Source organism: Tursiops truncatus, chromosome 7 (assembly GCF_011762595.2).
Source record: "Tursiops truncatus isolate mTurTru1 chromosome 7, mTurTru1.mat.Y, whole genome shotgun sequence".
Lineage (NCBI taxonomy): Eukaryota > Metazoa > Chordata > Mammalia > Artiodactyla > Delphinidae > Tursiops > Tursiops truncatus.
Genome location: NC_047040.1, coordinates 60,800,976 through 61,303,814, shown reverse-complemented (window position 1 = coordinate 61,303,814; position 502,839 = coordinate 60,800,976). Strand labels below are relative to the sequence as shown.

General features: G+C 38.5%; 4 protein-coding genes, 2 long non-coding RNA genes, 1 other non-coding gene and 1 pseudogene across 18 annotated transcripts; 4 read left to right on the top strand and 4 right to left on the bottom strand.

Annotated features, from left to right (window-relative positions):
- Nucleotides 1-35,075: 35,075 nt before the first annotated feature.
- On the top strand, nucleotides 35,076-64,928 carry GORASP2 (golgi reassembly stacking protein 2). 2 transcript variants are annotated; one of them, XM_004326540.4, is made up of 10 exons: nucleotides 35,076-35,358; nucleotides 47,845-47,925; nucleotides 49,709-49,912; nucleotides 50,817-50,903; nucleotides 51,684-51,814; nucleotides 54,771-54,903; nucleotides 56,592-56,715; nucleotides 60,781-60,867; nucleotides 61,878-61,988; nucleotides 63,583-64,928. In XM_004326540.4, the coding sequence occupies exons 1-10, from the start codon at nucleotides 35,296-35,298 to the stop codon at nucleotides 63,921-63,923; spliced, it is 1,362 nt and encodes a 453-aa protein (XP_004326588.1). In that variant the 5' UTR covers nucleotides 35,076-35,295; the 3' UTR covers nucleotides 63,924-64,928. The 2 variants fall into 2 exon arrangements, with proteins under 2 accessions (XP_004326588.1, XP_019778510.1); XM_019922951.3 differs by lacking the exon at nucleotides 35,076-35,358 and adding an exon at nucleotides 35,511-35,886.
- Nucleotides 64,929-89,518: 24,590 nt separating this feature from the next.
- Nucleotides 89,519-94,679, bottom strand: LOC117312971 (elongin-C pseudogene; annotated as a pseudogene).
- Nucleotides 94,680-94,812: 133 nt separating this feature from the next.
- TLK1 (tousled like kinase 1) lies at nucleotides 94,813-305,729 on the bottom strand. 3 transcript variants are annotated; one of them, XM_073807580.1, is made up of 21 exons: nucleotides 305,612-305,729; nucleotides 201,580-201,698; nucleotides 178,663-178,734; nucleotides 156,318-156,393; nucleotides 153,267-153,313; nucleotides 151,670-151,765; nucleotides 149,849-149,938; nucleotides 148,735-148,827; nucleotides 144,353-144,463; nucleotides 144,102-144,238; nucleotides 140,684-140,872; nucleotides 125,772-125,838; nucleotides 114,162-114,259; nucleotides 111,845-111,926; nucleotides 107,729-107,820; nucleotides 107,554-107,643; nucleotides 107,225-107,394; nucleotides 106,775-106,931; nucleotides 103,587-103,698; nucleotides 102,064-102,171; nucleotides 94,813-97,008 (listed from the first exon to the last, which is right to left on the bottom strand). In XM_073807580.1, the coding sequence occupies exons 2-21, from the start codon at nucleotides 201,691-201,693 to the stop codon at nucleotides 96,832-96,834; spliced, it is 2,178 nt and encodes a 725-aa protein (XP_073663681.1). In that variant the 5' UTR covers nucleotides 201,694-201,698; nucleotides 305,612-305,729; the 3' UTR covers nucleotides 94,813-96,831. The 3 variants fall into 3 exon arrangements, with proteins under 3 accessions (XP_073663681.1, XP_073663680.1, XP_019778342.1); XM_073807579.1 differs by lacking the exon at nucleotides 305,612-305,729 and adding an exon at nucleotides 246,968-247,318; XM_019922783.3 differs by lacking the exon at nucleotides 305,612-305,729 and adding an exon at nucleotides 246,968-247,318 and having other exon boundaries at nucleotides 106,775-106,910.
- On the top strand, nucleotides 97,941-103,593 carry LOC141279180 (uncharacterized). The gene is made up of 3 exons (XR_012333101.1): nucleotides 97,941-98,063; nucleotides 101,134-101,317; nucleotides 103,478-103,593. It is a non-coding gene; the product is annotated as an uncharacterized lncRNA (long non-coding RNA).
- On the top strand, nucleotides 112,827-112,898 carry TRNAE-UUC (transfer RNA glutamic acid (anticodon UUC)). The gene has a single exon. It is a non-coding gene; the product is annotated as a tRNA-Glu (tRNA).
- On the bottom strand, nucleotides 305,685-428,974 carry METTL8 (methyltransferase 8, tRNA N3-cytidine). Of its 6 annotated transcripts, XM_073807583.1 has the most exons (16): nucleotides 428,915-428,974; nucleotides 426,679-426,836; nucleotides 422,785-422,939; nucleotides 405,016-405,107; nucleotides 394,729-395,099; nucleotides 393,303-393,352; nucleotides 388,253-388,316; nucleotides 386,917-387,056; nucleotides 382,131-382,237; nucleotides 381,922-381,987; nucleotides 381,017-381,180; nucleotides 365,466-365,585; nucleotides 361,448-361,547; nucleotides 351,059-351,155; nucleotides 326,515-333,268; nucleotides 305,732-305,817 (listed from the first exon to the last, which is right to left on the bottom strand). In XM_073807583.1, coding segments are annotated over exons 1-14 (1,647 nt in total). In that variant the 5' UTR covers nucleotides 428,916-428,974; the 3' UTR covers nucleotides 305,732-305,817; nucleotides 326,515-333,268; nucleotides 351,059-351,096. The 6 variants fall into 6 exon arrangements, with proteins under 6 accessions (XP_073663683.1, XP_073663684.1, XP_073663685.1 ...); XM_073807581.1 differs by lacking the exons at nucleotides 305,732-305,817; nucleotides 351,059-351,155; nucleotides 361,448-361,547; ... (1 more) ...; nucleotides 426,679-426,836; nucleotides 428,915-428,974 and adding an exon at nucleotides 425,750-426,080 and having other exon boundaries at nucleotides 326,601-326,730; nucleotides 333,107-333,268; XM_073807582.1 differs by lacking the exons at nucleotides 326,515-333,268; nucleotides 351,059-351,155; nucleotides 361,448-361,547; ... (1 more) ...; nucleotides 426,679-426,836; nucleotides 428,915-428,974 and adding an exon at nucleotides 425,750-426,080 and having other exon boundaries at nucleotides 305,685-305,817.
- A 29,294-nt stretch (nucleotides 428,975-458,268) lies between these two features.
- Nucleotides 458,269-495,669, top strand: DCAF17 (DDB1 and CUL4 associated factor 17). 4 transcript variants are annotated; one of them, XM_019922508.3, is made up of 14 exons: nucleotides 458,269-458,680; nucleotides 459,115-459,218; nucleotides 464,652-464,742; nucleotides 468,353-468,489; nucleotides 469,255-469,333; nucleotides 470,341-470,430; nucleotides 473,253-473,357; nucleotides 473,823-473,928; nucleotides 479,451-479,593; nucleotides 483,557-483,666; nucleotides 486,725-486,815; nucleotides 487,532-487,615; nucleotides 489,805-489,960; nucleotides 490,746-495,669. In XM_019922508.3, the coding sequence occupies exons 1-14, from the start codon at nucleotides 458,555-458,557 to the stop codon at nucleotides 490,911-490,913; spliced, it is 1,590 nt and encodes a 529-aa protein (XP_019778067.1). In that variant the 5' UTR covers nucleotides 458,269-458,554; the 3' UTR covers nucleotides 490,914-495,669. The 4 variants fall into 4 exon arrangements, with proteins under 4 accessions (XP_019778067.1, XP_033715914.1, XP_019778068.1 ...); XM_019922509.3 differs by lacking the exon at nucleotides 458,269-458,680 and adding an exon at nucleotides 459,447-459,519 and having other exon boundaries at nucleotides 459,117-459,218; XM_073807578.1 differs by lacking the exons at nucleotides 458,269-458,680; nucleotides 459,115-459,218 and adding an exon at nucleotides 460,639-460,659.
- On the bottom strand, nucleotides 474,283-494,892 carry LOC141279179 (uncharacterized). Its single transcript, XR_012333100.1, has 3 exons — nucleotides 494,827-494,892; nucleotides 479,838-479,975; nucleotides 474,283-476,039 (listed from the first exon to the last, which is right to left on the bottom strand). It is a non-coding gene; the product is annotated as an uncharacterized lncRNA (long non-coding RNA).
- Nucleotides 495,670-502,839: the final 7,170 nt, after the last annotated feature.

Genomic DNA, 502,839 nt, shown 5'->3' with positions numbered 1-502,839 from the left:
TCCACTGGGCAAAGCATAGTTATATGGCCAAATCTAGGTGCAAAGAGAAGTCTTTATTCTGGTAGGCCAGAAGTTGACTGGTAGGAAGAGAACTACTCTTTTGTTTTACAAAAACAGCCTGATGGATGGAATTGGTTATGAACAAGTAGGCTCCTTGCAGATTAACCTAGATGGGAAAGAGTTAGTTAAAGAGAATTCAGTTGCTTTTCACAGTAAAATCAGAGAAAATTAGAATCTTCCTCTGTTGTGCAAAAGAGCAAGATTGCAGGAATATAAGAGAGAAAGAGAGCAGTCTTGGTAGAGGGTGGATCTGGGTACCATGGTGTATTGGTTTCCTAGGGCTGCCTTAACAAAGTACCATAAACTGAGTGGCTTAAACAACAATTTATTGTCTCACAGCTCTAGAGGCTTGAAGTCCAAAATCAAGGCACTGGCAGTGTTGGTCCCTCCTGAGGGCTCTGAGGGAAGGATCCATTCCAGGCTTATCTCCTTAGCTTGTAGATGGTCATCTTCTGCCTGTGTCTCTTCTTATCATCTTCTCTCTATGTGCATCTGTCTCTGTGTCCAAATGTCCCCTTCTTATAAGCACCCAGACATATTGGATTAGGACCCACCCCAATGACCTCAACTTGATTTACTCTGTAAAGACATTATCTCCAAGTAAGGTTACATTCTGAGGTACTGGGGATTAGGACACCAACATGTCTTTTTTTTGGGGGGGACACAATTCAACATATAACAAATGGTAAGGAAAAGGATGGCTGGTGAGAAATTCTCTGGGGACAGATGACAAGGACCTTTAAGAATAGCAGTATTTAATATTCACTGTAATGTTCTGTGTATTTAGAATAAATATGTTCATTTAGATATAAATCCCCTCTGTTACCCCAAAACGTTAGTAAAAAATCTGCTGCATATGAACAACATTCAGTTTAGGGGTGCTTTGGAGAATGGGATCCTCTGTCTGAGGAAGCAATCTCGCCAGCTTGTCCTCTTCTACACAAGGCAAGCCTGGAGAGTTAATGCCCTGGAAGCATCCCTTAGACACGTCCAGATAAGGTGTTAGTGAATAAATACCCCAACTTCCTTGCCCCCTGTTTGGGACAACTTTGAGGTTCCTTCCTTGTCATCTCCAGATGCCTCAGCGGCACCAACCCCCAATTGCCCACTTCCTTGCCCTCCTGACCTCATGCCCCTCACTGGTGTTTCCTGGAGTTGCCTCACAAGAAAACTACTTGTGATCAAACCTCAGTCTCGAGTTTGCTCAGATGATTCTAAAGCTAAACAATGACCGAAAATCTGAAAACTTAAACTGGAATTCAAGAGCTTTCTTACTTAGTAAGCTTAGGAAAAAGTCCTGATATTCTTTTTTTTCTAATTTTTTTAATTGAAGTATAGTTGATTTATAATACTGTGTTAATTTCTGCTGTACAGCATAGTGATTCAGTTATACATATATATATTCTTTTTTATATTATTGATATTTTCCATTATGGTTTATCATTGGATACTGAATATACTTCTCTGTGCTATACAGTAGGACCTTGTTGTTTATCCATTCCATGTATAATCATTTGCATCTGCTAACCCCAACTTCTCACTCCACACCTTCCCTGACCCCCTCCCCGAGCCCCTCCCCCTTGGCAACCACCAGTGTGTTCTCTATGTCTGTAAGGCTGTTTCTGTTTCAGAGATAAGTTCATTTGTATCACATTTTAGATTCCACATATAAGTGATATCATATGGTATTCGTCTTTCTCCTTCTGACTTCACTTAGTATGATAATCTCTAGTTGCATCCACGTTGCTGCAAATGGCATTATTTTGTTCTTTTTTATGGTTGAGTAGTATTCCATTGCATATAGGTACCACATCTTCTTTATGCATTCATCTGTCGATGGGCATTTAGGTTGTTTCCATGTCTTGGCTATTGTGAATAGTGCTGCTGTGAACATAGGGGTGCATGTATCTTTTTGAATTATGTTTTGTCTGGGTATATGCCCAGGAGTAGAATTGCTGGATCATATGGTAATTCTATTTTTAGTTTTCTGAGGAACCTCCACGCTGTTTTCCATAGTGGCTACACCAGCTTACATTCCCACCAACAGTGTAGGAGGGTTGCCTTTTCTCCACACCCTCTCCAGCATTTGTTCTTTGTTGACTTTTTAATGATGGCCATTCTGACCAGTGTGAGGTGGTCAGAAGTTTAAAAGTGATTTTTTTTTTTTTTTTTTTTTTTGCGGTACGCGGGTCTCTCACCGTTGTGGCCTCTCCCGTTGCGGAGCACAGGCTCCGGACGCGCAGGCTCAGCGGCCATGGCTCAGGAGCCCAGCCACTCCGCGGCATGTGGGATCCTCCCGCACCAGGGCACGAACCTGCGTCCCCTGCATCGGCAGGCGGACTCTCAACCACTGCGCCACCAGGGAAGCCCTAAAAGTGATTTTTATTAAAATTAACATTCAGTTTAAGCTTTGCTTTATTCATACCACAAATAACTATGTGAGTTCCCTGTAAATAGGTTGTATATATCACATAATTCATAATCATTTGTGCTCTACCAGTTACATTGAAATTATGACTGAAGTTACCACAGAACCTCAATAGTCATTACTATGTAATTTGCAGTTTTCCAGATTTGGGAGCTTTTTGGAAGCTGCAAGTAGCTAGCCAATTGTTTTTAGAGAGTACAGTAGTGAGTGTTATTACTGAGGAGTTGAATGAAGCTCCTTTTTATGCTCTGAAGATTACTTGATAATTATACTTGATGCTATCATTTTTTAAAAAAGTAACCAACACATAAATAGACAGCAAACTAACTATAATAATAGTCCAATAATGTGGGCCAATATTGTTGGCTGTGAAAATTAACACACTCTTCCATTTTTTATTTCTCTAATGGGAACACCTGCCTATACAAGTACATTTACCTTTAGATGGATTGCCTTGACGCGTGAATGGCATTAGATGAACAATCAGTGGAATTAAAGGGAAGAGTTCTGAGATTGTGTTTATCGTGTGAAAGCACAAGAGGCCACAAAGATGACTCAAACTAAGTCAGCTCCCCTTACCTTACCCAAAACAAACCTGGCCCTGTCCTCCCTTCAAAGTTCCTTGACTATGGTGCCCACACCTACCACCACCATTTCGTTTCAGCTATCTGACCCCAGACTAGAATGTATTACTACGGCCCACATCTCAGAAAATATTTTCTATAGATGAGGCCCATTAAAAGAGTTCTAACTTTTAAGTACTCAAAAACAATATTTCTTCTCTACTTTTTTCCCTTTTAAACTAGGCCGTAGTAGACTCTCCCCAGATATTTTTTATTTGCATATGTTTTTATTATGTATATATTTTTCCATTTTTTATTGAAGTATAGTTGATTTACAATGTTTCAGGTATACAGCAAAGTGATTCAGTTATACATATACACATATATATTCTTTTTCAGATTCTTTTCCATTATAGGTTATTACAAGATATTGAATATAGTTCCCTGTGCTATACAGTAGGTTCCTGTTGTTTACCTGTTTTATCCCCAGACATTTTTTTATGCAAGGAAACACACTTCTCGTTCAAAACTGACCCCAGGCCAAAGTGTTAGGAATTTAAAGTTTGCTTTCAGTTCCATTAAACTCCTTTTCTGCCTTCTCCTCCTCCCAACTTCATACGTTCAATGCACATCTGAGCAAGGCCTGCTTTTATGATAGTCTCTGGTGCCAGGCCCCGTGCTGCCTTTATTCGTGGTAATTGCTCTGTACATTTGCCTCTAGGGAGTGAATAAAAGATTCTTTCCCCATCTAAAAGCACTTCAACCAGGGGGAGGTCACATGAAATTCTGAAATCTGATGTCAAGTTACCTTCCTGCAACTATTAATATGTGTGTAGCCCGTGAAACTGCCCACCATCCTAACTTCCCTGCTGAAAGAATAGAAGTCCCTGCCTGAAAACAGCCCAGTGACGACGTTGAGATTGAGTCTTTGGTGCCCTCATTTGCTGCAGCAGCTATTCCAAAATAAAAGCTCTTGCCTTTCACTGGTAGGTTGCCCTGGGAACCACTTTAATATGTCTATTAAGATCTTTGTTCATGTGCTGTCTGGCTGCTGGTATTGGCTCCCATTTCTAATTTTAATAAGACTTACACTAGCTAACTCACTGAAACAGTCCTCTTATATTTTTATTCAACTGATTAACTCCAACTGTTTTATGACTAAACCATTTTATTTAACAGTCTCCAAAAGTACCCCATAAAATGCTCATGAGTCCTTTCTAGGGGCCTTTTAAACGAGCAGGACCTCAAAATTCTTGTGATCAAACTCATCTACTTCTAGAAGGCTCCAACTGATGGAACTACCGCCTGTAGAAAATATGCTGGCTGTGTGGGATGAAATGACAGACTGACAAGATGGATAGAAAGGCTGCGGTTAGACACTGCTGAGATGCCGCCCAGCTCTTCCTCTCTCAGGAATCCCCTTCCACAGAGCTGGGCACTGGCAGCCATGTTTATACTACAAGTCCCCACTGCCTGGTCACAGCTGCTTGGACCTGAGGGAAACTTTTAACCAAAGTCGGGCTAATCCAGTTCTCTGGCCCAGGAATTTGGAATTGAGACTGAGAACTTAGTTGGTCTGCGTATGTTTTGCAATCTCAGGAGCAGGGGCTGGGGGTGGGAGGTGCATGTTACCTGCCACCCTGTGGACAGGGGAAGCAAGAAAGCCAATCTGAAGAGAAAGGAGAATGAAGTGAACAGGAGAGAACTAGAGATAAAGGTGCAGTGTTTTGAGAGCGTTCCAGCCCCTGGGCTCAGCCCCGGCTGACGCTCAGCTTCATTTCTGCCTTCCCTAGGGTTCCATGAGCTCCCCCTGCAGCCTTATAGCAAAGCCCTAAGTTCTGCTTCAACTGGTCTCTTATCATGGCCTAGGTGATGCTTTTAAAATACATCCACAAATTCTTTGACATTCCTCCGTTCCCATGGTGAAGGATAAACTCCCTCCCCTGAAATGTGGGCTGCATTTAGTGACTCACTTCCAACAAAGAGAATGGGGTAGAATGGACAGTGTGTGACCTTCAAAACCAGGTTGTAAAGGGCATTGCCACCCACCTTGCTCTCTTGCGTCTTGCCCACTCTGGAAGACTCCAGTAGCTGTGTCTTGAGGGCACTCAAGCAGCCTATGGAGAGACTCAAGTTGAAAGGCACTGAGGCCCCCCAACCATCAACCAGCTCTTCTTGCCCGCCATGTAAGTGAGCCGCTTTGGAAGCAGATCTTCCAGCCCCAGTCAAGCCTTGGCCAACACTTTGACAAAAAACTCATTAAATTCCTAGCCAGAACCATCCAGCTAAGCTTCTCCTAAATCCTTCACCCATAGAAACCATAAGGGTAACAAGTGTTTATTGTTTTAAGCCACTAAGTTTGGGTAACTTGTATGCGGCAGACTTCAAGGTCCCACACTGTCTGGGCTCCCTTTCAAACCTCATTTCTGACCCCTGCTCTCCTTGCTTTTTATGCTGTAACTACATATTTTCCTCCTTGCAGCCTTCACCCTAGTATTTCCATTACCTGAAGTCCTCTTCCCACAAATAGCACTTTCTCATCTTTTAGGTCTTAGCTTAAAAGACAGTGCTTCCCAGAGACCTTACCAAGACTTTACCCAAACTATCCTTCTACCCCATTCTCTCACAGTATTCTGGTTTTTTGTCTCCATAGATTTTACTGTAACTTATATATTTATTTGATTTGGGGTTTTCTTATTGATATTTGTCTTTCCACTGTAAGTCCAGGGCCAAGCACACAGTAGACTGTCAGTAGTATTTGCGGAATAAATATTGTAAATGAAGTGGGTCCCATTAGCTATGACTAAGGAGTCCTCACTAATAGCCCAACAGATGAACACTGGGCCAGGGGACCCAGATTCTATTTCCTTGTTTTCAATAAACCAAATGCCCTTTTCAGGGTGTTTTTAGCTCTTCCAAGGTATCTGTAGGACAGGTCGATACTCACCTAATGAAGAGGGCCCCCAAGCCCAGAGGGTTAGCGGTAAGATGCCAAACCGTTAAAAAGCCTTGGATGAGCTGGCTGGCCACTGACTCAGAATCAGCGCCAGCTCTGACAGCCCTCTGTCCTCCCACTGCTTCAGCGTACCTGGCTTTCCAGCCATTTTCAGAGCAACAGGTCTGACCCTAATCCCAGAGTGCTGGAAAGATTTCATTGTCACTGCACCTGGTGTGGGGTTCCTGATGTCCTTTCTCTCTCCTCCCCCCCACCCTCTCAGCGCTAGAAGCTTTTCCCTCTCCTGCTGTCCTCCCTGGGTCCACAGGAGTGCGCTCTTCCCTCGTCCCTCTCATTCCAGCCTCCCCCTGCCGGGTCACACAGTGCCTCCCCAAAGGGCCTCACTCTCCACCGTGTTCTCAGACTCAGTGGTGCCAGTAGAACTGCCCCAGTAACTCCCATCTCAAGTCTCTAATTTACCTCTTAGAATATTTATAGCTTCAGTGACCCCCATCCCGGGGATCACCCACAGGTAAGGTGATTTTTCCTCACAACGAGCCAGGGTACAAAGCAGGGCCTAAACCTGAGGAGGACACAGGTGACCTTCTGAAGAGTAGCCATTTCTTGGGCAAAACCCATGGCTCATGTGGCTGAATAGGTAGCCACAGCTATCCCTCATCTTCTCTCTCTCTGTACCCCTGCTCCCCTTGCCCAAGACCACCGGTCTCATCCTCCCTCTCTCACTCTTTCTCTCTGTGCATCTACTCTTCCTTTTTTTTTTAGTCTCAACCAACTTCCTCTGTTAATTTATACAAAGCCCACCCTGTACTTCATTCCTACTTCATCCCACAGGTCACTGTAGATGAAGTGTACATCTGTATCCTCTGTATCCCTCTGTATCCTTCAGCTCTAATTTTCAATTTTCAATTTTCAGCTCTAATTTTCAATTTTCAATTTTCAACAAATAACTCAATTTTGTTTCTTTTTCAAGACAGCTTGTGAGAATTCATATCATCTTTTCAGGCCAAGCTATGCCTATCCGAGGGCAGTGGCTAACCTCTGCACGGAGGCGTCAGAGGCCATCAGGGGCTGGCAGAAGGGTCCTCGGCAGACTGTGGGCAGGTACCCTCCCAGAAGGGTGCAGTGTGGGCAGGCCTCCTTAAATGCCACTGCTCCACCAAGACCTGCCTCTTAGGAGGGAAAGTGTGATTTGAGGGTCACCCAACAGCCTAAATACCTACTCTGTCAACCTTTGGAATTCAAGGAATTTTCTCCAGAAAAAATACTGATACTGGAGGATGTTACACAAGCACAGCTTACGGTCTTACAAAATGGGACTTTAGAGACCAGGAATAGCAAGCTTACCTCGTGCCAACTCAGCAGCATTGTATTACAAAGAATTTTGCCCTCATCATTCTGTGATGTTTAGGTGTGAGGATTTGCTGATATCTGCCTGAATGTATTGAGTCACTCAGCATCATTTCTTCGAGGAAACCACCCGTTTCCCAGTGTGCTGGACTGGAATGTCCCTTATGGTGTCCTGTCCCTTCCATCCTCAGTGGTGAGCACATGATCCAGGCTGAATCTGTTCTAACCTGGCCTCAGTGATTGGTACAGAGGTGGATATGGGACCCCCATAGGACCATTTAGTCTTTTCTCTGATAGATGTGTTTTGTTAAACTAACAAGCCCTGAGGCTGCCAGGTGCCCTCTTCCCCATGACGTGAGAAAGCCTGCAGGCAGGCTGAAGACAAGGAAAGTCCTGTAGAACACAGAGATGGAGAGAGAGAGAGGGAGGGAGAACCTTAATAATACAATTTGACCTACTGGATCCAACTGTGCCCAAAGAAGCCAATTCATTCCTTTTTTTCCCCCTTAAATTACAGTAGTCCCCCCTTATCTGCGGTTTTGCTTTCTGTGGTTTCAGTTACCTGTGGTCAGCCTCGGTCTGAAAATATTAAATGGAAAATTCAGGAAATAATTCATAAGTTTTCAGTTGTGTGCCTTTCTGAGTAGCATGATGAAATCTTACACTGCCCTGCTCCATCCTGCCTGGGGTGTGAATCCTCCCTTTGTCTAGTATATCCTGCCCTTTACTCACTTAGCCATCTCCCTTACCACTATGCTTGTATTCAAGTCACCCTTATTTTACTTACTAATGGCCCCAAGCACAGGAGTAGTGATGCTAGCATTTCGGATCTGCCAAAGAGATGCTACAAAGTGCTTCCTTTAAGTGAAAAGGTGCAAGTTCTCCACTTAATAAGAAAAATTACATGCTAAGGTTACTAAGATCTTAGGTAAAAATGAACCTTTATGAAATCATGAAGGAGAAAAAAAATTTGTGAAGTTTTGCTGTCACACCTCAGATTGCAAAAGTTATGGCCACAGTGTGTGATAAGTGTTAAGATGAAAAAGGCATTAAATTTATACAATAAGATATTTTGAGAGAGACCACATTCGCATAACCTTTATTACAGTATGTTATAGTTGTTCTATTTTTATATAGTTATTCATTTCTGTGCCTAATTTATAAATTAAACTTTATCATAGGTATGTGTATATAGGGAAAACTATAGTATATATAGGATTCAGTACTATCTGTGGTTTCAGGCATCCATTGGGGTTCTTCGAATGTGTCCCTCACAGATAAGCGGGGCGGGGGACTACTGTAGTTTGAGCTGGATTTTCTGTCACATGCAACTAACAGAATTCGAACTAATAATCCCATTCATTTTACAGAGGAGACAGGGAGTCCAAGAGAGTAACTGATTTGCCTAAGACCACTCATCTAGTTAGTTATATGGCCAATCAGAAAGCAGGTTCTAAAAGACTGTGACATGAGCCATCTATCCTTCTGGGTCAGAGAAAAAAACCCTGTTGAAAGCTACCTGGATGCTGATTCTGTCACTAGCTCTCTCCTCCATTCCATGTCATTGGAAAATTTGATAAGCATCCTATAAATGTCTAAGCTACTATTAATATTCTTAAACAACACCAGATCCTAACCACAGAAACCTCCCCCCATTATGACAGTGACCCACTAACCAATCTTTTTTTTTTTTTCCTTTTTCGGTGTTAGAGCTCTTTCTTGATTCTTCTAGCAAACCTGACACCTACATAGTAATCCAGACACAAGATTTTCCACTGTATTTCTAACCTTTGGGTCTACAAACACTGAATTAAGTTTGTTTTGTTCTTTTCTGCTCCCTTAAAAAATGACATTTTTCCCATTTTTTAATGAAATTCTTTTATCCTATTTTTTTAACATCTTTATTGGAGTATAATTGCTTTACAATGGTGTGTTAGTTTCTGCTGTACAACAAAGTGAATTAGCTATACATATACATATATCCCCATATCTCCTCCCTCTTGCATCTCCCTCCCACCCTCCCTATCCCACCCCTCTAGGTGGTCACAAATCACCGAGCTGATCTCCCTGTGCTATGCGGCTGCTTCCCACTAGCTATCTATTTTACGTTTGGTAGTGTATATATGTCCGTGCCACTCTCTCACTTCATCCCAGCTTACCCTTCCCCCTCCGCATGTCCTCAACTCCATTCTGTACGTCTGCATCTTTATTCCTGTCCTGCCCCTAGGTTCTTCATAACCATTTTTTTTTTAGATTCCATATATATATGTGTTAGCATACAGTATTTGTTTTTCTCTTTCCGACTTACTTCACTCTGTATGACACACTCTAGGTCCATCCACCTCACTACAAATAACTCAATTTTGTTTCTTTTTATGGCTGAGTAATATTCCATTGTGTATATGTGCCACATCTTCTTTATCCATTCATCTGTCGATGGACACTTAGATTGTTTCCATGTCCTGGCTATTGTAAATAGAGCTGCAATGAACATTGTGGTACATGACTCTTTTTGAATTATGGTTTTCTCAGGGTATATGCCCAGGAATGGGATTGCTGGGTCATATGGTGGTTCTATTTTTAGTTTTTTAAGGAACCTCCATACTGTTCTCCATAGTGGCTGTATCAATTTACATTCCCACCAACAGTGCAAGAGGGTTCCCTTTTCTCCACACCCTCTCCAACCAATCTTTTGATACAGCTGTTTAATTGCTTACTAACCTACGAATTGTACTATTGTGCAGTCTACACCCTTGCTATTCAAAGTGTGGAGTCTGGACTTGGGCAACATCCTGGAGCCTGTGAAAATGCAGACTCTCAGGCCCTACTCCAGACCTTCAGTATCTGCATTTTAACAAGATCCTCAGGGGATTCACTGCACAATAAAGCTTGAGAAACATGGATCTTCCTTACCTGAGGATCCTTACCTTAACACAAACACACATACACACTTTTGCCGTATGTCTTCTGAAATTTGATGAACTTATACACACACACCCTTTATCTAAAAATCAGGCAACCCTGTTGCAATAAGGAATATAGTTAGTTTGGTGCATCTTTTTCTTACTGAACCTGTGCAAGTACATCTGGGTCCCTGCTGTTAAACCATAATTTTAATAAAAAGAAATATTGCTGAGGCTTAATGCCAAAATGCCAGAACTACAGATGAGAGCACCTTCTTTTTTTTGACTTTTTGAAAATTGGGATCATATTTGCCCATCTCAAGGCTTTCCAAAACCACTCCTACTATTCTTCCAACACATTCTTCACAGTTCCTTAAAGATGATCAATGGAGTTCAGTGATTTCATTACCAAGTGTTTTCAATATTCTGGAACTCCTCTGAGTCAGGTCATTCAAGCTAATTTAGAGCATCGAGGTCAGAGGATTTCAACCCTGGCTGCACATAAGTGTCACCTGAGATAGCTTTAAAACTACCGGCACTTGGACCTCTCAACAGGCCAATTGAATCAGCATCGCAGGGTGGAGCCCCAGCAGGGCATTGCTTTTTTAAGCACCCCCAGGTAATTCTAATGTGTCACCAGGGTTAAAAACAATGGAACAGAGTGGTTTCTTTTAATCTAGCGCCCAGGGCCCATGGAATCAGAATCTGTGGCTGAGGCACGAGCATCCGTAGTTTTAAGCCCCCCAGGTAACACTCAGATACAACCAGGACGGAGAACCACTGATGAGAAACTGTTGTCAATTTAAGGCAGGTATGCGTATTCTTCTGTAAATGCAGCCTAACCTAACCCAAACTAATGCAAGTAGGGCTCACCATTTGGATAAGTTCCCCAGACATCCTTGAGCCCTCCTAGCCCAAGGTCCCCTGGAAAGCAAGGAGAAACGATCAATTCAAGGAAAAAGTACAAAAGACCCGTTCAGGAAAAATATATAGCTGCCAGATCAACTCAGTAACTGAAGGTTTTATCGTTATTGAGCTGAAAATATTCCTCTAACCAGCGCAAAGATGTTAAGATGGCTCTTTGCCTGACCAGAGGAAGATGATTTTAAATCTTACTGGATTTTTGGTCCAAGTCCCTGGAGGAAGCCTAAGGGGGCTGGGAGTAACAGGAAGGGGGAGGCTGGGTGGAGGGATGAGGGGAGGGTGCCCTGCCTAAGAGCTCCACCACATGTAGGCTAATTGCCCCCTATATAGATGTAAAGATGCAGGGATCAATTCAAAGTGTCACCCAGATCCCAGAGCTGAATCAGTGAGGCCTCTCGATGTCACCTCAAGAACTAACCTCATGGCAGGGGCGGCACACATCAGTAAGAATCTCTAATTACTTTTTTCTTTTATTGATCTTAGCTGATCTGTTCATGTGATCCAACCTGCGCTGAATGGAGGCTGGTCCATTTAGTCTCCTCCTGGCTGAGGGGCTGGCTTAATTATTCTTGCCATCCACTTTATCACCTTTGAGCCTTCCTTATGAAAGATGTCATTGACACCTCAGAGAAAGGAGTTCTTTATAATATAGCATTTTTCGGGAGAGGATTTCATCTGCCAAGTGGGAAAATACAGCTTGTCAGGCAGACTGGCGGAGCATTTTTCATGCTCTGAGAGTTTTCTTTCAGCTGTTCAGCAGCCTGTGGTCTGGGTCATTTTCAAGATCTACTGAGAGCCAGTGAGTGGCTGTGCCTACAGACACACAAGCCACACAAGCCCTCCTGGCAACACACGTGTGCTCAGGCCCCCTTCAGAGATACCACGTCGCTTTAGAAAGAGCAATGAGCTGCCACTGGGTTCAGATTCTGACTCTGCCCCTGTGCGGTTGTGATGTGTAGTAGAAGTATGTATATTGGTCTCTGCCCCGCCTCCCCCACCCCCACCCCCACCCCGCAATCAGGCAGCTCTGGGTAGGCTCCTGGATGAGGGCTGGTTACCAGAAAGACCAAGCCCATGATTAGAAGCTTGGCATTATCAGCCCCACCCCCATTCTCTTGAGAAGAGAAAAGGGCTGAAAATGGAGTTAATGATTGATCATGCCTATGGGATGAGGCCACCATAAAATCCCAAAAGTATGGAGTTCGAAGGGCTTCCAAGTTGGCGAACACAACCACACAAGGAGGGTGACGTACTCCAACACCTTGGGGACAGAAGCTCCTGTGTTCAGGTCGGCTCCCCCCCCCCGACTTTACCCTTATGTATCTCTTCATCTGGCTGTTCTACTGTATCCTTTATCATCTCCTTTAATAAGCTGGTAAATGTGTTTCCCTGAGTTCTATGAGCACCTCTAGCAAATTAATCGAACCTGAGGAGAGAGTTGTGAGAACCTCTGTTTTGTAGCCAAATTGGACAGAAGTTGTGAATGATCTGGGGACCTACTACTTGCAATTGACATCTGAAGTGGGGTGGGAGCAGGCTTGGGGGACTGTGCCCTTAACCTGTGGGATCTGATGCTAGTGTCAGAATTTAGTTAAGTTGTAGGATACCCAGCTGGTGTCACAGAGAATTGCCTGGTGTGGAGAAAAACTTCCACATATTTGGTGACCAGAAGTAAGGTATTCTGGGTGAGAGTAAAGAAGGACACAAGAGTAGAGGAGAGACATATTTTTTTGAGGCAGGAACCCTCTTTGTCTCCCTTTGCCTGGCAAAGTAATAAAGCTATCCTTTTCTACTTAAAAAAAAAAAAAAGAGTAGGGGAGAACTGGATTTTTCCCAGTTCCTAAGAGGGGAAAATTGGGTGGGTTTTTCCTTTTCAGCCCCTCACTCTGACTTGGCCTCTAGGTGACACTTTTGGGCAAGTCAGTTAATTTCCCAGGGCCTCGGTCCACTTATTTGTAAAATAAGAAAAAGTATTCTTTAAGAAAGCTTTCAGCTTTAAAATACTATAATTTTGTGGGTTTTCTTATTAGAAATAGAAAAATGAAAACATCTATATTTTTCACTACGCATGAGCAGTTATTTTTTATTACTCAAATAGCACACATATTTTGCCAGAAAGTAGAAATACATATTAGCAGAAAGATTAAACTGTAAATCTTCCATACTCTCACCACCCTTAATATTTTGTATATATCCTTCCAGACTTTTACCTAACCAAAACATGCTAGAAATCTTTCTGCAAAAATATGATCCCATCCAACCAACTGTTCTGTGGTCTGCTTTTTCACTGAGTACAATATATAAAACATCTTTCCATGTCAAAAAAAAATATATGTATTTATATGCTAAGGATTACATAGTATTCTAAGAATGTAGCAAAATTTATTTAACCAAATTCCCATTTTTGCTATTATAAATATTGTTGTATTGAACATCCATGGATATAAACTTCATCTCATTTCTTTTTCCTTAGGAAAATTCCTAGAAGTGAAATTCCTGAATTTAACAGTAAACTTCTTTTAGGGATATTATACATAAAATTGTCCTTCAGTAAGTTGTATAAATTTACATTCCTCAAACATGATTTTGCATTTTCCCCATCCTCTCCCTCAATCATTTTACTTTTTGTCTTTTGTAGGTATATCCTATTACTTTTAATTTTGCATTCTTTGATAACCAGTGGAATCTGTTCCCTCTGTTTATTTTTCTTGGAGATTTGTGTATTTTCCCCTAGAAAACTGTCTGTGTCCTATGTCCATTTTTCCATTGGGACTGTCTCTGGACGCTCTTGTATAGGCATAGCTGCTGCCACCTTAAAAGTGACAGATGGATGAGACGTGACAGGTGAAGGGGTGAAGAGGGAGGGAGTCACCATGGAAGGTTTCTAGGGTACCTGGGGCTAACGGATAGGCCCATGTGCCCCCCACAGCCCCACCCTGTACCCCTAGCACCTGGGTGACCCACAGCAGAACACAGAGGAGGAGATGCAGAGCTTAGGCTCCTGACGATGTGGGGGGAACTGAAGCAGCTCTCCAGGTGACTAATGGAACCTTGGCTGTCGTAGCAGGATCAGGGCACAGAAGGATCCAGAGCAGTCCAGGAGGCATCATTGAGAAAAAGTCACCAGAAGACAATGAGTGATGCCTTGGGCTTGCGGCATCTCCAAAATATCTAGCTGCATCGCTGATATCCACCACACATTTCTGCTTTGGTTATTTGATAAATATTTATTGAGCATTTACTATGAGCCAGGGACTGCACTTGCCAAAATAAATAAATACACAACAGAAATATTGTTACGTATATAACTATTTGGTTTTTGTTTCTTCAAAGAGATTTGATTTTCAGCATTCAGGAGACTAGGGCTATTTCATTTGAAATAGTTAGAAAACATAATCAGAACACTAAAGGGAATAGGATCTGAATGGATGGAAATGGACTCCACTGATTGATACATTGTTTTTATAGAACCATGTGATTAGACAGGACCTGGAGATGGCATGCCTTAAATGGTTTCCCTGGAGCAGGAAGAAGTGATATTACCTTATTCCCAGCCAACTCACCAGAGGCGAATATGCTTTCACAAAAGGCAAACTTATCAAGAGTTTGTGCTGGGTAGTGATGGAAATAGTACTAACAGTGGTAATGGAACATCTATCCGTTTTTACAGTGATGTGTGTTACAACTTTTTAATGTGAAAATCTCCAGACTGCTGACATGAGAGAAATGGAAACTTCCGGATGTTCCCTGTGGCAGCTGTCTAGTAATTCACTACGACTGACTCAGATTTCAAAATCAGTAGAGTTCAGCCCCTCTTCCTTGCCTGCCCCCAAATATCCGGCACAATCCAAAATCAATAATTCAGTTATGTGGATTATCTCAAAGGTATGAAGTAGTATAATAAGTAAGTCCCTCATTTTGTGTGTCTCTGTATTTGTAAGGCAAGTTTCACATTTCACCCCGGGCATATCACTTGCCTGACCAGATTTTCCTTTCTGTGTGTTTTGTTCCATAGGACCAGCGGCTAAATACCACAGCTTGCAGGAGGTGGGAGGAGGTGGGTGGAGGTGGGAAGCAGATTTTGCAGTATCTGTAGCAATCTTCCAAATAAATAATAGCTATTCAGGAACATAGACCTTTGTTTCATCCGTTCAGGAGAATTCATTCTCAGTAGAGAAAACTCATTTGCTGGGGGCAGTGATTCACGCTGCTAACTTCACAGAGAATATTGCAGGAGCCAAATTCTTTCTCAGTTATGGAGGTCAGAGGTGAGGCAACCGTGCTTACAGGGCAAAGCTCTTTTATGGATTCCCTTAAAAGAAGCTTTCTGCTTTCTTCTTTACAGCTGATTAACACCCAATGGCCATTGCTTTAAAAAAGAAAAATTCAATTCCTCAGTTTAATTAACTTTCCTAATGCAGTATTCACCACAGCCTGCCAGAATTCAGATGATAACTTGAGAGACTTCATAATACTTGATTTCAGTTCAAGGTATATGGTTGCTGTAGTTCGCTAAATTCCAAATGCTGTTTCAAGGCTGTGTGGTCAAGATCAGGCCTGGACTTGACTTGTGGCTGGCCCATGTGAGGACTCCTGAGTAGTGCATCCATTGTAGGTGATTTTTGGAGAGCCTGAAACTTTTTGTCTTGGTTTGACATTTTACCTTGACTTCACGGTCAAAGCTTTTTTTTAAAAAAAATATTTATTTATTTGTTTGTTTGTCTGGTGGGTCTTAGTTGCAGCACGTGGGATCTTCATTGCCATGTGCGGGATCTTTAGTTGCAGCATGTGGGGTCTTAGTTGCGGCATGTGGGATCTAGTTCCCTGACCAGAGATTGAACCCAGGCCCCCTGCATTGGGAGCTTGGAGCCTTAACCACTGGAAACCAGGGAAGTCCCCAAAGCTTTAAGATCAGTCTTCCAACCCTCTCCAACGCATTCACTGCCAGCGTGGGTTTTGTTATTGTTCATTTTAAAACACTGTGGGGTACTTTTTTCTACGGCGTTCTTTGAACTATCAATAAACAAATGTTTATTGAGAATCCAGGGAGCATGGCTTACTTTGTACATTTACTGAGTCGCTGTGTATTTAGACAATCATATGCATTTTTATTCTTTTAGTATAGCTCTTCAGTATTATATGGTAGAGGCAATAAGGTATAATGGTTAGGCTGCATGAATGCGAAGTCGAATTGCCTGCGTTCAAATGTAGCTCTGACATTTCAAAGGTGTGTGATCCTGGGCAAGTTAATTGACAGCTCTGTGCCTCAGTTTCCTCATATGTAAAATAGGGATAATAACAGGATCTACCTTGGGGTTGTGAAGTAGTAAATTAGTTGATAAATGTAAAGCAGTTAGAACAGTGCTCTGGCTATAGTATGTCTTCGTAATGCTCACTTGTAGTGAGCATTTATTAAAGAATAGCACTACTGAAAGATCATTATTTCATTGAGAAGGGAAATTGTAAATTGTCTACAACTAATTGTCCTGTCAACTATCATTCGTCTATTACCTGTTTTGTGCAAGGCATGAAGCCGGAGGTGAATCCTACATAAATTCTACCCTCAAGTTGGCTGGGAATCTTGCATGTACATCACAATTGTGTAATGAGTTTCTGTGTGAAGAAGTCGCTCCCTCGCACCAGCTGGGCTATGACTGAGTCAGGATCCTGTACATCACACGATAATATGAAGTGTCACGGGGCTCTGATATCTAACTCATTATTTCCTTTAAGGCTTTCTAAATTACCTTACCTTTGTTGGTGATCTCTGCTCTTGGGGAAAAAAAGCCTGGGGCACAAGAAAAGAAACAATTCCTAGTGACCTTTAAAAAGGTGTTATTGTATGTCACTAATTCTAAGGCACACATTTTTTTCACCTTTTTCTCCTCTGAAATTGGATGCAGCTAGAAAGCTTTGCCTTTGCCTTCTCATGAGCAACCGTGATCAAAGGAGCTCGGCTGTCACTTCAGTTCAGTTAGTTACGTTGTCAGTACCATAAGACTTGAAATTGATCATTGTTAAAATGTCTTCAAAAAGATTACACTATGATTTAGATCAAAAGTTACTCTACAGGGACTTCCCTGGTGGTCTAGTGGTTAAGAATCTGCCTTCCAATGCAGCAGATGCGGGTTCGATCCCTGATCAGGGAACTAAGATGCCACGGGGCTACTAAGCCCACGCTCGGCAACTACTGAGCCTGCGCTCTAGAACCCACACGCCATAACTAGAGAGCCCGCGTGCCGCAACAAAGATGTGACGGAGCCAAGTAAATAAATATATATATTTTTAAAGTTACTATACAAACAGGAAGGCACAGAAACAGAGTACTGCAGTATATGATAAAAAAAAAATTGTACCTAGTGAGAATAAAAGAGAGCTTTCACTGAATACAAAACAAAATTCTAAGTGCTAAGAAAGAATGGGCCATAGTTTAGTTAGCAGCATTCTCTGTTTCTTCATGATATATTATATAACGGTTCATTGTACAATTAAAAGCTTCTTACATTTGATGAAATGTAGTACATTTCAAAGCCCTGGAAATAATTAGAAGCTCCTAAAATAGTTACCTTGAAATTTTCCCCAACATTCCAAATTTTCAATTTGGGACAGAACCGAAATTCCACCTATATTACTATTTAATTAATTTTTAAACTCATCTCATTTTTTAAACCTGAATACATTAGTTTGAAAAAAAATATTATTCTTATAAATATGAAATGAAGGTTTTGATGTGCTAGTCAAATGGTTTAAATATGAATTACAATAAATCCATAAACATTAAAATGAAAAAGACACATTTGACTTTTTACCACCTAAAATCATCTTAAAATAGAATGCAGGATCCCTTGGGGGAAACCCCACATTTAGATGAGATTCCACCTGCTCAGATTCGTCACTTCCTCCCAGCCACTGAGCCATTGCCAGACTTCATTTGCATTTGTTTCCAAGAACTCCACACTGAAAAATCATGCCCAGTCTGAACTCACAGAGAGCGGCTGCCAATTTACTGTTTGACTCCTCAGTACCCATAATTCCCATGTTTATTTTTGTTACCAAGGGACGGAAAGTCGATGCCCTACTTTGGGCCGTCAACTGTAATGACCGACTCTCTAAGGTTGCCTGAGACTTTGCCATGAATTGTTACCAACGTTTTGACACATTAATTTTGCTACTTTGGGGGGAGGAGTCTGATTTTAGCCTAGGGATATCATTTTCAAGGTTGGTACTTGTTCTTCAATTTACTTCCAATTTGTAAACCCAGTCATACATCTTCTTTGACTCAATAGAGCATCTCTTTCACATATGGGCAGAATTCTTGTATCTACAAGATGAGGAAATTCTATTTATCAGCAAGTGACACTTTCCCCACTTTGCACTTCCTACTAATTATGGCTGTTAAGTTTTCAGCATCCTATCACAAAGAGCAGCTCATTAACTTTAATTATTTTTGAAATCCGTTGGCTCCAGTACAGTGAAGCTAGCAGGTGCCAGAGGGTTAGAGTTGCACAAATTAATTAACAAAGAATGAAAGATCTTATTAGCTGATGTTTTTTGCTATCTTCCTTTTTCTCATTTAACCAGTTTAGAGTGGATCTAAGACCCTTCAATCTGGAGGTAGATAAAAGTTAAGAACGGAATGTTCAAGACCCAAGAAACCCAAGTCTCAGGCCTCGGCCAGGAACAGAGTAGAGTACTTGGCTTGTCTTCTCACCATTTTCCAACTAGTGTATCACTATCTAGTCTGGATTTAGAAAATACACAGATCAGTTGGGTTCAAATCACCTCTAGCTGGTGTCAATGTTTAGTTGATTCCAGATAGAAGTTAACCCTTGAAAGCATGACTGGAATCCCTCTGCATGGCAGCCTGTTAAAACTAGATTTCAATGGCCCATGGAAGTCCTCTTCTCTGTGAAAATGTGGTACTTTGCTGTTACTCTTTAAACAGCAAACTAGTTAGAATCGATTGTGGTAGATTCCACTATTAAGTTCATGTCTGTTCTAATTTCTCTTTTTAAAAGTAATTTCCTGATGTGGCAAAGTAGTACTCTCCAACACTGCTAAAGGCAGTGTAAATTGGTACAATCTTTCTTTTTGTACAATCTTTCTTGAAAGCAAGATAGCCAAAGGCATAAGATGCCATCAAATGCACATGCAACTTGACTAAGATTCCGACAAGTACTTTGTCCAAGGAAATAATAAGAAATGTAAGCAAAGACTTATCAACAAGGAAGTTCATCGCAGCGTTAACTATAGAGTGAAATATTAGAAAAACCTAAACATCCCAGCCACCTGAATACTATACAGCCTGCAGAAGTGATGTCATAGAATATATGGCATAGGAAAATGTTTACCTTACGTTGTGAAGTGAAAGAACTATGTCACAGAACTATATAGTGTTATTCTAATTTTTAAGATTTGTATACATTTGTAGCACTTATGAGGGGTAGAATTACCATATATTTAAATTTTCATCTCCATATGTTTCTGTATTTTTCAAACTTTCTACATTGAACAACTACCACTCTTGTAATCAGAAAAGAAACATTAAAGGCTTTAAAAAAGAAAGCAAACACCTCCTCGGGGCAGAGCACAATTGTTGTAATTCAAAGTTTATCAAAGTCAAGTCCTTATTCTTCCTGAAAGTTCAGGAGGGAGGAAACTATGATTGGCCATGTTCTTGGCACTGTGCTAGGACATTTTGCATATTATCCCACTTAATCATCACAATAGTCTTAAAAGGTAGACACTGTTATCTTTATCCTTATGGGTGAGGATGCAAAGTCTGAGAGAACTTAAGTAGCTTAACTTACCTCAGTTGGCTCTCAGTTGGTTGAGAGCCAATAGCACAAGGGCACCATACTGTTTACATTTTAAAAACTTTGTGTAGATAGTGTCATCCTATACATTTCCTTGCTTTTTTGTTTAACTTTATACTTTTGAGATCTAACTGACAGTCAGAATTCAGAGTCAGGTCTCATTCATATTCATTCATTGATGTATTCATATATGTGTGTGTGTGTGTGTATATATATATATATATATATATATATACACACACACACACATATATATAAATACACGTATATAATTATGAGGATGGCTAAAATAGTTCTGGCATATGAAAAAATAGATAATCGTATAAGAAACATAGAGAATAATTTAAAATATCCATATATTCACTTCCCAGCTTAAGAAGTTAAATATTTTAGATACAGAAGATGATGCCTATGTACTTATCCCTAATTCCATTCTGTTCTTTTCTATCCAGAGGGAACCGTTATCCTGAACATGGACTTTATCATTCCCATGCAAGTTATTGTTCCTTTGCTACATATGTGTATATCCATAAACTATACTGAATCAGTCACTGTCCAGTCAGGAAAACAGAAACTATGTAGTAGACACAAGGGAGGTTTAATACTGAGATTTGGTTATAGAAGTATAGAAAGGGCTGGAGATGTAAACGGAATGAGGAGGCTATGATCAGTTTCATCCACTTGCCCCTCCAGGTCAATTCTGCACCTTTCTTTGAACTCAGAAAGCTGAGCTGTACAGACTGCCCCACTGGACTCTTTACCGGATTTCCAGTCAGTTTTGGACAGTGGAAAGTGCTGGCCAGAAGTAGAGGTAAAGAGGAAAATGAGATCAGAGTATCTACTTACCTGCCTTCTTCCCTGTTGGGGTGCTACAGGTTGGCACTGCCACTGCTAAAATAGCCACCGATACTACTGAAATGCTCATTTTCAGTCACCCCCTGCTATTGCTGCTGCCACGTGTGCTGGAAGCACTGGCAGGAATGGAAAGGAAAATGGCATCTCCCTTTCTTTGGTTTTGCCTGGCACTGGCAAAACCTAACTAGAAGCCAGGTGACAAGGGAACCTGCAACATGGAGTTCACAGGTTTCCAGCCCTTTGCAATACAGAAGGGTGCACAGAAAGGGCTGGAGTGGGGTTGAGAGCCAACAGCGCAAGTGCACAATATTGTTTACATTTTAAAAACTTTATGTAGAGAGTGTTATGCTATTCATATACTTGCTTTTTTTTTTTTTTTTGGTACGCAGGCCTCTCACTGTTGTGGCCTCTCCCGTTGCGGAGCACAGGCTCCGGACGCGGAGGCTCAGCGGCCATGGCTCACGGGCCCAGCCGCTCCGCGGTATGTGGGATCTTCCCAGACCGGGACACGAACCCGTGACCCCTGCATCGGCAGGCGGACTCTCAACCACTGCGCCAGCAGGGAAGCCCCTATATACTTGCTTTTTTGTTTAACCTTATACTTTTGAGATCTATCCATGTTGATATATGTGGCTCTAGTTTATTCATTTCAACTGCAATATTGCATTCAATAATCGTATTTCTGCAAGGGAACAAGTGAAGATAGAAACACGGCATTGTCCAAAACTCCTAATTTATCTCCCCCACTGCAATTTATTTCCCCTTTGGTAACCATAAATTTCTTTTCTATGTCTGTGGGTCTATTTCTGTTTTGTAAATAAGTTCATTTGTATCATTTTTTAGATTCCACATAGAAGTGATAACATATGATGTTTGTTTGATTTACTTCACGTAGTATGATAATCTCTAGGTCCATCCATGTTGCTGCAAATGGCATTATTTTATTCTTTTTTTATGGCTGAGTAGTATTCCATTGCATGTATATATACCACATCTTTCTTTTTAAGTTCTTTTTTTTTTTTACATATTTATTGGAGTATAATTGCTTTACAATGGTGTGCTAGTTTCTGCTTCATAACAAAGTGAATCAGTCACACACACACACATATGTTCCCATATCCCTTCCCCCTCGCGTCTCCCTCCCTCCCACCCTCCCTATCCCACCCCTCTAGGTGGTCACAAAGCACCAAGCCGATCTCCCTATGCTATGTGGCTGCTTCCCACTAGCTATCTATTTTACGTTTGGTAGTGTATATATGTCCATGCTACTCTCTCACTGTGTCACAGCTTACCCTTCCCCCTCTCCATAGCCTCAAGTCCATTCTCTAGTAGGTCTGTGTCTTCATTCCCGTCTTACCCCTAGGTTCTTCATGACTTTTTTTTTTCTTAGATTCCATATATATGTGTTAGCATACGGTATTTGTCTTTCTCTTTCTGACTTACTTCACTCTGTATGACAGAGTCTAGGTCCATCCACCTCACTACAAATAACTCAATTTCGTTTCTTTTTATGGCTGAGTAATATTCCATTGTATATATGTGCCACATCTTCTTTATCCATTCGTCTGTTGATGGCCATTTAGGTTGCTTCCATGTTTTGGCTGTTGTAAATAGTGCTGCTATGAACATTGGGGTGCATAGATCTTTTCAAATTAGAGTTTTCTCCAGATATATGCCCAGGAGTGTGATTGCTGGATCATATGGCAACTCTATTTTTAGTTTTTTAAGGAACACCCATACTGTTCTCCATAGTGGCTGCACCAACTTACATTCCCACAAACAGTGTAGGAAGGTCCACTTTTCTCCATACCCTCTCTAGCATTTATTATTTGTAGACTTTTTAATGATGGCCATTCTGACCGGTGTGAGGTGATACCTCATTGTAGTTTTGATTTGCATTTCTCTAATAATTAGCGATATTGAGCATCTTTTCATGAGCCTATTGGCCATCTGTATGTCTTCTTTGGAGAAATGTCTACTTAGGTCTTCTGCCTATTTTTTTGACTGGGTTGTTTGTTTTTTTGTTATTGAGTTGTATGAGCTGTTTGTATATTTTGGAAATTAAGCCCTTGTTGGTCACATCGTTTGCAAATATTTTCTCCCAGTCCATAGGTTGTCTTTTCATTTTGTTTATGGTTTCCTTTGCTGTGCAAAAGCTTTTAAGTTTAATTAGGTTTCATATGTTTATTTTTGTTTTTATTTCCATTATTCTAGGAGACAGATCCAAAAAACATGTTGCTGTGATTTATGTCAAAGAGTGTTCTGCCTATGTTTTCCTCTAGGAGTTTTATAGAAAATAAAAATTAGACATTGTCACAAACATCTAATTGGGAACTATGATATTGCTATTAAAATAGAAGTATGTTCATCACATATTAAATGAAAGGAAGAGGGAAAGCAAACTGCAAAATCTGGTGTATAATGTAACCCTTTTGTGTGTGAGAGAGAAGAAAAGAACAATGCATGTGTATGTACATAGGTTTGTATCAGTTTGTATTTGTCTAGAGAAAGAAATGGTACTATACATACCCAAATCTTAACACTGGTTATCTCAGAGGGGTAGAGTTAGAGTATGAGAGTTAGTGAACTTTTTATTACTTTAATTATACACCTTTGTAGTATTTTTAAATGAGCATGTATCACTTTTATCATCTGGTAAAGTAAACAAAATGTTTCATCAGATGGGAGGTAGTCAAGGGAGGCTTCCTATAGCGAGGCTTGAGCTCAGTTTAAAAGATGAGCAGTAGTTCACTGAAGATAGAAATAGTAAGAAGGGCTTTCTCAGCAGGAAACAGCAAAAGCAAAGGCAAGGAATATATTAGCATGAGAACTCATTGATTTTCTCTACCTGGACTGAACTTTCTCATTGAAAGAAATTTTCCTCCAGGATAGGGCTGGAGAAGCACTTTCTGGCTGACCAGCAGAGACATATCCACAAAGAGAGAGTCTAGGCCAATGGTGGGGGTGGCCTAAGGAACATGGCATCCTTGGCTCATGCTGGAGGGGGTTGACTGAGGACATAAGCTCTCTGGGGGCATGGACCCTCCTGTCCCTGCTTGGACAACTCCATCCCTCAGAGTCTGCTTAATGGCTGTATAAGGTGGCACTCAAAGTCAGAGGGAGACCCTTTGGGGTGCTCTGCCCTGAGGGTCCTTAACTTTTCCCCCTCCACCCATGCAAATGTCCACCATGCTAGTGTCGCTCTCTTCTCTCCTCCTGGTCCCCACCCCTCCCCAGTATTCTAATCCTTTGCCTATATTACACAGAGCAGTTCACCTTTCCCAAGCCCTTCCCCCAATCTGCACATCCAAACCCATCCTGATTTGGGAAATCATTGAGACTTTTTCTTTTTTTTTTTTTTTTTTGCGGTATGTGGGCCTCTCACTGCGGTGGCCTCTCCCGTTGTGGAGCACAGGCTCCGGACGCGCAGGCTCAGCGGCCACGGCTCACGAGCCTAGCCTCTCTGCGGCATGTGGGATCTTCCCGGACTGGGGCACGAACCCGTGTCCCCTGCGTTGGCAGGTGGACCCTCAACCACTGCGCCACCAGGGAAGCCCTGAGACTTTTTCTTTAGCATAAGCCAACCTCTTACAAAGACTCATTTGAAATTATATGTAGCAAAACATTTAATTTGTTTTGAATCACAACTCTGGTTATTTTCTCTATGAAGAGTTTTCTGATTTTTTTCTATCCACATTCCTTCTTTTCACTCACTGTTGGCCTCTCAATATTTTTTAAAAATCATATATTTCATGGAAGAATTCTAATTTTCTAATAAAACAATGTCTCACTCAAGAAGTCCAACTGATATCTTATAAAATACCCTCCTATGCAGTTAGATACATATGAGATGGAGAAAACTATGCCTTTAGCCAAGCCGACACTTTAAGCAGGAATTGTAATCAATTTTCTTCCCTTATCCCCACTCCCTGGCAAGGACAAATCTGTTTTCTGACCCTGTAAAATCATCTTATCCAGAATGACATATAAATAGAATCTACAGCCTTTTACATCTGGCTTCTTTCACTTAATGCTTTTGAGATTCAACCAGATTGTATCAGTAGTTTGTTCCTTTTTATTTCTGAGTAATATTCCACTGTTCGGATGCACCACAGTTTGTTTATCCATTCACCAGTTGATGAACATTGGGTTGTTTCCAGTCTTGATGATTATAAACAAAGCTTTTGTAAACATTTATATATAGGTTATTGTATACCCATTTTGTCTAGACATTTATTTTCTGTAATTATCTAGGACTGAGATCACTGTATCATAAGGTGTTTGTTTAACTTCAAACGAAACTGTCAAACTGTTGTCCAATGTGGCTGTACCACTTTACATTTCCACCAGCAATGTTTGAGCATTGCAGTTACTCCACATCCTTGCTAGTGCTTGGTATGGTTAGCTCTTTTTATTGTAGCTACTCTGATAAGTATGTAGTGGTATCTCATTGTGGTTTTAGTTTTCATTTCCATAAAGCTAATGATGTTAAGCATCTTCTCATATTCTCATTTGTCATCTGTACATTTGTGTGTGTGTGTGTGTGTGTAATATCTGTTCAAGCCTTTTGGTCTTTTAAAAAATTGGGTTGTTTTCTTATTACTGAGTTACTACAGTCCTTTATATATTGTGTGTATGTTTATTAGGTATGTGTTTTGCAATATTTTCTTCCATTATGTGGCTTATCTTTTCTTTTTCTTATTAAGTGTCTTTGAAGAGCCAAAATTTTAAACTTCGATGAAGTGTTATGTACCATTTTTTTAACGGTTTACATTTTTTTGTGTCCTATGTAAAAAATCTTTACTTCTGTTTTCTTCTAGAAGTTTGAATTTTTAAAGTTTTGCACTTAGGTATATTATCTATTTTGAGTTAAGTTTGGCACATAATGTAAAGTATGGGTTGAGATTCTTTTTTCTTTCTTTCTTTTTTGGATGTCCAATGTGGAAGTGCAATTGTTCCAGTACCATTTTGTGAAAAGACTATCCTTCCTCCATTGAATTTCCTGAGTACCTTTATCAAAAGTCAATTAACCTTATATGTAGGTCTCTCTATTCTATACCACTGATATGTGTGTCTGTACTGAAGCCAACATCACTGTGACTTGATTACCAAAGCTTTATAGTAAGTGCTTCATGGGCCCTTCCCTAGTCCCAAGGGTAAGTACCAATTTGTCTAAATCAAGTCTGGTATTTCTATTCTCTTTGTCAGAGTCTGGTTCAGGCGTGATACAACCTTGGCTGATAAAACATGTGTTCTGGATGGCTTCTAAGAAAGTGTTCCTTGGTCTTAAAAAAGATACAAAGCCAAAATATGTTCTCTTCTCATATGCTGTCACATGACAATGTAAGGTGTGGAGCTGCCACCACCATCTTGTTTTCACGTGTGAAAAACTAAGAGAAGCAGAGAGAAGCTCACCTTCCCTGTGCCCTGACATCACTGAGACCATGTGTTAACCAACTCTGGAATTTCTCTGTCTCCAAACTTCTTATTATATGAAATAAAATTTCCTCAACTTATAAGCCACTTTTAGTTGGCTTATGTTACTTGCAACTGAAAGCATTCCAACAGAGCCCACACTGAGGGCAACACAAAGGAGAAATACTTTACTGGAAACATTGTAAGAAACATGGGGACAGGATTAAGAAAAGCAAGAAAAATGAAACAGAGATGAACAATGATAAAGAGGATTCAAGAGAAAATTATAGATATAGAAAATAGCCAAGGAATATCTAAACACATAGACATTTAATGTTCTAATAATGAGAACTAAAATATTAAATCTGAATGTATATTTGAATAGATAGGAAAAAATTAAATATTACTGAAGGATACCAAATGAGCATTAACCAAATAGTCATTTCCATTCTATGATAGAAAGACTCAACATCATAAAGGTATAGATTAATTCTCTCTAATTGATCTATATATTTAACAAGATCCCAGTAAAAATACTAAGATTTTTTTTAACTAGGCAAATGAGTTTGTCTACTTCAGGGGCCAGCAAACTATAGCCTATGGGCCAAGTCTAATGCATCCTGGTTTTGTAAATAAAGTTTTGTTGGAACACAGGCACATCCACTGACTTACTTATTGCTGATTGCTACTTTCACTATACAATGGCAGAGATGACTAATTGCTATAGAGATGTAGTGGCTGCAAAGCCTAAAATATTTGCTCTCTGGCCTTCTATGGAAAAAGTTTGCCACTCCTTGATCTGGTTCATATGGAAAAATAAACAAGCAAGGATAGAAGGAAAATTCTGAAAAGAAAGAATAATAAAGTGACCACTCTACCAGCTATTGAAATATATTGGAAAACTATAGTAATTTATGCAATGTGACACTGATTCATGAAAAGACAATGGGACAAAATAGAAAGATTATATACAAAATAGAATGAAATATATATTGGGAATTTAGTATTTGGTAAAGGTTGTATTTCAAGTTATATTTCTTCTGAGAAAATGTGAATAATGCACTAAATAGTTTTAAAACAACTGAGTAACTATTTGGGGAAAAATTAGGTTGGATCTGTTACTACTTTCATCAAAGTAAATTACATCGAGTGATTCCAACAGGATATGCATTGGTTGCCTCCAGGGAAAGGAACTTCCTGGGTGACTTGGCCACAGATGTCAAAGGGAGACTTAGTTTTCACTGTTCATTCTTTTTATCTGTTGAATCTTGTTACAAATGAGCATATTACCTATTCAAAAATTAATAAGTAAAAGTTATTTTTTTAAAGTAATAAGATCTAAAAATATCACAAATGACACAGGGAAGTTGGAAAGCCCAAAGCCCTCACAATTTTGTATGTATTTCTAAAAGAATAATTATTAACCTACCTAAAAAATTTACAATAATTCTTTTTTTTTTTTTTTTTTTTTACGCGGGCCTCTCACTGTTGTGGCCTCTCCCGTTGCGGATCACAGGCTTCGGATGCACAGGCTCAGCAGTCATGGCTCACGGGTCCAGCCACTCCGCGGCATGTGGGATCTTCCCGGACCGGGGCATGAACCCATGTCCCCTGCATCGGCAGGCGGACCCCCAACCACTACGCCACCAGGGAAGCCCAACAATAATTCTTTAATATTATCAAATGTCAGTGTTCAAATTTCCCAGGTTGTCTTATAAATGTCTTTCCAGTTAGTTTGTTCAAATCAGGAGCCAAACAAGAGCCACGCATTGTGTTTTGTTTATATATCTCTTAAGTCTTTTTTTTTTAATCTATAGGTTTTCCCTCCCCTTTTTTTTTTTCCTTGCATTTTATTCGCTGAAGAAACTAGGTTGTTGTCCTGTAGTTGCCCACAGTCTGGAGTTTGCTTGCTTAACATGTTCCTCAGTGTGCTGTATTTACTGAAAATGTGTGGTTAGTTTCCAGATGCTTGATCAGAGTGGAGGGTTTTTTTCTCACAATATCTTAGAAATATCAATGTAGCAATATTGCAACATGTTCTGACCAAAACCTAAATGTAGTCTCTGAACTTTTCTAAAATGTATTCTATGGGAATTCCCTGGCTGTCCAGTGGTTAGGACTCCATGCTTTCACTGACGAGGGCCCGGGTTCAATCCCTGGTCAGAGAACTAAGATCCCCACTAGCCATGTGGCCAAAAAAATAAAATAAAATGTATTCTTCAATAACAGGGCTTCTCCAGCTAGCTCTGAGGTTTTGAAAATGTTAATAGTGAGGTCCCTAGTTTAACTTCCCTATCCTGCTGCACACAGGACTATGAAACAGGACAAACCCTGCAGCTACCTTCAGTGTTCTCCTATGTAGCCCTGGGCTGAATTCTCCCTCCTCCAGCTTGGAAAGAGAGGTAAGCATGTAAACTCAGCTACAACCCTTTAGTTCAACTTCCATTCCTGGAAGAGGCAGCATGGTGTAGCTAAAGGGCATGAACTTTGAAATCGATAAGTCTGGATTTGAACTCTGATTTACCATTTACTAGCTGTGGAATCTTGGGCAAATCACTTAACTTCTCTGCAACCCAGTTTCTAAAAAAATGAAGTTACCACCTTTCATTAACAAAGTTATTTTGATGATTAAAGATAATGCTTATAAACTGTTAAGGGTGTAAAATATATACGGCTGTCATTCAATAAATAAGGGCTACTGTTAGTGCTCTAATTGTTAGTGCTCTAATTATTAGTGCAATGGAAGGATTTCTGAACATATGGTCAAAGACTTTGGTACCACATCTGGTTCTGACACACCAGCTGCTTCAATTTAGGCAAGTTACTTAGCCTCTCTCTTCCTCCACCTGTATCCAGCCCAACTCATTCCCTCCATAAACAAATGAGTTTGTGGCCCCTGGTTACATCAGTAATATGTTACTGTTCCTAAAGTATCAATATTTGCAAATGACATTTTATATGTACTAAAGTAAGATCAAAGTTTTCCTGGAATAATATTACTCCCAGCCACTTAGATTTCAATACACTTTTTAAAAAAAGGACTTGAGAGGTGTGGCCAAGATGGAAGAGTAGGAAGATCCTGGGCTCACCTCCTCCCACAGGCACACCAAGATTACAACTGTTTACAGAGCGGCGATCTATGAGAATCACTTGAAGACCAGCAGGAAAGATTTTCTACCACTAAAGATATAAAGGAGAAACCATAATGAGACAGATAGGAGGGGCAGAGACACAGTATAGGTGAGACCCACACCCCCAGGTAGGCAACCCACAAACGGGAGGATAATCACAATTGCTGAGTTTCTCCCCAAAGAGTGAGGGGTCCAAGCCCCACATCAGACTACCCAGCCTGCATTGGGAAGAGAAGCCCCCAGAATGTCTTGCTTTGGAGACCCGTGGGGCTTGAGTATGGGAGAGCCAGAGGCCTGTAGGAAACAGAGACTCCACTCTAAAAGGGCACATGAAAAACCTCACACACTCCAACTCCCAGCACAGAGGTGTTAATTTGAAAGGTGCCTGGGTCAGAACCATCTACTGATCTTGGAGGACCTCCAGAGAGGTAGGGGGCAACTGAGGCTCCCCTAGGAACAGAGATACTGGTGGCAGCCATTTGGGGAACTCATTCTACCATGAGGACACTGGTGCTGCAAGGCTGTCATTCAGATTTGAGGAGAGATAAAGAGCTTTACAGACAAGCAAAAGCTGAAAGAGTTCAGCACTACTAAACCAGATTTACAAGAAATGTTAAAGGGACCTCTATAAGTGGAAAAGAAAAGGGTACTACTAGAAATATCAACATTACAAAAGCAAAAGTCTCATTGGTAAAGGCAAACACAGTAAAGGCAGTAGATCAACCAACTATAAAGCAAGTAGGAAGGTTAAAGGCAAAAGAAGTAAATCATCTATATCCACAATAAGTAGTCAAAGAATACACAAAACAAAAAGATGTAAAATGTGATCTCAAAAACATTAAACATGGGGGGGAGGTGTAAAAACGTACAGCTATTAGAATATATACAGATAACATTTTATCCAAAAGCAGCAGAATACACATTCCTTTCAAGTCAACATGCAACATTCTGCTCGGTAGATCATGTGCTAGGCCACAAAACAAGGCTCAATAAATTTAAGGAGAATAAAGTTATATGAAGCATTTTTTCCAGCCACAATGTTAGGGGACTAGAAATCAACTACAAGAGAAAAACAGCAAAAGACACAAACACCTGGAGGCTAGACAATATGCTACTAAACAACCAATGGGTCACTGAAGAAATCAAAGAGACAAATGAAAATGGAAATACAACAATCCAAAATCTATGGGACTCAGCAAAAACAGTTCTAAGAGGGAAGCTTATAGGGATAAAAGACTGTCTCAAGAAACAAGAAAAATCTCAAAACAACAATCCAACCTTACACCTAAGGGAACTAGAGAAAGAAGAACAAACTCAAAGTTAGTAAAAGGAAAGAAATAATAAAGATCAGAGCAGAAATAAATGAAATAGAGACTAAAAATCAATAGGAAAGATCAGTGAAACTAAGAGTTGGTTCTCTGAAAAGATAAATAAAATTGATAAACCAGACTCATAAAAAAAAGACCCAAATAAATAAAATAAAAAATGAAAGAGGAGAAGTTACAACCAACCCCACAGAAATAAAAAGACTCATAAAATATTACTGTGAATAATTATATGCCAATAAAATAGACTACCTAAAAGAAATGAATAAATTCTTAGAAACATATAATCTCCCAAGACTGAATCAGGAAGAAATAGAAAATATGAACAGGCCGATTACCACTTATGAAATTGAATTGGTAATTTTAAAAACTCCCAAAAAACAAAAGTCAAGGATCAGATGGCTTCACGGGTGAATTCTACAAAACATTTAAAGAAGAGTTAACATCTATCCTTCTCAAACTATTACAAAAAATTAAAAAGGAAGAAATGCTTTCAAACTCATTCTGTGAGGCCAGCACCAGCCTGATACCAAAACGAGACAAAGACACCACAAAAAAAGAAAATCAAAGGCCAGTATCACTGATAAACATAGATGAAAAAATTCTCAACAAAATATTAGCAAGCCGAATTTAACAGTAAATTAAAAGGCTCCTATACCATAATCAAGTGGGATTTATCCCAGGGATGCAAGAATGGTTCAATATCCACAAATTAATGAACATGATAACAGCACACTAACAAATTCAAGAATAAATATCATATGATCATCTCAATAGATGCAGAAAAAGCTTTTGATAAAATTCAACATCCGTTTATGATAAAAACTCTCCAGAAAGTGGGTTTGGAGGGAACATACTTCAACATAATAAAGGCCATATATGACAGACCTACAGCCAATATACCCAGCAGTGAAAAGCTGAAAGCATTTCCTCTAAGGTCAGGAACAAGACCAGGATGCCCATTCTTGCCACTTTTATTCACATAGTATTGGAAGCCCTAGCCACAGCAATCAGACAAAAAAATAAAAGGAATCTGAATTGGAAAGGAAGTAAAACTGTCACTGTTTGCAGACGACATGACACTATATATAGAAAATCCTAAAGACACCACCAAAAAAGTATTAGAACTAATAAGTGAAATCAGTAAAATTGCATGATACAAAATTAAACACAGAAATCTGTTGCATTTCTACACACCAACAATAAACTATCAGAAAGAGAAATTAAGAAACCAACCCCATTTACAATTGAATCAAAAAAAACCCTAGGATCTAACCAAGGTGAAAGACCTGTACTTGGAAAACTGTAAGACATTGATGAAAGAAACTGAAGATGACACAAACAAATGGAAAAATATACTGTGCTCATGGATTGGAAAAATTAATATTGTTAAAACAAGCATACTACCCTAAGCAATCTGCAGATTTAATGCAATCCCTATCAAAATACCAAAGGCATTTTTCACAGGATTGGAACAAATAATTCAAAAATTTGTATAGAAACACAAAAGGCCCTGCATAGCCAAAAGAATCTGGAGGATTAATGAAACCCAGAAGAGACACACAAAATTGCGTATCAGATGCTTCTTCTTCCAGAAAAATAGATTTCATCTCATTTGACTTTTTTAAGTCTGTAGATATTTGCTTTTGCTGGGCTTCATTTTTCTGCTGCCTGTGATATTTCAAAATACCAACTTGCCTGCAGCAGATTCCAACTTCAACTGAGACTGACTTGGACAATAATTTCCCATGTGTTCCCCTCCATCATGTTATATTAATTTATATTAGCTTTGGCAACATCGTTTGTTGTTCTTTTATTTATTCTATTCGCTTCCCTCTGAGCATATTTCCCAAGTAAAAGAGGAAAATGAGTGGCACCAGGAAAAACAGGAGCAATGGTTATCACATAGTCTTAATCCCAAATCAGGTGAGCCTTGCGCCTCACCCCCTACCAATTGCTGATAAAGAAGTAACACAGGTTTTGATGAGGCACAAATAGGAACAGCAGAGGTAACTTATTAACTGATCCTGAAAAAGAAAAGGTTTGGAAACTCTTCAATCACACACATTCAATTCAAATCAACAAACAATACTACCATGTTCCCAACTCTCAACGAGGAACTGGTAATATAAAGGTGAAAAATATGGTCCCCACCCTGAACGAATGGACTATAAATGGTGGAAGACAGGCCTGTGATGATGATGATGCTACCAGAAATGAAAGAATTAACTATTCCAGGAACTCAGAGTAAGGAGAGAGTCGTTCTGAATTTAAGGATAAATAAGTAACATTTGAGATAGGCCTTAAGGGATTAGTTAGAATTTTCTGAAGTAGAAAATGTAGGAAAGAGCATCCCAAGATGTATGGATGAGCTTGAATAATATCAAGAAGGTAAGAAAGTAAATGGCTGAGACACATTATAGCTCTAAGGAAGGGCTGGAGTTGCTCATGGGCTACTTCAGGTCCACAGCCAGGGTTCTGCAAGCCATGGCTCGTGTTAGACGTCTGGGAAACAAAAATTTTGACCACGCAACATAGCAACAGCTTATGACCCCACCATGAAGAGGATTATAATTGCCAAGCAGAACAAGAATATTATCATCAAACCTAGCTCTTACACGTATTCCTTTGTGTCAAATTCATTAATTTGCATCAAATTCATTAAATTAGCTGGCAGGCACTCTGCTGAGTATTAGAAACACAGAGCTGACTCCACTGCATTCTCTGTCCTTGACGAGCCTAATAACTGGAGAATTCATTTATGTATGTACTAGGTCTCCTAAAAACCTTGTATTGGTTTATTGACAGCAAAGAAAGAAAAATGATTTTTTATTTTTAAATACTCTTTTATTGTTACAAAAGCAGTCCATGAGCATTTTAGAATGTAGAACCAGCAGAAACAAAACATCTCTGTCACCACCCAGGGATCACCACTGTAACCCTAACCACATCTTCATATCCATACTATGTATTAACACATTTTATTTACAAAAATGTTTTCATATTGTTTACAGACATATCCTGTCTTATAACCTTTTTTTTTTTAGCCAATACTTTCCACTTTTCCATGACAGTAAATGCTTTTCTTCAAACACTCAGTATTCATATTTTCCCAATTGAGCCCAGAATGTCCTTTACAGCTAATATCTCCAAATCAGCCCCCAACTCAAGACCTTTCATTTCATCTCCTGGTTATGTCCTTCATATCTCTTTTAACCCAGTACAGACCCCTTTTTTTTTTTTTTTTTTTTTTGCGGTACGCGGGCCTCTCACTGTTGTGGCCTCTCCCGTTGCGGAGCACAGGCTCCGGACGCGCATGCTCAGCGGCCATGGCTCACTGGCCCAGCCGCTCCGCGGCATGTGGGATCTTCCCGGACCGGGGCACGAACCCGTGTCCCCTGCATCAGCAGGCGGACTCTCAACCACTGCACCACCAGGGAAGCCCAGACCCTTTCTTATTATTCTGACTTGATGAAAAGAACTGGCCAGCTGTTCTAAAGAACAGCCCGTTTCTTTTATTTTTGTCTGGTTGTTTCCTTATGAAGTCATTTTACTTGTTCTTCTCTCCTTTGTATTCCTGTAAACTGGAAGATCTAAATAAAGGTATGAGAAGAGCAAGTTAAACATTTTGGTCTGGCATACTTCATGGGTGATAATAGTTACTTCACGTTGCTTCACATCAGAATACACATGTTCTGATATCTGGTTGATCCACCGTTAGTGATGGCCAAATTGACCCCTGGGCAATAACTGGGAATTTTGGAGGGAAGGGACCAAAGGAGCAACCGAGTAGGAAAAGTGTGAATACAACTTGGCTACCTAAAGGAAGTGGAATGGGGAACCCAGCAGCAGGCGGTGCAACGCCAAGGTCATCCAACTGTGTTTCCCACTAGGGCATCGCTCAGGTTGTGATAGACTGATCTTGTTCTCACAATTAGGGAAACAAAAAGAACTTTGGTGGGTCCTCCATAACTCTTTAGGATATTTTCCTTTATAAAACTGAGCTAAGCGGAGCGGACACGGTACTCCGCCCACGGAGAGCCACTACCACAATCTTCTGCGCAACCTGGGGACAAGACCTAGAGGTTCAGAAACCCAGAGATTAGGGAGCTCGCTGTGTTTGCATCCGCCCCTATTCTTTTCAGCAGGAGCCCCTTCCCGGCCTCTGGCCACCAGGGGGAGCTACAGTCAAGCGACCGTTCTTTCGGGAGAGCGGGAACGCGTCTAGATGAATCTTGTCAAGCCCAGGGACCCGTAGTAAGGTGTAGCGACTGGATGAACCGTATTTCTGCTTTCTCGCGAGCACGAATAGGCCTCTCCCCGCACTCCACTCCAGCCCTGCCTCCCGGCCTCAGACCCCTCCCGGTGGCTCGCGCCAGGTGACGCTGTCTGCGGCGTCGCAGCGGCCCTGGCTGCCGCGGCGACGATCTCCCAGCGGGCAGTGCGGCCCGGCTCTCCTGAGGCTGCGAGTGCCACGTCCCAAGTGCTACGCGGAGGAGCGGAGAGGGCGGTGCGCGGGGGGGGCGGGGAGCAGCGCGGAGCCCGGCCTGGCCGCCTTGATCGCCCGCCGCCATGGGCTCCTCGCAGAGCGTCGAGATCCCAGGCGGGGGCACGGAAGGCTACCACGTCCTGCGGGTAAGGGCTTCGACGGCGGCCCGGGGGCGGCGGGCTGGAGGCGGGGCCCGGCCGCAGGGAGGCGGAGGCTCCGACGGGCTTCTTCCCGGGGCAGCCAGGCCTCTCCCGAAGGAGAGGCGACCGCGGGCGCTGCTTTGGCCGAGGCCGGCTCAGGAGGCCGCTCACAACCCGCCTCCCCGGAGCGCCCCGGGCCCGGGTCCGCCGCTCCGGGAGGACGGGCTGGGACCAGAGGAGGCAGCCGGCGACTTGGCCAGGAGCGGCCCAGGCGAGAGGGCAACCTTGACTCCTTTCCTCTTCACGGCCTTCTCTGCCCCCACCCCTTCATTCTTAGCTCCCAAAGTTAGGGAAGGCTCAGGCGCAGTCTGCAAAAGAGGTGATGGTGAAGGTAGCATTTGAGTTTTCCGAGAAAAGGAAGCCTGGAACCCGCAAACTAGAGGCGGTGGATGCGACGGCAGGTGTTGATTCTCCTCCGCGCTGTCCGGGTGTCCGAAAAGGCCAATTAAGCAAACAAAACGAAATGGCCTAGAAGTAGGTTTGACGGACTTAAATCTACTTGATTTTGACTGTGGTTTTTTCTCTCCTGTGTCGCTCCTGACCTTCCCAACCCTCCTCTTCCACATTTCCTGGCGGTGGGAACTTCCGTTCTCTTTTTTCTAAGGCTGCTCAGGGTGTGGTGGAGATTAAGGTTTAGATCCACAGTGTAAAAGAGGTAATGGAGAGGAACGTTTTTTTAAAAAAAAAAAAAACCCAGGTAAATAAAGGAAAGCAACTTCGGTCACCGGGATGCAGAGAAACATAGTATCTCGAAAGGCGTTAGCTAAGCCCCAGTTATGAACAGCCTGGGTTGTACGGAGCCTGTGGTCCTTTCCTCAAGGAACTGGGAGCCTTTAAAAGAGGCAGTGTTGGTTGTGTGTTGTGACACCTGCGTTGAGTGATAACGTGATGGACTGTCAACAAAGTGACCCCAATCTGTAGCACCATTTCAGGACATAATATAGTGTAAATAGATAGCTCCTCACAGGCAAGAGCATTTTCACTGAAAGTGGGAAAGTGCACTTCCTGGTGCTAGTCGTCTTCTTCCTTAGGTCCCATGTTTTAGGTGAGACAGCATTCTTAGGGCCGTTATCAATCACCTTTCTGATCTTCAGGATTATCACGTCTAATTGTCTCTCCACTCTGCTAAAAATCCCTCTTGAAGCCATACGCTTGGTGGGAAAGGATGGTTTTCCCAGAAAATAAAGGGAATCTATAAATAAACCATAATACCTTCCTGTTCTGTTTAGCTAAACCAACCCCCAAGTGCCACACTGATAGGGGAAATGGAAGGAGAATTGTCAGATCCCAGATGTGAAGTTAAAGTTAGTGGCGGTACTTTCTCTATTCTCTGGTTTGATTCTGAGTTCTCTGCTTTGCAGTATGTTATCCAGTATTACTAGCTGATTCTCACAGTTGCTGATTGTGGCCATGAATCCTTGGGGATTCGTGATATTTTTATAATTACGCGCTAGGTAAAGCACAGTATTAATGAGTGTTAAAAGTCTGTAAGAAAGGTGTACGTATCAAAAGGATTCCAGTTCAGTGACTTCTGTTGACTTTTGTTAATGACTACGTTCGTCGTTAAACAAGTTGAAGTGTATTTCTTTACATAGGTGCACCTCCGAAAATCAGCACTCATACATATTCAGTAGTGCAGATACTGTTATTCTATAAATATGATTTTTAGAAGCACTAGGGGCAACCTTAGTTTCCAGTCTGCATCTGGAGCATAAATGTTGCAAAAGATGAAATAATTCTTTTTTCATTTGAATTTTATTAGAGGGAACTTTAAAATAGTAATGATCATCTAGTTTAGGAGAATTTTTAAAAATGTTTCTGAGTTCCTAACCCACTCTGCCCTGATTCTGTAATTGGTTTCTTTATCTTTGTTTTTAGAGGGGAAAAGTACTCTGTTAAATCTCAACATATAAAAATTTTCTTTTCATTTGTTATTGCCTAAATTATGGTTGTATATTTCATCTCTGGATTACTGAGCTTGTAAACCAGAGTAAATATGGCAGGATAATCATGTAATAAAATCACCCATGTTTAACAAGTTCTAGAATGATTTAATTAGAAGTTAGTTTTCTTTAACAATTCCCTGGCCATTTCCTTGCTAGTGATAAAAACTTGTATGATTGTGTTTTGAAATACCAATTTATAGTGACACCCATATACACTGCTGTTTTATTACTGTTATTTTTAAATTGTATTCCTACAATTCAGAGATTGACCTTTATGTTTCCTCTGTTATTTTTTCATATCCATTATTAGATTCTGCTTTAAAAAATATTTAGGGGACAACCTTGAAATGTTTCCAGATTTTCTGCTATGAACAGTGTACTTACCTTTTTATCTATTATGTATTAATGCACATTTTCATTTTGTGATCATATTATATACCCAACTCCCCATACTCACCCTAGAAGTAACCAACATAGTTTATGTATCATAGTTTATGTATCCTTTCAAAAATGTTTTATGAGTGTAAAAGAATCCACCCCCCCCCCAACCTTTCACTGTTTCTTTTTGTTTCCTTTTGTAACTGTTAGAATAACATGCTACATATGGTTAAACACCCTGGTGTCTTTTTTGGCAAAGTGTCTTGTCTATCTTTCCATAGCAGCGCACAGAGATTTGCCTCTTGCCTTCACCTAGCTCCATAGTAAGTCTTTTATACCATAGTTTGGTTAAGTACCACCTCCTGGTGTTAGACATTTAGTTTTTCTAGTCTTTTGCTGTTACAAATACATATCTACAACCTTAAATCCTACCTTTCGTTTTCACTTAAAATGTATTTTCCCATATTATTGAATTGTAATGTCTTTATATAAACATTGGTCTTCATTTTAGTAAATTACTACATTTGTTTTCTGATTATCGGCACGTGTTCATTAGAGAGCATTTGGATAAGTTCAGAAAGTATAACAAAAAACCTAAATTACCTGTAATCCTGCCATCTAAAGGTAAATACTGTTGAAGTATTTTTCCTCGTCTTTTTTTTCCCTGTGCCTACCATTGCCCTTTAGCCATGTTTCACAAAGATTTTGAGTAATATGATATAATCAAGTACAGTATGGCCAAAAGTTATCATAGGATGTTGGCTTTACAACCTAAATATCCAACAAATGAGGAATTGTTAAATAAATCAAGGCCTAACTACAGATTGGAATTCTGTGCATTCAGTGAAAATTATGTTTCAAAACACTCTGTGGTCACAGGTATGCCTCTGTGTGTGTGCATGTACATTTGAGTGCCTAGGGAAATAAAATGGAAAGGTAATAAGCCAGGATATTAAAATGATTATTGGTGGATGGTGACATTTTTATTCCTTTTAAATTTTAATATATTACCCCAAATTTTCACAGTGACTATGAAATATTTGTATATTTACAAAAAATATAGTTATAAAAATTATTTTTTGAAAGTGGATTCCTAGTGAAAGATTTTAAAATTTGTTCAGAAGCTTTCTTTTGAAAATATCATTATAGGGAATTCCCTGGCTGTCCAGTGGTTGGGATTCCTTGCTTCCTCTGCAGAGGGCACAGGTTGGATCCATGATTGGGGAACTAGGATTCCACAAGCCGCAGGGCATGGCCAAAAAAAAAAAAAAAGAAAAGAAAAAGAACGTTGTATTTCTGATTCCCTTATGCATTGGGTCCGGTTCCGCATTCACCATGCATACCACTTTTTTTCCCATTCTCTAATCCTAACATAAGGCAGGAGAAATGTTAGCCAGGACTTCTCAGTTTTGTTAGAAGTTACTACAGTTGCAGTATGTTGAATACAGAATTCTTGTCTAGATTTTCTATTAATTATCAAGTAAACCCAACAAGACCATTTTCAAAATTACGTTTTTGGAGTTGCCTCATGGATGCCCATTATAAGATGTTTCTAAATTAAAATATTCAAATTAATTCCACTCCACACTTAATATTCTTTGAAATGGAGGATATCTGAGGACATTCTGGAACCAGTGTTCACACCAGTATGGGGATATGAAAAATGTCATGTTCACTGTTCCTTATAATTTCCTCTGAGAGAGATTTTGAGATGATGGATGTTTTGAAGGAAAGGCCATTGAGATGAATTGTGTCTCCAGTGTAATAACAGGTTTTTATCTTCTGAGCCATTTGCTGCAGACTGGGCAGCATTAGGTACTCTCCTTAGAGGAGAAAGTGAGAGTAAGTGGAATTATTTCTATAGAAAACAGAATACCTAGACCGTATCTACTGTTATATAGATGTGCTCTTTTTCTTTTTTTTTAAGAGTTGCCTATACTTTTTTAAAAAATTAATTGATTAATTAGTTAATTTTATTTTTGGCTGTTTTTGGGTCTTTGCTGCTGCGCACAGGCTTTCTCTAGTTGCGGTGAGTGGGGACTACTCTTCGTTGCGGTGTGCGGGCTTCTCATTGCGGTGCTTCTCTTGTTGTGGAGCACAGGCTCTAAGCGTGCGGGCTTCAGTAGTTGTGGCACGTGGGCTCAGTAGTTGTGGCTCACGGGCTCTAGAGCACAGGCTCAGTAGTTGTGGCGCACGGGCTTAGTTGCTCTGCGGCATGTGGGATCTTCCCAGACTAGGGCTCGAACCCATGTCCCGTGCCTTGGCAGGTGGATTCTTAACCACTGTGCCACCAGGGAAGTCCCTAGATGTGCTCTTTTTTTAATGGAACCTAAGTAGTCTACATGAAATCCTGCAAGATTTCAACTGGGCACTTGTTCTGAGAAAGTGAAATCCCATTATTTGATAGTCATAATTTTTTTTTATTCTAACCCAGTGTTTCTCTAACTTTTTAAACTCATGCCCCCATTTGAAAAACATAAAAATCTCACTATTATCCCTTATCTTCTCACTTATTCTGAAACAGTGGGTATAAAAAGAAAACAGTTGGGTTATTTGATGTTTTCCGAATATAAAGTTATAATTGAAAAAGCTTTATAAACACGATTTGAAGATTCTAACCTGCTCCCAAAATTGATCTCTTCTAATAAAAGGCTGTGAAATTGTTTAATACACATTCTTTGATATTGCTTTCAAATGTAGGAATCAGAATACTTCATTTTATTATGAAAGAATGTTTTGTTAATGCCATGAAATACAATGTTTGTGAACCTTAGGACACTTTTAGGAATTGTCAGTATAATTAGACATAAACTTTAACTGATATTAATAAGCCTTGAACAAATTAGTAGTGTCATGTTGTTTGTATACCCTTATATATTTTTGTGATGAAGTGTGCTTTAATGTATGGATCTTCAGGATCCTCATTTGGGGAGACCTGCTCTTGGTGGGTAATTATGGTTTCTGTCTCTGGTCAGTAAGTAGTAGAGTGCACAGAACTGGCTTCAGTGCCTTTCTGGGTCAGATACTGACAGGGCTTTTTAATAATTCCCCTGAAATTTTCAGAAGAATTGAACTTAGAATAACCACTAATATCAGTACATTCATTTAATATTCTACCAAAAGGATTATATTGATTGATTTACTAATAAAAAAGCAGTTAACAATCTAAACTAGAAAATATCCATAAAGATTTGATATGTGCTTTAGAATCTGACTGTAGATTGCCTTGGGAGTTGTGATTATCAAGTAAGATGACTTCTTTCCAAACAACATATGCAAAAACAAAGTAGTTACTTTGAGAGACTGTATAGGTCCTCTTGGCATCGCGTATCAATTTACTACAGCATGAAGAGAATAGTGCTGGGGTTTTTTGGGTTTTGCTTGTGTGTTTGTTTTTTTAAGCATCAGTGAGGGATCATGTAAGCACATTATCCGCAGTAAGGAACCTTGTCATCTTGTGGACATGGATACATTGAGAGACTATCATAGTAGACCACTGGAGACCACCCTTGTGAATCACTAGATTCTAGTGTCACTCCATCACTTCATTGTCTTCCCTTGGGCAAACCTTTGAACTTCTTTGAGCTTCATTCTTTTTATCTGAAAAGTGGGGATAAGAGTAGTGCCTCCTCCACCTTTTGTTTTTGATTTTGTTTTTTTACTAAAAACCACATTAGATAGTATACATGAAAATATTTTGGAAAAAATTTGAGCACATTAAATTTCTTTATTAAAAAATGCTGTCTACTTCATTGGTTATTCTGAGGATTAAATGGCATATTCCATGTAAAGCACTTAACATAGCATCTGGAATATGATAAAAACTCAATAAATGTTAGCTGTTACCTTTATTGTTAGCATTTACGTTATTGTGTCACCTGTTGAGAACAACTATTATAGTGCCAATACTGCTTAAAATATACTTGTTGTAAACATTTTAATTAATATTTCCATTTAATTAGTCATTCAGCAGCTACTTTTTGTCCATGTACCTAACCCTGTACGTCACTGCTGTTTAAGTTTTGGATCAAATCTGACCCATTAATTTTATAAATGTCCCTGTTAATTTTTAAAGATCCTCATTTTTGAGGAAATTTTACATCTGTATTTTAAAAGATAGGTGAGTGCCAGTGTCCTTTTCATTGCTTTGCCACAGTGTTACTAAACACCTGAACTAAAATGACCTACAGTCTGTATAATTAAAAATGATCTTGTTGGGTTTGATCTACACTGTAAAATCTATAGATAGCTTAACAACAGACTTCTTTCATGGTGAGTCATTCAATCTTAGAGACTTATCTAGTCAGCCTCCTCACTTTACAGCTAAGGAAAAGGAGCACAGAAAGATTATTGCCTGAGATCACACAGCAAGTTTTCTTTCCATAAGAAACAAATACCCGAGTTGGTATTTGAAGAGTATAAAATAAGATGGCATGTTGCCAGAGTTTTAGTTTCTTTTGAGGCAGACCAGTTTCTTTCAGCATCATTTTTCTAACATGCAGATCTTTTCTAGGAAGCTATGATGTAGTGATGGGTTTTTATTTCATTTAATTAGCATTAGAATTTTATTTCAAATTTCTTCATATGTCACAAGTTACAGCATTGGGTCAGAATCAGGAGAACATGCTCTTTGATTTATTTTGATAAAACATGTGAAGAGAATGTTTTAACAGGTGAGCCTTGAACTCCTCCAGTCTAGCTTGGGGCTGTTACAGATAGTGCTGCTGTGAATGTTACATTGTGTATGCCTTTGGAGAACATATGTATTCCCATTCCTACTGGGTATACTAAATAGTGGAATATTTGCAAAGATGTGTGTATTTTAGTATGGATATTGCCAAATAGCTTACTAACGTACATTCCCACTAGCAGCAATTAAGGTTTCTGATTGTTCCATATCCTCATAACACTTGGTATTTTCCCTTTTTCATCTTGGCCATTCTGATAGGTGTGTAGTGGTATCCCATTGTGGTTTTAATTTGCATTTCCTGATGACTGTTGAAGTCGACCACATTTTCATATTTATTGACCACTTCAGCATCCTCTTTTGTTTAGTGTCTGCTACAATCTTTTCTCTATTTCGTTAAGTTGTCTGTCTTCTTTTTTAAACAGCTTTATTGAAATGTAATTTACATACCATTAAATTCAGTCTTTTAAAGTTTACAGTTCATTGGTTGTTTAGTATATTCACCGAGTTGTGCAGCCATCATCAGTATCTAATTCCAGGACCTTTTTGTCACCCTAGAAATAAACTCCCTACCCATTAGCAGTTGCTCCCTTTTCCTCCTTCTCCCAGCCCCTGGTCACCACTAATCTACTTTCTATGGATTTGCCTATTCTGGACATTCCATATAAATGGAATCATACAATATATGGTCTTTGTGACTGGCTTCTTTCACTTAGTGTAATGTTTTCAAGGTTCACTCATGTTGTAGCATATATCAATACTTAATTCCTTTTTATTGCCAAATAATATTCCATTCTGTAAGTGTACCACATTTTGTTGATCCATTCATCAGTTGAAGGACATTTCCACTTTCCAGCAGCTATGAAATTTGTGTATAAGTTTTTACATGGACATGTTTTCATTTCTTCTGGTTATATACCTAGGAGTGGAATTGCTAGGTCATACAGTAACTCTCTGTTTGACATTGTGAGGATCTGCAAAACTGTTTTCCACAGAGGCTGCACCATCTTAGTATGAGGGTTCCAGTTTCTCCACATCCTTGCCAATCCTTGTTGTTGTCTTTTTTACTTTAGCAGGTTTTGTGAATGTGAAGTGGTATCTCATTGTGGTTTCACTCTCCTTAATGATTTGCAGTAATTCTGAATTTGTTCTGAATACAGTTCCTTTGTTGGATATTATGTTGTATCATTTCACTCTCTTAATTGTGTCTTGATGAGCAGAAGTTCATAGTTTTAGTAAAGTTTATCAGTTTTTTAAAAATTTATGGTTAGCTTTTTGTGTTCAGTTTAAGAAGTCTTGGGACTTCCTGGCGGTCCAGTGGTTAAGGCTCTTCCAGTGCAGGAGGCACGGATTTGATCCCTGGTCAGGGAACTAAGATCCCATCCCGCATGCCATGCAGCATGGCCAAAAAAAAGGAAAAGTGTTCATACTTGGTGATCTCAAAGATAGTCTATGTTTTTCTCTAAAAGCTTTATTGTTTTACATTTGACCTTTAGATCTGACGTCCATATAGAATTGATTTTTGAGAGACAACATTTTTTAAAATGATTTATCTCCTCTTCCTAGCTGACTGACGTTCTATGTCTTTTTCTCTTTTTTTGTTTAAGAGGTGAGAGATAATTAATACATGGTTAGAAAAATAATGTAGTGTCCAGGAATTAATTGGTTATAAAGATTTGCCCTCAGGTGGTGATTGTGGAGTTAGGAAGAGGAGTTTAAGATTTGTAGGACTCCTATCATATGTCAGAGACTTCACTAGGCATTTTGTGAACTTAAATTCATTCAATCTATACAATATTCTCGTAAAGTAGCTGGCATTTTCTCTTCCTTGCAGATGAGAAGATTGAGGCCCAGGAAGATAAACTTTCCCAAGCTCAAAAAACTAATAAGTAGGCAAACCATGACTCAAAATCAAGTCAGTTTGGCTCTAAAATTCTATTATCTTTTCACTGTACATTTTTTTTTTTTTTTGCGATACACGGGCCTCTCACTGTTGTGGCCTCTCCCGTTGCAGAGAACAGGCTCTGGACGCGCAGGCTCAACGGCCATGGCTCACGGGCCCAGCCGCTCCGCGGCATGTGGGATCTTCCCAGACCGGGGCACGAACCCGTGTCCCCTGCATCGGCAGGCAGACTCTCAACCACTGCGCCACCAGGGAAGCCCCATGTAAAATCTTAATTATTAAACTTTCAAAGTTAATCTATTCATCTTAAATTGCTGTGATATTTGGCCCAATAATAAATAGCCCATGGAGCCGGGTATATATGTTTTTTCTTTTCTTTTTTTCTTTTTTTAAATTAAGACGGTTTGAAGGAAACACGAATCAACAATCATGAGACCTCATAGGGGACAAAGTATTGAAGTGGTAATCTGATGCTTGAGAGATTAGGTGCCTAAGAGATTCTTGTCAGTGGGTAGTACTGCCAGAGGAACTTACCTTTGTGGATGTTTAATTTGTGGTGTAGTAGAATTTATTTTCCATGCTATGAAATATAGGAAATTTTCTTTAAATGAATTAGGGTCAAAGAGAGCATTTTCTAGGGCTCCCTCTGCTGGCTTCCTAGTAGTAATTAAGATACCTAGATGCCAGAATTGTGCTGGTACTAATGATGTAAATAAATTTAGGAAAGAAATTAATTTCAGGGTCCATTAGAAACAGAGATATCGATGTTTCTAGCCAATGAAAATAGAGAAAGGATTATTTACATTTATTTATTTATTTTAGAATCCAAATTTAGCTATTAAATCTTTTTAGAGTTATGGGGAAGAACAATTCTAATGGTATTGGAAACTTTCCATTTCAAACAAATAGTGGTAAAACTTGATACTTGGAGGGTGGCATGATAAGAATCAGTGTGTGGGATCTCCTTTCTTGGTTGGTGGTGATATTACAAAAGTATTGCCTTTAGCCCTTTTTAACTAAAAGGTAAAGTGTTGGCAGCCTCAGTGGAGAAGTCTGAAATTGATCAATGGACTAGTTGGTTTCTAGATAAAATGATCGTTTGGAAACATTTCCAGTCAGAGAATTAGATGATTAGATGTGGACCCCATTAAATGAGAAGTTCCCTTCTGAGGGGGCTCCTAGGGTCTGTGCTAATTATTCTCTTTTCACACCTCAGGCACTTCGAACCTAATTGATAGGAACCTAATAGGCAGGCATCTTACACCTAGAGTATTATGACTTTTTTTGCCAGCTAGCTGTGACTTGATGTCTCTTTTCTTCTCATAATAGCTCCAGGCAGCCACCATTTTCCTTTCAGAGTTGCCATTTGAGGAGAAATCTATCTGCCATTTTGGAATATAAAATAGCCCCCATTTAAGAAAACTGAGTATAAAGAAAATAAACAGTATATACTGATTATTTTTATTAGAGAGCCAACACCTTTAAATAATAAGTCCCTTTGATATTTAACTCATTTAATTTACAAAAATGATTTAATCCCACATTTGCAGGAAATTTTACATAAAACAAGGTCAAACAGTTTTAGCAAGTTAAACATTGAGCCATCTTTATAATGGACAACTAACTATTCCTTACTGTGACAAATGAAGAAAACCTAGTTTTACTTCTTCAGAGGCAATGATAGTATAATTTGGCTTTAAATGAATAAAAGGTAACATTAATACAAATAGTAATGAATGTATCATTAATCCAAGATCAAGTCTCATTAATCCAAGAAGTCCAGTATAAGAGGGACATATTCTGGGAACAATTTGGGTTCCATTTTGAAAGCATTAAAATGATTTGTTACTATGTGAATAACTACAGATTGATGTATGGATGGATGTGGATCTGTTACTTGCATTAGCCTCAGAATTGACTATTAGAACTGTTTAGACTGTTATATAAGTTCAGCCTACAAATATCAATGCAAACTCTTTTCATGGGATAGTTTTGACAGTATTTAGTAACATCAAGCAGAATAAAAATTCCTTAAAACGTTATGAAAATATTTTAGAGGAAATGCAAAATGTTCTGTATTAACTTTTTGCTCTTTTGTCATATTACTACCATAACTAGCTACCAATATTTATATTACTGCAAATTTAGGAAATTTAATAGTTTATTTTAATCCATTTCAAATTGGGGATGCTAAACATTTGAGTTGTTGAGAAACTAGGTAATCTTAATCTTCCATGTAAAATCCTCTGTAAGTCTAGCTCCATTCTTTCCTTCCAGCCTTCTTACTGGACTAATAGTTATATACTTTTGAGTTTCACCTCTACCACTACCCAGCTGTAAGACCATAGGCAAGTCATAAGATGGTTTCTTCACCTGTAAAATAAAAGAATTGCACAAAATCCATGGTTTTAACACTTTATTTGGATTGAGGAGAAACCCTTTGAGAATCTGAGGAAAGCCATGGATCGTTACACCCTGAAAACTGCTGATTCATACAAAATGTTGCATATAATTTATTTCTATCCCATACCACCCTGTTGGCTCTAGGTATACCATATTATGATCCTCATTTTTCAGGCTCCCCCTGGGTTTTTACTCATATTATGTCTTTAACTTTCAAATGTTTTTTCTCATCCCCTTATCCATCTGCACCTTTGAAAGTTCTACCCCCCCCCTTTTTTTTTTTTTTTTTTTTTTTTTTTGTTTTTGCGGTACGCGGGCCTCTCACTGCTGTGGCCTCTCCCATTGCGGAGCACAGGCTCCGGACACGCAGGCTCAGTGGCCATGGCTCTCGGGCCCAGCCACTCCGCGGCATGTGGGATCTTCCCGGACCGTGGCACGAACCTGTGTGCCCTGCAACGGCAGGCGGACTCTCAACCACTGTGCCACCAGGGAAGCCCTCTACCCCCTTTTAAAGCACAATTCAAATGTCATTTTTTTTCTGTGAGACTTCTTCAGTCAGATTTAATCTTCCCCTTAGAACTTTGTACCTCCATTATAACCATTAACATCTTTGGGCTTGTATTACAGCTATTAGAGGTCTGTGTCCTCCATCTCTCCTTCTTCTTGCCTGTTCCTCAACAGATTATAAATGTCTTGATAACAGTGGCTATGTTCCTACATTAGTTTTGTAATTGAATAGTGCCTTGCTAGTAGTAGTCATGTAATAAGTAGAATAAATTAATTTGAATTTGCCACTCAGTTGTAATGATTAACTGTCTGCTATGCCATGCGCTAAATGCTGGGAGGATTGTCCCCCACCCCCCAAAAAGCAGAAAGTGGTGTGAAATAGAACCATAGAGAAAAAACCTCATGTACGAGATGAATTTAAAGAATGAGTAGAATTTAGGGAGCTGCAGGGACATTATCTGGGAGATAAAGAGAAATAAGAGAACTAGTGGGTACCTGTATCAATGAAATTAATCTATTTTTACTGAAAAGTGATGGGTATTAAAATTTAGCTTTTGATTCATAATTAAGCTTTGCATTTTTCATTTTTGGCATTTTTGTTTTTACAGGTACAAGAAAATTCCCCAGGACATAGAGCTGGACTGGAGCCCTTCTTTGACTTTATTGTTTCTATTAATGGTTCGAGATTAGTAAGTTCAGCTTTTTATAGTTACGCCTATGGTATTTTGTAATCTTTTGAAAATGGAATTTTTCAGATTATCTGGGATGGATATTTATTCATTGGTTACAAACATTATTTAGAGTATGATACCAATAAAATAACCCTGTGTTAGTAAACATGAGAATGTCAAATATAGAATACTATACCTCACACTCCAGTAATAATCTTAGGAGAAGAAAATCACTGGAGACTTTTACTTTATATGTTAAATATTTAATTTTTCTAAGCAGAAAGATGTGGTTTTGTTGCTCTTTTGCTTTTTCAAAGATGTCAGACTTTTGTAGGTTATTGGCAAATGGATTAGTAAAGACTCATTCTCAAGTAACTTGTCAGTTTTCTTGTTGCTCAATTCCCTGATATATCAATAGAAATAATGTTACAAAACTATACAGAGATGTGTTCCAGAAGTGCACAATTAAAACCACTTTCTATGGGCTTCCCTGGTGGCGCAGTGGTTGAGAGTCCGCCTGCCGATGCAGGGGACATGGGTTCGTGCCCTGGTCCGGGAAGATCCCACATGCCGCGGAGTGGCTAGGCCCGTGAGCCATGGCCGCTGAGCCTGCGCGTCTGGAGCCTGTGCTCCACAGCGGGAGAGGCCACAACAGTGAGAGGCCCGCGTACCGCAAAAACAACAACAACAACAAAAACCCACTTTTTATAAGTTGCTTTCAGTTTACATGTAGTAAAGTCCAATAGGAAGGAAACTATAATTTCAGTAAAGGAAATTCTTATGACAATGGCTGCTTCGTTGGTTTATTTTTTCACAACAGTCTTAAGTTTTTGTTCATTACTACCAACATCACCTACGTAATGGCCTTTATTCATTTATTTAATGAAATATTTAACATACTGTTTCCGTTTTCTTTTCCTGCCAGTTTGTAGTAAATAAAGTGTATATGTAGGCGTAGAGTCTAAAGTTAAACTTCAACTCTAGCAGATGTTTTAGATTTTTAAAATCAAAGTCATACCAACTCTGTTAGTAATATGTCTTCTTGTGGAGTATTTTGGTTTTTTATCATTGAAGCCCTGGATCATTTCAAATAATGTTGGCTTGCAAATTCTGTAATTCCATAGTCAGCTATGGAGTTGTTCCTAATGTTATTTGAACACAAGTTCATGTGCCTGACGCACAGTGGGGCCAGACAGTACCGAAATGTCAGAGTCTGGAGCAGAGAAAGGTTTATTGCAGGCCCAAGCAAGGAGAATGGGTGGCTCATGTTCAGAAAAACCTGAACTCCCCGAAGGGTTTCAACAAAGCATTTTTAAAGGCAAGGGGAGGGGAGGGGTGTCCCACGGTATGTGATCAGCTCATGCACAATTCTCTGGTTAATGGTGATCAATCCTTAGCCACCAGTAGGTCTGGAGGCTACCTGTTATGATCTTCAGGTAGTTAATTTCTTCCTTTTGGTGGTGGTTTTTAGTATTTGAAAAACTCAGGAAATATTCATGAGATACTATTATGTGGGTACTTCAGAGAGGTACTACAGCAGAGGATAGGGGGAAAGGCCTGTCCCAGGAAGGCTCCATAGGGTCCTGCTCTGTTACACTAACATAAGTTCTTAATTTCTTGACATTCTTTTACTTTGAGGAGTATTTGAATGTTAATGAAACCTCCACCTATTGAATGTTTTATTTATGTTAATAATATTATTCCAATAGGGCCATGGGATGCTTAAGGTAAGATAATTAACATTAGATTTTTACTGTTAAGTAAATGTTTTTTATTAAGAAAAATTTCTATGTGTTTACAGAATAAAGACAATGATACTCTTAAGGATCTACTGAAAGCAAATGTTGAAAAGCCTGTAAAAATGCTTATCTACAGTAGTAAAACACTGGAGCTGCGAGAGACCTCAGTCACACCAAGTAACATGTGGGGTGGCCAGGGCTTGTTGGGAGTGAGCATTCGTTTCTGCAGCTTTGATGGGGCAAATGAAAACGTTTGGCATGTGTTGGTAGGTATCAACTGTGAATTGTTACTTGCAGTTTAAGAAACAGTATAGAAAGGTGTTTTAATAGTGGTTTTCTCCAATTTGGTGAGATTGTAGGGGTATTATTAGGCTATATTTAGTTTCTGAAAATCAGAATTGATTGCTTTTAAAATATGGATTAGTGAAAAAGAAAAACAACTTGAGGAAGAGAAGCAAATATGATGCCTAAGAACTATTTTTCTTTTTTCTTTTTTTTTTTTTGCGGTATGCGGGCCTCTCACTGTTGTAGCCTCTCCCGTTGTGGAACAGAGGCTCCAGATGCGCAGGCTCAGCGGCCATGGCTCACGGGCCCAGCCACTCCGCGGCATGTGGGATCTTCCCAGACCGGGGCATGAACCCATGTCCCCTGCATCCGCAGGCAGACTCTCAACCACTGCACCACCAGGGAAGCCCAAGAACTATTTTTTAATGATTTATCCATTAGAAGAAGGTATTTTAAAGCAAATAGCTACAGGAACTTCCCTGGTGGTCCAGTGGTTAAGACTCCACATTCCCAATGCAGGGGGCCCGGGTTCGATCCCTGGTCAGGGAGCTAGATCCCACGTGCCGCAACTAAAGATCCCGCATGCCGCAACGAAAATCCCAACTGCTGCAACTAAGACCTGGCGCAGCCAAATAAATAAATAAATATTAAAAAATAAAATAAAGCAAATAGCTACAGAAATGTTTTAAATATTTGTTAAATATTGTGGGTTGTTTAATGCTTGGGAGATTAAATATATATATAGCCTATAGTTTCTGATCTGACATCTCTAACAAGAGAAATATGGGGGGGTTAAATTACTGTAATTAAGGACTGAACTATACAATTTGGAAGATTATTTTATATGCAGTAATTTGATGGGGGGTTGTTTTTGTGTCATCCTAGGAAGTGGAATCAAATTCTCCTGCAGCACTGGCAGGTCTTAGACCTCATAGTGATTATATCATTGGAGCAGATATGGTCATGAATGAGGTAATTTGTTTGTTTATTAATACTAACAATTATTTAACATTTTCTCATTAATGTTTAAATTCAGAAGTATATTTGCACACTTCACATTTAAAGTTGAAATTTAGGTCTTTGCTGATCAAGATAGCTTACGCTCCAGGGTGTTAAACAGAAATCTGGGAGGTGTCTTACTAGGTACAGCTGTGAGGAAAAACATACACTCTGGCAATTGCACAGATTTTGTGTATGGTATATATTAGAAATCTCTTGTACCTCAAGATTAAATCGAATCCTCGTCTTGATTATTGATTTCCTTTTCTCTTCTCCTTTCTAAGGTAACAAAATTGGCTTAGCTGTATTAGTTGGATCCTTTTCCTTGTCTGTTAGCTAGTGGAAGTATATATTGCTAAATCACAAATGAGAGAAAAAATAAGGTACCCAGAGAACCAGGTCTTAATAATGGATAGTAAGCAGAATATGTAGAATTTGGGTATAGAAGACTTTTACTAAAATTGCTGACTAGGTCTTACAGAACTGGACATGAGGCCTTGCATTGTGTAGATAGGTAATATATTGAATTAAACCTCGTTTGGAGTATAGGTTTTAAGAAATGATTTTTATGTCCAGCAGCAGGGCCCAGAATCTGGTTTTTGTGTATGTCGTTTTTTTTCATTCTTGTTGTTTTAGGTGTGTTTTTTGTTTGTTTGTTTTAGGTTTTTGTTGTTTTAGATATTAGTCAGGTTCGAGACCTACTATTCTAAAGTTCAGTAACAAAAACATTTTTCTCCTGTAATGCTTTTGCAGTCTGAAGATCTGTTCAGCCTTATTGAAACACATGAAGCAAAACCATTGAAACTTTATGTGTATAATACAGACACTGATAACTGTCGAGAAGTGATTATTACACCAAATTCTGCATGGGGTGGAGAAGGCAGGTAAGGTCATTTTTTAGACTAAGTTATGACTACTTAAATTTACCAGTCAGATGTGTTGTAAACATTGTTTTTATTTTGAAACAAGTTATTGGTTTATTGTAAGACTTCTCTTGAGAAAAGGAAAGAGCTGACCTAGAATATTGAATCCAATAATTCATATTTTTAAAGCACATATTTATTGAGCATGGTACACATACCCAGTCCTTTTCTTTCTGATCTAACAAACTTTTTTGTTTTGTTATTTTATTAAAATAGTTTTCAGTTTTATTTTATTTTCCCAAAATTCCCTCCTCAGCAGTGGGACAATACAGTATAACTTTCTCTAGCTGCTGGGGAAATTTCTTAGCACTTTGTGGAAACTGTTACCTTTTAGAAATGGACAGGCTGATTTTAACCAAAAGTTAGACAAAATTGCAACAACAATAAAAAGCAATTTAGAAAGAGGATCAAGCCAAGCAGAAAAGCAAACTTTATAAAATCAGTTTTCTGGGACTGTTCATCAAGTCAGTTCCCTAATTTCAAAAGGCCAGACCAAAGCAAAGCATGCTGACTTAACATGGTATCTTTAGGTCTTCTGTCTACTGTTTAAATTGAAATTTTTCATTGTTTTGAAAGTTCTAAGAACCTTTTTTAATTTGAGGAAATTGTTGAGTGTAAACCAGAATTATAGGAAAGCCTAGAGTTTGGAAACTTCTACCAGTGTTTTATAAAAGTTCCAGCACTTGCTGGGAAAAGGATGACTTAGCTGATGCAGACGGAGAAAGCCTGTTTGCTCACAGTACCTTTACCCACACTACCTGAGGTTCTACAGCTAAATGTATATTGCCACCAGAATGCTAACTTGTTGCAATTTGAGAAAATGAGATAGAAAATGTGGCCTGTCTGGGGGCCATACTTGACCAAGTTATCGTTGTCCTTTGTCCAGGTTTGTAAACACACAGAAAGATGATCTTCTTAAGGTATTCAAAGTTGATTTCATTTCAGAGGGACTGACTCATATAAACTAAATTTGCAAAGAAGCTTCTGTCATCATTAGAGAGGCAAATTTTCAGTTTACAATAGAAAAATACCCCCTCTCCAGTTAGAATAATACTTAGATCCTATTACTACCACAAGATTGCTTGGTGAGCATGAAATCAAAGTCTTAAGGAAGAGATTCTAGATGGTGAAGTTCAGCAGCAAAGAACATTACTAGTTCATTAATTTTTAATTACGCTGACTAAATACTGCTACATTCTTGTTCTTGGAGCCCTTCTTCTCTAGACGTTAGCAGTTATTCCTTTTCTATGGAAGACATTTTTCCTATTGACGTGGTTTAGTACCACTGATCAGCCGTTGCTTTAGTCAGGCCCATACAGACCACTTTCCTGAGTCCGCCCCCATTTGGCATATGTGTGCCTCTGGTTTTCATTCCTTCCTCAGAGGCTGACCACATTACTTTCATTACAGCACATTTTTCTTAGCTTCATTCTTGGGCTGTCTTTAAATTTATGGAGATCTCCCTCTTGCCTCAAGTGCCTCCTCTACCACCACTTAGTTCTTTTGATTAATAAGCACCTTGTTTTTAAATGTAGCTACCTCTGAAAGGCTTGTATTTGATCAGTATAAATTATTTAATCTTTCTTTCTTCCTCTAAATCTATCTGAGATCCAGTTCAGTAAAATTTGCAGCTTGATGGTATAGGGAGGAAAAGTGAGAGAAGAGGGAACAAGTAATTTTTTAATATGAAGCATTGTTATGAAATCACATTTGGATAAGGAAGAGCCGAAGTTGGCCACTGCCTGCTCTCCCCGCTTTTGGTGGTAGTAGTACCCATGGAAATAACAGATGCCCTGGCAGGAGAGAGTCACAGTGATACCTGTGCACGTCCTACTCAGAAAGTGCAAGTAGTTTGGAAAATAAAGGCAATTGTGATGGAAACATAAGTTGGAACCTGATTGTGAAAAGCCTTAAATACCGTGGTCAGGAATTTGGATATACTTCGGGCAGTGTTAGTTCTATAATATTGTAACAGTGAGGGTTCTTTGGTTCCAAGTAGTAGAAACCAGCTGCAGCAGACATGAATTTATAGCTACGGAGTCACTCATATAATCAAAGACTCACAATGGGAAAGGACAGGACTCAGACACCCTTAGGGATTTAGAAAGGAAGAACTAATTGGCAATTTCATCACTTTCTACTGAAGGGATAAAGCCATTTTGGTTTTTTCTGTCGCTTCCAAGATTTGCAGCCCTGGGCAAGAGAGGTAAATTGGCCTGGCTCTGGTCATGAGCCACTCCTTGTTTTGGGCAGGACAGGCCCCCTGATTGACAGTCCCACCCGTGCTGCACAGAACGGCAGAGGAGTAGTTCTCCAAAGGGAAGAAGGAAAAGGGAATGTTGGGAAGACAACAGACTCTGGAAAGAAGACAACAGACTACGGGAAGATCACTCTAGAAAGTGATTGTATCTTATTAAAAAAATACCTCTGGTGTCATTGGGAGGATGAATTAGAAGGAATCTGGATTAATTTGGATTGATACGTGTCAGGTTCTGAAATAGACCTATAGGTTGTGTAAATGACATCAACATGCAAAAGTGCTTGGAGCTCTTCAGTGGAAAGGCTATATGTCATTCATTGAGCAAATAATTATTTAGTGTCTGCCATGTGCCAGGAACTGTTAAGGCAGTAAACATAACAAGGTCTCTGCCTTCAAGGACCTTACCATTTTATTGGGGGAGACAAAATAAACAAATAAATAGGCAATGTGTTGGATGGTGATAAATACTTGAAGAAAAATAAAGGAGAGTACGGTTAGTGTCTGTGGTGGGAAGAAGGGTGCTGTTTAATAAAGGGTTGTCAGAAGAGACTTCTGATAAGATGACAGTATTTAAAAGAATGGAGATTTGTTTTTCTGTTTCAAAACCTCAAAAATGCAAGCTGTGATGATAACTTTAAGAAAAAAATATCTTCATAGCCTAGGATGTGGCATTGGATATGGTTATTTGCATCGAATACCTACACGCCCATTTGAAGAAGGAAAGAAAATTTCTCTTCCAGGACAGATGACTGGTACACCTATTACTCCTCTTAAAGATGGATTTATGGAGGTAAGATAACTTTACTGCCTGATTATACCATAACTTTCCACCCAGATGAATAGATGTGTGGGGTGGTAGCACTTATTTGAGACTGGGCAGATGATGAGTTAAATATTGACATGTTGGATTTGAAGTTCCTGTAGGATATCCAAATGAATATTTTCTGGTTCTAGATTTCAGGAAAGAGGGCGAGGCTAGAGATACAGATTTGGGAATCAGCAGAGAGAGGGTAATTTAATCCAATGATCAAAATGAATAAAAATCATCAAGGGACTGGGCCTGGGTGGGTCAGAGGACCGAGGCCAGAATCTTGAACATCCCTAGTGTTTAAATGGATGGGCAGAGAAAGGGCATTCAGCAAAGGAAGCTCAGGAGAAGGCCAAAGGGAGAGAACAGAGCTTCAGGAAAGGGGGCATAGGCAACTATGTGAGGTACTGCAGAGAAGTCAGGTGAGAGAAGGAGTGAAAAAACATGTCCTGGGCTAGAGCAACTTAAGGCTTGATGGGATGCAGATACCAACTTACAGGAGATAGAGGGTGAGTGGTGAGTGATAAGGTGATGATAACTGCTGCTTCCTATTTCAAGAAACTTGACTGGGAAAGCAAAGAGAACTAGGGGTGTGGGAAGTATTACAGGATCAAAGTGAGGCTTTTTAAGGAATAAGAGGTATTTCTGCAGGCTTATAGGCTTTTAAAATGTTTCCTGTGCAGGCCTTACAGGACAGTTAACTCTTATGCATGACTAAATAAAAACCAAACATTCAAAAAGGAAATGCTACAGTTGTAAAGAAAGGGCTGCTGCCACAGTCATTTTATGGTGCATGGTTGGGCCATCCCCAGTTCTAGAGGAAGTGAAGGGGAGCTATGGGGAAGTGTAACCTCTCCTCACCCCCATCCACCATTGGCTCATAACTAGAACCAGTGTTGTTGTATGTTCAGACTCCTGCTATCATATCTGCTGTCCCAATCAGTGCTCTCTGCCCCAGATGAGGCGCTATGGGCAGTCTGAGAAGACCAGAGGGTGAAATGGCAGCTAGGGAGAAGGGCCAGAATACAAGTTATGTTGGAATGTGCCAGAGGGCACTGGAGCTGGCATAAGTTGGAGGATTCAGAGGTGAAATCACCCATCCACCCATCTGTAAAGTCCATATAGATTCATTCCCACCCCCACCCCATGCTCCCAGAAGGTAGAGATCTGGCTGCCACATTCATTCATTGATGAGGACTCATGAGGTTAGACATCTTAAGAAATTTTTAAGGAATCTATCATGGTATTAAGACTTCAGCTGACTTCTCCCATGAGCAGTGAAAATTAAAAACACAAAACTGGCTGAGAATTCAAAGAAGAAGAAAGCAGTGGTGCTTTAAGGGTTGAGTATAATCTTTTTTGGCTGGCTAGGAAGGAGGAGAGAGAATCTCCTCCTGGTGTCGAAGTGGCTATAACAGTGTGTATGATGGGCTAGATGCCATGTGTTAAAAGACTGGAAGTGACAGGAGGGGGAGATGTTTACAGTGCGTGGTCCTTGGCACGTATGAAAATTAGGAAGGAGTGTCTGAAAGCCAAAGTGCCAGGTGAAAACTTTTGACAGTTAATACATGATCGAAAAAGGTATCTGTAGGACCGGTGAGAGCCAATATTTATATTTTCTTTTAAGTAAATTTGAGTAATTTTCCTTTTTTCTTTCTTTTTTTTGGAAGGTCCAGCTGTCCTCAGTTAATCCCCCGTCTTTGTCATCACCAGGAACTACAGAAATTGAACAGAGTCTGTCTGGACTTTCTATTAGCTCAACTCCACCAGCTGTCAGTAATGTTCTCAGTACAGGTGTGCAGAAAAATAGATTCTGTTTGCAGTCTACTTTGTTTTACAGGATACTGTTTTCTGTCCCAAGCTGTAGAATTTTAAAAGTTGATGCCAGTGTACTTTGAAAACTGTAAACGTGCTCTGCATTGACAGGCCCTGTCTGAAAGCTGGTACTGAATCATCACAGGCATTTGAACCTCTTTTCAGACAATTTTAGATCTTGGGCTTATCTTGTTGTAGAGTCAGGATTCTACCTTTAATTTCTATTTAATAGCCCTATTTACTCAACAAATGTTTGCATATCCCCTAAGTAGTAGACACTGGGGATACAAAAGTGAGCAGTTTACCATTCCTTTCCTAGGGACTCAGTCTTGCTCAGGGGACATACGCCTATCTTCTCTTTTTCTGTACTCCTTGTTCTACCTAATATACTCCTTTTTTGTTTGTTTTGGTTTTTTTCAACAGCTTTCTGGAGATGTGATTCACATAGCATTGAATTTACCCATTTAAAATATACAATTTAGTGGGTTTTGCAACCATCACCTCAATCAATTTAGAACATTTCATTACCCGCCAAAAACACCTTGTACCCCGTCACTCCCTGTTTTCCCCCAATCCCACAGGCCTAGGCAATTACTAATCTACTTTCTCTTTCTAATCTAGACATTTCATATAATATGTGTGGTCTTCTGTGACCTTCCTCTCTGGCTTCTTTCCCTTAGAATAGTGTTATCCAGGTTCATTCATGTCATAGCATATATTAATATTTCATCTTTTTTATGGCTAAATAATGTTCCATTGCATGGATATGCCACATTTTGTTTATCCATTCATTGGTTGAGGGACATTTGGATTGTTTCTACTTTTTGGCTATTATGAATAATGCTGCTATGAACATTTGTGTACAAGTTTTTGCATGGACATATGTTTTCATTTTTCTTGGTTATATACCCAGAAATTAGAATTGCTTGGTCACATGATACAGTTCTTAACTTGGTATGTTGATAGAGTTTATTTTTCCCTTTCCTTTATTTATTTATTTGTTTATTTTTAACATCTTTATTGGAGTATAATTGCTTTACAAGTGGTGTGTTAGTTTCTGTTTTATAACAAAGTGAATCAGCTATACATATACATACATCCCCGTATCTCCCCCGTCTTGCGTCTCCCTCCCACCCTCCCTATCCCACTCCTCTAGGTGGTCACAAAGCACCGAGCTGATCTCCCTGTGCTATGCGGCTGCTTCCCACTAGCTATCTGTTTTACATTTGGTAGTGTATATATGTCCATGCCACTCTCTCACTTTGCCCCGTGTCCTCAAGTCCATTCTCTACATCTGCATCTTTATTCCTGTCCTGCCCCCAGATTCTTCAGAACCGTTTTTTTTATTCCGTCTATATGTGTTAGCATACAGTATTTGTTTTTCTCTTTCTGACTTATTTCACTCTGTATGACAGATTCTAAGTCCATCCACCTCACTACAAATAACTCAATTTCATTTCTTTTTATGGCTGAGTAATATTCCATTGTATATACGTGCCACATCTTCTTTATCCATTCATCTGTCAGTGGACACTTAGGTTGCTTCCATGTCCTGGCTATTGTAAATAGTGCTGCAATGCACATTGTGGTACATGACTCTTTCTGAATTATCCTTTCCTTTTTTTAAATCTCCTGTTTCCTGGTTTTCTTTCTTTATACCAAGAGTATATTATATACTCAACTAATATTGAGTAAGTGGATGAAATACTGTGACATGGTTTAGTTTTATTTCATTAATAGCCTTTTATTCTTGAGCTCTTTTTTTAATATTTATATCCCAAATTTGATCATATTCTACTTTGTTCTCGAATGGATTTAAAACAGCCCATCAAGATGCAGTCAACAGTATGATCCCTGGAGCTTGTCCCCTAGGTTCAAATCTCAGATCTTTTCAGAGTCTTTGTTTTATTTCCCAAAGATACGTATGAAATTTAAATTTTTTATTTTTTACAATTAAAAACTTGAAACATATTCAAAATTAGATGACTATTAATAAAGATTCATTTGCGTAACAAGTAGAACAACCAGCCCCCACCGCCCAGCGTCGCCAGTTATCAGTATGATAACGTACCTCCCTACCCCCTGCTCTTTGCTGGGTTTTTTTCCCAGCTTTATTGAGGTATAATTTGCATACCATAAAATTAACTCACTGCAAGTATAGAATTCATGATTTTTAGTAAATTTATGGAGTTGTGCAATCATCACCACAGTCCAGTTTTAGAGTATTTCTTGGATGACATTAAATATTAATGTCATCAGTATCAAGTCATGGATACATTTGGAAGAGATTCTAAAGTTTATTTCATTCAAGCAGTGTTTGAGTTCTTTTTATGATATTAAGATTTTTTTCTTATATCCCATCAGATGTAAGAAATGGTTTTTTAGTTTATTCCTGGATAGACTTCCCAAGACAGCAATCCAATCTGTGTCTGATAACTCTCACCTGGCTTTACAGTGAGTGTTCCAGTGCAAAGTGTTCTGGCTTTAGGAGATAGCTGACATCTCTCTTCAAGTTCCAGTTTCTTTTGAGAGGCATTTTAAATCTTCCCTAATTACATTACAGTTATACTTATATTGTCATATATGCACATGCACTGAGATCCCTGGTCTTATTACACTGTAGAGAAATGGTTTCTTGAGTATTAAAAGACAGAGACATAAATAAAGCAGAAATTGCTCAAAGGAGACGGAAAGAAATCAGCATTTTCACTTTGAGTAAATAAATTTAAAAACACTCAGATGTTCTAGCATTATAACATGTGAGAACCCACTTTTTGTTAGGCATTTATTTTTCTGTCTTTGCTTTAATTATATTGCTGCAAAGTAGCCCAAACAGTAACTGTAGAAACATTAAAGTATGTGCTTTAAAAAAACACCTCTGTGGATTTGAAAATTTTGGATTAAGAAATTTTCAGAAAATGAATATATCATTTTGAAATGACATTAATCGATGTGATCCTCTCACACTTCCTGTCTCCCTTTCTTTTTCTGCCCCTTATCAGAATGTAAATTTCCAGAAGGTAGTGATTTCTATTTTCTTTATGCTGTAAAGTTCCTCAGTGCCTAGAACAATGTCTGACATATAGTAGGTGCCCCCCCACCCAAACTTTAAAGACTGAACACACCAACCAACCGTCCAGCCCTTTTGAGAATCTGATAAAACAAAGAACCCTCTCCTATTTTTTCATGGCTCCAATTTCTGCAAAAAAGTAAACACATGACTAACTAAATTTTAAAAGCTGTCTGAAAATGGTTGCTTCATCCTTTCAGGCACAATTCATTCTTGTTACCATATTTAAGCAGATCTCTGTAAGACAAAATCTAGAATCCATGTGCAGTATTACTATTGTTTGGACATCAGCGAAACCTCCCACATGAGTAGGTGGTAAACATTAATAGGTAATCTTCATTAGGTGGTATCGTAAGAGTTACTTGAATGTAAAGAACATGACCACTTCAAGCTAACAGCAGTAAAAGTGGGAATGTACTAGACTTCAGAGGAGTGTCACAGAACCTAAGGTCAAAAGGAAATGAAGATTCAGGAAACCAGGTCATTCTCCCCATCTCTGGAGGTCCACATGCTCTTCTGTCTCTTTCAGGCCATCTACATCATTCTCTTTCACAGACCAGAATTCACTGTTTCATGGGGCATATAGCCCCCCAGCAGCCCCAGGTGTACGTGGCCTTTGAGGTCAGGAGCCCAATAGAAACTGATTAGGATCCTTGTATCCCATTTCCAAAACAGTTTTCTAATCCAGCCCCGCTTAGGTCAGGAGTAAAACTCTTACCCGGTTTTACTTAGCTGCGGAGGGCTTGCAGAGCCCCCCGCCCTCTTGGCTCACGGTCTGCTAACAGCCATTGCAAAGGGCCAAGGGCAGAGCAGGTGGATGAGCTGTGGCAGTGATGCAGCTAGAGACCAACTGACTAAAGTCACACTGAGTGAAGACCTGACCATGGCAGGAGGGAAGGGACGGAAGACTGTCCGAGATAGTCTGCTCACTCCTTATCAACTGAAATTTTTAAAAGGTTGTGCATTTATTTTAGGTGTACCAACAGTACCATTATTGCCACCACAAGTAAACCAGTCCCTCACTTCTGTGCCGCCAATGAACCCAGCTACTACATTACCAGGTAAGTAGCAGGAGACATATATGTAATAACAATAGCTTTACTGATATTTTGCATCTTAGAAAACAATGAAAAAAATTTCTACCTATGCGGTGACTATTTATGTCTTTTACTCTCATTCTGTCTCTGCTGTAACTTTGTGTTAAGTGAGACCAAGTGGCAATGAACTGCTGTCACCAGCTAGTCAGCTGCTGAGCCTTGGGCTCCTTAACCCCAGCCAACCATCCCCCCTGCCCCCAGTGCAGCCTGAGGCAGGAATAAGGAGTATATAGACTGTCCGTCCTTCAGCACAGGGCTTTCTGGTTGTTGTTTAGTGAATAAGACATTGTGTCCTGGAGGAGAGCACTCCTTACTTGAGTCTTCAGTAGCTCTAATGTTAGGTTAGATTTTTGTTTATTTCACTTACTGTTCCCAGTGAAGACCAAGTCCCTTTATCCAGCAGATAACGATCAGATATTATTTCAGTGATCAAATATATACTTGCATTGTGAGAGCCTTTAATTGTATGGCTAAAGATGTCATTACACAGACATATTAAGCCATTAACCAAATGTGTGCACACAGCAAGTGTGGTAAAATGTTAACATTTGAGAAGTTAGAGTGAAAGATATACATGGGGATTCTTCATATAAATTAGCAACTGTAAGTCTGAAATTAAAAAGGAAAAAGAAAAAAAAAAGCCTGAGAGACTGTAAACCTCAACCATCAAAGAAAATCAGTTCCATGTTTGCTGAGATAAATCAGCCCCTTCTCCAAGACATAGGCCAGCATCATTCTTGCTTTTGGGTTCAGAAGTGTGTGTTTGTTTTAACCCTTACCCACTTAGCCTTCTAATCACTTAGGTATAGAAGGATGCTTCACTTGGGAGAGATTTTGTTATTGTTACTGTTGTTATGATATAAAACTGCCCCGCGGTAAGTGGACTTCTGGTATTCTCACTTTGAAGTGGGTAGTATTTTTTTCAATATGCAAGGATTGGATGGTTTATCTTTTGTTCTCTGCCTTCTTTTCAGGTCTGATGCCTTTACCAGCAGGACTACCAAACCTCCCTGCCCTCCCCAATCTCAACCTCCCTGCCCCGCACGTCGTGCCAGGTGTCAGCTTACCGGAACTCATGAACCCGGGTATGTTGCCCATCTTGCCTTCCTAGGACTCTGTCTAATAAAAAGCTTTATCCAGGAAAGGCAGTCCTCTATTTCAGTCTTTTCCTGGCAAGGGCAGATCAGTTTAACAAATTTCAGCTGCTTCAAATAAAAATCAATCTTTTTTATTTAAAAAGCTTGAAAAAGAAGAGGAGGAGGAATGTCTTTGTGCTGCTCCCCTGCCTGGCTGCCTCTCCTCCCCCTTTCTCCTCTCCTGCACCTGACAGCTCAAGCACCACAAAGGCCAGCTGTAGAAATAAAGAGCAGTGGCGTGGCCTTGCTGGGCTGAGTTGGATGGGAGGTGTGCGCAGTTCACTCAGTGGGGGCAGATGAACTCCCTGTGATTCTCCTCATGTTTTGGGCAGCTGCCACCCGCGGAGTAGTGACACCTGTTTTGTGTGGCTGAGGCTAGCTGGGCTTGCTACTTGATAAATATTCTTCGTTATTAACAAATTTTTTATAACAAAAACTGTGAGAGATTTTAGCTACAAATAGTTAAGTTCACAGATATTCAGAGTGTTTACACTCGTATTCTGTGCACTGATGAAAGTGAAGCAGCAGAATGTCCCCACAAGTCTGCTCTTCTGGTTAATGATTGCCCAGATTATCTTTAGCTTTGAGATGGCCACAAGTCAGGTCTGACTTTTAATTGCTAATCTCAGGAATTTGGCCCATCAGTGATGTCAACGAGTGATCTTATTATACAGTGGCATTGTCACATTTCTAACGGCCCCTGTTGTAACACTCATCATCTACATGTATTCGTTACCCATCCTCATTAACCCATTTGCTTTTCAGTGCAATGGGTTAAAAAACAAATGAAGTCAATAAGTTCAAACTAATGTTTACTGTCTCAGTGCTCCCTTTGTCTTTTCTTTTGTGCCCTGTATTCTTGGCTTCTGGCTCTGCCCTTTCCCCAGATTGACAGACTCTAAGAGTATTAAGGGTTTCACCAGTCCCCAGGTTGCCCCAAACCTGTTTTACAGCCTGCTTTTCCTTTGTTTCTTAAAGAAGTAATACCCTTTCCCTTCATCTGCATTTTAAAATCATTACAGTAAACCCGCCAAGTGTACTATAAATAGTTATACTATAAATATAGTTATAAAGGCTGAGTACTTCTGGTGAGGCTAATGCCAGGGGCTACACAGCAGGCCCTTCCCTTGCGAAACCTTCACAGGAGGCCTGGCCCCTGTGTCTCCTCTTCCTCTTGTCTGTCCAGAGGGCAGCTTAAATCCACCTGCAGCTTGCCCCCGAGAGTGGAGTCCTCCTGCTGGGGACTCGGTGTAGCTGCATCGCAGGCTGGGTGGGCTCCTGTCCATCCTGGCTGGGAGAATCATTTCCTCCCTGAGCTCTGGGCTGAGTCACATGAGGGAACCTTTCCTCCTGGCCAGCTGGTCCTGCAGTGAATATTTAACTCTGTCCTGGCCTCCAACTGAGGATAATCAGAAGTTGTGATTTGTATTGTCTCTCCTCAGCTTCTGTTTCCTTAACGAAATGCAAATTAATAGTCGTGTGATGCTGACTGCTGCTCTTCTAGTGCTGGGAGGATGTGTGATCTATGCCGTTTTTGTCCTAGGTTTGCCACCTCTTCCTTCCCTGCCTCCCCAAAACTTACCTGGCATTGCACCTCTCCCCATGCCATCCGAGTTCCTCCCGTCATTTCCTTTGGTTCCAGAGGTCTCTTCCACGGCAGCCTCCACAGAGCTGCTGTCCTCTCTCCCACCCACCGGCAGCCCACCCTCCGACCCTGTCCCGACCACTGCAAGGGCAGATGCTGCGTCCACGCTCACCGTGGGTGTGACGCCCCCCACTCCCAAGGCCCCGGCCGCTGTTGAGGACAGAGTCGGCGAATCCATCCCAGCCAGCAAGAAGCCTGTCTCTGCGGTTACGGATGCAGATGCCTCTGAGTCACCTTAGCTTTGGACCGGCCTTCGGAATTGGCGTGGTGCGCTTATTTCACCACAGGAGTGTGTCTGGAAACGCAAACTACCGTTAATTTCATACTAGTTTGTACCGTATCTGTAAGCATCTTGTAAATAATTCTGAGGGGAAAACTAAGCAAGAGGACGTGGGTTTGTATCCTGCCAAGTGGGGGTGGGGCTCATGGGCCGGGGAGGGAAATGTCAGGAAGTGCTTGTATTTTAAAACAACCAAAAAGAATTGTAAGGGTGGCTTGCTGCCAGGTTTCCACTGCCATTCTTGAGGGCGTGCGTCCTTGGGAAAGGTGGCGACAGGGTGTCCACTAGGCTCCCTGTCCTCCTGCTGCCCCTTCTGTAAGAAAATGAAATACTTCACGCCTAATACCCACATGCGGCATTTCTTGTATTTTGTAAATCATTTGCGAGAATGCAGACCACCTCAGTAAACCGTGAAAGGAAAAGATACTTTACTTTTTGGTCTCTGTGAGTCACATCTCTATTAAGGTTTACACGAAAATTCCAATGAAAGATGTTGTTAAAGTTACACTATGTGCACTATTAATTGAACATCTTTTTATTCAGCCTATACACAGGTCTTTGTTTTGAGCTCTCAAAAGTACTCAGACAACATTTTGTAACTGCTGCCGTTGTTATACGTCCACCAAAAAATGGCATTTAAAAAGAAATAAAGATGATGTTCCACAGTTTTAAACCAGAAGGTGGCACTTTGTAGCTACTTATAATATTATAGCTATACTGGGAAGCATAGATACAGCAATAAATTACAGTAGTTTTGCTTTTCTTCTTGTGGTACATTTAAATTACAACTCCTGATTGCCATGGTGCATTCGTTCCTCTCCAGTGCATCACACTGCGTTCATGTAATTTTTCATGTCTGATGTTTGCTGTCTCCTGAATTTTCTAAGAGATGGTAAGTTATGTGGAATTGATTTATTGAATGAAATTAAATGCATATTATATCTCTTTTTTAAATAAGATGAAAGATTGATCGGTTATTGACTTGGCACTAGCATGAACGTTGCCAGGGGAGCAGCGCGTGGAACTGGTCTGTGATCACTAGCTGGGAACTACAGTTATCAGCGCCCACCCAGTGCCAGCCAGTTTTTAGGATAGGTCCATTTCTGGAGCCAGGTTCATACTTAAAGCTAAATGATAAAAGAAGGCTCCACCTCTAATCATAGCTCCTTCTGTTTGCGTTATAAATATTTCTAGAATATTTCTCGCAGTTAACAATCCTGTTTTTTGAAATGGCGCTTATAACAGGTAAGGAAAATATTCACAAGCATACTTAAATGTTACAACTTTTTACTTTCCAGGATAGGAAAAGTTGAGCAAGTTGTTATTACTTTCTAAAAGATGTTCATATTTTTTAAAAATGTTAAGGAGATACTTCATGGAAAGCAAGTAAGTAATTTTTAAGCTTTAAAGACAGTTTCTTTAACAGTAGTTTTTCCAGTGCAGTGATTCTTAACTCTTGTGAGGTCACAGTTCGCATCTGAGGATGACAGCAGCCCTGATATCTTCCCAGTAAAATGTCTATAAGCATATAAAAAATACTAAGCTCTGGGGAGAGAGAGGGATTCTTAGTACTCACTTGGAAGATGGGCACACACTTGGCCTAGATTGGCTCATTGGATCTTGCTGAGGTGGAAAACACTTTAGATATTCTCTGCTTCCTTCAGAAAAACCAGTTTCGGTGTTTATAGACAGTAGCATATCCTTTACCAGTGGCCAGAAACACGGATGTAGAAGATAGTGTCCCTACCAGTGGACCACTCACTGTGGCCTTGTAGAGGGGACAGCTCGGGTGGTCAGTGCTCAGGGCACTCGAGGATAGCGCTCTAACCATGGAGATGTGCCCCGCAGTGAGGATGGCAGTCAGAATTAGCTTCGAACCCCTGGGTCACTCAGTGTGCCTACGTTCACGTGAGAGGCACGAGGCAGTGACAGGGAGGGCGCTGGTCTGAATAGGCCCAGTTATCAGAACAATTCTCAAAATAACAGTGGTTTAAACAAGCAAGTTTATTTTCTCTCCCGTGTTCAGAGTTGGAGGTGGTCTGGCTGAGGCAGGACCAGCCCTTGGCAATGTCAGAGACCACAGCTCCTGCCTTGTAGTTCTGCCTGGTGTGGTTTCCATTGCCAAAGTCGTCACATGGGCCCAGATGGCAGCCAGAGGCCCCGCCATGCCCTCCTAGTTCCAGCCAGAAGAGAAGGGCCAGCCCCCCTCTTTGGGGGACATTTCAGAGAAGTTTCACGCAGCACCTTGGCTTACATTCTTCTGGCCAGTGTGAAGTTATATGGCCACTTCTAGCTGAACGGGAGGCTGAGGAATGAAGCCTACGCTGTCATGTACTGAGGAGGAAGAAGAGTGACTAGTGAGGCACCGTGAGCAGTCCCCGCCGAGCCCTCACGTGGCCCCCGCACAGCACCTCCGTTTGCCCAAGATTCGGTGGAGCCAGAGGAGGCAGCTTGGCCAGGGTGCTGGGGTGGGAGCAGGGAGATTTCTGAGAGATGACATTTGACATGAAGAATTCTTTAGGCAAAGGAGGGGCAGAGACCATTTGAGGGCAGAGGAATGGTGAGGAGTAGAGCGCACAGGGCCAGATCTTGAGTGCCGGGCTGGGGAGTTGGGACTTTGTCTTAAAAACAGGAGTCACTGGAGGATTTCCGTGCGGACAAGCTCATCTGCATTTGAGGAAGTCTGTCTAGCAGTGGAAGCTGGAGGGGCAGTCAGCCCTGAAAAGAGCGGAAAGGAGGGAGGAGTTTCAGAGCAGACGGAGGAGACTCGGGAGGCTGCTGTCACCTGAAGGCCACTTTGCTAGCTGATACTCTGTGAGGATGCTTTTGTCTTTACACTTTGTGTTCCTGTTTTATGCTTAGTCCCATACTAAACGTGCTTACCTTAGAACAGCTGGCTTTAGCTCAATTCCTGAAAATTGAAAAAGAAAGTGAGTTGAAAAAGACCTTCCCCGTTTGTGAGGCAGCAACTAATGTTCAGGAATGGCTCGGCCGGGGCCTGTGGGTGACGGCCTCCCCTTTAATTATCTGACCACCCAGCAAGGGGGGTCAAATTAGAACCACTTCTATGAGAATATGGATTCCTGGGTTCCTGAGTTCTGGAAAGCTTTTCAGAGAATGAGAGACACTAAACACATTTGTCTCCTTCATTATACCTGCCCCTCCCCAGGTCCAGTTAGCAGAGGCCCTGCACCACCTCCTGGGTGATAATTGAGACAGGCTGGTCTATAACTTGAAGTAATAAGGCAACAGAAAGTCCATTGTCTGCTGACACTTTCACCACTTAGCAAAGTGCACACGTTAGAGAAGGGATCCTTTTATCAATGATACTGTTTGTAGTAGATCTAGGAAGAACAGTTTCCAGTCTTGCTAACCAACACGTTCCTTTGTCAGCTTCTTACATGTGAGCCAATTTGATTAACTACAAGAATGGGGAAATAACACCAGAACCACAGGCCAGCGGAAGGGCAGGTGAAACCACTCCCAGGCTGGCATCACTTTGGGAGCTGGAGAGGGACAGAGACAGAGAGAATGCACTGTTCACAGGGATGCGGCCAGTGGCAGAGGCACCCAGAAGCTCCAGGGCTGGGGACAGAGTTCACTGTTAAAGAGCAGCTGAGGACTGACCAGTGCAGGGAGAGCAGCCTCTCCAGGGGGTTACACGAGCACCGTGCCCTCTGGTCACTCTTCGCCAGTTCAAACAAAATGGGGAAACACACTCCATCTGCTGGTGGACGTGGGCTCAGGGACTTTGTGTTATTAGAGTTAAGGTTGCACCATATTTCCTGGCACTAGATAGAAACAGGCCTCAACTCGTGGGGTAGATACTGAAGGGAGGAGCTGAGCCAGCCCTGTGCAAAGCGCTTTGTAGGACAGTCTACCCAGTGAACAAGAGGTAGCTTCCTCCAGACTCGTTCCTTTGAGCCACGCTGTATATTTTTAAATGTGAATTAATTGCCAACATTTTAAAATCAGAAAATTTCACATAAATCCAGATTTCTGGTTTCTCTTACCCCACATCTGGCAACACTAGTTCCTCAGCCCCACAAGGAAATAAACGCCCCCTTGAGCCTACACCCGCCAGTTTGCCACCTGGCCCACTGGTTTCTTCCACCTGCCCAGTCCACAGGCGTCTGAAGTTTTATCCTGGTAGGGATGAGTGGGAAGCCTGGGCTTCAAAAAGTTGGAGGGTCCAGAGCCTAGGGGATCCAGGATCAGAAAACAAGATCTTTCATGGACATGATTTTGGATCCATGAATCATGGTGAAATTGGTGCTAAGGTTGACAAAATTTGAAGCAGTCCCTTAAACTATAAACCTGGGGGAGAAATGGGTGTCTGGACAATGACAGGAATTTGGGTCTCCCCAGCCTCTTCTGGAAGCCAAGTCTGGGACCAAAAACCCATTAGTTATTTACCTTAACAACCAAATCTCTTGAAATATATCATCAGTTCTCTTTTTTTTTTTTTTTTTTTTTTCCGGTACGCGGGCCTCTCACTTTTGTGGCCTCTCCCGTTGCGGAGCACAGGCTCCGGACACGCAGGCTCAGCGGCCATGGCTCACAGGCACAGCCGCTCCGCGGCATGTGGGATCTTCCCGGACTGGGGCACGAACCCGTGTACCCTGCATCGGCAGGCGGACTCTCAACCACTGCGCCACTAGGGAAGCCCCATCAGTTCTCTTTTTTAGGGACCAAGGAGTAGGTAATGAGAGGTCCTGCCTCAATTCCTTGGCTTCCTTGCCCTGTGCTCTATGGCCTCGAATCCTGGTGAGAGGCAAGCCGCTTACAATTGCCCAGCTCTGGCCAGGCTGGCCCAGTTTGAGACTGGAACTAGTAAGTCTGCCTGAGGTTGGGGGAGGTGAGGAAAACATCGCCAAGGAACACTCTCATTAGGGTGCCTGGGGTGGGGTTATGGGAACTTCTCATACACTTGTACATCAACAGAATTTTTAAAGACATATTTGAATTACTTTTCAGTCAACAAAAACAATAGGGTTATTTTCACGTAGGAGAGAAATGGGGGACTTACAGAGCCAGGACTGCCTAGCCTGGAGGGGAGGTGCTGGCCTTCGGCAGCAGCATGTAAAAGCTCGCCACTAAGAAATCCCTAGCACTGGCCCTAGATTAGAATTATCAGACATCTGCCTTAATAGACCTGCACTGTAATGATCTGTGATATTGTGTTTGTAAATCAGTTTGGCCAGAAATGTCCCTGTGTGGTTCAGATAGCTCTGCTGAGCACAGAGACATGATGGCAAGAGTTCACATTGTCTCTAGGAATTGTTCTGGCATTTAGATCTCCGGAAATGATGCCAGCTGTCAGGTATATGAAGTATTCGCAGTTCTAACACTGTTTCATTTGAGAGCAGCAGCTGAAAAACCTGTGTGCTTTGGGGCGATGGGGAACATAAATGTGAGAGCAAACGCCATCTGTCTTGTTAGGGAACTGAATAAAAGCAAGAAGAAGCAGGTTCCTATTGCCTGAGTCGGGGGGCTCAGAGCTCATTGTGATTTTAATAAAGCATTTACCCTCCTTCGTCTCTCCCAAGTTTTTGTTTTTCCTTTTCTGGTATGACCAGAAATAAAAAGGGTATGAAACGTCAGAGACAGTGAAGTCTATTTTTCCAAATTCAGATCTCTACTAGGCAAATGCTATCACATGAGGTGAGAACCCCATCCACTGGGGACTTGCAGGAGGGGACAGGTGAGGGGTGACTATGGCCATGGAAGGAGGCAGAAGACAGAGAGAAAGAAGAGGGTCCCCTGGGCAGGCACAGGTTCTAGACTTGATCCCATGGACTGGTGTTGCCCGTTGTCCATGGAGGAAATTTTTGTTTTCTAATTTTATTACCTATATATTTATTTTAACATATTGAAAAAATAGAGCTGCTTCATAAGATGAGGCTAAAGTAGCTTCCTTTATAAATAAACTTTAGTGAGAAAGGAATCAATTTAAAGAGAAGCACTGAGTTGACAACAGGTTCCAAGCGGCGAGTTGGGCACGTTTTTCTACTAATTCTCCCGGGCATCCCAGCAGGTGGTACTGCTCTCCATTTACCAGAGAAGAAACCTCCAGTTCACACAGCGGGAAACTTTGGGGTAGGAGCTGACTCCTGGTAGGTCTGTCTGCTCCCAAGCCTCAGTTCTGTCCCCACACACCGGGTTGGTCGCAGGGCCCAACACTGACTTCTGCCCAGGGACTTCTGCTGTCTCCAAGGCCACGTGGAACGGGAGCCCGGCCCGCAGTGCGCGCCTCGGCCACCAGGTGGCGCCGCAAGTCCGGAAAAGCCGCGCCCCGTCCGAGGCCGCGGGGTCTCCGGGCCGGCCTCGCAGGGCCCCTGGGCGGGGCTGGGGCGTCGCGGGAGCGGCCCCAAGGGTGTAGGCGCTTTTTTGTTCTTTGGAAAAGGGCTCGGGGACTTAGTCCCGTACTTCCCTTCCACCGCAGACGAGTTCAGCTGCGTGGGGTTGCAGAAAAGCACGGGTGCATTCACCAAAAGGAGTCCTCTTTCAACATAATTTTAGAGTAAATAGATCAACCTGAGGATCGTTAAGATAAAAATGAAAAGCCCTACGGGTGTCTGTGAACCCCTCAGATACTTCAAGAAAAACGTCAGAAGTCTGAGGACCCGGTGGGGGAGGCGCAGGGTCTTGCTCCCCACCATTCCCAGCCCCCATCCTCCCTCACCCTCGGCCCCCAGCCCCAGGCTCCCCACTGAGGTTACGGCCTGTGATGGGTGCACCTCCCACCGCCCACCAACCCTCTGAAGGCAGAAGGGCTCGAGGCCCCGCTCATCCTCCGCGCGGCTCCGCGGGGCACACACTCCCGACTCACAGGCCCGGGCGCACCTACTGGGGCAGCTGGGTTTGGGCCCAGGTGATCTGAATCCACAGGCTTCCCCCCCCCCCCCCACGCTGCTGATAATGAGCAATTTAGTATCCACTGTGTTAAGTGTAAGGCACGAGGAGCCCGGGAGCGGGATGATTTCCACGGGAGGAGGGCTGAGGACGCTTCCGGCGGAGGTGACGTCAGGGCTTTGCAGGACGGAGAGAGGCTTTCAGGCAAGTAGAACCGCATGGTCCGCAGAGGCAACAGCGTCCGCAGTGACACGAAGGTACGTGGCACACAGTGTGTTCTGGAACCGCACATTGCTCTGGGTGGCTGGAAAGCGAAGGGCGACCTCTGGAGTAGCAGCAGTTGCAGCTGGGGGTTGGAGGGGAGCCTTGGGTGCCAGGGAGCTCAGACTGTACCTTAATGGGGAGTTGATAGAAGATTTTTTGTTTTGTTTTTGCAAGGGAGTAAAGAGTTTGCCCTTTACAAAGATCAGAGGTTTGAAAATCTTCCCTTTTAGCAAGCCTTTTTTTTTTTTTTTTCGTACGCGGGCCTCTCACTGTTGTGGCCTCTCCCGTTGCGGAGCACAGGCTCCGGATGCGCAGGCTCAGCGGCCATGGCTCACGGGCCTAGCCGCTCCGCAGCATGTGGGATCTTTCCAGACTGGGACACGAACCCGTATCCCCTGCATCGGCAGGCGGATGCTCAACCACTGCGCCACTAGGGAAGCCCTTAGCAAGCCTTTTTTAAATGAAGTAGGTGGAACATAGACTTAAAAACCAAAAATTAAGGTGGAACTGCTGGCAGCTTCCCTCTAAGTAGGAGGGGAAAGCGTGGGAGGCATCCCTGAGGAACTGGCCTCAGTCACACCAGAGCTGCCCTGCGGGGGGAAGAACTCATTCCCATCCCCAGCGCCCTGCTCTCCGTGTGGCTGGGGAGCCCCTTCACTTTCTCCTGGTCTGTAGAGGTCTGGGAAGAGCCAGAAACCCAGTGGGGTGAGGCCTCTTCCTCTTCTGCAGCCCCTCTCCAGGCAAGGCAACCCTTTACACCTGGGTGCAGAAAAGCAACCGATGGACCCGTGCTTTTTCAGCCCTGCGTGATTAAAAAAAATTACCGATGTACATGGCTCAGGGAGAGAGCTTGGGAGGCCTTGGAGATCTTCTCCCTCAATTTCTCATGTTACAGATGAAGAGAGTGAAATCCAGAGAGGTAAAATGACTCTCCTTCGGGCTCACAACTATAGGGCTGGTCGAGCTGGGGCTGGTACCCAGGTGGAAATAGGAACCATTCATTTGTTTTTTCAGCCTGGCTGCAACCTGTGCGGTGGGGGGATGGGATGGGTGGGTAGCTCCCAGCCTCGTGGGGAACACGCAGATACGGAGGCAGCTGGAGAGCTAGGGTAGAGAGGTAAGCTCGAGGTCCTGTGCCCGCGCCTAGGGGATGGTCTTAGCGCACGCCAGAGCTAACAGTACCCTCATTTTTATCAGAATTTAAAATGCCAGTGATTTTGTCAACAGTGAGACAGTGCAGTCATCAGGATTCTTAGCTGAGATAAGAACCCCATTTGAAGCAGCCTAGTCAGTCGTGGCCATTTAACCGCGGGCTCCTGGAGGAGCTTCAGCAGCTGAAGGGGAGCCACGCGTCTGGGCTGCAGCTCTCTCTGGGCAGGCATCTTTCTGCCCCTGCAGACTGGTGGACAAGTGCATGCGGAGGGGATGACTCAGGTTGGAAAGTGCTGCAATGTGACATTTGAGGAGGGGAGGCCGCCCCTAGGGTTGCACCTTCTGTTGCCACGCGTTGGTGGCAGGGACAGTGTCCGGTTTAACCGTCTCTGCAACACCTAGCACATCGCTGGCTCACAGCAGGCACCTGACTTCTGCTGAATGAGCGGCCATCAGGATGTGTCCTCATCTAGCTTGGAGTCTAGCCATGGGACCCAGATGAGAGCAAGTCCGTGCGGTGAAGGTTAGAGTAGGACCGGCAGAGAGGGCACCCACCCCACCTGAACTTCCCCAGGCCCGGGACCCTCAACAGGGATGTGAGGGTGGAGCGGCACGCCTTCCTGGAGGAAGTACAGAATGCGGCGGGGGGAGACCACAATCGTCCCTCCGCCAAGGGGAGACAGTTGTCAGTGGGGAGGAGAGGGGGGTCTGGTGGTGTGCTGTGCACGTGACCTAGGGTGACAATAGGGTGAGGGCTGCGCACAACTGTCTAACACCCAGGTCACAGGCTCTGTATTCTCATTCCCCATCTAATTGGGGTGGGGGAGGGGCATGGGTTTGTTTGTTTTTGTTTTAGGATTGGGGGCTTAGCTCTTTGCTTAAGAGGAAACAGTAAGTTGTGGGAAGGAATTGAATCTAGAGAGAGTCTGATGGGATTCTCGCTCTCAAAAGATGATATTCAGAGATTTATTCTTTTACTTATAATAGGTTGGGAGAATTCATAGAACTTTATTTATTTGTTTGTTTATTTATTTATTTATTTATGGCTGCATTGGGTCTTCGTTGCTGCGCGCCGGCTTCCTCTAGTTGCCGCGAGCGGGGGCTACTCTTGGTTGCAGTGTGCGGGCTTCTCATTGCGGTGGCTTCTCGTTGCAGAGCATGGGCTCTAGGCACGCGGGCTTCAATAGTTGTGGCACACGGGCTCAGTCATTGCGGCTCACGGGCTCTAGAGCGCAGGCTCAGTAGTTGTGGCCCAGGGCTTAGTTCGTCCACGCCATGTGGGATCTTCCCGGACCGGGGCTTGAACCCATGTCCCCTGCATTGGCAGGCGGGTTCTTAACCACTGCGCCACCAGGGAAGTCCCCATAAAACTTCTTAACTGAGAAAAAATTAAAACCTCGAAATATCTGAAACACGTGAGATACTAGCAGCTCTTTGTTATCTTAAGAGAATGGAGTGGTGTCTGGAGAGAACTGCATTATATAAAATATTGGCAAAAGTATCAATAACATAATCTTGGGGGGATTTAAGTTCATACATGTAATAAAAATGACTCAAATTATTAGAGTACCTTTTTGGAGAATTACCAAGGAAAGCTTTTTAGCTTAAGTGATTTCCAGTTTTTCACAGCTAACATTTGTCCAAAAGTTTCTCTTCTGAAGAGTCAAGGGGAATGGATAGCGTTAAAGTGTATCTATGAGCTGCTTCAGATTAGAATTCCCTAAATACCCGGAGTATTGCCAGCTGTTATTGCCAGTATTCTCAGTTTTCAGCCCAGGGTATGCTTTGGCACTTTTGATAGTTTGGGGGGTGTGACTATGTCATGTTATTTCATTTCTGAAGTGAGGAGTTGTTACAGTGAAATGATCTTAGTTATTTTATGCTAGAGTACCACAGACGTTCGACTTTTCTATGTACCTCTTTTTATTTTTTTCAGTAGCACTTATCACATTATTGTCTTACCGCAATATAATTTCACTTTTTTGTGTGTGATTCTCTAACTGTTGTCTGTTTCCTCTATTGGATTCTATGCTCCAGAAGGACACTTTTCTGCTTTCTTCTGTATCATCAGACTCCAGAGTGTCTGACATAGAATACATGCTCTGTAAATTCTTGTTGGATGAATTGGAAGGATCTTTGAGGAATGTCAGATTAGGCTAGATGAGAACCCATTTTACAGCATCCCTGAGTGCATTATTTTCTAAATGCTCAAAGAGCATTTGTAAAGGATGGGATTCTCATTTAGCAGTTTATATCATTTAAAAGATATAAGCTGCTAAATCACTCCCATTTTGAAAATCCTTCCTTGATTTACTTGAATTTATTCATAACTGAAACCACTTAGATATGTTGACTTGTCTGATTTTCCAAGCAACTTTTTTTCCTTGAAGAAAATAATATATGACACTTTACCTTTATTTGAAGATGAAGAGATTGGGGTGAAGTAATATTTCTTGAGATATAATTGACATATAACAATATATTAGTTACAAATGTACAATATAATGATTCCATATTTGTACATATTGCAAAGTGATCACCACTATGTCTCGTTAACATCTGACAGCATACAGCATTAGAAATTTTTTTCTTGTGATGAGAACTTTTAAGATGTACTCTCAGCAACTTTCAAATATACAATAGTATTAAGTATAGTCATCATGCTGTATGTCACATTCCCTTGACTTATTTATTTTATAACTGGAATATGTACCTTTTGACCCCCTTCACACATTTCATTCACCCCTTACCCATCAACCACCAATCCTCTATCTATGAACATGTTTTTTTTGTTCATTTGTTTAGATTCCACACATAAACGAGGTCATATGGTATTTGTCTTTCCCTGTCCGACTTATTTCACTTCCCATAATTCCCTCAAGGTCCATCCATTTTGTTGCAAATGGCAAGATTTTATTCTTTTTAATGGCTGCATAATATTCCATTATATGTATATTTATCCCATTTTCTTTATCGTTTCATTCTATCAGTGGACACTTAGGTTGCTTCCATGTCTTGGGTATTATAAATAATGCCGCAATAAACATGGAGGTGCAAATATCTTCAAGTTAGTGCTTTCATTTTCTTCAGATAAATATCCAGAAGCAGAATTGCTGGATCATAATGGTAGAATAATTTTTAAAATGTTTATCTATTTCTTTATTTATTTGGCTGCGTCAGGTCTTCATTGCAGCACGCAGGATGTTTAGTTGCAGCATTTGAACTCTTAGTTGTGGCATGAATGTGGGATCTAGTTACAAAACCAGGAATGGAACCTGGGGCCCCTGCATTGGGAACATGGAGTCTTAGCCACTGGACCACCAGGGAAGTCCTAGAAAAATTTTTAACTTTTGGAGGAACCTCCATACTGTTTTCCATAATGGCTGCACCAATTTACAATCCCACCAACAGTGCATGAGGGTTCCCTTTTCTCTGCATCTCAGCAACACATTTATTGTCTTTTTGATAATAGCCACTCTACAGGTATGAGGTGATATTACAGTTTTGATTTGCATTTCCCTGATGATTAGTGATGTTGAGCACCTTTTCATGTACCTGTTGGCCATCTGAATGTCTTCCTTGGAGAAAAGTCTACTCAGATCTTTTGTCCATTTTTTTAAACTGGATTGTTTAGTTTTTTGCTATTGAGTTTTATGAGTTCTTTATATATTTTGGATATTAACCCCTTATCATATATATGACATTTGCAAATATTTTTCCCACTTGGTAGGTTTTTTCATTTTGTTCATGGTTTCCTTTGCTGTGCAGAAGCTTTTTTTTTTTTTTTTGCGGTATGCGGGCCTCTCACTGTTGTGGCCTCTTCCTTTGCGGAGCACAGGCTCAGCGGCCACAGCTCATGGGCCTACCCACTCCGCGGCATGTGGGATCTTCCCGGACCAGGGCACGAACCCATGTCCCCTGCATCGGCAGGCAAACTCTCAACCACTGCACCACCAGGGAAGCCCCAGAAGCTTTTTTATTTGATGTAGTCCCACTTGTTTACTTTCGCTTTTGTTGCCTTTGCTTTTGTTGTCAAATACAAAAAGGTCCTCACCAAGACCTATGTCAAGGAGCTTACCACCTGTTCTTCTAGGAGTTTTATGATTTTAAGCCTTAAGTTCAAGACTGTCATCCATTTTGAGTTACTTTTTGTGTATGAGATAAGATAGTGGTCCAGTTTCATTCTCGTGTATGTGGCTGTCTAGTTTTTGCAACACCACTTATTGAAGAGACCGCCCTTTCCGCATTGTATATTCTTGGCTCCTTGTCATAAATTAATTGACCATATATGCATGGGTTTATTTCTGGGCTCTCTATTCTGTTCCATTGATCTATATTTGTGTTTGTTTTGATTACTATAGCTTTGAAATATAGTTTGAAGTCACAGAGTATGAGGACTTAAACTTTGTTCTTCTTTCTCAAGATGGCTTTTGCTATTTGCGTCTTTTGTGTTTCCGTATGAATTTTAGGATTTTTTGCTCTATTTTTGTGAAAAAAATGCCATCTGAATTTTGATAGGGATTGCATTGAATCTGTAGCTTGTTTTGACTAGTATGGACATTTTAGCACTATTCTTCCAATCCATGAACATGGAATATCTTTCCATTTATTTGTGCCTTCTTCAGTTTCTTTCATCAGTGTCTTATAGTTTTCAGTGTACATGTCTTTCATCTCTCTGCTTAAAGTTATTCCTAGGTATTTTATTCTTTCTGATGCAATTGTAAATTGGATTGTTTTCTTAATTTCTCTTTGTGATAGTTATTACTGAATAGAAACACAGTAGATTTTTGTGTATTGTTTCAGAATCCTGAAAGTTTATTTAATTTGTGATTAGTTTTAACAGTTTTGTGTGTGTGTGGAGACTTTGGGGTTTCTATATATCATGTCATCTGCAAATAGTGGCATTTTTACTTCTTCCTTGTGAATTTAGATGCCTTTTATTTATTTTTCTTGCCTAAATGCTCTGGCTAGGCTTTCCAATATTATATTGAATAAAAGTTGTGAGAGTGGGCATCCTTCTCTTGTTCCTGATTTTGGAGGAAGAGCTTTCAGGTTTTCACTGTTGAGTATGATGTTAGCTGTGAGCTTGTCATATATGGCCTTTATTATGTTGAAATATGTTCCTTCAAGGCCACTTTGTTGAGATTTTTTGAATCATAAATGGAAATTAAATTTTTGTCAAATGTTTTTTCTCTATTGAGATAAGATTTTTAAATTTAATTTTTATTTTATATTATAGTTGATTTGAAATAGTGTGTTAGTTTCAGGTGTATGGCAAAGTAATTCAGTTATATATATCCATATATCCATTCTTTTTCAGATTCTTTTCCCATATAGATTATTACAGAATATTGAGTAGAGTTCCTTATGCTATACAGTAGGTTCTTATTGATTATCTATTTTATATAGAGTTGTGTGTATATATTAATCCCAAACTCCTGATTTACCCCTCGCCTTCCTTTCCCCTTTGGTAACCATAAGTTTGTTTTTGAAGTCTGTGAGTCTGTTTCTGTTTTGTAACTAAGTTCGTTTGTATCTTTTTTTAGATTACACATATAAGTGATATCATATGATATTTGTCTTTCTCTGTCTGACTTACTTCACTTAGTATGATAATCTCAAGGTCCATCCACGTTGCTGCAAATGATGTTATTTCATCATTTTTAATGGATGAGTAATATTCCATCCATTAATGCACCACATCTTTCTTATCCATTCTGCTGTCAAGGGACATTTAGGTTGCTTCCACGTCTTGGCTATTGTAAATAGTGCTGCAATGAACATTGGGGTGTATGTATCTTTTTGAATTATGGTTTTCTCCAAACATATGCTCAGGAGTGGGATTGCTGGATCATATGGTAGTTCTGTTTTTAGTTTTGTTTGTTTGTTTGTTTGTTTTGTGGTACGCGGGCTTCTCACTGTTGTGGCCTCTCCCGTTGCGGAGCACAGACTCCGGATGCACAGGCTCAGTGGCCATGGCGCACAGGCTCAGCGGCCATGTCTCACGGGCCCAGCTGCTCCACGGCATGTGGGATCTTCCCGGACCGGGACACGAACCCATGTCCCCTGCATCGGCAGGCAGACTCTCAACCACTGCGCCACCAGGGAAGCCCCTGTATTTAGTTTTTAAAGGAACCTCCAAACTGTACTCCGTAATGGTTGTACCAATTTGCATACCCACCAAAAGTGTAGGAGGATCCCCTTTTCTCCACACCTTCTCCAGCATTTATTGTTTGTAGATTTTTTAACGATGGCCATTCTGACCAGTGTGAGGTGATAACTTCATTGTAGTTTTGATTTGCATTTCTCTAGTAATTAGCGATGTTGAGCATCTTTTCATTTGCTTGTTAGCCATCCATACGTATTCTTTGGAGAAATGTCTATATAGATCTTCTGCCCATTTTTTTTATTGGTTTTTTTTTTTAAATTTATTTATTTTTTGGCTGTGTTAGGACTTCATTGTTGCGTGTGGGCTTTGTCTAGTTGCAGCGAGTGGGAGCTACTCTTCGTTGCAGTGTGCGGGCTTCTCATTGTGGTGGCTCCTCTTGTTGCAGAGCACAGGCTGTAGGCGCACGGGCTTCAGTAGTTGTGGCATGGGGGCTCACTAGTTGTGGCTCTCAGACTCTAGAGTGCAGGCTCAGTAGTTGTGGCGCATGTGGTTAGTTGCTGCGTGGCATGTGGGATCTTCCCAGACCAGGGCTTGAACCCGTGTCTCCCTGCATTGGCAGGCAGATTCTTAACCACTGCACCATCAGGGAAGCCCAGGTTGTTTGCTTTCTTGATAGTGAGCTGCATCAACTGTTTATATATTTTGGAGATTAATCCCTTGTCAGTCACTTCATTTGCCAATATTTTCTCCTATTCTGTGGGTTGTCTTTTTGTTTATGGTTTCCTGTGTTGTGCAAAAGCTTTTTTTTTTTTTTTTTTTTTTTGCGGTACATGGGCCTCTCACTGTTGTGGCCTCACAGGCTCAGGGCCATGGCTCACGGGCCCAGCCGCTCCGCGGCATGTGGGATCCTCCCGGACCGGGGCACGAACCTGTGTCCCCTGCATCGGCAGGCGGACTCTCAACCACTGCGCCACCAGGGAAGCCCTGCAAAAGCTTTTAAGTTTAATTATGTCCCGTTCGTGTGTTTTTGTTTTTATTTTCATTACTCTAGGAGGTGGACCCAAAAAGATATTGCTGCGATTTATGTCAAAGAGTGTTCTGCCTGTGTTTTCCTCTAAGAGTTTTATAGTACCCAGTCTTATATTTAGGTCTTTAATGCATTTTGAGTTTATTTTGGGATATGGTGTTAGAGAATGTTCTAGTTTCATTCTTGTACATGTAGCTGTCCAGTATTCCGAGCATCACTTATTGAAGAGACTATCTTTTCTCCGCTGTATATTCTTGCCTCCTTTGTTGTAGATTAACTGACCATAGGTGTGTGGGTTTATTTCTGGTCTTTCTATCCTGTTCCATTGATCTATATTTCTGTTTTTGTGCCAGTACCATACTGTTTTGACTACTGTAGAGTTGTAGCATAGTCTGAAGTCAGGGAGCCTGATTCCTCCAGCTCTGTTTTTCTTTCTCAAGATTGCTTTGGCTATTTGGGGTCTTTTGTGTTTCCATACAAATTTTAAAATTTGTTGTTCTACTTCTGTGAAAAATGCCATTGGTAGTTTAATAGAGATTGCATTGAATATGCAGATTGCCTTGGGTAATATAGTCATTTTGACAATATTGATTCTTTCAATCTAAGAACATGGTATATCTTTCCATCTGTTTGTGTCATCTTCAAATTCTTTCATCAGCGTCTTATAGTTTTCATAGTACAAGTCTTTTGCCTCCTTAGATAGGTTTATTCCTAGGTATTTTATTCTTTTTGATTCAATGGTAAATGGATTGTTTGCCTAATTTCTCTTTCTGATCTTTCATTGTTAGTGTATAGAAATGCAACCGATTTCGATGTATTAATTTTATATCCTGCAACCTCATCAAATTCATGATGAGCTCTAGTAGTTTTCTGGTAGCATCTTTAGGATTTTCTATATATAGTATCATGTTATCTGCAAACAGTGACAGTTTTACTTCTTTTCCAGTTTGGATTCCTTTTATTTCTTTTTCTTTGACTGCTGTGGCTAGGACTTCCAAGACTATGTTGAATAAAAGTGATGAGAGTGGACATCCTTGTCTTGTTCCTGATCTTGGAGGAAATGCTTTCAGCTTTTCATCATTGAGTGTGATGTTAGCTATGGCTTTGTCATATATGGCCTTTATTATGTTGAGGTAGGTTCTCTCTATTCCCACTTTCTGGAGAGTTTTTATCATAAATGGTGTTAAATCTCGTCAAAAGCTTTTTCTACATCTACTGAGATGATCATATAGTTTTTATTCTTCAATTTGTTTTGTTTTTGTTTTTGGCCATGCCACCACACAGCTTGCAGGATTTTAGTTCCCTATCCAGGGATTGAACCCAGCTCATGGTAGTGAAAGCCCAGAATCCTGACCACTAGGCCACCAGGGAACTCCCCTCTTCAATTTGTTAATGTGGGCTATCACACTGATTGACTTGCAGATATTGAAACATCCTTGCATCCCTGGGATAAACCCCACTTGATCATGGTGTATGATCCTTTTAATGTGCTGTTGGATTCAGTTTGCTAGTATTTTGTTGAGGATTTTTGCGTCTTTGTTCATCAGTGATATTGGTCTGTAATTTTCTTTTTTTGTGATATATTTGCCTGGTTTTGGTATCAGGGTGATGGTGGCCTCGTAGAACGAGTTTGGGAGTGTTCCATCCTCTGCAATTTTTTTTGGAAGAGTTTGAGAAGGATAGGTGTTATTTCTTCTCTAAATGTTTGCTAGAATTCAGCTGTGAAGCTATCTGGTCCTGGACTTTTGTTTGTTGGAAGATTTTTAATCAGTTTCAATGTCATTGCTTGTGATTGGTCTGTTCATATTTTCTGTTTCTTCCTGGTTCAGTCTTGGAAGGTTGTACTTTTCTAAGAATTTGTCCATTTCTTCCAGGTTGTCCATTTTAGTGGCATAGAGTTGCTTGTAGTAGTCACTCATGATCCTCTGTATTTCTGTGATGTCAGTTGTTACTTCTCTTTTTTCATTTCTAATTTTATTGATTTGAGTCCTCTTCCTCTTTTTCTTGATGAGTCTGGCTAAAGGTTTATCAATTTTGTTTATCTTCTCAAAGAACCAGCTTTTAGTTTTATTGATCTTTGCTACTGTTTTCTTTGTTTCTATTTCATTTATTTCTGCTCTGATCTTTATGATTTCTTTCCTTCTACTAACTTGGGGGTTCTTTTTTTTGTTCTTTCTCTAGTATGGTTAGATTGTTTATTTGAGATTTTTCTTATTTCTTGAGGTAGGATTGTATTGCTATAAACTTCCCTTTTAGAATTGCTTTTGCTGCATCCTATAGGTTTGGGGTCATCTTGTTTTCATTGTATTTGTTTCTAGGTATTTTTTGATTTCCTCTTTGATTTCTTCAGTGATCTCTTGGTTATTTAGTAGCCTATTGTTTAGCTTCCATGTGTTTGTATTTTTTACAGTTTTTTTTTTTCTGTAATTGATTTCTAATCTCATAGCATTGTGGTCGGAAAAGATGCTTGATATGATTTTAATTTTCTTAAATTTACCAAGGCTTTATTTGTGACCCAAGATGTGATCTATCCTGGAGAATGTTTTGTGATCATTTGAGAAGAAACTGTATTCTGCCGCTTTCATGAGGAGTGTCCTATAAATATTAATTAAATCTATTTGGTCTGTTGTGCCATTTAAAGCTTGTGTTTCCTTATTTATTTTTTGTCTGGATAATCTGTCCATTGGTGTAAGTGGGGTGTTAAAGTCCCCCACTATTTTTTTTTTTTAATATTAAGACATAGCTTCATCTCTCCATTTCATTATTCATTTATTTTTGGCTGCGTTGGGTCTTCATTGCTGCACGTGGGCTTTCTCTAGTTGCGGCTAGCGGGAGCCACTCCTCATTGCAGTGTGTGGGCTTCTCACTGTGGTGGCTTCTCGTGTAGTGGAACACAGGCTCTAGGCGCACGGGCTTCAGCAGTTGTGGCACGTGGGCTCAGTAGTTGTGGTTTGTGGGCTCTAGAGTGCAGGCTCAGCAGCTGTAGTGCATGGGCTTAGTTGCTCCGTGGCATGTAGGATCCTCCCAGACCAGGGCTTGAACCTGTGTCCCCTGCATTGGCAGGCGGACCCCCAACCACTGTGCCACCAGGGAATTCCCCCCACTATTATTGTGCTACTGTCTGTTTCCCCTTTTATGTTAGCATTTGCCTTACGTATTAAGGTTCTCCTGTGTTGGATTCATAAGTATTTACGATTGTTATATCTTCTTCTTGCATTGATCCCTTGATCATTATGTAATGTCCTTCCTTGTCTCTTATAATAGTCTTTATCTTAAAGTCTATCTTGTCTGATATGACTGTTACTACTCCAGCTTTCTTCTGATTTCCATTTGCACGGAATTTCTTTTTCCATCCCCTCACTTTCAGTCTTTCTGTGTCCCTAGATCTGAAGTGGGTCTCTTGTAGACAATATATATATGGGTCTTGTTTTTCTATCCATTCAGCCAGTCTATGTCTTTTGGTTGAAGCCTTTAATCCATTTACATTTAAGGTAATTATATATGTTCTTATTGCCTTCTTGTTAGTTGTTTTGGATTTGTTTTTGTAGGTCTGTTTTCTTCCCTTCCTCTTTTGTTCTCTTGTGATTTGATGACTACATTTAGTGTTGTGTTTGGATTGCTTTTTCTTTTTTGCATGTCTATCTATTGTAGATTTTTGGTTTGTGGTTACTATGAGGTTTTGTTATAGCAGTCTGTATATATACAAGTTTGTTTTAAGTTGCTGGTCTCTTAATTTCAAATGCATTTCCAGTATCCTGCATTTGTACTCTCCTCTTCTCACGATTGCTGGCTTTAATATCATATTTGTTTGTGGAAGAGTCCTACCTTTACTGTATGTTTGCCTTTACTGGTGAGCTTTCCCATTCATAATTTTCTTGTTTCTAGTTGTGTCTGTTTCTTTTCCATCTAGAGAAGTTCCTATAGCATTTGTTGTGAAACTGGTTTGGTGGTGCTGAATTCTTTTAGCTTTTGCTTGTCTGTAAAGCTTTTTATTTCTCCATTGAATCTGAATGAGAGCCTTGGTGGTAGAGTGTTCTTGGTTGTAGGTTTTTGCCTTTCATCACTTTACATATATCATGCCACTCCCTTCTAGCCTGCAGTGTTTCTGCTGAAAAATCAGCAGATAACCTTATGCCCTTGTATGTTATTTGTTGCTTTTCCCTTGTTGCTTTTAATATTTTCTCTTTGTCTTTAATTTTTGTCAGCTTGATTATTATGTGTCTCAGTGTGTTCCTCCTTGGGTTTATCCTGCATGGACTTTCTGCACTTCCTGGACTCAAGTGAATGTTTCCTTTCTCATGTTAGGGATGTTTTGGGCTATTATCTCTTCAAATAATTTCTCAGGCCTTTTCTCTTCTCCTTCTGGGACTCCTATAATATGAATGTTGGTGCATTTAATGTAGTCCCAGCGGTCTCTTAGACTGTCCTCATTTCTTTTCATCCTTTTTTCTTTATTCTGTTCCCTGGCAGTGATTTCCACCAGTCTTTCTTCCAGCTTACTTATTCGTTCTGTCCCATTTATTCTGCTATTGATTCATTCTAGTGTATTTTTCATTTCAGTTATTGTATTGTTTATTTCTGTTTGTTCCTTAAAACTTCTAGTTCTTTATTAAACATTTCTTGGATTCTCTAGGTCTGTGCCTCCATTCTTTTTTGACGATCTTGGATCATCTTTACTGTCATTACTCTGAATTCTTTTTCAGGTAGATTGCCTGTCTCCACTTCACTTAGTTGTTCTTCTGGGGTTTTATCTTGTTCCTTCATCTGGAACATATATCATTCTGTTTAACTTTCTGTGTTTGTGGTCTCCATTCCTCAGCCTGCAGGATTGTAATTCTTCTTGGTTCTGGTGTCTGCCCCCAGGTGTGTGAGGTTGGTCTAGGGGCTTGTGTAGGCCTCCTGGTAGAAGGGACTGGTGCCTGCCCACTGGTGGCTAAAGCTGGGTCTTATCCCTCTGGTGGGCAGGGCCATGTCAAGGAGTGTGTTTATAGGTGGATTTTGGCTCAGGGTGACTTTAGGCAGCCTGTCTGCTGATGGGCATTGGCTGTGTTCCCACCCTGGGACGCTGAGGCATCCCAGCACTGGAGCCTGCAGGCTGTTGGGTAGGGTCGGGTGTTGGTGCCAAAATGGCAACCTCCGGGAGAGCTTATGCTGATGGGTATTCCCTGGGGTGTCTGCTAGTGTCCTTGTCCCTACAGTGAGCCACAGCCAGCCCCTGCCTCCCCGGGAGACCCTCCACACCTCTCAGGGAGGTGTGGCCCCAGCGGCTATGGAGTGACTGCTTTGCCCTGGGTCCCAGTGCACATAAAAACTTGTGTGCACTCTCCAAGAGTGGAGTATCTGTTTCCCCCAGTCTTGTGGAGCTCTGGAACTCAAGCCTCACTGGCCTTCAAAACCAGCTCTGGGGGCTCCTCCTCCCAATGCCAGACCCGCCAGGCTGGGGAGCCTGATATGGGGCTTAGAACTCATTCCTATGGGAGATCCTCTGCAATATAATTACTTTCCAGTTTGTGGGTTGCCCACCTGGCAGGTGTGGAATTGGATTAGATCATGACAGCACCCCTCCTATCACCTTGTTGTGGCTTCCTCTTTGTCTTTGGGTGTAGAATGTCTTTTTTTTTTTTTGGTAGATTCAAGTCTTTTTTTGTTGATGGTTCTTTAGCAGTTAGTTGTGATTCTGGTGTTTTTGTGAGAGGAGGTGAGCTCAAGTACTTCTACTCTGCCATCTTGTCTCCAGCTCCTGAATCACTGCAGAAATATTCTGGAAATGAAGCATGCTAATCTCCTAAGCCCATTTAGAAATACCTTTGATCATAAGATTTTTATCCATTTTGTTAATGCAGCATATGATATTGAATTGCAGATGATTTACTCCTTCCATTCCTGGAGTAAATCCCACTTATTCAGTCATGGTGCATGATTTTTTTTAATGCATTGTTGAATTAGGTTGGCTAATATTTTGTTGAGGATTTTCACATTTATGTACATTAGGGATATTTCCTTGTAATTATCTTTTCTGGTGTCATCCTTGTCTGGTTTTGGTGTCAGGGTAATGTTAGCCGTGTAAAATGAGTTTGGAAGTGTTCTCTCCTTTTCTGTCTTCTTTTTTTTGGATGAGTTTAAGAAGAATTGGTGTGTATTGTTTAATGTTTGGTAGAATTCAGCAGTAAAGCCATCTGTTCCTGGACTTTCGTTTGTTGGGAGGTTTTTTTGTTTGTTTTTTTGTTTTGTTTTTTTTGGCGGTACGCGGGTCTCTCACTGCTGTGGCCTCTCCCGCTGCAGAGCACAGGCTCCAGATGCGCAGGCTCAGCGGCCATGGCTCACGGCCCAGCCGCTCCGTGGCATGTGGGATCCTCCCGGACCGGGGCACGAACACGTGTCCCCTGAATCGGCAGGCGGACTCTCAACCACTGCGCCACCAGGGAAGCCCACGTTGGGAGGTTTTTGATTACCGATTCAATCTCCTTATTAGTAATTGGTGTGTTCAGATTTTCTGTTTCTTCATAATTCAGTCTTGGTAGGTTGTATGTTACTAGGAATTTATCCTTTTCTCTAGGTTGTCAAATTTGTTGATGTATAATTATTCATAGCAGTCTCTATGATCCTTTGTATTTCTTTGGTATCAGTTGTAACATCTTTTTCATTTCTGATTTTGAGTCCTCTTTTTTGTTGGTTAGTCTAGCTGAAGTTTTGTCAATTTTTGTTTATCTTTTCAAAGAACCAGCTTAGTTTTATGTTTTCTATTGTTTTTTTAAGCCCCTGTTTTATTTCTGCTGATTTCATAATTTCCTTTCTTCTAACTTTGGGTTTTGTTTGTTCTTCTTTTGCTTGAAGTGTAAAGTAAGATTGTGATTTGAAATTTTTCTTGTTTCTTAAGATAGGCATTTATCACTATGAACCTCTCTTAGAACAGCTTTTGATGCATCTCTTAAGTTTTGCTATGTTGCATTTCCATTTTCGTTTGTCTCAAGGTATTCTAAAATTTATTTTGAGTTATTCTTTGACTTGCTGGTTGTTCAGTAGTATGTTGTTTAATCTCCACATACTTGTGAATTTTCCAGTTTTCTTCTTGTAATTGATTTCTAGTTTCAAGCCATTGTGGATGGAAAAGATTCTTGATATGATTTCAATCTTACATTTATTAAGACTTGTTTTGTGGCCTAACATATGATCTATCCTGGAGAATGTTGCATGTGCAACTTGAGAAGAATGTGTATTTAGCTGCTTTTGGATAGAATGTTCTATATACAGTTGACTCTTGTCAACATGGGTTTGAGTTGTGTGGGGGCACTTATACATAGATTTTTTTTTTCAATAAATATACGAAAATATATGTGTAGAACATTGTGCACAAGACTTGTATTGAAGTGGATAGTCTATCCTTACATAGACATAAGGTGAGTGATATTTAATATGAAACTAATAATGTGTTAGTTTTCTTACTGTTTTATAATTTTGCTTTCAAAGAATTATATTACCATACAGTATGCCTCTCTCTCGTAATTAGAGAAAACTGAGTATCAACCTATCTTCACAGATAAATTTTTTTTTAAATGTGTAACAGTGTTTCCAATACTATATTATGAGTACGACTGATACTTTGTGCCATAAAATTTTCAGTGATTCATTCATTAGTGTGTAGGCTAGGATACTGTGATGTATTCCTATGGATTACACAAGACTACCATAAAACGATCATATTACTGCTTCTTCATTATCAATGCATGAATTGTTATACCTGTAAATAAATATGAATTTTTTCATTTTTCATGTCTAGTGTTAATAATACATATATCTGCAGTGTTTTGTATAAGACAATATTTTACTGACAGATGATTCATCTTGTAAACAATGTAAACTTACGGTATCAACAAGTACAGTACTGTAAATGTATTTTCTCTTCCTTATCATTTTCTTTTCTTTTCTCTAGCTTTATTTTAGGAATACAGTATATAATACATATAACATACAAAATGTGTTGATCGATTTGTGTTATCAGCAAGGTTTCTGGCCAATACTAGGCTATTAGTTTTGGAGGAGTCAAAAGTTATACATGAATTTGACTGCACGGGGGGTTGCTGCCCCAACCCATGTTGTTCAAGTCTGTTAAGTCCATCTGGCCTACTGTGTCATTTATGGCTGATGTTTCCTTATTTTCTGTCTGGATGATGTATCCATTCACGAAGGTGAATATTAAAGTCCCCCACTGTTATTGTATTACTATTTCTCCCTTTACATCTGTTAATATTTGCTTTATATACTTATAAGCTTCTGTTAGGTGTAGAAATATTTGCAAATATTATATCCTGTTTATGGATCCCTTTATCATTATATAATGCCCTTCTTTATCTCTTATTACTTTCTTTGTCTCAAAGTCTGTTTTGTCTGATACAAGTATAGCTACTCCAGCTTTTGGTTTCCATTTGCATGAATATCTATTTTCATCCCTTCACTTTCAGTCTGTGTGTGTCCTTACATCTACATGGGTCTTGCCTTTTTATCTATTCAGCCACTCTTATCTTTTGATTGGAGAATATAGTCCATATACATTTTAAGTAATTATTGATAGGTATTTACTTATTGCCATTTTGTTAATTGTTTCCTGTTTTGTAGTTCCTTTGTTCCTTTCTTCTTGTTCTCTTCATTTATGCTTTTTCTGTAGTGGTGTGCTTAAATTCTTTCATCTTTTGTGTACCTACTGTAGATTTTTGCTTTGTGGTTACTATCAGGGAAAAAGTTTTTTACTAATAACTATGTGTGGATATATTCCATACCTCTGGGAAGGAAGCTCACAGGAATAAAATTCTAAAACATTCCTACTGATGAAGTCTAAATTGTCAAAAAGAAACATTAATTTTTTCATCAGTCCAGCAACCACCATGATGATATTTAATATTCATGGTGGCTTGAACAGAAACAATCTTGAGATCCAAATAGCATTTCTAAAGTGAAGAAAAAATAGTTCTGGAAACAGAGACCAGTTAGGTCTCCAACCCAAAATAGTCATGTGCCTTGGATGTGCAAGTCATTAGCTGTGTAAACTTCCAAAATAGCTGCATGTGCTGGAGTGAAGGGAGTCATTTATGGAGTCTACCTTACGTCACTGATGACAGGCAGGGCTCATACTAAGCAACTATGCACAGATATGAGTTAAAATACAGAAACATCTCCACATTGATTGATAAATGGCTGCTGCTTGGAGTCTCCCGAGTTCCTACCCCAACTGGTCCCATCCCTTCCTCAGAGTGTCCCACAATTACTCTTGACCCTCTCTTCTGCACTATGGCCAGCATTTGTTCTGACTGGTCAGAGCTCATGCCATATTAGTTGGAGGACCTTCTGAACCCACTTTTAGTGCTAGGTGCCTGAAAGGCAGGTACTATTTTTCTTTTCAGTCAATAGTCTTTATTAACATGCAAGTATCATGTGCCACAAGATATACAGCTTTTCCTAATCTTTCAGTTCTATTTCAATATTTCGAACTTCAGGTAACTTCTGGACCTAACATATAAAGTAACCTACTAAAATGGATCAAAGTTAAACTGTATTCTAGCTATCACCTTGACCTTTAAGATCACCACTTAGGTTTATAATCAGCATTATTTGTCACCAAGTAGCAGAATTTTTTTTTTTTTTTTTTTTTTGCGGTACGCGGGCCTCTCACTGTTGTGGCCTCTCCCGTTGCGGAGCTCAAGCTCCAGACGCACAGGCTCACCGGCCATGGCTCACAGGCCTAGCCTTTCCGTGGCATGTGGGATCCTCCCGGACCGGGACACGAACCTGTGTCCCCTGCATCGGCAGGCAGACTCTTAACCACTGCGCCACCAGGGAAGCCCTGAATTTTTTTTTAATTTAATTAATTTATTTATTATTTATGGCTGTGTTGGGTCTTCGTTTCTGTGCGAGGGCTTTCTCTAGTTGCGGCAAGCGGGGGCCACTCTTCCATCACAGTGCGGGGACCTCTCACTATCGCGGCCTCTCTTTTTGCGGAGCACAGGTTCCAGATGCGCAGGCTCAGTAATTGTGGCTCACAGGCCCAGTTGCTCTGCGGCATGTGGGATCTTCCCAGACCAGGGCTCGAACCCATGTCCCCTGCATTGGCAGGCAGATTCTCAACCACTGCGCCACCAGAGAAGCCCCCAGAATATAATTCTTGTACTTGATAATTCTATACTAAAATATGTAACAGTATGTCTTAAGATGTTACTAAAATATATGCAATTAACATTTATATTTAATTGCTTTCAATAACAATGTTAGGTCTTCTAAGAGGAAAAATTACTTTTATCGATCTTGGTTGTTTATGGATTTTGCAGGTTCCAGAAAAACTGGTCCATACTGAACCAGTCTTAAAGAAGTAAGCTGAAGACTTAAATTTATAGACCCTATAATAACAGCTTTGTCTTACTACTAAGATAGAGACAATAATAACCCCAACTCTAGTGCTTCTTTTTCCACGACTAAGCAGAGACGCTCTATTATAGTTCTTCAAAATTTTTTTTGTCTTAGCGTAAAAGCTGAATGACCTGTTTTATAAGTTTGAGTTCAGAAGACCCAAATTATGGATGTCATGTCTAGTGGGACATACCTTAATAGAAGATAATTAATATACTATATCAAAGTGCATTATTAGATTTGTACTGCATCTCTCCACGTTTTTCATATTTTATAACATTTCAGTTGATTGGAGGAAGACTAGAATTGTCAGAAGTCTTGCTCTTAGGATCTAGATGAAGTTCACAGTGAGTCTTTTAAAACATTTAAATAATGAGAAGTGTAATCACAAGGGACTGTGTAAGAATGAATATTGCAAAGGAGACATTATAGTCAATGGATTGGCCAAAATGCAAAATGCACATGAAACTAAAGTCATGTAGTTTACTTGTTGACCATGTGGCTACAGTTCAAGAAGTCTCTGCTCCAAAAGCTGTACCTAGTAATCTTCCAAAACTGATTTTAAATAAAGTTCTTAAATTGTAGCAATAAACAAAAAGACAAGATACACTTAAACAATACTGCAGTTTATCAAAAGACACATAAGAAATTTCAACTCTCTTGTCTTTGACAGTTATAAAAATCAATATTTTGGCTAAGTTATAAATTTGTTTATAATGCAATTATATGCAGTTGCATAAGTCTAGTAATGCTAATGACAGCTATTAAGATCAGAATAGGTTTTTAAAACAACACTAAAAACATAAAAACATGTAGCCCCATTATTTACCTGTAGAACGTGTTGAATTTATGCCTAAATTTCAGCATTTACTATATCACCACTGTTCTAATTTAAAAAATCACATCCAAAGGATAAGGCAAAAACACCTATGAACTGGCATATTTATTTCTCAATTTGTAAAAATGTCCTTAATTTGTTGATGTAGCAAACAAATTTCAACTCTGATTGCTATGCAAAAGAACAGAAGGTAATCTGCTTTGCAACGAACTTTAAAGTTCAACTGCACACAGGCAACATGCTATATACGAAAAAATTACTAACTACAGGTATTAAATACTGAAAAAAGTTAACAGTTTATTATAATTTATTTTATTTAACAAATCTAGGAAGTTTGCAGCCATCAGCCATTCCAGTGCAATTTCAGGTGCAATTGGAAATTCAGGAATCTCCATAGAGCTGTTAGTGTAGCGAACCTTGTAGGTAAAATACATGCATACTTTTGATAGCACATGTGAAGGGATCTCGCTAAAATTGACTTCATTAGTTTCGTTCTCAGCAAACTGACCTGGGCCACTCAACATGCCTTTTTTGTCCTGATGTTAGCGCATGTTCTCTTTCTATAATAAATTCATGACCATCCGAAGATACCAATTTGACATACATGGCATCAGAGCAGAGCCCTCACAGCCACCATAGGTTTTCACTTCTCCATCCATTATGTTCTTGTGAAATTCTACTTTGCGTCCACAGGAACTTTAGTAGCTTCTCTTCAGCCCTGCAGCCACTGTACGGCGTCCCCGCGCACTGCCACAGTCCCTACACCGGCACCACCCCCCACACCCACCCAGCTGCCTGCCCGCAAGTACTATTAATATATACACTTTACAGATGTGGAAGGCAAGCCGAGAGAGGTTAGTCAGTGACTTCTCTAAGGTCATCCAATTATTAAATAGCAAAGCCAGGTGCAAAGTCAAGTCAGACTTTAAAACCCAGACTTTCCCCACTTTTCACTCTTCTGAATACCTCCTTAAAAGGAAGTTATGAATTTGGTCATTAGCAGACATAAAGAGGTGAAATAGGATCGATATGAATGACATAAATCAACCATACTCATTCTTTAGATCAGGTAATTTTAGTATGTAACTTTGTCCTATCCTAGAAAAAAATCCTCATCTGACCATATCAATGGTATTTAAACCAAATATACCATATACTCCACCAAGAACAGTGGGGTGCTGGTCATGCACGTATACTGTTTAGCTTACGTATTTGGTTACGGGAACAGCCTAAGTTCTTCAGATGAAAATGGATCACGTATTTATAGAAAAATTTAATTACAAACAGACTTTTAAAAATCAAAGTGAGAGTCACTTGATAAAGTCAGGATTACTCATTTGTGATCTTGGCACTGGAGCACCACACATGGGTAATTTCATTAGATTTATAAGACTTTCTCAAGTTTTTTGACTTAATAGAGTCAGTTTTCCAGATTTATTAGAGACCAACCAGTACCACTGCAGGGAGAGGAAGAATATACCTTCTATGCTCATGAAAGTGGGCTGAGGAGGAGAAAGGTGAACTAACTGATCCCTGCAAGTTAAGCAGAACCTAATCTGATCGTTGACTTAAATTAAAAATGCAATGAAAAACAAGTGTGAGAAGAGGAAAAGGTCTGTGACCCACTCTCTGCCTTGCCTAGAATGAATCTGGACAGAAGCCCCTCTCTGACATGACTAACAGCCAGCCATCAAGGCACAGCTCAGATGGCACTCCTGATCTAACAGTTGAAGAATTCTTTATATTTGCTCTTTTATGGTGACAGTTATGTTTCTATCTGTTCATTTTTGTCATTTTGAAGAATCATTAACACAGTAAACAAGTTTTATAATAAAGAGGCAAGCGAAATGTTAGCATGGTTAAGAACTTGGCTCTAGGACTCCAAAAGCCGGGCTTTAGTTCTGATGTCATTTATTAGTTATGTGGTCTTACCAAGTTATTTCTTTTCTCCAACTGTTTCCCCCTCTGTGAAAAAACTGGGATAATACCACCTATCCTACCTCAAATGGTTGCTACTATCAAGGAAAACCCTAGGATGTACGGTAGAATTTCCTCTGATGAAATAGCCTACATGGTTAGGGTATGATCCTTTGGGTAATTACAGTTGAGACAGAGTTACTTTTTCTTGTTGCTGCACCCCACCACCTTCCCTTTTCAGGTAATCTAATCATCATTTGAAATGAATAAAGTATTGTAAAACTGTTTCTTAAAGGAAAATTTATCACAGGAAGCAAAGTAGACTGCATCTTGTATGTAGGATAAAAGCAATAGAACAATTTTTGAGTCTTAAAAAAGAATAGGGCTTCCCTGGTGGCGCAGTGGTTGGGAGTCCGCCTGCCGATGCAGGGGACACGGGTTCATGCCCCGGTCCGGGAGGATCCCACGTGCCGCGGAGCGGCTGGGCCCGTGAGCCATGGCCGGTGAGCCTGCGCGTCCGGAGCCTATGCTCCGCAATGGGAGAGGCCATAGCAGTGAGAGGCCCGTGTACCGCAAAAAAAAAAAAAAAAATAATAGCAGCTTTATATACGTGGTATTACAATGTGCTGGGTTTTATATATGTGAGCTCATTTACTCCTTGCAACCACTCTGTATAGTCACACTGTTATCTTCATTTTCAGATGAGGAACCTGAAACACAGGTAGGAAATGGCAGTCAACATTTAAGCCCAAAGAATCTGGTTCTAAGATATGAATTCTTAACCAGTATTATTGTTACTGCCTTTTTAAAAAGTCATAGGTATGTAGGTAACCTACATCTCTAGTATTTTAAATGGGTGAGGATTTCCAGGTGAAAACTATGCGTTTTGATCCTAATGAAAGATGACTCTTCTAAGTTCTCCTCTGGCTCTATGCAATCGTTTTGAAGTCAGTTTATATACATTTACTCAAATCTTTCCCATTCAAACATCCAAGAATTCCCAGGGAGAAAAATCCTCAAAAGAAGAAAAAAAAGGAGGGAGATGAAAGCAGGGGAAGGTAAATGGAGATGTGTATGTTGTAATTCAGATCACCAGATATGTTATAGAAATTCTAAAACGGTTACAGAATTCCTGAAATCCAAGAACTAGAATTCTAACAATTTTATTTAAAAACTAGGTGCTAAAACACTTTTTGAAACAGATTAAGCTTGGGAGGAAAATGATCAGATAACATGTCAAAATTTAAAGTGGGATTAGAGTAAGACGTGCCAATGTGATTTTAAAGGACTAAGAGTAAGGCTGTCTTTTTCACACAAATCAAACGGTAATGTAAATTCTAAGAGTAAACTCACAATCTAATAGGACTGGACCGTCTGCACTACCACTGCAAAACACAGCTAATAACGTCTGATGGTAATCAGCATTATTGCATTTAATAAGCAACGATCAACAGCAAAACAGAATACACTCTTTAAATTTGTTTCACTGAAATTCTACCATTTTGGTTTCATGTAATGAGGTATTTGTAAAAGTATCTGTTCACATTTTATGTACTATTTAAATTGAAAATTATTTTTAAGGAGCAGGGGATGGCAGCAAGTAAAAAATAGACTTGAAACTTTATTTCTGAAAAACAACCAAATATCTACCCAACTCCAGACTTAATAAATTAGGGTGGTTTCTACACTTACTTCCTCTCAACATGCATGCACTAAAGCTAATTCATACCAAACAAAGATTTCAAATTCTATGCAAAAAACTGTACATTTACCTTGCAGTGCTTAAAGGGAGAAGACCTTGGCTACTGTCTTAGGCATATAGGAAATACTTTAATTCTGAGGACAGAATTCAGGAGACCAAAAAACAATGTAAGCTTCAAGATGTTAGAGCCAAAGATTGCCAGAGTGACTGAAACTACTTAGTGACAAATCCCAGTTTCCCAGGTGAAGGTAACAGTACTCACTCTGGCTCAATTAGAGCTATCTTGTACCTGCTGAGATATGGGCATACTACCCCAAATCTGTATCATTTCTTTGGAAAAACTTTAGGAGGAATAGATGGTCTCTCAACTCATTTACTGCCTACACATCTTGGACTCTAAACAGATGATTACCTAAACCCAGGGAAGCACTTTCATTTTATGGCTTGTTTTCCTCCTTTTCTGCATTTTGACAGTAGCAGTCACTTTCATTCATTTGAAAATAGTGTGGTCAAGACCAGTGATCTAGGTCTGTACCACTTCTTCAATCTCATGTTAGATGTACACATCCACTTAAATATCTCACCAAAATTTTAAACAAACTGATTATTTTCTTTTAATTCAGGACTTCAAATAACTGTTACTATATGAACATAGTATTTTAGGATTCAGAAAGATGAAAACTCACTCAAACAAAATTGAAAAATTGGCCGACAGCACCTAAAGCACTCAATTGATGCTACATTCCATTACCACATCAATATTTTTTTTAATAGGATTTCTATCTTCATCTGCAGAGGAACAGGTATAGCCCTTAAACCATTCCCGATATGGCTAAGTGTTACTTACCCAGGATTAGCTTTGATAATGGTTATTAGGTATACTTTAACAGCTTGAAACGCTTCATACTTATCCTGAAGTATACTTCAAGAATTTATTCAGTTAATTCTTAAGGAGCCAAGTCAGTCAATGTCCTAAATCTTGAAAGCTCCCTTCAAATGTAACTTCATAGTCTTTAAATTTTAACTGTCATTGTTTATTACTGTTTTGGCTACATTCTCTACAATTTCAGCAGCATCTTAAAGAGACAGTGTGTCTATGTACAATGAAAGAACAAAGAGCCATGGTTTAACTGTACAATATTAAGGGGAATCTGTGGTAAGCATAGCCTCCTTTTTCGGCAACATGGACAATTTACATGTAAGTATCAGCATTATGAATGTGATGATAAGGAAGTTTCTTAGAGGAGTGACATACAGCATCCTGAAAAATAATGGTTTCTACCATACAAGGCAGTTAGAAAATGTTCACATTTTAACAAATCTGTACAAACCACAAGAAACTCGTTTAAGGGACCATCATCCCACCTTGCTGATAAGAACTTTCTAGAAATGTAGGATTACCACGAACAATTTATAAATCTAGTATATATGTGCTCCACAGCCCTAGAAACCAAGAAACTGATTTCGAGAGCTCTTTATGTCCAACACGGATCATTTTTACATGCCTTGATTGTTAATAAATGCCTGCTTTTAATAATCTCTCTATAATGTACAGTCAACTTGCACCTTTAAGGAGGTCATTTGATTTTTTTTAGCAAAGAAGCAACATCATTTAGCAGCAATTAAAGCGCCTTCAAGAAGACTTAAAAAAAATACAATATCCAATTAGAAAAGGCATATTTTTAAACATTTGTACAAGAATAAGCTGCTGAAACTCGGTAATTGAAATATGACATCTGTACACAATTTACAATAGAGCTAGAAGGGAATTTATCATTATCCTGCATAGAACTGGTCTGCATTTGGTTACGTATTGTCACTTGTTTGAATGAACAAGGCCTGGTAACAAAAGAAAAATACCTGTTAACAATTCTAACATGTTGAGAACACTGGAGATATTATAATTTAGTGACTTCAGCTGATTTCAAAACAAGCAGCTCACTTTGTCAAAGGTGTAATGTATCTAGGAATAGCTCTCCCTTTAACATGACCAGTGAAAAAAGTGGACATGTGATTTCGAGGTACAACTTGGTAAAAGCCAGAATAGGCAAATGACAAAAGTCTAATAACTTTGTCCAAAGAGTCTAACTCTCACATTCTATTACTATAAAACACAACGGTCACTGTCATTCAGTTCTTACTTTGGTTGCAGCAGATAAACTGCTGAATGCTGAAGAATGTATCCAGGCACTAGATAGTTCCTGTGTTAGAAATATGTCTCATATTTTTTCCATGTGTTTTTAAATAATGAAAAACCACCCTTCATATTAGAACTCTCTAGTAACAACCAAATGTATTTAAGTATTATAAACGTTATTTACAGTGTTCCCCCCAAAAAACCATTGTTCTGTTATCTTAACATGGTATTCCTGTTTCTGTGCAACAGGCAGTCACCCTTCACTGCTCAAGATTACAGTCAGAAGTGTACATTTATTCACTGCCCATGATCCACTCTCATACAAACGATGCTATGAAGAACTTCAGTTCACAAACAGTTCTCAACCATATCCTGTGTAAAAAAGAAAACAACAAAAACACTCAAAAGCTCTCAAACTCAAGTATGCATCTGGAAGCAATTCAAAGACATCATGCCAATTTTGGAGGAAAGTCAGTAAGTAATTATGCTTGAAGAAGGGGGTGTAGGGGATGCTGTCAGCCCAACCATGTGTAAGTTTCCTGAAGAATTGGATCTTCTCATGTGTGGGAGAAGATAGGGGTCATTTGCCAGTTGGTGCACATCAAACCTATCTTCTTTTCGGTATGCCAAACAGCGTCTTATAAAGGCCTTAAAAAAAAAAAAAGTCAGCAATTAAAATCTTTTCCTCTTCTAAATATCAATCAACTAAATACTACAGATGATGGACACATTTAAGACAATAAATAGATTTTACTTCACTGGGGATTCAAATTTTTTAAGAAATTGTAGCAATAGGGCTTCCCTGGTGGTGCAGTGGTTAAGAATCTGCCTGCCAATGCAGGGGACACGGGTTCGAGCCCTGGTCCGGGAAGATCCCACATTCCGCGGAGCAACTAAGCCCATGCGCCACAACTACTGAGCCTGTGCTCTAGAGCCTGAGAGCCACAACTACTGAGCCTGCGCTCTAGAGCCTGTGCTCCACAATGAAGAGTAGCCCCCATTTGCCACAACTAGAGAAAGCCCACGTGCAGCAACAAAGACCCAACGCAGCCAAAAATAAATAAGTAAAATAAATTAAAAAAAAATTGTAGCAGTAAAATTATCACTCGAAATTCAACTATCAACTCACAGCCCCCTAGTAGTTCACTTTACAATCTAAATACTATTACTACCATTTAAACTTATTGCTGGAAAGCTGCATATTTTTCCTTTCTATTGAGATTAAAATATACATAACATAAAAATTAGCATTTTAACCCTTGAGTGTACAATTCAGTGACATTAAGTACATTCACATTGCTATACAATATCACCACTATACATCTGCAGAACTTTTTCATCATCTAAAACTGAAATTCTGCACCCATTGAACAGTATCTCCCCATTGCTCCTTCCTCCAGCCCTTGGTAACCACTTGTGTTCCTTTATGATCTGGCTATTCTAGGTACCTTATATGAGTGGAATCATACAATATTTATTTGTCCTTCTGTGTCTTTCACTTAGCATGATGTTTGAGTCATCCATGTTGTAGCATGCATCAGAATTTCATTCCTTTTTTTTTTTTTTTTTTTTTTTTGCAGTATGTGGGCCTCTCACAGTTGTGGCCTCTCCCGTTGCGGAGCACAGGCTCCGGATGGGCAGGCTCAGCGGCCATGGCTCACGGGCCTCATTCCTTTTTAAGGCTGAATAATATTCCACTGCATGTACGTACTACATTTTGTTTACCCATTTATCTCTTGGTTGACATTTGGATTGTTTCTACCTTTTAACTATTGTGAATAATGCTGCTATGAATGTTGGTATATAAATATCTGAGTCCTTGCTTCCACTTTTTTTGGTATCTACCTAGAAGTAGAAATGCTGGATCATATGGTAATTAAAAAAACATTGACATATTAGTTTCAGATATACAACATAATGATTCGACATTTGTATTGTGAAAAGATCACCACAATTGTCTAGTTAACATCTGTCACCATACGTAGTTATAAAATTGTTTTTCTTGTGATGAGAACTTTTAAGATCTACTCTTAGCAACTTTCAAATATGCAATATAGTATTATTAACTATAATCCCCAGGCTGTACACTACATCCCCATGACTTATATAACTGGAAGTTTGTACCTTTTGGTCCCCTTCACCCATTTCGCCCACCCCTCACCCACCCACCTCTCTTCTCTGTATCTGTGAGCTTGGTTTTTTTCTGTTTGTTGTTTTTTAAGATTCTACATAAAATGGCATATGTAGAATCTTATATATGACATATAACGACAAGACATGACATATAATGGCAAGATTTCCTTTTGTTTAATGTCTGAACAGTATATTCCATTTTATATATGTATATATACACACACACCACATTTTCTTTATCCATTCATCCCACGATGGACACCTAAGGTTGCTTCCATGTCTCGGGTACTGTAAATAATGCTGCAATGATCATGGGGATGCACATATCATTTTGAGTTAATGTTTTTGTTTTCTTCAAATACTCAGAAGTAGAACTGCTGGATCATATGGTAGTTCTATTTTTAATTTTCCAACGAACCTCCACACTGTTTTCCATATTGGCTGCACCAATTCACAATCGCACCACAGTGCACACAGGTTCCCTTGTCTCCACATCCTTGCCAACACTCATTTCTTGTCTGTTTGATAATAGCTATTCTACAGGTATGAGGTGATCTCTCACTGTGGTTTTGATTTGGATTTCCCTGATTGAGTGATGTTGAGCATCTTTTCATGCAACTGTTGGCCATATGTAGGTCCTCCTTGGGAAGAAACCTATACAGATCCTCTGTTTTTAATCAAACTGTTTGATTTCTTTATATATTTTGGATATTAATCCCTTATCAGGTATGATTTCCAAATATTCTTCCCATTTGGTAAGTTGTCTTTTCATTTTGTTCATGGTTTCCTTTGCTGTGCAGATTTTTCATTTGATGCAGCCCCACTTGTTTACTTTTACTTTGTTGCCTTTGCTTTTGTTGTCAAATACAAAAATTCCTCACCAAGACCTATGTCAAGGAGCTTACCGCCTATGTTTTCTTTCAGGAGTTTTATGATTTCTAGTCTTAAGTTCAAGACTGTCATCCATTTTGAGTTACTTTTTGTGTATGGCATAAGATAGTGGTCCAGTTTCATCCTTGTTTATGTGGCTGTCTAGTTTTCCCAACAACATTTATTGAAGAGACCACCCTTTCCCCATTGTATATTCTTGGCTTCTTTGTCATAAATTGACCATACATGTGTGGGTTTATTCCGAGCTCTCAATTATGTTCCATTGATCTGTGTATTTTTATGCCAATACCATATGTTTTTTTTTTTTAAAGAATCAATTTTATTTATTTGATTTTGGTTGTGTTGGGTCTTTGTTGCTGCATGCGGGCTTCCTCTAGTTGTGGCGAGCAGGGGCTACTCTTCGTTGTGGTGTGCGGTCTTCTCATTGTGGTGGCTTCTCTTGTTGTGGAGCACAGGCTCTAGGCATGCAGGCTTCAGTAGTTATGGCTCGTGGGCTCTAGAGCACAGGCTCAGTAGTTGTGGCACACAGGCTTAGTTGTTCCACGGCATACCGTACTGTTTGTTTTGAATACTATAGCTTTGAAATGTAGTTTGAAATTATGGAGCATGAGGCCTTCAGCTTTGTTCTCAAGATGGCTTTGACTATTTGGGTCTTTCGTGTTTCCATATGAATTTTAGGACTGTTTGCTCTATTTCTGTGAAAAATACTGTTGGAATTTTGATAGGGATTGCACTGAATCTGTAGATTGCTTTTAGTAGTATGGACATTTTAACATTAATTCTTCCAATCCATGAACATGGAATATCTTTCCATTTACTTGTGCCTTCTTCAGTTTCTTTCATCAATGTCTTATAGTTTTTCTTTCTGATGCAACTGTAAATGGGATTGTTTTGTTTTCTCTTTGGCTGCACCCCAACCAGGGATCGAACCTGGGCCCCAGCAGTGAAAGCGCCAAGTCCTAACCACTGGACTGCCAGGGAAGTCCCTGGGATTGTGTTCTTAATTTCTCTTTCTGCTCTTTTATTATTAGTATATAGAAATACATAAAAATTTGTTGCATTGATTTCATATCCCACAACTTTACTGAATTTGTTGATTAGTTCTAACTTTTTTGGTGGTGTCTTAAGGGTTTTTATATATAAAATGATGTTATCTGCAAATAGTGACAGTTTTACTTCTTCCTTTCTGATTTGTATGCCTTTTACTTCTTTTTCTTGCCTAACTGTTCTGGCTAGGACTTCCAACACAGGCTCACATTGTTCTACTGTACTTTGCAAATACTGCGGTTTTTTTTTTTTTTTTTTTTTTACAAATTGAACGTTTGTGGCAACCCCACATTGAGCAAATCTATCAGCACCATTTTTCCAACAGCTCACTTTGTGTCTCTGTGTCACATCTGGTAATTCTAGCAATCTTTCAAACTTTCCATTATATTTGTTATGTCACTATTATATTTGTTATGGTGATCAGTGATTTCTGCTACTATTGTAACTGTTTGGGGGAGGTCATGAACTGCACCCATGTAAGACTGCAAACTTAATTGCTGAAATGACAACAAAGGATTTAGAATGTTACATAAAGTTAGTTCATAAAGCAGTGGCAGGGTTTAAGAGGACTGACTCCAATTTTGAAAGCTTTTTACCCACAGTAGAACTAACTTCTTTCATAAAGCAGTGGCAGGGTTTAAGAGGACTGACTCCAATTTTGAAAGCTTTTTACCCACAGTAGAACTAACTTCTTTCAAACAGCACTGCATACTACAGAGAAATGGTTCATGAAAGGAAGAGACCAAGAAATTGCCTCAGCAGCCACCACCCTGCTCAGTCAGCAGCCGTCAACAGCAAGGCAAGACCCTCCACAAGCAAAAAGACTACTGGCTGAAGGCTCAGAGGATGGTTAACACTTTTTAGCAAGCAAGTATTTTTAATTAAGGTATGTACATTATTTTTTTAAGACATAATGCTATTGCACACTTAACAGACTACATTATAATGTAAACATAACTTTTATGTGCACCGGGAAACCAAAAACTATGTGTGACTTCTTTATTGCAATATTCGCCTTATTTGCAGTGGTAGAGAACCGAACCCACAATATCTCTGAGGTATGCCTGTAACTGTGTTGAATATGGAATACTGCATTTCTCCCTCCAAATTTTGGAGTCTTCTTTTTCTGGAATTTCTCTTCTGTAAAACGCTCTTTTCACCCTCATTCCACTTTACTGTCAATTTAGTTTGGCCAAAGGGTATGATGCCATTTTTGCCCTAGTGTTTTCTTCCTATTGAGCATAGAGTGTACAGCACAAAGTGAATATATCTATGTAACTGGCAAACAAACAGATCAAGAAAAAGAACTTTATCAGAACTCCTAAGACTCTTCATGCCCACTTTCAGGCACTGGCTCTGCCCCCAATCTATTGGGGTAACAGCTATCCTGACTTTTAAACACCATAATTGAGTTCTGCTTGTTTTAAACTTTATGTAAATGTAATCGTAGATTATGTTCTCCTTTGCCTGGCTTCTTAAAAGAATCACAGACCATATTTGGGTCCTTAAAAACTATCACAACCAAAGGCCTAAAGCAACTCTTCTCCAGAGCAAATCACCAGCCCCTACTGGACAGCTTTTCCTGTGGCTGCAATCTTTACTTCACAAAGCTTATTTTCATAAACTTAGTACCTTTGCTTCACTGCTTACAACCGGTTTTACAGGGAACTGGACATCTGTGGCTTTTAATATTGTATTTTCTTGAAGAATGTCTTGTTGAGATTGATTGTGACCAAATGGCTTTAAAAAAAAAAAATACAATGTTGAGAAATTTATCTCACAAAATATTTAAACAGATATTATCAGAGAATCCCCAAGATACACATGATTTGTGTTCTAAAAAAATCTTACTCTCAGTTACTTGCAAGCTGGGATGCATTCTCATAGAAACAAGGTTATAACTGACAGCAGGCATCTGATCAATCCTTAGCATAGCCAAAACATTGTGAATAAGCAACAGAAAATAATACCATTGCTATATAAGTAAGTAATTAAGATAAAAATAAAAACAAAAAAATTTTAAATTTTATTCTGAATGTTTAAAATTTAAGTTTAATTAGAGAAGAGATGGAGAAGTAGTGGAAACATCCGTGAAAAGTCCAAAGAGTGAAATACCTTGAGTATGACACACTAACTTAAATGAATCAGCTCTGGGTTTGGTCCTAACATGCAGTGAGTTCCCAGACAAGTCCCTGAATCTCTCTTTTCACACTGATGGAGGGACTGAATGGGATAAGGATATCTATGGTAGCTTACAGTTCTGACTTCAATGTAAAGAGAGGTTTGGGAAAAATTAGTACTAAGTTTGATGGAATTTCCCTGAGGAAGCACAGGAGGAAACATGCTCAGGCCAAACTGTGTGTGTGGGGTGGGAACGGGGTAGAGGAGGTGAGGAAGTGGAGAGAATGGAGGATCATGAACAGTTTTGACTCCTTTATTCCTAGCAATAGAAAAACGTTAGCACTGTTAACAGATTAGTTACTTCTTCTTCTTAAAAGAAAAAAAGGCAAAGAGCAGGCCAAAGAAGCTGTTGTGACATTAAAATAGTTCTGATCCACAGAAATTTTAGGAAGTGATAATATATTTAAGATCATTTAAAAAATCAAATGGAGTAACTATGGTTCAGGCATCCAAAATGGAGCTGGGTGGCCATTGTGGATGTGGTTTCAGACACATTCCTGCATCAGAGAAAACCTGAACTTCATGAACTGTATCAAACTAAAGGAAACCACTAGATGTTTTCAAAACCGTATCTATCTGCTAGCAATTGCCAGCTGCAACCTTGTACTTTCAAAGTTCCCCCACAACTATGTCATCATTTCAAACCCCAATCTTTGCTTAACAAGCACCCTTACTTCTTGCCAGCTCCAATCCTAATTCTTGACAGTTTGTGTAAGCTTGCAGTTTTTTGCCTATAAGCACCCTCCTCCGCTTTTGTAGTCCAGCGGAACACAATTCAAGTGCTTTCATGTATTTCTGCTTCCCAGTCTGCTCCTAACCCCAAATAAACAGTTATTTTGGGTTTTTTTGTTGTTGCCTCAACCAGGTCTGAATTCTTGGAATTCTTGACTAAATTGACTTCAAGTTAATGAAACTTTAAAAGGGGAAAATTCAACTTATCTCCATATAGCTGAATCTGTTATACTTCAACTTACTTTTCTACCATAAAGACACTGAAAGAAGATGACTCCGACTGACCACACATCAACCTTGTTGGAAATCTTCGGTGGTTCCTTTCCAACTACAAAACACTCAGGAGGTAAATACCTAGGTTTTGGGGGGAGGAAAAAAGGAAAGGATATTAACAATTTATAATTTAAAACCTTCTAAATGTAAAATCTTACACTCATTTTATCCATACAAAAACCCTTAGGTGATTTTCACTGATTAAAGTCCTAACTTTTAAGGCATTTGTATCCCTGTATCATTTGACTTTAGAGCCAAAACAAACAACTTTGTGGTTAAAGTGTGTAATATACAGTTGACCCTTTTCCAACACGGGTTCAAACTGCACGGGTCCACTTATACGAGGATTTTTTTCAATAGTAAATACTGCAGCACTACACAATCCCTGACTGGTTGAATTTCGGGCATGTGGAGGAACCACGTATATGAAGGGCAACTGCAAGCTATACTCAGATTTTTGACTGTGCAGAGGACCGGTGCCCCTGCACTGTTCAAGGGTCAACTTATATACATTTCTGTAGTGTATGATCTACAGAAATGATAAATTATCATTAGAAATTACAATGTTCTAAGTATCTACTAACAGAAGAAATCCTCGCCTATCCCCCCTTCACCAATCTTCAAACTGTAGGAAGTTCTCTTCCTAAAACACACATCTGATCAGCCAGTTCTTTTGTTTAAAGAACCTCAGCCTCACTCACTGCCCAGGCAAGACCTCCTATCTCTTGCTTGTAACACGAGACCTGTCCTAATCTAGCAGCAACTTAAATTTCCAAAATCTCTTCTCCTGACCCCCAGCCCCTCAAACTGGTTAGGCAAAGCCGATTCACTTGGTTCCCTACACTGTGCTTCCCCGCAATGCTTCTGAATATGACAACCTCTTATGCCTTCCTTAACTACTCCAGTTCACACAGTGACCACCCTTTCTTCTTCAAGACCCACCCAACTTTCACAAGCCTTCTCTGCGTCCCTCCAGGCAGATGTTACCTCCATTACAGCGCTAATTCATTGTACAGTTTCAAACAGTAGCAGCATCAGAAATATATGGAGCATTCAAAAATACTATTTTTATTTATAAATTTATAATTTTAGATAAAGAAAAGGTAAAAATAGATTGTAAAATTTATTTAAAAAGTAAAAATACATATAAGTAAAAATAAATTTTTACTTTTAACCTTAGGTTATAAGTATTGATAAAAAGCTCCATCAGGATGCAAGCATCTCACACTTCAAAAATTTAGATAAACTACAAAGTCCTGAAAAGGAATAATACAGCTAAATGGGAAGCTTCTCTTTTTAGTTTTATACTCACTATGCTAAAATCGTTTAAATTCAGCAGAACATTCACAGATGACCAATAACCTATTTGTGATGTAAATCCTTTCCTACCCTCCAAATCAAATAAAAAGCCAGATTTGTTTTATGAATAAAAGCGTATATTTTCTGTAGGTTTATGTGTGTGTAACTGAAACAAGAATGACTCTTAAACACTGTGCTATACCGTCTCTCAAGGTAAAAGGGTATATAAGCAAGGAGAGGAAGTGTAGGAATAGATACCAAAGCTACTCGGGGAAAACGACAGCAGGATTTAGTGGATGCTTGCATTTGAGACCCAAGAGGAAGGGAGAAACAAAACTCGTTTTCTTCTAAGTGATACTGACAAATAATTTAAGCTTCTGGGGATGATGTGTAAAAGCACTACATACCTATATTCTAAAAGTTTGTATATGAATAAAAAACTAACCATTTTGGGGAAAGCTGTTTCTACAAGAAGTATATAATTCCAGGTTCCTAACATGGAAATGCCATGACTGTATCTTCTTCCTGCACAGCACCCTAAAACATAAGCTTCCCTGTCTCATGCCCATCTGTCAGGGGGAAATTTCCTTGCCCTGCCCTGCACTAGGGAAGCCAGAGTGAGAGGGAAACAGTATGGTGGGAGTCTCTGCAGAGGAAGGATGATCTATTACTTAGAACATGGTTTTCAAGCTGTCTGCCACAGAATACAGGGTTCTACCAAGAAGCCTTATTTTTGTTGGTTTTATTAGGATTCTAAGATTTTGTGGTGAAAAAAGGAGCCTTGTTGCTAAAAGAAAGAAGTCTAAAGACTACTGACTGAGGGTACTGACTTTTAAGGAGTTACTAGTTTGAATGATAGACTTTTAAAGAATATATATTGAAAGAAAATTATGATACATTATCTTATATTCCTAAAAAATGCCACAAGCATAATTTGAAACTCTAAACTGGCTTTAAATGAAAACATGGAACATGACTAATCCTTACTCTGAAAAGTAAAGTCCATACCAACCTGTGGCATTTTATAGAATTGGTTATTATTGCCCAGGCTATGTGAAGATTGTTCTGAAGACTCCAAAGTCACATTTATGTTTGTAGTCACCATCCTGCTCAGTGAAGCTGAGTAGTTATCTCCCTTCCATTTAAGATTTCACTCTTTTTGCTAAACTAATTTATTCTGAAAACTAAATTAGTTTTGAAATTTTATAGTCTATGTTCTCCACTTTGGCAAATTTGATACTAAGTTTGAAAATTCACACTGAAGTAATTTTTGTCAACACGTAGGTAACTCTGAAGGGAATGACATTCATTTAGACTCGTATCAGTGAATCTATGGTTCTATCTAGATTTATATCTGTATGTATGAAGTTATTAAAAAGATTTTTGAGCGTTAAGGCCAAAGACCAAGATTGTACCAAATTTCTCTTTCATTCATTATTGACAAAACATCCATCTTAAAAACTGTAACCACAAAACCTCTACAGAGAGGGCTTAATGCTTATTAGTTATTGCTTTTAATAGCTAAGATATTATATTAAGTATCATTACTCATGATAAACATCACTCCAACATTATAGAACAAGATTCACAAATTCTCCATGTTAGGAGTTTCTGGCTGGTAGGGAACTAGCTGGTAGTCACTTGCTGATGCCAAGTTTTTCTTCCTCTGGTTTGCTGATAGTTACAGTTAAGACCAGGTGAGAAAACAGGACTGATGATAGTAGTCTCTCAACTCAGAGACTTCATATCAGTACTCTCATCACACCACAGTAATCTCAAAGGTAGGCGAAAATAAACTCTCATTAAAAAGACTGGGCACTAATCTAGGTAATTTTGGTGTTTTTAATAATACACTTACCAGTAAGTGCCTGCCCCTTGGGAAGTTAGATCCATTCCATCTACACCATAGCTGTCATCATCCATAATCTTGGACAGACCAAAATCAGTAATTTTAATTTCTCCGCATGCTGTTCCATCTACCAGAAGGATGTTCCCTAAGAACAAAGTATAAAGTTCTTTTAATGAAACATAAATGAAAAACATTATCTTTACTACTAAAGCTGGACTTTTGGGAAATAATACACTTAACATACATATGTAAAATTTTTAATCAATTAAGATATACATTTAAAATATAGTTTTTAAATGCAGTGATATAAATTTTAAAAACACTTCAGCTACTACCACTAGTATTCCACTGACTTTTAAAAACTAAACCAAAAAGCATATTTTTGGATAACTTAGCAAGTAAGACTTTTAAAAATTACACTCTTTAAAGCTTAATTTAGACAAAAATTTTATTAATTACCTGGTTTAAGATCATAATGTATAATAGGGGGTTTGATTTCATTGAGATATCTTAGTGCATTTACAATCTGCATTACAATAGACCTAGCTTCTTTCTCTGACATTAATTTATGTTGCTTCAGATAGAAATCCAAGTCATTGCCTTCACAGTATTCTAACACTGTACAAAACCTACAATGGAGAAGAGAAAAAAATCAGACATAAAATATTATCCAATAATTCAAAATCACAATGGACAAATGAAGAGTATTTATATTATCACTATGGAATAGGGGAAGCAAAAGCCAACATGTCTTTTCTTAAAAAATAAATCCTTTTATATTCACTTACGTATCTGTATCCAAGGAGAAATAATCATAGAGTTTAACTATTCTGGGGTGATCCAGTTCTTTGTGTATTCTATACTCTCTGCAGGCATGTCTACGAGAAAGAGAATATATTAATTCTCCATGACAATTAAATATATTTTCAAAATTGATAAAAACCATAAAGAATTAATATTTACTTGTGGTAGTTTTCCTTCTTCTCATCCCTCCAACTTTTATTAAGCTGATGGATCTTCACAGCAGCATATCTTTGTTCATAAAGGTCAAAAGCCTAGGATTCAAGGAATAGAAGAGTTTGGACCAAAGACCAACTGAATAGTGAAGAGATTTTTTTTTTTTTGAGTGATAATTTTTGCAATAATATGGAATGAGAATACACATTACAATTTTTGGTAGTCATCCCTGCTAAGGTTATATATAGTTCAGTGGCACATTTATTATCAGAAACAAGATACAAATTCCATGGTGCAGGGCTTCCCTGGTGGCGCAGTTGTTGAGAGTCCGCCTGCCGATGCAGGGGACGTGGGTTCGTGCCCTGGTCCGGGAAGATCCCACATGCCGTGGAGCGGCTGGGCCCGCGAGCCGTGGCCGCTGAGCCTGCGCGTCCGGAGCCTGTGCTCCGCAACGGGAGAGACCACAACAGTGAGAGGCCCGCGTACCGTAAAAAAAAAAAAAAAAAATTCCATGGTGCTAAATCAGAGAAAATCTTAATGTGAATTTTCACGTTCAAGTTTTATAAGTGCCAATATATTGAATCAAGATAAAACAATAAAGCTCTCTGGGTTTTGTTTTTTTTTTTTGGCTGCGTTGGGTCTTTGTTGCTGTGCACGGCCTTTCTCTAGTTGTGGCAAGTGGGGTCTACTCTTTGTTGCAGTGTGCGGGCTTCTCTTGTTGCAGAGCACGGGCTCTAGATGCGAGGACTTCAGTAGTTGTAGCACACGGGCTCAGAAGTTGTGGCACACAGGCTTCAGTAGTTGTGGTGCATGGGCTTAGTAGTTGTGGTGCATGGGCTTAGTTGCTCCGCGGCACGTGGTATCTTCCCAGACCAGGGATCAAACACGTGTCCCTTGCACTGGCAGGTGTATTCTTAACCACTGCACCACCAGGGAAGTCCCAAGCTATCTGTTTTTAATATAGACATTCTTCTCTATACTGGTAGTAGCAGTAAGTGGCCAGGAAAACAGGCGGCTGTAATACTTTTTTGGTGGGTTCCTGTATCCTTTCCTAGCAACTCCACCTTCCCCCCCCCATTTGAAAATTAACAAGTTCCTAACAATTTCCCAACTGTTTTAAAAAAATTCTAAACTTTTATTATGAAACTGTTTAAACATAACCATAACCATTAACCATATGTAATTATCATACCTAACTCTATCAGTAATATTTCCTTAATCTGGGCTCAAAAAAGGTTTTATACTTGTTTGTTCAAATGACCAGACTATTTCTTAAATAAAGAATGATCAATATTTTAAGGCTTCAGGTGACTTATAAATGTTTTTTAAAAACAATGAATATCATTAAAGAGGAATTAATAATTTAGGTTCAACTGTGACTTTTACACAAAAGCGCTCCCTTAAAACACTAAAAGCTTACATATTTATTAGGAAGAAGGTTCCTAGTTCCCACTGCCTCTATCAATTTAACCTTAAAATAAGCAGTAGGGGTAAACTGCTTGTCACGAAATTATAAAAGCATGGGATCAGAAATAATATAGGATGCAGTAATTAAGAATATTCACTTTGGAGTCAGATGAATTTATTAGCTGCATGACTTTGTGCTTAATACCCTCTCTAATAGCCTCAGTCTCATGAAGTTTGGGTTGTTGACTAAATGGGGTGAAACGTATAAAGTGTTCAGAATAATATATGATTCATAATAAATATCCAATAAACGTTAGCTCATTATAATATTAAAAGTTAAGTTTTAAGAAATATAATAGAAGAGAATAAAAGAAGTTCATGTGAGAGAAAGCAAAAAAGCTTTTATAAAACTCAAAGGCAATCATAGTAAAAAAAAATAGGAGAAAATAAAATTCTAAGTACTAATAAAGTTATCATCCATGTATAATGATAATAACTGTATATGACATATCTTTCTCCCAAGATTAGAAGAGTAAAGTATACCTTCCCATAAAGCTAAGATGGTAATCACCGAGCAACTGATTCAATGCTTTCCACCTTGGTATAGAGAAGAGTCAATTTTTTGACTTACAGTCAGCTACTTTGTTTACCAAGCGACCTGGCAACAATGAAAGGACTTGAAGGGGTCGGAGGGGCTGTCATTAGTATTTAAATCAGTAATGAGGGTTCAAGTCATTAGGGACCCACAATCTGCATTTTCTAATTTCTACAGAAGCCTTTTCTTCCAAAAGAAAAGTCCCTTTTAGACCCTATCTATGGGGCTAAAAACAATGGAAATACTATTGGGCAGTGGCAGAAGACTGTCATGAAAGCTATCAGTAGGCTCAGAAGCCGGGCAACTTCTCGGCGGAGCTAGTGCTAGCTAACTATACTTTTGGTGATTTTTAGGTCCACAGTGAGCAACATTATGACCTTCTTTTCTACCTTGTGGCCTAAGACTACTCAACCATTAAGTGCCTGAGGATGAACTACCATTAGAATCAGAGAAATAGGAATTGGAAGAGAGCTCACAGATCACTCTTGATGGGTGACACTTAATGCTCATCCAAGTTAACAAAACAAAACATAGTTCATGGTTGAACCAAGATCAGAAATGAAGTTCTCTGAATCCAAATCCCATAATTTGCCCCAGAGTCAGAACTGGATACAGGGTGTCTCGTTGAACAGAGAGGATTTCTAATAATCTAATGAGCTTACATTTCTCAGCAACGAAGTTCTTTGTGATTTTCCTGTGATAGTTCATTTAATCACTATAATGATCCTATGATGTAGGTACTATTAGCTTTCCCAGGTGAAGACAGGCAGAGGATGGTAAGCAATAAGCCCAAGTTTATACAGCAGTCAGAATTAGCCAGGATTCAAACCCAGCCTGTCTGGCTTCAGAACCCAAGGTCTTAATCGCTGACTATACCAATACATAATGAAGCACCAAGTGTTCCAAGGAGCTAATCAAAGGCAGACTAACAGGGAAGCCTTCTATAGGAATTGAAGTTTAAGGTGAAGCTATGACCTTCATGTGACTTTATGCTAAGAGCAAATGGGAAGCCACTGGGGCTTATAAGCAGGGGAGTGAGATGATCAGACTGCATTTTACAACAAGGCCACTCTAGCTGCAGCACACACAAATGAACTGGAGAAACTCAATGCCCAGAAAAAAGGTGATCAGCTAGGCAATGCAACAAGAGACAATGAGGCCCTGCACTAAGAGAGAGGGAGAAGGGTCATTGCTGGATTTAGGAGAGCTTAATGACATTAATAATGACAGATACCAGGGACTGGTTATGTTGGGGGAAGGGAGTTAAGGGCAAGGTGAATTGAAGGATGGCTTTTATGTTTTTCACTTGAGGGACTGGGCAGGTAAATGGCAGTGCTGTGTATTAAAGTAGGGAGCAGTGTTAAAAAGCGGGGGGGGGGCGCGTTGGGAGAAGAGATAACTTCTATTTCAGATGTGAGTTTGCAGTGCTTATGAAGCATCCACATGAGGTGAACAGATTAAGTCATATAAACCAGCAGGTACGGGGCTCAGAAGGAGAGTGTGGGGTAGATAGCTATGTATCTATACATCTGTATCTGAAATCAAATAGGTGATAACTTAGTGAATGGGAGGGGGATATATCTGAAAGGAGCACAAGAATGATGAGACCATAGGAACTTCAATATTTAAAGGTTGGGCAGAAAGATAACATAAAGTGGAAAAAAAGTAAGGTATAAAGCATTAAACATATGAGTAAATATTTCTACATTTATAAATACACATTTGAGAAACACTGGCCTTAAAATAGGTAGAAATTAGGGTAAATTCAGGACATGTAAGACTTGTGACACATGTTTAAATTAAGGGATACAACCTTTCCATAAATGTACTATATTAAATGGCTACCTGCCTATCTTGATTCTAATGGTGGTTATTACTTGTATCAGACTGGCTAGTGATAACCAGGTACCAAATATCAGAGGGACTGCAAAGGCACAAGGATAGTTTTTAAGACTCTTGAGATAAGACAGTGTAAGCCACCACAGACTCTTTTTTGTAATGAGAGGACATAAAAACAGTCAAAAAATGATAAAATCAATAAAAAGACATGTACTTCTTAACCACATATTCCTATATCTTTGTCATATTAGTATGAAGAACAGGAAAAAAATGTACATTACCTTATACACTTCACTAAAGCCACCTCTACCAAGCAGATGGAGTAATAAATATCTTTCATTTAACGTTGGGTGATCTTTGAACCTTAAGGGTGGGGAAAAAAACACTCAGGCACATGAAAACACCCACAAAAAGGTTTCGTCCACAACAAAGTTAGCTCTTATTCTACTCCCAGCTACTTCTTTTTCAGCTACTCTTCTGCTAATTTTGAATTCCATTCCATACTTCTTTTCCTTCTCTAACTGCATGACTATCACCCATCTTAACGCTCTGGTGTTCACAAAGCTTAACATTTATAGCCGAATATTCAGGTTCAATGACCAATTATAGCACTGTGATAAAGACCTACCGACTACTGTATTACTAAGAGCTTTATGAAATCCCGTATCTATTCAGCAGGAATTACTTCCCTTGGAAAAATATACTTTTATTTTGGGAGTTACAGTTAATCAAGTTTTATAATATTGATATATGATTAAAAATAATTATATTTATAAACTGGCTTTCATCCATGGTGAAATTTTACAGCCTTTGCCTTTTATAAATAAAAATTTATTTCCCAATCAAAAAAGAAATCCTTTAAAAAAAACCACCACAGACAATACTATTACTATTTAAAGCTTATTGCACCTGCTATACATTAAGCACTCACCTGTATTATCTCATTTGGTTCTTAACCAACCCTTTGAAGTAGGCCCTGCTACTACCTCTATTTTACAGATGAGGGCACTACTGCACAGAAAGGTTAAGTAACTTGTCCAAGGTCAACAGCTAATACATGGCAGGGGTTAGCAGAAAAATGTGGTTCCAAAATGTACACTCTTGATATTTAAGGAAAAAAAATATCAATGATAGCTTTATAATTCCAGATGCAAACACATGATATTTTATTCAATATCAACACAGCTTTGATAATTTAAGCTTTTCCTGAGAACTTATAAATAAAAGAGATTTCTGTTAGTTTTAAAGCAAAATGTAGGGAATTCCCTGGTGGTCCAGTGGTTAGGACTTGGCGCTTTCACTGCCATGACCCAGGTTCAATCCCTGGCTGGGGAACTAAAATCCTGCAAGCCACACAGCCAAAAGAAGAAAAAAAGAAAGAAAAGAAAAATGTAAAGCTGTAACACTTTATTTAATTTTCAACAAGTGGATTAAGTAATAGCCACAAGTTTGGACATAATTTTCAGAAGAGCCAGTTTTAAATTAGTTTTGTCTTATCTGCGTTATCAGAATTTTCATCTGGTACAATTAAGGATATTACATAACTATATTATTTCACTGACATTATACATTGGAATGATTGCGTTCATACAGAGATGATCATAAATAGCCCTTCTTTTAAGCAAGATATTTGTATTTCACGGCAGAAATAGGCCACTTCCAATTCTGACACTTGTATTAGGTCATGAAGATTTAAATTACATAAGTCTTAAAGTGTAAAAAGACATCCTTCCTGTCCTCTACGTTGACTAAATCCAATTAATGCCTTGCTTAATTTCTATCTTCTTCATAAAATTCCCACCAGCCCACATATATTTTCTATCCTTTGAATTCCTTTAGCGTTTAATGTCATTTTGATGATTAGGGATTAAGGACAGAGACTATAACTTAAACTACTTTTCTATTTCTTCTCCAGTTTTTACATAATGCTGGATACATGGCTTACTGAAATCCCTTTGGTTGAAATAATTTTTTCCTCACTACTATAATATTAACTTTGGTATTTAGTTAACAAATATTTATTCTGTGCCTACCATATGCCAGGCACTGATCTAGGTTCTGGGGATATAGCAAGAACAAAACTAAGTCCCTGCTCTCATGTAGCTTACATTCAAGTGAAAGGAAACAGATAAAATAACTGAAAAAAAAAAATTTGTAATTCCAAATAGTGATAAATGCTAAGAACAAATAAAGTAAGGCAAGGATACTGAGATAGGGGATGGAGTGAGGCAAGGACTGCTATTTTAGACAGGGTGGCTTCTCTAATGACCATGGGGAGTGAAATAAGGAGTAAGCCACTCAGATATTTAGAGGAGGAACATTTCAGGAAGAGGAAATGGCGAGCACAAAAGCCTTGAGGGAACAAGTGAGACATGTTTGAGGGGGCCAGTGTGTCTACGACATATAAGTGAGGGGAGGATGAGAGAGATGGGGTGGTGAGGTGGCCAGAGACCAGATCAAACGAGGCCTTCTGAGCCATGGGAAGGACTTGAGGTCTATGGTGAGAAGCCCCCCAACAAGGAAATACTCTGTTTATGATCTCCAAGGGGAGAAAAAACTTTTATTATGTAAAACTGTGAAATACAAATAATGACTTACTGTGAATTATCTTCATTATTTATTCTTTTGAGCTCTCGAATGTGAAGATTTCTGACTCTTTCCAAACGTTCAAGTTCTGCCTGAATTTCTGCCTCTTCCTGAAAATGAAGAGAGGGGACTATAACAAGCTCAATTTATTTGTGATATAAAAAAGATATTTTTACTCATGCACCAATTTTTTACAGTGATGGGAAGAATAGTGTATTATAAAGTTCCACTGAGTTAAAAGACCAAAGTGCTCTTTTCAATGCCTGAAAGATAGAAAGAGATAAGGCAAAAGCCTATTTCAAGAAACCATCCTCCACATGAAAATCTTTATACCTAACGAGATGCTGACTTTTATTCTATACCACAAGAAATCTATTTTTATAATGTCTAAACTGAAAATGACTGCAAGGTAGTCTGAAACTGACTTATAACACAAAATGAGCTCAAAGTTTTATTTCTGGTACATCCAAATTTTAATTTACGAGGGAATAATTTACTAGTACAAAACAAATGAAATGAAGATATTTCACAACAGTTAAAAGAGGAAGAAAGGTAGGAGACAGAACTACTGATTATTCTGAGACCTTACAACATTTGGAACACACACACACACACACACACACACACACACACACACACACACACACACACACACACACACACACACACACACACACACACACACACACACACACAGTCTGACCACTCACTTTGGATAAATCCCACTACAATTTTAAAGAGACTCTTAAAACAAAAATTTTACGAATAGCTGTGGCAGATCCTTAGTTATCAGAGCAGACCTAGGCAAATCCTAAAGAAATTTACTTTAACATTCATTTAATCTAAACATTTTGATAAATATTTTTCATGTCTCAAAATATATAATTTTTAGAACATTTAAAAAAATTAGACACCAAAACAAATAAAATCACCCATTACACACATACCTCTTGATTTGTCAGTATAAATTTAAGTACTACTTAACAAACAAGAACTAACAAATTTCAGTGAAAAGTTCTATGAATGCCCAATTTTATAATATTTTTGAATAACTATTTATTAAGTAAACTAATCCAGATTGCCTTGGCCTAAATGTGTACCACTACCGTTATAAATCTATACCACATGGAATAGAGGTTATTTAAATATTTGTTTTTCATTAGCACTGTCTCTTAATGATTTATCTTCTGATTTTTTTTTAAATCCTTTATCTCAAAAAATTAATAGTTCTGAAATTTACTTTGAAAATATAAATATTACTTCATCGTAAAGCAGATAATAGAGATATAAAGTCTATTACACCTGTATCTAAGGCTTAAAGTGAAAGGAATATTCTAAGTATCATAAAGAAAAACAAAAAACAAACATTCAGATTAAAAAACTAAATCTAAGTATGTTGTTCATATTCCACCTGACCTTAAGATTATTTCAGTTATTTTAAAATGAAACAACCACTACTTGTTGCAGAGATATTTAATGTAAATTAGGCATTAGATGATACATAGAAACCTTCAAAATAAAATTTAAGTAAAAAAAGAAAGAAAAATAAATTTAAGTGAAGATGAACTTTTCTAAAATTTTGGGGAGAGTTTTCTAAAATAGATACACTAAATTCTCTGAAATTTCCTCATTTAATGTAGCTTCAGTTACAAATATTTCTAATTTTAATGAAAAAAGAAAAAAGGTAAGATAATGTCCCAGGGGATTAAATAACTGAAGATTCATTATAAGGAGAGGAAATAGATTAAAAAGCTTTGAAACAATAAAATCAAACCACAGTTCAGTTGTCTCCATTTAGTTATATAAAGCAGAATAAGAAATTGGCCATATAGCTGTGCCCATGGGTATGAAAAAATTCAAATTCATTTATGCCACAGAACACAGAAAGTGGTAACTTTCTTTCTTCAGATTACTAATGTCTGCTGCCTTAAAACCTGCCATTAATTTCTTATACATGTAGGAAGCTAGTAAACACTTAGTAAGTTGGTATAATTTTAAATAATCTGATAAAACGGTGAAATGCCTATTAGAATACCAGCAAAAATATTTGTTTCAGCTTTCATTTGAAAAATGTGGTATGGGGATACTATTTTAAAAATGAATTTATAGATATTAAATTTTATTAACTCATAAATATATAATTATGAGATTCAACTAGATTGTTGACACATAATTACATTTGTTTTATAATTTTTGGTAATCTTCAGATGTTTATACAATGGCAGTAATCAATATCATAATATACTTACTAAAGAAAATAAAATGTACGTCTGTGCCAGCTAAGCAAGCTTTTTACCCTCTATAAAACATGACAAGTATGCCCCATAAGATCTTACAATACAAAAGCACAGGCAAGCTTCATTCAGTTTGAATTGTAAAGTTTACAGGAAGAAACAAAATGTCAGGAGCACTAGTTTAAAAGAAAAGCTGGATCCTAGGTATTTAAGAGGCATGTCAAGGGAAGGAACTATAACAAAGTCATATGCAAATAGACATAAATCCTCCATAGTCCTCAGTGAAATATATTTACATCTTCCATATTGTAATTTAATATTTATTCCACAATATCCTGGGCCTTAAAGTGACACAATTCTAGAGGAAAGATAATTCAATAACTCTAAGTAACTTCTCTCAAATCCCACTGAGAAAAAGTATACATGCTATTATGGATTGAAGGTTTGTATTCCTCCCAAATTTTGTATGTCTAAGCCCTAAACCCCAATGTGATAGTATCTGGAGAAAGGGACTCTGTGAGGTAATTAGAGCTAGCTTAGGTCCCGAGAGTGGAGCCCTCAGGATGGGATTAGTGGCTCCCACCATCTCTTTGTGGGAGCACAGAGAAAAAAATCATGTGAAGGCCTGAGAAGATGGCCATCTACAGACCAGGAAGAGAGCCCCATCAGAAACTAAACCCTGCTGGACCTTGATCTTAGACTTGCAGCCTCTAGAACTGTGAGAAATACGTTTCTCTTGTTTAAGCTATCCAGTCTATGGTATTTTGTTATGGCAGCCTGAACAGATTAATACACATACTTTTAGGCAAACACTAGGCAATACTGCTTAGTATCCTCTCCTTACAGAAAGGGGCAAGGCCCAGTTTTGGTTTAGCCCCAAGGTACAACAGTCTAGAATATGGTAGTCTTAGCAACTAAACTTATCTTTACTGCAGATCATTTCCAAAGATCTATATACTGTAGGCCACGCTCTCCTTGCTTGAGACTGACATTAGCCTCTGGGCCATCCTCAGAATTAATTGTTTTCAGAGGGTTCAGGAGAAGCAAGGCAGACCTGGGCTCAAAACTGATCTGAATCATTATAGAATGGAATCCTGTAACGCATGGCAAAGGTAGTCCAAATTATTAAAATAAAAAAGAGAGGCAATTCAGACAGCTAGATCATGTTTAGTAAGAACACCAAGTTTCAATCCTCAAGTCATCCACCAGCTAAGCAATTAAAGCAGAGAAGGTCTAAGAAGAAACAAACAGCATCTCTGGAAGGGAACTGGTCTCTGTAGACAATTATGGTGTGGAAGGGACATGAGTAAGAAAAGATCCCATTAAAGAGAGAGGTAGGTTTGGTAATCACATACAATAACAGGACATGGCTCTTTTCCATTTAAACAAAAAGATATAGCAATGGACCTTAACAGTACACACTACAGCTATTTTAACAGTATTTTAAAATAAGATCTAATATTCTGAATTACTTAAATATATTAAAATACCCAGGTTAGACAAGTATACAACAGATCTCAATATTGCCTCATCATTTAAGTAACCTGCAAAACATACCACCTTCTAAAATTTTAACTTTTAAAAATTTATATGGACAGTAAAACCAGTTTGTCCCTCACCAGATATTTAGCATAGAAATGCTTTCTATTTGTAATCAAAGTCCTTCCTGGCAACTTAGTATCCTCTTGGCTTAACATTCTAAGCTAAAATTACGTTACAGCAACAGCAGAATCTCTGTAAAATGTCAGATTAAAACTGCCAGGCAGATTTGGGGTATTTTTGAGCATTTCCTTTAATGGCAATTTTGTTTTTTAAGTGGGGGTGTGTAGGCATTAAACTATAAAGCTTAAAGAGTTATAAAATGCATTTTCACATGTAAAACTAATGGATTTCCTAAAAAAATTAAACATCCTAGTTTAAACTTCTTTAGCAAATCTTTAATGTATGTTACATGTCAGCCCCACAAAAAAAAAACCCTCAATTTCGAAGAGCAGCCTTTCTATAAAGCCAAGATAGGACAGAAAGTATTTTCTGATATATCGTTCTCAGCTTGCCTATAATCCATGAGGGTTGGCAGAAGAATTCTGTGTGGTATATTATGAAGATGGTGAAAGCAGAGAAAAGCTTATCACTTACAATAATATATTCAACAGCACCATAACAGCATTAGTCCATCTGGGAAAACTAGTTCAGAATGAGGTTTCAACAAGTTTAACACCAAATTCATTTAGTAGTATGAGCAATACGAATCCCTCAAAAGTTAGTATCTCCAGGTCCTCAAATTAAGTTTTAATTTCATTAAATATTTATAATGTCATTCTAAAAGTTTATCACCAGGAGAGCGAAATGTGAAATTAACAAAAGGCACTATTAAAGGCTAACAGAAAGGGCAGTGCAGAAAAAAAGAATTAAGAAAATTTTTACCGATTTACTTCAAATTTATCCTTATTAAATGTCTTTAAATTTTTCTCCATTATATTCTTTAATATATCTTAAATATGGATATGAGAGACATGAGCCATTGGAAATATGAACCAACCAACAAAAAAACCACATTCAATGTATAGAGATGGGTTTTGAAACTACTGCCCATAATCCTATTTTTGCTTGAGTATGGTTGTATAGATTGAGGACTAGGGTAGGAGGAGGAGAAGGGACAAATATTATGAAATTCCTAGGGAGGTTTTCTTTCCTAACTATATATATGCTCCCTCCATGCCCATCCTCAATCACTGAGCTGGATATTACTGAGGGGAGCATACTGCATCAAACATACCTCAGGTGTGTTTAACTGACTTAATTACTTTAGAACCTTAATGTTTTCCTCTCTCTGCACTTCATTTCCTTCTTTGGGGGGTGGGGGGTTATTAATCTCTCTTCAAATGCATAAATATATACATCAAAACCCTTAAATGGGAGTAAGTGTTGAAATGGACGGGTTTTAATTCTGTCAGTTCCCCCATTCTGTTTAAACAAATCCAACCCTATCTTCTCAGCAGCAAATATATGTAACAGTTCAACTCTCTGGCAAACTTTAAATATTTAGTACACTTACTGAAAAAGAAATCACAGGTACTGTATTCGGGGGATGAAATTCCTTGATGTTAAAAACACTAGCCAAGGTACTGACACCAAGCCTTAGCACATACAGGTACAATGCCTCACTACTATACTTTCCTCCAGCTTTCTGCCTCCTTTTAACCTTTTTTCAGGACTTTGGTGGATTCCGTATTTTTTTTAAGTATGAAAAGATTTAACTTTCTACACAATAATGAGAAGAACCTAATCTTCTAGACTCTCTCTGTACATATGCATATAAACGGCATGGAGTTACAGTTCTTGGCCAGTGGCCAAGCAATTGTTCTCTCTTTTTTGTGAAACAGTGATCTCTACACTGAACTTACAAACCTGAATAAATTAAACCCTGCTCTAACCAATGGTTAACTTGACTTCTAAGATTCTTTCCAAAATTAAAAAAATTCCATTGCCTATATAACAACTGGATTAATATCAAACACTACAGAAGTAAAACACATTGTACTGCTAAATTTTCACTTTGGTAAGTGAACAATCATCTACTACCAAGTAAAGATGTATAATTATAAATGGTGGGGAAAAAGCCAGGAATATGTAGGTTTACAATGAGAGTAGGAAGTAGAGTATACACTGGGAGCCTTCCTATCTACAGCTAGTTCCACGTTCTCTCAGCACAGGCAGCTTTCATAGATGGTACTCATTTTTAAATGGAAGCAGTACTAAGCACAAAATGTCAAGTTTAGAATTCCAACACTCTTCTTGGCACTTTTCTTGCCCACACATGCCAAGAAGTCAGGAACCTCATAATATTCTTCATGGGCTTAATGGTGACTTTTTCTAGTGTAATGCATTTTCACTAGATTTCCACTGAAAACTACTTCCTACACAAGTAGCATCTTGTGTTATGTTCTAGAGAAACATAATGTACAATGTGGTTGGCTCTGAGAAAAAAATTTCTTGAATATAAAGGTGCACACACAGTTTTAGAGATTAAGCCCTCTAGCATTCATTATTTTCATACTTTTATTCGAAACTAAAGTGACGAGATGCCACATATGCAAACTTATTCTTTGTGGTCATACTAAGGATTTGAAAAATCAGATGACAGTGGTATTCTAGAAAGAAAGACCAAAGGAGATATCAAACTTCAAGAATATTTGGGGGTTAATTCACCTAAAACCAATGCCCTGTATCCTCCACTGTTCAAAAGGCTTGCAGACAATCCATTGTCTTCCATTTCAACTAGTTGCATGGTCCACTGTGAAGGAGTGAGAAAAGAGCTGTGTGCTTGTTCTTGACCTGTAAAGATTTCATCATGGAAGATTAATACTGATGCTGCGGCTGCCTGTTACTGGTTGTTTCTCTTTGCAGGTGCCAAAATCGGTCAGAGAACAGGATTTCAGTGGCAGAGTTGTTGCTATACTGTTATCTCTTCAGAACGGAGGCACAAGGAGAGATGAATGCCACATCGCAAGGAGCAAAGGAGAGAGAGAGAAAGAAATGGTGTCAGGTGGCATGTTGGATGCGATTTTTGTTTTAGTAGAGATTGAGATGACTGTAATTGTTTAGCTGATTCCTTCGGTCTGCAAAGATACACTTGTGTTGGTGCTGATGGTTCTTGACTAATCCTGTTTCAATTACAAGTTGGTTATGTTTTTCCAATAAAAATTTCTGACACTTATATTCAGGGCTTCTCTCTCTCTCTCTCTCTCTCTCTCTCTCTCTCTCTCTCACACACACACACACACACACACACACACACACACACACACACACACCCCAAAACACATACATTAAAGCCAATCCCTACAATACTATCTAATATTCCACATTGAGATGTCAAATCTTCTATATGCATTCTCTCCAACTAATCAAATATTTAAAATCCAGAAGACAAAAAAATTCGAAGACTAGAAAATAAGGAGCAACACCTCCACGTGTTGTTCACATCACAAACTTGAATAATAGCGGTGGCATGACATAGTTATTGGTCCCAATAACTTTCAAAATTCTTACTTCCTCTTTATTTTGGCATATTATGATTGGTAACTTGTATCTTTTAAATGATAATATGACTATGGAGATAATCTATTACAAGGAAAACGGTTTTTCAGGGATTTTTTAAAAAGTTGTTTGTGTTAGTTTAGTAACAATTCTTGGAAAGCACATCCACGTAGTTTTCTTCAGTTCCAGAATAAAGATCTGAACTATACAAACAACAACCTAGCAGAACTCCTCAAATCACAAAGATAAATGACTTTCCCATGACTAGAATGTATCAAAGACTGGTATCAAAACAGGATCAACCATAAAAGCTAACTGGTATGTGGTTTATTAGTTTCCTTAAATCCAGAGACTCCACATGTGGCACAGGTGCAATGGGATTTTAAATGGGATTTAGTTGCTCTGCCTCAAAGGAACAACTTTTTGAAGACAGGAAATTATTCCCATTGCAACTACAAGCTTTTAATGAGTGATAATTAAGGAAGTTTGTGCATAATTACTAGTAGCAAAAAAGTTATTTTTTAATAAGTTTTAGGAATAATTTGTACAGTCTCCATATACTTTACTATATAGTTCTTTTCTGTTCTATTCAATTAAATCTTTAGCTCTATAAAAGGTAAAATTATACTAGAGTGTATTCACACATTTTAGCCAAAAAAAGTGCTTTTCCCTGTTGACCTTTAAAAATAAACTTAGAATGAAAAACAATGAAGCAGCTAATAATAAAGAAATATTCTAGTTGATAGAACAGTCACTAACAGGATACCCAAGGAAAGTAATATATAAGGGAAAGAAAGAAGTATGTGTGTGTGGAAAACTTAACTGCTCTCCTTTATCTGCAATGAAAATGAAACAGCATGTTTCTGGGGGGAAAAAAAAGAGCAAACATTCACACTACTCTAAGAAACATGCAGAGAAAGCTACAAGTGAATTAATTCTTCTGAATACAAAAGGATCAACTTGCTATTTATCTACAACTAGAGAACTGTAGGAATAAAGCGTAAGGGTACTGCCACTGAAATAGGAGAAAAAAAAAAAGAAATAGCAGTGAGAAAAGGTTCAAGTTTCGCTTTGCCAGTTACTAGCTGTATTAATTTAGACAAAGCAAACAGAGAAGATCTTGGCATTCAAATTTAACATTAATGTTCACTTTAGAATGGTTAAAACTTCAAAGTGAATAAAATGGAATATTATGTAATTCTCCTGAAATGGGAATTTGAATCATGCCTGATTTAGGCAGTGTGGAAATAAAGTGAATTTTGGTGAATGAGTGAGCAATAATTTCACAAACTGATTAATAACTAAAACAATAAATATTAAATAATCCTTGCTATATTAAAAAAAGATGATGCTGCATAATAACTTTCCTAATTTCAAAACAAAATAAGCTCTTAAGTAAGTTTACATTTACTATTTGGTGGTTGCCAGAAGTATGTATTTATTTTAGCCATGGACTTACTGCTCAACTCTCATTTGTTACTCTATCACACTAACAGATTCATTGGATTTGGATTTATTATGTTTCTAACCCTACAGAATAGTATAGAATATGAACTGAATTTTATGATTTATTCAATGGTAAATATACTTTCTCATATTTCAGCTTCTCTATTCAATTATTATGATTATCTTTATGAAACACAATGCACATCCTAAATTATTTATCTCAAGAAAAGTAAATAGGCCTTCTAGTCTCCTATGTCCAAATGGTATGGGTTTTGTCAATGATGGACATTTTTTCCTTTGGTGTCAACAAATTTAATCTAATAATTCCATTTAACTTCAAGAGTTTTTATTAAAGGGAGACTAAGAGTCACCCTTGCTAATGCAAGAGTATGCTGGGCTTCATATCTAAACCCTAAGCTGATGTAGGTCACATGATTAATTCCTATGCAGGTTACATGGACACCAAATACAGATCAGATCCAGCCTATGGCAGAAGCTATATAGTTACATGTCAGGGCATAGTTCATGTTGGCTTAAGATAGAGGTGATAACATCTTTTCTTTTAACTCAAGCTTGCTCTCTATGTGTTAAAAGTGTCCAATCTACCTGTGTTTTAGAAAACAAAATGACCTATTTTTAATGCCCTACTTTCCAACTGTGCTTTAGAATGCCAAATAACCTATTTTTAACACATGTAACTGAATGATTATTATTTTTAAATTGTATGACTCAAAAATTAATATCCAGTGGTAAGCAGACAACTGCTATTTATTTGTGCTCTAAGGTGACACTACTTACTCGATTTTGTTCTCTGTATGTACTACTAGCCACTTTCTTCATAATGCATTCATTCTCCTCACCCAAAATAGTCTTTCAGAAGAAAATGTGAGAATTCAAGACATGATAGTATATTTCAGCATTATTTCATCCACTCTCCCAAAATATTCCATGACGGAGATCAAAGAAAAGTAATGTTGTAAATTGGTTAAGAAGAAGATAAAGTTAGAAATCTAAAACTGTTCAGTAAATTTGATAAAAGCTGAAAAAAAATTAAATAGGAAAAAGATCATGAAGGGGACAATTATTAGAAAGAATGAGTAAATACAAAAAATGGAGAAGTCAAACACTGGGAAAGAAGATAATATGGAGGTTAGAAGAAAAGGTGTAGTAATCTACAACAGCTTACAACTGTTTACGTAATATCTAGACATTTAAGTATATGTACCTCACTTACAAAATAGAAGTGTTTCAGAGAAATGAAATATTTTCAATGTACCAGTAAAGCTTTAAAATCAACCAACCACCCACCAACCAAAAATAAAAACAAACCCTCCTCTGAATCCTTTTAAGTGTTTTTGTAATACAAATAGCTGATTCCTAATTTAACTGCTTTACAATTTCAGATTTTATAATAAGTTTTCATAAAATAAAACATGTAAAATCTCATCATTAGAAAGAGTAACTTGAAATTTACTATTATATGTGAAAATAATAACCCTCCAGTTAATTATATTCTTTAGTATCCCATTATCATGAGAGGCTGGTTAGAAAATAATTGATAAATCTTTATATGGGATATCAAACACAGGTCTCTATGAATTTATTATCAGAATAGCTTAAGTGGGCAGACAAATACTTGTACTAATTATGAACTACAAAATCCCCTCTTCCCTTCCGTAGTCCCATTACAACTCCATCGGATACAAAACAGACTGAAGTTGCCTACTTACACCAAAGAGCAAGAGAAATGTCAATAATTACAATAGAATACAAAAACAAAACAGAGCAGAATAAATCATTTTAGAATTTACTGTTCAAGTAGTTTAGGTTGAAACTTTTCTGAGCAGGGGAATAGACAGATATGACATAGTAAAGAACACTAACACAAATTACACACATATATATATGTGTATATACATATACACACATACATATGTACACAAAATATAATTTTCTTCTTTTCCCTGTAGTTAAATGGCAGGGATCTGAAGCATGGTGATAACATTCCAAAAACAAAAACATCTATAGTGAGATGGTAGCTGCTGCAAGAATGGGCTTCTCTGACCTACCTTACCCTACCCCAGGGAGATGACTTCATAGACACTATCTTCAATTAGTTCACTAACTCAGGTTTAGCTATTATTCAGCCTATTAAAGAAACGTAAGTAATGTGACAAGCAGAAAGCAGAATTAAAAAATTGGATCAAAGGCAAAGAATTTTATATCTGTCGGTAACTTCATTTTGAGGGGGAAAATCTACTCTATTATTTCTTTAAGTGGTTTGAACTAAAAAACAATGAACTGATTACAATTTCACAGTTTACAAATAAGTACAAAGCTACACATTATAAAAATTTACTAATAACATATAACAATGTTTTTCTAAATTATATCACTTCATATTATTACTGATGATCAGGTTCTTCTAAATTTGCCAATGTACATATTTTAATTGAAACATTTAATTGAGCATTCAATGTCTTCAAAGTTAAGTCAAAGAAACATGTTTGTTATTAATTTATACTTATTTCAATTTATTATGAAATGGACACAAACAATATGGAATCTTACATTTCATCTTAAATATGAAGCACTTTTTAACAAAAAGATAGCATCTAACAGAGTAATTGTAAGAACCTGGAGGTCTGGCCAGGAATCATTCCTCCATTACAGGGACATGGTATCATCAGCATCTCAAATGTCTATAAGTTGCCACAAGGTAAAGGAATGTTATTTTAATATATTCAACATAAAAATGCAACTTTAATGCCCCTCTTTTTTGGTCCAAAGTTTTTAATTTAAGTGCTTTCTCTCTTAAGTTTTGACTTCTTCAATAAGAAACTTATAACACAACTTTCCACAACCTCTGGTAAACTAAAAATCCAGCATATGCTTCACATACCTTTTTGAGATGTCCTAGTCTAAGTTTGAAAATTTCTTCCTGTTCATGATATTCTGCCAAAGTCAACCTGTCAAAATGGAATTGTAATTCTAGATATTAAGATTAACACTTATTATTTCTTATTAACAACCAACAAAAAATAAGATAAAATTAATCAAATGGAAATACTAAAATGTTGACAACTTTCAGCCCAAAATACATAAGCCAAAATCATTCCTCAGAATACATCTTATTGAAGGTATTCTTCAGAATACATCTAATACTTACAGATGGAACAATTGACTGATTCATAAATTCAACAACTATTTAATGAGTACCACGAATCAAGTGATATTCTAGAATTTAGATCTTAAGGATACAATGAAAAGGACAGTTTCTCCTTACACTCTGGTTTGAACTTACACTCCATAGTGGGGGTAAGAAAGCAGAAGAGAAACAATTTAGTCCAGAAATAAAATAATCCCAAATAACAGTAAGAGTTATGAAGAAAATTAGAAAGGGTGGTGTGATAATGACTGTATTACACTAACTTGCACTGAGTTTTAGGGAGGTAATCTTGATCTAAATATCAAAAAGGACCTAGGGGAGTATGTTCTAGACATAGCTTAAAGCAAGTACAAAGACACTAAGATAGAAACAGGTTGATATATGAGGAGAGGAAAAAATGCAAGTATCAGAACATAGTCAAAGATGCTGTCAGCAAAAGACGTAAAGCAGGGGGGCAGCTTCTGTATGGACTTTTAGGCCAAGCAAAGAATTTCATTTCACTTTAAGAGTACTGGGAAATCACTACAAAGGGAATCAGTCCAATTTGGGTGCTGGTTTAAAAAAAGAAAGAAAGAAACTAAGACATTTTTCCCTTCTCTGCTTCCATGTGCTAGTGAATAACTGAGATATAGGGATGCTAAAACTATAGTCAAACCATCAAATTATTAATAAATATAAACAGGCATAAGACTTGAAAGTACTTTATGGTTGTTTTATTATTTATTTCAAATATTCCTATATAAATTTGAAAAATAATTGCAGCTAACCCTTGAACAACAAGGGTTTGAACCATGCAGGTCCACTTATACTAAGATTTTTAAAAATAAATACATATTACAGTACTACATGATCTGTAGCTGGCTGAATCTGTGGATGCGGAACTGCAGACACAGAGGCCAGCTGTAAAGTTATGCGCTCAATTTTCAACTGTGGGAGGGGTGGAGCCCCAACCCTCATGTTGTTCAGGGTTCAACTGTAGTTTAATGTATGTAGAACCATAACAAGACATATACATATTATAACATTTCCTAAGAAAAAATGATTCTGTATCATTAAAGTGAAAGGAAGAGGAAAAAAACCACTCAACAACAAAACAACTTCCATTTCATACACCAATATTGAAAAAATTGCTTTTATCTATCACATTCAAGCCCTTGTTTGTTTACTTATGTGTTCTGGGTGTATTTGGTTAAGCTCCTAACCTAAGTATGACTTATTTACGCTTGGTGCAGGTCCCTCAGCAACATTCAGTATAAACGCTATTTCCCTTTAGCTAGATGCTAATTAAATTCACTAATTCTCAAGAAAGGGTATTCAAATGAAACAATAAAAAACCTCCAAGAAATTCAGTTAGCATTCCATTAGAAATATCTTAAGAGTGAAGAAGTAAACATTTAAAATTAAATCTCTCTACCCAGTCTTAGGTTAATACAATCACTGGATTTTATTATACTGAATATAGCTGTATAGTTGCAGCGGCTGCTTAAATTCAGAGAACTAAATGTTGCATTGTGAATGTGAAACATTCATGCAGATGGAATGAAAGAAGAAGGGGGTAAGGTGATATTTTTTAAAAATGAGGTTTGGAAACTAAAATTGATAATATCTCAACTAGCCCAGTAAAGTAAAGCCATAGGAATTTTGGCAAATAGCTTCTGGATTGGTATATATGCCACCAATGGAAATCACCTGTATAAGAATATCATAACTTCCTATTCTTAAAATATGGTTTTAGGCCCACTGGTTGAACATAGGATGGGCTCAGAACTAATTTTTTAAAAATATGTAAATATTCTGTTTATTTCTATACAGGAATAAAATACAATTCTATACTTTGGTTTTTACTGAGTTAAAGTATAGCTAAATTTAGTATTCATAAATTAAAATTCATATGACTAATTTAGTTTCCTAAAATTTTTGATACGGTATTCTACTAAGAAGTTTGGCTATCATGCAAAACTGTACAGCTAATACACACACAGATGGCTGGGAATTTCTGCAATTTGGAGGGAAGATATTTTGTTGTCTTGAGTTGGTAGTAGTTTTCAATAGCTACTTTTCTTCTGAGTTAATAATAAATCAATGTCAATTAACTCCATGATAACTTAGTTTGTTGAATACTGTTTGGTTAATCTTGTAGTATATAATGTAATGCATATTTGCTATTTACTAGTTCCAGTTGTTAATATGTTTGTACTGTGGTTCAAATATAAATAGTCCACATCCCTATAGCTAAAGCAAATGCACACAAATACTTCATTGAGTTCAAAAGCTTTGACCTCAGAGCATTATTTTATAGGTCTAATCCTAATATGAAACATACAATTCTCACTAAAGGTTAACGGTAACTTTCAGCAGCAGCAGCAGAAGAACTTTGCTATTTCCTTACTGCATTTTGATTATTACTACTATAAAACTTCAAATAAACAGCAAAAAAAAAAATGTATATATATATTAATTTCTCTCTGCTTGGTTTTAAAGCATCAATAAGCAGATTTCATAGACAGTATTAAATATTGTCTATTTAAATACTGTCTAAATACTATTAAATTAAATATTAAATATTAAATACTATTGACTTTCTTGGGCAGTGACTCTTACCATTTTGCGATCATGGATATCTAAAAATAACCTAGGGACTTCCCTGGTGTTGCAGTGGTTAAGAATCCACCTGCCAATGCAGGGGACACAGGTTTGATCTCTGGTCTGGGAAGATCCCACATGCCGCAGAGCAACTAAGCCTGTTCGCCACAACTACTGAGCCTGTGCTCTAGAGCCCCCAAGCCACAACTACTGAGCCCGTGTGCCACAACTACTGAAGCCCGCATGCCTAGAGCCCATACTCCGCAACAAAAGAAGCCACCACAATGAGAAGCCTGTGCACTGAAACAGAGAGTACCCTCTGCTCACCGCAACTAGAGAAAGCCCGCGCGCAGCAATGAAGACCCAACTCAGCCCAATAAATAAATAAATAAAATTATAAAAAAAAATCAGATGTGTTTGTATACACCAGCAATTGAACAATCTAAAAAAGATATTAAGAATACAATTCAATTTATGATAGAATCCAAAAGAATAAAATACGTAGGAATAAATTTAACTCAGGAAGTGACCTGCACACTAAAAACTACAAAATATTGCTAAAGAAATGAAAGCATACTAATTAAATGAAAGGACTTCTGTGTTCATGAATTAGAAGACCTACTATTGTTAAGAGGGCAATCCTCCCCAAAGTGATCCACAGTAATCCTGATCAAAATACACATCACCCATTTTACTAAAATGGGAAAGCTGATTCTTAAATTCATATGGAAATGCAAGGGTCCTCAAACAGACAAAACAATATTGAAAAAGAAAAAGTTAGAGGACTTACACTTCCTATCTCAAAAATTAAAACAAAGTTATATTCATCATGGCTTCCCTGGTGGCACAATGGTTGAGAGTCCGCCTGCCGATGCAGGGGACAGGGGTTCGTGCCCTGGTCTGGGAAGATTACACATGCCGTGGAATGGCTAGGCCCGTGAGCCATGGCCGCTGAGCCTGCGCGTCCGGAGCAGCCCGCATGCCGAAAAAAAAAAAAAAAAAGTTATATTCATCAAAAGAGTGTGGTACTGCCATAAGGATAGACACATACTGTATGATTCTTTTTAATGAAGTATCCAGAAGAGGCAAACAGACATAGAGAAAACAAACATAGAGAAAGCAGATTATTTGTTACCAGGAGGATGTAGGGAGGGAGGCATGGGGAGTGACTGATTAATGCGCATTAGGTGTTCTGGGTGAATAAAGTGTTTTGAAACTAAAGGGAGGTTGTGGTTGCATAACATTGTGAACGCACTAAATGCCACTGAACTGTATGTGCTTTTTTTTTTTTAAAATAAATAAATTTATTTATTTATTTATGGCAGTGTTGGGTCTTCGTTGCTGTGTGCGGGCTTTCTCTAGTTTCGGCAAGCAGGGTTACTCTTCATTGCAGTGCGCGGGCTTCTCAATGCGGCGGCTTCTCTTGTTGCAGAGCACAGGCTCTAGGGCACGTGGACTTCAGTAGTTGTGGCACGTGGGCTCAGTAGTTGTGGCATGCAGGCTCTAGAGTGCAGGCTCAATATTTGTGGCGCACGGGCTTAGCTGCTCTGTGGCATGCGGGATCTTCCCAGACTAGGGCTTGGACCCGGGTCCCCTGTACTGGCAGGCGGATTCTTATCCACTGCGCCACCAGGGAAGTCCCTGTATATGCTTTTAAGTGGCTACTTGTATGTTATGCAAATTTCACCTCAAATTTTTTTTTTTTTTTAAAGTATCACTGGGGAAAAGAAACGGGGGTGTGTGGGAAGGATGAAACTAGTCTGCTTCTGAAGAGCCCAATGTTCACAATAGAATTAAAACTGAATTGAGAACTAACGACTTACACCAAGTGCCAGTGTGGTGTGTAAAGTAATGGCCCCATAAAGATGTCCACATCCTAATCCTTGGACATGTGAGTACGCTAAGTTACACAACAAAGGAGAATTAAAGTAGCAGATGGAATTAAAGTTGCTAATTAGCTGACTTTAAAATAGGGATTTAGGGACTTCCCTGGTGGTCCAGTGGTTAAGACTTCACCTTCCAATGCAGGGGGTGCGGGTTCAATCCCTGGTCGGGGAGCTAAGATCCCACATGCCTCGTGGCCAAAAAGCCAAAACATAAAAAACAGAAGCAACATTGTAACAAATTCAATAAAGACTTTAAAAATGATCCACATCAAAAAAATCTTTACATAAATAAATGAAATAGGGATTTATTCCGGATTACCCTTTGGGGATGTAATTACAAGAGGCCTTAAGTGCAGAGAGAAGGGCAGACATCTCAGAATCACAGTGACATAACATGAGAAAGACTTGACTTGCTACTGCTGGCTTGCAGATGGAAGGGGATCACGAACCAAGCAATATGGGCAGGGCCTCTAGAAGCTGGAAACAAACAGCAAGAAGATGCATTCTCTTCTAGAGTAACACAGCCCTGACAACACCCTGACTTTAGCCCAGGGAGACCCATTTTGGATTTGTGATCTCCAAAACTGTAAGATAATAAATTAGTGTTGTTTGAACTCACTGAATTTGTGGTAATTTGTTACAGCAGCAGTAGGAAACTACTACAGATCTTGGTACCTGGAAATGGGATGTTCCGATAATAAACACCTAAAAATATGGAAGTGGCTTTGGAATTGGGCAGTGGGCAAGAGGCTAGGAGAATTTTGAGGGGCATGATTTAAAAATAACCTTAGACTGCCTTGAACGGACCACTAGCAGAAATACGAATGTTAACAACTCTGCCAAGTGAGTATGCAAGGAATTCCACGAGGAGCATAGTACGGAAAACACAAACAGCCTTAGAGAACACCTAAATTGTCATGAATGGACCATCAGTAGATAGTAGAGGTGCCACTGGTGAGAACTCAGAAGGAAATGAGAAACATGTTCTGAAAACTGGAGGAATCCTTGTTATTATGAAAGAAAGCTTAGCAAAACTGTATCCTATAGTTATGCAGAAAGCCAAACATGTAAGAAATGAACTTAGGAAATTTCCAAATAGAGTGTTGAAGGTGTGGACTGGTTTCTTCTCACTGTTTATATTAAAATGTAAGAAGAGAGAGGTAAATCAAAGGGAAGAAATGTTCAACCAAAAAACCCCCCAGGATTTAATGTTTTAAGAAATTCTCATCTTATTCAGAGTACAAAATACACCAAAATTGAGATTCATGGTCAAAGCTGCTCTTAAAAAGAAGGATGTCTGGACAACCTTTTGCTAATACTCCACAGAAGTCAGAGTATTCATCACATAAACAGTCTTTAAAAAGATGAAGTGGGTGACTCATAGATCCTCTTAGCCTTCTCTGCAGAAGCCAAAAATAGCGATGAAATTATCTAGAAAAGAATCATAGAGGATCCTCTTGTCTAATGGAGTGAATCCTTGTGTCATACATGAAAGATCCACAAGATTCTTGGGAACTTTATACCAGCAGAAACACTACCAGCTTGGATTTTACGGGACAGAGAGTACAAAATGAAAGGCTGCCAAACACTCAAAACTCTACAAACAAGAAACTGGTTGAAAAAGCTACTCAGCAAACAAATACATGTTAACCTTCATGAAAAAGAAATCTTCATGAAAAACACTCAGAGGACAGAAACTTGCAGAGCCACATGCTACAGAAAAATTATTACCAGAACTTGAAACCAGAGTTTGCCGGGATGGATTTCGAAACTGCTTGGGATCAGTGACACCTTTAATATTTTTCTGTTTGAACGGAAAATGTCTCTAACTCTTAACCTATGCCTGTCTCCATCACTGTATTTTGGGAAGAGTTAACTTGTTTCTTGAGGTTCACAGATTAAGAGGAATTGCTCTCAGCGTGGATTATACACAGTCTCACTCATAACTGATTTAGATAATGAGATTTAGAATGTTTAAATTAATGAGATTTAGATAAGATTTTTAGATGTGGAATGAAGGCTGTAATGAGGTTGAGACTTTGCAGATAGGACAAATGGATTTTGCATGTGGGAAAGATGTGCATCTTGGGTCAGAGGGCAGATTGTATAGGTAGAATAATGACTTTCCAAAAATGCCACATCCTAATCCTCGGGACTTGTGAATATGTTTAAAGGCCAAGGATTAAATGGGATTAATATTGCTAATTAGCTGACCTTAAAATAAGGTGACTATCGTGGATAATACAGCTATGAGTACACAGTGTAAAGAAAAAAAATTTTTATCTGAAGGAAGCTGGGAGAAGGCACAGAAGAGGTAACATCTGAGCCTGGTTAAACAGGAGCAGCAGAAAGAAGCCAGGAGGAAGAAAGAGGGCACACAGGGGCATGGTGACCCAGAAGCACAGCATGTAGACGTGCAAGCAAAAAGAAAAGCCAATGTATACTGTAGATTAAAGAACTTATCTTCTAGTGTTTGCTAAGAGTTTAAAGACAGATCAATGCTGAATTTTATATATTTTGGCATCTATTAAGATGATCATATAATCTTTTTCTTTATGTAGAAAATTACATTGATTTTCCTTATATTAAACCAACCTAGCATACCTGAAACAAATCAAACTTGGTCTTGATAAATTATCATTTTTATATATTATCTGTTGGGTTGCTAATATTTTATTTAATATTTTTGCATTTACTTTTTAAAAAAATTTATTTATTTAAAAATTTATTTATTTTTGGCTGCATTGGGTCTTCGCTGCTGTGCGCGGGCTTTCTCCAGTTGCAACGAGCAGGGGCTACTCTCCGTTGTGGTGCACGGGCTCCTCACTGCAGTGGCTTCTCTTGTTGCAGAGCACAGGCTCTAGGCACATGGGCTTCAGCAGTTGTGGCTCGCGGGCTCAGTAGTTGTGGCTCGTGGCCTCTAGAGCAGAGGCTCAGTAGTTGTGGTGCACGAGCTTAGTTGCTCCACGGCATGTGGGATCTTCCCGGACCAGGGATCGAATCCGTGTCCCCTGCACTGGCAGGTGGATTCTTAACCACTGCGCCACCAGGGAAGTCCTGCATTTACTTTTATAAGCGATATTAGACTGTAACTTTCCTTCCTTGTACAGTCTTTCTTGAATTTTGAGAAGACTGTGCTGGCCTACATAAAATAAGTTGGAAGTGTTTCTGCCTTAGCTGCTCTTCAAAAGTTTTTAAAAGATTAGCACTATGTCTTCCTTAAATGGTTGGTAGAATTCATAGATGAAGTCCTCTGTACCTGGAGTTTTCTATGATCAAAGATTTTAATTACAGGTTAGATTTCTTTAACAGTTACAGAACTATTTGTTTCTTCTAGTGTCAATTTTGTTAAGTTGTATCTTTCTAGAAATTTATCCATTTCACAAAAATTTTAAATTTAAGTCATTTACAATATTTTGTTTTCCTTTAAAATACCTGTAGGCTCTGTAGCAACATTCCTTTTTTCATTCCTGATAATGGTTGTCTTTTCTCTCTTCCTTGTTTCCAATTTTATTAGTCCCCCTTACCCACAAAAAAACCCCACAAACCTTTTTTGGATTGGTTGATTCTCTATATTGTATGTTTGTTTCCTGTATCAAAATTTCTGCTCTTTTCTTTCTTCTCCTCCTTCTTTAATTCTGCTCATCTTCTGACTTACTGAAATAGATGTTCAGTTTATAAAGTCTTAGTCTTTCTTCTTTTCCTATATACGTATATAAGGCTATAAATTTCCCTCTAGATATTGTTTCAGATTTATCTCACAAATTTTTGCTGTGTAGCACTTTCACTATCATTCATCTAAAAATATCTTCTCATTTCCACTGAGACTTTTGCACTATCTTTTTTGTTTTTGATTTCTAGTTTAATTCCACCGTGGTCAGAGAACATATTCCATATGATTCCAATCCTTTAAGTTTCACCCATGAGTTCTACCGAACATTTAAGGAAGAAATAATGTCAGTCTTACATAAACTCTTTCAATCCTTTGAAATTTGCTGAGGCCTGCTTTATGACCCAACATGGTCAATTTTTATAAAAGTCCACATTTAAAAAGAAGATACAGTTTGCAAATGTTAGGAGATTACATATTCATTAGGTCAAGTCTGTCAATCCCACTGAATTTTTCTATACCCACACTATATGTTCTGTTTTATATTGTTTTATTTTTATCTACTTGTTCTCTATGTGTGTGTTGAAATCTCCCATTATAATCTGTGGATCTGTCTATATCTCCTAAAAGTACTGTCAATTTTTTATCTGTCTTGAGGGTATGTTACTATGCACACAAATTTAGAATTATTGTATGTTCCTAGTGATTTTAAACTTTTATAGTTATGAAACAATCACCTTATTTCCTGTAATTTTTTTTGCTTTAAATTTTACTTACTGTGTCTGATATAATACAGCTTTCTTTCAGTTGATATTTGCCTAGAATGTTTTCTTTCTTAACTTTTATTTCTAATATATTTTTTCCCCCTTTGGCTGCTTTTGAGAATTTCTCTTTGCCTTGATTTTCTGAAATTTCATTAACATGTGTCTGGGTATTTCTTTATATTCATCCTACTTGGAATTCTCTGGCCTTCATGAATCTATAGACTGATCTTGCTCACCTGTTTTAAAATATGCTCAGTTATCTAATCTCTAAACACTGCTTTTGCTCCATTCAAGACTGTCTTTCTACAGAGTCAGCTGACTTGTCAATAGTAATAATTTAAGTCAGAAGACAGTAAAATAATATCTTCAAATAACTACCAACCTAAAATTCTAAAACCAGTAAAGGTACTTCCCTGGTGGTCCAGTTAGTAAGATGCTGCACTCCCAATGTAGGGGCCCCGGGTTCAATCCCTGGTCAGGGAACTAGATCCTGCATGCATGCCGCAACTACAGAGTTTGCATGCCACAGTTGAGAGTCTGCATGCCACGATTAAGAGTCTGCATGTCGCAACTAAGAGTCCCCATGCTGCAACTAAAGATCCCGCATGCCCCAACTAAGACCCGGTGCAGCCAAAATAAATGAATTTTTAAAAATAAATAAAACCAGTAAAAATATTTCAAGAATGAAGGCAAAATAGTTATTTTCAGACCAACAAAAACTGAAAGACATCACTACCAAGAGACCCACACTAAAAGGAAATTTCTAAAGGGTATTCTTAGGCAAAAAGATCTTACTTGAGGTAAAATCAGAGATGTAGGATAAATGAAGAACAAAACAGTGATAAATACATAGGTAAAGTTTAGATGAACACTGACTATACAAGACAATGTCTTTAGGTAGGGGTGTGTGTGTATATATATGTATGTATATAAACACAACATACTTCTAATACAGAAAAAGAATCAAATAAACAAAAACTAAGCAATCCAAGAAAAGGTAAGAAAAAAGGAAAAAAGGACAGAGATAGGCAGGATAAATAGAAAGCATGAGAAGAAAGATGAGATTTAAGCCCTAATAAATAAGTAAATACATGAAATTAAAATGGATTAAATTCACCAATGAAAGACTTTTTGAGACAGGATTTTTTTTTTTTTTTTTTGCGGTATGCTGGCCTCTCACTGTTGTGGCCTCTCCCGTTGCAGAGCACAGGCTCCGGATGCACAGGCTCAGCGGCCATGGCTCACGGGCCCAGCCGCTCCACGGCACGTGGGATCTTCCCGGACCGGGGCACGAACCCGTGTCCCCTGCATCAGCAGGCGGACTCTCAACCACTGCGCCACCAGGGAAGCCCCAGACAGGATTTTTAAAACATCAATTACACATTTGTAAAAACTCAGAGAATATACAACACTAAAAGTGAATCCCAATGTACACTACAGTTTGGGTGTCAATGCTGTGTCAATGTAGGGTCATCAATGGTAACACATGTACCACTCTGGTGCAGGATATGTTGATCGCGGGAGAGGTTGTGCACGTGTGGGGACAGCAGGTATATGGAAACCATACTTTCTGCTCAATTTCGTTGTAAACTAAAACTGCTCTAAAAATACATCTTATTACTTTAAAAAAGTCAGTTATGTTAATTACCAGAAACAAGCAATCAATCAAATAAAAACTTCATGCTATATAAAATATAATCTTGAGTTAAAATTTAAGCTTTAAATGAGAAAAGAGTGACCTCTAAAACTTCACTCATATAAAATATAAGGTAAAATATTGTTTACTTTGCAATCATCCTCCGTGAAACACAGAATATACAGATAAAATCAAAACAAAACATATTTAACATGAAGTCAAAATCTTGATTAACATGTATTCATAATATACAATTCAAGCAAGGATCATTTAGACATTATCCACAGCTAATACTAGCTGTGCAAACTATTTACTCTGAATAGTAAGTCTTTGTGACTAAAATGAGAAATTACTACCTGAAAAACTTGACTGAATCTTGCTGGTAGTTAAAAATTAGTTAATAGCCAGGAACCATGCAAGTACTTTATAAGCATCACCTCATATCATCCTTTCAACATTATGATGTAGGTACTTTCACAAGGAAATGGAGGCTCTAAGAAGTAAAACAGCTTACCAAAAAAACAACCTGGAAGAGTCAGGGCTGGATTCCATATCTGTCTGACTACAGAGCTTAAAATGCTAACCACTACACAGTAGTGACTTTATTTTCTATATTAATTTCTTGATAGAAAAATAATGAAAAATTCATGATCTCTATTCTAATAACTATGCTAGATGTTCTGCACAAACAGGGATTCAAAAGAATTTTTCAGAAGACAGTTGCAAAGTATGGCTGCTAAAATCAAATTAATATATATGAATCAAAGTGCTTCTGTGGCTTTTTTCCCTATTTAAATCTATATTTGTATAAGGATGCAATCTAACTGCCATGTAGTTATTACTTCATTTGCCACTCCAGGAACAGACAGCAGTGTAAGTTCGAAGTCAACATATGCAATAAAATGGGATGGCAATGAGACAAGTCTACGACTAACAAACTATAGTTAGGGCTGTTAGCACCCTAGAAGACAAGTCGGAAGCAAAATACCTGTGGCAAACTAGACAAAATGGCCTTCTGATGAGGAGAAAATGAAATTCAATCAAATGCTTATGTACTCTAATTTAGTATTTACTGACCACTTTCCATATGCCAGGAACTGGATTAGATATTGGGAGTATAGAAATAAAATAGTGAGATAAATGTTACAATATTGACAGGCATGTACAAGAGGCACCTACCTTGAGGGGAAATGGGAAAGAAACTGGGAAGAAAAAAGGTCACAGAGGATTTCCTATGGGAATTGGCACTGGAGGCAAGACTTTAATGATATTTAGGAAAGTGAGACAGGTAAAGAAAGGCAAGGAACAAGATGTACAAAAGCACAGAAACAAGAAAGCATAGTCCATTTAGATAGAGACCTGAGTTTAATACAGGATGCACAGGGCAGACATTGGAGAATGAGAGAAAAAAGAAGGCCTATAAAGGGTTTTCATGAGAGTGAATTTTATCTTGAAGGCCAGTGAAGGAGGTTAAACATGAAAATGACATGATGAGATATGTAACAAACAGTAATTTAAGTTTAAAAAAAAAAAAGAGAGATGCGGTCCTATAGTAAGATAGTGGTAATGAAGACTGACAGATACAAAAATGTTATGGAAATAGACACAGAGAACAAGGGAAAGGCAAACATCTAAGATGTTTCTAGTGTCATTAACTGAGTGAATGATGATGCTGTGACTGAATACACAGAGGGTACTATGGCAATACCTCAAAGTGCTAATTAACTCCTATCCTTCAAGGATCAAGGAAAAGCTCTCAAGAGGAGGAAATATCTAGTATGGGATTTTAAAGATGAGCAGAAATTAAGACAATGGGTTCGAGTTTAAAACTTGGTGGTGTACATATACACTAATATGTCTAAAATAGATAGCTAATAAAAACCTGTTGTAAAAAACCCCAAAACAAACAAACTAAGTGGTGAGTGGGAGGCACTGGTCAATGCCAAAAGATGAGGCTAGAGAGGTCAGAAGCTGCCAAGTCAGAAGTGCTTTCTGGATGATATCGCTCAAGCAATGGAGAGCTATGTTAGGTTTACAAGGAAGAAAAAGAAAGGACCATATTTTTATTTTGGAAAAAGAGATTCTGACTACAAGTTGAAAATGGATTCAAGGCCTAGACCAAAGCTGAAAGGTGATGGGGTGGGTAGGGGTGGGGAGAGAGAACCCAAGTAAGAGGCCGCAGGGGACGCATTTGAGCTCTAGAAGATTGGGTGTCTACAGGAGTGGAGTTAAGCTAACACACACTTTCTCCTGTATAATTGCTCATCTACCCATCTACACTTTTTAAAGCAACAAATTTACCAATTTATGAAAAGTAAATCGTTTGTTGTCATTTTTTAATATCAAGAGCCAAAGGATTTAATTCCAACTTACAACAACCCCTCCAAAAATTAGGAAAGGCTTAAGGAAGTACATTTTAGACTTCAAAATATAAGATTATCATCACCTGTTTATTAATGGAAAATAAAATGAAAATGGATTAAGAAAAATAAATGGAATCTTGATCAAAAAGCTATGAGTGACAACCAGAATTCTGGCACGTGGAACTGCGAGGATGGTGGTACCATGTACTAATTGAAAAAACACGGGAGGTGGCAAGGGGTGTGCGTGTGTGCGTGCGTGTGTGTGTGTGTGGTGTCTGTGTGGAGAGAGAGAGAAAAAGGGGGTGTCGGGGGGACTGAAATGGGAACGATAAAGATAAACACAGTTTTTATTTTGTGTGTTTAGTAAATACAGTTTTGAACAGGCTGCATTAAAGGCTCTCGTGAGGCATTTAAGTACCAATATCAACTAAGCAAGGATATGACATTCAAGATTGAGATACAAACATTTGATGATACTCAAGAGAGAAAAGTGGGCTGGAGACAGAAGTTTGGATGTCAGCAGGATATACATGCTAACTGAAACCCTAGGAGTAGCTAATACTCAAGGAGAATACATAGAGTAAGAAGTAAGATGGCCTAGGACAGATTCTTAAAATCCTACATTTTACAAATTGGTAAGGTAAATGATGTCCGAAGAAGAGACTGAGAAGATGTAGCCAGATGAGTAAAAATGAAAGTTAGGAGAACAGGTTATTTCAAAAACTAAGGCAAGAAAGAGCCTTTTGGGAAAAAGTCAACAGTATCCAATGCTGCCAAGTTAAAGACTCAAATGTCTATGGTATTTAGCATCAAGGAAATAATCTTTAAAAGAACAATTTCAGTTAAGAAAGGAGCAATTCGGAAAGTGAGGCAGAAGAGACTGCAAGCACAGGCAAGTCTTTCAAGGAAACCTAGTTATAAAGATGACAGAATATGGAGACTGGAGGGATTTAAACTGCGGGAGAATTTTTTTGTTTTGTTTTGTTTTCTGAAAGGAAGGAACCAGTAGAGAGCAAAAGGCTGAAGATGTAAAATAAAGGAGGTATCAATAGAAGAGGTCCCTGATGTAGCAGGGGATGGGCTTCAAAGCATAGATGAAACATTATTTCTCAACAAAGGAGAAACATATTAAATATAAAACGGAGGGTGTGTGTATGTGTCTTCTACTCACATAAACTTATATGAGGTCTTATAGAACAGAAAAATTATATAAATTAGGTTGAATCTATACACTGAAATTCTAACAATGCTGTTTTCTGTGGGACGGGATCAAGGTCTGTACTGTTTCATTATGTTCTTTCATATTTTCTGAATTTCCTATGATAAACACATAATTTTTTTAAATGTCTTTGACTTTTGAATTATAAAAAGTAATTCATCATTAGAGCAGAAAACCTAGAAAACAAAGAGAAGGGAAAAACAATACCTATAACCTCTGAATGAGCTGCTTTCATAGGTTGAGATTACTTAACATTCTCTCAGAAAAAGGAACACTAATAGGAATGTTGAATTGGAATAATCAATACTGATAACTGACTCTATCATTCAGACATGGAAGAAAAAGTGGATTCCAGCCTCTTCTTAGCTAACTAAGTCTTCAGTTTAAAAGAGGATTAGTAAATCTCCACTTAGGTAGAATTCAGATTGGGGGCTTATTATTATTTTAGAAGTAAATTTTTTCAATACTGCCTGCCTTCCTGGCCATAATGATATTTACTACTTACTTAAAAATAACATCCATTACTAACATTCATGCTCACTGGCAACAATTTAAAAAAAGGAAAATAAAAAATGCAGGCTTACAGTTGCGGTAAATTTGGTCTAACAAAGGGATCATTTTCTGCTCCATTGACTGCTTTGTTTTTCCTTTGTTTTGGTTCAGAATTGGTAGAGGGTGCCTGAGAATTATTAGCTGTGGGAGGTTTGCGTTTGGCTAGAAGTTTCCTTTGCCTTTCAATATCTTCCCTTTGCTGATTCACCCATTCTTGTTGCCTGCATAAAAATAAACGTAAAAGAAAATTAACCTTCCATTACTTTTCACAGTTAAAACATGAAAATACGTTAGTTAAACATGAAAAATCATATAATATAAATTTGTAACCTTATGGTCCCACCCTTGTGAACCAATACTTTCGCACTGTCCACATCCCATCTGAAACATTCATTTCTGAATAAAGTCTTCCCTAAACCCCCTGAACTAGAAAAAGATGTGTTGCCACATATAGTTTCATAGTACCTTGTAGCTCCCCACCTCCTCCTTTCTAACAAATATTCCTACAGACACTTGATCAGAATTTGTCTAGTTAGACTAAATCACTCCATGAGAATAGAGACCACAACTACTTTATACCCTAGTGCCCAGCACAGTGACTGGCACATACTAGGCATTCAATAAATATTTGTTGAATAAAATAAATGAGCTATTAAAAAAAAAAAGAACAGAGTTAAAGAGTAGGTTTTATACATGTATCTCATTACTTACTGTTTAAAGAAAAACTTACAAAAGACAAATGTGAATTTAATAGTGTTATTTTCTAAATGTATCTCTGTCAAATTTTGGGAATGGGTAGGTGATATTTTGAAATGAAACAAAAATTGACCTCAGAAATTTAGGAAGAAAGAAAGAATTTTGACACTTTAAAGAGAAAATAGCAAGAAAAATTTACATGGCTTTGAAAAATGGGCAATTAATATAAGTAAAAATATTACTGCTTCCAACTGAAGCTTTTAAAAACCATCTATCATACAACACCTTAAGCTTGTTCTAATATAATTATGTTCTCTCTTAGGTCACTTCACCACACTAGGAAAAAATTTAAGACTCTACATGGTGGTGATACTCAGATTTAGAACAAGTCAAATATTTCAATTCCTTGCTCCCCCGCCCCTATTCAAACCAGAACTAGAGAACTTCTACGCTGCTGATGAAGAATTGGTTTTACATTCATTTCCTTGTCCTATGGTTCTAGCCAGGTAGTAGCAGAACATGGTAGGAGGGAAAGAATCAAGAATCACCTAGGTAAAAGAGTAAAACGGTGGAGAAAAATCTCAAGAATAGCAAAGTTAAAATAAGACTTTAATCCAGTTTTCTCCTTGAAGTGGTTATAAATAATTTCAATTTATTTAAAAATTAATTTTAAAGCTAGTTTCAGGTACAATCAAGATGTTATTAATGAAAATAAACAGCAATAACCTACTGAAATAATGAAAGGAAAGAATTACTGGAATGGATATGTATCTAATCCCTGATTATTCAGTAATGACCTAATTTTAGAGATTATCAATATAATACTACTGGGCTTCCCTGGTGGCGCAGTGGTTTAGAGTCCGCCTGCCAATGCAGGGGACATGGGTTTGTGCCCCGGTCTGGGAAGATCCCACATGCCACGGAGCGGCTGGGCCCGTGAGCCATGGCCGCTGAGCCTGCGCGTCCAGAGCCTGTTCTCCGCAACGGGAGAGGCCACAATAGTGAGAGGCCCGCGTAACGCAAAAAAAAAAAAAAAATATATATATATATATATATATATATATATAAAAATTACTAATTTTTATTTATTTCTCTTCTCATCCTCCAACTACTTTGGGTTATATCACAGATATATAGCTTGATATATACTGATAAATATCAACTGCTTGATATAAAATATGTATATGTAACAACATACAGTATGCCCTCAGTAAATGATTATTAGTAATAAGAAATGCAAGTAATTTTTTAAAAACTAGATTACTGCTTTATTATAAAAGGATACAACTCAGAAATAGCCAGATGGAAGAGATGCATAGGGCAAGGTATGGGGAAAAGACATGGAGTTTCCATGCTCTCTCTGAGCCTGATACCCTCCCCAAATCTCTACATATTCACCAACCCAGAAGCTCCAATTTTACTCTTTTTTTGACAGCTCAATGGAGAAATTTTAACAACCGGCAGAGTTTATATTTTAAATTCATATTATTAGTTTATATTTAAGGTTATATTATATAAACTTCTCTTTTATTCATTACCAGGATAACTGTAGATCTGGGTTTAGTAGCTCAGAAAAACACTCGAAAATTTTAAGTTCTATCTCAACTGTATTTCCTACTCTCCATTTCTACTGTTAATATTTTAGCTCAAGCCTTATCACCTTTCATTTGGATGCTTCTCCATCTGAACTGTCAACAATCTATGTTCTTTCCAATATTATTCCCACATCACCACCAGCTCCCTTTCTAAAACTAAAATCTGACCCCACACACCACACATAACACTGTAAGAGCTCCCTATTATCCACAGAATTAAAACCCAAACTTCCTACCATCATAAAGACACTGTCCTTCATTATAGTATACCTCACACCCAGCACAGTTGTGTTGAACAGAAGCTGGATAAATCAACTGAGACAGAGAGACCATTCTGGAGATAGAGAGAAGACCATTCTGTGCTTAAGTTCTGGGAACCAGTGTTTGAAACAGCAGTGTTTAGGTGATACTATGTGAAATAAAGCTTTGCCTCCATTTTCCATTTAACTGGACTGACTCTGGGAAAGCTGATTTAGATGGTGGCACCACTCTTGCTTTAAAGGTTATTAAAAGTTTTCCAGCTAAAAAAACCCCCAAAAAACAAAAGGAGGAGCATAGATCCCGGCTCAACACATAAACAGTCAACCTACCCTTAGCTACAACCATCTGAACTCAAGAAAACATGGCAACAACGATTTCTCCATTTTAAAGTTGACCTCAGAAGTGCTAAAGCCACATGCTCAGTTCAACTGACTTATGAGTTACTATGTCTGAGGCTGCAGAGAAAATGTTCGTGTCTTTTCCATAGGAATAGAGAGCAGGCAAGTGCTGAAGTAAGGACTGGGGAATGGGGGTCGGGGGTGGGGGGGAGAACTAAGCAGAAAAATCCCAAGATATACAGATATAAATCTTCCAATGGAAGTTCAAACTTTTAACAATTTCCCTCCCAACTAACCTATAAAAAGCTAGGTCAGTTTATGTTCTGGAAAAGTCATATTTAGAATAATACATCATACTGTACAGAAGAATGCTAACTAATCAAGAAGTACGCTAAAGCTAAAATTGTAATGCCTGTTCTATGTTCCTTTCAAATGTATTAAATTCTGATTTCAAAGAGTAGTAAGGAGTAGATGTAGAACATAATTCCAAATCTATAATCTCTGAAAGTAATGAAAACCCAAAGGTATACTAAATTTTTTAAAATGTAAGAGTGACTAACTTTACAAGATTCTGAAATGCAAAACCATCTGTCCATTGTTCAGTAAATGAAGCACCATGTCTAACGGTCGTGAAATGCCCAAGGCGTAATCTGTCTTGCATACTCTTCTCTCTGCTTGACAGTTTTTCTTGTGTACTCTGAAAAGAGGAGGAAAAATCATCATTCAATTTTATTAATTTAAATTTTAAAAGCATACAAGGTAAAAGGGGCTAGTGAAAGGAGAGGGAAAATGTATTGAACTTTTAACTTACCTTTTCGATAAGTAGTTTCTTGCTCATTGATATGCACTTATTTAATCGTTCTTTGTATTTTTCAAGTAATTTTTGTTGTTCATCTATCTGCCGTCTGAGATCACAATTAGCCTACAACATAAGTAGATGATGAAAAAGGTCTACAATTTGTGTATATGAGACATTTAAGAATATTTATACATTTTGAACAAATTTCATAAAGGGATTAATAAGATTATTTGAATATGATTCTAAAAATTTTGTTAAAACATCTACTTACCATGGGAATAATACTGGTATATGCTGCTTAACTGTGTAGTGGAAAAGTACATGGAATTTGTATCCATACTCCATGGGTTCAAATCCACACTCTAGGATATATAATCTGGGCTAAGTCAAACAAGTTATCTGAACCTTAGCTCAGTTTTCTTATTTCTAAAACAGAGCAACACCATTCTATCTCATTTAATTAAAAATAACTGAAATATAGTAATACAAAGCATCTAACACTTAAAAATGAATGTGAGTTCTCTTCCATCTTTTGTTAACTAATAAAACTTTTTTCTCCATTAAACTAGTGGAAGACACTGCAGATGCCCATCCAACAGCTAACTATTCTCACCATCTTTCTTGGCCATATGAATACAAATTGTTAACTTTGTAGGCAGCCATACGCTCAGGCAAGGGTCTTCTCTCTAAACTCAGAAGATGAGTCTGATTAGTCTAGTACAGTCAGTCACCAGGGAACAACCTGGAGAGCTTGTTGGAACACAGATTACTGGAACCCATTCCCAGTTTCTGAATTAGTAGCTCTAGAGTAGGCTCTAAAAGTTTATTTCTAATAAGTTCCCTAGTAATGTTGATGCGTCTGGTCTGGGGATCATTCTTTGAAAACCATAGGTCTAGGCCAATCATGGTGGAAGCCAAAAGACAGCGACATAATACATCAAAAATGCTGGGAGAAAATACTGCTGCCAATCTAAAAGTATGTATCTAATAAAATTGTTTTCCAAGGAAAAGGGTAAAATAAAGATACTTTCAGAGGAACATAAATGGAATTTAGCATCAGACCCTTATCATTAGGTGCAATTCAAACAGAACCCCAACAAATTGTTTACGTGTGTGAAAACTGAAAAACTGACTCTAACACTTCTCTAAGACAGCAAAGGGCCAAAAATAACCAAAAAGGAGATGATACTTGTTCAACCACACATCAAGGTTTAATATAAACCTAGAGTCATTATAATCACCCAAATCTCTCCTTCTTCCGTAGTAATGGAAAACCAACATTTTATTATGGATTGATATATGTCTAGCTAAAAGACTGTATTTCCCAGCTTCCCTTGCAGAAGTTGTTCAGTGGAATACCCAAGAAGGCTGCACACAGAATTGTTGCATTTTTTATTTCTTCCTGTTTTCTGCTTAAGAACACAGATATCATAACTGTGCCTCTAATAAATATTTTGTACCTTGATATGATCTTCAAGATGAAGGCCATGTACTAACAGTGAAAGAGCAGAAAAACTGAAGGAGCCAAGATCCTATATGACACTGTGAAGCCATCACACCTGGGCTGCCCCCTTCTGCTCTTCTCTCAAAAAATAATATTGTGTCTCATTTAAAGTACTGCTGTTTATAGAAACCTGTCCGGACACCTACGGCCTGAGCAGCTCAGTTGTTTCTGCTTGATAGCAAGGCTCTGCCTGGCCGGAAATAAAGCACGGCCAGTTAAATGGCATTTCCACAAAACCTACTACCTTCCATTCAAAGGCCCGTGGCCCCTTATGCTTTGTCCAGGGGGATAACAGCCCAACCACACATCGCTGCCTGGACAGATGAACAGGCTCCAGGCCCTCCTCAGTCACATCTGGGATGAATGGTCAGTGTGGCAGTAGCAGCTGCAATTGCAGTGCCCCACCCAGCCTCCCTCACTAGCCCAGGGGCCAGGGAAAGACTGCGCCTCCACCCTTCTCCTCACAGAGGTGAGCAGCATGCAGAGGAAAGGAAAGCCTATCTCGGGTGTGTTAGTGAGGGGCACTGTGTTCCATGGGTTATCCCAGCGCCATTTCCTCCTGCGCCTGCTATGGAAGGGCCCACCTCCATCCCCAACTGGATTCGGTTTTGGGCAGGTGACTCAGTGGGCAGGAGACTCTGTACCCTCATGCTCTGACTTGGAGCCCCCTTTTCTGTTCTACTCTCAAAAAATAATATTGTATATCATTTAAAGTACTGTTGTTTATGTTCTCTGTTACTAACAGCCAAAGACAACTGCTAAATGATAAAAAGATGCTGTTGTACCAGTATAGGAATACACAAATAGAATATGGAACTTAACACAGAACACAGAAGTAGATCCACTTGTATATGAAAACGAGATTGCATGATGGGGCTGGCAGTAAAAAGTGGACTTTTAATTCTGTGGTCTGGACAACTGGTTCTCTACATAGAAAGAAATTAAAATGAAACCTTACTTCACGCTATACCCAAAAATAAATCCCAGTGAGAACTTGTACTGAAAAAGCAGACTACAAAACTTCTAAAAGAAAATATAGAAGAACATCTTTATGATATTAGGGATAAAAACAACAAATTATTTTGGTATACTTTTGATAATTGGTACAAACTATAAATAAAAAGATATGTTTAATCATATAAATTTTAAATGATCTAATCATCAAAAGACAGTACAAAGAAATAAAAAGATAATTCACACACTGGGAGAAAAATCAACATATATGGCCAACAAAAAACTGATATCAATTTAAAAAACAACAGGAACCCATTAAGAAAAATGAGCAAAAAAAATGATCATTTACTTCACGGAAGAAATACAAATAGTTAATAAATATTTTTAAAGATGCTCAAAAAATAAAGTGAATGCATAATAACAAATACCTTGTTACACCCATTAAATTGAACCCCCAAATTAAATATGATTATAATGAACCTTGGCAAGGATAATAAGCAATAAGATTATTTCTTGCTCATTGTTGGTGGAATGGAAACTGATCCAACAACCTTGGGAAAAATTTGCTATTATAAAGTTGAGTTTAAGATATGCATGCCCTGTACTCTGGCCATGTCTCTCCTAAGCATATACCATAGAGAAATTCTTCCACATGTGCCACAGAGATATGTACAAGAACATTCTTAGCAGAACTGTTCATACTAGCAAAAAGTAGAAATAAAATGTCCATCAAATTATAATATATTCATATAATGCCTTACTATATAGCAGTGAAATGAACAAACTATTACATGACAAACCCACATATAATGTTTAGTGAAAACAAGCAGGGCAAAATGGTACAAACAGTGTAATTTTGTAATTTATATAAAGTTCAAAAATAAAGTGAAATAATATGTTAAGAATGTATAAGATATATGTAATATAACTATAAAGAAACATAAGGCATAATAAATAAATACAAAATTTAGAATAGTGGTTAATGGTAAAGGGATGTAAGAGAGTGAATGGGATGGGACCAGGAAAGGCACACTGGATGTTTCAAAGGTATCAGTAATTATATGATCACGGATGACGGTTTCATTGAGTTTCTATACCAACAGTTCTCAGTGTTGGCTAAATTAGCCGTTAAAACTACCAATGCCCAAGCCCTACGTCATATCAATTTAATCAGAAACCCTCAGGGTGGAGTTTAAGCATCAGTACTTTTTATAAAGTGTCTTCCACACTTTCCATCCAGAGATTCTAATGAGCAGCTAGGGGTGAGAACCACTGCTTTACCCCTTACTCACCTATTAGGCATACTTTTTGATGTGTCTTTTTATAAAGTTTCCATTAAAAATCTCACAGAATTGCAATAGTTACTTCCTCTAGTATAGTGTCAAATGGCAGTCAGGTTTATAAGAAAATCAATTAACTTTAAAACTACCACGGGGGCTTCCCTGGTGGCGCAGTGGTTGAGAGTTCGCCTGCCGATGCAGGGGACACGGGTTCGTGCCCCGGTCCAGGAAAATCCCACATGCCGTGGAGCGGCTGGGCCCGTTAGCCATGGCCGCTAAGCCTGCGCGTCTGGAGCCTCTGCTCCGCAATGGGAGAGGCCACAACAGTGAGAGGCCCGTGTACCGCAAAAACAACAACAACAACAACAAAAAACTACCATGAAATGGGTATCTGTCTTAGGATAGTTGATCAAGTAAAAATAAATTTTATAAACTTCTATTTCTCCAACTGTTTCTCAATTCACATTTAAAGAGCTAATAAAATAGTTTTTATCGTTTAATGGTTGATACTTTCAATTACGTACTTACACTAAAAGCAAAGGCTTATTTTTTTTTCCAGTAATAGAGTTTTTTTTACAATATAAGTATTTTCTCACCAGTTTTTCTACTGCCAAATAATTTACTCAAATTTTTCCCCTCCATGACTTCTTACTTACCCTGAGCAAGTCATCTATACGACCTTCCTTTTTTTCCAGGTCCTGGTTTTTATTACTTTCTAATGCTGCTAACTTCAGCATTGTAAGGTCGGTCTAAACGAAAGAAAGCTATTTTATTACTCCATTATATATATATCACTGCATGCAAACATAAAATTAGATTTTACTCTGATTCTGAAGAGCAAAGAAAGTATTGGAGTTTGTGTGTGTATGTAAAGAGTATCACAAAAAGTCTCACTGCAGTTTTAAGTTTTAATATCTTCAGAAGCATAAGTGCTATAAACTTAAAAAGAAAACTTTTTAAGGTTAATTCAATTTTTAGAATATTGATATGTTCTTCATTAAAATTCAATATAACCACTGCTTTGTGCTATCAACTCTAGCTGACTTTTGAACATGGCAAAAACTTTCACAAGCTGTTTGCTGACTGAAAGCAATGTACTTATAAATCCTGGCCTAAAGATCATCCAAAGAAAGAAGTTTTGATGCACGCACAACAGTTTGGACATAACCAGAAAGAAGAAGTATAATGGCAATAAACTGCACAACTAAGGTGGCAAGCAAGAAGATCTACTTTTTCAATCCTTAATCTCAGTCATCCAAAAACTGTCACATGTATGAAATTAAAATGAAAACCTTAGTACTCAAAATTCATAAAACTAAATAACTGTAAAAGATATCTGATTAATTTTCAAATGATTTTTAAATGTGTGGCATATATGAATATACAAAAATACAGACACATGGAACAAACTGCTTTAATGTCCACTTATAACAAATATAACACTTTCATGAAGGTATCGATTATATGTACTTGGATGTTAAGTTCAAAAAGAATCAGTAAACAGAAGTGACATGTTATGGTTGTTCTGTTTATTTAATTTGCTTAAAATATATATTTAACCAGTATGTAACAAAGGACAAGCTGATAGTAAATTGGGTGTTTCAACTTCTCACCCCCTACAAACTGTTTTTTTGGTTTGTTTAGCAATTAGCTTTCTTGATACAGAATTTTACTTTATGACCATGTCTAAAACAAAGAGAAGACATCTTAATTGTGTGTACAAAGTTGGTCACCAGCTTCTCATACAAAGAAATTTTAATTACCATTTACCTGAGTAATTTTAAAGGATAACTGCTTTGGTTGTACAATAGGGTGGTCCCCAAAAACTAATGCAGTAGGAGAAGGGCTATTCGGTCGAACCTTAAAAAAATATATTAAAAATTTTATATTAGCAAGAAAAAAAATAGGCTTTTGCTTAGCAACAACTAAACATTTCTTAAGTTTTTATCAGGATAATAATTCAAAACATAATTGGGGACTTCCCTGGTGGCACAGTGGTTAAGAATCCGCCTGCCAATGCAGGGGACACGGGTTCAAGCCCTGGTCCGGGAAGATCCCACATGCCACAGAGCAACTAAGCCTGTGCGCCACAACTACTGAGCCTGCGAGCCACAGCTACTGAGCCCACGTGCCACAGCTACTGAAGCCCGCGCGCCTAGAGCTCGTGCTCCGCAACAAGAGAAGCCACCGCAACGAGAAGCCTGCGCACTACAACAAAGAGTAGCCCCTGTTCACCGCAACTAGAGAAAGCCCACGCACAGCAACGAAGACCTAACGCAGCCAAAAATAAATAAATTTATTTTAAAAAAATCAAGAATTAAAAAAAACATAATTGAACTTTAAAAATTTTTAATCACCATTTATTCAATAAGCATTCATTAAGTACCTCCCTCTTATAAAGCCCAATAAAAGAGACAACCAGCCATATATGCCGTGCCCTCAAGGAACTTAACAATCTGGTGCCATAAAAGCAAATTTAATGCTTTCAATCTGTTAACTAAAACAAGGCCAAATATATTATTTTAAAACAAAAATATTAAACAGATTATAATGGTTCAAAAAGTAAAACTGTAAAGACCTTAATACAGAACTCTTTTAGTAGTGGGTACAATAATGCATGCCCATATGTAGTATAATATCAATTAACTGATAAGTTTCATGGTTTATCTAGTCACTGGTTTTAAAATACATTCACTGAAAGCAAAAGATTACATCATGTACCAATGCTATCACTACAACTCAAAGTTATTGTTGAGTCTTATGCTTTACTTAGTATATGGCAATATGATGTGCCCCAAGGTACAAAATGAATAAGACATTAAGAAGTATATGTCTACAGACAGAACTAGAAAGGGACACTGGAAGTAAAAACAGAGTACTTGAGTAAATAAGAGATACTCTGATTTTTTAAAATTTTAAATTCATCTTTAAATTACTGAAAGCCAACATTGTTTTTCTGGTTAGACAATGAACTGTCACATAATGAAAGTAAAAAAAATAGAATAAAATCTAATATGTAGAAAAATGCATATAAAAGAACTAGGTCTTAAAAATGTTAGAAACAAACCAAAAAGTTGTAAGACAATTTTCAGGTCCAAGATCCTTCTCCTATGCCAAACTACATTATCTGAGGCTGATGGCTGCCTACTCTTTATTTCAGGATTCCCAGGAAGGAATTAATTATGCTACCATTTTAGTGGTTAAGAAATTTAATGGTTAAGATCCCTGACCAGGGATCAAACCCGGGCCCCGGCAGTGAAAGTGCCAATTCCTAACCACTGGACAGCCAGGGAATTCCTGGTCCCATCATTCTTTTATAGAAACATTACTTCTTTGGGGAACAAATTCCCCCAAAGTGAAGAACACGTCTTATAATTAATTCAGGAAATCTTTAACTTTAGAATCTTACTTTCAGAAATAAAGTTCTAATAGCATCAAATCATTAAAAAGAATTCAACTCATCTCACAGAATGATTTTTTTAAAGATAAACGCTAATATATGTAAAAGGTCTCAATAAAGACAAATTATAAAAGTTATCATTCAGTACACAAAAACTCTGAGACACAAAGACTACATACGTAAAAACTTACAGATGAGGAAGGAGTGGAATGTGAATGTGAATTCTGAGGAGAACGGATTGCAGGAGGTATGCCTCTTACTGGACTTGAGCCATTTCCACCTTGGTACTGAGGGAAAAAGGAAACATCACTATTTATTAACACAGGTTTAGACAAATATGATTTTAGATATGGCATTATGAATTAATTTAAATATATCTTATTATTATTTTTGTGGCAGACTCAAAGACAAATTCCCCCAAAGCAAAGAACAAGTCTTATTTTTCCTTCAAATTTTAGCACAGTTCCCTTATGTTTGTTAAACCAGTATGATCCCTAATCCCAAGAAACTTTAACATGTTCACATGTAGATGTTAGTGAACATAATCAACTATCTTAAAACAGAGCTGTCAGTCCCAAGATCTATTAAGTATCTAAATGTTCACAGCACTATAAAGAACTATACAAACTAAGTCCCTTCTTTTTAACAGCACAAAGTCTAATAAAAATCAATCCTTTCTTACATGCATAACACGCATTATAGTGCATGACTTAACTGCATATGAAGAGAAGCCAACCTAATCTGTTCCATAGCTTTCTCAAGTCTCATGCTTCTGAACCAAGAATGGAAGGAGAAAACAATTTGCTGCTAATGGCTTCATCTCAGGGTATATGTATGAACAGCAGAGATGGGGACTTCCTAGTGTGTTCATTAAACAGCTTCCTGCAACCTAGGAGTTTCGTCTAAATTTCTTTATCTATAGTGCCTAGCGTAACACTTAGCACACAGTAGGCATCCAAGACACCTGAGATTTGTTTATTTGATCCTACTTTGGCAAAGATTTTTAATGATATTAACACTAAGGGACTGACATCAACTAAAGAGCATTAGGTGTATCTTATAGTCTGCAACAGTTTTAGCTTAGACACTGTAAATTCAAGAAAGAAAAACAATGGAGGATAAAAAATATATATATATTTTAAACACAGCCCTTCTCCTAATCACCAAATTCTGCTCTCTCTCAAGGAAATATAAATATTTTTCAACTGAGTAGATCATGTTTGTTTTAATAATCACATTAATATTTCATAATGAAAACTGGTAGGCAGAAGTGTCTCTGTGTAGAAGAAAGGAAACATTCCAGACTAAGAATTTAAATTTACCACTGTTTATTATTTTCAGGGACTCTTAGATTCACATCTCTATCATTATTTAATCTCCATCCACGGGGCTCAACTGTTGCTGTGGTACTGACATCAGAAAGAATTCTAGAGGCTGGGAGACTTAAAGCTACTCTTTGCTCTTCCATTTAGAATTTGCCTTTACGTAGGCTACTTTATATCTCTGGTTCTCAGTTTCCTCATCTGTAAAATAGGAATACTAATAACACCTGCTTTGACTATCTCCTGGATATAAGCAAATACAGGAGAAACTACTTTGAAAATTATGATGTGCCATACCAAAGTAAAAGTAAAGTTTAATATTCCTAAGAAGTCAGGACATCACATAGTACTGAAGTTCTGCTCTAATTAAGCAGATAATCAAAAGTTGACTTTGTGCTTCAAACAAATTATTTCAGCCCACAGCAAAATTATATTAAGAACTGAAGATATTTCTCAATGAACTTACTTCAAAATAGTCGCTAATTTTGTGGCCACGTCCCCCAATACTTTTTCCTAAAATACAGAAGTAAAAAATTTTATAGATTTAAAGTCAGTCATGACTATCTACCACATACTATATCAGAAAGAGAATGTGCCAAACTTAATTTCCCTAATACACACAAAAATAATCTATTTAATAAAAAGAATATATTTTAGTTGGGTAGTGATGGGCATCAAAAGAATATTAAGAGCCCTCAGAGGGTTAGATGCCGACTTCAGAATTCCAAAAGTCAAATGATATTTCAATAGATACATGTCAATTTTTAAAAGTCCTGATTATGGGAGAATCAAATAAATAAATCATATTAAAAGATCTCTGCTTTTAAAACTACGCTATTCAGATTGCTTAATGGCTAATAATTTCATAAAAACATGTCAATTAATTAAAAAAAAGACAAGTGGCAGCTGTATAATTGATAAACCAATTTATACCTGTAAATAATGATAAAAAAGCTTGGTCAACACAAACCATAACAAACTGACAATAACATGCTTTAATATGAATGCTATTTTGTAAAATGTTTTGATTTTCTAAAAAGTATTTCCAAATTAATAGGATTTTTAAAAAACTAAACTAGATTTTAAATATTGTCCTTATATGACCATATTGATAGTGATACAAATTATTACAGATCACAGTTCTTTAATTAAAAGTTTTGCTCTAAAATGGACTTTTCCAAAAAAAAAGACAAATAACAAAGAAACAAAATGGACTTTTCATTAGTTTTATAAATCTTGAAGTAAGAAGTTGCTAAGAAATATGGCGTTTTGGATGGGAGGCATCCATCCTTCACTGGAATTACACTGAATAATTTCTTCAAGCTACAAAAGAAAAACTTATGATAGCATGGAGTCAAAAGCTTTGGATAATATATAAACATATACATTTATCAATTCAATACTGACTTATATACATTCATTCACTTACTTTATTCAACAAATATTTCTTGAGTGGTTACTATGTGCCAGGCATTACTGAGATAAACAAACAATACATTTAGAAGTTCAACAACCTCAAATTCCTTCTTGGAACAAGGTAGGGGGAAATTTTTTTTAAACTAATAAGTAATCAGGACTATAAATACTACCTAGAAATTTTGAACACTGGTTTTGTACAGATTTATTCAGAGGTCAGGGAGCACTATAAAAGTTTTATACCAAAGAACTTCCCTTCTGCCTGTAACAACTTTCCTGCAGATTCTGAAGAGGTGCTATTTTTTAATGAAGACAGAGACATTTTTTGGTTGCCTACCCAGAAACTATTTCCCGAATTTTTTTCCCCTAATTGAATTCAAGTTTTATTCTGTTAACATTTCCTCCCCTACATAGCACATGTAACTTCAGGAGAGGCTGACTCCTATCTGGCCTCTGTTCCTAGTTCCCCTTCCTTCCTTCGGATTAGAAATGCAATTTTGTTCAGGTATCATGCCTTTTTCACAAAACCTGTACTTCTAAATGGAACTTTACCCCATTTTCATTTTCAGAGATGGGCCTGATTTTTTAAAAAATATTTATTTATTTGGTTGCATCGGGCCTTACTTGCAGCAGGCGGACTACTTAGTTGTGGCATGCAAACTCTTGTTGCGGCATGCATGTGCGACTTAGTTCCTTGACCAGGGATCGAACCCGGGCCCCCTGCATTGCGAGCATGGAGTCTTAACCACTGCGCCCCCAGAGAAGTCCCGAGATGGGCCTGATTTTAAGGGCAATAATACCTCTCTTGGACATAACTGGTTTTGGAATGGACACATGACCCTATTCTGGCCAAGAAGATGACAGGAGAGGTTTGCTATGGACTTAAAGAAGTCTACATCAAAGAAACAAGGAAAAAAGAAAATCACAGAAAACCAGCCTCTCTCTAAAGCAAATACAAGTGTGGAAGATGAAATGAGGAAATGCAATTAAAACTGGCCACAGTCCTAAAACCATAAGAGAAAAGCAGACAATTCTGTGGATGGCAGACCACAAAGAAAAAGATGTGGCTTCTTAAAGACACAGGTTGGATCAACCAACACAGAAGTCCCAGGCTATTTTGGGACCTGCTTTTAAAAGTGAGTTTTAAAATCTAAAGTTAAATCTATCATAACTAATATAACTAAATAAATCCAAGCCCACTAACCACAACTTGGGGAAACTACACTAAGATCAAAAAAGACCTCAGGGCAGACTGAACTACAAAGTACCACAAACTTAGAAAAAGGTGCTAGAGTGACTCAACTCCCTCCTTCCACAAAGACAGCTGCTGCAAATATATTTCTTGATGCCAGTGCCACATGTAAACACTAGTAAGCCATGGGTTCATGGCTCTAGATTTTGTGGCTCCAAAACATGTAATATATGTATAAAATCATCATTACATATGATTTAAGAGCCCAATTTATTGTATTTAATTTTGAGAAGCCAAATTAAGTGACAATACTATTTTGTCCATTATAAGAAGTTGTGTAGTCTAATGAAAGTAATTTTCTTATAGTTCATAATACAAAATGTAAGTATGAAAGAAAGGATGAAGAACAGGTATGGAAAGAAAAAGATGGTGCTTTAATGAAGTACTTCAATCATTTTTATATAGTCTTTTTTTTTTTTAATAAAAGGGATGAGTAAGTTTGGGTACTTGTCTAAAAGTAAGATATAAAGTTCTTATTCAAAAACGAGAAGCCATTTCAATACCATAATTCATATAAAGAGAGAAGACAGAAAGGTGATAAAGGCAATGCTTGTCAGGTTTGGACATGACACTTTTCTTTCTAATTCTCAAATTAAAAAAATAAGGGAAATGTCAAAAGCCTGAAAACAGTAACCATAAACTACCTGTGGTACAAAAAGATTCCAATTTCATATAATTATTATTTCTTATGCAAAGTACATTCCTAAACTATTAATGCAGAAATTACATGGTATCTATAGAAATCACAAAAACACACTACTTTTTAAAAAAATTATTAATTGATTAAAAACCAGAATAATTAATCGTAAATGCCTCTTCGGCTCTTAAGGAAGATTTTGCTTCACTTACCCTGACTACTTTCATTCTGATTTTCTGCTTTTCTCTTTCTTCCTCTGGATGATTCCGATTGTTTCTTCTCTGGTGTCTACAGAAAGCAAGTTAACAGAACTTTAAATTATAGTTTTAACAGGCAAAATTTTACAATCACTATAAATGTCATTTTTATTTTCGAGGTAAAAAAAAAATTTTGCTCAACAGCGTTCATGCAATGTAAACATGTAATTATTACATACAATTTATTTAAAAGATAAAATTTCCTATTGTGTAAATTTTTTTTTTTTTTTTTGTGGTACGTGGGCCTCTCACTGTTGTGGCGTCTCCCGTTGCAGAGTACAGGCTCCGGACGTGCAGGCTCAGCGGCCATGGTTCATGGGCCCAGCTGCTCCGCGGCATGTGGGATCTTCCCGGACCGGGGCACGAACCCATGTCCCCTGCATCGGCAGGCGGACTCTCAACCACTGCGCCACCAGGGAAGCCCCCTATTGTGTAAATTTTTAAAATTTGAAGTGTAGGAGACCTGGTACACAGTACCTGAAATTTACATTTACAGAATATGACTTCAGGTGGATGAGAAATTTGAGAGTAATCAGCCTTTAAAAGATGCCCTTCAGGGGCTTCCCTGGTGGCACAGTGGTTGAGAGTCCGCCTGCCGATGCAGGGGACACGGGTTCGTGCCCTGGTCTGGGAAGATCCCACATGCCGCGGAGCGGCTAGGCTCGTGAGCCATGGCCGCTGAGCCTGCGCGTCCGGAGCCTGTGCTCTGCAACGGGAGAGGCCACAGCAGTGAGAGGCCCGCGTACCGCAAAAAAAAAAAAAAAAAAAAAGATGCCCTTCAAATTCTTAACTGGATAGGGCAAAAAAAAAAAAAAAACCCCACAAAATAACAACAAAACACCATATGTTTTCCCATTAGTTTTCTACTATTCATATATATTCTATAGAAGTAAAATAAACTTGGGCTAGAAAAAAAGAGCAGAACACAAACCTTAATATATACAATCCCTACTAAAAAGAACCATTCACCTAAATGCCTAAAAATTATTATCCAACAACAATCAAAGCAAATTCATAGATTATATCCTAAATCAGGTGTCTGCAAACTATAGCCAGATGGCCAAATCTGGTTGGCCACCTGTTTTTGCAGGGCCCATAATCTAAGCATGAATTTTACATTTTTAAATGTTTGAAAAATATAAAAACCAAACAAGAATATTTCATGATATGAAAACTTAAGAAATTCAAATTTCAGTGTCCATAAATTTGGTTCTATTGGAACACAGTCACACTCATTCATTTATGTACTCTCTGTAGTTCCTTTCACACTACAGCAGCAGAGTTGAGTAGCTGTAACAGAAACTGCATGGCCCATAAAGCCTAAATACCTGGTCCTTTACAAAAAAAAAGTTTGCAGAGCCCTGTCCTACGTGATGGCTTGTTCTTAAATTACAGGTTTGCTCTTTTAACTGATAGGAAGTATTTCCATCAGGCTAAAACAACAAGTAATTTTTGTGCAGTCTGACAGAATGTTGTGCTTAGTGAAAAATTAAAACCAAATGTGCACAAGGCAATGGCACAGGGCCCTCAAATTCTAGAAGCTTGGCAAGTTTGTCTGGTGCCAGAACAAAGGATATCTGAATGAATGAAACATCAAGGCAACTTAAAATAAATCTCTAAAGGCAACGTAGTCCTCCAACAAGGAAGGGACTTAATCCATATTTTGATGTCTCTTGTAAGTAGTTCTGTGATTAAATAGTATGAATGACAATAAACAACCTAACTCATACTGAGCATCTATGGTTCCCCAAAGTATTATCTGGGGAATTTTAAGTTCTCTCACTGACATTCTGCCAACAAGAGAACAGATTCAGAGAAGTTTAAGTGAATGTTACTAATCTCTGAATTCTTTAAAGACAGAAGTTATATTTTCTCCCCACCTCCTCCTCCCACCTCCATACCTAGCATGATAAATAACAATTAAATAACTTACGCAAGGTAACTAGGATTCAAATCAAATTCAATTCTGTGTATTTCCAAGGCCTAAATGCTTTTTTCCCTTCTATGTGTTATGATTATATATCCTACATCAAGAAGTAACTGAATGAATCAACCATACAAAAATACTTCAAATTTTCATTAAGTTCATAAATAAAATTCATTATGTCCAATAAACTGCCTATATGTTTTCACATCGTAAACCAGAGATCTTAAAGAAATCCACTCTAACTAGCAATCTACTCAGGAGACAGAATGACATACCGCAATTTAAGGTAAATAGTTCATTAGTTTAGTTTCATACTCAAAATTACCAAACTCAGACTTCAGTGGTAACCAATCTGTTATTCTTCTTGGAATAAAAGTATCACCAAATTAAAAATTCTAAGTTAACAGTTTTATAAAGAACCCTATAATCTATCTTAAAACAAAGGAGGGGACTTTCCTGGTGGTGCACTGGTTAAGAATCCGCCTGCCAATGCAGGGGACACGGGTTCGGTCCCTGGTCCGGGAAGATCCCACATGCCACGGAGCAACTAAGCCCGTGCACAACTACTGAGCCTGCGCTCTAGAGCTCGCAAGCCACAACTACTGAAGCCCGCATGCCCTAGAGCCCGCATGCCGCCAACTACCGAGCCCGCGCACCTAGAGCCTGTGTTCCACAACAAGAGACGACCACCGAAATGAGAAGCCCGGGCACCGCAATGAGGAGTAGCCCCCACTCGCTGCAACTAGAGAAAGCCCATGAGCAGCAACAAAGACCCAACGCAACCAAAAATAAATAACATTTTTTTAATTAAAAAAAAATAAAACAAAGGAGAACTCCCAAATAATAATTTATTCATATCCTTCCCAAATTAATCTATGTAAAAAATATAATTTAAGGTCAAGGAAATATGGTTTTTCAGAACAGTTTTAATGGTATAATAATTTTTAAGCATGGCACAATCCTTTTGGATTTCCATCTTAAATCCTGACTAGCTTCTTTGAACATGCAAAACAAAAAACTAAACAGAATAATAAAATTCTGAAAGCTATATTGGAAACAACATTTTCTATCTAGAAAACTAAAGAATATATAATGTTGTAAATGGTTCCATACCATTTTCTAAAGTATATTCCAAGGAACACTGGATCAGGGATAGATTGAGAGGCTACATTTTAAAATGGAAGGTATAGTAGGGTGGTTCAACTGGGGGTGAATAAAGTTAGATTTATTTATTTACAAAGCTTCTAAGAACCATTAAAATACTAGCACTCACTGGCTATCTCCAAAAGGGGGATGGGATGCAAGGATACAGTACATGTGGCAATTCTCAAACTTATTTGGGATAATGTTTATTAAATACTTTACTGGATATAGACTTCAAGATATTTAAGGTCTTTTTTATTTTCATTGTTTTAAGACATATACGGTAACTTAGTAAAAACTTTTTCTCCAAGGCAAAATTTCCCTAAATTTAAAATTTTCTGGAATGGGGACGTGAGACAGTCTTTTGGGGGAAATGTCATTTTGTTTAGAACAAACTAACAAACCCCCCAAATGCTTAATGATTACAGTGAAGAAAAAACGGCAACAGGCTTCCCTCTTTTAAACCAGAGAAGAATTTGAGGAAGGAAGATGAAGAGAAAAAGGAAGATGAAGGAAAAAAAGGATGACAGGACTAAAATTAATTTTAAGACTGTAATCTGGGCTTCCCTGGTGGCGCAGTGGTTGAGAGTCCGCCTGCCGATGCAGGGGACACGGGTTCGTGCCGCGGTCTGGGAAGATCCCACGTGCCGCGGAGCGGCTACGTCCGTGAGCCACAGCCACTGGACCTGCGCGTCCGGAGCCTGTGCTCCGCAACGGGAGAGGCCACAACAGTGAGAGGCCCGAGTAGCCCCCGCCCCCCCCAAAAAAAGACTGTAATCTGGGCTTCCCTGGTATCGCAGTGGTTGAGAGTCCGCCTGCCGATGCAGGGGACATGGGTTCGTGCCCCGGTTGGAGAAGACCCCACATGCCCCGGAGTGGCTGCGCCTGTGAGCCATGGCCGCTGAGCCTGCGCATCCGGAGCCTGTTGCTCCGCAACGGGAGAGGCCACAACAGTGAGAGGCCCGCGTGCCGCAAACACAAACAAACAAACAAAAAAAACGACTGTAATCTAACACTAATACGAGTAAGAAGTTGGAAATAGCTAATAAAAAACTGAAAAGCTGAACAAAGCAAAAGATGAGAAAGGGAAACCTAGATATACCTGATTTGCCTATAAAGTAAATGTAGGCATTATAAACACACCATTTTGCCTTCCCATGAATTTTAATCTTTTTTCACCCACATCCTACCTAGTATGACTACCTCGTGCTGACCTTTGACTTCATTCTCATCTCATAGATTATTTTAGGGCTGTTCTGTCAGCCTCAACGGACCATAATTTCCTCAGAAGAAAGTACCATGAGTCTCTGAAAAAACACATACTAAGAATCCAACTCTGGGTCCACTATTTACTATAATTTTCAGTATGTTACTTAACCCAAGACTCAATTTTCTCATCAATTTTAAAGGTGATAATATGGCCTAAAAGGATTGTGGGGATTAAATGAGAAACATACCAGAAACATAAGTAGTATAGCATCTAGAACAGTGTATAGTCTATATCAGTAAGCTATTCTTATCTGAATGGCTATCCTTCTATTACTCCAAATAATCAGCGCACTTTCATGTTTCAAAACTTCAATCACGTGTCACTTGTTAAATAATTAGCAGCTTCTGCCCTAACAGTTTACAAATAACTTGTAGGGTTTGCAAAATAAGCAATATTTCAACTCTGATCTCAACCATAAGCCGCAGAACTTATAGTCTAGGCCCTAAGTATTACATCACTAACCCTAAGACAAATGTACTTTAAACAGTTTTTTTGGTTTTGAATTTAAATAATCTGAGCAACACCTATATTAAACAAAACAAAAACTCTCAATGAAGCCTAATGCTGCCAATTCTCCTAAGACATCCTTTGTGTATGGACTTACTTGGCGATTTAAAAGCTTGAGGATTTAGGGTAGGCAGAAACTCATCAAATATTTAACCTCTAAAATGGCTCATCACTGAGAAGAAAAAGTTCAGAATACTATCTGTGACTTTCAAATTGTACTCCAGAGACACCTTAGGGGAGAGAAGGTTGTGTCTCCAAAGTTACTAAAGGGAAGGAAGGAGCAGGTGGCTGAGCTAAGGCTCTAGCCACCAGAGACACATCCTATCCCACCTCTACCCTATCCCTGGGAACACAGCATGTCTTATTTTAATATTGAGGTTCTATATCAGATTTCTTCAAAGAAAGAGCTTGATGGCTTCAAAAATGTTTGAAAAACCACTGATCCTGACCAATCGATTTCCTAGAAAATCTAAGGGACATCAACCAGGCCACTACTGTATTTCTGTAAAGTGTAAAACTTGGACATATTGAGCATTTTATATACAACATTTTCAAGCTTGTTACTGCTCTCACTAATGCTGTCACTCTTTCCTCTATACTTTCTCAATTATTGTACTATAACTGACCACAATAGGAAAGGATTATTATGGAAGGCAAAATAATATGACTTGGCTTTGAAGTAAAGATGGAAAGACTACAGTATTATAAAAAGTTAAAGAATTCCGACATACAGGGGAACAGTGATTAGGAGAAAATGATGGAAGAAGAAATTGGTATTCTTTAAATCAATTCAGCTTTATAAATGCTAGTTTGTAATCATACCAAAACCTGAATGATTACTCTGATATTTAAATGTTCCAAGATATTAGGGTGAATTTATATAGCATTTTACAGAGTTGGAAGGAAGTTCAAAAAACAAAGACAAATCTAAAGGACTCAAGAGGTGATAGTGATATACCTAATGTTCCAATTTCATTTGGAATTTAAGTCAGTGATTATTAAACAAGGTTTTCATATCTAATCATGTGGCCTGTTGGTTTATCTTGCAATAAAAATAAATCTGCCTTTCATCAATGCAAATAAGACCAAATATAAGGAAATAAGAACCTTAATGCTGTCACAGAATGAGGGAGAAAGCAATATGGATTGTTCCATGAAAACAGATAACCACCTCTACAAGCCTCCAACTAGAGGTATTTTAAATTACTGGCATAAATGCATTATAGAAAATTATAACAGTATGTGAAAAGATATTATGACATCAACAAAAGAGGAGTGGATATTAAAATTTATTCTTCACCTCTACCTTAGGTAGAGTCCATCAGCCCCAACTGAACAGAACAAGAAGAAAAGTGAGATAGCATCACCTGTAACAAAATTACTACTTAAAGTTAAGAGACACCGATACATTTAATTTCTTTCTGTTAAAGGAGAAAATACTTTAAAGTAGAAAGAAAAGTTACTCTAATATTAAATAATACCTGTTACAAAATATTCAATATTCAAACTTGTCAGAATGAATTTTTTTCTGATTGACTCATTTAGCTAAAGACTGGTTTGAAAAACACTACTCATTGGCTATTTCAATGATTCATATAGTTAGTCAGGTCTCAAATTCAAGGTCACTATACTTTGAACAAATGGCACATAAACCTTTTTGCCCACAGCTGGTAATAACCATGTTTTATTCACATTTCTAGGCAAAACTTAAATTGTGGGAGAAATCTTTGTTATTTACTGAACTAAAAAGGGAAATCTGGAGCCTTATAAAAATAATCAACATAAAATAGATGTTCTAGTCAAGAATATCAAAGACACAAGATACTATTTCTTCCAACATTTTGCCATAAACATTAGGTTAGAATAATGCACTATAAGAAAACTGAAATTCTGTAGTGAAAACTTCCTGCTGCTTTGTATCCAATTTACATTTAGATAAAACGTATCATAAAATATGTATATCCTAATTCCAGGATGATTTTGAGCTGGCATGACCTGAAATTCAGTCTTTCTCTGCCCAAGAGTCAAACTTTAATACCAACTATTATCTGTAAATGTTTGCTTGAATCTTTGACACCTAAAAGATCCGTTATTTTGCTGATTTCAATATAAAAAGCATAAAAAGTTCATGTACGCAACATTTTGGGATCCTATCACCAAATAAGAGCATTTCCTTGCTGCTCAAAGTAAACCCAATCAACATATCCGCAATTTTGAGTGTAGCCTATTTTCTCCTGTATTGACTTATCATTTAATAATACGTAATATCAAAGATGGTAGAGAGCCAAAGAGACGAAATCAGATAACCCTCCACTAAAATGCATGCTGCCTTACCGGTAACTAAAAGTGTGCCAGCTCACAGCATTTTTAAAAGCCTGAAGGATTTTTACTCCCTCCACAAACATACAGCATCCATAACCACATCAGTAACTAAAAGAAATATAATACTTAATCTTACTTTCAATTTTTAAAAACTACCTTACTTGCCATCCTCACAGCTGTACTTCTTAGGTTCCTATTACCTGGACCCATTTTAATTTACACTCACATATGCTTAAAAGGAACATACTAAATCTTTGATATTGATAAAGCGCAGTTTTGTTTGCCATTTTCCTATCATTTACATAGTATAACTATTTCTTTGCATTTTCCCTTCTCTGGCTTTCGCTTTGACTTAAGGCTTTATCTGTTAAATAGTATAAACCATAAAATTAGAATAAAGCTGGACTTCCTCCTCTGTTCATATGATCTGACAAGCAGTTTTCAAATCATACAATCAGAATAAAACAGCCATAAAGAGCAAATGCTGTGGAGGGTGGGGGGAAGCAAATTTTCAAGACAACTGAGTCTGGAAATGTTGGCATTTTGAAGAGTACCTGTAATAGTAAAATTGAGAACGTGATTTCACAGCTTTTCTCCCATTGTGACACTCATGATGAAGTAACATATCCTGTATAGTATCCCTATAGACACTGGCTGAACATGAATCCCTAGGTCCTTATACAATTATGTCTTTGGAATAAGCACTTTTTTTTTTTTTTTTTTGGTGGTACACGGGGCTCTCACTGATGTGGCCTCTCCCGTTGTGGAGCACAGGCTCCGGACACGCAGGCTCAGTGGCCATGGCTCACGGGCCCAGCCGCTCCGCGGCACATGGGATCCTCCCGGACCGGGGCCCGAACCCGCGTACCCTGCATCAGCAGACGGACTCCCAACCACTGCGCCACCAGGGAAGCCCGGAATAGACACTTTTAAGTGTAAATGCTGTGCCAGAGAATATGCACATTTAAAAATTTAAAGATATTTCCAAATTGTACTATCAAAGGTGATATTAAATCTTTACTCACACTAAAACTGTACGAGGGGCTTCCTTGGTGGCGCAGTGGTTAAGAATTCGCCTGCCACTACAGGGGACCCGGGTTGGAGCCCTGGTCCGGGAAGATCCCACATGCCACGGAGCAACTAAGCCCGTGCACCACAACTACTGAGCTTGCGCTCTAGAGTCCGTGTGCTGCAACTACTGAAGTCCATGCGCCTAGAGCCCATGTTCTGCAACAAGAGAAGCCACCGCAGTGAGAAGCCCACACAGCACAAGGAAGAGTAGCCCCTGCTCACCACAACTAGAGAAAAGCCCGCGCACAGCAACAAAGACCCAACGCAGCCAAAAATAAAATAAGTTAAATAAATAAAATTTTTAAAAAACCATTCATTTTATAGTAGTATACCATATATACTGAATAAATTTGTTAATCAATAAATATTATTTTTAAAAAAAACTGTATGAGAATGCCCCAAAATCCTTTAAGATGTTTACCTGATGTGTTTTGTTTTTTAAAAAGTGGGATTTCATTGTTACAGTTTTCTCTATAGCAATACTGCATTATAACCAGAAAAAAAGGGTTGATTTTATTTTTTAAAGGAAACTGGTCTATCATTTATCTATTAGCACTGATTCTCAATGTTGACTATACTTCATAATCACAAAGCTGTTATTTAAAGCTCATGCTGGCATCCCCATTCCAAATGGAAACATCTCTGGAGGGAGACCAAAGGAATCCGTATTTTTTAAAAGCTCCAAAAGTAATGCTGATATATCATCAGGATTAGCAATGTAGCCAATCTAATATATAATAATATAGCATGTATTTCCTGCACATTCCACTTTAGAGAATCCCTAAAATTAGTAAGTTATTCTATATATAACCTTCCATTAAGAACTGCAGACCAAAATTGTGACATATAACAGAAAATTCATTAGGATAGGAGAAGTCCAGTGCATTGTCATGATTACTCAGTTATTTTAGAAAATGAGAATTAATCTTAAAGAAAATTAGTAAAATACTCACTATGTTCTGCTGATATAAAAATACACCTAATATTTTTAAAACTCTACTATAGTACAAGCATACCTCATTTTATTGAGCTTTGCTTTACTGCGCTTCATAGATACTGCATTCTTTTACAAATTGAAGGTCTGTGGCAACCTTGATCTAGCAAGTCTTCTGGCACCATTTTTCCAGTAGCATTTGCTTACTTCCTCTCTCTGTATCACATTTTAGTGATTCTTGCAATATTTCAAACTTCTTCGTTATTATATTTATCATGGTGATCTGTGATCCATGATCTTTGATGTTACTATTTTAATTGTGTTGCAGTGCCACAAACTGTGACCATATGACAGTGATCTTAATCAATAAACGTTGTGTGTGTTCTGAATGCTCCACTGACCAGCCATTCTCGCCCTCTCCTCGGGCCTCCCTATTCCCTGAGATACCACAATATTGAAATTAGGCCAACTAAAACTCTACAATGGCCTCTAAGTGTTCAAGTGAAAGGAAGAGTTGCACATCTCTCACTTTTAATCAAAAGCTAGAAATGGGGCTTCCCTGGTGGTGCGGTGGTTGGGAGTCCGCCTGCCGATGCAGGGGACGTGGGTTCGTGCCCCGGTCTGGGAGGATGCCACATGCTGCGGAGCGGCTGGGCCCGTGAGCCATGGCTGCTGGGCCTGCGCGTCCGGAGCCTGTGCTCTGCGGCGGGAGAGGCCACGGCGATGGGAGGCCCGCGTACCGCAAAAAAAAAAAAAAAAAAAAAAGCTAGAAATGATTAAGCCTAGTGAGGAAGGGATGCTGAAAGCTGAGACAGGCCGAAAGCTAGGCCTCCTGAGCCAAAGCTGTGAATACAAAGGAAAAGTTCTTGAGGGAAATTAAAAGTACTACTATAGTGAACACACAAATTATAAAAAAGCGTAACACCATTATTGGGGATGTGGAGAAAGTTTGAGTGGTCTGGATAGAAGATAAAACCAGCCACAACATCCCCTTAAACCAAAGACTAATCCAGAGCAATTCTATGAAGGCTGAGAGAGGTGAGGAAGCACAGAAGAAAAGTGTGAAGAAGCAGAGGTTGGTTCATGAGGTTTAAGGAAAGAAGCCATCTCCTTAACATGAACATACAAGGTGAAGCAGCAAGTGCTGATGTAGAAGCTGCAATGAGTTATCCAGGAGATCTAGCTGAGATAATTATTGAAGGCAGCTACACTAAACAACAGGTTTTCAATGCAGATAAAACAACCTTCTCTTGGAAGAAGATGGCACCTAGGACTTTCATAGCTAGAGAAGTCAATGCCTGGCTTCAATGCTTCAAAGGATAGGTCGACTCACTTCTTAGGGGCTTAAGCAGTTGGTGAATTGAAGTTGAAGCCAATGTTCATCTACCATTCTGAAAATCCTAGGGCCCTTAAGAATTATCTTAAATCTACTCTGCCTGTGCTCTATAAATGGACAACAAAACCTGGATGACAGCACATCTGTTTACAACACAGTTTATTGAATATTTTAAGGCTACCGTTGAGTCCACTGCTCAGAAAAGAGATTCCTTTCAAAATATTACTGGTCATTGACAATGCACCTGGTCACCCAAGAGCTCTGATGGAGATGTACAAGATTAATGTTGTTTTCATGCCTGCTAACACAACATCCATTCTACAGCCCATAGGTCAAGGAGTAACTCTGACTTAAAAGTTTTATTATTTAAGAAATATATTTCATAAGGCTATAGCTGCCATAGTAATTCCTTTGATATAATTCCTTTGATAGATCTGGGCAAAGTAAACTGAAAACCTGGCAAGGATTCACCATTTTAGATGCCATTAAGAACATCTGTGATCCATGGGAAGAGGTCAAAATATCAATATTAACAGGAATGCGGAAGAAGTCAATTCCAATCCTCACGGACAACTTTGAGGGGTTCAAGACTTTAGTGGAGGAAGTAACTGCAGGTGTGGTGGAAACAGCAAGAAAACTAAAATTAGAAGTGGAGCCTGAAGATGTGACTGAATTGGGGCAATCTCATGATAAAACTTTAATGGATGAGTTGTTTCTTATGGATGAGCAAAGAAAATGGTTTCTTGAGATGGAATCTACTCCTGGTGAAGATGCTGTGAAGATTGTTGAAATGACAACAAAGGATTTAGAATATTACATAAACTTAGTTTATAAAACAGCAGCAGGGACTGAGAGGACTGACTCCACTTTTTTTTTTTCTGACTCCACTTTTGAAGGAAGTTCTACCATGGGGAAATGCTACCAAACAGCGTTGCTGCTACAGAGAAGTTGTTGGTGAAAGGAAGAGTCAATGTGCAGACATCACTGTTGTTTTATTTTTAAAACGGCCACAGCCTCCCTAACCTTCAGCAACCACCACCCTGATCAGTCAGCAGCCATCAACACTGAAGCAAGACCCTCCACCAGCAAAAAGATAACAACTTGCTGAAGCTCAGAAGATGGTTAGCATTTTTTTCAGCAATATAATATTTTTAAATTAAAGTAGGTACATTGTTTCTTCAGATATAATGCTACTGCACACTTAGACTACAGTATAGTGTAAACATAATGTTTATATGCACCGTGAAACCAAATAATTCATGTGACTTGCTTTACTTCAATATTCGCTTTATTATGGTGGCATGGAATTAAACCTGCAATATCTCTAAGGTACACCTGTATAAGATGTTGAAACCAAATTGTTCAGTAATGTCAACTTGTGCTGAATGTACTTGTCTAAAAGCATATTTATCAGAAAAAAAATCTGTGAAGTGCTGCCAGTCCAGGCATATCTTGGATTGGCAAACTATAAATCATCTTAAGTCTAAATATTTCCAAAAAAGAATACCACTTTTTTCAAAAGACTAACTAGGGTCATTTATCTAATAAGTTAGATACTACATTAGTTATACAGAAAGAGTATAGAACAATAGTTGAGAACATCACTTTGAAATAAGACAGACACTTTAAAATTAGAACTTTGACTATTAACTTACTATCTGTGGGCAAATTAACCTCTCTGGGCTTCTGTTTTCATACCCAGAGATGTGAAACTTATAGAGCTGTAATCTAGCTCCACAGGTAACATGGTACAACTTTATTTTCCCTCCTTCATTAATGGGGTGGTTCCCAACTAGAGGAGATCTGCCTCTACCCACCGAGGATATACGGCAATATCTGGAGACATTTTTGGTTGCCACAACTTAGGGGTGGGGGGATGGGCTACAGATATCTAGTGCATCATGTAGAGATGCTGCTAAGCATCCTACAGTACACATGACAACTCCCTTCCCACCCCGAGAATTATCTGGCCCCAGATGTCAATAATGTTAAGGTTGAGAAAGCTTGCTTTGATGAATACATAAGAATCACATGTAGCTGACGCAAAAACTGCCTTATATTACACTACAACTAAAGTACATTATTAAATTTATTTATTCAACAAATATTTACTGAGCATCTACTATGATTAAGTGCTATACCAGGGTCCACTTCATTCTTAAAATGACGTGGCATGCTCCTCTTCGAATCTTGTTTACAACAGTCAGCTTAGAACTTTCTTGCTCTAAAAACCACCCACCCACACTAAATGTACTTTTAAAAAGGGAAACATTTAACAGCTGTTTGTTTGCTTTCTTATTAAATGGCCTACAGAATCAAGATTTATTGATCTATGAGAAATCAAAAATTATCTAGACAGAGTATTATCAGAGTTTCCAAGAAGGGAGCCTAAGTGCTTTGATTTTGAAAAGGTGATTCTGACACACATAGTCCTCCACCTTTATGGAAACAGGGGCACAGAGTCAGCCAGTATCAGGCCATTTGATTTACACTATTTTTCCTTCCAGGAGACTAAGGATATATATATTCAACCAGGATAGACCTACTTCCTTTGCTGTGGACTCTGTCATACAACACATTTTAGAGTTAGACACTCCATAACTCTAGCTGAATATACTTCCTGTAAGAGCTCGACCTTTAGGGACTTCCTCCGCCCTTTACTGCAGGGGGCTCAGGTTCCATCAACAACAACAACAACAAAAAAGAGTGTGTCCTTTAATGTTTAGTGGCAGAATTAAATAGTTTTCTCTTTTTAAATAAAATGAAAATTTACAAAGTAATTCCAGGTATTTCACAGGAACTATAATTTCTAAGTTTGATTATTAGTCTTAACAGAGAGAGAAAAAAACAAACTTATTTCCTTACTGAGAAAATGTCTTTATTGCTGTTACAAAATCTTACTAACCTCACCTAATAATATAGTAAGAAGAAATCAGTGAGAAAATACTGCCAAAATGAAGATAAGTAAAGGAGAAGACAGAGGAACCAATCAAACAGAACAGCACAAAGGGCATTTATCAGGCTAAAACATTTCAGAAAATAATGTAGGTTACAGGACACAAAGAATATTTCTTAAAATTGATGAGGGCATTAAACTAGGTATCTAACAATCTTTAGAAGCTGAACAGATTTAAACAGAATAAAGTAAAAAACAAGGTAATTCATTTAGGGGGAAATAGGCATAAAAATGTTAACTTTCAGCCACACTTAACTATACATCACTAAATTCATTTTGCAAGTTTTCTTTCTTATTGGGTGCTCAGACTAAGACATTAAAGACAAGATTTGTCCAGGTTATAAGACATATATACATATATATAAAAAATATATATTTTTTACATATATATATATATAAAACTTAAATGAATTTTAAAAAATCCATCTGAAATTTTAGGCTGGTATTATCTCTATTTTCAAATAAAATCATACTTCCAATCAATCTAAGGTAACTAACTGTTTCTTGAGGAAACATTTCAGCTAAACACTATTTAGAAGGCAAAAAGGAAGTATAAAAAAGTAGAGATGGGGATGTATATAAAAACTAGGTGAAAACTGGAAATGCTCATTTCTTAATCCAGCCAATTCACTAACATCAGAGCCATCCCATTTAATCAATTATATATGTCTATATATAATTTTAAATATCAAAAAATATTTTTTAAATTAAAAAACTATTGAAAAACTATATAAATAATATGACTTGCTCTAAAAATGAAAATAATGTCCCCCCCCAAGCTAGGTCTAAGGTAGTTTTAGTTCTAATTCCCTAGTATTCTTAATTTCTACTTCCTCCAAAATATGAAAATAAGAACTCACACATAATGTGGCCTTTAAAAATTATTTTTTTAAAAGAACAAAACAAAGCATAATTAACTCCATAACTTCAATTCAAATAAGGAGGGGAAAAATCTGATTTAACTACCAAGACTACTTCTAGAAACTAAATTCAAATGAGAAAGTTAATTAGATCTTCTTTCATAAAATGGGCTTCATTAATCAACGTTACAGGTAAATTAAGACAATCAAGGCACTGTATCCATATTATATTCCTCTTTCATTACAATCATTACAATTCTGAAAGTGCATCTAAGTTTAAATGTCTAGATGCAACAACTGTCCCAGCTTCTGTATATCTATAAATTAAAATCCTTAATCTTAAATAGCTCAAAAATCCCCAAAGGCACTTGGATCAAAAATAAACAGTAGGGACTTCTCTGGTGGCGCAGTGGTTAAGAATCCGCCTGCCAATGCAGGGCACATGGGTTCAAACTCTAGTCTGGGAAGATCCCACATGCCGCAGAGCAACTAAGCCCATGCAGCACAACTACTGAGCCCGTGCACCACAACTACTGAAGCCTGCACATCCTAGAGCCCATGCTCTGCAACAAGAGAAGTCACTGCACTGAGCAGCCCGTGGACCACAATGAAGAGTGGCCCCCGCTCGCTGCAACTGGAGAAAGCCCTCGCACAGCAACAAAGAGCCAACGCAGCCAAAAATAAATATAAATAAATTTAAAAAATAAAAATAAACAGTAATTCAATGCCAGTGGATAGAGGGTTAAAGAATTGACAATTACCCAGAAGGAAGTGGGAAATAAACTTTAGTTCTAGAAAAAGATAGTATATATTTTAAATTGTTCAACTCTGATTCAGGTTTATATAGAAGTAGTATAAAAGATAAATATTCAAAATTAAATTGAGACAAAAACAGAATAATTTGACGTGTCTGCTTTACAAACATCATTATGTAGTATATGGTACGTACACGTAACAATAGGCTTAAAAATATACTTCAATAAGATTTATATTCAGTCTTTTTTTTTAATTTTTATTTATTTATTTTTGGCTCTGTTGGGTTTTTGTTGCTGTGCGCGGGCTTTCAGTTGCGGTGAACGGGGGCTACTCTTCGTTGCGGTGCACGGGCTTCTCATTGCGGTGGCTTCTCTTGTTGTGGAGCACAGGCTCTAGGCATGCGGGCTTCAGTAGTTGTGGCTCGCGGGCTCTAGAGTGCAGGCTCAGTAGTTGTGATGCATGGGCTTAGTTGCTCCGTGCCATGTGGGATCTTCCCGGACCGGGGCTTGAACCCATGTCCCCTGCATTGGCAGGCGGATTCTTAACCACTGCACCACCAGGGAAGCCCTATATTCAGTCTTATATTCATTCACAAATAACCAACCACAGTAAGAAATAAAACAGAAAAATATATTCTAGGACATCTGAAAGAAAAGGTAGGGAGGAGGTATGGTTATGGTATTAATATTATAAATTATAAATTCCAAATGAGCTACAAGATAATTTATCTCAGCATCTTGGGGTAAGGTACAGTGGGGACAGCAACTGTACAGAATTTAGAGAAAAGTGAAGATGATCTTCGTGTTTAGAGAGGGAAGGGTCCTGCAAGGAGAATGGCAAATGGGTGGATCCAGGCAGGTTCTGAAACTTGGAAAACATTGATAAAAGGAAATATGGGCTCCTTCTCTCATCATCATAAAATAATCTGAACTTTCAGCCAGTAGATAAGGTGCACAGACCATGTCTCTAACTCCTTCAGGCATTCTAAAACATTTAAATGAGTGACCCCTCTCCCCTGTAAACTACTTCCTTGTCTCTCCCATAAATTTTTTATCATTCTCCTCACACCCCCAACCTACTCATGATTCTTCCTTCAGTTGATAACCTCTATTTTCACTGTGAAGAAAGAGAAAGGTTATTAGGTATGGAAATTCATCTATCAGAGGAAAGGATGTTCTCAGTCAGTCCTGTCCACAACTAACCCTGTCCTCCCAGAGTCTGGAACTCACCATTCATACCACTTCCAGGAAAAGTTTAGTTTAGGACCTCCCTGGTGGCACAGTGGTTAAGAATCCACCTGCCAAGGCAGGGGACACGGGTTCGATCCCTGGTCGGGGAAGATCCTACATGTCGCGGAGCAACTAAGCCCGTGTGCCACAACTACTGAGCCTGCACTCTAGAGCCCGCGAGCCACAACTACTGAAGCCCGTGCACCTAGAGTCTGTGCTCCAAAACAAGAGAAGCCACCGCAATGAGAGGCCCACGCACCTAAAAGAAAAGTAGTCCCCACTCACCGCAACTAGAGAAAACCCGCGCGCAGCAACGAAGACCCAACGCAGCCAAAAAAAAAAAAAAAAAAAGTTTAGTTTAGTTTCTCCTCTCTCTTCAGCACTTTGCTTGTCCTTATCCCATCACAGGTCTGCTATAATCCCTTCCCTAGCACATAACAGGTCAAGTCTGTTAGACTCTGGATACTGCCTCCTTTTCACAGTCAAGATTCTTCCAAGAGTAGTCAATATATGCTCACTTTCCAAGTGCTCCTTAATCAACTAATATCTGGCATCTTGCTCCCATTAGTCTACTAAAAGTAAGCCTAAGTGACAAACTCTTAGTCACTTTTTAGTCATTATCTTAATTGACTTCCATAACATCTAATTCTACTCATTATTCTCCTCCTCTTCTTTCTCATCTTTCATCCACCTCCTTACCTGCTACTACTCTTTCTCTAGCACACATGTCTCGCCTGCTCACATTTCCTAGCATTACACACACTATCAGGATGAGTTCATCTGCAAAAGCAGTTCTTAAACTTCTGGGTCTCAAAATCCGTCTACAAACTCTTAAAAACTGTTGAGTTCCCCAAAGAGCCTTTCTTATGTGGGATATAACTACTGTTACTTACCATTTTGGGATTTAAAACTAAAACAATTTTAGAACACCAGAATACACAATCCATAAATCATCAGAATAATGATATCATCACATGTCTTACAGCCTTTGGAAATTTTCACTGTAAACTCACGGAGAAATGAAAGTTAAAAAGCCAGGGCTTCCCTGGTGGCGCAGTGGTTGAGAGTCCACCTGCCGATGCAGGGGACGCGGGTTCGTGCCCCGGTCTGGGAGGATCCCACATGCCGCGGAGCGGCTGGGCCCGTCAGCCATGGCCGCTGAGCCTGCGTGTCAGGAGCCTGTGCTCCGCAACGGGAGAGGCCACAACAGTGAGAGGCCCGCGTACAGGAAAAAAAAAAAAAAAAAAAAAAAGCCAAATATGTCTTAGCATTACTGTAAAAGAGCAAATAATGTCTTAGCCCTGTTTGTATGCCAAAACCCACTAAGTCTTCATCTTTAGCCTGACCTCCTTCCTGAGCTCCAGACAGCTCCTCTGCCTTGGTCATTTCATAGGTATTCAAACTCAGTGCTGTCCAGAATTTAATTCATTACCTTCTATACTAACCTATTCATCTTCTTTCTGTGTTGTCTATCTCACTCAAAACCACTACCATTCACCTAAAGCTAGCTACCTTTAAATAATCCTAGGCTCCTCCCCTTCCTTCTTTACCCTCATTCAGTCTTCAAACCCTACTGCTTCTACTTTTTTTTTTTTTTTCCCTTGCGGTCCATGGGCCTCTCACTGCTGTGGCCTCTCCTGCTGCGGAGCACAGGCTCCAGATGCGCAGGCTCAGTGGCCATGGCTCACGGGCCCAGCCGCTCCGCGGCATGCGGGATCCCCCCAGACCGGGGCACGAACCCGCGTCCCCCGCATTGGCAGGTGGACTCCCAACCACTGCGCCACCAGGGAAGCCCTACTGCTTCTACTTTTAAAATCTAGTGGAATCTGAGAGCTTATCAGAAATGCAAACACTCACTCCAGACCTGTAAGAATCCTTGGTAATTCACTTGCGTATTAAAGTTTGAGAAGCATGGGCCTGAGTGGTGATAGCATCAATAGTTACAAAATCCAAAGAAGGCAGAGCCCAAAAGGCAAACTTGAGAACACTGTAATTAGAACCCCCACTTGAAGTTTTTCTTCCTGTTAAACCTTGGAGTTTTGTAAAGGCAGCAGCACTCCTTAACTAAATGGTCTTTCCAACTTAGGTATCACCTCCCTCCCATCCTATCCTATACATTGCACCCTGAGGGAGCCTTCTTCATCTCTACTTGTTTTGTTTCCTCTCCTTTCATCTCCTAGAAAGAAGTCCAAATCCCTTACTATGAAATACAAGAGCATTCAAACCCTGACCCCTGCCTATCTTTCACCATTCTTACATATCTTCTCTATACCACAAGTTTACAAACCAGATGAATCACCCAGGCAGCTTGGTTTTTTCTTTTTTAAGCTCCTCAGGTGAGCTAAAAGGCAGTTAGGATTGAGAACCACTGCCTTACATCTTGAACAAAACTATGTGCCATGCTTCCATGGAAAAGCAAAAGCACATCTTAGTGCTTCTGCCTGCTTTCTTCTCATACTTTGCCCTTGTCCTCTGGGATGAATCCATAGGCTTTCTTAACAACTTAACTATCACCTGTTCTATTTTTTTTAAGATAAAGAGACTAGTTTTTTTTATTAATTAATTAACTTATTTATTTATTTTGGCTGTGTTGGGTCTTTGTTGCCGTGCACAGGCTTTCTCTAGTTGTGGCAAGCAGGGGCTACTCTTCGTTGCAATGTGCGGGCTTCTCATTGCGGTGGCTTCCCTTGTTGTAGAGCATGGGCTCTAGGAGTGCGGGTTTCAGTAGTTGTGGTGTGTGGGCTCACTAGTTGCAGCACGCAGGCTCTAGGGTGTGTGGGCTTCAGTAGTTGTGGCATGCGGGCTCTAGTGCGCAGGCTCAGTAGTTGTGGTGCACGGGATTAGTTACTCTGCGGCATGTGGGATCTTCCCAGACCAGGGTTCGAACCCGTGTCCCCTGCATTGGCAGGTGGATTCTTAACCACTGTGCCACCTGGGAAGTCCCTATCATCTGTTCTTTGAGGGAAGACCTCTCTTTCTCTTCCTTCCCTACCTCTCGCCTGCAGGCAGATGGAATTAGGGGTTTCTTGCTCTTTGCTCCTATAGTACCTTGTGCTTACATCTATTATAGCATAGCTCACACTGTTTATGAAACAGTTTGTCCTACTAGACACTGATCTCATGTGAAAGCAGGAATCGTATCCTATTCATCTTTATATACTCCGTGCTTGGGCACAGAGGCTAGAAGATAATAGATATGTAACAAATGCTTACTGAAAAATTTTGGAGACCGTTGAATAAACCTACAGTGATGTAAAATAAAGCAAAACAAGACCAACACCTTCTTATCTACTAGACGATTTCATTATAAAAAAAAAAAAAACCTTTCTGTTTAACAATTCTACATTTAGAAATAAAAGGCAAGTTTAATTCATATATAAACTGCAGTGAAAATTTTCAGTTGAAGTAGATTTAATCAACCCAACAGTCAATATCAGATGCTTTTCACTTTTAATAGTAAAAGGACAGATGAAAACAAGAGGGTTCTGAGTGTCTGAAAACAGTATTAAGAAGAGGATAGAAAGCAGGGCGTTATTAGTAGGTTAACATCTTCATAAATACTAAGAGGAAGTCACAGATAATATCCAATTGATGAACCAAAAAAGATATGCATATTATTTATATTAAAATATGGAAATAAATACCAGGAAGAAAAGCTAAGAGAATGGAGAGCAGGGTGGGGTAAGGGTGAGTGGTAGAGAACTACTATTAAAAAATAATAATAATAAACCTTTCAGCACTGTTTGTCCATAAAAACAAAAACTGTTATTTTTAAAAATCTGATGGTTCAGGGGATGGATTACCAAAAGAATAAAATGACATCAGCAGACAACGAAATACTACATAAACTTTACTATTAGGTGTACTGGGGAAAAAAAGAAGTACTTCTATCCTGCAGCTGTTTACTGCCAACAACTTTATTCATGACTTATAGGAATATCTGTATCGAGATGTATATGAAATTTCACCCCAAGGGAGTCCATTAAGGCATCTAGTACAGAAATAAAACCTGGGAACCATTTTCCAGACAAATCACTTCTTAAATGGAAAGACAGACCACCCCCCAAATTTCCTTCTTCAAATTTTAAGGAAAACATATAATCCATAGTCATTTCCAAAATATTATGCCACTTAACTTAACCATTATTTTGCAGAAATTCCAGATACAGAACACAAAACAGCAAAAGCCAAAAAATTTTAAGATTTTTCTATTGTGTCCCCAAATGTCAAAATTTCTACACAAATAAAGCTAAGTACATCCAATGGTGAACCAAATTGTATTTTAGTGCAAATACCATTATGGTCTTTAAAAAAAAATGGTTTTTAACCTAAGAACATAGCCAAAAGTGAGCCTTAGAATTCTTTTAAGGGAAGTGGTATTTTCTTACAAACTGATCCTTTTGGAAGAATTCAAATATTGCATCTACCAACTCATACTGAGAATACAGATACCTATAAAGAACATAGAAATATATAACCATTACATGTGGTCTAACTTTTACTATGTTTTTCTATTAAAAAAATCCATCAGAAACACTAGATTTGGTGAACAGAAAAGAGAAATATCTAAAATTATTTTATTGCCCTTCATAACATAAAAGCCTATGAAAAGAGGAGGCATGTGAAATTACTATATAGACCCAAATCTGTGGCAGTATCAAGAAATGTTCCAAAATCCAGGAAATATAAAGTGAAAACATTCTTGATATGGTTTTTGAAAAAAATGTACTTTGACAAGATCTAAACCTACAATTTTTAAGGACTTCATGTGTGTTAATTTGATAAAAACTAAACTGTGATAATCTGGTGCTACAGGGGCTACTAACGCTTACCTCAAGGGAACCTACTGCAGATAAAGTCCCGTCACTTGCACAGTCCTTTCAGCTGCCTGCCAGTTGTCTCTGTGGAAGGGAAAGCCTGATGAGTGAGAGCCCTATGCCACACTCCTTTGGAGTGTCAGGGTGCCTGCACAGAACTCCACAAAACTGTCTACCTAGAGATTCCTAGATGCTTTCAATAACACAGGGCTTAAAAAGATGCCACCTTTGATATTCCCCTTCCACTGAATACCAAAACCAAATGCCTAAGAGTTACTGGGTGCTAATGACCTATGGTATTATTATCATGGTGATATATCTATACTAACCCAAGCAGAAAAAAGACTAAAATGGATCAAGCAGAAGTTAACATTGACAGGACACACACACACACACACACACACACACACACACACACACACACACACACACACACAAATGTTGAAAAGTAAATGACAGAACTCCATAATCTGAGAAGAGGAAATATTACAGACTGTATCTGCAAAAAGTGAAGTTGCAGCATCAACAAATGAATGCTACTACCCAAAGAACCTCCTGTCTAAACATTTTTTAAAATGCCATCAAGAATATCATGCTCAACGTGAACTATACCATAGATCCAAATACCTACTTATAAAACTCCATATATTTTCTTAGTGGGGAGAGTAAGTGGGTGGGGGAGGAGGGGATTTTTCAGATATCTTAAAATATGTAAAGTGAAAACCAACAGCATGAAATCCCACAAGAAATTTCAAAAAGAGAAAAAAAATGTGTTTCTGTATCTCAGAAAGTAAACCAACCTTTACTCAGGACCAAACTAAGAGGGAAGTAGAACAAGAAATAATAGAAAACTGCAAAATACAACGTATTGCAAAACCACGTTCATCTCTTAGAATTATGAATGGCTAGTAACTTAAGAATATCTGTCAATACCATTAATGTACAAGTTCACCTACATAACCAAAGAAACTATATTTTCTTTCTAATGTCCAATACAGTCTTCGGTTTGAATGCTCTGCTTCATAAAACAGAATAAAATGCTCCTACAAAAAACTTAACAAGGATTAACCTTTAGCACAAGTATTAAAGAAGGAAAAAAAATAATTAAAAAAAAAACAGTGATTCCAACTTTTACTTATTAATAGCACCATATTTAAAATGAAGTTACTTACCTCTGATTCTTTGTCACTCAAAGATCCCAAGCTTCCAAAACTGTGATTAGAGCTTTCATTATTTGTTGAGGCCTGTTGAAAATTTTTAAAAAGGTAAAAATTAGGAGTAATTTTAAATGGAACATTTTACAAAGTAAATAATGTCTTTATAATTAAAAATAAAATGATTCCTTTAAATAGGGAAGACAAACGAAGTAAAAATAAGAAACACCAACTTCTTAACACTATACTTGGAAAGTTTTATCAAATCAATAAAGTTCTGCTGTGTTTCAGGAACTGACTTGTGTAAGCTGACTTTTTAGAATATCAAATTCAGAAGCAAAGGAAGTGAGATGTTGTTAGGATAAAAAGATCCCTAAAATTACTACCCAATGTATAAAAACTAATGCTTCCTTTAACTGAAAGTATTATTTGTGTTCCTTAATTTTCATCACGATCTTATGAAATTCCATCATATCTCACCCACACCCCTTTGCCTCTTCATATTAACAAACTGGTCAATCTCTGGTTTCTGTTTGTTTGGGTTTAGCCTTTTAAAAAAATCTTTTACTAACTTGACCATTTTAACTGTGTCACTCAAAGAGTGTTTAAATTTCCTTTACAATATTTTTTGAACTGTGACAGTAATGAACTATCACTATGGCGGATAACATTTTCTGTTTCCAATATGTTTCTATGATGGTTATTACTTTGTCGACTTTTTTGGACCATCAGTACATTAGATCAATGTCTTCCAGGAATGTTTAGACCAGGCAGACTATAGCATATATGCCAAAGATGACATATGAATGAACTTCATCTACAAGCAGGCCAGGTGGTACCCGTTTCCCTTCAATTTGCCAGAGTAGCTGCTAATACTACCATTACGAGGTTGCAAGTTAGCCTATAATTACCCTTAGACTGACTAATTTCCAAACTGATGACTGATATGATACATTGCATATATGTCCAGTGCTATGCTGGACACTGTAAAGGCTATTTTAACACAAAATAGCATTTGAACTAAGATTCAAGCACTAGAGGAATTATAATCTAATTAGGGCAAGATTATCAAACTTGAAAAAGAGAACACCATAAACAGCAATTAATAAGTGATAAATTATAAAGATTCAAGGACAATGGAGGCAGTGGCAACGTTTCTGAGCATCCCTAAATCCCCAAACCCACATACAACATTTACAACAAAATTGGGTGACAAGGAAATCTACATAAATCTCCCTAAAACAGCAAGTGGGAACAAATCACCAACAACCATAGAACCTGCATGGTATGAGAAGCAGCAGAAGAAAACAGAGTGTCTGACACATCTGAGAACAGAGACTCCCAAAACAGCTATAACTGGGTTTCTGCATTTTCCTGAAGTCTGAAGTTGGGGCAGTTAGCCTCTATGAACTCTTAAAACTGATCCTTCACTAACAGTGTCACAATGAGGATAAGCTACTGAGCATGGAATCAAAACTGAGCACATTACGTACAATGAAGATTAAGGAATGAGAATAGTGGGGAAGGGAGCAAAGCCTTAGAAATCATAGAAAGCAAATGCCACACTTTTTTTTTTTTTGCGGTACGCGGGCCTCTCACTGTCCTGGCCTCTCCCGTTGCAGAGCGCAGGCTCCAGACGCGCAGGCTCAGCGGCCATGGCTCACGGGCCCAGCCGCTCCGCGGCATGTGGGATCTTCCCGGACCGGGGCACGAACCCGTGTCCCCCGCATCGGCAGGTGGACTCTCAACCACTGCGCCACCAGGGAAGCCCCAAATGCCACACTTTTGAAGAGTTCCCAAAAACAACAGTAGAGGGGGCTCTGTAAGAAATGCCATCCTAAACCATAAAAAAGTAAGCAACAGAAAATGATGTAGGTCAATCCTATGAAATTATAGGGGAAAAAAAAAAGATACAGAATTACATCCTGATAATAAAAGCATATCAGAAATATATGCCCACGAAATAGGTGAAAATTATAACTACTTAAAAATGAGATAAAAGTCATTACAAAAATGACTCAAGACGTGCAAGAACGACATAAATCAGATTTCAAAAAACTCAGAAATAAGGTAACAGAACTCAGAAAAGCATTAGAAATTGAAAAAAATTTTTTCAGAAATGAAGATTAGGGGCTTCCCTGGTGGCACAGTCCCTGCCGATGCAGGGGACATGGGTTCGTGCCCCGGTCCGGAAAGATCCCACATGCCGCGGAGCGGCTGGGCCCGTGAACCGTGGCCGCCGAGCCTGCGCGTCTGGAGCCTGTGCTCCGCAACGGGAGAGGCCACGACAGTGAGAGGCCCGCGTACCACAAAAAAAAAAAAAAAAAAAAAAGAAATGAAGATTAAGCCTGAATGAACACAAGAGAAAATACATACAACAGATAATGCTTTAAGAGAATGAGAAGGTAAAATGGAGGAACAGTTTCGAAATCAAAAGAAATGAAGAGATTAAAAGGATGAGAGAAAGCAACAACTTAATGAAGTAACAAGGATCCAACATTCAGATAACAGAAGTCTTTAAAGAGCACTACCGTAAGAGAATAAATAGTAAAGACTATAATTCAAGACAACTTTCTTGAAAAAAACAAAACCTGAAACTACTGACCGAAGCACTGTGTACACTTAAGAATTCAGCCCAGAAGGCCAACATCTAACTTTTCAAAGGCAACACTTTATTTATGCCAGAAGAAAACAGAGTAACATATTTCAGATATTCAAGAAAGAAAATCTGAATTAAGTGTCTTATATTTGGTAAAATTGATTTTTATCACATGGAAGACACAGATAAACTTAACGTAAGGCCAAAAATTGGGAAACACTGGCTCCCATGAGCCCTTCCGAAAGAATCTAGAGAATAAACTTTAGACAACCAAAATGAATAGTTTCAACCTAACAATTTATGGCAAGCAATATTATTATTTACTTGTTGATAAAGACTAAATGAGAAAGTACAAGGAAGAGAGTATAAAATTTAATGGCTAAATGCATGCAAAGTTGTTAACACAATTTTTAAAAAAACTGTGCTATGGAAATTCATGGAAAGCACAAGCAAAAAATGTTTTAACTATTTTCCATAATCTCTTTGGTCATTGTGATAGTACACATTGTTGAGACTGCTGTGTATGTGAGATATAGAAAGGAGTAAATAAATAATTATGTGATATTCTAATTCTATCATCTGCTTTATGTCCTTCAGAACCACAATTCTTGGTATAGAAGAAAGAAGATACAGATGTAAATAAAAACCTTATAGTTCTGAATTGAACTGGAAATATTAATATAAATACATGAGATTTTTACTTTTTAAAACAAATCCTGCCATGAATAATAACAGAATACCTCTTATCACACCAACATTCCCTCAGACAATAAATTCTGGAAAAAATATAAATAACAACTACCTGAAGGCAGCTGAGCAGCCAAAAATAGGCAGAATCTGGTTAGGAGACAATATTTGGAAGGAGGAAGTAGAACTGGATGGGTTTCCTGTTTTTACAGCTTTTGCCTGAGGGAAAACCCCTAGATTGAGCTGCACAGAGCAGTTGAAATGTGAATCAAAAGATGCAGTCTTACTGGCTTGAAAAGCAGAGTTTGGAGCTACCACAGCAGCTGAAAAGTAAGAAGGCACATACTGGAAAATAAAGAACCACAGAGAGAGAACCACAAAGAGAGAGAACCACAAAGAACTCTACCCATGTCTCTGACTGGTCACTGTTCTATGCAAGAGTGGATTAGACTCGAAGCAGTCCAGGTAAGACTAAAATGACTTAGAGACATCAGCTGCCATCCTCCATGGGGAGACAGTTTAGATTTCAGTTCAGCCAAGTTAATTGCTTGCTAATACAAATAATAACCAAAATATTAACACTCTCCAGAAAAATACACTAAACCCCAGAGTCACTATAATGTATCATTCACAGTATGCAGTATATAACAGAAAATTTCTAAGCGTATGAAGAAACAAGAAAATGTTACCCATACTCAAGAGAAAAGACAATCAATAGAGACCAACCACAAGGTAACCCAGGTAATTGGAATTAACAGACAAAGATCTTAAAGCAGCTACCTGCAAGTACGTTCAAGACACCAAGGGAAAATAAACTTATAAATAAAGGAAAAAATTGTAAATTTCAGCAGAGAAATAAAAATATAAAAAAGAGCCAAATGCAAATAGCAAAACTGAAAAATCCACTTTCTAAAATAAAATATTCACCGTATGGGATTAACAGCAGAATGGAGAAAGTACTGAAGATAGATCAAAAAATTATTCCAACTAAAAAATAGAGAGAAAAATATTGAAAAGCAGTTGTCTGTTGGACACTATTAAGTAGTCTAACATAAATGAATTTGGAGTCATAGAAGGAGAGAAAAAGGAGAAAGAAAAAAAATTGAAAAAGCAATAGGAAGAAAATTCTAAACACTGGTGAAAGACATAAATTTACAGATTGAAGTAGCTCACTGATGTCCCCAAACAGGATAAGTACAAAGAAGATCATACCTAGGTACATCATAGTCAAACTGCTGAAAACCAAAGATTAAAAAAAACACCTTACCTCATACCTGTTAGAGTGGCTATTATCAAAAAGACAAGAAATAAGAAGTGTTGGCAAGGATGTGGAGACAAGGGAACCCTCCTACACTGCTGGTGGGAATGTACTGGGTTGGCCGAAAAGTGCCTTCGGTTTTTAAGTAAAAATAAGACACATTTTTCATTTTCACCAAGAACTTTATTGAAAAACGTATTCACCCTTTTGTTCCACTACCTTCCGCCATTTTTCAGGCAACTTCATAATTTCACCTTCCCAAAATTTTTTATCTTTTTGAGCAAAGAACTGTTCCAGGTGCCTTTTACAGTCTTCCAAGGAACCGAAATTTTTTCCATTAAGAGAATTTTGTAAAGACTGAAGTAAATGGAAATCCAAAGGTGCAATGTTTGGTGAATATGGAGGATGAATCAGAACTTCCCAGCCAAGCTGTAACAGTTTTTGCCTGGTCATCAAAGAAACATGCGGTCTTGCATCATCCTGATGGAAGACTATACGTTTTCTGTTGACTAATTCTGGACGCTTTTCGTTGAGTGCTGCTTTTAGTTGGTCTAATTGGGAGCAGTACTTGTTGGAAATAATCATTTGGTTTTCCGGAAGGAGCTCATCACAGAGGACTCCCTTCCAATCCCACCATATACACAACATCACCTTCTCTGGATAAAGATTGGCCTTTGGTGTGGATGGTGGTGGTTCATTTCACTTGCCCCACAATCGCTTCCTTCCGTTCCACATTACCGTACAGTATCCACTTTTCATTGCCTGTCACAATTTGTTTTTAAAATGGAACATTTTCATTATGTTTAAGTAGAGACTTGCATTCGGAAATACAGTCAAGAAGGTGTTTTTCGCTTAACTTATATGGAACCCAAACATCAAAGCGATTAACATAACCAACCTGGTGCAAATGATTTTCAACGCTTGATTTGGATATTTTGAGTATGTCGGCTATCTCCTGCATGGTATAACGCTGATTGTTCTCAATTAATGTCTCGATTTGATCACTATCAACTTCAACTGGTCTACCCAACCATGGAGCATCATCCAGCAAGAAATCTCCAGCACAAAACTTCGCAAACCATTTTTGACATGTTCGATCAGTCACAGCACCTTCTCCATACACTGCAGAAATCTTTTTTTGTGTTTCAGTTGCATTTTTACCTTTCTTGAAACAATAAAGCATAATAGGCTGAAAATGTTTTTCTTCCATCTTCAGTATTAAAATGGCTACACAAAAATTCACCAATTTTGGTAAGCCTTTTTTTTAAATGCACGCTGATATGACAGCTGTCACATATAATCTAACAAAATTGTTTGGAATGAAGTTAAAGACAACTAACTGCTACTAGAGCCATCTTATGGAGAAAAATGAATGAAACTTTTGGCCAATGCAATAAACTGGTGCAGCCACTATAGAAAACAGTGTGGAGTATCCTCAAAAAATTAAAAATGGAACTACCATATGATCCAGCATTTCCATTTCCAAGTATTTATCCTAAGAAAACAAAAAGAGTTAACTAAAAACGATATCCGCAACCATAAACAAGACCAAAAGACAACCTTCAGAATGGGAGAAAATATTTGCAAATGAAGCAACTGACAAAGGATTAATCTCCAAAATTTACAAGCAGCTCATGCAGCTTAATTAAAAAAAACAAACAACCCAATCCAAAAATGGGCAGAAGACCTAAATAGACATTTCTCCAAAGAAGATATACAGATTGCCAACGAACACATGAAAGAATGCTCAACATCATTAATCATTAGAGAAATGCAAATCAAAACTACAATGAGATATCATCTCACGCCAGTCAGAATGGCCATCATCAAAAAATCTAGAAACAATAAATGCTGGAGAGGGTGTGGAGAAAAGAGAACAGCCTTGCACTGTTGGTGGGAATGTAAATTGATACAGCCACTATGGAGAACGGTATGGCGGTTCCTTAAAAAACTACAAATAGAACTACCATACGACCCAGCAATCCCACTACTGGGCATATACCCTGAGAAAACCAGAATTCAAAAAGAGTCATGTACCAAAATGTTCATTGCAGCTCTATTTACAATAGCCACGACATGGAAGCAACCTAAGTGTCCATCAACAAATGAATGGGTAAAGAAGATGTGGCACATATATACAATGGAATATTACCCAGCCATAAAAAGAAACGAAATTGAGTTATTTGTAGTGAGGTGGATGGACCCAGAGTCTGTCATACAGAGTGAAGTCAGAAAGAGAAAAACAGATACCGTATGCTAACACATATATATGGAATCTAAGGGAAAAAAAAAAAAGGTCATGAAGAACCTAGGAGCAAGACGGGAATAAAGACACAGACCTACTAGAGAATGGACTTCAGGATATGGGGAGGGGGAAGGGTAAGCTGTGACAAAGTGAGAGAGTGTCATGGACATATATACACTACCAAACGTAAAATAGATAGCTAATGGGAAGCAGCCACATAGCACAGGGAGATCAGCTCGGTGCTTTGTGACCACCTAGAGGGATGGGAAAGGGAGGGTGGGAGGGAGGGAGATGCAAGAGGGAAGAGATATGGGAACATATGTATATGTATAACTGATTCACTTTGTTATAAAGCAGAAACTAACACATCATTGTAAAGCAATTATACTCCAATAAAGATGTTAAAAAAGAAAAAAAAAACAATGGGAAAAAATGATATCTGCACCCCAATGTTCACTGCAGCATTATTTACAATAGCCAAGACATGGAAGCAACCTAAGTGTCCATCAATTGATGAATGGATAAAGAAAATGTGGTGTGTGTGTGTGTGTGTATATATATATATATATATATATATGAATACTATTCAGCCATTAAAAAAGGGAAATCTTGCCATTTTCGATGACATGGATGGTCCTAGAGGACATTATGCTAAGTGAAATAAGTCAAAGAAAGACAAATACCTTCTGATCTCACTTATTTGTGGAATCTTCAAAAACAACAAACAGAAAAAAACCCCAAGCTCACAGATACAGAGAAGAGACTGGTGGTTGCCAGCAGAGGGGGGGGTTGGGGGGGTGGGTAGAGGGGAGAAATGTATAAAAGGGGTCAACAGGTACAAACTTCCAGTTATAAAATAAATAAGTCTTGAGGATGTAACAGCATGGCAACGATAGTTAATAATACTGTATTTGCATATTTGGAAATTGCTGAGAGAGTAAACTTTAAAACTCATCACAAGGAAAAAAATTGTAACCAAGTATGGATGTTAACTAGGCTGCGGTAATCACATTGCAACATATACAAATATGGAATCATTATGCTATACACATGTAATCTACTCTTACACATAATCTAATCTTACATGTAATGTAATCTTAAATGTTACCTATACCTCATTTAAAACTTTATGATTTTTTTTAAAAAAGAAAAGAATCTTGAAAGCAGCCAGAGAAAGATAACATATTACATTCATGAGAACAAAAAAGGATATGACTGATGGCTAGCTTGTCATAATGATATTGGAGGTCAGATTTCATCTCTGGAAAAGGTGAGCCAGGGAGAACTCTGGATTGAGACACATAAGGCACAGCTGAGGAAAGAGAAGACATTAAGTGCATGTCTACACACTAAATGAAGAGACTCAGCACCTTCCTGTGCTAAATTCTGGAAAGTTAGCAGCCAAACGTAAACTCTACAGGCTGGAGAGTACAGAATTTCTCTCTAGGAAAATAAACCATCTCAAGAGACAAGACTTACAGACACCAAGAATCAAAAATCTCTCAGAAAAATGACCCAGCCAAGTCATCCTACTGTAATAAGTCCTGCCTACTTAAACAATACTTCCAATAAGTGTTTCAGTGCCAAAAGCATAGATATGCAAAGCCCAATATCACCAGATGTCTGAAAAATATAAACAAATATTTTTTTAAAACCCATAAGAAAAAGACAATCCAGGGAGCAGGAAAAAAATTCACATAGAACTATTACTAATATCCTAGTGACAGCCAACTACGAAAATGAAACATTTCAAGAACAACCGAAGGGGACTTTTCCTTCTGGTCCAGTGGCTAAGACTCCACACTTCCACTGCTGGTTGGGGAACAAAGATCCTGCATGCTGTGCAGTGCAGCCAAAAAATAAATAAATAAATAACATTTTTTGTAATTAAAAAAAAGAACTACCCCCCTCCCCCAAAAAAACAACCACCTGGAAATTAAAAACATGATAGCTGAAACACACAGGAAAAAAAAAAAAGGATGAATTCAAAGATAAAATTGAAGAAATCTTTCCAGAAAGAGACCAAAAAACCTCAAAAAAAGAAAACTAGAGAATCAGTCCAAGAGGTACTGCTCCAAATGAGAGTTCCAGAAAAAAAAGAAAGAGAAAATTAATCAGCTAAAATTATCAAAGAAATAATTCAAGACTTTTCAAGAAGTGAGAGAGTAGCATTGACATATATACACTACCAAATGTAAAAAAGATAGCTAGTGGGAAGCAGCTACATTGCACAGGGAGATCAGCTCGGTGCTCTGTGACCACCTAGAGGGTTGGGATGGAGATGCATGAGGGAGGGGATATGGGGATATATGTATACATATAGCTGATTCACTTTATTATACAGCAGAAACTAACACAACATTGTAAAGCAATTATACTCCAATAAAGATGCTAAAAAAAAAAAAGGAACTGGAAAACATTAGTTTTTGGATTGGAAGGACACACTTTTGAACCAAGTACACTGGTTCAATGAAGATCCATACCAAGGCACATTATAACAAACAAATTGAAATGCCAAGGATTTGAAGCTTCTAAAGAAGACTAAACAGGAATACCTACAAAGGATCAGGAATGAGAATGGCACTTGAGTGCTCAGGAGTAACACTGGAAGCTAGAAAGCAATGGAACAATGCCTTCAAAATTCTGTTAAAATGATTTCCAGGGATTCCCTGGTGGCGCAGTGGTTGGGAATCCGCCTGCCAATGCAGGGGACGCAGGTTCGTGCCCCAGTCCGGGAAGATCCCACATGCCGCGGAGCGGCGGGGCCCGTGAGCCACGGCTGCTGAGCTTGCGCGTCCGGAGCCTGTGCTCCGCAACGGGAGAGGCTACAACAGTAAGAGGCCCGCGTACCGAAAAAAAAAAAAAAAAGGATTTCCAACCTAGAATTCTACACCCAAACTAACAACCAAGTGGGAAGAGGAGAATATGCAAGGTCTCAAAAATCTGACTACCCATTTACCTTTTCTCAGGAAGTGACTAGAGAATCTGCTCCACCAAAACAAAAGAATAAACCAAGAAAGAGGAAAATATGGCATACAAGAAACAGGAGCTCAAACATGGGACAGACACAAAAAGAATTTCCATGATGACAAAGAAGAGGGATTCCAGAATGACAGGCACCCAGAAGAAACAGAGTAACTAGCCTAGGTAAGAATGGAAGAATGGAAGATTTCAGGGGTATGTCTACAGAAATATAAGAATAAAATAAATAAATTTATATTTGAAAATGAGAGGTTTACACACCTCTGCTGGAGATTATATGGATGCTTACACTGAACACTAACAAACTAAAGCAATAAATCAACTCTAGGAAAAACAAAAAGTTGTAAAAAAGAAGAAACGTAATCATGGAATCTCACAGCTGTGAATAAAATTTAGTCATAACATAAACAATGAAATAATGACCTAACCCAAAACTAAAATATTTCTAAATCAGGATAGGGTCAGGGAAGTTTGAGTATTTCTACAGGGGTAGAGGGTTGGATCATTTAAGAGTTAACTCCTCATCTTCTATAACAGGAAGTCAATAAATATCTGAAACTGAAAAAAAAGAAAAAAGACAAAGAACTATAATAGTCTTACTTAGAAACACAGACATAAATAAAACATATATAGTATAATAAATAAAAAGCTACAGGTGAGAAGGACTGCCTCTATGAAGAATAAATGTAGGGTTAAAAGAATGGAGCATGCTTCTACCAATTTTCATTATAGGCTTGGTAGGACAAGTTGACTTTTAAAACTCTGACCATGGACTGTATGTCTTTTCCTTCTTGATCTGTAGGAATTCTTTACATATCCTTGGTATGAATCCTCTATGACTTGGCCTTTCACTCATACATTGGTATCATCTGAACACAGTTTCATTTATCAAATGGTTTCCTTTATGGCTAGAGCCTTTTGTGACCTATTTATGAAATCTGTCATTATTCTTATTAAAGCTTTATTATTTTTCACATTTAGATCTACAGTCACTTGAAATTGATTTTTCTATCATGGCAAGAAATGAAGGTCGAGTTGTTGTTTTTTCCCCATGTGGATATCCAATTGATCCAGCATCATCTATTATAAAAGACGACCCTTTCCACACCGCACTGCTGTGTCACCTTTGTCATATATCAAGTTACTATATATGAACGGCTCTGCTGCTGAAGTCTATTCTGTTCCACTGGTCTATTTTTCTTTCCTGTGTCAATATCACAGTGATGTAATTCTACTCCTTGGTATATAACTAAGAGAACTGAAAACATATGTCTACACAAAAACTTGTATCAGAGTGTTCACAGCAGCATTATTCATGTCAAAAATGGAAACAACCCAAATGTCCACCAATTGATGGATATACAAAACGTGACACACATCAATACAATGAAACATTCAGTTATAAAAAGAAATGAAGTATTAATACATACAACATTCATGAACCTTGAAAATATTATGCCAGGTGAAAAAAGCCAGACACAAAATGCTATGTACTATTATTCCATTTATATGAAATGTTCAGAAGAGAAAAATCCATAGAGACAGAAAGTAGACTAGTGGTTGCCAGGGGATGAAGTGTAGGGTAGGAAAGCAGGGGAATGAGGAGCTGCTGTGAATGTTTATAAGATTTCTTTTTGGGGTGATAAAAATATTCTGGACTTAGTGGTGATGGCTACACAGCTTTGTGATATACCAGAAACCACTGAAAAGTACACCTTAAAAGGGTCAATTTTATGGTATGTGAATTATATCTCAATACAAAAAGTTTCAAGTTATTGAGGAAAAGGGAGCACAGTTGGGGGGGAGTGTGACAAAATATAGTACATAATCATTTATACATTCAGACATACAGTATGTGCACATGCAAGCACACACAGACTTTTGAAGCCTTCAAAGCGAGAATAGAGCTGTTTTTTTTGCAGACATTCATGAGACATTTTTTAAAATATAAAAGCAACACAGGCACATAGAAAAAATTTCATTACAGAAATATAAATATTTCCCTCCCGCATTAGTCCTACTATTCAGAGGCAACAATTTTTTTTAATTTAACTTAATTAATTAATTTCTTATTTTTGGCTGCGTTGGGTCTTCATTGCTGCGCACGCGCTTTCTCTAGTTGCGGCGAGTGGGGGGCTACTCTTCCTTGCAGCGCGTGGGCTTCTCATTGTGGTGGCTTCTCTTTGTTGTGGAGCACAGGCTCTAGGCGCATGGGCTTCAGTAGTTGTGGCACTCAGGCTCAGTAGTTGTGGTCAGGCTCTAGAGCACAGGCTCAGTAGCTGTGGCGCACGGGCTTAGCTGCTCTGCAGCATGTGGGATCCTCCCAAACCAGGGCTCGAACCCATGTCCCTTGTATTGGCAGGTGGATTCTTAACCACTGCGCCACCAGGGAAAGTCCAAGAGGCAACAACTTTTTTAAAAAATTGTTTTTAATTAAAATTTTCAATAGGTAATGCAAACAAACTACTTCAGTTCATTTCTTATCGTCTTTCTAAGGCTGTATGTCTACACTAACAAATTAAATATACGTTCATTGATTCCTCCCTTCTTACTCAAAAGATAACGTTATGCAGACCGTCCCACATCGCTTTCTTTTCTCTTTATGTTGGAAAAATTCCAAATCAATACATAGCTTCTTCATTCCCCTTTTCCTTTGCTACTTCCTTTCTTTCAAACAGGTGCGGAGTATTCCACTGGATGTACTACATTTCAATAATTCTTTATTGACCTTTCCATAAAAGATGAAGAATTTAGCTCACTGGCATCACAACTTCCCCTTCTTCCTGATATATTTTTATTTTCAAATCCTCAGTTACTTTCACTTCAAATAATAAACAAACTTTTTTTTCTTTAACTTTAAACTGTGTATGACTCCTTAATATGTAAAATAAAATAAATCTTTACATTTCCTCCTTCTCCCAACATGTTAGCTACACTATAACTTTACAGCAGTACAATTTATAACATTTACCTTTACCTCCTATCTGTATTCCTGCAACAGAGCCACAAACTCATGCCACAAGGATCTGTGGCAAGTAAAATTAACAGGTGAAGTAGGCTTGGGATAAGAAAAAAAAGTGGCATATGATAGAATAACAATTCTTTCTCTTCCAATTTTTGTTATCAGCTATGAACACTGAATTAGCAAATGGTGAATCCTTGATGTTAAGGGAAATACAGGATTAGGTTCCTGCAACCTTCTCGTCACAAGTTCATCAACCAATCAACACATAACATTGTTTTGTTTTTTGTTTTTTTATATATATATATCTTGGCTGTGCTGGGTCTCCATTGTGGGCTTCTCTCTAGTTGTGGCACACAGGCTTAGTTGCCGCGCAGCATGTGGGATCTTAGTTCCCTGACCAGGGATCAAACCCACGTCCCCTGCATTGGAAGGCAGATTCTCAGCCACTGGACCACCAAGAAAGTCCCCATAACATTGTTTTATATAAAAGTGTGTTTCTGTTTAAAGACCCCTTGTTTAATACGTACTGTCAATTCATTCACATTGAATTCATGGCCAACAACACTGTAACTCATGCCTGAATGAAGCTAATCTAACAAGCATATTTTCCCCCTAAGGCACATCACAGTCTTCTTGTGCTTAGAACACTAGATAACACTTAACTACTACCCTGAGGGGCTATTTTAAACAGTAAAACTACCAACGAAAAGCACAAAAATGTGAAAAACATGGCATTAAGTAAACTGAGAAAAGAATACTTGTTTACAGTATGAGAGCTGAAAATGTAGGCAGAGTGTCACTTTATTCAGGCGACTCAAATTTTTCACCACTCTGCATATGCACAGGCCCGTGAATGACCAGCAAAAGCAATGTAAGTATTGGTTTTGAAGTTACAAGTAAGTTGAATAAAGAGTATTGATTGTGTGTATCTATCAAATCAAGCTTATAATCATATTGTGCAAATCCTGTATAGCCTTGCTCTTTTATATATGTTTGAACAGTCAAAATCCAGAAGAATTATATTAAAATCCCTCAATATAGCTGTATTTTAATAAATTTACCATGTATTTTTAGAACTGTTTGTTATATAAAAGTTTATAACTGTCATATCTTTTTTATGGATGCTTAGTCCTTAAAAAATATCTACCTTTGTTTCATTCAGGCATTTGGTTTTGAAGACTGTTTCATTTGATACTCATTCATGCATTCAAAAATAATTATTGAGGGCCTTAGTATTGTTGTAGATGCTAGGGATATAGCAGTGAGAAAAAAAAAACACTTAGGTCCAAGTGCTCATGAAGTTTACGTTATAAGAAGGGAAACAGACAATAAACAAACATATAAATATTTAGTAATATAAAAGGAACCAATAAGTACTTTAAAAAAACTAAGTAGAGAAAGGGGAGTGGTATAGGTATCATACCTATACATAGAGCAGTCGAAGAATGCCACTGTAAAGAGGTGACATTTGAGCAGAAGCTTGAATACAGTGAGAGAGAAGTGTGTTTGAGGCAAATGGCAAATAAACCAGTGTGAGTGCAGTAGTGGGACAGTTATTAGTTGAATAGGGTAGTCTAGAACTAGATCAGAAGGTCTACTTAGAGCACTGAATTTTATTTTAAATGTGATGGGAAGTCTTTGGAAGGGTCTGAAGTTGGAGAGAAACTGATCTCAAATTTGTATTTAATTCTACTTTCTTTTACTTTATGATTATCAGAACTATTTTCTTTCCAGTTACTTCCAATCTTTGTCATTTTGGGGGGATGTTTCCTGTCAACAGCCTAAAGATGGATTCTCATTTATTATCATAATATATACTTGGCTTTATTTCTTCCATATTATATAATCGCAGGTAAAAATAGAGTATTTTTGTTTGCTCTTTCTCTCTTCCTCACTTTTATTAGACTAAATTTCTTTTTGTTCCTCCTCCTATACCCTATCACAGTAAAAGTTCTATGTACAGTATCTCTGTTGCTTGTGCTTATTACTTTCCTACTTTTAGCAAACATATAACCCTATTCTTCTCTATAGACAAATTAATGAATTATTCTGTAGTCCTAGATGATTTTCTTACCTTTCTCGCTGTTCCTCTTCTCCCAGAGCATGATCACTATCAGAAATATGATCCTTCAAATGCTTTTATTTCCACATTACAAACTCCCGGTGTCACTATTATTAAAATTTGCCCCTATTAATACTGCATTTCACAGGCACATTATCACCATCAATTTAAATAAAAACACTGTAAGAGTCATTGCTCACCACTACATTACATTCTATAAGCTTTACCGTTATTTATTTATTTATTTATGGCTGTGTTGGGTCATCGGTGCCGTGCACGGGCCTACACTTGTTTTTAAATTTAAATGAGTATTTTTAAAATACAAGCTTACCCCCCAAAGAACAGTAAAACCAACATTAATTCAATATCATCATCCAACATACAGTCCATACTCAAATTTCCCCTGTTGTCTCAAAAATGTCATTTAAAACTGTTTTTCTCCCAATCCAGGAGCAAATTAGAACCCACGGAATCACAAATTGCATTTGGCTACTAAGTCTCTTTCGTCTCATCCAACCTAGAACAGTCCCTCTGCTTCCCTTTGTTCTTCATGGCACTGAATACTTTTAAAGAGTCCAGGCCAGCAGGATGTCCCAGGAGTATTTCCTCATGATTAAATTCAAATCAAACATTTCCAGCATGAAAACTACAGGTGATGAGTGTTCTTCCTATTGCATCACCCTCAGGATACATATAATTTCAGGCTCTCTGTGACACTGCCAATGCAAAGCTTGACCTTACCTATTATGGTGGTAACCAACAAATCTCTCCTTTTTAAAGGCATATTTTCTCTTTTATAATTAATAACTAATCTATAGAGTGAAACTTTGAGATCTTGTAAAACACTGTTCTCCAAAACATTTTACTAAATGGTTTTAGCATCCATTGATGATCCTTACCTTAATCAATAATTATACTAGGAAATACTGTGTTGATTTTCTGATTCTATATTCCTTCTACATTAGGTAACATTCTTCTAAGAGACTGCCACATAACAATAAGCATACCTAGCTTGGTTCCTAAGTACCATTCCCCACTAAAATGAAGCAGGGCTCTTTGAAAAGGTCTGTTCACATTCAGCACAGAGACCACAGTGATACTAAAGAGAGATGGTAGAGATGTGTATGTATACATAAGCATAAAATTGGCAAAAATATTTATCTTTCTTAAATCTAGATAGAGTATACTAGTATTCTTTGTAAAATATTTTCAATTTTTCTAAAGGTATAGTATTTTTTTCAAAGTAAAATGTTGTTTAAAAAACAAACAAAAGGGCTTCCCTGGTGGCGCAGTGGTTGAGAGTCCGCCTGCCGATGCAGGGGACACGGGTTCGTGCTCCGGTCCGGGAAGATCCCACATGCCACGGAGCGGCTGGGCCCGTGAGCCATGGCCGCTGAGCCTGTGTGTCCGGAGCCTGTGCTCCGCAACGGGAGAGGCCACAACAGTGAGAGGCCCGCATACCACAAAAAAACAAAACAAAACAAAACAAACAAACAAACAAAAACCGGGGGTAGGAGGGGAGACCCTGCAGGAATGCATAAATATCAGTTTGAGAGAACAGAAATAAAAAAATGGGTATAGAGTGTCATCATAAAACCAAAACTAGAATATGTAACTTTAAAACATCAGGAAAAACTCCATTTGTCCAATGGAAAGCAACGAGTAGAAGGGAATAAAAGTCAAGTCCGATTAGAAGATATCAGCCAATAGATGGCAGAACCAAGTCAGAAAATAAAAATAATTATAATGGACTAAACCCACCATTTAAGAGATAAAAATGCTCATATTCCATCAAAAAAAGTTGACATATTGTCTACAAGAAACACACTTAAAAACAATAAAAATTAAAGAATAGAAAAACATATACCTAACATGAACCAAAAGAAAGTTGAGGATAGTATTCTTAAGATTTGAAAAAAACAAGTATTTAAAAAAAAATTATATAGTCATGAAACGAAAAGAAGATATATGCATGTAAAAATATAGCCTCAAAATACATCAAGCAAAAACTGATAAACTACAAGCTGAAATGCATAAAGCTGAAATTTATACATCAATAATCACAGTTAAATACAATTAGGAGCTATTAGACATGAAATGTTTATAAAACAGGGCACATTTCAGGATTGATGCCATATGAACTATATTTTGAAAATGTAATGCAATAAATTATAAGTCTGTAACAAAAGAATAGCTCAAAATAACTAATAATCTAAGAGGAAGGAATATACAAATGTTTATAGTAGCTTTATCTGTAATTCTTAAAATATTGAAAGTAACCTAAATGTTCCTTATCTAGAAGAAATGGATTAAAAAGAACTGCGGTATACTTTTACACACTACTATATAAAAAATAGATAATCAACAAGGACCTACTGTATAGCACAGGAAACTGTACTCCATATCTTATAACAACATATAATAGAAAAGAATCTAAAAAAGAATATATTATACATATATATGTATATATAACTGAATCTGCTGTACATCTGAAACACAACATTGTAAGTCAACTATATTTCAGTAAAAATTTTTTTAAAAATTGTATATTTTATACAATAGGATACTATTAAATAATAAAAAGTAACTATTGGTAACATTACAACAACATGAATGAATCTCAAAGAAATGCATTAAGCTAACTTATAAAAAGTCAGACTCAAAAGGCTACATATTTACAATACTTACCCCATTTATATGACATGCTTGCAAAGGCAAAACTATAAAAACAGAAAACAGATCAGTGGTTGCCAGAGGCAACCTAAAGGGGTAGAGTGCAAAAGGACACCGGGGAGTATTTTGGGAACTATTTTATATCTTAATTGTGGTGGGAGTTACACAATTGTATACATTCACAAAACTTATAGCAGAACTATATGATAAAAAGGGGTGAATTTTACCCTATGTAAATTATACATAACTTAATAAAAACCATGGGGGGTCTCTCATAACCAAACACTTAAAATCTATACATTTTATCGTATGTCAATTCTGTCTTTATATAAATAAATAAATAATCTGATTCATTCAACTCAATAGCTGGAAGAACAGCCACGAAGCAAATCCAAAGTAACAAGTAAATTATGATGATAGAAATCAATGGGGGAAAAAAAAGTGAAATAGATTAAAACTAATATCTGTTTCTTTGATTAGTCAGAGCTCTGGCAAGAATGAACAGAAAAGGAGAACTGAAAGAATAAACGGAAATGAAATAACAAAGGAGATTTTTTAAAGTGTTATAACCATACACTAATAAGTTTGAAAAGCTTAATTGAAATAGATTAATAAACTAAGTAATATTAAAGAAATTTAAATGGTAGTGAAAGACCTTCCTTGCAAAAAACCCCAGGCCAAGACAGTTTTACAGGTAAATGTCTACTCATCTTCCCATGAACATTTTGTACCACATACAGGATGTTGAAAAAACTGAAAATAGTGAAAGAAGCAGCAGTTCATTTTATGGGGCTAGCTAGTGTGACACTGTTTTATAAAACAGACAAGGTAGAGTGATGAAAATGTTCTGTACCTTAAAAGGAACATGGATTACTACGAGTGCACACATTTGTCAAAACTCACTAAATTATTACTCTTCAGGTCTGTGCATCTATTTCTCTTATAAGCATATATGTAAAAATCCTAACTAAAATAGTTAATCATGTATTAAATCCAAAAGTATTTTTTAATATTTATTTATCTTTATTCTTTTGGCTCTGTCGGGACATCGTTGCAGTGCATGGGCTTCTCTCTAGTTGTGGCGTGAGGGTTTTCTCTCTCTAGTTGTGGCGTGCATGCTCCAGAGCGCATGGGCTCTGTAGTTTGTGGCATGCAGGCTCTCTCACTGAGGCGCGTGAGCTCAGTAGTTGTGGCGTGCAGACTTATTTGTCCCACAGCATGTGGGATCTTAGCTCCCTGACCAGAGATCGAACCCGCGTCCCCTACACTGGAAGGCAGATTCTCTACCACTGGACCACCAGGGAAGTACCCTAATAAAGTATTTTTTAAAATAGTGTATCAGGGACTTCCCTGGTGGCACAGTGGGTTAAGAATCTGCCTGCCAATGCAGGGGACGTGGGTTCGAGCCCTGGTCCAGGAAGATCCCACATGCCGCAGAGCAACTAAGCCCATGCACCACAACTACTGAGCCTGTGCTCTAGAGCCCACGAGCCACAACTACTGAGCCCACATGCCACAACTACTGAAGCCTGCACGCCTGGAGCCCATGCTCCACAACAAGAGAAGCCACCACAGTGAAAAGCCCGCACGCTGCAATGAAGAGTAGCCCCTGCTCGCCACAACTAGAGAAAAGCCCATGTGCAGCAACGAAGACCCAACACAGCCAAAAATGAATAAATAAATAAAATAGTGTATCATAACCAAGTAGGGTTTATCACAGCAATGCAAACTTCAACTTTTTTTAAAATTTGTTATACTTATTATTTTTAAAACAAACAGAAACTTAACTAACCAGTAACAGAAAAGTTCTTCTGTAATTTGGTCATGGTTATATACACAAAACCTGTAACAAACACAACACTTAATGGAGAAACTTTAGATGATTCCTTCTCAACAAGACATAGTACTGAAGCTCATGACCAATATAAAAAAAAAAAAAAATTGGGGGAAGATAACTATTTGTCTTAGAGAAACCTAGAGAATCAACAGAGTAGTACAACCAATAAGAGACCAAAAGCAAGACTGCTACATACAAGACCAGCCTATAAAAATTTTAAAAAATTCTAGGTCAGCAATAGCCAACTAGAAAATATAACAGAAAATACTTCAGCCACAAAAACTTTAAAGTATCCAGGAATAAGCCCCCAAAATTCATAAAAACTAGCCAAGAATTCTTAAGACCTCTACAGAGAGAACTGAACAAATGGAAAGACATTTCATGTACTTGGATGGGACAACCTAATCTTATAGATTTCAGTACTCCCAAAATTAATCTATAAATTCAATGCATTCAGAATAAAAATTCCATTTGAATCTTTTAAGGAAAAAGATACAAATAAGTTATTACAGAAGAATAATCCCCAAATGCTAACAAGCAAATAAAGAGATGCTCAAATTTTACATGAGGGAATAAAGATCCATAAATAATTAGGTCAACCTTACAAAAGAAGATTAAAGGAGAGACTTGCTCTACCATATAAAGGAGACATACCAAAATACAACTGTATTCTTTTTTATGTGATACTGGCACAAGAACACAGAGAGACCACCAGAACATTAGAGAAATCTCAGACACAGATTGGTATATACACATGGCAACTTAATATATGATACAGGTGCCAGCACAAGTCAGTGGGAAAATATGGATAATTTAAGAAGCATTGTGGAGAAAACTGGTTTACTACATGGAGAAAAATAAAACTCGATCTCTATCAATACTATGTAAAAGATAAGGCCTCGGACTAAAGAGTAAATATAAAAGTAAAACTGTACAATTAATAAAAGGAGCTGTAGAATATCTTTGTGCCTCAGGGGTGGGGAAGAAGTATTTAACTTTTAGAATACCATCAGAGTCCACTGGACCCAATTTTAGTTTTTTAGCTTCTTTTTCAAGTAATTCTGTTTATAATAATTAATATTTCAGGACTTTTATTCTTTCTTAGAGATAATCCATAGAATAAAACTAAGATTTATTTTTAATAGAATAAAACACATTCTAGCTTGCAATTAATTACCAGATGTCCACTGGCCTTTCATCAATCTACAATACATTATGGGATCTTACTGATCTTACTTTTCCTATATTTTGTTATTACACCATCCTAGGAACTCATCATTACTTATCACTGTTCATCAATTATTCCCAACTATGCTAATACAAAGAAAAACCACTAAAATAAAAAGAAAATGGAAGAATGATGGTATGATAGGCAAAATATTGGCCTCCCAGTGATGTCCATGCCCTAAACAGCAGAATCTGTGAATGTTATTTTACATGGCAAAAGGGCCTTGCAGATGTGATTAAGGATAAGAAATTTGAGTTGGGGAAATTATACCAGGTTATCCAAATTGGGGTGGGCCCAATCTAATCACATGAGTACTTAAAATAGGCTATGGTCCAAAACATGTGACTGCCAAAGAACCGTAAGAGAGATACAACATTGCTGCCTTTGAAGATGGAGGAAGGAAACCACCACCCAAGGAATGCAGGCAGCCTCTCAAAGCTGGAAAAGGCAAGGCAAAAAGATCCTTCCCTAGCGCCCCCAGAAAGGAATGCAGCCTTGCAGACACCCTTGATTTTAGCCCAGTGAGAGCGGTGTCAGACTTCTGATGCTACAGAACCGTAAGATAATAAACCTGTACTGTTTTGAGCAACTTAGTGATAATTTATTATAGTAGAAATAGAAAAACAACACAGATTTAATGACCTAAAAGGACGATGCAATAGTCAAATAAATTATGATCTTTTAGTTGTCTTCTTGCCTTGCCCAAAGTACCACATCATCTTTCAAAAATGTATAAATGACTAAGAAACCATCTTTGGAGTCTGATTTTAGCTTTCATTGACTCCAGCTGAGAATTAAGAAATTTTCATTTTCCACTTAAGATAATCAAGAGAAGAAAATGACAGAAAACCATTTATAATTATTAGACAAATCAGAAAATAAATACAAAGAGATAACAGCACCTAAAACTGATGATGGTGACACTGACTATATAAATGAAATCTGAGTCTTCAAATGACAGTATCCTAGATGAATGTTCTCAAACTCAAGAATCAATGAATTGGACAATATATTTCTAAGGGGAAAAAAAAAGGGAAACATGGTATTCTCCATCAGTTAAGTCGTTCAACTGAAGGACTTCACCATACAATATTCTGCAACAAGAACTTGGACCATTTCATTATGCTCAAAGGACACATAACAATATCCTTCATCTTTTATGATGTTTGTGCACCAAGATTTACTTGATACAAAGTGATTTTTCAGTATGTTTCAATTCATATTAAAATTTCTAATAAAGTTGTTTTTCATTATAGTTTTATTCTTATTGTTGTAAATTAGTAAAATAACAAAATATAAACATAGCAAAAAGGTCTATTTGACCCAGATGGTTAATGGTGACGACTATTTTCCTTAGGTACAGACCATAAAGCAAAAAAATTGGTGAGTCTGAATACAACAAAATTAAATACTTCTGTACAATGATGGATACCATGAACAAAGTTAACAGACACGACAAAACGGCAGAAGTTATTTGCACTGTATGTAATCAATATGGAATAAATATGTAGAATATACAAGGAACATGGGAAAATCAGTTTGAAAAAGAAAGTAATTCTGACAGAAAAACAGGCAAAGAACTGGAACAATTTATAAGACTCCCAAAAAGCTAACAAGCATTGAAGAAATGCTCAAAATAATTGGTGGTACAAGTAAGACAAAGATACATTATTTTGTACCAACTGGACTATCAAAAATGAGGAATCTGGATGATGCCAAGTGTTTCTGGGATATGGAGATATAGAAACAGTTGTATAAAACTAATCTGTTAAGAGTGCAGGTTAGTTTTATTAGTTTTATACAACTGTTCTGAATAGCAATCTTGCGCTGTTTATTCAATTTAAATCTATACATACCTTATGCCTTATCAATTCTGCTCTTGGGAATATATTCTAAACAAATGCTCACAAAGTTCCATAAGGGAACAATTACAAGAAATTCACTGCAGTGTGAGGTAGTGGGGAGTTGGAGACAACCTGATATCTACCACTGGAAGGCCCAAGAGATACACTATTAATTTTATGCAGCAGTGAGCAGCAGTGGATTAGTGTACAGATAGGAACACACAGTAGAAACATGGGTGATGAGGCAAGGAAGAAGCAAAAACAAAGGACAGGAGAGGTAAAAATTATGTAAATGGGAGAAAGGCAGTACAATCTACCAAGCTCCTTTTTACCCCTGAAACCTATAACCTATTATGCTATAACATAATACCCCAAAATATATTATGCTATACTAGAAATCAGGTATAAAAACACTGGATGTTTTTCTACACATTATAAAAATTATAGTAAGTATAATTTGCTGTTAAGTACGTATGTAGGGATCCTTTACAAAATATATTTTATATCATTTAATACAAGGAAAAAATGTCAAATAAAGATTACAATTTTACTCACTTTAGCTCCAACACTGCAACTGCCCGTGCTCCCAGTGCTCCCACTTGCAACTCCTGTGAATCTAGCTTCCAATAATTCTTGCCTTCTTGGATCCAGACTATGAAGCTCATCCATTGCACCTATTAAGATAAAAAAAAAAACAAAAGTACATGCACATACATATATATGTATTTATATACACACATCACAAAATATGTGTATGTAATTAGTTCAGATGTAAATATAAACTTAGTGAACTCGAAAAACAAATGAAAGTAAGGACTTAAAGATTTTTATAATGTCCACACTTATTTATCAAAATAATCTATGGTGATGGTGGATTTCCAATACTTTTTTTTTTTTTTGCGGTACGCAGGCCTCTCACTGTTGTGGCCTCTCCCGTTGTGGAGCACAGGCTCCAGACGTGCAGGTTCAGCGGCCATGGCTCACGGGCCTAGCCGCTCCGCGGTATGTGGGATATTCCCGGACCGGGGCACGAACCCATGTCCCCTGCATCGGCAGGCGGACTCTCAACCACTGCGCCACCAGGGAAGCCCCTCCAATACTTTTGACTGCAATCTACATTAAGACATATATTTTCACCCAAATCAGTACACACATACATACATATATTAAAAGTTCCACAAATATTTCTTACAGTATGCAGTATACTCCAATATTTTCTAGTCTATTCTAGTCCATTAAAAAGGAAAAACACTGATTGTGAGCTATTAAACGGATTTCATGAGCCATTAATGGACCCAGGTCCATAGCCTGAAAAATACCACTTCTCATAATGCAATCTCCCTATTCTAAGCTGATACAGAATTTTGGCACTAAGTGGTATTATTGCTTATTTTGCTTATATATACTTTATCTAACTAATTTTAAACTGGGAAGATTCTTATTACTGTCACATCCCCATAATTTTTTGTACAACTGATAGTTTTCAGTTTCTATCAGACAGACAAAAAACACACACAAATATTAAGCAGATAACTGAGGTAACATCTATTATTAAACAATAACCCTGAAGATTAAGGGGGAAAAATGAGTGCCCTCCTGTAAGTGCTACTATGCAAACTAAAGCACCACAAATTCTAGTTAAAGTTCAATTAAACTCTTAAAAATTATTTTATCCATGTCTGCTAATTCTCTACTGATAAAACCTTAGAACTGACATAAATAATTGGTTCTCAAAGGGAATAGGGAGGATATTATCAGAATTCAGAATCACATGGGGAGCATTTATAAATTACACTAGACCACTTCCATGTACCCTGACATTCCTCTCCTAAAGGTTAAGAGCTATTCCTATAGATCTTACCCTTTAAAGTTCCCTTCATTACCTTCCATCTTCATCTGGATAGAGGACTACATGGATAATGGCCATCCTTCCATGTTTATTAGCATTCCTGTACCTGCATATATCTTCCCTGGCCATTCCTCATTCTTCCGTCTTAGACAAAAAGGTAGCTTCCTTCAAAAAACTAAAGCCTACGGTTCTTGCTTTTGATCCCATTCCTTCTTGATATTCAAGGAATCTTGCATTTGCATGTAACACCCCCCTCTCTCTTGCATCTTGTCCCTCCCTGCCTCCTTCTGCCTTGTTTATGTCTTTGAAAAGGAAAAAAACAAAAACAAAAGAACTTTTGCTTGAATTTCATGCTATTAATATTATCATTTAATCCTTTCCTTGAACTAGTGATTTATAGCCCTATCCTCCTTAAGTCCCTGAAATCTGGTTTCTATTATAAGTATACTCCTGACAATGTACTTTCAAGTATCACCAGGACTTCCAATTTTTTTCTGATTCTGCTATTACATCAGAAACAGTCATTGTCAGATGATAGATAGATAGATAAGAAGAGCATTTGCTCCAAGGCTCTGATTTTTTTTTCCATTTTCTTCCTAATGTTTGACAAGCAGAAGTGTCTAATTTTGGTGAAGTGAAAATTATCTAATTTTTCTATTTACAGTTATTATTTATCTATTCTTTCCAAGAAAACTTTGCATGTCCCAAAGTAAAAAACATAGTGGATTTAACCAAGATGGCAGAGTAGAAGGACGTGCTCTGTGAGAACACCAGAATCACAACTAGCTGCTGGACAATCATCAACAGGAAGACACTGGAACTCACCAAAAAAGATACCCCACATCCAAAGACAAAGGAGAAGCCACAATGAGATGGTAGGAGGGGCGCAATCACAGTAAAATCAAATCCCATAACTGCTGGGTGGGTGACTCACAGACTGGAGAACACTTATACCACAGAAGTCCACCTACTGGAGTGAAGGTTCTGAGCGCCACATCAGGCTTCCCAACCTGGGGGTCTGGCAATGGGAGGAGGAATTCCTAGAGAATCAGACTTTGAAAGCTAGTGAGAATTGATTGCAGGACTTCAACAGGACTGGGGTAAACAGAGACTCCACTCTTGGGGGACACACACAAAGTAGTTTGCATATCAGGACCCAGGGGAAAGAGCAGTGACCCCTGGGGAGACTGAACCAGACCTACCTGCCAGTGTTGGAGGGTCTCCTGCAGAGGTGGGGGGATGGCTCTGTTTCACCGTGGGGACAAGGACACTGGCAGCAGAAGTTCTCGGAATTACTCGTTGGCGTGAGCCCTCCCACAGTCTGTCATTAGCCCCACCAAAGAGCCCAGGTAGCCTCCAGTGTTGGGTTGCCTCAGGCCAAACAACCAACAGGGAGGGAACCCAGCCCCACCCCTCAGCAGTCAAGCGGATTAAAGTTTTACTGAGCTCTGCCCACCAGAGCAACAGCCAGCTCTACCCACCACCAGTCCCTCCCATCAAGCCTCTTAGATAGCCTCATCCACCAGAGGGCAGACAGTAGAAGAAGAACTACAATCCTGCAGCCTGTGGAACAAAAATCACATTCACAAAAAGATAGAAAAGATGAAAAGGCAGAGGGCTATGTACCAGATGAAGAAACAAGATAAAACCCCAGAAAAACAACTAAATGAAGTGGAGACAGGCAAACCTCCAGAAAACGAATTCAGAATAATGATAGCGAAGATGATCCAGAACCTCGGAAAAAGAATGGAGGCAAAGATCAAGGAGGCGCAAGAAATGTTTTACAAAAACCTAGAAGAATTAAAGAACAAGCAAACAGAGATAAACATTACAATAAATGAAGTGAAAACTACACTAGAAGGAATCAATATGAGAATAACTGAGGCAGAAGAATGGATAAGTGACCTGGAAGACAGTATGGTGGAATTCACTGCTGCAGAATAGACTAAAGAAAAAAGAATGAAAAGAAATGAAGACAGCCTAAGAGACCTCTGGGTCAACATTAAACTCAACAACATTCGTATTATAGGGGTCCCAGAGGAGAAGAGAGAGAAAAAGGACCTGAGAAAATATTTGAAGAGATTATACTCGAAAACTTCCCTAACATGGGAAAGGAAATAGCCACCCAAGTCCAAAAAATGCAGCGAGTCCCATACAGGATAAACCAAGGAGAAACACGCCAAGACACATAGTAATCAAATTGGCAAAAATGAAAGACAAAGAAAAATTATCGAAAGCAGCAAGGGAAAAATAACAAATAACACACAAGGGAACTCCCATAAGGTTAACAGCTGATTTCTCAGCAGAAACTCTACAAGCCAGAAGGGAGTGGCATGATATACTTAAAGCGATGAAAGGGAAAAACCTACAACCAAGATTACTCTACCCTGCAAGGATCTCATTCAGATTCAATGGAGAAATAAGAAGCTTTACAGACAAGCAAAAGCTAAGAGAATTCAGCACCACCAAACCAGCTCTACAACAAATGCTGAAGGAACTTCTCTAAGTGGGAAACACAAGAGAAGAAAAGGACCTACAAAAAAGAACCCAAGGGCTTCCATGGTGGCGCAGTGGTTGAGAGTCCGCCTGCCGATGCAGGAGACACGGGTTCGTGCCCTGGTCTGAAAAGATCCCACGTACCCTGGTCCGGGAAGATCCCACATGCTGCGGAGTGGCTGGGCCCGTGAGCCATGGTCGCTGAGCCTGTGCGTCCAGAGCCTGTGCTCCACAACGGGAGAGGCCACGACAGTGAGAGGCCCGCATATCGTAAAAAAAGAAACCAAAAAAAACATGAACCCAAAACAATAAAGAAAATGGTCATAGGAACATACAGATCGATAATTACCTTAAATGTGAATGGATTAAATGCTCCAACCAAAAGACACAGGCTTGCTGAATGGATACAAAAACAAGACCCATATATATGCTGTCTGCAAGAGACCCACTTCAAACCTAGGGACACATACAGACTGAAAGTGAGGGGATGGAAAAAGATATTCCATGCAAATGGAAAACAAAAGAAAGCTGGAGTAGCAACACTTGTATCAGATAAAATAGACGTTAAAATAAAGAATGTTACAAGAGACAAGGAAGGACACTACATAATGATCAAGGGATCAATCCAAGAAAAAGATATAACAATTATAAATATATATGCACCCAACATAGGAGCACCTCAATATATAAGGCAACTGCTAACAGCTATAAAAGAGTAAATCGACAGTAACACAATAATAGTGGGGGACTTTAACACCTCACTTACACCAATGGACAGATCATCCAAAATGCAAATAAATAAGGAAACACAAACTTTAAATGACACAAGAGACCAAATAGATTTAATGGATATTTATAGGACATTCCATCCAAAAACAGGTTACACTTTCTTCTCAATTGCGCATGGAACATTCTCAAGGATAGATCACATCTTGGGTCACAAATCAAGCCTCAGTAAATTTAAGAAAACTGAAATCATATCAAGCATCTTTTCTGACCACAACGCTATGAGATTAGAAATGAATTACAGGGAAAAAAACGTAAAAACCACAAACACATGGAGGCTAAACAATACGTTACTAAATAACCAAGAGGTCACTGAAGAAATCAAAGAGGCAATCAAAAAATACCTAGAGACAAATGACAATGAAAACACGACGATCCAAAACCTATGGGATGCAGCAAAAGCAGTTCTAAGAGGGAAGTTTACAGCTGTACAAGCCTACCTCAAGAAACAAGAAAAATCTCAAGTAAACAATCTAACCTTACACCTAAAGGAACTAGAGAAAGAAGAATAAACAAAACCCAAGGTTAGCAGAAGAAAAGAAATCATAAAGATCAGAGCAGAAATAAATGAAATAGAAACAAAGAAAACAGGAAAGATCAATAAAACTAAAAGCTGGTTCTTTGAGAAGATAAACAAAATTGATAAACCATTAGCCAGACTCATCAAGAAAAAGAGGGAGAGGACTCAAATCAATAGAATTAGAAATGAAAAAGGAGAAGTTACAAAAGACACTGCAGAAATATAAAGCATCCTAAGAGACTACTACAAGCAACTCTATGCCAATAAAATGGACAACCTGGAAGAAATGGACAAATTCTTAGAAAGGTATAACCTTCCAAGACTGAACCAGGAAGAAACAGAAAATATGAACAGACCAATCACAAGTAATGAAATTGAAACTCTGATTAAAAATCTTCCAACAGGGCTTCCCTGGTGGCGCAGTGGTTGACAGTCCGCCTCCCGATGCAGGGGACACGGGTTCGTGCCCCGGTCCAGGAAGATCCCACATGCCATGGAGCGGCTAGGCCTGTGAGCCATGGCAGCTGAGCCTGTGCTTCCAGAGCCTGTGCTCCACAACGGGAGAGGCCACAACAATGAGAGGCCCGTGTACTGCAAAAAAAAAAAAAAAGAAATCTTCCAACAAACAGAAGTCCAGGACCCAGACAGCTTCACAGGTGAATTCTATCAAACATTTAGATATGAGCTAACACCCATCCTTCTCAAACTCTTCCAAAAAATTGCAGAGGAAGGAACACTCCCAAACTCATGCTATGAGGCCACCATCACCCTGATCCCAAAACCAGACAAACATACTACAAAAAAAGAAAATTACAGACCAATATCCCTGATGAATATAGATGCAAAAATCCTCAACAAAATACTAGCAAAAAGAATCCAACAACACATTAAAAGGATCATACACCATGATCAAGTGGGATTTATCCCAGGAATGCCAGGATTCTTCAATATATGCAAATCAATCAATGTGATACACCATATTAACAAACTGAAGAAGAAAAACCACATGATCATCTCAACAGATGCAGAAAAAGCTTTTGACAAAATTCAACACCCATTTATGATAAAAACTCTCCAGAAAGTGGGCATAGAGGGAACCTACCTCAACATACTAAAGGGCATATATGACAAACCCACAGCAAACATCATTCTCAATGGTGAAAAATTAAAAGCATGTCCTCTAAGATCAGGAACGAGATAAGGATGTCCACTCTCACCACTATTATTCAACATAGTTTTAGAAGTCCTAGTCACAGCAATCAGAGAAGAAAAAGAAATAAAAGGAATGCAAATTGGAAAAGAAGAAGTAAAACTGTCACTGCAGATGACATGATACTATACATAGAGAATCCTAAAAATGCCACCAGAAAACTACTAGAGGTAATCAATGAATTTGGTAAAATTGCAGGGCACAAAATTAATGCACAAAAATCTCTTGCATTCCTATACACTAATAACGAAAGATCTGAAAGAGAAATTAAGGAAACAGTGCCATTTACCATTGCAACAAAAAGAATAAAATACCTAGGAATAAACCTACCTAGGAAGACAAAAGACCTGTATGCAGAAAACTATAAGACACGGATGAAAGAAATTAAAGATGATACCAACAGGGCTTCCCTGGTGGCGCAGTGGTTGAGAGTCCGCCTGCTGATGCAGGGGACGCGGGTTTGTGCCCCAGTCTGGGAAGATCCCACATGCCGTGGAGCGGCTGTGCCCGTGAGCCATGGCCGCTAAGCCTGCGCGTCCGGAGCCTGTGCTCCGCAACGGGAGAGGCCACAACAGTGAGAGGCCCATGTACCGCAAAAAAAAAAAAAAAAAAAAGATGATACCAACAGATGGAGAGATATACCATGTTCTTGGATTGGAAGAATCAATATTGTGAAAATGACTATACTACCCAAAGCAATCTACAGATTCAATGCAATCCCTATCAAATTACCAATGGCATTTTTTACGGAACTAGAACAAATCATCTTAAAATTTGTATGGAGACACAAAAGACCCTGAATAGCCAAAGCAGTCTTGAGGGAAAAAAATGGAGCTAGAGGAATCAGACTCCCTGACTTCAGACTATACTACAAAGCTACAGTAATCAAGACAATGTGGTACTGGCACAAAAACAGTAACATAGATCAATGGAACAAGATAGAAAGCCCAGAGATAAACCCACACACCTATGGTCAACTAATCTATGACAAAGGATGCAAAGATATACAATGGAGAAAAGACAGTCTCTTCAATAAGTGGTGCTGGGAAAACTGGACAGCTACATGTAAAAGAATGAAATTAGTACATTCCCTAACACCATACACAAAAACAAACTCAAAATGGATTAGAGACCTAAATGTAAGCCTGAACACTATAAAATTCTTAGAGGAAAACATAGGAAGAACACTCTTTGACATAAATCACAGCAAGATCTTTTATGATCCACCTCCTCGAGTAATGGAAATAAAAACAAAAATAAACAAATGCTACCTAATGAAACTTAAAAGCTTTTGCACAGCAAAGGAAACCATAAACAAGACGAAAAGACAACCCTCAGAATGGGAGAAAATATTTGCAAATGAATCAACAGACAAAGGATTAATCTCCAAAATATATAAACAGCTCATGTGGCTCAATATTAAAGAAACAAACAACCCAATCCAAAAATGGGCAGAAGACCTAAATAAACGTTTCTCCAAAGAAGACATACAGATAGCCAAAAAGCACATGAAAAGCTGTTCAACATCACTAATTATTAGAGAAATGCAAATCAAAACTACCATGAGGTATCACCTCACACCAGTTAGAATGAGCATCATCAGAAAATCTACAAACAACAAATGCTGGAGAGGGTGTGGAGAAAAGGGAACCCTTGTGCACTGTTGGTGGGAATGTAAATTGTTACAGACACTATGGAGAACAGTATGGAGGTTCCTTAAAAAATGAAAAATAGGGCTTCCCTGGCGGCACAGTGGTTGAGAGTCCGCCTGCCGATGCAGGGGACACGGGTTCCTGCCCCGGTCCAGGAAGATCCCACATGCCGCAGAGCAGCTTGGCCCGTGAGCCATGGCCGCTGAGCCTGCGCGTCTGGAGCCTGTGCTCTGCAGCGAGAGAGGCCACAGCAGTGAGAGACCCGCATACAGGAAAAAAAAAACGAAAGATAGAATTACCATATGATCCAGCAATCCCACTACTGGGCATATACCCAGAGAAAACCATAATCCAAAAAGACACATGCACCCCAATATTCACTGTAGCACTATTCACAATAGCCAGGTCAGGGAAGCAACCTAAATGCCCATCAACAGACGAACGGATAAAGAAGATGTGGTACATATATACAATGGAATATTACTCAGCCATAAAAAGGAATGAAATTGGGTCATTTGTTGAGACGTGGATGTATCTAGAGACTGTCATACAGAGTGAAGTAAGTCAGAAAGAGAGAAACAAATATCGTATATTAACGCATGTATGTGGAACCTAGAAAAGTAGTACAGATGAACCGGTTTGCAGGGTAGAAATTGAGACACAGATGTAGAGAACAAACGTATGGACACCAAGGGGGGAAAACCGCAGTGGGATGGGGATGGTGGTGTGCCGAACTGGGCGATTGGGATTGACATGTATACACTGATGTGTATAAAATTGATGACTAATAAGAACCTGCAGTATAAAACAAACAAACAAACAAAAAAACAATACTAAACTTTCTTTGGGTTATTTGTATGGAAATATGTTAATATAATGTTTCAGACATTACATGAAATTTCTAAAACCCTTATATGTTCTGGTATAATGTTATAAATCATAATTCTAGTTATTACTTTAAAATGTATATCTCAGAAATAACTAAAAAAGAAAAAAAACCATAGTAATCTTTGTAAGTTTTTTTTTTCTTTTTTTTTTTTTTTTTTTGTGGTACGCAGGCCTCTCACTGTTGTGGCCTCTCCCGTTGCGGAGCACAGGCTCCGGACGCACAGGCTCAGCGGCCATGGCTCACGGGCCCAGCCGCTCCGCGGCATGTGGGATCTTCCCGGACCAGGGCACGAACGCATGTCCCCTGCATCAGCAGGCGGACTCCCAACCACTGCGCCACCAGGGAAGCCCAATCTTTGTAAGTTTTATATTTTTCTGCTTAGGTACATGATTTATCCTAAATTAATATTTGCATATGGTATGAGGGCAAGGATTTTTTCCCATGTGGTTTTCCTGTTTTATTAACCACCATTCATTGAAAAACAAAAACAGCAAAATTCTGCATCCACCAATAAATAGCCTTGGTGGCTTTGTCAAAAGTCAAAACATATATATATGGTCTAGTATAAAGACAGACATATAAACCAATGGGATAAAATAGAGAGCCCAGAAATAAGAGCACCAAGACCATTCTATGTGGAAAAAAGCTTTTTCAACAAATGGTATTTGAAAAATTGGATAGCCACATGCAAAAATGTTAAGTTGAACCCTTACCTTAACACCGAATACAAAAATTAACTCAAAATGGATCAAATACTTAAACATAAAGACCTAAAGCTGATATCCTTAATATCATTAATCATTAGGGAAATGCACATTAAAACCACAATGAGATACCACTTCACACCCATTAGGATGGCTATTATCAAAAAACAGACAATAACAAGTGTTAGCAAGGATATCGAGAAGTTTGAACCCTTGTGTGTTGGTGGTGGGAATGTAAACTGCTGCAGTCACTGTGGAAAACAGTATGGCAGTTCCTCAGAAAATTAAACATAGAATTATTACATTATCCAGAAACTTCCATCTCTGAGTGTGTGTATGTGGGTGTGCTTCACCCACAAAGGAAGTGAAAGCAAAGACTCAAACAGATATTTGTACATCCATGTTGATAGCATTATTCCCAATAGCCAAAAGGAAAGAGCACCCTAAGTGTCCACCAATGAATGAATGGATGAATAAATTAAATGTAGTATATACATAAAATGGAAAGGAAATTTTGACTAGAACGTAGATGAACTTTGAAGACATTATGCTAAGTGAAATATGCAAGACACAGAAGGACAAATACTGTATGAACCCTTGTGTGTTGGTGGTGGAAATGTAAACTGGTGCTGTCACTGTGGAAAATAGCATGGCTATTATACTAGAGTCCTAAAGTAGTCAAATTCACAGAGACAGAAAGTAGAATCATGGATGCCAAGGGCTGAGGGACATGGTGGAATAGGGAGTTAGTGTTTAATGGGTACAGAGATTTGCTTGGGAAGATAAAGTTCTGGAGATATGGTGGTGATGGCAGTAGGACCGTCAGAATGTACTTAATGCCACTGAACCATACATCTAAAAATGGTTAAAATGGTAAATTTTATTTCTGTATATTTTACCACAATTCTTAAAAAATAATTTTTAAAAAAGAAAACGATAAATTTAATCAAAAATTTGAATTTGCTAGTTCAAAAAACACGGTTATAAAAATGAAAAGGCATGCAGGAGACTGAGAGAAAATGTTTACAAAACATGTATATGCTATATATACTATGTCCACTCTTTGGCTTGGAAACTGGTTGCTGGCCCAATAGAATTTAGCAGGAAAGATGAGGACATTAGTCCCCACTTTGACTTGCACCAGCTAACAATGTGGTATTTTGTTTCCCATAGTTTTTGTTTCTTAGATGTATAGCTTCTTCTCCTCCATGAGGTCCCAGAGGAAGTTGTACATTCAAGGGAAAACAAAACAATTAGCTTCTAACTGAAAACCCTTACTAGGGTTCCCAACTCCACTGTGGTCCTTAACACCTTCTAAGAAGTTTTTGTGATATTTTAAAGAGTCAGTATATCCAAAAGACCCTGGTATAACTCCTGGCACATAACAGATGCTTAACAAATATTAGCATACCTGTCTAAAAATCTACCTAACCTTAAATACTAGAGCCTTGCTTCTCAAAATGCAGTCCACTGACAGCAGCATCTGTTATCACCTCAGATGCTTTTAAGAAAAGCAAAATCTTGGGTTCCACTCCAGACCTACCAAATCAGAATCCACATTTTAACAAGAGCCTCAGAAAATTAGGTACATTCAAGTTTGAGAAGCACTGCTATAGAACAGAGGACACCACAAACTTTGGAAAGAGCCTAATCATAAATATTTTAGTCTCTGTAGGCCACTGGGCATAATCATGTAGATGTTTATATAACAAGAGAGAAAAGCTTCGCACAAACATTTTGTTGACAAAATTTAATGATGTAATGGGACTTCCCTGGTGGCGCAGTGGTTAAGAACCCGCCTGCCAATACAGGGGACACAGGTTCGATCCCTGGTCTGGGAAGATCCCACATACCGCGGAGCAACTAAGTCCATGCGCCACAACTACTGAGCCTGTGCTCTAGAGCCCATGAGCCACAACTACTGAGCCCGTGTGCCTAGAGCCCATGCTCCACAAGAGAAGCCACCGCAATGAGAAGCCCGCGCATCACAACAAAGAGTAGCCCTCGCTCGCCGCAACTAGAGAAAGCCGTGCGCAGCAACGAAGACCCAATGCAGCCAAAAATAAAATTAATTAATTTAAAAAAAAAAAAACGAAATGGCAGTGAGCTGCCCAAAAGCCATTCTATGTTAAAAAAAAAAATTATAAAAGACACTATAAAGACCATACCATCCTTAAAGAATACCCCATCTCAAAATACAACCACCTGTCTCCTAATTATGCTACTATTCTTACTGCACTGCTCCCCAAAATCTACTGTAAACCCAAAACTTCACATAAAACATATAACAAGAGATGTCACTACTCAAATTAGAGATCAATCACATTCTATTTAATGAAGAACAATTTTAGGGAAATCAACATAAATAAAACCACAATTTGACCCATTAGAGCAGTCTGTCATGGCCCCTTCTAATAACTTTTTTTCCCTCTCTCTCTTCTTCTCTTTCACACACACACTCACAAACTCACTCAATAAATGTTAATTATTATACAAGTATGGCCTCCCAAGGTGGTCAGTCTAAAAAAGGACACATGTATTTGGACATATTAGCAGCTCTGGTTGGTCAACATTACTTTATAGTTATAGCACCTTTTTTATGACAATGAATCAATTTTTCATTATTTCATTTTTAAAGTACCTTAAGTCTTCATCTTCCTTAGCAGAGAGTCAAAACAAAATAAAAATATCTAGAAAGCATGTTTTCAAAAGGTTAAAACCAGAATACCAGTTACCAAAAAGAAATGAGTTTGTTCAATAAGACCTTTCTAATATTAGATTCAACTGCTACTCAGCCATTACTTCATTTTTTTTAGATTTAAAACTTCCTTTAGTCTGAAAATATTTTAATTCATTCCAGGTTTTAATTGTTACTTTTCATATTACATATGATAAGCTGATTTATACAGAACAGTAAAGTCTTTCTTCAATTAATACTTTTCACATTATGCCTGACAAGGCAGAGATTAAAAACAGAAATACCATAATAAAGTTAGAAATTATTTCAACAAGATAAAATATTCCATTTAAATCATTCCTTTTCATTAGTTTTTAAAATGCACTTGAAAGTATAGGAAACTAAAAGAATTCAACAAGTTTACACTGTTTAACACTCCAGAATTATTTGTGACTCGTCTTTAAACATCCACTCTAACATGGTTAATAAATAGAACATATCTATGTTCATATACAGTATTTTCTATACTTAGTGGATATACTTATTATTTTTGTTGACTACATTGCATTTCATCATTTATTCCACTGTCTGATCTCCTATTTAAAACCAAATGTTCTAATTTTTTGGCAGTTAAATGAACATGTTAAATGACCTATCACAAGAGCAGTCCAAATTCCAATTTCTAAAATACTACCTAAAACAATGCATTATAATAAACAAGGATAAAATATTCTAAATGTTTATACATTTCCTAATATACTTTCTCCCCTAGGAATCCAATAAAAATACCACCCACATTTTTTATAATTATTTAAAATATTAACATTTGGACATTTAATTCACTTAAAATTTAACTGTACATATCTAGGATTTTTTCCAAAGGGAAATATCATACAATTTCTCACAAATTTAACCTTTCCCTACTGATCTGAAATACATCTCTAGTCATGTGTCACATTCTGATATAAACATAGGTGTGTTTCTATATTTAATTCTGTTTCACTAAACTATTTCTGAACCATATATATCTCCATTCTATCTAACTACACATACAAATATTTATGTATTGTACACATACATATTTCACCTAGAATGACTGAAAAGAGTATGTATAAAAAGCCAAGTTTCTGAATCTAGTCTACTGATACACATTCAGTTACATAAGCCTGTGGTAAAGAGAAAACAGGTCTGATCTAGAATCACTCCAAGTCAGATTAATACCTCACCTTATCTTTAAGATAAGTCATTTTAAACACTTTAATTATAACCCTTCCAGCAAAGGATTCAGACAACCTGAGACCGAATTTTCATATAATGATATGCAGCTTGCCCCAGAGGTGAGGCATAGAGTTCTCGTTTATGCTTCTCTATACTGTCATAACCTTGGAGCATGAGAATAATTTAATTTCAATTTTATTCTTATAAATAAAAAATGTCTTGACAGCTACTTTTTCTTTCATCAAAAATAAAACACACACACAGATAGATAAGTTGTGTCAATATGGCCAAGTTCCTTAACCTCTCCATGTTTCAGCTTCCTTATGTATAAAATGGAGATAATAAAAGTATGTACCTTATAGTTGTTAGAGTAAAATAAGTTAATATGAAGAGTTCTGAACTATATCTGTCACTTAGTAGTCAATAAATGTGACCATATATGTATGCTAAAATGCAAGTGCCCAATAAACATTGGCATGTATAATATATATAATATAAGCTCTCTTCCAGCTTTCTCCCTGAAGCTAGAAGTTCCTGGTAGGTAGAATAGCATATACTTCAATGCCTCATTTCTTTAATGTATTAATAACATGACTAACTCCTCTTCCTCTAGCTTATAATAATTTACCTTAAAAAGCAATCATACACATATACACATATATGTATCACACATACATATATGTATACACACATACATATGTGTATGTATACATACATATTTATCTTAATACTAGGCTATTTTTCTATTTCAACATATAGTTCTCATTTTAAAGATAAGGAAATTGAGACACTGAGAGGTTATGTCACAATGCCTTTTGTTAGAACTTATATCCACTCAACTAAGCACCCTTGTCCCAAAGGAATGGTCCAAAAGAAGGGTGTAAGAGTGTGTGTGGGTGTGTGTGTGAAAGACAAAGAGTGCCTGCCAAGAGAGCACGTGACTGCACACCACACGAGAGCCTGCCGAGAGAGCACATGACTGCACACGTAAGAAGGCATGTTCTCCAGGAAAGCTCCAAACAGGACTTTGGTAAAACCTCCTCACTATTAGGAAGTCAGCTGGTATCCTGTCACTAACCAAAGTGCTAATTACTTAAGAATCTTTTCTAGTTTCATGCCTTTTCTCATTACTAATACAAAACATACATGTATTATAACAATAATAAACAATACAAAAATAGAAAAGTGAAAAATCCAAATACTTCCCTGTCTCCCAAAATCCCACTCCTCACAGGTAACCATTTAACATGCCTTAAAAAGCACAGCGATGATTTACTGCCCACAGTACTCCTTCTTGGTCTATTCTTCTATCCCAATCGTGCAAGGTAAAAGAAGGGCTACAGAAGTTTGAGAGTTCATTTGCAACAGGGAAGGAAATCTCTGACCAGGAAGTAAGTTGCATGTACTACATGTAAGAAGTCCAACTTGAGCACTATCTACCTATTAAAATACTATCTAAAACAATGCATTATAATAAACAAGGATAAAATATTCTAAATGTTTATACAGTGATTTCAACGTAAGTATCATTTCACCAACACTGGCTCTATCATGGCTTCAACAAGACTCCTGAAATGAATTTCTTCGGACATTTATTGTAGCAATATAACTTTAGGGCTAAGGTGGGCTCTGCTGCAAGACTGAGTTCAAATCCCAGCTCTGCCACTTAAAGACCTCCTCATCCATAAATTTCTGGTAATAACAAAGTCTAGCTCACAGGATTGTTAGGTGAATTAAATGAGGTAATACTTGTAAGCCCTTAGCAGGTTCCTGGAATATACAGCCTCATTAATTTTTGCTTACTCTTACTAAGTGCCAGAAAAATAAGCAACTTACCCAAAATTGCACACCAAACAAGTGATGTGAGGAGAGAAAGCAACAAAAAATTATCAGGAGACAGGAGAGCAAGCCAATTTACCCACTTACTTTTCAATTTCTCTAGCCTAAGCCTTCATATAAAGAAGAAATATATATTTCTTTCAATTAACAGATCTACAAAATTTCCAGCAAAACAGACTACTCTGTTTAGGAACCCTACCTGCTCTAAGTGCATAAACATGTTCAACACAAATTAGACTGCTCGATGAAAATAAAAATAATCTTTAACCATCACTCTTAACTCTGAATTGATGTAAAACTCCAGAGTGCCAAAGTTTAGGATCCAGATACATAAATTAGCACATAAGCCCACTGAGATCATAATGTTCCTCTAGAAAGACACATTTCCCAAGGAGCAAATACCCAAAAAACAAAAAAAGTTTAATTTTAGTAATAACTTCTATTACCTGCAACCTTAACAGAAACACCAACCTGTAACTTGAGATAAATATATAACACAAACTAAGTAAACCAATTTGAACAAAGGATGAAATATTATAATTTTTAACAGGTTCAACTGTATGAAGTTACAGGTATTCAACCATTTTTAATCTATAAAATAGGTTCAGATGGTTCAACCCAATACTCAATGGCCTACGGTATAATCAATCCCCTAGTGCCTTTACAAATGATTATGACTGCCATTTTTTACGGTGTTCAGTGATTCAAAGAAATTGTGGGTCACATCATTCTCATACATCTTTATTAGTGTTTAAATCCCAAAACTGCCAAAACAGAGTGACAGATGCAGTCTTACTAAGTGCATGGCTTATAAGGTTGGCCCTCAAATTTTCACCGTAGTCTCTAGCAAACCTATACAATCATTTAAAAAGTCTGACTTGGGGTTTCCCTGGTGGCGCAGTGGTTGAGAGTCCGCCTGCCGATGCAGGGGACACGGGTTCGTGCCCCGGTCCGGGAGGATCCCACATGCTGCGGTGCGCCTGGGCCCGTGAGCCATGGCCGCTGGGCCTGTGCGTCCGGAGCCTGTGCTCCTCAACAGGAGAGGTCACAACTGTGAGAGGCCCGTGTACCACACACACAAAAAAAAGTCTGACTTATATACAAAGTTTTCTTTCAATTATAGAAATTTTCCAACATTTCTTTCCCAATGCCAATTTATTTGCCTTATGTAAAAAGGGACATGTATTTTTATAAAATTGTGACGATAAGGAAGCAATTTGAAGTCTTTTCCTTTTTTACCCTTGGTCATGAACCCAAAATTGCCAACAGTACAGAAAAATGCAAAAATGCAAAAAACTAGAACCTAAAATAATCCCACCCATTGTCTACTACCCAAAGATAACTAAAGTTAACATTCAGGTTTATTTTCTTCCAGTCTTTTTTCTGTATACTTTTTACTCAGCAATTAAGATTTCACTTTATAGTAGCTCCCGGCATTCAAAGATGTTTCCACATTTCTAATTTCAACCATCTGCAAAAGACTCTGAAAGTTGATGACATAAAAACTGCTGAAGTGATACGAAATGAGAGAAACTTATAACACAACCTCCATCCATCCAATTCTCAGTTCGGGTTTGTTTTTCCTTGTCTGTAGTCATATATCCGGAAACTCTCACAGTTACTCCAACCCCCCTCGAAAAACATTTTTTTGGGAAAAATGTTCCCCCCAAATAAATGCAATTAATAATATTAATGATAAAAATGACAGCAGCAGTTATTTGCCATAAAAAGCAAGCTTCAGGGGACTTCTCTGGTGGTCCAGTGGGTAAGACTCTGGGCTCCCAATGCAGGGGGCCCAGGTTTGATCCCTGGTCAGGGAACTAGATCCTGCGTGCATGCCTCAACTAAGAGTCCACATGCTGCAACAGCATGAATGAATGAATGAATGAATATTAAAAAAACAAGCTTCAGATAAATTACAAACTTATGTATTTATATAATACATTCACTGCATGTTAATGTTACTATCCTAATAATATAATGCAGTGTACATGTTTAATAAAGTTTATTTAAATTTCTTTACAAATAACTCCAACTTTTGTGTTAAAGTTGATGAGTATTGAAGCTGTGTGATGGGTACATTAGGGTTCACTGCAATATGCACTCTACTTCAATAAATTAAATTTTTTTCCCATAATAAAAAGTTAACTTCTTACATTTTCCCACATTTTTGTGAGGAAATTTGTGTTTTAAGGGCATTTGCCAATTTCAGAACTAGAAAGTTGTCTGGCATCCATTACTACTGTCAAGATCCTACACTACTTACTGCTTTCTACCCTATGTTCTTCCAATTATACAAAAGCAATTTTCCACATTATTATGTTTTCATGAACATTATTTTCATGGCTACCTAACATTCCATTAAATGGATATACATTAATATGTTTAATTATTCCCCTACCATTGGGGATTCAAGTGGTTTCTAATTTCTTGCTATTAAAAACAGTGCTGCAGCAAAACTGTCCTACCTAAAATGCTTTATTTGAATGTAGGGTTATTTCCTTAAAACAATGACTCCCAAAGCATGATAAGAAAGACGACTGTAAATATTTACTATCCCTCCCCAGACTCACCTCAGCAATCTCCATCCAGAGTCATTAGGTAACTGTGCAGGAAAGGGTTAACACAGTAGACCTGAGGATGCTATCTTTAGAAAGGCCTCCCAGCAAAGAAATCCCCACCTTTCCGTAAAGATAAGGTGGCTCACAGTGCCTAGGTTATACAAACAATGTAGTATAACTAGGAAGAAGATGCCCCAGTAAAAACCTTGAATGCAGAGTCTCTAGTGGACTTCCCTGGACACACACATTGCACACAAGTTGCTGAAATTTCACTGCTGGGGGAAGTGTGTGCACTCCCTGTGCCCCCTCTTGTGAGGGAGAGAACATAAGGAAGCCTAAATATGGATCCCTCCAGGCTCTCCCTACGCTTTTTTCCCTTATGATCCGGCTGTTCATCTTTACTATGTCACCATAATACATCTCAACCATGAATACAACTATATGCTGAGCCCACTAGTCTTTACAGCAAAACTGACACAGTATCTGAAGCCCACAGACCACTCTAAGATACCATGTTCAGAGCTCTAGGCAAGAACTGGTGATTACCCTGCTTTCTGAGGTTATGGAGAACCCCCTATGTAAGTTAATTTTACATACCTCCTTCCCATGCCAAGACAGGTGAATGCTTCTTAGTTTTGAAACTCCTTGGCAGACACAGTCATTCTGAGTCTGCAACTGTATCAATGAGCTGGCTTATCTCCTCCTCTCACAAGAATGTAAGCCCCAAAAGAAAAGGAATTTGGGGGTTGGGGCGGTTTATTTGTTCACTGAAATATCCAGGTGCCTAAAAGAATGCCCAACACATAGAAGACTCTCAATAAGTATTTGTTTAACGAATAAATGGATATTCTCGGGTATCCTAACCCCAAATTCTCAAAATGAAGAAACCTACTAAGGGCCTCCCTGGTGGCGCAGTGGTTGAGAGTCCACCTGCCGAGGCAGGGGATACGGGTTCGTGCCCTGGTCCAGGAAGATCCCACATGCCGCAGAGCGGCTAGGCCCGTGAGTCATGGCCGCTGAGCCTGCGCGTCCAGAGCCTATGCTCCGCGACGAGAGAGGCCACACAGTGAGAGGCCCGCTTACCGTAAAAAAAAAAAAAACCTACTAGGGGCTTCCCTGGTGGCGCAGTGGTTAAGAATCCGCCTGCCAATGCAGGGGACCCAGGTTCGAGCCCTGGTCCAGGAAGATCCCACATGCCACGGAGCAACCAAGCCCGTGCGCCACAACTACTGAGCCTGCGCTCTAGAGCCCGCGAGCCACAACTACTGGAGTCTGCACGCCTAGAGCCCGAGCTCTACAACAAGAGAAGCCACCTCAATGAGAAGCCTGTACACTGCAAAAAAGAATAGCTCCCACTCTCAGCAACTAGAGAAAGCCCGCGCTCTGCAACGAAGACCCAACGCAGCCACAAATAAATAAATAAATAGAATAGAATAGAATAGAATATATGTTACTTACAAGAGACTTACAACTTTTATAAACAAAAGTTGAAAGTAAAAGAATGCAGACAGCTATACCGTGCAAACACTTAGCATCTGAAAGCTAGTGTTATCTGTCTTAACACTAGATAAAGTACATTCTAAGGCAAAATGCTTTACTAGAGGGACATATCATGATAATAAAAGGCTTGATTCAGTAGGCAGACACAAAAATTCTTAATAGGTAAGCACCTATAACATATTTGAAATATATAAGGCAAAGAGGACAGAAACTATACAAAGAAACAGACAAATCTGTAATTGTTTTTGGACATTTTAACAAATCTTCCTCTGAATAAGAGCAAATAAACGAAAAAAGTAATGATAACAATTTAAAAAAGAAACAAACTTGATATAACTGATATACCTATTACACCACATCTAACAACTGTACCCAACAAAAAATTTTTTTGTTCTATACAAGGAATATTTACCAAGACAGACTGTATGTTGGGTCATAAAGCAAGTCTCAAATTTTAAAGCTGAAATTTTATATCTTTAGTTCTTATTATGGTACAGCTAAGTTAGAAATTAGTAACAAAAAGCCACTTAGAAATACCTTATGTTTAAAAATTAAGCAGTATACTTCTGAATAATCTATAGTTCGATGAACAAAGCCAGAAGTTGGTTCTATGAAAAGACTTATGAACTGGTAAGATGGGTCAAGAAAAGAGACAAGACACAGACAGTGACTATCTGGAATGAAAAAGAGGACACCACTATAGACCCTAGATATAGAAAGTTCACAAGGGAATATTTACAATTTTATGCAGACACATTTGAGATTTTGGAGAGATTCCTAGAAGATACAATTTACCAAAACTGATATGAAAATTAAAACTCTAAAGAGTATTGTGACATTATAGAAATTGAAGCCATTACTTAAAACTTTACAGAGAAAACTCCAGGACTAGAAAGCTTCAGTGAATTCTACCAAGTATTTAAAGATGCTGGACTTCCCTCGTGGTGCAGTGGTTAAGAATCTGCCTGCCAATGCAGGGGACACAGGTTCACGCCCTGGTCCGGGAGGATCCCACATGCCGCGGAGCAACTATGAGCTCCCATGTGCCACAACTACTGAGCCTGTGCTCTAGAGCCCATGAGCCACAACTACTGAGCCCATGTGCCACAATTACTGAAGCCCGCACGCCTAGAGTCCAAGCTCCACAATGGGAGAGGCCACCACAGTGAGAGGCCCGCATGCTGTGGCGAAGAGTGGCCCCCGCTAGCCACAGCTAGGGAGGGCCCACGCGCAGCAACGAAGACATAACGCGGCCAAATAAATAAATAAATAAAATAAAAAATAGATGCTGTAACACCCTTCTTACATAAATTCTTTGAGAAAAACGGTAAAAGAAAAAGTATTTCCCAACTCATTTTTTTGAAGTCAATGTTACCTTGATAAAAAACCTAAACTTTTTAGAAATGAAGATTAAGCCTGAATGAACCGAAGAGAAAATACATACAACAGATAACGCTTTAAGAGAACAAAAGGGTAAAAAGGAGGAACAGTTTTGAAATCAAAACAAATGAAGAGATTAAAAGGATGAGAGAAAGTAACCACTTAATGACATAACAAGGATCCAACATTCAGAAAACAGAAGTCTTTAAAATGCACTACCATAAGAGAATAAACAGTAAAAACTGTAATTCAAGAAAACTTTCTTGAAAATTAAAAAAAAAAATTGAAACTACTGACTGAAGGAGCATCATGTATACTTAAGAATTCAGCCCAGTAGGCCAACAACTAATTCTTCAAAGGCAACACTTTATGCTAGAAGAAAACAGAATAACGTATTTCAGATATTCAAGACAAGAAAATATAAAGTGTCTTATATTCAGTAAAACTGATTTTTAGCACATGGAAGACACAGATAAACTGTTATCAAAATGCCAAAAACTGGGAAATACTGCTCCCATGAGTCCTCCCAAAAGAATCTAGAGAATAAGTTTGCGAGAAAGTTAAGTTATAGACCGATCTCATTCATGAACATAGGTGTAAAAATACTAAACAAAAGATCAGCGAAGCAATTTGTTTAAAAAGAATTATAGCTCACAGATATACAGACTGCCAACAAACACATGAAAGAATGCTCAACATCATTAATCATTAGAGAAATGCAAATCAAAACTACAATGAGATATCATCTCACACCAGTCAGAATGGCCATCATCAAAAAATCTAGAAACAATAAATGCTGGAGAGGGTGTGGAGAAAAGGGAACACTCTTGCACTGCTGGTAGGAATGTGAATTGGTTCAGCCACTATGGAGAACAGTATGGAGGTTCCTTAAAAAACTACAAATAGAACTACCATACGACCCAGCAATCCCACTACTGGGCATATACCCTGAGAAAACCAAAATTCAAAAAGAGTCATGTACCAAAATATTCACTGCAGCTCTATTTACAATAGCCCGGAGATGGTAACAACCTAAGTGCCCATCATCGGATGAATGGATAAAGAAGATGTGGCACATATATACAATGGAATATTACTCAGCCATAAAAAGAAATGAAATTGAGCTATTTGTAATGAGGTGGATAGACCTAGAGTCTGTCATACTGAGTGAAATAAGTCAGAAAGAGAAAGACAAATACCGTATGCTAACACATATATATGGAATTTAAGGAAAAAAAAAAAGGTCATGAAGAACCTAGGGGTAAGACAGGAATAAAGACACAGACCTACTAGAGAACGGACGTGAGGATATGGGGAGGGGGAAAGGTGAGCTGTGACAAAGCAAGAGAGAGGCATGGACATATATACACTAACAAATGTAAGGTAGATAGCTAGTGGGAAGCAGCCGCATAGCACAGGGATATCAGCTCGGTGCTTTGTGACCGCCTGGAGGGGTGGGATGGGGAGGGTGGGAGGGAGGGAGACGCAGGAGGGAAGAGATATGGGAACATATGTATATGTATAACTGATTTGCTTTGTTATAAAGCAGAAACTGACACACCACTGTAAAGCAATTATACCCCAATAAAGATGTTAAAAAAAAAAAAGAATTATAGCTCACAATTAAATTGGGTTTAGTCCAGGAATACAAGGTTGGTTTAATACTTAAAGAGCAATAAAATAATTTATCACATTAAAAAAAACCTGGAAAAAAGTTAAATGATTGTTCAAATAGATGCAGAAAAAGCATCTGATAAAATTCAACAGCCATTTGTGATTTGAACAACAACAACAAAAAAATTAGTAACTAGTAACAGGAATTTCCTTGACCTGAGAAAGGATAGACCCAAAAGTGCCATATAATAAATTGTAAAATACTGAAAAATTCTCCCCCCACTTCTAAAATTAGTTAACAACATAAGGATTCCCACTATAACCAATTTATTCAATACTGTACTAGAGGTCACAGTCACTATAATAAGGCTGGAAAAACAAATTAAGTATAAGGATTGGAAAAGATGAAATGAAATTATCATTCATAGGTCGCATGTTTATAGAAGATGAATCTAGCTGAGATAACTTATCAGAATTATAAGCAAGGTTGCTGGTTACCAAGTCGATATGCAAAAATTAACTGGATTTCTACATATCAGCAATAAATAGAAAATAATAAAAGTTAAAAAGAGATCCTATTTACAATAACATCAAAAAGTAAAAATAAAACATCTAAAAGTGCAACAGTAATTATGCAAGTTTATTAGAGAAAATTATAAAACATTATTAAAATGATGAAGGGAATACACTATATACATGAATTATACCCCTCATTATTATAAAGATATGATTAATAGATTCAGTGTAATCTCAATGAAACCCCCAACAGACTGATGTGTTTATTTGTTTGGTTTTTGAAATTAGCCAAAAATAGCCAAGGCAATGTTGAAGAAAATCAATAAAGTGTATATTAATTCCCTATTGCTGTCCTAATAACAAGTTACTACAAACTTAGCAGCTTAAAACACCCATTTATTATCTCCAGTTTCTATGGGTCAGAAATCTTGGTGCAGCATGGCTCAGCTGGTTCTCTGCTTAGAGTCTCACAAGGATAAAACCAAGGTATCAGCCAGGCTGTGTTCCTGTCTAGACACTCTAGGAGAGAATACATTTCCAGGTTCATTTAGGATGTTGGCAACACTAAGTTCCAAGCAGCTGCAGGACAGAGGTCCCCATTTCCTTGCTGTCCATCAAGCGGGGTTTAGTCTCAGCTTTTAGAGGCTCCCTACATTCCCTGGCTCATGGTCCCCTTCCAAAGGCAGTAACAGCAGGTCAAGTCCTTTTCATTGCTTCTGAGTCAAATCCCTCTGACCTCTCCTTCTGCCCCCTTCCTCTTCTGCTTCCTTCTTCTGCCTTCTTCTCTTCTGACTTTTCTATTTTTAAGGGCTTGTGTGATTATATGGGACCCACCAAAATAATCGCACTATTTTAAGGTCTGTTGATTAGTAACTTTAATTACATCTGCAAAATCACTTCACAGCACTTCCTAGGTTAGTATTCAACTGAACAATTTGGACAGAAATGTTGGGAAAACATCTTTAGAATTCCACCTATCAAAAAACAGGGGAAGTTTGATTTACTGGATATCAACCTAATTATGAATCTAGAGTAATTAAGGAAATATGAAACCGGCACAAAAACAGACAAACAGAATATAGAGTCTAGAAACTGACCTGTCTCTAGGCACAGACACTTGGTTTACAAAAAAGGGTAGCACTGCAAAACAGTGGGAAAGAACAATTCTTTTCAGTAATTTGTGCTGGGACATCAGGACACTCACAGGGAAATGAAACCTACTCCCATCTCACACCACACAGAAAAAAATCAACTTCGGAAGGATTACAGATCTAAATATGAAAAGCATAATAACAACAAAGCTTCTGAAAGATAATACCGGAGAGTGGGACTTTAGGAATAGTGGCATGAGGAGCTCGGTGGACCATTTCTCCAGTAAAACAACGATTTAACTGGTGAAAAGAAAATTTTTTAAACAACCAACCATTTAATGTCTCTGAAAATTGTCCTAAGGGCACACAGCAAATGGAAAAACATTTATTCAAGAAAACGTACTAAACAGAGGTGAGAACAGCAAGTATCCATGACATATGGGCCATAAGCCACTCCCAATTACACCCCTCCACTCAGGGTGACAGAAGTTCTACACCAGACAGGTGCTACAGGAGCTCCCACACTCCAGCCTAGGACTAAAATTTCACCCCAGTAGGGGAAGGCTGCTGGCATCTCTCAACTGTTGCACCCCCCAGCTCCATGTTGCAGAAACTCCATGCCAGGGCGTCCTGGATGAAAAGAACAGGGGTCCCTCCATCCAACCATCCCCCACTTATAAGGCAGAAAAGCTCTTCTCCAGGTGGAGTAGGCCAAAAACACTAGGTCCCAATTCCTCACTCATAAGGCAGAAGTTCTTTACCAGGAGGGGCAAGATGAAAGTTGGATTTACTCTCCTTGCCCAGCACACTACTCCTAGAGTGGGTGTCACTTCAAGAGAAGTGATCTCCTTGCCTCTGACCCTAATTTCACTGAGGCAAGGCAGAGGTTCTTCCTAGGGGAAAAGGTAGACCATTAGGAACAGAAAGTTCTGTCCATCCCACCTGACAGAATGACTTTACTAGGACAGACTGGGGGGAAACCTCATTTCTAAGGGCAATGTCCAAAACTATGGAGATCCTGGAGGTGAATAACTAAAAGGAAGCAGGTAGTTCCACAACAGTAGTAGCAACAAGCAAAGCTACAAACCAGCTAGAAGTTTAACAGAGAGAACTAGGCAAAGAAAAAGGCAGTAAGATTCCTCAAGGTAAGCAGCACAAGTCTCAAAGGCTGGCAACACTTCGCTTCTGCAGAGACCTGACTTAATGCAATCAATCTATGGAGCAATTTATGCCCTGGGATGTCGGTGAAAACAACAGAGCAATAAGCTAGCAGTCAGTGGAGGCTGACAGCTGGCAGTGACAGCAATAGAGGCAGACCAGCCAAAAGCTTAATGGGGAGATCAGGGAAAGAGGCAAAGAAAACAAGGCCAAAACCAATCAGCTCTGGTGGTCAGGGAGACTGCACATGACTTTGAGAGGGCCCAGATGTTGGATTCATCAGACAGAGTTTAAAGCAGCTATTATAAATATGTTCAAAGAACTAAAGGAAATCATGTTTCAATAATTAAAGGAAGGTATTATTACAATGTCTCATCAAGCGAGAATATCAATGAAAAACAGGAATTACACAAAATAATCAAATGAGAAAATACGAATACTAGTAAAGAGCGTAACTGCGTATTTCTTCTCCTTTCTTCCCTTAACTAATTTAAAAAGCAATTACACATACAACATGTATATAACTGTATTGTTGGGTCTATAACATAGAAAACAAAATATATTTGACAGTAACAGCACAAAGGAGACATATGGAAACAAACTTTATTGGAGTAAGGATATAACGTCATATGGTATAAATCAAATCTACATGAGGTAACACTGACATATATACACTACAAATGTAAAATAGATAGCTAGTGGGAAGCAGTTGCATAGCACAGGGAGGTCGGCTCAGTGCTTTGTGACCACCTAGAGGGATGCGATAGGGAAGGTGGGAGGGAGGCACAAGAGGAAGAGGATATGGGGATAAATGTATACATATAGCTGATTCACTTTGTTATACAGCAGAAACTAACACAACATTGTAAAGCAATTATACTCCAATAAAGATTAAAAAAAAAACCTACATGAGGAAATGAAGAGAACCAGGAATAATACATAAGGTCAGTACAAAAACGATAAAGGGGTTTTCCTTTCTCATCTCAGTTTATTTAAAAAAGACTATAAATCATATAAAATATTTATAACAATTTATTCTGGGGTAACATATAGCAACATATATAACAAAAAAAGGGGAGGATGGAGTAGAGCTGTATAAAGAATAAAGTTTCTATATACTGCTCGAATTAAGTTAGTGTAAATCTGAAGCAAATTTTGATAAGATGTATAACGTAAACTTAGAGCCATCACTAAGAAAATAACTCAAAAAAGAATTAAAAATAACAAAAGCAATTAAAATGTTACAATAGAAAATACTCAATGCAGAAGAAAACAGTAACGTAGGTACAGAAGGATAAAAAGACATGAGACACAGAGAAAACAAAATGCAGGGCTTTCCTGGTGGCGCAGTGGATGAGAGTCCACCTGTCGATGCAGGGAGACAGGTTCGTGCCCCGGTTCGGGAAGATCCCACATGCCGCGGAGTGGCTGGGCCCATGAACCATGGCTTGGGAAGATCCCACATGCCGCGGAGCGGCTGGGCCCGTGAGCCATGGCCACTCAGCCTGCATGTCTGGAGCCTGTGCTCCGCAACGGGACAGGCCATAACAGTGAGAGGCCCGCGTACCACAGAAAAAAAAAAAAAAAAAAGCAAAATGGCTGACATAAATCCAACCATAACAAACACATATAATGTGAATGGACTAAGCAACATAATCAAGAGCAGAGACTGTGGGAATCGATTAAAAAAGAATAATATCAAATTAAATACTGTCCACAAAAGACACACTTTAGATCCAAAGACACCAATGGGATAAAAATAAATGGATGGAAAAAGACCCTGCAAACAGCAACCACAGAAGAACTGAAGTGGATATACTAATATCAGCTTCTAAAATAATTTTAGAGATGAAGAGAAACATTTTATAACAAAGGGTCAATCCATCAGTAAGACATAAAAATTATAAACATATGTGTACCTTATAACAGACCTTCAAAATACTTGAAACAAAGCTGACAGAAACAAAGGGAGAAAAAGGCAATTCAAAACTAGCTGGAAGATTTCAATACTCCATTTTCAATAGCAAATAGAACTAAGCAGAAAAACAAAAAGGAAATAGAAAACAAACACAATAAACCAACTAGACCTAAAAGACATCTAGAGAATGCTACATTCGACAACAGAATACGTGTTCTTCTAAGGCACACATGGAACACTCTCCAAGAGAGACCATATGCTAGGCCACAAAACAAGAATCAACAAATTTAAAAGAAGTGAAAGCACACAAAGTATGTTCTCTGACCACAATGGAATTAAATTAGAAATCAATTACAGAAGAAAATTTGGTAAATTCACAAATATGTGGAAATTAACATACTCCTAAATTACCAATAAGTCAAAGGAAGAAATCAAAAGGAAAATTAGAAAATGCTTGAAATGAATAAAAACAAAAACACAACATATCAGAACTTACGGGATGGAACTTGCACAAGCCCCTTAGATAGCCTCATCCACCAGAGGGCAGACAGCAGAAGCAAAAAGAACTACAATTCTGCAGCCTGTGGAACAAAAACCACACTCATATAAAGACAGACAAGATGAAAAGGCAGAGGGCTATGTACCAGATGAAGGAACAAGATAAAACCCCAGAAAAACCACTAAATGGAGACAGGCAATCTTCCAGAAAAAGAATTCAGAATAATGATAGTGAAGATGATCCAGGACGTCAGAAAAAGAATGGAGGCGAAGATTCAGAACATGCAAGAAATGTTTCACAAAGATCTAGAAAAATTAAAGAACAAACAAAGAGAGAAACAATGCAATAAATGAAATGAAAAATACACAAGGAATCAACACCAGAATAACTGAGGCAGAAAAACGGATAAGTGACCTGGAAGACAGAATGGTGGAATTCACTGCTGCGGAACAGAAGAAAAAAGAATAAAAAGAAATGAAGACAGCCTAAGAGACCTCTGGGGCAACATTAAACGCAACAACATTCGCATTATAGGGGTCCCAGAAGGAGAAGAGAGAAAGAAAGGACCCAAGAAAATATATGAAGAGATTATACTCGAAAACTTCCCTAACATAGGAAAGGAAATAGCCACCCAAGTCCAGGAAGTGGAGCGAGTCCCATACAGGATAAACCCAAGAAGAATCACGCCGAGACACGAAGTAATCAAATTGGCAAAAATTAAAGAAAAATTACTGAAAGCAACAACGGAAAAACAACAAATAACATTCAAGGGAACACCCATAAGGTTAACAGCTGATTTCTAGCAGAAACTCTACAAGCCAGAAGGGAGTGGCATGATATACTTAAAGTGATGAAAGGGAAAAAACTACAACCAAGATGACTCTACCCAGCAAGGATCTCGTTCAGATTTGACGGAGAAATAGAAAGCTTTACAGACAAGCAAAAGCTAAGAGAATTCAGCACCACCAAACCAGCTCTACAACAAATGCTAAAGGAACTTCTCTAAGTGGGAAACACAAGAGAAGAAAAGGACCTACAAAAACGAACCGAAAACAATAAAGAAAATGGTCATAGGAACATACAGATCGATAATTACCTTAAATGTGAATGGATTAAATGCTCCAACCAAAAGACACAGGCTTGCTGAATGGATATAAAAACAAGACCCATATATATGCTGTCTACAAGAGACCCACTTCAGACCTAAGGACACACAGAGACTGAAAGTGAGGGGATGGAAAAAGATACTCCATGCAAATGGAAATCAAAAGAAAGATGGAATAGCAATACTCATATCAAATAGACTTTAAAATAAAGAATGTTAGAAGAGACAAGGAAGGACACTACATAATGATCAAGGGATCAATCCACGAAGAAGATATAAAAATTATAAATATATATGCATCCAACACAGGAGCACCTCAATACATAAGGCAACTGCTAACAGCTATAAAAGAGGAAATTGACAGTGACACAATAATAGTGGGGGACTTTAACACCTCACTTATGCCAATGGACAGATCATCCAAAATGAAAATTAATAAGGAAACACAAGCTTTCAATGACACAAGAGACCATAGAGACTTAATTGATATTTATAGGACATTCCATGCAAAAACAGCAGATTACACTTTCTTCTCAAGTACTCATGGAACATTCTCCAGGATAGATCACATCTTGGCAAGGTCACAAATCAAGCCTCAGTAAATTTAAGAAAACTGAAATCATATCAAGCATCTTTTCTGACCAAAACGCTAAGATTAGAAATCAATTACAGGGAAAAAAATGTAAAACACACAAACACATGGAGGCTAAACAATACGTTACTAAATAACCAAGAGATCACTGAACAAATCAAAGAGGAAATCAAAAAATACCTAGAAACACATCACAATGAAAACACGACGATCCAAAACCTACGGGATGCAGCAAAAGCAGTTTTAAGAGGGAAGTTTATAGCTATAAAAAGCTACCTCAAGAAACAAGAAAAATCTGAAATAAATAAATTTAACCTTACAGCTAAAGGAACTAGAGAAAGAAGAACAAACAAAACCCAAGGATAGCAGAAGGAAAGAACTCATAAAGATCAGAGCAGAAATAAATGAAATAGAAACAAAGAAAACAGCAAAGATCTATAAACCTAAAAGCTGGTTCTCTGAGAAGATAAAATCGATAAACCATTAGTCAGACTCATCAAGAAGAAGAGGGAGAGGACTCAAATCAATAAAATTAGAAATGAAAAAGGAGAAGTTACAACAGACACCGCAGAAATACAAAGCATCCTAAGAGACTACTACAAGCAACTTTATGCCAGTAAAATGGACAACCTGGAAGAAATGGACAAATTCTTAGAAAGGTATAACTTTCCAACACAGAACCAGGAAGAAACAGAAAATATGAACACACCAATCACAAGTAATGAAATTGAAACTGTGATTAAAAATCTTCCAACAGGGCTTCCCTGGTGGCGCAGTAGTTGAGAGTCTGCCTGCCGATGCAGGGGACGCGGGTTCGTGCCCCGGTCCGGGAAGATCCCACATGCCACGGAGCGGCTGGGCCCGTGAGTCATGGCCACTGAGCCTGCGTGTCTGGAGCCTGTGCTCCGCAATGGGAGAGGCCACAACAGTGAGAGGCCCGCGTACAGAAAAAAAAAAAAAAATCTTCCAACAAACAAAAGTCCACGACCAGATGGCTTCACAGGTAGGTGAATTCTATCAAACATTTAGAGAAGAGCTAACACCCATCCTTCTCAAACTCCTCCGAAAAACTGCAGAGGAAGGAACACTCCCAAACTCATTCTATGAGGCCACCATCACCCTGATCCCAAAACCAGACAAACATACTACAAAAAAGAAAATTACAGACCAATACCACTGATGAATATAGATGCAAAAATCCTCAACAAAATACTAGCAAACAGAATCCAACAACATATTAAAAAGATGATACACCATGATCAAGTGGGATTTATTCCAGGGATGCAAGAATTCTTCAATATACGCAAATCAATCAATGTGATACACCACATTAACGAACTGAAAAATAAAAAGCATATGATCATCTTAAAAGATGCAGAAAAAGCTTTCAACAAAATTCAACACCCATTTATGATAAAAACTTTCCAGAAAGTGGGTACAGAGAGAACCTACCTCAAGATAATAAAGGCCATATATGACAAACCCACAGCAAACATCATTCTCAATGGTGAAAAACTGAATTTCCTCTAAGATCAGGATTTCCTCTAAGATCAGGAACAAGACAAGGATGTCCACTCTCACCACTATTATTCAACATAGTTTTAGAAGTCCTAGTCACGGCAATCAGAGAAGAAAAAGAAACAAAAGGAATCCAAATCGGAAAAGAAGAAGTAAAACTGTCACTGTTTGCAGATGACATACTATACATAGAAAATCCTAAAGATGCCACCAGAAAACTACTGGAACTAATCAATGAATTTGGTAAAGCTTCAAGAGACAAAACTAATGCACAGAAATCTCTTGCATTCCTATATACTAATGATGAAAAATCTGAAAGAGAAATTAGGGAAACACTCCCATTTACCACTGCAACATAAAAGAATAAAATACCTAGGAATAAACCTACCTAAGGAGACAAAAGACCTGTATGCAGAAAACTATAAGACACTGATGAAAGAAGTTAAAGATGATATCAACAGATGGAGAGATATACCATGTTCTTGGATTGGAAGAATCAATATTGTGAAAATGACTATACTACCCAAAGCAATCTACAGATTCAATGCAATCCCTATCAAATTATCAATGGCATTTTTTACAAAACTAGAACAAAAAATCTTAAAATCTGTATGGAGACACAAAAGACCCCGAATAGCCAAAGCAGTCTTGAGGGAAAAAAATGGAGCTGGAGGAATCAGACTCCCTGACTTCAGACTATACTACAAAGCTACAGTCATCAAGACAATATGGTACAGGCACAAAAACAGAAATATAGATCAATGGAACAAGATAGAAAGCCCAGAGATAAACCCATGCACCTATGGTCAACTAATCTATGACAAAGGAGGCAAAGATATACAATGGAGAAAAGATAGTCTCTTCAATAAGTGGTGCTGGGAAAACTGGACAGCTACATGTAAAAGAATGAAATTAGTACACTCCCTAACACCATACACAAAAATAAACTCTAAATGGATTAGAGACCTAAATGTAAGCCTGGACACTATAAAATTCTTAGAGGAAAACATAGGAAGAACACTCTTTGACATAAATCACAGCAAGATCTTTTTCGATCAACCTCCTAGAGTAATGGAAATAAAAACAAAAATAAACAAATGCTACCTAATGAAACTTAAAAGCTTTTGCACAGCAAAGGAAACCATAAACAAGACGAAAAGACAACCCTCAGAATGGGAGAAAATATTTGCAAATGAATCAATGGACATAGGATTAATCTCCAAAATATATAAACAGCTCATGCAGCTCAATATTAAAGAAACAGACAACCCAATCCAAAAATGGGCAGAAGACCTAAATAGACATTTCTCCAAAGAAGACATACAGATGGCCAAGAAACACATGAAAAGCCGCTCAACATCACTAATTATTAGAGAAATGCAAATCAAAACTACAATGAGGTATCACCTCACACCAGTTAGAATGGGCATCATCAGAAAATCTACAAACAACAAATGCTGGAGAGGGTGTGGAGAAAAGGGAATCCTATTGCACTGTTGGTGGGAGTGAAAATTGATACAGCCACAATGGAGAACAGTATGGAGGTTCCTTAAAAAACTAAAAATAGAATTACTGTATGACCCAGCAATCCCACTACTTGGCCTATACCCAGAGAAAACCATAATTCAAAAAGACACATGCACCCCAATGTTCACTGCAGCACTATATACAATAGCCAGGTCATGGAAACAACCTAAATGCCCATCGACAGATGAATGGATAAAGAAGATGTGGTACATATATACAATGGAATATTACTCAGCCATAAAAAGGAACAAAACTGGGTCATTTGTAGAGATGTGGAAGAAATCTAGAGACTGTCATACAGAGTGAATTAAGTCAGAAAGAGAATAACAAATATTGTATATTAACGCATATATGTGGAACCTAGAAAAATGGTACAGATGAACTGGTTTGCAGGGCAGAAATTGGGACACAGATGTAGAGAATAAACGTATGGACACCAAGGGGGGGAAGCGGTGGGGGGTGGCGGTGGTGGTGTGATGAATTGGGAGATTGGGATTGACATGTATACACTGATGTGTATAAAATGGATGACTAATAAGAACCTGCTGTATAATAAAATTTTAAAATTTAAAAAAAAGATTTGTAAATATTGTTAAATTTATTTATTTATTAACCTCTGCACATTTTTATATTGTGTGTTTTACAACTTGTGTAATATATCAGCATATACTGTAACATTTTACAAAAAAGAAAAAGAACTTACAGGGTGAATTAATTGAGTGCTTACAGGGAAATTTACAGTTGTAAATGCCTATATTAAAAAAGAGAAAACATAGGAAAACATTTTTCATGTATTGAGATACTTCTTAAATACCATAACGGAGTGGGGGAACAGGCCACAGAACTGGGGAGGGGTGTTAATAAAAAAAAAAAAAGTACTTATCCAAAATACAAAAAGAATTTCTTCAATTAATTTTTTATTTTTGTAAAGAGAAACAACACAAAGGAAAACTGATCAAACGATCTGAACAGGTACTTCACAAGATATATCCAAAAGTCAATAAACTTATGAAAAAATGGTAAACCTCTGAACTCATCAGGGAAATGACAATTAAAACCACAAATAACACCTGATATCCACCAGAATATCAAAATAAATAATTTTAACAATTCCAGCTGTCGGTGAGGGTGTAGAGCAATGGGAACTCTCATATACTGTTCATGGGAATGTAAATTGTTACAACCACTTTGGGAAACCGGCAGTATCTACTAAAGGCAAACACACACATAGCCTATAACCCAGTAAATTTACTGTTAGGTATATACTCAACAGAAATTAATAGTACATGAAGAGACAGGTATAAATATGTTCATACAGCATTATTAGTCATAATAGAGAAGTGGAAACAACCCAAACATCTATCAACAGATTGCATAAATAAACTGTGGTATACACATACAAGTAATATAGAGCAATGAAAGTGAACAACAGTTACAGGAATTAACGTGGATGAAACTCTAAAACATACGTGAAACAAAAGCAGCTAGAAAAAATATATATACTGTATGAGTCCGTTTATATAAAATTCAAAACAGGCATAATTAAGTCAGAATAGTGATTGCTTTGGAGGGAAGGGAGAAGGTAGTGAATGACTGATGAATGCAGGAAGAGAGCTCTGAAATGCTGCCTATGTTCTATTTCTTAACTGAGTGGTCGTTACGTACATCGACTTATAGTAATTCACTGAGCATTATTTATCGTGTGCATTTTCTGTATATATTAATATTGTGATACAATAATGAAAGGTAAAGCACCATATAACATTAAAAAATAAAATCAACTGAATCACAGTAAAATTAGAGTACCTGAACTTTAGAGAGTAATAATTTTTTAAAGACTGGGCTTTTGATATAAATATTAAGTTTAAGTTCAATCTCACTAGCAATCAAGACATACCAACTGAAACCAAATGATAACATTTAATAGTTAAACTGGAGGAAAACTGTCTAATTCCCTTCTCTAGGGAATATTCTGTTCATACCTATTGACAGAAATACAATTTCCTTCCTTCCCACTTTTCCTTTTTTAAAAACTTTCCTTCACAGCACTGGAGAGGGTTGCTCTATGATCCACAGGAGAATAGTGCTACTGTGGTTCCTGAATTTCCAGTTTCTAGTTCAGTCCCCTTGAGACCTAAATGGGTTCTAAGAGACACTCAGCCCTATATCCTTCTAATAATAAATTTGTTTTGCTAAAGTTTTTTTCTAGCAACCAAATGACCAATGAATAGAACACCTTGATATAGGATAGGCTACAACCACATTACGTAATAATTCTGTTTATATGAGAAGTTGAAATTGGCATCACAAATTGTTTTATCTGACCCACAAAGTGGTTTTTTTTTTTAAGTATAAATTACATGTTATGAATTGTAGTCTTCCTCACTAGACTCTGCCCAAGCTCCTAGGAGACAAGGACTATATCTTACATACCTTTGTTTACCCAGTGCTATGCTCCAGGTCCAAAAATACTTGCTGAATGAATAAACAGACTATGCCAATAAGGTTTCTATAAAACTCTAAAGCTCTGACAATTGATTCACTTCTGAGAAGCAATAACAGATTTTAAAATCCTGGTTATCCCATAGGGAAAACAATAGTGACAATACACATTAAATGACATTAAAAAATTCATGCCCTTTTGCCCAGTAAAGCAAATCCTTAAAATGTAAAATAAAGAAATAAATCAAAGGAAGAAAAATTGTATGTATAATAAATACCACAACATTATATAGTGAAAAGAAATGAGACTAACAATTATGATTATCACTTGAAATCTGCCTCTGTCATACACAACCCTGCTAGAATTCTTCAAAAAGTCAGGGAGACAATCTATGTATGTCAAGTGTACTCTGGTCATAAGGATCTTAATCCAGATGGTACTTGTTCCCTATTCTTGACATTGAAACAAAGAAGAAAAAATTTTTAATTCTAAAGCATCCTTGTATCTAAATATACTAGTAACAGTTAACACATACTGACTTGTTAACACGCCACAAATTTCTCATTTAATTCTCACAACCTTATGAAATAGTTACTATCTCTTATCTCATCCTACAATCAAGAAAACCTAGGAATTCACTGGCAGTACAGTGGTTAAGACTCCACGCTTTCACTGCAGGGGGCACGGATTTGATTCCTGGTCGGGGAACCAAGATCCCGAAAGGCGCATGGCCAAAAAAAAAAAGCATTTAAAAAAAAAAAAGAAAATCTACAGATGCATGGAGAGGTCAAGTAACTTACTACAGTAAGTGGCAAAACCTAAACTGATATCCGGAATCTAACAAATATGTGCTTGTAACTACTTCTACATAATAATGCTTCTAACATAAGGTACCAATATCTAAGTATAAAAAACTAAGTATAATGCTGTCAACTAGGTCAGAGAAGTAGGAGACACTGATAGGAAAGAGGAGTAGGGGGCCAAGAGCTTGCCGAGGACTGCCATTCATTAGCCTTTTGGGTTTGTTGTTTAAAACTATAAAATGAAAAATTTTTAAATAGTGAGAGAAATGCCTGGAGAAAATATAATAAAGCATTTGATAAACTGGATTAGATACATGTTCAGTATGAAGATCGCAACCCTTTGGTTAACTGCAAGGCACTGTGTTAATAATATTTAAGCCCAGTAATTCCTAGGATGAGGTGAACCCCGCCTGGTTCAAAAATACATGCCTATCTCATGCATTGCTGCTATATGAGTGGAACACAATTCTTCAAATAATAATTTGGCAATAGTTATCAAAAGCCTTTAATTGTTTTATACTTTTTGCCCTGATAATTCCATCACTGGGAATCCTCTTCGGGGGGTGGGGGGAGCTTTTACTCAGAGATATTATATCAATATCTATTGTAGCCAAAAAGTAAAAGTATAAAGAAAAGAAATAACCTAAATAACTAACTATGGTAGTTAAGATGTTTTTGTTCACCATGATCCATTCCTCAGGAAAACTACCATTCACCTAATTTGTGTGACCTTCAGCGGTCCGTCAATCATGGCTTTCTGTGGATTCCTCAACTCACTCTACCTACAGCCATAGTGGCTACCTTGCTGTACATCTCCCAGGTACCAGTGACTGGTTAAGGAACTGACAATCATAATACATCAGCATCAACCCAGAAGTGACATGTGGACATTAGGAAAAAGTTTTGTCTGTCAAGTGTGGTTGCTAAGCCAAAGGTATGTGACTGGGCTCCAGAAGCAAGAGGCTAGAAGAACCCAGAAATGGAGTCAAAGAGGCTCAGTGACATTATTTGAGATGTTGGATCTAAGCTGTTTCCAAAGCCATTCCATCCTCCTCCACACATACAATTCCCAGTTACGTGAACCAGTAAATTCCTTTTTTAACTTACCAAAGCTTGTGTTAAGTTTTTATCACAGGTAAGCAAAAGAATCATGACTAACACACTACCAAAAGAAGAATGGTTAACTAAATTAGAGTACATCCATTCAGTATCCCTGTGGTTAAAATTCAGTGGAATAATGCTAACAGAATAGTATAACAGTTAAGAGCATGCACTCAGGAGCCTAGTCTGAATCCTGACTCTGCTACATATTCTCTATGTGTCCTTGGGTTAGTTAGCTAACCTCTCTGTGGCTCAATTTCCTCATCTGTAAAATAGGGATACAATAGTACCTACTTCATGACTGTTAGAAGTAAATGAGTTACTATTTACAAAGTGCCTAGAACAAGTCCTATCATTAATAAGTATATGTATCTTTTAAATAAATGAGATAAGCAAAAATATATATACAAAGTTAACTAAACCATGTAACTTCACTGATGTTTTTTAAAATCTGTGCACAGAAAAAGGAAAAACTATGTTTTTAAAAAAGCAAAAATACCCTATTTGTCAAAAAAAAAAGAAACATGCCTCAGGTCTCATGAAAGACAGGATGAATCTGATTGGCCTCATGCAAATCCCCCTGACCTTCTCCAGAGGCACCATATTCACCATCAGACAAGAAGCACATACATAGTGTCAAGTGTGGAATTCTGAAATCACAATGTATGACATTTAACACAATACCAGCAAATACCAGGTTAAAGTTTAATTTAAACCTAGAAGTCATTTCTCCAACTAAACTAGTTTCCAGGGAAAGGTACAAATTTATGAGCAGAACGAACTTTTAATAATCCATATAAATGAAGGAGAACAAATATTATGTCAGCCCCCCAAACCACTCATATTTGGCTTTGCACTGCATCTTTGTAGCATACAAGCATTTTAACTTAAATAGAGGTATAACCTGTCTTCGTGAAATTCACAAAATTTCAAACCTAATAGCGAAGCCACATTGAGAAGATTTAAGTTTCACAACCTACCACCTATTTCAGATCTGCATCTTTCTACATCATGCTTTGAATTCCTATCAACCCTTTCAAATTCTTTCTCTCATTAGATACACTAAATAATACATGTTACCAAGGGATCTGTTTTGTATGCAATAAGGTAATGAAAGCTTTAAGTGTTTTAAAAAATACTTCTTATAAGATGAATCAGATTAAGCTTCAAGCTTCCTTTCCCTGCCATATTGAATACTAATAAAACTCAAACATCTGCCACTAAAGCATCTCAATTTTGTTCAGAGCCTCATGCACCAGGTTAAAACCCTCCACAATAAGTGGACTATTCCTATATGGACAGTCAAAAATTCTCCATTCAAATTCTAATGTTTATTTGTTATTGCTGTGGTGAGCGTATGAGGTCAAAATATTAAGATAAATGGCATCCCAATTTAATTATTAAATATGAAAGTAAGATTTTTCATTAGTATACCTCTAACATTTTCCATGAAACGTAAGATCTGTACAAATTGGTTTTGGATTTTTCTTCTTTTTAATCTTATCTCCACATACATACAAAACTCATGCAAAAAAATAATAATGACAAAGTTTACCAGCCCTAACATTTACTACTCTGTGTCATACCGGGCAAGTTTCTTTACTTCTCTGTGCTTTGGTTCCTCATCTGTAAAATGAGAATGATAATTGTATATACCTCACAGAGTTACGAGAATTAAATGAATTAACATGTACAAACAATGAACTTTAGCTATTATTGTTACCCATTATCACTCTCTAAAATATAACTTGCCTATGAATTACTAAAATGAGTATCTCCCTGGGTCTGAAATACGTGCATATTAAGTATATAATCACTCCGTTTAAAAAAAAAAAAAAGCTTTAACAGATCTTCAACAAAACTTTTCGTTAGGTGCCACCTCTATAGAGCAGCAGTCCCCAACCTTTTGGTACCAGGGACCGGTTTTGTGGAAGACAATTTTTCCACGGACAGGGGTGGGGAATGGTTCAGGCGGTAATGCAAGCGATGGGGAGCAGCAGATGAAGCTTTGCTCACTCAACGCCACTCACTTCCTGCTATGCAGCCCGGTCCCTAACAGGTCCCTAACAGGCTGCAGACCACAGCTGCAGCGGTCTCCCGGGGTTTGGGGACCCCTGCTCGAGGACATCCTACTACACACTGAGAATATGGAAATGAACAAAACATAGTCTCTGAATTCAAGACCTTTCTGTCTAGTACACAAAAAAATAAAACTATAATAAAAGGTAGTATGACAAAGGTGCTATGAAATATAGACAATCCTATATGACACTAAGGAGCAGAGGAATCTAACTCGGGGGGAAACAACCCAGAAATAATTTCTGAGGAACAATCACCTAGTTACTTCACTTCAGGGCACCACATTATTATTTATGTAATTTACACAGCTTTTAATATATTCATAACAGTATTTTAGAATATAGATCATTAAAAAGACAAGATCACCTTGCATACTACTGCTTACCATGCTCATAAATAAACTTAAAAATCTTTTGGTAATAATGAAGATGAGTATCTTCTCTTAACAAATTATAACATAACCTTGAAAAGGTCACATTGCTTCTTCAAGAAACATTTCTTTCACCAATAAATAAAAGCTACAAACTTTCCTCCAGTAAATTATAATTAGTGCTTATGTCAAACAAATAATATTTTTGAGCTGTTAGAGAACTCTGAAGGCTTCGAGTTCAACTCCCTCATTTTACAGATGAAAAGGAGCCACAAAGTATAATGGAGAAAGCACTAAGCTGAAAGTCAGAAAACTGAATCTTGGTCCCACCTCTCCTACAGTAAAAGCCTGGGCAAATTATCTAAGTTTCCCCATCTGTAAAATGAGAGGTTTGGATTCATTTGCTTCCAAGGTCCCTTTCAGCTCTGTAATTCTCATTTTATGAAACTGAAGCAGAGAGATAGGCAACTTGCCCAAAGTCACCCAGCTAGTTAATGGCAAAATTGGGACTACACTTGGATTCCAATTATCAATGCACTTTCTCTTCTCTACCATACTACTTCTCCTACTTCACCATTCCTCTAAATTATTCTAAGATTTCTGGAAATTATTAAAGAGCATGAAGGAGTTTATTAAACTAAATGACTTAATCCTATGGCTCTTCTATAGAAAATGAGCTTTAAGTCTAAACGCAAGAAATACATGAAGTCTCAAGCTATGTCACTTACTACACTTAAGTTGACCCCAAGAAAGTTACAGGAGTTTAACCTTGACTTCCCAGCACCTAAAATCTAACCTTTCAATACATCTCACAGAAGAAATTATGTTCCATATTAAATTAAAATATGAATTGCTATAGGTAATGATAGCTATTACATGCATAATTCTCTCAATAAGATGAGAATTTAAATTCTTCACTTTATGTTCTGGTTTTATTTAATATGCATTTTTAAATTCAAGAGAGATCAATTTAAACGCTTTGCCTTCATGCATCCTTTTTTCAGACTCTCTAGCTTTAAAACCATTAGATTAAACACATTACTTCTGAAATCACATACACAATTACAAATGAAAGACTATACAGACTGCTGACAGTTTCTCTTTCTGAACTGAAAATCAGCCCCCCACAGCATTCTAAAATTCTGTGCCCAAGTATATGACAACTCTACTAAACTGTATCGTAAGCAGCATCTGATTCCCTAAAATGTCTTCAAAGTTTATTATATTTCACAGGGAATTCATCAGGATTTCAAGACTGACAGTGCTGATTCCAGAAAATACAGAAAAATCCTCAGAGGAAAAGCACAATAAAAATGCAAAAGACTAATAAAGTCAATGATAGTTTCATGCTACTGACTTAAGAGAATATTCAAAAACATTCATGGATATGTAAGTACAGTTTAACTATATTTACGAATTTTCAAAGAATCACAGAATGTTTGCAATTTCTAACTGGATGGGACCTTAAGTCACTTAATCTAATAGCACACGAAATAAGAATCTACAGAATTTATCTCTACCTCCCCCAAAAAAGTCTCCGTAGTTTGCTTTAAATTCTTTAAAGCAGTTCTTTCATTGCTGGCCAAGTCTAGTAGTTATACAGTTTTTACATTCTTCTCAATAAATGATGCTGAATTCATTCTGCGCCTTCCTAACTTTCACCTGCTGGTCCATCTTCTATAACAGCATAATGAACACATTCTCTCTTCAATTTATGTGATTGAAATGCCTGAAAACAGCTATACTTTTTCCCACCCTTTATAGTGTCTTCTTTAGTCTAAATGTATGGTCCACAGATTTCTTGTGGGTCCTGAAGACACTTCCGGGATAAAATGTACTTCCACATCACAAGTACCTTTAAAAAAACTGCCACTTGTCGAATTTTGGTGTAATATCAAAGAATAACTTCCAAAAAGACTATTAAAACAATTCTTTTGGGCTTCCCTGGTGGCGCAGTGGTTGAGGGTCCGCCTGCCGATGCACGGGACACGGCTTCGTGCCCCGGTCCGGGAAGATCCCACATGCCGCGGAGCGGCTGGGCCCGTGAGTCATGGCCGCTGAGCCTGCGCGTCCGGAGCCTGTGCTCCGCAACGGGAGAGGCCACAACAGTGAGAGGCCAGTGTACCGCAAAAAAAAAAAATTAATTCTTTTGCAACTACATATCTATGTGAAGTTGGATTCTCTTCACATGCCTCAATCAAAATATATCTCAACAGACTGAAAGAAGAAAATCCAGCTGTCTTCTAGTAAGCCAGAAATTAAAGTGATTTGTAAAAATATAAAACAATGCCACCAGCCTCACTGAAGCGTGTTTTTGTTTTAATTTTTGGCTGCATTGGGTCTTCGTTGCTGTGCGCGGGCTTTCTCTAGTTGCGGTGCGTGGGCTTATCATTGAGTGCAGGTTCAATGCAGGCTCTCATTGAGTGCAGGCTCAGTAGTTGTGGCGCATGGGCTTAGTTGCTCTGCAGTATGTGGGATCTTCCCGGATCAGGGATCAAACCGGTGTACCCTGAATTGGCAGGCGGATTCTTAACCACTGTGCTACCAGGGAAGTCCCCTCACTAAAGTTGTTGTTTTAGACTATTTTCATTTTAAAATTTGTTAACATGTAATCAGATTGTTATTGTTAGATAAACATTTTTGAAGTTATTTCATTTCAAATACAGTAAATATCAATAGACATAACCCACATAAATAAAATCTCTTCCTCAATAATTTTTAAGGGAGTAAAGGGGTCCTGAGACCAAAAAGGCTAAAGCACAGCCTATTTCTCAGGGGCAGATTCACAGACTTCTAACTATCTTGGATTTCCCTCTCTCCTCTAATATGTACATATGCCTCTGTAAGGGAGGCACCTACCACATATCTATATATTCATGAGCTAGAATCCTTAAACATACAACCCTGTCTTGCTCCAGCAGGTGACTTCAAGAAATTAAAGGGCCATCTGGTACACTTAACTGTTAACATCTCCCTACAGGTATTACTCAATCATCTGGAGTCAAATACTTTAACTCTTTTGTCTAAAGGATGCAGTCTGTAAATATGGAAACAGAGAGCAAGTTTATTTAAACTGCAATATTATCTTTTTGCCCAAACTACTTTCATTATTTATATAAAAGTAAAGCAAATTATTCATATCTGGCAAGATGAAACAGAAAAGCCAAGTCTTTTGTATAACCATTTATTTGACTCTTAGCAGTAACCCATTCAAAAGTACCTATGTATTGATATGCAAAAAAACCACCTGCTCATCTAGCCAGTACACACACCAGGTTCCTCGGAAACAAACCTGACCTTATTTGAAAATTTAATTTCTTAACTTCCCACATCCTTATTCACAGATTAGAAGATAAAGTGGGATAGAGAATTTGGCCACAGGTTTAAAAGACCCAATGTGCAATCTAGAGCTACACTGCTGAGCACCTCTCAGAGAATTTTAAGATTGATAAAGGAAAAGGTTTGGCACTCCAAGGGAAGAAAGAAGTCTACACTATATCATATAAATTCCTAATTCTTATGAGTTAGGCTTATAGATACTTATGGAACAACTTTGAAAATAGCCCATTTTCAAAGTAAAGTTTGCTTAAAAGGAGTTCTTCACATATGTAACTTTATATATGTACATATACACATGTGTGTATCTCTTTTAAGTTTAAAATTTTCTATTATATATTAAATTTGCTCCACTTTTCAAGAAACAAAGTTTAGGGCTTCCCTGATGGCGCAGTGGTTGAGGGTCCACCTGCCGATGCAGGGGACACGGGTTCGTGCCCCGGTCCGGGAGGATCCCACATGCCGCGGAGCGGCTGGGCCCGTGAGCCATAGCTGCTGAGCCTGCGCGTCCGGAGCCTGTGCTCCGCGACAGGAGAGGCCTCAGCAGTGAGAGGCCCGAGTACCGCAAAAAAAAAAAAAAAAGAAAAAAAGAAAGAAAGAAACAAACAAAGTTTATTCTCTCCTTGATACACACACTCAAGTTCCATTAATAGTAATGGTTCTTACTATCTATCAGTCACCAGCAATCAAAGCTCTCAATTTACATCACTTTACACAACATACTAATGTTACTTGGAAAAGATGCAAAGCACTTGTTAAAATAAAAACTGGGATCACACTCAAAAGAAAATGTTTCCATCTTGATACCTAGGGCTTCATATATGCAATTCCTATTAGCGTTTGTGAAATCTGAAACTATAGCTTCAAGATGAATATATATAATCCTAGAGAGAATTAACAGTTTTAACTTACTTCCTGGTTGGTCAAAAAAAGCAATGTACCACTGTCACCATACAGGTACTTGGGTGTGAAGTATAACTTCCACAAAAGCATGTCCTGTTATTTCATTAGTAAATAGAGACACACTATTCAGGTTACATAAAAATCCAAACTGCTGGACAAAATTTCTGGTTATTTGGAGGGTCAAGCTAAATTATTCCAACCCCTGAAAAATTTAAAACATCAGGAAAATTGCAGAATAGTATGAAAATTTTTTAACTAGAGTTGCAGTAACCTCAGAAACTCACAATCTAGATTTTTCAGCCCCCAAATTATTAATTACAGATGTTACAGATGAGCAATTCGACACTATATGCCCTCAGTATCTAGCACAGTGCTTAGCTCACAGAAATGGCTCAGCAAATATTTAAGAAATGAATGAAAAAAAGATATAGCCTTAAAAGAGTCTTTCCCAAGACCATCATTTACTATCACTCATTACATATCATTCCTAACACTATCATTAAGCATCTTAATGAAAGTACAGACAAAAGTAAAAGCATGCTAAAAGCACCAACTGCTGTTTACAAAATAGATTTTAAAACATTCATTTACAAATTTTCAAATGCAAAAAGAAAAATCTCCAGGTGTACTAAATTTGAGTGAGTCAATAAATAAACTTTTATCTTCTAATAATCAGAACTCAGGGTTGGGGGTGAGATGGAAAGGAGAAATGTCATGTCAATGTATTCAGCATGCTTAATGGATGCCATAAATCAAACCTTCCCCTGAATTTTCCAGAGCAAATTCATACCAATCTTTGAGCCTATTGTCACTTTCACACATGCTCACAGGAACAAAATGACAAAGAATGCTGTGCCTGAACCACTGGATTCAGGGCACAAACCACTTGATTAACAAATGTCAAGGCTCTGAGTCGTAAATATTGACAGATATTTTCAAGATAAATTAATCCCACCGACTCCTGCATAAATCAAAGCTCCTGGTATCTTTAAAGGATTCACTAGACTACTGGACTTCCAGACGTTTTTTCTGAAAATGTGGCTACAATCTCCCTGTGTGACACAACCGGCGGTGAACAACCCATTTACCAATTGCTGATGAATACCGCTAAACGTTTTCCAGACAAAAGAGCGTTAAACGTGATTCTACGCACATTTATTCTTCCCCCACAATTCTCCCAAATTTCATTTTATGTCGTATACTTAAAGTTAAATACAGCAAGTTGAAATTTTAGTCAAAAGCACTCCGATGTCTTACTAGCTGTGTAACTGCTACATCTGGTGGCAGCACACTTGCATGCAAGAAGCCAGAAAACTTAGAAAACAATTGTAACCGATCTGGTGCGTGTTTGCAGTAACCTTTACGCAGATATTTCCCACAAAACCCACGACCCTGTCAAAGAACCGTAGCCTACTTGCAGTAGAGAGAGAACGCACAAACACGCAGGAGATGATGGCGAAGCAAAGTTGCAACCATCTGGAGGGATGGTTTTAAAAGCCTGCCCACGAATCAGTCTGTCGTTTAAACTGCTCTAGGAGGCCAGGCAAGGGATCAAAGTCGGCTTTGATAATTTCAGAGGCTCCCCCCAAAGGGCAGAGACCCTGCAAACGAGAGGCATCCTCCAGGTCCTGGGCAGCAAAGCTCGCAGAGCGGGGACCGCCTCTAGGGGAGGAGTGCGCGAGGGAAGGGGAGGGGGCTCGAGGATGAATGCTTCACCAAGAGGGAAAATCCACCAGAGACCCGAGGCCAGGAGGTTAAGAGTACTGAGTGTACTAGCAAATGGAGCAGAAAGGGGCTCGCGTCCGGGGTCAGGCTTCCCATCCCAGCAGGACTGGCTCTTAAGAAGCCCAGGCGAGTCTGTGCGCCGCGCCTCGCTCCGGCCCCTCCAGCGCGCACCCCCTCGTCGGTCTTCTCAGCCACCCGCGAACCACCACCCACACACGGAGCACTACCTCCCTGGAGCCGGGAGGCCTCGAGTCCACCTCGCCCCCTCCCCCACCCCGGGGTCGGAGGAAGGAGACGCGGGGGCGCTGGGACCGCGGCGCAGGAGGGGAGGCCCGCGAGCGGGCGCGGGCGCGACGGCGCTTACCTTCCCTGGGCCTCCCGGATGGCGGCGTGTGATTCAGCAGGGACCTGGCCGCCGTCGCCGAGCCCGGGGTTGGAGACGTGGAGAGCTGGGACCAAGATGGCGGCCCCTCCAAACTTCCACTGCTACTTTGGACACTCATCAAGCTACTTTCTGGGAACCCGACTCCCCCCCTGCGACGGCAGCGGCGGCAACGGCAACGGCACCGGCACCCGCCTCCGTCATGGCGGGGGCCGCGCTGAGGGCGAGCGAGAGAGCGAGGGCAGGGAGGGGAGATTCAAGGGGATGGGGGAGGAAACCGAGAAGGGGGGAGGTGGGGAGGGTAGAGGTGAGGGGAGGAGAGGGGACGGGGAGGAGGAAAAGGGGGAGAAGTGAGGGAGCCGGCGGGCGCGCCGGAGAAGAGGCAGAGGGAAGGAGCCCGGCGGCAGAGGTGTCGAGGGGGCGCCCGCTGGGGCCGGGGTCGGAGAGCGGGCGGAGCGCGGGCTGCGCCGGCAGAGAAGACTTCCGCGGGCGGAACCTGCCGGCACCTCTGCAGTGCGTCGGCCCCCGGCGTCGCCCGGGTGGCGGCGGCGGCGGCGGGTGGTGGGTGGCGGCTGAGGCGGCGGGGTAACCTCTGCATCAGTTACAGGCGGCGGCGGCGTCACGCGCCGCCTGTGCAAACACTATCGCGAGGCTCCTGCGCCTCCGGTAGCGGCGGCGGCGGCGTCGGCCGCGGGAGCAGGCTTGGGGGAGGGACTGCCAGGGGTTGGGGGCGGGGGCGGGGGCGGAGGGGCTGGGGAGGGAACGAGCGCGCGAGGGAGGAGACGCGGGCGCCGGGCGCTGCTGGCTCACCAGCGGATAGCAGCGCTGCGCGGGAGCCCGGCCGACCGACTGGCGTGCGCGGGGGTGGCCTCCCCGAGCCGGCCGGAGGGAGGCGCACCCGCACGCGCCCCCGCCGCGCAGCACTGGCTCCCGCGCCCGATCCGCTGCCACCTGACTCCCCCTCTCTCTCGCGGAAGCGCGCCTGGCTTCCGACCCACACCCAGCCTGGAGAGAAATGCTTCTGCTCTCGCTGGGCTGTCGTTTCTCAGGAGTTCGATGCGATCATTTCTCAAAATGGAACTGAAAAGTTGAGAGTCGCGTCTTTCTTGCCCCTCTGTACTGTGCAAAAAAACCGGTGTGCCTCTCCCCGTCTACAGAATGGGAGTGATTATCGAATAAAAGAGCTAAGAAAATAAGTTGGGGGGGGATGGAAATAAAACTTTATGAATGTTTTCCAAAAAAGAAAATCTTTACCGGTGTTCTGCGCTGTTATGTGTGGTCTAGCAGTTCTTTGTTTTAAAACAGTAGGTGGGAAATCTAAGAAAATTTTGATCAGCGAATTCACATATTTAGGGAAACTATCCAGGGTTCATCTTGTAGAAGAGGGCATGGTTTCTAGAAAGTTCCAGGGCCGCTGCTGAGCCCTGACTACAAAATCCTAAAGCAAATTGCAGCATTTGCTGAAATTTATAGGTACAGTGTAACTTTCTACAAACCCACACACGGGCAGACACATCAGGGATTGGGCATCTTGTACATAAAGGAGCTGTCTAATAGTTCAGGAAAAATACAAGGCGATTGCTCTCTTTAAAAAGCCAAATTGAATAGAACACTAAAAAGATTATGATATACAGCAATTGTACTGGCACGAGGAAATGGCATGCAGGGGGACAAAAATGTCATTTCTATTTCTTATTTTTGTGACTTTGCATTTCTCATAGTAATGTTTTGTTCAGATAAACTGTCATACTAGAATAGAATCTTGGTTGTCAGTTATCTCCAGAGGTAATTTTAGTTTTCTTATGCTTCAGATTCTTCAGTGAGCTTTTAGTAACGTTCTGCTTTTCAAACTTAAGAGGGACATCTCACAAATTAAACAATTTTATTATTTTTTTAAATTATCTATTTAGGCTGCTCCGGGTCTTAGTTGCTGCACGCGGGATCTTCACTGCAGCACGCGGCTCTTAGTTGTGGCAGGCATGCAGGACCTAGTTCCCTGACCAGGGATGGAAGCCGGGGCCCTTTGCATTGGGAACACAGGAGTGTTACCCACTGGACCACCAGGGAAGTCCCCTAAACAATTTTAGCGAGATATAATAAACTACACATATTTAAACTGTACAACTTGATAAGTTTTGATGTGTATACAACCCTGAAACCATTTATAAAATCAAGATAGTGAATATGTCCATCAGCCTCCAAAATTTCCTCTACCCCTTTGTGGTTCCTCTTCCCCTACACCCCCATTCCCAAGTAACCACAGATACGCTTTCTGTCACTTAGATTAGCTTGCATTTTCCAGAACTTTAGATAAATGGAATCGTACGGTTTGTACACTTTTGTCTGGCTTCTTTTACTCAACATAATTATTTTGAGATTCATCTACATTGTTGCATTTATCAGTAGTTCATTTCTTTTTATTGCTGAGTATTCCATTGTGTGACTATACCACACTTCGTTTATCCATTCACCTGTTGATGGACATTTGCATTGTTTCCACTTTTTGGCTATCATGAATAATGCTAGTATGAACATTTGTGTACAAGTCTTTGTGTGGACATATGCCTTCCTTTCTCTTGGATACATATCTAGAACCTTACCATTAGATTTTTATACCAAAGCACATTAACCCTAAGGCAAAACAAGAATTCCTATATGATAGGTAATAGGCAACTGTATGCTCTCTCAGTATTTTAAAAGAGTAAGCTTAGCTGATTGTGGTGAAAAGAGCACAGGACAGGAAGGAAGTCAAGAGGCCTGGGTACTAGTCTCAGCAGGTAACAGTCCTTCTCTATTCAATTTCCTCATCTATGAAAAAGAGGTTAGAGTCACTAGGTGATCTCTAAAGCTCCTACCAATTCCAAGACTTTATATGGAGCTCAGCTCCTCTCGAGAGTAGTAAACAAAACCCGACCAAAGAGATTTGATAGTAGGTTATCTTCCTCCCAACCCTCCCCAGAGCCTCGGGTTACCTTTACACCAACCCCGGTTACATTTTATGCAGACTGACTCCTTTTATTTTAAATGGTAACTAGAGGATCACAGCAAATAACATAATCCAATTACTTTCGATTTATTTTTGTTACAAGTGCTGCCTTGGAAAGACAATTAAATGATTGGTTCCTGCTTTCTTGTAGCTTATAAAGATAGTCAACACTGACTTATAAAGAGGCTACTGCCGGCAATAGGGAGCTACTTAAATAAACCGTGGCTTAGCCTGAAAATGGAATGTTATGCCATCACTTAAAATCATGTCTTTGAAGAATACTGAAAAGGATGATAAAATTTTCATGTATATTGTAAGAGAAAACATGGGTTTGATCCCGATTTGTTTGTAAGTATGCAAAACAAATGACTGCAAGGTTGTACCCCAAAAAGTGCATGGCTAGCCTTGGGCTGTAAGATTGCATAATTATTCTTTTCTACTTTCTGCTTTGCCAAATTTTGTACAATGAATCATGTATTTCTTAAGTAATTTAAGCATAAAAAGGGCCTGGGGCTTCCCTGGTGGCGCAGTGGTTGAGAGTCCACCTGCCGATGCAGGGGACACGGGTTCCTGCCCCGGTCCGGGAAGATCCCACATGCCGTGGAATGGCTGGGCCCATGAGCCATGGTCGCTGAGCCTGTGCATCCGGAGCCTGTGCTCCGCAACAGGAGAGGCCACTACAGTGAGGGGCCCGCGTACCGCAAAAAAAGAAGGGGAGATCTAAGCCCTGATCTATAGGCTAGTCATAATTTACAACTATGTTTATTAGACTCTTTTCTATTTATATACCATAGTAAAAAATATTTACAAAGCATCCAATATTATAGATATAATAAATTATTTTTATACCTCTTAACATTTGATTCCTTCTAAATTTGAGGAAACAATTAATGCTTAAGTCTCTTTCCCCCAAACCAGTCAGAAATGAGCCCAGAGACTGGATGAAATGTCCTTTCTTAGTACTCCCCCATACAGGGGGCTGCTGGAGCCAGTTCATACCACCCAGAGAGCAGATTGTACAAGTCTCTCCCTCAACTCAGAGTTCAATGATGTCACATTGGTAGCTTGAAACTGGTCATGGTAAGAGTATTTACAACACCAAAGTCAGCAAAATCTACAAATCAAGGCTTCCTCACCAGCACACCACTGCTCCCACAGTACATAGATCATTGCCTTATTATCCTCCATTTCCCCGCCTTGGCTAAAAGCCTAGGGAGGGCAAGGACCTTGTCTGTCATGTTTACAGTTATAGTCCCAACATCTAGCACCTGCTTGGCATACAGCTGGTGCTGATACATTGTTGAGCCAATCAATTACCCACAGAGCTGGTTCACAAGCACCTGAGCCCCCTGAGCTAATCTCCTTGTAAACAACTCTGTTGGCCATGCTAGCAGAGGAAGAAGAGGCCAAATACTCCCCCACCCCCTCACACTTTCACTTCATTGGCCAATGTTTGTGATTTGATAAAGTTCACTGACCTTGTTAGGGTTGCCAGATGAAATATAAATTTTGCAAGGGCCATACTGATACTAAAAAGTTATTTGTTGTTTATGTAAAATTCAAATGTAACTGAGCATCCTGTATTTTTATTTGCTACACCTGGCAACCCTAGCCCTTTTGAACTAAGCAAAACATAGTTAATGATGTATTACCTAGTAAAGTTGAAGATACTATTACCTGGCAATTCCATTCCAAATAATATATCTTAGAGTAATTCTTGTTCATGTGCACCAGGAGAAAGAACAAGCATGTCCGTAGCACTACTTACTGTTAATAGCTGCCGAAAACTGGAAACCACCCAAATGTCCAACAACAAGAAAATAGATAAATGGAGTTATGTATATTCACACAATAGGATACTATACAACAATTAAAATGCTCACAGGCGTAATGCTGATTTATAAGACCAAGTTAAAGAAGGATGAAGGCAGTTTGATTCATTTATAAAACATTCAAAACTAAATAATATAGTGTTCAGGAATATATATGTGGCAAAACCAGAAAGAAAAATGAATGAGAAGCCAAAATCAGAGTAGGTACTTCCATCAGGGAAAAGGGGGGAATGTGATCATGGAGAACCCACAGGGGCTTCAAAAGCATCAATAAATGCACTACTGTTAAGTTTGGTGAGAGTGTGGAGGTATGTTTGCCTTACTCTTTTTCTTTAAACTATATATATTTATAATGTATATATATATATCAGATCTGCTCTAATATGTATGAAATATTACATTACAAATGTTTAGGAAATGGAGTGTGCTGGGCCTTTTTATTAGAGTGAACTGAAATGCCCAGCCTGTCTCCTCTTGCCTGAACTCACCCCCAGATTTGATTTCCTTCTTTGTCTGAATGTATGCACACAGATCGGAGCTCTCAAGATACCTGCCCTACCATCGTGACATGTCACCTTAGTAGTCCTCTTTTTGGTAGATGCTTGGACAGATGACTCCATTGCATAGGATTATGAAGAATTCTCATTTCACTGAGTGTGTTCTACCTGCCCTGCACAATTCACAAAGCCACTGCTTGAAGATTATGGTTTCCAAATCCCTGCAGAGATAGTTTCAGGGTTTTGTGCATAATAGGCTAGGTTACACTTCCTCTGCTCTCTCTAGCAGTGGAAGTGGTTTCCTTTTGGTTTGTCAACTTATTGGGGGAGGGGGGCTTGATCTATACATAACAAAAGCTGGAATTATTAGATTCTCAAAACAGATTCATTTCAGCTTAGGTTAAAAATTATAATCAGCTTCAAAACAATATTACCTCCCCCAAAGAGCACTAGAGGCTGTCCTCCAAGGGCATGAGTATTATGAAATGTTTACAAAAACAAAGTGCAACAAGCAAACAGTGCTCATAGCAGATTTTAAATCAACAATGTACCCCTTAACAAAGCAGTCTACTTAGAAAAGCGATTAAGAAAACATATAAAACCAATTGTAATCTAGTGTTCCACTTCACTCATCCTAAGTCTTACTGATTAAACTAAAATATAAATTCATCACTTCAGAGGGAAGAACAAAGATTCCCAAAACCTTACTTACGCTGGACTTTGTTTCTGCAGTCCGAATCTTTTTGTAGGCAAAAAAACTGATGTTCCTTTTCATAAACATTAATATCAAATATACTTGATTTTTGACAATATCTTTCCAACTGTATGGTTTCAAGACTTTCAAAATCACTTAATGCAAAAAAAAACAAAAACAAAAAAGCAAACAAAATCACTTAATGTGTGACTTCCCCGGTGGTGCAGTGGTTAAGAATCTGCCTGCCAATGCAGGGAAAACGGGTTCAAGCCCTGGTCCGGGAAGATCCCACATGCCACAGAGCAAACTACACCTGTGCACCACAACTACTGAAGCCCATGCACCTAGAGCCCATGCTCCACAACAAGAGAAGCCACCGCAATCAGAAGCCCACACGCGGCAATGAAGAGTAGACCCCGTTCACCAAAACTAGAGAAAGCCCGCGCACAGCAACAAAGACCCAACGCAGCCAAAAATAAATAAATTAAAAAAAAAAAGACCCAACATAGCCAAAAAGTTAATTAATTAATTTTTAAAAATCACTTAATGCTTTCCTAGCAAATAAAAAATGCTAAATCTTTCTTAGATACACGAAAAAATAATGTGAGATATATATAACCTCATACATATTTAGAAACTTTGAAACAATATAAAAACATCAAATATTGATGAGAATTTCTCCCCCTTCACCCCCAAAAGCCAAAAAGTCACCATGAAGCAAGAGAGGGGTTTCTGAGATGCAAATAGTATTCTGTTCCAGGTGCTGGTTAGAAATGAGTGTCTAGTTTGTGAAACTGCACACTTACAGTAAAAAGTTAGAAAAACTTTTTTAGAAAAAATAACCTGGCATTTGTGATTCTAAGTATTTGCACACGTGCATGCGCACACACGCATGCGGGCATACACTCTAAAGAGAAATTTCTTGTTTAATGAGAAAATAAAAAGGAGTATTTTTTTTAAAAAGGAAAATGTTGTTAATATGAGGGGAAATGAATGGCAGTTTCTTATGGAAAGAAAATGTCTTGAAATCAATAAACACACGATGAAATTTCCAAAACTGCCACCATGAAAACTTCCTCAAGTAAATATTTATCTACTTAGCTATTGCTCACTTTGAGCACTTAATAAAGTTGTTTGGGAATGGTTTATAACTTGTATATCCATTGGTTTTGAAAACTGTTACAGACTGATAAGCATTGGTTTCAGGAATTATTTGTTGAGCACCTATCGGGGATAAAGCAATTTGCCAGCTGCTGTGGAAGTGCAGAGTGAGTCACACATGTAGCTTAGAGGTAATGATCAAAGAATAGTCCAGCAAATGACTGCTATCCAAAGTAGAAAATGATGCATTTTCTAGAAAAATGGGAGAATTTGGAGGCAGGAAAGATCACATTTGAGGCTTCCTAAATGAGGAGCAATTTCAGCTGGGCCTTGAAGTGCATCAAAGTGATCTAACTTATTATTTCCTTTTCAAGATTCAAAATTTATCCATCAGAGTCTGGATCTATTCCATATACCAACTTAAGTCTCTATTCTATTTTTTTATTATATTTTCAGTTTCAGATAGTCTTGAGCACCTAGTTAGATCTTTGCTTATTTCCTGTTTTTCCCCTGTTTAGAAGCCTCAAAACACTTTTCCAATCCCTCCTAGAACTGCATCTTTCAATTTACCATAGGCTTCTCCTTGCTCTATGAGTTGGGAGAGGACATGGACACTAGTATCAAAAAGTAATTTTCCTGGCTGGTTCACTTTGTTGTGCAGCGGAAGCTAGCGCACCATTGTGGAGCAATTATACTCTAATAAAGATGTTTAAAAAAATATGGACAGTTCCAAAAATATAGAGTAAAACAGAAGAGAAAGCAAAAAAAAAAAGTAATTTTCCTCACTGAAACTAAGTCACCTGCTATGCAACATGGAGAAAAGAAAACAAATTAAGTTACATAAAGCATTGACTTTATTGGTAATCAACAAAAAAGCATATCAGGAACATTCTCCCATGAATCTGACACAATTTGATGAATCATAAAATGAGTCACTGAATCATAAAAAGAACTCATGATTTGGAAGATAGGGTTGGAAAGAGTTGGTGGAGATGCCCAAAACAATAATGAGAGATGAATTGATGTTAAGTCTGAAATGCTAAAAGAACTATAGCAACAACATTTTATTTAAAATGATGGGATTTCTTTTGGGAAGCAATTTAGCAATATGGATCAAAAATCCTTTAATAATGTATTCCTTTTGGGACTTCTCTGGTCCAGTGGTTAAGACTTTCTGCTCCCAATGCAGGGGGCACAGGTTCGGTCCCTGGTTGGGGAGTTAAGATCCTGCATGCCGCACACAGCGGCCAAAAAAAAAAAAAAAAAAAGGTATTCCTTTTGACCCACTAATTTCATTCCGGAAATCTGCCCTAATGAAATAATCCTAAATTAGAAAAAAAGTGCTTTTTCTCCTTTCGCACAAAGATAATTTTATTCAATATTATTTACAATAATTAAAAGTTGAAAATAACCTAAATGTACAATAATAAGGATGTGGTAATAATTTATGGCTCGTCTAATATGAGAAGGTCATTAAAATGATTGTGAAGATTTTATATAACCAAAAACAACTGGTTTGCTTATAAGAGCACTTCAGTGAATAAAGCAGCATATAAAAATTATATATACAATATAATCTCAATCACATAAAATGTATATAGTAAAAAGACTGAAGGGACATATACTAAAATATTAACAGTGGTTGTCTTCATGTGATAAAATGATGGCAGATTTCTGTTGCTGGCCTTTGTACTTTTGGGTATTGTCCAAATATTTTATAGGAATAGCAATTAGTTTATGAGAAAAAAACAACTGTATTTTTCCAAATGACTGGGTTTACTACCCCAGATTAGATTAATGAAGACAAACAAAAGGAAGGATCAGCAGGTGACAGGGAAAGAAAAAAATGTTTGGTGCCTCCTTTTCCATAGTTTCCAAAGGTTATTGTTTGGCTTTTTATTGGTACAATTAAACAAGTGTAGATTTTAAAAGTATTTGTGGAAAGCTCTCAGGAACCCACTAGCAGAATCAGAGGAATGTCCACCTTCAAAAAATCACAGTAGAAAATATGAGAAAACAAAATCAAGTCTGCAGAGCAAATCACAAAACTGCAAAGAAACAGCATGCATGTATGAAAACAAAGGCACAAAATCATGGCAGTAGTGAGACTAAGCATGATCAGTTTACTTATTAAATTTAGATTCCCTACTAATAGAAAAAGCCTCTCAGATTGTGTTAAAGATCAAAATCCAATACTTTGCTGCTTATAAAAAATACATCTAAATAAAGTAACATAAAAAGACTAGAGAAAAGGATGGGTGAAATGTAGTAAGCAAGCTTGCAATAAATTAGAGAAGCATTATTAAGTCAAAATAGAATCCAAGGCAAAAAATCTTAAAGGTTATTTTGATTTAATATGAATATTAGATACCCAAAAAAGATAAGCGGCAATAGACAAACAGTTCACACAGTGGAAATATGATTAGTTAATTGAGGGAATGTGATGGAATCACGATCTCTCTGGTATCTGTTTTTCCTCTCCACCCTGGGCACATGGGAAAACTATACTTCCCAGATTCCGTTCAGTGAGATGGGGCCATGTTACTAGATATAGACATCAGAACATGAGCTGCAATTGGGTGTGTCCCATCCAGGCCAAGAATTTAGGAGTCAATGTGCCACCATAGCACTCTCTTTTCTTCTAACAGGGATTATAGAGACCACACAATAATGTGAAATCACATGATGGAAGTGACCTGGATCTCCCAGTCACTGCAGGGAGACCAGCTGCCTTATAAATTGGCCCACTGGCACTGGACTTTGCTTGAGGAAAAATAAACCCATGTTATTTCAAGCCTCTGAAATTTGGTGCTTTATTTGCTACTATCCTGTCTTAATTAATACAATAAAGAAACGGCAAACTGCCCAAACAATCAAGAAATTTGAGTCTAACAATGAGGTTCCACTTCCCATGTGTTAAACAGAAGAGAGGGAAAAAACCTTAAAATATTAATACTCAGTGCAGTGGGGGAAAGGATGATCTTTTCAATAAATTAGACTGTGTCAAATGGATGGCCACATAGACTATGCATCTTGATCCCTACCTTACACCAACTACATATTCCAGATGGATCGCAGATCTAAATATGAAAATAAAAAATAAAGCATTTAAAGGAAAACATGGGGGGACTTCCCTGGTGGTGCAGTTGCTGGGAGTCCGCCTGCCAATGCAGGGGACAGGAGTTCAAGCCCTGGTCCGGGAGGATCCCACCTGCTGCGGAGCAGCTAAGCCCGTGCGCCACAACTACTGAGGCCCGTGTGCCTAGAGCCCGTGCTCCGCAACGGGAGAGGCCACCGCAGTGAGAGGTCCACGCACCGCAACGGGGAGTGGCCCCTGCTTGCTGCAACTAGAGGAGGCCTGCGCGCAGTAACGAAGACGCAATGCAGCCAAAAATGAATAATAAATAAATAATTTTTTTTTAATTAGAAAAAAAAGAAAACATGGGGAAATATCTTCATGGCTTACAGGTGGGCAAAGATTTCTTAAACAGAACACAAATGTGCTGACCATAGCAAGAAATTTGACAGACTGAACTATATTAAGAATTTCTGATCACTAAGAGACTTTATCTAAGATGGTGGAAGCAAACATGGAGTCGGAAGATATTTGCAATATATACACCTGATAAGGGACTCACATTCAGAATATGTAAAATAACAACAATAATAAGAACACTAACCTCCTACAAATCAATAAGGAAAAGACAATACAGTAGAAAAGTAGACACAAATCTTGAACAATTACTTCAAAAGGAGTATATCCAAATGGCTGAAAAACATATGATAAGATGCTAAACATCTTTGGTTAACAAGGAAATGCAAATTGAAGCCAAATAAGATACCATTCACCAGAAGACTAAAATGAAAAAGACAAAATATCAGACAGCATGTAGAGCACCAGGAACTCCCATACACTGGTGGAAGTGAAAAGTGGTGCCCTTGGAAAACGGGGCAGTAACTTCCAAAGCTGAGAATATACATATATTATGATCCATCAGTTCATTCCTAAGTACATTGCCAATAGAAATGCATACATATATTCATCAAAGGACATATATAAGAATGTTCATAAAGCAGCACTGTTCATAATAGCCCCAAACCAGAAACTACCCAAATGCCTACCAGAATAAATACATTGTGGAACTTTCACACAATAGAATACCATACAGAAATGGGAATTAACGAATCATAGCTACACGAGTGACATGATGAATTGTACGAACATAATGTCGAACAAAAGATTACATATTATGTGATTCCATTTATATAAAGTTCAAAAACAGTTAAAACCATCCTATAATGTGAAATCATTCAGCACACCTTTGGAGGGTATATGAGGGAGAATTCTGGGATGCTGGTAACGCTCTGTTTCTTGATTTAGGTTCAGATTATACAGTGCGTTCACTTTGAAAATTCATCAAGCTGTACACTTAGATTTGTACACTTTGGTGCATGTATATTTTACTTCAATGAAATGTTTAACATATATAATAAAAATATATACATTCCACAAATACATAATACCAAATTATAGCAAGGACCTAATTAAACTTGTATTTTCATACATTATTGCTATCAAGGAGAAAATGGTACAACCATTTTGGAAAGTAATTTGGATGTATATGTGCAACATACATTAACTATATAACAACACACATATATTCCCATTTCTGAGAATCTTTCCTAAGGAAAAAATCCAAAACATGGGAGAAAACTATGAACAAAAGTTTTTATCACAAAGCTAAGGTCAACTATAACTATAGCATATCCTCTTGGTATATTTTTATTCAGTTTTGACTGCTTTGAAAACTCTAGTGCAACATGAGAAAAACTTTTGGTATAATGTAAGGTGAAAAGGAAATTGTATATACCTAATTATTATAATTAAATAAAGATACAACTTAGAATAAAATGAGTAGAAAGAAAAACGCACAAATGACACATACACAACATCCCTGCCCAGTCTCAACCACTCCATAAATCACATAGGTAATGATGCCCCTTTAATCTGTATCTCCAGCTCACACATATCTTTTGAGCCCCAGGATATTCAAACTCATCACTACACATCTTCCCTTGGATGTTTCACAGGTCCCTCAATTTTTTCCTCCTATATTTTTTAACTTGGGTGGAAACTCAGCCAAGAATAAGAACAGGGATAGTTATCTAAACCAGAGATCTGAGAGTCATTCTTGTCATCCCTCACTATACATTCCTAATACCCCCATCCCTTACCATTCCCTAAGTCCACACTGTCTCCTAAAGAGCCCTTTGAATTCATCCCTCTCCATCCATCCATCTATCCATCCAACTATCCATCCTTCTGCCATTGCCTTTACCATTTTCCACCTAGATTATTGCAAGATCTCTCTAACTAGTCTACCTGCTTTCAGCCTCTTTCAATTCAGCTGCTGTGGTTATAGTTGTAATACCAAATTTGAGTGTGCTTTTCCATTTTAAAATTCTTCTGGGGACTTCCCTGGTGGCGCAGTGGTTAAGAATCCGCCTGCCAATTCAGGGGACACACGTTCGAGCCCTGGTCCGGGGAGATCCCACATGCCGTGGAGCAAATAAGCCCATGTGCCACAACTACTGAGCCGGCGTTCTAGAGCCTACAAGCCACAACTACTGAAGCCTGTACACCTAGAGCCTGTGCTCCGCAACGAGAAGCCACCACAATGAGAAGCCTGCGCTCCATAACGAAGAGTAGCCACCCCTCGCCGCAACTAGAGAAAGTCCGTGTGCAGCAACGAACACCCAACACAGCCAAAAATAAATAAATAAAAAATAAATAAATTTTAAAAATAAAATAAAATAAAATTCTTCTGTGGTTACTCATAAGTGACTGGATAAAGTTCAAACTCTCTAGTACAGCCTATGGTGATTCTTTTTATCTTGTTATCTCCTGCCTATCTTTCCAGTTTTATGTCTGGTTACTCCCTCCCGGGAATCCCACACTCCAGCAACAAAGTTATTATAGTGGCCAAACAGGTTGTATGCTCTGTCTCACTTCCCTTGACTTCTTCCAGTTACCAGAATTCTTTCTCCCACCTTTTCCCAACCTTAGTTACCTGGCCCATCATCCAAAACTCAGTTCAAGATTCTCTTTGACTGGGAAAACTTCAGGGATCATATTTTTATATGGTTGTAATCATGGGGTACACTCAATTTTCTACCTGGTTTCTATCACTAACATTACAGCATGAGCAATTTTCTAGTTTGCCAAGGTGCTCTTCATAATCATTTAACATGCAATAAATTCTCTGTCTTCTTTGCTCCCACCGTATGCTCCATATAACCTTTATTACATCACCTATCACTTTGTTTTGTAGTCATTTTTGTATGTGTTCACCTCCCCCACTAGGCCCTGAATTATTTGAGGGAAGAGATCTTTGTTGTATTTGTTTCTATATCCCCAGCACAGAGTCTGCTGCAGAGTAGGAATTCACCAAATAAAAGCGAACGAATGACTAAATAATGGTTGAGTTAGCTCAAGAGAATATGGTAATATATTTTTTTTCCTTTTCTCAGTTGCCCAAACTTTCTGTGGCTACTTATTTACTTAGATTTGCCATCTTAAAAAAAAAAAGGGGGGGGGGGTTGCGGGATTTAGAATATAGTTTTCAGTAGTATTATATTACCTTTACTACTTCAAATTATTTTTGATTTATCAAACATATTACAACTCCCAACTTTGCTTAATATGTATGTGTACAATGAAGCCTGGAAAAGCATTTGTTATCTCCTGCTCTATTTGTAACACACTTTCATTGTACCTAATTAACAGTTAATGCTCACTCCTTATCATACTAGTCCTTCTAGTATGTATTTGATTCAGCTGATTACTCTGTCCTCCTTGAACCTCTGTCTTTCTTTGACCTCTGGAACACTATCCTGGTTTCCTTCCTACCTTGTTACCTTCTTCTGATCAGTCCTGTTGCTGGGCTCTCTGCTTCCTCTTCTGATCCACTAAATGTTGGAGCCCACCAAGGCTCAATCCATGCTTCCCCTCTCTTCTCTCCTGCAGCCAACTACCTCACTCCCTTTGGCCCTGGTTCTCAAGCCTAGCTACACATTAGAATCACCTGAGAAGCTTTTAAAAAGAAACGCCAAATCCAGGTCCCTTTTCTATCCGAAACTCTATCAGAACCTCTGGGGGCAGAGCCAGGATTTCATAGGTTTTTAAAGCATCTTAAGTGATTCTAATGAGGGACCAGTATTGAGGATCACATTGAATGGGTTTAAATAACATCTCTATGCAGATTAGTTCAAAATATATGTCCCCAGCCTTGACCTTTCTTTGAGCGTCAACCTCAAATATCCAATTGGTTCTCAACAGCTTCTCTTGGGCTAATAACTACCATGTCCAAAACTAAATGCTTGACTTTTGCCCCCAAACCTGCTCTTTTCCCAGTCTTCCCACCTCTGCAAATGATCCCATCATTTAGTAGTTGCTCCCACCAAAATCCTAGGAATCATCTTTGAATCCACACTCCTCTCACTTCTCACAGCCACATAATTCAGTCCTGATCTGTTGTACACTAAATGTATTTTCCAAATTTTACCATTTCCCATCTCCTCCAAGCCTACTGCCCTAGCCTAGGCTGGCATTATCTCTTATAGAGCTAAAGAAATAGCTGGTAATTAATCTCCCTGCTTACACTCCTGCATTCCTAACCTCCATTTTTTTCCCTTGTGATGGGAACTTTTAGGATCTACTATTGGCAAATTTATATATACCACACAGCAGTGTTAACTAAAGTCATCATGTTGTACATTACATCTCCAGTACTTATTTATCTTATAATTTAACATTTGTACCTCTTGACCCCCTTATTCCAATTCCCCCACCACCACCAATAGTCAATGTAATTTAGACTCAATGAAACATGGTAGTAAGTACTCAAATAAATAACATAATGGGCTGGGGGAACTGAATAAACATATAAGTAATTAGAATAAATGTTATATATCTGGGCCAAAAAAATTATATCCTGGTTAATATATATAGAGAGGAAACACACCATAGAAATAGGAGATTTTCGTTGGTGTGAGAGGGGCAGAAAACCCTGGGTTGCACCTCAAACACTGCTGTGGGAGCCCTCAGCATGCAGAACCCTAGGTGTCTTGAGGGCAAAGAGAGAGTCACTGGAAACAGAAATCAAATTTGGAACAGAACTGAATATCAAAGAAAAAGAAGCAGCAAGGATACTGGACAAAGGTTTGTCCAGAACCTGTCTCTTCTCAACTAACAAAGTGGTACAAGTATAGCATTTTTTTAGGCTCAAAGTCATTGCTGAATAAGATCCCCCCAAAGATATGGGAGTATCTCCTACCAAGGGTTTAGTGCATTTTTTAAAAACAAATATATTTTTATATTAATAGCACCAGTGTTTTTTTAGCTAGCATTTTTCGGTTTGGTTCGGTTTGGTTTTTGGCCACACGGTGCAGCATGTGGGATCTTAGTTCCCTGACCAGGGATTGAATGCGTGCCCCCTGCATTGGGAGCCCGGAGTCTTAACCACTGAACAACCAGGGAAGTCCTAGCTAGCATTTTTTAATGCTTACCATATGCCAGGTACCACGCGGAGTGTTTGTATGCATTATCTAATTTGATTCTAACAATAAACTCTATGAGACAGGTACTATTGTTATCCTCATTTTACAAATGAGAAAGCTAAGGCTTAGAGGAATTAGAGAGCTTGTCCAAAGTCATGCAGATATTAAGGGAAGAAACCAGAATTGAAACCCAGGTCTGCTTGGGGCCAAAGTCCATGCTCTCAACTGCTCTGGATACTGTTTTTTATATATTTCTATCCCCACTAGACTATGACTAGAAGACTATGCTTCTACAGTTCTGGATGGAATGTCATGGAGCTTTCAGTTACAGACTGGAGCCAAAAGGAAGTGTGCTTTTTAGCTTTTCACCCTTTCCTACTTCCTGACCATCTTTCTTCTTCCTTGAAGAAGAAATATAAGATAAACAGACTTCGTTGCAGACATACTTTGAGACAAGGGTAACAAAAGCTATCAAACCACCAGAACAACAGCGGAGAGATATCTCCAAGCTTGATGATCAAAGTAACCAAGATACATTTAAGCAAAGTATTAGTCGAAATGGACTATCTGTCAGGTTATAAGGAAAACTACAGAGAAGCTTCAGATCGCACTTCCTAAGTAGATTCAAACAAAGCTGCTATAATGTATATTGCCTTTATACTTTTTGCTAAACATTTATAGACTTATTAAACTAAAGAAATATAAGTGTGAGTTATGCTTTGTGTCACGTTTCTGGTTTGGGGTATCAATTTAACTTAACATTATCAAAACAGGGTTAATTTTTAAGTATTACATAGCCTTTTACACTGATGACTTTTTTTTTTTCCAGAAATGATGTTCCATTTATTCGCTGAAAAAGAGGGAGATTAGGCCTTCTTGATGAATTTCTTCCAATCTCCCCAAACTCCCTCTCTTCACTTTTCCAAAATAACACATTGAGAAACATGTTTGTACAAAAACCACGTATTATTTCCCCCTCACAAAATCAGGGGGCTGTATTACAGGAATGAAAACAGATCAAAGACGTAAAGAGAAAAATCACCACTTATACTGAAACGTAACAGTGTAAGAATTCAGGTATTCTGTAGAATTATTACCAGCATAGTAAAAATTCTTCCAGTTGGATCTTTTAAATTTGAAAGTGATCACATTAAAGACCTGACGTTACGAGAGACCACAGTATGAACCAGAATTCCATTTTCCTTCTAAGACCTCAGTGGAAAAGGTAAGTATTTGGAATGAGTTTCCTTTGGGAAAGACTGGTGTGAAAATAAAACCCTAGCCATTGCCAAAAGGCATGGGGGTCCTTCTGGAGTCAAAAGCAATGGAATTAAACTCCAGTAGGAACAAGCTCATTTCCACTCCAAGAGTCCAGAATGAACTCAAAAAAGGAACAAGGTCTTCTTGGTTCCAGTACTCTGATGGTGACCAGGGCCACCTGGTTAGAGGTAACACCTGAGGGTTTGAAAGGCAAATCTTAATTGTGGTTTAATTTTTTTTTTTTTGCTTTCTGATATTAAGGAAGAAAGTTCTAGGGTGTTTTATAAACACCTTCCCACACCCTCACATATGTAAAGCTTTATAGAATATATAGGAAAGGTATCCAAAAGATGTTCCACTTTGCATTCTAAATGAAACTGCCACTTGAGACTGTGAAGAGGCCAGGTGCTTTGGAAATCAAGCTCTACTCAAAACACCCTTTCCCCACCCATGGAAAGACAGAGGGGAGGGAAGAAGGACAAGAAGAGAAAACCAAGAACTCTTAAGTCACTCATACACTGATGACTATTAAATCTTATATATACTTTTAAAAAATATATACACTTTTTATTGCATTGGATAATTCAGTGTATTTTCAGTGCTGTAATTTTGAATGACTCTTTCCAAGGTTCTGAGGTAGCTTGCATCTGCTCTAGTTACAGCTTTTTATAGCCGCATCTAATGATGGATTTGAAGACTATTCTAATATTTATTGTTACACCAGAATAGGCCTTACATTCCATATAAGAAGGTATGGAATAGCAATTCCCAACTGTATAGGGAAATTGACAATGCTTCTCTGATGACAAGCACAGTTGTGGTGGTGTGACCAATTTACTCATTTCCTTAATAAGCTTCATAGCTGTAATGAGTCATCCCTGTCTCTTATTCTAAATTATAGGGCACCCTTTTATTCCCAAATCAAATGAATATACATGATGACATTTTTTTCTTTCTTACTCTCATTTTCAAGACTTAATTTTTCATAATCTGCAGTCAAGAGCATCAGACAGACATGAGTTGGAATCCTGGCTAAGAGGAAGAAAAGATGAGAGAAGGTGTGGATTCCTCCGCTGCCCCCTCCTTGTCCTCTAGACATCTTTCAGAGGCTTTGAAACACAGCCAGGCTCTTCGTTGCTGTGAGACTGACATTTAAGCAGCTAGCCCCTTCCATTCATTTTATGAAAAAGGAAAGAGGAAGAGAAAGAGGAGAGGAGGAAGTCATTTTTGGTTTGACAATCAAGCAGACAGTATTTGCTCTATACATCAATTTCATTATTCACAAATATGGAATTTTTAAAGGAGCCATTAAAGAAAAGTCATCTGAGGGTGTAGAGAAAAGGGAACCCTCCTACACTGTTGGTGGGAATGTAAATTGGCGCAACCATTATGGAGAATAGTATGGAGGTTCCTTAAAAACCTAAATATAGAACTACCATATGATCCAGCAATCCCACTCCTGGGCATATATCCAGAGAAAACCATACTTCAAAAATATACATGCACCTTAATGTTCATTATTGCAGCACTATTTACAACAGCCAAGACATAGAAGGAACTTAAATGTCCATCAACAGATGAATGGATAAAGAAGATGTGGTACATATATACAATGGAATATTACTCAGCCGTTAAAAAGAATGGAATAATGCCATTTACAGCAATATGGATGGATCCAGAGATTATCATACTAAGTGAAGTAAGTCAGACAGAGAAAGACAAACATATGCAATTGCTTATATGTGGAATCAAAAAAAAAAAAAAGATACAAATGAACTTATTTACAAAACAGAAACAGACTCACAGGCCAGACTTAGAGAAGGAATTTATGGCTATCAGGTTGGGGGGTTGCACGGGGCAGGGGGAAGGTTGAAGGGGAGGGACAGATTGGGAGTTTGGGATTGACATGTACATGCTGCTGTATTTAAAACTGATAACCAACAAGGACGCTACTGTATAGCACTGGGGACTCTGCTCAATATTCTGTAATACTTAAATGGGAAAATAATTTGGAAAAGAATAGATACATGTATACATATAACTGAATCCCTTTGCTGTACACCTGAAACTAGCACAACATGGTTAATCAGCTATGCTCCAATACAAAATAAAAATTTTTTTAAAAAAAGAAAGAAAAGTCATCTGAGAAGGCAGAGGAACACGTCCACCCTCCAGGTCCCGGTGTGTTAGTAGGTGGTATTTATCATAGGAATTTTGATGCTGAGCTGATGAGAAAGCCAGCCTCAGCATACTCCTAGTTGTTTTATCCATACTGTATTCTTTCTTCTGGAGTATGGATAATTGAAGCCACAGGTTAGCAACATAGTAGTGCTGCAAACTAAAGAGACCAGTTGTTTTCTCCTATGATTCCTCGAAACAGAGGAGGAACTATCTCAGCAGAGAAGATTGCAACATGTTTTAACTTGTTGCTTCAGCAGCACACAAGGCTTTTCTAAATTGGCTTAAAAATGAGTGACTGTTATGGAGACAAAGATTAGAAACCAAATTTTCAGTCACGTAAATTCTGCAAATGAGTCACTTGACATGTTAGAAGGAGTATATGGGCATGAAAACAATGGTAAGAGGAAGTATATTTACTTTAACATAAAGTTCAAAGTTAGAGAAGATGACACTCATAAAACTACAGGCCTAACAAAAATGTTGAAAAGGTCACAGATGATTAACTCTGATAATGATGATTGAGGAGTTGTATTTACATGAAGGAACAGATTCATTCTGTAAGAAACCTTGAGCACAAGAAAGTTTCTGTTTGGATTATGAACAAGGACAATAAAGGTCTGCCATTTGTTCTCATCTTTCAACAGAAGCTGGAAGAATTAATGTCTCATTAAGAAAAATAGTAGCTGAAACAAAATATGGTGTTTCTTTTAGGAAATGGAAATAAAATATCAAAGTTGGTGGTGTAAAACTCTAACATCACCAAGACCCCCAAATTGTCAGACTCACAAGTGAAGGCAATGTTGGTTTTCTTCCTGACTCCAATAGGTATGCATCGTTCCATGTGCTTAAGCAGTGAGGTGAAAATATAAACACTTTAAAGCTTTAGTGAACATCTGAGAAATCCAAAGTGAAAAGCCATGCCAACACTTGAACCCAAGTCTTCTAATGTCTTGTATGTCTCCAGACCTGCCTCTCCACCATGTTAACATCATCAAGGTTCTAGGTCCTCACCCCTCTCCATTTCTTCCTAATCTGTCAGCTCCCTCTGGTTTCACTTCCTTCATTATCCAGTCAGACCCCACAGTCCATCTCTTCAACCCCACTCTTGCCAAAACAATTAACTTCCTTATTCCTTTGAAAGTCATTCACTGAACCCACTCTGAATCAATCCAAGCACTGGCTTCTCCCTCTTATACCTGAACATCTGGAGAAATAAGAATCATCAAGCTATCAAAAATTGATGTTAGTAATAAGAATCACCAGGCTATCAAAAATTAATGATAGTACTGGAGATCATTTTGTAATATATAGAAATATAAAACTGCTATGTTATATACCTGGAAGTAACATGGTGTTGTAGGTCATTTATACCTCAATTACAGAAATAAAAATTAAAATTAGGGCTTCCCTGGTGGCGCAGTGGTTGAGATTCCACCTGCCGATGCAGGGGACACGGGTTCGTGCCCCGGTCCGGGAAGATCCCACGTGCCGCAGAGCGGCTGGGCCCGTGAGCCATGGCCGCCGAGCCTGCGCGTCCGGAGCCTGTGCTCCGCAACGGGAGAGGCCACAGCAGTGAGAGGCCCGTGTACCACACACACAAAAAAAAATTAAATTAAAAAATAATGTTAGTAATGGATATCTGGGAATATAGGGAAATTTCACTCTCTGTACTAATAAATGTAGAAGGAATGATGGAATTAGAAAATCACATTTTGGCAATCAGCATAGTAACAATTCAGGCACGAGGCGTCAATGGATGCTAATACTAGAGTCTGAAAGAGGAATGAGGAACAGAGCTCTATACAGTCTCAAAGTACTTCCTTCAAATACCTATTAATTACAAAAAGGTAGAGGAGTAATTTTTCAGTTGAGAAACCTGTCAGATACCATCTTAAGCAACTGATCAAATCAATGCCACCAGAAATGGGACAAATTGACGTCATAGGCTACATATTGGGGTTCAATAAGAAGAATCCAGCTTCACTTCTGTGATGTTCCAGGATGATCTGGGTCTAATCATAAGGAAACTTCAAATAAACCTATATTGAGAGGCATTCTACAAAATTATTGGCCTGTAGTCTTCAAAAATGTCAAGGTCATGGAAGTCAAGGAAAGACTGAAGAACTGTTTCAGGGTGAGGGCAACTAGAGAAATGTGACATCTGGGTACAGAACCAAAATATGTGTTTTTACAACATCACCAAGCAATTAACTCAATTCTGACATCATCTACCTGGAGATAGCATCAGATCCCACAGGTTAACGTCTCAGTCCAACAAGACTGCCTCCCGCACTTTAAGATGCCAGTCACAAATCCAGGTTGTTATTTGTACTTCTGACCAATTGGCTATAAATTAGAAGCTTTCACAACCCTCTCCTCGGGTTCAATTAATTCGATAGAGCAGCTCACAGAACTCAGAGAAACATTTACTTACGTATACCAGTTTATTATAAAAGGATATAATTCAGTAACAGCCAGATGGAAGAGATGCCTAGGGCAAGGGATGTGGTAAGGGGTGCAGAGCTTCCACGCTGTCTAGGTGTGCCACTCTCCCCACACCTCCATGCGTTCACCAGCCAAACTCTATCCTTTTGAGTTTTCAAGTAGGCTTCATTACATAGGCATGATTAACTAGGTCGCTGATCATTGGTAATTGATTCAACCTTCAGCCCCTCCCTCCTGGAGGTCAAGGGATGGGACTGAAATTTCCAACCTTCTATCTATCACAAGGTTGGTTACCATGGCAACCATCCCCAACCTTGCAGGCTTTCCAACTCACTTCATTAACATAACTCAGGTATGGGACTTCCCTGGTAGAAGTTAAGAATCCACCTGCCAATGCAGGGGACACGGGCTCAAGCCCTGGTCCAGGAAGATTCCACATGCCGTGGAGCAACTAAGCCCGTGTGCCACAACTACTGACCCTGAGCTCTAGAGCGCATGAGCTACAACTACTGAAGCCGGCACACCTAGAGCCTGTGCTCCACAACAAGAGAAGCCACCACGGTGTAAATCCCGAGCACCACAACAAGGAGTGGCCCCACTCACCACAACTAGAGAAAGCCCGCACACAGCAATGAAGACCCAATGCAGCCAAAAATAAATTAATAAATTAATAAATTTAAAAAGAAAACATGGGGCTTCCCTGGTGGTGCAGTGGTTGAGAATCTGCCTGCTAATGCAGGGGACACAGGTTCGAGCCCTGGTCTGGGAGGATCCCACATGCCACGGAGCGGCTGGGCCCGTGAGCCACAACTACTGAGCCTGCGCGTCTGGAGCCTGTGCTCTGCAACAAGAGAGGCCGCGATAGTGAGAGGCCCGCGCACCGCGATGAAGAGTGGCCCCCGCTTGCCACAACTTGAGAAAGCCCTCGCGCAGAAACAAAGACCCAACACAGCAAAAATAAATAAATTAATTAAACTCCTACCCCCAACATCTAAAAACAAAAACAAAAAAACACCATGTTCCTTCAATGAGCCAAGTTCTTAAAAAAAAAAAAAAAAAAGAAAGAAAACATAACTCAGGTATGGTTGAAAGGGGTTTGTTATGAATATCAAGACACCTTTATGGCTTAGAAAATTCCAAGGGTTTTAGGACCTTTGTGCCAAAAAAATGGGGTGAAGACCAAATATATATTTCTTATTATAAATCACATCACAAACATGTGAACCTGGAGTGAATCCTTTTGCTATAAAGAATATTATTGGGACAATTGCCAAACTTGAATAGGGCTTCTAGACAAAGGATATATGGGAGTTCTTTGCATAATTCTTGCAACTTTCTGTAAGTTTGAAATTTTTTTCAAATACTGTAAGTTGTTTCCAAATAAAAGGTGAAAAAACAAAAAAAAAAAAACAAAAAAAAAACCCCAAAAAAGTGAAAAACAAACCTGCTTTTCCATTTTTAAAATCAAGAATCATTGGATACATACATGCACAAAATAAGTATAATGTATATATGTTATGACCTTTAAAAATAAAAATGAACTCCTGTGAATTTACCACTCAATTTGAGAAATTAAATATTTATCAATAATGTTAAAGTTTCCAGTGTGCTCCTCTCCACCTCACCCCCACCCCAGGAAATAGTATCCTGAATATGTTTTATCATTCCCTTCTTTTCTTTAAAGATTTACCACATATATAGAAATTCCTAAATAATATTTTCTAATAACTAAAGAAATTTAGCTTTTCCCCCTTCTTTATTTATTGGTTGCTTTGATTTCATCTTTAAATCATCTTTTTTATCATTTGCCCATTTTTCTAAGTTTTTTCCTTATTGGTTTGTAAATATTCTTTATATACTACAGGTATCATCTTTGTTATTTATGTGGCCAATATTTTTTCCTAGTCTGATGGTTATCTTTTAACTTTGTAAATTTCTTGTGGTACTTTTCACTTTACAGATGTTTTGAATATTTATTGGGTCAAGTCTGATAGTTTTATTTACGACCTCTGGATTTCTTATCCTATCCAGGAAGGTCTTCCTAATTTAAAGATATCCTCCTGTGGTTTCTTCTAATACTTTGGTAGTTTTGTTTATTTTTATGTTTAGATCTTTAATCCATAAGTAATTTATTCTTTGTTTACGGTGTGAGGTAGAGATCTAAATTAACATTTTTCACCTGTGATAGGCAGAATAATGGCCCATAAGAGAGGTCTATACTTTAAACTTCAGAACCTGTAAATGTCACCTGATATGACAAAAGAGATTTTGCAGATGTGATTGAGGTTATGGAATTTGAAATGAGGAGATTATCCTGTGTCATCCAGGTGAGCCCAATCTAACCATATGAGTCCTTAAAATTGGAGAACCTTCCCTGGCTGTGGTCAGAAGGAAATGTGACCATAGAAGAATGGCTAGAGGGAATTCCCTGGCAGTCCAGTGGTTAGGACTTCACGCTTTCACTGATGAGGGCCTGGGTTCAATCCCTGGTCAGGGAACTAAGATCCTGCAAGCTGCACAGCATGGCCAAAAAAAAAAAAAACAGGTGGGGGGAGGGGGAAGAAAGAAAAAGAGTGGTTAGAATGGTTAGAAAAACCGCATTGTTGCTGGCTTTGGAGATGGAAGGGAGGCCAAAGAATGAGGATGGCTTCTAGAAACGGAAAAGACAAGGAAATAAATTCTCACCTATAGCCTCCAGGAAGGAATGCAATCTTGCCGACACATTGATTTTAGCCTAGTGAGCCCCATGTCAGACTTCTGACCCAAGGAACTGTAAGATTATGAATTTGTATTTAAGCCACCAGGTTTTTGGTAATTTGTTAATTGGAAAACTAATATACCCCTCTAACCAACACTTTTTTTTTTTTTTTATCAAATATTCCATCTTGTTCCTAGTAAATTAAAATGCCATCTTTATATAATTCCCAGGCACATGCTGGTTTCTGAACTCTCTATTCCGATCCGTTGATCAGAATGGATCTCTTTTCCTGATCCATAATCATATTGCTTAATTACTGTTACTTTATAATTTTTTTATATTTAATGTCTTAAATCCTTCCTCTCCTTTTTTTTTTTTCTTTTTTTTGCGGTACGCGGGCCTCTCACTGTTGTGGCCTCTCCCGTTGCGGAGCACAGGCTCCGGACGCGCAGGCTCAGCGGCCATGGCTCATGGGCCCAGCCGCTCCGCGGCATGTGGGATCTTCCTGGACCGGGGCACGAACCCGTGTCCCCTGTATCGGCAGGCGGACTCTCAACCACTGTGCCACCAGGGAAGCCCCTTCCTCTCAATTCCCACTCCTACCTCTCTATTTAGGACCTCTTCATTTCTCTCCTCTTTCCTGACATCTTAACCACTCTGTCTCTGGTTTCTCCCTCCTCCAGTTCATTTTCCACTCTATTGTTAGAATGATTTGAAATGCAATTATCCTCAGACTTCTATCCTTTATGCCAGTATCCTCAGACTTCTATCTTTTAAGTCCTTCACAGCCATCCTTCATCTCCAATTCAAAGTCCAAATTCCTTAGTATGGTACATAGAAGTGTTAGGAAAAATGATGCTGCCTATCTCACCAGTGTCATCTCCTGCCCTTCCCTAATAGACACCAAAGAACTTGAAGCTCGCAGAATGCATCACACTGAATCCTTTGTAGCTTGGATATGTTACTACAACTGCCCAGAGTATCTTCCATTCCTCCTCCAAGCCAATGAGCACTACACATTCAAAACTCAGATAAAACATCAGATTCCCTCAGCAAACTTGCCACATTCCTCATTGTGAGACTGAGCTAGTGCCCTTCCTTTGCATTCCCATAGCCTCATAAGTATACCCCTTCTAGCATGCACTTATATGTTTGTACTGCAATTGTTGGTTCACTTGCCTCCCTACCTTACTAGATACTGAACTCCTTAAAGTCAGGAATTGCCTTTCATTTCTATACCCACAGTACTTAAAACAGAGTGCTAACAACATTGTAATAATAACGAATATGAAAAACAATGAAATAAGTGGTACCTGTTATTAAAACCTGGGTTAAGTGCTTTTCATAATTCAATAACTACGAAGTGTCAGCTCATAATTTTGTGTTTTGTGGAACTGTTTTTAACTAAAAGTAATATTATCCAGCTTGTTCACTCATCTTATTCACAAGGCTTGGCTACAAGTGACTTTGGGTTGTTTCCAAAGGAAGAAAGTTTCTTCTGTTGAACAAATTCAAAAGAACATGACTCAGGCTCTAAAAGTAATCCAGAAGAGAATTTCTAAAATATTTTGAGTAGGCATGGTATTATTGGATTGTTTCGGTAGGAATAACACTTAAACACCTGTGAGAACCACCAGATTCATTTAGGTGCCCCTCCTGTGTGCTCCCATACAGATGAACACAAATAGCTAGCCTAGCACATATCATATGGAAGTAATGTACAGTCATCCCTTGGTACCTTGGTACCCTTGCTATTGGTTCCATGACTCCTGTGGATACCAAAATGTGCAGATGCTCAAGTCTCATATAAAATTGCATTGGACAGTCAGCCCTTGGTATCCCCAGTTTCACATTCATGGATTCAACCTTGAATATCTTTCTACCAGTGGTTTTCAATCAGGAGGATAATACAGCTCCCTCCTCCCCGTAGGGAGTTTAGGGAAGTTTTTGATTGTCCTAATTATGAGGCGGTGGGGGGGGGGGGTTGGGGGGTGCCCCTGTCATTTAGTGGATTAGGAGCCAGAGATGCTAAATATATTACAATGTGCAGGACAGTCCTGCGTGACAAAGAATTATCCTGCAAGTAAGTGTTCACTAAACTTACTGTGGTAATCATTTCATGATGTATGTAAGTCAAATCATCCCTCTCTACACCTAAACTTATACAGTGCTATATGTCAATTAAATACCAATAAAACTGGAAGAAAAAAATATCCTCCCCAAATTGCCCATAGTGACCCATTAAGAAGCTGACTTTTTTTTTTTTTAAATCTTTGACTTCCCATTGGCTTGGAAAGCCCAGAAATAAAAGTCACTCTGAACTGAAACTGCAAAGGGATGGGGGCAGGAATACTTAGCCATAGTCTGTAAGTTATATGGACTTAAATAATCAGTCCGTTAATTTGTGATCACCTTTCATAATTACTTCTATATTTCTCTCATATAATTGATGAAACATGAATGATTAGAGAATAAAGTCATTAAATTCAGCTATTTCTTTTTTCTGTTTTTGGTTGGTTCAGTTAAGGTTAATTCTAATCGAAATAGCAAGAAAAAAAAAAGTTAATCTTCGGTACTTTCTTCCATCAATCCACCCATCTCTAGGAGTCTCCTTCATATTTTGGCATCCACCTCCAAAAGCCTCCCCAATTTGGCAGCAATCTAGGAAACAGACATCTTGGCCTGGAATATGTACACCTGATAACACCATTCCTTCAGGGTCCAAGGTCTTAATTGTTTGAGCTGATAATTCAGGTAGCTCTCAGATAATAGTTTCTACATTATATCGAAATTCCCTTCCGGTTTTAACATTCTATGATTCAATACCATTAAAAATCTACAATATTTTCACAAGTCCTTTCTAAATTTACTCATGACACTAAGCTATTTATCAGTGTTAACAGTTTTTACAAGAATAGTGCCAGTGCCATGAGTTGAAGTGCAAGAGAGAATTTTAAAAGGAGAAGGGAGCACAAGACCGTTTCAGCCAAATGGGAGATATTTTTTGAACTGCTGGATTTTGGGTTCCTCTAATCACGATTTTTAGGAAAGCAGCTTGCCACCATTCCCTAGATCCATGCCTAGTTTTTATTTTATTTTATTTTTTTAAGATTTCTTTTATAATGTGGACTATTTTTAAAGTCTTTATTGCATTTGTTACAATATTGCTTCTGTTTTATGTTTTGTTTTGTTTCGTTTTGTGGCTGCAAGGCATGTGAGATCTTAGCTTCCCGACCAGGGATCGAACCCGCACCCCCTGCATTGGAAGGCTAAGTCTTAACCACTAAACTACCAGGGAAGTCCCCGTTCCTAGTTTTTCAAACAGCCTTGTTTATTGCTTGCTTCTGCTAAAATGTCAGCTTCATAGGAGCAAGAACACTGTCAGCTTTATTTGTACTGCATCCCCAGCACCCAGAACCATATCTATTCTATGGAGGCGCTCATTAAATATTTGTTGAATGAAAAAGTTATTTACTATAAGTAGAGATTTAATCATTTACCAATACAAGAATACAGTGATATTCTAAAACCAAAGGAAACTTCACGTTTAGAGGAGATTACATGACATATTGTGAACCCTGTACTGAAATGCAAAGTCATGCGAGGGGAGAGAAGCAGGAACCATCCATATGCATAACATGAAATATAAAAGCAGATATCACTGAATTATAAGGAGCACTTAACCATGGTGCAAAGGTCAAGTGAAATTCATTTATCCCTATGTTCAATTTAGGTGAAGAATATCTGGTAGGCTCTCAGCAAAAATAAGATCAATTTTAATGTATTACCCTGAAAAGCCCAAAGTCCACTAGTTTAAGCAATAATTCTGGACACACTTAAAATATAATTTTACAAGATCCTAATATGCACGTTAAGACCAAAGCAAAATACTTCACAGAAATAATGTTTAATACTTTACTGAGGACATACAAAGAAATTACAACAAACTCATTTACCTCATCTACGTTTAGTAGGAACCAGCAATTATTTCCATTTTACAAAAGGACAAAATAAAGATAAATGAAATGTAAGTCAACCATGAAAATCATCTTAAATCAATACCACATCCTAAGTGAAATCTCCGTGCAGCAAGATAATATTGAGGGAATTCAAATAAAACTGAAAAAAATCAACTCAAATATTGATAGTATAATCTTAAAACTTCAAATATTCCTGACTTTAAAATGTCAATGAGAAGCATGGGAAAGACTTGTGAAAACACTGTGCATTTTTCATTGCATAGGCAACCAATTTTTTAAATGTTCCAAGTCCCACAGAGGGTTGCAAAAGAAATTCTGTCTCCTGGATCCTTAATTCAAAATCAATACCAAGGGAAGCAATTTAATTTGTGATTGCATTCAGCAGCAAGTAACAGAAAACATGACAAGTTTTTTTCATGTACCAACAAGCTTGAAGGTAGAGAGTGACCTCAGGTTATATCTTATATCTTTCTGCACCTCCATCTTAGCATATAGTTTTGCCTTCATGTTTTTATTTTGTGGTCACAAGATGGCTGCTCTACCTCCAGCATTGCACATGAGCTCCAAGTAGGAAGAAAATGACAAAGGCAAAAGGCATATGCCATCTAAAACTTGGAAAGAGATTTATCAGAAGCCTCTATTCAGTGAATTTTTGCTAAGGTCTCATTGACCAGAACTTGTCTCACATGGCCACTCCAAGCTGCAAGGAAAGCGGTGAAAGGTACTGTTTCACTGGCATTACGCCACACTCTTCATTTCTATAGGATTTATGCATAATAAGCTGTTCCAAGTTAATGTAGTATTGACTATCCAACTGGGGGGTCCTGAGTAAGAAAGGGTGTGAAACTCAGAGGCAAATTTACCCTAATGCTAATGAAGCTTAAACTCAGCTTCCCTCACGTATACAGATCCCTCCAAGACCCTGGGAGAAGTGCTGGAAATATGTTCACAAAGTCATAAATTTTTGTAAAATTTGTACACTTAAGATTGCAATTAATTAATACTGCTGTTCTTTTCTACTCTGACTTTCCCACCCCTCAGGACACAATGTAAGTGTTGTTGGTGTGGCCATGGGTATTTGGAGGATCAAGCTAAGGGGAAGCTAAATTGAGGACACATTCAGTTTGAATTTAGTGGATTATATTAAAGAGGGTCACAGGTGCTTCAATGTATAGTTGAGTTACTGCCAGCCATCAAAGTGTAGGAATCATTTTCAGGAATACTCCTGCTGCCCACTGTGCTAACTCACCTGGCACCATGATGGGAAGGTAAGGGCTCAACATAAAGGTCATTAGTAAGCCACTACAAGAGGACATTGGTGACAAACTATTCAACAAATGTCTTCAACTCAAAGAGTTACATTAATTACTGACAAGAAAATTTGAAATGCTAAGTCTCATATACGAAAGACACTAGGTAAAAGTTTGCCAAAATTTGAAAATAATCCTAAAATTCTACATGCCATTTCCAATAAGTTGTGATGCTGAAAGAAACTCTTCTAAATGATCAATAGCAAAAAACAAAATTCAAACTTATTAGAGGAAAGCCTGGATTACCTTTCTATTCTATATAAAATGTAATTTCAAAATTTGAAAGCTTCGTATGAAGAGACAAATAACAAGGATGCAGCAAAAAATATTTTTAAAAAATAGAGGTGTGTTAGGCAGTTAATAAAATGTGTGTTGTTTTTCTGGGTTTTATGATATTCATGGTTTTTGCCAGTTTTAAAATTTTAATTTGTTGTGATTCCTTTCCTCATTTTAAATAGTCACTTTTGTTCCTAATTTTGTATTTTATTTCTCTTAACAAGTTCCCCCAACCTGCAAGTTGGGTAATTTTCAAGCTCCATAGAACCTGGTTCTGCCCTTGTGCCTTGGGACCCCAGTGAGTCCCCTAACAAGAAACACTCCCTAAGGCCTTCCAAATTTACCTCCACATCCACTTCGGGAAGAAAGTGTAAGGAGGGTGCCATTCTCCTAAGTCAGAACTGGAGCTGGCCAGAGGTGCCTACTTGAAGTGTCCTTTCCCCTGAGCTGCACGCTGAATTCACTTAGCCTTCTTAGATGAAGGTCACCGTCAGGCATCTCACAGCAGCCAGGAGACGGCCACAAGAAAAAACAAAAGGGAAATAAGTTTTAAATTCTCTTACTCCTCCCAGTGAAAACTAAACCCCTTGGTCCCACTTAGGGACTCCATTTTGTCATTGACCTATATTGGCATTCTTTCTAGCTGGATGTAAGAAGGGGTTCACCCAGCATGGCCAACACACTTCCCTGAGGATGTCTTGTGAAACAGCAGTCTAACAAATCTCTGCTCCTTCGTATTACAGAATATAAAACAGAAATAGGGACTTGCCTGGTGGCACAGTGGTTAAGAATCCGCCTGCCAGTGCAGGGAACACAGGTTCAAGCCCTGGTCCGGGAAGATCCCACATACCACGGAGCAACTAAGCCCGTGCACCACAACTACTGAAGCCCACGCGCCTAGAGCCCGTGCTCTGCAACAAGCAGAAGACACTGCAATGAGAAGCCTGAGCACCGCAACAAAAAAAGCAGCCACCGCTCGCCTCAACTAGAGAAAACCCACGTGCAGCAATGAAGACCCAATGCAGCTGAAAAAAAAAAAACTAACAAACAGAAAAAAAACAGAAATAGACCCACAGACATAGAAAATGAACTTATGGTAACCAAAGGGGGAAGTTGGCGGAGGGGCGGCAGGCAGGAGAGGGATAAATTAGGAGTTCGGGATTAACATATACACACTATTATATATAAAATAGATGACCAACAAGGACCTACTGTATAGCACAGGGAACTCCACTCAATATTTTGTAATAACCTACAAGAGAAAAGAACCTGAAAAAGAATATATATATATGTATATATTCACATATATATCTAGCTGAATCACTTTGCTGTACACTTGAAACTAACACGACATTGCAAATCAACTCTACTTCAATTAAAAATAAATAAAAAATAAATTGGGGGAATGCTGCATACTAGAATCTTCTCTAAAGAGTCCCAGGGCACACTAGCATCTTCAGAGCTTTCAGAAGTACAGAAGTGAGTTGACTTTGATTCCACATTTTCTAATCTAATTTGTCCATAGGATCCTTTTTACCCCAGAATACACCTTGAGAATTTTTGCTCTAAATACATGTACAAACAGTAGTACTATTATTATTATATTCATAACATAAGTGGCAAGCCTCCAAAGGGCATTTGGATTTTAAAGAGCTCTTGGTAACAAAAGAAAGCAATCTGTAACACTGGACTTCAAGGAGTCATGGCCACAAGATCAGAGATAGTTTAAAACAATGTTAGGGGACATGTTTCAAATCCCAACATCTTGATAGTTGTTGTTCTAGCCATTCATAAGACTGGTCTTGAGCCTGTTCACAAAAGAGAAGATTTATGATGCAGGATGTTGTTACTTGATTATGTTTCCATGCTATTATACTCAGATTTAGAAATAGCTGCCTAATGGATCAATAATACTTTAACACATGAACTTGTTAGTTTTTAGTTACAGAATCTATAGAATGATTAAGATGTAAAGCGTGCTAATTTTCCTTGGTTAATAATAAAGCCAATTTAAACTGCTATGAGAAATTTTGTTTACATTTGCTCTTTAACACATTCTGCTCAGGTACACACTTGTACAGTATTGGTAACCACACATTTGGTAAAAGAAGGAAATCTGTGAGCTCAGCCATGCGCTAAGATAAATCAAGTACGGGAAGCCAGTAGCCATGCTTAGAAAAATCAATACGAGTGAATGAATGAAAGGCCTAATTTAGGGGGAATGGACTCACTACCACTAGGACTTCATAAACCTAACCAAAACCCTTGTGTCTTCAATGATATAAAATACATCTCCATGGTGACTTTTAATTTTTTGTTCGGTTTTATTATTTATTTATTGGTTTAATAATGCAATTGCCCTGGTCATGGCATGTCTGGATCTTTCTTCCCTCTTGTGCCAAAAGCAAATGGTTTACATGCCAGTGTGTCATGGATATAGTTGGGGCTCTGCATTGATGAAATGTATTTCTTTAATTTCTCTTCATATTAATCTGCAAACACAATGCTCAGGAAATGTAGGAAAATGAGCCTCTTCTATTAGGGCTACCATATATAGTTGTGCAGGTTGTGGACTGTACAACAGTCCACAAAAGTTGATGGTTCATTATGTAATTTTAGGTTCCACATTCTTCATTATGGAATAAACTAAATTTTTGTGGTTGAGAAAAAAGTTCAGTGAAATAAAATTTGAATAAAATTAGAAGTGAAAGCCATTGTATTTATTTTCCATTGAGAGGAAAAAATCCATTTGTTTAATATTAGAAAAAAAAGAGAGGAGATTGAAGTGCAAGGCTCTTGGCAACCACTATGTGAATCATTATTCTGCTCATTCTTTGCTCCTTTTCTAACATACCCTTTTCCTCAATCAGTTCAAAATGCAGAATGCCTGTGTCTGGCAAGTGGAGTCAGCAGCAAAATTTCTCTGAGATGCATTTTTATATATTTGCTGTCAGTAGAGATGAAACTAGTGAAATTCTTCCAGCCCTCACCACTGAAGACATGAAATACTCTTCACAACCCCAAACACCCTTTTCCCAACAAGATAACGTCAGGCACTAAGAAGAAAACAGTACCTGAACAAGATCTATAGTCTATCATTTTCCAGGGGGCAATAATTAAATATATCCTCATGTTTTGCTCCTGAAATTACACATATAGTCCCTGAATAATCAATACTGTTTATTTTGTGTGCTATCGTCTTCTTAGATCTCTTTTTGGTTGAACGTATGGATAAAAACCTAAAAATGATTGCTCTTGTAAGATTTTCTGTTGAGATCCCAACTGGCTCAAAGGCATCGTAGCTGCTTTAAGTGAGATGTGGTGGGGCTTTTCATTTTGTTTAAACGTAATACAGACAGTTGTCTCTTCCTTATTAGAAAACATCAAATCCAGGAGGATTTTTTTTTAATGATCTCAAAAATTGACATATATATGCCAGTATTACACATATAATCATATATATATAATATAGGGCAGCCAAGTAACTGTCAATTTATATATATGTATATATATATATATCTCCTCAGGTGCATGGACAGAGGTTGTAGAGAACTAAGGCGAGGGGAATGGATTTCCTCTCTGTAGGTTGAGTGAGGGCATCCATTTAATCGGCTCTAAGAGACTAAGCGGCTGGCAGTTGAAATACAAAAAAGGTATGCGAGGAAGGAAGTAGTCTGGAGGTCATTATCAGCCTGGTTTTAAGAGAGACTTCACAATGAGTTGAAAAAGAAAGTTTAAGGACTTCCCTGGTGGCACAGTAGTTAAGAATCCGCTTTCAAATGCAGGGGACACGGGTTCAAGTTCCTGGTCTGGGAAGATCCCACATGCCGCAGAGCAACTAATCACGTGAACCACAACTACTGAGCCTGTGCTCTAGAGTCCGTGAGCCACAACTACTGAGCCTGTGTGCCACAACTACTGAAGACCGCACGCCTAGAGTTCGTGCTCCGCCACAAGAGAGAAGCCACGGCGCGCACCACAATGAAGAGTAGCCCCCGCTCGCCACAACTAGAGAAAGGCTGCGTGCAGCAACGCAGCCAAAAATAAATAAATTAATTAATTAATTAATTTTAAAAAGTCACCCAACCGTACGTTCTTGAAAAAAAAAAAGAAAATGTAAAACTGGAATTGGGGTAGGGAGTGGGTGGTGGGACTCTGCCTGATCAAACTAAAGCATTAGTGAAAAAAATAACAAATTCAACCTGTATGAATGAATAGGTCTCCAAAAACTTACTTGGTGAGATTATTTAATGTTTTGCTTTGTTAAAACTTCTTTTCATAGCCTCTTTCAAAGTAGTGAAATACGGCTAGAAACTGCATCTCAAGTAAATCATAATTTGGGTCTTTAGTTAGACTAGAAAAAACTAAATGTTCCTTTCCTCCTGGAAGCGGGAGACCCTACTTTCAGGAAGAATATCTGTGAAGAAAAAACAGACTCAGAGTAGTATACTTTGAAATCTGACTACTACAAAGTGATAACATTGTTGTAATAGTGTTATAAAGTGTTTAACTGTATGGTTTAATGGGGGGGGAAGTGGACGAGACGATATATGATAAATGTCTAGGTTTTTAGCAAAGAACTCATACTTTAAATCTTCTTATACTTAAGAGTTAATCTCTGAATATGAGAAGATTTCTTAGTTAAAAGTGACAGAGAAAAAATATTTATGGAAAAGGAAACTGGTTAAATAACATTTTCCTTTAAATAGCATTTTGAAAAAAAACTTCATGATAACAGTTCAGAGCTACAGGCACAAATATTAAACATTCAATAGGATTTAATGTGGTGCTTTCAAAGTTTTATCAAGAGACTACCTGCAACAGACTCACTGGGAGGGTTTACTAAAATGCAGATTCCTGGGCCCCACCCCATACTTTTAAAACTGGGGGAGATGAGAACTCCAGAATCCGAATTTCAACTAATACCCTCACATGACTCCTAAGAACACTAAGCTATGAGAACCACAGCACCCAGGTTTCTTGTGGGTAGAATACATGCAATGTACCCATTTTTGTACCCTCAGTACCTAGCATCCTTCCTGGCCCAGAGCAGATGTTCAGTAAATGTTTACTTAAGCAACTTGTGTAGGGGAGATGGTCTTTCTCCTCTAATCATAGCGTTATAAGTCCAGGTGTTTACTTAAGGAAAGTATTAGTCTATGTCCTATAATTACCATGAGAAAACAAGTACAAAAGAAAAAAGTGAAACCCAAAGGACATGGGCTGGAGAACTGGAAATACATTATAAATGTATTTGACGTGCATATTTAATGTGTGATATAAATGCATAAGCTCAATTAATGTGCTATAAAGGTGTCAGCTCAATTAATTAGAGCATGAAACTTTTCTGCTCAGAGGCACCATTTAAGAAACAGGGCTTCCCTGGTGGCGCAATGGTTGAGAGTCCGCCTGCTGATGCAGGGGATACGGGTTCATGTCCCGGTCCGGGAAGATCCCACATGCCGCGGAGCGGCTAGGCCCGTGAGCCATGGCCGCTGAGCCTGTGCATCCGGAGCCTGTTGCTCTGCAACAGGAGAGGCCACAACAGTGAGAGGCCCGCGTACCGCAAAAAAAAAAAAAAAAGAAATAGCAATGGGGGCTTCCCTGGTGACACAGTGGTTAAGAATCCGCCTGCCAATGCAGGGGACACAGGTTTGAACTCTGGTCCGGGAAGATTCCACATACCGCAGAGCAACTAAGCCCATGTGCCACAACTACTGAGCCTGCGCTCTGGAGCCCGCAAGCCTAGAGCCTGTGCTCCACAACAAGAGAAGCCACTGAAATGAGAAGCCCGCACGCCACAACCAAGGGTAGCCCTCACCGCAACTAGAGAAAGCCCGCGTGCGGCAATGAAGACCCAACGCAGCCAAAAATAAATAAATAAATATAAATTTATTTTTTAAAAAAACTGTTTATAAAAAAAAAAAGAAATAGCAATGGATCAACATAGCCCAACATCTCAATTGCAAAAAATATGTAAAATATCTGCCTCTTATGATGAGTAGGATAATTTTCAATATAAAAATTAACACATTTAAAACTGCAATGGAAAGATCCTGGAATGAGTGTGCCAAAGTCGAGGATTGGAATGGCTTTGGATAGGATATATAAAAGGGCCATTAAAACGATTCAATTAGCAGGTTGTGAGACAGCTGGGCAGGATAGAGTTGGTGGTTGGGTTGGCGGTAATGAGAATGGGAAGTTAGACCAGTATCCAAACATGTACCAGAAGTAGGTCTGATTGACTGAAGGATGGAAATGAGAAATTATTGCAAATGCCCTTAAAACCTGCATGATCAGAAAAACGTGAGCCTAATATACTTATCCTCCCATCTACAAAAGAAAACATTTGCCTATTTTAGCTCTTTTCTGATTACAACTTAAAGTCTTTCCTATCTATTTACCTACTGATCAATTTTAAAATAAATTTATAGCACACTTCTGCAGTTACAGAATTTATTTAAAAGATTAAAATGAACAAAGCATGGCTCTGATAGCACCAGAATCAACCTTTTTTGGTAATATGTAATGTGCATTATTAAAAAATAAAAATCAAGTCCTGTCCATCCAGTAAGTTTCCAATGAAAGGGTCATGTACCCATTTTTCAAAACAATGGAAGGACTGCTTTTTTTTTAAAAGGTTATCTGTAACTAAGTTATTTGCTACTTGGAACTATTTCTCTTAGAAGTAGTGTTATGTTAGTCATGTGTCCCTTTTAGATTAGTTTTCTACGCTAGCCCACAAAATCATGCCAGGGTCACTCTGAACTCAGAAGTCCCAGAAGTAGTGAGTCTTCCTGAGCCTTGAGATCTGAAACCCAGAGTCACTCTGAAGTTGGAAGGATCCCTCACCAGTGGGTCTTCCGGGAGGTGTGTGTTGGGGTGTGGCACAGTCAAAGCGGTAGATCCAGCGGTCCTCTTTGTTGGGGAAAAACTTCCCTGTCGTGGGAAGGTTCATCTTGTAAATTCAAAATTTGGAGGTTTCAGAGCCTGATCTATTGAAAAGGTTCTAAAAGGCAGAAGTCATGGAATATGAGGTTTGGTATTTTCATGTCTTCATCAGACAGAATACCAGTGAACAAGTAACCTGAGATTTTGTTGATATTTCAGACAGAACAAGTCTAACGGGGAAAAAAAAGCTATCCCACAAAGGGTAATTAGCAATCGCCAAGTAGATGGTACACCTTTGACACAGCTTACAATAATGGCTCATGAACTCCCTTTTCCTTGAAAACGGGGGAACCACTAGTATTAAGGTGGGAGACTGTAAAGAGGCCAACATGGCAAAAGATTTTTCCCTTAATTAAATCAGAACCAATACTAGTAGAAAATAAAGCCCCATTGAAATATACAAATAAGCGTATTGCTTCCTTGAAAAACATGATAGAAATAGAAATTGTGGGTTTTTCATTTTCCCCTCCCATCAAAATGCTATTTCTCAGCATTCCACAGTTATATTACATTATTTTAAGTGTATTTCAGTGTATCCTTCAGGTGTTTCTTTTGCTATCCCATATCCTGGGCTGTTAAATTTCAGGTAAGTGATACCTTTGCACACAGGAGTTTTAAATTTTGGTCTGTGTAGCAATAATGATTTAGGTTTACCTTTATCATATGACTATCAGGAAATGGTTCTTTTCTCTGCATACCATTGGGATGACTTACATAGCCCACATTTTACAATCTTGGTGTGATGTATTGGGATCCATAAAGGTAGGCTGATTGCTAGTTCTAAAAATCCATGGACCTCCAGGTTAAGAACCCATTCTTAGAGGGTTTTTTTAACTCTCCATTGCAAAATTTACTAAAACAGCTATTTGATGTAATGTTAATATTGTTAATCTTCCAATTAACTTCACTAAACTTTGAGGAATAAAGCTAGTGCTTTTTCCATTGTAAAAGTAATTTTAGGAGAAATAGGTCCTCTCATACCCTACTGTTGAAAGTGTAAATTTTAAAAACATCTTAATTGTGGTAAGATACACTTAACATAAAACTTACTATCTTAACTATTTTTAAGTGTAAGTTTCAGTAGTGTTAAACACATTCACATTGTTATGTAACCAATCTCCAGAATACTTTTTATCTTGCAAAAATAAAACTCTATACCCATTGAACAACTCTTCATTCCCCCATCCCCAACCCCTGGCAACCACCATTCTACTGTCTAGCTCTATGAATTTGACTAATTTAGGTAACTCATATAAGTGGATTCATACAATACTTGTCTTTTTGAGGCTAGCTTATGTCACTTAGCATAATGTCCTCAAGATTCATCCATGTTGTAACATGTGTCAGAATTTCCTTCTTTTAGAGGCTGAATAATATACCATTTTAAAGTATATATCACATTTTGTTTATCCATTCATCTGTCAGTGGACACTGGGGTTGCTTCCTCCTTTTGGCCATTGTGAATAATGCTGCTATGAGCATGAGTGTGGAGAGTGAAAGCTTACACAAAATTTCTTGGAGGAAATTTAGCCATGTCAATAAAGTTACTGTGGATTGGCGATTGATGACCTAAATAAGGATTATAAAAGAAAGGATGAGGGGCTTCCCTGGTGGCGCAGTGGTTGAGAGTCCGCCTGCCGTTGCAGGGGACACGGGTTCGTGCCCCGGTCCAGGCAGATCCCACATGCCGCAGAGCGGCTGGGCCCGTGAGCCATGGCCGCTGAGCCTGCGCATCCAGAGCCTGTGCTCCGCAACAGGAGAGGCCACAACAGTGAGAGGCCCGTGTACCAAAAAAAAAAAAAAAAAAAAAAGAATAGTTAAAAGAGAGGATGATAAAATTATGGTTAAGTGAGGGGTTAAACGTTTAAGTAGGTATGTTGTATAGAAAACAAATTAAAAATTTGTGTATTGGATCAGAATTTTGAAGGATTTAGGGTTAGATTGGAATATTACTGTTAAAGTAGATAAATTAATGTAAACTCGAGATTTTCTAGAGAAATACCTTTTCCAGCTCTGCATTAAGGTGGCCTAGCAGTGTTATCATCCCGGCTACACCAGGACAACATGAAATGATATAATTTGTAACCTGAGCATGTACCCAGATTTTGGTCTTTAATGCTAGCAGCCGTTACAAGTAGCTAATTTCATGTCCTACAACAGGGAGAAAAATCAACATAGGCTTAATATATCTTAATGTTTTCAGAAATCAAGGATGTTGGGCTTCCCTGGTGGCACAATGGTTGAGAATCTGCCTGCCAATGCAGGGGACACGGGTTCGAGCCCTGGTCTGGAAAGATCCCACATGTCGCAGAGCAACTAGGCCCGTGAGCCACAACTACTGAGCCTGCGCGTCTGGAGCTTGTGCTCCACAACAAGAGAGGCCGCGACAGTGAGAGGCCCGCGCACCGCGATGAAGAGTGGCCCCCACTCGCTGCAACCAGAGAAAGCCCACACACAGAAACGAAGACCCAACACCGCCAAAAATAAATAAATAAAATTTAAAAAAAAAAGGAAAGCAAGGATGTTTTTTAATAGTCACTGCAATGTTGAAAGGACAACGGAGCCAACTTAAAGTTAGTCCTGGTTAACTTACCTCAATTTGAAATTTCAAAAAAAAAAAACAAGATAATTATGGCTAATTGAAATGAGTTGCATCTGTGAAAATCCATGAGTCTGTAATGGTGCTCAAAAAAGAAAAATCTACATATATTGTATAAAAGGAAACAGTGACCTAAGTATGGCAAATAAAATAGAATATGCTTAATTTTTAAAATGTATTTAATTAATTGTATTTAAGTAAGTGTATGTAAATGTATTTTTAATAAATAGGGAAATGACATTTGTGGATGTCTTATTTTTTCTGTTAAATATATCACAATTAATAAATTATAGATACATATTTATGATTCTAAGATAGTGTTTTTTTTTTTGCATTTTAATATGTCTGAAATTGTGCTTCTACAGTGGATGGCCTTTTCAGTTGCTGTTGGTGAAGAGCTGTATGTTCATACTTGGTCAGAGCTGTTTATAATGTTTTCACTTCAGTTGAGTAATGTGCATTGTTGGTATTTTACAGGTTGAATTTAACCACCATTTGAAATGTCTTTTAAAATGTTTCTACTGTAATTTTGGCATTGAAATGAAGTATTGTGTACACAGAGAGGCAGTGAAACAGAGCAATGGAATGTGCCTTTGATATTAGTGAAGGCTTCATCTTCTGAGGAATGTCAACATATTTTCCATATTTTCTTTCAATGCAACAACTATGTGCTTTATGGAAACTGAGAAAGAGAGATACCCACAAGTAGATGAAGCTATGTTATACTTTGTCATTAGGATACGTACAAAAAGATTCTTATTACTCAACAAAAAGTACAACTGAAGGCAGGAAAAATTGCCAAATCCCTTGTAATAATTTCAGAACAATGAGAGGCTAGTTTAACTGATTACTAAAGTCATGCAAGACTATTGTTAAGGCATTGTGTCATAGTTTAATTAGGTTTTTCCTTCTTATATAAAGGAAGGTATATAAAGGAATATAAAATAATGGAGCAGCTGACAGTAGCATCTTATGCTTGATAAAGTATGGTGTGCATTTTTTTCTCTATTTGATTAAGAAGGGAAAGAAAAAGTTATGGAACTCTTAGATAGCCAAATAATAATGGAAAAAAGGAGGAACTCTACAAGGATAGGAAGAACGAGGAAAGAGAGTCCAAGAGAGGGTGGAAAGATGGTGGATCAGACACATGTTCCAAAGAGGCAGGTGGGGGCTTCCCTGGTGGCTCAGTGGTTAAGAATCCGCCTGCCAATGCAGGGGATATGGGCTCGAGCCCTGGTCTGGGAAGATCGCACATGCCGTGGAGCAATTAACCTGTGCTCCACAACTACTGAGCCTGTGTTCTAGAGCCCGTGAGCCACAGCTACTGAGCCCCCGTGCCATAACTACTGAAGCCTGTGCGCCTAGAGCCCATGCTCCACGACGAAGGGTAGCCCCTGCTCACCACAGCTAGAGAAAGCCCGCACATAGCAACGAAGACGGAACACAGTCAAAAATAAATAAATTACATAAATAAATGTATTTTTAAAAAATAGGAGAATTGTAAAATAAATTATGATGTGTCTATGACAGAATACTATATAGTGATTAAAAATGATGTTGTAGGTATATAAATTCATGGAGAAATGTTAAAAATATATATAATGGGTAAGAAAAGCAGGTTTTGAAAAGGTAATAATGTAGGATCCTATAATTTGAAGAATTATATTCACTTCTTTTGTATAGCTTCCTAAAGGTAGAATAACTCAGTAAAGTGTCCTTTTTCAAAGTCTATTTGTTTAAGTCGTAATCTGCAGTAATCTCAGAGTATTACTATATTTGAAGGGACTTTAAAGAGGTAAAGTTAAGTTAAAATGAGGTCATTAAAGTGGGCCCTAATCCAATATGACCTGTCCTTGTAAGAAGAGGAAATTTGGACACAGATACATACAAAAGGAAGATCATGTGAAGACACAAAAAGATGGTCATCTGCAATTTAAGTCCTCTGTACTTCTAGCATGTAGCTTCCCAACTGTAATAAACATTATAAATCCATTCTGTCCTCATCATTTTTATCATCAAGGAGCGAGGCCTCAGAAGAAACCAACCCTGCCTATACCTTGATCTTGGACTTCCAGCTTCCAGAATTGTAAGAAAATAAATTTCTGTTGTTTAAGCTACCCAATCTGTGGTTTGTTGTGGCAGCCCTAGCAAATGAATATACTATTGATCCACCTTCTCAAATTTTTCAGGAGCTTGTACCACGAGTGATGTATGAGAATACCTGTTTCATACCTTCTACTAGTCAATTAGTCAGCCAAACTATAGTATCATATCCTAGTTTGCATTTCTTTGCATTTTCCTTATGTTAAAAAGTTGTATGACTCTTCTGAATTTGGATGTCATTATACTGCCATGATCGGTGAAGCAACTGATTACTCTTAGATGAATAAAGCTGAGCCGGCGACCAAGGTGTGTATTCACTGGGCCCCTCTGAAGGGGGAATCAGTTATCATGTCACCCACGCTTTCACCGTCAATATCGCACCCCCTGTGTGTGTGACAGCCCTGGCTATAGGGCTGTTCCCCACCATTCCTCCTCTTACCACCCCTTCAGGCCTCACCATGACTACTGTTTTTCCAGTTTTAACACCAGTTCTCCCAGAAACCACACCCAGGCAAGTATGTGGGACAGGCAAGTATTTCAATCCCAGAAATAATCAGAAAAATCTCCATAGTGAGCACATCTAATGGGCTGAGCACCACAGTAAACAAAGACAATTTCCCTGTGCAAAACCTAAGTAAAACAAAACAAACAAAACCCCCCCAAAACCCAGTCTTAAAGCTCAGGGATACTTTGGACCCTGAAGTTATTTGCCTTGTATTGCAACATCCTTATATCTGAACCACCTAGTGACTAAACTAGGATGCTTTACAAGGGAAAACTTGCTAGCTAATTAAATTAGGGCAAGGTTAATTCATAGAGAATGCCATGAAATGTGAAGGAAATAGGCTTTTCTGACTGTTACCAGCAGGAGAATGGAAGCTGCATTTGAACCTGAATACATCCCAGAGGCTGAGAGTAACTTCACCCAGCAGGTGTGTACAGCTGGGTGGACCAGGGAGAGCAGTCATGAGCCGGCAGCCCAGAAGGTAGTTCTAAAGATACGTCTACTTATCTCATAAGATGTCTGCGGCGACCTCCTTTGGGCACATGAAAACCTTCCTTCTGGTTGATTTCTCTACTTCCTGCCCCATGTTACATTCTTAGAAACTGAAAAGTGCTCTGAAGACAGATGCTCGACAACTCAGAGAACTCGAATCTTACACGACTGTCACTGTCCATAACATGGTACATATTGCTGTAGAAACTTCATGCAATAAAATTTTAAAATATCATTTTGTTACTTACCTGGCTTACTTTCTATAACAGATTTTGGTGGTAGGAAGTCTTTTGGTTTTCACCACGAGTTATTTCAAACCGTTTGCCATGGTAAATTCACTTCCTCTTCCTTTTCTTGCATAAACTTACCTAAGGTGCCACAGTGTGGTTACCCCACATTCAAATACACCAGAAATATAACTATAATACTTCATTGATGTGCACACCAAAGCTTAATTTTTCAATGCTATTTTCTACTGACAACTCTCAGTCTAATATTCTACACCATAAATATGTTTGGTGATATCTGAGTTAAATGGACACTCCTTCTCCCTTTCCTCTCAGTTTAAAGCCTGACTAACAAGCCTTGCCAGTTTGGAACTCCAGAAATTGATTAGCATCTGCATAAGTGCAGCCTGGCCAGTCCAACAGTCGTGTTTTATCATAGAAAAACATTCCAGATTCCCTCCCCCCCATCCACTCCTCCTTAGGCTGACTTTTTGCCACTTGAACCAAACATCTCCAAATTTCCTGAGATCTCTTGGGTTGATATTATCTTTATATCTTATAATAAGTCCTGATGTTTGATTCCATCATATCTTTCTTGCCTGGGTAAGTTAATATGGTTCCCTCAAGCATATAAGAGACATCCTATTACACTTCCTTTATCAACGTCAGTGTGGTCTAAGGGAGAAGGATTCTGAACCAGGGGACAGAAGATTTCAGTTTCAGCACCAGCTCTTTTTATAACTGGTTATGTGACCTTGGAAAAGCAATTTAAGTCCTCCGTGCTTCTAGCATGTGGTTTCCCAACTGTAATAAATATTATAAATCCATTCTGTCCTCATCATTTTTATCATCAAAGAACATTTATCAAATGCCTACTTGGTGATGGCACCTTGCAGGGTGAGGCAGGCAGGCAGTCAGTGCCCCTGGTATTCAGAGGTCTAAAGCAGAGACTGAGCCTCATAGGAGCATTTGATCACAAAATTTTACTGCTTTTTGGAGAAATAAGAGGAAAACACACAGTAGAAAAAAAAAAGTTTTTAAGGTAAATGTATTTAATATTTTTAAAAATCTGTCTTTTATCTAAAGATTAAATCTAATATATTTTTGGTATAAAAAGTCATCTCTTTTATGAAACACATCATCTCTTTTATGAAATTATGGTCATGGTAAATGTTACCTTCTAAAACTGTTCTCACCAAAATAAAAAATTTTGCTTTTTAAAATATTTTATCTCCAAAAGTTTTTACTAATGGGGGAATTTCAAATCTGAGATCTGGCTGGGCCATATATCCCTTGAGAAAGGGTTTTCATCCCACCTCTAGAAGGCATCTTCCACTTAGAGACTCTGTGGTGTGTAGTTCTAGAACATTCTGAGTTGGTAGTGTCTGGGCAAGTGGGAACCTAGTGCCCCTACTGCCTGTGTGGTGTGGGTAAGCCCTTTAGTCCCTCTGCACCTTAAGCTTCTCATCTGTAAAATGGGGTTGAGAGAGGTCACCTTTTATCCTAATGGGTGACAAAGACTCTCTTCTTGACCTAACTCTAGTCTGGTTCCTCTAAACTCTCAAGGCCCTGACCTCAGGCTCTGTCCTTGAGACATTAGTCCAGTTTTAGCAAGAATCCTGCTGGGTCAGTTTAGTGGAAAATCCCGCACCCTTGATATCTGATCAAATTCCTCATCCCCCACTCTTAATATCTTATCACCCTGGCTTGCCTTCAGCAAGAATCCTGTTGAGTCAGTCTAGCAACAATCCCACTGGCTTTGATATTTTATCTTAGTAATTTTCCATACACTGATCCCCATCCTGCTCTTTGGCTATAAATCTCCACTTGTCCTTGCTGTGTTAGGAGTTGAGCCAGATCTCTCTCCCCTCCAACACACCCCATTGTGGTAGTCCCCTTGAATAAAGTCTTCCTTTTAACAAGTATCACAAATAACTTTTTCTTTAACATAGGACACCTGAGAATGACATGTGTATTTGCATAGCTCTCTGGGCCCCATTCCCTGGGCACTAATTGTATACAACTTCACCCCTCTCACTCTCCCTTGATAAAGCACACCTGGATGCCAAGTGAGTTAAATTAATTCCATTTTAACAGTGGTTCTCAAACTGGAGTGTGCGTCAGAATAACCTCTAGCACTGGTTTATCACAGGTTGCCCCACCCTAGAGTTGCTGATTCAGCAGGTCTGGGGTAGGACTTGAAAATTTGCATTTCTGTTGAATTCCCAAGTGATGCTGCTACTCTTGCTGGTGGTCCTGGAACCACACTCTGAAAACCATTGTAGGGTAAGAACTTTGAATCCAATAGAATTTAGTGATCAACAAATCATTCACAAACTGTACTCTTATTATTTGTAATAAATTACTTTCTATACTTTGGTTTATCTGCTGAATTAGCGACCTCCAAGGACCGTCCATCTAAACAATTCTTTGCTGTTTGAGGCAAGACAATGGGTCTTGATTCAGTTGAAGCCTGACTCCCTCTGCAATCATATCCTCTTTCAACTCTGTCCAGTACCCCACCCACCCCACCTACCTAAAGATTCTAACACTCAGTGTTGTAGGGACCAAGGAGGGCACACCGTGTCTTGGTTTCCTGCATAAAAATGGAGTGCTCTTCTCCAGGTCTTGTCAGCTGTAAGGAGAATCTTCTGTTTTCCTCTGGGATCTAACTAAGGGGATCAAATCTACATTCTGGCTCTCCTGAGGGTGGAGGGAGGTCATTCCAGGCCCAGTAAATGCTGCAATTTGCTTTTAAGAATGTCCAAGACAGGCACCACGGTGATATATTGCTTTTTCTCTGATATAGCCTACAGGTCATTTTAAGTTGAAATCCAAAAGGAACCAAAGAAAATACACACACACACACACACACACACACACACACACACACACGTGTGTGTGTGTATATATATATGTATGTTTTCCTAATAGTGACATGTTGTCTGTGAAATATTTTAATGAATTGTTCCTCAGAGGTTGGTGGTCTAAAAGAAAGAAGAAATATTTCTCTGGGAATTTTGGAAGTCTACTGGAAGTCTGCCAGAAGCCAGGGAAGACAGCTTAGCATTACAGGGAGTGAGAAGTACACTGGGCAGCTGACCCTTCACTCCAGGTCCAGTGTCTTTTAGAAGGAGGCTCTGGTAGGTGCATTCACACAATGGAACGCTTTATCCCCTCAGGCTTTTTTACAACAAACCACCACCATGCCTTTCTAATGAGAATTAATTATAAGAGTAGTCAACTCATGGTAGTTCATTTTTAATTAAAAAAGCTAACATGTGTCACGGTTCTCTATGTGGCAGGCATTATTACAAGGACTTTCTTGGTATTAATTCCTTTAGTCTTTACAACAATCCCATAAGTACTATTATTATCACCATGTTATAGACAAGGAAACCGAGGCACAAAGAATTAAGTTGCCCAAGGTCACACCACTTATTAAGAGGTAAAGGTAAGATTCAAACCAACTCTGGCCCCGGAGTCGCATTTTATGCTGCTTTTTTTTTTTTTTTTTTTTAATAGAGGACAACAGGGCTTCCCTGGTGGTGCAGTGGTTGAGAGTCCGCCTGCCGATGCAAGGGACGTGGGTTCGTGCCCCGGTCCGGGAAGATCCCACATGCTGTGGAGCGGCTAGGCCTGTGAGCCATGGCCGCTGAGCCTGCACGTCTGGAGCCTGTGCTCCATGACAGGAGAGGCCACAACAGTGAGAGGCCCGCGTACTGAAAAAAAAATAGAGGACAACAACCTTGCAGATTAATCAAATCCATGATTCAATGTTTTATTGAACCACTCAACCATCAGAAATTGTACTGGGTTAAATCGTGTCCAACCTCCCTCCTCCCCGCTGTGAAGATCTCCAAGTCCTAACCTACCGTACTCCGGAATGTGACCTTTAGAAATAGGGTAGTTGCAGATGTAATTAGTTACAATGAGGTCACACTGCAGTAGGGTGGATCCAATATGACTAATCCAATATGACTGGTGTGCTTATAAGAAGATGGCCATTTGTAGAAGACCTTAATAGACATCTCTCTAAAGAAAACATACAGATGTCCAGTAGGCACATGAAAAGATGCTCAACATCACTAATTATTAGATAAATGCAAATCAAAACTACAATGAGGTATCACCTCACACCAGTTAGAATGGGCATCATCAGAAAATCTACAAACAACAAATGCTGGAGAGGGTGTGGAGAAAAGGGAACCCTCTTGCACTGTTGGTGGGAATGTAAATTGATACAGCCACTATGTAGAACAGTATGGAGGTTCCTTAAAAAACGAAAAACAGAATGACCATATGACCCAGCCATCCCACTACTGGGCATATACCCAGACAAAACTATAATTCAAAAAGATACACGCACCCCAATGGTCATAGCAGCACTGTTCACAATAGCCAGAACACAGAAACAACCTAAATGTCCATCAATGGATGAACAGATAAAGAAGATATGGTACATATATACAATGGACTACTACTCAGCCATAAAAAAGAATAAAATAATGTCATTTGCAGCAACATGGATGCAACTAGAGATTATCATACTAAGTGAAATGAGTAAGAAAGAGAAAGACAAATAACATATAATATCACTTATATGTGGAGTCTAAAATATGGTACCAATGAACCTATCTACAAAACAGAAACAGACTCATAGACAAAGAACAGACTTGTGGCTGCCAAGGGGGAGGAGGAATGGGGGAGGGATGGAGTGGGAGTTTAGGGTTAGCAGATGCAAAGTATTACATATAGAATGGATAAACAACAAGGTCCTACTGTATAGCACAGGGAACTATATTCAATATCCTGTGATAAACCATAATGGAAAAGAATATTAAAAAAGAATGTCTATGTTTGTATAACAGAGTCACTTCGCTGTACAGCAGAGAGTGCCACAACATTGTAAATCAACTCTACTTCAATTAAAAAAAAAGAAAAATAAAAAAAAAAGAAGATGGCCATTTGAAGACAGAGACCCACAGAGCTAACACCATGTTGGAGTTAGGCAGCTGCGAGCCAAGCAGCACCATAGATTGCCAGCAAACCATCCGAAGCTAGGAAGAGGCAAGGAAGGAGTGTTCCTCTAGCCCTCCAAGGAAGGTTTCAGAGAAAATGTGGCTCTGCCAACCAACACCTTGATTTCAGACATCTAAACTCCAGGACTATGGAGATGATAAACGTTTGTTATTTTAAGCTCCCACTTTGTGGCATTTTCTTATGTTAATAAATGTTGTGGACTGAATGAATTCTTCCAGCATTTACTAAGGGACTACTCTTTGCCAAGACTATCTAAAAATGGGGCAACAAGTCTTAAAAATCAAGAGTAGACAGTGAATAACATTCCCCCCCCTCAAATTTACAGATGACTTGATAAATATTAGCCACCAAGGTGTCTTCCAGAATCCCTAACACAAACATGACTGTGTTAAGAGTTACTTTCTGGGCCCTCCTGTTCCATTAATCTATTTTCCAGTAATGCTTCACCTCTTTTCCAGTTCCTTGCCCCCCTCTGGTGGAGGTGCTAAAGAATGTAGAAAGGTGTGAAAAGCAGACGGCAGGAGGGAGAAGCACAACTCCCAAAGCTGATCATGAGAGCCTACACACCACTATCAAACTGTAGAAAAAGCACTCTGAACACATTTCAGACATTAGTATCTAATGAAGGCTTATCAAGGTACTTTAAAAAAGGTTTGCCCAAAGACAACGAATGAAACGATTATTCTGAGAGTAAATTTATTGAACATGTTGAGTGAAAAGAGCAAAGAAAAGTATATGTCATATAGTCTCATTTTTATAAAACAATGATAAAAATTCCTGTGTACATATGTGTGTGCAAAACTGTTTATGTACAGTTATGTATATCTGAGATTGTATGAACATGGAGAAAGAGGTGAAAGTATACTGTATTAGTTTCCTATGGTTGCTATAACAAACTGCCACAAACTTGGTGCCCTGAAACAACAGAGAGTAGTTAAATTCACACAGATGGAAAGTAGAATGGTGGTTTTCAGTTACTGGCGAGAAAGGGGGAGGGGGAGTTGTTACTGAATGGGTAAAGACCTTCAGTTTTGCAGGATGAAAATAGTTCTGGGAATTAGCTGCACAACAGTGTAAACACACTTAACATTAAACGTACATTTAAAAATAGTTAAGATGATAAATTTTACATTCTGTATATCTTACCACAGTTTTTAAAAAAGCTTTACACTCTTCAGATAAGTATTATTTTTAACCCTATTTTGGAGGAAATGAGGCACTGGAACTTGCCCAAGATCACAATCATAGTAAATGGTAGAGCTGGGATTCAAATCCAGGACAATATGACTCTAAAGACCTTCCTCCTAAACACTATGATGTATCAAAGATAACCTAAATGGGAGGGAAGTCCAAAAGGGAGGGGATATCCGTATGTGTATGGCTGATTCATTTTGTTGTGCAGTGGAGGCTAACACAGCATTGTTAAACAACCACACTCCAATACAAATTAATAAAAAAAAAATTTTTTTAAATAAAAAGAAAAAAGACACTCCCCCCCCCCAAAAAAAACAAAGTCATTCTCTTATGGTTCTGAAGGTCAGAAGTCTGCCATCAGCTTCTCTGGGCCAAAATTAAGGTACTGGGTGGGCTGCACTCCCTCTGGAATCTCTAGGGGAGAATCTATTCCTTACCTCTTCCAGGTCCTGCTTGTTGCTGGTGTTCCCTGACTTATGGCTGCATCACTCCAATTTCTGCCTCTGTGGTCATATTGTCTTCTCCTCTCCTGTGTGTCAAATCTCCCTCTGCTTCTCTCTTATAAGATCCTTGTGATTGTATTTAGGGCACTCCTGGATAATCCAGGATAATCTTCTATTTCAATATTCTTAATTTAATCACATCCACAAAGATCCCTTTTCCATATAAGATGACACAGGTTCCAGGAATTAGAATCTGCTATCTTTTGAGAACCATTCTTCAGCCCACCACAGATACAAGGGGAGGAGCAGAATGGTAGCCAGTCTTCAAGATGAGCCCCAGTGATCCTTTCCTTTTGATATTTGTGCCTTTTTGTAGTCTCTTCCCACACTGAATGAGGGCAGTCTATGGGTCCAACATGAGGTGGAGAATTGACAGTGTACGATTTCCAGGCTAAGTCACAAAGGGCATTGTAGTTTCTGCTTTGCTCTCTTGGATAGACTGCTCTGAGGGAGACCAGCCATCATGTGAGGACACCCAAGCAGTGCTGTGGAGAGGCCCATATGCAGAGGAACTGAGGCCTCCCATCAACAACGAGCACCATGTTGCCAACTATACGAGTGTGCCACCTTGGAAGTAGATCCTTGAGCCCCAGACAAGTCTTGAATAATGACGGCATTCTCAGAACTGCCCAACTACCCAGCCAAGTTTTCCTGACCCACAAAAAGGTATGAGAGATAATAATGCTTATTGCTGTTTTAATTGTGGGGTAATTTGTAGCAATAGATAGTCCCTATGGGAAAAGGAGAAACCAAGCCAAAAAACCAAGTAAATAAACTATACTGAAAGAAATCCCTCTTTCTACCCCTGCATTTAAGTAAAATTATATATTAAAAAAATTCCACAGAGAATATTTTGGGCTCATACGATATTCATCTCTGAGAATAAGAAATGGATTTGAGCGACAAACAGCATTTTACATTCTCAGGAGCAGAGGGGAAAGAGTGTGAAGTTTTGTTGTAGTTACTCTGCATCTTCTATACTGAGGAGTATAATTAGTATCTGTTGTTATTGCTTACCCTGTATCCATTCTCCTTCTTTCTAGCAATAGGGCTCCACTTTTCCTCTGGGGAACTACTCTGGAAGAACATAAAGGAGCAAGAGAACGAAAAAAGAGCCTATTTGAAGGCAGAATTGATTGAAAAATAAATAAACAAAGGAAGCCTCTGGATGCTCTGCTTATAACTTCAATAATCTGTGTAGGTCATATATTTAAAGGTGTACCTAGTTATGTGTGTGTGATGCCAATGCACTCCTCTTCTAAACCTCATAAACTCCTTGGATAAAAAAAGATGATGTATTGTTGTACAAGCTGTTAAAAAATTCAAAGCTTTCCACTGCTTCACAATTAAGTATAAATTAGTTTAAAGCATTCTACAATATGATCCAACCTATTTTTCTAGTCTTCCCTCTCTCTATGTGGCTAAAACGTAGACTCAGAGCTCAGAGCTGCTGTAGCAAGATGCCATAGACTGGGTGGCTGAAACAGTAGACATTTATTTTTTCAGTCTAGAAGATGAAAGTCCAAGATCTGGGTGCCAGCAGTGTTGGTATCTGGTGAGACCTCTCTTTCTGGCTTGTAGACAACTACCTTCTCACCATATCCTCACATGGCCTCTTCTCTGAGCACATGTAGAGAGAGAGAGAGAGATCTGGCATCTCTTCCTCTTCTTATAAGGATACCAGTCCTATTGGGTTAGGGCCCCACCTTTATGACCTCATTTAACCTTAATTACCTCCTTGAAAGCGCTGTCTCCAAATACAGTCACATTGGGGGTCAGGGCTTCAACATACGAATACTGGGGGGAGAACACAATTCAGTCCATAACAGATATTGACTGCTCACCAAATATCCATGTGCTCCCTAACATTTCCCAGGCTCCTTACAGTCAGTCAGGGTCATGTGACTAGTGGTGGCCAGTTGGCTGCAGCAAAAGACATTTCTGATTGAAGATTTTAAAAGCTTGGTGCATGACCTTCAGTTCTACTTTCCTCTTAATGACCTAGAAGCCATATATTCCAGATGGTCCAGGTATAAGATGACATGGCCTCCATTAGCCTGGGTCTTGAAATGACTATGCTGGGGCAAAACCCCCTGTCAGCTTGCAATGGGCATGTGTCATGAATTAGAAGTAAATCTTTGTGGTGTTAAGCCTTTGTGATTTCAGGGTAAATTTGTAATTAAGCAAAACCTTGCATATCCTGACTAATTCTTAAACCCTATCCTTCGAACTACTAAATAAATGGAAAGATGGTCCATGTTCATGGATCTGAAGTCTTATTATTGTTAAAATGGCAATACTCCCCAAATTGATCTACATATTCAACACAATCCATATTAAAATCTCACTTTTTTTTTAACTGAATTTGACAAGCTAATCCTAAAATTCATATGGAAATGCAAGGGACCCAAAATAGCCAAAACAATCTTGAAAAAAGAACAAAATTGGAGGAATCACATTTCTCAATTTTAAAACTTACTACAAAGCTACATTAATCAAGTCAGTGTGGTACTGGCATAAGGACAGACGTATATATAAATGGAATAGAATTGAGAATCCAGAAATAAACATTTACAATCAACTGATTTTTCAACAAGGTTTCCAAACAACTAAGTAAGGAAAGAATAGTCTTTTCAACAGATGATTCTGGGACAACTAAATATTCACATGCAAAAGAATGAATTTGGACCCCTAAAACACACAACATACAAAAGTCACTCAAAATGAATCCAAGGCCTAAATGTAAGGGGTAAATATGACAGCAGAAGCATAAACAACAAAAGAAAAAAATAGATATATTTGACATCATCAAAATTAAAAATTTTTGTGCTTCAAAGAACATCATTAAGAAAGTGAGAAGCAACTCACAGATTGGGAGAAATTATTTACAAATCATATATGTAATAAGGGTCTTGTATGCAGAATATATAAAGAACTCTTACAACTCAACAATGAAAAGAAAATAATTGATTTAAAAGTGGGCAGGACTTCCCTGGTGGCTCAGTGGTTAAGAATCTGCCTGTCCATGCAGCGGACATGGGTTCGACCCCACATGCTGTGGAGCAACTAAGCCCGTGTGCCACAACTACTGAGCCTGTGCCCTAGAGCCCATGAGCCACAACCACTGAGCCCACGTTCCACAACTACTGAAACCCACACGCTCTAGGGCCCATGTGCTGAAATTACTGAGCCCGCATGCTGCAAGTACTGAAAGCCCGCGCACCTAGAGCCCGTGCTCTGCAACAAGAGAAGCCCACACTTACTGCAACTAGAGAAAGCCCGCGTGCAGCAACAAAGACCCAACGCAGCCAAAAAATAAAATAAAATAAAACTCCACATTAAAAATAAATAAATAAAATTTAAAAACAGAAAGAAAACAGTAGAGCAACATCTTTACAAAAAAAAAGTGGGCAAAGGATCTGAACAGACATTTCGCCAAAGAAAAAATAAAAATGGCCAGTTAGCACATTAAAGATGCTTAACATCATTAGTCATCAGGGAAATGCAAATGAAAACCACAATGAGTTACTACTTCACACCCACTATGTTGGCTACAAGAAAAAAAGGAAAAAAATTTTGGAGAGGATGTGGGGAAATTATAATCTTTATACCTTGCTAGCGGGAATATAAAATGGTATAGCTGCTTTGAAAAATGGTTTGTTATTTTCTTAAATAGTTAAACATAGAGCTACTATGACCCAGACTTTCCACTCCTTGGTTTATACCCAAGAGAAGTGAAAACATATATTAACAAAAAAACTCATAAATGGATGTTCATACACTATTATTGATAATAGCCCCAAAGTGGAAACAATCCAAATGTCCATCAATTGTTGAGTGGATACCTACGTGTTCTTTTTTTTGAATAAATTTATTTATTTGTTTGTTTGTTTGTTTTTTGGCTGCACTGGGTCTTCGTTGCTGTGCACGGGCTTTCTCTAGTTGCAGCCAGCCAGGGCCTACTCTGTTGCGGTCATGGGTCTTGAAATGACTATGGACTAAGCCCATGGTCATGGGCTTCTCACTGCGGTGGCATCCCTTGTTGTGGAGCACAGGCTCTAGGCGCATGGGCTTCAGTAGCTGTGGCTCATGGGCTCTAGAGCATAAGCTCAGTAGTTGTGGTGCACGGGCTTAATTGCTCCGCGGCATACGGGATCTTCCCAGACCAGGGATCGAACCCATGACCCTTGCATTGGCAGGCAGATTCTTAACCCCTGCACCACCAGGGAAGTCCCTACATATGTGTTCTTAATGCCTCCTTAATTTCTGGAATAATCTTTACCTGACCCAAACCTAGAGTCAGCCATTTCTCCAAGGAGTCCTGGTTTCTTTCATCATTAGTGAATGGAATTTAGAACCAAAGATCTGGGCACTAAGTATACTCATTGCTATTGGGCTAGTTGCTTCTAGGCACTATCAATGGACAGAGCTGGGTTTTCTGGTATTAGGTTTTTTTGTGTGTGCAGTACGCGGGCCTCTCACTGTTGTGGCCTCTCCCGTCGCGGAGCACAGGCTCCGGACGTGCAGGCTCACCGGCCATGGCTCACGGGCCCAGCCGCTCTGCGGCATGTGGGATCTTCCCGGACCGGGGCACGAACCCGTGTCCCCTGCATCGGCAGGTGGACTCTCAACCACTGCTCCACCAGGGAAGCCCTTCTGGTATTAGTTTTAAAAATAAAGCATCCTAATTTATAAATTTATAGGATTTCCACCCGCCCCTTATAGTCTTCTGTGAGTATTTATGGATTTCCCTTGATGGAGTCCCACATACCGGAGCCCCAAGGAAACAAACTATGGTAATCCATGGAAAATGCTGGAACATGTAGTGAGAATGAGAAATAAGCTTTTGTTACTGTAAACCCTTGAAATTTGGGGTCATTTGTTACAATCAGCCTAATCTAGCCTAATCTGACTGTTACAGTAATTAGCACAAAGCACTGGACTAGATACAAATATCATTTTAATATAAGTAGCAAGAAGTATTAGGAAGTTAAAATCTTGCTTGCTTTCACATAAATACGTAAGGCATCAACAGAGCAGAAGACCTATCAGAAATTTCTAACTTGCCAAATTTCCTAAAAAGCATCTGGTACTCAATTCTGACATAATAAAGGCCAGTCTCTATATAACAGAGGTTAAAACCCCAGGAGAAACAGGGTAACAAGGGCCATGTTTTCCATATAAAAATGACTTCACTAGAATATGAGGACTCCATGTCACTGTACAGATTTATGAAGAAAACAGAATTCTTAATAGAGCCTCGGGCATCTGCTCATATCATGAAGGGAAAGCACTCCCAGAAGCAAGTAGACAACATTTGCCTAGAACCTGCTATTATTACACTCTGTGCATATGGTAGCTAAAAACTCATTAGTTCTATAATTCTGGCTGAAGTTGGCAAGCCACCTCCAGAAATATTTCATACAAGCAAAGTGACAGAAGGCAATTTCCTTTGTTACAGGATTAGCTGGTTAGGGTAGTGGTCATGCACACAAAAAATCTTCCAGATAAGCATGAAAACCACTCTTATGAAATCTATTTGCAGCTTCTGGTAAGTCAGTCTTCATGTCATTGGCCTCATTTTTGTCACCCAAGAATACATTATTGGTCTGATTTACATAATTTCTTTCAAATAGGATTAGAAAATATATTTCTGTAGCCACCATGAGGTAGATATAGATTTTATTTTGTAGCAACAAAAGAACAGGGTGTAGTTGCTTTGTTTTAATTTCCCTCCCACAGCCGCAGTTCCTTCTGTAGGCATTGTTTTGTTTGTTTTCCTCTCCAGTGTACCATCCCCATCCTCTTTCTTTTAGTAAAAATGCCCCAGTAATACTTTGAGGCTCCCTACCACCCGTCGCCAGGTAGAGCCGACCTCCTCCCCCATCCTCAGGCTCTAGTGATGAATACAGGATCCAGACCCGGCCAATGAGTATATCAGTATGTCTTGCCCTCATGACTGGTTCAGAGATGGGCATGTGACCCAGTTTGGGCCAATGAGAGTCTCCCTCCGGTCTTGTGCTGAAACTATTAAGAAAGAGATACTCTCTTTCCAATGGATAGAATGTAAGCCTGGAGTTGCTTCTGGAATCTTTGCTACCACTTCAGGAGAGCCTGTCAGACAGTGCAGCCATACAGAGGAAAGCAGAACTAAGAGATTCCTGGCTTTATCTTTTGTGTACCTGGATCCAAATAATCTCAAAGCCACCAACCCTGCGCTCTTTTCATTTACATGAGTCAGTAAATACTCTTTTTCCATTTAAACCAGTTGGATTTCTTTCATTTGCAACCATAAGAATTCTAATGCACTCACAATTATAGGACATACAGCCAGAAAAATATTATAGTCCTCTCTGGTATTATCTCTATGACAAGTCATTGAACCAGAAACACAACACAAATAAAATTTCTTCACAATATAGTACATTTTCCCAAAGAATCTCAAAGCATTTACAATCTCAGAAAACCATACCTTGAAATATAAGAGTCACCTTGAAAGGACACCTAACTCTTGTTTGTAGAGTTGAAAATAACATTGCTCTTTCCTGAGAATAGGCTATGTGCCAAGAACTGTACAAGGCATTTTATAGTTTTACTGTATTTAATATTCACAACTATTTTATTAGGTTGGTATTATTATGCCTACTTTACAGATAAGGAAGTTGAGGCCCAGAGAGATTAATTTTCCTGAGGTGATTCAGCTCATAAATGAACTCTCCAGCATTTAAATTCATGTCCTTCTGGCTCAAAGTCTGTGCTCTTCTATTTATTTATTTATTATTTATTTATTTGGCTGCGTCAGGTCTTAGTTGCAGTGTGTGGGGCTTCTCTCTAGCTGTGGTGCGTGGGCTCTAGAGCGCACAGGCTTAGTTGTCCCATGGCATGTGGGATCTTAGTTCCCAGACCAGGGATCCAACCTGCGTCCCCTGCACTGGAAGGCGGATTCTTAACCACTGGACCATAAGGAAAGTCCCAAAGACTGTGCTCTTCTAAGCAACATGGCTCATCTCTTTTCTTATGTCAATATTATGTCAATATTGACCTTTCTGTCAATAATTGCCTACTCAATGCTGACAACTGGCCTTCCTCCTCCTGAGGTCCTAGCTGCATGGACCAGAAATGGACACCTTACCTGGGCAAGGTAATTAGATCCATTCACTTGGGAATTTAAATGTGAGACCCAGAAGGATGTTCGCTCAGTGGAAGATTCTCGAGCTGAAAAGGCTTATGTGTCACCTGTAAGATGTACTTTTTCAGCTTAAGGAACAATATGGTCCTACGTCTTTCATTTTTCCAATAATTTACTCAAGTTCTCACATGTACTTTTCCAGGGTCTCCTCTGTGAGGACTTCCCCCTGAATTGTGCAAGGCTCCCAGGGGCTTTCTTAGTGCAAAAGGATCCACCCTGTCAAACCTCAAAAAGAAAGAACTAGAAAGGTGATTAGTTTACTAGCAATATTAGTCTTGTCCCTGCCACACAGCATTATGCTTCAGTGCTGGTCTTGTGCCTGCTGGTGGATGACTGCCTGTCTTCGTTAGCCCAGAGTCTCGTACTTGGCCTCTAAGATCAGACCTTTGTTGACTTGCATTCACTTATTCAACACAGTGCCAGGAGAGCTGGGTCTCACAGAGAATCCAGCTATCAGAATTTTGTGTTTAGTTCAGGTCGCCAGTTTAAACTCACCCTCCTCTTTGGAAAGTGCCATCTTTTTGGAAACTGTATTGTCCTCTTCCACCAGAGGACAGGCCCACCTTGGCTGACCCCGATAGGCTACTGGACTTCATTTCTAAGAAAAAATGGGTAGAGGGTCTCTGTTCTTCTGTCCCAAGAAGTCCTTTCCTCAAGAGAAAGGTACTAATGGCCCTTATATTTACATGATTAAGGAGGGGGCATTCAAAGGATTCCTTCATTAACAATGAAACTTGGTTCCTGGTTTAGTTATTGTTTCCACCTAAGAACACAGACACCTGCTAAAACAATTTCTAACTTGTACCTCACCATACATTCTGTGCCATCTTGAGTCAGAGGCATGACGAGTTAATTAGTAGAGGAAGCTGACTGATGAGAGAGAGAGAGAGAGACTTTCTGAGTTTGCATAAAGCTCCAGTTCCAGTGCATAAGACCTTGCTGTTCTTCTCGCCCTTCTTAAGTTCCACCCATGTTAGTAAGTGGCCACCTCTGTTTAGGAGTTCATATTGCAGGTCAAGGTTATATTCCAGGAGAAGGAAACTTAACAGTACAAAAGACTAATAAAAGGTAATTATGTCCATAATGATTAGTATGAAAAATTAATATACATTTCCAGAATCCCATCCTCCAATTCTTCATCCATTAACTGCCACAAACACTTTAAATAATACTACATGGTCTTGCATAAATAATAAAGAAATTTAAAAAATTTGTGTAACCCTTCTTGAAAATGCTAATGTTGGGCTTGATGCTAGAATTTCTGGGGACTTCCTGGGTGGCACAGTGGTTAAGAATCCGCCTGCCAATTTTCCCAAAACAGGGGACACAGGTTCGATCCTTGGTCCAGGTAGATCCCACATGCCGCGGAGCAACAATGCCCATGCGCCACAACTACTGAGCTCTGCTCTAGAGCCCAAGAGCCACAACTACTGAGCCCACATGCCACAACTCCTGAAGCCCACGCGAGCCCATGCTCCACAACAAGAGAAGCCACCACAATGAGAAGCCCGTGCCCTGCAATGAAGAGTAGCCCCCTCTCGCTGCAACTAGAGAAAGCCCGCATGCAGCAACGAAGACCCAATACAGCCAATAATTAATTTAAAAAAAAAAAAGAATTTCTGAATGTTCTATGGAGAACACCAAAAGCAAGAACTATAAAATTTTTTTGGTGAACTGGCCAGAGTTATGTAAAGGAGAAATGGGGAAGAGTTCTGTCACTATCCTCCACTGTCGAGCCTGCAGGTATCTCGGGAGCCAAAAGCAGTTGGGAGACACGAAGACGCATTTTTTCATAGGTTTCATGAAATATATATAATATATATATATGCTTTAAAATTATGAGTTGTTTGAAATATATAGAAAATGCAGAGAATAGTACCCATAAACCTCCCAGATTTGACATATTTTTACTTTTTGCACCATTGTATCAGTTTCCTAGGGCTGCCCTAACAGGTTACCACAAACTTCATGGCTTAAAAGAATAAAAATTTATTCTCTCACAGTTCTGGATTCCAGAAGTTCAAAATCAAGATGTCAGCAGGGTTGGTTCCTTCTGGAGGTTCAGGGGGAGAATCTTTTCCATCCCATCACTAGTGGCTGCCAGCAACCCTTGGCGTTCCTCTGTGTGTCTTCTCCCCTTCTCTCCTCTTCTAAGGGTACAGTCAGCCCTTCGTATCCACGGGTTCCGCATCCACAGATTTAACCAACTGCAGATGGAAAATATTCAGAAAAAAATGTCTAGAAAGTTTCAAAAAGGAAAACTTAATTTGCCATACTCCTGCAACTATATACATAACATTTACATTGTATTTACAACTATTTACATATAATTTACATTGTATTAGATATTATAAGTAATCTAGAGATGATTTAAAGTATACAGGAGGATATGTGTAGGTTACATGCAAATACCACACCATTTTATATAAGGGACTTGAGCATCCCTGAATTTGGGTATCCGCAGTAGGTCCTAGAACCAGTCATCTGTGGACACCAAAGGATGACTACACTTGTCATTAGATTTAAGGCCCACCCTAATTCAGGATGTTCTCATCTCAAGATCCTTAAATTAATTTCATCTGCAAAGACCTTTTTTCCAAATAGGGTCATATTCACAGGCTGTTTGCGGAACATATTTTTGGGGGGGCCACTATTCAATCCACTACAACTATTTACTTCAACTCTTACAAATAAAATGGCACAGATATCATTAAAATAACTTCCTCAACCTTCTTCTATTTCACTTCATCTGCAGTTGTAACAACAATCCTAAGTGTTGCTGCTCCGTAGGTTTTAATACTTTTACTACCTTTGTATCTGCAAAGAATTTGCAGTTGTTTATGTACAGACACTATCTTTGTAAGACTAAAAGATTTCTGTAAATGATACCACCCTGTACACTTACTTTTGCAACTTGCTTTTCACTGAATATTAATATTTTAAGATTTCCCTATGCAGATACATATAGCTCTGATTTACTTATTTTGACTATGGCATGAATATTCACAATTTATTTATCCATTCCTCTGTTGAAAGAGATTTACTCTTTTATGATTTGGGGTATTATAAACTTTGTGGTCAGGATCAACCCAGGATGTATCTCCCTATCCTTATATATACACACATGTGAGAATTTCTCTAAGATGGATACCTTGAAGTGGAACTAATAGTTGTTGTTGTTTTTAAATTTTATTTATTTTATTTTTGGCTGTGTTGGGTCTTCGTAGCAGAAGGTGGGCTTTCTCTAGTTGCAGCGAGTGGGAGCTACGCTTTGTTGTGGTGGGCGGGCTTCTCACTGTGGTGGCTTCTCTTTGTTGCGGAACACAGGCTCTAGGCACGCAGGCTTCAGTAGTTGTGGCACGTGGCCTCAGTAGTTGTGGCTCTCGGGCTCTAGAGCACAGGCTCAGTAGTTGTGGTGCATGGGCTTAGTTGCTCTGTGGCATGTGGGATCTTCCCGGACCAGGGCTTGAACCCGCGTCCCCGGCAATGGCAGGCGGATTCTTAACCACTGTGCCACCAGGAAAGTCCAATAGTATTTTGTTTTCTTTTTTCCCCTCTATTTTTCTATTCTCTTGAAGAGAATATGTAGATGTTAACTGTTGTTTCTTGAAGGTTTGCTAACACCAGGCTATAAACTGTCTGGGCCTTATTCTGTTTGGGAGATGGATTTTTTTTTTTTCACTCTAATTTAATTTCTTTAATGCTGTAAGTATATTAAAGCTTTAAAATTCCCTTTTTAGTTAATTCTGGTTTTTTATATTTGTCTGGAAAATTTGCCACTTTATGTTTTCAAATGTTTGTGTTTATGGTTGTTCATAATGACTTGGAATTGTGGTTTTATTATATAAGGTCAAAAGGTTGAATATTGGCAATTTCATGTGACGATATAATAATTTCTTGTGGCTTTAAATGTTCTTCCTTCCTTTGTAATTATGAACCCCTTTCATTACTGATATCATTATTTGTACCTCCTGCATATTTTTGGTTTATCACCAAACATTTATTTTACTAGTCTTTCAAAATATAAGATTATCTCTGCTGTTTCTTCTTTTTTGCGGTACGCGGGCCTCTCACTGTTGTGGCCTCTCCCGTTGCGGAGCACAGGCTCCGGACGCGCAGGCTCAACGGCCATGGCTCACGGGCCCAGCCGCTCCGCAGCATGTGGGATCTCTTCCCGGACCGGGGCACGAACCCGTGTCCCCTGCATCGGCAGGCTGACTCTCAACCACTGCGCCACCAGGGAAGCCCCTGTTTCTTCATTTTTTATTTCATGAATTTCTAGTCTTGTTTTTATTTCTTCTCTTGCTGCCACCTTGTGACCTTTGAATTTACTCCGTTGCTCTTTTTCTAGATTCTTCAAGATTGAGCTCATGGCTTTTTAACACTTCTATTATCTGATACACATGCATTTAAGGCTATACTCTCCTAGATGTATCCAAATTTTACCGAGGCATTTTCATTGTCATTTGGTTCTACATATTTTTTATTTCTCTCTTAATTTTTTCTTTGAAAAGTAAATTATTTAAAAGTATATTTTTTAGTGTCTAAAATACATGAGGGTTTTGTTCATTTATTTACCATCTTTTTAATAATTCATTTAAAATTTTATTTAGAGAAAACATATCAATTTTTTGGTATTTCTCTCTTTTTTATGCCCTAATGTATGATTTATTTTTTAAAGAGTTTATGTGTGCTTGAAAAGAATGGGTATTTGGGGACTTCCCTGGTGGCGCAGTGGTTAAGAATCCGCCTGCCAATGCAAGGGTCACGGGTTTGATCCCTGGTCCGGGAAGATCCCACATGCCACAGAGCAACTAAGCCCATGTGCCACAACTACTGAGCCTGTGCTCTAGAGCCTGTGAGCCACAACTACTGAGCCCGTACACAACTACTGAAGCCTGTGTGCCTAGAGCCCGTGCTCCACAACAAGAGAAGCCACCGCAATAAGCCTGTGCACCGCAACAAAGAGTAGCCCCCACTTGCCACAACTAGAGAAAGCCCAAGCGTAGCAACAAAGACACAGAGCAGCAACGAAGACCCAACGCAGCAAAAAGTATAAATAAGAATGGCTATTTTATAATTTTTATGGTGAAGTACTGTTTTTATGTGAAGCTGATAATTATGTAGTTCTAGTCTTCTAGAAGCTTACTGGGTTTTTTTGAGTCTTTGATCTATCAGTTTTGGATGGATGTATTAAAATCTACTATGATTCTAGATTTGTAAACTGATCCTGTTCATTTTTCCTTTTTATATTTTGAGGTCTATTAGGCATATACAAAGATGACAGTTATTTTCTCTTAGCACTTTTAAGACATTAATTCCATTTGGCTCTGACTTCTATTTTGTTGTCTATCCAGCTGTTGATCTAGTGTAGGCAATTTGTCTTTCCCTGCTGTTAGTTTTTTAAGATTTTTCCTTTGTCTTTAATGTCCTGCTATTCCATTATGATGCTTCTAGGTAGATTACCCTACTTGGAAATCTTACAGAGTCCTCACACTACTGGTGCTGCCACTCAGCACCCATTCCCTATGGCCAATATCCTGGTTTGGTCTTACCCTGAGCTATTGGCAACTTCTGGCTCTTATTACTCTGGTTTTGAGTTTTAGCTTTATTTCCATAATTCATTGTTTTCTCCTTTTTTTTTTCATTGTTTTATTTCTCTTGCTTTTTTCTTTAATTTTTTCACATTAAAAAATGATTAAGTAATATTGTATCCAGCATTTTTATGTGATTATAGTAGGAAGAAGTTCTTTGTCAGCTCTGCTGTCCATACTGATGAATCAGAAGGGTCTGAAATCCCTTTTTTTTTTAAGCTTTTTTTTGGCTGCATTGGGTCTTCATTGCTGTGCACGGGCTTTCTCTAGTTGTAGCGAGCAGGGGCTACTCTCTGTTGCAGTGCGCAGGCTTCTCATTCAGGTGGCTTCTCTTGTTGCGCAGCATGGGCTCTAGGTGCGCAGGCTTCAGTAGTTGCAGCACGTGGGCTTCAGTAGTTGCAGCATGCGGGCTCTAGAGCGCAGGCTCAACAGTTGTGGCACATGGGCTTAGTTGCTCCGCGGCATGTGGGATCTTCCCGGACCAGGGATCGAACCCATGTCCCCTGCACTGGCAGGTGGATTCTTAACCACTGTGCCAGCAGAAAAGTTCTGAAGTCCTCTTTATTCTTCTGTGAGATCGTGAGAAGAAAATACAGAGTCAACTGCTTTCCACTAAGAGCCCAACATTGAGAATCAAGGAATAATATTCTCTTCCATCTAAAATCCCTGTCTGACTTAAGATCAGTATACTTAAAAAATGTGATGACTTACAGAATAAAATGTTTTGTAGAAGTGAGTGATGCCATTATGAAAGGACATATTATTATTCACATTTTATAGGGGAGAAACTGAGGCTCAGAAGCTAAATAACTTCCCAAAGACAGTAAGTAGGAGAACCAAGATTTTAAGCTATGATTCTGAGACCAAAGCACACATTTCCTCTACTATGTTGCCTCCTAGGAAATTGTAATCTTTATAACAAGAAGAGACATTTTAAAAAGGTAAGAATTAAAGAATCAGAATACATTTACGGGCTAAACTGTGTAGTACAGAAAAAACTATAAAAGGAAGATATCAATGTGGAGTACATATATATATATATATATATCCTTCATTCCTGTTGAGAGAAACCAAGTAGCTGCATGTCAGTTGAATGTATTCCTCACAGATAGAATTACCTGTTGAGAACAGTTTTGGAAGAGCTCAGCAGATGGCATTCCAAATGAGAGATGCCCACATGGGCTGTGAAGGCTATAAGGGATTTCAAATGTCTGTGTCTGTCTCTCTGGTAAATGACATTGCTTTGGAAAGGGCGATTTTTTTTTTTCTTTGTCTTTTAAAGGCTGTATCCACTTGTAAAGAGAGGCACATTTGCCTTATATGGATTGGATCTAAATCTGTGTGGACATCAGACTGTGTGTGGGAGTTGACCCAATGATATTGGGTGATTCTGAGGTTAGAGGTACTCTAGCTGATTTTTTTACTCTTAATACTTCAATTCTTACTTCTTCATAAGATAAAGGGATCTGACTTCCCAATCAAATATGATATTTCCTGATATAAAGCTGATGGTAAGAGATGTCTCAGGTTTTCATTCTAATGCTTTTTTGTTGTATATAACAGAAAACCCAACTAAAAGTGGCTAGACAATAAGGAATTAATTTTTCCACATAGGAATTCTGGAGATAGAGTGATTTACAGGTTGGTTAATTTAAGAGCTCAGGAGTGTCATTAAAGACTGGCTCTTTCCCTGTGTTCTTGCTCCATCCCCAGCGTGTTGGGTTTTGTCCCCTTGCTTGTCTCATCATAGTTCTGAGATGGTTGCCTCACCTTCAGAAACCTTCCCCTCATACAGCAAAGGAGAGACATCAAAAAAGGGCAGGTTTTCCTCCCTCCCAGAAGCTACCACTCACCCCAGAAAAGTTTCTTTCACACCTCATTTGCCAGAAGTGCCTCACACACCCATTCCTAAACAATCAATGGCAAGGAAAACGGAGTTTCCACAATGTTTGCTAACAGAGGCTCATTCTTTGGGGCTGGAGAGGGCCTCCTTCACTGAGTACATGGTCATGGTAAGGCTGAACCAAATCAGGGTTCTACTGGTAAGCAATATGGGAGGGACTGGCTGTCCATAGGTAACCAATAATACTTGCCACACTTAAGTCTTGTTGGACTGGGGAAATGTGCTAACAATTGTTACCTTGGTCGATTGGTTTAAAAAGTGACTATTATTACTTAATCACCAAAGAACTATGAATGACATTTTGTTTTTAACCAGAAATACTTTCTCTTTTTCAGTTCATGAAGCTTGCACCTATATCTCAAAAAACTACAGTTCTGGGGCTTCCCTGGTGGCGCAGTGGTTGAGAGTCCGCCTGCCGATGCAGGGGACACGGGTTCGTGCCCCGGTCCGGGAAGATCCCACATGCTGCGGAGTGGCTAGGCCGGTGAGCCATGGCCGCTGAGCCTGCGCGTCCGGAGCCTGTGCTCTGCAACAGGAGAGGCCACAACAGTGAGAGGCCCGCGTACCGCAAAAAAAAAAAAAAAAAAAAAAAAAAATTACAGTTCTTTCTGCTCAAAACATCATCCTTTTTTTTATTATTTTCTTTTTCTTCTTTTTTTTTTTGAATGCGTTGGGTCTTAGTTGTGGCACGCAGGATCTTCACTGAGGCGTGTGGGATCTTTTTCGTTGTGGCGTGTGGGCTCCTACTTGCAGCATGCGGGCTTCTCTCCAGTTATGGTGTACAGGTTTTCTCTCTCTAGTTGTGGTGCGGGGGCTCCAGAGCACGTGGGCTCTGTAGTTTGCGGCAGGGCTCTCTCGTTGAGGCGCGCAAGCTGTACTTGTGGCGCGTGTGGGATAAGGTGCCCTGTGGCATGTGGGATCTTAGTTCCCCAACCAGGGATCGAACCCACGTCCCCTGCATTGGAAGGCAGATTCTTTACCACTGGACCACCAGGGAAGTCCTCCCTTTTCTTAAAAAAAAAAAAAAAAAAAAAAATCAAAATTTTCACCACTCCAAACAAGTGAATCTTTTGTCCATTGTTAATCACTGTACCTACTTCTCTGGCCACAGAGCTGAGCATGTGACTCAGGATGGCCATAGTGATTGGTCTATGACGGGCACACGGCTCAGGCTAGGTTAGGTCAAGTGTCTTCCTCAAGATTCTTCTAACTGGAGATGTAAGAAAATAATCATTTTTTTGAGGGTTAGGGTGGGAGTCACATACAGAATTATAAAGCCTAGACACAAATGCAGCCATGATTCTAGATGATATTAGGTTGGCCAAAATTTTCGTTCGGGTTTTTCCGTATCATCTTACAGAAATAGTTATACCTGTCCTGAAACGATGAGATCACATGCAGATAAAAATAGAAGCAAGGTTTGGGGTGGAAAGAGGGAAAGAGAAAGAAAGAAGGACAGAAAAAGGAACCCTCCTGCACTGTTGGTGAGAATGTAAATTGGTGCAGCCACTATGGAGAACAGTATGGAGGTGCCTTAAAAAGTTAAAAATAGGGGCTTTCCTGGTGGCGCAGTGGTTGAGAGTCCGCCTGCCGATGCGGGGGACATGGGTTCGTGCCCTGGTCCGGCAGGATCCCACATGCCGCGGAGCAGCTGGTCCCCTGAGCCATGGCCGGTGAGCCTGCACGTCCGGAGCCTGTGCTCCGCAACGGGAGGGGCCGCAGCGGTGGGGGGCCCGCGTACCAAAAAAAAAAAAAAAAAGAGTTAAAAATAGAGTTACCATATGATACTGCAATCCCACTCCTGGGCATGTATCTGGAGAAAACTCTAATTCGAAATGGTACAAGCACCCCAGTGTTCATAGAAGTGCTATTTACAATAGCCAAGACATGGAAGCAACCTAAATGTCCACCGACAGATGAATAGATAAGAAGATGTGGTATATATACACAATGGAATATTATTCAGCCATAAAAAAGAGTGAAATAATGCCATTTGCAGCAACACTGATGGACCTAGATATTATCATATTAAGTGAAGTAAGTCAGACAAAGACAAATATCATATGATGTCATATGTGTGGAATCTAAAAAAATGATACAAATGAACTTATTTACAAAACAGAAATGGACTTACAGACACAGAAGACAAACTTATGGTTACCAAAGGGGAGAGCTGGGGGTTTGGGGAGATAAATTAGGAGTTTGGGATTAACATATACACACTACTATATAAAATAGATAAACAACAAGGACCTACTGTATAGCACAGGGAACTATACTCAATATCTTGTAATAACCTATAATGGAAAAGAATCTGAAAAAGAATATATATATATATATATATATATATATAACTGAATCACTTTGCTGTACAGTTGAAACTAACACAACATTATAAATTAACTATACTTCAATTAAAAATAAAGGAAGGAAGGAATGAAGAAAGAAAGAAGCAGAAAAGGAAGAAAGAAAGAAGGACAGAGACAGAGACATGGTAGTGTTTGATTCACTGAACCCCTCATTTCTGCCGTTTTTTGAGGTTTGGTGTTTTGGACCAATAAACTCTTTTTTTTTTTTTTTTTTTTTTTTCGGTACGCGGGCCTCTTACTGTTGTGGCCTCTCCCGTTGTGGAGCACAGGCTCCAGACGCGCAGGCTCAGCGGCCATGGCTCACGGGCCCAGCCGCTCCGCGGCATGTGGGATCTCTTCCCGGACTGGGGCACGAACCCGTGTCCCCTGCATCGGCAGGCGGACTCTCAATCACTGCGCCACCAGGGAAGCCCTAAACTCTTTTGTATTTAAGCTAATTTGAATTAGATTACTCTTAATTGCAACAAGAAGAATCCTGACTAAACAGAGCCTTTTAGTTATCTAAACTATATAGTTGAGGAGGATCAACATTCAAATTGTACAATGGAGGCACTGTATCAGTCAAGGTCCAATCAGGAGGCAGAAACCATACAGTAATTTGAGCAGAGGAAGCTTAATATAAAGAATTATTAACCATAATAGAGGATCAGAGTAATGAGGGAATGGGTAGTAAGAGGTAAGGAGAATTTTAAATAATATAGGAATAGCAGATGTAATGGAGCAGCCACTACCCCTAGGGCTGAGTTAGAGTAATCATGGAAGAGTCTGCCAGCCCCTCTAGGCTGAGAGTCAGACCTTGTTCAAGGGGGCGGGGTGTATGACTCACTGAATGGCAGAGAAGTCCCTGTGGTGCCATGTTAGGGCAACTTGCTGGAAATACACCTTCCTCAGAAAAGTTTTTAAAGGAGAGGTATCTTGCTGGAGGCAGTCCACTACAAAACATTCCGAGTGGAGTGCCAAGGTAGACTGCTGGCTACTGGGTACTGCTGACCACCGCCCACCGCAGTAGCCCAGTTCTGGAGAAAACTCACCTATCGCTGGTTGCCAGAGAAACCACCTACACTGTAGGAGCCTGCTGCAAGGCACACAGGAGCCAGCAAGAAAAACATCTTCCTGAAATGTCTCTCCAGCAGCCCCGAATGACAAAGCTTAAGATTATGTCAACTGGCAAAGGAAACATATTTAAAGGGCTCAGCTTCATTTTTGTAGAGCAGGCAATGAACAGTGAATTTGGAGCTGAGAGGCAATAAATTGAGAAGTGGCAAAGGTATCTTACTGGAATGTCTTGAGAACCCCATAATGTGCTGAGTCCGGGGTCCAAGAATAAAGATTGCCTTACTTGACCTTGAAGAGACACGCAATTTTAAGAGTGTTTCAGGGTAACTGTTCCTTAAGCAATTTCTTTCAGCAAAGTAAAAATGAGACTCAAGGCCATTCAGCTCACTTTATGGTTGTTTCATAAGCAAACTGAACACCAACAGAAGATTCTGACATAGCATAGATTTTGTTGGATAGCTTATCCCCTGCCATGAAAGGCAGTACAGCTTGTCAAAATCATTTGGTAATTTTGTTAGTCTAGGGCTTAGAGAAAAACATTCTCTTTTACAGGGAAGAGGATACTACATCATGGACAGCAGGCAGGTTCTAGAGTTGAAGCTTCATTTGGCCCTTTACTAGCTATTCAATCTTGTGCAGGATACTCAACCATTCCTTCTTCTATTTCTTTCATTTATAAACTGATTATAATAATAGTCTCTCCCCCAGTGGTTGCTTTGAGGATTGAATGAGTTCATATGCTCAGTTGCTTAGAACAATTCCTTACCTCATAGTAAGTGGTTGGTAAATGGTAGCTATTATTATTAAAATCAGACCCTGGAAAATACAACCACCAGAGAGGGCTATAAAAGAAGACAAGGTTAAATCATTTGCAAACCCAAACTCTCTTGTGCTTTAAATCTTGATGCTTTTCTCTACCAAAAGACCTCTTCTAAGTGGGTAAGACAAAGAGAGAGGAGAGGAGAGAGGACACCACACACACACACACACACTATGGGCCCCATTCATCCACTGTTTTCTTGGTCCCTCAGTAACGAAGTGACCAGCTTCTGCTCTATTTTCCCATGCTCCCGATTAGGATATACTTGACTGAAGAACCCAACATTCTTTGATTTCTATAGTGAAGTCTAGGTCAGTGGCAAGAGGAGTCTCTATCCTCCTCAGCTGACACTTTCTCACAGAAAAGAGTAGCTCTGTTCTGATTTTATTGTGTAACAGATGATTGATAAAGTGAATAGCCATTGTGTCAGTTTAAATTATGCTTTCTATCTTGACCCTAAACAAAAAATTGCAAAAGATCCTCTCTTCAAATTGCTGTGCTCAGAAGTACCCTCCCCATGAAGCTTTTCCGTCTATTCATGGACCCCAAACTGCAGCAGTGGGACTGGGGGGAAAAGAGCCTGGGAAAGGGAAGGCCTATGGCAGCGGGGGCAGGGTAATTTGCTGACTTGAAATAAGGAAGTGGCTGACTGTGCGAATTCCAGGTGGCAGAACAAAGACCCAAGAGTAGAAGTGAGGGGCAGATTTTGGCTGACTGTTAGGTAACATTTCCTGATAGAGTCACTCTAAAACAAGATGGGCCACTGTACTAAGTAGTGACTTCTCCAGAGGAGACGTGTTCAGGTGCAAGTGATGGACATTGCAGAGCAGATTCCTGCCTTGGTGGGGAGAATCGATGAGGTGACCTCTAGACTTTCTATGATTCCATGACACTTGATGGGACAAAGGGATAGCTGTGCTCTGACAATCAGTCTTATAGAGAGCTACTGGATAATGGTTACTTGTTCAAAGGCTTGGGCATAAACCAATTCTTATTTGGGTATTCTGACTGACCAGACATTGTCAAGCCTTTCATTACTTAATCCTCTCAGCAAGCCACTATCAATTATTATTCCACTTTTACAAAAAAAGAAACTGAGGCTCAGAGAATTTAGGTTGCCCGCCTTAATTAAAATCCAGTCTCAGCTGTCTTTGAAGACAGCATTCTTAAACACTTTACTAAACAGAAACACTGGTTACAAATATGTAAACATATTTTAGATACTATACAAAATTAAGCAAACTTTAAAAGTAGTCAAATAAATTCAGATACAAAATTTTGTTACTATGTCATTAACAGCCATTCCTTAACAAAATCTTGATTTTTCTCATTTGCTTTTCAGAAAAACCTTCCCCACTCCCCACCACCCCCCCCTCAGTTTTAAAGCTTTCAGGCCCACGGCATGCTATGAAAAAAATCACTCTTTAAAAATCATAATAGACATCACGGTGTTTCTCCTTTTGCATAAGCTAATTCAGAATTTTGAATAGTATGACTTCCATGTCTTTAAATTGCATCAATCTTTCTCTAGTATCTCCTTTCCTTGCTCTTTCTTCTTTCTGCTCAGAAAAAAAAATCATGTTCTTATAGGGGAGGAAAAAATTTCCTTTCTACCCTTCTAGGTTCTGTGGCTGGCCTAAGAATTAAATTGACATAAGACAGATTAACAGGAAGAAGACATTTTTTAAATTATGGGCAAAGGAGCTTCACAAAAGTATGAGTGAGGCTGAAAAGGCAGTTTCTTTCAAAAGCATCTGAAGAAGAATATATACCTATGTGTGTGTGTGTGTGTGTGTATATATATATATATATATATATATATATATATACATATACATGCATATATAACTGAGTCACTTTGCTGTACACCTGAAACTAACACAACATTGTAAATCAACAATGCTTCAATTAAAAAAAGCAGCCAGACAATTAAGACACATACCTTCCTGAGCTGAGGAAAGAGACAGGTGTCTGGGGCTTCTAGGTGGTGGAGGGGGTGAGGCAATTTCTGGGAAGGTGAGAGGAGGAAATACTTGGTAAATAATGAATGCCTTGTTATGCAAATAAGCCACTCAGGGGAAAAAGTTATTTCTGGTAGTAATTCTCTTCCTGGTCCGGTTACCCTTTCTAATGAAAATTTCCTTTATAAATGTAGATTTTCCTCCTACAAATGGAGAAATTTACACTTACTTTTAGGTAGTTAATGGAGGGGGGTGGGCATTTAAAAAGCTTTCCTGAGGTTGCTGGGCCTTCAGCTAAAAATCCCCATGCCAAAGTGGCATATTTTGGGGTGGCATGTTTTGAACCCCTTTACTCTCCTGGGCTGTCCAAAGTCTGTGTCTAACCACTTTGTTTCCTTTTAACAGGAAACATTTTCCCTAGTAACCAAATTACTAATTCACTCAATTAACTTCCTCCTTCATTACTTCTCAGTTGGTTTAAGTGACTTCTTTGCTAAGCCCTGCAGTTTTACAATCTGCTCTGGCCAACCTGCATCTTCAAAGAGAGTTTTTAGTTTAATCAAAATTTTAAACACTTCTTAACAGGATAGAACCATTTAAAAATTAAGTTATCTATGATGAAGGCATAGGCATAGCTAGTCCATACACCTCACTTGAGTTATCTTCTCAAAAATGGTGCTATTAATAAAACTGATGTAAGTTGAATCTGATTTTCTCCTTTCCCCATAGGAAGGCGATGAAGCATCTGACTAAGGACCTGAAGCCCATGATTTAATGAATGGTAGTGAAACTGTACAACTCAGATTGGGACTTGAACCCACTATCTTTTAATTGATATCACACACCTGGTTTCAGGACTTAATGAAGCTCAGGTTCTTTATGTCTGGTTGCAGAAAGAACTCAGTGAGAGATAAAGTGATAGGTAAGAATTGGATTTACGTAGAGAGATATACATTCAATAGACAGGATACGGTCTGTCTCGAAGGTGAGAATGGCCCTGGGAGAAACACACTTCACAGACAGAGTGTGGGCCATCTCAGAAGGCAAGAGGCCTCAAAATATGGGTTGGTTACTTTTTATGGGCTGGGTAATTTCATAGGTTAATGAGTGGGAGAAATATTCCAACTACTTCAGGGGAGGGGCAGGGATTTCCAGGAATTGAGCCACCACCCAATTTTTGGCCTTTTATATTCAGCCTCGGGACTGTCATGGTGCCTGTGGGTGTGTCATTTAGCATACGCTAAGGCATTACAATGAGCTTATAACGAAGCTTAAGGTCCACTGGAAGTCGAATATTCTGCTATCTTGGGCCTAATCAATTCTAACTAGTTATGTCGTATCCTCAAGGGCAGTGTCATTCTTTTAAAGGTTGTGCCCTGCTCCCTTTCCTCCTGTTTCATTAGGAATTCATTAAAATGTAACAAGTGAGAAACTAGTAGAAAACTTAAAAATCAACCAGAGACTCCATTTCTTCTATCTTACAAATATGGGATAGCAAGCTCACACTTCACAGTCAATAGCTTATATATTTAATGCTGAAGAGTGTATAGTTTTCAAAAATATATGTAATCCAAATAGGAATTCATCACATCCAACTTGAATTTTCATGATAATAACATATAAACACACTAGAAATAGTCTTTTTTAATATTCTTCATAATTTGTTCCCTATTTTTGCTGTAGCAAAGCAAAAATTGAAGGATCATTACACCTTTGAGGCAAATGAATAATTTCTAAAGGAGATTCTGAGAAAGCTTTTTGGGAAAGCAACTTTACGGGATATTTCAGGAGAGTTTTGGGTACCTGGGCTCAGGAAAGTTTGTTTCATTGTCTAACTTCCTAGCTTTATAAATCAAATTAATTGTGTTGGATTGTGGTATAATAAAAATATATGTTCGGACTTTGTCCCCAGTTTCTGGCACAGAGCTCCTAAAACGCTGGGAAATTTCCTGAGTGATAGGAGTCTTTTGTTGTTCCTAAGGCACCCCTTTCACACATATCAGAGTCTGTACTAATGAGATGACTTAAGGTGGGGCCCCTAGATAGTTTCAGAAAGCCCAAACAAGTATTAGTGGGTTGCAACTTTCAGCAAACCCTCCCCTCCAGGGAGGGGATGGGGGCTGGAGATTGAGTTCAATCACCAATGGCCAATGATTTAATTAATCTTGCCTACTTAATGAAACTTCAGTAAAAACTCTTGAACATTGAGATTCAGAAATTCCGGGTTGGTGACTCAGATGTGCTGAGAAGGAAGGCATGAAAACTCTGCACCAACCCCAACCCTACTTCCAATACCTTCCCCTACGGATCACTTACATGTGGCTGTTCCTGAGATGCATCCTTTACAATAAAGCAATAAACAAAAGTAAAGCTTTTTCCTAAGTTCTATGAATTGCTCTAGCAAATTATCATACCCAAGAGAGGGTAACGGGAACCCCTGAGTTTGTAGCCAAGTCAGACGTAAGTGCAGGTAGTCTGGGGACCAGGGACTTGGGACTGGCATTTGAACTGGGGATGGTTTGAGGTACTAAGCCCTTAACTTGGGTCTGCACTATCTCTGGATAGTGTCAGAACTGAGTGAAATTGCAGGATACTCAGTTGGTGTGGGAGAATTGGAGAATTGGTGTTGGAATGACATATTTGTTGTTGGAAAGAAAGCACCCATTTGTTGTCAGAAAAAAACATGCATGAATGTATGCAAGGTTTGTGTCCCCTCAAAATTCAAATGTTGAAACTGTAACCCCCCCAATGTAATGGCATTTGGAGATGAGGTCTTCCAGAAGTAATTAGGTCATGAGAGTGCTGCCCTTATGAATAGGATTAGTGACCTTATAAGAAGATGAAAGGACCAGAGCTTTCTCTTTCCACCATGTGAGATCACAATGAGAAGTCGCCAGTGTGCAACCCAGGAAAGGGTTCTTACCAGGACCTGACCATGTTGGCACCCTGATCTTAGACTTCCAGATACCAGAATTGTGAGAAATAAATGTCTGTTGTTTATAAAGTTTATGGTACTTTGTTATAGAACTAAGACAGGATCCATTTTCTCCCAACTGATCAGATGATGCCACCTTGCAGCATTTGTATCATTATGATACATTTGTATCATTATGCTTGTTTACCTGTCCGTCTGACCCACTAGACTGTGAGCAACTGGAAGACTGAATTGGGCTTTAATGCATCTGCATTCCCAAAGCTACATATCTTAGGCAAATCTAAATTCTATGGGCATAAAACTTATACAATTTGGGGAAGAGAAGATTCTTCAAAGGAACACAAAATTAGGTGAGAAGAAATCACAACAAATTACAAATATAAAAAGCTGATAAATACCATCAACTTTATAAAAATAAAATATTTTTATTTATTAACTGCTTGACACATCTCTACGATACAATTTTTCCTACTTTTTTGACTTGTACTCTTTGATTACCTCTTTCTTGAGACAACAATTTATAAGTTCATTTTCTATAGTGATTAGAAAGACAGTTCATGCTTTTCCCTAGTGTGGTTGATCAACATGTTATTCTTTGAATTGACCATCCTCATATTAATCAGTGTATCATCGATGGCTCTGCACCTTCAGGTCACAGCAGAAGGTGACTTGGCACAAGGAAGGGTAGGAATATACCTACCAGCCATTCCCATGCTGGCACGGCCAGCAATAACTTTTAAGTATTCACAGAAATGACTGCCAACTACATGAATTTTTACCACTAAACTCAAAATGTGTTCCTAACTTAACTTCCCTTAGTTGAATCCCTGAAATGACCACAGACTCTCCAAGGTCATCAGACACAAGGAAAACTTATGATAGAAGGGATGTCAGATTGGAAAGAGATAATAGTCTTAACCAATTGTGGTTAAAATATTTTACTTTTCCAAATTTTGCAAAAATACATAACCAGTGAATATATATTGCTAGGTGTACCCCTGGAAGAGGTCCATGAAATTGTGTCCCTGAAGATCAAGCTTTTTTGGCTTCATATCAAATTTTCCACTCCCTGGCATGGTGCCAGGCACAAAATAGGTACCTAACAAGTACCCAAAGAGTGCACAGTGAATGAGAGAGTTCATCTCTGTGCAGCCTGTTGAAGGGCAGTAATGATAACATAGGAAGGGAAGGAGTAAGAGTAAGTGCTTTGAGTTAATTATTCTAAGAAGTCAGGGATTGTCTGATCTTTCCTTTTAAACATTTGTTCCAATGTAGTAAAAGAAATAAAAGGTTCTTCCGGTTAAAAACAGTGAAGTGATTAAATCCTAACAGCTCTGAAAATAACTTTTGCAGCACATACCTCATAGTCTCTTCTTGCTGCGTAAAAGCAAAGAGAGGGCTGGCAAATCCACTGGAAGATCAGGAGGCCTTCCAATTCCCTGCTGTCTTGATTCTGAATATCCCACTAGTCACTTAGCCTTATCACCTCAGTGAGTATCTCGACAATTTGGGGCATTCTTTAAAAACTTTGATATGATAAGGTCTTTCTCATTTTCAGATCAGGGTTTAAGTTTTATATTCATCAAATTAAAATGTGAAAAGAAGCTTTTAAAATTTTAATTGGCACTCATAGGCACTATCAGGAGAATGCCTTCACAAACTGTTTAGGGAACATTTCTGATCATGAAAATAACCAACATTTCCAAAGCTTGAAAGGATAACTTTAAGAGTTCATATAGGACTTCCCTGGTTGCCCAGTGGTTAAGAATCTGCCTGCTAACGCAGGGGACATGGGTTTGAGCCCTGGCCCGGGAAGATCCCACATGCCGTGGAGCAACTAAGCCCATGTGCCACAACTGCTGAAGTCCACGCGCCTAGAGCCCGTGCTCTGCAACAAGAGAAGCCACCACAGTGAGAAGCCTGCACCCCGAAACAGAGAGTAGCCCCCGCCTGCCGCAACTAGAGAAAAGCCTGCGCGCAGCAATGAAGACACAATGCAGCCATAAATAAATAAATAAATTTGTTTTAAAAAAAAGAGCTCATATAAAAGCCGACCCCATCCTAATAATTTGGGCCACTTACATCCTAGCTGAAAAATCAGCTCTTTGCTAATGTTATGGAGTATGGTAGAGGTATATATTGTTGTGTGGTTTACTTTTTCCTCTTACAGCCTCAGTTCTGGGTTGTGCCCCAAGTTATGACTTAGGGGGGCAAGTGGCTATGACCTCGTTGGAAGTCAGAAGTGGGTTTTGGGTTTTAGCAAGAACAAGTCCAAAGTTTGAGAAACTAAAGCTAATAAAAATAGACTAGATGGCCAATAAGCACATGAAAATATGCTCAACTTCACTAATTATTAGAGAAATGCAAATCAAAACTACAGTGAGGTATCACCTCACGCTGGTCAGAATGGCCATCATTAAAAAGTCTACAAATAATAAATGCTGAAGAGGGTGTGGAGAAAAGGGAACCCTCCTACACTGTTGGGGAGAATGTAAATTGGTGCAGCCACTATGGAAAGCAGTATGGAGGTTCCTCAAAAACTAAAAATAGAGTTGCTATATGATCCAGCAATCCCACTCCTGGGCATATATCAGGAGAAAATGCTAATTCAAAAAGATACATGCACCCCAATGTTCACTGCAGCACTATTTACAATAGCCAAGACATGGAAGCCACCTAAATGTCCACCAACAGATGAATGGATAAAGATGTGATATACAGATATATATATATATATCCATCTTTATCCATTCTCTCTCTCTCTCTCTCTCTCTCCACACACACGCACGCGCGCGCGCACACACACACACACACACACACACACACACACAGACACAGGAATATTACTCGGCCATAAAAAAGGATGAAATAATGCCATTTGCAGCAACATGGATGGATCTAGAGACTATCATACTAAGTGATATGATATCACTCATATGTGGAATCTAAAATATGATACAAATGAACTTATTTACAAAATAGAAACAGACTCACAGACATAGAAAACAAACTTACAGTTACCACAGGGGAAATTTGGGGGCAGTGGGAGGGATAAATTAGGAGTTTGGGATTGGCAGATGCAAGCTATCGTGTATAAAATAAATAAACAACAAGGTCCTATTGTATAGCACAGGAAACTATATTCAATATCTTGTAATAAACTATAATGGAAAAGAATATGAAAAAGAATATGTATATATATATGTATAACAGAATCTGTTAGCTTGCTGTACACCAGAAACTAACACAACATTGTAAATTAACTATACTTCAATAAAAAAAATAATAGAATAGGCTATTTAAAGGATAAGAGGCCACAGACAGGAACACTGGGAACATACCCAGGCTATAGGCCAGTTCTGCTGGATGTGTATTTGTAGTTTCTCCAACATCAGGTAGTCAAACATCTCCCCTTAAAAATCCCACATAAGAGATATTTATTGTCATCGATGTTTATACTCAGCATCTGAAACTCTCTCCTCCGTTTGGGGAATGAATGTTATGTTATGAGTCTCAATGGGAAACAGTGCCTACTTCTCACTGTAGAGGCAGAAAATGCCAAATGCTTATTTCCCAGCTTCCATATTGGAAGGTTGTGCCACAGCATGGGTAATGCCAATGAGAAATACCTGCCTCACTGACCCAAAAGTGAGAGTCCCTCCCCACGTTTTTTTTTGCAGGGGACGGTGGCATCAGCAGCAACATCAGTTGGGGGGGCAGCCTTGGGTGACATGGTTTTAGCAATGGTCCTGGCTGCTTCCTGCCCTCCTTCTTCTTACCCATTTTTCATTTGTGGGAGTTGCTCAATATTGTTTCAAAAATTTTCTTTCTCACACACTCCCTTAAAAAAATTTTTTTTTTTCTCTTAAATCAACCAGAATTAGTTTTTGTTGTGTGAAACTTGTGACCAAATTGTAGCTCAGACACCTCGGACACAGGTAAACAGCTATTTTAGGGGGTTTGAAGGGCACTTTGAAATTTTCATTAGTTCTCTTAAGTATTTAAATATGACTCTATCCTAAATTTTAAACCTTAAAAAGAATGTTGACATCTATTATGATCATTGACCCTCACTGTAACACTTAAATAATTCGTGCACATATTATGAATCCAATTTTACAGCTTAGGAAACTGAGGCACAGAGAACCAGAGTGCTCGGCCCAAGTAACAAATCCACTTAATGGCAAAGCTGAGAATGTTGAAACCCAGTCCCAGATCTTTCTCTTTTTTCTTTACTAAATCTTTATTGTGAAAGCAAAAGAAAAGCAGAGAGAAAGGTCCAGCACCAGAACTCAATTCATATAAAGAGCAGAAAGGTAAAGACCAGCATCAAAATGACTTGAGGCAGCTGCTTCTGTCAAGGCAGCTCCTCAACTCAAAATAGGACGTGAAGGCAGCAGAAGGAGCTTTCAGGTCCCTCACTGTCTTCTGCTGCTAAAAAGACACCTCAAGAGAGTTCTCCTTTTCCTATGGCCAGCTTAGACTGTGGCCGATTGGGAAGGGCAGTGACAAGATAATCAATCATCAATTTTCTGTGTTTAAGAATGACCTCTGTGAGGTTATCTTAAGGGGAGCAATTACTGCTAAAAACACAGTCATGGAGTAGTAATCAGAAAGGCTTTCTCTAATAAAACGACCAAAGGAGATATTTGTACTGAATAACATATTTAAAACAAACCTACTTTGCAGAGTACATTTCAGTTTCCTCCTAATGCTTCTGCTTTATATAAAACTCAACTCTGTAAAGAGTAACTTGAACAATCAGAGCTCCCAGGATATCAACTCCCAAACAGTCGTATGCGTTTAATGAGAACTTCAAGGAACGTTCCTTAATTTGGAAGAGGTGCTGTCTATAGGCAACGATTGTAGTTATTGCAGGAAACCACTGAGAGTTCAGCTGTTGTGTTAAAAACAAACGGTCGGATTCCATCTTGGAGTTTCTCACAGATTATGTTCTATTCACACTGACAAAAAACAAAATGCTTTGGGAAGTTATTTTTTTGTGCACTGCTTTAATTCCGGTTTTTGTCTAAATTAGTTTAAAAATGTGTAGCTGATCCTTTATTTCTTCTATCACCCAGCCGCAGATAATAAACTGCAAATTGAGCGCAATGTAGAGAGCAACTGCTGTCTCTGGTCGTCTGTGGAAGGCTGGGGAATAAGTCTAGCAAAAGGGAAAGTCTAATTTTTCTTTTTAATAAAGCTTTTATTTTAAAACAGTATTAGATTTACAGAATTATTGTGATGATAGTACAGAGTTCCCATATACCCCACACCCAAGTTCCCCTATTGTTAGCATCCTACATTAGTATAGTACATTTGTTACAATCAATAAATCAAAATTGATATATTGTTACAAACCAAAGTCCATAGTTTATTCTGCTTTCCTCAGTTTTCCTCTAATGTCCTTTTTCTGTTCCAGGATCCCATCCAGGACACCACATTATATTTAGTTGTTATGTCTCCTTAGGCTCTTCTTGGCTCTGACAGTTTCTCAGTCTTTCCTAGTTTTAAAGACCTTCTGAGGAGGACTCGTCAGGCATTTTGTAGAACGTTCCTCAAATGAGATTCGCCCAATGTTTTTCTCATGTTTACACTGGGGTTATGGGTTTTGGGGAGGAAAACCACAGAGGTCAAGTCCCATTCTCACTGCATCCTACAATCAACACAACCTGTCACTGTTGAAGTTTGGAGAGTCCACTTTTTCTCTCATTCTTAGGTACCTTCTTCCAGGTCCCCCAATAACACTCACTTGCTTTCTTTTCCAATTACTGAATTACTATAATTTCAAAAGTAAAATTGAAGATCCAGTATTCAAAGGTAGAGAGAGTACCTAAGGTAGGCAGGAATTCTATAAATTCCAAACCTGTAACATAGGAGGTGGCAGAAAGAGAAGCCTTCTCGTCTAAGCCTCTGCCTTCCTATTGTTCCCCTGACAAATCAAATCACCTCAGACTGAGGAGGCTCTTCCACGTCAGCATATAAACCAGGTGATACTGTCAGTAAAGGACAAGAGGAATTGCCAGTTGTGTCAATCATACTGTCCAGTATATTTTTATACAGCTTTCGTTTGGCTAAATATAGTTGTAATCCATTTCTGTTGCTAAGCATCATATTTTTATTAGGCGAGGTACTCTATTTGAAAACGCAAACGGAGTCTGAGTCTTGTAGTGAAGAGCCTGGAAAAAAAGGGGCAGACTCTAAATGTCAATGACTTTCGTATGTTTGAGCTTCCAGATGAGTGTGGTACAGTTTCCTAAACCTACCTTACAAATGAGTCCGGGGAGTGACTCATCTTGCAGCCTCCTTGATTTTATTGCCATCTCTGTGTGTCTTATTTCACATATCTTTCCTGTCAGCTATAGAGAGGCTGAGCTACAGCTATGGCTGCTGAGCTGTGTCTCTCCACAGTCATGTGGTTCAGATGACAACAAAACAAGTAGCTCACTCAGATGAGCAAGGGCTCTCCAGAGCAGGGTGATCTGTAGGAGAGGGGAAACAAAAATCTATTTAAAATCCTTCCTCGTGAAGAGATGCTGGGAATATATTAGACAGTGCAAGGAGTCTACGGATTGCTAAAAATTGCAGCAGGTGACCCATGGGTTTATGTAGAAAATTCTTCTCTGGCAGTTGAAGAAAAGCAGAGTGGATGTTTGTCTATCTCAGTGGCTTAAGAATAAACTTCTCTGAAACAGGCATAGGCTAAATGTATTAGTCCGGGCTCCTAGCTGCAAATCAGACACCAACAGTAGGTCCTTTAAGCACAAAAGGCATGTTTTTGCAGAGCTCAGCAAATTGACCTGCCACTTACTTTTGTACGGCCTGAAAGTCAAGGAAAATTGTTACATTTTAAAATATTGGATAAAATTTTTTTAAAAAGAATGATATTTCCTGACCCATAAAAATTATGTGAAATTCAAACTTCAGTATCCATAAATAAAATGTCATTGGAGCCCAGTCACACTCATTTGTTTACATATTGTCTTATAGCTGCTTTCATGCTACAGCGGCGGAATTGAATAGTGACAAAGACTGTGTGACCCACAAAGCCTGAAATATTTACCAATGTCTTAGCTCAGGCTGCCACAATAAAATACCATAGACTGAGTATCTTAAACAACAGAAATTTATTTTCTCACAGTCCTGGAGACTAGAAATCCAAGATCAAGCTGCCAGCATTGGTTGATTTCTGGGGAGAGCTGGCTCTCTCCTTGGGCTGCAGACGGCTGCCTTCCTGCTGTGTCCTCCCATGGAGGAGAGAGAGAGAGAGACAGACAGACAGCAAGCTCTCTGGTGTCTCTTTTTATAGGACACTACACCCACCATAAGGCATCCCTATTCTCATGACCTCATCTAAGCCTAATTATTTCCCAAAGCCCTATATTCAAATAGCATCATATCGTGGGTTAGGACTTCAACATACGAATTTTGGGAGGGCACAATTCAATCTGTATAGCTAACAATTCCTTTACAGAAAAGGTTTGCTAATCTCTGTACTAAAGGATATTAGGACACACACAGACTCTCCCAAGAGTGCCAGAAAACCATGCTACAAACTGTGTTGGAGGCAACACAGCTGGGAAATTCACAAAACACACAGCAAATTGGTTTAGGGAGACTCTACCACCCCAAGGTGCTGCTAATACTCCCAGCACCAGGCACTGGACAGGACTGCTAGAGGCCTTGGCATTGCTGCCTCTGTAAACTGTGGTGTTGCTCTTTGCACCCTACCAGAATGCATTCAGCCAGTGTCTGCTACTTGCACACAAGCTTTTGATTCAAAGTCTGGTGTGGGTGAAGCTGATTGGTGGATCCCAGATCATATGTCTGTGTTACCTACAGCTGCAAGGGATGCTGAGACAATGAGTTTCTGCAGGGAAGTGGGTGGGAAACCCATGATGTGGCAAATTCTCTAAAGGTACTATCTAACAGCAAGTCACAATGTTAAAATGACTTCTTCCTACATTGTTTGTCCTCCACCACTTCCCCTGAGAATTGTTACCTCTGGAATAAACCCCTCTTCTCCATGGGAAATATCCCCATGTGGCATCGCAATATCTGACTTCCTGAATCCAGAGATTGTTTCTAACAAAATTCCCATTTTGGGAAAAAGTGGGGCTCAGTGATGAGGAACCTCTCTGCAATGGCATGATACGCTGTGTCTCTCCCTCCTTCCCTTATTAAATTCTCTGTACCAGAGATGAGTTGCTATCAGTGTTTCCCACTTTGGAATTAGGATCTGCCTCCTCTATCTGGGTCAGAATTTACTTTAATTCTTTCTTATTACAGCAACATGGGAACTCTGGGAGAACTAGAAAGAAAAAACTCAAAGGGTTTCACATTCCCCTTATTCTTTTTAAAATACCATGTGAGGAGAACCTCCACTTTTAGCCAAGATGGGGTAACAGGGACCAGATTTGGCTTCCATTCCAGAACAACCAGATTTTCCCCTTTCCACCAACACCCCCACCCCAAACCTGAAAAAAAAAAAGAACCCAAAATATATAAAACAATGGTTTTCTAAGCGCTGGACATCAGGCATTGAAAGATACAAGATGAGCCCTATGATTGACCTTGAGAGAGATTCTAGATAATAGTGCAGGGAGGAGGAACCCAGAAGGAGTATGGCAGACTCTTTGAGTTGAGAAGAACAAGCTGAGAGTCCTGGGTGATCAAGAAGGCTGGAGTTTGAGGGAGGAAATTGTTCCACAGAGAGAGAACTTTGGAAATCTGCAGAGATTCCCACTTGAGCATTCAGTAGAGTACACACCAACCCATGTGAACAAGGAAACACCCAGGCTGGAGAAAAAGCAATCTTAGGGCTTGAAAGAACAGTGTTCATTAGTAACACAGGACAAGAAATACTGACTGTTCCCACCAGCTAATCTGATAAACCTCAAAATTCGCAAGGCATTTAGGAAAGTACTAAGTAAGACCTTAGTGGGGAATTGGTCTCACCTGACAAATCTCAAAAACAAGCTGCAAAATGTTCAATCTGCTTCCAAATAATTTAATTACACCCCAGAACAAAACCCAAGAATGTTTATAAGCAAACAAAAATATCCATCTCCCAACAGAGTAAAATTCACAATATTTGCATACAGCAAAAACTTATCAGGTATGCAAAGAAGCAGGAAATGAGGAGAAAAATTAACCAACTGAAACTGATAGGAAACTGACACAGATACAGGAATTAGTGGCAAGGACATTAAAACAGTTGTTATTATTGTATTCTAGATATTCAAAAAAATTATCAGAAACAGAGAAAAATCAAATTTCTAAAGATAAAAACTAACATCTGAGATGAAAATTTCACTGATGAAGTCAATGGCAGAAGAAAAGATTAATAAACTTGAATACATAGCAATAGAAATTATCCAAAAATAAAACAGAGAGAAAAAAAGATTTAAAAAAAAGGGAAAGACCATCAGTGAGCTGTAGGACAACTTCAAGCAGCCTAAATTACATGTAACTGTATATCCAAGCTGGGGTAGGAACAGAAAAACTATTTGAAGAAATGATAGCTGAAAATATTCCAGTTTTGATGAAAACTATAAACTCACAGATCCAAGAAGCTCAATGAATTCCAAGCATAAGAAACATGAAGAAAACTAAACTACACTAAAGCACATCAGAACCAAATTGCTCAAAATCAATGATGAAGAGAAATTCTTAAAAGTAGCCACAGAAAAAAGACACATTATGTACAGAAAATCAAAGATAGGAATGACAGAAAATTCTTCATAGGAAACAATGCAAGGATAATACAGTGGAGCAACATCTTTAAATAAATGAAAGAAAAAAAAGCATCACCTAGAAATTTATACCCAGCGAAATATCTTTCAAAGAGGTTAGAACAAAGGCTATGTCAGACATACAAAAGCTGAAAGAATTCATAACTAACAGACCTGCACTATAAGAAATGTTAAAGGAAATCTTTCAGGCAGAAGGAAAATAACACCAGATAAAAATGCCTAACACCAGGCATATCTCAAAGATATTGTGGGTCCGGTTCCAGAGCACTGCAATAAAGTGAATATCACAATAAAGTGAATCACACAAATTTTTTGACTTCCCAGTGCATATAAAAGTTATGTTTACACTATAATGTAGTCTATTAAGTGTGTGACAGCATTATGTCTAAAAACAATGTACATGCCTTAATTAATGAATACAACAAAGTCAATAAAGCTAAAAAATAATAACCGTCATCTGAGACTTCAGTGAGTTGTAGTAGTAACATCAAAGATCACTAATCACAGATCACTGTAATAAATATAATAATAAAGAAAAGGTGTGGGGCTTCCCTGGTGGCACAGTGGTTGAGAGCCCGCCTGCCGATGCAGGAGACATGGGTTCCTGCCCTGGTCCGGGAAGATCCCACATGCCGCGGAGCAGCTGGGCCTGTGAGCCATGGCCGCTGAGCCTGCGCGTCTGGAGCCTGTGCTCCGCAACGGGAGAGGCCACAAGAGTGAGAGGCCCGCGTACGGCAAAAAAAAAAAAAAAAAGGAAAGGTGTGAAATACTGTGAGATTTACCAAAATGTGACACAAACACATGAAGTGAGCAAATGTTTTTGGAAAAATAGTGCTGCTAGACTTGCTAGATGCAGGGTAGCCACAAACCTTCAATTTGTAAAAAAAACTTGAAATATCTGCAAAGCACAATAAAGTGAAGCACAATAAAGGGTGATATACCTTTATGGACACACACAGAATAGAGAGCAACAAAGATGGTAACTACATAACCAAATATGTTAAATTTATTTTTCTTATAATTTGAATATCTTTTTAAAGATAATTGATGGTTTAAACAAGAATAATAACAATACATTGTGGGGATTATAACATATGCATAAGTAAAACACAGGAAAACAATAGCATAAGTGTTGGGAGGGAGACATAGAAGTATACCATTATAAAATTCATATAGTATATGTAAAGTGGTATAATATCATGTGAACATTATACTAAATAATGTAATAAATTAAACATATAGTAACAACCTTAAAACAGCCACTAAAATAACAAAATGAAAAGTTATAGCTAATAAATCAACAAAGGAGATAAAATGGAATCATAAAAAATACTCAATCCAAAAGAAGACCAGAAAAGAATAGGATAATCAAGAATATATAAGCTGAGGGACTTCCCTGGTGGCACAGTGGTTAAGAATCCGCCTGTCAATGAAGGGGACATGAGTTCAAGCCCTGGTCCGGGAAGATCCCACATGCTGCAGAGCAACTAAGCCTGTGTGCCACGACTGCTGAGCTTGCACTCTAGAACCCACGAGGCACAACTACTGAGCCCCTGTGCCACAACTACTGAAGCCCATGCACCTAGAGCCCATGCTCCACAACGAGAGAAGCACCGCAATGAGAAGCCTGTGCACCACAATGAAGAGTAGCCCCCACTTGCCGCAACTAGAGAAAGTCCACGCGCAGCAACGAAGACCCAACGCAGCCAAAAATAAAAATAATGAATAAATAAATTCATTAAAAAAAATACAACACATCAAAATTTGTACAATGCTGCTAAAGAAGTACTTAGAAGATCATTTATGGCTCTAAATGCCTATATAAAAGAAAAGAAAGGACCCAAATTAATGACTATATTTTCCACCTTAAGAAACTAGGAAAAGAAGAGCAATGAAACTCAAAGTAGGCAGAAAAAAAAGAAATAAAAATCAGAGCGCAAATCAACGAAATAGAAAACAAAATCAATAGAAGAAATTGATGAGACCAAAAGCTAGTTGATTATCCTTACCTGCAAATGGGATTTGCAAAGCTTATATCTGATAAAGGACTTGCATCCAGAATATATAAAAAAAACTCAAAACTCAATAATAAGGAAACAAGCCACACAATTAAAAAAAAATAGGCAAGAGAATTAAACAGACATGGATGGCAAGTACACATATGAAGCATATGAAAAGATGCTCAGCATCACTAGTCATTAGGAAATGCAAATTAAAACTACAATGTAAAAAACAAACAAAAAAACCCTACAATGTAGTACCACTATATACCTACTGAGGGCTAAAATTAAAATAACTGACCATATCATGTGTTGGCAAGAAGGCAGAGGAATTTGAACCCATATATACTGCTGTGGGAATATAAAATGGCACAACCACTTTTGAAGACAGTTTGTCAGTTTCTTAGAAAGTTAAACATACACCTACCATATGATCCAGACATTCATTCTTAGGTATTTACCCAAGAGAAAAGAAAGCATACATCTACACAGTCTTGTACTTGAATGTTCATATCAGCTTCATTTATAATAGCCCCAAATTGGAAACAACCCAGACGGCCATCTATGGGTGAATGGGTAGCAAATACTGGTATATGCACCCAATGGAATACTACCCGGCAATAAAAAGGAATAAACTATTGACACATTCAACAACATGGATGAATCTCCAAATCATTACACTGAGCAAAAGAAGCCAGACAAAAAAGAGTATGTGTTGTATGAGTTTATTAATATAACATTCTAGAAAATTCAAACTAATGTATAGTGACAGAAAACAGGTTAGTAGTTTCCTGGTGGATGAGGAGATGGAGAGGTACAGAGGAAGGGATCATAAAGGGCACAAGGAAACTTTCAGGAGTGATGGATATTTTCACTATCTTGATGGTGGTGATGATTTCATGGGTGGATACATACATCAAAACTTATCAAACTGTACATTTCAACCATATGTTACTTGTTATATGTTATATACCTCAAGAAAAAGTCAGTTAATAAAAAAAAATCAAGATTGGGCATTACGCATACTGTGTTTCTTCAGCCATCGTAATGGTTCAGGCCCAGAAACTGGTAGTTCTTTCGTGGGGTTTGGGGTGTTCTCTTACAGCCAAGTCTTTGCAAGCCATCCAAGGTGATAGGAAGGGGAGGGAGCCACAGTGTTGAGCTTCTGTATTTCTTTCTTCAAGGTAGAAATCAAAGGTCTTTGGGGTCTTCCAATCACAATTCTTTTATCTCATTTGAGTCACTGATGGGTAGGTTTCTTTGTTCTATTTTACAGAAACACAAAGAGTGAGCATGATTCCTAAACAAAGTAGGGTATTTGCAGATGTTCTTGTCCTTTGACGCAGATATAAAGCCTATCTTCTGAGGCTGGTGGTCCAGTGGTTAAGACTCTGTGACTCTGTGCTCCCAATGCAGGGGGCCCGGTTTGATCCCTGGTCAGGGAACTAGATCCCGCATGCCGCACCGAAGATCCCGCGTGCTGAAACTAAGACCCGGCTGGCCAAATTAAAAATGAATAAATAAATAAAGCCTATCTTCTGAGAAAGGACAAAGAGATTCATATGTGCCTTGCTTAAGAAGAACAGACTAAGGTCGCAGCCTGTTAATTCCATCTGCTTCCCATAGCAAGAAAAATTTTTTACAATGAGGTGTCAGAGGATCTTCAGGCCCCATGGAGGGGATTTTCCTGAGGGGATCCCTTAACAACCTTCCCGTGTATTTAAGCCAACATGCTCCATCTCCTAGGGTAGTACGCCTTATCTCTAATTGTGGAATATAAGGCTTTGTTTTATTAAAAGAATTTGAGGCATGAGGAGGATGGAAAGTATTTGGTTGGTGGGGGTGAAGTCACATGGCTGCATACTTCTCTGGCCTTGATGAAATCATTTATGTAGGGAAGAAACATCCAAAGTAAAGTACTGTCAGATATATTCCAGAAATTGGTCGCTTTCCCAAGGCATTCAGTGATTGGAGCGGATAACTTGCTGGCAAAAGACAAGTAAGGACCAAAATAAAAAGCAAACAAACTCAACTTTGAAGTCCATATTTCTCCATTCTTTCTTTTCTGGGTTTGTGGGGATATGTTTGCATAGCAAGAGGTGCCCCTTTTCCTCCCTTCCCTAGCAGAACTTCCCAGACCTCAGCTGCCTCCCTGGCTCCAGGGCTTCTATCCCAGCAGGCCAAGAGGCAGGCTGCTCTGCAATGTGATGCATGGGCATCCAAAGGGCTTCCACCCAACAAACTTCCTTTCTTTTACAATGATTCTAGCCATCTTTCCAGTCTTCTGCATACCCGGAGTGTGTGAGGGGAATCCTCACAGGGGAGTTACTCATGTGAAAATGAAAAAAAAGGAAACTTCATTCAAATTGGAGTCAGGGGACTTCCCTGGTGGCGCAGTGGTTAGGAATCCGCCTGCGAATGCAGGGCACACGGGTTTGATCCCTGATCCAGGAAGATCCCACATGCTGCAGAGCAACTAAGCCTGTGCACAGCAACTACTGAGCCTGTGCTCTAGAGCCCACAAGCCACAACTACTGAGCTTGCGTGCCACACTACTGAAGCCCGCACGCCTAGAGCCCGTGTTCCACAAGAGAAGCCACCGCAATGAGAAGCCTGCACACTGCAACGAAGAGTAGACCCCGCTCGCCACAACTAGAGAAAGCCCGCACACAGCAATGCAGACCCAACGCAGCCAAAAATAAATAAATATTTTAAAACCCTCATAATTTATTAAAAAAAAAATAAAATTGGAGTCAGGAAGGCCAGAAGTGGGAGCTCCCACACTCTACAACTCCGTGATATCTGCAGACCCCAAATAGGACTAGACTACCTTGCATCTCCATCAGGAAAAAGGTTACTCCTTTACTACCCCAGCAGGAGGAAGGAAGATTTTTTTTCCTCGCCTGGCAACGGCTCAGCCAATGAGAGACCATCATCACAACTCAGCCAATGAAAAGTCACTACACTTTGAACTCCCAGTTTCCTCCAACGGACTCTTTCTTTATAACAGCCCAACTTCCCCTTTCTCCTATAAAAGAATGTTCCTCTCCGTTGTTTCTCCAGACTTGCCCATAGTTTTTGCTACAGCGTGCTTACCTGAAGTGCAGTTTTCTGCTATTCCTGAATGAACCCATTCTGCTGGTAAAATAACTGGCTATTTTAGTTTTAAGGTCAACACTTGCCTACTCCGGGCAAGTTTCCCTGCCAAGGAATGCGGCTTTGGCCTCAATCAGCTGGATGGGGCCGGAATGTATTTTGCATATCCGGGTTCCCAGGATATGTGTTCCTGCTTCAAGAGAGTGTGAAACTGGGGGTCAGCTGTATGGCTGGGGAGATGTGTGAAAAATAGTGTGGGCATTTCACATTATGCCTGAAAACTACTATGAAACTCTAGGGAGAGCCTCGAAAGTGCATAAAAATAAAAATTGTCCTCTAGTAATGTAATCTCTCCTCATAAGACCTCAGAGAATATTTTCTAACAAAGGTAAGATCTGAATAAAATGAAAAGCGTTACTTTTATCCCCATTACTTGTTGGACAATGTTAGGCTACTCTATTCTTTAGGGACCCGTCACCAGTCCCAGAAACCTTCTGAGTATAGGAAAATTTTGTGTGGACAGAGAACATTAAGATAAACCATATTGACTAAACTTGAGTGAAACCCAACTCTGTGCTTTGTCCTCCCTCAAAAAGTGCCTAGTGAATTAGTCTGAACAGAAATGAAACCAAAATTTAATTTGAAAAATAAATACATAAACACGAGAAACATTCAACAATAAAAAAGGGGAATACAATGAAAGTAATTCCTCATCTAACCTCTGCCCCTTGTTCTCCTCCAAGGAGCACTGTTAATAATTACTTAATCTATATATGGCATTGACATATATGTATACATTATATATATTCAGACACATACAGAGAATAGATGGATTGATAAGTAGATAGATATAGATATCTCATGTATTCTTTTTTAGATTGTGAATTTCTCCATATATACAAAAGATTATAATGTATAAGTGAAGGACAAAGATTATGACTAACATGAACACTACTGTATCAGTCATGGTCCTAGAAACAGATGGCAGGCTCAAACTGGGAAACTGAGGAGAGTTGAATAAAATATTTTCAAAGTTGCAGGCAGGTTTACGGGAACAATAAAGATAATGCAGTACTCAATGGTTTATCCAGATTCTGTGGAGTTCTAAAGCATATTCAATTTTTAAAACCTTCTTTAAGAAAAAGAATGCAAAATCATTGATATAAAAGTATGTACAGAAATGAATTTAGAATGAGAAAGAAAACATCAAATCACAAATTGATAAAACTGCAAATACCACAAATATCACAAAATCACAAATATCTCATCATATCACTATTAAATTTATTATATCTCTTTAATACTTTTCCCGACTTATTTTTGCTATGTGCTCTTTGATCTTCACATGACACTGACATCATCCTCCACAGAAAGAATAGAAAGCTAATTCAGACTTTCCCCTGGCATAGTCTCTTTCTGGGTTCCCTATTCTGTTCTATTGGCCCATGAGTTCCTCCCTACAAAAGAATGAGAATAGTCCAGTGTCACAGTTAGAAAAACAAATGCTAGCACTTGTCCTGCTGAGCGCTGGTCAGAGGTACCATTTTTTAAGAGTAAAGGTCAGGAAAAAAAAAAAAAAAAAAGAGTAAAGGTCAGGGCATTTTACAAAGCTAAGGAAACTCTCAGTCCATCTTCCATGCCTAAGAATGGTTTTGTCACTGCCTATGCCAAGCACTTCCATGGTTCCTTATCCCTTCGGGACAAAGTCTCAACTTCCCTGCATGACAAATGAGGCTCTTCATCCTCCTCTTCCTTCTCACCGGCCTGGCCTCATAGTAGCACCTTCCTTCAATTACCTCTACCTGTTCTGTACAGTTTATACTCCAGGAATACTCAGCTACCTACAGTTCCAGAACATCCTGTGCTCAGTCCCATTCCTGAGGCTTTCCACATGATGTTCTCTCTGCTTGGAATACCCTCCGCAGCTTGTGCACCTGGCAAACCCACCCCGTGCCTTCAAGTCACAGATGAAATGCTGGTCCTCCTACAAAGCTTTCTTTCACTCCCTCAGACACACTTCAGGTTTTCTTCTCCTTTGTCACAGTCCCACTGATGCAATGATCTCACACTAATGCAACTGTTTGTAGGCTTATCTCCTCACTAGCCTGTAACTTTCTGGAGATCACAGACTGAAACTTCCCATTCTTGGATCCTAGGCACCCAGCACAGGGCCTGGCACACAGTAGGCACTCAATAAGTGTGTTTTCAATGAACGAGCATTGAGCAGACTTCTATATGCCTAGCATCGTACTAAAATGTTATCTCATTTGTGCTTATAACAACCCTATGAAGAAGTAGTGTCATCCTTATTTTACAGATGAAGAAACTGAAGTTCAGTGCGTTTAGTTTGCACATAGCTCTTTCCACCCAGTTCTGATGCCAAAAATTTATGCTGTTCCTCAAAGCAGGTAAACTGTGCTGTTTCAGTAGCACTTAAGCTAGCTGCATACGGCATGGCTGATCCACCTTTTTCTGAAATAACATACTGTTTTGCCATCTCTCAGAGATCAAAACCCCCATATGTTTCTGTCCCAACCACTCCCACTGAAATTGCTCTTTTTCAAGGTCACATGTGATCTCTCTGCTGCTGAATCCAACGACCATTTTTCTCTTATCTTTTTTTGACTCTGGATAGTTTTCTACAAAGTTGATCACTACCATTGTTCTGGGAATAATTGTCTCTCTCAGCTTTTGTGACAAACCATTCTCAGATTCTTCATGGCCTCACTGGGCACTCTGTCTCAGTTCCCCTTTCTGGCTCTTCCTCCTCATTCCTACCTCTAAACACTGGATTTCCTCAGAGTGAGGTCTTGAACTAGCTCCTCTTCTCTACCCAACCTCCTGCCCCAGGTGAGTTCACCTGGTCCCATGAAATTCAATAGGATCCACATGCTGTTCGCCAATGGCATATCTCCAGCCCAGTTGTCTGCTTACGTTCATATACCCAACTAACTACTTGATATCTCTACTTGATTGTTTCACTGGAATGTCCTCAATTTTCATTGGCATCTCTTAATTTCTCCAGTCTCCCAGTGTTCCAGTTACTATAGCTATGTGACAAACCACTTCAAATCTTTTTTTTAATTGAAGTATAGTTGATTTACAATGTTGTTAGTTTCAGGTGTACAGCAAAGTGATTCAGTTTTATATATATATAAAACTTCCTGTTTGGTAACCATAAGTTTGTTTTCAATGTCTGTGAGTCTATTTCTGTTTTGTAAATAAGTTCATTTGTATCATTTTTTTTAGATTCCTCATATAAGTGATATCATATTTGTCTTTGTCTGACTTACTTTACTTAGTATGATAATCTCTAGGTCCATCATGTTGCTGCAAATGGCATTATTTCATTCTTTTCTACGGCTCACTTCAAATCTTAATAGGTCAGGAATTTGATACATGATAGCTAGCTAGCTAGCTAGATGTATTCATCCAATGGCAGCAAAAGAAGAGATATTTCTTCGTCAGTGCCTCTTTAGCCAGGAAGAAAAAATAATTCCCTTAAGAAGTCCTCCCACATGAGAGCCCAGGTCCAGACTTCTTGAGATTCCAGATATTAGATCCAGGTCCTGGAATGGACCTGGCTTCTTGGATCACGCTCTGTCCCTGAAGTCATGCTTGTCAAATGATCAAAGCAATATATCACCTATATCTCTTATAGGAGGTGACCTCATTAAACTACACTTGTTTCTGGAGCTGAGAGAGGTCTGTGTTGGGTTTCCTAGGATCCCCATTTTTATCCAGGCAACCATCTGCAGCTAGGCCTGACCATCCACTTTTAGATCATCTCTGTAAATATTGTACAATTCCAAACATTCAAAGACACAGACACAATGGTTTCCAAACACTCTGGATTTGTTACAACACTACATTTATGCTTTTCAGTCCCCACTCACCTAAGAGCTATAGGCATCTATTTGATTTTCTTGAACTAAAAAGAATTACAATGAAGAGATTTTGAAAGCATTTTTGAAACTTTTGCCAATTTCTTTAAGCTTGGTAAACGGCCTCAGGTGTCAAAAGACCAACACTCCAAATCACCCATCTAAAGGCCTCTTGACAATGTCATTAGTACTGAAGGTTGGTTTACCATTTCATTTGGCCTTTTCAAGCTGTTATTTTTTTCCCTTTTACTCACACTAGAGCTTCAGCCAAGAAAATGTACTCCCAGCTTCCCTTTCAGGAAGATTTTGCTTTTATTGTTTTTACTGCACTTATTTTTCTTTATTTTTTTCTTATGATAACTTGCCATATTCTCTCTATATTTTATTCTTAAGATGATATTTAAGCCCTTGATACCTGCTACCTTTATTGATAACAAAATGGAAGCTTATTTGTCTCTTCCCTTTGAAACTCAGGAAGGATTTGTCAAGTGTGATGTTTTTTTTAAAAAAAAAAACCAACAAACCAACTGTATTGGTTTGGCAAAGATTCACTGCTGCATTTGTGATGCTTTTCTCCAGTACTTTTCCTGGGACTGACAGTTTTTTGGTCTATTTCACTAGCTGCTGTAATGTGTTCCCTTACACGGTCTCATCCCCAATGGTTTGGTAGCAAGTCTGTGTGATGAAAGAGTCATGGCGAACTGGAAACCAGAGTTAACACGTGGAGCCCTCCACACTCTCCCTCAACCCTGTAGAGGCCACCTCACAGCCTTTCCCTGTTGCAAAGAGCCAGGTAATTTACTCTAATACCAATTCATCCGTCCACAAGATGAGATTGTAGAGACCTCACTGAGAGACTGTGAAACTTTAGTGAGTACAAATCTGGGATTTTCTCAGCTACCCATTTCCCAGTGGAGAGTTTGCACTGTTTAAAATTTACCTATACTGATATCTAAAGGATAGTTTTCTGGTTAGGAAAAAGAAAGAGTGAATGCTAATGAGCAACATTTTAATTAATTCTCTCAAGCTTTACCCAAACCCCTCGACTATCTTATTGCTAAGGAGGATTCTACAAACTCTTTTCAGATGGAAATCCTTTGGACTGGTGCCTTATAGACCAACCCTGAGAACAATTTAATGTGACTGGTCTTTTATTGTTTTCAGTTCCTTCAAAGAAAAGTAAATATTTACTATATCGGATACTTTGTCTCTAGTCAACTGATGTTTTAAAAAGACAAGGTCTCTTTGAGCACTTTATTTTCTTCTAAGTACTCGGAAAAGTATTCTGTTCTGCAATGCTTTTCATAATGTCCCATCTGTTCTGATTTTTCAGAGGCTTTTTTTTTTTTTAATCTCCTCAGAAAATTCAATGAAAAAAAGGTAAAGGCTTTACTGCCAGTAAATTTTTGTTCCTCTTCTTTCTGGGAAAGAGCCAGTTTGAGTTTAAAAATAGACCTGAGAAATGTCTACAGCTTGAGATTCTTTCAACCCACTAATATTTGCTCTAGAATAATAAGGAGATTTGATACATCTGAACTAAAATGATCCCCATATTTGTTACCTTTCCATTTCAGATCAAATGAAACACCAAAGCAGCCTTCTCTCGAAGCAAAATCCATTATGTCAACCACCCCCTCTCTTATTTTTTTATTTTTGCGGTACACGGGCCTCTCACTGTTGTGGCCTCTCCCGTTGCGGAGCACAGCTCCGGACGCACAGGCTCAGCAGCCATGTCTCACGGGCCCAGCCGCTCCGCGGCACGCGGTATCTTCCCGGACCGGGGCAAGAACCCGTGTTCCCTGCATCGGCAGGGGGAATCTCAACCACTGCGCCACCAGGGAACCCCTCTTATTTTTAATTTATGCTGAAAAAAGTGAAGTTGGCAGTTTAGGTCATTCTAAGTGTCCCATGTTAAACATTTATCAATTGATGCTATTTATTATTAATTTCCAATAGCAGTTACTGTGGTTCTAACACCAGATTTTTCTCCACTGGGAGAAACATATTGAGGCAATAAAAAAGAATGACTTAATTTTAAAGTTAAAAAAAATGATATTACTGAGGTGTAATTGACATCAATAAAATTCACAAAATTTAAGTGTACAATCAATAAATTCTCTGAAGTGCATATATTTGTTTAACTGCCCTCACAATTATGGCATAGAACATTTCCATCAACCCAAAGGGTTACCTCTTGTCTCTTTGTAATTCTTTTCCTATCTTTGGCAACCAGTGATCTACTTTCAGTGACTCTAGTTTTGACTTTTCTAGAATATTACATAAACGGAATCACACAATGTGTGGTCTTTCATGCCTGCCTTCTTTTGCTTAGCATAATGCTTTTGGGACTCATCCATGTTGTTGTGTTTATCAGCAGTACGTTGCTTTTTATTGCTGAGTAGTATTCCATCATTTAGATACAGCACACATTGTCAACCCATTCACGAGTTGATGAACGTTTGGGTGTTTCCAGTTTTTGATTATGAATAAAGTTGTTAGGAATATTCAAGTACAAGTCTTTGGGTGAAATATGTTTTCATTTCTCTTGGGTGAATATCTAGGAGTGGGATTGCTGGGTCTGATGGTAAGTGTATGTTTAATTTCATAAAGGATGGCGAGTTTTCCAAAGTAGATGTACCATTTTGCATTCCCACCAGCAGTGTACAAACATTGTGGTTGTTCCACATCCATATCAGCACTTGGTATTGTCTGTCGTTTTAATTTTAGCCATTGTAGCGCTGGTGTGGTGGTATTTCATTGTCATTTTAATTTGCATTTCCCTAATGACTAATGGTATTGAACATTTTTTCCTGTACTTATTTACTACACTCTTCTTTGGTGAGATGTCTATTCAAATCTCTTGTCTATTTTTTTTTTTTTTTTAAGTGAAGAAGGACATCAGCTCAGCTTTTTATTTATTTATTTATTTTTGGCTGTGTTGGGTCTTCGTTTCTGTGTGAGGGCTTTCTCTAGTTGCGTCAAGTGGGGCCACCCTTCATCACGGTGTGCAGGCCTCTCACTATCGCGGCCTCTCTTGTTGCAGAGCACAGGCTCCAGACGTGCAGGCTCAGTAGTTGTGGCTCACGGGCCTAGTTGCTCCATGGCATGTGGGATCTTCCCAGACCAGGGCTCGAACCCATGTCCCCTGCATTGGCAGGCAGATTCTCAACCACTGCGCCCCCAGGGAAGCCCTCTTGCCTATTTTTAAAAATCAGGTTATAGGCTATAGAAATAGCTCAGTTGGGAGCGCGTTAGACTGAAAAAAGTTAGGTTATCTTCTTATTACTGAGGCTTAAGAGTTCTTTATTCTGAATATAAGCCCTTTATCAGATATATATATATAAAATATTTTCTTTCAAAACAATGACTTAATTTAGCTAAAAATCAGAGGACTTCTGATGAGCTGACAAATCCAAAAGTGTGGTTGCTTGAATTTCTAATGTCAAATTAGAGTTATTGCTATTAATACACTGATGCTGTGATGCAGCCTCAAGGACAATGTCAAAAGACCTCTATAATAAGATGATTTGGATGTTTTGCCTTAGGAGCAGTTCATCTATGCATACAAAATCTATTCTAAAGGAGCTGTGGGTAAATTTCTCATATAAACTGTTTCCAAAGTGAAGTAAATATCCCTCGCCCCCACAATGGGGATGAACTTAAATTATGGCAATTCTAAGGCTTAGAGGAGTAGGGTGTTTTCTAGGAAGAGGAGTAGATAAGGGACATTTAGGTGGGCAAGGTCCTGTGTGTCCTCTACTGGTTTCTGTCTTATTCTCCTTAAAATAAGTTTTTCCTCTCCTTGGTAACTTTTTATCCCGATATAATTTCAAACTTACAAAGAAAAGTTGCAAGAATAACACAAAGAACTCCCATATGCCCTTACCCAAGCTCACCAATTTTTCATTTTGCCCCAACTTAAATAAATTTTACATTTAATTTTTTTGTTTCAGAAAAAACAACTAAGGTCTGGTTCTTTTTGAAGTTTTTATTCCCACTTATCTCCAGCCTAAGTGGCAGAAAAAGTAGCAATCAACACTCCCATTTTACAGCCTGGAAGACTTGACACACAGAGAATCCTATCGCAGGACTCTGGGGACCCGGTACTGCCTGTAGCCACCATAAAGAAGCCAATCACCATTCAGCTTTACAGTCCATTTCCTTACCTCCTCCTGGTATCCTTGGCTCATATCTAAAGTGCTTGCACCTGACTCTTTGTTTTGACAACTGATATTGCTCTTATTATCCTGATCTTTGATGTGTCCTCTACCTTTGGTTACTCTGGGAAACAAGGTAAGGGATCTGAACTTGGCACTCTGCTTTGCCTCAGTTTTATCAGCAGGCAACTTGACAAGCAGTAGTATTTACAAGTCTGCATAGCTAGTGATACCAGGTATCCCAACACCTACAGTCAGAGAACCAAGACATATTAGTGCTGAAACGACCTTGAGATCATTCAGTACAACTCTTTCATCTTCAGATGAGGACACTGAGGCCCCAAGAGATATAATATTTTGTCCAAGGTCACACAGTGAGTTAGCAAAGGTATGACTAAAATTCTAGTTTCATGCTTTTTTCCTACAATATACTGCTGCCTCAAATTTTATTACTACTACTAATTAATTCTCAGTTGTAAAAGTTCATGTACTTTTCCATGGAGTTAACATATATTTATTGTGCATTTATGAGGCACTATGCACGAGGTGTACAAGAGACTTAATTTCTCCCCCAGAGCTTACTTTTTGGCAGATAAACAGATGATTAAAAAGTAATTATGCATGGTGGATAACAGTATTGTGGTTCCTCAAACAATTTAACATAGAACCACCAGCAATTCCATTTCTTGGATTGGAAGCAGGAACAGATACTTGTACACTGTGTCTGTCAGCTTTGGCTACCATGACAAAATGCCACAGACTGGATGGCTTAAACAGAAATTTTTTTTCTCACAGTTCTAGGGGTCAGAAGTCCAAGATCAAGGCACCATTTGGGTTAGTGAGATCTCTCTTCCTGGCTTGTACATTGATCATCAGGAAGAGTATTCAGAGAGGTATTGTTCTGGTATGGCCAAACCCATAACCATAGTCTAATCATGAAAAAACATCAGATAAAATCTAATAGAGGGGCATCCTACAATATACCCTTCTTGCTATGTCCTCAAATGGACTCTTTTCTGTGTGTGCAGAGAAATCTCTCGTGTCTCCTCCTCTTCTTCTAATGACACCAGTCTTATTGGATTAGGGTCCCGCCCTGTGACTTCATTTAATCTTAATTATCTCCCTAAAGGCCCTATCTCCAAATATATTCACATTGGGGGCTAGGATTTTTTTTTTTGGCTGCACTGCGCAGCATGCAGGATTGAACCCATGCCCCCTGCAGCGGAAGCACGGGAGTCTTAACCACTGGACTGCCAGGGAAGTCCTGGGGGCTAGGACTTTAACATATGAATTTGAGGGGGACACAATTCAGTCCATAACATACACCGATATTCATAGCTGCATTAGTCACAATAGCCAAAAGATGGAAACAACCTTAATGTCCATCAACAGATGAATGGAAAATCAAAATGTGGTATATACCTACAATGGAATATTAGCCTTAAAAAGAAAGGAAATTGTGAACCATGCTACAACATAATTGAGCTTTGAGGATATTATGCTAAATGAAATGAAATGAGCCAGATACAGAAGGGCAGACTGTATACAATTCCCCTCATTTAAGGTATCTAGAGTAGTCAAATTCATGGAGACAGAAAGTAGAATAGTGGTTTTCAGAGGCTGGGAGGAAGGAGAAACGTTATTATTTAATGGGTTAAGGGTTTCAGTTTGAGATGATGAAAAAGTTGTGGAGATAGATGGTGGCGATGGTTGTACAACAATATGAATGTGCTTAATGTCACTGAACTGTACACTTAAAATGATTAAAAGTAAGTTTTATGTTATCTTTATTTTATCACAATAAAACAAAAAAGTAATTTTGGCTTCAGTATGCAGCTATGATACTGAGAAAGTGTTATTACCCCCCCTCCCCTGCCCATTTTAAATTGAAAAACAAGACAAAATATGAAGTAATGGTTTTCAAACATTGAAAACACAACACCTAGGACAGTAATTCCTCAGAGAAAAGAAATAAATGAGGTGAGCCTTATGACTGCCCTAGTTTATTGCCTAGAGAGTTCCAGGCTACAGCACAGGGAGGAAAAACCCAATCAGAGCCTAGCAGTTTTCCTGAGTTACGTAGCCAGAGTTGAAAATCTGGAGGATATAAGGTGGAGAGAATTCACAGGGCAGAGCGTCAGAGAGGAGAGAGCTGCACGGAGACAAAGTGAGGGCTCTTTCTGAGTCTTCAGTTAGGAACTAACCAGATATGTGAGTGAGGAACCCATCCAAGTAGAGGAAAAGACCCATTGGAAAGAAGCAGACATACAATCTTCAGACTTTACACAGGGCCAGGAATAATTCACGTTCTCAGCAGCCACAGTGGAAAAATTCTGTGCTACACTGATCATCAGGAAGAGTGCCCATGGGAACTCCCTGGAGGTCCAGTGGTTAAGACTTTGCCTTCCAATGCAGGGGGTGTGGGTTCGATCCCTGGTCAGACAGCTAGGATCCCACATGCCTCGCAGCCAAAAAAAACCAAAACATAAAACAGAAGAAATATTGTAACAAATTTAATAAAGGCTTTAAAACTGGTCCACATCAAAAAAAAAAAAAAAATCTAAAGGAAGAGTGCTCAGAAACGTATTGTTTTGGTATGGCCAAACCCATAACCCTCGTCTAATCATGAAAAAATATCAGATAAAATCCAATAGAGTGGCATCCTACAATATACCTAATCAATACTCCTGAAAACTTTCAAGATCATCAAAAATAAGGAAAATCTGAGAGACTGTCAGAGCCAAGAGGAGGGTGACGTCTACTGGATGTGATTCTGAAACAGAAAAGTGATACTAGGGAAAAACTAAAGAAATCTGAATAAATGAAAAATTTTAGCTAATAATAACATACCAATATTGGTTCATTAATTGTAATAAATATACCACATTAATGTAAGATGTTTATAGTAGGGGAAACTGGATGTGGGGTAGTGGGTGCGTGGGGTGGGTAATAAGGAAACTCTCTGTACTACCGTATTACTCTTCTACAGCTGCCCTAGCAAAATATCACAGGTCTGGTGGCTTAAACCATGGAAATTAATTTTCTCACAGTTCTGGAGGTAAGAAGTCCAAGATCAAGGGCCTTCAGGGGGGCTGGTTTCTGGTGAGATCTCTCTTCCTGGCTTGTAGACAGCTGCCTTCTCTCTGTGTCCTCACTTAGCCTTTCCTCTGTGCACATGTGTGGAAAGAGATTGATCTCTGGTGTCTCTTGCTCTTCTTATAAGGACACCATGCGGTTGGATTAGAGTCCCACCCATATGACCTCATTTAACCTTAATAACCATCCTAAAGACCCTACCTCCAAATACAGTCACTTAGGGGGTTAGAGCTTCAACATATAAATTTTGGGGGAGGAGGGAGACACAATTCAGCCCACAACAGAGAAGAAAGAGATGGGAGGACCAAAAAAATATTTTTGTAGAAATAATGGCTGAAAAATTTCCGAACTTGATGAAAACTCTAAACCTACACAGGAAGCTCCAAGACGCTCAACAAACCCAAGCACAGGAAACAAGAAGAGAACTACACCAAAACACATCATAATCAAATTGTTCAAAACCAGTGAAAAGAGAAAAATCTTAGAAGCAGTCACACACAAAAAAGATATGTACAGAGTAAACGAAAATAAGAATGACAGTAAACCAGCAAACTCTTGTCAGAAAAAATGCAAGCCAGATGCCAGTGAAGGAACATCTTTAATGTGATGACACAAAAACAAAAAACCCTGTCATCCTAGAATTTTATACCCAGCAAAAGCATCTTTCAAAGTGAAAGGCCAAATAAAGACTTCTTCAGACACAGAAACATTGCAAAGCTTTTCGCCAACAGATCTGCACTACAAGAAATGTTTTAAAAAATCCTTCAGGCACAGGAAAATTATACCAGATGGAAATCTGGATTACACAAAGGAAAGAAGAGCACCAGAAATGGTAACTGAGGGTAGATAAAAGACTTTTTTTCCATTGTTATTTTTAAACATCTCTTTAAAATATAATTGATTGTTGGGACTAAGAGATACAAATTGCTATGCATAAAATAGATAAGCAACAAGGATACATTGTACAGCACAGGGAAATACAGCCATTGTTTTGTAATAACTTTAAATGGAGTATAATCTATAAAAATACTGGATCTTTATGTTCTATACCTGAAACTAATATATATTGTAAATCAACTATACTTCAATAAAATATAATTGATTTTTAAAGTAAAAATAATAATATATTATGGAATTATAGTAATTATAATAAAAGTAAGTTTAAAGCGATGTTATGGGAATAACCTGCAGCTATAAAATAGGGAGAGCTGTAAGAGTTTTAACTAAAACTGTGTAATTCCTCAGAGAGCTTACAAAATAAACCATTTTTGTTTCACTCCTTTAGCATTAGTTTGATCATAAAGCAAGATGATTATGGGACTTCCCTGGTGGTGCAGTGGTTAAGAATCCACCTGCCAATGCAGGGGACATGGGTTCGATCCCTGGTCTGGGAAGATCCCACATGCCACGGAGCAACTAAGCCCTTGCGCCACAACTACTGAGCCTGCGCTCTAGAGCCCATGAGCCACGACTACTGAGCCCACTCACCACAACTACTGAAGCCTGCGTGTCTAAAGCCCGTGCTCCACAACAAGAGAAGCCACCACAACGAGAAGCTCATGCACCACAACAGAGTAGCCCCCACTCGCCGCAACTAGGGAAAACCTGCATGCAGCAATGAAGACCCAATGCAGCCAAATAATAAATAAATGAAAATTTAAAAAAAAAAGATGATTATGTTTCATCCGATCTTCTTACCACCTGTTGTAACCTTAGTATAGTGATACCTAGGTTCACCATTCCTCTGGGAGTAAGACTCCATTTTTTAATAAAGTCTGGCTGGAGGAATAAGGGGCTCAGAGTCCTGTCTTTACTGATTTCAAACATAATCCTTTAAAATAAACTTAGGCTTAGCTTCTGCTACAATTTGATGGGATGCTCCTTTTGGTGAGGTAGAAGTATCTGCTTAAAAGTTAGAGGCAGACATTTGATGAAGGAGATCATACATGGCATAGCTAACTCTGTGCCCTTTCTCAACCACACAGAGGAAAAAAATTGACACAACAGGCTGGGCTAAAGATGGAAAAGAGGATTTGGGTTAGTAAAATGGTCTGGATACTTCCTTATTCTCACATATGCCCTTATTAGAAGCACCATGTTGGGTCACTGTTTTATAGCCTTATGTCATTTGTCATTTTTCCCAAGAATATGGGTCTTGCTTCCCCACGTAGAGAGCAGAATGCTTGATGGTAGGGACCGCACTTTGGCCTCTCTGAAAGTACAGCAACTAGACCATGGTAGTTGTGGCAAAATTAATAAGGAGGAAAAATGCTTTATATTTATGTAAACACAAGTGAGTTAAAAAGTGATTGCAGGGCATTCTCTGGTGGTCCAGTGGTTAGGACTTGCCGCTTTCACTTCTGGGACCCGGGTTCAATCGATCCCTGGTTGGGGAACTAAGATCCTGCAAGCTCTGAGGTGTGATCAAAAAAAAAAATTGTAGGGATCATGCCTGCAAGTTGGAGAGGGGTTGAGAAGAAGTCAGTTACCGTTTGGTACCTGTTTGGACTTTTTTCAGCTTTGTTCAGGTATAATTGACAAATAAAATGGTAAGATATTTAAAATGTACATTGTGATGATTTGAAATATGTGTGCGTTGTGAAAGGACATTGAGTAAAACAAGTAGGTAATAAGATAGTGTATAGTGTGTGGCAAGATAGATATTTATCAAGCTGAGTGGTGTGAGCTTACTTCTTTCTTTCTTGTTTGCTCATCTGTATGTTCTACTTTCTTTACAAGGGGCATATTTTAAGTAGGAAAAAATTATACAAGTATGTTTTAAATTGAATGAAATTCTGGATTCTCATTAAGAATTTGGACACTCAGGAGACTTTTCAAAATTCTCACTTGTCTTCAGTGGCTCAGAGGTGTTCTTACCTGGGGAGAGGGATGTGGGCGCATTTCCTTCAATGGACGATAAACCGCTCTTCCAACAGCCCAGGCAGGTCTTAAAAGAACAGGGCTCAAGAAACTGACACAGAAGCCTCAGGGATATTGGAAACAACCTAATGGTCCAACATTATGGGATTTAAAAAGCAAATTATGGGACTTCCTTGGTGGCACAGTGGTTAAGAATCCACCTGCCAACGCAGGGGACACAGGTTCGAGCCCTGGTCCAGGAAGATCCCACATGCCGCGGAGCAACTAAGCCTATGCGCCACAACTACTGAGCCTGTGCTCTAGAGCCCACAAGCCACAATTACTGAGCCCACATGCCACAACTACTGAAGCCCGTGCACCTAGAGCCCGTGCTCTGCAACAAGAGAAGCCACCACAGTGAGAAGCCTGCTCACCGCAACAAAGAGTAGCCCCCGCTCACCACAACTAGAGAAAGCCCGTGTGCAACAACAAAAACCCAATGCAGCCAAAAATAAATAAATAATTTTTTAAAAAAATGTAAATTATGGGGCTTCCCTGGTGGCACAGTGGTTAAGAATCCACCTGCCAATGCAGGGGACATGGGTTCGAGCCCTGGTCCAGGAAGATCCCACATGCCACAGAGCAACTAAGCCTGTGCGCCGCAACTACTGAGCCTGCACTCTAGAGCCCGCGAGCCACAACTACTGAAGCCCGCACACCTAGAGCCCGCATTCCACAGCAAGAGAAGCACCGCAATGAGAAGCCTGTGCAGCACAACGAAGAGTAGCCCCCACTCACCGCAACTAGAGAAAGCCCGTGTGCAGCAACGAAGACCCAACGCAGCCAAAAGTAAATAAATAAAAATGTAAAAATAAATAAAAGTAAATTATGGTACCTCCTGGTAACTAGAATATTTGCAGCCATTAAAATCTGTGGTTTATAAGAATATTTAATAACACGGGAAAATGCTCAAATTTTAACATTAAGTCTAAAAAGTTACATGCAGTGTTACGCTATTTCAAAAGAGAATTATATGTGTAGTTTAATTTCCAAAAGGAAATAGACTCAAATATTAATAAACATTATCCTTGGGTAATAAAAATATGAATAATTTGGGCTTCCTTACCCCTTTTGCTATTTTCAAAAATTCCTACCATGACTTACTTTTATAATTAGAAGACACACAATATTATTATTACAATTATTTTTAAAGAAGTTGGCTTGTAGAACTGGAGAGTGGTTTGTGGCACTGAAGCAGACAGCCTGGGTTTAAATTCCAGTTCGGCCAGTCCAGCAAGCCACTGTCCCTTTCTGTGTCTTAATTTCCTTATCTTAAAACAGACATAATGATAGCACCTACATAATAGGGTGACTGTAAGATTAAATGAGTTAATTCATGATAAATTACTTAACATAATGCCTGGCAGTAAGCACCCCCCAATTAATCTATTATTACTACTACTATTATTGTAGATTGAAAGATTCCAGCGTCTTACCTATTACAAGTTTAGCTATTTCAAATAAAGGCTATTTTCTGAATATAATCACAGACCTCCAAAACCAAGGGGACTGCATACAATATTTATTGCAAAAAACTGTAATGATTTCCTTGAGGATTGGGTATATTTAGCTGTTGAATTAGGCAATGGAGAGCAAACTAGCTAGAGAGTAGCTGTGGCTGCTTTTCCTCTTTCTCTATGGCTTTAATGCTCCAGGTGGGGTCACTGCGTTATACCTGTTTATTCAAAGAGTAGAAGGATAAAGGAGCCCTCTCCGAATTTTTCTTTGGTGGGCTCTAAATTTAGAGCTGTATCTCCACCTCTCAGAGTTTGGTTCAATCCCATGAACCAAATTTGGGTGAAGAGATTCCCTGCCCAAGATTACCCAGCTAATAAGGGGCAGATGTGGAACTTGAACTCATGTCTATCTGGCTCCACGGGTTAGTGTTTAATTTATATAATACCTTCCAACTGCAAGACGAAAAGCTTCAAGAAGGCCACTTCATCCAAGACCCAACAGTGGAACATAGAGAGGATCAATTTGTTTCCCACTTCTCATTCCTAAATGTCATCAACATAAAACAAATCAAGATCTAGCATGGCATTCATACAAAGATCAGCCCCTGACTCTAACATAGAGCATAGGGCAGAAGGGACCTACTTTCTTCATAAAACAGAGAAAGAGTTATAAAAGAGGCCCCATGTGCACCATGAATTGGGCTAGAAATCTGTGTCCCAGTGTCATTATCTCAGGGAAATCAATCTCAGTTGAGGCAACAACTCTAGGTGACTGCTTAGGAAGGGAGGGGCAGCTTGGTGCTCTGAGAGCCTAGAGTTTCCCTGGCTCCTGCAGCACTTACAGTCTGTGCCATCAATCCCTGTCTGTTGTCTGTATCTCTGCCTAACTAGTAGTGATCTCTTTCACATGTCTCGTTCCTGCTTAAAAACTAGAATACCACCACCTCTGTGAAGCCTGCCCCTACTCTCTGGGGGCAGCGAATTATTTCCTCCCTACTGAGCTCATCAGCTCTGGGCCTGTTCCTTCACAGCAGTGCTTCTCCCACTGTGTATTGTTCTCTGTCCTGTCACAACCCCAGTTAACTCTCTGAGGTCAAAGACTACAACTTTTTTTTAAGGTTGATGGGAGAATAAGTTGAGATGATGTAAGTAAAGTGATAGACAGTGCCTGGTACACAATAGGTATTCAGTAAATGTTCTCCCACTTTGTTGGTTCTCTCACTTGTAGACCCAGTACCCAGAGCAATTCCTTCAAGGCCACGGTTACTAAACACATTTTTCTAGAATAAATGAATGAGTAAATTAACAAGTGCATTCCACCTCCTGCCCCCAGGGCAGGCGTCACATCTTATACTGATCTATATCTCCTGGAATATCTTCTTCCTTTTATGTACATCCTCTGAAACATCTGTAACAATAGTGATCACATGACTGGGCACAGTACATGACGGACTTTCTCTTCTTGCAAAGGGTATTGATAGATTGAACATTTACCTCTAGGACAGCTACAGGAAATATATTTTCTATCATCTGTTTCATCTTGAGTAAGTGAGATTGCTTGGGGTCTTATAGACAAAGCTTTCAATCTTGCTAGCAAAACTCAATTTAACTCACTTGCCAAGGAGAGGGCTGTTTTCCTTTCTTTCTTTCTAAACAGTTAAGAACAAATATAAACTAAAGAAGGATAAGCCCTCCAAAGTGAGAACCCTGATGAAATCCAAGTGTTAACTGTTTTGATCCTAAAATCTCATTTATTTCCATATCCCCATGCCAGCCTCATAGGTACTCAAAAAAAGTGTTTCTTTACTAAATAAAATCCCTTTTAAGGAGATAAAGAGAAGGAAAGTGATGAACTCTACAGTGTAATTTTGTGACAGTCTGTGGCTTTAAAGGCAAACAGTACAGAGGAGAGATGAAAAACTAATAATTCACATATCTGGATAGCATTACACAATTGTAAAAGCATTTCCCCCACATGTTGTATAGTATTAGTTACATAGCATTAATTGAACCCTTACTGTATAATAGGTGATTTAAATACCATTGTGTCTACTCCCGACAACAAATCTTGAAACGTTATGACAGTGCTCATTTTATAGTTGGAAAAAACAAGCTTAGACAGGCTAGATGATTTGCCCAAGGTCACAGACCAATATTGATTACCTTCCCCACCATTAAAATGTGAGGTTCATGAGGGCAGCATCTCTAGCACCTAGAACAGTACCTGGCATATAGCAGATGCTAAATAAATATTTGCTGAAGAATTAACCTTGTTGGCTGACTCCAAAGCCTTAGCTCTTACTGTAATGTCACCTGCTACTTTGTCAAATGGTCTTTTGAAGCATCCAGAAGTAGTACCCTCTTTACACCCATGAGAAACTGAGGTTCTAGGAGATGAAGTTAATTTGCCTAGAGCTAACAAGGATAGCTGGGCCAGGACTGGAACTCAAGGTTCCAGACTCCTAGCAGTATTTTTTGTTGGCTAGTCTGCACGGAGGCCACGAGGCAGACACAAGCTATAGCCCACTTTCTTTCTCCGAGAAAATCCACGGAGTCTGGCCTGAAGAGAAACAGTTAACAAAGAGTTTGGACGAGGGAGGGATAAATTAGGAGTATGGGATTAACAGATACACACTAACATATATAAAATAGATAAACAACAAGGATTTACTGTATAGCACAGGGAACTATATTCAATGTCTTGTAACAATCTATAATGGAAAAGAATTGGAAAAAATATATAAAACTGAATCACTTTGCTGTACACCTGAAACTAACACAATCTTGTATAACACTATACTTCAATTAAAAAAAAAAGTTATATCCAAGACTTTCTGCCCAGAAAGCAAAAGGCAACCTGATGCTGGAAGAAAATTATGTCCCCCAATAGATGAGTGGACATTTAGGGTTACCTTCTTATTACACCAGAATTTGATGTTTTGAGATAGGGCTAGTCATGTGGTGATGTCTAACCAGGCAGCAGCTACCTGACAGAAGCTACTTCATCACACAATTGTTTTTTTCTCCTAATCATATTACTTCAAAGGGGCATGGGCCTTTAATTTTTCAAGGAAGAGATATGTATTCAATTAAACATCTTAAGGTTATACAGACATCATATATATATACATTTTTTTTGCCAAAGACTTTTTTCTTCTCTTTTTCATTTTATTTTTAATACCAAAGAAAATGTCTATGTATATCCTACAGTTATTATAAGTTAGTAGCTATGGCAACTCCTATATCGATTTGTTAAGTACCCAACTTAACACAGTGTCCCTATGCTAGGTATAGTGTAAGACAAGTAAGTAAATATATGTGTACATAAGTTAAAAGTTTACAATATTCCATACAGCATTAAAGAGGCCATGTAAAGGTAGATAAACTTATACCAAACCCACAGACAATCAAATAAACCTATTATTATCTGATATAATGGACAATGAAATATTTATAGCTATATAGGTCAAGGAACTAGCCCATCTCAACTGCCATTCCTTTTTTACTTTCAGGCTATCCTTCCTCCTTCTTTTTTATTAAAAATCAACAACAAAAAAACTTCTGAGTATTTTCTCTGTTTTTCTTTTCAAAGCATCAAAATCAGTGGAGACAAACCAGAGCCTATTCTGGTTACATCCACCTCAGAAATCCCCAAACCTAAGTATCTGGCAACAGCTTGCAGAAGAGCCATACAAACTACTCCTGGTGGGGAAAGAAGTCATCGACCTACTAGCAGCTCCTGTGCTGACAAAGCCCCGACAAAGGAGATTATACGTGGTCATAACAGCCACATGGATATGCCTTTTGCAGCTGACACATCAGTCCCCGGATTCTCACACTGTGTCTGCTGTATGCCCTGGCAAAGCTCACTCTGAGGACACCGTGGAGAACTGGAGCCATGTTTTCCTGCAGGAAAGGAACAATAGTTCCTTCCCTCATCTCCACATTTAATAACTCCACATTGTACAGTGAAATCCTTGGCAAGGTAAGAAAGAAATCAAGCCTGGAAGCCAGGGACAGCTGCTGTCACTGGAAGGGATTCGTGACTGTCTCTTGCCCTTCTCTCTCCTCCTCAGTGCACTTTTGCTCCCCCTTAGTTTTTCTATCGTATACATCTTTTATTGTTTTCTAAATATAGACTTGCTAAAACCTCAGTGGAAAGATCGTCTATTGAAACCAGAGTGATAGCAAGTAATGTGTCTGCAAATCGCAAAACAAATAGAGGGTACACTCAGCACTTTTGCTTCTGCTGCACAAAAGAACCCAAATAAGGCTCCTGGAAACATGGGTTGAGTAATCAAGTCTTTTTCCTGGATGTACAACCGCACAGCTTTGGGAGATAACGAATTCAGCTCGTGTAACTGTATACTCATCTAGAAGAGCAAAAGGAAGCATAGAAAGCGAGAAAAGGAGAGCTGGCCAAACTTTTAACTGCTTGCCCTCCTTCTGCACCTGCCATGACTCGCAAGCATAATATCATGTCCCCGCTGGCCACCTGTTCTGAATTCTGAGACCCCAAGACACCCATTGCCCTTGGAATTAAAGAATTACAAATGGAATTTTTGTACCTGCAAATTAAAAAAAAAAAAAGATAAGTGAGAGAACTTAGAAAAGATCCCTTGCAATGTTTCTATCACCCTTGTCAGGCTGTTTTCTGCCCCTGGTGAATGCTAACCAGACATATGAGTAAGGGCTCCTGAGGACCATTTGCTTGTTTTACTGAAATTAATTTTGGTTCCTACAGATTAACCATAAAGACATGCATTGGCTGCAGGTGTGCCAAAGCCAGCGTTAGGAGCAAACCCAGCAAATTTTGTGGAGATGGCTAATGACTCCAGCAAAATTAATTTAAATTGAAATAGGATAAGAACATATGGAAAGAATCAATCATTCCCCATTTTGAGCGAATATTATTTTAGTATGCATAGATTTCTGATATAATTTTCTTTCTTTCCCTTAAGGGCTGGGATGTACTCACACACTAAGTCTTCTTGCAAAAGAAAAGATTTTCTTTTTTCCCCAGGAAAGAGGAGATATGTGTTTCATAAATCTTTTTCCTTGTCTAATGCCGAAACATACATCTGGGGCTTCACAGATGCTGATAAAAGCCCTTACAGAAAACACAACTCTGTTCTCCGGGTAATTATGCAATCCTAGTGGCTGGACACTGGCTCTGGCTTCCATTTAGAATAAGATCTGGGCCCACTTATTATGCATGTCCACATTAACTGGACGATTTATAGAATTTAAATGTGAAATGAGGAGAAAGCAGAGAGGCAATGGCAATAGAATGGAAAATATAAAAGAAAAATATTTTTCAAGTGTTTGGAAAGAAATGACTACATTAACAAAAATCCCACAGCCACATGTTCACACGCTTGTACTCCCATTTCATGTGCAAAGCCATCTCCAAAGTTTGGCTCCAGTTTTTCTGGAGGAGAATAAGACAGAAGTAGACACACCCATTTTAAACGGTGGGTTCCCAGAGCAGGACACCAGTGTAGTCCCTTCTTCTCCACAGACATTCTTCTAATACTATTTATAGTTTATGTACCTAAGTTATTTATACCTTATTCCAGAAAATATTTACGGTAACGTTATTGATATAAATCCACATCAAACACAGATATTTACTGATATTTATTTAATGATAATTATTCATTCTTTATTCAACAAGTATGGATTAAGATTCTGTTCCGCACCAGGTATTGTGTTAGGTACAGGGTAGGGGAGGATACATAGAAGAATGAAGACTAGTTCCTGGCCTTGAGGACCACATAATTCAGGGATGAAACTGCCACATAACCTCCTAAATTTAAATATAGCAAATTCGTTCATGCAAAAATGATCTACTGATTTTTTTCCCCTCTTTTTACTTTGGATTTATTTTCACATGTATTTATTGGACATCTATTATGTGGCAGGCAGTATGCTAGGAATTGGGGATATAAATTTGGATACAAAAATCGAAAGAAGAATTTCAAAACAACATTCCACAATTCTAGGGACAGCAGATGAGAAGTCAGAAGACATCTATTTGTAATATTGTGCCAGTGGAGGTGGAGAAGAGAATTCAGAAAATTAAAAAAAAAAAATCATTCCTATGTGGCTTTGGAAGAGATCCTAACTTTTGTGGAAAGCAGGGAAATAGGAAGTGGTGACGAACTAATGACTGTCTAATTCAATTTTCCTTAGGCTCATGTTATCACTAATCTCTGTTCCCTGAGCATTCATCAGCTGGGGACAGGGTGGGGATGGGAGGTTGGTGTCAAAGATTAAATCCAGATTCCAGTAGTCGGGTTTCAAACTTTAATTGTACAAAACTCACAAAAGAGATCATCTGGAATTGCGGATGGTAGGGAAAGAAAGGGGACACGAGGTAGCCAGGAAAGGAAGTCCTTAAGAGAAAAGGCAAGCTGGAGGAGAGTAAAATAAAAGACAAAGTCAGATAGTAACAGACCAAAAGAACAGCACTCTTCTTCCAGCCTTGCTGACTAGAATCCTGGTGTAAGCACTTAACCAAGTAATCAGTTTATGTGCTCCATCTGCCTAGCTAATCCCTAGGGGGCTGTGACTACGTTCTGGTCATCCGTATCTCTAAATCTCAGCAGGGTGCCTGGCCCAGAGTTGGCCTTCAGTAAGTGCTGGTTAAGTAGATAAGAAAATGAATCAAGTGAAGGAGAGGACAGAAATAAGTTCAACATGCATACGTATTCTGTGCACAGGAGGCTTTAGCTGCATCCTATAAGTTTTGGTAAGTTGTATCTTCATTTTCATCCATCTCAAAATAGTTTCTGATTCCTTCTTTGACCCACTGATTATGTAGGTGCATACTGTTTAATTTCCACATACGTGTGAGTTTCCCAGATTTTTCCATAGGAAAATGATACTGTAAACTGCCCTAGTCTGGGAGGCCCAAGAAGAACACCATTTGGAGAGGACATGAGTGTACAGATTAGAAAAAGCACGAGATTTCCTGGTAACCTCTGCTCAGGATGAACTTATCGATATAAACCTGCCCTTCAGCTCTCCACCCAGAGAACACAGATGTGTTCAGCAAGTGAATATTCTTCCAAAATATAGATGAAATATATGTCCAATCACACATGATCCCAGACACGGAAAGGCGTGGCACATAGCACAATCAGGATTCCAGGCAGGCCATAGAGCATCATGGTTAGGAGCTTAGGTTCAAATTCCTATTCTGCCATGTTTTTGGCTGTATGATCTTGGGAAAGGTGTTAATTTCTCTAGGTTTCAATTTCCTCCTTTGTAAAATGGGGATAATAATAGTACCTATCCCATAAGGTTATTGTAGTAATAATAATAATCACATAAAACACAGCACCATAGGAAGCTTTCAATAAATGTTAGCAGGTATTACTGTTAGCACTTTGGGGCCTGGAGTCTGAAGCTTTCAATATCAAATATGCTGCTGTATGTGTGCCCCCCTGAATAAAGGAACTGGAGCCATCCTTCCTGAGTTTGAATCCCTGCTCTCCCACATAATAGCTATTTGACCTTTATCAGATTACTTAACCTTTCTGTGCCTCAGTGTCCTCATTTCTAAAAGCAGGGTCAAAAAGACCTGCACAAGGTTATTCTGAGTAGATGAATTAATATAGGCAAAGCTCTTACAGTAGTGCCCTTCCCATGCTAAGTAGCCAGTCCCTGCAATGATGAGACTTAAATTTTTATTAAGGCAACAGACAAAAACCAATAAAGAGACAATTAAAAGTTACAAATTGTGGTAAGTGCTATGAAGGCAGTAAAATAAGTCTGAAATAGAGAATGCGGAGGGACACCTAATTAAGCTATCAAATGGTCAGGGAAGCCCTTCCTGAGGAGTAAACATTTGAGCTGACAGTTAAAGGAGGAAAGGACTGAGGAACATTCTAATCTCAACCTTGCCAAGAACTGAAGGAAAAGCCTCTTAGGCATAGGGAACAGAAGAAGCAAAGGCCAGAAGTGTATTTCAAATTGAATTCCTAACAATATCGGCAATCGTCACATTCCTTAACATATCATGTCTATGTATCTTGTTTATATCAGAAGCATGCTGTAAAATGATGTAACATGATGAGACATGAGGACATGTGCCAAATTCACATGCCTGATCCTTGCTGGGCACTTCCTTGAGCTATGCACGTGTGTTACTTCCTTGAGCTATGCACGTAGATCTGAATTTTTATAAGAGATTAATGCAGACCTAAGCCTTCTTAATTCATGATCATTTAAGACATTCAAATAAAAGTACAGAAGAGGCAGGAGGATTCTTATTTTTAGGCTTGCACAAAAACAAATTCACCTGGAAGCACAAGTTGATGATGACTTGTTTCCAGTGTGGTCACAATTTTGATATGGAACACGTGTGTGTGTGTGTGTGTGTGGGTGTGTGTGCATGTTGTGTTTTAGCAGAGTCTTTTAAATAGTTAGGAAATATATATATTTAAGACAAAGGAAGAAATGTCTATGGAACCCCTAATTTCACTAAACTCAGTGTCACAGACAGTTTGAAAAATACTGTTGCAAAAATATCCCAGGTGGGAAAAAATTAATTTATCACTGTCCTCCATTCTCTCCCCATTGGCTACTTTTATTTCATTCATTCATTTAACATATTTATTGAGCTCTGTGCTAGTTATTCTTCAACTTCTGCCCCCTCCTGCTCTAATCTATTTATTCTCCACTTTACTCTGCACTGCTTAGGGCCCTGGGAGGCACATCAATCAGGGTCCCTTGCCCTTAGACTTTTGGTTCCCTACAGCTGGTGGGAGCAGAGCAGAGATCAAAGGTGAGTTCTCTCCCTGCTTGGTTCCTGGTTCTGGCAGTGACTGGGTCCCTCTGTAACTAGAACTGCTGCTAGGTGATCCTCTACGGCACCTCCAGTGCTCATCAACTCTAGTAACATCATTTCCTCCCCTTCTTTTTTAGACTGTTAACTGCTCCCCTCTGTTGCTAGTGTCTTGGTGCTTCAGCTTCCTTTGTGGATTGCTTTAACCACACTTCTGTGAATTGTCCCTTCATTAACATCACTTCAAAATCTAAACTGAGTATATCTTCTTTTTCCTGCTAAGACTCTGACTTGAACAAGCCTCTGCTATGTTCTAGACCAGTCCTGTCCAATTGAAATATAATTTTAAGCTTTTTACTAGTAAAAAGAAACAGATACAATTAATTTTAATAATATATTTTAACTCATATTCAAAACATTATCATTTTAATGTGTAATCAATATAAAAACTTAGGAGATATTTTACATTCTCTTATTCATATGACAAAACCCGATGTGTATTTTACATGTCTCAATTTGAACTAGCCACATTTCAAATGCTCAATAGCCACATGTGGCTGGTGGCTACCTTACAGGATAGTGCAGTTCTAGATACTGTGTTGGGGCTGGAGATACAGAGAGGAAAGATCTTATCTCTCCCATCATGGAGTGGATGCTCCAGTAAAAAATATGGACAAGCAGACCATTACAAAATAATGTAGTAAATGCATAATCAGTGCCATGCGTAAGATGCTATGGAAGCAGAGCTCTCTCTACCTGTGGGGTTTAGGGAGAGAAGATAATAGGGAACACCTGAGTGGGTCCTGAACACTGATTAGGATTCCGCCAAGGAAAGGAGAGTGGAGAGAGCAATGCAAGCGGATAAAGAGTCCTCACCTTTCCATCTGCCCTAGCTACGTCAGGCCTTTTGGACTACACCTGAAATGGACATCCTGACCACTTAGAGTACAGTTGAATCTTCCTAGTTATTCTGGTACAAATTTGGATAGATCTCTGTAGTCTTAGGCTTTGGGATGAAAAGTTTTCAAAGGAAACTCAACTAGGCGATAATGGGGAGGGTGCTGGTGAGATATGTGTGTGAGAATGCCTATAAACAGACACATTGAGAGAACCTGGATCCATTTTCCAAGGTAACGAAAATCTGGCCACTGATTGGCTTAGTTGGTTCAGGTTCCTGGGCACAGAGCCCAGTTTTATTTTCCTTATCTCATCTGTTGCCCTTGCTATTCTATAAGTGTTGTCACTGGACAGATATTAAAACTCACTGTTCCTATCTTTTGGAGATGCTTCTTTGTTGTTGTTTGTTGTTCATTTATTCTCCTTATATGAGCCTCATTTCTTCAGCGGTTCTGAGGACTTAAGGCTCAACATCAACATCCCCAAAGTCTGTGTCTCATATGAAAACCCTACTGCCTTTAGCCAAATATATCTGTCTTTTCCCATTTCAAATGCAGACTCCCTTTAGGGCAGCTCAAAAAGTTCCTACTTCCTATCTGAGAGGCGCTGCTGGTTCTCTGCCCTTTGAAGAGAGGATATAACTTAAGTGACAATAAGGAATGGTCACATCTTTTCTGCCTCAATTCACCTTCGCAGCATACTTCATCAGATGTTTCTGGAAGACTCACCTGACTCTCCTGAATCCCCCAACTTGTTTTCTAGAATAAAAGTACTTCACACAGGGCTTCCCTGGTGGCACAGTGGTTGAGAATCTGCCTGCTAATGCAGGGGACACGGGTTTGTGCCCTGGTCTGGGAGGATCCCACATGCCGCGGAGCAGCGAGGCCCATGAGCCATGGCCGCTGAGCCTGCGCGTCTGGAGCCTGTGTTCCGCAACAAGAGAGGCCGCGATAGTGAGAGGCCCACGCACAGCGATGACGAGTGGCCCCCGCTTGCCACAACTAGAGAAAGCCCTCGCATAGAAACGAAGACCCGACACAGCAAAAATAAATTAATTAATTAATAAACTCCTACCCCCAACATCTTCTTTAAAAAAAAAAAAAGTACTTCACACATATAACAATAACAAAATAGAGCTGCTCACCTTTCAAGCCTAGGGCCTTGTGCGAGGTTCCTCTGATCCTGTTTAGAAGGTCATAAAGTACGCTGCAGATCTCTTTGGGTAATTTCACAGTGCTTAATGGCTGGTGAGGATTTTTAAGGATACCCAAACAGTAATGAGAGAGGAAAGGAGGATAACTATTCTTAGATACTAAAAAAGAAGTATGTGCTTAACTCAGACAAACATTCTGGAGCCTTTCTGTATGAGCAGAGCTCTGATTTCCAAGAGGTTGGAGAGCTATGGCTGTTTACATCCTTTGTCTGCAGCCGTCAGATGGTATATACACTGCAGCCTTATTTTCCTTGTCTCCTTCTTAAGTCAACCATAAATCATTTTCGATGCCGAGCTTTCCACAAAAATTCCCTGTGGTTTCATTCGGTCTCACACTCCAACTATCACGTTGCGATTTCCACTGGCAATAATGTCAGCATCTGTTCTTCATATCAGCACTATTTGCAAATACTTTGAGACCAAGTCCTGATTACTACTCAAAAGTTCAACTTCTGTTTTCTCAGAGCCAAAACACATACTGTATTATCCAGTTTAAATAGTTTCCAATCCTCGTCTGGGCAGCGGGCTTTTTCAGTTCCTCCCACTACTCATATTACTATTTTTAAATTTCTCTTTATCCTTTTCTTTCAATTCATTCACTGTATAGACGATTAACTTGGGTCTTGAACATGGCTAACTTTGCTCTTCTGAGCTCCCTATATCCCTTCTGAATTCCCCCCCTAAGGATTTCTTCCATCCATGCTGATGTGGACTCTGAGTTCTCTTACTCCCAAAGGCAATTTATTTATCGATGCCACCTTTTTGTTTTTCCTGAGTGGTCTAAGTCAGATCTCAGTGTGCCAGAAATCAGGCAACGATTGCACACAAAGAGTCAATTACTCTTAAAGAGAAATTTCCATGGCTTACATCTGGCTATCTTTCATCTCTCTGGCTTAAAACCTCCACAGTTTTGTTTATTTGCAATGTGCATGTATTTACATGGTTTGTTTTTGGTTTTGGTTTTATAAGTGAGTGTATGTATGTGGTTTGGTTTTGCTTCTGGCTTTGTTTATTTGTTATTTTTCTAAATGACTTGGTTGAACAGTTCTTCAAGTGAGCTGGGCGTGCCATTCTAGGCACTGTCTGCAATAAACATTTTTATGAGCTACCCCTTTTGCATAGACACTGTGTTTCTGGATTTGTGAGAAAGTATGGACTCATATGCTTGTGTGTGTGTACACATACACATGCAAAATACAGAAATTAAAACAAGAAATGGGAAGCTACCTTACCAAACCCAGTAGACTGAAGGACTTACATCTATATTATATAAAAAGGTCTTCTATAAGTTAATCAAAGATAGGTATGCATTTATACAAGAACTAGAAAAAATCATATAAATTATAAAGAAAATCACTAATATATTATTAGGTAACTAATACCAGTGCTACTACTAGCTCTAATTCTAACTTTTTTTTGAAGGCCCTCCATGTGTCAGGTACTCTTCTATATGCTTTACATTTAGAAATCCATTTAATCCAACAATAACTCTATAGATAGGCACTATTATTAGTCTGTTTACAAATGAGAAAACAGAGAGTCACAGAGAGGTTAGGTGACTCATCCACGGTTGCACAGCCAGATAAATGGAAAAAGGGACAATGAGAAAATTCACAGAAGATAAAATGCAATCACAAATGGAAAAGTGTTCAAGATTGCCAGTAATCAAAGAAATGTACATTGACAGTAAGTATCCTTTCATACTACACCTTTGATGAGGCTGTGGTTAAACTGTCACTCTCAGATATAGTGAAAACAATGTAAATCATTGTAAGTTTTTAGGAAATCTGTTTGTCAGTACTTATAAACAACTGTAAAGAGACTCTCTTGAACTCAGTAATCACATCCCTAGAATTTATTCTTTGAAAGTTATTCAAAAGAAGACTCATATGAATAAAGTTTGCTGCAGCATTTTTATATTATCAAATATTAAAAGCAATCTAAATTTATAAATACAGAAATACTTAAGTAAGCTATGGTACATCAATGAAATGGAATATTATGTAGCCATTTAAACTATAATTATGAGTGATAATGATAATATAAAAACGTTAGATAATGTTAAGTAAGGTAAGTCAAATATAAAATTTGACCTATTTGTAATTATATAAAATTATGTATACATATGCTCAAGAACCAGAATGGAGCATAAAATGAAAACACTTGCAAATGTTAGGATGGCAAAAATTTTTTTTCCTATTTTTAATTGCCTTTATTTCTGTTATTTCCCATATGATGGCAAAACCAGGAGTTGGGACAGAATAGAAGATGCTGTCTTTGCCTTTTGATAATATATAATTTAGCTGAGAATTTATAGAATCATTGACTTTTTAGAGCTGAAAGGGACCTTATCGGACTCTTTGTTCAACTCCCTGATTTTACAAATAAATACTCTGAGGCAGAAAAAGATTGACTTGCTCAATTGCTCATATTTAATTAGGAGCTAGAAATTACAAACCCAAAATGGCTCACAATCATTTAGGGTACATTTGTTGCAGAGAAATTAAGTTATTAGGACCCTATCTTGAAATATATTATATCCATAAAAATGACTATTTTACTAATTCTACTTTCTTATCTGCATTATCAACTGCCTCCTTTCGCACCTGAAATAAGCTTTATGCCAAAGCAAGAGCTCTAATTCTTGACTGTATGGTACACATCATGCATATTTTTGGCATTTCAAAGAATGTCAAAATATTTATCAAGAAGATGAGTATTTCAATAACAATACGGAAGCTGCTAGTCATTTTCCTCTGATGGTAACAGCAGGAATTCAATTAAGATTTGATAAAACAAATTGAATTTCACTTTAAAGTATTTTAAAAAATGTTTTCTAACACTGACTAAAAATCTATTTAAACCTCTTAAAAACTAATTTTTGGGATAGGGGCTTCCCTGGTGGCACAGTGGTTAAGAATCCACCTGCCAATGCAGGGGACACAGGTTCAAGCCCTGGTCTTGGAAGATCCCACATGCCGCAGAGCAACTAAGCCCACACGCCCCAAGTACTGAGGCTGTGCTCTAGAGCCCACGAGCCACAACTACTGAGCCCACGTGCCACAACTACTGAAACCCGCGCGCCTAGAGCCTGTGCTCCACAACGAAGAGAAGCCACCACAATGGGAAACCCGCGCACCGCAACGAAGAGTAGCCCCTGCTCGCCGCAACTAGAGAAAGCCCACATGCAGCAATGAACACCCAACGTAGCCAGAAAAAAAAAAAAAAAAACCCCACTAATTTCTGGGATAAAAATGAAGAATATAGGTGAATATATAAATGTTTACACAGGCCTTGTAAAGAGGCTCCCATCTACTCACGCATGATCACAAAAGAAAAAACATGTCTTCAGGAAAAGTAAGACCCACTTGGCAGGTGAAGTTCTCTACTCGTAAACCCATTTAGATTATGATCAATTCTGGCTGGGCTCCTCTGAAAGGACAAATGAAAAAGAAAAAACACGGGAAGAGGCTAAAGAAATTTTGGAAGTTGCAGATTGGTGTGGTGATACTAAAGTTGTTCTAGTGCATGTGTGTTGGGGCCGTTACGTCATGCCCCCATGGCTGATTTGCAAGAAGTGTGTATAAGGACAACTTGAGGTCCTCACTGCTGGGATTCTAGCATGCCTGGGCAGAGTGCACTAGTACAGTGAGTTTCCTGGGGCATCAACCAAATAGCACCAGCAGCCAAAGTGATAGTTTTTGTTTTTGTTTTGCGGTACGCGGGCCTCTCACTGTTGTGGCCTCTCCCGTTGTGGAGCACAGGCTCCGGACGCGCAGGCTCAGCGGCCATGGCTCACGGGCCCAGCCGCTCCGCGGCATGTGGGATCTTCCCGGACCGGGGCAGAAACCCGCGTCCCCTGCATCGGCAGGCGAACTCTCAACCACTGCGCCACCAGGGAAGCCCAGCCAAAGTGATAGTAACAGCTGCTCCCACCAGTACCCTGTACCTGAGCCCTCGGCAGCAGCAGGAAGCAGCACCAGCTTTGGGCGCTGGGACAGGAGCATGGGCTGGGTGGAAAGCCCTGGACGCCATTTGATAGAAGAGAGCTGTTGAGACACTCTAAGGACTGAGGAAAAAGATAATAAGACACAGATAAGGAATAAGAGAGGAAGACTTTTAAGTAGAAATTGCTTATACATACAATCGATAGGTTTTTTTTTGTTTTCTGATATGTATTTTATTAATCTCTCGTTCTCTCTCTCTCCTCCTCCGTGCCTCTCTCTCCCCTCACTATATTTCTTTTTTTGTCCCAGGAAGTTAAGAGATTTGATATACTAAGAAGACCTTTCCTGAGTATATAATCTGTAGTTTCAAGTTAATATTCATATATGTAGGTTCAAAACCTATTCAGATTTAACTATCTGACTCTACTTTTTTACAACTCCAAATCAGTTCAAAATCCATGGAATTCTATGTGATAGTTTCCTTTAAGTCATACCCTCAATGGTCCTCCACCCTGGCTAAGTATCAAAGTCTCTGAGAGAATCACAAACAAACACCAATTCCCAGGGCCCCCGTGGATGGATAAAATCAGAATCAGGTGGTGGGACCTGAAGCATCAAAACGTGTTAAGAGCTTCCAGGTGCTTCTAATGAACAGCCAAGGTCGTGAGATCCATTGCTCCAACAGGAGTTAGAAGCTTTCTAGAACAATTCTAGTTTCAATATGCATATGAATTACCGGGGGATCTTGTTAAAATGCAGATCCTGATTTAAAACGTCTGGGATGGGGACTGAGCTGAATTTCTAACAACCTCCCTGGTGATGCTGATGCTGCAAACCACCTTTGAGTACAGAAAGGATCTAGGATAATTAGGTCCAGAATAGAGTGGGCAGAGATAAGCAACTAACAAAATAATAAACTTTTTAAATAAAAAAGAGCAAAACAGAAAGTGTGTATAGCCTCATTTTATATGACCGAAACTTTTAACTTGGTCACAGATTCTAAAGAATCTAGATAGTCTCTAAAGTCAAGGAAATATTGAAATTGGTAGCACGGACCTTCCTATATTGCCTCCTACCTCCCAGGTTTGCCATGTGTGTCATATTTGTGACACCCCTTAAGACCAAGCCTTAGGGACCACAGTTGGAAGGGATATTTGGATTGAAATAGCAGGGAAGCCAAGGTAATAGGTAAGAAGATGAGCATGAACTCTGAAGGGAGATGTAAGAATCAGAAAAAGGGAAATGAACTTTTTTGTCCAAAGGCAGGAGGCAGAGAGCTGGAGTAAATGCAGTGCCTAGAATTCCAACTAAGACCCTCAACAAATGCTGGGGTGGTTTTTTTCTGTTGCGCCAGCACACTGTGTGGGGGGAGTCAAATGTAACACATTTGCTTTAGGTCCTCTCCATTTACCCATCACTCCCAAGCACAAGGGTTGGTGGAAGGTCTGAAACTTTTCCACGTCTGCTTGGTGAAGGGTTTGATGGTACATTCTTAGTGGTGGGTGTTATGAGAAGGTACTATGGTGGTGGGAGCCCAGGATCTCTTGTACTTAAGCCCTCTCTCCTGGGAGTGGGCAATGAGAGTGTATGCAAAATGCCAGGCTGAGGCCAAGTGGGCTGGGCATAGTGAAGACTGGTGGAAGGAAGGGTGGTGTGTATGGAACGTAGACGGGAAGGGCTGAGAGCTAGAGACAGAAGGCAGCAAGTTCATGATTTGGGAAGGCCAGGCTGAACACCAGGGCTAGTTTTTGTTTTTTAACTGTGGTAAAAATACACATAACACAAAACTTACCATCTTAACCTTTTTTAGTGTACAGCTCAGTGGCACTAAATACATTCACACTGTGTTACCATCACCACCATCCATCCACACAACTCTTTTCATCTTGTAAAACTAAAACCCTGGCAACCCCAGTCTACTTTCTGTCTCTATGAATCTGAATACGTTGTCATATTCCAAGAAATCATTGCTAAATTCAATGTCATGAAGCTTTTCTGTCTCTATGAATTACATGTACCTGTAAGTGGAATCATACCTTGTCCTTTTGTGACTAGCTTATTTCGACTACCATAATGTCCTCAAGGTTCATCTATGTTGTTATAGCATGTGTCAGAATTTCCTTCCTTTTAAAGACTGAATAATATCACTTTGTATGTATATACCATGTTTTGCTTACCCATTCGTGTGCTGATGAACACTTGGGTTGCTTCTACCTTTTGGTTATTATGAATGCTGCTATAAACGTATATGTACAAATACCTCTTTGGGTCCCCACTTTTTAACTCTTTTGGATATATATATAGAAGTGGGATTGTTGGGTTACATGGTAATTCTACTTTTAATTTTTTGAGGAACCACCATACTGTTTCCCATAGGCACTGCACCATTTTACATTCCTACCAACAGGGCACAAGGGTTCCAATTTCTCCACATTCTTGCCAACAGTTATTTTCTGTTTTTTGATAGTGCCATCCTAATAGGTGTGAGGTGCTTTGCAACTGTGGTTTCGATTAGTGATGCTGAACATCTTTTCATGTGCTTACTGGCCATTTGTAATATCTTCTTTAGAGAAACATCTGTTTAAGTCCTTGGCTCTTTTTTTTTTTTTTTTTTTCGGTACGCGTGCCTCTCACTGCTGTGGCCTCTCCCGTTGCGGAGCACAGGTTCTGGACGCGCAGGCCCAGCGGCCATGGCTCACGGGCCCAGCCGCTCCATGGCATGTGAGATCTTCCTGGATCGGGGCACGAACCCGTGTCCCCTGCATCAGTAGGCGGACTCTCAACCACTGCACCACCAGGGAATACCCTTGGCTCATTTTTTAATCGATTTTTTTGTTGTTGAGCTGTAGGAGTTCTTCATATATTCTGGCCATTAACCCCTTATCAAATATATGATTTGCATATATTTTCTCCTGTTCTGTGGGTTGCCTTTTCACTCTGCTGATTCTTTTTATTTTGGGGGGGGGGGTAGGAGTTCATTTATTTATTTATTTATTTTTGCTGTGTTGGTTCTTCGTTTCTGTGTGAGGGCTCTCTCTAGTTGTGGCAAGCGGGGGCCACTCTTCATCGCAGTGCACGGGCCTCTCACTATCGCCGCCTCTCCTGTTGCAGAGCACAGGCTCCAGACGCGCAGGCTCAGTAGTTGTGGCTCAAGGGCCTAGTTGCTCCGTGGCATGTGGGATCCTCCCAGACCAGGGCTTGAACCCGTGTCCCCTGCATTAGCAGGCAGATTCTCAACCACTGCGCCACCAGGGAAGCCCCTGCTGATTATCTTTTGATGTACAAAAGTTTTACATTTTAATGTATTCCAATTTACCTTTTTGTTGTTGTTGCCTGTGCTGCCTGTGTTGCTGCCTGTGCTTTCTTATTCCAAGAAATCATTGCTAAATCCAATGTCATGAAGCTTTTCCCTTATGTTTTCCTCTAAGAATTTTAGTTTTAGGTCTTACATTTGGGTTTGTATCCATTTTGAATTAATTTTTCTATGTGGTATAAAGTTAGGGTCCAACTTAATTCTTTTAAATTAATTAATTAATTAATTAATACATATATTTTTGGCTGCGTTGGGTCTTCGTTGCTGCGTGCCGGCTTTCTCTGGTTGTGGTGAGCAGGGGCTACTCTTCGTTGTGCTACGCCAGCTTCTCATTGTGGTGGCTTCTCTTGCTGCGGAGCACGGGCTCTAGAGCACAGGCTCAGTAGTTGTGGCTCATGGGCTTAGCTGCTCTGCGGCACGCGGGATCTTCCCGGACCAGGGTTCGAACCCGTGTCCCCTGCATTGGCAGGCGGATTCTCAACCACTGTGCCACCAGGGAAGTCCGCAACTTAATTCTTTTGCATGTGGAAATTCAGTTTTCCCAATGTAATTTGTTGGAAAGACTGTCCTTGCCTCATTGAATGGTCTTGCCACCCTTTGCAAAAATCATTTGAGGACGTATGCAGAGGTTTATTTCTGGGCTCCACAGGGGCTAGTTTTTGAATTTATGTGATCAGGTGATGACCGTGGCAAGACAGGAGCCAGGTTTCTTGCTTGTATGACCAGATCAGGTGAACAGTGTGTGGGGTGGGGCTTTGTAGCACTGATAGCAGGAGTTTGCAGCTCTCTTGAAGGCAGCTCAGACCTCATCCCAATTGTGACAGGTTGGATGGGTTGTGGTAATGCAGAATGGTGCTGAGTGGTATTATAAGTGGAAGCCCTAAATGCTGTGGCAGGAGGTGATCTATGTAGAAGTATGGGCAGAATTATTAAAAGGGAACTTACACACAAGAGGGTCTGTGACACAGGGGCTACACCTTGTTTCACACGATTTGTTTGGCTTTTGCTGGGTAGTACGTGACTAGATTTATTCACGGGGGGCTTTGAAAAGGGTCTCAAAAACTAGGATGCAAATTAATATGCTGGGGTTAGGTAGACTATGGGGGTCGAATGGCAGTGGCCAGCTGAAGCCAAGAGATTTAAGTAGGAGATACCATATCTCAGACAAATGGTCATCCATCCTAAGTTGTGGGCATCCGAAGAGCAAGGGCCGAGTCTTATTCATTCCAGCATTGTGTCTGGCAATATCTGGCACACAGTGGATGGATGCTTAATATATGTTTGAACTGAATTGGATGTAAGTCAAGAAAACAGCAATAATTTGAAGTAAGGAAACTTAACTCTTCATAGTTAGGAAAATTTCTTATGGCTAATTTAAAATATGTATATTATAGGAAGAGTGCATTTCTCCTCCCTTAAAAAAAGATGACTTGATCACCATCCTTTGTTTAAAAAAAACTATTAATTACCACTTATTAAGCACCAGTTATCTCCAGGCATCATGTCTTGCACTTGATGTGCATTATATTTAGTCCTTACAACAATCTTCAGGTAAGCAATATCATCTCCAATTACTGAGGCTCAGAGATGTTACGTGTCTTGTTTAAGGTTACACAGCCAGCAGGAGCGAAGCTAGGATTTATAACCAAATGGGCCCCATGTTTCTTCTCTTCTCTGAGAACCCTTTTTACCTGTTTCTACCTGGGAGCTATCATTCTCATCCTGTAGCATGCTCTTCTTCTAGGGTTAATAAACACATTTTCTTCAGCCTCTAATCATGGCCCTTGTAACAAACTATTACTAATCGTTTATCTGTCTCTGGCCTTTCCCCAAGTTCTCCATGTTCTTTGAGTTTGGCATCAATCTAGCATTTAAACACTACTGAGTGGGGGAAAAAATTACAAGTTTTGACTTCAACAAAAGAACTGAATCATCTCCCTTTCCATTTTACATTGGCATAGAAACTATTTTGCACTGATTCACATATTCACAAAAAGTCAAAATTTTAAAAAGTGAACAGATAAAAGGAACAATAACCACCAGGAATCCTGGTGACAGCTGGGTGGTGAGGTGTGGTTTTGTGTACTTAACACAGACAACTATGTGAAAAGGATAGCAGCGAAAAGCACTGAGCACCTGGACCAAGCATTTCTAGGTGCAAGAGCCCAGGCCCTGGCATTGTACACTCTGAGGTGAAGAGAGACAACAGGGCTCAGGAGGCAAAGCTGAACAAATACTGTGACATGGATTTTTAGTCTCCCTGTGGTTTGGAGCAGAGCAGCTCAAGGGATGGGTTGTGACTGGGTGCTGGTCTGGGAACTGTTTCATTCCCAGTCTGTGACAGGGTGAGCAGAGAGACCGAGTAAGGTTATAACTGATGAATCTAGTAAAAATCTTGGGCTTGTCTCTTTCCTTTTTCCTGTTCAACCCTTCATTCCCAAAACCTAGAGCAATGCCTGACATGTAGCTGGTAAGCACTGGCTGACAGCGCAGTAATATGGAGAGATTGTGGGGAGAGGGCAGAGACCAGGAAACAATGCCAGAAACTGGAGTGTATCTTTTTTTTTTTTCCTACTAATTCATCTTTATCGTGTTTTACAAAAGTACTGGTCTGTGACAGGTTGGAAACGGGCAAAACAAAACAAAAAGCAACTACTGGTCCTTTGCCTCGGATAGTTTGAGAAGTGCTGGTGTACAGTGAGTCAATGTAGAAGCGGTGCTTGGCAAAGTTGCTAGACCTCCTGGCCATTTATTTAGCAATCTAGTAAAGGTTTAAGTGTAGTAGGGTTCCTAGAATAAGTCACTGGTTATAACTTTGGAAATTCATTCTGTTTGCAGTCCCCGGTATTCTAACCACATACAAGTGTCAGTGCCTACCCTGCGGATTCCACCCATCACTAAGGCAGATGCTTACAGACCAGGTAAGCTGCCACAGGCTTACAGGTAAATGCTGAGCAGATGACTCAGCAAGTGACAAAAGGACAAAATAGAGTCCACTCCACATTGCTCGAGTCTCGGTAGATGTGGGGTATGCTTTACCCAGCACTTACAAAACGTTTAAGTAATTCCCACTCCTGTTGTTTCTCACCATGTGGAGGGACAGCAACTGGTCTCTTCAGTCCTGTCTTCCTCATTCCTGGGAGAGGTGAAGTGACTTGGCTAAAAAGTGAATTTGGGAAATGAATTAGGCATGTCTAAACTAGTCCTTTTTCACTCTCTCTTGGAAGCCAGCTGCTCTGTAAAAGGCTCTACAGGGGCAGACCCCCCATGGGTAGAGTCTCGTGGCTGTCCAGCTGTGGGTCTTGATTCTGGGGTTCAGTACTGGGGGGCAACTGTTTCCATGCACCCTGAGCCATTCTCTACTGTACCAGCTACATCAGTAATTAAGCTCATGTTTTAATCTTCATCTGTTGGCACCTCAGTCTCTCAGTTGGTTTAAAATGTGGGCAGGGAACACAGGAATAGTGCTTTGGGGGGCTTCTCAAACCTCACCAGGTGGTGGTGACTGCATATCATGGTATTGTCTCATAGGCTATTCTGGCCTGTATTCTTTACTTGCCCTCCATTTACTTCCTTGCAGAGGGTCAGCAGATCTTAATCACTTGGTGACTCTATTACATTGATACCTAATCTGTTCCCTTGTGCAAAGTAGGAGCTAGACCTTTCTCTGTCACACTGGGGAATGAGGACGATCTTCTGGCTTGGCCAGTGTCCCCTGCTGCCTGCACCTCTCTGGGCGTGTTTATCCTAAAGCTGTACCCCATCTTTCCAGGTTTATGAACATCAATAAACTCATACTTTGTGACATGCCGTGATGGAAAACAAGCACAAGGGCTCTGGAATCAAAAGTAAGAATCAGATAAAGCCAAGTCTTTGCTCTTCTAAAAAGTATCAAAGGGGCTTCCCTGGTGGGGCAGTGGTTAATAATCCGCCTGCCAATGCAGGGGACACGGGTTCGAGCCCTGGTCCGGGAAGATCCCACATGCCGCAGAGCAACTAAGCCCGTGTGCCATAACTACTGAGTCTGTGCTCTAGAGCCCGTGCGCCACAACTACTGAGCTTGTGTGCCACAACTACTGAAGTCTGCACACCTAGAGCCTGTGCTCCACAACAAGAGAAGCCACCGCAATGAGAAGCCCGTGTCTGCAACCAAGAGTAGCTCCCGCTCGCCGCAACCAGACAAAGCCTGTGTGCAGCAACGAAGACCCAACACAGCCAAAGATAAAAAAATAAAATAAAATGAAAAGTACCAAAAAAAAAGTATCAAGAACAAAATGTCTTAATGGCTATTTCTGTGATATAATTCAGGTAAACAGAAAAAGAGCTCATGGCCTCTGCAGCCTTCTTATTCCCAAGGCTCAGTGAAGTCTTTCTTTGGTTCTTCCTGAGCCAGGCTAGGAGGCATTTAAGTTTACAGTCTAGTTCTCTGGGGTTCAGTTTCAAGTCACTCTTGCTACAAACTTCTCTGACCTCGCATTTTTCTTTGGGTCACTGGAACAGTATTTGGCTATTCTGCCTGTGAACACTGCCCACTTTCTCTAGGCCAGTGTGCCAGACGCTTCTGCTGGTAGCCTTTCCTAATGGTGACTGTTTCTGTGTGTCTGGCTGAGCTTTAGAGGAATGACTGACCCTAGATTCCGCTGTCATCATATTGACATGGTACGCTTCCTCAAACGGACCTTGTCTATGCCAATAACTTTGTCTGTAACTCCCCCCCATATGGTATTTTATTTGCCATATTATTTTATATTATAGATTAAGTCCTTAAAGACAACGCCCACCCCGATGTAGTTAAGACATTTGTCAGTCAAGGTTTTCTATTTTATCATTTAACTAACCTTTTACATTAAACATCTTTTAGGGCTTCCCTGGTGGCGCAGCGGTTGAGAGTCCGCCTGCCGATGCAGGGGACATGGGTTCGTGCCCCGGTCCGGGAAGATCCCACATGCCGCGGAGCGGCTGGGCCTGTGAGCCATGGCCGCTGAGCCTGTGCGTCCAGAATCTGCGCTCCGCAACGGGAGAGGCCACAACAGTGAGAGGCCCGCATACCGCAAAAATAAATAAATAAATAAAAATCTTTTCATGTAAAGAATGCATTAATATATAAAAATATAGGCTCCAGGTTTAGAAAGCCACTCTCTTTGGAAAGTTACTGACACTTCATAACAAACTATAATAAATACCCCAAGGCAGGATGAATCAAGAGTAACTTACATTCATATATAAACATAACTATAGTACAAAGTTACATAACTAGAATAAAATTTAATGTAAACGTGCCAAAGAGAAGAAAGCACGAGATTTATAAAGCTTACATGCAGTCAGAAAATGTTCAACTGAGTAATAACCAAAGCTTCATTAACTTGGCAGTCTTGGGGACTTAGAAAGTGAGGTAGCTCAAGCCAAATTCCTTGGGTGTTACAGTTCCTCCTGTCCCAGGCCAGGCAACTGGCAATGGAACTGCAGTAGGGGTAAGCACTGCATGTGTTGTACATCGTTTTCATTGTAGGTAAAAACCAGCAAACAGGGAATTCTTTATTCTTAAGAGTTTCCCTGTGCCCATGATCAGCTCCTGCATGCACTTGGAGGAGAGACAACCCTATTAAAATGTCTTTTAAAAAGCTAAAGCTAAATGACTAAACATTAAAGCTTTGAGGAATGGGGGGGGGGGGGGACTTACAAGGAAAGCATCAGCTTGCTTATCCAGGGAATGAGCAGAATTTAATTCTCATTCCAGCATGGGGCTGCTAGGCACCCAGCTCCTTTCACTCTGGGTAGAAAACAAATCCCCAAGTTGCTACCGAGCCAAACTTTAAAGGCCAGTCAGGAAATGAGCAGCACTCCCGAATGGGAAAGGCTGGATCAGTGTTTTTTCTAAAGTAAACAAAAGATCTGCAAAAGTATTTCCTTGCGCTATTTGGCAAGAGAAAGAAGCACCTGGAGAGTGAGTTAGGAAGAGAAAGCCTATAAGACAAGGGAGTAAAACAAGGATGGTTATAATGAAGCTTTGTCTTTGTCTCACTAATCTCCAGAGCCCAAGTATTCTATTACGAAACAAAGCAGCAAATGAAGAGATGCTCAGAAAGACTGGTTGATTAAGAATACATTCATGGAGAGGATAAACAGAGTAAATGCTTTTCTGGATCCTGAATTTCATCTTTCATTTGGATTTTTTAAAAAAACCTTTAAAAATATCTTCCAGAGAGTCAAAGTGGAATATATACATTAAAATAAATGAGGGCTGTGAAGGAAGATGTATGAGCAAGGAGAAAAGCTATTATCCTTAGCGGCAGAAATTTCCTTGCTTCAATGCGGCATGTGACACGGGCAATTTCAGCCATTCTCTTTCAGTGCAAGTTCCAAATGCTGCTTAAGGGGACGCTGTTCCAGCTCACCTGAGGGAGTGCGGCGTAACTAAAAATGTATGGACAGCTATCACGTCTGTTCAGCAGGACAGCCTCAGGAGAAAGACGTTACTCTCAAAAGGCAGGAGGTGAGAGAAATGAGGCAGCAACTGCATAGTGTTCCTTGTGTTAAGTACACAGCATTAAAAAAAAAAACAAAACCATCAACAAACTAATGCAAGAGACTCAACAGCATCTCATCATTAATTTTAGGAAGTTACACAGTTTTAGAGCTTTTTCTCAATGAGAAAGGCTTAGACTTGAAGGGTGACTGCCCTTCCCCAAAGTTTTTTGAAACAACCAACAACTGATATATAAAGATTAAGTACGAAAAAAACTAATTTCTTTTTCTGCAATGAACTAGGAAGTGTCACATAAAGGAGCAATGGGTTGAAAACACTGCCAAAAAATTTGTGTAAGGATAACAAAACTCATAGTTTTCCTGGACACCAGCCCAAGTAGGAGAGATGTTTGGGGCTTTTTAGGAAGCAATGAACAGCTCACCTAATTTAGCAGCTAACACCTGATAGAAAAGCATATCTTTTCTGGAGTCCAGGCTCTACTTAGTGCCTATCTGCTGGAGAAAATCAAAGATAAAGACATAAATCACTGGGATGCCAAGGACACAGCTAACTAAATGCTATTTGTGACTACTTGAAGTCCATGTGCTCCTAAATATTATTTTTTTCTCCTTATGTAATGTTAACATGTATTTATCCATTCACCTGCCTCTAGCTGTTCCTGACTAAAGGTTAAGTGGTTGTGAAACCACATGCACCGCAGAATCCAAAGCAGCTGTTTTAAACTCTTGGACAGTGGTGGTGCCTTGTAGCTTGCTTTTGATGAGGTCCAGGAGCAGCTGAGGGTGAGCTGTCTTTGACTACCTGGAGGTTTTAATGCCCTCCATGCAGATCATGCCAACCTGGCTTGCCAGAGTTGGGGTCACTGTGCCCTGAGACACTTCAAGATGGTGCTCAAGGGAGCTGTGCTCTACCGCCACCTGGGCCCCTCCGGCAGGTGGACTTGCATTTTCAATTTGATGCTGTTTTTCTTACCCTCTGTAGGGACTCACACGCAGAACTATTATTACTTGCATGTTGCTGACTCATACGCAGAGGAAAAAGTAATTTTGTCTTAACACCTCTTCCCTGTCATTTAAGGCATATGTTAATGAAAGATAGATTTTGGCATCCACTCTCCTCTGCAGCTTTGAGGCCACAGTATATATTCATTATAAATGAAGATGCAACTGTTATTTTACTTCTATTTATATTTATAACTACACCAAAGCCAACCTGCAGGTAACTTTGGGCCTCTCAAATCCCAAGCCATATTCCACGGAATGCTCAACATGTCAGGCTTGAATTGGCATTATTGTACATACAATGTTTTAAACAAAGATGTTTTCACTCATTTTATTATTGACACTCCCTGATCACATATTTTAGATTATGCAGGAGCTGATCCCTTTGAGGGTTCCCCCTACCCCCTTGCAGTACAGACTGATTTATTTTCTTTAAGTGAGGAGTATGCAAGTGATGGGTGCTCTGTGTGCTCGCAGGGGAGCCAAGTGGAAGGCTGAAGCCCGAAGGGGGGTGGGGCGAGAGCAGAAGTAAACACATGCAGAACGCTGAAAAGAGTTGACTGCAAGCTTTTGCTTTGTCATTCCTCTTCGTTCCTTTCCTTCTCTTCCTTCCCAGTTTGTAACTGTGGATAAGTACTACCTACCTATTTCATAGAATCACTGGATCTAGAATGAGCTGTCTCCTTGAAGATCGTCTGATCCAAACTCCCACCCATTGCTATAATTCTCTGCTTGATTCAGGAGCTCTTTTTCTTCTCCAGCAGCTTTCCCAAACAGCATTTGAGTCTATCAATTAAAAGTGTACTGATGAGACTAGAGGTTTTGGAATCAGACGCTTCTGGGCCCAAATTGTGTTTCTGCCACTGACTTGCGGTGATATCCTAGGCAAATTACCCAATACCTCAGAGCTCCAGTCTTATCTGTTAAATGGTTACAGTAAAAACTAATTCATAGGAGTTTGAGGATTAAATGACGGAATAATGTGGTATATAAAAGTGTAGTGTATAAAAGACTTAGCACTCAGAGGTAAATTAAGAGCAGCTAAGCGATTCAACAGGAACTAGGACCCATGCTTCCTGTCTGACTTGCAGGCAATATTTTTCCATGCATTTTACTGTCTTTCTCACAAGGTCTCATAAAACCACTGAAAAAGTTTCTGTTGCTGGAGTACTCTGTATGCTGCCTTGTAGACTGTAAATACTGTTATTAATAACAATACCTCACATATATTCAGTGCTTTAGATTTTACAAGGCACTTTTCACAAGGAAGGGAGGTGAATACCCACACCAACACGTCTACTGATGACTAACAGAGGCAGAAAGCAGAAGAAGCAGAGGCTCAGAAAAAGGCCTATTAATGATGCAAATGTGAAGTTATCTGCACTTGTGAGGAGCATAACAAACATTAAAACCAATTAGAAGTAATAATGCGTGATATATTCTGGCTTCAGAAATTGGCTTTGATGAGTTGGAAAACCAGAGGAATACAGCCTAGGAGTCTGGGGGCAAGAATTTAAGTCACCTGATGTTGAACGGTTTACATGGTCCTGATGCCCCGGAGGGCAGCTCTTCGCATACGGGTGAATAATTTTCACGTACAAATATGTATAGCAACGATTTAGACTGCATGATGGTAGAAACCTCGATGTATTCAAAATTTAGAGACAACGCATATGGAACTGAGACAAGCAAAGCAAATAAGTTCTCAGAAGTCAACATTAACTGGGTGTTTCAATACGACAAATGTGTCATACCGAAATGCAAAACTTTTAATAATAGAAACCGCTACCTTGGCTTTCTCACAACCTTATGAAACAGTACTTCATGTGTGTGAGAATTTTTACATTTGGAAAATGCTCAAAAGTGAATTTTTATAAATGGAGGAAAACAGAGGGTGCATTTTTAATATAGCATCTTTCATTGTTTCTGTATTATAAAATGAAGGAACACATCTTTTTCTGTTAGAAAGAAAATAGTCCTTTTGAAATTCAGCTCCCTCAGCAGATGAAGTTTTAAATATCAAACTCTGCCTAACTGACTAGTCCTATCTCCATAGATGTGAGGGAAAAGATGAGAATTTCATGAAGTTATCAAATATTTTAAACTAATACCCAAGCAGATACATTTGCAACATTTCATGATTTCTTAATATCTATAGGCAATATTCCAAATCAGGTCTTTCTCTTATTTTTCCTCTGCCAAAAAACATCTACATTTTGTCTGGCAGCAAACTCTAAGTAGGGGGTTGATTCAGGTAGGCTAAGGGAGAGAAAGACTGACCAGACAAGCAGAAGACACTGATAGAAATGGCCCATTGAGCAGCCATGTGGAATAGGAGGTCTATGCTAGACAGAGCCCAAAAGAGCCCAGTTTGTGTCTCACAGTCCAAATTTGGTGGATGTATTTTTGAAGTTTCTAAAGGTTAACTACATGCTGTAATACATTATAGAAAGACACGGAGCAGCATTTTACTGTGCCAGTCAAGAAGCTGGCTTGAATCTGCTATTTAGGACAGAGAGAGACAGTACAATTTACATGTATGAGAATGTGGGAATAATTTTACCTTCTGTTGTTTTTAAAACCACCTTGGGCCATGAGTTTTAAATTGAGACACAAGAAGATCTGCTGGGGTTCCCATAGCAACATTAACTTATCTAACTGCCCTTGCTGTACGTAATACCTTCGTTACTAGTTTGGCTTTTAAATATACACTTTAATTAGGAAAACAACTGAGTTAAGAGTCCCAGGCAAATTTTGACTTTTACATTTACTGCATGTTTAAACAGAAACCTTGATATTGTACTTCTGAGGACTTGTTATCAAGGAAAATGTATGCAAAAACCTTCCGTGGTTCTCCTTGCCCTGATCTCTGACCTCACTGCATTCCATTCTGTTGACGACTCCTCAATCAATCTCTCTAAATATATTTATAACACACCATGGCTAGGATAAAACAGAAATAAACCAACCTCGGATGGCTCTAGTCCAGAGACCAGAACCCAATGCACCCTCTATTCAAGGCTGTCTATAGATGCCCTCCCCATCTTTTCTCCACTATTCCGAATCATGAATATCCATATCCCCACCAAACATACCTGTCTTCTCACCATCTTCTGAGAGCATATGTTCTAGGACTAGCCTGAGACCTACCTCCTCCCAGAACCCTGATTCTTTCCCTTCCATCCCACAGCTGATCTTTCTCTCTCTTCAGAACCATTATTACTACTGCTACCACCACACGATGTCTGTGACTGGGCAGCAACCCTCCCCTCTTTTTGATAACAGTGTCTTGATTTTCCTTCGAGGAACTTGCCTCCATTCCATATAGTCTGGTGGTGCCATCAAATAACCTGTCCTGCCCCAGTCTGTCAAAAGATGAATCCATGGGGCTTCCCTGGTGGCGCACTGGTTGAGAGTCTGCCTGCCGATGCAGGGGACACGGGTTCGTGCCCCGGCCCGGGAAGATCCCATGTGCCGCGGAGCGGCTGGGCCCGTGAGCCGTGGCCGCTGAGCCTGTGCATCCGGAGGCTGTGCTCCGCAACGGGAGAGGCCACAACAGTGAGAGGCCCACGTACCGCAAAAAAAAAAAAAAAAAAAAAGATGAATCCATGATCCACATTGGACCAATCATATGCTTCCAGGAAGTTGAATTTTAAGTGAGTTCAAAAAGGAAAAATAGTTGGAACTGATCATTCTGATGGTGGTCCTTTCAGGAGATTGTCCATGTCTTCCAGGTTTCTGTGGCTCATAATCAGTCAAGCATACCAGCTAGCTGATAAGCTCCGTATTTGAGTACTTGCTCACATGTTATCTTAGATCATGATTTAGAGGCTTGGGATGCACAGTTTGCTTTGCCAGCTAGAGCCTATTTATGCTCTCAGAAGACAGAGCTGGGTCTTTATTGTATTATTCCATATAATTCAGCACAATGTAAGTACTCAGTATACGTTGTATAATGAATGACAGACCAGTTTTAGAAACTCCATTTTTACCAAGTACAATTTGCAAGCCAATTTATGTCTTTTTTGAGGCAAGGTGGTAAATAAATTTTTAATTGCTACGATTTAAGAATTTTCTTGGGTGTGACAGTTGTCTTAAAGAAGGCTTCCAACTTGTACACCTAAGAATAGCCTGAAAATAATATTAGCATTGGTCATACTTCCCCAATTTTAGGAAAGGAAAGAGAAACTAAAATTCTGTTTCAGACATTAGTCTGTGAATTAAAGAAAAAGAAAGTTTTGGGACGAACAACGACAAAACAAAAAAATATATACTTTTGTCTTGGTCTTGTGACTTTCCTTGGAAACAAGGTGAGCTGCCTCTCTGCTATCAGTTAACAGTGGAGGAGAGTTCAACTGTGTTCAACTAATGTATAAATAAAGTAGATGGGTTTTTTTCACTTCTAAAAAATGGCAGGTTTCCGCTTCTCAGAATCATCTGACTTATATCGGTAATTTAACTGAATGCTTATAAAACTCAAAAAACAAACAAAATGGTTAAGATGTAATAAATCCAAACAAGCTTTAGCATATTACGTTTTGAAAACACAGAATACTGTGCTCTCTTCCAAATCACTTACGTGTGCTTAAAATGCACAAAAGAGCCCACCCATGGTAAACAGCAGGATATACAAATTCTCTTCTTCTGTCTTTTCAAAAATGAAAGATTTACAGAAGACTTTGAATAGTGTAATCCTCTGGTTTGTACCTTAACATGATACGTAGTTCAGCCATGAGAAAAGAGTGAAAATACCAATTTGGAGCTTTTTTGAGTGAAGGGTAATGGTTTCTGGAATTTTCCTTGAACCCAAACTCGGTGCATTTTCACTTTTTTTTTCCTATTAACTTGTAAGCGACGATCGACCAGATTTTGCTTCTCATTTAACCCAGCCTTGCAGAACATATCGTGGACTTCCCCTGTGAGACAAGAATGGCAGTCAAATGTATGATATGTGACTTGGGGGGAGGGGCAGTCAGGAACAATGGAACATTAATGGAATGAATGACCATCTGAATTTTCATTTATACCAAGAAACATTCTCTAGTACAAATTGGTGAAGGAAACCCATGACACCAAGTGGTTTTCTTCTATTTCACACAAACATACCAAGTATAAACAGTTGAACACAGCAGGTGTTAACAGATATACAACACTATAGGTTGCAGCTTTCAATATTTTGAAAGGTGCCAGATCTGAGTTTTTGTTGGTTTGCAGAGACCCCAAATGGCACATTGTAAAAGTACTCACATAAGTTTGGGCAAAGTCCTTGAATGAAGGATTCATTTTAAATGCTTTTTTAAAATGAGAAATTGACAAGAGATAAGTAATTTTCTATGGACTCTTAAAATCACATTCCCTCTTTTGGCTGTGGCACGTCATCAATTTTTTCATATCTGGGCTAACAGTACCTCTGAAATGGAAACTTCGTTAGGGTATGAGGATGAAACAAGTGATTCTTTAAATTGGAAAAAGATTAACAGGCAAAAAGGCCACTTCCAAGCTTTTACATAGAACAGTTATAATCACTAAGGTGTAAAGACATCTAATGTTTATTCAACTCTTGAAGCCTCATTTTTAGAGCTTTTAAGTTTCTCCCTGCAAATAATACCCAAGGAAAGTTTTTACAGCTAATTATTTCCTCTTATAGATAATCATACCTTTTGTAAAGAAATATGCTCTGGTACCATCGCCTCGAACATAAAAGTTTTCAGATAAACAATGCCCTAAAAAAAAAAAAGTGTGACAAGAGAAACTTAGTATTCCTTAAGAAAACCACCACCACCACTAACAACAAAATTGACATGAAATGTAAACACAGCATTCTTTAAAACACAAGAAAATAACTCCAAACTGAATATACCATTACCCCTTTTAAAACGAAGCTGAGTCTTATCGTATCTTCCATAGTCCCGAAATAACAGCATTCCCCCAGGTTTCAGTAACTTGGACAGTCGGTTTACAACACCTTGCATCCTTTGAAAACAAAGCAAGAGACTCTGTGGAAGTCTTGTTTTATACGTCACATTTAACCTCCTTAATGATAAAATAAGCACAGCTCAATGAGGCCAAAGAAATGTAAGCCACAAATATAAGGGGAACAAAACCAAAAATATTTTGTATAGAAAGAAAAAAGGACACCAACTTGCTAAATAATCAGATTCAAAAAGCCTAGAATATCAAGAAATCACCCAAATGACCAGAGCGGTAACTTCACAGAGCTTGATGTGTAATGTCAATGCTGAACTGCAAAACCACATAGACATTCCTGATATTAACAGCAAATTAAGGTAGTTCCAAGGCAGAAAAAAATGAAGTCGTTTCATTTTCCTTGCAAGATAAAAAATATGCCAGAACTGTCCCAATCAGACATACCTAAACGGGGATCACCTTTCCTCCAAAACTAGCTGCTTTTCCTCCTGACTTCTTTATTTAGTTCAAAGGTACTAAATTCACCGAAGTGTAACATCTCAGAGAAATCTTTGACTCCTTTTATTTTTCTCTTCTTCCACTATCCTCAGCACAACCATTTGGTCATCAAATTGTATGTCTTTTTAAAAAAACTACATATTTGGGCTTCCCTGGTGGCGCACTGGTTGAGAGTCCGCCTGCCGATGCAGGGGACACGGGTTCGTGTCCCGGTCCTGGAGGATCCCACGTGCCGCGGAGCGGCTGGGCCCGTGAGCCATGGCCGCTGAGCCTGCGCGTCTGGAGCCTGTGCTCTGCAACGGGAGAGGCCCCAACAGTGAGAGGCCCGCGTACAGTAAAAAAAAAAAAAAAAAAACTACATATTTGATCGTTTCTCTCTCTCGTATCCCACTGGTACTCCCTTAGTATACAAACTCCAACATCCTCAGGCTGGAAACAGAATTGCTTCTTAACAGGTGTTATTATTATCCCTGCCAATCCTTCCTGCATATTATTGATGAATTAGTATGCTTAAAATGATGGTTTTGTCAAATCATCCCTTTGCTCAAATTTTCATGATTTTATTAATCCACAGGATAAAATCTTAGTTTCTTATTTGAGCCCTTAAGATCACCTACAACTGACCTCAATCTTTCCAACATCTTTCCCACTACTTCCTAATCTGAAGCATCTTTAGCCAAACTGTTACATGCTTGGCTCTGAGCAGTCCATGCCTTTGCTCATGTGGTTTCCCCTCAAAGAATTCTCTCCTCCTTACTCTTTGCCTATTTAAATTCTATTCACACTCTAAGCCCCAGCTCAATATTGGGAAGCTCTTATTACTTTCTTTCTTTTACTGCTTATTCTACCCATCTGGTTCCCAAACATGACCCCTTGTGACTGGTTTTTTTTTTTTTTTTAATTTATTTTTGGCTGTGTTGGGTCTTCGCTGCTGCGTGTGGGCTTTCTCTAGTTGTGGCAAGCAGGGGCCACTCTTTGTTGCAGTGTGCGGGCTTCTCACTGCGGTGGCTTCTCATTGTGGAGCACAGGCTCTAGGCGCGTGGGCTTCAGTAGTTGTGGCATGCAGGCTCAGTAGTTGTGGCTCACGGGCTTAGTTGCTGCGAGGCATGTGGGATCTTCCTAGACCAGGGATCGAACCCGTGTCCCCAGCATTGGCAGGCGGATTCTCGACCAATGTGCCACCAGGGAAGCCTGTGACTGCTTTTGATTTAATGTTTTTGGTTAAGTGTTCAAGGCCTTATATGTGATTATGGTACAGAGATGACAAAGATTTCAGATCTCATATCAAGCCAAGTGACTGACATTGGCTGCCGACAGAGCTCTACTGCAAAGGACTCTTAAGACTCACAGGGAATGACAATCTACAAAATCAATTATCAATGTCTGCCCTGGGCAGAGAATGGTAAATGGCAGCCTGTGTACTAAGTCCTTGCTGTCTCTGCTTTATCCAAGCTTCTTAAAGCTTCTGAGCATACCTTATTTTAAAAATTAGGGGTTTTGATCAGATAATCTGTAAATTCCTTCCAATTAAAACACTGTTCAGGGACTTCCCTGGCGGCACAGTGGTTAAGAATCCGCCTGCCAATGCAGGGGACACAGGTTCGAGCCCTGGTCTGGGAAGATCCCACATGCCGCGGAGCAACTAAGCCCATGTGCCAAAACTACTGAGCCTGTGTGCCACAACTACTGAAGCCCGTGCCTTAGAACCTGTGCTCCGAAACAAGAGAAGCCACCACAACGAGAAGCCCACGCACCGCGACGAAGAGTAGACCCTGCTCCCCGCAACTAGACAAAGCCGGCACGCAGCAATGAAGACCCAATGCAGCCAAAAATTTTTAAAAATTAAAAAAAAATAAAAATTTAAAACACTGTTAAGTGGAATAACGGGGTGAAACAGTATGTCAGGTTATGAAAGAAATAAGCAGTAAGAAAATGAAAGTAACTATGAAAACAAGAGAGAAATGACAGAAAAAGGTGCCATGATTAGAAAAAAAGCTCTTTAAAAAACCTGGAACCTAAGTACATGAAAGAGAAAAAGAATAGTATTTTTCCTTGTTTATTTTATTACAGGTTATTTTCACACTGTGCTTATATCCTTAGAATTTGACAATTAAAGAAAACCATATCTAAACCTTAAAATATTCACTTTCCGGATAAATGTTTTACGTACAGAGAAAAAAAATCTCTTTCTGCAATTATTAGCAAAACAAGCATGAAACGAAAACACAAAAAAACAAACAGCCAAATAGTTCAAAATGTAGCCTCCTTCTGCAAATCCTCTCCTTCCAACTATCCTTTAAAGTCTGCGTTGCAGGTGAAGGCAAGAGGTGGGGAGCTGCTTCTCTTATCAGCCCATCTTGGGTCATAATGCAATTCCAGAGCCAGTTCCTGAGAAATGCAGGTGGGAGTGGCCTGCAGGTGAGATGGACAAGAATGGGGGAAAGCCCCTTTTCTTTTTTCATCTGACTTGGGCCAACTCTGCTATCCTCACCTATCGCTGGATGGAGGGAGAGGAGAAGGAAAAAAAGGGATTAAAAAAAAAAGAGTGTTTATTGACTATTCGATGCTTAGATCTTTAGAAAACATATTATACTTTTATTTCAATAACAGGAAGGACAGCTACCTATTTTTTTTGTAGCCTTCTATGGTTTACTCCCATTTAAGCTGGGACCCCAAGACTCAAGGTCTAGCTGAACTTCCAAGCTGGCAATAAGCCATTTTTCTAGAATCTTCCTGGGGCTGAATCTACTACCACAGTGCTAGATGACCCTAAAGATACTGCCTTACTTTTCACTTACTATTACCCAACTTCTACTCATTCACCTCATTTTTAGGTCATTTCCATGTAGGTAAGAAAGTAGCTACTGACATGATACATCTGAACTTATTTTATAATAAATAAATAGAATGAATATATGTACTATAAAAACAATCTTTCCAAGATATCTGCTTCCCCTTCTCTTTAACATTCAATTCAACTCACGACAAAAATACATTATCTAAACTAATTGAAGTAGACTTTTTGAGGTCTCATTTTGAATTTAAACATTTCCTGTTATAGGTGTCAGAAAATCTTGTTCACTATCCACCTACTCTATCCTTTTTACTATTCATCCTTTTAACTGTGAAACAAAATACATAGGTGACATCCTTCTACCAGTACCTGAATAATGCCAACAGTATAAACAGATTAGCAGAAAGAAATAGGTTATAGAAACTGGGAGGAAGTAACTTCATGGAACTTGATATATCTCACCAGGTGCAATTATATATTTCATTCGTTATTTGGAAATCTAATTTGCTTTTCCACAAGTAATCAAAGTGCACATCTCTGAATGAGAAGTGAAAGGACTGTAAAGGGTCCTAGTGACCTTATAATAGCAAAGAAGGAAGGACACAATACTCGATTTCTTTGGGAAAGAGTCACACTCACCAAACAAAAAGCGGTTGATGCCAAGTCCGTATCTATTACCAGAAGATCACGAAAACCCAATTTTAAGAAACATTATGAAGGCACAACCCCTGACACTTACCACATGTGTCTTAATACATACAAGGTGGCAAAATTTTAAGAAAAGTGATCATTTTAATTGCTGGTAATATCTCTTTGTGCTTCCTCTTTAGAGAAAAGCTGTATTTATTATTTCAAAACCTTATGTGAACAAAAATATTTAAGTCATGAATATTTAAATGATGGCACTAGGCCAATCTTAGATTATAAAGGTCCAAGGTTAATCTGGCAAATTTTGATAACCCCTAATTCCCTAGTGGGCTTCTTTAAAACAAATATTTTAAAGCCCATCGATAGACCAGTGTGAAGCCAAACAGATTTACAGCCCACCTCTTCATGAACATTCAGCAAGATGCTAAATCTAAGATGTTTGTTTCTGATCACCAATGTACAATTTCCCTCTCGGGAGTCTATTAGGCTGTTCTGAATTTGTAATTTCCTTGAAGCTCTGTCACTTTTAATAGGTATGTGTCTTGCCAGAAGATGCTTACTTCATTCTGACAGTGACAGAAAGCTCATTAAAGAAGTAGTGTCACCAGTTTCTTTCTGAAAGTCTGAAGAAAGGAAAAACTACATTTAAAAGGCTGCATATTATACATAATGTAGTTCATTAAATAATAAATTCAAGAATTGTCATTTTTGCTTTGATAGTTTTGAAAGCCACTCCTGATAAAGGGGCTGTACACATTTGCTCTGCCCTTTAGTCTTCATTTACCTGTCAGGATGAATGGAAGAGAGCACAAAGACGAGGAGAATGACATCCAGGATCCCATCTGGAAAAGGGTAGGGTAGGCCATCGTCACAAACGTCATGAACAAAGGCACAGCACTGGGCTGCTCTGTATGACGCGTGCGACTGTCATGATAAAGGAATGAAAAGACAAAAACAGTTGTTAGCAGACTTCTAGTATTTTTCTCAAATTAAAAACGTCAATTTAACTTCTCTCAAGTGCCTTTCTTCTATAAATTTGATTTTTGGATTAGGTATTCTGTTAGGTTATTTCAAGCTGTCATTAAAAATTAAGTCTAGCACTTGGACTTGATAACAAATATTCTTTTGCAATCCCTCCTTTCTTGAAAAGTGGAGTAGGGCAGTCTTTCTGAGTCAGTAGGCAGTGTTGCTGGAAGCCCACCCTGTGTTACTTCAGAGGCACTGAGATGGTCCTCGGTTCTCTCTCTCACTGCTTATTCCATGCCTCCTTTGGCATTAATATATAAATATCCTATAGTACATAATCAACATTAGGTAATGGTGATGGCTGTACAACTCTAAATATACTAAAAATCACAGGTTTGTATACTTTAAAATGGTGAAATTTATGGTATGTGAACTATACCTCAATAAAGATGCTATTTTAAAAAACCACATCCACACACAATTTGCCTATAAAAACAACGCTAGAAGGATATATAGCAAAATACTAACAGTGATTCACTCTAGGACTCTAAAAAAGCATATTATAGGTAAATTTTATCTTCCCCTTTAGGCTTTTCAGTATTTTAGAAAATGTCTACAATGAAAAACTATTAACTCTTATTACCAGAAATTATGTTCCATGTGTTTACTATACATTTTTGTTAGAATTTCCATTCCTTTTCCATTTCCTAAAATTACCTCTTTTTGCTATGATAATGCTTACTAGCATTTGGGAATTGGTCAAATAAGGCCCGGTTCCCACCACTGTTTTCCTTACAGTTGAGACATTTTAGATTTGTAATATATGCCTTTTCAGACCTTTTTTTTTTTCAAAATTTTTAATTTAATGAGTGCCTACTATGTGCCAAACTGTGTGTAAAGCTCTAGGGACATAAATATAAATACCACCTTGTAGGAACCACTCTCTTGAACTCTATATTAAATCCCAAACAACTTCTATTGTTTTAGGGTAACATCTTAGGCATCAGTTGATGATATGATTTGCAAAACTGTAAAAGCTCAGTTAAAAATGGTCACAGATTACATCTGATGCAGTTACATTAAAAAAAAATCACTTCAACAGCAAAAAATTAGATTTTTAATATAGCTCTCTTTAAAGAAAATATAAGGCATACCTTTACCAGCTCCACAGCTCCAGAAGCAAAATCACAACAATAAAGAAAGAACTCTGGAGCATTCCTATGAAAATGAAAGAAATATTTAAATCTAGAGCCCAGATATGCTGAAGCTACAGAAGAAAGGAAAGTGTAGGTTTGAATTTGTTAGTATTCCTTTAACAGAATTTTGGATGACACTTGGCTTGTTGTTTCTTCTTTTTAGACACTGTTCTCTGCAGTGGTGTGTGGATGCCTTCATGTTGTTTCTGAACCAACATTATCTCAAACACTTATCAATTACAGGGTGACTTTCAAATTCCTGCCCTGATTTTAAGGCCCTCCATTATGTGGGCCTACTTGCTCTATATCCCATCATACTCTCCCAAGGGAAACCTCCAAAGCCATCCATCAGCATTGCTCAATCTTCCTCCTGCCCCTCACAGGCACTCTTTCTTGTCTGCCTCCAGCCAGCGTGGCCTGTAACTCCTCTTAGCTTAGCCAAGTTCTATCCTCTCCAAGGACCCTCAACCCCCAGTTGCATTTACGTGCTGTTAAATATAATATTAATATGTTTATATTAACAGCATGTAAATACAACTTCTAAAAATAATAAAACACTAATATATTCTTATCGTTTCAAGTGATTGTCAAACTTTTCTTTCCTCTGCCGTTGCGGAGCACAGGCTCCGGACGCGCAGGCTCAGCGGCCATGGCTCACGGCCCCAGCCGCTCCGCGGCATGTGGGATCTTCCCAGACCAGGGCACGAACCCGTGTCTCCTGCATCGGCAGGCAGACTCTCAACCACTGCGCCACCAGGGAAGCCCGATTTTCAAACTTTTATTGAGCCTTATACATGGACCAAGCATTAGAATACAAAGTAGTAAATGAAACTGTCTAATAAAACTGTCTAGTAAGAGTATGGGATTTGGGAGCCAATTACACCTGTGTTTAAATCCTGGATTTGCCAGTTATTAACACTGAATTTGACTTAACTTCTCCGAGACTCAGTTGCTTTACCTACAATACGTAAATAAAGTAAGCAAATTCAGGGGTTTTTTTTTGGGGGGGTGATGTTTACCCATATGAAAATCCTGACTAATTTTAATTGGCCTCCACTGAACTTAGACAAGTTCTATTTGGTCTTTACCTGAAATTCAGTAACAATGGCTGAGCCATGGTTACTAATGGGCAGGCACATACAGCTGTCCCTTGAACAATACAGGTTTGAACTTCGCAGGTCCACTTACACATGGATATTTTTCAATAGTAAATACTAAGTGCTATATGGTCCGTGGTTGATGGAATCTGCGGATACAGAAGGAACCACAAATACGAAGGGTCGACTGTAAATTATTCGTGGACTAACCCCCCACATTGTTCAAGGGTCAACTGTACTTTGAATTTTGTGGGTCAGTACCCTTCCTAATCATACCTTGTATGCTATTAGCAAAGGATCCTTGCATCATCTTGCTTAGTAGTGTGTCTGAATCACAGAAAGAGATCAGTATGTCCTAAACAGTAATTATAGGTATGGTCCTGGCTCTTGTGGATTTTATAGCCTAGTTGGGGACATATACAATTTCTATAGAAGTGTGCATAAGGCAGGCACCCTCAGGTGAAAGTCTTAAGAATTTTGAAGGAGGGGGATGGCATTACTAAGTGGGAAGAAGGGGAAAGGGTTTAGAAGTGGGAGTCACATGCTAGGGATGAGAAGCAGAGTGGATTCTGAGAGCCCAGTGTGTGACGGGATATATGGGCTTTGAAGCACATAATTAGAACTTCCAATTTGATTCAGGAGGCATTTTAAGCAAGGAGGACTTCTAAATAAACACGGAACATAAGCACAAATATGCATTTAGCAAAATCTCACCCAGGCTTGCATTACTCTCAAATGCTACTCATTGATGAATACTACATTCATGTATAATATTCATATATAGTATAGTATTCATATATAGTGCCATTCTGTGGCACTAGGGGTTTGTATTCAAATTAAGATCTGTCCAAATAAATTAATGTATCATGAATAGGATATGGTTATGAAAAGTTAACCAGTACTGAATCAAAGTTAAAACTTGTGCTGCTTATATTTTCTCATCCATCCCATATAAAAATTGTGCTTTATTGCAGCATATATACCCTTATTGTTTCCTATGAAATCCATATATTTGTGACTTGTAATTGTTGGTTGGTCACACATGTTTGAAATGTCTCAAAAAACACTCAGATACATATAGTACTATGTGGTATGATGGCTAAGGGCAAGGGCTCTGAAACAAGACTGCCAAGGGTTGAATCCTGGCTCTACCACTTAGTTGGGTGACCATGGAAGAGTCATCTAATCTCTCTGTAATTGGTTTCTTCATCTTTATTTTTTAAAATTAATTCTTTTATATTGGAGTATAGTTGATTAACAATGTTGTGTTAGTTTCAGGTGTACAGCAAGATGATTCAGTTACACATATACATGTATCTATTCTTTTTCAAATTCTTTTCCCATTTAGGTTATTACAGAATATTGAGCAGAGTTCCTTGTGCTATACAGTAGGTCCTTGTTAGTTATCTATTTTAAATATAGTAGTAGTGTGTATATGTCAATCCCAAACTCCTAAGAGATAAATATGGCATCTAAGTTGGTTGTAAGGATTGAATGGACTCATATATGTAGAGTTTCTAGAAAGGTGCCTGACTCAAGAGTAAGCACCTAATAAATGTTAGTCATTCTTATTATTGTTGCTATCATCATCACCATCATCATTATCATCATTGTTATCATCATTAAAGGAAGATCTGCCTCTGCCTTCCAGGAACTTAAAACTTAAGAAATTAACATGGTTCTATAAATACTTCCATATAGCTCAAAATGCTTCTCTGGACACTGGCACATCTAGCTTTTATGAAAGGTATGCAGTCTATCTTTGGGTAGTAGTTACTAAACACTCACAAGATACAGAACAGTCTAGTAAGCTAAAGGAAGGCCTGTGCCATTTGCCATGTGTCCTACCAGACGGCAGCTTGACCTCTGAAACTGAATTCCCACTGCATCAGCAACCCAAGTTGGTCTTGTGATCACCCAATGACTTTCCAGAGCTTTTCAGTAAAATCGGCTGACTGCCTTGGCCCTTCTCCCAGCAAACAGGTGTAAATATCACCACTACCACCACACCACCAAGCACTCTCTTGGCAAGGGGTTTAAGAATTAAATGATCCTTGGAGAATGATATGACCTCTCAATTCCAGAGGTCTAATTATGGTAAAATATTCTAAAAATGTAAAACATTAATCTTATACTCTCCAAAAGTAATAAAACACAATTTCTGTGGTGGGAAAAAAAAAGTCTAATCCTCCCTTTGGAAGGCTAATCACTGGTTGCCTTTTAAAGATGAATTAATTATCTCAGGTTATTGAGCTACAGTGATTTCTAAAATATGAATATGAGGCAAAAAAAAAAAACCAAAAAGACATATCCACAAAGAAAGAGTCAGGGGGTGAGAGGCAAGAGCTTGCAATTATTAGTTGGAGGGAGAAGTAGAAGAGGGAAAAATACAACTAACAAGTGGGGAGCCAGAGGTATTAATCAGTCAGTGTGTACCAAGCTCTATCTATATTGTATTGTTAGGCTACCTGAAAAATCAGATTAGAGTAAAATATGCTCTTTACCTCAAGGAATATATGAATAGTAGTTGAAGAAATAAGACATAGAGAAACGATATGCTAAATAATAACTTGAGGTAAGTCATAAAGTAACACACAATCAACTGCCAGTGTAGTAGATTTATGTGTATTACAAGTTCAGAGATCACGGGGGTGAAGGAATCTGGCTACGTGGTATAAAAGTACAGGAAATTTTGGCCCAGAAATTGGAAAAGGGAAAACAAAGAAAATAAGTCCCGAAAGAGGAAGACCATTCAGAACTGCAAATTGGCCAGCACCACTTCTGGCTGGACACTTTAACTGGTAATTTGATGATATTAGGGAATTACTTAATTTTTATTATGTTAGGTTTATAATAGTAATGAAGTATGTCCTGCTTTTTGGAGATCCATCATAAGTACTTAAAGTGTCATGATGTTGGCCTTATGTTAATAACTGTTGAAACAAGGTGGTGGGTGTATGAGAATACACTGTATTACTCAGTTTTTCTGAATGCTTTTACATTTTCACAATGGAAAGTTAAAAAAAAAACTTTCTTAAATTTAAAAATAGGCATAGTGAAAAGACTGAAAGGAATTATAACAAAAATTCTGTCAGCAGCTATGCTAATGGTGGTGGGAATAATGGGTGATTCCCCCCAACCCATTTTCCTCTAATGGGAACGTTCTACAAATGTGCTTATGTTGATTTTATAATGGAAAAATAATGGGAAAGCTATCATGTAAACTTAAAAAAAAATAGGGACTTGACAGACCAGCCATAGGTAAAAGGTGTTAAAGTTTTGTAAGGTGTATCTTCTTCATCACCTACTAAAACACATAAGTGAGGTGGTGAACGGGAAGGGCAACTCAGGAGAACATCTTTGCTCCTATCCCCTACTTCTGCCTTTTTGAATCTTAGGGTTAGGTGCTATAACTCCAAACAATTTCAAGTCTAGATACAGTCATTTGAGAAGGTTTTATACTGGGTGTGGCTCCAGAAGTGATGACAAAAAAATGAGTTTAAAGCTTACACTTTATTTTGTGTAAGCTTTAAACTCTATTCTCTATGTGTAAAATGACACCTAAATAACCTGGAGGGGTAAATAAATCTCTAAAGTTCAGCAATTCCCAGCTTAGCAGAAGGATCCAACCTCTTACTCTCTTCTTATTCCCTCATCCACATAAACACAAGCTTAAAAAATTACTTCAACTCATGGTGGACAACCCATGCCTGTGAAACATTATTTTCAGAGTAATTCTCAGTTCACATGAAATTAGACACTCAGCCAAGACACTTCTTTTGAAATTTCCTTTAGTCATTGTTTATACAGGAACAAGAACACTACTGGCATATACATGACAACTTTTTCCCAGAATTTCTCAACCTCCCATATGTATGTAGAATTTTGTAGGAGAAAACTCTAAAACTCACTGCAAAGTGTTCAGAATTGGAAAAACACTATTCCCAGCACCACAGCCAACCTAAAATCAAAGAATAAACAAATATTATGAAAATAAAGTTAAATTTTCCTCACCAATGTCAGATTTTTTTATTAAAAAAAAAACTAAAAGAAATTTACTGGATCTCTGGGTATAGGAGAGTTTTCTAAACTCAAAAGCAATGAAGTAAATCACAAGAATAATATGCACTGAGAAATCTGGCTTATGGAAACATCTAAAATTTTTACATACCAAAACCCAAAATAAACCAAATTAAAAGGTGACAAACATACTGTGAAAAAAACATTTGCATTAAATATGATAAAGGGCAGAGCTCATTTTTTAAAAAGCATCTGATAAATAAAGGAAATAAACAGAACACAAAAGAAGTACAAATGACTTCTAAACGTTTAAAGAACTATATGACCTATTTAACAATCAAAGGAATGCAAATTAAAATAAGGTATAATTTTTGTCTAACAAAGCAGAAAGCACTAAAATAAGAATATTCCAATCAGTAAGGGTGTGATGAAACAGACCTACACTGCAGTGAATTGGTATTAGTACAACTTCTTAGAAAGCAATTTGGCAATATATTTTAACAGTACTAAAATTTTTAAATAAATTATGAACTAGTAAATTGAACCCAAATAATAAAAGAAAATGCAGAAAAGTCTATAACCAAAGAGGTTTGCTGTTGAAAACCTGAAAACAATTTAAATGCCCAGTCAAGTGAAAAAGGTAAGTAGAATCATAGTATTCCACATAGTAAAGTATTTTGCAGCCATGAAAATGTTTATAGAGAATTTTTAAAGATAGGGAAAACTGTTTATGTTATAATGTTCAATACAAACAAAGCAAAACCCCAAAATGCAGGTAGAGTATAGCTCAACTATACAAAACAGTATAAACGAAAGGAGAAAAAAGTCAGTTAAATGTTAATAGTGGTTAAATTAAATCCCTTGTTTATGGGACTGTAGATTATTTTATTCTTTCTCTTTAGCAAATTCTCTGTAAGCAGTATATATTATCTTTACAATCAGAAGGAAAAGGTTTATTTTTTAAAACAGAAAATCAAGGTCTACACCAGATTATAGCAAATTACATACTTCACTTATTTCTATTTCACCTAAAAGTGGGTAATAACAGAAAGATAGAAATTAAGGCCAAAACTTTATTGGTATTTAAAACTTCCTTCAAGTTAGAAATTAAAGTAGACAAATTAAAAAAAATTTAAATCACAAACTTAAAACCTGACTAATTAAAGATATGAGTCCCTTAAATAATTTTTATGCACAAAAGTATATGAACACTTATTTAATAGTTAGATTTGATCATTTCCCCCCTAAAAAATCTGGATCGTTATTAAAGTAATATGGAATGTACATTGAAAAATTTTTGCCCCTGCAGTACCATACCTCTAGGATTCTGAAAGTGGCGTTGCTACCAGGAAACAATTCAGTCTTCAGAGGTCCTTTTCTGTGTTCTTTGGAGTCTAGGTTGGAAAAATCAGATCCTGCTTTGTTTTGACCATCTGATGAGCCAGAAATTTCTCTATCATGATTTTTTTCTTCAGGCATAGTAGGGCAGTGCATTCTTGAGAAACAGTTTGCAGCATGAACTTTTACATGATTCCATGATAATTCTTTTACCTTCTCTTCAGTTTTTTGACCAACTGGAAGAATTTCAGGAAATTCCCTCAACAGCCAATTACGATCTTTGAAAAACTTATTCTTATGTATCTTATAAAATGTGTCCCAATATTTACTAGCTTCACTCTCATACTTCACTAAAATAAAGAGAAGAAAAAGGATTTATTTTACTATGAATTATATTTATCATTAGTTACTATTTTAATAACTAAATATATTTAATAATTAAATACTGTTAAATATATTACATATACTATTCACTTATAACAATTATATTTACTATTGAATAACTTTAAAATTATAATAATTTTTATTTATCTGATTTTTTTTTTAACTTTTTTTTTTTTTTTTTTTCGGTAGGCGGGCCTCTCACTGCTGTGGCCTCTCCCGTTGCGGAGCACAGGCTCCAGACGCGCAGGCTCAGCGGCCATGGCTCATGGGCCCAGCCGCTCCGTGGCATGTGGGATCCTCCCGGACTGGGGCACGAACCCGTGTCCCCTGCATCGGCAGGCGGACTCTCAACCACTAAGCCACCAGGGAAGCCCTTTTTTTTTTTTTTTAACATCTTTATTGGAGTATAATTGCTTTACAACGGTGTGTTAGTTTCTGCTATAAGGGAAGCCCTTTTTTAACCTTTTAAAGGTTAAAACTACAGAGTATTAATCCTCACAAAATGTGTCAATGTGTGGGTTATTTGGGCTTACCCTGGTAAGTCTGCTTCTGTCTCAATAGTTTAGCCAATAAATTTTTGTGAGGAATATAATCATTGCATACTGCTTTCTACAGTCTAATCTTGAAATCTTAATGATCACATTTTTACCAATAACCTGTAAGGCTCTTTATTATCTTAGAGAAATGATACCTCATTTTTTATGTCTCTGTAAATGCAGCTTCTACACGACAAATGTCTGTGCAAACTGGTAATCAAACAGGAAATTGTGGAATAATAAATGACATAATCTTAGGGCTAGAACGGTCCATTGCAATAATCTACTCCAACCCCCTTGTTTCACGTTTGAAGAAAGGACACACAGAGAAATGAACCCACTTGTATGGGTCCTGGAGCCCGGTCACAGCAGAAGCAGGAACGTATGATCTGACTCCTGGGGTATAGGGGCCATCCCATAACTCCATTCTTCACCCACCTCCAGAGGCACCTCTTCTTATTGACATCTCCTAATATGAAGCCTTAAAGAGAATTTCTGATACAATTTAAAAAGAGATACGCATTTTGTGATGTCATCCCTTCGATTACCCTGGGTCTCAGCATCAGGGTTAGGTCAACAGTCTCAGACCTTCAGGCAATTCTTAGCTTTCTGCCTCTTTCTATCTGCAGCTTAAATTAGTATAATCATTAATTCACTCACTTTCTCAATCACTCACTCAAGAAACATTTCTTGGATACTATTACATACCAGACCTAATCCCTGGGTTAGGAACTACTTTCGCCCAGTGTAGACACGTGACATTTCTAAAGTGCCTTCAAAAAATTTAAAAAACCTTCCATTAATATAGAATAATTTTCAAGACTTAATGTTAGGTGAGAAAGCAAAATGTAGAACAATAAGTATAGGATGCAACTATTTATTAGAAACAAAAGAAGAAAAAAATACATGTGTGTACATACACAGAAAAACAGTCATGTATGTATATACACATATTTACTGCTATATGGGCAGAATACTTCTGGAAGGATAATCACATAATTAGTAGTACTGGTTGCCTCTAAAGAGTGGAACTGAGTGGCTGGGGACCAGGGTTTGAGGAAGAATTCTCATTTGAATTTTGATCCATGTGAAATTATAATCTATTCCAAAAATAAACTAAAACTAAAAACAACAGACTCATTTCTTTGAAAATTTTAAAGAAGCCCTTACCCTCAGAACAAGCAGTTGCCTATAGTCAGGTTTGTCTCTGTTACAGAACCCTGTCCTGAAGCCCTTATATTTTTTCTTTTCTTTCCACTTTTATCTTTATGGCCTTGTACCATGGATCCCCACCCATCTGGCCACAAGACTTCCTTCCCATCAGGGCTGAATTGTATCTGGCAGCAGGACTGCTAGAAAGACAGAAACTCCCATATGTATTTAAGGTCTGAGAAATGAAAGTAGATCTCTGTAACAAAAGAATTATGTGATGTTGAAGTCCAAAACATGCTCTCATCTGCACTAATGGGAGGAAGCCTATTTATCACTAATCTAAAAATGCTGTATATCTTTAAAATAGTTCTATCTCTACTTTTAGAAATTGGAGTGTACCTGATATACTGTGTAAGAAAACAAAACAACATTCCGAAAATCAGACTCAGGAGGAATTAGGAAACCGTCAAATTTCCCCAGGGTCTTCTCGCACCTTCTCTTCTTCCTTTTACCTTAAGAACTCTCTTTGTAACTCACTCTATGCTGGTAAAAGATTTTTCTGCTTAATAAAAGGTGACCCACCTAAGAAGACCTATATTTAGTCAAATCTCTAGCATTTGAGTTTCCAATACCAAGTTACTTGTGAAGTGAGTTTGAACCTAACTATAAGTAACTAGAATGTAATATAAGTGATTAATTTGTGGGAATATCCCCCTCGGAATTAATTGGCAGGGGAAGAGATAGACAGCAGTGGAGTAACTTGAAAGAAAAGATGTTCATAGCAGTGCTATTTATAATAAGAAAAAGTGGAAATAACTCAAACAGCCAGCAACATAGGAATGACCAAGCAAACCATGCATGTCAAAATAGAGTAAACTTATGTAGCAATTAAAATTTAAAGGATAATAATATTAAGAGAAAATATTCACACAGAATGGTCTGTACACTGACTGCAACTCTAAAATTTATTTTATATTCATTTATAACCATCAGATGGAAATTTGGAGTGCTGGTAACAATTTAATGATTATTAGGTAGTTCTTTCTTTTGCAAAGTTTTATCTACATCTTACATGAAGATAAGGAATCTTGGTTGAATTCTTCATTCTACTTGCCCAAAGAGTTTCCTCATTTGATGAGGGGTTGAATTAGAGCAGCAGCCCCCAACCTTTTTGGCACCAGGGACCAGTTTCGTGGAAGACAATTTTTCCACGGAGGTGGGGGGTGGGGGGGTGATGGTTCAGGAGGTAATGCGAGCGATGGGGAGCGATGGGGAGCGGCAGATGAAGCTTCACTCACTCACCTGCTGCTCACCTCCTGCTGTGCGGCCTGGTTCCTAACAGGCCACTGGCCGGACCCCTGAATTACAGTATCTCTATGGTTAAGCTCTAAAAAGTCTATGTACTTTCCTATTAAATCCCATGAATTTATGGAGAACATTAAACATTCAGTTCTACAAACTGCAAAATCTTGGATCAGATTGCTGTCATAAATATGAGCCTGTACTACTGTTTAATTTCTACAGTTTATAAAGAAAATGAATTTGCAGTGAGGTGACTAGAATCTGGTGCAGGTACCAAATATATCAAGCACCTAAATTCAACCCTAGCTTATCCAATCTTTAAAAAGGATCTGATTACTATTAAAAGATGATGGTCAAGGTCTGCTGATATATACGCTTTCAAGCCTTTTTCAAGTATTTCCCACTCAGGAATTAGGAGGAAAAAAACAAACATCACATAAATCATTGTACCAATAACAGCAGCACAATAGTACATACTAAGTGTTTATTTTGTGCCAGGCACTATGTCAAATGTTACTTGGATTTTTTTCCCATTTAATCCTAATAATACCTCTCAGATAGACATGTTATTCCAATTTACAGACAAAGAAGTTCAAGGTCAGAGGGGCTAAAAAAATTTGCCCAGAGTCACCCAGCAGAGCCAGGACCTGAACCAATTCTATCAGACTTTATGCTCAATCATTATACATACTGCCTTCCTAACACAAAATCAAGATTAGCCCCCTCCAAAATATCTCTGAAAATAATCTGTTTTTCTGATTTTGTACTTTCCTCTCATTATGAAGCATCAAGCTGAAATTAAAACCTCAGTATGCCTTATAATCAGTATAACCAAATAGTAAAAATAATGCTGATTGAAGTGAACCTACATAAAGACAGATCAGAAAAACAGACTTAATTAAACCCCATTTGAATTATATAAAAAATAAACTATGCAAGGTTGTATGATGAAATTATGATGAGCAACAGGAACATAAAATGCTCTATGAGAATAGATGGGTTTGTGGGACAGCAACAGAACAGAAACAAAACAGGATAGTCTGGGATAAAGGCTAATGAGCTGGAACTTTTTTTTTTTGCTTTTTAAAGTTGTGCTTTTAGCAGTACCTTCAATCAATGCTGGCAACTCCACAGTTCCCAGTAATGTATAACAGCCTCTGAGACCCCACGGAAGCTCAGTCAAACTCATAATTATGGCTATGAGACAAGGAAACACCTCCAGCATATAATTTAATTTCCTGAACTGCAAGAGTATCTGTGATAACAGGGGAATTGGAAGAGCAACTTTTCTGACCATGAGTGAAAAATTTAGCTTAATCCTGCTGTTCACTCAACTCAAGTTCAGGCCAATAATGATAAAAGAATATAGTGTAGAGAAATCTGCCCTGTCTTCATCTTGTCCAACTGATTTTCTAAACAGGTATATTAATGATCAATTTTTCTTGGAGGAGAAAATTTTCCCTTTACTCTCCAAGGCTGCCAATTCAGAGTTAATTGCTCTCTGCCAACGGCCGTAAAAGGGATGTAGTGATCTGTTTAACCACAGCCAGATGAAGCAACTTCTCAATTATTCATTTATTAAATTCAATACTGCTGAGGGGAAGAAGGACTATGACACACTAACCATACTTAAATATTCAGAATTCACCCTGAATCACACTGAATATAACAACTAAGAAATTGAATTAAACCATTTATATGTATCTGACATATACGATATGATTAATATGTATTATGAAAATTTATTCTAAGTTGCAATGTAACAAAAGGCAATTTATTTTTTTTAAATTTTATTTATTTTATTTTTTAACATCTTTATTGGAGTATAATTGCTTTACAATGGTGTGTTAGTTTCTGCTTTATAACAAAGTGAATCAGTTATACATACACATATGTTCCCATATCTCTTCCCTCTTGCGTCTCCCTCCCTCCCACCCTCCCTATACAAAAGGCAATTTAAAGCTATTTTTGCACAGCAATTACACGAACACCTGAGCTCTCGAAGTTGGAAATTTCCACATGTCACTGATAAAGTTAATTGTCTAATAAAGGAAAACTCTTAAAGTTATGAAATTTAAAGTATACTTCTAAGAGCACTGTATGAAATTAACAACCAAAGCTGACCTACAAACAAGTATCCTAAATTTATCAGCACACAAAACTTTTAGCTACTCTATTTTTTTTTCTCACATAGGACACTCTCAAGTGGTAAGGTATTCACAAAGGAAGGTATAGTGGAATTCTCTTACTATTTTCCTCGACATAGATAACTCATCCTAGGTAGACAGTTATTTACAATGGTATTTTAAAGTAAAAATAGCAGCTGCATTTGTTATTAACTTTTAAAAACCCATTACATTTGCTAAATTACCAGCTGAGATATAACACACTAGAGATGTTTTCAGGAAATTATAATCATGTTAACTCAAAAACTGCCAAATGTATCTTTCTCATTTCTCTGAATTAACCTGCTTTAAAAAGAAATCAATTTAAAATAAATTACCAGGGCTTCCCTGGTGGTGCAGTGGTTGAGAGTCTGCCTGCCAATGCAGGGTACACGGGTTCGTGCCCCGGTCCAGGAGGATCCCACGTGCCACGGAGCGGCTGGGCCCGTGAGCCATGGCCGCTGAGCCTGCGCGTCCAGAGCCTGTGCTCTGAGGCGGGAGGGGCCGCAGCGGTGAGAGGCCCGGTACCGCAAAAAATAAATAAATAAATTACCAAAAGGAAATGTGGAATTAAAAATCATTAATCTGGGCTTCCCTGGTGGCGCAGTGGTTGAGAGTCTGCCTGCCGATGCAGGGGACACAGGTTCGTGCCCCGGTCCGGGAAGATCCCACATGCCGCGGAGCGGCTGGGCCCGTGAGCCATGGCCGCTGAGCCTGCGCGTCCGGAGCCTGCGCTCCGCAACGGGAGACGCCACAACAGTGAGAGGCCCGCGTACCGCAAAAAAAAAAAAATCATTAATCTGGGCATCTAATTGAAAGAAATAATGCTAATGAGAGGCCGGATGCTTTACATTTTAATCACAGGAATGAATATGTCAACCACTGTACAGCAAAAGACTGTCTTATTTGTGATGTATAAATTCTTATTTTCAGAATTGTGGGGGTGTTTCCGGACTTCAGTTCTCACCAAAGGCTGAGACAATAGGTGACAAATGGGAAATGGGAGTGACAGGAGAGACTGACACACAGAGACCAAAAGAAACTTGCCAGAGAGTTGGCCAGCATGGGAGAACAACCAGTATTTCCTCCCAGTGGCATTAAAATAAGTAAGATAAAATCAGTAGACAGTGCTCATGCCGTATACTATTCTGCAAATGGAATACTTTATGATGGGAGAAAACTGGCTCTTTCAAAGACTTAGGACCCTCCTGGATAAGAAGAGGTGGTGATTAACAGGGGCAGTGGGAGAAGAACCGGGTCACAGCTTCCTTTGGGTTTTCACAACATTTGGGAATAGAGCTTTTAAACGGATCTATTCACCTTGACCCACATTCATCAGAGACATTAGATATCCAATTAGAAGCCTCACCTAGGCTGCTGCAGACTAGCAGGTCGATGATTCCTGGTGGAGACTGGACTGGGTGGCTGGGTAGGTATTTACTCTCACTGTAATGTCCCATCACTCAATATAGTTCCTCAGGACAGAAGTTTTCTTTCTTTGCCACCCTCAACTGCTGCTCTGTGCAACCTTGCTTAAGTGTGATGTAAGGGTCACCCTCAATGTGTGTGTTCCTCTCCTTGTAGCAGTTCTCTGACATGTGTGAAGTCCATTGCACTGAGTGGTGTTATGGGGGGGTGGGGGGAGGTAGGAAGGGAGGACGCAGAGGGGACCCAGCAGAAGCCTTGATCACTTTGAGTCATTTTAAAATGAACTCTTTTGTGTCTCCACGGCGGCCAGAAAACTTGCTCAGAAACAGACTGCACATGCTAATAAGCAAACCAAATGCTTCAAAGCAGTATCATCAGCCCTCTCCAGTCTGCTTTTCCTGCTTCTATAGAGGAAGGCCAGTCACCACCTTTCTATTTCAGTCACATTATGGTTCTGTGGGAACTGTCATTTTCCTTTACTGTGGTTTCCAAGGCCTGAAAATAACCTTCTCATTAGCTTCACTCAAGTTCATTGTTAACATAAATAGGCCAAAATAGGCAGCCACATACAGAGCCCTTTAAGGGAACATTATCAGCACTGCTCATCTATTTATGTTCTAAACAGAAATACTCAAAAGAGCATGAAAAAAAAATCCTTGGTTTTTCGTATTCTCAGGAAATATACTGTGGATAATTTTTAACTTCCTGGAAAAGAATTAAGATGACTGATATCTTTTAATTCTGTTTAGGCTTGACTCTCTCTGTCACATCCAGGTGGCCACTAGCAGAAGCTTGAGTAATGTGGAAAATATGCCTGTGCAGCTGCTGGCAAAGAAGCAAAATTATACTTCCTCAGAAACAGTGTGACAGAGTTCCTGCAAAGGAATGCAGTACGGGCTGATCTGTGAGCAGAACTGCCACCAGTATGCACTCTAAAATCCAGCCCCAACACTCCCTGGCCACATCCCACTCTGGGACTGCATGGCTGGAGTTCATAAAAATAGAATGGTTCTACTGTGGATCAGGTGCTCTTCTTTCTTGTCTATCCTCCAGGACATATTCATGCTTACAGTAAGGAAGGAAAACTAGCTCTGAGGGATAACAAATGATGCCAGAGGATAAGACAGGGCCACACTGCCCCCTTCACTGGCAAAGGGCAGCTCATGAGGGCTGTCGCATTAGCTTAAGTTTCAACAGCTACCTTTGCTTCAAACTTTAGCCTCAAGTGTAGACTAAAGTCACAACAATAGCTAACTACCAGTGGGATTAGTGCTTTTCACTACGCTTGGCTTGCACAGAGGAATGCAAACATCTTTCTCTGGGGAGTTTCAGGACAGCTGATCAATCTGGAAACAAAATTCTATCTCAGGGGTTGGCAAACTTCTTCTGTAAACGGCCAGACGGTACGTAGTCTGTGTGGACTACATAAGGTCCTTGTTGCAACTACTCAACTCTGTAGATGTAGCTCAAAAGCAGCCATGGACAATGTTAACAAATGAGTTCCAATAAATCTTTCTTTATAAAAATAGACAGTGGGCTGGATTTGGCCCCTGGCCATAGTTTACTGCCTCTCATTCTATCTAACAGGTACACTGACAGTGCTACATGAGTGATTGAGAAATGATGATGACCAGAACCAAGTTGTTCTGGCAAAACTAACCTATGGTATTAGAAGCCAGAATAGTGGTTGCTGTTTGTAGAGTCTTAGGGGTTTGGGAAAGTAATTGGGACAGGGCATGAGGAAGTTTCTGGGTTACTGGTAATATTCTGTTTCTTAAAGTGGGTGTTGGGAAAATTCACTGAGTTTTATGAAAACTTTATGAAAATTTATGAATTGTGTTAATTTCTATGGGTATCTGGTACTTCAATAAGCTGTTTTTGTTTTTTTTAAAGAAAAAAAATCAACCTGTTTTAAAGGAGAAATCATTTAAGAAAAAAAAGGTAGGAAAATTCTCTCTAGAGAGTGTAAGTGTTGGGCCAACTGCCTGTCGGTTCCCAGCTATGCACTGAGAAGGACAGAGGCCAAATTTTTTTTAGTGTGCTTTTTAAACAAAAGTTTGTGGTAAAAAACACGTAACATTTACCATCTTAACCATTTTTAAGTGAAGAGCCCGGTAGTGTTAAGTATATTTACATTGTTGTGAAACAGATGTCCAGAACTTTTTCATCCTGCAAATCTGGAACCCTATACCCATTAAACAACAACTCTGTGTTTCACCCCCTCCCCTAAGCCCTTGCTAACCACCATTCTAATTTCTGTTTCTATGAATCTGACTACTTTAGGTACCTCATATAAGTGGAATCATATAGTATTTGTCTTTTTGTGACTGGCTTATTTCATTTAACATAATGTCCTCAAGGTTCATCCAGATGATAGCATGTGACAGGGATTCCATTTCTTTTTATGGCTGAATAATATTCCATATGAAGAGACCACATTTTGTTTATCAATTTATCTGTTGGACATTTGGGTTGCTTCTACCTTTTACTATGGTGAATTGTGTTGCTATGAAAATGGGTGTGAAAATATTTCTTCAAGACCCTTTCAATTCTTCTGGCTATATATCCAGAGGTGGGACTGCTAGATGATATGGTAGTTCCATTTTTAATTTTTGGAGGAACTTCCATACTGTTTTCAGTAGAGGTTGTACCATTTTATAATTACTCTAACAGGGCATATAAGGGCTTCATTTCTATGCATCTTCACCCACACTTGTTATTTTCTGGTTTTGTGATTGTAGCATAGGCCAATACTTTAGAAGCCATTTTTAAGGTTGGCAAGGCCTTACCTAAATTAAACTCTAAATATCAAAGGCCTCCAAGAAAAGTACCTCAAATCCTTACTGAAACTTTATGTTCAATAAAAGACCAGAAACATTTTGATATGACTCTACCTTCTTCGCTCAAAGTTTTTGAATCTGTTGAATATTCCTAGCAGGTCAAGTGCACAACAGCATACTAAAAGATGCATAACTAAAGGAAAAAATTTAAATTATGTTCTCATATCCTGTTTGAAATGCCACCCTTATGTATCTCCCAGAGAAAGCAATAATATGACTATAGAAAGAGATTATACTTATAGGGTGAATACATAATTTATTTCTTTAACTTTGGTTCCGCTACACTGGAATAACTGGGAATTCTCCCAAAGGAACAAGTAGATTAGCAAAGGTAGAAGCTAAGAACTCTCTAAAGTAGTGGCACAATTAGGAGGAAAAGAGACTGAGGTGTGAACTGAATCAGTGGAAGGGCACACAGGAAAGCCAGGCTCCAGGAGACACAACACGTAGTTGCTTTACCTTGCTCTTCCAGAAGGACTCGCACAGCTGAGTTTTCTTCTACTTTTTTTCTGGCTGCTTCTTCTTCTTCTTTTGACCACTGCATGTGATCCCTTTCAAAAAATGAAGATTATAAAACATGCTTTATAATTGAAGAAGGCAGAAAAAGAGTGACAAGGGATACCTCTTTCATTCTAGGTTAGTCAAAGGCAAATGACACAAACAAATTCCAAGGCAAATGAATACATTGTGTCAGATGTTCCTTGTGACAGCGCCGGTGCAACCCTGGAGCGCCTCCAGTTCTTCTAACTCTGGGTGTGTTGCAAGCCCCAGCCACCTTCTGGAGATAACTGCTGAAGTGGTGTCCCAGGAGCACCATGGCGCATGTTTATCTGGGCGCTGGTATGGTTTGCTGTGTTTCATTCTAAGGCTAAATTTATTTGCTTTTCTGTTAATTTATGAACAGGGAATTCTTTAATAGTTTTTTCATACTCCTTTTGCACTATTCTTATTAGCTGCCTTAATTTCTGTATATGGATTCATTTATGTTTAAATGATAGACTACTTGATATAGCATATAAGAAGGTCGTCTTTCTAAGACCTGGCACTTTCTATAAGTATTTTCAGTTTCAGAATTTACTCCATATGAGAGAATATTATTTCCTGCCACCAAAATATCTTTCTTGGAATAGAAGCAACATCTTTATAGAAAAAAAGGTGATTTTTGTTTTGTTTTGTTCTTACAAAGTCTATGTTTCTTTTTTTGCAATAGGTAAAACTGTAAGTAGGTGATGTAGTTTCCTGGAATAAACCATTTTTCTTAACAATAAAGAAATCACATACCCAAAATTCAAGTCTGTTGCAGTAGTCTAGGAGTAATGAGATCCAGCACTAAGGTGGTGGCAATGGGAAACAGAAAGGCAGAGTAGAGGGGGAGACACTATGAAAGAAAACTATAGTTATGATCTGGAGATTAACTAGATAATGAAGGGAGAAGAATGAGAGTCAGGAATGATTCCAAGGTATTAAAACTGAGTACTGATGAAAGTGGGGGCAACAGTGACAGAATAAGGAGTTGCTTTGGGTGGAATGATGATAAGCTCAGTACTATTTTAAGTCATGTTTATGCAATCAGATATGAGAGGGTATATTCCAGTGACCTGGCTATAAATACACCACTGAAAGGTGAGAAATTACATTTAAGAAGGATCAAAACTGGTATACTGAAGTTCCCAGGAAAAGTATATGATAATGTAAAAATCAGAGTTTCACAGATGAAAATTTAACCACTGTTATTTCAAATAAAACCCAATCATTTACAACCCAAATAATCACTAAACAGCTTTATCACTTGCTTTAATGAATGAGATCAGAACGAATTTTTGCTTTGACTTATTTTAATATATGTGAGCAATCGCATATATAACTTGGAGCTGGTAACTACATTTTATATTCTGTACCTATAAATATATAGAGACTATTATTATATGACAGTTATGATGTTAAATGCAATAAATGGATAAAGGCAATAAATCACTTATTGAAAAAATAGTATTACTAAGGCTGGGGACAAGTTTCTCATCTATGAATTTCTAAAAAATATAATAAGGAAAATAGAACAGTCCGTTTCCCTGTAAAAAAATCAAGCTCTGAGATGAGAGCGTATATGGTTTTCACCCGTACGCATTTGTTTTAAACTGTTAGTTTAACTTGCTTCTTCCTGAGTATTTAATAGATTTAGTTATTTCTTAAATTGCTCTAACTTCCTTATACTGTTTTTTACGTTGCTTCATTTTCCTAACTGCTAGGTGAGGGGGATATTATACCCTTAGCCCCAAGAGAACAGATTTTCCACTATATAGTTATAGAATCCCCATAGAAACCTATAAAATGTTTCTACTGTATTTATGGGGACTTCCTCCAGACCAGCTGCTTTATGGAGGTTCTTATATTAGAAGAGTCTGATTCATGTACATCCAAACCCAACAGACAGCAATAAGAATCATTAAGGTTTATAAGTAACAAATACAATTACAATAGAATTTAAGTATAGAGACAACTAACAAACAAACTGAAAATAATCAGGTATTTAACAACCACCACAACCACCACCACCACCACCACCACCACCACCACCACTACTGAAGGAAGAAAATGGTTCATACTGTTTGACTTGCAAATTATACTCTGGGAATTTATTGTAACGAAGCCACTAAAAAAAACCCAGAGAAGTTCTGTACAGAGAAGTATCTGTACAACAGTATTTACTGGAATACCAAATATAATAGCATAAAACTGGAAACAACCTCACTTACAGGATAATAGAAAAAGTATGGTAACTCAAAGGAATATTATACAGACATTTAAAATGATAGATATGAAGTTTATGCAACAACATGGAAAAGTATAAATGAAAAAGCATGAGGTTAAAACAACAGATCCCCAAACTGTATATGTATTATAATCACAACTATATAAAATAATATACACACTGGGTGAAATAAAAACAATTATAGTAGAATAGTGGAATAAAGAGTAACTGCCTTAAAATTTCCTTAATATTGTAAAGCTGCTTCAACTAGAGATAATCCTTTTAAAAACCATATTTATAAAAAAACTATACTGCATGTTTAAGACGTATAACAATGGTCATTAAAACTTTATGCTATCCTTCTTGGGGGAAAACCCAGCAATCTTTGTAATAAAAAAGAATATATGTTTTCTTAAAAAAAGAGAATTGAGGGCTTCCCTGCTGGTGCAGTGGTTGAGAGTCCACCTGCCGATGCAGGGGACGCAGGTTCGTGCCCCGGTCCGGGAAGATCCCACATGCTGTGGAGCCATGGCCACTGAGCCTGCGCGTCTGGAGCCTGTGCTCTGCAACAGGAGAGGCCACAACAGTGAGAGGCCCGCGTACCACAGAAAAAAAAAAAAAAAAAAAAAGAGAATTGAGAAGAAAATATAAAATATGCTGAATATTTTTCCTGAAAACTTGAATTTGAGAAAAAGAAATCTTAAAAATAAAAGATAGGATTTTTAGTATACTACAAAGCTACAGTAATCAAGACAGTATGGTACAAGCATAAAAACAGAAATATAGATCAATGGAACAGGATAGAAAGTACAGAGATAAACCCACGCACATATGGTCACCTTATCTTTGATAAAGGAGGCAAGAATATACACTGGAGAAAAGACAGCCTCTTCAATAAGTGGTGCTGGTAAAACTGGACAGGTACATGTAAAAGTATGAAATTAGAACACTCTCTAACACCATACACAAAAATAAACTCAAAATGGATTAAAGACCTAAATGTAAGGCCAGACACTATCAAACTCTTAAAGGAAAACATAGGAAGAACACTCTATGACATAAATCACAGCAAGATCCTTTTTGACCCACCTCCTAGAGAAATGGAAATAAAAACAAAAATAAACAAATGGGACCTAATGAAACTTAAAAGCTTTTGCACAGCAAAGGAAACCATAAACGAGACCAAAAGACAACCCTCAGAATGGGAGAAAATATTTGCAAATGAAGCAACTGACAAAGGATTAATCTCCAAAATTTACAAGCAGCTCATGCAGCTCAATATCAAAAAAACAAACAACCGAATCCAAAAATGGGCAGAAGACCTAAACAGACATTTCTCCAAAGAAGATATACAGATTGCCAACAAACACATGAAAGAATGCTCAACATCATTAATCATTAGAGAAATGCAAATCAAAACTACAATGAGATATCATCTCACACCAGTCAGAATGGCCATCATCAAAAAATCTAGAAACAATAAATGCTGGAGAGGGTGTGGAGGAAAGGGAATCCTCTTGCATTGTTGGTGGGAATGTAAACTGATACAGCCACTATGGAGAACAGTATGGAGCTTCCTTAAAAAACTAAAAATAGAACTACCATACGACACAGCAATCCCACTACTGGGCATATACCCTGAGAAAACCATAATTCAAAAAGAGTCATGTACCAAAATGTTCATTGCAGCTCTATTTACAATAGCCAGGACATGGAAGCAACCTAAGTGTCCATCGACAGATGAATGGATAAAGAAGATGTGGCACATATATACAATGGAATATTACTCAGCCATAAAAAGAAACGAAATTGAGTTATTTGTAGTGAGGTGGATGGACCTAGAGTCTGTCATACAGAGTGAAGTAAGTCAGAAAGAGAAAAACAAATACCGTATGCTAACACATATATATGGAATCTAAGAAAAAAAAAAAAAGGTCATGAAGAACCTAGGGGCAAGACGGTAATAAAGACACAGACCTACTAGAGAATGGACTTGAGGATATGGGGAGGGGGAAGGGTAAGCTGTGACAAAGTGAGAGAGTGGCATGGACATATATACACTACCAAACATAAAATAGATAGCTAGCGGGAAGCAGCCGCATAGCACAGGGAGATCAACTCGGTGCTCTGTGACCACCTAAAGGGGTGGGATAGGGAGGGTGGGAGGGAGGGAGACGCAAGAGGGAAGAGATATGGGAACATATGTATATGTATAACTGATTCACTTTGTTATAAAGCAGAAACTAACACACCATTGTAAAGCAATTATACTCCAATAAAGATGTTAAAAAAAAAAAAAAAGAAATTTTTACACCAAGGCTAGTAGAATTAATTCGTAATTTTGGAGTGGCCATGAGTCCTATGACTTCAGTTCATATGTGTGCGTGTGTGTGTGATTTCATATTCCTTCTATATGTATAGTGCAATTGAATGATGATTCCTTGCTTTAGCTTTAAGTTGATGGCAATAACAGTCTAAATAATCATGCATTTGGTTTGGTTTTGAAAAGTTAAAACACACACACTCTCTCCCCAATCATTTAGCTTGGGTACTAATGTTTCTGAGGTTCCTACTTATAGAAAACTGCTGAATGTGGTGTCACTTCCTATTATAATTTTTAACAATCAGATATAAACCAAAGTACCCAGTGTAAGCTACGCAGATAAAATGTTTTTCTGTCTTGGTCATTTACTGTGTATGAAAAAGTGTCATTATAGAAGAAAATTTAAAGACAAATTTAACAAATGTATCAGGTGCCTAGTGAATTAAAAATAAAATATTGTTAGGTAAAAATAAAGTTTATTAGTTTCACCTTAAAACTATTTCAGTAATCTTTAATTCCATAACAAAGTCATTTTATTACATAGTTACAATTATATTAATAGAAAAATTTAAAGAGGAAAAAGTCTTACCTTTCATTTAAATATCCTAATCAATTAACAGTTCTTATTTTTTCAAGTTCCCTTCCTGTATTTGTGGATACACACACACACACACACACACACACACACACACACACTCTTCTACATAGCTACAAAATATTCATAATTATGGCGTAAAACTGCTGTATAGGATTTGTGATTTGCGCCATGACAGAGTACCTAGAAATAGGCTTATCCTTCTGCTATAAACAATAATAAAACTGGATAAAATAGTATATAAAGCAATTGCTTTTAGGCACTGGACTACACTTCAGACAGCACAGGACTGTGATCCCTAAAAGAAGAGAAACACAAAAGGTCAACTCCCACATTTACGCTGGGCTTTCTGTCTGGGACATGTTCTAGACTGTGGTGCAGAGGTAGAGCCCAAGCAGAGCCTGGCTGACTCACTGAGTGGTAGTTTTGTGAGCTGAGAAGGCAGAAATCAAGGTTCAGAGCTGCTGAGATGGTGAGACTTTGTGCAGCAGAATACTGAACAAGAGGGGGTTGGACAAAGGGGAGGGTCCCTGAAGTCTGCATAGGCAGTGCAGTGCAGTGCTTGGAGATACTGGAGTTCTGGCTAAGCCAGAGTGGAGAGACCTCTCTGAACACTTCAGGCATTCAGTTAAGACCCCAGAAATGCCACGCTATAGGAATAAGAATCACGCTAGATTCAGAAAAATATCAAAATAATTTCACCTGAACAGAACCTAAAATTAAATCTGACTTGACCAAGAAGATTTGGCAATAATTTAACCACTTGCCAGGAAAAAAACCTCAACACCTTTAAAGGAAGACAACATAATCCAAATTCCACATAAGATATCATCCATAATGTCCACCAGATAATCAAAACTTTTAGCATGTGAAGGAGGAGGATAATATATTACCCTTCGGTAAATATATTTTTAATATTTTATGTGACAAAATGGGAGGCATGCAAAAAGCTGCACACTGAAGTCTGATGAATGACTTGTAGAAACGTACTTGTATGATTGTTTGCATTGTGAACTAAATTACATGCTTTTCTCATGGAATGCTATTTTTACTTGAAAGAGCAACTGTAGACAAACTATAGCTATTCAGACTTGAGTATTCGGCATCTTAAAAGTAAACAAAATCAGCCTATCACTTTAAGAAAAGAAAAAGTATTTGCTGTCAAAGATAAATTTTGTGCTTTCAAGCAAAAATTAGGATTTTGGAAAGGTTGTTTCCACCACGAGTTTGATAGCTCCCAATACTTAAGAGATTTTTCCTGATGGGAATAATGGTGTATTAACAAATGTGATTTTTGAATATTGTATAATGAAATGTGTCATCTGAATCTACATAAAACAGGGAACTAAACTTCCCAAATTATCCATACATGATGTCATAAAATGATGCATAGGTAAAAAAAAAATTCAAAATATAAGGTGCGGGCTTCCCTGGTGGCGCAGTGGTTAAGAATCTGCCTGTCAATTCAGGGGGCATGGGTTTGAGCCCTGGTCTGGGAAGATCCCACATGCCACGGAGCAACTAAGTCTGTACACCACAACTACTGAGCCTGCGCTCTAGAGCCCATGAGCCACAACTACTGCAGCCTGCGCGCCTAGAGCCTGTGCTCCGCAACAAGAGAAGCCACCGCAATGAGAAGCCCGCACAACGCAACGAAGAGTAGCCCCTACTCACCGCAACTAGAGAAAAACGGGGCACAGCAACAATGACCCAACGCAGCCAAAAATAAATAAATAAAATAAATAAATTTATTTAAAAAAAAAGTATAAGGTGTAACAATGGATTATAATATAGCACAATACCAAAAGTTCATTGATATGGTTTCATATTCCATATTGCAACTAAGAAACTGCTGCTGCTGAGATTTAATGTAGTATCAAGAAAAATATGGGGGGGCTTCCCTGGTGGCACAGTGGTTAAGAATCCACCTGCCAGTGCAGGGGACACAGGTTCGGGCCCTGGTCCGGGAAGATCCCACATGCTGCGGAGCAACTAAGTCCATGTGCCACAACTACTTAGACTGCGCTCTAGAGCCTGTGAGCCACAACTAGTGAAGCAAGCCCGCGCACCTAGAGCCCGTGCTCTGCAACAAGAGAAGCCACCACAATTAGACCCCCATGCACCACAATGAAGAATAGCCCCTGCTTGCCGCAATTAGAGAAAGCCCGCGTGCAGCAACGAAGACCCAACACAGCCAAAAATAAAGAAATAAATATTTTTTAAAAAGGAAAGAAAAATATGGTGAATTCCCAGGTGGTCCAGTGGTTAGGACTCCTGCGCTTTCACTGCCGAGGGCCAGGGTTCAATCCCAGGTCAGGGAACTAAGATCCCACAAGATGTGGGGCACAACTAAAAAAAAAAAGAAAAATATCTAAAATTATCTTAAGATGCTATTATAACACTCCTCTCTTTTACAAGTACATATCTGTGTGAGGCCAAGTTTCCTTCATATAATTCAACCTAAACAACATTACACAAAAGATTAAATGAAGAAGCACATGTGAGAATCCAGCTTTTTCCATTAAGCCAGACATTAGAGAGACTTACAAACATTTAAAACAATGCACTCCTTGCACTATATTTTTGGGGAGCAAATAGATATTTTCATGAAAATATGAATTTATGTTAACATGTAATGTTTATTATTGTTTTAAAATTAATTAATATTTTACTGTTCAGTTTCAATCTCTAATATTGAACATATCAATAGATATAATCCACATAAATAAAAGGTCTTTGGGGTCCTCAATGATTTAACAGTGTACAGGGGTTCTAAGACCAAAATGTTTGAAACTATTGCTCTAAAATAACATACAAAAAATAATCAAAAGATGTATAGCCAAAAAGCCAGTAGAGAAAAATAAAAGAACAGATGAGACAAAAAATAAACAGAAATATAACCAGATTGTATTAACTTACACTGCTACCAGGATACGGTGTTATCTTAAATTTCTCTCTCTCTTTTTCTTTCTTTTTTGGTGTTATTTTAGTAGCTCTAAAAAGGTACCAAATTGTTTTGATTTGTATTTCTTTTACTGTTGTATATTTTCCCATATGTTCACATGTACTTCCTTCTGGGTCAATCTTTTATGTCTGTTGCCAATTTATCCATATAACAAAAGGTTTTCATGCTTTTCTAACAATATAACAAATATTCAAATGTTAATCTTGATGTATGGCAGTGGAAAGTAATTTATATTTTCTATGTCTCTTAGTTTTTGTATTAGTAAAATAAATGTAATAGTTCTCAAAACAGTGTACAATTAAGACTATGTACTTTGAAATTATAATTATCCTATTTCATCAAATCTAGGATACCATTACTTTCTGTACCTTTCTTCTTTCTGTAAGAAAGAAAAAAACACTTCCAATTACAATTGTAAGATGCCATCAATTTTAAGAAATGCCATGACTTCACAGAGATGTTAATCGGTAAAAAAAAGGTCTCGGATAAAATATAGTTGTTATAGGTAAATCAGAGAATAATTGAAGTAACTTCAATTAAATCTTTTCTACTATTGACACTAATTTATATTTCTGAGTCCTGGCTTTCCACTTATCTTTTTTGGCCATAATAAATATTTCAGTTGATTATTTTTATTAGTAATTCAGTTTCTTACTTAGGAATGAATGACATACAAAAGACACACAGAAAGAACCAATGCCTTCCCACTTCTGCATACAAGAGATAGAGGTCACAGCTGCTGGAAAAAAAACAATATTTACTTCTCTCATTAGACATTTATTGACAACCTATAACTATTAGGCACCGGGCTGTGAACTGGGGACACGAAAATGAAGAAGATTTGGTAGAACTCAAAACTGTTAGGAAGACGAGGAGTTGTAATTGATTATTAAAGAACAAAGACTTTATCAGATAGACAGTAAGATGAGAATACGTACATGGGGGGCATTCTTTTAAAAAACTCAAAATTCAAATAATACTAATGCTTATAAAATACGAAGTTTCATCTCTACCCTACTTCTTATCCCCATGTCCATCCCTGAGATAAACAGTGTTATCAGTATGATGTGGACCTTTCCAGACATTTCTCTGTGTATATAAAAACAAAGATATGTATATACTGTAGCACATGTATAGAAATTCCTTAATAAAAATGAGGCCATACTAGAGATACTTTTCTGCAACTTGCTCTTTCTGTTTAATGACATACCATAGCCATCTCTTGATATCAATACACATGGATCTCTCTTATTTTTATTAACTGCTACATTGTTTCCCGATGTATGGATGTAACCATATTTTTTAATGGCTTTATTGAGGTATAACTGACATACCGCACATATTTAAAGTATATGATCTGATACATTTTGACAAATGTAATATGTGTGAAAACATCACCACAACCAAGTTAATGAATATATCCATTACTCTCAAGTTTTCTGGTGCACCTTTGTAATCCCTCCCTTCCACCCCTCCCCTTCTCGCCACACCCGCCTCCTGCTTCACTAACAACCACTGATCTGTTGTCGGCCTCTATAGATTAGTTTGCATTTTCCAGTACAGTAAAAGTAAAGTACATACTCTTTATTTCTAGCTTCTTTCACTCAGCATAATTATTTTGAAATTCATTCATGTCGTTGTGTGTATCAATAGTTTCATTCCTTTTTTATTAGTAGTGTTCATTATATAGATATACCACAATTTGTTTATCCATTTACTTGTTGATGGACATTTGGGTTGTTGCCAAATTTGACTATTACACATAAAGCTATGAACAATCATGCAAAAGTCTTTGTATGCTTTCTTTTCTCTTGGATAAATATCTAGGAATGGAATGGCTGAATCATATAGAGGTTGTATGTTTAATTTTTTAAGAAACTGCCAAGCTGTTTTCCAAAGTGGTTGCACCATTTTATATTCCCACCAGCAGTGTATGAAAATTCCAGTTCCTCTACATCTTCACCAACAGTATTGGTACAGTATTTTGAATTTTAGCTGTTCTAATAAATGTTTGGTAGTATTTCACTGTGACTTTAATTTGCACTTCCCTAATGACTACTGATGTTTGAGCATCTTTTCATATGCTTGTTATCAGTGTATCTTCTTAGGTGAAGTGTCTGTTCAATATTTTGCCCATTTTTATTGGGTTGTTTATCGAATTTTGAGAGCTTTTTATATATTCTGATTTTATTCTTTTATCAGTCATAAAAATAAGCAAAATATTGATATATGCAACAACATGCATAAACCTAAAAATAATGATCCTTAGTAAAAGAGGCCAGAAAAAAAAGAGTATATATTGTGATTCCCTTTACATAAAATATTGGAAAATGCAAACTAATCCATAGTGCATGCTATGTTCTTTCTCCCCTCCTTCCTTCTTTCCTCTCTGGTTTGTTGGCAGACAAATTCTCTTGACACCAAACCTTACTCAGGTTTATCTTTCTCTGCAAGCTTAGTTTGAAGGTTGGGTATTATGTATCCTCTGCACTTTTCTGTAATCTGAGGGTGTCAGAGGTGGGGGAGAAGGGGGAACTCCACTGGGTAGTTGGCAGCCTTTATTCTATGAGGGTCTGGGTCTGCTTTTTTTTTTTTTTTTTTTGAGATTTATTAAGTCCTATCTATGCTAGGTTTCACTTATCTAGTTAGGATGTGTCCTATTCCTAAGGGGGTTTCCCTTGGGCTTTGGATAGTTTCAATTCAGCATGGAACTCTGGAAAATGGTGAGCCCCATGATTTTCCCTGCTCACTAAGACCTCAAATTTTTCTGTGATAGGTAAGAACATTTATTTTCAAGGGCTCTTTCTCAACATTTGCCAGGGCTGCCTAATGAGTATTAGTAATGATTTGTCAGCTGACCTTTCCCTAATACTGCTTCTGAGGGATAAAGATAGGGTTAGGAGCCACTCTGGGCCACACATGAATCTATAGTTTCTTTCCTTGGTCACTAATTGTCTATGTATGAACAGTATGAACTCTTGTAGTTGCTGTTGGCATAGTTTTTGCTTGCTTTTACTACTTCTTATTCATTTTGTTGGAGGAGGAATACTTTGTTTTTCAGATTCATTCCATCTTCTTTACCCGGAGGACTCAAGCTTATTAGTGAAACAGACTAGAGCTCCTTTAGAGCAGTGATCATCTGCTGTTCCTCTCTTGAGTACTGCTCTGAACCTAGCCCAGTGATGGGTACATGTCAATATAACAAAAATGCTAAGGAAAAAAGATATCATTTCATGTTCTATAATGGTTAACTCTACGTGTCCTGACAACAGAGCCTGATTAATTCTCCTAAAATACTTCTTTTGTCACACCATTTACCCAGTTTCAAAATGTGAAACCTCTCTTCCAAGTGGGCTGGTCTATTTGCTTGCTTTTGTACACGAAATATACCTCGTGTACAATGCAGATCTTTGCTCATGTCTAGAACAAAAGGGTTTTCACTATTTAAATCCTCCTCATCCTTAGAGCCCAGGTTAAATCCTACCTGCCTTATGAAATCTTATTGACTTTCTTACATCCCCATCTCAAAAATCTCTTCCTATTCTGAAGACTATTCCTATGGTCTTCACTGTCTTCACTGTATGACCCTGCATAGTCCTCTATACTGTTTATTTATTCATTGGTATATATCTCAACTCTCCATCTTATAATAATAACAAGAATGATGCCTTTTAGGGAGCTTACTACTACTAAGTGTTTTACATATTTATTTCCTTTAATACTCACAACACCTCATGAAAAAAACTTGCTCAAATTCCTCAAATTCTAACCCTGGAAAGGGGTAGAGTCAGGGCTTAAATTCAGATTTTTTGGGTTCTGAAGCCCATGTTTAGCTATGATATTTTTTAAATTTATTTTTTATTTATTTATTTTTTATAGCTATGATAGTAACTCTCAGTCTAGCTGTAAATTTCAAGTAGACATGAATTGGATCTCCTATTTCTCTACATTGATTCACTTATTCAAACAAACTTATTGGGTGCCTATAATATAGAGAATATAGCAATGAAACAGATATAAGCTAAGTTCTTCTCTGAAGAGTCATACAATCTAATAATGAAGATAAAACAGACACATAAGTAACTAAAGTACATGTTAGGAAATGGTAATAATAATAATACAGCTAATTCTTATGTGTTGCTTATTTATCATGTATATACAATTTATATTATAATATATATATACTAATTCAACCCTTACAAGAACTCTATGAGGTTAATATTACTATTATTATCCCATTTTAGAGATGAGGAAACTGAGGCACAAAGAGATTAAGTAACTTCCTAAAGTTAGACATGTAGACTGCCCCTTTTAACATCTAGATTGCCTCTCATGACAAATTACTGTATAAAGAAAATTCAGACTATATAGTAAGAAAGAATTCTTGATGCCTGAACTCTATTGGGATGCTGGAAACAGTCAGTTATTTAAATGGGTTATGTAATAGAAAGTCATGTTACAGGATATAGGTCTTGCCTTGGATCTACAGAGAATCACTTAGCTCAGTGCTTTTAAACTAAAGGTCATGACCCTTTCAGTGAGTCATGAAATCAATTTAGTTAGTCCATCTACATTTAAAAAGAGAAAAAAACAAAAATGGAGCAGAAAAGAACAAATGGAAACTCTGAGTGCATGTCTTACATGGTAAAACTGCATAGGAAACTTCTGTTCCTGTTTCATATATGTGCATGTGTTATACGTACAGGTACTGTTCCATGATGTAAACTGTTCTCCTTACTGTGGGTCATGCCAAAAAGCTTGAAAGCTGCTGGCCTAGCTGATTTAGTTATATGATAATACAAGTGCTTACTGCTTCCTTATAAATTTCGGGGGTCCCCTGAAAAGTTCCTATACACTTAAACCAGGAGCAGCGTGGAATAAGGAATGATTCTTCCAAGTAACCGTGTAATTTGCTCAATACAGACAGATGTCTGGGCCATGTCTCACAAGCACTCTGAATATAGTTTCATGTCAGTACCCCCCAAATTGATAAATGTACTAAGTATAACTAAAAGACTATAAGTGGAATACAAAATGATTTAGTCACTGTGGAAAAGTTTGGCGGTTCTGCAAAAAGTTAAATGTAGAATTACCACATGACCCCACAGTTCCATCCCTAGGTGACTCAAACAAGTACATGTACACACATGTTCACAGCAGCTCTGTTCACAAGAGCCAAAAGGTGGAAATAGCTTAAATGTCCATCAGTGAATGAGTGGATAAACCAACTGTGGTATATACATACAATGGAATACCATTCTGTCATAAAAATGAATCAAGTACCGATACATGCTACAATATGGATGGACCTCCAAGACTTTATGCTAAGGGAAAGAAGCCAGACACAGAAGATCACATATTGTATAATCTCATTTATACGAAATATGCAGAAGAGGTAATTCTCTAGAGACGAACACAGATTGGTGGTTGCCAGGGGCTGGGAACTGTAGCATGAGTGTAAGAGGCCTAATGGATAAGGGATTTTACTGTAGAGTTATGGAAATGTTTTGGAACGATGCTGGTTGCACAAAATCGTGAATGTAATTAATGCCACTGAACTGTTCACCTAAAATGGTTAATTTTATGTTATGTGAAATTCACTTAACTAAACTATTAAGAATTAAGAGCCTATAGGCAGATGTAAATACTAGTAATATCCAGAATCTGGAGGGCAAATATTACTCAGGATATAGAAACTGAAGAAAAACGGTATTTTTATTTTTTCTCAAAAAATTTTTAACAAGAGGTTCATGTATAGAGTAAATAGTTCTTATTAACTAAACTAGAGGCTAAAGGGAAAAATGAACTGTACACAATTCTGATCAACATCTCTGAGAGAAAACTGACATGTACTTGTTAAGAGACTTCTTAAAAATCAAAATTCAGCATGAGGAGACATTATTCTTAAATATAAAGGAGGAAATAAGGAAGGAAGTGAGAACTTTTAGACAGAACTTTGGACTTGAAGTAAGGAGAAAGTAAACCAGTCTTCTGGTTTTCAGTTTAATTTACTTATCTTCTCTTCAAGCAAAAAAATGGGGGGAACTGGGGTGGGGGACATGGGAAGGTGATGTGAAGCAACTACTTTCCTCTTCCCTTGGAGAAAATTATTATTTTTTTATTATTACAGTATGTATCTGTTTTGGAGAGAGTTCACTAGAGGTATCCTGCACAGGCAGGGTAACTTCTTTGGGGGTCTGCTATGGAGAAGGATGGCTGTAGAGATCAGATCAAGGTTTTTCAAACTCTGGTCAGCTGAACCCTAAAGGTCCTCTAGGCTGCTAGAGGGAGGGAGGGGTGGGAGAGGAAAAGGGAAGTGGAGCTGTCAATGCCCCAAGCCTCTATGACCACTTCACTTCACTCAGAGTAGGTTTGTTTTTACCTTTTAAATATTGGGATTCTATGTTAAGCCTTCACTTGGAAAAAAAATTCTACTAAAGTTTGAAACCATTGGACTGCATCAAGGATTCCTAAACCTGGTAGCTCAACAGAATTACTAAAAGAACTTTTTCAAATTACAAATTCCTGGGCCATACCTCAAGGGATTCTTGTGCAGCAGCCCTAAGCTAGCCCACAGTGTTTGAGAGGCACTGAACCAGATGACCCTTGCTTCCCTGAGAGCCTATGACAAAACAGAACTTAAATGGGCAGGCAGGAATCTTGGGCAAAAAAGCTAGTGATAGCAAATGGAAAAAGAAATGTAGACAACTAAATCACTAGAGTCTACTGACAAAAAACAAAACAAAAAACCTGGCAAATGAGGAGCTTGCCTATGACCAGAAGTTCCTCTGGAGGTTTAACTGTTTGACAATTATCTCACAACCTATTATAACTGTCCAAATTGGTGATGATAGTCAAAATGGTTTAACTTAGTAACTGTCCAAGAAAGTATAATGTCGGCCACACATGTAATTTAAAATTTTCTCGTAGCCATGATAAAAAAGTGAAAAGGAAATTAATTTTAATAAAATACTGTAATTCAACATATCCAAAATAATATCATTTTAACATTTACTGAATAATTAAGTACAAAAATTATTAATGATATACTTTACCTTTTACTTGTATTAAATCTTCAAAATGTTATAGCACATCTGAATTCAGACTAACCAGGTTTCAAGTGCTCAAAAACCATATGTGGGTAGGGGCCACCATATTGTATAGTGCAGGACTAATTAATAAAGTCAATCTATTTACTTTTAAAATTGATATTCTGTTGCAATATAAACATAGAAAGTCCACGAATTACTTTCCCAGCCCTAGAGGTCCTGCTCCCAAGGCTAGTCAGATAACAATCTTGTCTGCAGATATTATACCCAACCTCACATCTTCAGCCCTGACTGCTCTCTCTTCCTAGCAGTGGAGTCTATGTTTTGGACATTTTTCTCAGGATGTCCCTCTCTGAAAACCTATTCAAAATATCTAAAATTAAATGCACCATCTTTATTCCAAAATAAAAAATCAATTTACCTCTTATTTTGTCTAATACCTATATCTGTTATGAGCACTCATATACAAGTCTTTATGTGGACATATATTTTCATTTATTCTGGTAAATACCTAGGAGTGGGTGGAATTGCTGTGTCATATGATAAGTGTATATTTAACTTTATAAGAAGTTAAATATATAAACACCTGTTTGACATAGAGAACAAACCAGTGGTTACCAGGGGGAGAGAGAAGAGGGAGGGGCAATATAGGGGTAGGGAATTAAGAGTTACAAACTATTATGTATAAAATAAGCTACAAGGATGAGAATATAGCCAATATTTTGTAACTATAAATGGAGTATAACCTTTAAAAATTGTGAATCACTATACTTTATACCTGTAACTTATATAATATTGTACATCAACTATACTTCAATTTAAAAAAAGAAGATAAAAACAAAACAAGCAAACAAAAAAAAAGGGCTTCCCTGGTGGCGCAGTGGTTGAGAGTCCGCCTGCCAATGCAGGGGACATGGGTTCGTGCCCCGGTCTGGGAAGATCCCACATGCCGCGGAGCGGCTGGGCCCGTGAGCCATGGCTGCTGGGCCTGCACGTCCGGAGCCTGTGCTCCGCAACGGGAAAGGCCACAACAGTGAGAGGCCCGCATAATGCAAAAAAAAACAAAAAACAAACAAACAAAACAAGAAGATAAACCACCTGTTTTTCTTCTATTATATTTAAAAAAAATCAATTTACCTCTTGATTTTCCTATTTCTATTAGTCATGTAGGATCAAACCTTCCAAGTCAAATGTTTCCTTTTCCTTTATTCTACAAAAGCACCAAGTTCTATTTTTTCTTCCCTTACAATCTCTCTCTCATTTTCCCTTTTCTGCTTCTAGTTCTACCTGCTGATCTATCCTTATACTGTTATACAAATACTTATACTTAATATACCATGTATAATGAATGCCATTTCTCTTTAGTGGCTCTGTAATACCTTTCACTTCAGGTGTGAATTTAAGACCACACACAATCTTGCTCCTACCCCACACCTGGTCTATTACCATTCCAACCTTATCATTTACCAATCTCCTAGAAGAGCCTTTATTTTCGGCAAACTATCCTGTTCTCCTGAATATGCCTTATACTTCCTCATCTAGGTGGATATGACTGTCTACCCACCTAGAATGCCCTTACTCCAGCTTTACCTATCTATTATTCCACAAATATTTATGTGTCAGGCACCATACTGGGTACTGGAGAAAGAATAAATATCTCAGTTTCTCCACTTAAACCTTCCTTTATATGGCTCTCGGGCCCAGCCGCTCCGCGGCATGTGGGATTCTCCCAGACCGGGGCACGAACCCGTGTCCCCTGCATCGGCAGGTGGGCTCTCAACCACTGCGCCACCAGGGAAGCCCTTGAGTTGTTCTTATACAGACCTATGCCTTATAAGAACACTCTGGGCCCTTACAATTTGCTGCCTTGTATTCCTAATTATCAGTTTTCCCTATAAATACCCATCTATCTTCACAAATAAAGGGTGGATTTCTTAAAAGCATGAATTAAGGTCAAACCAATGTGTTCTCCCTGGTGCTCAGTAAGCAGCAGGTACTGAGTTCACATTTGCTGATTGATAAGTACTTGTAAAAGAGGCAAATGGAGGGCTCTACCTAGAAAAGAAGCCCCCTCAGTGATATGCTGCCAAATCAGGATCAGAGGTGAGCAGGGAGGGCCTGCAAGAACCCAAAGCTGAGGAAAGCACTTGGGAAACTTCACTTTTCTAATTCTCTTTGCAAAGAAATTCAGAATTGGCAACATTTAAGTTGGGATCAGTTACCCTTGCTTTTAACTTCAACAACATAAGTGCTCAATTTAAAAAATCCTTTTCTGGCACTAAATGAAAATAACACTGGTGATGCTTAATGTACATACATTATATCACACCTAAAAAGATAACTTACCGGGCTTCCCTGGTGGCGCAGTGGTTGAGAGTCCACCTGTCGATGCAGGGGACACGGGTTCGTGCCCTGGTCCGGGAAGATCCCACATGCCGCGGAGTGGCTGGGCCCGTGAGCCATGGCCGCTGAGCCTGCGCTCCGCAACGGGAGAGGCCACAACAGTAAGAGGCCCGTGTACCACAAAAAAAAAAAAAGATAACTTACCACATGTTGTGTTCAAAAACTTTGGCTGGATCAGTTAAAATCCTTGATCCCAGAGGGGCCACTGGGTGATAACTACTTCGGTATCTGTGAGGCATCTTTCTTATCCTTAGACGAGAAAAATAATTTCTCCAAATCACATTCATCCTCATCAGTACCTGGAAAGTTACAAACAGTTAATTAGTCAATATGGATTAAACGACATATTATTTATCTAAGAGCCAATAACTGGCCTAAAAGGTTTACAAGCTGAGAAAGGACATCAAAACTAAAAAATTTGAAATGAAAGATGGGCATGGTAGCTTCTTTCCTGAAGTATTTTTCAGGCCAAGAGAAGGAAAAAGAATATCTGGAGTGTCCAACATTGCCTGGCATTCTTTATAAGTCACAGCCTTGACCAACTTGGCTTTCTTTGGTATTTGCTTATATAATTTTTAGCACATGGCTAAAGCATGTAAGCCCAGAATCTGGATTTTGCATACTAAAAAGTTTTTTTAAGTGATTTTATTATTTTGTTTTGGGAATTCTATGCAAATGTATTTCTAGGGAATATTTGATGACCACTAGACCAAAAACTCAAGTATAGGAGCAGAATAAGAAAACAAATTTTAAAAATCTCATTCCCTAGGCTGGGCTGAATAATATGAATCTTGGTAAAATAACTATATTAAGATATGATCCCAACAGTTCTTAATTCTAACAACCCTGTATACATACATTTTAAAGAATAATCAGTAATGCATTTGCAAAACCGATTTCCCTGTACAAAACGCATGCTTAAATCCCAGCTCAAGAGGAGAATCATCATTTGATTAGCCAAATCTATCTCCATTTCTGGAGAATAACTTAAACATTTAAAGAGTATGTTATTTTAATTATGTACTGGCATATATGTCGGCTTAAAATCTTCATGGAAAAGTATAAAAAATAAGCTCTAAAGAGCTTATGTTTTCCAATAAGAATCCATTGTAATACCGCTTGGCATTTCACCCCCATTCAGTTGTTAATCGCAACATTCAGCCTAACGCTGTAAGCTGTCAGGTAGAAACGGATGATGAAAGGTGTGTATATATAATATGCATTAGAGACTATCCCAGGTGCTATCAGGCATAAAAATGACATGTATTGTACACCCTTTACCACCTTACTGAAAGTCAATGGGTTTTAAGACTATGAATTCCAAAACAAACTGCAGAATGTCAAAAACATCTCATTGTGCTTTTAAACATAAAATTCAAGATTTTCCTTTTGGGAAAAAAAGGCTTAGTTATACACACCAAAAAGACTGCAATGATTCCATTCAAATGTGACTAACAGTGATGAGAAATGAAACATTCAATAGCTAGTGCAGATCTCCTGTTTCTTATTTGTTTTTCCTTCTCCACTAAATGCAAGCTCTTTGGTGGAGGCAAATGAAATCAAATGCTCTGCCTACCACTACCTTTCCTCTGATGTGCCTTTGTTCTTTTCTCCTGTCACTGTTCCACATAAGACTAACAAAACCCTACTAGCACAATTATTTTTAGAGCTCTCTTTCTGCACTGAACATTATTCATAAAATCTTCCGTATGCTGAAGAGTAGAAATGGATTACACCTAGAAAAAGAGGCAATTCATGCTCAAAAGTATGAAATTATGTAAATGTTTTCCACCCAGGAAAGCCAAATCAAAATGAAATTTCAATCCTTCAAATAATCACGTGATACTTATCTATATCTATCTATATATAGAAGAGGAAGAGAAGGGAAAAAAAGATGTTTCTCTCACTATAAATGCCCAAGAACATCTACAGACAGCTGGAGACAAAAAGGCATAACCAGATTGGATATTAGGCAATTCAGGAAAATGTCAGAGAAGTGTGTGCCTTGCAGACCGCTAGCCCATAGAAAAACGGTATAGCCAGGGCCTAAACATGTGGCAATTTGTCCAGCTTAGGCAGCTTTTTCTAATTAACCACACAAACATCTTTATTTCATTTATGTATTATCTACAACAGCCTTGCAATGCTCTTTATCTTTTATATTATATAAATATATAGTAAACTGTATAATAAACATAATATAGATACATAATACAACTACTTAACATAAATGCTTTCTCAAATAAATTGCAAACTTCTAAGGGCAGCACCAAGCTGCTTGTGAATTAATTGTTTGACTGACTACACAAAAATGGTACTTGTCTGACACAAATTTAATTGGAAGGAAGTTACTTCATATTTCCCAAGGTGGCTCCTTAGATCCCTGCAGTGTGGAAGAAGGAAGTGACCGAAGAGTTGACACTATACAGGCAGCTATCCAGTTATAGTCACTGCAACGATTAATAAATATGTGCTTTATGTTATGACTATCATGTTAGCTTAATGGTTACTAGGTCATGTTTCCATTTTGTGATGAGAAAAAAAGAGAAGGGCAGGGTCAGCTCCCAAAAGAATTCTGGTAGAGAAAATTGGTTTCTGCCACCAGAGAGTCCCACTCTCTTTAGGTACCCTCTATTAACTCTCTTTTGGCATACCCTAATTTGTTTGTTTGTTTTTTTTTTGGAATGCAAAGTTTATTTAAAACATCTTTATTGGAGTATAACTGCTTTACAATGGTGTGTTGGTTTCTGCTTTATAACCAAGTGAATCAGCTATACATATACATATATCCCCATATCTCCTCCCTCTTGCATCTCCCTCCCACCATCTCTATACCACCCCTCTAGGTGGTCACAAAGCATCGAGCTGATCTCCCTGTGCTATGTGGCTGCTTCCCACTAGCTATCTATTTTACATTTGGTAGTGTATATATGTCCATGCCACTCTCTCACTTCATCCCAGCTTACCCTTCACCCTCTCCATGTCAAGTCCATTCTCTACATCTGCGTCTTTATTCCTGTCCTGCCGCTAGGTTCATCAGAACCTTTTTTTTTTAGATACCATATATACGTGTTAGCATACGGTATTTGTTTTTCTCTTTCTGACTTACTTCACTCTGTGTGACAGACTCTAGGTCCATCCACCTCACTACAAATAACTCAATTTCGTTTCTTCTTATGGTTGAGTAATATTCCATTGTATATATGTGCCACATCTTCTTTATCCATTCATCTGTCGATGGACACTTAGGTTGCTTCCATGTCCTGGCTATTGTAAACAGAGCTGCAATGAACATTGTGGTACATGACTCTTTTTGAATTATGGTTTTCTCAGGGTATATGCCCAGTAGTGGGATTGCTGGGTCGTATGGTAGTTCTATTTTTAGTTTTTTAAGGAACCTCCATGCTGTTCTCCATAGTGGCTGTATCAGTTTACATTCCCACCAACAGTGCAAGAGGGTTCCCTTTCCTCCACACCCTCTCCAGCATTTATTGTTTCTAGATTTTTTGACGATGGCCATTCTGACCGGTGTGAGGAGATACCTCACTGTAGTTTTGATTTGCATTTCTCTAATGATTAGTGATGTTGAGCATTCTTTCATGTGTTTGTTGGCAATCTGTATATCTTCTTTGGAGAAATGTCTATTTAGGTCTTTGGCATACCCTAATTTGAATACAAGTTTAATTAAGATATTATTTGCATAATGAAATTGTACGGATTAGTACTTTTATTTGAAATAACACAAAGAAGCATAGCTAAAAATATTCTATTCACCCAAAAGAAGGCAGGAAAGGAAGGAGGAGAAACCAAAGATCAGATGGAACCATTAGAAAACAAATACCAAGATGACATATTTAAATCCAACCATATCAGTAATTACATTAAGTGTAAATGGATTCCAGTTAAAAGACACAGGTTGCTAATTTGTATGAAAAAGCAATACTCAACCATATACAGGTCTCCCCCACTATCCGAAAGTAGAGGATTCCTGTGAAACCTTTTGTAAGCCAAAATGGCGTAAAGCAAAAAAGCAATTACCTTAGGACACATCTTGTTAACAAAATAAATCAAGATAAAGCACAGATGCTCAAAGCTATGGCGGCTTAATGCTGGGATGCTGAGTGTAGTTCCCAGGGAAGGAGCTTGGAGGTGCCGCTCTTGATGCTCAGGGTTTGCACCGCCTCTATAACAGCTCACTGCAAAACAAACACTGAAAGCTATTTTCGGTTTTCACCTTTTTTCGTAGAAGTGAAAATCCTCTTCAGATTTCTTTCATTTAGACCAATGTAGGTCTTTCATCAAAGTGAAGGAGGTAAAGCAAACTTTCAAAAAGCAGGGCATAACTGTATTGTCTATAAGAGAAGCACTTTAAAGATACAAATAGATTACAATTAAAAAAGAGATGGGACCTGGTAGCCCTACAAGCATTTGGTGTTAAACATAAACTCTGCGCAATGATGACTGGGATGGTAAAAGAGCAGGACAAATATTTGAGCAGGAGAGCAGTCCTTTCTCGATTCCTTCCGGTGAGCAGGGGTTGCTGCTGACATTTCTTCTTATCTGAGGTGGTGGGATCTAGGTCTTTCCAGATCTTTCCAGTTCACCTCCAGTGTTTTAATTGCTCTGGAGATACAACGGAGCAATAAACTTGGGAAGCTGCCCTTTATACCTGCTGGCATTTGAGGGTATAGGAGTGAGTTAAAGGGTCAGGAATCAGAAATTACACTTATTTAATGAAGCAACTTAGTAGCTCCACTTTTTTGTCTTTCATAATTCACATATTCAGTTGTGAAATCTGACATACATACAGACAAGTGCATAAAACACAGATGTTTAATAAACAGTCGTAAAAGAAGCAGCCCTTCAGCGTACTTGTGCTCAGCAGCCCCTGCTCCCACCTCAGACAAAAGCCCCCGCCCTGCCTGGTGCTCATTTCCTTCCTTGTGTGTCCCCAGTTTTGCCATCTACTGATGCATTCCTAAACAACACTGTTTAATTTTGCCTATTTTTGAACCTTATATAAATGGCGATCCTACTATATATCTTCTGGGTCTTCTTGGGCTCTGTAGTACATTGAAAAAAAAGAAAACAAAAAGAGATACCATGCAAACACTGCATGAAAAAAACTAATGGAGGTATAATAATAGACAAAATAGACTTTTAAAAAGACTATTACATTTAATAATGATGAGCCAATTCATCAAGACATAAAAATCCTAAATGTACATGTACCTAATACCAGAGCTTCAAAATACACGAAGCAAAAATAGAATCTTTTAAAAGGAAAAATTAACAAATTCACGGCAATACTTGGAGATTTTAATAGCCCTCTCTCAGTAATAAACAGAACAACACTCAGAAATGAACTATCAAAAAATCAATAAGGACACAGGAGTTTTGAACATTATCAACTTGACCTGAATGACATTTATAGAAAGAGCAATATACCTAATAACAGCAGAATACACATTTCTTCAACTGATCATGAACCATTTGCCAAGGCAGACCACATATGCTGAGCTATAAGACAAGTCTTAATAAATTCCAAAGTATTCAAATCATACAGAGTATGTTTTCTGACCACAATAGCAATATTAAATGTTAATATTTTTGATGAATTGACTCATTAATAAATGCCCCTCCTTATTTCTAGTAATAGTCATTTTTTGGAAGTAAATTTTATGTATATTTTACCACAATAAAAAAACAAACCAAAAAACCTTCCTACAAAGAAAACTGGAGGCCCTGATGACTTCACTAGTGACTATCAAGTGTTTAAGGAGGAAATAACACCAATCTTACACAGACTCTTTCAGAAAATAGGGGAGAGAACACTTCTCAATTTGTTTTATGAGGCCAGCATAACGTGGAAAAGTAGTACAACTGTATGAAATAAAGGTCTGAATATTGGCCACATTATTACAATGCAGTTTTCCCACAGACTTAGGGCTTCTCATTATAGTTCCTAGTTATCAGGTGTTTGTCAGGAATAAAACTTGCAGATATCCAAAAGAGGGAAGCCTGGTAAGAGTTTTCTAGGCATGTCTTGGTGTGCTTTAATTGCTAAGGCAGTTTGAGTTACAACAGTCCAGAGCAGAGAAATACGAAGGCAACAAGAACTTCCACAAATCCTTGTTAGGTGTCTGAGTTTTAATTTACTGTTGGAAGCACCTTAAAAGGTTTGTGGTCCTGATGCTTCACTTAACTTAGCTCAAACTGATTCTGCCATATCAAATTCTAGTCCATATAATCAAGTGGTATTTCTTTTACTTACTTTGCCTATAGGTTCTCACTTTCAGCTCACCATCCTACGGTGGTTCTTCCTCTCAAGTCCTATCAAGGTCAAAATGAAACAGAAGGAGCATGGCTTTAGGGCCATGGCCCTCTGATATCTCAACACCAAGACTCAGTCATGAATAGTCAGTTGGCTAAAGCAATCACTGAGGAACAGATCCAGAAAGGAACTGAAGCTCATATGGGTATCAGAGTGAGAGAATTTCATTATCAATAGCATTTATTATGCTATAACTACATTGGTATGCCATGAAGAGCTGACAGACTTCCTGCCAGCTCTCAGATGTAGGTAAGCGTGTGCCCATTTTAGAATACAAGGAAACAAACAAATGTATAAAATGACTTGGGTTCCACATATATATCGTATGACAAGCCAAGGAGAAGGTGGTTTTAACACTCACAAGTTTTCTGAGCTTACCACTAACACCACATTATGCTTGTAGCAAAAGCAGTAGCCTTGGTGTAGAAGGATGACTTGTAGGGAAGAGATCTCTGCCCTACCTCCAAATTTTGGCTAAATGTTTTGCTTTCCACTAAAATGTGGCCCTTTTCACAATGACTCACAGCCCTTACCATACCATACCAACAAAACTATATCATATTCTTCTGAAACAGGTAAGATGTATATAGGATATTTCATGTTTTAAGTAACTGCAAATGTTATTTTTGTAGAGTAATTGTTTTAACAACTTCTTAAATAAAAGGGATAATTTTAGTAAAAGGAAATACTGCATGCCATACATTGCAATTTGAAAAAATCTTTGAGGAAGTAAATCACCAATCCCAATTTATTTTTCATATAAATATTAATATTTTAAAAAGTTAAGTATTTACCATGTTTGAGGCCCTGTTCTAAGCACTTTACATGTATTATCTTATTTAACCTCTATTTCCCTACCAAGGGGTCCTATTTTTATACCCATATTACATAGGAAAACCTCACAGAGAATGAAGTAAAGTAACATGCTTAAAGTTACCCGACCAATAACTAATGGGGCTTCAACTTGACCCAAAGCAGTTGAACGGGAGAGCCTATGCTCTACCTTTTTTTAAAAACATCTTTGTTATGCACATATATACAATTTGCGCCCTACCTTTGTACACCACACATACAAGAAAGATCACAGTATTGACTCCCCGGTCTTTACTGGGGTTGCTAATTTGTTGTATTTGATTTAAGGAAGCCCAGAATTTCTTCCCTCCCTTCATCTTTCTCAATTCTGTTTTTTTCTCTTGGGCCTTAATCAAACAGCAAGCAATGCCACTGGGAGACACCAGTCCCCAGATGTAGGGCAGCACAGTCATTCTCTTTTTCAGTACTCAAATCTCAAGGTACAGGCAAAGTGCTCTCGCATAACCTAAATAACATAACATTTTAACACCCTGTTCTTTTCACTGGTCTTTTACTTTTACTCAGTTGAGGAGTAGAGGCAAAGAAGGACTTCTTTCCCTTACTATTTAAGCTTGAGCCTAAGACTGCTTCCTCACATCTCAATACTATTGGAAGGGCACCAAAGAACTAGAGCAAATAGTACTGTTGTTTGTGTGAATCTGTAATGATTATCCTTGGAGCACTTCGCTGGCTCTGAGCTGCCTCCCTAAGAATGATTCCCAGTTGTCTCAGCTCACTGAAATCTCAGAGAAAGAAACTGCCGTTAATCATACACTAAATGCCTGCCCTTTGCTTAAAAGTTAACTTCCCTTGGATGTTTCCTGGGTTCTGAGCATCCTTTAAATGAGTAAATTAGTGAGACATTCATGTTTTTACCTTTGTAACTGTTTAGCTTTCCTTCTCTGGCTGGGAAGCTGGTACAAAGGTTTCATTCAGAGGAACAAACAACATCTAGATAAAGCTGCACTAACATTACCTGAGAGGCTACCATTAATGAGAGCAAATTAAAGTGCTATTGTTGTACTGTTTTGAATAGTGAAAGCCACAGGTAAGAAACACTTAAGTATCAACTACAGGCGTGAAAACTGAAGCTTCAATTAACTCTGTCAATTTCACAGAACTCTAAGGGTGACCATCTGTGAGGCAAAGAGCTCAGGCAACTCGTACATCTTGTTTTAATCTTTCTTTGGATGATTATAATTTCAGAGAATAAATAAGGTTATTAGCAAGAACAGAACAACAACAATAATTACAGTAAGTATTTGCAGAGCACTTTGATCACACTATCATGTCAGTCACTCTGCAGCTTCAAAATGGGAATCTCATGCTGTGTTTGCTCTCTAAGACCACCCTTAAAGGTGTCACCATGCACTCACACACACAAGAAGTTACTGGGACTCACACGTTATATGAAGGATTTCATGTAAACCCATCTCAAAGCTGCCTTAAACCTGAATATCTGAAGGGTATTCTAATTGCTCTGGAAGTTGTCTCCAAAAACATGCTGGACCAGAATGAAATCTGTTTTAACTCATTCACCTGCCATTTCACATTTGTGCGCACTACAGTAACTTCTGGAAGTAGTAATCAGATTTGGTGGGCTGAGAAAAGGTATTAAGTTACATGCATGCTTTATGTGTTACCAGTCCTTACAAATTCTAGTAAAAAACTCTCATGAATGAAGTTAATGGAGTTCTACACTTAATGAGACTTCTGCTTCCTGATTCATTGCAAATGGCCTTAACCCTAGGTACTCTAGATGGCAGGAGATGCTTGCACCTGTATGCAGGATTTACCCAGTCATGTTTGGACTAATGTATCAATAAGGCTGTCCTGGTACAAAATGGAATATTATAAAGAATTCAAGTTATAAATGAATGTTATATATAAAAACCTTGGGGGGGGCTTCCCTGGTGGCGCAGTGGTTAAGAATCTGCCTGCCAATGCAGGGGACACAGGTTCGGGTCCTGGTCTGGGAAGATCCCACATGCCGCAGAGCAACTAAGCCCGTGCGCCACAACTACTGAGCCTGCACTCTAGAGCCCGCGAGCCACAACTACTGAGCCCATGTGCCATAACTACTGAAGCCCGCGCACGCCTAGAGCCCATGCTCTGCAACGAGAAGCTACTGCAAAGAGAAGCTTGTGCACCTCAACGAAGAGTATCCCCCTCTCGCCACAACTAGAGAAAGCCCACGCGCAGCAACAAAGACCCAACACAGCCAAAAATAAATAAATAAAATAAATAAATTATAAAAAAATCTTAGGGAAAAAAAAAAACTTGGGGACTTCCCTGGTGGCACAGTGGTTAAGAATACGCCTGCCTATGCAGGGGACACGGGTTCGATCCCTGTCCAGGAAGATCCCACACGCCACGGAGCAACTAAGCCCGTGAGCCACAACTACTGAGCCTGCGCTCTAGAGCCCGCGTGCCACAGCTACTGAGCCCACGTGCCATAGATACTTAAGCCTGCGTGTCTAGAGCCTGTGCTCTGCAACAAGAAAAGCCATTGCAATGAGAAGCCCGCACACTGCAATGAAGAGTAGCCCCCGCTCTCTGCAACTAGAGAAAGCCTGTGAGCAGCAACAAAGACCCAACACAGCCATAAATAAATAAGTAAATAAATAAACAAATTTATTAAAAAAAAAAAAAAAAGGAATCCGCCTGCCAATGCAGGGGACACAGGTTTGAGCCCTGGTCTGGGAAGATCCCACAAGCCGTGGAGCAACTAAGCCCATGCACCACAACTACTGAGCCTGTGCTCTAGAGCCTACGAGCCACAACTACTGAGCCCGCATGCCACAACTACTGAAGCCTGCGCACCTAGAGCCTGTGCTCCACAACAAGAGAAGCCACCACATGAGAAGTCCATGCACCGCAATGAAGAGTAGCCCCCGCTCGCCGCAACTAGAGAAAGCCCGCACGCAGCAATGAAGACCCAATGCAGCCAAAAATAAAAATAATTTAAAAAAAAAAACTCGAAACAGAACATTAATGAATAAAAGCATCCAAATGAATGTATTTCCATAAATTCAAAAGAATGTGGGATTTAGGTAGGCAGAAATTATAGAACTGTGTAAATTCTATTTTAAAGAACTACAATTAGTTATAACTTGCAAAAAATCAAGGCAAACTGCACCATGGTCTATCAGGTAAAAATCTGACTGTCACATCACAGAAGGTATGACACAGGAAAGGCACCAGGGAATGGAAAGTAAAATTCACAAGAATGATACAATTTCCACATGAAAACAGACAAGTCGAAAGTTTCCAGGGAGCAATACAGAATGCTAGGAATATAGAGTGGGTAGTCAGAGTATGTTAGATTTCTCATTAGGTACATTTGTGCTTTCTACTAATAACAGATGTTGCTCCCACTGAGATCAAGCCTTTTCTCCTCTTGTCTTAAAGAGTCTTCTTGGCCTGGTCTTCTGTCTACCCTCAGGCCTTTTATCCAACAGGAAACAGATTCCTGACCTCCCTGTGGCCTTGTGATTACTTGGAGCTTAATTCCAACATCTTGGCCTTATTGAAAAGATTAGCCTTCCTAAAAATACACCTTCCCATCTTCTCTTGCAGTTGGAGGAGCCATGTGACCATGTTCTAGATGACAGAAGTCTGTTAACGGGCAAAAGTCTTTGCCTCCATACAGAAGGGAAAGGGGCTGGAGGATGGCTTGCTGACACCCTCACTCTGCCTCTTTCCTGAATAAAGGAAAGTGATGCTGTGTACAGGGGAGGGAAAGGGCCTGGTTCTTGACAGTATCATTGAACAGGTAAACCAATGATAGTTACCACTTTCCTCTGGATTTCCTGCTAGATGAGAAAAATAAATCCTTATATATTTTAGCCACTATTAGGTTTTCTGTAATTTTCACCCAAGAGGATTCTAACATAACATAACATCCATTACTATTGAATCCTAGGAATCCAGGGACAAATCTATTTGGTTCCTGCCCTCAAGAACCTTATCACCAGGGCTTCCCTGGTGACGCAGTGGTTAAGAATCCACCTGCCAATGCAGGGGACACCCGTTCAAGCGCTGGTCCACGAAGATCCCACATGCTGTGGAGCAACTAAGCCTGTGAGCCACAACTACTGAGCCTGCGCTCTAGAGCCTGCGAGCCACAGCTACTGAAGCCCGCGCACCTAAAGCCCATGCTCTGCAGTAAGAGAAGCCACTGCAACGAGAAGCCCGCGCACTGCAACAAAGAGTAGCCCCTGCTCACCGCAACTAGAGAAAGCCCACATGCAGCAACAAAGACCCAATGCAGCCAAAAAGAAATAAATCAAAAAAAAAAAAAAAAAGAAACTTACCACCAAGTGAAGAAGAATGAGATGCAAACAGAGTCCTGATAAATGTGTAATAGAGGTGGGAATAAAGTGCTATTAAAGTACAGAGGCATTAGTGATTAAGTCTCTTGGTTGTGGCTAGGGAAAGCTTCCTGGTGAAGGCAACATCTGTGCTGGGTCTAGAAGAGTGAGTGGCAATATTCCAAGGAGATAAGGGTAAAAACCAGGGTACCCCAGACAGAGGGACTAGCACAAATAAAGACAAAGAAGTGTGAAAACATATGGTATATTCAGGGAAGCAAAAGTAATTTGAAGAAAGATGCTAAGTAACTTTGGAAATGAGTAGAGTCTGTAAGACTAAGGGCAGTAAGAATTGTAATAAGCACTGTGCTTTAGTTGATAAAGGGTTAACCATTCTGAAGTCACTATACAAATACACTGGAATTGAACAATTAAGAAGCAGATGGTGGGAATCAGGTTTCTCACCAGGAGTGGAAGGTTATGGATAAGTGAGGGGAGAAGGCTAGAATAATTCATATGGTAATGAATTAGAATTGGAGTCATCAGTATGAACTCATATTTAGCTTATAAATACAGATGTTACATACAGAACTAATTATAGATGTGTGTATATACATGGGTTAGCATACACACATATATTTCCTTATTCTGTTAGTTGAGAGGCAAACATACCCCTGTAGCAACAAGCACAACAGGGACCATCTTGGTTTCTAATACTATTCTCTAATAAAAGGAATCAGAGCTCCTTGGAAAAATAGCTGATGCTAGGATTGGGGCAGGGAATATATAAAATGAGCCTGTAGCATGGTGCCAGAAAGTAAGGAACTGCTCAAACAAAAACAAAAAAACAACCCACAATGATAAGGATATGTCAAAGGGACACATAAGCCAACTGAAAGCACTCCCAATGGCCAAAGCTGAAATACTGATACTCTGAACCACAAAATAATTTTGGCTTATAACCCAAAATATAAAATAAATATCCATGTGTTCATATTGATAGAAATGGTTGATTGAATAAACAAATAAATAAATGGGTGAGAAGGGACAAATCTCTCATGCAGAAGACTTCCAAATAATTTATGTAGACACTCCACCCTCAAGGAGGTGGAACATAACTCCTCATTCCTTAAATGTGGGCTGCGCATAGTTACTTCCTTCTAAAGAGTACAGTATGCGTGGGATGTGGGGGAGTGACTCTGCAGTGGAGAAACTTGAGAAACACTACCTCAGTCAGGTGATCAAGGTTAACATCAACAACGATAAGTCAGGTTGATAGTATATATTCTTTATATGATATGATGAGAATGGCACTTTGCCTCTGTATTCTTCTTCCTCCCCCAAACCCATAACTCCAGTCTAATCATGAGAAGAACATCAGACAAACCCCAACTGAGAAACATTCTTCAAAATACCTGACCAGTATTCTCCCAAACTGTCAAGGTCATCGAAAACAAGTTAAATCCGAGAAACTGTCAGAGCCAAGACGAGCCTAAAGAGACACGACAACTAAATGTAGTGTATCTTGGATGCGACCCTGTAACAGAAAAAGGATATTAGGTGAAAAAAAATTTTTTAATCTGAATAAACTATGGACTTTAGTTAACAATAATGTATCAATATTGGTTCATTAATTGTGACAAATATAGATACTAATGTAAGATGTTAATAATAGGTGAATCTGGTATGGAGTATATGGTAACTATCTATACTATTCTCACAATTTCTCTGTAAATCTAAAACTGTTCTAAAATTAAACGTTTATTTTTTAAAAGTAATTTTATATGCTTAGAGCCTACGATGTGAGGGACAGATGGAGGTTGGAGTGGAGAAGTGATTATAAGGCCGGAAAATTAGGCAGGGGCCAGATAATGAGGAATCTTTATGTATACCAAATTAAGCAGCCTGAATATTTTCTTATAGACACTGTCAACAACTGATAAGTTCTAAACAGGTAAACAACATGATCAGATTGTATTTTATAAAGATTGTTATGATGGTCTTATCCTGCCAATTACTGCACCCTAAACGAGAGCAGTAAAAATCAAAGCTCTGGGACTGGGGCATCTACAGCTTCTTAAATCTTCACTTATGATCCTGGTGCACATCAATGACTTAAAACCACTCCTATACAGAATTGATTAGATGAGGGCTACACTCAAGAAGAATTTGTCACAGATCATGAGAGCCAAAGATAGTGGCATGAGCTTCCCTGGTGGCGCAGTGGTTGAGAGTCCGCCTGCCGATGCAGGGGACACGGGTTTGTGCCCCGGTCTGGGAAGATCCCACATGCCGCGGAGCGGCTGGGCCCGTGAGCCATGGCCACTGAGCCTGCGCGTCCGGAGCCTGTGCTCCGCAACGGGAGAGGCCACGACACTGAGAGGCCCGCGTACCGCAAAAAAAAAAAAAAAAGGTGGATAATGGTGGGATGTGGGTAGGGAAGGGAAGAGAATAAGGTCACTTTGCACATGACAAATTTTAAGGATCCCACAATACATTCAAATGAATATCCCCAAAAGATAGTTGGAAATGAGTTCAGGTAATTAGTAGGCATTAGAGATATAGATTTCAGAGACAAGTCCCTGGTCTACAGGTTGGTGGGTGAAGTCATGATGAATTGATCAAGAAAAAAAGGAGATAGATAGAACTCAAGGGAATACAAAACTTAGGAGTCAGGTAAAGGAAGAGGAACCAGTTTATGTGATCAAATACTAAAGAACATTAAAAAAGGAGAAGCTAAAAATAAATAATTGGTTTTGAAGGCACAGATCAATTATGACCTTTATCAAAGTGATTTGAATCCTGGCTGTGCTGGCAGAATGCAGACTTTAGGAATAAGTAGGTCACTGGGGTAGGGGAGGTAGTAAATGTAGAGGACTCTGATAGGCAGTAGCGAAGAAAAAACAGAACTTGGGCCTTATCTTAAGGGATTCCCTAGGTCAAAGAAGTATTTGTTTAGATGCAAAGAATCCTAAGTATCTTTGTAGGATGAGAGAAAACCCAGTGTCGGAAACAAAATAGACTGAAGATAGCGGAAAGAGATGGATTGTTGACAAACAAGTTTCCAGAAGTGGGAGGTAGGGAGGGGGAATAAGTACACAGAAAACATGTTATCCATGTAAGGCATCAAGAACAATCTCATCCTCTGATGAGTGAGAACAGGTGTGTTTGTAGTGGAAGGGAAGATTGTTAAGAGAACCCTTTCCCAATGCTCTCTTCTTTGTGAAGTAAGAGGCTGCAAGGTAGGGAACCTGAGAAAACGAACAGGAAAAAAAATGAGAAAGGAAACTAACAACATTTGAGTAAAGTAATGTGAACAACATAATTGGCCCACGTGAAGTTGCAACTCAAATTAGTGATCATTTATTAGCTGCCTCCTGAGTACTCACTCCCCACTTCCAGTAGCTCATGGACCTGGGATCTATGAGTTTGCAGAGAAGCCACAGTGGACCTGGCTGAAGCCAGAGATGGACTGCATAACCTACACTGAGCCAATCAGTACATTCCAAATCTGTGGGCATCGTGACTGGTTCAGAGGTGAGCATCAGACTAAATCTGGCCAACAGAGTGCATCTCTTAGGTCTAGTGCTAGAGATTTTGGGACAAAGATGATTTTTCATACCTGTTACACGTGAAAGAGGAAGCATGAAGCCCTGGAGCTACTGAAAGCTGTATTAGTCAGCTCAGGCTGCCTTAACAAAATACCACAGCCTGGGTGGCTTAAACAGTAGAAATTTATTTTCTCACAGTTCTGAAAGCTAGAAGTCCAAGATCAAGGTGGCATCAGAGTTGGTTTCTGGTGAGGTCCTTCTTGCTACTTTCTTGCTGTGTCCCCACATGGCCTTCCATCTTGCATACTTGTGGAAAGAGAGATCTTGGGTATCTCTTTCTCTTCTTATGAGGACACATTTCTATTGCATTAGGGCTCCATCCTTATCACCTCACTTAACTTTTATTTCCTCCACAAAGGCCTTATCCAAATATAGTCACATGGTGGGGGTTGGGGCTTCAACGTATGAATTTGGGGGAAGGGGACACAATTCAGTCCATGACAAAAGCTATCTTGAAACTACCTGGCCTAAGGATGATGGCACGGTACACATTTAGGATGAAGCCAACTCTGAAGAAGGAAAATTGGGAAAATAAAAAGAAGTTAGGTCCCATTGTTAATTAGTTAGATTAAGTTTCATTTGAAGCCAGTCCCACATCTGGCTTTTTCAGTTATTGAGCCAATATATTCCCTTAATTGTTTAAGCCAGTCTGAGTTTTCTGTTATCTCCAACCAAAAGTAACCTAAATAATATAGCAGTTATGTGATTTCCTCTACCACCAGGCAGTCTGAGGGGAAAATATGTGGTTTTACCCAGATTAGGCCTGTCTAGGCTTGTGGTACAGAAAGTAATGGTGATTTAGGATGTGGAATTGAGGGAGAATATAACAAATGACCATAAAATCCCAAAATGACTAGAAATTTAAAAATAAAGAGGAGAGAGGAGAAGGAGGGATTGGGGAAGGTTGATGAACTTGATGTGGTTGAAGTCTGGGTTTAACAGAAACAAGGGGAAGAAAAGACAGACAGAAGGTACTGGTTAGTAATTAGGCCTTCTGAGTTTAACCTATGTCACCTAGTAACAAAAACCAGTAATGCTGTAACAAGGAGAAGGAAATCCTATTTGAATGAGAGATGCTTACAGTGTGGGAGAACCACAAGGCCATGAACACCTAGGAAAACGAAACATTTTAGCATGGACAAAAAGCTGAAATATGGACCCCCAACTACCACCTCATTTTAATCTTCAGCAGGTCATTATAATAAATCTCCATCCTTTGCTCCTCAGGATCAATCCCCCACTGGACACATCTAAGATCCTATGACAACTTTTTTAATTGTATATTTATTATGATAATCTAAAAAATAAAATCAGTAGGAGCAAATGTATAACTGCTACTTGATTTCAGTGCCTATATGTGCATTTATGATCTTGTTGCAACAAGTAGCACAGATATAAGATAGAAATGATGCATCTGAGTACACAGCACACTGTAAAAAGATTCTGCAGTATTTTTTTTTTTTTTTTTTTTTTTGGGCGGTATGCGGGCCTCTCACTGTTGTGGCCTCTTCCGTTGCGGAGCACAGGCTCCGGACACGCAGGCTCAGCGGCCATGGCTCACGGGCCCAGCCGCTCCGCGGCATGTGGGATCCTCCCGGACCGGGGCACGAACCCGTGTCCCCTGCATCGGCAGGCGGACTCTCAACCACTGCGCCACCAGGGAAGCCCGATTCTGCAGTATTTTGAGTTGAGAAAAGTGGTGAGGGAATTGAGAAGACACATAGCACACACAGTACAGATGGGATGAAGTCCAAAGAACCTGTGTGGTGGTGGTCAGTACCTTGTTTATAATGAGAGCTGCAATTTAGTTTTGGTAAAACATCGGCAGTCACGTTATAATGTTGTTAATTTGAATTTTATTGGCTTTGTGGTTGTATTTGTGCTTATTTTGATTTTATAGGTGAATAATAGTTCTATGTACAAGGAGCTTATAACCAGATTTGTGTTAATAATATAGTAAAATATCAACTCAGGGGTCTGAGAATTCTTTTCCTTTAAATGAAGGTTTATATATTTTTCACCATTGAGAAATACAGCATTAGAAGATTCTGTTCCAGAGAATTCTTCTCCCACTCTTCCTTAACAGCAGAAATACTCCAAGTAGGGCAGAATCACCTCAATTCTCCTTGGAAAACAATTTCAGGTGAAGAGGCAAAGGGTTTGGATTAAGTTGAATCCAGGATCTGCCACTTACTACCATATAACCTCTAACATGATACTTAACTTTGTTAACCTCAATTTCCTCAATAAAATGTGACTAATAAGATTATTGCAAAATATGGGAGGGTTATAGAAGGTGATCTATCTAGCATAATGTAGCATAGTGCTAGGTGCATGGTTAAGTGCTCAATAAACTTTAGTTGATATTACTGTTGTTACCGTTAGTCTGGCTCTCCTTACAATTTCCCTAGGGCTTCATTAATACCACAGGATCAAGCTTCCTACTTGATGTGCTATGCTTATTATTCAGCCCTAAAGTAGTCCCAACTTCCCAAGAAAGTGCTGAACTGAGAACAGAATAAGCCTCAAGTTTAAGTCATGGTACAGCCGATCCATTAATCATGATTTTTGGGAAAGTCACTTACTCTGCCTAAGGCTCATTTCTTAAATGGAGATAATTCCTAAGTCACAAAGTTTTTACAAAGAACATTATAAACGACATAGTGTTTCACAAATGTAAAGTCAAACTATTATTCAGTGAATTCCAGAAACATTTCTAAAAGACACCCCTTAAAGCTTGAAAAAGAAAAAGAAAATCACAAATAATTAGGAACCCCATTCCCACTTCCCTGTATTGAGCAATCAAGTATTGAGGTGGCCCATTTGACAAAAAGGCAAACTGTGAAAGTAGCAATCAAGCTTTTACTTACCATAACAGTGTAAACAAGAGGCAAAAAGAGGCACCGGCTCCCCAGTGTTCCATTTTCCCCTGTGGAATGACACCAGGCAAGGATCGAGTGGATGCAACAAAGATGGGGGAAACTGTCTCACTGCCTCAGACCCCTGAAAAAGAGGCTAATGCCTTTTTGTGGGCGCACGGACCGGTGCAGAGTGGGGGGTTTAGGAGGAAGGGAAGAGCTAAGAGAGGAATGGTACTGAGCCAAAGTGGAGAAAGGGTCTCCGCAGAGGCCCCCAATAAGGAGTCCTCTGAATGCAGGCATCTGGTCTAGGAATTGTCAAATGAAAAAACTAGCAGTGGAACACTCTTCCCAGGGGATTTTGGGCAAGAGCAAGCTTTATAGTACATTAGAAGAGGCAATGTGGAAACAGCATGATTGCCTAGAAGGTCAGGGATCTCCTTATAAGGCTAGCAGGTCCTGTTTTCTAGGGTAAGGTGAGCTAGCTAAAATGAGGTTGGAGGATTGTGATTGTAGTATGTTAGGTTTCCTTGACAGGTGTTTCCCATAAGGGCAGGCTGACTAAGGTTTAGAAATGTGACCTTGACTAGGCCACTGGCGTGACATCCATTTTGTGGGTCCCCACATATGCATTCACTTTATCAGAATGCAGATATACATAAAAGCATGGCCACACAGAGTGGGGAGAGGCAGGGCGGGGGGTGGGTGGGGGAAGGCTTGACTGGAATCCCTACAGAAAACTGCAGTGCACTGGCTGTATACCAATTCTGGTGTGCGGATGGCAGCTTCTCCCGATGAGGCCTTGCAGGAAAAGTCTTAATTGCTAACTGCCAGGCCTGAAAGATCACACATATGATTCTGACCTAGAGTCAGACTCCTCACCCAAAGAAAAAAAAACTCAAGCACTCTTTACTTAACATATAATAAACTCATTCAGAAATTACATAAACTAAAATACCAATACATTTAAGAATGATTAAAACAAATAGCCCGTGAATAATAATGCCACAGCAAGTTGCTTGAGAATAATTGAGAATGTTAATTATAGTTTTAACTTCCAAGGACCACAATATGTAAAGAAACCATAGTAATCTTCAATCTATAAAAGGTCTTATTTCTAAGACCATTTGTAAGTCAGCTGTTAAGAGCTCAGAACCACATTTTCCACAGGAGCATTTTAATTGGTGATTAAGATACCAGCCTAGACTACACATGCTTTCAAAATCCATAATGTGGATGAAAAGAAATTTGTTTCTTTATTTTAGATGATCTTAGAAAACTGGCAAATTCCATTTTCCCAAACAGCTGAAACACTGCCAATCCATAATGCCTGGGGCAACTGGAATTTTATTTAATACAAAAAACAATCTGATTAAATGATTCTTTTAAAACAACAATAGCAAACACAAAAAACCTGTCGGCCATCTCGTTGCCACCTGATAACATAAGGTGTGCCTATAAAGGTATGTTGTTTAACTAAAAATTACAACTTTACATCAAAATAAATGTTGTCCTTTCAAATAAATCACCTTAAGAGATTACTATTTATTCCAATAACAGTAAAACATCTTTGAAAACATTATTTTCAGATAATGTCCTCATAGCAAGCTAATTGATTCTTTTTCATATCCTCAGTGGTGGCAATATTTTTGCTTTAGGATATATACCTTTTGTTGTTTTTAGACTAAGTTGTTCTTGTTGCCATAAATGTACATATTCTCAACATAACCAGCTTGGAAAGATCATATTCATTAAGATATAGCTTCTGGTATGTTCTGTTTCCTTAAACAGTCTCAAACAGTCATACCTCATAAATCAAGTGCACATAGTACACACTGTACTGCCACAAATGATAGTATCCATTGTGCTTATTCTGTTTTGAGAAGCCAAAACTATCTGGAAATATGAGCTAGATTTTTTAAAGTTTTTTTTTTTAATATTGATAAAAATAGAAAATATACAGGGGGAAAGAGCCCTCTTACAATTACAACAAAAAAATTATATGAAATACCTAGGAATAAATTTAGCCAGAAATGTACAGGACTGATATTAAGAAAGCTATACAACTCTACAGAGGAGCATGGAAGATAATTTAATAAATAGGAAGACAGTACATGGGTTTCTGGAGCTGAAGATTCAATATTGTAAAAAAAATGTAGGGCTTCCCTGGTGGCGCAGTGGTTGAGAGTCCGCCTGCCGATGCAGGGGACACAGGTTCGTGCCCCGGTCCAGGAGGATCCCACATGCCGCGGAGCGGCTGGGCCTGTGAGCCATGGCCACTGAGCCTGCGCGTCCGGAGCCTGTGCCCCGCAACGGGAGAGGCCACAACAGTGAGAGGCCCTCGTATCGCAAAAAACAAACAAACAAAAAATGTAAATTCTCGCCAAAATTAAAGTAATTCCAATCAAAGTTCCAAAAATGTCTTTGGGGAACTTGAACAAATAATTTTAAAGTTCATCTGGAATAATAAACATGCAGAAAGTACCAAGAAAATACTGCAGGGGAAATGTGTGCTGTTGATTGTGGTGGCATAGGATTAAGGAGGGTTGGGGTAGTCCTTGCCCTTCCATACATTACAATACTCTAGAAAGCAAATATATCCTGGCCATGTCTATAGTGCCAGGATATACAGTCAAAGCACTAGAACAGAATAAAAAGTCCAGAAACTAGTCAAATTATATATAAGAATTCCATTTGTAATAAAGCTAGTATTTCAAATCAGTAGGTTAAGACTGGCCTATTCAAAAAAGCGTATTAAGAAGGGGCTACCTATTCAGAAAAAATAGTTATATCCCTATTCTATCTAACACCAAATAAATTCCAGATGAATTAAAGTTTTTAATGTAAAAATACTTTTTATAGGCTTAGAAAAAATATAGGTGAATACTTACTAAAAAGTGGGGTAGAAAAGACTCTTTTAAACATTATACCAAAGCCATAAAATATAAAAGAAAAAGACTAATTGATTGCTATAGGAATGTACAGGATGATATACTATAAAAGACACTCACGGAAATAAATGCAAAATATTAGAATGTGTTAATATGATTCATATATAAGGAATGTTTAGAAAATAATTAGAAATGACCTCAGTAGAAAATGTGCAAATACATCAATAAGCATTCACAAAAGAAATGCAAATGGCCACTAAACACTTAAAAATGTTCATCACACTAATAATAAATAACTTTGGGGGATGCTTATGACTGCAAGTAACAGAAGACACTATTCAAACTGGCTCAAATAAATAGAGCATGTTATCTCTCAGAACTAAGTCCAGAGGTTGGGCAAGTTCCAGGTATGGTTTCAGTTCTATAATGTCATCAAGGACCCAGGTTCATGCCATTTCTCCATCTTGCTCTAAATAGCATCACCTTCATTCTAAGGCTGGTTCGCTTTGTTAATTACAAAACAGCTGCAGCAGTTCCAGGCATCACATTGGCATGGCAATATCCAGAGCAGGAAAAGGATCATCTCTTTCTTATGCCTCTTTTTAGTGATGAGGAAACTTTTTCACAAGTTCTTCAACAGACTTGCTCTCAGATTTCACTGGCCAGAACTGGGTCACAAACTATTCCTAAACCAGTCTCTGGTAAGAGAATGAGTTCCTATGATTACCTTAGACCTTTTGAGGTTCTCTAAGTGTGGTCTACAGATCCCTAGGGGCCCCCAAGACACTTTAAGTGGGTCTGCAAAAGGTCAGAATTATTTTCACAATACCATCAACATGTTATTTGCCTTTTTACTGTGGTGACATTTGCACTGATGGTGTACAGGCAATGGTGGATAAAACTGCTGGGACCTTGGTCTGAATCAAGGCAGTGGCACCAAACTATACTAGAGGTCATGCCTTCTTTACCAACCATGCATTTGAAGAAAAAAAAGAAAAAACCAGTTTCACTTAAGCATATCCTTGATGAAGCAATGAAGACTGTTTTCATGGAACCCCATTTTTACTTTGGCATTTTCTCAAAAACAAAGTAAGCCTGTCAAGAAAACAACTGACAGCATTTGTTGCCATTGATAAAATTCAAGCTTTCAAGCAAAAATTAGAATTTTGGAAACCCTGTGTCCACCACTGTGAGCTTAACAGCTTGCTGACACTTAAACACTGTTCTGATGAGAATAAAGTATTTTTGATATTGTATAATGAAATGTGTCAACATTTGGAAGACGTGCACAACTCAGTGAACCAATATTTTCCAGATGGCCAACATATGATATCACAAAATCATGCATGGGTAAAAGATCCACTCAAAGTGCAAGACAGACCAATGGATTTTAATGTAACAGAGTAGAAAAAGTTCACAGGTTTGATTTCAAATATTATATTGCAATTAACCTTTAAGAAACTAACACATGGACTTCCCTGGTGGTGCAGTGGTTAAGAATCTGCCTGCCCATGCAGGGGACACAGGTTCGAGCCCTGGTCCAGGAAGATCCCACGTGCTGCGGAGCAACTAAGCCTGTGTGCCACAACTACTGAAGCCCGTGAGCCTAGAGCCCGCGAGCCACGACAGGAGAAGCCACCACAATGAGAAGCCCCAGCTCGCTGCAACTAGAGGAAGCTCGCGCGCAGCAACGAAGACCCAACGCAACCAAAAATAAATAAATAAATAAATTAATTAATTAAAAAAAGAAGCTACCACTTACTGGGATTTAGTGTAGTATTAAAGGAGATTCTTCACACTCATCTGAATAGACTTTTAAAGTACTCCGCCCCTTTCTAACTACTTATATATCTGTGTGAGATCAGATTTTCTTCATATATATCAACTGGAACAACATATCATAATAGACAGTGCAAAAGCAAATATAAGAATCTAGCCATCTTCTTTTAGGCCATACATTAAGGAGATATGCAAAAATGTAAAACCATCCTACTCTTCTAATTTTTTTCTTTTGGAAAATACTTTTAATAAAAAGGGTATTCATACTAATATGCAATAGGTTTATTATTGTTTTAAAAGGACTTAAATAAATATTTAAATTTTTTCTTAGGTTTAATTTCTAATACAGCAAATAATGATAACTATGATCCATATAAACAAAAGCTCTTGGGGGGGGCCTCTATAATTTTTCAGAGTGTCAAGTGGTCCTGAGACCAAAAAACTTGAGAACTGCTGCCATAGATTAATTTTCTGGGGTGACATGGAGAGCAGAGAGTCCACCAATTAAAAAAAAAATTGGTGCAATGGGTTACTGACCATCATTTTGGCAAAGGTGAAATGTTGTGATCAGTGGTGTGCAAGAACAAGCATCCTCACGCATTGCCAGGGAGATTGTACCAAGAGACCTTTCCTGAGGGAACTTTGGCAATACACATGAACATTTTTAAAGAAGAAATCTGATGGAAATTTCCATTTCTAGAAATATATCCTAAGAATATAATCAGAAGAATATATTAAGGATTTGTCACAGCATTATACGGAAAAACTGCAAACAATCCAAATATTCATCTTTAGAGGACTCAATTATTGTACACCTATATAAAGGAAAATTATGTAGTTACTTAGAATGTTGCTAAAAACCTAAAGTTGTTGATATGGAAAGAAGTCCATGATTTATTAGGTAGAGTAAAAAAGGTACAAAAGAGTACCTATGGTATGATCTCATTTTAAAAAATTAATACACATACCAACACCTATGTGTATGCATAGAGAAAGTCTGGAAGAGTTTATGGTAGTTCCCTTTGACTGAAAGGCTCAAGGAGATCCTTATATTTTCTTCTTAATGTGTCTCAAAATGTTCTTTTCGAGAAAACTCAAATTACTTTTATAATCAGAAAATATAAAAATATTTTAAAAACCAGTAACTATATACTATCCACGCTTGGGAAGGAAGGGGGGAAAAAAAGAAGATACGGGCAGTAGTGACAGTAACACTAAAAGGTTACAAAATTTTCTGATGGTCACCCATTTCCATGGAGGAAAAGATGCCATGGAGTTTGTAAGAGTTTGGTTAGTGGGACCCAGACAGAATGCTGTAGTTGGCTGGATTCAGGACCCAAATACCTTAGGGTCAAAGAAGTCCAAAGAAAGGCTACTTTTAAAAGACCCCAATTTGTTAGACCAGGTGAGGCAGACAATTGCAGATGCTGAGAAGGTGGGGTAAAAAAGCTGGAAAGAGAAAGAAATTGGAAAAAGCAAAGAGTAGCAGGAGAAGGTGTAAAACAGACAAATAAAACCACATTAGAATATCAAATTCCAGTTATCCAGAAACTTCCTATTCACCAACTAGGGAGGTGCTTCCTACACTGCTGTGTGACATTATGGCTGCTGTCTCTTTCCATTTGGTAACTGTGTTTCCGATGTGCTAGAACCTTTTCATTTATAGTACTTGTTAATCATCAGGCAGCACACACAGATGGCACCAGTCAGGTCTGCCCAGCCTAGCTGCTGGGAAAGCTTGTGCACCCTCTGCTGGTCAGCTCCACACCAGGACAAGAGGGTCTGTGTCTGTAGGAGACAACTTCTAAATGACAGGAAGACACTTTTGTGTTCTCTATACAGCCAATTTCAGTGAAGAGTTTGGAAAACATTTCCTGAAACTGCCGCCTCAAATAGACAATTCCAGATTAAAACAATGCCTTCCTTTGTTACACCAAAGAAAAACATCGTAACAACTAAAGTCCTATGAGAAAATATACCATCTAAAGCATCTTAAATTCGAATGACTTCATTTTATTACATAATAAGTAAGTAAAGGTGTGCAGATGACTGCAACACTTAATATGACTATAAAGCTCCATGAGAATTCTACTCTGGTTGAAAACCTGAGATTATCATAACAAATAATACTTGTACAGGTTTTACAACTTACAAAGAGCTCTCACATTCATTTTCACACCTAATCCTTACAACAACTCTATAAGCAAGGGAGGAAGGCAGGGCAAGCATTTCTGTTATCACCATTTTACAGATGGGAGCTGAGGCTCAAAGGGGTTAATGAGTGGCCTTGATCACACAGCTACAAGAACCCACACTCCAAGCAGGTCTCCTGACTCCAAATTCTACGTTCTTCTCAGAGCTCTATTCTACCTGAGCTGCTGATCTGTAAGGGGTTTTCTGAAGAGTTGGTATGTATTCTACGCAGAGAAGTAAAAGGCCTAAAACATATGTTTCTATAATACATTCATTCCATTTTGTTTCAAATATCACCAAAATTTTAGGTACTGAACCCTAAATCTGAGGGGTTTGCACTGCAGGTAGTGCTTTGTCCTAAAAGAACATCAGTTTAACAAGGGAAGTGGATATTTTAATAAGGAATCTACTGAAAACCAAAGTTAACTTCAGAATCTCTATGTTGGCATGTCTAGGCCCATAAAAAGTATCCTGTCAGGTTTCATGGCTTCTGCATTCACTCAGTCAATACTATATATATGTAGCAGGAAACTGGGGTTGGGAATCCTCAAGTTCTGGTCCTACTTTCTCTTGAATGTTTACCATCTTGATAATTTTTCCCTTATAAGCAAAACATTATGAATACTGTTTTGTCAGAGTGCCAAGCTAAAACTCAGTATGCTGAAGGAGAGTCATTGAAATTCAGCTATAATCACAGAGATCCCCAAAGCTAAAGAGCAAAGCAAAGTAGTAATAATAGACTCAAACAATTATACAGTGCTGGCTATGTGCCAGGCATTACTCTAAGTGCTTTACATATATTAAGTCATTTAGTCCCCCCAAGAACCCATTTAACAGATAAGTAAATTGAGGCACATAGAGGTTAAGTAATTCTAGTTAGGGTAACCAGGTTCACACACTAATAAGTAGTGAGGCTGAGATCTGAACCCAGGCAGGCTGGTACCTGAGCTCATCTTCCTTCCAGGACACCACATTACATTTCGCCATCAAGTCTCCCTAGGCTCTTCTTTGGCTCTAACAGTTTCTCAAACTTTCTTTGTTTTTGAAGACCTTAACAGTTTTGAGGAGTACTGATCAGTTATCTTTAGAATACCTCTCAGTAAATATTCATCAGATGTTTTTCTCATGATTAGACTGGGGTTATGGGCTTTAGGGAGGAAAACCACAGAGATAAAGTGCCATTCTTATCACATCATATCAAGGGTACGTGGTATGAACATGACTCACCACTGTTGATGTTAACCTTGATAAATTGGCTGAGGTAGTGACTGACAGGTTTCTACTGTAAAGTTACCAACCCCCCTCTTTTCCATACCATATGCTTTGGCAGGAAGTCACTATGCACAGCAACACTTAAGGAGAGGGGAGTTATGCTCCGCCTTTTTAAGGGTGAAGTGTCTACATAAATTATTTGGAATGTTTTTGCAAGGGAGATTTGTTTCTTCTCCCCCATTTATTTGTTCAATCACTTGTTGTTTATATCAGTACAGTCTCATAGGTATTTATTTTAAACTTTGGGTTATAACCCAATACTACTTTATTTTGTTGTTCAAACTATTCCTGCTTTGCCAATTAAGAGCTCTTTCTGGGGCTTCCCTGGTGGCGCAGTGGTTGAGAGTCCGCCTGCCGATGCAGGGGACATGGGTTCGTGCCCTGGTTTGGGAAGATCCCACATGCCGCAGAGCGGCTGGTCCCGTGAGCCATGGCCGCTGGGCCTGCGCGTCCAGAGCCTGCGCTCCGCAACGGGAGAGGCCACAGCAGTGAGAGGCCCGCGTACCGCAAAAAAAAAGAGCTCTTTCTGTTGTTTCCTATATCCTTTTGACACATTCCCATCATTGTATTTTTGAGCACTTCTTTACTTTCTGGCACTACAAGACTTTGCAGACTCTTGTATATTCCTTGATCCAGTCCTAGAATCAGCCATTTCCTCTAAAGAGTGTTGGGACTTCCCTGGTGGCGCAGTGGTTAAGAATCTGCCTGCCAATGCAGTGGACATGGGTTCAATCCCTGGTCTGGGAAGATCCCACATGCCGCGGGGCAACTAAACCTGTGCGCCACAACTACTGAGCCTGCGCTCTAGAGCCCGCGAGCCACAACCACTGAGCCTGCGTGCTACAACTATGGAAGCCTGCACACCTAGAGCCCATGCTCTGCAACAAAGAGAAGCCACTGCAATGAGAAGGCCGTGCACCACAACGAAGAGTAGCCCCCGCTCACCGCAACTAGAGAAAGCCCGTGTGCAGCAATGAAGACCCAACACAGCCAAAAATAAATAAAATAAAATAATTTATTAAATAAATAGAGTGTTTGTTCCTTTTATTGGAGAATGGTCTGGGTGCTGGGTGTACTCTTTGCTACTACGCTGTCCTTGCTTCTAGGCCCTCTCAACTGACAAAGCAAGGAAACATATGTGTGTATACTAAACCATGCATATACACATATCTTTATCTATAAATGTTTCATATGTATCCATCTGTATCTATAGTACGCTAACTAGAGTTTATACTAATGTCTCCAACTCTAATCCATTACCACATGGATCATTCTAGCCTTCCCCACTTGGTTGTCTATAACCTCCCACTCCAACAGTAAGAAATCTGGTTGCCATCATCCACCATGCAGCTATTAATTGTTTAATTCCAGTACTCATGTGTAGTAGTTTCAGAATTATTAACCCATACCTCTGTGGGAAACTTTTATCAACTAGAGGACAGCGCTTATGTATAGTTCCTACTGCTTTTAGTCTTATAGTCTCATTTTCAAAGTTACTTAGGTCAGCACCTTTTCTCTTGCCCCTTTCAGTGAGATCACCGCATACATTTGTAATACAGTTAGATTCTTTTGTCACCGTCTGCATTATATCCTGGAACCCCCCTTCCCCTTCTTTTTTAAATTTTGCATACATTAAGTTTTACTCTTTGTGCTGTAAAGCTATATGGGTTTTAATAAATGCATAGTCTGGGACTTTCCTGGCACTCCAATGATTAAGACTCCACGCTTCCAATGCAGGGGGCATGGGTTTGATCCCTGGTTGGGGATCTAAGATCCTGCATGCCGTGCATGGCACTACAGGAAAAGAAAAAAAAAAAAAAAAAAGAAATGCACAGTGTTATGTATCCATTACAGTATCATACAAAATTTCTCTACCCTAAAAAAAGAACAATGCTCTGTGCTACTTAATCAACCTTCTCTCTTCCCCAAACTCTCTACAACAGTGTGTTCATGTTTATAAATTCATGTGATTCACTTCAATCCCGTTTCCACTTAGCAGATGATTGAAGGAAACAGAGTAAATGGCTTAGTCAAAATTTCACTATGTGATGCTGCTACAACTTGTGCCTTGTGACTCCTGATGTGATGCTCTTTCTACCATACAACTCCACTTCCTTGATTTCAGCAGGGAGAGGCATGGTTGTGCACACAGACAAGAAGAAGAGAAGACAGAAATGGTGCTAAGTGATCGTATCTTACATTAATGGAAGCTTTTACACTAAAAATATGAGAAAGTAGAATTCTTGTTCTGGTAATTTGGTGAGCCTGATACCCCCAAAACCTTTCTGCTATAAAATATTCCCAAAAGCCTGGACAAATACATTAAAAAATATATCTTGTTAAATATCGATACATCAGTGAGCCAGCAAGAAAGAAAGAGAAACCCTCAGAGACCAAAAGCTAGCAAAGATCCAAAGAGCTGAGAGAGCAATGAAGCCAGCAGTTGCCCAAATTCCACAGTGTTTAAAAAACAAAACACATCACCAAAACTTATCTAAACTCAAGTTTGGTTTAACATTAGAAAATATATTTATGTAATTACCACATTATCAGATTACAGGAAAAAAATTATATTATCACCTCAGCAGTTACAGACAAAGTCTTTGATAAAATTCAACACCCATTCATGACTAAAAATAAAATGAACAAGACTTTTAGCAAATATGGAATGGATGAGAAGTTCATTAACCTGATAAAAGGTAGCTACCAAAAACCTACAATGTCATCCTTAATGGTGAAATATTAGAAGTATTCCATTTATAAACATGAATAAGACAAGGATGTCCATTATCACTGGTTCTATTCAACACTGCACTGATCCTGGCCAACATAGTAAGAAAAGAAAGAGGAAAAAAAGTAAAAGAATTGAGAGGGAAGTAACAAAACTGTCACAGTTTCCAGAGGACATGATTATCCATGTAGAAAAATCCCCCAAACCTTACAAATGACAATTATTGCTATTAAAGATAAATGTTGGCAAACAAAAGATCAATATACAAAAACAATGTTGCTAAACATAAGATCAATATACAAAAAGACAACTGCATGTTTGCATACTAGCAAAAATATAGTGAGAAGACCTAATTTGAAAATATACCATTCACACAACGAAGACCCAATGCAGCCCCCACAAAAAAATTAATTAAAAAAATACATACACCATGTACAACACTGACCAAAAATATAATGTACTTAGAAAGTTGCAAAATATGCAATCCATTAATAAAAAGATTATAAAATTTCATTAAAAGACACTAAAAAGATCTAAATAAATGGAGAGACATACTGTCTTCAGAGATAGGATAATTTGATATGGTAAAGATGTCAGTTCTCTTCAAATTGATAGGTAGATTTAATGTCATCCCAATCAAAATTCCAGTAAGGTTTTTGTAGAACTTAAGCAGATTTAAAAATGTATATGAAAGTGCAATTGCAAAAAAGAAATAAGATCCTCCTGAAGAAAAGGAATAAGGTAGAGGACTTGCTGTACCAGCTGGAAAGGCTTATTATAAAAGTGGTCAGGTATTCATTAACCCAGGGAGAGAAAAATAGAATAGACCAGAAAACAGAGCCTAGAAATACACTATGAATGTAAACTCGATATATAACAGAGTTAGCACTACAGATCTGTGGAGAAATGAGGGCCCCTCCAATAAATGGCTCTGGGACAAGTAGTCATCGGTGTACAAAAAAAAGAGAGACAATAAATGGGTGTTAGTTTAAGGTGCTTAGTTTGGGGTAATTTGTTACACAGCAATAGAAAAAGAACACCTTTTTAATGTGTGTACCAAAACACAGGTTTAAGGTCTATAGAAGCACTTTTCTAGGAATAAAAAGCCCAAAAGAAACAAAAGCCCAGCCAGTAGAAAATGGATAAATAAATTGTAGTAAATTCACACAATGAAATACTATATATTGGTAAAAATAAATGAAATGAACTACAGGTACTCTGTCAAGTGTAATGCTGAAGCAAAAATAGACAACTTGTAGACGAGTACATATATGCAGTATGATTCAATTTATATGATGTTCAAAAACATTCAAAACTTAATGTTTTATTTATATAAAGAAGAAAGAGGGATCCAGGAACAACGATGGACACATAGGAGATGTCAAAGTTTTAGGTAATGTTCTGTTTTTTTTAAAGTTGATGATAGCTATCTGGGTATTCATTTTATAATTATTATTTACATATTATGCTATGTTACCTATACATATTCTTTTGAATAAATAAAATATTTTTTTAAATAAGAGGAATAGTTTGTAAACTTTACTATCAATCCTTTAAACCTAAATCTTTCTGGACTTTGTATATGAATGAATCTACTACATGTTCAGATATATATCATCAAAATATACAGAGAAAAAATAAAAGAACCAAATTTATGGTTAAAAGCCTCAATAATTTCAAAATAAATTTCCAAAAGTGACTCACTCTCACCTGAACTACTACAATTACCTGCTAACTGGTCTCTCTACTTCACTCTTGTCCTGATGCTGTACCTAACTATCTCTTTAAGGGAATGTAATATCACTCCAGAGATTTTTCCCATCACATTGCCATGGGCTCACATGCTCTGACCCCTGCCTACTTCTGGGACTTGATTTTATTCCTCTCTTCCCACATGCCCCAGCCATAGAACAAATCCTAACATTCTCCAGCATTAATGTCTATAATGCTAATGTGTACATTTAATGAAATCTTGGCATCTTTCATTGACAGCACATCGTGAGTATTTCCCAGCTTTCCATTTGTTCTGGGGAATTTGGGGATGTTGATTTGTGGTTCTGCTTTATCATGATTTCACTTGACTCTTTCCTTCATCTTTAATATCTACTACATCAGAAGTCCTGTCAGTTCTACTTTCAAAATAAATATATCCTGAATCTGTTCCCTTCTTTCCATCTCTCCTGCCACCACTCTAGTCCATCTATCATCTCTTTTTTTTTTTTTTTTTTGCGGTACGCGGGCCTCTTACTGTTGTGGCCTCTCCCGTTGCGGAGCACAGGCTCCAGACGCGCAGGCTCAGCGGCCATGGCTCACGGGCCCAGACGCTCCGCGGCATGTGGGATCCTAACGGACTGGGGCACAAATCCGCGTCCCCTGCATTGGCAGGCGGACTCTCAACCACTGCGTCACTAGGGAAGCCCCCATCTATCATCTCTTATCTGGACCAATGCAACAGCCACCATCTCCTTGTGCCACTGCAGTACACTATAGCCACAATGACCTTATTATAACAAATTAGATCACATTACACTCCTTCTTCAAAGTGTCCTATGGCTTCCCATCACAACAGAATAAAATCCAAAATTCCTTATACCCGATGTGACTTGGTCCCAGCCTACCTTGGCAAGTTCACTTCCCTCATGCACACTAAAGAATCACACTAGCCTTCTCATAATTTTAGAATAATCCAACGTTGTGATTGCCTTAGGGACCCTGAATTGGAGCATCCCTCTGCCTAGACTACTCTAATCTTAGTTCATGCAGATTGGCTCATCCTCATCATTCAGGGCTCAGTTCAAACTCCACTCTTCAGAGAGCTCTTTCCTGACCATCTGGGTACAGTAGGGCTCTCAACCACTCACTGTCGAGCACATCACTCTGTTTTCTCTTCTTCCCAGCACTTTATCACTACCTGAAAATCTTATTTTTAAAATCTATGTATTGTCTATCTCTCCCAACACGTGAGGACCTTGTTCCCTGTTCATTGTTATACCCTATGCCGAAATAGCTGCCAGCACATTGTAGATGAAAATAATTACATGTTGAATGAATGACCTCTTGTGGCCTTGGTTCAAATTTCTTTGTCTCTGAACAAATGTTCAGGTTTAATAACCAGAGTGTTTTATACATTTATTCTGTTATGCCTCTTTAAATGACGTATGTGAACAAAAAGCATTTTATTAACTTCTGAACTCACATGTCCTCTTTTCTGTCTTTAAAGTATCATGGCAAGGATGGTTAAGTATTCTCTAAACATCACACAGACACAGAATGAAAAAAAAAAAAAAAGAACTAATGTTTGTTTTATGCCCCAAATTAAGAGAAGTCATTTCCAAATCTTAACCTAGGGATATCGATTCATGACATTTTACCTTCAACAAGAAAATATCTACTTTATAGGTAGAACTGTTAGGGATTAAAGTTTTTGTTGTTTGTTTGTGAATAAAAGAATCTTTATTTATTGATTGATTCCCATAGGTTTATTTTTTATTTTATTTTTTAACATCTTTATTGGAGTATAATTGCTTTACAATGGTTAGTTTCTGCTTTATAACAAGGGATTAAAGTTTTTAAAAAGTTATTTCTTTTTATGAATATTGTGGTTTCCTACTTATTTAAAGAATAAAGACTAAATCTGATTCTATGTTAAAAGTACTTAGTTGCTGACAACAGAATCTGTACAACATTGTTTTTAGAATAGCCCATTCATTCAACATACATATGCATCCTTAGCACACTGCCTAAAATGTGGTTACTGCATATGTATGTTGAATGAATGAATGGACCTCTCTAAACACAAACGTTGGGAAGACAGGCAAACAACAATTCTAATATAGTGCCACAACCAGTGTATGCAGAGTAACGTGTTAGAAGAGGCAAGGCTATAACTTGCCTTGTCTCTTCTAACATGTTAGAAGATGGAGGGGTCAGGAAAAGTGTGTGAGTGGAGCTGTGATACCTGGGATGAGTCTTGAGATAAACAGATAAGAGGAAAGGAAGTGTGCTCCAGACAAAGAAAATTTTAAATGTAAAGGCACCCTGGCTTGAGCAAGTAGGCAACATGTCAGAAGCACAAGAACAAATGTGGGGCTTCCCTGGTGGCGCAGTGGTTAAGAATCCATCTGCCATTGCAGGGGACACGGGTTGGAGCCCTGGTCCGGGAAGATCCCACATGCCACAGAGCAATAAGCCCGTGCGCTACAACTACTGAGCCTGCATGCTGCAACTAATGAAGCCCACACACCTAGAGCCCGTGCTCCACAACAAGAGAAGACATCACAATGAGAAGTCCACGCACCACAACGAAGAGAAGTCCCCGCTCACCGCAACTAGAGAAATCCCGCAGGCAGCAATGAAGACCCAATGCAGCCAAAAATAATAAATAAGTTAATAAATTTTTTTAAGAAGTACAGACTCTAAAAAAAAAAAAAGCAGCAAATGTGAAGGACGGGCAAAGGTGAAGCTGAAAATGTGGGCAAGATGCAGATAGTAAAGTGCCCTGTATACTATACTAAGGCATTCAGATTTTGTCCTATAAGGCACCTATACTGACCTCGAGAAATTCGTATTATGTAGCCTCGAGGTTATGAGATTTCTCTAGAGAAACGTTTTATTTTTAATTTGTTAAAAATCTAAATAAAAAAAATTTTTTGAACAAAAGGATACTCTGGATCACCTGGATGACTACCTTTTAATTGATTACAGTACTGTCACAAGATTTCAGTTCACATGTTTGTGTTTAGGACTGCACTGGCAAACAAGTGGTTTATCATTGGCACAGGTTTAATGAGAGACATGGAGACTTTTACGTAAATGATATTTGTCAAGTGAAGGTCAAATGAAATCATGACACAATGAACAAAGGAAGATTTTTACACTGGTTTAAATAAAGAAAAGAGGTGAAGTCACTGAGTAATCTCTCAACACAAGGACAATGCGGACAGGCCTTTCTGTAAGGAATTTATGCCCTGGAGGACAGTGAAGGTTTACTTTTTAGAGCATGATAGGTCCAGCAAAAACAGTCTCATTGTTAACAATAAATAAGCATTCATCAGAATTTATTTGTTTTATAGTTTTGCTTCATTTAATGTACAACCATTTATACCGAACATATTTTAAGCTCACCATAGAGAATCCTAGGTATCTACTTAGGTTTGAGAAATTCTGCTCTGGGTGACGGGGAGCTACTGAAAGATTAGATAGGGAAATGACAGATTTGTGCTTTAGAAAAATCACTCTGGCAGCAGTGAGGAGGATTGGAATTGAAAGTATTTAAGTAAGGCAGAAAGGAGGCTACTTAACATAATAATGTGATAAAATGGTGAGGCCCTAAATTACTCCGGGGGGGATATGAAGAGGAGATGGATAACAGAATCAAAAGCACTTGGTTGAGGGTGACAGAAAAGAGGGCATCTAGGATGACTGTCCCTTGGGTGACTTGGTGGTGAGATACAGACCACGGGGAGACAAACAAGTTGGGGTGAAGGGGAAGGAGAAAAAAAGAGGTGATCAATTCAATTCAGCAATGATTTGAATTTCATTTTCGCCAAAGAAAACCCAGTTATCTTTTCTGGGTTCGTTTTCTCAGTGACAGCTGCATTCATGAATTACCAAATTAACTATTATAGCGCTCTCTAAAAATATACAAAGCACTCCACAGTATGCTGTAAATAAGTCATGAAAAAATCAGCAAAAGCCCAGGCCCTAAAGGAAATTCAGCAGAGTTAAAAAGAGATATGACAAATTTTTCCTAAACACTTAAAACCAATGCACTCACCCAGTATTGTACTTTTTGCTCTGTCAGTCAAATGCAATCACTCCCTAGCCCACGTCTGAACAAGAGGCCACGTGGGAGATGCAAAGACACCACCCTCAAGGCACTTAAAAGCAAAGCAAGGGCCCTCGTCTGGTGCATGATTACTGAAACCTTAGTGTGGTAGGAATGTCATATCCTCAATGACCCAGCCCTTGAGGATATGACAGGAACCTTGACCCTATAGGCAGGGCTAGTCACAAAGTTATCTTTTACTTAGAGGAATCAACGTGGAGTACCCTAGGCAGTTCAATAACAATGTAAATATTTCATATTTCATTCCCGATAAGGAGGGGAAAAAAAGGCGAGTAAGGACAATGCAGCAATTATCGCAAAACCAGCCTGCGTCTCTGCGGACCACAAAAGGGCGGGCCTCCGGGAAAATAATTCAACTCTAGTTTGGTGGGAATGCCAGCACCTTCACCACTAACTCATAATAACAAAAGCATAGTGTTTACGGACCCAAAAGGTTTAACCGTACACCTCATCCACAACGTCCAACGCGTGACTGAAGGGAAAGCCGAGGGCGTACCTTTCTTTAGCACTGGACGCTGCCTTCGGGGGAGAGGGGCGGTAGCACACGACACCGTCACCCTCTCGGCGCCCGGTCAGGGCCTCTCAGAGCAAAAGTCGGGGTCTGAGAGACGTAAGGGTACTGGGGCGGCAAGGGACGCACCCCTGAACGCAGGGCTTGAACAGGTAACGGGGATCAAGAGGCTGCAGCACAGCGCCCCCAGGGTTCTCCCTTGGCGCCGCGTGCTGAGCCGGAAAGGCGCGCCAGCCCTACGGCGCAGCCTCCGCCGGGGCCAGAGGAGGCAAGGCCGGGCGGGGCCGCGGCCGGTTGGAGGCGGGGCCGGGGCAAGCGCTCGCTCCCCGCTGCCTTGTGGGGGTTGTAGTTCTGGACAGAAGTCAAGATGCCTCCGAGGGCACTGGGAACTACATTTCCCAGTGAGGGAACGGCTCCGGCGGACCGCGCGTTACGGTCGTCGCAGTGCCGGCCGCCGGGTTCGGAGCCGGAGAGCGTTTGAGGGGCCAGCCAGGAAGGAAGTTTCTTTTCCTTCCCAATTGCCCGGTTTCGGGCGGCGCCGGCTCTGCCTAACCTCGCGTCACTGCCGTGCGCCCCCGGCCCGGCTCCGGGTGTCAGCTTTTCCTGGGCCCCTCGGGGAGCTGGGGCCTGGAGGTTCGGAGGTAGCGGCTCCTGCCCAGCGTCGGAGTGAGGGGCGCACCCCTCTTGGGCCCTGCCAACTCCGCCACCGGCCCGCACCTCCATGGGCCCAAGCCAGAAGCCCAACGTGTGCCGCAGGCTGAGTCGCCGGGCGCTGGGCTTCTTCTCTCGGGACGCGGGCGTGGTGCAGAGGACGAACCTGGGTATCCTGCGGGCGCTGGTGTGCCAGGTGACCGCCCGCCGGCCGGGAGCCGAACCAAGGGCAGCGGGGCGATTGGCGGAGGGTGGGGCTAGGGGTGGGAGTCAAGCTTCCTGCAGGGCTGCAGTTTTCACGCAATACAGCCCCGTTTTAAGATCACCCTTGATGGGCAGGGTGATCCAGGCCTTGAACCTGGAGGATTAGTAAATAGCCTTTAATAGAACCGGCACATGCTTTTACTTTTAACTTTCTTATGTCTTATTGCAGACAGTTTTTTTTTCTAAAAATTGGTCACCCCACTTAAGCCAAAACGTGAAGGCAGAGTGAGGAAGAATTGAACATAATGTTTTTTTAAGAACGTACATGAAATTACTTTGAAAACTGTAAATGTAACTATCCAACTTAAAATTGGTGCACAGTAGAAAGGAGTTATTTGCTAAATCGAAATTCCTTGTGTCTTTCAGGAAAGTACTAAGTTTAAGAATGTTTGGACAACTCATTCCAAGTCACCTATAGCCTATGAGAGAGGAAGAATATATTTTGACAACTATCGGTGCTGTGTCAGCAGGTATCTTTTTGGTGAAAGTTTTTGCTGTAATTCATTTGACTGTTGATCTTAACTCTAATTTTTATAGAAACACATGCCTACATTAGTGCTTAGTGAAATAGGAGAATGGAGAAATCGGTCCAAAATAAGGGTAGGGGGTAAAATACATGTAATTTTAAAATCTTGTTAAATCTAAAGTTTGAGGTTTTATTCTTGTAAACACCAACTTAAAGCAAATTTATATTGCAGGCAAAATGACAGTTTGCTGAGTACAATGTAGTATTTTATTCTGCTTAAAAGATACCAGAGCCAAGAGATCCAGGTACCTACTAATTAGATGATGTTTTAGAGAAGACTTTCTGTGTTTTGTTTTGAAACTACTTGCCTTTGTTTTAGAAGGAAATTTTCAAACTTGCTCAAGTAGAGAATAGCATAGTGAACCCCATATATTCATTACCTAGATTCAAAAAGGATCAAGATTTTGCCATTTGCTTATCTTTTCCCACCCCCTTTTCCTTTATTCCTTTGCTAAATATTTTAAAGCATATTCCAAACATCATGCCGTACTTAAGTTTGCTTCTCTAAAAAAATATGGCCATTTTCTTTTTCTTTTTTAAGAAAGAATTCACCATTTTAAAGTGTACGATGCAATGATTTTTACTTCCTTGAAATTCAATGAAAATGAATTTGATGAACCACTGATGGTTCATATAGACATCACTACAGTTAATTTTAGAACATTTTCATTACCTCAAAAAGAAACACTGTACCCTTTAGCTATCACCAGGATACCTTCATCACCCTCAGCCCTATGCACCTGCTAGTCTACTTTCTGTCTCTATAGATTCATCTGTTTTGGACATTTCAAAAAATTGAATCACATAATATGGGTTTTTGTGTGTGACTGGCTTCTTAGTAGATTACCAGTTTATTATAAAAGTTTATAACTCAGGAACAACCAGATGGAAGAGATGCATAGGGCAGTGTATATGGGAAGGAGCGCAGAGCTTCTATGCTCTCTGAGCCTGCCACTCTTCCTGAATCTCCATGTGTTCACCAACCCAAAAACACCTCTCCTTTTCTAATATATATATTTAATGCCATACATTTCCCTCTAAGGACTGTTTTTGCTGCATCCCACAAATGTTGATACACTGTATATTCATTTTAAAATTTGAGAGCTTCTTTGATCCTTGTGTTAATTATAAATGTGTCATTTAATCTCCAAATATTTTGAGATTTTCCAGCTATCTTTCTGTTATTGATCTCTAATCTAATTCCACTGTGTTCTGAGAGCATATTTTGTATTATTTCTAGTTGTTTTAATTTGTTGAAGTATACTTTATGGCCCAGAGTGTGGTCTATCTTGGTGAATGTTTCACGTGGGCTTGAGAAGAATGTGTATTCCCTTGTTGTTGGATGAAGTACTCTGAAGATGTCAGTTGGACCCAGCTGATTGATGGTACTGTTCAGTTCAACTATATCCTTATGGACTCTGCTTGTTGGATCTGTCAGTTACTGATAGAGGTTGTTTCGAAGTCTCTAACTATATTAGTGGATTTGTCTGTTTCTCCTTGTGTTCTGTAAGTTTTCGTCTCACATATTTTGACATTCTGTTGTTAGATGCATACACATTAATGCCACTCTTTATCCCTGATAATTTTCCTTGTCAAAGTCTGCTGTGTCTGAAATTAATATGGCTACTCCAGCTTTCTTTGTTTCTTTGTCTTTTATTCTGTTTCTGCCTTCTCTGGTTTTAACTGAGCATCCTATATGATTACATTTTCTCTCCACTTTAACATATCAATTATATTTCTTTTTTAAACTTTTTAGTGGTTGCCTTGGAACTTGCAGTATACATTTACAACTAATCTAAGTCACTTTCAAGTCACTTTCTCCTACTCTCTTCATGAGTAGTGCAGCTACCTTATAACAGAGTGTTTCTAATTCCTCCCTCCTGTCTTTTATAATATTGCTGTCATACATTTTACTTATCCATAAGCTATAATCATTGAATACCTTGTTGCTGAATACATTATTATAAACACCTTTTTATCAGTTAAATCAATTAAGTATAAGAAAAACAATGGATTTTATTTTATCTTTATTTATTCCTTCTTTAACATTCTTCTTTTCTTTATGTAAATCTGAGTTTCTGACCTATATCATTTTTCTTCTCTCTGGAGAACTTCTTTGAGTTCTTAAGGCAGAACTTTCTTATAAGGCAGGTTCACTGACAACACATTCCCTCAATTTTTGTTTGTCTGAAAAAGTCTTATTTCTCCTCAACTTTTGAAGGATAACCTCTCAGGATACAGAATTCTAGGTTGGTGGGAGTTTGTTTTGTTTCATCACTTTAAATATTTCACTCCACTCTCTACTTGCATGGTTTCTGAAGAGAAGTCCAGTGTAATTCTTAACCTGTTCATCTGTAGGTAAGGTGATTTTTTTCCCTCTACCGTCTTTCAAGATGTTCTCTTTGTTTTTGGTTTTCTGCAGTTGGAATATGGTATGCTTAGGTATAGATTTTTTGGTATTTATCATGCTTGGTGTTCTGTAAGCTTCCTATGTATGTGGTTTGGTGTCTGTCATTAATTTTGGAAAATTTTCAGCCATTATTATTTCAGTATTTCTTCTGTTTTGTTCTCTTTCTTCTCCTTCTGGTATTCCCATTTTGTGTACATTACACATTTTCCAATTTCCCACAGTTCTTAGATGTTCTGTTCTGCTTTTTTCATTCTTTTTTCTTTCTAGTTTGGGAAGTTTCTGTTGACGTATGTTCAAGATCACTGATTCTTTCCTCAACTGTGTCCAGTCTCCTGATAAGCCCATCAAAGACATTCTTCATTTGTATTACGGTGTTTTTGATTTCTAGCATTTCCTTTTGATTTTTTCTTAGGATTTTTTCTCTGTGATTAATTACCCATCTGTTCCTCCATGTCTCCACTTTTTCCATTAGAGTCCTTAGCATATTAATCATATTTATTTTAAGTTCCCAATCTGATAATTCCGAAACCTCCACCATAACTTGTCTGGTCCTCACACTTGCTTTGTCTCTTTAAACTTCGTATTTTGCATTTTAGCATGCCTTGCAATTTTTTGTTGAAAGTTCATGATGTATTGGGTAAAAGGAATTGTAGTAAATAGGTCTTTAGAGTGAGATTAATATTTATCTGGCTAGGAGTTAGGCTGTGTTTGTTGTTTGCTGTCGCTGTAGGTGTCAGAGCCTAAAATTTTCTCTGGTGTTCTTGTTTTTGTCTCCCCAGTACTGACTCCAGCGGCTTGCTCCTGGGTTTTTGCTTCTAGTAAGCTGTGATCCTTGGTATCCACCTCTCTCTCCAGTTTTGGGGGCAGCAATTTGCCCTCTGACCTCAATTATCTGATGTAACTAATAAGAGTTGTTGATTTTCAGTTTGCTTAGCTATTTTCTTGTTGTGAGGACATGACTGATGGACCAGAAACCAGAAGTTAGAGACAATGGTTTTTTAAGTAGTGTTTGAGATTTGTTCTGACCCTGGAGGGCTCCTCCTAGCAATCTTTTTCTGGTTCTCTCCAGCAAATTAACCAGCCTACAGTTTAGCCTGTATGGCCAGTGAATCTACAGATCTCTACTCATTTGCCTTTCATCACAGCCTCCACTGGTTGTGAGAGTGCTCTTAGGCTAGAACTTCTCACTCTGTTACAAATGAAGTCAGTTTCTCTGGGAAGAGACTTGGAGCTATCTGCTTTATGGCCTTTTTCTCCGCCAGGCAAAATCTTCAAGCCAAGGCTCTCAAGCTGGTGGGGGGAGAGGGTCAGTGGCACTTTTGCCTCTGAATGACTCCCTTACTCTAGCTGAGCACATGGGGTTGGGGCAGACATTAGCCTCGGATTTTCTTGCCACTCTCAATGTGGAACCACTGCTTTATGAGGTGGGATAAGGGTAATCAGAGCTCCAGTATTCTTAGGCATGGCAGGCCCAAGGTAGAGCCTCCGTCCCATGAGTAGGGGCTAGGCAGAAGGGAGTCCCACCTCTTGACTGCACTAACCTAGAACCCAGGCCCAGCAACGAGGAGGTGGAGGCTGGATGGAAAATGCTGTCATTCTACCCTTCGAGGGAAGGTAACCCTCTAGGAGCCGGGGGTTGAGGGAGCCCTGTGCTCTTGGTTGTACCAGTCTGGAGTAGAGTTTTCATCTTGCTGAGCTAAGAATGGTGGAGAGGGAGCACATATTATTTCAAACACCATAGACTTACTGTTCTTACTGAGTTCTAGTAGATTTTTTTGAGTAAATGTTTTTTCATTTGTTATATGCCTCTAGGACCACTTCCAGAGACTTTAATTAGTTGTCCTTTTATAATTCTCACCATTTTACTGGGGAGCATGTCCATAGAGCTCCTCATACTCTCATGCTAGAAGTGGAAATCTGGACATCTTCTTATATCATCATAATGTCATTATCATGCCCAGCAAAATTAACAGTAATTCTTTGGTATCATTTAATGCCCGTATTGTAACTTTTCCAATTTAGAGATAGCTGCTTTAATTGAAAATTTTTAAAAAATCAGGGTAAGTGGCATTGATTGGTGATCCAATGGTAAATACCATTGGAGTTCTTTAATATTCCATTCAGGGGTGTTTTACCCATAGGTTAGAATCATATATGAGGTTGCTTTCATTCCTGTGAAATTCTGTTTGGTTTAAACCTTTGAGTCAGTGAGAGTACATCAAAGTTGAATAAAATTGTCACCCTAAAAATTGTTTCTAAATAGTAGTTTAATTTTAAAGTTCATGAGTTTAAAAAAATGAAAACATCTATGTACACCTCTTAGTAGTAATCAGGGAAGTATATATTAAAGGTAAGAGACTATTTTTCATATCAAAAATATAGTGTTCAATATTGGCAGAAGTATAAGCTTATTCAACCTTTCTGAAACACAACTTGGGAGTAAAAAAAAAAAGCCTTAAAGGGTATTTCCTTTATTATCTACTAATTTGCATCGCAAATAAAGGAACTCTTTATCTAATTAATTTTCATTTTATGATGTTGGAATAACAGTTTATGAATGTAGAATTCAACAGAGATATTCATATTAAATGTTAAAGGATAAAGAAAGAATTCAGTATGCTCCAATTTTGGAAAGTGATCAGCAGGTGGGTATGTGTATATAAAGAAAAGCTAGAGGGAAATGAACCAAGATATTAATACTGAGCCAAAATGTTAATATTGGGTAGTTTTGTACTATTATAATTTATTTTAATTTATTATATATTTTAGATTTTTTTCTATGAATGTGTATTATGAATTTTGTGATCAGAAAAAAAAATGTTAACATTTAATCAAGAAGAGGAAAACAAAGTAGCAAGTTGTATTTTTGGTATTCCAAATCTCTGAATTAAAAAAAAACAAAACCGTCAAATCTGAGCAAACACTACCTCATTTATGAAGAAGAATAATCTTTTTTTTTTTCCCCAGCGTTGCATCAGAGCCAAGAAAACTTTATGAAATGCCAAAATGTTCCAAATCAGAAAAAATAGAGGATGCTTTATTATGGGAATGCCCAGTGGTAAGATTTGTTTTTAGAGCACTTATTTCTAAAGCATTTTTAGCCTAGAAGAACAGATTATTGTTAATGTACTGCATAAAGAAATAAAACTTAGGCATCATAGTGATTCTTAAACTTTGAAAGGAATCAAGAAGAGAGCATATCTTTTGATTATCATTTTTCCTCACCAAGTAATTCCTGTCCTAAAAAATTATATATTAATACTATGAATATATTTTTAACTTTTAATACCATTTGTAAATCTTGAAAACTAGAAAAAGTTATGAACTGATTAAAAGTTTTATAAGCAATATAAGCTAGTTTATAGTTATTCTTAGCGTTTAAGAGATTATTCTACTTAATATATTGAGACAATAAAATATTTATTTAGGGCAACAGTTACGTTACGTGACTCTTTTTTTTTTTTTGCGGTATGCGGGCCTCTCACTGTTGTGGCCTCTCCCATTGCGGAGCACAGGCTCCGGACGTGCAGGCTCAGCGGCCATGGCTCACGGGCCCAGCCGCTCCGCGGCATGTGGGATCTTCCCGGACCGGGGCACGAACCCGTGTCCCTTACATCGGCAGGCGGACCCTCAATCACTGCGCCACCAGGGAAGCCCATGTGACTCTTTGAAAGTGGATTCTTACGGGTTTCCTCTATGAATCTTTTTAGGAAAATAATAAGATAAAAATAAAAATAATAAAATAATAGATAAGCTCATTCCATCAGATCAGCATTGCCCCAGTGTGTATTTTTTCAGAACACCGTTTTCATAAGATGTTAACATCTTATAATTGCTAGAGGAGTTGGGAGAATTAGGTTGTTTAAAGGGTTAAACAAGTTTATTTATAGAATTACTTCTCAGAGCCTTTAATACTATTAATACTTACAATAATACTACTGTTCATGGTGATTGTCAGACCGTTTTCCCAGCTTTTTTGATCATAGAACTTCCTATTTTGAGATATATTTTTAAATATTAATTTTCCATAGGATCAGTGTTCTAAGAAACACTTAAGAAGTGCTGCAACACATATATACAATGGAATATTACTCAGCCATAAAAAGAAACGAAACTGAGTTATTTGTAGTGAGGTAGATGGACCTAGAGACTGTCATACAGGGTGAAGTAAATCAGAAAGAGAAAAACAAATACCGTATGCTAACACATATATATGGAATCTTAAAAAAAAGAAAAGGTTCTCATGAACCTAGGGGCAGGACAGGAATAAAGACACAGACATAGAGAATGGACTTGAGGACACAGGGAGGGGGAAGGGTAAGCTGGACGAAGTGAGAGAGTGGCATGGACATATATACACTACCAAATGTAAAATAGCTAGCTAATGGGAAGCAGCTGCATAGCACAGGGAGATCAACTCGGTGCTTTGTGTCCACCTAGAGGGGTGGGGAGGGAGACGCAAGAGGGAGGAGATATGGGGATATATGTATACATATAGCTGATTCACTTGGTTATACAGCAGCAACTAACACACCATTGTAAAGCAATTATACTGCAATAAAGATGTTTAAAAAAAAAAAAGTACTGCAACAGGGGCTCCCCTGGTGGTCCAGTGGTTAAGACTCCTCGCTTCTACTGCAGGGGGCACGGGTTCGACCCCTGGTCAGGGAACTAAATACCACATGATGTCTGGTGTGGCCAAAAAAAAAAAAAAGAAGAAAGAAAAAAAGTACTACAACAAACTAATCAGGTCTGTGAATCTGGCTGTTTATTTTTTAGGAAAAATAGAATATGTGACCAAAAATAATGTTTAAAGGTTAAGAGACTATGCTTTGCATTTATTATTAAAATTCCTTTTTTTTTTAAACAGTTGTTTTTACATAAAATTGTAGTTTTCCAGAGCTGCTGCTTTCTTTTTCCCTGGACAGTTGCTTTCTTTTCATAGAAGTCTCCTTTTTAAAAATCAGGAAGCTTTAAATCTACGTTCTCTTCCCCAACTCCTTATTGAAAGTTAAAAATAACTTTTGTGTCCCCACATCTAAAGCCTTTTAATCCAGTCTCATTGGTGAGGGGAAGAGGATGACAGATTTCCTAACTGAGAAACATTTTGAAGACACCAGTGCAGAACACCAAAAATTTAGAGCAATCCTGCAAAAATAAAGTTTCTAGTAACCAAATTCCTAATCTCAATTCTCTTTAAACATTTCATTCTTATTTGAAGTGGAGCAAGATTTTCCACTAAGAAAAACTACAAAGCATATTGTATTAACATACTGATGTGAAACTACATTTAAACTAGCACCCTTCTTCTCTGAGATAATGTGTGAAATACAACTTTTAGTTTAGGAAAATAGCTTGAACCTGTTATGTATGCTACTTAATCCTTGTTTTTTTAAGTAGGCAAGGTATAAATGGTACATTTTTAAAAACTCCATGAGGTGATACTTATGTAAGACACCAAAGAATAAAAATATTTACATCATTGCCTGTGATTTTAGTGTAAGACTTCAGTAGCTAATAAGCTTAAACACACACACACCCCCCCAAGAAACAAACAAAAAAACCTTGTTTCTTTCCCTGACATTTGAAAGGGGAGACAAACCTTAGGAGTATAAATAAAATAACTACACTTACATTCTTTTCTATTCACTCTTCAGCCCAAGCAATATAAGAGTAATTTCAACTTCCTTATTCTTAACTTTCCCCTTAGAACATCTTTTTTATTCTATAAATCAAAGTAGAACCCTTGGCTTCTCTTTCTCTTTCTGCCTTAGTCTTCCACCTTATGGCAACCCCTCAGTGGCAGGTACGCCCAAGCAGCTGTCCTCTCCCTTTGTTGGGGGTAATCCATTGGAGACAGAGGTTCTCTTTAAAATTAGGTCTGATTCTTTTCTTCTTTGGCTGCCTTGATTCTGGATTTTAGCTTTTCATTTGAGGTTAGAGTAGAGCCACAGTGACTAATGGGATAATTTGCTCTTTTGCCATTTTAACTTTTATCAAAAGGAAAACAAGAATAAAGAAACATCTATTCTAGCAGATGACTCTTAATTGCTTATGGTATTATACATAGTTTTAAGAACTGTTATTGGGGCTTCCCTGGTGGCACAGTGGTTGAGAGTCCGCCTGCCGATGCAGGGGACATGGGTTCGTGCCCCGGTCCGGGAAGATCCCACATGCTGCGGAGCGGCTAGGCCCGTGAGCCATGGCCACTGAGCCTGCGCGTCCGGAGCCTGTGCTCCGCAACGGGAGAGGCCACAACAGTGAGAGGCTCGCGTACCGCAAAAAAAAAAAAAAAAAAAAAGAACTGTTATTGTTGCTATTGTTATCACAGCAGCATCAGTAGTACTCCTATTACTGTTGTTATTATGATAATGATTGGCTAACATTTGTTGAATACTTAATGATTAATACTTAATAAGTAATCAGTTATTTCAGGTACTGTTGAAGCACTCCATGTGAACAAACTCACTTAATAAATTAATGATGAAAATAATTATTCATGATTTTAATCTTTCCTTGTCTTAATTCTTTATTTGTGCATTAATAGTTCTTTTTTAATTTACTTATTTGACTACTTCTTTAAGTGTTTAGCTGTTTTCTTTGGATATGGATTACTGCAGATTGTTTATGACTGTGGAGTTTCAGTTTTATACCTCATTTTTTTTAAGGGAGAAATGCTTCCCAATACATCAGATTATAAATCCTCACTCATAGCACTGACTGCTCATAATTGGCTACTTCGTATATCAGCAACTACAGGAAAAGTCCTTGAGAAAATATATCTTGCTTCATATTGCAAATTCAGGTATTAAGTGTGACTTTGTTATTTAAAATTTTATTATGAAAAATTGAGACTTGTGGCCTGGGATATTTCAAGATTTTTTTTTTTTTAAGTTTTCCATTGTATACATAGATCTCAGTTTGAAAACCTATTCTATTTTTCTCTCCTCATGACTACTTTTGAAGATTTGAGGATGGAGACCTTTTATCATTTATCTTTGTATTCCTCATAAGTAACTAACCTCTAGTAGTTGGCAGATACCCTTTCTTAAAAAAATTTACTTTTTACAAATAGTATTTTATATGTAGGATGTATTTTATGGTAGATTTTTCTGAAGGCTGGTCTGTTGAGTTAAATTACCTACGTAATATAATCTAAGAACTGTTAATTTTTAACTAGCAATTTTATAAATTAGATATAAATTTTTGGAATGAATATGTGCATGCAAAATGTGAATGTAACATTTTCAATGCTTTTTGTAACTTCCATTTTAAATCAGGAATGGTTTTTTGTTTTCTAAGTTTTGAATACTGACAGATCAAATATAATTTTTATTCACTGAGACTCTAGAAGGATTAAAATTATATATATATTTAAAAATAGGAATAAATACATATAAGGATCCAAGGGAATTCTTTTAGTTAGTTACTTGTTTTTAAAATAAACTGCTTTGCTTTTATAATTTAAGTAACTGAAAAACTGTTCACTTTTAAAATATCTATTATATTTTTATTTTAAGTATAAGGAAATTGACCCAAATGAATAAATTTCTTTTTATTCTTTTAAAAGATACTTGAGCTGGGACACTCCTCAAGAAGTCATTGCAGTCAAGTCAGCTCAGAGCAAAGGCTCAGCATTGGCCCAGCAGGTAGACATCTTTAAACATTCAATAAAATAAAGAATTTGTTTCCAGAGGAATTTGTCTGAAAATTTGTTATGAAAGAACTAATTATCTTTGATTTCTGAAGCATGCTATAAAAGTTGTTTACCACAAATTTAGGCAATTCCCTTCAAGCCACTCTGGGGAAATACCACAGATTATTTTATATTCCATAACGGAAAGAAATTTGAACCTTGTTCTTCAGAGTAAAGGAGATATCTTCTTCAAGCAGAGAAATCACTCGAGTTTTAATTGTTGATACTTTTTTCTATTTCTATTTTCTCATGTTAGTGTAATACTGTTTTGTAATGCTAAATGATATGACCATGATAACTCTGTGTCTTTTGATTAGGCCCTTGATTATTAGAATTCCAATTCACAGTATAAATTATGTTGTATAATAATATAATACAATATATTAATTTATATTATAATCTATTATATAGTATATAAATATATTTTGTTATACAGTATATAAAGTATGTTTTTGGAAAATATATTTTGTTGTTAAGAAACGTTTACTGTTATACTTACTTCTATAGATTTTTGTGTGTATATGCAGTTTGTAGTATCTGAAGGACTAAAGGCTTAGTGGACATATTTTGAACATGCAGCCCTTCCTGTTTAAGTAACTTTGCAATATAGATAGAGGAGTGTTTTTAATTCATGAAAACAGTGTTTTTATTTTTTTAATTAAAAAAACTTTTTATAGAAGTATAGTTGATGTATGATATATGTTATAGATGTACAATATAGTGGTTCATGATTTGTAAAGGTTATACTCCATTTATAGTTCTTATAACATATTGGCTTTATTCCCCATGTTGTACAATATATCCTTGTAGTTTGTCTTATACATAATAGTTTGTACCTCGTAATCCCCTACCCCTATATTGCCCCTCCCCCACTTCCCTTTCCCCACTGGTAACCACTAGGAAAACAGCAGTTTTAAAATACTCTTGAGAGCTGCCTATGATTTTAGTCTTTCCTTTTAGGCAGGCATTCAACAACCTGTTTTGCTGTACCTTGCAGTGTTCCATGTGCTACCTTTTTCACTCATAGGGATTCTGGAGATCAACAAAAAGGTAGGAACTCATTTCTGATTTAATTGTAATACTAATTTTTTGACAATAAGGTGTAATATCATTGTTTAATTATTTGTTTATTAGGTGTTTGGATTGGAAATGTTCCCTTGACTGTACAAAGCTTGCTGATTTAGTTTATTTCATATCAAAATACATGAGAACATTTGATGTGGGACGAGAGTCCAATAGTCCCTTCATCTTTCTACATGTTTATTTAGTTAGTTAGTTAGTTATTCTTGGCTGCTTTGGGTCTTCGTCGCTGCGCATGGGCTTTCTCTAGTTGTGTTGGGGGCTACTCTTCATTGCAGTGTGTGGGCTTCTCATTGCGGTGGCTTCTCTTGTTGTGGAGCATGGGCCTAGGCACGTGGGCTTCAGTAGTTGTGGCACATGGGCTCAGTTGTTTTGGCGCGCGGGCTCTAGAGCATAGGCTCCATAGCTGTGGCGCACGGGCTTAGTTGCTTCACGGCACGTGGGATCTTCCCGGACCAAGGATCGACCTGTGTCCACTGCATTGGCAGGAGGATTCTTAACCACTGCGCCACCAAGGAAGTCCCTTTCTGCATGTTTTTATGCTTTTCAGGTGGATAGTGTTGAGTACCAGTCATTAACAAACCACTGTTCTATAAAATTATGAAATGAGTAAAATATTTTTTTCATTGGGAATATTCCAAAGCTTGTTAAAAATGATCATAAAGGTAAAAAGCTGCAACAAAGTGCCTCATTTTAATTGCAAAGTATAGATCTAAAACTTGTTTTATGGTATATAAACAAGTCTTATAATTAAATATGTAAGTTCTTCAACTCATTCAGTGTTGGGTTTTGTTTTTATTTTTTGCGGTACATGGGCCTCTCACTGTTGTGGCCTCTCCCATTGCGGAGCACAGGCTCCAGAGGCGCAGGCTCAGCGGCCACGGCTCACAGGCCTAGCCGCTCCGTGGCATGTGGGATCTTCGCAGACCGGGGCACGAACCCGTGTCCCCTGCATCGGCAGGCAGACTCTCAACCACTGCGCCACCAGGGAAGCCCAGTGTTGGGTTTTATTGTTGTTGCCATTGTTCTTGATTTGTGGGGTGGTTATTTGGGAAGAAAGAAAGGACATATTTCCTCTGAGTAAAAGAATCAATAGTTTGCTAGTTTCCTTTAAAAAAATTGTTACTTAGTTTGGGTGAATAGTTATTTATTGGTCTATTCTACTAGTCTTTAATTAAGCACCTGAAGCATTATTGAGGCCAGGTCTTGAGGGTCCACTAATACTTATAAGCAAACAAGATGAATGTATTTTAAAAGTTTTATATAAGCATAATATACTAAACTGCATAAAGACTAAAGAACTAATTATTTATTAATTGTTCATTTTGTATCAGGCACTTTGAATATTTTACGACATATAATAATAGTGTAACATATAAAGTATTTAACTAGGAGGTTAAGCAGCTACCAAAATCCTAAAGGTAGTAAATGGAGAAGCTGGAATTTGAACTTAGATTTGACTCCAGAGTTTAAACCAAATTTTAAAATAAGAGTGGCTACTTTATTATAGCACTCATCATCTGAAAATACATTTGAATTAAACAAATCCTCCTTTCAAATTGGGGAATGAGGATCAGGGAATAAAAAGTCATAGGCTAGTCAAGAGCAAGGCAAACCATGATTATCCTTTTAAGAGATGACAGAAAACACAGCTCATAAGTGTAATTGTTCTCTTTGTGCTTGTGGATTAAGTGTGTATACTTATTACAGTCTACAATAGGAGTGAACACTTAGCAAAGTCATAAATTGTTTCTACTTATTCTTACATGTTCGAGATAATCATTTGAGGGATTTGATTTTGATTACAGTTATTTGAAATTGACATTTATCTTTCACTTACCATGCATAATAAGACTACCTACGGGCCAGGCTCAGAATGTACTTTAAGCTGTTTGTTGGGGGAGTAAATCTTTACTAAATGATTTCTCTTGAGTAGAAACAGAAACAGATTTTCACTGAATTTCTACTTGTTCTTTCTTTTTTATTTATTTATTTTTGGCTGCATTGAGTCTTCGTTGCTGCATGCAGGCTTTCTCTAGTTGTGGCGAGCGGGGGTACTTGTTCTTTCATTGCTATGAATATTTGTTTATGTTAGTTGGCTTTTGTTAAATATTAAAATAGGCACAGAATCAAGTTCTTTTTAGAGCTCTATGGAGCATCATGACAGGATCTAGTACATAGAACAGAGACAGAAAGGGAACAATGAGCCAAAGCTCCTCAAGGTTAGCTAGGCTAAATGTTTCTGGATGTATTTGGTTTTTAACATGTTCGGTTTTAACAGTATTAGATATTTAAAGAACAAGGTAATGATAAAATTCTCGAGTAGGCTATTTTTTACTAGAATTACTTTCTTAGACCCAATCTTTTCACCTCCAGCTAAAAAAATGTCCCTTTATAAATAACATTTTATGAAGAATAGGTCCCTGTATTTATTCTGCCGTGCATATTCTGCGTGGTAGAATTAAATGGACTCAGTTTACACCTATGTCCATGAGGAAGAGGATTTGTTATTAAAAGATATTGACAAGACTGTGAAGCAAATGTATGCTGCTGCATCATTTTGAGGGGTATGTCTTACACTCCCATTAGTGCTTCAGTTTGAGACCCCAGTGGCTTACCACTCTGCCCTAATAACACCTTAGCTTCCAGTTTCTAAATTATAATTAAGTTATAATGCTAGGCAGCAGTGTTGTAGTGGTGGCCTGAATATTAAACAGATGGACAAACCACTCTGAAACTCAGAGGATTGGCCTTCTGGTCTTTTCTCAGGTGATATCTACCTTTCCCCTCAGATTTTCGGGAGCGTAACAGATGCCACCTTGTCTCATGGAATACTGATTGTGATGTACAGCTCGGGACTGGTCAGACTTTATAGCTTCCAAGCCATCACTGAACAGGTAGAGAAAACTGAAATTTGCCATATTGAAATTAACTTGAGATTTGGACTGAGGTATGAATTTTTTTTTGAATTTTATTTTATTTATTTTTTTTATACAGCAGGTTCTTATTAGTTATCCATTTAATACATATTAGTGTATTCATGTCAATCCCAATCTCCCAGTTCATCACACCACCACCACCACCCCCCTCGCCACTTTCCCCCCTTGATAGGACTGAGGTATGAATTTTTTAATGAGATGTTTTTAAAGTAAGGCACTGTGTAGATTTCAACGCTACAAAACTGTACAAATGCAGAAAGACAAAGTAACCTTTAAAAGAGGGGTGGGAAGATAAACAGAAAGGCCCTTGAATAAATAAAGACATTTCCTCTGTCATATACATGTGAATTTGATTTTTTTCTCTCTCCAGACAGCAAATAAGTAGGTGCTAAAGCCACCATTTTTGTTTTGTTTTGTTTTTAGTTCATGCAACAGAAACTTGACTTAGGGTGTGCATGCAGATGGGGTGGGACTACTGGAACTGTAGGAGAGGCTCCTTTTGGCATTCCTTGTAATATTAAAATCACAGGTATGGCTACTATATAGTACTTTCTTCACCTTAAAAATTAAGTGGTCATATTAATAGTTATTAATTGTAATCATCCAAATGTTTTTTGCATGATTTAATTATAAATTAATTCATTTTATTCCTATGCAGAGTATTCTTTGCTTTTGAATAGGCATTCACAAAAATCTGTTATTCATTTAGATAAAGGCCTGGGGATGCTGGACCTTGCTTAGCCAGAGATCTGTTGCCTTTGGCAAGTTACTTTTACCTTTCTGGTCGTGATTTCCTTATCTGCAGAATAATAAGTTGCAGCAAATGATACCATCTTAGTTCCTTTATAACTTAAAATTTTACAATTCTGTGAAATTTACCCAACTTAAAGATCAACAAAGCACAAAAAAATTATACATAATTTTATAAATATAATAAAAATGTTCTATATTTAATTAGCTTATCAAATTCAGCAGTTTATTAAAAGGAAATGAACTGCTACTCAAATTGAGCGATGTGTGTTAGATAAACCATGACTGACCAGAGTTCATCTCAGCAATACAAGAATTATTTAATGCAGACAGATGTAAAACTGATATGAATAAATTTAAAAAGATAATACATTTTGTTATCCTAATATTTGTTTATCTTTAGTCTTGGTTCATTAAGAATCATTCTTGGGACTTCCCTGGTGGCACAGTGGTTAAGACTCCAGGCTCCCAATGCAGGGGGCCCAGGTTTGATCCCTGGTCAGGGAACTAGATCCCACATGCATGCTGTAACTAAGAGTTTGCATGCCACAACTAAGGAGCCCACATGCCACAACTAAGGAGCCCACCTGCCGCAATTAAGACCTGGGGCAACCAAATAAATTTAAATAAATAAATATTTTTTTAAAAAAGAATCATTCTTTGTCATATTGAGGATATTTCCTTTTACTTCTAACCAATAAACATCACATATTTAGGTGAAACTCCAAAGGTTTTTCTAATGTGGGTCAAAATAAGACAGTAATTTTTTTCTATTATTACTATTTAACATTACATCATCAACAGATCAAGAAACAAATGAAAGATTTAATTGTGAGAAAGGAGATGTTCTTTTTATTAGTAAATGACAGACTATAAAAACAGAGTCCAGTATAGCCATTATTCAAGAAACTCAAAATAAATATTCTAAAAATTACTCGGGGTTTTAGATGTCTTGGACAAGCTGAATTAGGCAGTTCTGTGATAACTCAGCCTCAGCAATACCTCCTATATTTGATACAAATATGCTAGCAGGAATCTATTAAGAATTTTAAAACTACAGGCTCCAGTAGTAACTACAATGTATTATTTTGAAGAGAGTTTCCCCAAATGGTACATTGTTCTCATTGAAATGCAGATAGTAAGCAAATAAAGCAAAGAACAGGGTGATAAAGAAAGCTCATAGAGCCTTTGATTGTGCTGTGATTTTGGTCCCTGTTTGTAGAGAGAAGACTAGATTTGGGATCACAATCTTGTTCTGCTACTAGTAAGAGTGAAATTCCACTACTAACTGGTGGTTATGATAGTGAGCAAATTACTTAACCTCTCTGGGCCTCACTTTTATCAACTTTAAAATAATAACATTTGAAAATATCTGTGATATCACATGCCATTGTAAAACAATACAGCAATTGTTGGACATTTAGCTTAGAAAAGTAGCATACTATGTTGGAAACTTTGAGTATTTTTTCAGACTATATTGACTGAAATCCTATTCATTTCTACAGATTTGTTTTTCAGGATCATTAAGCTCTGTACAAAATTATTCCTTTTAACTGTAAATAACTTTTTTTAAAAAATGCAAAGCAATTCATTTTCATTACAGAAGAATTAGGAAATAATGATAAACAGAGAAAGTTTAAAATACTCATAGTCCTCCTGCATAGAATTAACTGTTATCACCTCAGTGTGTTTTTTTGGTAATCTTGTAATGTATATATGTCTGAAACCAAAAAAGAATCATACTGTGAATACTCTTTCATAACTTGCTTTTTAAAAAAATAATGAATGAATGAATGAATGAATTAAATAATGGCAATTCCCTGGTGGTCCAGTGGTTAGGACTCCGTGCTTCCACTGCTGGGCTCCCAGGTTCTATCCCTGGTCAGGGAACTAAAATCCCACAAGCCACACGGTGCAGCCAAAAACAGAGAAAAGAAAAGAAATAATAAAATGATTAAAATAAAATAAAATAATTTAAAAAAAGAACTCAAAGTATAATTTACATGCACTTAAATGCCCTCATTTTAACTGTACAATTTGAGTTTTGCCAAATGTTTATATCCATGAAACCACTACTACAATCAAGATTTAAAATCTTTTCATCACTCCAAAATGTTCCCCTGTGCCCTTTCCAGTCAATTCCCTCCCCATCCCCCGCCTTAGGCAACCAATGAACCTGCTTTCTTTCACTCTAGTTTTCTGGAGTTTCATATAAATGGAAGCATATGATATGTACTTTTTTATCTGGCTTCTTTCACTCACCATATTATTTTTGAGATTCATTGCATATTATTGCATATATCTGTAGCCTAACCCACTTTTAAATGTTAATATATTACAAATATTAATTTCCATCTAGATTATTTAATAGATGGTCTTATGAAAACAAAGTCAGAGTTCTATCTCTTTACATCAAAAGAAATAATAGATGGATCAAAGATTTAAAGTTCTATAAGAAAACTTAGAGAATCTTTTTATCTCAGAGTTGAGAAGAGCTTTCTGACACAAATGCAGAGCCATTAAAGAAGGGATTGACAAATTTGGCTACATAAAAATAAAGTGCTGCAAGGTAAAAAACAAAAGCACACACATAAACCAACTCAAAAATCAAACAACGAACAGGATATATTTGCAACATACACTGTAAAGGGGTAATTTCCTCCTTATATATGAGTTCTACAGACCAGTAAGAAGAAGTGACTACAACAACAACAACAAAATGAGCAAAGGATATTGTTCAGAAGAAGAGGAAATATAAATGACTTTTAATTTGGGGAGGACAAAGCCCAACGTCACTGATAAGAGAAGCGCAAGTTAACACTATCATAAGATACTTCTTTTCAGATTCTCAAATATCAAAAAGTTAGGTAACAGGGTTGGTGAGAGTATAGAAAAGGCACTTTCATTTATTATTGGAGTCCCTTGGGGAGGACAATTGGTCAGTATGTTTCAAAATTTTACATGCATATATTCTTTGAGCAATTCCATTTTTAGGAATTTATCCCAGATACATTCACATGTGTACAAAATGACAAATGTACAGTTACAACATTGTTTCTAACAGCAAAAGATTGGAAACAATGTATATTGATACATTGATAGGTGACATTAGTATTCTATGATTGTTTGGCTATGTCATAAACTTAATTGTTAAAAAGAAACAGGAATTCTTTTTGCACTGGTATAGAGAAGTTTCCAATATATATTAGTAAGTAAAACAAGGAGTGCAAAACTATGTATATAAAAAACCTCATTTGTGTTAAGTATTCATATGCATATATTAAAAGTATAGATATATGAGTATATGCCTTTAGGATTGCTTGAAATATCTGGAAGGGCACACAGAAGACTGATAAATAGTAGTTATCTTTGAGGGATACAGATGGAAGGAAAACTTAGTTTTCATTATATTTCTTCTGATGCTTTTTGAATGCAGTACTTATATTACCTTTGCCAAAGAGTGGTCCTGTGTATATATGTGCACATGCTAAGCTCCTCAAGGTTTTAAAATCTCAACTTATGTACCATTAAACGCATGAACTGTAAATTTATTTAACCAGTTTACAATGGACATTTAGGTTGTTTTTAATTTTCTGTGATTATAAATAATATAAGAATGTTCCTGTAATTATTAATGATCCTAAAATTTCCTCATCACAAGACATGGAATCAGCCATTCTCTGAGAACTCCTAGGCCCTTTCAATTGAGAATAGTATTAGAGATCAAAATTTGGGCTCTTGGGGCTAATGGGGACCCACCAGGGTTGTGGTGAGCAGAGTCATGCTGTGCTTTTGGGCTATTTTTAGCAACTGCTGGGAAAAGTATTTCTTTTTAAATACATCTTTTTGCATTGATTTTTTTTTCCTATTTTGAATTCCTACCTTATATTCTCTACAACATACCTACTTAAATTTTTAACCCCAAATTCAAACTCTAATTGTATTTTTTTCTCTTTATAATTCTTCTTTTCCTCATCCACCATCATTTGGTAGCCACCATATTATCACACATGATGTTTATGTACCTTTCACAATTTACCAACTGATGTCCTTTGCCCATTTTTCTATTGGGGTGTCCATCATTTTCTTATTACTTAAAAAGGATTTCTTTATATATTAAGAATATTACCCTTCTCTTAAAAGGTTTTAAAAAAAAGGTACTTTAAATATAGTTGATATGTTTATACTTATCTCTTCTTTCTCCTTAAGATTGTCAGTTTGTAAACTCACTTTTCATTATTTGTTGTTCTCTTTGTATAGCTTTAAGTAGTAAATTGCCCTTATGAAGAAACCTAATAAGGCACACACTTCTATATGTAACATGTGATTTTTTGAGTGAATGGTCTCCCTAAGACAAGTCCCTTTACTGACAGTGGTGGCCTCATAAGCCAAAGATTAAACTCTCAAGTTAGAGGCATAAACAAAGGACTCTGATTAGTCACCTTCACAAACAGACCATGTGGTATTTCAGTAGGGCTGCCCCAAAGGAATTCTGGTCTTCATAAGCAGCACTACCTTCCATTTATACATGTCTCCAAAAGTAAGTCTGTTATGCTCTATATAAAATTAATTGTCATCAAAGAAGAAGACTAGGAAGCACTAACAGATAGTTCTTTTGTGTTGTCAGTCTCCAACAGACAGTGACTGACTGGATGTATCTAAACTACCTTAAAATTAACTTGTCTAATGATTATACTAGTAGTAGTGGCTATCCTTTGATAAAGCTTCCACGGTAACAGGACCCATCCTAAGTGGTTACTTTTCATTATTTCAGAAGTGGAAATCTTAAGCAACACTTCTTTTGTAAAGTTTGCTAAATATAACCGGTTAGTCTAGAATATGAAGGTTCTCTTCCTCACATTTGAAGGAAGTATTAGACCTAATACCTTGTTGGATTGTTACGAGAGATGGAAATAGTATCTAACCAAGCCTTGTAGATAGCCGGTGCTTATTAAATGGCAGCTGCTTTTGTTAGGTATACTTTGTCATTTTTGCCATCATAAGCACCTTCAGCCCATTTTTTATCTCCATCCAGCTGCATGTCACACATATCCTGAAAACGGATGTCTGGGAAGTTGACTCATAACCTAACAGTTGTTTCCTATCAGATTTTTCTTTTCTTAAGACTATGGAAATAAGCAATAAGCATCTTTCCTGATTGTATTTTCTTTCCTTGAACATAGTAATTTTTCATTAGTGGAAGTTCATAGATGATGCGTGCAAAGGTTGAGTTCAGTTAATGAATGATCCAAGGCTACCAGAATAAAGGAGCTAATACATTCCTTTTGTCTATCTCTGCAGATACACCACCACTGCTCTTTGAGGTGTCCTCCCTGGAGAATGCTTTTCAGATTGGAGGCCATCCTTGGCACTACATTATCACACCTAATAAGAAGAAACAAAAAGGAGTTTTCCATATTTGTGCCCTAAAGGACAATTCCTTGGTAAATCAAGGTGGTCAGACTTCAGTAGTAAATTTATATCAGAAATTCTTTATTCTCTACTTCTCTAATAGGTCCACAATCCTAAGAATTACTTTTTTGTTTGTATTAATAATTTGTAAACAACGTAAAGTACAGGAGAGTACAAAGAATATAGCAAACACTTGTATGTGCTACCCAGAATTTGAAACATTAACATTTGAAAATTCTCAGGACACCAAAGATTTATTAGGTTTTTTGTCCTTACCATCTCCTTGATCCCATTTAAACATCTCTGAAGCTGCATAGTGGGAATCGTTGATGGAATGTATTCAGGCTGCCTCTGAAATTACTGGTGGAGTGTGTAGTTGGTTCTGCTTCTTCATGGTTTGTTGCTCTTGGCTCTCTAGAGCAGAACCAGATTGAACTCTGTTGGTCATGGTATAAACACTGAAACACTTTGAGTTTTCAAGGATATTTTAAAGTTATATATGGCAGAATAGAAAGAAAGGGTATATGGCAAGACAAGACAAAAAATTACCCCTTGAGTTAATTTTTCTTTTTAAAAATGACTTAGGCATTGATTTATCATTTAATAAACATTATTGAGGGCCTACTGTGTGCCAGACTTGGCTGGGGACACATTCTCTTCCCACAAGTTGCTTACACTCTCAAAAGAAAGCAAATGTGTAGGGAAATAAGATGCAGTCCGTTAAGTACAGTGATTGAGATAAGTACAAGAGTGAGTGCGCAGAGGAGGGGGGTTCTATCTTTGTTTTATATTGCTGATTTAGTTTAGTTTATTTCTGGAGCCTCTTGATACATCAAATGAACTTTTTATGAGGCAGACTCAGCTTATTCCACATGCTTCTCTTCCAGAATCTTTTTCCATCAGTCACTGTTGGACCCAGTGGCTTTGAGAGTCACAGGTCACCTTTCACCACACCGAAGACGTACACAGTCTTGGGTCCATTTATCTATTTCCTTTGGTGTCATGGCCACCAGGGAACATGGTGTATAGTGTGTTCTCGTTTTTTGTTTGTTTGTTTGTCTTTTTGCAGGAGCATTCTTCCCTTCCATTTTCTCATTAACCTATCACATGTGGGAGCTCCTGTTTGGCCCAGCCCAGTGACATCCTCTTTTACAAATGCGGACTGTTTCCCACAAGTCTGTGGTTTGATTATTCACCTCCCAGCAGTGGACATCCTTCAGCAACCAGGACCTGTCACATCTCTTTTTTTTTTTTTTGCGGTATGCGGGCCTCCCATGACTCACGGGCCCAGCCGCTCCACCGCATGTGGGATCTTCCCGGACTGGGGCACGAACCCGCGTCCCCTGCATCGGCAGGCGGACTCTCAACCACTGCGCCACCAGGGAAGCCCCACATCTCTTTTTTGCTGAACTTTTCTATCTAGTCAAACCCTGCACAGTTCACATTCTAGACATTTAGTACATATTCTTCTTATATAAGAACTGATAATACATATTCTTTTATGTGTGTGTACAAAATGGCCTTCAACATCTACATCAAGCATGCCTGTCAAGTATTCTCCTTGTATGATTACTGATTATAACATTTAGTCAGATCTTATTTCAACATATTCATAAATAATTGCTAAATCCAGGGGAGTTTTCAGTCCTTTTGCTCGACAACTTTGTTGAGGTGATATTACCTTAATGATGCATATGTGCATTACCTCCCCACCTGTCAGTCAGAAAAATACATAACCCAAAAACATACATGTAGGCAAACTGAAGAATTCAGAAAATGATTCATAGCTTTCTATTAAACTGAGCTTTAAACTAGCATTTGAGCAAATAATAAAAACTACAGAAGCTGATAATAATGCTGCCTAGTATTTAACACAAAGAGATAATGTTTCTTTTGCATGTTGTATTTAGATATTATAATAAAGAGAATAGTCTCCTAAAGAAAGAAAGATATGGGTTTTTTTTGTGTGTGTGTGTATATATATATATACACACACACATACATACACACACAGCATAAAAAAGTTTTATAGTGGGCTTCCCTGGTGGCGCAGTAGTTGAGAGTCTGCCTGCCAATGCAGGGGACACGGGTTCATGCCCCAGTCTGGGAAGATTCCACATGCTACGGAGCGGCTAGGCCCGTGAGCCATGGCCGCTGGGCCTGCGCGTCCAGAGCCTGTGCTCCGCAACAGGAGAGGCCACAACAGTGAGAGGCCCACATACTGCAAAAAAAAAAAGTTTTATATTAAACAAAGGAGCATTTGGAGCTGATGCCAAAATGTACATTGTTTTAGTGGTTGCAACAAAGATGTTTAATTGTATTGATTTTCTTATATGTAAAATGCAGTAATACCACCATTTCTATTAGAAATCGTTAGGATACTTATAAAAATTCTTAAAAAATTAAAATGCATGTGCTAATTTGATACCTAAAATGTGTTAAATTCCAGTTTTTAAAAAAGCATGGCATACAAAGCACTTGTGATGTAACCTCAGCCTACCTCTCCAGTCTCATGGCTGGACACTCTACTTCTCAATTTAATTTTATCTGCTACTCGTGTTTGTGCATATACATGCTAAATGGATCAACACTTCTGTGCTTTTGATTTTGCTGTCTCTTCTTTCTAGCCACTTTATTCTCATTTCAAGGCAGAGTTCAGGCTCCTGAAATTCTGCTTACTTGGGTTGGATGCTTGATAATATCCTGTGCATAGCTTGACCACTTTGTTTTCTACACTGCCTTATTCTATTTCTGTTTCTATCTCCCTTCTTTTTTTTTTTTTTTTTTTTTTTTTTGCGGTACGTGGGCCTCTCCCTGCTGTGGCCTCTCCCGTTGAGGAGCACAGGCTCCGGACACGCAGGCTCAGCGGCCATGGCTCACGGACGCAGCCGCTCCGCGGCATGTGGGATCTTCCCGGACCGGGGCACGAACCCGTGTCCCCTGCATCTGCAGGCGGACTCTCAACCACTGCGCCACCAGGGAAGCCCCTATCTCCCTTCTTGAATATGAGCTTCTTGATGACAAGGATTATGTTTAGTGCCTAGTGTGATACCTTAAACATTGTGTCCTGTCAGTATATGCTAATGGAATTAATAATTTTATATATCAGAAACTTTTATGAGTATCTAATAGGAAAGATGACATCATTTCATTTTACATTGGAAAAATTAAGTTAAGTGACTTGGATAAAGCCAGTGAAGTTGATATATCCATGCTGGTATTAGTCCCCAGTGCTCCTGTGTATAAGGTAAAACATTTATTACATATGTGATCACATATGGAGGTATCTTTTTCTTTATTTTAATGTATAAATATACTACTATGAAATCAATCTCTCTACTTACCTTAAGTGCTAAGCAGTATTAGACCGTTTCCTCAGCATTAGAGTTTAACATCTGACTTTTGCAAGGAGATTGTATGACCTGTTTGGTTGCATGTTTATTTTTGTGCTATCTACTCTTCTGATTGACAGTTTGTTGAGGATAGGGAAGGGAGAAGGATGTTGTGGGGGACTGCATGTACATAATTATGGCAGAGTTAAATAATGGAAAATCCATGGACTTTGGAGTCTAATCTGCTGTTTAGTAGGTGCTGAATACTAAGCAAATGATTTATCCTCTTTGTGCATCAGTCTCCTCATCCATAAGATGGGGATAGCAATATATGCTTCAAGTATTGCTGAGATCAAAAGAAATAATGAGTATAAAACATCTAATGCAGTGCCAGACATACATTAGGTGCTTGAGATATGGTAACTTATTATTTGTGAGCTATAATATATAGTGCATGGTGCATCTATGAAATTTCTGAATTGAAATGTTCTGGATTTCTCAAGTTTGAGTGTCCTAATTCAGCCCTAATACACATCCCAGTTCAGCTGGTTAATGTTTTCTCTTCCTTTACTTTTGACTTACTGATCTATCACTGATGCTGGATTGGAAAAATTATTTTATTTTTCCTTAATTTTTATTTTCAATATTTTGTTCCAATTTCAGGCAAAAAACGGGGTCCAAGAAATGGAGTGTTGTTCTCTAGAATCTGACTGGATCTATTTCCATCCTGATGCTTCTGGTAGAATAATACATGTTGGCCCAAATCAGGTCAAGTGAGTATTTTCCTTAGTTACTTTAAAGTTAAAAGTAGCCTTTGGTAGTATTTATTGGCATCTTTATTTTTGCCAGCTAACTACTGAGCAAATTGTGGAAATAATTAACTTTTTGTAGGGTGCTTCCTCAGAGAATGGCATCTAGAAAACCTGACTTTATTCTTTCAACCTCATCATTACTGTTTGTAAATATTACATTTGAGTAAGTTCTTTGTTGGATGATAGATGACGTGTGAGGAAAAGATTACATATTGGTTCATCCTCATCAGGTCTTAATTCATTCTCCAGGATTAATGAGAGAGATGATTTATCTTTGTTCTAAAAGACAGCCTTACTGCTGGAGAAGCAGCAGGTTGTTTGAAGTAAATCTTGTTGTATTTAGTTTACCCACATCTTCCACACAGTTGACCTCTCCTTCCCTGAAACACTCTTCATTTGGCTTCCCTGACACCACAGTGCTCCTGAATATTTTCTTCCCTCTCTGATCTGTCTGTCTTAGTATCCATTCACGTTCTTTATCTTCTTTTTTTTTTTTTTTTTTTTTGGTGTACGCGGGCCTCTCACTGTTGTGGCCTCTCCCGTTGTGGAGCACAGACTCCGGACGCACAGGCTCAACGGCCATGGCTCACGGGCCCAGCCGCTCTGCGGCATGTGGGATCTTCCTGGACCGGGGCACGAACCCGCGTCCCCTGCATCGGCAGGCGGACTCTCAACCACTGTGCCACCAGGGAAGCCCACGTTCTTTATCTTCTACTCAGACTTTAAGTCCTCAGGACTTAGACCCTCTTTTCTCACTCTTCGTTCCCTTTCTGCTTGATTCTCCTGTTTATTCCCTTGGCTTTAAAGATCCTGTATACACCAAAACTCCAAAATTTCTCTTAGCACAAACCTCTCATCTAAGTTTATGTCATAAGTCTGGAATCATTGTTGACACTTTCTTACCTTCTTGTCTTTCATCAGTATACGTGTACTTAAACACTCACTTGCATTTTCTCTCTCCCTCTCTCTGTCTCTCTCTCACACACACACACACACACACACACACGCACCATATATCCCATCAATCCAGTTTATTTTGCTACTAAACATTTCTTAAATCTGCCTCTTTCTGCCCTTGGCCACTGTCACCACCTTGGTCAGATCATTGTCATCACTAGCCTAGACTATAATATTTGCCTTCTTACCGGACTCCCAAGGATCTACTTTTTACTCTTTAAGTCTGTTTTCTTCTCAGCAACTAGAGTGATTTTTAGAAACATTAACAAACACAAAAACCTAACCAAGTGAATTCTGTTTTAACCTTTTTATGACCTCCTATTGCACTTAAGATAAAGACCAACATACTTAGCTGGTCTAAAAGATTCTTCCCACTCAGTTTACTTCAGTCATGCTGTCTTTTCACAAAGCTAAGGACCTGTTCCCTCTATTTGAAGTCTGTTTCCCCTACCTGTTTTGCCTAATTTCTATTCATATTTTATGCCCCCTTAAATGTCCCTTTTTCAAAGAGTGCTTCCCTGGCACCCTTCATTAGATTAGCTGCCCCATCATATTTTCACTCTACCCACTATATAATCTTCTGTAGCACCTACAGCAATTTAAATTAATTATTTGTATGATTATCTGTTTGAATATCTAGGTTGGGAATCATGAGCTCCATGATAGGGAGAGAGTCTGTCTTGTTGACACCTGTAACCCTGGCACTGAGCATAGGTCTTAATACAGAGTAGGTGCTCAGTAAGTATTTGTTGAATAAGAGGAGTAGTGTCTGCGTTCTTTATTTTGTATGCTTCATGATAATTCGTCTACTCTGAATCAGTTATAAGGAGGATGAAGGGACTTAATGAAAAAAGATTATGAACTTTTATAATAAGTCATAAAAAGTATGGTCAGCTTTAATAAACCTTACTCTTTTTTTTTTTTTGCGGTACGTGGGCCTCTCCCGTTGCGGAGCACAGGCTCCGGACGCGCAGGCTCAGCGACCATGGCTCACGGGCCCAGCCACTCCGCGGCATGTAGGATCCTCCCGGATCGGGGCATGAACCCGTGTCCCCTGCATCGTCAGGCAGACTCTCAACCACTGCGCCACCAGGGAAGCCCAATAAACCTTACTCTTAATGTTTGTTACCACACATCTTTTATATTAGTTTGAGTTTAAGAAAATAAGGTCCACAAAGAGTGTGTGCCCTTTTGCTAGGTTTTAAAAGATAGGCACTCTTAAATATTGGCACTAATTAAGATAACTAATTAAGGAATTTAAAATGTAATCTGATTTCTTTGTCTCTGGCAAACTCTAAGGCCTCCAGCTCTCTCTGGCCACAGTGGCTGCTTCTCCCTGCTGTTCTCTTTGCCTGCATTTGAGACTTTAAGCTTTGAGGACATTGTGCTTTTGATGCTTGTTAATGCTGTGAACAGATTTGTGTAGGTGGTGAGAATATTCTTTTACTTTCACTTGCTTAATAAGCTCGATCCGTGAGGTCATTTGCACTCAGAAAACTCAAATCTTTAAATATAACCTTAAGAAAAAAGAAAAGAATTAAGTCATTTGCAGTTTTAAAATACTACTCTACTATGAAAACTCTCGGTTTAGAACTTAGTTGCCAGTCCAGTCTATATTATATTTAACTCTGAGTGTTGTTCATTGATACCTCATTCTATCTTCAGAAATAAAAATATAAATATCTACTATAATGCCATTGTTAAAGCTGAAATGTTGAAGACCTGTTGCAGGATGGTAGAGAGGAGGTTCTTTAGAGTAACTTTCATTAAGCCAGTTTGGAAGATAGTGTAAGCCTCAGCAAGCTGCTGCATTACCTACTTCAGTAGCACCTGTTGTCACATATCCTGTTTTTCTGTTTAACAGAATCTCTAAATTTGAAGAAATTTATGGACACTTAAGTTATCAGACATTAATATTTTGGACTAATCAGGAGGAGAAGAGAACTAACTCAGTGTTGTTACCATAATTTTCATTTGTTAAGTTTCTTTTCATTAGTTCAACTTTGACATTTTGATGGTGTGTTAAGATCTTAGGTTCTTAGAATCCTTTTTACCTTTTCAGAGTTTTAAAGCTAAGTGAAGTAGAAAATAATAGTGCCCAGCATCAGATCTCTGAAGATTTTGTCATTTTGGCCAACAGGGAGAAGAACAAAGTAAGTCAGGAGTACTTTAAAATCCTTTGTATATCACTGTCTTTCTATATAAGAATATAATATGCAAATGTATTTCTCTTTTAGTGTGGCAGAAAAGAAAAGCACAGTTCTATAAAAGTCTGTTCATTTTGTCTACATGGGTAGCTAGTCTTAGCCCCATGTATAATATCTATGAGATTTGAAGAGAGCTGATTATATTGACTTTATCTTTTGCTTATTTCTGTTTCCTTTCTGGGTTTCTCTTTAAGTTTTTATTGATGAATTATCAACCTTTGGGTTTAATTAATTGTGCACACTTAGGGTAAGAAAGGTTAGATATAAACTTTAAAAAATTACACACCATTCTTTGACTCCAAATGGTTCTTTGTCTTTAGCATACAAATTAAGAGCCTGAAGAAAATCATGCAGAGGGAAATTTCCAAAAGCAGATCGACTCTTTATTTGCTGTACTATACTAAGGCAGAAATCAGAAGGGCAGGTGAAGTAACAAATCTGTAACCTTTGTATTTCTAGTTTGGTATTTTATCCATTAAAAACTTTAATAAAGTATTTTTATTAATTGGAGGATCCAAAATCTGGTTCAGAATTTTCTCAGTTGAGGAAAGAATTGTGGATGTTAGAGAAGGGTTGGTTAGTTAACAAATTCGTTAATACAGTTTTGCCATTGACTACATAATAGGACTTGTCATATATTTTTATTTCTCTCCATATGATAGAATGAAAACTTACCCACTGTTACAGCTTCTGGACGGGTGGTAAAAAAAAGCTTTAACCTTCTGGATGATGACCCAGAACAAGAGGTATTACTTTAGCCAGAAATAATAAACTAAGCTTGTATGAACTTGCCCTGGGGTAGAGGTTGGGGAGCTCCATGCAACCTTAGTCTGCAGGAGTGTGTGTGCTATTTGAACCGATGTGTCTCTGTCTCCTCTCTTTTAATATTGGAATTATTCTTAAGATTTTGTTTGCAGAAGATTTCATAGGACCGAAATAATTTGAAAACACTATTATTAGCTTATTGTTTTGTTGATATGCACACTTCCTAGGGAAATCTCTTAATAGAAAATTATTGAGTTACATCTTGATGACTATGGCTTTTGCCTTGTTTTTCACTTACTAGACATAGATGTATTTGTTAATGTTCATGAGCCAGAGGAGGAGGGTGTAAGGGTGTGGTAAATCAGTTCAGCCTTTGGCCTCAACTTGACATTGCCAGTCACTAAGCTAATACATTTTTATCCTTTTCTTAAAAAAGAAAAAGCACTGGAATTACTTATGAAATCAACTCAAAGTGTTCATACTTCAAATATATAGCCTTTGCGTAAATACTGAATCCCTTTAGACTCTATAACTATATAGTTCATATGACCATTTCTAAGTAGAAATATTGAGTAGATCTCTAAGGATAGTTTTTTTTTTTTTTTTTTTTTGGCAATACGCGGGCTTCTCACTGTTGTGGCTTCTCCCGTTGTGGAGCACAGGCTCCGGACGTGCAGGCTCAGTGGCTATGGCTCACAGGCCTTGCCGCTCTGCAGCATGTGGGATCTTCCTGGACCGGGGCACAAACCCGTGTCCCCTGCATCGGCAGGCGGACTCTCAACCACTGCGCCACCAGGGAAGCCCTAAGGATAGTTTTTGAAAATCTTTTAAAATAGGTTGGAGGTGGCACAGTATGTGGCTACTCTCAAAAAAGAAAAAATATATATTCTTTTGAACCAAATATATATTTATTCTTTTGAACCATCGAGAACAAAGCAGAAAGCTTCCTACCCTGTAGGTAAAACTGTATTCAAAAAAAAAATACCAAAAAAAAAATGCCAAAGTTACCAAAAAGTGGCAAGAATACTTAAGAAGGGAGAAGGTAGTAGCAAAGAGAAAGATACTCTGCATTGTGAGATTAGAATACAAAAACTTTTCACCTGTAAAGGAAAAGTTGAAAGGGGTTGTGACTAAAATCTATAAAATTACTGACACTCAGGCAAGAAGTCACCTTTTGAAGTTTGCCCAAGGTAAGATTACGGCAAAAAGTAAATTAAAAGGAATCACTGGTAATAAATCTACGTAAATTTTTATGTCATAGGTGGTAAAGGCAGAAAATGTAAATGGGTTAAAAAGCAGTTTGACCAAATGTGAGTGAAGGTTTAGTATTTGGTGATTAAGAGAAACTTGCTGTGCCTGTCAAGATGTGCCATCCCTGGATGGGTGAGCATAGATCTGCTTCCCCATGAGACTGTTGGAGTCCCAGGTTTTCGTCCTTGAGACAGAGTTCTGGGGTTAGATTTTTCTCTCTTAATGTCTTTACCATCATTAATCATTTCTAACTAACGTCTCTTATCCCAGTCCTGTTCTGTGGGTTGGATTTCTGTTCCTAATATTCTCCCTCAAGTATTAGCAGCCATTTTTGCTTGCAGGATCTTAATTCCCCGACCAGGGATGGAAAGCGTGTAGTCCTAACCACTGGAACACCAGGGAATTCCCTAAGAAAGGGTTTTTTTTAAAAAGGATGGCAAATAGGGTCATAAATAGTATATGATGGGCTATCAGTTCTTCTTGAAATGACTTGTGTTTTTCTGGTATGAGAACCTTCCGAGCACAGTGGGAAGTCTTCAAGTTTTAGAACTGAGTTTTATATATTTAGTCCTATGTGGAAACCAGTGAACACACCTATCAGTGTCAGCAGTTGAATACCTCTTTCAAATTTGGAGACACTCTGGCTTGCTGTCATAATAGAGGATTTCAGTTATACTTTGGCTGAGATCTACATAGACTTGGTTGTGTTCATCAAAATCTGTAGGATACTTCTTGAGTCCTAAAAATCTTGAGACTGATATTTTACTAGGCAGATAAGTGGAAACACATTTCTATCTATGCTCCTACCCATTCATTTTTCTTTCTACATATTTTTATAAATAGTAGTTAAGCCACAAACGTAGAAATAATCCTAACTGGATTTTGCCCCTCTTTTCTTTTGCCTTATCTATTCCCCAAGACTTTCAAAATTGTGGACTATGAAGATGAGTTAGATTTGCTTTCTGTGGTAGCTGTTACTCAAATAGATGCTGAAGGAAAAGCTCACCTGGATTTCCACTGTAATGAATATGGAACTTTACTTAAAAGCATTCCACTCGTGGAGTCATGGGATGTGGTGAGTAGAGTCCATGGAATACAAAGTTGTAAGAGTTTCCTTTATAGGTGACATTTATTGGAACAGATGTTACTGTGTTCACGTCAGTCCAGGTTCACCTATACCAGTGACCACATGGAAGAGGTTATCATCCTACATGCAGGACAAAATGAGTACTTCTTTAGACTTTCTCCTCTAGGGATGAGAATTTCTCCTTACCAATGGCTTTAAAGATAAAGTTTTATGCTTTTTTCATGAGACATGCTGTCTATTTCCTTACCATAGTCTAGTTTTCTCCTATTTTATAAGTTTGGTAATGTTTTAAAAAATAAAAATATACTGTATCAAATCCCCACAGTTATTTAATAGAGACAAATCTAAGCGTGTAGGGTTTTCAAGCACTCTTAGAAGCGTTTGTCTGCTCTTCTAAGTATTATAGAATATAAAAGTTATAAAGAACAGTAGATGTTACTTTACCCAATCATTGTTTTATCAATGGAGAACCTGAAAGATTTAGCAACTTGCCCACGGTCACAAGTGAAATAGTGGCAATGTTGGCAATAGAATCTGGGTGTTCAGACTCCTAAGTCCAGGGTTCTTTTCATTCTCAACATTTTGTGTAATGCTTTTCTCATAAGTCATCTGCATATCCACAAATAATGAAAAATAAACTATTTCTGGCAGCTATTTTGCCTCCAAGTATATATTTGAACATCCCTAGCATAGACGCTGTGACATTTTAATGACTCAGCAGTGAATATGATTATGTGAAGAGGAGATTCCATTTGCCTTTGTTTTCGTTACAGACATATAGCCACGAAGTTTACTTTGACAGAGACTTGGTACTACACATAGAACAGAAACCCAGCAGGGTCTTCAGCTGCTATGTTTACCAGATGGTATGTGACCCTGGGGAAGAAGAAGAAACCACAAACAGAAGTTGTAAAAAAGATTGCAATAATTTTAAATTTTGAGATGTAACTTCTGAGACTTCTAGCCAAACACCCCAGCAGCCACGTCCAGTCCTCCTTTTTATTATCTGCATAGCATATTCTCCAGTATTTTCCAGAAAAGGTCTTGTGTTGACTTCAGATGACTGTGACTTCTTTTTTAAACTCTTGCCATACAAGGTGGTGAGTACTTCATTTTATGTAGAGATTTTTTACAGTGACATCCCAAGAAGTCTAACATTTTGCAGTTTTTAGGCGGGTGGTGATGCAAATATAAAACATTGAAGAGCAGAGCAAAAGGTTAATTCTAATTATTGGGAGAGGGTCATTGATGAGTAGGTGTTTAACGTGGTTGTTAAAGGATGGCCTGGGATTTTGATTAGTAAAACTAAGGGTGAGAGATAAAAAGAAAGATACAAAAGATACAGAAAGAAATCAAGAAATCCTGTATCCTCTCACCCAAACTTTGTTTAAGGATGGAAAATGAGATCTATAATATGAAATAATACTTTGAGCCAAAAATGTGTCATCACAATTAAAAAAAAATGTATATGTATATATGTTTTGTGTTTGTATATAGTATCAGGAATTGGCTGTAGTTCCCCAATATCTTTTCTTCCATGGTTTTATTCTCTTGGTTTGATGTTCCCATTGGTTTTTTGTGTTTCTATTAGGCTAATGTAAAAGATTTCAAGCAAACTGTAAGTGAAATTTTTTTTCTCATATGTAGGCTGTTTAGCTGTTAATACATCTAAGAATGTTGTATTCATTTCACTCTTCTATTTATTTGGTGAGTCTTCCAGTTCTGCTTAGGCAATATTTTCATACCTAGGCAATAAGATAAAGGTATCCTGGGTTGTACCAGCTCTGCTCCCTGTAGAAGAGTAGATAAAGTCCCAGGAGTTCTTACTAGCTTGGAAACTGACTGGCAACTAGAAAAAGGTTTGGGCTCTATCTTAGCTGTGAGATGAGTATTTTTTCTTCTTTGTTAGAACTGATCAAAATATGATCCTTGAACTCAGATAATCATTCTTCAGAATGTTAAATAAAAGCAACCCAAGTAAAGGGAGGAAAATGTTTCTTTGTGGTTCCTGTTTGAAAAATCCAGTTGCTTGCAATACATATGTTTAGCACATTTCTCTGATTCAGGCTCAAAAGAATAACTAGTAAAAATAGAAGGGGAGGAGACAGCAGTAAAAATCATTGCTGATTCAAATTTAAAATTAAAATATGGGATATTAGCTTGGATGATTTACATCAAAATCCTCCAGTTTTTCCTTCAGTTTTGGCCTTATGCCACGTTAAGAACAATGTGAATTCTGCCCTGTTCTGCCCTTGAAGTTTGCAGATAAATTTCAGGCTAATTATGATCAACAGGGCTGGTGAGAGAAAGGCGTTAGCTATTCCAAAAGTCTAGAAATTAGTAGCAGAGTCCATAAATTAAAAAAAAATAAAGCCTAAAACTGTCTTTTGTGCAATAGAAAAGAAGATTGCTAACATTTTAGAATAAGGGAAAATATTTATATGTTGGCTAAAAATAAATCTTTCTGAATCTGCACTTATGTATAATAACCACTTGGGAAAGTAAAAGTGATTGATTACCTCATGAGCAAGATGATAAAACTATCTTCATATATTAAATTCTAATACTTTTATATCTACAAGTTGAAAAATCCATTCTTGTTTTATGCATATTTAATAGTACTATGTAATATAATATTTGAAGTCAGAGTATTTCGGAGACATGATTGTGATTACAAAGCACAGTTATGTATAGCTGAATAGTTATGATGTGCTAGATATTGCCCCAGACTTCCAACTAGACATGAGCTATATCTAAATAGTCCTGCCCAGTGAATTTATACCTTGAAACAGGTTCGATAAGAGGAAATAGATAAATATCAGAGAAAAGAAAAGAAACCAGTATGGTGGGTTTCAAAGCAAATGCAGTGCTATGTAAAGGCAGAAAGCCTGCTCTCCATTTCCAAAAGTGTTTCAGAAAAGGATGTCTTAAGACTTCAATTCTGTCAGATTTTTTTTTAAAAAGCAGGCTTGTTGAGTTTACCTTTCTCTAAGTCATTGCCTTCTTTTTATGAAGGAACTCATCTGTTCAGAAAGGCATCTGAGAACTATCTGAGATTCTTGGCTGCTTTTTCGGTGGGGGCAGGGTTGGGTGGAATACTTCCAGTCAAGACAGGAACTGAGCACTAAGAAACGCCTATTGTCTCACTGCTGCCCAAATCAAACTAGACCTGGATCCACATGCCATATGGGCCAGGCAGGAAATGCACCTAGTGTGAAAGACAATAGGGAGTTGTGGACAGTGTAACAAATAGGAGAGCTATGCCCCAACTAAAGGGACAAGCTGCTACTGCTTAGTTAATTAAGCTGCTACTGCCTAGTTTCAGCCAGTTGTAACACCATGTGGGAATGTGGACTGCGTGATTGTTAACAAGAAGGTTAATAAAAAGGGTGCCAAGAGATAAAGAAGATAACAAAGAATGTGGTAAATGCACAGGTAACAGACATAGCAGGAAACAATAGAGCATGATTCCCCCAAAATTATTGGCTTCCCAGCTCCCTACAGTGGCAGCAGCTGCTCATTCCGCCGCCTGCCAGACATGAGACTGCTGTTCTCCTGAGGGCAGAGGGAAGTGGTAGTTAATATCTCCTGCCCCTCCTTAACCCTCCTCTCTATCTGACTATTTTAGAGGCTTTAACTATGTGCCAGCCTACTTAACAGGTGCTAGTGACAGGCATAAAACAATATGGGTGACATTTCTGAATGTTTAATGCAAGATTGGGTGAAACAGGGTAGCTTCTTTTAGATGGTCCAGATATTAAGCTGATGAGAGGTATATTTCTGCATTTCTCTCTTTGATCTAAGGGTCTGAATTCTCACAGTATCAGTGCAGCAAGATTATTGTTCTTTGACTTTCTAAAACATTTCTCGCAACTCAGAGAGAAAACAAAACAAATCCTATTGTAGTTGCTATTTGAACTACCTTGTGAGGAGATGATACTGTTCTATTTAAATAAACTAAGGTTTTGTTCCACATTTTTCCATCAATTAAATGTTTTGTTTCTTGTACACACTTTTTTCTTAATGATAGCATATTTATTGAGTGCTTTCTATCTGCCAATCACTGTGATACATGTAAAATGAATTGTCTCACTTAACATTCAAAATAACCGTATGAGGTATGAACTACCATTTTTCTTCCTCATTTGTAAAATGAGGAAAGTGAGGCTTACAGAAGTTAATTTGCCCAAGGGCCTACAACTAGTAAGTGCAGAGATGGGAAACACATTCAGATTTGTTTGACACAAACTTATGCCAGATTTCCTCTAAAGCTCTCAAAAGGCAAAGGATGTTATTTTATCCCATATGTAGCATGTTAACAATGATAACATTGGGTATATACGAAAATGCTTAAAAGTCTTTTTAAAAACTGATTAGATATCCGAATTTTGGACAGATTTTGGATGAGACACAATTGGCCTATTCATGTATATAACTTGACATAAAAGATGGCTCTTGGGCTTCCCTGGTGGCGCAGTGGTTCAGAGTCCGCCTGCCAGTGCAGGGGACACGGGTTCGTGCCCCGGTCCGGGAGGATCCCACGTGCCGCGGAGTGGCTGGGCCCGTGGGCCATGGCCGCTGAGCCTGCGCGTCCAGAGCCTGTGCTCCGCGGCGGGAGAGGCCACAGCAGGGAGAGGCCCGCGTACCGCAAAAAAAAAAAAAAAAAAGATGGCTCTTCATGCAATGGCTGAAAAAAGTCAGTTTTTAAAAAGATACAAAAAAATGGTACTCTCATCTTGTTTGTGGTGATAATAAACACCAGTATTAGTAATTACTCTTAATGTAACTTGATTTTCTTTTCAATAATTAATGTGTTTTCTTACCTTTCTTACAATGTTTACATGTATGACTTACCTTTTAGAATCCCAGGGATTATGCAGGGCTAATTTCCGGTCCCTGTGTTTCTATAGAGTCTCTATCCTATAGAAAGGATAATTTATTTCAGGCCAAGGATAGATAATAGAAATATAAGACCAACTGGCTTTTCCTAATCGTTTTATTATAAAAATTTTCAAACATACAGCAGAATTGAGAGAATTTTACAGTAAATACCCAAATACCAACCACATGGATTCTACATTTTATTCTACATGTTTTATTACTTATCCATCCATGTTATTTTTATGATGCTTTTCAAAATAAATTGCAGACATCAGTATATATCCCCCTAATACTTCAAAAGGCATATCATTAAGTAGGGTTTAGTATGGTTTCATTTTTTTCATTTTTAAGGTACATTCACATGCAGTGTAATGCACAAATGTTAAGTATAAATTTGCTAATTTTTCCCAAATCCATACACCTGTGTAACCCAAACCCTTTTCAAAATTTAGAACATTGCAATTATGCCAGAAAGTTTCCTCATGCCCCTTCCCAGTCATTCCCTACCCCAACTCTCAGATGTAACTACTGTTCTGATTATTTTGCCTCACAGATTAAATTTTTCTATTCTAAAACTTCATATAAATGAAATCATGCAAAGCATAATGCCTCTTTCACTCAGCATGTTTTTGAGATTAATTCATGTTGCCTGTATCAGTGGTTCATTCCTTTTTATTGCTGAATATTCTCTTGTATGAATATGTCAGTTTGTTTTTTTCCATTTTCCTGTTGATGGACACCTGGGCTGTTTCCACTTTTCTTTCTTTTTTTTTTTGCTGTTATGAATAAAGCTGCTATGAACATTCTTATACAATTTTTTTTATGAACACATGTCTTTATTCCTCTTGAGTAAACGTCTAAGGGTGGAATCATTGGGTCCTAAGGTAGGTGTATGTTTAGTTTCATAAAAAACTGCCAGACCTTTCTTCCAAAGGATTGTACCATTTTACGTGCCTTCAACAATGGGGACTTACCGTTACTCCACATTTTCTCCAACATTTGTGTTTGTCGTTTTTATCTTAGTATTTTTGGTGGGTGTGTAATCATTTCCAGTTGATACTTAGATTGTTTCTATAATACTTGTGCCTAGAGTAGCCCTCTTGTCAGATCTATCCCTTCATCTTTTTTAACACCACCCCCTACAAGGAACGGCTGAAAACATTCTTTGTGATAATAGTTAAGGTAACCTAAAACTCAGGTTGAGTTATTCTTTCTCAAACATGGAATACATTGCTCACCAGTTACTTTTGCCTTAATGGAGACCAACCTAGGAAAAACCTAGGTTGCTAAAGGGACATGTCAGACTGTTTCCACATGACTGCTGGAGCTGGACAGGATGGCACCAAAACATTGTAATAAAACAGAATATGACCTTTTCCTATAATAATTATGAGTTCATGTTATTTCTAAATCAGGTGAATTTTTGATGCTAATAGGAAAGCATATTAAACAACCTTTATGCTTTCCCCAATAACTATATTAGATCTCTGTGTGGTTTTAATTTATATTTCCTTATTAACTAATGATAGTAAGCACATTATGTGTTTGTTTGCCATGTGTAAATTTTTAGTTTTCTTAACAAATTTATTGAGGTATAATGTACATACAGTAAACTATGCATATTTAAATAATACAGTTTGATCGTTTTGACGTGTATGCATCCATGAAACCATTGCCACAATCAAGATAGTGAATACATCCATCACCCCAAGAAGTTTCCTCTTGCTCCTTTGTAATCCCTCCCTCTTGCCTCTCTGTTCCCTTCCCCCTTCCCAAGGCAACCACTAATCTGTTACTGTCACTTTAGATTAGTTTGAATTTTCTAGAATTTTATATACATGAAGTCACATAGTAAGTACTTTTTTTTCTGGCTTCTTTCACTCAGTTTTGTTACTTTGAGATCCATCTGCATTGCATGTATCAATAGTTCATTTCTTTTTATTGATGAGTAGCACTCTATTATATGTATATAATCACAATTTGTTAATACATTTACCTGTTAATGTACATTTGGGTTATTTTCCTTTTTTGGCTACTACAACCAAAGCTACTATGAACAGTTGCATACAAATTTTTATGGACAGACATATACGTTATTTCTGTTTGGTAAATACCAAGGAGGGAATGACTGAGCCATAGGTTTAGGTATATGCTTAACTTTTTAAGAAGCTTCCAAACTGTTTTCCCAAAATGGCCAAACAAAATTAATCTGCATGATGTGATACTCTATATAGAGAACCCTAAAAACTCCACATAAAAACTAGTAGAACTAATAAATGAATTCAGGAAGGTAGCAGGATACATGATTAATATACAGAAGTCTGTTGCATTTCTTTGTACTACCAATGAAATATCAGAAAGAGAAAGTTTAAAAAAAAATCCTGTTTAAAATTACATCAAAAAAATACTTAGGAATAAACTTAACCAAGGAGGTGAAAGACCTATACACTGAAAACTATAAAACATTGATAAAAGAAATTTAAGATGATTCAAAGAAATGGAAGGATATCCCATGCTCTTTGATTGGGAGAATTAATATTGTTAAAATGGCCATACTACCCAAAGCACTCTAGATTTAATGTGATCCCTATCAAAATACCCAGGACATGTTTCACATAGAACCAATAATCATAAAATTTATGTGGAAACAAGGAAGACCCAGAATTGCCAAAGCAATCCTGAGCAAAAAGAACAAAGCTGGAGGCATAGTTCTCCCAGACTTCAGACTATACTACAAAGCTACAGTAATCAAAACAGCATGGTATTGGCACAAAAACAGACACATGGGTCAATGGAACAGAATAAGAGCCCAGAAATAAACTCACACACCTATGGCCAATTAATCTACAACAAAGGAGGCAAGAATATACAATGGAGAGAAAACAGTCTCTTTAGCAAGTGGTGTTGGGAAAGCTGGACAGCTACACATAAATCAGTGAAATTAGAAAACTCCCTCACACCATATACAAAAATAAAATGGTTTTAAGACCTAAATACAAGACATGACACCATAAAATTCCTAGAAAAGAACACAGGCAAAACATTCTGGGACATAAATCGTAGCAATATTTTCTTAGGTCAGTCTCCCAAGGCAGTAGAAATAAATGCAAAAATAAACAAATGGGACCTAATCAGACTTAAAAGTTTTTACACAGCAAAGGAAACCATCAATAAAATGACAAGACAACCTACAGAATGGAGAAAATATTTGCAAACAATACAACTGACAAGGTGTTAATTTCCAAAATACATAAACAGCTCATACAACTCAAAAAAAAGGCCAAAAGACCTAAGTAGACATTTCTCCAAAGAAGACATCCAGATGGCCAATAGGCACATGAGAAGATGCTCAACATTGCTAATTTTAGAGAAATGCAAATCAAAACCACAATGAGGTATCACCTCACACCAGTCAGAATGGCTATCATCAAAAAGTCTACAAGTAATAAATGCTGGAGAGGGTGTGAAGAAAAGTGAAAGCTTCTACACTGTTGGTGAGAATATAAATTGGTGCAGCCACTATGGAAAACAGTGTGGAGGTTCCTTAAAAACTAAAAATAGAACTATCATATGATCAGCAATCCCACTCCTGGGCATATATCCGGAAAAGACGAAATTAATTTAATCTTCTTAATTCAAGAAGATACATGTATCCCAGTGTTCATAGCAGCACTATTCACAATAACCAAGACAAGGAAGCAACCTAAGTGCCCATCAACAGACAATTGGTTTAAGAAAATGTAGTATATATACAATAGAATATTACTCAGCTATAAAAAAAGAATGAAACACTGCCTTTTGTAGCAGCATGGATGGACCTAGAGTATATCATACTAAGTGAAGTAAGTCCGACAGAGGCAAGTATTGTGTGATATCACTAATATGTGGAATATCTAAAAAATAATACAAATGAATCTATGTACAAAACAGACAGATTCACAAACAAACTTATGGTTATCAAAGGGGAAATGGGGGGAGGTATTAGGAGTATGGGATTAACAGATACAAACTACTGTAAATAAAGTAAACAGCAAGGATTTATTGTATAACACAAAATCTTGTAATAGGACTTCCTTGGTGGTGCAGTGGTTAGGAATCCGCCTGCCAGTGCAGGGGACACGGGTTCAGTCCCTGGCCTGGGAAGATCCCACATGCCGTGGAGCAACTGGGCCTGTGCGCCACAACTACTGAGCCTGCACTCTAGGGCCCACGTGCCACAACTACTGAAGCCCACGCGCCTAGAGCTGTTCTCCGCAACAAGAGAAGCCACTGCAATGAGAAGCCTGCGCACCACAACGAGGAGTAGTCCCCGCTCGCCGCAACTAGAGAAAGCCTGCATGCAGCAACAAAGACCCAACACAGCCAAAAAAATAAAATTAAACAAAAAATCTTGTAATAACCTATAATGGAAAAAAATATGAAAAAGGTACATATATATAACTGACTCATGTTGCTGTATACCTGAAACTAACACAATATTGTAAATCAACTATATTTCTATTTTTTTAATGTAAATTGCTATGGACAAAGACCCAAAGAAATTAATCTGCAAACTCATGACTGCTTTCCAGCATACCAAGGGCCAACTGTGTTTCTAAAGAACCTCTTTTGCCAGTTATGTGTTTTACTGTCATTATATAATTTATTACATTAATCCATGAAATGTGAGTATTAAAAAGAAAAATTTGCTTTTACTATTAAAAAGTTAAATGCTTTAGAAAGACTTGTTATAATCAGGTCACTAAAAATTTCTGTCAAATAAGGAGTGGACAAAGTAGCTGTGAAAGATTGAGAGATGTCTTAGCCTTGGGTTCCCTCAAAAACAGAGCCTGAAGCAAAGCCTATGTGCTACTTCTTTGATAAGGAGTGAAATCCCTGCAGGAATGAAGAGCAAGAGGAATGAAGCAGATACAGAAGGAAATCCAGGGCTTCCCTGGTGGCGCAGTGGTTGAGAGTCCGTCTGCCGATGCAGGGGACACGGTTTCGTGCCCCGGTTCGGGAAGATCCCACATGCCGTGGAGCGGCTGGGCCCGTGAGCCATGGCCGCTGGGCCTGCGCGTCCAGAGCCTGTGCTCCGCAACGGGAGGGGCCCCAACAGTGAGAGGCCCGCGTATCGCAAAAAAAAAAAAAGAAGGAAATCCAGTATCAAGCTGGCTAAGTGCAACTAAATGCTTAATCTCATGAATCAACCTCTGAGAAGGCACATGAACTGCCCCTGGGCAGTATGTGAGGGACAAGATGGGGAAAAATGGAGAATAATCTATCCCCCAGTTTTTATCATCTGCCACTCTTCAAAGCTCATCCCCAGAACATCATTCCCCTGAATGTCCAGACTGCACAAGGCTGAGTTCACCTTGACATCAATGGACAGAAACCAAGGGGAACTCAGAGAAAAGTGATGAGTGAGGTCGTTAGGCAGGTTGTGCCAGCATGAAGTTTGCAGAGTCCACACAGAATGGTGTTGGTAGCAGTGGCTGGAAGAAGAGAGGGGTGAGGCCAACAGAATTTGATTTTGTACAAGGTGTCTGATAAAAGGGGGAACTGAAAAAAAATGGAAGGATTCTGGACTCAGATTTCTTCACTTGTATCTCTGGGTTCTGGTCTGCTTTAAAAATACCAGTTCTGGAAATGATATCCAGTGAGTGTGGTTTATGCCAGAAAGATGGGAGAGAACACCAATCAGCAAAATCAAACCTAAAGAAAACTTCTTGGCCTTATATCAAAGATAGTTAAATGAATGTACCCTTTTATATTTTAAGTTGGAATAAAATCTTTGCAAGTTATGTATATCTTTATACAATGATTTCCTTTTTAATTAACTTTTTAAGTTAACTGACCAGCCAGCCTTCCTCAATAATGTCAGATAATAGAACTTGTTTATTCTTTCTAAAAAATTTAAGCCTTATTGATTTATTTTGATAGTTTGATTTTAATAGTTGGGAGATACTGATTTTTTTTTAATTGAAGTATAGTTGATTAACATTGTTGTGTTTGTTTCAGGTGTATAGCAAGTGGTTCAGTTACACACATATATATTATTTTTCAGATTCTTTTCCATTATAGGTTATTATAAATATTGAATATAGTTCCCTTTGCTGTACAGTAAGATATTGATCTTTAATAACTGCTTTATTGTGCTATAATTCACATACCATAAAAATTCACTCTTTGAAAGTGTACAATTCAGTGATTTTTAGTATATTTACAAAGTTGTGCAACCATCATCACTATGTAGTTCTAGAACTTTTCATCACCCCAAAGAGAAACCCTATACACATTTGCAGTGATTCCCATTCTTCCTTTCCCTCAGTCCCTGGCAACTGCTACTCTACTTTCTGTCTCTATGGATTTGCCTCTTCTGGACATTTTATATAAATGAAATCATGCAAAATGTGGACTTTTGTATATGACTTCTTTCACTCAGCGTAATGTTTTCAAAATTTCATCCATGTTGTATCATGTATCAGTACTCCATCCCTGTTTTTGGCCAAATAACATTTCACTGTATAAATGTAATATATTTTGTTTATCATTTCATCTCTTGATGGATGAGTTGATTCCAATTTTTAGCTATTTTCAATAATGCTGCTATACACATTTATGTACACGTTTTTGTACAGCTACATGTTTTCAATTCTCCTGATACATACCTAGGAGTAGAATTACTGGGTCATATGGTAGCTCTATGTTTAATTTTTTGAGGAACTGCCAAACTATTTGCCACAGCAGCTGAACCATTTTACATTCTCAACAGCAGTATGCAAGAGGTCCAATTCCTCCACCTCCTTACCAACAATTGTTATTTTCCATTTTTTATTATAGCAATACTAGTGAGTGTAAAGTGGTGTTTCATTGTGGCTTTGATTTTTATTTCCCTAATGACTAATGATGTTGAGCATCTTTTCATGTGCTTACTGGCCATTTATATCTTCTTTGGAGACATATCTACTCAAATCCTTTACCCATTTTAATGGGATTGTCTTTTTTTTTATTATTTTTTTTGGGATTGTCTTTTTATAGTTGAGTTGTAAGAGTTCTTTATATATTCTGGATATAAGTCCCTTATCAGATGTGTGACTTGCAAATATTTTCTCTCATTCTGTAGGTGGTTTTTTCTCTTTCTTGATGGTGTCCTTTGAAGCATAAAAGTTTTTAATTTTGATGAAGTCCAATTTATCTGTTTTTTCTTTTGTTGCTTTTGCTCTTGATGTCATAAGAAACAATTGCCTAATCTAAGGTCATGAAAATTTATTCCTATTTTTTTTTAATATTTATTTATTTGGCTGCGTCGGATCCTAGTTGAGACACGCCGGATCTTCGTTGCAGCATGTGGGCTCTCTAGTTGTGTCTTGTGGGCTCGGGCTTAGTTGCCCTGAGACATGTGGGATCTTAGTTCCCTGAGCAGGGATCGAACCCGGCTCTCCTGCATTGGAAGGCAGATTCTTAACCACTGGACCACCAGGGAAGTCCTACTCCTATTTTTTTCCAAGAGTTTTTCGTCATTTAAGTTGACTGTTTAATCTATAATATTTGGATGAATGGAATTTAATGTTAACACTACTTACTTTTTTATTCCTCCATCTATTACCTGGAAAACAAATGGCAGTTTGATTCTAAGTTTATTCACAAACTCGAGGCTGGGGACTGCCCTGGGAGGGGTGAGCATGAGGGCTAGGAGGGATGTTGCTGGGAGTTCATTCCCAGTAAGAGTTGATGAGAGAAACAGGCCCCAGCCACTGGCTTCACTTAGAGCTAGAGGAATAAGATTTCATCTACTCCTAAAAGGAAGCGCGGGGGAAACAAGGTACTGCCAGCATATCAGTTCAGGCCCACTGGTGGGTTATCTTAAATATTTTTACTTCCCCAAAGTTGAGGTGGTTGTGGTTTTCACATGGTCCTACAGTGAGTGAATACACATTCTATGATCAGTGAGATTAATACCTGTTATTTTATAAATATTGACTCTAATAGGTGACAACAAAATAG

Coding starts and splice junctions, on each gene's coding strand:
- GORASP2 (XM_004326540.4), top strand. CDS start 35,296: ATGGGCTCCTCGCAGAGCGTCGAGATCCCAGGCGGGGGCACGGAAGGC. Junction 50,904..51,683: donor CAGATATGGTCATGAATGAG/GTAATTTGTTTG, acceptor ATGCTTTTGCAG/TCTGAAGATCTGTTCAGCCT. Junction 60,868..61,877: donor CCCAGCTACTACATTACCAG/GTAAGTAGCAGG, acceptor CCTTCTTTTCAG/GTCTGATGCCTTTACCAGCA.
- DCAF17 (XM_019922508.3), top strand. CDS start 458,555: ATGGGCCCAAGCCAGAAGCCCAACGTGTGCCGCAGGCTGAGTCGCCGG. Junction 458,681..459,114: donor TGCGGGCGCTGGTGTGCCAG/GTGACCGCCCGC, acceptor TGTGTCTTTCAG/GAAAGTACTAAGTTTAAGAA. Junction 464,743..468,352: donor TATTATGGGAATGCCCAGTG/GTAAGATTTGTT, acceptor ATTTTTTTTAAG/GGAGAAATGCTTCCCAATAC.
- TLK1 (XM_073807579.1), bottom strand. CDS start 247,106: ATGAGTGTCCAAAGTAGCAGTGGAAGTTTGGAGGGGCCGCCATCTTGG. Junction 111,927..114,161: donor AATAATGAAGATAATTCACA/GTAAGTCATTAT, acceptor CCCACCCTTAAG/GTTCAAAGATCACCCAACGT. Junction 107,821..111,844: donor GCTTTAGTGAAGTGTATAAG/GTAATGTACATT, acceptor CTTGAATCCTAG/GCTTTTGACCTTTATGAACA.
- METTL8 (XM_073807583.1), bottom strand. Junction 393,353..394,728: donor CCACTTTCAGAATCCTAGAG/GTATGGTACTGC, acceptor CTTTGATTTTAG/GTTGGCTGTGGTGCTGGGAA. Junction 382,238..386,916: donor TCTTCCATTCATCCTGACAG/GTAAATGAAGAC, acceptor TTGTTTTCAAAG/GATGCAAGGTGTTGTAAACC.